We start from the raw sequence: 516,619 nt of genomic DNA on the forward strand, positions 1-516,619 counted from the left end.
CGAGGACAGAGCGGGGACCAGGGCCATCAGCACGGGCTGGGAGGGAAACCTGGTTTCTCAGGCTGTGGCCGGAGGGACACCTCTGGTCCCAGCCTCAGAAAACCGAACAGAGGTTGCTTCTACCATAGGATGTTTGTCTCACATGTCGAGAAGTCCAAAGGCAGCGTGCTGTAGGCTTGGCTAATCCAGCAGCTGGAGAGAGCATCACTGGGGCCCCCCAGGTTCCCTGCACCTTCCCCACCACCCCCGCCCCCCAATCTCGCATTTAGCTTTTGTCCTCACACTTAACCTTCTTGGGGTCCCCACAGTCCAGCTGACACAGCATTCCACAGGCAAGAAGAGAAGCAACCCTGTCTTCCTCATCAGCTTCTCTTCCCATTGGCTGGAACCCAGGTCAGTACCTTGGTGGGGGTGTGAGGTGACCGTGACTGGCCAGTCAAGATGTACCCTCGGCTGAGGAGGGCTCACCTGCCCCAGAGGGCACGGCAGTGGGAAGGGCTGGACGGGACTGGAGTTCTGTTTCCGAGATGGGCACCAGCAGTCTCACCTGCCTGCCTTGGGCTGTGGGGCCTCTCAGAGCCTCGGTGTCTTCGCTGGTGGAAGGGGTGAAATGGAGAGGCGGGTGATGGAGGTAAGTGGGCAGAGCATGCAGCTCAGAGCCTGCCTCACAGGCCGTCAGGGACCGTGGCTATTTTGTTAGTAATCTTGTAAGATACATGCCTCTGAGTAGGAACACTGAGCCGTCTGCAAGTGCCTAACAAGCCAGCGGTACTAGCGGAGGCTGGGTCACGGCGCAGCTCCCTGCGTACCCACAGCTGGGGGCCTCGGTGGGCAGCACCCTCCATTGCTAAAAATGGCAAGATCATGCCTTGACATCTCTGCCTGGCCCAGGGGGGTCTCCCCTCCCAGTGAGGGACTTGAATTTTACAAAAAAGGTTAAATCAATACTGCTTGTTGGGGAGGGCTTCAGCGCTTGGAATGGGTTGGGAGGAGCATAGATGGGAAGGACTGCTGGAACAGGATTCTCCAGAGAAGCAGACCCAACAGGAGATCTACACACACACACACACACACACATACATTGATTATTAGGAATTGGCTCACATGATTCTGGAGGCTGAACAGTCCCAAGATCTGTAAGCTGGAGCTCCGCCCAGGAGAGCCGATGGCATAATTCAGGAAAGGGTCTGAAGGCAAGAGATCAACATTCCAGTTCAAGACCCTCAGACAGAGCAAAATTTCCCTTAACTGAGTCTTGCTCTATTCAGCCCTTCAACGAATTGGCGGAGGCCAACCCACATTGGGGAGGGCCATCTATCTGCTTTACCCAGTTGACTAACTGAAATGTTAATTTCATCCAGAAATACCCACATAGACACACCCAGAATAATGTTTAACCAGGTATCTGGGCCCCCATGACCCAGTCAAAATGGTACATAAAACTATCAGGGGCACCTGGGTGGCACAGTTGGTTAAGCGTCTGAATCTTGGTTTCCCGGCTCAGGTTGTGATCTCAGGGTTGTGACATCGAGCCCGCATCCGGCTCTGCGCTCAGCACCAAGTCTGCTTAAGTTTCTCTCTCCTTCCCCTGCCACTCCCCCCGCCTTGTGCTGCCACTCCCCCCGCCCTTGTGCTCTCTCTCTCCCTCAAATAAATAAGTAAACCTTTAAAAAAAAAAAAAAACAAAAACACCAAGAAACTATCACAAGTGCTTCTGCCTAAATGTGGAAGATGTGGGTCTGGGGGTCCTCGACCCTGCCCCAGCAGGAGCTCACAGAAGTCAGTGTGGCCATTCTCTAGGGAGTCCACTGCTACCTGAGAGCGAGGGGAAGTAGCCCTAAAGATGGTATCCATATGCCAGGAAAGCTCACTCATCCAAGGAGGAAAGAACCCACAATTGAACTCAAAACTGGTCCCAGCTACCTTCCCAGTAAGAATCCTCTTATCTTGGAGCAGGCTCTTCTGGAGCAGATTGTAAGATCTCCTGTCCCTCCCTGGTAATTTGCACTATAGGCCCGGGCCTGCCCCTTTTTCCCTGCGTCCCCATCCTCCTATGAGGGTCTCATCCTGCCTTCTCCTTGCCCTGGGGAGCCCAGACCCTCTGCCATCCTGTATGGGCACCTCAAGTTGGTTCAAGTTCCTTAGGAGTTTCTTATGTATCCCTCAGACTCTAGACTGCAGACCTAATAATGTATGTGTCTAAAGTAGGCCTTCTAGAAAGTGACCCTGATCTGGTCTGCATTTCCTGTGACTCTGCCCAGGACCCGTGTGGTCCTGCCCAGAAAACACAGGATCCCAGTGTGCCCCAGGGGCAGCTCAAAGGCTGTGGCTCAGCTCTCCATTCCTCCTGTGGACTGAGCACCCCTGCCCCAGCACGATGTCTCCATGGACCGTTCCAGTTCTGACACCCCAGCTCAGTGCCCCCCCCCCCCGAGGAAATACAGCGATAGGAACAACTCCTGAAGTAGGAACATGTTTCGAAGCCCTGGGATGTGGAGGGGAGAGTGGGGAGGTTGGGGTGTGATGTCCAAGGCCGTTCATCTGGGTAGGCCATGGTCAACCCCCGTGAGGGCAGTGCTAACCCCCCCTTACTCTGAACCCTGGCTTTTCATTACTGCAGCTTCAGGCTTTCTCTGGGTGGGCCGGCCTCCTCGGTGGGAACCAGCATTAAGCCAGCAAAACGTGAGCCCGCGTTTGCTGAGGGCTTCCTAGGACAGATGCTGTTGAATGTACTAATGTACGCGTCCCATCAGCCTGCAGCCGGGCATTACTACCCACATGGATCCACTGGGGTATAGGGCAGTCACTTGCCCCAGAAAGGAGGGGCAGATGTGGGACTGGAGCCCGGGATAAGTTCCCAAGGACCCAAGTTGGGGCTCCTCCTAATTACAGAATGGTCTCAGGGAGCTGAAGCCACCTTCAGGGCCCCACGTGTCTGGGGCAATGCAGGGGCTCGTCCCTGCGTCCCTAAGCAGGGCTCAGCGGGGGCCGCATTTGCGGCACCCAGGCCTGATCCCCAGCACGGGCCGAGGGGCGCCCTCCCCGCAGGCCCGTTCTCAGGGCCTGGCTGGCGCCTCCGCCGCTTTCCCTCAGGCCGGATGCCCTGGGGGGTCTGCGTGGAGTCAAAGCCCTGCGGCTCGGCCTTCTCCTTGGCTCGGGGGACATCCAGAAGGCCTGTCAGAAGAGAAGGGGTGAAGGCAGAGTCGACGTGGGACACGCAGTGGTGCGGGAGCCCGGGGAGCCTGGGCCTGGAGGGAGGCGTGTTTACGGAGCACGCGCTCCAAGGGCGAGCTTGGGCCACGGCCGTGCGGCACGCCACGCAGGGCGCGGGGTCGGAGGAGCCATGCGGTGAGGGCCGCCTGACTCGCGCAGGCACCTGCGGAGGAAAGGCAGCTGCCCCCGGGGGACGAAGGGTGGGCCTCTCCCCCTCCATCACCCCCGGGCTCTTCCCAGCAGCTTCTGAGGCTTTCCTGGGGGCTGGGGGGCGTCCCTGGGCTCAGACCCAAAGGAGAGCCGTCTCTGAGGACCCGCCCGACCACCCGACTCCTGCAGCTCCCGACAGGGCACACTTGGGCCCATCCTGGCCCGTCTCCCCTGCCCGTGGCGTGGGTGTGCCCCCCGCTCGCGCGCGCACGCACTCCGCGCGCGCACACTCCGCACCGCTGCTGCGCCCGGGCCGCACGGCTCCGTTCGTGGTGCGCATGCTCCACCTGCCGGCCACTGGCGGAGCCCCGGGAAGGGAGCGGACTGGCCCCACAGCCCCACCACCGGCTCCCAGCTCTCTACGGGCCATCAGCCAGGCCCCTCAGGCTCGCTCCGGTCCCAGAAGTCAGTAGCAGAAGCAGAACTAGGCCCCAGACGGTGCCCCTGCACTGTGCGTGTGCGCGCGTGTGCGTGTGCGTGCGTGTGCGCACTGTGTGTCTCTGTGTGTGTCTGGGGACCAGCGGTGTGGTCGGCGCCCGAGCCTCTGCAGATGGGGATTTGGCCGGTCCAGGCTGGAGCGTGCGTCTGTCTGTCCGTGTGGTGGTGTCACGGACACACGGCCAGGCACGTCCCGGGCAGAGACCAGCCCGGCCCAGTTTAGGCGACAGTAGCCCTCCCTCCTCCTCCTCCCTGAACCTCATGCTCACCCACACTGCGGGCCCTTTCTAAGACTACATGCAAATGTCCCTTCGTCCAGAAAGCCCTCCCCGCTTCCCCCCAGACAGTGCCTGTAGCCCCCCGCGCCCGCTCCCCTCACTCCCAGCGCTGCTTCCCTCACGTGGACCTTATATTGTCCATCCATCTCCTTCCGGTCCCCTCTGCCCCTGGATCCAGTGCCAGGCCCAGCGTGGGATTAGCGGCTGGGGAATGATGACTGAGAGTCGGCGCGCGGCCCATCCCTACTCCCTGGAGCTGCACCACGGCGGCCCTGGACCCCGAGGCAGAGGTACGGTCTCAGCTTGGCCACTGAGGAGCCCCGTGACCCTGGACAAGGCCCTCCCTGTCCTCTCCTGCACGTCGGCTGCCAGAGGGAAGGGCTGCAGGGCCTCGGGGTCGGGTGAAGCCACCCCCTGGGTCGACATCTGCCCTTCAGGCTCTCCAGCTCAGAGCGAGGGCTACCAAAGGGCTCCTCGATCCCCCGGAAGTGGGGGCCATGGGACCAGAGCCAGGGTTAGGACTGGACCCCCCACCCCCGTGGGGGCAGCTCTGGTGTGGGAAGAACGTGGGCCTGGGACCATGTGAAGATGGGGATGACACTGGTAGCCTTAGGTACCGATGCGTGGAGACAGGCAGGGACCTGGACCCCGGCTCCAAGGAGAGCGCAGCGGGTGGGGGATCCCCTGAGAGCAGCGCCCCTCTGCCTCTCCCACCCCCACACTGCAGCAGGGAGGCCGAGCCTCAGCGTCACCGTCTTACAGGAGAGGACAGGGAGGGCCTTGTCCAGGGCAAGTGGGGCAGTGGGCAGGGTCACCAGGTCACCTCCGGAGGTGGCTGGGGGTGTTACCCACTCGGGACAGGCGAGGGCGGCAAGGCTGTTCACAGGGCTGGGGCAGCAGGTGTGAGGCAGGAGGGGCGACAGCTGGGCTGGGGGATGGGCTTCACCTCTTGGGGCTCAGGAAGAGTTTTGGGGGCAGTGGCCTGGTCGTGGCCCAGGCTGCATGGAGCCCCTTCCTCAAAGCCCCAGATCCACTGCTGTGGCCGGCCCTGGATCTCCATCTGAGCCAGAGCATGTCCTGTTCCCACGGCCCTCCTGGCACAGTCAGGGCTCTTCGGGGGCCCTGGTCAAGGGTTTGCTGAGTGACTGTGTGACCTGACAGTTTGGTCGCAGCTCCCCCCTGAGCAGAGGAGCCTGGAGCACGAGGTGCTGCTGCCCCCTGGTGGCTGCAGCCAGGAGGGCGGTCTCAGGCTTGGGGTGCCGATCCCCAAGGCCTCCCTGCCCGGGTTCAGAGCCACTTGGGCCTGCCTCATATAGCTTTCTGTCCCTGTTCCACTTGTCAGATAAGGAGACTGAGGCTCCGAGGAGCACCTGACTTTCTGTGGGCCACACAGTGCCCAGAGGCTGAGGCTGGGCTCCTGATACCCAGGACTCGGAGGCCTTTCGATAGTGTTGCCCAGTTAAATTTCAGTTTCAGACAACGAATCTCTGTCCCACGCAGAATCTTCTATTTTTATTTGCTGAGTCTGGCAGCTCCCCTTGTCAAGCCAGGGAGCTGAGTGTGCACAGTCCCCGGGGCGGGTCAGAAGCTGCAGGGGCCAGGCCACCCCCAGGGCCCCTCTGCTCATGACCCTCCCCATTCTAGTCAGCAGAGAGGATGAACAATGGAACAATCCTCCGCTCCCATAAAGAGCAGCAAGGACGTCTCAGGCGTTTTCCCTCAGGGCACTACATTCCGAGCGTCAAGCGTTGTTGAGCGTCCCTGACCCTCCCTCAGAACAGGCGCCAGGGGCGGCTCGAGGGACTCGAAAGCCTCGCTTGTAGGGGTCGGTGGCTACGGTGGGGCCCTGTCACTGGTAGGGAGGCAGGGGCTGGGTGTGCGCAGCTCCAGGCGCCCACTGGCCGGGGCTCAAGGCCACGGGTGCTGCTGCCGGCCCGAGTGGGAAGGAGACCGAGGGAGAGCGAGGGCCCGGAGCCACGTCCCCAGCCACGTTCCCACCACGGCTCTTTTTCTTCAGTGAGTGACCGGGACCACAGACTGGCCAGGGAAGCGGACACCTCCTTCCTCTTAGGTCCTCCCGACTCACTGGCTCCCTTAGACGAGTCACTTGGCCTCTCTGGCTTCAAGTTCAGCAACGTCTTTGTAGGCTAGGAGCGCCAAGTGGACGTGGGAGCCACGTGGCCTGCCTCTGCCCACCGCCGTGCCATGGGACGCGAGCGTGATCTCTGTAGTAAGATCAGTGATGCGGACACACGCAGAAGTGCTGTGCAGCCTCCTCAGGCCCCGATGCTCCCCCCACCCGTGCGTCGGTTCTTCCGGAAAGGCCCCGTGCACACGGGAATGCGCGTACGCACACACACGCACACACACACACAGCGCACGACACGCTGCTCCTCACCCTGCTCGTCCGCACTGTGGCTGGGAGGCGGGCCCCATGAGCTCCTGCCGGTGCGAGCGGCCGCGGCCCCGGCCCCCTGTCGTCTTGCCTGTCCCTCTCAGTGGACACGTGGCGTGTTTCCAACGTGTGCTGTGAACAGTGCAGTGAAGAGCCTGTGAGGGGGTTTCTGTCAGGAAATCCTTACGTAGCTGCGTCAGTTTGGGTTGTGGTTTTGCCCAGTGGCCTCCGAAGAGATCACCCCCACGGTTCCCTTCCTGTCTAGCGTGAGCACGTCTGCTTAGCCAGCGGCCGAGGGAACCCCTCCATCTGCCCACCTGACATGGGGTGGTCTGTTTTCATGTGCGTTTCTCGAGTTTGGAAGTCTCACACTCGGACTTTTCTGTAAATCCATGTTTGTGACTTGTCTACTTTCTATTATATTGTCCTTTTATTGACCGGAGCCTTCCGATATTTAGAAAGTCAGCCCTGGGCTCATGTGGTTCTGTTTGTCCCTTACCTTTTTGACTTCAAATGTGTTAATTTTGTGTCTGCTCTGTTACAACTCTCACCTCCGATGGACTATGTAAGGAGTTGGGGAGGCTCTTCTTGCGCTTTCCAGGCGTTGGCCCAGTTTCCCCACACTACCCCACCTCTGGAGTGTGGGGGGGGCCCTACGATCCGTATTCAGAAGATGCTCCCCCGAGTGAACTGAATGCAGGCTGAGACCACTGCCTTCATCTTGGACCAACAGCTTGAGAGCCCCGGGTCCCTTCCCATGGGGGGCCTATCTGGAGTCTCCAGCACATTCAGGAGGAAGATTCACCCGCTGCCTGGTGGAGGCCCTGAGCCACAGTCACTTCACACTCTAAGTCTGGAAGTGTCCGGTTTCTGTGAATGACTGGACAGTGCCATTTCTTTTTTTTTTGAGAGCGAGCGAGCGAGCGAGCTCACACTCAAGTGTGGGGTGGAGCAGAGGGAGAGGGAGAAGCAGACTCCCCGTGCTGAGCCCGACGTGGCGCTCGATCATGACCTGAGCTGAGATCAAGAGTCAGACGCTCAACCAACCAGCCACCCAGGCGCCCCTAGGCAGTGCCGTCTTTCACCACATGGCAACAGGTAACTGCACACGGCAACCTAGGACCTGGAAGGTCTCGGAGGAGTGTTGACACATACCCAGCATCTGAGATCTCCATCCTCTTTGGCTAAACTCACTTGCCCACTCCCAGGTGTAAGGACCAGAGGTGGCCATTTGGCCCAGGCCAGGCCACATCACCCTCCAGACCCGAACGTGGCCTTGGCAGAGCCCAGAAACTCTGGGGGCTTACAAGCAATTTAAGCAGGCTGTCGGGAGTGAGGCTGAGGCTGTTGTGTGGGTCAACAGGACAACCTAGAGCTGTTTCTGTCCCCACTGGCACTGGACGCTGGGTGGGGACTGGCTGAGAGAAGAGCAGTTTCCAGATCCTCGGCATACTTTGAGTGGAAAGCCCTTTCTCTTCCATCCGAGCTCATTGCTGCCACTAGGAGATCTCAAGCCCTTCCTGGTAGAAGGCCTAATTTACCAAGATTCCAGGCTTGGCGACTAGCTCCCATTCCTCAACACCAATTCCTTTATTTTGAACATCCTGAGGAGTCAGAAAAGGATGTGCTCACGAAGCGGGACAAACGGTCACTTTAAGAGGTTTTTCCCTCCCCTTGGCCCCCACTCCAGTCATAACTATTCTGTTTGTAGCTCCTGATATACATACGTACGTACGCGTGGCAACATCATGTATGTACGTATGGCGACTAAATCCACATTCTCAGGTCTAGGAAGGGAGAGCAGAGCTGGGGACATGCCCAGCGCGTGTCTGGCTGAGCGGCCAAGGAAGAGGGGGGACTGTGCAACCACAGCAATGCAGTGTCCATGTGGAACTCGGGTCTTGGCGGGGGGACGGTGGCTTTTTAGAAAACAGGTCATTCCCCTCAAATCCTTTAGTAAATGTACGCATACAGCCCTAGCTGGAGGGCCTGGCTTCACTTACTCCCTGAGATGAAAGGAGCTGCAGTACTCCCTCCCATCTGGACTCTGGTCTTCCCATGGCCCCCTGCTGGAGCCGGTGAGACAATGCTGCTGACAGTGGGGACTAGTGGCATCCTAGGGCCACGTCTGGCTTTTGCACGGCCTTCCTTCCCCACGTATGGCTACTGCACGATTCGACATTCTCATCTTGGGGGTTACGCTGTATGAGAGCCTGATGTCCTTTTCGGGGGCAGTAGGGGTACGAGTTGAGTAAAAGAACTTAAAAGGCCAGTGGTCAAGATCAAAGAAGGTAGAGATCTACAACACAGGATAATTGTTGAATTTATTATGAGTTGACCACCAAATGTACCACATTCCTAACCTGCAGCTCTGCAACTTGTCCCCAGAAAGAAGACAAGTGGGAAGGGAACATGGGTCCCGCAGGCAGCACTCGGGGGGCTTCTGGGGCCTTCCCGGGGCACAGCCCTGACACAAGGCAGTTAGCAAAGGGCTCTAGGCGCTCCTTCACAGCCACTTCTGGGGACATTCGGGGCCGGCTGAGCCGTGTCAGCAGCAGAGGGGACGGCCTGCCTCACCCACGCTTTTCCTTCTCCCTACATGCGGGCTAAATCCACTGTTCTCTGTGAGGATCCACAGCAAACTTCATACAAGACTCATGTACTTGAAATAAAAATGCTGAACAGGAAGATGGCATTTCGACAGATTTTCAAAATACTGAAGACCACCAAGTCCTAAGTCCTCTGGGACAACTTTCTCAGCAGGTGGGACGAAACATCAATTCCCACTTACAAAACACATTCAAGGTGAGCCGTTTGGAATGGACACACTGTAAAAATTCCCCAATGCCTCATTATTTCAAGATACTTTATTTTTAAAACAGGTCACAACACTAAGCTTCCGGCCCACCCCGCAGTGTTCAAGCTACAAACGCTTGCTCAGCGGCGGGGGGCGCGCCTTAGTAGCGTGTCTGAAAACTGAATAAAAATCCATATAAAACAAATATGCAAATAGTTTCCATAGGAACACAGATAAGTGACCCCATCTCCTAGTCTTCCACACTGTTGCATCCGTGCCAACCCTACTTACAGACATCTCAAAACTAGCAAGAATTAAGTTACACGGCCCCCCAGTCCCCCAGGTCAAGCTACACCCGAAGCCGACAGCTACGGAGCGGCGCTACACGGCCCCCCACGTCCCCCAGGTCAAGCTGCACCCGAAGCCGACAGCTACGGAGCGGCCCTACACGTTGACGCTGGCGGACGCACGGGCGGCCGCGGGCCGCTTCAGCCCGCTCTCCCGGGCACAGGACACAGGCAGGGGGCCGACGTCCTGCTCCGCCACCTCGGCCGGGAAGTCGTGGCTCTGGATCTGCTGCGTCAGTTGCCTGCGAGACAGAAGGGGCACGTTCAGAAACCCTGAGGCCCGGGGCTCGGCGGCTTCGTGAGAGTGTCCTCCTCACGAGCCTATTTACTGCCTCGGCTACCACGTCATCAGGAAGCAGTTCAGTGTCTTTCTAAAGCAAGCCTTTCTTCACGACCACCTTTTCAGTAACAGGGCAAGCACAAGTCACGTGCGCTCATTACAATATTCTATTCATATGGAAATACCCTAGGCTTTTTTTGAAATAGTTACACCTTCATACAAATCTGAAAAGAAATACAGATCAGTATCACCAGAGAATTTTCTTTCCATTTGTATTTCCCAAATCTTCTAAAGCATATATTCTTTTTTTTTTTTTTTAAGATTTTACTTATTTATTTGACACAGAGAGACAGAGAGAGAGAGAGAACACAAGCAGGGGGAGTGGGAGAGGGAGAAGCAGGCTTCCCGCCGAGCAGGGAGCCCGATGTGGGGCTTGATCCCAGGATCCTGGGACCATGACCTGAGCCGAAGGCAGATGCTTAACCAACTGAGCCACCCAGACGCCCCTCTAAAGCATATACTCCTAGTACAGGCAGAAAACAACTATTTTTAAGAACCTTGTTAGTATTTACATCTAATCTAAACAAGACGATTTCTTATTCAACCAGACAAGAGCCAGCAGAAACCTGCTCTTATCAAACCATGAACATGCGTCGTCACTAACCACGTCGGCCCCGACATCACATAGTAGATAGTCGGCCTCTGGAACCCGTTGAAAGTAGAAGCAGCAGCAACCGTGTAAGCACCCATGTTTTCAAAGACCATCCAATCGCCCACGTGCATCTCGGGCAAGTCGCAGCGCTCGACAATGCGATCCAGGCCGTCACATGTTGGTCCCCATATGCTGGTTGAATAGTACTTCTCATCTGGTTTGGGTCTCTACATTCGAGAGAGAAAAACGTAACCAGTTACCCTGGTTATGACCACACATCCTCACTGCTGTATATTCTACGTTCAGAAGTACCTTCTGCAGAAGGGGCTTCACGTGGGCATGATCATAGAGGATGCAATTAAACGATCCATACACTCCATCGTTCACGTAATACATAAAGGTTTGTTCACTCGACTCATCTTCATCTGGAAAGGCACAGGAGTCTCAATTACCACTTTCTGTACCAACGTACAGCTACGCATGCAATGATCCGTCCTTTTATTTTTTAATTTTATTATGTTAATCACCATACATCATTAGTTTTTGATGTAGTGTTCCAAGATTCATAGTTTGCGTGACTCGTCCTTTATACGTACCATCAGAGCCTGTCTGTTCCTTTAATACGAGTTTTTTGGCAATGATGTTCACTGCGAGCGTGAAGGCTGAGGCAACGTAGTATCTGCCGGGCTCCGCTATGATTCGCACCCCCGAGTCGGCCGGGAAGTACTTGTCCAGGGCTGGGTTGATCACACTGGTGATCTACAAGGGACAGACGGGGACAGACGAGGACAGTCATCAAGGGGAACTCACGGCAGAGTGAGAACCAGTGACAGGCTAGAACAAACGTGAGCGCAGGCGTCAGCAGGTGTACTACCGGCCGACGGCAGCGAAACAAAAACCAACCAACTGGCATCTCCCTAAACCCAGCCTGCATATCCCTGTGGTTTCATCTGGATTCCCCTCTGGATACCCCCCCATCCTTTATAAGATGTTACGGGTAGGATTCTATCAAACGGTACTATAAATGTATTACTGCTTGCTGAGGTATCAAGGGGCCTAAATATTTTAAGCTATCAAATACACGCCAACAGAATAAAACTCTATTCTGCCTATCTCACAAAATTTTAAGAAGAAGGTGGATCTATGTCATAAACTCAACCACCACATAGTGGTCCACTTAATAAGATGTCCACATTAACTTCATAAGTGACTAAAACAATTAAAATGTTCAAAGGAAAAGTACAAAATTTAGAAAACCCCATTGGGGGTAATGATGTACCAAAGTCCACCTGCTCTTCCCTGAAGTAATCAACTATTTCCCACGATTTGGGGGGAAATTGACTCATTGTGGCTTAGAAAACCAAAGCCCATTAACTACAATTTTAAATAGTGCAGAACTCATTGAAGTATCATACTAAGGCATTTTTATGTTTGTACAATTTCTTTTGTTATTACTTAAAAACACTTTAAGTTCTGAACTACACCAAAATGGAACTTGCTAAAATAGCAATGAACATTTTGTTATAAATTACCTCTTCAAATTTAAGCTTCACATCCTCAGATCCAGGAAAACCACCACCGATATCAAGCAGATACATGCCGAAACCAACCTCAGCCTAGAGCCAGGAAAGTTCAGTCAGTCGAGTAGCCAGATTGGTAACAAGTCATGAAAATGTACGCAGCAGATGGATTTAAGCCTCTGGAATATGGGGTGACTTCTGCAGAAGGTTAATTCTAGAACTGAGTCTAGTTACTCTCAGCCCTGCTCCCCACCCCCCGCCCCGGAACTGGGTTTACATGTACTCACTCCCATGTCAAAGACACAGCGGGCATCAGAGATGGCTTGCACAAAGGTCTCAGGATCCGTGCAGCCGCTTCCCACGTGGAAGCTGGGGCAAAGAAAGGAGAATAGGCTATTTCTGAAAATTACTATTTACGGTGGGAGAAAAACCTATACAACGTGCATTGTCTAGTATCTTAGCCCCCATGCCACCACCAAGATCTCACCTGACACCAATGACATCAATATTAAGCTCTCTCGCCCGTTCCAAAAGAAGCCTGCTGATTTTGAGTGTGGCACCAAATTTAACACTGAGGCGACAGACTGCTTTGGAATCATCGGTGGCAATCCGCAAAACCAACCTAGAAGCAGCAAAATTTTATCAAATTTCCCATGACAGAAGACCACTTAGAGCCATGATTAAAATAAAAAGAATTCGTGGCTCTGATACCCTGTGATTTGAGTCTCATAAGTTTTTTTTTTTTTTTAAGGATTTTTATTTATTTACTTGAGAGAGAACGAGAGAGAGAACAGAGGGAAAGGGAAAAGCAGACTTCCCCCGAGCAGGGAGCCCGATGCGGGGCTCGATCCCAGGACTCCGGGATCATGACCTGATCCGAAGGCAGACGCTTAACCGACTGAGCCACCCAGGCGCCCCAAGCGTCTCCTACAGCTTTATTCATCAAGAGGATTTAAGATTTTCTACTTTGCCTCTGACCCAGCAGACTTTTATACTTTACCAAAGTACAGAAATCTCACAACTGTGAATTTGAATTTGACAACGTGCAGCTCCCGTATGTGACCCTGCCCTGCCCACAAACGGAGGAGTCACTCACTTGGCCTTTGGATGCGCCCTGGCAACTTTCATCAGTTCAACTTCACTATCAAAAGTCATCATCTGGACTCCGTTATTGGCAGCATACTTAATCTGAGACACTTGTTTGCAAGGATTTGCATAGATAATCCTCTCTGGAGGCACCCCAAGACTTTGTACCAATTGTATCTCAGTCTGAAAAAACATGAGAGAGTACGTTATGTATAGGAAGCTAATCAATGAAAAAAACAGGAGAACACGGGAGTTCAGTCCCCCCCCTTTCATTACTATATATTGCCCAAGAAACACAACTTTGATGTGCCCTGTTGGGAGCACCAGGGCCATTTGAGATCATCATTTTTGAGTCCTGCTGCTTTTGCTTACCTTGCTGGCACAGTCAAATCCTGTCCCAATGGTAGCAAGGGTCTTCACTATGGTTCTGCTATCATTGCATTTGACTGCATAAAAGGGGGTGACCCGAGGAAGAGCTTTTAACCATCTCAGATGTTTCTTTAAAATGTCTCCCAGGTCGGCGACATAGAAGGCATCCTTATCATCCTACAGCAAGAGTGGGTGCAGGGAACTCATCAGCAGCCTAATCACACACGTAGCCTCCCCTCTCATTCCCATCAACGGACCCTCCTCTCTTTACCCTGGCCACTGACACGAACATCACTACTATCACTGAGTGATCTGCAGCTAATAAATTCTGAATTCCCTAACAGGACATGTGAGTTCCATTCCATTTCCTTAAGGCCGCACTGAAGTCTCTCACTCATGTGCCCAGCATTTTCAAAGCTGTGCTGTCAGCACTGACTTAAGATACTTACAGAAGACGAAACTTCATTAATTTTTTGGTCCAGAATATCCTTGGCAGTAAAGCCTTCATCGAGGAAATGGCAGTCTAAATCTGCATTACTAAAGCTGTTCATGGTTTCTTGAAGTTCCTCCGAAACGTAACAAACTGCAAACAGGGTGGAGAAATTTCCTCAGAAGCGGGAGCAATACTCAGTAATTCTTTCTTTTTTTTCTTTTTTAAAGATTTTATTTACTTATTTATTTGAGAAAGACAGGGTGGGGGGGAGGGGGCCAGGGGAAAGGGAGAAGCAGACTCCCCGCTGAGCAGGGAACCAGATGTGGGGCTAGATCCTGGTAGATCCTGTATGACCTAAGGCAGCCGCTTAACTGACTGAGCCACCCAGGAGCCCCAATACTCAGTAATTCTTTTTTTAAAATTTTTTATTGTTATGTTAATCACCATACATTACATCATTAGTTTTTGATGTAATACTCAGTAATTCTTAACAACAACCTGCAACAACCATGAATACTTACATGGAAAACTAAGAGATGGAATTTAAAGAAATTATCGCCAGTTTCTCACAAAGGCAATTCTCTGGAATTCCAAGTCCCGCTGAAGATGCGTGTGCCCTCAGGTGCAGCAGTGGAGATGGTCTGATAAACAGAATTTGCTGGTCCACCTTAGGAATACATCACATGGAAAGATCAGGCACTGACTGTGAGCACACAGGAAGCCGTGCTGCTCAAGTGCTCTCCGTAGCTAGCTCACTCGCTGGATTTGGGAATCCCATTATTCCAGGTTAAGTCACAGGATTCCATAAACCTCTATGCAGTCCAGGGACACTGGAGATTCAACACCAGGCTTTCTCAAAGCAACACACTAAAATTCTGTATGTACTACTATATACCTCAAAATAAGCACTTCAAATATTCATGCTAAAAAACCTACAGAAAGCAGGTTTCAGAATCACTTCATTAAAATGGAAAAATTTTTGTAACGGTCAGTTTCATTTCTTTAGAAGCTTAAAACAGCATTTCAGTAATTATTGAAAGGCGCCTTATAAACATCCACCTTCTGTTTTCAGTAAGTCTTACACAGAATTTTTAGTAACTAAAAGGCATCGTGGAAATGTCTAAGGCTAAACTTACTGAGTGCTCTTAAGTTTCCTAAGAATTTTATGAGCTAATTTTTATGCCATTTTATTTTCATGACACGCATGTATTTTTACAGTGAGCAATCTTCCCATCAACACAATGTACTACAGCGGCTTTATCTGAGCAGAAATCAGCATTCTTAAACCCGTGCTGCCTATCATCAAGTCAGTGATTCTGCACATCTCATCTGTCCTTACACGCACCCTCATCCTTGCTTAGCTATGAACAATAGTCACATGGAAATAATTTTTGGCTAACTTTAAGAATAACAAAAGCAAGGAAGCAAACATGAATTACAAATAAGCAAAAATAAAGCTCGTAACATTCAGAGCCACTGTCCTTGGTCTTCACGAAATCTGACACTGGTAAATGAGCTTTCTTAAAATTACTGATTTTAACCTATTTAACTTCTGCTAGGCAGGACTTTCTTTTTTTCACTGTGCGACCCGCTTCAGTGCCTGCAGCCTATGACAGAGGCCAGGCAATGGTTCGGGGCCACGGTTTGCTCTGGCATGGGACACTATGAGAGGCCCAGGGAGACGAGCCTGCCATAAATCCAAACCCATGCATCGTAGAATTTGTCCTTTGTTGTTGTTGTGTGGTTTTTTCTTTCTTAAGATTTTATTTTTTAAAATCTCTACACCCAACGTGGGGCTCGAACTTACAACCCCATGATCAAGAGTCGCACGCTCTACCTACTGAGCCAGCCAGGCGCCCCCGGTAGAACTTGTTTCCAGGCTTGATCTAACGTGCCTTTCCATTGTCAACCTTCTACATTGCCGAAACCACCTCTAGGGGAAGTCAAGAGACGAAGGGGACAGCAAACCCATTTTGGCTATATGAAATTAACACTTAACTCAGGTTCACGCAGTGACAGACTGGGCTAGTTAGGGTCTTGTTAAAAAGCTTTTAGGCGGTGTTCAAGCTTAAACTTGGGAGGTTATTACTTTGAAATATGTTACTATTAAGTATCTTTTAAAGCTTTATTTTAATAACTTACAATATAGAGAAACTTCACCTTTTAGTGTTCTGTATAGCTAAGTTACCTAAAATGATGGGTCAGTGAGCACCAGATAGCACTCTTCTGCTATGAAATTCTTTCCTGCCAATTGGGAAGTAGTATACAAGACACAGAGACCAATTTAAACAAACTGAAAAAAAATTTCACAAGTCAACTAAATTATGCCCAATTTTAGCTTTAAATAAAGTCAACACATTCTTTGTCCTCCCCAGACATTTCTAAGAGGTTCTGCTCCCCACACTTACCAATCATTTGGGATTCTCAAACAACCACAATCAGCTTTTTTGGAAGATCTTAAGGGCTGCCTCCTACGTGTAAGTCTGTTCGCCCGAACTGGGATCTCAATATTCTAGGCCTTTCTTAAATCTCTTAAGTCATTCAAAGATTCCTTACACAGACAAGTCTACGGCACAGTTAATGGAGAATGTATTACCATAGTCACTACGAGGCTATCTCGTATCTTAGCTCTAGCAACGTCGGCGAATTTCTACATCGGGTCATTTCCTCCGTACACGAAAACTAAGAGAAACAAAATTCCAGGACAACGAGGCATCCTGGTAAAAGTGGGCCGAGCGATGGGAGCCCGACACCTGCACGGGCTCGCTCATACGTCTGCACCTGCTGCCGGCCTTGCCACATGGGTTTTAGAAAAGAGTAGCGGTTGAAAGCACCACGGGCCTTCCCAACAGCTTCCGGCTCAGATTCCCCACTGACGTGGTTCGGAAGAGGTGAGCCGCGGTCCCCTCCAGCCCTGGCTGCCCTAAGCCGGCACGATCCGGGGCAGGACGGGCCGCGCGGCGAGGGTGGCCGCCGGGCGTTCGCAGGGTCAGGGAGTCCGAAGTCCCGCTTCACGGGGGAACTCAGGCCCCGGAGGGCAGCCGCTCACCAGGGTCAGGGACCCGCGGCCGGCGCGACGACCACGTGTCCCTCGCAGCTCCAGGCGCGGGGTCAGTCCCGGGCCTCCGGCCCGCCGCGCAGGGACACGTGGCCGTCCCTCCTCCCGCCTCCCAGCCGCCCGGACGCGCCCCCTCTCACCTTAGAGCGCACGGGCGCCGCGGGCCAGCCCCATGGAGATACCGCCCCCGAGCGCGCAGGACCGCCGGCCGCCCCGCCGCCCCCGTCAGCCGGCCGCCCGCCGCCTCGCTCCCTCCCGCGGAGGACCGCCGGCCCGAGGTGGCGCCGGAGCTCTGGCAGAGGGGCGGCGGCGGCGGAGGCTGAGGGGACTGACAAAGCCGACGGGCCGCCGCTCCGCTACTTATAGCACCGCGCGTGTCGTCATGGAGACGCACCAGCTCAAACCAGCCGCGATCGGTTCCGTCCGGGCGTCCTCCGAGGAAGGGGGCGGAGCGCGGCGGCGGCGGCCAACCCGCGGCCGGACGGAGGATGGGGGGCGCCGAGCCCTTCAACGTCAGCGGCTCCGAGCGCCACCCGGCCCGCCCCCGGCCTCGCGCCCCTCCCGGCCCTGCGGCAGACACGCGCACGCGCACCACGCCGCAGGACGCCTCCAGCGGCCTCGCACCCCTCCCGGCCCTGCGGCAGGCACGCGCACGCGCACGACGCCGCAGGGCACCCCCGGCGGCCTCGCGCCCTTCCCGGCCCTGCGGCGGGCCCGCGCACGCGCACGACGCCTCAGGTCCCGGGCCCTCCCGTGCCCGCCGCTCTCCGGGACATCAACCTTGGTGCGGGAGCGGGCGCCGCAGAAGCCGAATTTCAGCATCCGCGCTGGGCATTAACTGTTCTTCTGCTTGGCTTTAAATGCCTCGTGTCCTAGGGCAGAGAAAGGAGATCGCGGGCACAAGCGGGCCACGTGGACCCCCTCCCCCCCGGGTGGACTCTGGCCCCTCCTGCCAGGCGCCTCCAGTCCCGAGGAAGGGACCTGGAACGATTCTGGCTTCACCCCAAGAACGGGGCGCAGATGTAGACAGGGGCAAGGTGCGTGCTCAGGGTCACCTGGCAAGTTGGTGGCACCGCTTCCGGCCGCTCCCGAGCCACTGCGCCAATAAACGTATCCAGGTGTGTTCCTTCTAGATGGCTGGCAGCGACGGCCACGCGAAGACACACGTGCAGTATTAAGCCAGAGGCTTGTCTAAGGGCCTGAGGGGAAGGCGGTAGAGGGGCCACAGGCCACCGAGCCCCTCCACTGCCCTTTACCATAGTAGACGGCACTTGTAAGTGACTAGACATCTCTAAGGGCGGATGCGATTGCCTCGCTTTGAGAGAGCCCTGTAAGTCCCAGCACAGCAACTGAGTCTGCACAATGAATCCATAAAGGCAAAAGCCTTGGGAAATCTGTTATCCCTAAGAGCGTGCAGCCTCTGGTGGAGGACTGTGCCTCTGGGGTGTGGGCTGCCCCCCACCGCTGACCCCAGGGAGGGGAGAAGGAACGCGGGGCACTTCTTTTTTCTCTCATTTTACCATTCTTTCCCTTGAAGACAAAATGCAACAATCACATCCCACCCTAGAGTGTGGGGTGTGGCCCACCTGAGGGTCCCTGGTGAGGATTTAAAGAACGTGTAAAGCCAGCCCAGGTAAGTCGTGGTTGGTGCAGAGGGACCTTGGAGGAGCTTCGTGCTCTACCGGGGTCCCTGGCGGGGACTTGCTGTGTGATCTTGGGTGAATTACCTCCCTTCTCTGGCCTTGGAGGAGTTTTGACTAGATGACATAAGGATCTTCACAGCTGCAAAAACCCTGTGAGGTTTTGAGAAACTTCCGTTGTACTGTCCCCTAGGCCTGGGGCACATCTTGCTCAACTTTATTTTTACATAGTCCTTGAGCAGCCACTGGGTGGGTGCCAGACATCGCTGGACTAGGGAAGGGAGTAGGGAAGTTATCTCCACCCTAACAAGCTTAATTCCTACCGAAGGATGAGATTAACAACCCATCAGGGAACATGACAGCCCAGACACTAAATGAGACAGCTTTAGAATCATGGTAAGCACCCTGGTATTTGTCCCCCCTCTGTGAAGAAACATTTTGTCCCAATTACAGACTTTTCCTCACATTCCAGAAGTCTCCCGTGTGCAGTGCCACGGCCAAGTGGGGAAGAGTGTCCACACCCCCAGCTCTCCTTGGCATGTCAATCAGCCAGTCATTGGCAGGCGAACATTGTCCCTGCCCTGCAGCCTCCTACAGGCAGCGGGGACCGGATGTCTCCGCACATGGGGTCCTGCTAGTGGCCCGGCCTGGAGGGAGGACAGTCAGCCCTGTCTTGCCTGCAGCTTGCCGCCGTGGGAGTGTGACCTGGCCGCCTCCCCGACTCTCTGAGCCTCTGTGTCTCCAGCCATTAAGGGAACGTTTTGGGCCAGATCCAGGGTCCTGTTCCAGCTCAGCTGTGTGATTATATTTTAGATTTAGAGGTATTAATTGAAATGAGAGGCAAGTTCTTGACTGAGGAAGCCGGGTGGTGGGTCCCTGTGCTGTACATATATGCCACTCACACCCGGGTCGCCCATATATGCTGCCGCTCCTGCTAGCCCACGCCAAACATGCAAACTCCTGCGCACATGCCGTACTTTCCTCTGGGGAGGCCACGTCTTGCCCAGATGATCCATCTGACCCAGATAGGGAAACAGAAGCAAGGGAAGGAGGCGCAGCTGCTTCCTTGAGCGCTGGCCGGGCTGGCTGCGGGCAAACTCTTGGAGAGGCCCTTGGCCTTGGGTCTGGGAGTTAGCAGGGCCTGAGTCATTAAACCCAGCTACTAACCTGGATTTGAGAAGATAAATTGGTGATGACTAAACCAGGCCTTATTCATACGCGTGGCATTGATGTCTTTCTGCATATTTTCAGTAGACTCTATCGTCTCCCAGACTCTTTCTTTCCTTGGAGAAAAGCAACAGATCCTTGTCAACTACGTGGTGGCCAACGCCTAAAAGTTACACTAATGTGAGGGTGAGATTTTTTGTGTTTGGAGCTGAAGCCGTAATGGCAGCAAAGAAATACACCAAAAACCATGTTGGATGTGTATCCTTAGTTATCCCACCTAAGCTCCAGGACCAACTCCCATTTGTTTAGCTGCCCTCACCACCGAGCTCATTCTGGAACCCTTCCCCTCACTGGGTCTCCGGCTCCTCGTGTAAAATGCTCTCTAGCTGGATCGGCGTACGTAAACATGCAAAGCTCTTGCACTCTGATGTTCGAATCTCTAACTTCTTTTACAACGAGGCTCATGTATAAATCTGCTGTATACGGTTTTTGAACCAAAAAATGAGGACATGTCTGAAGAAGGGGGTGTTTTCTCTTCATTTACTTACTAACACGGAAGGGCTTATAAAGGTATATATAGCGAATACAAATTTAAGGAGTCCCCTTTACTGGAAATAATTAAAGAACATAAAAGACAACAGTTGGCGAACATTTATGTATCCATGCAGTCGATATTGGAATATTAGACATTGAGAACCTCCTGGAAAATGGGTTTGCGTTCTGTCCACATGTCCAAGGTCATCTGCTGCAGCGCCAGATATCTTCCCAGAAACACAAGAGTCGACTCGGGAGTGAGGCTCTCGTGACATCCAGTTACATGAGGACCTGGGAGAGTTTAGGGCCCTTCCCACAAGGGTGCCCTAACTCAGGACACCTGGGAAGCAGTCATGGGACACTCTGGTCACCTGTGGATGTCTGACCATGTGTTCTGAAGCTCAGTCACTCACCACTCACTAGCCTTGCCCTGGAATCGCCTGACGTGATTCCAAAAATCCAATCCACCCTCCAAGGTGGAAAGTGTGCTATCTTCACCCATGTCCAAGTGACGCGCCCCGGGCACAGCGAGCTTCCGGGAGGCCCTCCTTGCTCTGAGCAACGCAGGTGTCATCACAGAAGGGGGGCACCCCCAAAGGTGTCTGTGGGAAGCCAAAGACACCCATGTGTAAGTGGAAGTGCCAGGACGTCTGTTTTACAAAGTGTTGTCTCACGGCCCCACCTCACCCCCGCCCTGGTGGGGCTCCCTGGCAGGTTGCTGGCACAGAGGCCTTCTGGCAGGAAGGGAGCCAGGGCCTCCTGGAGCCCAGCAGCACCCTGCGGCAGGTCGCTGGCCACACGGTACATTGCGGAGAAAAGGTGGCTTCTGTCCAGACATGAAGAGCCGGAGTTCATTTGACTGGCAAATTGGTTTTAGCAATGCTTTGCTTCCCACAGCCGGCCTTCTGAGCAGCCTGAAGACAGAGCCCCAGGACGTGTGTGCTGAGCCGGCATTCAGACATGCCACCTTCCTCACGGGGGCCGACAGCAGGACAAAGGTTTTCAGATCTGACCGCTTTACTTGTTTATCTACAACTCTTCACTGGTGGCCTGGGCCCCAGAGGGTGAAGTCTGGACGCCTAGCCCAGCACCCAGGACCCTCTGAGATCTGTCCCACTCCCTTTCCCAGTCTCTTCTCCTGCACCGGGCTGTGCGCCAGCCCTCCTAAACCCCTTTGTTCCACAGAGCCTGCCCACCTGTCATCCCAGCGCGCCTCACACAGGATGGGCGCCTTGGGTCTTGGCCTCTATCTCTTCTACTCCCTTTGAAGTCAGGACCACAATTTACTTACCTTCACACGTCCAGCTGCTAGCCCAGTACCTGGCACACGAAAGTCACTCAACATTGTTAGGTTGGAGCGAGGGCTGCCCTGAGAAATCTGTGACTTGTGGTTACGCGGCTGATTAGCTCATGGGAATTTCTCCCTATGTGCCGTCTAAAATCAGAGGGAGAAAAGATGCTGAATATTCTTTCTTCGGTCATTCATTCATTCAATCCGTGTTTATCTTGAGCGTCTCCTACATGCAGTTGGTGTGCTGGGCAGCGGAGGATCCTGGGGCTGCCACTCTGTGCTGGGTGCTACCTGCCCAGGGCCCGACCTTCTGACCCACTGCCTCTTTTGTTCGATTTTCTCCTAGGCTCCTGGTGACTGCCTCTGACCCCCCCTGTGGCAGCACCTGTGCTGGGTTTGGCCACTGCCCCACTTCTTGCTGGAGCCCCACCCTGGTGGGGAAACCCCAGAGCCTGCAAGAGTTCTTCCTCGCATGGCAGGGATCAGCATGTGGAGGGCCTGGCACAACATAGGCCTTCTGGAAAGGGGTGCTCTGCCTGGGGTTGGTGTGAGCTCCACATTCCTGCCAAGTCAGACCCAAGACTGAAGGGCCAACAGTATCGTGCTGGGCTGAGCCTCGGGCGCCCTGGGCATAAGGCAGCGTGTGTCTGGGCTCATCAGGAGAGCCCGTAGGAGCGTCTCAGGGGGATGCATGTTTTCCCCCTTCAACCTGTGAGCCCTTATTCTAGGCCAGGCCCCCTCTAGCTGCCAAGGAGGAGATGGGCCAGGGAAGTCCCTGTCCTCAAGGAGCGCGCAGTCAGAGGGGAGGCCAGCTCCCAGGCATGTGCTGTGTATGTCTGGTCACCAGGACAGGTGCTCAGCCCAGCATGGGGGCCCAAGGACAAAGGCATGAGCTGGCTCTGGGTATTAGAAACAGAGAGAAAATCTCCTCTGGCTGGGCTGAGCTGGGGAGGGGCCAAGGGCACTCAAGTTAAGGGCATGGAGAGAGGTAACCATCATGTACCTAGCTTCACTTGGGAAAAGAACTAAAGGCTATATGACAGGACTCACTCTGGGGACAGTCTCTGACCCTCAGGGGTCACGGTGATTGTGCAGACAGATCTCAATCTACATTTCCCATCAGCCCAACCAAATCCTTGCTGACAACAGGACCCAGTCATCTCAAAGGGTGGGAGGAGGGGTTAGCTGCCCTATGCAGGTATTAAACATTCCCCTTCGGCATGCCATGCCCTATATCATTCTGGGCTCCAGCCCGCAGTTCAGTGGGGTGAATTTAACACGGGAACTAGTTACAGAGATAACAGAATGTCTAACTGCTGCAGAAAGCTGCTACCACCCATAGGCTGGGCATAAAAGGGAGGAAGGGCCCCCAGCAGAGCTGTGGCCACCTGGGGGGTGCCCAGTGGGAACTAGAGCCACAGAGAGGCACCGACCAGAGGGCGCTGGAACCACCAAAGGGAGCAGCCAACACCAGGGATATTGCTCCAAGCAGAGACAGGAGGAGAAGGACCCAGCTTCTCCATCCTCCACTCTCTTACTAGGCCCCCCCAATTGGACCCTGTTGGCAAGAGAGCTGGCAAGTGATTTCCAGGACTCAACCCCCATCTCTGTCCACCCGAAAAACAGCCCGGCCCTGGGGGGTGGGGGGATAGGCATGAGATCAAGCAGGCTGATGACAGGCACAGCTCCCTTTCCAAAGGCTTGTCAAAATCTTCTTCCTGCTAACTTGGAGGACACTTCCCAAGAAGAGCTCCAGTAAGCACAGTATTAAGTTTCCTATCGGCTTGAGCAACAGGGAAAACTAATCATCTCACATACCAAGAAGTGTCAAGGAAGAGAGGCTCCAGTTTCATTCATTTAGAAACTCACAAACAACACTAAAGACCCAGGTCCTGTTCATCTTTCTCACTTCCATGCCCAGGGTGGAGGGAGCTCCCTTCATGGTTGCAGACGGCTGGCCTGGCTGTCAGCATCAGACCCAGTTTATAAAGCAAAGGCTCGTGGGAAGAGGTAGAGAGCATCTCTTCCTCTATCTCTCTTTACGCAAGAACTAACTCTCCCCAGCATACTTCCCTTCCTGTCTTACTAAGTGGAATGGATCACATCCTCTTGCCTTCTCAATCTCTAGGAAGGAGGGTGGGACCTCCCTGGTTGACTTAAACTGATTTCTATTCACCCACTAGCACTAGAAATGCTTCTCTTATCTGCTGCCTCCCCCAGGGTGCACCTGAAAATGCCGTTTGGGTTGGGGCCACCTGAAGGACCTGGGTCTGGAAGAGGCCAGAAGTCCCAGGAAGAGCCCAGCTGGGAGCTGAGCAGCCTGGAAGAGTCAGAACCAGCTGGACGAGAAAAAAGAGAAGCGACACAGATTGGATTTTACAAAGGCAGCTGCTCCAGTATGTCAACCCCCCCCCCCAAGACATTAAGTGGAATCTGGGCTGCCTTGTGGCTTGTTTAAACCAACAGAATGTGGTAAAGGCAAGGCAGCTTCCACCTTGCGAGCTGGAACACTGGCCTTTGGAGCCCTGGGTCACCTTGTAAGATGGGAGGCTGCCCTGAGGCTACCATGCTGGGGGAACCCCAAGCCAGGTGAAGAGCCCCGTTCAGGGATCCAGGGCCAGCACCAACACATACAATCCAGCTCAAGCTGGGGAGTCACTCGGCCACCAAATCTTCTCCGCTGAGGACCCAGACGTCATGGAGCAGAGACAAACCTGGCCCCACTGTCCATGACCCACCAAATCTTCACGTGTAATAGATGGTTGTTTTACCCCACTAAAGTTTGGGCTAATTTGTTACATAGCCATATAAAACTGAAAGAAGCAGCTATAATATTCTTACCAAAAATTCTGAGCGGGGTGCCTGGGTGGTTAAGTGTCTGATTCTTGGTTTCGGCTCAGGTCATGATCTCGGGGTCTCGAGATCGAGCCCAGTGTCAGGCCCTGGGCCCAGCAGGGAGTCTGCTTGAAGATTCTCTTTCCCTCTCCCTCTGCCCTTCCCCCCATTGACGTGCATGCTCTCTCTCCCTTTCTCTCCCTCCCTAAAATAAATAAATCTTAAAAAAAAAAATTCTGAGCTGGGCCTGCATACCCCTGTGAGCAGCAGTCTCTGGAAGAGCCCAGCTTTGCGGTTAAGTATTTCCTAGCACAGGAGTGAGAGAGTGAGCTCTGGGGACAGAGTGCTTGGATCTGAGTCCCAGACCTCCCCGGCAAGTCAGCTCCTTTCCCTGAATCTCAGTCTTCTCATCTCTAAATGGGGGAAATAATAGAAACCACCTCTTGGGGTTGCCCTGGAGATTAAATGAGATAATTTACAATCTACTGAAATTGACACCTGCAACGGAAACCTTTTTAACGTCCTCTGCCTCGATACAACAAAACTGTTTTCTGTTAGTAACTTCTGTAAAAACCAGCAGCAACGATCACTTTCTTGATTTGTTCTTTAGGTTTAAAACAAGCAAAACATTGTTTTAAAAGAAGAAACTTCAATTCTACAGATATTATTCAAATTAAATTAAATGTTTCGTGTATGAACAAAAATCCATACCCACCAAATACAAATATCACATCTTACAGTTAGCATCCCCACTGCTTACACTTGCTGTATCGAAACTACATATGGAAGGACAGGTTGAAATAATTCAAGCTCTGTTCCTTTGCATTCCCAGCCTTGTGACATTGTTGTTTATTTCATATCTGTCATGGGAGCTGGAGACATGAATTGTTCCCGGGCTGAGCTCAAAGGCAGGGATCAAGAGCAGAAACGTCCTGGGCGAATTGGCGAGGACCAGCTGGTTAGCCTCCCGAAAGATTGCAAACCACGAGAAACAGAACAAACACATGTAGCCAAGTCTGTGTGAATCAGGGGCCAACTACAGAACTGAGAGTTTTCTGAATTAACCGAGGTGCAGAATAGGACGTTTATGAACCAGGCAAGCAATGAAAACGTGACGTTTCACAGACGTATCATTAAAACGCAATTATAACCACAGCGATTGTTTAGAACAAAGGAACTTCTTCAAGGAGGAGTATTTCATCCGTGCCACTGGATAGAATTGATGGGCCGGGGGACAATGACAAGCAAGGCAGCTTCCGGTCAGCTTTGTTATCGTTTTCAAATTACCTAGAGACATTGCAGGTCCCGACTGCCTGTCGGGGGGGCAGACGCTCGGCTGTCCCGCTGGTCTGAAACCACAGCTCCTGGTGAGCAGAGACATTAGCTCTCAGTACAGCTGCTCCTGGGCTCTTGGGGGGAAAGTCTTCCCCATCTCTGTGAGTGGGGGCGTCTAACTTATTTTGTAGAGCTGCTGGACGTAGGAATTTGCATGGCTGTTGGTTACTGGATTATTCCATAGATTATAAGGTGCCTGGAGCCGGCCTTGACATTTGGGAAAGGCTCAACAACAAACAGTTGAGAACTCTCATATCTGCTTCCGTATCTACCCCAGCCAGTTCCCTCTCCTGGAATGCCTTCCCGTTAGATCTTTGCTGATTGAAATTTGCCTCATCTCAAATCAGTGAAATCCCGGTAATTACATTCCTACAGATCTGTTTACATCTGCCCTCTCCTGGGTCTCTGGGCCGTATCTGGTCTTGTCTGGTCTCTGCTTCTTTGACAAGGTGGGGTATTAGCATTGAGGGGCACATGCTGTCCTGTTACCCCACGAAATTGCACGTTCCCTGGACGATGAGCCCATGTTTTCCCTTCGCTGCATCCATTTAGAAACCAAACAGCCATAGTCCCTAATTAGGTCCTCATTTCTGATGTTGGGGGTCCCATTCCTTACAGACTCTTGGTGCTGACTTTAGGGTAGACATGTGGTCCCAGATGATGTTGTAAGGTGAGTGTAAATCCCGGTTTGCCTGGGACAGTCAGCCCTGGGTTATGCTGTTGTTCCCACGTAATGAGTGGTCACTTTCCCTTCACTCTCAACGAGTCCTGGTTTGGCTGAGAAGTCTTACTGTCCCCTCCCTCTAGATGACCCTCGCCTCATCTCCCAGATCTTCTCACGGCTTCGTGGGCACTCACCTCCTCTTTCACTCTCTCCAGAACGCACCTGTCTGAACCTCGGGCCCCGGCCATACACCCATCTAGGGGATTCTGGGAGGCCTGTTGCCAATGACCTTTCAGATGAGTCTGAGCCAGTGGCCTGAGCACTGTGACTGGGCTTTCAACCAACAGCAGCACGTGGAGGGTGAAAGCAAGACTCAAGCAGGAGGAGGGGAGGAGCCATGGGCTGCCTGGGACCTTCACAAATGAACTGTTTGGGCTCCAGGTGTGACAATCTGCTCTCTTGTACAGCAAGGACAAATATAAATCGGTACCACACTTACTGAACACAATTTCGCAGTAAGTATGAGAAGCCTCAAACATGTTGTACCCTTTAATCTGGCAAACCCACTTGTAGGGCTCTAACTATCCACAGATAGACTCTGAAAAGCAGATGACATTTTAGTCACAAAGGCATTCATGAAAATGTCATTTATAATAACAAAAATTGGAAACACTTTAAATATCCAACATGAGTAGAAGGATGATAAAATTATGCTATAGCTGTAGGATAAAACAGTACTCAGACTTTACAAGTGTGTTTATGAATGTTTTATAATGATTTGGAGAAATGTGCTATGTGATAAAGTGAGAACAGATCTATAGAACTGTGTTCTGGACAGAACCAATCTGGCACCTTGATGTAGCTGGAGAATTTCTCCTTGTAGGATGGCGTCACCGTCCCCAGGTCTAGATTTTCTGACCACATCTAGACTTACAGACTCTCTCACCTGCTCATGTGGTTTGGGCCTTTCTGATTGGTTCCCCGGGTCTATATGATATGCTCTTTGCACCCCCTCCTGCCAATGGTGCTCACTTTCTACGCCTGCACCAATCCATTGTCCGATGATGGAAGTGTTGGGTATTTCTGCTGTCCAATATGGCAGCCGCGAGACCCATGTGGCTCTTGAAATGAGGCTGGAGTGACTGAGAAATCAAATTTATAACTGTATTTCATTTTGATTAGTTTAAGCTTTTAAATAGCCATGCCCGGCTGGTCATTACCATGTCAGACCCTGAAGCTCTAGGTGAAAGCTATAAATGTTGATTTCAGACATACAAATAGCAACATACCCAACGGCATTTGCATTTTGAAGACCATCTGAACCTACTGAGCCCATGATCCCCTTTCAACCTGGCCCTCCAGGAACCGTGTTCTCAGGACAGGATATTCCTTGGAAAGTCTGTTGACTCAGCGCTTTAGAAGCAAGTGGGAACGGCTCCCTGAGCCACAGGCTGGGCATCCTCAGCTGTGACCTCCCTTCGGAAGAAAGCACCCCTGTAACTCTCTGCTGAGGTGTGATACATTGCCGGAGTCTGAGAGCCACCCCATGACATAATTTTAACTTTTAAAATCACTTTTTCATGCTGCTGGACAAAGGCAATTCTTCCTGCTTATAAAACCAAACCCCTCATTACACTAAATGGACTCTCCTCTAACCATTACTTTCGCGAAGCGCACGCTGGCCAGATGAAGGGTCCGGAAGGATACTGAGTTGCAGATTTGAAGCACAGGGCTTCAAGTGTAGGATCCCTGTCACACATTTGTGAAGTCATACGTGGACAACTCCCAGTTACATCACTGCATTCAGCTCACAGAGCGGCCTTGTGGCCCACTGACTGCAGGGGGAGATGGCTCCTTATGGCTTAATTGCACCTGTGCGCTTGGGAGAATTACAGTGCTCTGACCTGCGCCCTGCCAAGAGCTTAGCCAGGTTGCCTCCCTGTTCTGAGCCTCACTTTTCTGGTCTATAAAATGGGAGGGAGGGACCACTGACCAAGGATCCCGAAGGTCTTTGCTGTGCTGACTTCCTCCAGGTCTACAGTGAAGCAGAAGGAGGGAAAGATCCGCCTGGTGAAGTGAGTGGCCGAACTGGGCAGGAACTCTAGCCTCCTGTGCACAAATGGAGGTGTACTTTTTTGGCACTTTGCAAATGCCAGCTTCATGACCCACCTTCACAGAGAAGTAAACCCGTAAGCCTAGATTAGGCTCACTAAACACCAGCAACCTGAGCCGGAGAAGAACTTAGGTTTTGAGGCCGACAAGCTTGGGTTCAGCTCTCAGGCTTGCCATTGAATAGTCGCGTGACCTTGGGCGAGTCACGAATTCTGTCTGCCTCTGCTTCCTCGTGTATAAAATGAGGATAACAATATCTACTGCACAAGTTGTCATTTCTTGGCATCCTTCATTTCTGCCTTTAATTCATATACAACAACTGGTAATAGTAGCATTAGTCAGAGTTGATATTTGGGTGCTGAGACCATGATAGTTGCTCACATATTGAAGTAATTTTGCAGTCCTGAGCCTTCTGACCGCTCAGCCCCTCCCTTGGGACCCCCCCTTCCCCCACCCTCCCTCCATGACTTCAGCAAAGTCCCTGCGGCCCGTCCCCCAGGGACTCTGCTTCCATCTGATTGGTCAGTGTCTGCTAATGCCAGTTGTTAATTTTTTAAAAAAATTAATAGGCTTTATTTTTCAGAACAGTTTTAGGTTTACAGAAAAATCGAGCACAAAATAGAGTTCTCATGTACCTGCCCCTCTGCCCACCCACATTCTCCCTATTATTAACATCTTGCATGAATGTGGTATGTTTGTTACAACTGATGAATCAATATTGAAATACCAATACATTATTGTTAACAACACGTGTTTTATTTTAATCAAAGAGAGACTATACAAATTGTGTTTGCTTGATAAGTCTGCCGGCCTAAAATGAAATGTCTTTAGTTGAACATTAGGATCGTCTGGGGCGTTTTCAAAATACACCGATGCCCAGACCCCAACCTCGACAATTAAAGCAGAAAACTTTGAGGGGAGTGGTGTCCAAGCGTGACCCATAGAGCCCTGAGGTGATCCTGACGTGCTGCCGGGGACAAGGACCACGGCTCCCCAGCCCTGCCCTTCAGATGGAGGCCTGTGGTCCCACGGGGGGCTTGCTAGCAATCCAGACTCTCAGGCCCCTCCGCAGACCTAGTGACCCAGAACCTGTGCTTTAACAAGACCCGGGTGAGCTGTGGGCACACAGATGTTGGAGAATCAAAACTCTAGAGCAGGCTCCTGTGTGAATATGATATGTGAGGTCACATACACCCTTCCACGATTCAGGACCTTCCCACCCCCTGGGAGCCCACCCAAAGGACGGGTAATGGGCGTCCGCTCTGGGTCTGCAGACTGAAACGTGTAAGACTGTCTGGGGTCTGCAGGGAAGAACGACCTCCGCTGTGCTGTCGTCTCTGTATCCCGTTACAGGTGCACCTGTGCAGAAGGGGGGGATTTTCTCTTTACTTTTTATATTTCTGAATCTTAAAAAAATGATGAGAAGCTTGTCTTACGTTGATTGATTGATTGATTGATTTAGGTCCTTCTTTTTGAGTTCACCTCGTTTAGATGGGGAGAGGCACCATTTGGAGGTGGCAGCAGATCTAAGCATTTGTACGATTGTTACCTTTTGTCATCAAGAAAACAACGAGACCCCGGAAGAGCACACACCCCAAAGCCACCTGGCCGCCCTCTCCCCGTTTACTTAGTTACTCGGCATTTACCTCGTGCTTCCGGTTCACAAAATATTTCCACGGGCTTGGTCGTCTTTAACTCTTGCCACAGCCCAGCAAGGCAACAACCCTGTCGAAGATAAGGAAACTAAAGCTCAGGGAAACCCGATGCTTCTAGTCTAACAGCAGGATGCGAATCCAGGCTCTCTGTTCCGAGACAACCGCCAACAAATATGCTTCTTTAGGTCTACAGCCGAAGAGCAAGCACCCAGTAAAGATCTACAGGTTGAACGAACAAACTAAGAGTAGGGAAAGTTGCTCTCTAGTTCCCCAACCCTGAGTTCTGCAAAGTTCTGGTGATGGCCTCAGCAGAAATGACCGGGCACCAAGGCACCATCTGCCCCCGTGACACCCAGCTTTGTCCGCCCCCGTCAATGAGTGTGGGCCAACTCTCAGATCTGCCGGGAATCTGCTGAGGTGAGCTGTAAAGGGGCTCCACTGCGCTGCCTGCTTCCCCCAGCTCCCCTAAAGGCCACAGGTGAGAGCGGGCCCAGGGGGCTAAGGGCCCACAAAGTTCAAGATGGTGGTGCCAAGGCAAGGCTGCTCAAGGGCTCCACCAGGCCATGTGCTTATGGCTCAGCCTGCTCAGCCCCCTCAGCCGTCTTATGTGTAAGCACCCACAACAAGGGTCTGCCAGAGGGAGACACAGGACAAGGGATTGCTCTTAGGGGGCTGGTCCTATGTGAGCAGGTGGGGTAAGGGCTACTGAGGTCTTGGAGGCACTTAGTCTGGATCTGCCGTACCCTTAGGCGAGTGAGGTTAGAACAACCAGCATCCCCTCAGGGTTCTAGGGCCATTAGATTCTAATATTTTTTACTGACTAGTGTGTAGCATTTCAAACATATGAGCTGACTTGATTTTGTGAGTGATTTTGGGCAACTGGTTACCTTTCATAGGAGTGTTTCCAGCAACATACACCTTATATTCCAAATAACTAACTTCCACATGAAATCTTAGAACACAGCCCCTTCTTCTAAGTTCCGGAAGGGGGTTGCTGCAAAGGAGGGAAATGCAGCAGAAGGGCTGCACGTGCTGCAAAGAACACCATCTGTCCTCTGAAAATAGTGACATGGACCCCATTTCCACCCAACCTATGTGAAGGACACATCTCCTTAGCAGCGATCGCTTGGCCACTCCTGTCCGCGGACTAACACTCTTGCACTGAAGTCCTCTGCACGTCTAACTGGAAGGAAGCCTCTTTGTGGGGAGGACAAGGTCCACCGCCGTGCCCTCAGCGCCTTGCTAAGTATCCCCTCACCATGTGCTGAAGAAACGAGTCCTGCGTGGCTGTGGGGGCTGGGGGCGGCCCGTGAATGATGCAATGCTTCTGTTCTAGAAGTGCTGCCATCTAGCAGGGGACATAAGCACAGAGATCATTGCAACCAAGGGCAGAAGGGGACAAGGACAGAGGTGCAAGGACACAGGACTTTGGCTCCAGCAGCAAGCATGGAGAAAGGCTTTATGAAGAGGGGCGCCTGGGCCGGGATGTGCACAAGAGTCCCTCCACGGCAACAGCAATAAATATCACACCTCATCAGGTGCCAGGACATCCCCGCTGACCTGGCCAGAGAGCCAGCGGCTGCAGAAAACCCTGGCTACCAGCTGGGGCAATGCCCAGTGGCGGGGGGACGTCAGGCAGGCAGAGCCCCAGCGCCAGGCTTTCTGCCGAGGGGACACAGCCATCGCGGGGAGGCAGGGCTTTGAATGAGCTGATCCTTGACCTGAAAGACAGTATTTGAGACCTCTCTGTGATGCTCTAAGCCTTCCTTCCATTCTGCCACCCATGAGAGTGAGGCCACCTGCACCATTGCAGCGGGTGTGTACACGAGCCAGGAGAAAACCTGGGGCCACGGTGACCGTTCCAGTTCGACAGTTTACAAAAAAAAATTGGTAAAATACGCATAACATTTACTGTCTTAAAGTTACAATTCAGCAGCATTCAGGACATTTGCCGTGTTTTGCTACCAGCACCACTCTTCTCCTTCCAGAATTTTCTCATCTCCCCAAAAGGAAACCTCACAACCACTAGGCAGCCTGGCAGTTTTAACGGGGAGAACTATCTTTGACGACGAGAGTTGGGGGCATCCCGGGAGCCCCAACCCCGGCCACGGCTCTGGCTCACTGGCCAGTGGATGCAAACTGGCTCAGGCCCCGGGAAGAGCTTTCTCGTGAGGGGCAGAGCCCACCATATTTCCGTGGCCTGCCCCCAAAGTCCACCAGGCAGGATGGTTAAATACATGATGGGAGAGGTTTTCATAGGCTGGAATCCTACACAGTAACTGAAATGATGTCTTCAAAGAATGCTTTGTGACCAGGGAAAATGTTTCCAATACAGGGTTTAACACAGAAAGCAGAATGCAAATGAATGCCATTTGGGCCCAATTTTGTTGAAAAGGTGGGGGTGAGGGAGAAGATGACATTGGAAGGAAAAGCATAGAATGTGAACTGTTTTGGAGGGGGCTCCGGGCCTGCCTGCCTGCCTGAAGCCTACCACCTAACCCCCTCCCACCCCCCACCCCCACTCACAGGAATGTGTACCCACCAAGCCCGGAGGGCTCAGTAAAAGTTACAGTCATTACTATTTTCTCTTCATATTTCTCTGTATTTTCCAAAATTTCTGTAACAATCAAGTTTTAACTTTTACGATCATAAGTACTAAAAGTGAGTTTTTAAAAAAGTAATCTTCCCATCCAACGTGGGGCTCAGACTCATGACCTCGAGATCAAGAGTCATATACTTTAACACTGAACCATCCAGGGGTGGATTTTTAAAGATGAGAGGAGACAGTGTTGCTTTTGGGGCTGAGCACTTCTAAGCCAGACCAAGGATGAGCCCATCTCTCTTCTCACTCCCTTCATCTGAGAGGAGAGGCCTGGCCCCTGGGCGGAGCTTTCGTGGTTCAGGGTCATATTTGTAATCTGGCTTATACTAGATACTTCACGTGGGATCCCAGGGGCCACACACAGGTGTGTATGTACACACACACACACACACACACGAACATGTGAGCACCCTCCTCGTTCTTTTACAGTTGCACCCTTTGTGATAGTCCAGAAACTTCTAGAAGGACACACTGCTGTAAAGAAGTCTGATTCCCTTGAGTAGAAGGACTGATTACATGATATCAGTGTGGGAGTTCATGAGGTTGTCTAGGCTCAAGGGCTTAGCAAATATTTATTTAATTCTGCTACTATTTAAATAAGAAAGGCCGTCTTAGTGGGCAGATGGCCCAGAGAATGGAAAGAGAGGATCCTTGAGGGCTGGACTTAGGTGGGGTTGGCCAAGGCCAGGTCTTTGGCTTTGCAGCTCAGAACCTCCCCATTGGTCAAGGCTTAAGGGACTGGCTCAGGTCAACCCATACTGGGAGGTTGTGGGGGGAGCAGATCCACTGGGGAGCTGAAGACCAGAGGCAGCTGTGGGTATGCTGGGTGCAGGGCAAGTGGCCAGCCCTACGTCCCCTAGGCTGGGGGCATCGCTCTGTCAGAAGCTGCCTGGGGAACCCACAGGCAAACATGCGGGTGAGCATGATAACTGTATTCACTTTTTTCCTCTGAGGGGCAGGTTATCTGGAGACTGGATGCTTCTGTCACTGGATAGGCCACCCTGAACAAGGTTGGGTGCACAAGGACACGCCCTCCAAGCTTTGAGTCTGTCGTGCCCACTGTCTAGTGAGGGGGACACAAGGGGCAGCAGGACTTGTCCTGTAGGCGGTGGCCCAGGATACCTAGCCTAGGAGGCCTGGTGGCCCGGCCAGCCTGAGGCTCCAATGCCCCTGACTAAGGTTTCAAGGCAGTGTTTGGTGGCCTGAGCTCCAGCCTCATGTTGGGAGGCCTTCTTCGGGTGCTGACCCAGGACCCCCCTCTGGAGAGGAGGAAGTGCTCACCCCTCTCCTCATGGGCCTCCCTGCTCTTGCTGCCAGACCCTCTTCCCCAACCCACCTGGTCCCTCCACCTCCTCAAGGTCCCTTAGGGCCTCAACGCTGCCTTGCCCCTGCCAGCTTCTGTGAGGACCCTGCCGAAGGCTCTGGGTGCAGGTTGGCTTTGCTCCGTGTGGTGGAGGGCCGGCCAGGCCACCCAGCCTGCTTGTGGCTGGGGCAGAGAAAGGGCCAAGTCCAGGAGGAACTTTTAGTGTCAAGCTGACCAAGACCTTGAGTGTGCCCGGGGGAGAGGTTCTCGTGATAAATTAAGATTCAACAGTTGAGCGAAAAAGAACATGGAGGAGCCCACAGATAAAGAAGAGAGAGAAAGTTAGGGCTGGTATTTTAGAACCTGTTTCAACCTTAAATGTTGTTGTGTGACCATTTTTATTTCTTAAAGAGATAATCCAAATAGGAAACTATGTTAGGTTTACTCAGATTTGCCACCCCTGAGAGAATCCTGAGTGTTCAGGCCGTGGTACTGAACCCCAGTGCCTGCCCCTCCCCGAGGGGCTCTGAGGAGGTGCTCCTGGTTTCCTAAGGCTCAGCTTGTGGCTCAAACATGGGATTCCGGGCTGTCAGGTCACATCTTCATTGCCCTGGGCCATTAAGCTCACTGAGCACATTGAGTCCAACACTCCACCTTAAGGAGGAGGGTCTGAGTCTCAGGATCTGAAAGGCAAAAGCAGCGCCCACCGTGCGTGAGAGGCAGGGCTGGGTGACCCCCAGCCAATCCCCTGGCCCTGCCAGTGGTCACAGGGGACTGCGGGGAGGGCTCTTGTGACCGCTGGTGGGTGTGGCAGCGACCTGGGTGAGCCATGCCAGGGCCTCGAGTCTGAGCCAGGATGCTGGCAAAGCCGACAAGGAAAAGAACGGGGTAGCACTGCTGTGAGTCATTCAGCTCCATTCAGGCAATGATCCGGCAAGAAGATGAGGGGAGAGGGGACATTAATGAGCACCTACTGAATGCAGACCCTGTGCCGTGAGCTTTTGTGTTCATCAGCTCATTTAATCCTGGCAATCCGTCCCTCTACTGATGAGGAGACTGAGCTGTGCAGAGGTTGGGACTTGCCCAAGATTAACCATAAGTGAGTACAGACCTGGAATTCAAATCCAGGCTTGTCCAACTTCAACAGTAATGTTGGAGGAAAGTGAAGGATCCTGAGCCATCCCAGTGTCTCCAGCCCCAGGGAAGGAGTTTTGCTGCCCGTGGTGAGAGGCCATTGAGTAAGGAAGGATGGGGCGGTGTAGAGACAGGCAATAAAAGCCTTCTGCTGGCAGCCTTTGGAAAGGGTCTCTGGAGGAACCATGTCCCTTCCTGAAATCTTGCCTATAGCAAGACCTTCCTAGGAGAGTTGCCTATTAATTCACGCAACCACGAAGAGAAGCTACGAGCTTGACCTGGCTTACAATGACAATAGAGACTCTTTACTCTGTTGCCCCTTGGAAAAGCCACAGCCTTCCCTGGGACACAGCCGGACGCCCGTTGTCAGCCGGTCGAGTGACAGGATCACCCATCCTTGAGCCAGAACTTGGTTGGCATTCTGGTCCTACTGTGTGGCCTTGGATATACCACTCCCCTTTCTGAGCCTCCGGTGTCCTCATCTGCAAGGGAGGGGTCACAACAGCCCTCCGAGGGTTGCCATAAAATAAGTTAGAGGAGGTGAACAGGTAAAGTAGCCCCTATCCCAGTGCCTGGCCCACAGCAGATGCTTAGCTGAGCCCAAATAGGAGGGAAATGGGAGTCTACTGGTGGAGACAGTCTTGTAGCAGAGGAACATTCTGATCTGAGAAATGGGTGTGCAGGCTCTGCCCAGCTCACCTGAAGATAGGCCAGCACCCGGGGGCGAAACGTGAGTCAGCTTCACTAATTCCCCATAACGCCTGTAAGCCCAACAACATGTACTTAACATGGACGCTGCAATCAATTGAGGCCTCCCCATCAATCACGCCCGGGGGGGCCCCGGGAGACCAGCGGGGCAGCCCCAGCGGGCCAAGTAAGGCCTGAGACGGGCGTTTTGCGGTCTTGTTCAGACTTAGCTACTAAACGCTTTGGGGCCGTCGGCAAATTACTTAACTTCTCAATGTCTCGCTCTCCTTATCTGTAAAATGGGGTTAATAATGCTCACCTACCTCACGGGGCTTGCTGCAAGAATTAATTAAAGTTTATGAAGTGCTTTGAGATTCCTGGATAAAAGGCCCGACAAAAGTACAAAGTATTATTATCATAATCTAGTAGGCTATAAAAGATAATTTTGCAGGAAAAGGCAAAATTTTAATTTCCATACAAGCAGAAACAAAGGCAGATATAGTCATAGAAAGTTTAAAAAAAAGTCTAGAAGATAATTTATATAATTTTTAAAAATTATACCATGTTTGCTCCCTGCCAATAATCAATGCAGCATGATAATTACAGATTTCAGTCAGAGGCCAGCAAATCCTAACAGTAAGTGTCTCTAATCCGTGTGCTGGGCCTTGGGTTAGGGATTCTCTACGAGTTATCTCCTGGAATCCCATGACAACCCCACGAGATGAACATCATCCCCCCAAGAGAGGACTCCAGGACAGAGTCTAGAATCCTCTCCTGGCCTTGGTCACTGCTCTTGATGCTTGAGTTGGGAGGAGGCCTTGGTGACATGCTGATTCCCTTTGGCAGGTGGTCTTTAAGCAGACCTGAGACATAACCACAAAGGGAAACGGAGACAGGCGGGGGTCAGGGAAAACAGAGCTGTTGCCGTTCGACATTCTAGCTCATGTTCAAACGCCCGTCCCCGGAGAAAGCCGCCCAGTGCGCGCCTCTAGGCTTCTTTCTTCACGAGAAAAAAAGGAAAGACCGTCTCCTCCTGCCTCTGAGCTGTGTTGGGAGAGTCAATTACCTTCTTTTAAAAACATTAATAGATGATAAATAGATAGATAGGGCTTTCAGATGAGAGGCCTGTGTGTGGAAAATTTCTATATTGCTGGTTCTTTCATCTTGACTTGAAGACTTGCCACGTGTGCAGTTAAGCCCCAGGCTGGGGAGGCCTGGAGCAGGCGGGCAGGCAGACCCAGGCCCTTGGGCTGGTTCTCTCTTCGGGAAAGTGGAGACAGAGTGGAAAAGCCACAGGCTTGGGGTCTGAGGAGACCTGGATCGATTCTAGCGCGGCCCCCATTCGCTGTGAGATTTGGGGGTGAAAGCTAAGCCCCTGGTTTTATTAGTCAGTGCTTATAAAGCAACGGATCCTGAAAAAGAAAAGTATTTCTCTTTTGTAGATTAGATGCACCGAGAAATGAGAGAATGCAAAGTAGGCAGAATAGTCATATAATTTCACACCTTCTCTGGCAAATTAAAAAATAATACATTGAGACTTGAAAATCATAAAATGAATGGGCATCCATAGAAAAGAAAAGGGTGTATCCGCTTTGCTCATCCCAGGATCCTGGATGTCTGGGGAGGGTTTTCTGCTGGACACGGGGAAGCTGTCTGAGAAAGGACGAGGTGGGGTGTGGGGGGGTACATAGAGGCAAGGCTGAAAGCAGGAATCAGGGTCACAGCCCACCTAAGCTCTGGGCACCAAATGGGGAAGAGCCAGTAACTTCCCTTTCCTCAAATCTCAGCTTTACCACTTATTTTCTGTGACTTCGGGAGTATTTTCATTTCTCTGGGCATTTTCCTTCTTTGGAAAACAGGGACCCCCTCCCCGTAGCATGCCGTGACCACTCAGCGTGTCAGCGCTTGGGAAAGTGTCCACACAGAGGTGCCTGGTCCTGCGAGGCCCCGCCATGCCCCGGTCTGGGCCAGCTCCTTGCTAAATGTGCTTTAAAAAAAATCTCACTTCATCGGATCCCTCCAAGGAATCTATGAGGTGAAGTGTTCGCATCTTAATTTTACCTTCAAGAAATAATGTCCTTCTTCGGAAACAAAGAGAGCAAGATAAAATCTGAGATGTCATGGGACAGACCTGAGATCCCTCTCTCGGTCTCCGTAGCGCACTCAGCGGCCTTCCCGCGAGGATTTGAGCAAGAAACGCGGGCTTGGAAAGCACCTGGCTGGCAGAAGCTCGGAGATGCTCTGTCACCTCCCACAAGTGCCCGAATTCCTGGGCAGGTGACTAAGAGCCAGGGAGGGTCCAACACCTGGAAATCAGGCCAGTGGGGCTGCGATCCCACCAAATATGGGCACCCAGACTCGGCCCCAGGCTCTGCCAGCTCAGACCCTCAAGGCAGGGTTGGCACAGACGGGCCAGAGGAAGGAAATCTTTTTTCCCGATTCTTGGAATTTGAGGTGTTCACTAAGCAGTGAGGGGACTTTTGAGAGTCTGATTTACAGATAAGGAAGCTGGGACTCGGAGAGGCCTGGGGACTTTCCTACGGTACCAAAGTAGGGGACACGCTCTTCCTGGATAGGGAAGGTCAGGGTCCCCTTGTTGCATTTCTCACAGACTCTATCATTCCGGGGACCTCCCGGGCCTTGGTTTCCCCATCTGCAAACCTGGGATAACAGCAGCTCCCATGCTTGTCCCAAGGGTTGTGGAGAGGCCAGAGTGGTCATGGGAATAGAAATGATGGCTGGCAAAGCTAGCTGGGGGGCTGAGAGGGCCGCGGGGAATTATCTATCAACGGAGAGACGGGGCTGGAGGCCAGGCTTTGGGGCTCTGGTACTTCTGGGCCTGCTTTTGGAGAATGGGCCAAGGAAGGGCTGCTGGGGCCTTGTCAGGATTTTCTCACCTTTCTCTCACCTCCTCTGCTGAAGGCTCTCTGTTCAATCCAGGCGGGCACCTGGCCCTGGGCCGACGCAGGCCCTGTCCCTAATGAGGTGGCAGGTAGGGGAGGTCACCCTGCTCCCTGACCCGCATCCGCTCTCCCCGGCCCCCCACACTGGCTTTCTGTTGGCTGGTGTTCCACCTTTGGGTGGCTGCTCCCGAAAGGCCGTGCCGCTCTTCGTAGCCGGCCCGGCCATGGTGCGCTGTTCCCGGCCGCCTCGCCCCATCCTGCAGTGGAACCTGCGGGGCATCCCTGTTTGACAGGTGAGGGCACTCAAGCTCAGCGCTGCCAGGTGACTCACCTGAGGCCCCACAGCGTGGGGAGCCTGGGCTGGGGGCCACCACTGTGCCTCGGGCTGCTTCTCTGTGCAGGGGGAGCGGCACGGGGCTGAGGGTGGCCTAAGCCTTCTCTAGCCACCATTCTGGGGCCTGTGGTCTGGATGAGGTCTGGATGAGGTCCCCGGGGGGCTCTGGCCCTCTGCCTGAGGTACGGCGGAGGGCGGCACGCATGTGATCCAGCCTGTCGCCTTGGGAAGACCTTTCATCCCAGGGGGCCCTGGACACTCGGCCCGTCTGTGGTTAATGGAAGGAGCCCTGGGCTGGACCTGCGGTCTCCCGGACCTCCACTTGCTGAGCTCAGCAGACAGATGGAGTCTCTGGGCCTCAGTGTCCTTACCTGTCAGAACGAAAGGGTTGGAGGTGCTGATTTTAGGAATGAAAAAAAACCTTTCATATTCTGCTAAGGAAGAGATCTTCAAACTGTATTGAGAAATAGAAGCATGGTGTGTATGCAGCATGCTAATTTAAAAATTATACGTACAAAAAATAAAAGTTATATGTATATATGTGATATAATATGTGTGTATACACAATATGATACAGATGCACATTCAATATATAGACTCGAGAGATATATTCTCTTATATTTCACAAAGAATCAATAAAGAGTGAATGAGGGCGCCTGGGTGGCTCAGTTGGATAAGCGACTGCCTTCGGCTCAGGTCATGATCCTGGAGTCCCTGGATCGAGTCCCACATCGGGCTCCCTGCTCGGCAGGGAGTCTGCTTCTCCCTCCGACCCTCCCCCCTCTCATGTGCTCTCTCTCTCATTCTCTCTCTGTCAAATAAATAAATAAAATCTTAAAAAAAAAAAGAGATTAAAAAAAATAGTGAATGACTCATTTTATTTATTGATTGATTTTTAAGAATTTATTTTTTTTAATTTATATTTTTTAAAGATTTTATTTATTTGAGAGAGAGAGAGCGAGCATGAGCAGGGGGAGGGGCAAAGGGAGAGGGAGAGGCAGGTTCCCCACTGAGCGGGGAGCCCGATGTGGAACTCAATCCCAGGACCCCGGGATCATGACCTGAGCCGGAGGCAGCCACTTAACCAACTGAGCCCCCCAGGTGCCCTCATTTTAAAGGGTAGCCTGTCAGCAGAGGGCGAGGGCAGGGCCAGAGGGGACACGGGCTTGGAAACCAGACCTCTCCAGATGTGCCTTGCTTTCCTGTACTAATTTTGGAAACTGCACATACTTACAAAATTAAAAAAAAACAGAGGTAAGAAAAAAAGAACAAAGCAATCCATAAAACATAAAACACACTAATTAAGTAAATGTTTGTCTATCAACTTGGTGACATAACGTCCAGGGAAACGTGGTTTCCATTGACACTGCTATGCTGGTGATGACAGTCACCCTAAGGACCCACCGAAGGGTCTAGGCTGCATTCGGTGGCCGTCCTCGAAGTGCTAAGGTAGACGTGGTCATTCCAGAACCATAGCATATGTGAGCACATATAACAGGACCCATGGTGATGTTGTTGAGAACCAATGATCTCAGAGTAAGAAAAAGGGGAAGTGAACTGTGTGCCAAATCTAAGACCGTGAAGTAAGCGCTTCTGGACTTGTGTGTCTCTGACCCTGAAGGTCCCCTGGGGCGACTCCAGAGGATTTGACCCCACCCTGCTCCCCACCTGCCCCTAGCTCTTCGGCACTGCCTTTGCGAGTTTTATAGTCTCAGGGGAGCCAATGGCTTACTTAGTTCGGAAGAATTGGAAGTTTCTTCCTTAAAGAAAACTGACAGCCTGGAAGCCCTGAAGGAGATGGTCATGAACTGTCCCCTCGGTGCTGACATCTCATGGTTCTAGAACCTGGGGGTGCTCAGCCAGCAGGCTTCCACTGAGCTCGTGCCTGGTTTAACGCTGCACAGGAGCCCCATCTGAGTGAAACCACTCCCGACATTCCGCAGAGAGCTGCCTCGTCGCCTCTCCGCGAACAGACTCCTGTCACGCTCTGCTCTCTGTCTTCCTTCTGCAGCTTGGGCTCGTCATGATGACCGACCAGACGGGATCATTTACCATGTCCGTGAACCTGCTCTGTGCCGGGAACTTTTCCAGCTGTCTCCCCACTTCCTCCTCGCCAAGACCTTGTGAAGTAGTGATTCTTGACTCCTTTTGCTCCGGGGAGGTGGGGGGAGTGTGAGGATGCTAAGTGACCCAGCCCGGGCCCCAGCCCGGCCATGGTGCGGCCAGACACAGGGTGTGGCCCGACTGAGCCCAAGGCCTGTGCTCCTCCCCTGAGCCCTGAGTGCCTGTCCCAGAGAGCATAGCCTCCTGGCTCTTTCTAAATGTGTAAGACGGGCTGTGAATGAGTTCAGCCGACAGCAAGAGGACTTAGTAGCCAGCAGGGGGAGGGGCAGAGGGAGAAGCAGCCTCTCCGCGGAGCAGGGGGCCTGATGTGAGGCTCCATCCCAGGATCCTGAGATCACGGACCTGAGCCGAAGGCAGACGCTTGACCAACTGAGCCACCCAGGCGCCCCTATGATGTCAATCTCTGTCTTAACACTACAGGCTAGGAAGAGGACGGCAACAAGCAAGAGGAGGGAACACTCTGACCAAGGAAGTCTCCAAGTTGAAGCTGCAGGTACCAAATTTTGTTTAGAGCCAAGAATAGACTCTACAGGTCTAGCCCAGGAGTTCTCAACTGGGGGTGATTTGGGCCTCCCAGGGGACGTTCAGCAATGTCTGGAGACACCTGGTTGTCACAACGGGGGGGGTGGGAGAGGCCAGGGATGCTGCCACCTGAGTTACAAAGCACCTAGCAGCCCCCTAAAGTCAACAGCACTGCTAAGGTTGAGAAACCCCGCTGTGGTGCAGACCCTGCGGGAGGCCTTCCCTCCGTTTCTCTTTGTGCTTGTTGGTGTTCCAGAACGCTTCGTGTTCAAGGGCAGGTAAGCCACTTGCTCTTCAAAGTTTCCAGAGCATCTCCATTGCAGAAGAGCTAGGTCAGTTAGAGAGGAAGTGTCTCTTTCATCTCTCCAGGAGGGTTGGATGCTGGAAGACGGTGTTTGCGAACACCAGAACACCACACGATGCCAATTATTCAAATGGGCTTCTCCTCTGAGAATCCACTCTCCTCTGAACTTCAAACATCTTGACCAATACTAATTTAGCAACAGAGCACCTCAGGAAGATTCTATCAGCTCCCAAACCAATTAGTTTAACTCTGGGCAAGTTTACCAAACATTCTTCTTTGATCAAAGAATTAATTTTTTTTTCAAAGGGTATGATCTTCTACCCATATGTCTTTCTTTGACATTAATTGATAGACCAAAAAGGAGGAGGAAAAAAAATCCCATTTTTGGAGCTGGCATTAGTATTCCCCAGTCAGCTTTAAAATGCTGTATTTTTCACTGTTGTTTCTGTAAATATGTACAGAGAGAGGAGGAATCTTGGGGTTTTGAGGGAACGACGAAGCTCTCAGATCAGAATCCCAAGTCTCAGGCTCTGCCGAAGAAAAAAGGATGCTAAGTCCCTTCTGGGCCAGGACAAAATGGAGCCCACCGCATGGCTAGCTGGGTGATGGCCTTTGTTTGAATCACTCTCTATTCACCAAGTAGCCCCACTGGTATCAAGCCCATTGTGGGGTACTGGGGCTCCCACAAAGGAAGCGAATGCCATCTGTGCGCTAACGTTCACAGTCCACTGGGCGAGATACACAGCCCAACAAACAAGGATGGTGCTTTTGCGTGTCTACGTGCTGCCGGCCCACCCCACTGCTGGAGGGGTCTGAGCCCGCTGCCTTCTCCCTCTTCTGAACATTGGTACCTTCTGGTTCTTTTCCTGGTGAGGTCTACTCATCCTTCCAGACCCAGTGAGGGCGCCTCCTCTGTCCCGAGTTGAGCCAGTGGCCTGCCTCTCCACCAAACTGCCCAGAGCTTCTCTCTACCAGGGCACTGAGCACTGGTCCTTTGTGTGTTTTCCTCTTCTGCCCCCCAAGTGGGAGCTCCTTAAGGTGGGACCCTAGGTTCTTTGTGTGTCCTCGACATGTGGAAGATATTGGATAGGTAGGAAATGAACAACGGAATGAATTCAGTTGGTGTGTGTAGACACAAGGGCTGCAAGAAGTTGTGGTGAAGAAACGTTAAAGTAAATCAAGGAAAGCTTTTCAGCTGATGCTTTGTCATGACTGTGTCTGCTGGTGCGGTTCTGGCATTTTCCCTCTAGAACAATGCTGACAGGCATCCAATCAAATAAATTAATATTCCCTTCCCACCATGAAAGACTCATTTCGTGGGAACAAGTCCACACAGCAGTGTGTGGGTGTGTGCCCCACACATCAACCCCACCAGAAACCATAATGTGTTTGCCTGTGTCTTCCTGTTAGCAAGAGATGAGGAGTGTTTTGCTCTCCTTTCTCATGACGGCCGTTGACCCTGGTCTGACCTTGCCACTCTGTAATGGCGGGAAAACAAAGACGAGGTGGGAAATCAGAGAGGAGAGATGAAAGGGAAATGTTGCCACTCTGTAAAGGTCATAAACTTTGTGCCTGTGGAATATTCTCCTGGAAGTTTCCATTAAAAAAAAAAAAAAAATCACTAAATTTTTTTGTGAACAGACAAATGGAGATTCTCTTCTCTTCAAGATAGTAGAAATAAATTTCTCTGGTTACATGGGAGTTGGATTTAGAGCTAACAGTGGTGGTCACATGAACTCCTTCATACAGAGTTTAAGCCACCTCTTGATTAAAGTTGGTATTTGAATTTTTGAAGAAGAACACCATTATTAAGTTGTTCTGAGGCCTGTAACTCCACTCATTTTAACATGAGTAGATGTGCTCACTTGAAAACATTTATCAGCAGTTCCAAGACGGTGAGATGACCCACAAATTTTTTTAAAAATTTTATTTTTTAATTTAAATTCAATTAATTAACATATAGTATATTATTATTAGTTTCAGAGATAGAGTTCAGGGATTCATCAGTTGCATACAACACCCAGTGCTCATTCCATCACGTGCCCTCCTTAGTGCCCATCCCCCAGTGACCCCATCCCCCCACCCACCTCCCCTCCAGCAACCCTCAGTTTGATTAAGAGTCTCTTATGGTTTATCTCCCTTTCTGGTTTCATCTTGTTTTATTTTTACCTCTCTTCCCCTATGCTCCTCTGTTTTGTTTCTTAAATTCCACATATGAGTAAAATCATATGATAATTATCTTTCTCTGATTGACTTATTTTGCTTAGCATAATACCCTCTTGTTCCATCCATGTCTTTGCAAATGGCAAGATTTCATTCTTTTTGATGGCTGAGTAATATTCCGTTGTGTGTGAGTGTGTGTATACCACATCTTCTTTATCCATTCATTTGTCGTTGGACATCTGCGCCCTTTCCATAGTTTGGCTATTGTGGACATTGCTTCTATAAACATTGGGGTGCAGGTGCCCCTTCGGATCCCTACATTTGTATCTTTGGGGTAAATACCTAGCAGTGCAATTGTTGAATGACTCACAAATTTGCCTGTGGCAAATCATGATACTTTTTAGTAGCATAAAGTGATCTAAAGTCTTATTAGTTCCTGTGAAGGTTATCGGAAAGCAGAGAAAGAGAGAGAAACACAAATGTGCAGTGTCATGGAAACCAATTCATCACTTTGGTCAACGAATGAGCACTGACTTGGTTTCTGGTAACTACAATGTTCATGGAGTGCTTGCTAAGTGCCAGACCCTGTGCTAAGTACCCGAGATACCTCCCCTCGGCAGAGCCCGCTGAGGGGTGTCTCACGATTACCAGCTAACAAATGAGAAAGTGAAATGAAGCACCGCCTGGGGTAGAGAGCTCGTAAGCCACAAAGCTGAGATGGAAACCTAGCGGCCCATATCCATGAATGTCGCGTTCTAGGGAAAGCATGGGACACAGGCTGTTGCTATGTTCAGCACCCGGAGGAATCTGCTCCCCACCGATACTCTTTGAGGAAGGAGACTGCAGAGGCACAGGGCCCTTGCTCTTCTAGAACCCACCTCATGGAGTCAGGTGCCATCACTCTTGGCAATCCTGCTTCCTCAGCCCCAATGGTCACCCCAACCCCAACTCAATATGACCTCTCAGTGCAAAAGCTTGCAATCACCAAATGACTGGGCCTGGTGTCTTCTCAGCTCCCACTTTCACCCTGATTCCAATTGGCCTGGATCAGCTGCCAGTGGATAAGCTACCCGAATCAGATGGTCCTTGTGGGCCGCAGACATTCTGGGGAGCGAGGTTGTCCAAGGAAGGGTTTGTGGTAGGGCAAATACTGCATTTCATCACCCATATGAAGGAGGGATGAGGTGAGATTTTCCATTACTGCTTTATTGTTAAAGAAGCTACAATAGGAATATACTGACCAGCTCTGAGTCATATGAAGCATAAGCTGATAAGTTTATGTCTCCCACTTTCCCACTTGCTGAATATTAGAGGAAAAGCCTCCATGCTGGGTCTTTATATTGAGATATGGCAAATCTCACTGGACTTCCCTTGGGTTCAGGCCAAGGGAAAAGGCCCAGAACACACCATCCCCACCCTTTGGTTTATTTTTCTTTTGGGGTGCTAATTTTTTTCCTTTTCCTTTTTTGTGCCAGACCTCCATGCCCCTTCCAACTCTACCTATAACAACTCTCCAGGATGTCTATGCTAACAACCTAATATATATTCTCCTTACTCATATAACAATATACAAGCTCAGAGAGGGTTTTTATCCTATTGTTTGCAAAAACAAGGTCATACTTTATACAGGTTTTTGCATCACCGTTTTCTCAAAGATGTCAACAGTTATAGCCCTAATTTATCCTTATTAATGGTTATATTATATTCTAAGGTGAGAATTACTCTGCTTTATTCAGCCTCTCTTATTGACAGGTATGTATTCACTTTGTTCCCGCAGTTTTCCAAGGCTGCAATTCTTGAATATAAAGCCTTATATACTGATGCTTTTATTTCTATGCACTAGATTCCCAAGCATGGATTATTGCTGGGCTGAAGGACATATATATATATATATATATATATATATATATATATTATTTTAATAGATGTTACCAAATTGCCTCTCAATTAAACTGTAACCAGTAACTGAGTACTGATTTTCCCATATCTCAAGAGTAAAAGATATTATTGTTGTTTTTAAATTTTGTTAGTTTTATCATTTTGAAGAATTATCTCAGTTAGTGTAAATTGCATTTCCTACACTATTAGAGTTTTGAGAATCCTTAAAAAAATTGTTAGTCACTTGAATTTGCTCCTCTATGAATTGCTTCTCCATATTCTTAATCCATTTTTTACTGGGTGATTGTCTCTCATCAATTTCTATGTAATAGATACTAAACCACTGTCTGTTCTCTGAATTGCAAATATATATAATTGGCAACTTGTTCAAAGTATCTTCTGCCATAAACAATTTTAAGTGGTTTAATATTGACAAATGAGCCTATCTTTTTTTCCCTTTTAATAGCTTCTGAGTTTCTAGAAAAAGGTTTTCTTTTTTTTTTTTAAAGATTTCATTTATTCATTTGAGAGAGAGAATGAGAGAGAGCACATGAGAGGGGGGAGGGTCAGAGGGAGAAGCAGACTCCCTGCTCAGCAGGGAGCCCGATGTGGGACTCGATCCCTGGACTCCAGGATCATGACCTGAGCCGAAGGCAGTCGCTTAACCAACTGAGCCACCCAGGCGCCCCAGAAAAAGGTTTTCTTATTGCTAAATTATTATGTAGCTTCCTAAAAAAAAGAAAAGAAATAAAATCTTTCTTCTGCGATTTTTATTGTTTTTCTTTTTATATTTAAGCCTTTATCTGAAATTGGTCATTGTAAAGTTGTAAGATTGAAGACCAATTTATCTTTTCCCATTAGTAAAAGACCATTTTTTCATGTATTATATTTTTAAACATACTGCTTTTGCTTTCTATTTCTACTTTCTCAATTTGTTCTAGATGTAATGTTCTCTTCCTATGACAATACCATATTTATTTGAATAGAATGGCTTTTTGGTATGTCGTGGTCTGGAAATGCAAATTCCTCTAATTATTCTTTTTCAAAAAATTGGTATTCTTTTTTTTTTTTTTGAGAGAGAGAGAGAGCACACACGCATATGTGCACAAGGGCAAGGGAGGGGCAAAGAGAGAGAGAATCTTAAGCAGCTTCTGCACTCAGCACAGAGCCCAATGTGGGGCTCAGTCTCAACCCTGAGACCATGACCTGAGCTGAAATCAAGAGTCGGATGCTTAACAGACTGAGCCACCCAGGCGCCCCTCAAAAAGTATTCTTTTTTTTTTTTTTAAAGATTTTATTTATTCATTTGAGACACAGAGATAACAGAGAGAGAAAGAGAGAGCATGAGCAGGGGGAGAGGCAGAGGGAGAGGGAGAAGCAGACTCCCCGCTGAGCCAGGAGCCCGATGTGGGGCTCGATCCCAGGACCCTGGGATCATGACCCGAGCCGAAGGCAGATGCTTAACCGTCTGAGCCACCCAGGTGCCCCCTCAAAAAGTATTCTTAAGAATTTTTCCCAAATAAACTTTATAATTATTTTGTCCAATTATCTGTCCAAAAACACAGACACACACACACACACACACACACAAACTCCGTTAGGAGTCTATTTGGAATTGAATTAAATATATATATTAATTCTGGAGGGGCAACTTTAAATACATATTATGTCGTCTCATGTAGGAATAGGATATGGCTTTCCCTTTATTCATGTCTTGGTTTATGTTATTTGATAATATTTTATTATTTTAATGCAAAATGTTTTTCTTTCTTGTATATTGTATTCCTAAGTATTGAGTAGTTTTATTTGATGTTGTGAATATATTTTCTTCCATTTCTAATTACTTAAGGCTAGAATAGAAACTTGTCAATATTTGTATATTTACTTGTATCTAGCTATGTTAAAAAATACTTTTTAATTCTAGTCACTTTGCTAATTTTGGGGTTTCTGAGTATATAGTCATATCATCAACAAAAATAGACAAATTAATTTCTTGTTCTCTAAGGTTCAAATCAGTTTTATAGTATTTTTATCTTATTGCATTTGCTGGAAGCACCAAGACAATGTTCAGTAATAATAATGGTGGTAGTATCATCAGTTTAGTTCCTGATTTCACTGATCATTGTTCTAAAGTTTCACCATTTAGAAAACTGTTTTCTCTTGGTTCTTAGTGAATGGTCTTTTTTTTTAAAGTTTCCATGATCTATTATTTAGAATTTTTAGGAAAGAATGCTAAATGTTTGTCAAATGCTTTTTAGGCTCAATTAGTGTGTGTGTGTGTCTCTGTGTGTGTGTGTGTGTGTGTGTGATTTTTTTTTCTTTACATTGCTCAAACTTTGTTTTTCAAGAACAAATTTTCATGCTTGGAAATTTACACAGGCATATATCCTGTTTCTCATTCTTTCTGTTTTAATTCATTTCTGTGGCTTAACAAAGACAAAAATCAAGGAAAATTTTTATATTCAAAGACCAATGTCATGGGGAAAGAACTCTGAAATAAGTTAAAGTGGGGAAAAAAAAAAAAAAAACCCTAGGATGCAAAACCTTATACAGCATGATCCCAAGTCCTTAAAAAAGAAATACCCATCTATACAAGAAAAATTTCAGGAAGGGAATACATTATGTTAGTAGAAATATGAATGCTTTTTATATTGTTCCTCATAGTTCTCTGGTTTTTCAAGATTTTCTAGAGTAAATCTGTCGTGCCGTTATGATCAGGAGGAAAACCACATTTTCATTTTGAGATGGCAATAACAGGACTTTCATGTCTCCTTCAGATGCAAACAGCACGCAGGGTTCTCACAGTACAGGCTGGTTGGAGCTCAGTGAAGGACTGAGGCTCACAAATTCTGCATGGCTCAGGGGCACGCCATGCCTCACTACCACGCAATGGTTTCCTTTTAGGGACCCACATTGCATTATTTTATTTAATCCAAAGTTCCTACTCTTTCTAGCACTTGCTGACCCTCCAGCCCAGAAGAGTGCCACCTGACAAGAGGCTCTCTGCAGCCTAGCCTGAAGTGGTAGAGCCAAGTCTGAAGTGGGGTCCCGGAGACCAGCCCCGTCTTGGCTCTGTCTTTTTCCTGCTATGTGACCTTGGGAAAGTCACCTGGCGTCTCTGAGCCATAAAAATAACTCCTTGCTCATAAAACGGGGAAATCATACCTGATCTTCTTCTTCTGGTTGTGTGCATCAAAATCTAAAAGAGACATTACGGGTGGGGCTGTCTTCTTAACCACCCAGTGTAGTACAAACCCGAGGGATTGTTCGTGCCTCCGCAGAGAGAGCTCCTTGCCATCTTCGGAACAACTGATTGCAAAATAATTCTATTTAATTGGATTTATCTGAGTAGGTCAAATAATAATAATAATTACTGAGAGTGGTAATCATATCAAGAACAGCTCACCGTGCTTCTGTTACATAACCCGAGCTTCTCTCCAACGCCCTGATTTGAAAGCCTCTCCCATTCGCCCGTTTGTGACTCAAGAATCACAGATCAATCCTGTCCTTGGAGAAAGGCCGCCGGCCTTGTCATCCTTGCCTTGGTCTCTTCACACCCAACCACAAAGTAAGTCTGAGTGGGTTGCTCAGCCTGCTTCGAAACACACGTCGTCACTGCCTCACATACAAGTGTGACAACACATGAAGGGTTTTAAGGAGGCCAAGGGGGGAGGGTGATGCCTTGGTATCATCTGTTCTTTCTGCCAAAATGCATTTAAAGCACCCCTCCCTCAACCATCACAGATGCACCCTGTGGAGCCTGCAAAGATCCTTGTTCCTGATGCCCCTGTTCCAGACCCTAGTTCTGTTCTCCAGCTCCCCAGGGAATCAGCATGCACTGGGGGGTTGGTGTTGAGGGGGCCTGGACCTCTAATGGAGTTCCTGCGCCCAGGCTGGACCTCACTTCCCTTCAGTAAGCTGCTCAACTGATGAGACCCCGCTGCAGTCCATCATTTCCTCCCATGACATTTGGATCCAAGGAACATATCAGGTGGTTCCCAAGGGGGCAAGGCGGGAGCATGCTTCAAGGAGTGTTGGGGGCCCACAGAACACAGGCCCTGGTGCTATGCTTGAGCGGCAGGCATGCAAAGCCTCCCTTTTAGTTCCATCTGCAAAGCCTTCTCACCCGCCAGAACTAGAGGCCTCTCTTCTACATTTCACAACTTTTCAGAGAAATAAAATCAAGCCACCTTCCCAGGAAAGCCTTGGTCATCGGTCCATTTGCCTCCATTGTATTGTAACTCAGTGCTATTCTGGACACTTGGGCCTTTTGTTTGGGAAACTTTTTCTTGAATTATTTTGTTGGTTACTTCCTCTCCTCTTTTCTTGGCTTCTTTTTCTGGAATGTATTCCATTGTATTGTAAGTGGGCCTCCTGCACTAGACCCGTTAGTTTTCTTGTTTCTCTTCTCCTGTACCTTCACTTACCTTTTTGCTTTACTTCCTAGGAGAGAGTTCCTTAATTTTCTTGTCCTTCTATCAAACATCTTGTTACTGCTTCCTTCATGAGTGGAATTAATATTTCTTTCAGGATTTTAATAAGAATGATTTTTTTTTTCTTTCCCTTGCATAGACTATTTCTTCTGGCTTATTTGTTTGGGTCTCTGTATTTCCAGGTTCTGGGGCCTTGGTTGTCTGAGGTGCTGAAATGGCAATGAGAAACCCTTGGCATGTAAACAGGGCTATAGGGTCATTGTCTGAGGACTTTTCTTGCGGAGGGGCAACCATGTGTGTATCCTGAGGTCTTTATTTTGGTGCTGGTGGAAATTCCAAAAGACAACGAGGTATGAAGATACAATTGGAGGTTTTTCTCTAACTTCCTGCATTTTAGAGCATGGCCACAGGGCCACACTGTCTAGCAAGGGGGACACAAGGGGCAGCAGGACTTGTCCTGTAGGCGGTGGCCCAGGATACCTAGCCTAGGAGGCCTGGTGGCCCGGCCAGCCTGAGGCTCCAATGCCCCTGACTAAGGTTTCAAGGCAGTGTTTGGTGGCCTGAGCTCCAGCCTCATGTTGGGAGGCCTTCTTCAGGTGCTGACCCAGGACCCCCCTCTGGAGAGGAGGAAGTGCTCACCCCTCTCCTCATGGGCCTCCCTGCTCTTGCTGCCAGACCCTCTTCCCCAACCCACCTGGTCCCTCCACCTCCTCAAGGTCCCTTAGGGCCTCAACGCTGCCTTGCCCCTGCCAGCTTCTGTGAGGACCCTGCCGAAGGCTCTGGGTGCAGGTTGGCTTTGCTCCGTGTGGTGGAGGGCCGGCCAGGCCACCCGGCCTGCTTGTGGCTGGGGCAGAGAAAGGGCCAAGTCCAGGAGGAACTTTTAGTGTCAAGCTGACCAAGACCTTGAGTGTGCCGGGGGGAGAGGTTGTCGTGATAAATTAAGATTCAACAGTTGAGGGAAAAAGAACACGGAGGAGCCCACAGGTAAAGAAGAGAGAGAAAGGTAAGGCTGGTGTTTTAGAACTTGTTTCAACTTTAAATGTTGTTGTGTGACCATTTTTATTTTTCGAAGAGATAATCCAAATAGGAAACTGTGTTAGGTTTACTCAGATTTGCAACCCCTGAGAGAACCCTGAGTGTTCAGGCTGTGGGACCAAGCCCCCAGTGCCTACCCCTCACTGAGGGGCACTGGGAGGGGACCCTAGTTTCCTAAGGCTCAGTTTGTAGCTCAAACATGGTCAGGATGGAAGGGATCCTGGGGCATCAGGGCCTGAAGGCCTGGACCTCACTGAATCCAACACTCCACCTTAGGGAAGAAGGGTTTGAGTCTCAGGATCTGAAAGAAGAAAAGCAGTACCCACTGTGGGTGAGAGGCAGGGCTGGGTGACCCCCAGCCAATCCGTCAATAAACATTTGAGAGCAGATTGGCATAAAACATGATCAATTTGTAAAATTCAGATTCTAGAGTGCTCTAAGAAAGAACGATATCCCCAGAATGTAGGACCAGACCAAGTCGTGCCAATGGCACCTGCTTTGGAATTTCTATTGGGTGAGTAAAATCACACCAGCAACTTAAGGTGAGGATCCAGACTCTTCTGTTAGTCAAAAGAGAACCTACTATACCCACCTGGTATCTGGACACGAACAGGGTGTCAGCGACCTGGCCAGTGGGGTTTCTCTAGATAACCTAACTCAGTGAGAACCTCCCGAGTGAAGAGGGTGGGCTGAATCTCACAGCTTGATTCCCCAAGGAACCTCTCATTCATTCAGGCTCTGGATCTAGTTTACAACATATCCAGTGTCTTCTGTTCTGACTGGTCTTGTTTCTGCTCTACTGGGGAAACTTCCGATTATTTCTGTCCCCTGAGATGCTGTATCTCAGAAACAGCACTCTTAATATTCTCCTGAGTCTCTCCTGTGCCTGAGTCATGGTTCTCACTATTTCCAATTCCTATCTGAAGGTGCTACATGTTGCCTGCAGGCGTTGGAAGGCGCCACCCAAACCAAACATTTAATTTAAAGACTTAGCCCCCAGGAGAAGAGATGATTATTATTATTATTATTATTATTATTATTATTATTATTATTTATGGCATTTAAAGTGTTCCATCTCTGAGCCTCTGGGTACTCATAAAGTGAACAATGCTCCTATTTAAGCACCCAAGTTAGAGCTAAATGTCCTGAGTCGTCAGTTTGAAGCAAGCTAGGAAATGAGAGAAGAGGGGGAATAGGAATCTCCAATAATGCTTAGAATGTTTGGTTTCCAAAGAGAGAGGGATTTTAACTCACAGACATGCCATAAGATCAATAGGGTCTAGGAGCATCCCCAAGGTGTTCTCTTTGGTGGAATTCGTAGCTGTGTAGATCCAGAACAAGGAAACTGCCTTGTTCTGCAAACATTCACAGAAGCCCTGGAGTCAGATCCTGGGGAGACAGAGCTGACTGAGCCTGGGTTACTGCCTCCAACTAGTTCACAGTGTCCTGGGGGAGGCAGATGAGTCAACACTGAGGATCAGCATGCCAGCACCTAGGAGCAGGTGGGTCATTGGAGGTCAGCATGGCATCCTAGGGTGCTGAGGAGATCCCAGAGGAGCAGGCCTCTTCCCCTGCCATGCCGACCAGACTGGAAGCACAGTGCTCAGGGGTTCTTTGGACAAACAGGAACACATTCAGAGGAGCAGCCTGGAGGCCGAGGGGCTTATATGCACGTCCTATATGTAACCTGGAGGGACTGCAGGTTTTTGTCTGCGAGAAAAGTTTGAGTGGGCCCAGAGAGAGGGGGATAACATTGTTGAAAGAAATTAAAGCAAACCTAAATAAACAGAAGGACATTCCCAGTTTATGGATTGGAAGATTTCATATTGTTAGGAAGACAATACTTCCCAAATTGACCTATAGATTCAATGCAATCCCTATCAAAATGCCAGATGGGTTTTTGTTTTGATTTGGCTTTTTTCTAGAAAGTGACAAGCTGATCCTTAAACTCATATGGAAATACAAGGGATGCAGAATGGCCAAAACAATATTGATGAGGAAAAACAAAGTTGGAGGACTTACACTTCCCACTTCCAAAGCTTACTACAAAGCTACTAGTATGGTACTAGTGTAAGGACAGACATCTCAACGGGATAAATTTGAGAATCTAGAAATAAACCCATACACATAAGAACAATTGATTTTCAACAGTGATTCCAGGACAATTCAATGGGGGAAAGAATAGTCTTCTCAACAAATGTGCTGAGCTACATGTGAAAGCATGAAGGTGGACCCCTACCTCACACCATAAACAGAAAACCACTCAAAATGGATCAAAGATTTTTAAATGTAAGAGCTAAAACTATAAAACTCTTAGAAAAAAAAGTCTTAGCTATGAATCTTTGTGAACTTAGATTAGGCAATGATTTCTTAAATGTAACACCAAAAGCACAAAAGACAAAAAAATAACTAAATTAAACCTTACCAAATTAAAATTTTTGGGGGGGTGGCTGCCGGCTCAGTTTGTGGAGCACGCATCTCTTCATCTTGGGGTCGTGAATTTGAGCCCCACACTAGTACAGAGATTACTTTTAAAAAGTAAGGCCTTAAAAATGTTTTAATTTTTTCAAACCATCATGTTGTACGCTTTAAATATCTTACAATTTAATTGTCAATCATACATCAATAGAGCTGGAAAAATACAATAAAATTTTTGTGTGTCAAAGGATATTATCAAGAAAGTAAAAAAAAAAAAACCCACAGAATGACAGAAACTCTTTACAAATCATATATTTTATAAGGGTTTGGTATCCAGTATATATAAAGAGCTCTTACAACTCAACAACAACAAAAAAGACAAATAATCCAATTTTTAAAACTGGCCAAGGCTTTGAATAGACATATCTCTCAAGAAGATATATGAATGGCCAGTAAGCACATGAAAAGATGCTCAACATCATTGGCCATTAGATAAGTGAAAATCAGAACCACAATGAGATACCACCTCACACCAGCCAGGATGGTTATAATTTAAAAAATAGACAATAACAAGTATTAGAGAGAAATCATGAGAAGGAAAAGTAGCAGCCAACAGGTTTGTGTTTAAACACCTGGAGGGCTGGCAGGTGGATGAGGGCCCCATGGCTCCAGAGTCAGTGCAAAACCAATCAGAGCTTCCGGGGTGATTTACTAAATCCTGGATGATTTGCTAAGGATTTACTAAAATCCTCATAGTAAGAAAATCTATCAGTGTAAGGTGCTATAAGACAGTACTGACCACTTTGTAGGTAGTGAGTTCCCTGGAACTGAAGGATTTAACAAAGCAGGGGTTGATCCACTGTCCAGCCGAACCTCTGGAGCGATTATTCAAGCATAGGCTGGGAAGGCAGGGTTGGACTAGATGACCATACAAGTCCCTTTTGACCATAAAACACTGCAATTTCATGACAGGGTAAAAGGACCTCTCATGAGCATACAGTGGGTGTTTAGTGGAATGTTGCTGGATCCAGCTGCTCATGAATTACCCTTCGAGGCCCTAAGACTTGAGCTGCCTTCAAGGTACTGAACCCCTAAACTGCAAGGAAGGAGGTGCCTCATCCTGGAAATGACTCGACTTGGTAGGTTCGGAGGCAGCGTCTGTCTCTCCCCTGGACTGGCACTTTGAGACCCAAATAACATAAGGAGAGCTGGCCCTTGGAGAACGTGGGCCAGGACCACCAGTGGAAGTTTCAGGAACCCGTGTCCTATGTGCACTGGGCCCTATGTCATCATTCACTGGAAGCGCCTACCTCAGCAGCTGGCCTTTGTTTGCACTCCTCACGGGCTATTTGCACAACCCAGGCAATGACGCTGGATCAGGGCACATACAGAGACAGCAGGCTTTCTATAGATCACATCCTGGAAAGAGGGGGAACCCCAGGAGAGAGGATGATTACTTAACAGGATGTGTAAACTGTCTCATTGATTCACCCAGAAACCATTCAGGGAGCCACCTCGGCTGGGCAGTGTTTACTTTTGCAGAATGTGGGACAGTGCCGTGGACTCAGCTGAGCTCTGGAGACACCCCTGTGCCAGATGAGGTCCCTGAAGTTGGTGGGGAGCTACAACCCAAAGAAGATCATGGCAGCATTTCAGAGTGGGATCGTGGAGCCTGACCCTTGACACACTAAGATTCATCCGAGGGAGGAAGCACTGCAGAACATCCCGTGGACTGAGGCCAGGACTGTCTAGCAAGGATCGTGCTCCCCTTATGCAATACCAAATGCAGAGAATGTCCGCGTGTGTGACCTTGCCCAAGCTTGGGAATGACCCAACATGTTTATGCCCATTTCTCTGATGAGAACGTTGAGGATTGGTGGAGCTTCAACAAGAATCCAGGTCTTCAGACGCTTTCTGTGACCTCCTTCTAGGACCTGTTGCTCCTCCTTTGAGTCACTGGGGGTCCATGGTGTGAACAGCCCAATGTTGTGTGATTGGGTTCAGGCTGGTATTGGCCTCGTGGGTGTGCCTGTGGTCCGGACAAGAGGCTTAGAGTCCCCTGCAGAAGGGTGAGGCTGTCTCTGAGAAACTTTGCCCACCCCAAATAAGCCCCACTGCAACCCCACCTGCTCCAGCTCCTCCAGCTCCCTGTCCCCTTCCTTCTTTGCAGGATTCACTTATACCATCAGGACATGCATGACCCGGCCTCCTGTGTGTCACTCAACCCATGGCATTTCGGCTGTAGTGCCTGCTCCATCCTGGTAGAAGTCTCCAGCAAGGGGTGTGTTGTCAATCCAATGAGCAAATTTCATGACTTGCCGGTCCCCATCTGACATTGAGATTGCTCCCAGACCCTCTTTCCATCTTGGTTTCCATGACACCGCTCCCTCCTTCCTGCCCTGCTCCCCCGTTATGTTCAGGTGCCCTTGACTTGATCCCTACCCTTCTCACTTTCCAGGTTCCACTTCAGTGACCCATCAGCTTCGGCTGTCACCTCTCCGCTCATAATGCCAACCTCTGTTTCCAGCCATGGCTGAGCCTGATGCACCCACCTCCTGGAGAGTTTCAATAGCAGGTCGGTTGGGAGCCAAGTTCAGCCTTGGGGTCCATCCCACATGCCCTCCTCCCCACTATTCAGATTCCACAAATCATCCCAGCCAGGAATCAAGGTGGGGGGGCACCCAGAGCCCTGCCCCCACCTCCATCTGATCGCAGCCTAGCGCTGCTGATTTTTCTCTCAAAATCTCCCCTTGTAGGAGCTTCGCAGCTGGTCCTTGGCTCCCTCCAATCTTCTCCCCATGGCTGTGAAATGAACTTTTTGAAAAACATCTCATTGTAAGCCCTTCTCCTACCTGGTGCAACCCCTGGGGCTCTTCCTGTCTCCAGTTGAAGGCCCAGCGATGCAGGCAGCCACAGTTAATGCCCGCTGCCCACCACCTGCCCAGCTTTGTTATCTGCCATGCATGGTGTCACAAGTCACTCTCGTCCAGAACTGCTTGGGGCCCACTGTGTGCCCTGCATGTTCATTCAGGCTGTTCTCACTGCTGAAATGCTCCTCCCTGCAGACCTCATCTCATTAGGAAGGCCCCCGTTTGTGCTCATCTCCAGTAGAAGACCTGTTGATGGTTCTCTCTTCTATTCCACTGGAAGCACTAAGAGCGGGCCCTCCGTTCCTAATCTTCGATTCCCCAGCCTGCCATAGAATCAGCCCTCAGAAAAATTGTTATTAAATCTGTCCCATGTCAGTCAATGTGAGTTTCCCGAACCAACCCAAGTGTCGGCCTGACTCACAGAGTATGATTTTCATTTAACCGTCTTATTATGAAAAGCATCAGAAATACACAAAGTCGACAGAATGGTGTAAGGACCCCATGTGCCCCTGGCCTCGCTTGAACAGGTACCATCTTCATCCCATCTTTCTGCCACCCATGGTCCCCCAACTCGAGGATTTTTTAATAATTCAAAATTACACTGTTTTTTTTTTCTTTCTATTCTCCCCGTGACCATATGTCATTGGAAAGAGCATTTGCATTTGGCCATTTGACCAATAGTAAAGGAAAAGAATAGTGGAGTATCATTCCGGCTACGCCGGTGGTAGCCATTTCCGGAATAAGCTCTGATTCTGCATCGGGCACGTGGTGCGTGGGGCTCCATAGCATTATCCCATTTAACATAAGGTGCTGTGAGAAGTAGGTGCCGTCATCATCCCAGCTTTACAGCCAATGGAACAGCTCAGAGATGCTAGAAACGCGCCCAGAGTTGCAGCTGCTCGGCGGCAGCCCTAACTCCCAAACTGACATGCAACCCCTATCCGGTCCATTCGCACCATTGAAACCGATGACCACCTGAAGCTGCCCCCTGGGCCTCCGGTGGCTGGTCGCAGAGGCCTGTTGGGAGAGAACCCCAGATCCCACGGAGCCCTGTGCAAGCATTCTGAGCCACCTCACCCCAGGAGACAGAGAGGCTGCTCACGCCACACTCCCCATAATGATCTGGGCAGGAGCCGGAGCCAAGGTGCCAAGGCAAGACGGGGCCCGCCAGCTGTTGAGGGAGGCAGCAGGGAGTTACCGGCATGATGCAGCCCTGGCCGGGCCCGGCGCTGGGGCGTTGTCCAGCGTGCTGGGTGGGTGACAGGCGGCCGGGCGTGCGGGCTGTGATGTAACAGGCTGTGGCCGCTGCCAGCTCGCAGGGCCACTGACTAACTTTCCTCCTCTGTCAACGGCCTGTAATCGCCTCCACTGAGAGAGAGGGTGGGTGTGGCGGGGCCCGCGGCCAAGACAGCCAGCCGGGCCTGGAACATCAGCCGTGCCACCGATCAGCCTCCCGTGTGCAGCCGTGGCTCACCCTAGCCCTGGACCAGACGCGCTGCTAGGTCGGTCCCGGCACAGAGCACGGCGTAGAAAGAGAACGAAGCGGAAGGCAGACCCCCGAAGTGGGGCATCTGCGTGTACAGGAGTGGACGTGCAGCAGGGTTTTCTTCTTTTGACCTAGAGGAGGAGGTGGAGTAAGGAAATGAGCACAGACCGCGTACCTACTGGGTGCCCAGTGTGGTGTAAGCGCCCGTATTATCCCACTAAGTCTGTACAACTGCCCAGGAACATGGGCTTCCTTCCTTCCTTCGTTCCTTCATTCATTCAAATATTTCTGAGCACCTCCTAGGTGTGAGCACTCACGTGGTTTTACGGAGAAGGAGACTGAGGCTCAGACACACTCTGACTCCCCAGGCAAGGCTGCGGCTGGTGCTGAGAGCCGCGCTCCTGCGCCCTAGAAGGGGGGACATCTCTAGGAAGATACAGCCCCCACCAGGCACTCAGCTTGGCGAGTAGACCCCTTAGCCAGGAACCCCCAGTTCTGCCCCTAAGATCCCATGGCCAGGTGGGCAGTACAGCCTGGACCCCCGAGATCCTGCCATACACTCTCTCCTGAGTCACACCACCTCCCTCTGCCACCAAAGGACTCATGGTGGTGGTCACCTTAATGGACTCTCTGGCAAAATCTACAAGCTAAAATAGATGTTTCTGGTCTTAAAAAGGAGATGGAAGAGCTCTTGTGGAACAGCGAGCAGGCCATGAGCCCAGGAGGGCTGGCGGCTGGAGCGAGGAGATGGACACGCTCCATGGAAGGGACAGGAGTAAACGCCGCGTCCTGTGCCCGTGCAGGTGGGAGCATGAGTGACACCCCATGCAGACGCGACTGCAGCTTTGGTTGGGCCCCACGTGAGTCCCGTTTTCTAGCAGCTGAAATGTTCTGTGGAAAAGGATAAAAGTTGGTCTGCACTGCCTTAAGGATGTATGTGTAGAAACCACCAAGGGGAAAATTCAACTCATTTCTAATAAGAGCCATTGAGAACAGGAAGGGGCTGCCTTAAATGTAGTGAGGTCCCCGTCACGGGAAGTGTTCAAACAAGGGCAGGCTAGCCACCTGTTCAGGCCACATTCATATGGATTGCATAATGTCAAGGGGACTTTTCAATGGTGAAATTCAAGGATTCTGGTTTGTTTGACAAACCCATTTAGGTGACTGCATCAAGTCATTGTGCCAGAATTCCTTACTAGGCAAGTGAGGACCCCGGTGATCAGGGCCAGGCCCCTGAAGAAGGAAGTGAAGGATGGCTGGAGGGAGGTGGGCCCACAGATGCGTCTGGGGAAGCCAGTGTTATGGGAGCTGTCACCCCAAGCTGGCTTGTTTGTGTGTCTGGAGGCCCATCTCCCAGTGGCTTCCCCCAACCCAATGCCTCAACCCAGGAAGTGGGAGCAGAAGCAAAAGATTGGGGGTGCCTGAGTGAGGCCCAAGAGTCCCAATCTGTCTACACCGGCCATTACAATAGGGATACTCTTCCACACCAGAGGTGTTACCTCCCTGGCCCCCAGGATTCTGAGCACCCAACCTGGCTGGGCAGAAAACACCCAGTATATGTGGATTGAATTCTTTTTTTTTTTTTTTTTTAAAGATTTTATTTATTTATTTGACAGAGAGAGACACAGCGAGAGAGGGAATACAAGCAGGGGGAATGGGAGAGGGAGAAGCAGGATTCCCGCGGAGCAGGGAGCCCGATGCGGGGCTCGATCCCAGGACCCTGGGATCATGACCTGAGCCGAAGGCAGACGCTTAACGACTGAGCCACCCAGGCGCCCCTGTGGATTGAATTCTTATGCATAAATAACATGAATGAACGAAAAACACGCACAGCACGGCTCTGCCTTTGGGCTCCTCAATCCCAGAGGCACTCCATATGGCCAGGCCCACCCCTGAAGTCTCTTGCACCAGTGGGGGTGGGAGCCGGACCCCAGGAATCAAGGTGGGGGGTGGGATTTGTCAAATATGCTACAGATGTTTTTTTTCCTATAAAATAGCTTTGGTTTCCATTCACATTTTGGGAGAGGCTGCAAAATGCTAGGTTCACAAATCACTATGTCATGATTTTTTGACTTGTATATCTTTATATTGCAAATAAAAGTAATTTTTGTGCTGGGGCTATTCCTATTTCGTGTGTGTGTGTGGGGGGGCTGGATTGCTTATATACAACTCTATACGGCGATGCTTTTTCTTTCTGATCAGCATCTGCTCTTCGTGCTCGAAGGTGGTAGGATTTAGGGACGTTGCAGATTTCTCAGCAAGAGCTGGGGTCTGGGAGTCGAAGGCTGGCAGCGCTCAGGGGTCCTTCCGGGTGTCCTGGGCCATCAAAGGGGCCGGGAAAGAAGTCGAGTCAGCTGGGGCTCCACCTGAAAATTCTCTCTCTTTCTTTTTAATCTGTTTTAGATCTTGGCGATCTCGTGTAAGATTGCCATTGAGCAAGAGTGTGTGGTTAGAAAGGTTGGACTACTTCTGGTCCAAAGCGCTCATTTCGCCAGTGAAGGAGCCCATGACTGCGGGGGGAGGAAGCTGTCTGTCCACAAGCTACACACACCCACACCATACACACACACACACACCCCCCACACCACACACCCACACACCAGGCACACCACACACCCCACCCTCCATACAGCCTGCAGCCCGCACACACACGCCATGTCCTCTGGGCATCCCGAGCCTCGGTGGCCCATCTGCCTCAGGGGACAGCAGCATCCAAGAGCAGCGCGGCGGGGCGAGGGGCCGCACAGCACAGAGCTCCGTGCTGGCTTTGCTCCCGCTGCTGCCCAGCAGTCTGCCTCAGTTTCCCCATCTGTAAAGCGGGGACAGCACTAGTGACACCTCTCTCCTAGGGCTGTGGCGAAGCTTCCCTGAGCTAATCCGTGTGAAGAGCTGCGGGGAGTGCCAAGCACAGTGCTCAATAAAAGCTAATCATTATTATCTGGCACGGGGCCTGTTCCCTATTAGCTGTTCGATTAACTTTCCTCTCCTTCCCAGCCCCGAGGATTTGCGAACCCAGGAGGCTGCTGGGCCTGGGCGCTGAGCACCCCCTTAGTCAGAAGCCCGAGCGGAGACTAAGAACGGGCGCCCCGCCCTCCCTCCAGGGCCACAGCGTCTCCGGGCTGCCGCAGACCTGGCAGGGCCCCAGCCCCCAGGAGTCGGTGCCTCCTCCCTCCGGGCCTCATCTTGTCGTTGGGGAAGACAATCTGACAATCAGACGGTCAGACGGAGACACCAGGGGCACTGGCCCAGCCTTTGCCCCTTCTGCCCCCTCCCCTGGGCTCCTCTCCTCTCCTTCCGCACGCTCCTGGCCCGCGTCTTCCCACGGCCTGCAGCCCCTGGCCACCCGGTGGGGCTGCCGCTGCTGATGTTCTGGCCTCTAGCTCCTGGGCCCGGCTGTCTGGCCAGCACTCGTGCTTCTCTGCTCTCTCCCCGGTCTTCCCAGATTAGAGGTCTGCTTCAGGCAGGGGTGCATCCAGCTGTGGGTGCATCGTGGCGAGTGGGAAGTGCGTTCTGAGGCTCTGCACACCCTTGGGCCCACAGATTTGGGATTCAAGCCTTGTCTCTGACCCTCGTGCTGGAAGTTGGATGGGGATTTGAGAATAAGGGGCAGGCCACCTGACCCCTGTTGCTTGCCACACCCAAAGAGTTGACCAAGAGGAGGGCTAAGTCCACTTCCTTCAAGAACTCCTGGTGGAGTGGGCCCTGGCACTGGGCCGGGCTGGGATGGAGCGTGAGTGAACAGCTGGGCCCTGTCCTCTCGGGAGCCTCTGGGGAGGGCGGGGAGCCGCAGGTGGACCCCTGGAGCCCTCCATGGGCACAGCCAGTCCCCACGATGTAGACCACAAACCTGCCCACCATCCTGATGGCCCCTAAGCGCCCACCGGCTCTGCAGGCCCTGGGGCAGGTCCAGGACTGGGTCACAGTCTCAGATACCAGGGCCCGGTCTTCCTGCCCCATGGAAAGATTCGTCTCCTCCTCCACTGACATGAGCAGCATGCATAGACAGGAAACCCCCTCGGCTCCTGCCAGCCCACCCGATGTGCATGCTCACACGCCCCACCGAGGTGAAGACAGAGGCCCCTCTGGGCTCTCCCCCACTGCAGCCAGTCTCCTTCCTCTTTTCTGGACACGCTCCTGTTTCTCCTTTGCCCTCTCTCCCATCGGCCACTGCCCAGCCACCCTTCCCCCTGCACCCCCCGCACACACACCGGCCCACCCTCCCTCACCTGTGCACCCTGCCCTCCTGACACAGCTCTGCTCCATTCCCCCGGGCCTTCTTTCCCGACCTTGCACCACCGCTGTCCTGAAATCCCCCCCTCCGGCTTCGGTGGCACCACTCTGTCCAGCTGACCCTGCTCCGCTCTGCCCACCTCGCCTCGGCTGCCTATGCCAGCCCCTTACCTCGACCCACCTCTGAGAGACTAATGTTCCCAGAGAGCCCAGACACTCCCAGGTCTCAAATGCCACCTGCACCCCAGTGACTTCCAAGTCTGGCTTCTTCCAGACCTCTCTCCAAATCTCCTCCGAGCCCCAGACCCACAGATTCACCCCCAGCCAGTCTCTCCGTAGCTACACTGGGAGGAAGTCCGTGCGCACCACCTTCCTGGACCCTCCCTCAATGAGCTGGGAACCTCAGGCTGCCCCACGGCCACGTGCCCCTCCACTCCTACTATCTGGCCATCTGTCCTGTTCATCTTCCCCTATATCACCCTTGGGTTTGTCCTTCTTTCCATCTGCCCGGTTCAGGCCTCTCCATTTTGCTCCTGTCCTTGGCTCAGCCTCCCTGCTCCCCGCAGAATAACCTGGAAAGAGCAGATCCACACTGACAGGTCTGTGCATAAGACCTCAGCTCCTCTGCAGGCCCTTCAGCGACTGCAGCCTGGCCCCTGGCCTCCGTGCCCGCCTGCCCCTCTCCTGCTGTGTCAACATTAAACTTCTGCTTCTCAATGACATCTCTTTGCACCCGCTCTTCCCTCTGCCTCGGTTGCCCTTCCTGCCTCCCCTGCAGGGGCAGCTCCTTGTCAGTCCTCAAATCTCCATCCTTCCAGGAGCCCCGCTCTGGGAGGCCTACTGGGGCACTTTGTCGTTTGTGCCCCCTCCATGCGTCTCTTGGTTCTCACCCCTCTGACATCAACCCCAGCCCTAGGATCACCTGCACACAACCTGTCTCCCTCCATGCGCGGGGGGCTCCCAGAGGTGGCAGCCTGTCTGCCCCAGCTCCATGTCCCCAACCCCAGGCCCGGCCCAGTACAGGGGCTGAGCTGTGAGCAATGGCCCAGAATCTCAGCTGCAGGTGGAAATGGGGGTCCGGAGGGGGGGAACCGGGGGTCGGGCAGTGGGAGGAATTACACCCCTCACAATTAGGAGCCCGAGAACTTGGTCAAACCTGCCCAGGGTGGCAGTTAGCGTTCTGATTAATTAGTGAACTCTGTAAAGCACTTTGAACATGAAACGCACTATATAAATGCTAAGTATTATTATTAAAAAGTAAGAAGTTCTCTAATACGCCGGGCGGGAGAGCCCCAGGCTAGTCTAAATAAATGAACGAATGCAGAAAATTAAGCAATTACAAGGTGATATTTCAGGATTTGCAAAAAGCTGAAAGTACCAGATGGCTGTGTGTTGTGCCGGGCTCTGCGGACGCCCTCCCTGCTGCCTTGGGTTCCAGCCGCGGCTGCCGCGGGCCCGGTCCCCGGCTGGGCTGGCGGGCAGACCCCCCGGATGGCCTCAGGCCCAGCCTGTCCGCAAACGGGTCTGGGAAGAGCTGGGGAAAGGTGGGAATGAGCTTGGAAGGGGGTCCCAGGTCTAGGAAAGACCGCTGGGCTGGTTGGAGCCTCTTGCGGTGTGCAATGCGAACTTTGGCAGGTAGGCCTGCCCCTCCGAGCCTCAGTTTCCCTGCCTGTAAAGTGGAAGGGCCCGGGCAGCTCCGGTGCTGGCATTACCCTCGCCCCTACCCTACTTAGAAGGTTCTGGATGGCGTCAGCGGAGGTGGGGTCAGACAGCACCAGGCTCCAGCTCTATGTCCAACCTTGCCAGCTGGATGACCCCACGCGGGACTGTGAGCGCAGTCACGTCCCCCTCACAAGACCATTGTAGCCGAGGAATGAAAATCAGATACAGGAGCGCAGGCAAAGCTGGGGGCAGGGGGGTGGCTCGCGGGCTCGAAGTCCTGACACCATTTCAGAGTTCTCTCTTCTCCTTCTAGAGCTCAGTCCTGGAGTCCAAGGGCCAAGGGTTCACCTTCCAGGCCTGCACTGACAGCTCTGAGACTCTGGGCTCTCCCCACCTTTGTGAGGAAGAGACGAAAATTCTTACCCCACCCCTGCCTTGCTGTCCCCAGCGAGCAGTCCTCAGTCCAAAGTCGGCCTCACGGTAGATAAACAGGTGTACCTTGTTTGTTTTCCTTCCCTCAAGGCCAGCCAAGGTCAGCGGCTAAGCTGAGCGCCAGGAGAGACAAGAGAAGCCCCTTTCACGTCCCATCACCGCCGAAGCTCCTTCAGGGGGGTCGGGACTCACCATGCACTTCTCGAGGAAAAATCCCGGAAGGATCCAGCCCTGCGCCAGCCCAGGAAGACGTGGAAGGCAGTGGACGGCAGCTGAGCGGAAATGGTTCTCTGACCGGGGAACCTGGAGCCCGAGCTCAGCTGATTTGCCTCAGTTTGCTTATCTGTAAAGTGGATGTGTTGGACTAGCTGATGCTCAGGTTCACCCCGGGCTCCGACCTCATTTGCAGTTTGCATGAACCTGCAGCTGAGCCAGATGAAGCCGGCCAGAGTCCTGGGTTGGCCGGGCACACTTTGACCACCCTTTCTGGCCAGTGCAGGTTTTCTGAGGGGCGGCGTTCCCAAGTGGGTCCCTAGATTCTTCATGGCTGTGGAAGAGGGAGGAAACCTAGCCTCGAGGAGCAGCCGCCCTCGGCGGGCCCTGGGCCTCCAACAGCTGTGGGGGCGGGCAGCATCACCTAGGGCCGGGCGTCAGGGCCGGGCACCGAAGGCCACCACTCTCGGCCTGGCTCCTGGCTCAGGCCTTTGCCTGACGACTGTCTGGGGGTCTAGCCTCTGCTTGCCCCCATCTGAGTCCTGCCCCTGATCCTCACGCCTTTCTCCCTGTGGGCTCAGCAGCAGGGCTGATGTGGAGCATTGCTCCCCACCGGGGATGGAGGGGGGGGCTCAGACCCTCACATTAGGACCACCTCTGGGGCAGGCTGGCAGGGGCCCCCTCGGAAGAGAAGAGGAAGCTGAGGCTCAGTGAGGTGGCAGACCCTCCTGCAGGCCCCACGTGGTGGCTCCCCATCATCCACCCTTGCAGGATGCTTGTGGCTAGTAGACTGCTCAGAGAGCAGAGGGGCCACTGCAGAAGGGATTCCCAGGCTGGGACTCGGGGCACAACACGACTCTGAGGCCGCTAAGTCTTGTGGAGGCAGAGGGCTGCCCACAGCTTCCAGCCGGCCTGGCTCCCCCATACCTGGGCAAGCCAGCAGCGGTGGGCCCCGTCTTCAAAAGAAGAAACATGGCAGAAATCCTAAGGAGCGGATTTAATTAGAGACTTTCACAGATCTTCTGGGTTGAGTTACCGAATTTAGATCCAAGGGACTCAGGAAGCCATGGAGACCTCACAGTTCACCTTGTCCCGTGTTTCCCAAGCCAAGGATGGCCAGTCATCAAGGACTCAAGATGCCTGGGCCCTGCCACAGCCCCCTGGATCAGAGCCTCAGAGCCTCTATAACAAAATTCCCAAAGCGGGGGACTGTTGGGGTCCTTACTTTCTGGGGACTCCCCATCTCGCCAACCATTTGTCTTCCAGAACAGCACCCCAAAGCCTCACGGGGATGTGTAGCCTGCCCGAGGCACACAGCTGGTGTCCAGTGAGGCTTCTGCCATCCCACACCAGCCCCTGTGACCTGCCCATCTGCACCCCTCCTGCCGGGCACCCTCAGACGGTGAGGAGGCACCAAGGATAGGGGACGGATCAAGGCAGCCCTGCATTCAGGAGATCCACGGCATTGCTGGGAGCTGGCCCCCCGCCCGGCACTCTTGAATTCAATAAACATTACTAACGTTTTGTAAGCAAAGGACTGGGCCCAGACAGAGCGGGGGAAGGCTGCTCTGAAGGAGGTACCTCTGAAGGGCCTTGCTGGGGGGGGCAGAGCTTTACAACCAGGCGGCAGCAGACCTTCTAGCAAGGTGGGGCAGAACTGTGGCGAGAGAATGCTTCTCGGTGTTCTGTAGGAGCAGGAGGCTGGCGTGGTGACAGCACAGGTGTGTGGGGGAGAGCGGGTGCTGAGAGGCCCACGCGCACCGGAAGCTCCCTGAAGGCAGGCCATGCGCACCGGAAGCTCCCTGAAGGCAGGCCATGCGCACCGGAAGCTCCCTGAAGGCCGGCTTCCTGTGCTCACCGTGGCTGGGTCCCAGGACTCAGAAAAGTGCCTGGCAGATAGTAGGCACTCCCATTTGTTGCATGCATGAATGAAAAAATGAACAAAGCCAGGAAATTAAGTTGGGCCCTTCTCTGGAAAGGTGTGGAACACGGAGCTAAAGAACTTGCACTTCATTCCCTGCAGACAAATGGCGAGTTTCTGGGTATGGAGTGAGCCAACCTCATCACGCTCAAATCGTTCTGGTGGCTGATGTGTGGTGCTTAACAAAGTATGGGCTGAGCTGAAAGGCCCTTTGACCCTGAGGGAACCACGTGGCTCTTAAGGGACCATGAACCAGCCTCCAGGTTCCCACTGCAGAGGCTGAGGTAGCTAATCCCTGGCCTCAAAGTGCTGAATCGCCATCGCCAGCAAGCACGGGTGTGCACGCCCTGAGGCCAGACCTGGGGGAGGACATCTTGTGCTTTCCCTCCGCTCGCCCCCAACCGAATGCAGCTCGGGGAGCCTATGCTCAGATTCAGCCCTGCTGCAGGCCTCAAGGTCCCCACTGTCACCGAGCCCCAGAAAACCTGTGCCAGGACTCCTCTTCTAACATTTGTGACGGAAGAACAGTCAGATAAATGCTGTCATCCCAGCCAAGAGAGCATAACTTGGTGAAGACTTCCTAGAAAGGAATTAGTATTCACCTGCTTTGACCCAGGAAACTTGCTTCTAAGAAACTACTCTCAAGAAATAATTAGATATAAGTAGAAAGATGTTCATCTAGGCATTGTTCATGATCATAAGAAACTAGAAAACCATTCAAATGTTCAGCATTTAGGGCAATCACTAACTAGCACAATGTAATATTAAGCATCCACAAAAACTGAGTTTTCAAGGAATGTTTAATGATGGGAAAAGATTTATGACAATTTTAAGAAAAAAACAGGATATAGAGCTGTGTGAATCAAATTTCATTAAAAAATATTTACATCAGGGGCACCTGGGTGGTCCAGTTGGTTAAGTGTCCAACTCTTGATCTTGGATCTTAGGTCTTGATCTTGGGGTCGTGGGTTTGGAACCTGCACTGGGCTCCATGCTGGGCATGGAGCCTACTTAAAAAAAAAAAAAAAAAAAAAAAAAAATATATATATATATATATATATATATACACACACACACGCACATATATGTATATGTACATCAAATAAAGATGAAAGTGGACTCTATAAAATAAAAACAAAAAGGAAAGTAATGAAACCAATACTTGACCTTTGCAATGATCACCAACAGTGACCAACCTTTCACTGGACTGACCAAGAAAAAAGGAAAGATGTCACCACTTACCAAAATCAGGATGAAAGAAAGGACATGACTGCTGACTCAACCAAAATTAAAGAGTTGTAAGGGAATCCCATGGAAAACTTTATGCCAAAAGACAACTAAGATGAAAAGGACAAATTTCTAGAAACACAAAAGACCAAAACTGACTCAAAAAGAAAGAGATCATCTAAATAGACTTTTAACATGTAAAGAAAGTGAAGTTGTAATTTAAAAACCTCCCACGAAGAAAAGTCCAAGCCCAAATGACTTCACATTTAAAGAAGAAATAACACCAATCTGCCACAAACTCTTCCAGAAAACAGAAGGAACACTTAGCAACTCATTCTGTGAGGCAGAATTACCCTGATGCCAAAACTGGACAAGGACATCATGAGAAAATAAAACTACAGACCAATATTTCTTATGAGTGCAGATACAAAAATTCTCAAAAAAAATGCTAGTAAACTGAACCCAACAACATGTAAAGAGAATTAGACACCATGACCAACTGGGATTTACTGCAGGAATGCAAGAAAAATCAATGTGATACATCATATCAATAGAATAAAAAATAAAACCGCATGATCGGTTGGCACAAAAAATGCATTTGAAAAAATCTAATATTCATGATAAAAACTCTCAACAAATTAGTAATAGAAGTAAATTTTCTCAACCTACTTTACCAAAAACCTATAGCTAACATGATAATTCACAGTCAAAGGCTAAATGCTTTCTCTCTAAGATTGGTAACAAGGCAAGAATGATCACTCTCACAATTTCTATTCATCTTTCTTCTGGAGGTTCTGGCCAGAGCAATCAAGCAGGAAAAAGAAACAAAAGACATCTAGATTGGAAAAGAGAAAAGCAAAACTGTCTTTATTAGCAGACAATGTGATCCTGTATATAGAAAATCCTAAGGAACTAAGGAAAACACACACAAACACACACTCACATTCACACACTCACACACACACACACACACACACACACTGCTAGAAGTAATGAACAAGCTCAGCAAGGTCACAGTTTAAAGTTCAATTACAAAAATCAATTAACAATCCAACAATGAAATCACAAAAGCAATTTCACTCAAGATGGCATCAAAAAGTATAAAATACTTGGGAATAAGTTAAGTAAAAAGAAGCATAAGTTTTGTACACCAAAAACATCCCTGAAAGAAACTAAAGATTGAAATAAATGGGAAGATGTTCTATGTTCATAGAATGGAGGACTCAATATTGGTAACATGGCAATTCTCTTCAAAGGGACTGTTACAGTTACGTCCCTATCAAAATCCCAGCAGGAATTTTTGCAAAAATTAACAAGCTAATCCTAAAATCTATAAGGAAATGCGAAGAGCCCAAACAAGCCAAAACAATTTTGAAAAACAAAGTTGGAGGATTCATGCTTCCTGATTTTAACACTTATTACAAATAAGTTACAATAATTAAGACAGTATAGTACTGACTTAAGACACACACAAACACACACACACAGATCAAGTGAACAGAATTAGGAGCCCAAAAATAAACTCTTACACTGTGGTCAATTGATTTTCAACAAAGATGCCGAAGGAATTCAAGGGTGGAAAAGAATGGTTTTTCAACAAATGGCACTGGAATAATTACATACCCACGTGCCAAAAGATGAATTTAGACCCTTAATTCACACCATACAAGGAATTAACTCAAAATAAATCCTAGACATAAACATAAGAGCTTAAGCTATAGAATATTTAGGAATAAACATAGGATAAAACTTTTGTGATCTTGGGCTGGGCAAACAGTTCTTAGATACAACACCAAAAAACGCAAATAGTAAAAGAAAAAAAAAGTTTGTGCTTTAATAGCCACCACTAGGAAAATGAAAAGACAAGCCACAGACTGGGAGAAATATTTGTCAATCATATATCTGACAAAGAACATGTATCCAGAATATATAAAGAACTCTTACAACTCAATAAAAAGACAAAACAACCTGATTTTAAAATAGGCAAAATATTTGAAAAGACACTTCACCAAAAAGGGTACACAAATGGCTCATTAGTCATTAGGGAAATGCAAATTAAAACCACTTCACACTGACCAGAGTGGGTATAATTTTAAAAACTTGCGGTAATACGAGTCTCCATGGCTGTCGGGAACATGAAACGGGACAGCCACCTCAAAAAACAGTTTGTTAGTTTCTTAAAAAGTTACATGTACATTTACCATATACCCCAGGATTTCCACCATGAGCACATACCCAGGAGAAATGAAAAGAGAGGGCCGGACAAAAGGTTGTACACAAATTTTCACCGAAGCAGTACTCATAATGGCCAAAATGGAGAAAATCCAAATGTTCTTCAAGTGATAAATGAATAAACAAAATGCAGTATCTCCATACGTGGGGTGATACTCAACAATAAAAAGGAACAAACTACTGATTCATGCCACAGCATGGATGCACCTCAAAAAAATTATGGTAAGTGCAATAAACCAGATGAGGAAGACTGCATATTGTATGATTCCATTTGTATGAAATGCCTGGAAAGGACAAATTTACCGCAATCAGATGGCGGCTGCCTGGGGGTGGGGGTGGGGGACGGGGAGTGAGAGCAAATGGGCACGAGGGATCCTTCGAGGGTGAGGCAAATGTCCTACAACTGGGTTGTGGTGGTGGTTGCACAACTCTAACTTTACTGGAAAGTATTGAATTGTGCACTTGAAGCAGGTGACTTTCATTGTGTGTAAATTATACCTCAAAGAAGCTGTTAAAAAAATGTATTCACGAAATATACATGTAAAGAAAGACTGGAAGAAAACATGCCAAAATGAGAAGTTGTTTTGTGTTTGGGCAATAGGATCCAGATGACTTTTCTCCTTATTCTTTTCTGTGTTTTCTAAATGTTCTACAATGGGCCTGCAGATCTTGCATAATCAGAAAAACAGCGAGAGAGAGAAAGAGAGAGAGAGAGAGTCGCAGGATGTGAGGCAAAGCTTGTTTGCTTTGGTGAGAGAAGCTGTCATGTCACGGTTGCCAGAGGCTTCTCCAGCAGGAAAAGCAAAGCTCATGCCCTGCATTCTGGGCAGAGGCCCCAGAGTGGGCCTGCACAGTTATACGCATGGAAGAGTCACAGCCCCTTCCTGGACATAATCCTTGAAACACAGAGTTCAAGGGCCACGGAGGAGGTGTGCAAATTCATAAACAGTGGGAGACACTTCCTGGAGGAAAAGAGGTAGACACCTTGACCCCTTCCTTTTCATGTTTTTGAAGAAAATTGCCCCCATTTTCACCTCCCACAGCAGTGGGGACAGTTCCAGGCGCCCTGCACTGTGGCCACCACCAGGCACTGTGTGTCTTTTCTGTGGCACCATTGTTCTGCGCTGTGGTTTCACCTCACGTCCCCGGTGGCGGATGAAGGAGCACGCAATTTCATTTGCTTCCTTTGCTTCCTGGCCGTTGGATTTCGTCAAATAGCCTATTCAAGTCCTTTGCCCATTTTTCTATTGGCTTGTCTGATTTTCAGCGGTTCATGAGAATTTTTAAAAACATATTCCCAGTACATGTCTTGTGTCAGAAATACGTAAGGCAGGTCACTCCTACTCTGTGGCTGGCCTTTCCACTCTCTTAATGGTGATGGCATCCTCACTGACGACCGGCAGTTCTCAATTTTAGTCAAGTCTGACTTTCTAGTCTCTTCCCTTTATGGCTAGTGCTTTCTGTGTTTTGTTTAAGAACTCTTTGCTAATCCCAAGACCATGAGGATGCACTCCTATTTTCTCTTCTAGAGGCTTTGTTGTTTCTCCTTTCACAGTTAGGTCTCCAGTCCACCTGGAACTGAGTTCTGTAAGTGTGTGGAGTGAGGCCAGTAAGGTTCAGCATCATCAGAACCTCCAACGGTGGGAGAGACGAAGCCCCACCAGGAGGAAAGGGACTTTGTGGAGTATGACTGGGCAGGAGCTGGTTGAGCTCTCCGTGGGCCTCCAACTGGAACACACACACTGCTGGCCTGGCCGCTGCCCCCGTGGGACAGAGGTTCTGAAGTGCTAAGGGCTGGGACCCGGAGGGCACAGGTGAGCCTGGGTACACGCATCCTTGGTCTGACCCACAGCTGAGGGATTGTCCAGGGGCAGCCAGAGCTGGGCCGATGCAGGCAGAGACCACTTCTCCTCACAGGTACCCTGAGGAGCTGCCTCCAGGCCAGCTGGGATGTCCTTGAGACCGAGGTGGGGAAGAGCACCGAGATGGACCTGTGCGTGACAATGATCTTTCAAGTCTGCGATTTTGCTGCAGAGGGAAACCGAGTCAGCTTCTCTGCAACTGGAGGCAGAGGGTCTGGCCCTTTAGAACTGAGTCCCTGAGGCTCTGGGGCAATGGCTCAGCTGACTAATTTGAATACTAAAAGGAGAAGTGGCTGAGGACGTGGGTCACACCAGTAACGTATATAAATAAGTGAATTACTCTTCAGGCCATCAAAACAGCGTGTTTACATGTGCTCAGCTGGAACTTCCTGTGGAAGAGGCATTCTCCATGCCCAGCCTATCAAGTGAACAGCTACTTTGGAAAATGTTATTCTGGGTGAGTTTCCACTACGCAGTATGGGCCAGTGCTCCTCATCAGTGTTGAGTAAAAAGGTTGTCTTCTAGAACTTTCCACATGGTCTGCCAAGGGAGTAACAGAGAAATTTAAGCCTTGCCCCTCATTGAACAAAAAGGTCTCTTCCAAGAGCTGGGCTTACCTTTCTTGTCCCACTTCACTTCAACTCTTACAATCTCCTAAAAAGGGGGAGATCATACCTATTGCACAGTCACCGTGGGCACCAGGAGAGTGGGGACCTCTCCATTCTCTCTCCCCTTTCCCCCTAATGACAACCACCAACTGGGTGTCTGCCTTGCTTTTAAATCACAAAAGCCTAGAGGAGGTCTTCTATTCTGGTAGAAAGTGGGTAGCTCCTTAGGATTTTCCTGGGATGAGTCTTGCCTCTGTCATTTCCTGCTAATTGTGAGACTCTGGGCATGTCCTTAATCCTTCTTAGCCTCAGCTCTCTCATCTGTGAAATGGGGACAATGCTGATTTCACAGAGTTGTAATGAGGATGAATTAGTATAAGGAATTTCAGGAGTCCAAGTGTCTTTTTAGAACACAGTAGGCACTCGATAATATTAGCTATTATTCCATTTTAAGCTGTTATTTCTGCTGGGTGTAGGTGTGTAGAGCCCACCCATTAGAACAGTCCAGAGACGTGTGGGGCTTTGGCCCAGCCTTCTTTAGAAATTCACATCACTTGCAAAGCTCCATTGTGAAATATCGAAACATTGATGTGGAAGAAAGGAAGACAAAGGCCAGACTCTGAATCAACCGGTAGGTGTAGTATTTCGGAGACTCAATGTGAGGGTGGGCCCAGTGACTCACCACAGTGATCCTTTTACTTTTCCTAGTGACCAATCTGATTTTTCCATTACATGGCAATGATTCACCATTTGCTGTTGCGGTTATGTAACTGGGCTGTTTGGAGTTGGGGTGCCCATATCTATACTTCCATGTCACTCCTGGGGAGCTCTAGGAATCTTCTTTTTCACACACTCTGTTACATGCTGTCATGACCACTTGTTGAATGCCATCCCTGAGAATGAAGTAGCCTGCCTCCGTGTTCTTCAAGAAGTGGGCCGGCAAATGGCGGAGAGTGCCCTGAACCGGGCATCAGGAGACCCTGGCCCAGGTTGACCTTACCTCAGACCCCCCTCGTGCATTCCTGACCTTCTCTGGCCTCAGTTTTTCCACCTGAAAATGAGATGTAAGCTTTGATATTCCAAAATTTACAAGATTGAACTTTCCTCCAAGAGTTTTGCTAGACCAGAGATCCCAGAGTGTTTGCTATCAAATCCTAAGTGCACAGCGCTACAAAGGTGGGCATGGAGACTAAGGTAAAGAGCCAGGTGACGTCAACAAGGAATTTATGCTAGACTTCTCGATAATAAATTAATCCAGCCTTGGCGGAATGGGGTTTCCACCTTTGCCTCCGTCTCTCTTGTGCTGTACATAATAAACAGAAGGAGGGTCAGGATGTACTGGGACCTCAGCTATCGTTCTGATCGTGGCCCTCTGCAGACCTAGGCCAGGAGAGAAGGAATGGACTTTGCAGAAACGGTTATCACACTTGTACTTGCTTTGTTCATGCCCCTGCAGGAGCCCCACGTTCCAGGATGGGCTGAGTAACATCTGCCCTTGGGACATGTTACTGGTCTACCCTGCCCGTAAGAGACAAGGGCTGTGATGAGTACTCAGAGTCTGAACATCCTTTTCACTTTTGATTTTTCATCCTTGGCATTTGTTGGGTTTCTTAAATCCATGGATTGACCTCTCTCATCAGTTCTGAAAAATTCTGAGACATTATCTTTTCAAATAATAGTCTGGCCCCATTCTCTCTTGATTTTCCTTTTGGAATTGGAATTGCAACTGAATATATTTGGACATTCTCACTCTCTCCTGCCCATCCCTGAACCTCTTTTTCATGGTTTTCATCTTTTGGTTTCTCTGTGCTATCATTTGATGTTTCCTTCTGACCCATATTCCAGTTCACTGATTCTCTCTTTATCTATATTTAATCTATTAAATCCATTTACTGAATTTCAAATTCCAGTTATTGTAGTTTTCATTTCTATAAAAAAACATTTATTTGATTCTTAAAAAAAAAAATCTGCAGGTCAGTTTTTTTTTTTTAAGATTTTATTTATTTATTTGAGACAGAGAGTGAGAGAGAGAGAGAGCACAAGAGGGGGGAACAGGAGAGGGAGAAGCAGACTCCTTGCTGAGCAGGGAGCCCAATGCGGGACTCGATCCCGGGACTCCAGGATCATGACCTGAGCCGAAGGCAGTCGCTTAACCAACTGAGCCACCCAGGCGCCCTGCAGGTCAGTTTTTTATAGTTCTGTTTCCTGCAGATATTTTTAAGTTTGTATTTTATTTCTTTTAACATACTAAACAGCTTTATGGTTTGCTTCCTATTATTCCAAAATATGGAGCATTTGGGGGTCAGCCTAGCTATCTATTTTTTTCCTGCTTGTTCTTGCTCTTGTTGCTTAATTCCCTTTGTGCTTTTTATATTTTACTGAGTGTGCTTACTGTCCTTGAAAAATTACTTAGCAGGAATTTTTTGAAGATGGGATGAATGTGGCTTCTTCTAGAAAGGATCTGCGCTTGCTTCTGCCATGCACTAGGAGCACTTCCACTCCAGAATTGCCTTAATGTACACCTGCTTTTTGAAGTTTTTTGGACCCCTTAGGGAATGTGTATTTGGGCTACCTGTCTGCACAAGGGTTAGTATGTGGTCACAACTTCCCAGAGCTGAGCTTTTCCCCTGATCTCCTCAATGCCAAGAAACTGTTCTTTGTAGTCTCTACAGTGGGGGAAGAAGGGAAGATGGACTTCTGGTTCACACTAATCCTGGGTGCGTGGCCCTTTAGAATTCTAGCATAATAGGTTCAAGATCTTCTAGTAGTGTCCCCACCTTACATGGGTCCTGGGTTTTGAATTTTGAATCCTAGGTTAATTTTCTTCTTCTAAGCATAGTGATGAATCTACTGGTAGTGTGCTAAATCTCAGAAAATTATGAAAGGAGACAAGGCTCCTTGAAATGAAACTGATGGCATTCTTTCTGCTGCACCAGACACAGTACTTGCTCCTGTTAAAGATTCTGGAAATATAAATGCTACAGAACCAACTTTAGAGAATTTTAGGGGTATTAGACATACAAGGTGAATCAGGTAGGAATGCTTTCAACCACAAATAGTAGAGACCTAAGAGATAGGGGCTTATTTTTCTTATATAATAGGAGTCTAGGGGTAGACAATTGGGGATGTTGAGTTGTCTGCTCAAGAATGCAGTGGGGGGCACCTGGATGGCTCAGTTGGTTAAGCGACTGCCTTCGGCTCAGGTCATGATCCTGGAGTCCCGGGATCGAGTCCCACATCAGGCTCCCTGCTCAGCAGGGAGTCTGCTTCTCCCTCTGACCCTCCTCCCTCTCATGCTCTCTGTCTCTCATTCTCTCTCTCGCAAATAAATAAAATCTTAAAAAAAAAAAGAATGCAGTGGGGTGGGGGAACAGTCCAGGTTCTTTCTATATGTCCCCTCATATGTGTTGACTTTTCTTCATGTTGATCACGTCATTGTTAAAAAATGAGCACCATAACTCTAGACATCATATCCTGGTTTAAGGCAAGAAAAGAGGAAAGAGTCCCATCTGCCTGTTTTATCAGGAAAACCAAAGCTTCCCGAGCAGACCCCTCCCTGTGCATCTCACTGTCCAAGATGTGGTCACATGACTAGCCCTAGCTAAGAGGAACCCTAAGAAACCAAGTAGCTGGCAAATGGAATCAGATTGTCATGACTACATAAACCAGTCTTGGTTCTCCCCTTGGACTGAGCACAGTCCTGCTCTGAAGACAACCAAGACTGTGTTAGAGAGGCGATCCAGGGCTTGTCAGGCTTGGAGCTCACTGTGCTCAACTGCCCCCCTTCCAGCAGAGCAGCACAAAGCCAATCCACTGAGCTGAGAGCCTGCTGTGTAGGGGAGCTTCCAGAGTGGGCTTCTTAGCTGGAGGACAGCTCTCCTAATCACAGTTGTGGTTGTTTTTTTAAATACCCCAAATGTCTGGGAGAGACGACTGCCCTTGAAAAAGCTTCCGCTTGGATGCAGATGAAGGCGGGGGAGTCCAGATGTTGTCAAGGTAGAGAAAGCATGCAGTTTCCAGGCCAGGCCGCTGGGTGACGAAACCCATCAGGGTTTGCCCTTTCGGTGCCAGAAAGAGGTGTAGACGGTGATACTGGAACCAGAGGAGCTTCCGCCCTTTTCACAATCCCTCTGGCAAGTTACAGCCAAGCATTTCTCTGCTCACATAAACATCAGATAGGGTGCACCTGCTGTACTTTGAAGGTGGGGTCTCATAGGCATCGGTAACTGTCTTCCTCTTCTGGGCAGATAAGGGAGGACCTGGCCTGTCTTTCACAGGATTATAGCTGGGCCTATCCTTGGAGACCTAAATCTGGAGTCCACTGGGAAAATATACAACAATGTCCTCCCATTTCCATATTCCCAACATGGGCAAAAGGTCTCCGGTCTCCAGTCCTAGGAGGCTGGTGAGTGACAGACAGGGCCTCCTGGGGTGGGTGAGTCGCAGGGAGAGGGTAGGGAAAGGCAGAAATCCATCCCTGCAGGGATATTCTGGGAAGGAAGGAGCAGGCTTTTTCTGTGCTCGCCACATTTTTCTTTTTATTTCTCTTATGTGTCATACATATCCCAGACCCAGGACCTTTGCTCGTGCTACGCTGCTTAAAATGTTACCTCCCAGCCTCGGCCTGATGTAGATACTGCCACAAAGTCTTCAGATCTCAGTTTTGACATCAGTTCCTCATAGAATTTCCGGATCAGGTGGGTGTTCCTATTGTTTGGAAAGAGCCGTCTGGGAGCCCAGAGAAGGGAGGGCTGGAGAAGGGGAGGCTGGAGGCCAAAACACGCACGAGCAGTCTTAGGATTGTCGGGGTTACCCAGCTCATTGGTGAGTGAGTGTTTGAGAGTGGGTGCTTAGCAGAGCTGAGCAGAGCGACGTCCACCTAGGCCCCCCCTGTGTAGAGCCACAGGTACCTGCCCTGGTCAAGGCCCCCGGTCAAAGCTGCCCCACCCCCTGCTTCCTGTTCAAAGGGCACACCTTGGCACCACCCGGGAAGGGAGGCGGGTAGCTCGGGCCCTGATGGAGGGCCACACCCAGTCCAGGTCTTACAAGCTGTGTAGGTGTTAGCCAAGCAAGGAGAGGAGGTGAAGAACCTGGCACCAAGGGGCTGCTTGAACCAAGTCCAAGGTCAAGAACAGTGATGGAGAGGTGCAGCCAGGAGAAAGTGTTCTTGTTGGACGGAGGCCAGAGCCGAGGCTGAGGGACGGATAGGCCCCCCCGATCAGGCAGCTGTGCACACCCCGAGAAGGGGCAGGGGCTTTGTCTCAGCGGGGCTGAGGGGGTGTTCCAGAGGGGTCCACGGTGATGGGTTTGTGAGGTGGATAGGCCCCTTGTACAGCGTGGAGGCAGAAGAGAGGCAGGAAGCCTGAGTCTAAGCTGTTGCAATTACCTGGATAGGAGGAACCGGAGGTGAGAAAGGGGGAGGAAAAGATCCCCCCACCCCCAAATTTTAGGAGCCAAACTGGGAGGAGCAGGTGATGACCCAAGACAGAGCGTGGGGGGGCGTGTCTGGCGTGCTGCTGGCCCTCCCCAGGCAGCTCTTAGATGTTAACTCTCGGTACTGTTGGTGGGAAAAGTGCCAGGGATGGACCTGTCAGCCCCCCGCCCCAACACCGCCCTCCCCTGCTGGGCTCTGGGGATGCTGGAGGGGGACCCCGCAAAATGCCTCGTCCACACTCGCTGTGGCTGGCTCTGCTGATGCGGCCTGGAAGGTGGAGGGGAAGGACCTCATGCCTATTTCCCCTCGGGGTCCATGATGCCCCAGCAGGGGCCGGCCTGCAGCCGGGGACCCAAGAGCCGGGCCTAGAACCTGGCAGCACCCCGAGCCCCCCGATGACTCTGACTGCATCCCTTCCCCTGGGTGGGTCCTCCATCTCCCATGTTCATGAGTCCCTGCAATGCGTGGTTAGGGGGGTTTCCCCTAAGGTGCCCTGACCACTGGTCGGAGGGGCCTTTGTGCACAGGTTTGGAGGTGAGTTGGGGGTAGGAGGGTGGGAGGTGAGGACTGAGAACCTAGATGGGTCTTCTGAGAAGTTAGGAAGAGAGAGGAAAGCGAGAGATTGGGTGGGGTGGGGTGGAGTAGGATCAAGAAAAATTTTGCTTGTTTTTTCATCTTCTATTTGTTTTGAGGTAGGGAGAGCCAGGGCAGGCTGATGTGGGATTGGGGCGTGTCCAGTCGGTGCCCTTGCGGCCTCTCCTCTGCCCGGGCATCCCGCCCCCCATACGCACTTGGCTCACACCCCCACACCTCAGACCTTGGTTCAGCCCCTCCCCCCCAGCAGTCCCCAGCACCCCTGCCCTGCTCTGCCCACTCTCCCCCTGCAGCACTTAGTATTTTATGGGGGCCTGTCCCCTGGAATGGAACCGATCAAGGCAAGGACTTTTCTGTCTTGTTCATGATGTATCCCCAGCGCCCAGATGCGGCCTGGCACCCATGGGGGTTTGACTGAAGTTTGTCGAATGAAGAACCAGTGAAGAAATAAATCACCAGTGAGCCAGTGGGCCTCGGCCCCCGAGCAGTGGGGAGTCAGTGTTCTGGAGGGGCCGAGGGATGAGGAGGCAGGGGTGTGGGAAGCGGGCAGCGAGGCCTGGCAGAGGCTGCACATGAACTGGGAAGAGGCTGGCAGGCAGGGAGAGCGCAGGAGGAGGGGGCACAAACATGCAGGGGAGATGGGGAAAGGAGACGAGGGGCGGGGGGGGGGGGGCGGCTGGCGTCAGGAAGGAGGGGCTGGGTGTGAGGCCAGCAGAGGGAAGGAGGCCAGAGGCAGCTGCAGGTGTTGGCTCCGAGGTCAAGGTCGCAGGTGCCAAGCCGGAAGGGACCGATCCCCGGGCGGGGGGGGTGGGGGTGGCCAGGACTACGTCGCAGTGGCCCACCCCATCAAGTCCAACCCGCCCAGGAGGGGTGGTGCACCTCTGGCCCGTAGTGGCCCCTGGGCCTTACGGGGCGGGTGGCACAGGGCAAGGCCCCTTAACCCAGGGTCCCGCGGGCGGACGGGCCTGGTGCCACCACGCCGGGTGGCTGTGTGGTCCCGGGTGAGGCAGCTTCACCTTTGGATTAGCTTCCCTGTTGCTGTAACAAATCACCACCTCCTTAGTGGCTCATAACCCAGTTTATTCTTACAGCTCTGGAGGCCAGAGATCTGAGCTGAGTGTCTCGGGGCTGAAGCCAGGGTGACCTCAGGGCTGGTCCCTTTGGCAGGAGAAGCTGGTCTGGGCCTGTCCCTCCTCCTCTGCTGTTGGCACTCCCTCTGCTCCCTGGAGGGACCGCGGCGTCACATTGGGGGCCTCCCCCCTTCTCCAGAGCCTCCGCCAGGTCACATCCACAGGGCCCCGTGGGCCGCATAAGTCACCCTCCGGGGACTAGGACGCTCAGGCCTTCGGGGGCCACTATTCAGCTGTCTGAAACACCAGGGCAGTAAATCTCCTGGGGCGTCGTGAGGCTCCAGGGAATCACAAACGGGGCATTTAGAACTAGTGGCACGGGATAGACCCGGTGACCAGCCACCCTGTCCTCATGCTGCCCCGGGCTTCCTGCCCTTGGGTCCCCAGCAGCAAGTGGCCTCGAGGACATGGGACCCCCAGCACAGCCGTGATGATGGCCCCTCCCTGCAGTACCTCTCAGCACCCCGAGACTGCAGCCCATCACCGCGCACGGGGTTCAGGGGAAGGCCGAGCCGCTCAGACTAGCCCGAGGTGCTGCTGGGTGGGTGTGAGGACCCCCAGAGCCGGGGGACGCCCCAGTGCATCTCTACTGGGGCCCCGGCTGAGTTATATTTGTTCTGATCCCTCTGGCCTGAAGGTCGAGCTGGGGCCCGGGGCTCTGGGGATTCCAGATAGACCCCTGCCCCATGGGGGTGTTTGTGCCGGGAGGTGAAGTCCATTCCTAGAGGCCCTCAGTGTCAAATCGAGGGGTTGAAATCGAGAGGTTTAGAACAACTGAGGCTTTAAAAAAAAAAAAAGTATTAGGGTTTTTTTTTTTGAGTGGTCTTCGGTGTACAGAAAACAGTGTGCCAAAACTACAGTTCCCATATTCCCCCTCGCCTCCCACCAATTTCTCCTAGTCTTAATACAGGGCGTAGGTGTGGTGCATTTGTCACAACTGACGAACTCACGCTGATGCATTATTAACTGAAGTGCACAGTTTACGTTAGAGTCACTCTTGCTGTCGTACATTCTAGGGGTCTGGGCGGCGGTATGATGTCGTGTATCCTCCACGATAGCATCATACAGAATAGTCACTTCCATAAAACCCCTCTGTGCTGCATTCATCCCTCCCCTCGGCACCCCCTGAACTTTTTACTGTCTCCATAGTTGTGCCTTTTCCAGAATGTCACGAACTTGGAATCATACAGTAGTACCATTGGGCACTTCTGAACGGAGAGACTTCAGGAGGGCAGTTTAGGCGGTGGGCCATAGAAGCGATGGGAAAGGGAGAGGTTGGAGGCAGAGAGACTGATGAGGAGCTCGCTGCACAAAGCAAATGACGACGAGAGTCCTGATGAGGAGGGGTGGGTGTAGCTGGCCTGGTGGGAGGGGTGCAAGGGGGCGAACTGTAGGGTTCCGCCCTCACCCCAGATGCCTGGACCATGGGTGTGTTAGATGATGGGGTGGGACTGGGCGGTCACCAGGGTCCTGGGAGGCTCCAGACTTGTTGCTTCTACCCTGTCTGCTGAAAGCCTGTTGCATGCTGGGCCCTGCACAGCCCCTGGAGTGCACTGCCTCGTTTAAACCTGACCACAACCCTGCCAGGTATGCATTGTTACCCCGTTTTGCAGATGAGGAAACTGAGGCCCAGGAAGCTGCTCCAGCCAACAAATGAGTAGAGCTAGCATTCAGCCTGCCGCGCCCGGGGCCCACACTCCGTGTACTAGGTACAGTTATTGGTGGTTGGGACCCAGCATGTGGGAGAGAGAGTCACACCGAGAGACGCCCCGGGGCAGGGGTATGGGGCCAGAGGGGGAGCCAAGAGTGAGTTCAAGCTTACCTGTTCCCACAGCCACCCTGCATCGTGGCCACATGAAGGAGCCCTTCCTAGACATTTACTTGGCCCTTCCGCCAGGGGCCACCCCCTTCTCCCTGTCCCTTCATACCCCTTGAATCAAGGCTGGCTCTGTCTTGCTCCAGGAAGTCATCCGAGGCTGGCTGGGGATGAGCAGCAGGAATGCAGCAGGTGGGGCCGGCAGAGGTGAGAGCTGAGGGTCCCAGTGGGGGATCCCCAGGCAGAGGTCTCCAGGTGAGCTTCCCAGAAGCCACCCTTGGATGGGCCTGGTCCCCCTGAGCCGGACAGTTTTTATTTTTCCTCCACGAGGAGTCACCAGGGCTGGGGAAATGTTGCGGGATAAGACTGCTGACCAGCTCCCCTCCACTCACCAGCTTCTCGGAATCGTGCAAGTTTACCCGCTGCTCATAACAATAGGTCTGCTGTGTGGAGGGCCGACCTGTGCTGGCCTGTACTGCGCACAGTTATTACCTGCACTTTATACTAGTGGAAACCGGGGCTCAGAGAAGCTGAGTGACTTGCCCAGAGTCACCTGGAGAGTAAGTGGAGCGGGCAGGATTGGAACCCAGGGCCGTCTAAGAAAAGCACCCTTCCCCTCTGCCATACAGGAGCCCCTCAGCCACCCCTGAGCCCGTCCACCTGAGGGGGGCACGTTGTGACTCTCGCTGGCCTGACACACGCAGGCAGAACTGACTTGAGTCTGAGTCTCACTGGTCCAGAAATCCAGCCTGTCCAAGCTTCCTACTTAAGAGAGAAGTCAACTGGTGTCCTGGGGGGTCATAACAGAGATTCACATCTATTTAGCACTTTCCATAACTGCTTTCCACGGCTCATTTGAGCCTCATGGTAACTATTATCCACTTTGAAGATGAGGTATTCAAAAGGCCAAGCACCTTGCCCAAGACCATGGGACAGCAAGGAGGACCATGACCCAGGTCTGATTTCTCATCCTGGCCTCCTTCCACCAAACCCCACAACCCCTTGGGGGGGGTCCCCTGGGGAGTTGTTTCCCAGTGAAATGAGCTGCCAGAATCCCAGCTGGAGCCCGGCCTCAGCCAGGCTGTGGCCCCACTACCATCCGACAAGCCCAGGGACCCGTCCCAACAAGACTCAGGTCCGTGGGGAGACAACTGTGTAGTGACCGGTCCCCTACACGAACCTGCTAACACCATCCGAGGCACAGAGGGTTGGCTCCGAGGGTGGGGCCTGGGCTTTCTTCCTTCTTGTGGCGCCTGGGTTCCCCATCTGGCTGTTAACGCCAAATTTCAGCTCCAAGTAAAGATGTGTCTGAGTTATAAACCTTTGAAGATGCAGGTTCTTAATGAAAATGCCGAGAGAAGCCAATTAGAGTGGCATGAACAGTCATCACTATAATAAGTGTAATTGAGTTGGATTTATTATAGCTGACGACGGGCTTTTTTTTTTTCCCCTTAAGTGAAGAAAATAATTTACTGATATTAAAACATGATTTAAGTTTTCCTTCACACCCCTGGGAAATGGCATGGTTTCTGGAACTTCAGCTCAAATATGAGCCTGGCAGAAAATAAGACAAAGCTACCTTTAGCAACTTCACTTTCTCAGGTGGGCGCTCATCTTGTTGGAAGTGCAAGCAAATGAACCAAGAAGAGTTTGGGAGGCAGGGAGGGAAAGTGGGGAGGACAGAAATTGGGTAGTCGCATTCTATCATTTACTAGCTGTGTGACTTGACAAGTTCCTCAGCCTCTTTGAGCCTTAGTTTCTTCATCTGTAGGATGGGATAATAATACTAACACTGTAAGGTTGTTGGGGAAATTAAATTAAGCTAAATTACATTAAATTTAATTAAATAAGGCATATAATATGCTGGCAAGTGGTAGGCACTCAATAAATGTTAACAATCTTCCCTAATAGTAGTGAGCTATCTATGGAAAGAGCCCAGGGCTCTGAAAGTCCTGCCATGGCCTTTTTATTTATTTATTTTTAACAAGATAAAAGTTTATTTTTCTGTCATGTGAAGTTCTACAGGTAAGCAGTCTTGGGCTGGTAGGGTGATTTCACAATCTACAGGGATACAGTCCCCCTCTTTCTTGCAGGAAGCTCTCACCTCCTGGCCCAATATTGCTGCCAAGCTCCAGCCATTACGTCTTATTTCCAGTGAGCAAAAAGGAGTAAGGAGCACAGTGGGGTTCTCTGCCTCTCTTTAAAGGGCACTTCTTGGAGTCACACACAACACGTTAACTTATAGGCCTTTAGACAGAATTTGTCACATGGTCCCACCCAGCAACCAGGAGTTCTGAGCAATGAAGTTTGTTTTTTTTTTTAAGATTTTATTTATTTATTTGACAGAGAGAGAGAGCATAAGCAGGGGGAGTGGCAGGCAGAGGGAGAGGGAGAAGCAGGCTCCCCGCTGAGCAGGGACCCGATGTGGGGCTCGATCCCAGGACCCCGGGATCATGACCTGAGCTGAAGACAGACGCTTAACTGACTGAGCCACCCAGGCGCCCAGGAATGTAGTTTTTATTCCAGTACCCGTGTGTCCTGATAAAATCGGGGTCTTTATGCTAAGAAAGAAGGGGGAGGAACACTGGGGGAAAATAGGCCATCTGCCCAATTGTGCCATCTGACAGATTGTCATATAGTTTGAGAGAATAATGTACATGAAACTTCAAACAGTGTCTGCACCGTAACAGGGCGGAGCCAGGTCTCACCCCGTCTCTATGCTAGAAAACAGGCTTGTCTTCTGGAAGGGTCTTTTCTCCATTATCCATCATGCCTCCAAACCTCTTGGGCCTGACTTGCTTGGCCCAAGTCAGACCGTGAGGCTGGCCAGATAAGAGGCAGAAGTTCTGGAATGCAGGGACAAAGTAGCATTTTTATTTAGGTATTTTTTTGGCAGTGGGGATTTACCATGTGTCGGGCACCTTGGATAACCTAACCTCTCCAAAAATTTAGGCTTAAATAAAGTGAATTCATAATTTTACTTTTGGATAATGTATATTGATGTGGGAGATTCCACAGAATATTATATTCAGTTAAGAAAAAACTAGCATGTGAAACAGCAGGTGCTGTGACCCCAGTTATGACCACTTTTGAAAGTTACACTTATACACTGAGAAATGCCTAGAAAAAAAACAGACCACCGAACATCTGTGATTGCTCAGAGGTGTGATTATGAGTGATTTCTGCCGTCTTCGTTTACTTTCCTCTATTTTCCCAGTTTCTCACGAGCATGGATTATTTTCATAATTGTAAAAAGCAATTCACATTATAAACATATATTAGCTAATGGTATCCAGGCCATGGTCAGGTGGGGCAGCCGGGGCAGGAGGAGGAGGACTTCTTTGCCCTGGGATGACTTCAGGCTTGGGACAAACCCCAGGGGACCCAACTATGCCTTGTGCCAGTTGGACAGCGAACACAGCGGCTCTGGGTCACGGGAGACCACTCACAGGGAGAGCGTCCCTCTGCCAGGTTCTCACGGAAGAGCCCTACGCTTGCGCTGTGCACCTGCAAGCCGACTGAAATCTCAAACATCTTAGCTTAGACCCTTAGGAAGCAAAAACGTTGTGGGGAGTGATTTCTCCATTTTTCGAGACTACAGGGCTGGAGCATCCCCTCCCGAGGGCGATGCTCTGCTCACTCCCTGAGCTGTGTGTGTATGGGTTCTCATTTCCTCTTGGCACAGGGCCTCAGGGGCAGGGTACAGGGGGCCCTGCTGGGCAGCCTGACACCAGGGGCAGGGATGGTGCCCAGAGAGGCTGTGTTCTGGTTCCAGCTCCGGGCCTCAGTCTCCCCAGCTGTATAATGGAAGGACAGGGCTATGCTTCCCGGGTTCTTCCTGCTGGGATAGGCTGGCCTGTTACTGGAATTGGAGTCACTAGATTCAGAGACAGGCCCCCTGGCCGGTTCGCTCCGGGCTGGCCATTCGCTTTCCTTTAATCAGAAGAGCTCTTTGGTCACCCTTCTGGGCCGCTTCTTACTGACCTTTCTCCAACTGTGAAGGACACACGTCCTTCCCCACAGCCCATTCTCGCGGCCTGAGTCTCCGCACACCCTGTGCCCACTGGCTCCCCCCTCCTCCCTCCTCTCTACTCTTCTCCCCCTCCCCTCGCCCCCCCCCCCCCCCCCGCAGATTCCCAGATCCCCCACCAGTCCCCTCAGGTCAAATTCCCTTCTGCCGTCTCTTTCCAGCCCAGAACCTCGGGGCCTCTGCCAGGCCCAGCTCCTCCGGGATATAAGGGACATAAAGCCCGCATTATGCTGCCTCTACCTGCGCTCACCTCCTCCCCCCTGTGCCGCCAGGAATGTCCCTCTCCCAGCCTCACCGCATCTGTACTCTTTAATTTACTCAAGATATTCCTGCCAGACTCATTTTCTCCTGTACTCACCCGGCTGGCTGGCTCCCTCAGACGCGGGGCCCCAGACCCAGGCTTTCCTGGCCCAGCCCCTCCTGGCCGTGCTGCCCTGCGTTCTGGGCCCCATCCTGCCCTCTCTGCAGCCCCCAGCCTGGCTCCTTTCGCAAAGGCCTCTCCCTTGTCCGGGGTCCCCAGACGCCCCCGCGCGACTCCCACTGCCCAGAGCCCTGCTGGTGGGTCCCTCTTGTGCCTGCAGGGTCTCCTCCCCACTGTGTCGCCCTGTGCTTCTTTGCTTTCCAGGGTGGCCCCTGACCCCGCCATACTCCAGGAAGCTCACAACGCCCGCCGTTTTATACTCATAATTGTGTGTTCTTTTTCTTAAAAGGGGCTCCGCAAACTGAGTGAGCTCCAGGAACTACCACATCGATCTGCCCATCTCCTGCGCGTGCAGTGTTCAACAAGTGTTGCCTGGAGAGGGTCCTGTTAATCCCATGTTCCAATTAGGTTTCAGTGCCCTGCGTGACAGCTCAGGCGCCGAGCTTCCCAGGGGCTCAGAGAACCGGGCCTGTTCTAAGGGTGTGTTTTTCCCTCTTTCCCGCCCTCCCTCGCTCCCTCCATATAGAGGGCTTGGTCGGAAGAAGAGGGCCATGGCACAAACCAGCTCACAGAGGGCCGTCCCTTTGCCTTTCCCCATGACACCCTTTCATTTCCCCTGGGAAGCTTGCTCTTGCCCTATTTATTACTTTTTTCCAATCACACTTGTGCCATCATGTTCTATGTGGCACCAGCACTGCCCCTTCTTGCTAGTTTATTTTTTTATTTTTGTTTTTTAAATATTTTTTTTAATTTTTATTTATTCATTTATTTGAGAGAGAGAGCAGAGAGAGAGAGAGCATGAGCGGGGGGAGCAGCAGAGGGAGTGGGAGAAGCAGGGAGCCCGATGCGGGGCTCGATCCCAGGACCCTGGGACCATGACCTGAGCCGAAGGCAGATGCTTAACCAGCTGAGCCACCCAGCTGCCCCACTTCTTGCTAGTTTAAACAAAAAAATTTTATTGCAGGGTATTGGCGAGTTTACCGCGTTGCCGGGTGGCCAGGGAGCCAAGCTTGGCTGGATCTAGCCTCACACTGTGGATGAGCGCTACCAGGCCTGCTGCTTGGGATTGCCCTGTCGCTGCCTGCGGGGTGAGGCCCCCAGGGGTCAGCAGTGCTGGAGGCCTCCCCTGGGGCGGGTCCTGCAGAGCTATCCTTAAACCAGACTCAGACTTCTCCTCAGTCCACTGGGGCCGTGGGCTGAATTGTGTGCCCCCCCAAAGATATATGGACGTCCTAACCACCAGTGTTTCGGAATGTGACCTTATTTGGAAATACGGTCATTCCTGATGTAGTTAGCTACGATGAGGTCATACTGGAGTAGGTAGGCCTAGAATCCAATACAATCGGTGTCCTTTTAAGAAGAGGACAAGACACATGGACACACAAGGTGAGATCATCATGTGACGACAGACAGAGATTGGAGTGATGGATGCATCTAGAAGCCGAGGAATGCCAAGGATCGCCAGCAACCACCAGGAGCTGGTAGGGAGGACTCCTCCTATGGGTTTCAGAGGGAACACGGCTCTGCCAGCACCTTGACTTCAGACTTCTGCCCTCCAGAACTGTGAGACGGGACACTTGGTTGTTCTGAGTCACGTCGTTTGAGGCACTTGGTACAGCAGCCCCAGGAAGCCAACCCAACTGGCTACAGGGCCTCCGCAGTAGGACGTGGCGCAGGTGACGTCTGAGCCATCCGCTCATTCCGTTTACCTGTGCCTTTGGGACCTTCCTCCCAAGGCCGGGCTGGTACCTACCACCTCCCCTGGTGGTTAACTGCTGCTGGACACACCCAGCCTATGGCTGGACGGCTCAGACCACACTCAGTCCGAGATGTCTAGCTCAAGGTCACAGTTACTGGGTCTCTTCCATGGCTGACGTTCAGCCTGGGGGCTGTTTCTCTAAATGAAGGACGGTTACTTGCTGTTGAAAGTGTGGCTTTGCTCCTAGAGCTGGGCATCTGCGCTGTGATCCCTTCATCGGGGCTGGCCTGGGTCCTCTGGTCTACCACCTTCTGGTCTGGCATAGACCCTTAGGGCCCCCTGGCTCTGCGTTCTCTGCCATCAGGGGCCCAGCTCCCCGCACAGAGGCCTGAATCAGCTGGAAAGACTTCACTTGCTCTCGACACAAAGCCGAGAGCCTGTGGTATAGCTATTCAATACGTGAGACTGAGCCGCCCACGGAGGGGTAATATCTGTTGTCTCCCAAATCCATAGGGACTCACCATGCTTTGTACCTCTTCCTCAGTGTAGACTACAAAGTTCATTTTGCAGGGGAGATGCCCAACAGTCCCAGGAGCTTTGCTCAGGCAGGAGGGGTTTATTGTATCCTCGGGCACACAGGGGTCTTGCTGACACGGTGAGAGGATACCTAGGACTTCCCGCTCACCAGGTGCCTGCAGCGTGGTCTTATCCGTGTCATGGTCCAGCCCGATGACTTCTGCAACAATGAGGGGTTCAGGTCCCTGTGGACGACATTATAGCAAGGAGCGAGAGAGCAACCCTGCAGACCCAGTTCTCTGCAGATCCAGCCAGGTAACAAATCACCTCTGATGCCATCTGCATGGTAGGCTGCAGAGGGGAGTTTCCCACATCCATCTCTGCCCATATTTGCTCCAGCAAAGGGGCCCCAGGGAGATCAGCAGCTGCAGGTGGATTCCCTACCCGATTAAGCTTCAATGACTCCACTGTCATTCTCCAGGACACTTAGGTCCCTGCAAAGCCCAAATTGATAGGATTTCATTCACTGTCTCTCCATCTTTTTTTTTTTTTTTTTTTTAAAGATTTTATTTATTTATTTGAGAGAGAGAGAATGAGAGACAGAGAGCATGAGAGGGAGGAGGGTCAGAGGGAGAAGCAGACTCCCTGCCGAGCAGGGAGCCCGATGCAGGACTCGATCCCGGGACTCCAGGATCATGACCTGAGCCGAAGGCAGTCGCTTAACCAACTGAGCCACCCAGGTGTCCCTGTCTCTCCATCTTTTGAGGCTTGATGGTAAAAACGGTATCTCTGATCTCAGCAGGGATGTGGTAGTGCTTTGATACTTTTTGTAAGGAGAGGGAGCTTTGGAGACATCTGAGTAACTGGTTTCTGCTGTGACGGTCCTTGTTCTGTGAGCCGGGAAGCCAGTGTGGGGATTCCAGCCATACAATCTAGAAACTCCCCCATGGCATGGGGTCTTGGAGTCACAAGACTTATATATGATAGAAGCATTCAAGAATGTGTTTTATCACCGACTCCCATAAACCAGTGCCGGTGGGCTGGTGGGCTACAGTTGAGAGACCCTACTAACTGATCCTTGGTCATTAGAGCTCAGGATCAGTGTCAGATAATCCCCCCAAAGTCTTGGTTCTTCTTTGCCCACTCCATAGTTCCCTGTGATGGCCATAGGCAGCCCGGGAGCCGTTCGGCAGCTTTGCAGCATTGACCTGTGGAGTTTTGCAGCATTGACCTGTGGAGTTATTGACATGCAGCGTTATCTCGGGCAATTTCTCTCGGGAATTCCAGGGGCTCTGAGGTCTGCAGTGTGGGTGAGGCACCGTGACGCTCCACCCTGATGGATCAAGCCAGGTCTCTGCTTGTCTGGCTGGAAGTTTCTTCGGTCGTACGAATCAAGGAGGGCTTTAGCAGCTGTTCTTCTATTTAGGTCCTGGGAATCCTGCAATCAGTGGAAGACTTCTGCAGGCCAGCCCCTTTGACGGCCACTTGGATCCTCCTGCCCATCTCAGGAACATCCCCCCGCTCCGCCCCTCAGGGATCCCATCATTCCCTCTGAAATCAGAGAGCCCAGCATAGCAGCAAATCCTAGGCGGTCGTGGCAGCTCTGCGGGCGGATATTCACTTCACCTCTCTTCAAAGACGCTTGTGAGGGGCGCCTGGGTGGCTCAGTCAGTGAAGCGTCTGCCTTCGGCTCAGGTCATGATCTCAGGGTCCTGGGATTGAGCCCGTGTCGGGCTCCCTGCTCAGCGGGGAGTCTGCATCTCCCTTTCCCTCTGCCCCTCCCTCCCACTCCCCCCACCATCTCTCTTTCTCGTTCTGCTCTCTCTCTCTAATAAATAGGTGAAATCTTTAAAAAGAAAAGAAAAGAAAAAAGACGCTGGTGATAACCTTGGTAACTAGTCTCAGGTAAAGGGACTATGTCCGCAGGGGGACCGTGGTGATGGGGGAGGGGCTGCACAAATCTGCCCACCGTTTATTCTCTGGACATGTGTGGATACTTCACTCCACGTTAGTGCAAGGAACCTCGGCAAGCTTCCCTTTCTTTATCTCACGCCTGCAGAGTCCAGGTTCCAGTCCGTGACTGAGCCAAAAGCACCACTCCCTGCTCACCCGGGGACTCCAGATTTTTGCTAAGTGCAACTGTCCAGTCTAATATTCGATTTCTTTCTTCCCAGTCTAATGTTCTCAAATCCATTCTCATATATATTCCCTGAGTTTGGGATTTAAAAAACTGACAAATATTGGAGGGTTTGGTAGGGGAAGGTGCATAGCCTTCCTCCTTCCTGAGGATTGTGCTGATCTCCCTCATCTTGCGTGGTGACGAGTCCACAGGAGGCAAGGGCCGATGGGTGAGGAGGAAATAGAAAGGTAGAGCTTTCTCAGCTGGGAGAGACGGGCTACTTTGTGGGCTCCAGGGCCTTGGGAATCCCAGCAAAGCAAACATTCCCAAAGTGCTCCAACAATTCCCAAGGTCCTGGCACTTTCCCTTAAGAGGCCCAGAAGGGCTACGAATTCACTCGGTGTTAAAGTCAGACTCTGCTCAGTTTGTTTTTTTTAACAATGAAATGGCAAGTGAATTTTCTTTTCTTTTTTTTTTTTTAAGATTTATTCATAAGGGCCCATGTGAGCAGGGGGAGGGGCAGAGGGAGAGGGAGAGAAGCAGGCTCCCCACCGAGCGCAGGGCCCCAAGCGGGGCTCGATCCCATGACCCCGAGATCATGACCTGCGCTGAAATCAAGAGTCGGACGCTTAATCGACAGAGCCAGCAGGCGACCCTCTGCTCTGTTTTGAGTCACATTAGCCTCGGCTACAAAGACAAGCTCTGTGATTCTGTTAGCAGGTCTTGAGCCTGTCATTTCTTTCTTCAAACTCTCCACATAATTAGCAGCGGCCCGCCCAGCTCACACCCTTCACAGTGGTTCCCCCCAGGGCACCTGGGGGGCGCAGTCGGCTAAGCGTCCGCCTTCTGCTCAGCTCATGGTCCCAGCGTCCTGGGATCGAGCCCCGCATCAGGCTCCCTGCTCGGCGGAGATCCTGCTTCTCCCTCTCCTCCCGGCTTGTGAGCTCACTCGCTGTCTCTGTCACTATACGTCTGTCTCTCTCTCAAATGAAAAAATAAAATCTTAAAAAAAAAAAAAAAAGAAAGAAAGAGAAAGAAACCCGTCTGTGGGTCTGCTTGTCAGCCCCGCGAATAATGGAGGCCCAGGACGGAGCACCCACCCAGTGCCGGAGTCCCAGGCCCAGCTGTTCCTCGAGCTGCCTTTCCAGTGTCGTCGGGGGGCAGGAAGGTGGGGCTGGTGCCCGGATGCAGGCAGGACAGCTGTGCAGACTGGAGGGCAGAGCCCATTCCAGCCGGGGATCCCAGAGAAGAACGTGAAGCGGCCATGGGGAGCCGCACTGATGCAGAGAGAGAGAGAGGCCTTGCAGTGGAGACCTTAGCCCTGCAGAGGCCCGGGGGGCAGGCGTGAGTGCTGGGTGCTCCCGGGGCCTCTCCGCGGCGGAAAGCACCCAGCCGTCCCAGAGCCCAGGTCCTCTCACCCTGCTGTCTGTCGCAATCCTTTGCAAACCTCTGTGTCTTTCCCGACGATTAGACGCAGGGCCTGGTCGTTATCTTATCTGTCACAGACCACAGAGATCTCCGGGATAGCCCCGCCACGTGTGAGGATTCAGGATTCAGCAAATGTGTTGGGGCACATAATAGGAGCTCAGCAGACCCCAGAGCCTCATCCCCTGCGGCTGCTTCTCGGGGCCTCCCCACGCCCCCTGCCCCCCACGTGTCCCCTGTGCTCCTCTCTGGGGGACTGAGGGGCCTCTGTCAGACAAGCGGCCACCAGCCCTGCCCCCAGCTGCCCGGGGCCCTGTCTCCTTCCCATTTACAAACAGCTCAGAAACAGTGCTCGCTTGGACAAGGCCGGGCACCTGAGGACAGCAGTCTCTGGGGTTAGGCAGACGTGAGTTCAAATTCTGCCTCTGTCCCCACTCGCGGGCTCTGTCACCTCAGGTGAGTGGACTCAGCCTGAGTCCCAGTTGTCTCCCCGAGAAAAGGGAAGACAGGGAAGGGAAGGGAAGATGGGACCTCCAGCAGGATTGTTGTCCACAAGAAACGAGCTGCACCCACCCAGTGCCTGTCATCAGCCCTCCGTGCTGGTGGTGATGGTCGTGATGACACAATGTCGAAGGCAAGCAGCGGGTCTGGATGGTCTCATTTAGTCCTCAGAGTGGCTCTAGGCCCTTTGCACTGATGGAGAAACTGAGGCTCCAGCACCTTCTCCAGGATGGAGGTTGGATTCTCACACAGGCAGTGTGGCCCCAGGATCTCCGATCACTCCTGCACTGTAACTTCTCTTTCCATACCCAGGTGAAACCTCCCGTGAGAGAAACTGTTTATGGGCCCTCCTGGCATTATGCTGCTGACATCGGCCCATCTTCCCTGGTCCCTGCTGCGTCCCACCTGGCCCAGCCCTTGCTCACTGCAGAAGCCCTTGGAAAGAACACCCCCACCGCCTCCTGGCAGATCCTCTGCACAGTCGCAGAACCCACGGGAGGGCGGATCCATCTGGCTTCCTGCTGGACTTGTGTCTGTAGCCCACGCGGGCTTGGTGCCCTTCCCAAGGTGACAGACTCATGACCCCGAGGCACCGCCTGGAAGAGACAGAGCATTTCCTGGTTGCTGGCCTGCATTTGGCCCATCCTTGAAATCATTTGATGTTCTCCAGAGTCCTGGGAGACATAGAAGGCAGGGCTGCCATCCCGACTCACATGTGGGGAACCCAAAACCCAGGGAGCTCAGAGCCTTTCCCAAAGTCACACAAGCGGTAAGAACCCAGGGCCCTTCCTGCCTCCGGCTGGTCGGCGAGCATCCGTGCAGCCCTGCGCAGCGAGCTTCCCTGGAGCCGCGGTTCCTGCCCAGGCCTTGTGTTGGACTCACTGGGGGAGCAGATTCTCATCCCACTAAATCCGGGTCTCTGGGGTGGGACCAGGCACTGTGTTGCTTTTCAATCTCCGGGTGATCGTGCGTGTGGAGGACGTCTCTGGAAGGACTGGGGATCAATCAGGGCCGGAGATCATTTTGAAATCCCGAGTTCATCTGGGGACACGGGGCTCTGTCTAACCAGCTCAGAAACGGCCGAGCAAGACAAGACACATAAGCGCGTAGGGCTTTGATGAAGACAAAAGAACTGTAATATTTACACAAGAAACAACAACCAAAAGAAAAAAAAAAGAACAAAGAACAAAGCATCCTGGATTAAGCCTGCTGAGCGTGCATTTGCCCCAGCGGCAGCCCTGGGAGGTTTCCGTTTCTGGAGCACCTCTCCTTGCCCTGCTCTGTCGCCGCGTTTCAGCAGGAATGTTCTGGATGCAGGTTTCCTGTCCGCCCTGCTCTGGTCTGTGTGCTCAGACTGGTGCTGGGGCTTCCTTCGCACACAGTGAATGAACGTCAAGCCCCGGGAGGGTCACTGGGCCTTTGCTGCCCGCCCAGGCCCTCGCCTAGCGGGCGGGGTTCGAGCAGTTTGTCACCACTGGACTCTCTTCCTGGGGTCCGCAGAGTGACAGCCCCCGCGCCGTGCCTGCAGGCACCCAGGCCACTGCCACTGTCACGGAGAAAACCCGTGGCCTCGTTGGTGGTTTGCACAGCGTCCAGAGCTGCGTCCCTCTGCTGGGGTCACTCCCTGCATCCCCCCCTGCCACCCCGACCTCCTCTGCTCCAGGAAGGAGAAGTCCCCGACTTGGCCCAGTCACTGGAGGGGGGTTGAAGTGCTGGGTGTAGACGCCTGGTCCCAAGGATAGCCCCAAAACATGCATATCCCCTCCGCAGAGCCCCTCAGGGCCCAGACCTCCTGGCTTGGTCCCCGGGGCCATTTCCCTCCTGGGAAAAACCTCTGTCCCTAAAGGTTTGCTTTGCAGCCATTCACAGGGTACGTTGTAACGTTCCTCTCAGAATCATGGGCATGGCCCCCTCCTGCCTCATGAACCCTTTCCCACCTTCTATGTGAAGACTCGGTTTCTGCTGCTCAAAAACAGAAACCATGCCCCCTAGACCGCAGGGTGCGATGACATGGTGCTGTGAAAGCATCCTCCAAAGGTAGGAATGGTGGGGGCGGGGGCGGGGCGGGGGGGGGAGGACGGTGGGGAGTCCACCAGCTTCCTTTCTCAATTGTTCCCAGCGAGGCAGACATGGGCCAGTGTCTGGGGCCACACGAGGCTCCTCTCTCACCTCGGACTCCAGGTTTTGGCCCCAGACAGACCTCAGTTCAACTCTGAGCCCTGGGCTCTGACCGGTTGGGAGGCCCTGGGGGCACTGGGAGGCCCCAGGAGACACATTTCATGCCCTGAGCGGCTGAAGCCGAAAGGAAAGCTGGCCTGGGGATGAGGAAGGAAAACCAGGATGGGAGGCCCAGAAAAGAGAAGGGCCTGGCAGGAAGGCCACAGAGTCGGCCACCAGTCACGGTCCCCCGGGGGCCCCGCCGAGCTTCGCAGCTCTGGCTGCAAACAGGAGTCCCGCATTTTGTCCCCTCCCTCCAGAGTATGTTCTGACCTCCACGCCTCCTTCCCAGCTGCCCCGGACCCCAGTGGCCCTGCTCGCTCGTCCGACCTCCGGGGCCCGTGACAGGAGCTCCGAATGGGCCCCAGGCCCCTCAGCCTTCCACTCGGGCAACTGGGCAGCACTCAGGCCTGCCACTGTCTGATGTCGGGTCAGGCCCGCTCTTGCAAGGAGAAGGTCAGAAGGAACTTGCTCACGCCAAGAATGGGGCGATGGGGCTGACCAGCAGCCCTCAGGAAAAGAAGGAGACGTTTAGTTCACAATCAGCTCCAGGCACAGGCTGGGCTGCAGAACCAGCCCCGGGGCCAACAGTGATTCCCAGCCTTTCCTCCTGCAGCAGTGCGAGCTGAGGACCAGGTTTAGAAGGCAGAGGCCCCAGCTCACACCTGGAGACGCTGATCCAGGAGGTCTGGGGGCTGGGGGCGGGGGGCTGGAATCTGCATTCCTGGCCAGCCCTGTGGGGGTTCAGAGGACAGCGTCTCCTCTCTGACCATAGGCTGCAGCGCCGGGCAAGGGAGTGAGACGTGACTAGCTTTGATGCCCGCTCTGACCAGGCCCAGCGAGCCTGACCCCTGCCCTTTGAGGGGGACACCGATAGGCCAGAGGGTACCCAGGAGGGAGTGACCACGATGGGGCTGTCTTCCTGGGTGTGCGGTCTGTGCCGTCACAAAGGGCCCTGAGTTCCTTCAACCCTCTGCAGCTGTTCTTTTGCAATGTGTCCTGATTTCTGAACAAGGGCCCCACATTTTTATTCTGCATTAATGGTAGATGCTAGAAAATACATATATTGGTCTCTGCCCCTGGTTCTGGGCACAGAGTTTCTAAAACCTTCGTAATGTCTTAAGTGATAAGAGCACTAGGAGCATCCTTTGTTCAAATAGTTGGTCTTTGACGGCAGTCCGACACAGAGCTCCCAAATCCCTTGGGATTTCCTGGGCGCTAACAATGTCTTTGTTCTAAGGTGAGTCTGGGCAGGCTGCTGGATGGGACCGGTCACCAGAAGACCAAGTCGTGATTAAAAGGTTGGAATTTCCAGCCTCACCTTCCGTTCTCCAGGGAGGGGAGAGGGGCTGGGATGGAGTTAATGATCAATTGTGTTTAGGTGATGAAATCCCACAAGGCGTGGTTCGCAGAGCTTCCAGGCTGGGAGAACATGGAGGTGCTGGGGTGGGGGGGTGGCGCCGTGCACGGAGGGAATCCCCGTCCCACGCACTTCACACTACCCATCTCTTCCAGCTGGATGTTCACCCATATCCTTTGTTGTATCCTCACAAAACAGTAAATAAGCTGTTTATGTGAGTTCTGAGAGCCATTTTAGCAAATTAATCGAAGGGAGAGTTTGCGGGAACCTGCAATTTGCAGCCAGGAGGTCAGAAACACAGGTGCCCCCTGAAACAAATAATACATTATATGTTAATAAAAAGAGGAAAAAAAGCAATAATAATAAAGAAAAAAAAAAAGAAACACAGGTGCCAATCTGGAATTGCCATTGGCGGCTGAAGTCTTGTGGGCCTGAGCCACTCACCCGTGGGCCCCGATGCTCTCTCCAGGCGGATGGTGCCAGAATCGAGTTCAGTGCTGGGACCTCCAGCTGGTGTCGAGGAATCGCCCAATCCAGGGGAAAACCCCCGCCTCTGGTGTCAGAATTGTCGAGCGTGGCAGCAGCGTGCAAGCGGGCGAGACACACGAGGAACAAGGGGGCTTTCCTGAATTATTAAATGTTTCTGCAAATTCCGCAGCTGGGCCCAGCCAGGGTGGTGCGGGCCTCGGTGAGCCTGCAACCTGCTGCGGGGCTGGGTGTGTTACCCCGGAGAATGTGGGAGGCTCACGGAGAAGGAAGTGCTGATCAAACATCTGGAGGACTGGCAGAGAAAAGAAGGCTCTGGCTTCTCTAGGGCAACCCTGAGCGGGCCACCGAGGCTGGTGGCTGGTTGCAAGGGGGGAGGAGGCTGATGGAACATCAGAGCCGCTGCGGGCTGCCAGGAGCTTCCCTACCCCTCCGCCGGGGGGATGCGCTCAGGGCTGGTGACACCTGGCGGAGAGACACAGGGGCCACCTGGAGCCTCGGTCGAAGGACCCTGAGTGGTGTCTGGTGGGTGCACTGCGAGACCGCCCTGGGGCCCCCACGGGGAGTGGTGACATCCAGGTCTCCCCGGCACGCAGCGGCCCCTTGCCCGGGTTCAGACACACAGAAGGCCTGATCACCTGACTCTTGGTCTTCCCAAGTGTCATCTTGCCCGTGGGACCCTCCCCAGGTGGGAAAGTGGCCCCCAGAGCAGGGGTTGGCCGGGCTGGGCAGAGCCCCAGCTGCCTCCCAGCGCGCCCTCCGGGGCTGTCAGCCGGCCGGCCCACGTCCCATATTTGGCACGGCTGCGCCCCGGGACTCAGAGAGAGAGGCGCCTCCTGTCCTACCGCTCCTGGGCTATGACAGGCAGAGCCGGCTCTCCCCACCGTCCGCAGTCCTGCCCCGGCGGTGCCTTGTTAACAAATCCAGTTTGCTGGCTACCCCGGGCCGCCGCTCTTCGCTCAGCTCTGTTTCCCCTGGCAGTCCAGGAAAAAAAGGAAAGAAAAGGGCCTTCCCTATCTCAGCCTTTGCGGACACACCAATCGTGGAGCCTGCTTGTTTGGAAATGCCTGGAACCTAATACTCCTCTGGCTCTTAGCTTTGATCTTGTGTCTGGAAAACCTTTATTTCTGAGACTGGTGACGGTGATTGTAGCTCAGGCAGGGTATTTGAGAAGAGAGGCCTCATCTCTTCATTTCTGGGTTGAGTCTGTGCTGCTTTGCCCGGGACTGTCTTAGCATGAAAGTCCCCCAGTTGTGCCAGGCCTGTGGTCCACGGAGGGGGGCTCAGGGACGTCAGAGTGGGTGGGTGGGTCACCCCGAGAGCAGGGCTCCGAGGCCCTGCCTCTGCTCCTGCGCGGCCCCCCTGGGCAAAGCCGGCTCCGAGGCCCCAGCGCCCCAGCCAGGGCTGTTAGTCTGTAAGTAGAAAGTCAGAAAGAAGATCAGTCTGATACTAGGCCAGGAGTGGACAAGTAAAGTAATAAACAGAATAGACAGCTCATAAATGGCTCCCTATATACTCGGGCACTTTGCTCTTCAGGAAGGATGGCCCCACAGAAACGGGAAGGGGCTCATTCAGAAAGTGGGGTTGAGAAAACTGGTCCTGGTTTGTGCAAAATTAAGCTGGACTCCTCTCTACCTTTAGCACATCTTAAATAGTAGACTCCAGATGAACTAATAACTGCAATCACAAACCCAATACAGACATACCTCGTTTTATTGTGCTTCGCAGATACTGTATTCCTGACACATTGGAGGTTTGTGTTAATCCTACATCGACAAGTCTCCTGGCGCCATTTTCCCAACAACAGTGGCTCGCTTTGTGTCTTCGATTTTCTGTTGTTGTTGTTGTTGTTTTGTTTTATTTTTTTAAAGATTTTTATTTATTCATCAGAGAGATAGAGAGAGAGAGACAGCACAAGCAGGGGGAGCGGCAGGCAGAGGGAGAAGCAGGCTCCCCGCCGAGCAGGGAGCCCGATGCGGGACTCGATCCCAGGACCCTGGGATCATGACCTGAGCCGAAGACAGACAGTCAACTGACTGAGTCACCCAGGCACCCCTCACTTTGTGTCTTTGTATCACATTTTGGTAATGAAATATTTGGTAAATAATTCATACTTTTTCATTATTATGAAATTCGCTATGGTGATCCATGATCTGTTACGTGGTCAGTGATTATGACTCACTGAAAGCTCATATGATGGCTAGCATATTTTGGCAATAAAGTACTTTTTAATTAAGGGACGTACATTTGTAAGCACAGTGCTATTGCATACTTAAGAGACTACAGGATAGTATAAACAGAACTTTTATATGCACTGGGAAACCAAAAATTTCATTTGACGCGTTTTATTGCAATATTCGCTTTATTGCAATAGTCTGGAACTGAACCCACAATATTTCTGAGATGTGCCTATAGAAGGAAAATATAATAGAGGATCTGTGTAACCTAGAGATTGGAAAACGCTTCCTGAACCAGACCCCAAATGCACACACTATGGGGGAAAAAAAAGATGAAACTCTGCTTCACAAGCCCCACCCCCTGTCCAGACCACAGCCGTCCTTCCCCCAGGGCTCAGACCTACCTTCCTTCCAGCATGTCCCATCTCCAGGCCCCGGACTCCACACATTCCCTCGGTGTTCTGTGCACGAGTGGTTGTGTCCCGCTTCCTGGGACAAGCCTCTCAGCCCTCGGGATCCTGAGTGATGGAGCGTCTTGTTTCTCAGGGTGATGAGGAAGTCCTGCTAGGTCACGGTAGCAGATGACTCAGGATGGGGGCTGGCCACACCAGAATGACCAGCCGTGTGAATAAGGGGTCGGGGCTGAAGCCACACGCTATCAGACTTGACCTGGGGGGCAGGATGAGGAATTGGAGGTCGCGGTCAATCCCACAGCCAATGGTTCAATCAGTTGTGCCCATGTAATTAAATCCCAATAAAAATGCTGGATGCCAAAGCTCGAGTGAGCATCCCTGGTGGGCAATAGTCTTCGAGTATTGTCACACTCGATGCAGAAAGAATACCATGACCCCCACGATGATGGGAGCTCTGCATTCCTGAGTTCTCCCTGTGTATCTCTTCCCCTGGCCAGTTCTAATTTGGATTTTTGGCTATAATACAGCTGCAACCGTCAAGAATAACACTTTCCTGAGTTCTGTGAGTCCTTCTAGGGAATTATCAAGCCTGAGAGAGTCCATGGGCACCTCCAAATTCGTAGCCTGCGGCTCCAAAGTGAAGGTGGTCCCAGGGACCCCTGAGCTTGTGGTTGGTGTCTAAAGTGAGGTCTATCTTGTGGAGGAAGGCCCTTAACCTTGAGTTTGGCTAGCCCCAGGGAGCTTGCCTTCTGGAGGCACCCCCCCTCCCCAGCTGGCTCCCTTCTCTCTGGATCATCCTCCAATCTGCTGTCAGAGAGATCTTCCTAAAATTCAAATATTCCCTGACACCTCCCTTCAGCCCGTCATTGGCTCCCGTTACCCTGGGAGGAGAGTTGAAATTCTGTGGCATCTCACGCACAGACCTATGACCTGGCCTCTTGCTGACCTCTCTTCCGCCCAGCTTGACCTCAGGAAATTTCTTTCTGGGCCTCACCCCACTCCTTCTATTTTCCTGAATCTTACTATCCTAACATCGGTCATCTCTACCTTGACCTTCAAAACTCAGCCCATGTATCGCCACCTTCTGGAAGTCTATCTTTGACCCTTTTCCTATGATTCAAGGCCGATGTAAGGGGCCCCTGTGTCACTCCCGGGCACCTGTTATCACCTATGGTATTGATACCTGAGAGTTGGATTGTCTGCTTGCCCTTCTGGGTTGATGACTGAACTGTGTGCTTCTCAGAGCAACCGTATCTTCCAACTCCTCACAGCATCTGAAAGCCAAGAAGCTCCCCATATGTGTTTGTGGGATGAATGGGTGAATGAATCACTCAGCCTCAAGAATCCTCACTGACTCAGTTATCCTAAGAGAGTAAGATTTACAAATATTTATTTCTCAAATTGACACTGTTAGAAGGTCACTCCTGCATGCAGAATACAGGGATCCCTCGCCCACATTTTGCCTGACATTCTGTCTCTTTTTAGCATCATGTGACGTTTGCAGATCACTTGTACCCAGAACAGTCATGATGGACCTATGGATTATATGTCATCTGATTTTAACTAAAGTAACTGTCTTCAAATGGAAAAGTGGCTTCAAAATGGTTCAGAAAAAAAAAAAATCCTAAAATTGAAAATAACCCTAATATATAAGCCCAGGTGAACAATGGTTATGGTATTTGTCCCCAGTCCCAGGCATAGAGCTCTTAAAGCCCTGGGAATCTCCTGAGTATTTTGTATATATGCTAATGAGATGACCCAAAGGGTGCTAGAAAGTTTCTGAAAGGTGAACAGAAAGACCCTGCCATAATTAGGGGGTTTGACCTTTCAGTCCCTCCAGGGAGGGGAGAGGAGCTGGAGATTGAGTTCTATCCCCAGTAGCCAACAATTTCATCACTCATACCTAAACAATGAAGGCTCCATCAAGACCCCTGAAATGATGGGGTTTGATGAACACATTCACGTTCCGGGAGGGTGGCACACCCCAGTTCCATGGGAATGAGGCTCCCATGCTCATTTGTACCCACTGAGATAATAAACCGTGACAGTCAGGAAGGCAGTGTCCTGGGTTCTGGGAGTCATTCTTGTGAGTTATCAGCAGGGTGGGAGCCCCTGAATTTGGAGGCAGCTGGGCAGAAGTGTGGGTGCCCTGGGGACCCCACCGTAGCTAAAGTCTGAAGCGGAGGTAGTCTTACAGGGCTGAGCCTTTAACTTGGGGTGTCTGGCACTTCAGGTGGACAGCGTCAGAAGGGAATTGAATAGCTGGTCACCAGCAGGTGTCAAGGAAATGGGAAATTGGTTATTGGTGTGCAAAAGCAACGTGCATTTCGTGTCCGCAGTGACGTCAGCACGCACTACACAATAGGGCATGGAGCTGACAAACACCCAGTAAAAACAATGCAGATCGAATCTGCTATGGCAGCAAATCAGCCAGTTTTGAAAACCGACCGAGGCTTTCTGGAACATAGACTGATACCTATTGCAGCTGCTGACCGGAAGCCTTCCTCTGGGCCTCTTGGGCACTGACCTGTGGGATGACCCATCAGTTAGCAACACATTGGAAAACCCGGCATCCGGAGCCCAAGGGGCGCCTCCATACTCTCCGGGATGTGGCTACTCCATCTGGGTTGCACAAGCTCTGGCACATTTGATGAAACACGTTTAGAAGCTTCTTTTGAGTTTGATTTTAATAGAAAAAGTCTAAGAGGCAGCAGGCAAACATAAAGGAGTAAGCGGGTTAAATAAGGGAATAGCGAGTGACAGCAAACCCAAGTACATTTCTTCACCAACAAATGCTGCAGACGCCTAGAGAACAGTAGGGAAAATCTGAGCAATCATTAAACCACTTATCCAGTGGGAAGCGTGCTGTACAATGGGATAAAACTACAGAGCCTGTGGCTGTATCTGGAAAAGATTATGTGTCACTAAATGAAGTGCACAGAGAACTACCTTTTTTTTTTAATGAGCCACTAAAGGAAGGTATTTTCTCAACTCTAAATGACCTCTTTCAAACAATGTGTTATTGAGAAGCTCTGCAAGCTACTAGAGCTGCATTTTTACTTGGAATTTTTTTAAGAAAAGAATTCCAGATCAGGTTACAAAGATAGGGAAGCAGGGAATTCATTCCTTTCATTGTTGAGGAAGGCAAAGAAATTGATGCCAAAGAAGTGCATGCGGATATCAGTGAGTACTTTTATAAAAACAAAACCTTGGGGCACCTGGGTGGCTCAGTCTGTTAAGTGTCTGCTTTCGGCTCAGATCATGATCCCGGGGTCCTGGGATCGAGTCCCATGTCGGGGTCGGGCTCCCTGTTCGGTGGGGAGTCTGCTTCTCCCTCTACCCCTCCCCGCTGCTCGTGCTCTCTCTCTCTCACGCCCTCTCTCAAGTGGATAAATAAAGTCTTAGGGAAAAAAAATACCTTTAAACATAGTAGAATCTTTTCCATTTTTTAAAAAAATTTTTTATTAACATATAATGTATTATTTGAATCTTTTCCATTTTTTGCGAAGACAGAGTGAAAAGAAAATCTTTTGTTCCACAAAGATCTAAATGTGATCTGTGACAGAACGGTTAAAAGGCCCATCGAGCTGAAGACAAACAAAAATCAAGTGTCCCATCCTAGTGACCCTTTCTCTGATTCACATGACTGTCGCCTGGCAGGGGCCTCAGACGCAGCCCCACAGGCGCGCACGCACAGTCTGTCCCTTCAGAGCGGAAGTGACCTCCTGATAATGCCAAGAAATTGCTTTATCTTGTACAGTTGAGCATTTTGGAAAATATGTTTGAAAATGTTACCGTTGTGTGATTTTTTTTGGTGAGGGGCCGCTGGCAATGCTCTCGTATCTGCACACTTTAAAAACCCCAAGCACACAATTCTCCAGCCGGTTTACAAACCGTCCCGATGAAGAGATTTGGTGAACTCTGAACACATTTATTAAAAATATAGAACCTTCTAGTTAGTTTGCACAAACAACAGATGACAACGGGGAAGACGGAAAGCTATTAGCCAGATTTTAACAGCAACAAAAATCTTTGCGTAATCGGTAGATTTAAAAGAGGATTTAGCCCGAGTAAACAATGAGGCCCTGTATTCATTTATCGATTTGTTTTTTGTTATTATTCCTTTATTTCACTGCTCACTGAAGAAATCATGTCTTCAGGGTTCATTCATGCTGGGCATGGGTCAGAAGGGCACCTTCCAAGTTGAGGTCCCTCCAGACCCCAGCATGACCTTTGCTGTTCCAGCCAGGCTTGAGTATCGTCTCCCAGTTACGCCCAACACATGCCTGTCTCTGACCCTTTCTTTGCACATGCCATTTCTCCCTTCTGGAAAGTTCTTCCTTTGTTCTTACCTACTCCTGCTCTGCTCATGCCTTGGAGCTTAGCCCAAACCCGACTTTCTTCGGGAAGCACTCCCAGATGACACCTTTAACCCAGGAGGGGGCTATCCATCTCCTGGGGCCCCACGGCTCGCCTGATCGGACCCAGCACACTGGGCATTGTCCTCCATGTGCACCTTGCTTCTCAGCCACATGGCAGGCTCTTGAAGGAACCCTTGACGTTATGTTTCCCACCTCTGACGACCTCCACACCAGGCCATGCACACAGTGGGTGCCTGATAAGCAAATGAAAACGTGTGAATGATGGTATGATTTGTGCGAAGTATCCCCTGCACATTCGAATCGCTTCGGTGGACACTGACTGTGTCTGCCATTCCAGTCTGTGTAGTCACAGCTCAGCTCTGAAGCCCGAGAGGCACCAGTTCCAACTGGGCCACTCACTGGCTGTGGGAACCTTGGTCAGACTCAGTTTCTTCATCTATGAAATGGGCAGACACTATGGGCCCACGAGGGTCACTGTGAGCCGCAGGTTGATGCCACGATACACGGTCTCTAGCTCCTACAGGTGCAAAGTACTCCCTGGGGGAGGTACCCAGACGCCGTCCCATGGCCAGCGGCATGCTTCCCTTACCCACCCTAACTCTGGGGTCTTCCCATGAAGCCAACCCCCGAAGCTGTGCGCTTTTAGCCTTTTCTTACTGGAGCCCAGCTTGGTGGTTGCAGGAATAAACTGAGTGTGGAAATAAAGACATTCTCTTGAGTCCTTTCATTGACAGACATGCATGTAACTCTTCCCCGGGCTTCCTGACCCTTGTGACTACCTGACATCCCCCTCTCCCCCAGAGCCGTGTCTGGAATTCCCGAAGCTTTTCTCACCCGTGACCCCGTGTCTGGCTGACCCCACAGTTGGAAACAAGTCCCATTCCCGGAGAAGGCTGTGAATAGGCATTCCTGGGTTTTTATCTTTCCTTGCTAATGGCTTCTTTTTTTTAAGAATCGATTTTAGGGCGCCTGGGTGGCTCAGTTGGTTAGGCGACTGCCTTCGGCTCGGGTCATGGTCCCGGAGTCCTGGGATCGAGTCCCACGTTGGGCTCCCGGCTCAGCAGGGGGCCTGCTTCTCCCTCTGACTCCTCTCCCCTCTCATGCTGTTTTTCTCTCTCTCTCTCAAATAAATAAATAAATAAAATCTTAAAAAAAAAAAGAATCGATTTTAAATGTTTCCTTTTGAATGACAGGAATAGGCAAATAGGCTTTGAAAACAGAAAAACAAGGCAGATGTGTATAAAGGAAGATATAAAAGTGTCCCCCACCACCCCTGGCCAGGAAGAAATTGTTGCTGTCAGAAAAAAAGGGCCACGGCTTGTCCACTTCTAGAGCCCACCCAGGGGAGCTGGCCCTCCCACTCCTGACATTCTGTCCCCTTCCATTCCTACCAGCTCACACCTCCTCAGTGAGGGCGGTTTGGGCCTGCTGTGGCTCCCCAGCTCCAGGGGTCCCCTGTGCTTGCAGCTCTAGGACACACCGGAAGGCCTGCCCCACTGCCAGGGGCTGCCCTGAGCCGGACCGCTGACTCCAGCCCTTCCTTCCTGGAGGCCTCTCCTCCCCCGGCCTTGGGCCTGCACATGGGCTCCATCATCGGCTTTATTCAGCAGCCCCTGGAGGGAACTTCCCATCTGGAAATATTGGATCTAAGAAGTGAGGTCAGCCAGACCTGTCATCGGTCTCACTTGGGTCCAAAGTGAGCTTGGCATCCCTCACAAAGGGCCTGTCTGCAACCTAAAAGAGGTAATTTTTAGAACGAAAGAGGGAAGTGTCATCGGACACAGCAAGAAGTTGCTGCATAGATTTGTGACTGTCTGGCTAATGGGGCATTTAAAAGGTCAGATCAAATCAAATCAAATCAAACCAGTTACTGTGTGCCAGATGCTGAAAAGAATACAGAGAAACATAAAACAGTCCCTCCCTTCAAGGAAATTTGAAGTTTCGGATATTGCCATCAGTTGAATATATTAGTCATTCCATCTGGCAAAGTGAAGCAGAAAGATCCAAAGCTGCATCCTCCAATGTTCCAGAAGGTCAGACTGTGTAGGAGCTCCACAAAATCACCAGGATCTCTGGGCTCCTCTCGGCTTTCAGAGACTCATCCCTCGGGTGAATCCTTCATCCTCACAGCCCAAAATGGCTGCTGAAATCTGGCCACTGTGCTGGATTCCCAGCTACTGGGGAGGAGGCAGGAGATTAGAAGGGATGCTCCTTCCTTAAGAATCGCTGACTCCCAGAAATGGTACTTATCACTTCTGTCATATCCCCTGGTCCAGAACTTACTGACATGGTCACACCTAGCCCCAGGGAGGCTGGGAAGTGTAGTCTTTATTCCTGGGGGTCCTTTGCTAACATTTGGGATTTCTGTTGGAAGAAGGGGAGAAGAGGTACTGGGGATATCGTATTCTACAACCCCAAAACCTAAAGGAAACAGTGGTGTCTTGGAGGGCAGTGGGATCAGGGAGAAGCTGGGCTTACAGGTTCTTCCAGGCCAGGTCTCATGCAGCCTACGGGGCCTGGGTGCTCAGGTCTGTTATAACGATTCTTAGAATCACCAGTCGAAAGGCCCCGGACGACCACTTGTTCCCGTACCTTCGGCCCCAGTAGTGATGAACGTAGCTTCCTGTGATGCGGTTGCCCCTCTTCTGTTTGAACCCACCCTTCAACGGGCAGTTATCACTTGCTAAGGCAGTTTGCACTTCTTTGATTCACCTGGTTCTTCTCTAGCTTGGACTTAAGCCTGCTGGAAACTTCTGTGCAGTAATAATTAATGCAGCAACCCAATGGGGTGCAGGTTCCATGCGGTGTGGGGGGCACGGGGGACCACTCTGACGGGGCTCCTGACGTGTGCACGGTGGTGCTGGACCTGGAGGGCACGGGAGTGTGCCCCGTGGGTGAGCAGGGCGGGCACCCTAAGAGGTGAGAGCCCACCACCGTTAGCAGAACCCTTTCTCCAGCCCCAGAGGGAGCTGAGTGAAAGCCCCACATGGCAGCTCTGTCGTGAGGGCAGTGGGGGACGCCCCCCAGCGTGGTTCCCCAGGCCCCCACATTACTATAGGCAGTGGGGAGCCCCCAGGCCCCCCTGAAATGACGCTGCACTTGTTCTGTGAGGAACAACAGCTCCACAGGCCATCGGGACAAAAAGGCTCAGGTGGTAGGATGCCATTCCCCAGGCATTCGGGAGCTGGAGGCCGTGCCCACGCCTGTGGCAGGCAGGCCACGTTCCCCTGGGCCTGGCCACACCTCTCGGGTCAGGCGGCCTGCGTGCACCCTCTGGCTTTTTCCATATTTCCCCCTGAGTGTTCCTTCAAACAATGAAGAGGAAATACTCCCAAACCCAGCTGTCCAGGATACACGTGTCTGCAGCCTTTTTCCAGAACGGGAGCCGCTGCTCCGGGGGTGCTGGCCACGGGAAGGAAGCCCATCCCGCATGACCAGGAAGCAATAATGTGGCATCACTGATTTCACGGCCGCTTTATTCTTCAGGCCATGAAAGAGAGGCATTGCTTGCATCCTTCCTCAAACACGGATTTGTGGCAGTCCCGGGGACTTCCACCATGCTCCCTCCACCCGCAAAGGTGGCCAGCGCGCCGGGGCACGCGAGGCTCGGCGGCACTGGCTTCCCCTGAAGGCACGCACGGCCTTGCTCACAGCCCAGCGTGGTGGTGTTCCGGCTCCCTTTTGCCCGGGCCCCCTTTATTCTGACCTGAATCATAAAGCAGGCCTCACTCAGCCATGCATGATCTTTCCTTCCACTACCCCTGAATGCCACGGGACAGATCACAAGAGCCGCGGGAACCTGCGTGCGTCATCGTCGAGCCCCCCCGGGCCCAGGGCGGGAAGAGCGAGAAGAGCGAGAACGGTGGCTTCAGCTGGGGCTGCCAGCCGTGTTGGTTTGCTGAGGCTGCCAGAACCCAGCACCACACGCTGAGAGGCTTCAACAACAGACATTGATGGTCAGGTCCTGGAGGCCAGAAGTCCAAGGTCGCCGTGTCGGTGGTGGTGGCGCCTTCGGAGGCTGCGAGGGCGGATCTGTTCTCAGCCTCTCCCCCGCTGCTGGTGGTTTGCTGGCAATCCTTGGTGGTCCTCGGCTTGTAGAAGCATCAGGGGGACGTCTGCCTTCATCTTCACACAGCGCTCTCCCCGTGTACGCGTCTGGGGCCAAATCCCCCCCCTTTATGAGCACATTGGGGCCCACCCTAATGACCTCATTTTAACTTGATCATCTGAATGACCATACTTCCAAATAAGGTCACACTCATAGGTATGGAAGGTTAGGACTTCCACATGTGGATTTTAGGGGACACACTCACCCTATAACAGAAGATGACCTGCAGGTCCGCAGTCACATGTGCATTTCAGTGGGTCCCATGCAGGAGTTGGGATGTACTTAAACTAAAAAATTATTTGTTGTTGATCTGAAATTCAGATTTCACTAAGCAATCTGTACTTTTCTCCCTCTCTCTCTCCCTCTCTCTCTTTCTTTCAACTGGCAACCTTACGTTAAGCAAACCCCACCTATGAAAATTCAGATATTCTCAACAGAAAAGTGGGCTGATTCTTTTCTTTATGAAAAGATTAATCACAGGATGCCTTTAAATAGCAAATTCCTCTGGAGACATGAGGCGGTTGGAGTAAGGACCAGTCTCTGCACAGACCGGACAGAACCACCGTGTCTGTTCCACATCTAAGGCTGGGACAGGGAGGTCAGCGTAGGGGGAAGAACAGAGGTGGAACCCTGCTAGATTTGCACTCCCGAGTGTGTGCGCATGTCAGGGACAAGCCGGGGGGTGGGGGGTAAGGGTGGGGGTTGAGCAAAAGACCCACGTCCAAGACCTGGTCCCAGGACCATCTCATGCCAGCCGGTCACCTGCCCTCTGAGCCTTGGACTGCTCATGAGCCTCCCATGTCTCTTGCTGCACCCCCCAACCCTGTGGCGGCTCCCTGTCCCCCCACCCCCTCAGGCAGGCCACATGGCACACGGTGACAACTTCACTTCTGAGCCTGGGACAGCTGGGACGTCTGTGTTCTCCAGTTAGAGGAGGAAGAACAAACCTGCCCAACTGTGCAGCAAAGGATGGAGAGACCGAAGGGACACAGAGGCAGGTAAGTGAGGTGAGGGATGTTTGGGGGGGCAGGTGCTGAAGGAGTCCCCAAGTCTAGCCCGGGTGTGGGTCCCCTTGGGGAAGTGCACACCTCCTGCCTTCAGGTGAGAGGCTGAGAGTCCCAGCCCCTCTGATGCGAGGCTGGAGGCCGGAGCCTCGGTTCAGCGGAACAAGCCTGAGGAACCCCGGCCTGCACCTGGGGGCCCACCTGGGGCTTCCCCACACGTCCATCTGCTCCCAGTCATCAAGAGGCAGCTGGTGTGGCCACAGCCCGCTGGTGCTCAGAGATTTCTCTCCTGAGATGATTGGAGGGAAAGTGGAGAGCACCGGTATTCTGGAAATCCAGACTTTTCTCCTGTAGTCAACAGCCCACCAGGGATGATGGCAGGAAAGTTTTTCAAACCGATGGTCTCAGATGCGGTTAGGATGCACCCCACAGTTCTTCTGTGCCGAGGAGCTGAGCTCCACCGCAGCTGTGGAAGGAAATTATGCTGTCGATCCGAGGGGCATTATGCAACGTGACTCACCAGCAATTAGACGAGGGGCAGTTAGCAGGAGCCGGCCGAAGTTTGGGGGCAGCAGGGTCCTGGTGGCTCAGGGCTGGCCCCGGCGCTGTCCTGCTAACACGGCAGGGCTGAGCACGGCGACCAAGCAGGCATTCACTCCTGGAAGCCGCAGAGGCCCCATCACACCTTCGAGCTGTGTTAAGCACTGCGTTCGAGTCCAGGAGCAGGGCCTATCATGTGTGGCTTGCATCTTCCCTCTGACGTGCCACTCACTATCTGTCGCTTGTCAGCTCCTGTGGAGTCTAAGGGGTTCACTCCCAGAAGAGCTCAAATCCAAGCAGTGACAAGGAAGGCACGAATCCTTGGAGCCTGGCTGTGGGTGGCAAACACCCATTAGATGAGGAATGGGCCATTTGCACAATTTGAGGAATCTGACAAATAACCTGGGTGTGACTCAGACGGGTAAGTCTACCCTGTCCTTCCAATGCATCACACCTTGTGTAATAATACCAGCATGGGTTTAGCTTTCCTTTTTCATAACTATTATTTAATATCCATGCTCATTGCTTCCCTGGATGATGAAACTGCACCCAGAGATCCATCAAGCAGGCAAAATCCCTGCCCCCAGAGCTGATGGGCACTGATGAGCACGCAGGGAGGAGCAGGGGGTGCGGGGAGGGGCTGATCAGGCTGAGCCTACAGGGAGGGAGCAGGGGGTGTTGGTGAGCGGCGAGCCTGACACATGAGCACGCCGGACAGAGCAAGGCAGGGACAGACTCTCCTCGGGCAAGGAGTGCCGGAGCTGCCCTCAATTCACTTCAAAGGAACTGAAAGCAGGGACTCAAACAGATACTTGTACACCCGTGTTCATAGCAGCATTGTCCACAGTGGCCAAAGTAGTGCCCATCAAGTGATGAATGGATAAGCAAAATGTGTATACGCAGGCAACCATCGAGGTGAATTTGGGTACATGCTACCACCATACAGGTAAACCTTGAAAACATTATGGTAAGTGAAGCTAGACACAAAAGGACAAAGATTGTAGGATTCCCCTTATATGAGGTAGCTAGAATTGTCAATGTCAGAGGGATGGAGAGTAGAATCGAGTTTTCCAGGGGCTGATGGGGGGGTGGGTGGGGTGCGAGTGCTTCACGGGCACAGAGTTTCTGTCTGGGGGGATGAAGAGTGTGGTGGTGAGGACAGCACGGCCATGTGATCATAGTGAATCCCACTGCCCTGTGTGCTCAGAAATAGCAGAGGAAATCTTGCCCACGAAACAGACAGGCTGCTTTTACTTGTATTAAGGATGGTATGCCCAGTTCAGCAAATGCTCTGGTGAGCAGAGTGAGGCTTGCCCAGTGACGGCCAGAGCCCGGGCCCGGGGAAGGGCGATGTCATGACAGAGCGGGAGGCTGGCCTGGGGCCCCACAGGGCCGCTCACTCCTTCGGGGGCTGGCCTCGTGTGAGACGCTGCCAGAGTGGGGGACAGGGAGGGAAATTCAAGTTGACTCATCTGCAGGATATGCGGATCCGGACAGGACCTCCAAACTTGGCAAGCTCGAAGGAAATGATTTTAATTTTTTTTTTTTTTTAAGACTCTCATGTAACCTAGACACTCAGCTGGGAGTCTGTTTCCTATTTCAAGCCTTTTCCAAACAGTTGTGTTTGCAGAGACCTTCATAAACACACGTCCAGGGGAAGGAACCAGAAGGAATGGGGCTTCTCCAGGCCTGCCGTTCAATTCCCTGGGCTTGCGACACTGCTCAGGTGTTTGACAGGAAGGCAGTTGTGGGGACACCCGCGGGGCAGGAAGCCGTGGGGCGCAGAAGCTTTCTGGATCTGACCTCCAGTCATTGAAAAACAGTAACATGGGATGTGGATCAAGGAGGCTTACGAGCATCTGGGCCTCGGCCTCAAGACTCCAGGCACGCTGAATGGGAGACAGTCAGGGACACTGCTCTCTCCCCGGCTTTATGCCTTAATGCAGCCCGTCCTGCAAGATCTAGAAACAGACGCATGGCTCATTCGCGGACTCACGCGCTAGGTGGGCATCTGCGGAGCCCTCCCGCGAGGCTGGCAGTGGAGGCCCGGCCTCTGCCCTCTGAATATCCGTGAATTGTCCCCCTCCTCGTGGGGTATTTGCAGGACTAAGGATGCTGCTCCCCTGACCAGGGCCCTGCCAGGAGGGGTGAGGACGGGGGTCCAGATGGAGCCCCTCACAGCTCTCCCCTGAAATATCAGCCTCGGCTCCTTTGTCCGCACGTGCTGGGAGGTCAGCTGCCGGGGAGGCCGCCCTGCAGTGTCCAGGAGTGTGAACTCAGCTGCTTCCAGCCTGAGGAGGGAGGCCGCTCAGAGCCTTGGCCTACCTCTGCCTCGACGAGCCACTTACCGTTTTGCCTTATCTTGTTTTTGACTAAATTCTTAAAATGTAGACTTAATTTTTTCAAACAGTTTCAGATTTACAGAAAAATTGAGACTACAGTGCAGCGCGTCCCCCTCTACCTAGCACCCAGTGTTCACTGTCATTACCATCCTTAGGTTAGTTTGGAACATGTGATACAATTCTGAAACCAATGTGGATACGTGGCTATCAAGTCCCTACTTGGCTCAGGTTACCTTGGTTTTACCCACCATCCTTTTCGGGTCCCAGGTTCCCACCTAGGACACCCGTACTGCTCAGTCTTCTGGTCTTCCTGGCGTGGATTGTGGTCCTACCTCGTTAGACGGGGACCCCTCACAGTGCCCAGAGCAGCGCTTTGCCCCCGAGGACTCGAGTGTCGGCAGGGGATGAAGGGATGAAGGGAAGGAGGCCGCAGCATGAACTCGCCCTCTCTCCCAGCAAATGTCAAAACACCAGTAAACTCTGTGTGGTCCAGTGATTCAACACCGTTGTCTCTTAGAGAGACAGGGCTGGGGATGGGGGAGATGGGAGGGGGCTGGATTTCGCTTTCCTAGTTACATTTCTGTGATGTTTAATCAAGTCTTTTAAAATAATCAGCTTGTCTTTCGCTTCCAATTAGAAACAATAAAATAAGACCCAGCTGTGGGGTGAGGCTTGCATCCTCAGCATCTCCCCCGCACAGGAAGAGGCTGGTGCCCACCTAAGATGACCAGGGTACGAGATGGGCCCAGAGCACGGTTTCCTGGCTCCTTCCTGTCCTCACCCACACAAGGAATCAGAAAAGGCAAGAGTTTCCAAGCCTTTGGTATAAATGCAATCCAACACACACGCAAACCACCCCAGGTTCCTCCTAAAGCATTTCGCGCCTCCCCCGCTGCCCCCTAGCCCCTGCCTCTGAAAAGAACTGATTGTCAGATTAGCAGCCCTTCCCTGGAGGGGAGGTGATCAGGGAAGCAGGCGGGTTAAATTGGCCAAGTCATCCTTGGGCTCAAGAAGCCGCCCGCAGCCTCCGCTCCAGGATGGAGGCCCAGCCCCTCCTGGGGCGCCCAGGGCTCACAGGAAGCCCACTGCCACCGCCTCCCTGGGCTGGGCCCTGTGCCTGGAGTTTAGGACCACCCCACCCTGTCATTGCCCTGCCCTGCCAGGCCTTTCCAGGCTGAACTGGAGCGAGGGGCCTGGTCTTACCTCTTATACATCCCACCCCGCTCCCTACCCCATCCACTGTCTGGAGGGCAAAGGGCCCACATGGGCGCTCAGGGAAAGGCCTCTTTGTAGAGTCTGAAGAACAATCTGATTTAAGAGTATTTTCAAGTATGATTAACATAACTTTCTGGGGCCCCAAGTCCTCTTTAGATATCATGTCCTAATGAAGGGAGCTGGGAATGTGGTCAGGTGAACAAAGTCAAGGTCTCCAGGGCCTGAGTGCCCCCGAGAGCTGAAGGCGGCAGTGTTGGGCCTTCCTCTGAGCCATTTGCCCTCCCTCCACCCCCAGTCACCCCTGGCCCCCCGTCTGGCTCCTGCCTTTAGGTGTCATGCCAGTGACCTCCTCCCAGCACCAGCACGTCTTCTGGGGGCCACGCAACATGCCGATCCTACAGAAACGCACATCACACAACACGCATGGCCCCCACAGTGAGATTCTGCAGCCTAGAAATGCTGGAAATATTTCATAAAAACTCCTGAGTTATAAGTCAGGTTCATGTATTGTGTGTTGTGATTTAAAAAAAAAATTTTTTTTAATTTTATTTTATTTGAGAGAGAGAGAGAAAGCACGAGGTAGGGGGCAGAGGGAGAAGCAAACTCCCCGCTGAGCAGGGAGCCAGACGCGGGGCTCGATCCCAGGACCCTGGAATCATGACCTGAGCCGAAGGCAGACGCTTAACCGACTGAGCCACCCAGGTGCCCTGTGTTGCGATTTAAACCACAGATCTGCTTTTGAAAAAAGGCAAATATTTGAGACCCAAGAGACTGGGATTCTGAAACCGAAGGGAGAAAGGATGGGGTGGATGGAAGCAGTGAAATGCTCGAAATTCATTCAAAGCTTGGGGTTTATTCTCATCCAGAAAACTGCAGGGAAAGGAGAAGAGATTTTTCCACCTGGGGTCTTGGTAGCATCCTGAGCGAAGGGAAGGAAGGCGCCGGCAGACCACCAGACAGCCCGAGCCAGACAGGAAGTCTCCTCTGTTCTTGATCCAAAGAGATGACTCTGGAAAGATGGAATGTATCTGGCAGGTTGTATCAGGAAGAGGGAGGGACATTCTATTGGAGATTTTGGCTTCAATTGGTGAACCGGTGGTGGTACAAATGGGGTCAGGCAGTGGGGAGGGGACCCCGGAGCCCTATTCCCAGGGTTTCGGTGCCTGTGGCCCAAGCGTGGAGCCCACTTCCCTGACATAGGGCTTGGGACTTCATTTGGAGCAGGATCCCCCTTGGGGGGCCATCTTGTCACAGTCAGGTGACTGTCCCGCGGGCAGAATGGCGCTCGCAGGGCCACACCTGTGGTAAAGCTGGTCCATGTTGGGCAGAGAGGGGGTGACATTGAACACTCACCAGGAACCCACCATCTTCTAGGCACTGTTGGGTTCTTTGCACACTTTACCTCATTAAATGCCCCCACAGCCTTGTGAGGTAGAAATAATCACGCCCATTTTACAGATAGAGAAATCCAGGAAATTTTAGTAACATTTCCAAGTTTGCAGCTGTGGTAAAAGGCAGATCTGGTCATTGCCCCTGAGCGTGTGCAGGTGGGAGGCCTGGTGGTGGGCATGGTCCCTGTGAAGGACGTTGCTATGGTTACCAGCAATGGGGAAGGAACTCTATCACTTGTTTGCTAAAATTCACAAAGGGGCAGACCAGTCAGGCCTTTTTGGAAGGGCACGCTCAGCTCCAGGACAATGAGAGCTGTCCCCGGCTTTGGCCGATGCCACCTCGGTCGCCAGGTCCCGGCCAGGAGCCAGAAGTGGGCAGAGGCTCACGGTGTATCCCCCCTCCAACGCCCCCCCCCCTTCGTCTGCATCAGCTGAGAACCAACAGATAGGGCCGACCTCCTGGGACCTACCTGCTGGGGCTGCAAGTGGCTCCCTTGAAGGTTAAGGGTAAAGCGAGTGGATGGCCTGGGGAACGGAATAGCTAAGGTCTACAAAGTAGTAGCAAAAACTGAAGAACAGAGAGCCAGGAGGTAGGGACAGAACCCCTGGGTGGTGTGGCCCCTGGAGACTCCCCAGGCCGAGGGCGAGCTGGCCAGTTTTCACCCCCATACCTGAGTCTTTCCACCTAACGTAGATCCTGCCTCCGACTCTCCATGAAGAAAGGAGAACATGCTGCGTGTTCTTCATGTGGGGCTGCACTTGACTACATGAAAGGCAGTGACCCTGCTTGCTAGGCCAAACCCTGAGGGGAAATAATTATTTCCCAGCAGACATTTCTTAAGTGATGCTTCGAAGACCCACCCTCCATCCCCCCTCTGCTGAGAGGGATAGCCTCTCCTAGGTGCAGAGAAGCCCACAGGCCTGGAACAATCTACCGTTCATGAGAGCAGCCTGTCAGCCGGGCCCTGTTGACCAGGAGCCCAACCTGAGGACGAGGCCTCCCTCCCTCTCCACCTCCGGATGCCCACTCCCCTCCCCTGGGCCGCTGGCCCGTCTCTCCCTCTCCTCACTCCTCGTCTTCTGCCTCTCACTGCTGCCCTGGCGGCTTCTCATCTGCAAGAAGCCTCTGCTGGGAAAACTGGCTGGGTGCCCATGGCCCTCAGCCGAGTCTGTCCCCCGGTCCCTCCATCCCATTTGTAGCCTCATCTTTCGACCTGAAACTTTAATAGTTTATTAACATCTGCTCCCAAACCTTTGCCGGTGCCCCAAAGTACTGCCCAGGGTCTCTGAAGCACTAGGCTGAATCCAGCAGCTCCCCCACACCCATTTGTCCATTGATCCATTGATCCATTGAACAAGGTTGGACCAAGAGCTCGCTGTGTGCTGAATTCCATGCCTGGCACGCAGTGAGGCCATGGTGAATGCCACTGTGCTGGTTAATGTGCTGTGTCAACGTGACTGGGCCCCCGGATGCCCAGACACTTGGTCAAACATCATCCTGGGTATGTCTGTGAGGGAGTCTCTGGATGAGATTAACATGTGAGTTGGAAGCCTGAGTAAAGCAGATGGCCCTCCCCGACGCGGGTGGGCCTCGTCCAATCAGTTGAAGACCTGGATAGAAGAGAAAGGCAGAGCAAGAGGGGACTCCTGCCTGATGGCACCGCGAGGACACGGGTCTTCTCTGGCTCTTCTTGAGTCTCCAGCCTGCTGGCTTTCTGGTGGCAACTACAGCGTCTTCGGTTTCTCAGGCCTTCGGATGTGGACGGAACCACACTGGCTCTCCGGGGGCCCCGGCCTGCTGACAGCAGATCGAGGGACTTGTCAGCCTCCGTCACCATCTCAGCCAGTCCCTCACAGCAAATCTCTGCACACGCCTCTTCTCCCCTGTGGGTTCTGTGTCTGGAGAACCCTAATAGGATCAGCGTTATGGGAGCCACGACTGTGTCTCCATCCCATGCGGCGCGAACCTCTCGATCAGGAGCTAGACGGTTCTTTATTACAATAGAAACCAGCAAAGTAAATTTACTTATTATTGTGAGATTTATGGCCACACCTTTTTTATGTGTTTTTCAAACAAACCCGTCGTCACGGTAACTCTCTTAAAACAAGATGCGACCTGGTTTAAAGAGCCTGAGAGCTAATTACAATAGTGCTTTGTATTTAGTTACACCTTTCTTCTGAGGGGTTTAATGGACCTCACTCATTAAGCTTCACAAACATCCTCTGAAGTCTTTAGGGGACAGATACTATTAAACCCATTTTACAGACACAGACACCAAGGCACAGACGGGTTCAGTGACTTGGCCACCGACTGGCAGCTGAGCCCCAGGCAAGTCTGGGCCCGACCCAGGCCCCCCCTGGTTTCCTTCTGCTGTCTCCACTCACCAGACTCCATTCTCAGGTTGGAGAGCCCTTCTTCAGGAAGGCTCTGTTTCCCACAGCGCTCTGCGGCCATCCCTGTGCAGAGGAGGCCCTGGGGGGAGGCTGCAGGGCTGAGGGAGGGAGGGAGCAGGGCAGAGGGGAGGCGGGAGCGCAGGGGGTGCTGCTTGCCTGGCGCCGCAGGGTAGAGCCAGGCCTCGGTGGCCGCGCACCGGCCTGGTGTTCGCGGGGGTGGTGCGGCCACACGGGGTCAAGCAGACACCAAGCTGCTCCCGCCTCAGTCACGAGGGTCTGCCCCTCCGTGCGGCCACCCGGGGGGCCGCTGCTGTGGCTCAGGGCCTCTCAGACCAGGGCCCAAATCAGCGCATCTGCCATGTTCCAAATCTGCAGAATCAGAAACCGTTCCATGAGTCTGGTTTGGGGCACGTTGAGCCTGAGGTCCCAGTGGCCCACACAGACGAGAGGGGCAGCTGTTTGGTGGGTGGCTCGGCAACACCCAGGACAGGTGATCCAATGATCCAGAGGAGCTGAGATCGAGGAGGGGGAATGAAGCGTTCAAAGAAGAAATCCTGGAGCACGTCAGCACCTGGGTGCGCGGTGAGGCTGAGGAGCCGGCAGAGACCAAGGAGGCCAAGGGCCTGACAGTGTCCAACGTGACAAGGAGTCAAGCAGCGTCAGAGAAGCCTGGTCTTAGATCTGGCAACATCGGGAGATGAGCTTCCAACCTGAGAACTACGGTCCTCGGTCCTCGAGTGGGGGCTGGAAGGTGGGCTCCAGCAGGAAAGAGGGACTGTGGGGGGATGCAGACAAGGCTGGGGGCCGTGAGGAGGAGGGGGGAGACACTCAGAACCAGCAGGGGTGGGAGAAGAACGAGAAGGGGTGGGTGGGGAGGAAGGTTCCAACTCCCCAGTTTTGAACTCACACTTGGAGCATCTGAAACGGGAGAGAGATGACTTGTCACTGGGTGTGTAAACAGAAACGAAGGGGACAGTGAGTTCACAGGGATAGGATGGTGGAACTCCAAGCAGGCAGGGGCTGTGGCTGAACTTGAATGAGTCTTGAGTCTGGGGCTCATGATTCTGTCCTGGTCTGAAAGAAACCCAAGGCTACTAGAAAAATACAGGCAGCCTACCCCCCACCCAACAGGAAGGCATGTGGCCCTACGACTTTCAAGTTCCACCTCCGGCACCCACCACCATCATGGGTCCCCATGCCACGTCAGGAGAGCGGGATAGACGTATAGCTTCCAACAAATTTCTCCGCCCAGTATGTGCTCACGCGTGAGGAAGGGTACATGTTTTGAGTAGGGGACAGCACCCTAATTCCCAAAATAGTTCATTCAAACATAACTGTTAGACTTTTGTATTGCACTAATTAATTTAGGAAAATTCACACGGGCATAAAAACTGCCTTTCAAGAATAAAAATTGGGGCTCCTGGGTGGCTCAGTCATTAAGCGTCTGTCTTCGGCTCGGGTCATGATCCCGGGGTCCTGGGATCGAGCCCCACACTGGGCTCCCTGCTCCGCGGGAAGCCTTCTTCTCCCTCTCCCACTCCCCCTGCTTGTGTTCCCTCTCTCGCTGTGTCTCTGTCAAATAAGTAAATAAAATCTTTAGGAAAAAAAAAGAATAAAAATTGCTAGGACTGGGATTTTCCATGCGTGTTCAAGAAGATGTGCAGTATCCTAAATCAAGTTATCATCTGTGCCTAAATAGAAGGAAATTCCAAATATAAGACAATTCCGTATGTTCCGAAGGAGGAGAAAAAAAAATTATGCCAACTTGGATACGGGAACCTTTTTAGGGATGTTAATAAAAATAATCAAGTATCTACTTATTTATATTTACATATATATACTGTTTTCTAATGCTTTGTTCTTCTCTTTCAAAGTACGAATAGAATTCAGTCACTCCAAGACTCAACACATTCATTTACTGTGGACTTTCTAGGACTAAAATACATCACTTTTGGTATTCTCAAATGCAAAAGAGAGACAAGTTTCCTACTGAATATGTAACATGGAAACAGGTCTCTGTTACAAAGTGTTAAATGGTTCTGTGAGCCCCGCCATCTACATTTCCTCAAAAGCAATGAGACGGTCAACTCCACAATTTTGTTTCAGTCTCATGGCTACACAGGTAAAGTGAAGTTTGAAAATCATTTCCAAACCCAAATCAATCAAGTAAAACCCCTAATTTTTTAATGCATTGAAAATTTGCCTAAGAACTATAAACTCTCACATTTTCTTATAAAAGCACCAAAACTTTTCTTCTATAAAATCTGCTTTGCATTTATGGGCACCTGGGTGGCTCAGTTCGTTGAGCCTCCGGACTCCTGATTTCAGCTCAGGTCATGATGTCAGGGTCCTGAGATTGAGCCCTGTGTCTGGCTCCATGCTCAGCAGGGAGTCTGCTGGAGATTCTCTCTCCCTGTCCCTCCTCCTCTGCTAGTCCCCTCCGTCCCCCATCTGTGAGGCTCTCTCTCTCTCAAATAAACCTTTAAAAAAATCTCTTTTGCAGCATTTAAATGATGCTGATGATAGAGCTTTGAAAAAGAGTTAAATATTCATCTTGTGCGTTTAGTAAAAAAAAAAAAAAAAAAAAAATTTCATGGAAGCTCCAGCAAAAGGTCTCACTATACAATGTATCACAATTACACGTTGTAGCAACAAGTACACATCTGGGAGACAAAATTTCACTGGGCTCTGCACCATGCTCCTGTAGTGCAAGAATACAATCCCACCTCCTAGGGTAGGCAGGGATTTTCAGCTTGGGGCTGGATCCATCATTAGTGGGTTGTGAAGTCAATTTAATGGGTGTAAACCTATTACATGGGTGGAGGTGGGGAGGATGAAGGAACTGCAATAGGATAGAATAGAAAAATCCCAGCGTGCTTTATGGGTTACAGTTTATAACACTTTGGATATATGTGTGTTCTGAGTCACAATGTCAAATATATTTCCTACCATGGGGCAAAGAAACATTTGAAAACTACTGAGGTAGAATTTTGGAAACCCAGAGAGGCAATAAAACCAGGGGAAAGGAAAAAGCAGAGCCCACGCTTCTCAATTCGAGGTCCTGTGTCTTATTACTTTGAGGAAGCGATCAGGTGTTCTCCAAAAATGATGGTGGGGTGGAGAGGTAGGAAGGATAAAAAGGATCAGGACAGACAGTTCACTGGAGATTAAGAAATTCAAGCGAAACAAAGGCTCTGAATCAAAGAGTGAGCCTGGTGTGTAAGCACAGAAATTCAGGACAAGGGGAGTGGGTGGGGCAGGGGAGATCACTTTGGTTCATAACCTTGCTTCTTATTTCAGGGAGGAAACCGAAGCAATTAGAAGGGAATGTCTACCTGTTTTCTGCTCCTTATCTGAAGGATTTGTACCCATCACCTACCTCCCTGAACATCCCCGAGTACTCTGCCTTTTCTCTCCTTACAATCTCACCCTGTGTCTGTGGAAGGTCACTACCTTGATCCGCATACTACACCCGTTCCCTCCTTTGCTACTGTGCTGATTCTAAACTACGTTTACAAATTCTTTCTAGGGTTGCCTGATCTAGCCAATAAAAATACAGGTCATCCATGAAATTTGAATTTTGGATAAATAACAAATAATTTTTTAATGTAAGTATGGCCCATATGACATATAGAACACACTGTGATAAGTCACGTGTTTATCTGAAATTCAAATCTCACCAGGTGTCCTGTATTTATTTCACCCGGCCCCCCTACTTGCTGCTCCTTCCACTCGGAAGATGGCATCTAATTCCTCTCCCACTGAGCACAGGTTATACTTGGTGACTCCATCCTAACAAATGGAAAAAAAGGGCAGGTGATGATGTATGACCTCTGCTACAAGGTGATAAGAAGCACTGTGGCTTCCATCTTGGTCTCTCTCGTCCTTGGATACCTCTGGGGACGTTAGCTGCCATGTCATGGGGATATTCCAGCAGCCCCATGGAGAGGTCCATGTGGCAACGAACTGAGACTTCCAGCCTGCGGCCGTGTGTCTGAACGAGGAAGGGGGTCCTCCAGCCCAGGTCTCACACCTCCAGCCCAGGTAGCCTTGGCTGATGTCTTGATTGTACCCTCATGAGAGACCCTGCATGCGAACCACCCAGCTAGCCTGCTCCTGAATTCCTGACCCACTGAAGCTGTTAGGTAACTCTGTTATTTCAAGCTGCTAAGTTTTGGGATAACTTGTTATGCAGCAATAGATAACTACTACACCTACTTATGGTATCACTCCAGTAATTGTCCTCTCTAACGCCAACACTTTTTCCTTTTCCTGGGTGATTCCCAGCAACATGCAGACATGCTGGGATTTCTATTTTAAAGAAAACCCTCTCTTGATCTCACAGGTCCTATTTTCTGCTCCCTTATATTCAAAAACTACCAAGTGTTGTCTACCATCCCTCCTTCTGATTCATTCTTCCCTATTCTGTCCTGAGCTACTCCAGTGAGGCCTTCCAGCCCGGAAACAGCTCTTGTCAAGGGAGAACTGCCCCTCTGGTACTGAATCCAAAGTTCCATCTAACTCAACTATTCATTTGATACAAATTTATTAGACAGCAACTATGTGTCAGGCATGGAGCTGGACGTACAACAGTGAACAAAACAAAACAAAAAAGAAATCCCTATTCTTACCGAGTTCACATTCTGGTGTGGGGTGGGGGACAAACAATAAACAAACAAAAAAGGCAGTATGAGTATTTATGGATAAAATAATATATCTGGAATCAAAATATTTCAAAGTAATGGAGCCAATGGGTAGGAGTAACGATGAAAAAGATAAGATTTGTTGTTAATTACTGAAGCGTGTGATGGGTACACAGGAGATCGTGAAGCTGTTTTCTTCCTTGGTGTATGTTGGAAATTTTCCATAATAAAAAGTCTTTTATGAGCACACTGTATCGGGTACGCGCTGCAGTAAAGGCACGGGGAGCGCTGGGGGCAGGGGCATGACTGTTTTACACAAGGTGGTTGTACCCTCAAGTGTGACAGACGTGCCAACAGCCGGCCGACGAAGTACACTGCAAGCAGAGGAAATGCATCTGCAAAGGCCCTGGCTTAAGAGAACGCCTGGAGTGTTCTAGAAGCTTCAAGGTCAGTGCAGTGATGACAATTTTATTTATTTGTCAGATAGCGAGCAAGCAAGCACGAGCAGGGGGAGCAGCAGGCAGAGGGAGAAGCAGGCCCCCGCTGAACAAGGAGCCTGACACGGGACTCGATCCCAGGACCCCGGGATCATGACCTGAGCCAAAGGCAGATGCTTTACCCCACTGAGCCCCCCTGGGCATCCCAGGAACTTTTTAATAATTAGAGTTGCAGGCGAAATAACACACTCCATAAATATACTGAAAAGAATGTCATTAAGATTAGTCCGATTATGTTACAAGATATTTGCTTCTGCTCTTATGACAAACGGTGGATAAAGCTAAAACTGTATCCTAACTAGAAACTTGAAATTCTCTCAAATCCCATATACAGAAAAAGAAGAAAAAACGGAAATGACATTTAGATTGCTTTGCTACGCACAGGTGTTTCATAAAGTTACTATGTCCATTTAAAAAATAAGTTGGGTTATGGGCGCCTGGGTGGCTCAGTCGGTCAAGCATCTGACTCTTGATTTCAGCTCGGGTCATGGTCTCGGGGTCCTGGGATCGAGTCCCGCATTGGGCTCTGCACTCAGTAGGGAGTCTGAGTATTTTCTCTCTTCCTTTCCCTCTGTCCCTCCCCTCACTCATGCGTACTCTCTCTAAAATAAATAAACATTTTTTTAAAAAAAGAAGCAAAAAGGAAGTTGGGGTATACTTATTATAGATGTGACTTTTTAAAAGGTTCTTTCTGTGGATTTTTATGCATAACCATCAATAGGGGAAGAGTTTGCTTATGGATCAACCCTGCAATAAAATACTCTGAAGTTTATACAAAAGAACAAAGTACATCTCTCTCTGTATGTCCACACTTGAGAAAATTAGTTATAAAAATCAAGCTGAGGAAGAGCCCCATTGGATGACTAAAACATGTATATATAGTTGTTCATAAAACAGAAAAATATTTGAACAAATATACCTCATACTATTAGGAGTTATCTCAGGGGGTTAGATGGGAGTAAGTTGTTATAATGTGTACAAGTGACTTTGATAGACCAATTCTTTTCTAATAAGAGTTCTTCATTGGAGTATAACATGCACACAGAAAGGCGTACAAGTCGTGAGAGCGCCTCACCGCCCAGGTTAAGGAGCAGAACCAACCAGAGCCCAGATGTCCCGTCATGCCCCCGCACACCCCAGCCACTTTCCCTGCTCACTGCCTGGACTGCTGAAAACAACTTTCTTTTAAATAGTTGTTTAAAAAATGTATTGAGGCATCAGGCTAGGGATATTAGGGAATGAGGGGGATCTGGAGCAGGATGAGGGGAGAAGCCATCACTCAGGAGCCCCCGGGATGGTCCTGTTGTGAAAACCCAGCCCCCAGCCGTAGGCCGGGTGCAAACGCCTGCGTGTACTTTCCCGGTCTGGAGACCCACACCCGAGGCCGCTAAGTCACCCATCACAAACAAACAAGCTAGAGTGTGCAACCTGTACTTCAAAGAGAGGCGAGGACCGCAGCAGGTACTTGAAGCATCTCAACCCTGAAGAGGTGGGGCTGTTACAGGGCTCTGGGGCCTGGAGCGGGTTCTGTGCAGCTCCGTTCACTACGTGTTCCCTGAACGTCCATCACAGATGCAGCTCAGGTCCTCCACCTGCCCTTTCAGGAACCTCCCAGAACAGAAGCCCAGGGGTACCCCTGCCCCAGAAAAACCTCGGTATTAAGAAATCCGCTGAGTTCGGAGGGGTGTGTGCCGAGGTGAGGGGAAGGGCGGCAGGTGAGAGACAAGCTTTACCAACACTCCTGAGCCTCACGCCACGCTCAGTGCTCACCCCACCCAAGTACCTTGCTTCACTCTCACACAAATGAAGTCTTGGGCTCACTTTATAGGCGGAACGGACACTCAAGGAGGTTAAACAAACAGTCAAGGCTCTAGAACTGGTGGGCAGCGGGGCTGGGATTAAACCCTGGGCCGGGAGAGTTTAGTTAGCACTGCGGCCTACTGGCTCCCCCCTCCACAGGGAGGCCCCCCCGAGAAGGCAGGGAAGGGAAAGAGAGGCCCGGGAAGGCCCGGTAGGAGTGGGAAAGGCCCTGACCCCAGGACACAATCCGCAGCGCAACCGCTCACCCCTGGGGAACAACTCCAGCCAGCAGTGTCCTTCCTTAACTTCTGAAATCCTCCTCTCTAGGGAAGCCATCAGCGTGGACACAGAGACAAGCAAGTGCAGAAAGGCTGAGGCCCCTTCCTCTGGGAAGAGGCAGCTCATCAAAGGAGTGCAGGGATAGGAAGCCGAAGAAGCAGAGCAGGTGGCACCAGGGATGGAAACAGGTGAAGCCTCCGTCCCAGACCACAAGCTGGGTGGGCGCCCAGGTAACAAGCCTCTTTGTGGTGACGGTGTCTGTCCATACACACAAGCCGCACCCACGCCGGACGGACGGACACACACACACACACACACACACACACACACACACACACCACAGACAAACACATCTTTTTTTCTGGAAACAGACTGCACCTCTCAGGCCTCAGAAGTGGACACATGGTCTGCAAAAAAAAAAAAAAAAAAAAAGAAGTGTACACATGTCTGTACAGAAGCAACAGAGATAGGATGGGGACAGGACAGGAAAGACGTCAAGGAAAGACAGCAGGGGAGAGCTGAAGGGCTGAGGAACAACGCTGCGACAGGAGGAAGAAAAGAGGAGAGAAACCTGGCTGAATCGGGGCCCCGGATCTGGGTGTCCATGAGGCCGGTTACACAGCCTGCAGCCTAGTCCCGTCAGCACATTCTCCCTTTGTGCTTACCGCATTTCCAGTTAGAGGCCAAAGAGCCCTGGCTCCAGTTGTGATTAAAGAAACACACCTCCAAAATCACATTAATACCTGAGAACTAGGGAAACCAAATTCAATTTTCAAATTAACTCAAAGCATGCATCTTTCTCAAAGAAGCTATTCAAATGAAAGTATTTATTTTTATAAATGTTTTCTCCAGCCAGTTTATCTCAAATTGCACTTTAAGAAACAGAAAAAAAAAAAAAGGAAAATCTATATTTAATCTTGTGAAAAGTTAAGAGAATAACCAGTAGCTTCCATTTTTGTTTTAGGTTATTATTACCATAAAATTATATTCTTTTTATAAAATATGTTTTAAACCGCCCCCCCCCCCAAACAAGCCACAAACTACCAATGTAGAAATGCAAGCACGGCCAACACGGACACTCAGGTGACACAGGAACGGGTTCCTGGGGGTCAACAGTGAAGGGCAGTAGCACTGAAAGAAACAGTGCCTCGAACATGGTCGATCTGCATTTTCAGCACAGGATAACCTCCCATCCCATGGTACACATTTCACAAGATGGAAAAGCAACACCCGGCTTTACTTGATTAAAACGGGGCGGGGGGGCGGCGAACGGACAATGTTTATGGGGACAACAACTTACAGACAGTGCGGGGAAGGGGGGCGGTTTCCAGGTCTGCCGCAGAGGGCGTGACGACAGCTGCCAAACCTTTAGCTTGCCCAGGTACCAAGAATTTACACGAACGGTTAACGTGTGTCCCTCTGCGTTCGACGTGCGAAGCGATGGTCAGTTTGGGCGCTCCTCCCGAGCCGCGTGCAGGACCGCTTTCCAGATTCAATGAAACGGCCGGCCGCGTCTGTGTCTGGACTTCAGGTGACCAGCTGAACGACGGAGGGTTTTCCTTTCTTGTCGGTGCAGCTTCTCAGCCTCCTGCTGCTTCTTCTGTTGTTCGGACTAAAGGAGAAAATTACATGAGAGAGAAAGAGAAAGAAAACCCCAACACCCCCCTTTGTAACCATCAGAATACCCCCATCACACCCGAGGGAGCAAAGCTGCCGCGGGCCCCGGGCCACGCAGTCTGGCCCCTGGACTCCACTCCCACAATGCTGTGCCGTTTATTAGCCAGAGCCATTAATTTATTTATGTTGCCCCAAACACACACACAAATAGTTACATGTGCCGAAGGTGTATTATAACCCACCACGATTAAGTATCATTCTCCAGAACAGGTTCCAAAGAATTTTTGGCTGTTTCCAAAAAGTCCAACTCCCCTAAGAAGCCCAAGACTTGCTGCCGTTAACCCCGGACAAGGGCTCAGCAGACAAGTGGCCTGCAGGCCCCCGGGTGGAGCGAGTGCGCAGGTTCCCGGGCTGACCGCTCCGAGGGCATGCCTCCCACCTTGACGCTCGCGCTGGCAGAGTCGGGGGGGGGGGCAGGGGGGAGGGGGGAGGGGGGGGCCCCTCCACCCCAAGGAGGCCCGTGGCTGTCAGCAGCAGTTCTCAGAAAGGAGAGAGCCAATGCAGAACCCACCACGGAGGTCAGAGCCGCCTGGTTTTAAAATCACATTTGATGGTTCTAAGGGTACGAACTCTTGAATGCAAAGCTCAAAAAAATATTCTCAGCTGCTGGAATTGCACAAAAGGTAAGCTGAGAAAGCACTGATGGAGCAGAAGTTTTAAAAGCTGAAAGGCATTGCCTTATAGACACCCACGAGGCCTGCTTTACACTGGTCTATATTACCCTGTGCACCTACAATAGTCCTTTGTATCCTGCTCTTGAAGGAGAAGTCTCTGTATTCACCTCCAGCGGGTATTATTCAATATTTTGAAATCAAAGAGGTGAGAGGCGAGGGAGTAGTGAGGAAGGAAAGCGATCTGTAAGACACAAAGCCGATGAGTCCCCTTCCTCTAGGAAGCTCTGAAACTGGGACTCTGAATAATTCCTTAAGTTCTTTTTCTGATTATTACTACTCCTTCAGGAGCCCCAGTAAATCCCATCCAGTCCACTCCTGCCTAGTGCATCCCCAGTGCCTCCGCTCCGGGCCCCTTCGGCCCACTCCTCACACAACAGCTCGTCAGGTTTTAGAAATAAAGAGGGTCGGTCTGCTGCTAACTAAAACTGGTCAACAGCTTCGCATGGTTCTACTCGGAATCCAGGGCAATCGCGTGCTGTGGCCTGCTCACAAGGCCCCCCAGGGCTGAGCTGCGCGGTTCCGGCTGCATCCGACGCCGCTCCTCCGTTTGAGCTCGTTTTACACACACAGGCTCTCCTCGGACCCTCGAGCACGCCTGGCCTCCCCCTTCCTCAAGCAAGAGCGCTGCCTCAGCGGCACCCTGCGCCTGGCACCCTGCCTGACCCCGCAGGGCTCTCGCTCAACTTAGAGACCCAAGCCGCACATCACTCCCCCTTCCCTAGCCCCTCTGTCCGGGTCAGGCCCCGGATGCTCTCACAGCCCCCCGTCCTCTGCTGGAGCACCTGCCACCACCATAATGACCTAACTGGGTGTGTCCCTCTTTCAACAGACAGAACTGCGGAGCCAGGACCACCCCCGTGTTCTGTGTCCCTGCAGCACACACCCCAGAGCAGGTGCCTGACAATCACTCGTTAACGGGACCCTCGGAAAACCTGCACACCAAACTATGGTATCAAGACCCTCGTGAGACCAACAAACACCGGTGATTTAGTATTTTGTTTCTTCATGTTAAAAAGTATCCCCAAAAGTGTTTCCTGTCCAAACAGTTTTGGAAAATGATGTACCAGATAAAGATAAACAGGGTGTGTTGGAGCTTGTCGGCTAGGCACTTTTCTGCATCTTCGGGGTGGACATCAGTCCCAGGCATTTCCCCACGGTCTGCTGGGAGAGCCATCTCCCGGAAGTACGTCCCCCTCTCCAGCAGCACGTTTTGCAGAGCCCTGCCAGGCCTTCCCCACAAAGGCAGGAGCCTCCAGAGGAGCCTGTAAGCAGCAGTGACTGTCCCGCAGACAAAGCCCCACCCAGAGAGGGACTCTGGCCAGCCTCTCTCTGAAAGGCCGCACCAGACGACGTCAGCACCATGTGCCCAATCCCGTATGACTGAGGGTCCAGGCAGTTCATCTCCCAAGTTTCCTTTCCTTCTGCTTCTCCGTCCTGCTCCAGCTGCTGGCCCACAGTCGCCAACAGCCTGGCCCAGAGAAGGGGGGGATGCGGACATGTGTAAGCCCCACACCCGGCCAAGGGTCTGATGAGAAACTGCAGTACAAGAAACCTGAAAACTGCATTTGGGACCTAATCCTAGTTTTGCCACTATACAACTGTAAATAATACTAAAGCATAAACTTTCCCCTTACATTTTAGTCACACATTAGAAAGTATCTATTAGGGTTGCCTGGCTAGCTCAGTCGATAGAGCATGTGACTCCTGACGGTGGGGTTGGGAGTTTGAACCCCACGTTGGGGGTAGAGTTTACTTAAAAAAAAAAAAAAAAAAAAGTATATATGAAAATCCTGGAAAAACCTGAGATTTTACCTAAATAAATCACATACCTAGTATCAAAAGAGATTTTTATTAGACAATACACAAATCCCTAATTATTCCTAAAAGTGAGATTTAGTAGTTAAAATGTTGTTGCTGTAACGACATAAACAGGCAAAATCAAACACAAATTGATCTAGTTTCACAGCCTCTGCCTGACTCAACCTTGGGGACATGTTAAGTACTTCTTTGTGCTTCTTCGGTTTTTCGCAAAACATGAGTAATTTCAGAGGCATCTTATTTTCATTCTACCGCGAATTCTATAAGCCCTAGACAGGCAGGACTTTCTCTCGGCAAGGCCGCACCGGAGGCGGCCCAGGGACCCAGAAACCACCAGCGGCGCCAGCTCCGGGGCGCGAGGGTCCCGTCTCCGCAGGACAGCAGGAGCCCGGCTCCGGCCCCGGCCAAGCTGAGCGCTCGCTCCCGACCCCGCAGGGGCTCTGGCTGCAGGACAAGGGCTAGAACGGGCACACAGCTTCCTCAACAGGGGAAACGCTTGGGGCGGCCGTGCTGAGGTCCGACGAGCGCACGGCACGACTGGATTCCCAAAGTCACGTGAGAAAACTCACCCTCTTTAACGTGAATGTCAGCTGTTTGCTGCCGACCGTGGTGTCTGCTACGCTCAACGTGCTGTTTTTTGCTTCGAGTTTCAAACGATCTTCAAGGGTTTTACTGGAGGAGATTTAAGAGAACGACACATTAATTAGCAGTGTGTTTTGATTTAGCATTTGAAACAAGTTTTAATTAGAATGGCTCACATGAAGAAAATCTGTTACACTCGCGGGGCAGACAGAAAATGGCATTCACCGAACGCAATCGCGGGACGAATCGGGGCCGACAGTCGCTGCTCACACTCGACAGACACACAGTAAAAAGAGCTGCCAAAACACCCGCTCGTTTAGTATCTTAAGTGGTGTTTCCAAATATATTTTCAGAGGCTGCTCCTGATCTCACTGAACCACACTTCTGAAGCCGACAGGCAAGGAGCGCTGTCTCTGCAGCCTGTAATTTACCGTAATGGTCAGTGGCACAGAGGTTTCTGGAGCCTTTTCTATTTAAGCCCCACACCGGGCAGGCAGCAGAGCACTTCACGCTTCGGCAACCCGGCCACCTCCCCGAGGGAGCGGACCCCGAGCAGGTCTTCCGGGTGAAGCCAGGGAGAGGTGCCAAGCGAGTCCGGAGGCTCTCTCCAGCCGCCCTCAGCTCCCGGGCCGACACTCACCACCCACAGCACGAACCCCCAAACATGAGTCCGCCTGACCACAGACAGCAAACGAAAGCACCGCGGGTAAAATTCTATCCGATTCAGTCTGTTCACGCACTGCTCCTTCTCTCGGTACCTTTTCCTTCCACTTTCTTACTTGAATTACTCGTCCCATCATACTTTACCCCAAATGTAAATTTCATCACATTTCTTGATCACGTTTTCCACACTTTTCTGGGTCTCTGTGCCCCCGCCGCGGTCTTCTGTGCCATCTGAACCAGTAACACCACCCTACCTGGCTTTACAATCAAGACGTTCAGTCTGTGTCTTGTACACGTGACCCTTCACTGCATGTCACAATAGGAATGTTTTAGTATAAAATCAGAACAGTGGCCCTTTCTGTGAACTGGGTTTGGAGGGAAAAATGGAATTAAGCTTCAAGACAAAGACTCGCAGTGAGTTTCCACGTGAGCTCTAATGCTTGGAGAACCCACGGGTGCCCATGATGGAAACGGGAGGACGGGGCCGAGGAAGCAAGAGGGAAAGAATATGGTTCTCTCTTCTTTCCTGACCCTCTTCCAAAAAAACGTGAACACGCTCCCCTTTCCAATCCTCCTTGTACCAACTAGAGTTGAGTGTACCCCTTTCGAGTTAACCTGTAAAAAACCCGACTGAATTTAAAAATGGCTGAATTGGGTGAAGGGTTTGCTTTTGCCTGAAATACGATCTTCATAACTAATTACTGAGCAGAAAGCTGCTCCTAAATGGCCCCCCAAGATAAAGTGATGCCCCTTTGAAATTCTGCAGGAAATGTTTGATGTTCGCACCATGAGAGATTTATCTCCAGTTTATGACTACTAATGTAACGAACATGCCTTCTTTATATAACTTGAGACGTGAAGTGGTTAGCATAAAAGTAGCACTCTTTTCTAAGCAATAATGTTATTAAGAAGCACTTTTAAAGTACTTTTCATCTTCAAAGTGCTTTACAGACGAACTAATTAATCCTTTCAACATCCCTGAGACACAAGTATTTATCCTTTATAGATGGCAAGAAGGGAGGTGAGGCGCTAAATGACTCGCCCCAGGCCACGCGAGGACTCAAGTCTAAAACCAGGATTCCAATTTCAGAATTTCTGGTTTCCAGGAGTGTGTCAGACCAAACTTGATTTATAAAGTTTTGTGTGGGAAATGCATCCACAAAGTCTTCCAAATGACAAGCTTCCACACGACAGACGGAGTGAAACGAAGATCTAGTTGAGCTTGGTTATTTTAGCAAGAGCTCAAACGTGAAGTGTAAAGGACCCCAGTGTGGATGTGAGTTATGCCAGCCTAAGCAAATTCCTCAGCCTGTCCGTGCCGTTCTTGTTCATTTCTTTCATGGCTTCTGACGGGCTGCGGAGCCACTGAGACAGGGTGGCACACAGCGAACACTAATTTGGGAAGAAAGTGACTTTTCAAGTAAATTGTGGGCAATTACTACTCTTTTAAGAATGACCTTATTTCCTCCATGATAGGGTATATAAATTCTGGTTTTCTCTCAATGTACTTTCGAGGTGCACTTGTAAAAACTTGTTCTGTCTGGGCTCCTTGGAGAGACGAGCGGGGTTTTAGAACGAGCCATGGCAGAAGATCAGACACAGGCACTGAGTGCGGAGATTGCTACATTAAAGCAAGTCCTACTTCCCTCCCTTTGAAAGTCAGTTTACGGTATGTGGCTGCTCACCTAAGCCAGCTGCCTGAGAATGCATTCGGTCAGAGACGATCTAAGAAGCAGACAGACACCTGAAAACTGTCTACTGTAACAGAAGAACAAAATGCAGAAATCCACGCTGTGTGACATCGATAAGGAAGGTTAAGAACTCTAGGGGAAAAAAATGTCACTGTCACACGATGAACAGCCCCCCACCACTTTGTGGGGACTGCTGAGAAGACAGATGTGGGCTTCCAACCTTTGTCAACCTTCCGAAGGTTGAAAGGACAGAATTATCGAGCACAGGACAACGGACATGGCTATGGGGTGGGGGTGGGGGGGTGGGGGAAAGAATCAGAGTTCTCAGCAAGGCTACCTTAAAAAAAATGGGCATGAAGTACAAGGGGAAACATCAAATTAGATATTTATTATATACCCCAGGAAATAATGCTCCTCAACTGAGGTTTCAAAAATCACTCTGTGTGGAGGCATGTGCATTAGTATAGCATTCAGAGGACTTAACTCAAAAGAAAGGACCCACGATCCCACAGTCCACACCAAAGGGAACAGGAAGGCAGTGGAGAAACGGAATCTACAGCTAAACAGCAAATGTTAAATACTCTGTTTAGAGCCAAATACCTCTGACAAATATTTACAGAGACTGTGCAGGTCACTGAAAACTCCATCTCAATGCTTTCTGTCTGCATGTTCCTCAAAGCCCCTGTGTCTCCGGAGATATGAACTAAAGCAATCAGGATATCTGGATACCTCATCTATTAGCTCTGTTCATATTTAAAAAGATTCCTAACATCCACTGTTGTTGCAAGTGTGGGGAAGCAGGCACTCTGGTAAGAGCGCGAAGAGCTCAAAGCCTTTCTCCAGGGCGACATGACCTTTTGATCCAGCAAATTCCGGGACTGGGTGGTACAGCCTGAAGAAATCCCTGCACGTGTGGACAGATTTCTAACTGTGGAAAAGGAGAAGAGGAAAACAAGAAACAACCTAAACCTCCCCAAAATGAGGGAGTGTTACATACGGTACAGCCCATCCACCTTATGAACTAGCGATGCAGCTCCTGGGAGGCCTACACGTACTTACAAAGAAAAATTTTCTAAACTTATCGCTACGTGAAAAGAGCAGCTCACCGGCAACAGGATCAGTAGGGCCCCTTCGTGTCCAGATCTGCTAGTGCTGCACATGTGTGAGCACCCACAGGAGTCACTGAATTCTAGAAAGGCACACACAGCAGGGACCTCAGGGAGGGAGTGTGGGGGTAAAAGCAAGACTTTCACCTTTTATTCGACATTCCTATGTATTGCGATGAAAAGATGCTTCCACATCATCTGAGTATGTATCAACTTGAGTAAGAAGAGATTTTTTCTAAGTGCAACTTTGGAATTAAATTGCTTTCAAAATTAGATGAAAAATGCTTCTAATATTAAGACCGTGTTCCTTCAACTCTCATCCACTGGCAGTGAGGAAAATTAGCTGAAGAGTACAAACAGGCCAGAGTTCATCCACAAAGCGGATAAATTTGTCGGCGTGATGAGCAGCTCCCTGAGAGCTACTAAAACCACCTGGGGAAGAAAGTGAATTCCTCCAAGGCAGGAAATGTCTTTGAAACCTTTGAATTTGCAAGACGGACTACAGGCGAGGTGCTTCAAAGAAGGCTGACCCACTGAAGGGCCATCTGGCAGGGAGAGGAGAGGAGACAGCCCCAGCTACTGAGCTTCCGGAAGTTGTGTTGCTGTAGACCTCTCCTCCAGGCTCACCAGCACGTCCCCGCCAGTGCCCCCGTTAGGCCCTGCAGACTGGCTGTCGGCATGAACTTGCCCACTTTCCACCCACCCATCCTGATGGCCTCCCCTTGGGGCTCTGAGGGTGTACCCCTGCCCTTTCTGAGGCCCGTCTCCTCCTGACTGCTTACTGAATTCAGATCTGTCTGTTCACTTTGGTCTCTCGAGTCACTGCGTGCCACAGTTAATCCCTCCCTGCCCACTAACACATTCTACCTCTAATAGCCTGAAAGACCTTCCCCATCAAGTTATTGGCTTTGACGCCTTCCTTTTTCTGCCAAACTTCTTGGAAGAATCATCCCCATTAACTGCTCACAATATTTATTATCTCTATTCATTCATCAGTCTGTTGCAATCCGACTTCGGGCTGATGCCGGAGAAGCTGGTCCCAGCAAGACGAGCTTCCTAATGGCTTTGCTCTGTTCCGGGGACCTCCCGCCTCTCTCTGACATTTGCGTCACACCCTCTGTGTCATTTTCTCCCTGCTTGGCTCTTTCCAGCTTTCCTCCTACGTCTCTGAAAACTCCTCAGTGATCTTTACTACTTCCTTCTCCTCCGCTTGTCCTCCAAATTGGAAGTCTTAGCCCTTGGCTGTCAGTTTTACCAGTGACAGCTCTAAAACGACATGCAGTACGTTGCGTGCAGGTGTATCTTTCTAAAGAGAGGTGTGCGGTTTTTATCACAGACTAGAAAAATACCTGCTGCTGCCTAGGGGCTCCCCTCTTCACCCTCACCGCACTCTACACACTCAGAGTCGGTCTCAATCACACAGGGAAAGCTGCTCGCTCAGCCCCAGGTCTCTGGCCCACGCCCTGGGTCTCAGTCTCTCTACTGAACATTACCAAGGTACTTGGCACTGCACACTTACTGTGCTGAGAGTGGGCTCACTACTTGCAGCCTTAAACTTGGTTTTCATTCTGTCTCCTTGACCTTGGTGGCAACATTGCGAGACAGATCAACACTGCTGACCACTCCTTTCTCCTTTGCTATTAAATTAGTAACCAAACAAGCTTGTGCTGTAGGCCCATTTTCCTTTCCTATTCTTACTTGGACAGTTTTGTGAATAATTTGGTCCTAGGCTGCCTGGTCCTCTCTGTCCCACAGTTCAGGCTTTTATCACTTACTTCTGACTGGGACTACTGAATAGTCTGTTAGCTGAGCTCAGGGGCCCCTCCCCGCAGCTTCTCTCTAAAACGAGACATTTCATTACCAGTTTCTGGGAAAGAAGGACTTTTTATGCTTACAGGTTTTTATTTTTATGTTCTGTAACAAACGTGAACTGCTTTTATTATGTAAAGATTCACATGATTTGGGGAAGCGGTTGGAAACAGATCTGCTCACGGTAATCTCAGGGCCTCAGCAGTGTGAGGGCCAGGGCCTGAATGCCGCCGCCCCCCCCCCCCCATTACTCCAGGCGCCCCCGCAGCGCCAGCTTCCCACGGCTTTCACACAGCGCTCCCTGTTCACACGCCGCCTCTCCCACCCTGCTGTGGGTGCGCAACTTTCTGTCTTTTGTCTCTCTCTTTGGCCAGTTTCAGTATGACCTCTTATAAAGACTTGCTTAAATCTCCAAAAGTTATATCCCTTCCTTTCTTATGCACTTGCCACACGCCTCTTTACAGCTCCTGAGTATCAGCAAGAATGGGAAGGCTGCAGGCCTGTGAGCTGTGCCCTGTCTGTCCCCCCCCCGGCTCTGGACAGCACTTTGCTCACGCTAGGCAGGCACGCAACCAATGTCTGACTGATGAATGGGCGGCCAGAGAGGCCGATAGGTGGTTGAATAAACTCACAAAGCACGGCACACCGTAAGGCATATAAATATGTGTTGACAGACATATGTATTTGTCTGACGCCATGTTACCATGCCAAGCAAACAGGAGGACTCCCTCAAGTATTGAGTTAGGATTCATAATTCACTTTTCCCTTTGCAGAAAAAGTTTTAAAGTAGGGCAAGTCCAAGTGAACCTTTAAAACATAATACACTCAGTTTTGATGCTGTGTTTTATTGACTGCCTTGTGGTAACTCAAAAGAATAAGCAGAAGGCATAACTTTGGTTCTCTGAAGGATAATGGTTCAATGCTTCATTAAATACAAAGATAACGCAAGTTCAGGGTTTGCCAAAATAATCCAGTCAAGACTAGAACTCAGTAAGCAGTTTGTGCCAAAATACCAGCAAACGGCAGGCTGTTCATAACAGAGAGTTATTACTTTAAGCAATAGGACTCTCCTTGTAAGCTCATGAAGTATTATCACTCATATAGTTCCTCTTCTCAAAAAAAAATTCAACTTAGTAAAAATGTTTAATTGCAGTGTATTAACTTGGCTATTATTTATCCATTAAATACTAAATTTCCATCCCTTTTGTTTTTTCTTATTAATGTCCTGCTACAACCCACAGGCAGAACAACAATGTCAGAAAGTTTAGTCTTGCCTCCCACCCCCAAATCACCGTGTTACCATGCTTACCTAAAGACAACCGTGCCCAGGTTTTTCTGGCCAATGGGCTGGGAGCAAATGGGTTCTTTCTCAGCAGACCTTGAAATGGTAACTTCCTAAGTTGCCTGACATGTGGCCAAGGCACAGGAGATTCAGTTTCACAAAAACTTATCAAGTACCTACTTGGGTCTAGTACGGATTCAGGAACCAGTAGTCAAGTAAACAAAGCAACACAAAACCAGCAGATAATCTAACAAAGAAACTCACTCCACAGAATCAGAAAACTACAAACACCTAGTCTTTCCTCTGCTTCTGAGTAGGACTCCAAATTGAATATCCAAAACTAACAGGTACATAAAAGGTGAGGTTGCACGCACTGCTGGTGGGAACGTGAAATGGAGCAGCCTCTTTGGAAGACAGTTTGGCAGCGTCTCTAAAGGTTAAGCGTATGCTACCGTATGACGGCCATTCCACTCCTAGGTATATAGTCAGAAGAAATGAAGCATGTCTGTGTAAGATCTTACACACAAACGTTCCTAACAGCATTATTCATAATAACCAAAATGTGGAGCAACTCAAATGTCCATCAACTGGTGAATAATGAAGGAAACAGGGTCTATCCACACACCAGAACATTTTTTGGCAATAGAAATGAATGCAGCGCCAACAGATGCTACGGCACGGACGAACACTGAAGGCATTACACAACGTAACGGAAGCCAGACCAAATGCCACATAGTGTATGGATCCAGTGATATGAAATGGCAGAACAGGCAAATCCATAGCGATAGAAAGTAGATTAGTGGTTGCCTGGGGATGGGGTGCGCTGGGGGCAGAGGGCAGCGGATGCTAATGGCGTGTGGGGCTTCATTTGGGAGAGATGAAAATGTTCTAAAATTAATTGTGGTGACAGCTGCACAACTCTGTGAATATACTAGAAACCGACGGACTGTACACTTTAAGTAGGTGAACTGTATGTTATGTAAATTATCTCAAGGAAGTTGTTATTAAAAAAAAAAGTGGTAAAGATATCTTCAAAAGATATCGACCCTATTACTAGATTCTTTGTTCACCAGATCTTTTGTTCGTTAGAACCAGAATTTTGATATGCTCCTGGATTCTAAGTTGAAGGATTCACTCAACATTTGGTATCCCAGATACTGGCTAGAAGCTGGTGAGATGATGAGGACCAGCCATATCTCCGTTCCAGAAACAATTCAGCCTATCCATCGATGTCCTCTCTACCCTTTCCCCACTTCTTGCATCTGAAAAACCCCATTTTCCAAACAGGAAGCCGGGAGCTGGAGAAGTGCAGATACAGAACCGGTACTGCCCCCAACCTCACACCTCATCCACCCTGCCCGACCCCTCCTCCTCCTCCTCCCCTGGGCTCCCCAGACCCTCCGGCTCTTCTCACGAGATTCCCCACCATGACCATCTATCACATTAATACTCAGCCCACGAATTCTCAGAGCAGAGACTTATATAACCTACGGCTCGTACACAATCTGGAATTGAGGACCTAAGCTTGTTCCTTACTTAGCCACCTACAACTGAAACTGCCCAAATAATATTTTTTTTTAACGTTGACTTCTTTATTGTGGTAAAATATATTCATGTTGCTGTGCAACCATCACCACTATCCATTTCCAGAACTTCTTCATCCCAAACTGAAACTCTACCTCATTAAGTGGCATTTCCCCTTTCCCCCTCGCCCAGCCCTGGGTAACCACCATTCCACTTTCTATGTATTTGACTATTCTAGAATACCACTCTTTCTCATCTCTCAATTTTCCTGCAAAAGGCTTAAAATTTCTGGCAAATTTTCTAAGTAACCAAGTAATCAGGCAAGCTGAGATATGGATAAACATAACTGAAATTCTAATTAAGAAAAATAACTTTTTGCTAAGACGCAAAGAATTTGTTGCCTCTTAATTACCATTGTACAGAAAAGCGCTGATTGTAGGGCACAGAATAAAACCAGCAGCTGTAGGGACACCTGGGTGGCTCAGTTGTTGAGTGTCTGCCTTCGGCTCAGGTCATGATCCCAGGGTCCTGAGATCGAGCCCCGCATCGGGCTCCCTGCTCCATGGGAAGCCTGCTTCTCCCTCTCCCACTCCCCCTGCTTGTGTTCCCTCTCTCGCTCTCGCTCTCTCTCTGTCAAATAAATAAATAAAATCTTTAAAAAAAAAAAAAACAAACCAGCAGCTGTAGGTCAGGGCAACAGAGGGAAAGAAACAAGGACAACACAAGACCGTGACCTGTGCGGCATAAAAATGTTCTTTCGTATACTGGCCAATACTCCCAAGGCCATGCCCTGGGCCTGACTGTATGTAAACTCCACCTCAGAAAGTTATTAAAAGTCATCATCATAAAGACCAGTGTATTTCCCCTCCAGCCTTGTGGTGCTTCCCTCACATTAACTCCAAAGAGCAAAATGTCCTGCTCGGGGCCACGTGGCCGTGAGGAAGAGCGAGGCCCCGGCAGCCCGGCGAAGCATCACTGAGAGCAGGGTTACTCACTTCAGCACCTTCTGCTTGGTGGCAGAATCTTTGAAGCTCCTGAATTCCTCGCCTGCTTTGATCTCATAAAACTGGGGCTTGAGGACTGTCTGCTGGTCCTCCCTGAGCCGCTCCTGCCGCTTCACCTTTTCCTCCTGCTGGAGCAGTCTGCGCTGCTTCCTGACCTCTTCAACCCAGTCCTTCTCATCATCTGAACTCTCAGAACTTTCTGCATCACTTGGTTTTCCTTCCGGTTCTTCCTCCTCTTCCTGAAAATAAAAATAGTAAGAAGCAGCTCCTTTCCCTCACCAAACACCGACCTGTTATTCTCTCCTAACTAACTGTCATCCATGGAGTACGTGACATCGCACGCATCGGGGGAAAACGCCTTGAATTAAGATCTACTTCCAAGCTGAAGTTCGAACAAATTACACCTCAAGTGCCTCAAAGGCTCTTCTAACTTACACAGAAAACTTCACATTCAAGAAACAGAAGCAGATATAAAATGATAAGGAGTACGTTACTTTTTCACGAAGCTCTTGTTGCTCTAAGAGTCTTAGTTTCTTCTTCCTTTTTTCACTTATTTTCGAAACAAGTGGATTCAAAAGCCTAAATTCTTCACTCTCTTCGTCTACTTGGAAGTCAGGGTTCTCAAACATAACTTTAAATCGATCATCAGTGAGAATATTAGGAAGGCTCTATGACAAAAAGAATGTAGGAATTTAAAGTTAGTATGAATAAAATCTGACCAGAAAGATGGCCTAAAAATATTTCGGTCAATTATAAATTAATAAGCTGTATAAGGCATAACATTAAATTATTAGGAAACTTCTTTAGAACTAGTTTCCAGAACTTTCTAACTGCCCTTGGGTTTTATCTCCTACTTGCAAACATTTTCTATTAATATATTTCACAGACAATATGTATTACTTGACCATTACACATAATGAGCGAAGACTGAACCTTTCTGGCTTACCTTTATGCTTCATACATTGGAAAGAATTTTCTCCAATTAACATTTCTTATGAAAAAATACTTTTCAAGGAAATATATATTTTTAAAACATGGCTTTTTAAGCATAGCTTAAATAAATAAAATTAGTGAGTTTTCCAAGTTCATATTCCAAAACTGGGAAAGGAAATATAGAACAATAATAAGGCAAGAATTAACATGGCGGGGGGGCTGCTGATGGAAGCTTCCTGACTCTGAGTTATTTGGAAACATAAGGGAAGCTTCCATCTCTTATAGGATGGCCTCATCAATTTTTTTCCATCGGCCATTTAATTGTTCACAAAGGATACAGCGTAAACTTTCTGACACAATAAAACTGATAATGAGACCCATTTGAATAGGTCAGGGCTGACACTAAGTTCCTTTTTAATTGTACCATTTTGAAGAGAAAGTTTTCTAGAGTGTATCGTAAACTTAGCTGTTCCCATAAACAGATGACAATCTTCTACGCTCAGGGCTCTCCTACGGTTTCTTATTTGCTACAGGCTTGGAAACCAGATAAATCAACCTACTTCACAGGGTTTGTAAATTAAACAGCCTGAACGCGGGCTGGAGAGGCTAACCTGTTTGTGGTTGTTTGTAAGCAGTGGAGTTCTGAGTGTGGTACTTGGAATATAGCTACACAAAAGTTTGATTAAGTCATCAGACATTAAGGAACTTGGGCTGTTTGTTACTGGTATGTACCTAAAATCGATGAACCCTTAACCTAAAATTCTATGACATACTGAATATATATTTAAGATACACTGAACAAGCCTTCCCTGATTAAATATCATTTCTAAGACAGATTTAGGTTCGAGGAAGAAACAAAGATAAGATCTAGCTCCTGATCCCAAGGTGCTAGCTCCAAATCTAATGAGAAAGAAAAAAACAAAAACTGAGGGGCGCCTGGGTGGCTCAGTCGTTAAGCGTCTGCCTTCGGCTCAGGTCATGGTCCCAGGGTCCTGGGATCGAGCCCCGCATCGGGCTCCCTGCTCAGCGGTAAGGCTGCTTCTTCTTCTCCCACTCCCCCTGCTTCTGTTCCCTCTCTCACTGTGTCTCTCTCTGTCAAATAAATAAAATCTTTAAAAAAAAAAGAAAGAAAGAAAGAAAGAAAAAACCAAAAACTGAAACAAAAGCCTGGAGGCTCCAAGGATGCTAAGCAAAGCTGAAACTGCTCTAAGAGCAAAGGTAAAAAGTAACTCCAACAAGAGACAGGTCAGAAGGGCTCACTGGCGGATGCGGCATTTGGAGGACAGATGAATAGTTTTCAACAGACAGAAAGCTGAAGAGCATTTCCAGCCCACTGAGGAGTGGCGAACAGTCTGATGACACAAGAGTGACAAAATCGGAAAAAGCATTTTTTGATCAGGCCCGACTGTAAAGGAAACCAACGCCGTAACACCGGGCCCTTTATGCTGCAGGTGAGGGAGGGGCAACTCCTAGGGGAGAGAAGGAGGAGGAGGAGGGGACAAGGGACAGCTCGAGGTGTGCTCCAGGGCTCTCGGATGACAAGAACTCTGCTGTGCGAGTCCTCAGCAGCATGGTAGCTGAGGGACCGCCGAGGGAGCAACAGGCACGAGGAAGACTCCAGGGCCGCAGCAGGAAACCAGGAGAAGAGCCCGAGCCTGACTCAGGGCGGGAACACCTCCACGTTAGAACTGACGGATGCAGCGACAGAGGAGCTGGCAGGAGGGGGCAGTGAGAAGCAGAATGCGAGGTCCAGCTTAAGTGACTGGACAGTTGGTGCTACCAGGAGTTGGGCCCCATCACTGAAGAGCATCAGAAAAAGAGGCAGAGGGTGGAGCAAAGGATGAGAAGTTCCAAAAAGCCAAGATGACCTCCAGCAAGGGCACAGAGAAGCCATGGCAATGTTCAGACAACTCTAGAGGATTCTGCACTAGAAAGAAATGAGCCAGGAAGTCATGGAAAGACATGGAGGAACCTTAACTGCATGTTACTAAGTGAGAGAAGCCAATCTGAAAAGACTTCATATGTACGATCCCAGCTCTATGGCATTCTGGAAAAGGTAACACTACGGAGAGAGTACAAAGATCAGTGGTTGTCAAGGGCCAGGGTGAGGGAAGGATGAACAGGCAGAGCACAGACGATTTTTAGGGCAGTGAAAATACTGTATGATATTCTAATGGTGGATACATGTCATTATACATTTGTCCAAACCTACAGAACATACAACACCAAGCCTAATGTAAACTACGGACTCTGGGTGAGGACTCTGGGCGATGATGATGTGTCCACATAAATGCACCAAGTTAACCAATGTCTGTCTGGTGGGGGATGTGGACAGTGGGATAGGCTGTGCGTGTGTGGGCGCAGGGGGCACACGGGAGAGAACTGTGACTTCCCCTAAGTTCTGCTGTGAACCTAAAACTGCTTTAAAGAAATTAAATCTTTAGGGAGAAGGCCATCTGGATTCTGATGAACACTATTAGATGCCTGGGAACAACACGCCAGGTCTCAAGTGAGAGAAGGAGACTAAATTGTATAAATTCTTAGTGTATTCATTAAATAATCACATTTAGTAATAGAGAAACACGTTACAAAAAATATGCTGCTAGTATTCTTAAGTTTTTTTCTTAATTTTAAACAAATCAATTGTATTGCCTAAAGACAAATATGTTTTGGATGAACAACTATAAAATAATAACTCTTCTGACCTAGCTATAAAAATACTTCCCTTGGAGATTTTTCCTAGTCTAATTGTTTGTTTTCACAGCTAACTTAAAAAAAGGAGAAGGATCAGATGTAGTCAGTGATGCTCCACAGCAGTTTATAAGTGTCTGGCTAGCTCTCTACCCTAGAAATACACATGAACATATGCTAAACACCTGCCATTCAAATTTGAAAAACATCTCAAAGCACTATTCCTACCACAGCCCTACTTCAAAGAAGTATTATCTGTAGATTTGAGGAGGATGCTTACTATGAATATTTTGTCCCAACATAGTAACATACGAGGAATGCTTAACATGTGAAACAAGTCCATTCCTTCAGTGCTGCCTATGAAATTAACACTATGATGTCTGTGCTGCAGACTTCTGGGTAAAGATGGCAGTCTGAACATAAGCATCTCCTTCTAATCTCTGCTAAAACCCCAGGAAAGCAATAGAAAATGGGCTTAAAAAAGACACGACCCTTAAGGATAAGGAGGACAAGAAAGAAACAGGAGCAGTGATTCTGGAAAGAAGAAAGGCAGGCCTCAATCCCTCCCTGTCCCCGGAGAGGCGCCGTCCCTGGAGGGGAAGGGGTGCCTGCGGGGGCAGCAGCTCCCTGAGGGCTAGGGAAGCATGTGGCACAAAGGGGCTGCAATGCCGCCCCGCCCCCCACACCCCAAGCCCTCCTGACGAAGGTTCTCAGAATGCTGGGAGCCAGGCCATCACCCACCAAACAGGAGAATCTGACCAGCTAAGAGAAAGGTCAAAGAGATACTGCTATTTGGAGCTTCCCCAAATAAACAGTTGGCTGGGTCACCACATAGTGAGTGGTGAGTCCTGTCTCCCCACCTCAGAGTTTCCACTAAGCTTTTGTAGGTCTTTCACTCTTAAATATAAACAAATCACCTGAGATCACAGCAGGGGAAAACTACTTAAACATTTTTTTCCCCCAAGAAAATCCCCTAGCACGGAAGAGCCTAAGTTTCTGGATTGAACGGGCCTACATGGTGGCCGGTACTGCGGGCTGGATTAATGAAGGGAAGACCAGCCCACAGCCATCTGTGGGGGGCTTCCTTGCACTCCTCCTCTTCCTTGCCTTACTCTCTTATTTTGGAGGAGAAAATCCTAAGGAACTTCCTGAGGAAAATAAGCACATAAATGTAATGTGTGGTTGTTGCTGAGAACCTACATGTTTGAAAATCTCTTCACTATACCCTTACACTGACTGCCTGCTTGTCTGGGTTGGAAACATATTCCTTCAGAAAACTAAAGGTCTTTTTAATTCTGCATCCCACACAGGGCGTAGGTGGGGTGCATCCCCAGGATGCTGACTGTGGACCAGCACTCGGAGGTGGCTAGTCCAGAATGGAGAGAGGCCGACACATCAGAAGAGACTCTGTCAGGAAAAGAAAAGTTAATGTAACAACCGATATTCATGTAAACATCTTGGAGATGAGACTTAGACAACCAGCAAAGGATTGAGCGCTAACCAGTGATCACTGTATAGAAAACAAAGAAAAAGCCAACCACTAAATCCATGGAAGACGGAGGCTGGACGGGGGATACATAATCCCAGATGGCCACCTGACTCCGCCTGGTATGGGAAGAGCACGCGCACAGTCCCAACAAGCTAAGTGCTGAGTGCTGACTGTCCTAAGCTGCAGCAGAACTTACCAGGAAGGAAGGTCATCAAAAGATGAAAGATAACTGGCCTGACATTTAAAAGCCAAGAAGGAGCATTAGGGGCAATATTAAGAGACTTGGAGCTTTACACCAAAGTAATCCACTAAAAGTGCCAAAGTGTTTGTCTCCAGACAGATGCAAACGGGGGAGAACGTGGGGGGGAAGAGAAGGACAGAGGGACAGCCAACGTTCCTAACAAACCCTGGAAAAAAATTTCGTTTTTAAAACCACGTGTTTAAAACTGTAATAAAAGCCAAAAACAATCTTTAATTGGTACTAAAAAACATTAAAAAAAATATCTGGCATGTTAAAACTGATCTGATCCAACCCAGTGTCTATGCATGGCTCTATCTTTTCCCTAGAGAGATGAATTATTACTTTAAAATATACTCTTAATGGTATCCAATAAACCCGCAGGCTAAGACACCTCTCCCGTGCACGGCCCAGGTGAGAGTATGCTCGGCCTGGAGATGTCGTGCAGGACCACACACGACTGAGCTGCCGCAGAATCCAAGAGTCTATCCAAGACTCCAAGGCAACAGTGAAAAACTGGTAGAAGAGGCCAACAGCCAGGAAATGACACTTGTAAGAAAAATGGCTCAAACCCTTTCAAATCCAATGAATCACCAGTGTGCCATGCCTCTCCAAGATGCCTGTGCGCACAGGGGGCACAATACGGATTCGGTGCAAAAATGAATGAATACCACCAAATGTCTAAGTTTGGATAAGGTCCAGATAATGCTTCTTGACATTAGAGAGTGGGTCCGTTCGCACTGCAGGCCCAGCATCGGTACTGAACAGAACACACCTTATTACACTTCAACGATGTTATCAGTGGCAGCAAGATTCGGGAACAGATTTCACTGTCTGCCTCCAAGAAATTCCAGCTGGGGCCAAAGCAGAACTAAACCATACTGGCTTTCACATCAGAAGTCATCAGAGCTATGAAAGCTCTTGAGGGTTTGCAGAACTGAGTTCAAAGGCAAGACTAACGAACTGCTGATAGATGGAACAATTCTTTCAAGTATTCTTTACATTATGAGGGGTTCTTTCCTTAATTCATGAGTGGTTTTTAAGGTCTTCATTTTAATTAGATAACCACTTTAAACATCAAATCATATAAACTTTGTCTAATAACAGCCTGAGATTTCTAAAAAACTTTTTAAGTATTTCCGGAAAGAAACCGAGCTCTGATGACAGGCCTGGAATTGGGTCAGCAAGCCACCGAAAAGCAAATCAGGGGCACATTTTACAAATACCAGTTTGTAGCAGAATTTTCTCAGGGGACGTAGCTTTTACAAAAATAGCACTTCCAGCTTCCAGGAGCTAGAGAGACAACACTGTTTGATGAAAGAAGATAAGAATTTTGAAGGGTGCTCCTCCTGGTACTGCAGGTTAGGAGCAGGACGTAGTCCGAGGGAGGATTCTTTACAGGACAACCCTATCAGCATTCTGACAAAAATTTTCAAATGCACAAAATCACGACTAATAAGATCACTTTATGTGTTTTCAGCTCACACAGTCATTTTTACTAGCCTGCACCCATGTACAGGGAGGACCATCTGTGTTAGAAACCTTCTCTGGCTGTCCCCAACCCCAGTGAAAGTCTGCAAAAGAAAGGGGGTGGGAGGCGAGGACAGGATACTTTTCCCACATCTTCATAACCATCACGGCCTTTTAAAAGGCTCCTAGACTGACTATGCCACACTGCACAAGCACTGCAGTTACAATCGAAGTGTCCTACTCTCTGTAATATTAAGATATGTATCATTATAGATAAGGACTAATAAGCATAAAACACAGATAGGAACGCATACATCTGCATCCTACAGCAGGCCCACACTCTTCCTCCTGAAGCTTTAGGGCACGTAATCCAAAGATCACTTCCATTTAGCTTGTAAAACGACATTATGAAGTTGAAAAGTTACCTCCCTAAATCATCCTCAGGCTGGGCTAACAAGAAAATCAAGGTGAATACTCTGAGGGAGTCAACACAGCAGGAGGCACTTCTATTTCAAGCACTTTAAGATCCACGCACACACTTAATGCCCTGATGTGAATTAATTAGGAGGGGCCATAGACCCAGCATGTGGATATAAATGTATATAGTAAGTTTAAGTAATTGTTTCAATGTTGGTGTATTAGTCACATAAGGAAAACGGAAACAAAAAAGTCATCTATGGATTTACTTAAGAGAGGCTTCTAAAAATCAAGATTTAAATAACATATTTAAAAAACCTACTAGACCAGGATGGGAAGATGCCACCGGGACGAAGAGGCAGAGGAGAGGAAGTGAGTGGTGTGTACTCCACTTAGAAATCACAGCACTCCAAGAACACCCTCTCTCTGGTCCTATCTTTGCATGTGATAGAAGAAAAAACTCTGCCCCAGTAAAGCCCGGGATCATGGAGCAAGAAGCTAGTGAGAAACAAGAGCCTTCAGCTGAAGTCCACTGGCGTCAGGGAAGGGAGTGGTGGAACAAAAACACACAAAGAGCTGGCTTGTCTCCCGTTCACTTACCTGGTTAGAAACCAGCAAGAGAACAGAGAAGAATAAACAAACAAACAAAAATCTCCTGCGAGCATAACACAGCTGGCCCGAAGTTCCAAGGTCAGGTCCTTCACGCAGAGCTGGGGCCCGCGGGCTCCTCAGAGATCGGATCTTTATAACTCATTCTAGCAAAGAGCCAAGCTTGAGTGATCTGCCTGCCTGCTCGTCTAAGCAGATGATGATAAGTCCTCACATATGTGGGAAAACTAGAAAAATCTCCCCCTTCTTGATAATATCAGCGACATGAAACACTAACCCTTATTTATTTCATGACTGATCCTCATCCATTTTCACATTAGTAAAGGAAGGTAAGAAGCAGTTACACATAAGCGTGCATACTCCTGATAACGCCAAGTCTAAATAAAAATTAATTCTGGAATTATAAACAGATCTAGTCAGAACAAAGAAAAACAATAAAAAATTTAAATATTTAACAATAAAAGGATTAAATAAATTATACATCCTTAAGAGTATATGCAGCTCTCAAAAGTATGAAGAATTTTTAATGAAATGGGAAACCATTTGTGTTATTTTATGCAACCAAGATAAACATCTTATATATACAATATTATCTCACTATTACAGCTTATAATTTTAAGAGAAATAAGACAGGAAGGAAATTCACTAACATATTAATGATGCCTTTCTCTAGGTAGAATTATACAAGTGACACTCTTTATGTTCTTTTCTATTTTTCCAAACTTCCCATATTGAGCATACACTATCCCATAAGCAGGGGCGAAAAAAGCTACATGTATTTTTCAAGAAGAAAGAAAAAAGATAATTAAAAGTTACTACTAAGAAAATACAGAAACAATTTATCAACGTCTTCACTGCCTTATAAAATCTTACCTTAACTTTCTTTTTCCAGGTAGATTTTTGCCTTTCCTCCTCTTCCTCAATTAATTTAAGTGCTAGTTCTTTGTTAACTTTGGGCAATTTCTAGCAGAAGAAAAAAAAGGTGTATTAAATACCTACATTTTAGCTTTAAAAGTTGATAGTTTTGTAAGGAGTATAATTTCACAAACAGGAAATTTCTTATTTATTTATTTATTTTTTCCTTATTTATTTTTTAAGTGGGTCCCATGCCCAGCGTGGAGCCCAATGTGGCGCCCGAACTCACGACCCTGAGATCAGGACCCAAGCTGAGATCAAGAGTCAGAAACTTAACTAACTGAGCCACTCAGGCACCCCTCCAATTCTTATTTTTAAAATTTCACTAACCCCAGAGGACGAAATAATGTGGACACACGTGATGTTATCAGCTGGGAGTACTTGCCCTCACCCGGTCTCCTTCCTGGAGTACTGAGGAGCGAGCTGGGAGAAGCTGTGTTTGGCCGAGGTCAGCCTCAGAGGGCCAGGCCCCTCGCTGATGAACTGGGGGCCAGCAGGCCTGCTATTGCAGCTTCTGGCTGGGGTTCAGGGAACCCCTGAAACGCTACTAATAATGCTAAATGCACTATTCGCTGCTCCTGAAACAGCAAATTTCTAAGGGGAATTCTAGATGTGAGTCTGACAACGCTCAGGAAAAAGTTGTGAGCTCTTTATTGTCCTTTTCCACTTAGTGCTTTATGTTCCATTGTAAAATACAACTTAGACAAGTAATGCAAAGAATGGGACAAAAGTACTCTACACGTCCTAGTCTCCCCCTTACCAACACACACACATTCAACACTCCTAGAAAACTTCACAAATAATCTGCAAAAAGGGAAACAGTCTTTGGTACTGAGTGTGTGTGTACAGATGTATACTTACGTATATATGTGTATGTATTTATGTATGTGTGTATTTATTTATTGCCAATGTCCAGTTAGAAATGAGTGTGTCACCTGGTGGTGAACCGTAACCCAGTGGGGCTGCCAGGGAGACCGGGAGGCAGAGGGGACTTGGCTTCCCTGTCTGCCTGCTATCGGGCGGGCAGCGCGAGACAACAGTCCTTCACCCTGGCAGCGAGCAGGTAGTTCCAGCAGAGTGCGGGACTGCAGCGGGCGGCTTTCTGACACTCTCAGGAGCAGAGAGCGCCAGCACCAGAGGCTCACAGGCCGGGGCCCCAGCAGCGCCGCCTCCCCCCCACCATCCAGCCCCGAGGCTGCTTCCTGCGGCCACGCCTAAGGCGCTATCCTTATGGTTTTTGCCTCAGTTCTCTAACGTTCTTTACATTAAATTCTATTAATAGAACTAGGTGATCTGATTCCTTCTGGACCCTGATGTAGTCTGATGACCATGACCCAAGCAGATAGCCTCAGATACTGCCAAATGTCAGAAAGAAATGGGGATTATCAAAGCCTCAACACTCCAAACACTGAAAACCCATCTGAGAATTCCGTCACATTTTCTTAGAAGGGCTGATGATATCAGTCCCTCTGGCATTATTTCCCATAATATCACTGCCATAGAATCCATCATGTTCAAACTGTAAAGAGTATCGCCCTTATGACCAATAAAATAGATCAAAACTATTAGGAAAAGATGTAAAACTAAAAATGGGAAAACGAGGGCGCCTGGGTGGCTCAGTCGGTTAAGTGTCTGCCTTCGGCTCAGGTCGTGATCCCAGGGTCCTGGGATCGAGTCCCACATCGGGCTCCCTGCTCAGCGGGGAGCCTGCTTCTCCCCCTGCCCCTCCCCCTGCCCCTCCCCCTGCTCGTGCTTTCTCTCTCTCTCAAATAAATAAATAAAATCTTAAAAAAAAAAAAAGGGAAAACAAAGAAATAGATGGCAGGTTTCTTTGGAATAACACACAAAATGAAAATGTAGTACTTTTCTGGTAAACTCAATAGTGAGTAGAACGCAATATCTACCTTTAATTGGACTCTCTGTGCGCGGGTTTCTTCTATTTTCTGTCGGATCTTATCTTTCCTGTATTCTTCATAAGCAAATGGATTTACCATCAATTTCACCTTTTCATAGTGGAAAAAAAAGTTCAAAAATAAAAGTCATATTTAATAGCATGTTTCATCAACACCATGACTATTCTGCCAAAGAACAGGCAGCTCTCTTACAAATCATAAGCATGTTCTGCAAAATACAAGTAAATAGAGAAGAAATGGCCCATTAATCACCTAAAATAAGTGTAGTCTATTTACCTTGTGATAGAGTCTTATATCCATGAAAAATCCATGCATATATGCCCGGAGGAAAGGTGATCCGATGAGATGCGTGAGCCCTGGAGGGAGTTAATCAGAAGAAGGTAGATCCTTATGAAATCTTAATGAAAATTAAACCATTTTTTCTTATATTATAGTAAGCTTATAATAAGATTTCACTTCTGATTTGATTATAAGATTTCACTTTGGAGTAAAACTGTAAGTATGAGAACCACTAATCTTCACAAACTATGGAGGAAATTTAATCCACTTTAAGCAGTGTCACCCTTATTTATTTTAAATGTCATTAAGCACAAAAATGATGAAAAAGTCTTTGTGAACTATGAAAGACTGGCAAAGAAGGATTCTTTATGCTAGTGGTTCTCAGGTTTTTGGATTCTGTGAACCAGTTCAAATTGAAGAATAATCCCGGCATCAACAGTGACTTGCCAACTTTATACCACCAGGTAGGAACAGCGGTGGTGGTGGTGGTGGGGAATTATCTCCCATAATTTCCAAACACAAAGCATGCTATTACAATAATGTAAGAAGGGTACGTTCTTTCCATTATTCTCATTTTACAGATGAGAAAACCAAGGCTTGATGAGGTTCAGTAAACTGGCCAAGTCACGCAGATACTAAGCAGAAGATGCGGGACACGCACCCGTCAGCCTCCCTCTGATGCCCCTGGTGTGCCACGGTGCAGTCCGTCCAACATCCCAGCACAAGTCATATTCCATGAAACATGTTTCGGGAAATACCATGCTTTATAACTGCCTTCCTCACCCAAAATAAACACAGTAAAAGAGACTAAACAAGCACCCAAAATGAACACAGTAAAAGAGACTAAACAAGCACCCAAAATGAACTAAACACAGTATTTTTAAAAACTTTGCAAAATAGCAATGACTTTTTCCGTCCGATTTAAGAATGGAGGTGAGTATGACACAGCATAGTGTAAAAGTTACACTGGAGATATTCAGGAAGGCGCATCAGTAGGAAGATCCTACTTTACCGTATTTTATCCCGGCATCATTTTTAAAAGGCTGACTACAAGCCCCTTCTCTTTAAGCATTAAAATGTGAAGAGTTGTTTTGGTGGTAAGTGGTAGAAAATGAATTCTGCCTAGATTAATTGTGCTATGAAATAAAGTTCAAAAACCTCTCAGTTTATTTATGACATGATTCTATTTTCTTGTAACATTTAACTGCTGCTGTGCATCTACCTGTCCCACAGACAACTAAGTTGCCGAGACTTGTGGAGAAGGGTCCTCGAGGTTTGCCCACTCGCCATCACTTTCTGTGCAGCCTTTCTCCAATGACAGAACTAGATCAGTAAAATCTGCCCTCCTTATCCTATGAAGTAGGACCTGTCACCTGAGACACACGCACTCTTCCGACGGGTTGGTGTGGCTGAGGTGAAGCGCATCCGCTCTAGGCGTAAACCCCAACCCTCGTGTTCATGACTGAAGCCTTTGGCAAGTCAGTTTCACCTTCTAGTGCCTCAGTCTCTTATCTATAAAATGGCATCATAACCATATCCACTCCATGGAGTGGGGAGGATTAAGAGTTGTATGTAAATTGGGGCGCCTGGGTGGCTCAGTTGGTTAAGCGACTGCCTTCGGCTCAGGTCATGATCCTGGAGTCCCGGGATCGAGTCCCACATCGGGCTCCCTGCTCAGCAGGGAGTCTGCTTCTCCCTCTGACCCTCCCCCCTCTCATGCTCTCTGTATCTCATTCTCTCTCTCAAATAAATAAATAAAATTAAAAAAAAAAAAAAAAAAGAGTTGTATGTAAACATTCAGAATATTACCTGGCACATGATAAGCCCCACAATGTTGGCTGCTGGTAAAAGGCATTTCTTGGTCTGTGACCTTTAAGCCTAAAGTAACTATAAGGTTCTACATATCTGAGGATTCAATCGGGTTCCCAAGTTTTGGATGGGGTCTTCTACAAGCAAACTTAAAAGGGAGCCAGAAGCATTTATGTGCAGTCTCTGAGATATTTTCAAAACCTTATACTCAAACAGTACTTGAAGAAAATCACCACTTTCTTGACATTTTTTCTATACATAGCTAGTATGCTAAAGAAAATTATTCCTCATTTAAAATACAAAAAAGCCTCAGTAGGTTGAGTTTATCTCAACCTTTCTCTCAGCAGAGATTACAAACTTGACAATATACATAGCAAGTTTAATATCTGATTTGGCAGAAAGAGAAGATTTGGAAAATCAGATAAATGTGACTCTACTACCTCTTACATTCAAAACTTAACCCCCAAATAATTTTTTAAAAATTTTATCATAATTTTTTTACCTAAATTTTCAAGGTCTTTCTTGGTGACAAATTTGTAATCATCGTAAACCGTGCTTTCAGGATTCTCTTCTAATTCTTCTGTCAAGTTGTCCAGGAACGAACACCACCTGGGAGCAGGACCCAAAACCTACCGGTGTTGATCAAAAGGTTAGCACATGCACATTCTCACCACGTCAACTAAGAGTTATTTTACACCAGATTTTCTTAAATAAAATTTAAAAATCCTTGTTCCTATCAGAAGTATTGAAAAATAACTGCAATATGCATCATCAACAAGTATATAATGGAAGAAAATAAAGTAGGAAAAATTTAGGCCTGTAAAGGAAAAATCTGTCTGGGATGTAAAGATATTAATGAATATTTTTATATTAGCACTATCAAAATACAAGAAAATAATTCAGGTCCTTAAAATAACATCCATTTGTCTATCACCTCTTTTATTCAAAAGATTACTAAAATCTACAAAGCATATTTAGTATAAAAGATTTTTTTAAGTTTGCCATTTTCAAACAGAAGTCTAAAATGAGAACTACCCTCTTTTAAGGGGTTCTCAACTAATTACTTGATAATTATATTTGTTCTTGTGTGGTCCACTTCATTTAATTCATTAAAAATTAAAATTCTGTATATAGAATCCTTCAGACTTAACCTAAAAGGTCGCCAAGACCCACAAGTTAGGGAGAAATAAAAGTTGAACAGAATTTATAACTACTAAAATAGGAATAGTTCATTCTGTCATCCTACTTCCATAAAATACCGTGACTGCTTTTTACTTTTTTGCTGTCGATACACATCTCTCCCAGCACGATGCCTCACCCCCCAAGGTCAAAGCTTATCCCAAAGGAAGCAACGCTGCTTAGCGGGAAGGCCATGCGGCTGAAAGCTTCCCTGAACTGCAGGCTTTCACAAGGAACAACCCCGGGCTCTGACAAAATGGAACTTCCCATGACTACTGCCCTGTCTATTGTGATAGTAATCAATCAAACAGGAGAAAAACAAAAATCATAATGGAAATGATTAAATCTAGCTTAAACTTTCTGGGGAAGGAAAGGTGGGAGGAAGAGAGTTGTAACAAAGAAAAACAATGCCTGATACCATCTCCAATCAGAAACAGGTGAATGTCAGACATGGCCATACGAATGCAGTATTACTGTGCCTGACTAGAAAGGGTGATCCCCCCCCCCCAAAGGCTATGGCACTTGTGAACATGAAAAACCATGCTTAATGAGCATAAAAGGAGTCCTAGCAAGAAGTTTCATATTAGCATCATCTATGCAATTTTTTTAAAGTAAAGGTTTTGATGCACCAAGTGGTTTGACTAACCATGAAAGACAAACCTTAAAGAAATGCAAGGCATTAAAAAAAATTCAATGTAGAATACTTTTTAAAGAAACTGCTATGATTTAAGCAATTTTAGGAAAGTAGCTTGACGTCAACAAATACTAATAAATGCTACTACATCTAAAGCACTGCATGAAACCAAAGTCCCTGACCATGATCTCCCTGAAGGAGTTTAAAATCTCACTGGGACAAGAAATCTAGCAGAGCACACGCACACACCCACTCAGCCATGCACATCAAGAGACGGAGACTGCACGGAGTCCTTGGGGAAGACGGGCGAGGCCAGGAACAAACAGCAGGGACACCGAAAATCACATACGGAGGGACTTCGGGTTGGAGTGAACTCATGAGCCAGCGGGGAAAATCACAGAGACTGACAGCTCGGGCACTCACAACTTCCCCTCAGTCATAAAGCAAATGCAAAGCTCCGCCACATGCTGGAGTAGGACCTGAGACAGCAACCTTCTCTTCTTCTAAGCAGAATGTAAGTACACTGTGGTCATCTTTCTCCAATATAATAACCAAGAGACTGTCCTCGTGGGAGGGTAGGAACTTCATCTGTTCTAAATGCCGAATCTCCAGTATCTAGAACATCACCTGCCAAGTACTGTGCTTTCAGTACATTTCACAAATACCTCTACTGGTACATGATGTATGCATGCATTCAGGAATTCCATGCGCGCACAGTACTAAGACTTAAGGGGTCCTGTCTGGCAAAAGTATTTTTGAAATTGCTTAATTTTCCTTATTCAGATAAAAACACTCAAATACCTCACCATAAAACTACTGGATATGAGAGCACTTTTTGGTGAAAGTCAGACCATTCTGCCCCCAGGCAAGGGGGCAATGGTGACCAAAAGACCTCATAATAAGAGAGTTTGACTTTTAAAAGCCTTCAATTAGTGATAAACCACTGGCCTCAAAGACAATAAGAAGATTATACTATGTTTAATGACTTTTCTTGGGGGGATGACGAGAAGGAATATCAAAATATCAGGCCAGATGTGAGCTGACTTTCACAAAAGTCCTTTTTTATAATGTTCCACAACATTCATCTTGATTAGTTAACTGGATTCTAATGGAATTGTTTTAAACTGCCTCTTGGGGCAGGTCTGGGTACGGTAAATAAACTCTGCAATCAAATTCATGGCCATTAAATTTTACAGGAGGAAATATTTCCATCAAAAACAAAATGAAATCTAGTGGGTTGATTTTATTAATCACATTTCCCTAGTTCCTCTTCAGGGAAAAAAAAAAAAAAGGAACATCAGAACAACCATAACAAAGTTGAAATTACTGATTTAACGGGCATTAAACTGCAGGTTTTATCTACATTCCAGCTTTCCTCAAAGGGCTACCATTAGGTTGCAAAAGCAGTGGTCAGCTTAACCAATAAGGAGGGCGTAACCCCATGCACAGCTTTCTGAGGTACCTATAATGACCACAATATTAATTAATGTGTAAAAAGTCCTTGTTGTACTCACTCATAAAATATGTTAAACCTTCAATTAGTCCTTAAAAATATGTTAATTTACTTCCTAAATTTCAGGCTTTACAACTTGAAGAAAACTTCCTTTCTAACCACTGGAATACTCTTACTATATCAAAAGCTTCTAGGTTTTCTGTACTGTCATTATATTGCTATTTCTGTACTTTACTTCAGCCACAACTGAGTATTGTTCCTTTATCTACATTTTTATGTACCTTAAGAGGTTTTTTTTGTTTCAGAAAAGTAGTGGAGATTGTTCTATTTTAAACTTCTATTATCTATTAATGAACTTCTACTTTTGATTTATAAGAATTTCCTAAAGTCACAGGTCAGCACAGCAGTGAATTGGAAACTGATTCAACCAACTGCTACGAAGGGTTCCTGCGGGCCCCTCAGCAACTTCAATGACCATCGTACCAACCAATCTAGCTGGAAATACGTGGTCCTCCCAAATGGGAAAGAATCCTTCTCACATTGTCCGGGGAAGGTCTCAACTCCAGTGCAGCCAAGTATCTGCTTGCTCTAATCCATTTGAGCAGAAGAACCGATTTTAAAGTACATGAAAATACATGCTATGTGCCTGAGATCATCTGCCTCTGTGGTTACAAAATACCTTTACGCTGTTACTTACACAGGCTTACTTTTAAGACCCAAAGTTCTCGTATATTCTGGTAGCGGACAGAAATGACAGAGTGGGGAGAAAATTCTTCTGGAGTCCACAGAAGGTAGCCCTCCCACCACTCGACTTTTGAAACTTCCACTTAGCCACAGCCAAGACTGAGGATTTACTAAAGGGATGGTTTTTAACAGATCAAGGATAGTTAAAATAGCAACAATGATGTATTATTCGTATTATTAGAGACAAAGAACCAAACCACTAAGTCGGTATAAACCTCATCATTTCTTCCATTACTTATAATGCTACTGAACACAACCAAATAATCTCATTATCTTCCTACCATTAATATAAGAAAATAACCGATAACATAAAACAGCAATCAAAATTATCATCTTTTTTGTTTACTTCAAGTTTTTATTTAAATTCCAGCTAGCTAAGAGTGTAATATTAGTTTCAGGTATACAGTATAGTAATTCAACACTTCCATACATCCCCCCGTGCTCATCACAACAAGCACAAGGGCACTTACTCCTTAATCCCCATCCCCCATCTAGCCCATCTGCCCCTAACCATCAGTCTGTTCTCTATAGAGTTAAGAGCGTTTCTTGGTTTGCCTCTTTCCCCCGCCCCATGTTCACCTGTTTTGTTTCTTAAATTCCACAGATGCGTGAAATCTTACGGTATTTGTCTTTTTTCTGACTGACATTTTGCTTCCCATAATACACTCTAGCTCATCCACGTTGTTGCAAATGGCAAGATGCATTCTTTTTGATGGCTAAGTAATAATATTCCATTGTAAATATATATACTCCACACCTTCTTTATCCATTCATCATCAGTCAATAGACACTTGAACTGTTTCCATAATTTGGCTATTGTTGGTAATGCTGCTATAAACATCGGGGTGCACGTACCCCTTTGGATCCCTACATTTGTATCTTTGGGGTAAATACCCAGTAGTGCAATTGCTGGATCGTATGGTAGCTCTATTTTCAACTTTCTGAGGAACCTCCATACTGTTCTCCGGAGTGACTGCACCAGCTTGCATTCCCACCAGCGTGTAAGAGAGCTCCCCTTTCTCCTCATCCTTGCCAACACCTGTTGTTTTCTGTGTTGTTAATTTTAGCCATTCTGACAGGTGTGAGGTACTATCTCATTGTAGTTTTGATTTGTATTTCCCTGAAATTATTATCTTGAATTTTTAATGACTTAAAAAAACTTCAGCAACTAAGAAAATTCTTAATTACTCCATTTGGTAGAACTCTATCAACAGACAGTAAATAACTTTGAACTAAAATGGGCTTATAAGCTGGGAAACTTCAACTGTTATTAGCACACAAAAAAGTATATAATGTATCCAAGTACAAACAGTTGACTTTTAAAAACATTCTCTTACAAAATTCTCAGAATGCGCTGCAGCAGAGTGTGCATAGGGTATCTCTTAGTGATAACTGGAGAAAGAACCATCACAGTGTGAGAGAGCATATCATCACATGGAAAAATGACTTCAGTCTATTCCGTTAAGTTCAAGGAGTAAAACTAGCTCCATTAAATGTCAGGAGGTAGATATTAATTCAATTTTCATTCATCAAGTACTTACTGAGTTCCAGGCTTATTATGTTCCACTTTATAAAAACAAGTAGCAAAATGAAACCCAACAGGAAAAAAGTTTCACATATAACGATACTTCTGTGGATGGACTAGACAATTCTTAACTTCCTCAGCTTCATTCACTCATTCAAAAGGTTAACTGATCATTTATCAAAAGCTAAGTGCCAAATGTCAAATATATGTAAAACAAGTTTGGAAAACAAGGAAGTACAATATAAATATGATTAGTGTCACAGCAGAGAGATTTTAAAATGGTGCCGGGCAGCCAAAACAGCTTTTAAGGAGACATCTGCGCTAGGCCTTGAAAAATCCGAAGAGGTTATCATTATGTATTCAGTAAAAATTGCCATACTAAATATTTAGAATTCAATGCTAGCAAAATTAATGTATATTTTACTCATTATTAATTATACAGGAGATGCTTGGTTAGAAGAATTATCAATTTACCTTTTAGTGATCTTATACTCCTTTAATCCTTGAAACTCAATTTAAACTCGACAGTCTAATGACACCACTGAATAGGTAAGAACTACACTTACAAGCAATAATGGACACTGTGAATATAAAATAATTTTACTATCTAGCAACCAAGTAAATTATCTATTATTCTGTTACAGAACTGTTTCCAGGACATTCTAAAGTAGATATAAATATCTGCTTCTGGAACTAGAGCAATAATAAAAACAGTATCACGAGCAGCAAAAGTAATCACTGCAGTAAGAGGTAGGGAGGGAGTTTCATCCCCCTGAAGAATTTTGTCACATCTAATCAGAAATCTGTTATTCTTACTATGAGGCCATAATTCTTTATCAGAAACTACTGGGCCCAGAAAGAACTTCAAATTCAAATTTTTTATGCATTTTATAAAGGTAATATAGTACGCACACTGCATAAAATCTTCGGTGAGGTCTGGGTCAGTGGTCCATATTCAAACATGTTATTATCTCCGCACCAAAATCCTACACATATTCACACCAGTGATTTGAGATAAATAAAGACGGAAAAGAGCTTCATCATCACATGGCAGGTTTGAGTCTCAATGAAGCAAGCTAAGTCAGGCTTTCCCACCAATGAATTATTAAAAAAATGTCAGGGCTTTTTGGATTTCAGAATTGCAGACCAGAGACCATGAAGGCATGTTATACTGTAAACATCACTGACCACTATTATGATTATTCATTTTTCTCATTGCATAGCTTGTGCTCTAGTGGCAGAATGGGATTTTGCCAACTAAGACCAACTGTTCAATACATACATCCAAAGGAAAATTTCCTTTCAAACTCTTCCTCCCTTATTGGCTGAAAGGCACCACGAGCACCAGCTTGTACTTTCAAATTCTGACAGCTGGGGCTTAATAATAACCGATCACAAGCCCGAAACAAGAGAGGCAGCTGGGTGAGCCGAGGGAGTGGCCATGCACTCAGGCATGTAATTGCATCTGCAACATGATGAGCTGCCTAATTGCACACCCAAGTTCACATGCATTTGTGTGAGTAATTGTGAGTCATTTAAAGGTACTCCTAGCGCTTTGTTCTCTCATTCCTAAAAATCAGATTAGCAAACGAGCAATTTAATTTCAACATTTTAAAAGGTTTATTTCAAAAAAGAGAGAAATTATTATCGGCCATGATTTTGATTTGAATTTGGTTTTTGAAAAAGCAGTTTAGACACTGAAATGAAATGAGAAGAAACTAAGGCCAAGCGGACAAAATGCTCTTGCCACTGTCTCACTAGCAGCCAATCAAACCAACAGTTAATCTTTGTGAGGCTCTGCGAGCACAAATAAGCGTAAGATGAAATACCTGTACTCAAGGGCTGGGGGAGACAGGACACCCCAAGCAAACATCTAAATATAAAATTAAACCTGACAGCAACAACCACAGAGATTTCAGTTTAATAACAGCACACTATATGTTTTTATGTCCTTCCTCTCTCAAGCCTACTCAAAATTCACAGTCCATCAATATAAAAGGTATTAACCTTCAAGGACAAAAAACAAAAGAAGAAAATGCCTCTGTTGAGGGATTTAACATGGTGCACATCAGGGGCCTACAGAGTAGGTAACAGAAAAAGGAAAGCAGATTCTTCCCTGGAGCCCTCAAGACCCAGGACTTCTGGGCTCCATTCATCTGGGAAACCGGGTCTGAATGGAGGGGAGGTGATAAAGACGATGAGTATCTAAGTTCCCACCACCGCTTAGGAGACCAGAGGATAACTCTCTGGAGAAAGTGAACAGGACAAGAGACAGGATACCTGTCACAGGTGACTTGCACTGTGGGGCAGAAATTAGCTCACCGAATGGCGGTCTGCATGTCCAAAAGCGGGACCCCACCCACCACACCCCCTTCCTTCTCTCATCTTCCAGAATACCAAAAGCCACGGATGTACTGCTGTGCTTCCACTCCGGCCAGCCTAAAACCCCAGTGTTCCCATAAGGAAGTGGGGGGTTCTTCTCTGCAGGAAATGAAAGATCCCTCGAAGGCAGATGCTGGTCTCGGAGAATCCCCCAACGGTCACTAGCTGAACAGTCAGCATGAAAACTACCAGGGACCAGACCACCGCATACAGAGAACTTCCAGCTGGCATCTTAGTGCCTCATTCTTAAATAAGAATAGAAGGCCAAAGATGAGCATTCAGTTATTCAACAAATAGTTACTGTCAGATGTGGATATAGCAGTGAATACAACAAACAAGGATCTCTACCTTTAAAAAGCTTACATTCCAGAAAGGAAAACAATAAAGGAAAGATAGAATTTATAAAAGTCTTACAACTCAACAATAAAAGGTAAGTACTCTAATTTAAAACTTGGCAAAGGATTTGAAAAATTTCCCCAAAGATATAAAAATGGCCAACAAGCATATGAAAAAGATGTTCCACATCATCAGTCACTAGGAAATGCTAATCTAAACCAAAATAAGGTATCACATCACACTCACTTGAATGACTATACTCAGAAAAATGGAAAGCAACTAGTAATGCCGAGAACATGGAGAAATTGGAACCCTCATCTATTGCTGGTGGGAAAGTAAAATGGGGCAGCCACTGGGGAAAACAGCTTGGCACTTCTTCAAAGAGTTAAGCATAGAGTTGTCATACGATCCAGCAATTCTAATCCTAAGTATATATATACCCAAGAGAACTGAAAACACATGTCCACACAAAATGTTTATAGCAGCATTATCTATAATAGCAGCAATATTTATTTCAAAAGTGAAAGCAATCCCAACGTACATCAACTGATGAATGAAGGAACAAAATGTGGTCTAATCGTACAAGGAAATGTCATTCAGCAACAAAAAGGAATGAAGTACCGATTCATAACATAACACAGATGAACCCTGAAAACATTAAGTAAAAAAGCCAAACAGAAAAGGCCACATATTATACAACACCATTTTTGTGAAATGTCCAGAATAGGCAAAACCAGAGAAACAGAAGTAGGTTAGCAACTGCCAAGGGGCTGGGGATGGGGGAATGAGAGGTTGGGGAGTGACTAGTATGGGGCTTCCTTGTGGTGTGATATAAAGTGAAATTAGATAATGGTGTTTACTACACAAAACTCTGTCAGACGTGAATACAGCAGTGAATACCACAAACAAGGATCTCTACCGAATTGTATACTTTAAAAGGGTTATAACTTCATGGCTTGTGAATTATATCTCGAAAAAGCTGTTATTTTAAAAAATCTAATGAAGGATCACACATCGCATTAGGTTATTATGCCTCTTTAGCTTCCTTTAATCTAGAAGAGTTCCCCTGCCTTTCAGGATGTTTATACTTTCCGAGTTCAGGCCAGCTGATTTGCAGAGGTCTTGACATCTTACAGGCTGTTTCTCAGAATTAGATTCAGTTAAACATTTCTAACAAGAATGCACAGGTGATGTGTGCCAAAACAATTTTTTTTTTTTTTTAAGAGACAGAAAGAGGAGGGGGTGGAGAGGGATAGAGGGAGAGAGAGAGAATCTCAAGCAGTCTCCACTCCTGCAGCATGGAGCCCAACATGGGGCTTGATCTCAAAACTCTGAGATCACGACCTGAACCGAAATCAAGAGTCAGACGCTTAACTGACTTAACCCACCCAGGCGCCCCCAAAACAACTCTTAATGCTGTTTCTACATCAAGCATTTGGCTTTGCATGATTGATATTTGTAATGTCATGTATTTACAGTATTTATTTTCATGTATTTTTACACTTCTTTTTTCTTTGATTTTTGGATTTGGGGTATAAAATGAGTTTCCAGGGGCGCCTGGGTGGCTCAGTCGTTAAGCGTCTGCCTTCGGCTCAGGTCATGATCCCAGGGTCCTGGGATCGAGCCCCGCATCGGGCTCCCTGCTCCGCGGGAAGCCTGCTTCTCCCTCTCCCACTCCCCCTGCTTGTGTTCCTGCTCTCGCTGTGTCTCTCTCTGTCAAATAAATAAATAAAATAAAATAAAATAAAAATAAAAATAAAATAAAATAAAATGAGTTTCCAGGAAAGAGGGCCCAATAATGGTTTGTCTGGGGACCATATTCCAGGAGCCAATGAGGCTACACTGGGCTACAGAAGGAGAGACCAGAAAGATGCAAGGAATACTTATCACACTCCCTCGCCCTCCTCCCCAACCACAGAAATAAGTTGGAGAGATGAGTAAAACTGAAGACGGGGACACGCTTCAGTTATTTTCACAAGGAGCTGATATCGTGAAATTACCTTTTGCCAAACTTAGGCAAAAAGACCGTGCCTACAGATAGACTATCCTGTCTCCTGATTTTACCAAATAAAAAGACATACAAAAGCATTCCACTCCTTTTCTTTTTTTAAGTGATTAGTATTTATTTGAAGTGCCAGAATGTCAAGAAAGCTTCTGAGACACCAAAGCGACGAGTTTTTAAAAACCAGACACATATATATCCCCTGGAAGTGTACTGACTTTGAGCTTGGTGGCATTTAGAACATGTCAGCTTAGTGAAAACCAAATCTTTCTGCTAAATTTAAGAACAGAATTACACTCAAATGTACCATTGCAATTGAAGAGAGCAAAAATTTTATTCTAAACCGTGAAATTCTTTCATAAAACAAATCTCTTAAATTTCTCTCTTAAGCATTCTAAACTGCATTATATTTAATCTAAGCAATTCTAATTTAAGGTGGAAAGAAAAGCTTTACATTTCTTTCTCCTTTTCATGAAATGACAAGTGATGCCCTAAATTCTCAAGGGAAAGGAAAGAATATCTTAATATGGTTCCTGACTTCTTCAAAGTCCACTGCTAGTTACACAGGAGCACCTGCTTCTTCTAGGGGCCCCCCGCTGCGTCTGACCCAGACAGCCTGGTCTTGCACCCATGTCACCATTTTATGTTCACGGTCATGCTACACTTGAAATCCCAGGTCGGCTTCCTAGAGCTCACATCCAGAGTCTGCAGTGACAGTGAGTGCAAGCAGTGTCAATGTCAGCCTTGATGTCCTGCACTTCCCACCTCTTCCTCTCCCAATTTCCTCACCACGCTACAAATGTTCAACCTTGACAGCTCGTCTGCGCGCGCACACACATACACACGTGCCCCGTGGGTGCTGAAGGCACGAGGCCAATTTTACCATATGAGAATGTATTTATCTTTTGGGTCCCACACCTGGTTAATGAGCACTCTCCCAGACCTTGTTTTGTCACTTGAGTCCTGCCAAGGGTCACACAGACGGCTGTCGTGTGTTATCCTGGTTACCACATCAGTAGTTTCCTGCTTCCATCCCACTTCCTTGCAGGCAAAAGAATTTATTTTTATTTTTTTCAGCACATTCTTACGCTTTCCAATTCTTAATTCTGAAGTCTGTGTAAAAACTAACGGCATGTTAATATTTAAAAATAGCCAGGGATGGAAACTTGGCAGAAACAAAGGAAGAGTAAATGTTTTAAAATCATATGTGAGATTAAGAGTCTCAGGAAACAAACCGAGGGTTGCTGGAGTGGAGCGGGGTGGGAGGGATGGGGTGGCTGGGTGATGGACAGGGGGAGGGTATGTGCTCTGGTGAGCGCTGTGAATTGTGTAAGACTAAGGAATCACAGACCTGTACCTCTGAAACAAATAATACATTATACGTTACTAAAAATAAATAAATAAATAAAATAAAATGATATGTGCACTTTTCCTCAAGGTTATACACCTCAACAGTGCTATTCCAAGAGGATCAAAAAATATTTTGCCACCATTTAGCAATTACTGTTTATCTACAAGTGCCACACACAGAACTAGGAAATCCTGAGGAAGACATTTCCAATTCAAGCAAAATGAGATTCCCCATATATCCCTCAAAAAAGCTGAAGGAGAACATTATACCGGCAGAGCAAAGAAGAGTGAAAGAACCCAATATAGACTCATAATTGAGTAACATGTGACCAAGCATTAAGTATTTAAGTAACTTTCTACAACCCTAGGTAGAAAGTTTATTTTGGAGTTTAAGTATGTGTATTTCCCACCAAGATGAAGAACAGGAGTCCCATACACATGACAATATTAAAGGTCCTATCAAGATCTATGCTATGGTGGGAGGGTGTGTACAGAGCATTAATCTTAGTGAAGTCAGGACAGATTCTAAAAACTTCATGTAAAACCTAACTATCTGCAAAAAGAAAAGAGCTTTATAAGAAAAACCCTATACATAATGAAATCTTTAAACTCAGAATGAAAGGAAAGCTATGTGGTTTGGTAGCAGGGAGTGAGGAGACGTAAAATAGGACCTTGTGTTTTTTGTCTTTGTGGGCTTGACTACATAGTCTGTGTTGGCTAGTTTTTAGTCTGAGTATTTTGGAGGGACTGGGTCATTAAACAAATACTCAGTAGGCATTTTTCATGTGCCTGCCTTAAAGCCTGAGTTATCAAAGACATTTTCAGACACGGGCATTGCCACTTCTGAGCTTACTGTTACGTAAAGGAACACAGTACAGTTGCTAAGGGACTTCTATACAAGATCTTAAAAGAGCACATAAAGAAGTCATTTTTCCGTAGATGGAAGGCTCAGAGGCAGTACTGACGTCTGAGTTGAATTTTGAAGGATTTGTAGGATTTAGCCAGTGAAAAGGTGGAAGGAAGGGTGATGGAATCAGGGAGCTCTTTCTACATGCAGTGAATTGGAAGAGCCTAGGTTTTCCAGGGGCAAGAGATAAACAAAACCAGGGAGGTATTGGGGCTTAAATCTAAACCTTTTGTATCATGCTAAAGTCTTTGCTTTTGATTTTAAGTAGAGTGGCATGCCTTTAAAGGGTTTTATTCAAGGGAATGGGATCAGTCCTTTGTGTATCAGATTATTCAGCTTTTAAAGGGGAGTGGCTTTGGAAACAGGCTAGGACGGCTTGTGATTAATTAGGAAAAGTCATGGGGACTCCATCTAAGCCAGTGGCAGTGGGTGGTGAAGGAGGAGACAGATCGATATAAGCGATACTAAGGAGGTACATCCTTAGAGCTTGGTGACCCTTGGGAGTAGAGACTAAGGGAGGTAGGGGAACCGAATGGACAGTGCTACCACTCAATGCTAACTTCCGTTTTAGAAAGGTCAAACTGTCTTGAAGTTCTTTCTCCCGTGTGTGTGAATTAAAACTCTGGAGCTTCAGGCTTGAGTGCAAGAGGACTTTTTGGGCAGTGAAACTATTCTGTACGATACATAACGGTGGATGCACGTCATACGGTGGATGCACGTCATTAGACATTTGTCAAAACCCACAGAATGGACAACACCAAGAGTGAATCCAAACAACTTTGGATAATAATGATGTGTCAGTGAAGGCTTATCCGTTGTAACAAACGTCCCAGTCTGGTACAGGATGTTGACAATGGGGGACAGCGCATTGTGTGTGAATGTGTGTATGGAGTATGTGGGAACTCTCTGTACTTTCCACTCAATTTGGCTGTGAATTTAAAACTGTTCTAAAAAGTAAAGTCAATTATGAATGAATGATACAACCATGTTGCAGATACACAAGAAAGGCAGCTCTAATCTTTCTTTCAATATGCCTCACCATTGTTTACACATGATTTGTTTCCAACCAAGAATAATGTTCTGTTCTTCAAGCAGGTCAATACACGGCCTAAAGATATGAGCCAATGTGAAGATCAAATATTCATTTCCATTTAACAATTTTTAACCACCACCTTCTGGAGCAATATAAAGTGCTGGTAGTATAAACCAATCCTACCTCTGCTTCCCCCCACAATTGAAAATACTGAAGCAAAGAGATAAGTAGATGGTGGTTCACTCTATTTCTCTCCTCTTTTATGCATATTTGAAATTTTTCCATAATAAAATTTTCAAAACGAAGTGTCAATATTATCTATTCCTTCATGTCAGCATGTATTCTGTGAGAGCCTGTTAGCTAGCAAACGCCACAATATAGTAAACACACAGAAGTCCTGCCCTTGCAGAGCTCACACGAGAACATGTTATCAGAAGACAGACAAACTTTCTTGGGATTTGAGAACACTGAGTCTAAGTAAGGACGTGCGAGTCCCAGAACTTTGTTTTCTGTATACGTCAAGCCTTTTGAACGAATGTAGCCCCAAATTCTTGCCTATTTGTATAATTTACCTTCTATTTTTAAGGAGAAAACACGCCAAAAACTCAGAGTAGGTAATGGGCATATTAACCAAAGAAACTGCCACATGATTCAAGTGGTCAGGCATACTCAGAAGCTGTAAACAATCCCTGGTTGTGGACACTCTATTCTGTCACCACTACCTACATGACCACACCAACAGGACACGGGAATACTCGATTTACTTCCAACTCCATCTTGTCCAGAAGAAGTATGGTAAAGACATCAAACCAGTAAACATCAAGATGTCCTAACAGCCAGAGAGCTGGGAGACAAGTCTTTTGGTCTGTATCTGATTCAAACTGAGTAACTAGCACCTGAATAGGAAGTTGTCATTTATTTTCAAGAAAATGGGGCATGCCAGACAAGTAACCGTTTAAGCAAAACCAAACACCATCTGACATATTAATATAATAAAGCATATGTCACATGTGCATCAAATATTTCCATATGAAAATGACAGGCATCTTACCTAGCCAGAACGAAAATTAACCTTTGAAAATGTGACGGGATGCTCAGAAAGTTGCTTCCTGAGTGTTGCACATGAAGGCTTTCTGTAGGTCTGCCATTCTTATGACCTAGTAAGTTGTCATCAGAAATGGAAATGGAGAGGATTTCCATTGTTGGGAAAAATGCCTCACATACTATGCTGCTGCCTGAAAATGTTTAGATTAAAATAGGAAGCCCACATTTCCCCTTGGTAAAGATGCAAACAACTTGTTTGTATTAGGACACTTTATTAGCCACGTGACTTTTGCCTTCACTTCCCATTTCATAGTGATGAACATATAACTGACAAATTACAAACAGCACGCCATGCCTTCTAAAACAATTTCATGCATAAAATAAAATTCAATTACAACAGGTTTGCTGTGAGCTTGGGTTGGAAAGGAAACACACACACACAGGGCATCTGCTCTGCATTTTTTTCCTTTTGTTCATCAGGAAAAGGTAATTAAAATACACAGGATTTGGATCCAACTCTTCCACTAACCTGTAAGTGCCTCACATTTTTTTTCTCCATAAGATTAAGTCCTTTACTTTTTATAAGATATCTTATCCTTCTAGATCTTAAAGCCTTATTAGCTTTATCTTTGAAATGGTTTTCTTGGAGAACAAAATTAAGTGTATGTCCCATTTGCATTATTATGAATCAAGACATCTGAAAAATATGCATCTTTGGTCTGAAACCTGAACTCAGTTTACAATGAACTGTGTTTTTTCTTCAAATTTGTCGTTTTCTTCCTTGCAGAAGCTCTGAAAGTTCCATCCTCCTCCCTTTTCCTGTACTCTCAGTCACAGACATTCACCCCTGCAGTCCGACACCCCACCACTTCCTCTACCTCATGCAGGTGCTTTCCTCCATGACCTTACTCTTTCCCTACACCCTAAAAACATGCCTTCTCTAGATGTGAATGACGACACAACTCCTGAACTCCCTTCCGAGCTTGCTCCGACCCTCAGCCTGTAAAATATTTCTCAGGGAACATTCCCACATTAAGAGCCCCCAGACCACCCCTTCACTGGATCACCTTGTCCTCCACCCCATTCACAGGTGGCATCACTGCCAACATTCTGCTGGACATTCGCCCCTCGGATTTATAGCGGGAGAGAACTCCCGGGTCGGGTCTCTTTGTTTCAGAGGCTGCCGCTAAGCCTCTTATATAGACATCAGGCTCTAAAGTCAAGCAAGTATAACCAAAATTAAATTTGAAAATCCCTTTGGGATAGCCTTCAGGATGTGAAAGAGCACACTGTCCTCAGTGTTGGAACAGGGCAGAAACACTGGGGGACTTACATCTAGTGGCCTTGTCATGCCAAAAAAAAAAAACCAAAAAAAACCCCAACTCTTAAAATGATCAGGATTGCACTCAGTGTGGCAACACTATGAGAGATACGAGGGGAAACAGCTTTGGAAGAAAACAACAGATCCAACAGCCCTCTTCTAGTGGCATTCCTCATCTCGACCATGTAACACAAAAACGAATGGACTACTTTCTCTCTTCTCCCAGGAATGACACATATCTAGGACCTTCCTCCATGCAGAGGAGAGAAGGTAACTGATCACATACAGTGGACCCTTCAGGAATTAGGACTGAAGTCTCCTAGTTGAGAAAGGCTCGCTCCCCTCCCCACCCAGTTCAGTCCAGGACATGTGCCACCGCGTGTAAGGGCCACCACGTAACTGTCACTGTGTGCTCCATCACTCTAGCCCCCAGCACCCTGAAGGACTTCTATTTATACTTATGTAAGCCAGGTGAACTTAATTATGGGATTGTGCTATAAATTTAGTCCATGGCCACTAAGATATTCCCAAATGCAGAGAAAATATAACAAAATATTAGCAAGAATGTCTTTGACTAGTGAGACTGATTGGGTTTTTCCATCTTTTTTCTGATATTTAAACATTTTTAAAAATAGCTATAACTTTTTTAAAAAAGATTTTATTTATCTATTTGAGAGAGAGAGAAAGAGCACGCACACGGGCAGAGGAAGAGGGACAAGCAGACTCCTTGCTGAGTGCAGAGCCCAACACGGGGCTTGATCTCACAACCGTGAGATCAGAACTGAGCCAAAACCAAGAGTCAGACGCTCAACCAACTGAGCCATCCAGGTGCCCCAGCTATATATTACTTTTATGTTCACACACAAAACCCACTTTTTAACTACTCTCCAAGAGTCTATAATGACACAGGGAAATGTCAATTAACTGGGGAAAAAGCAAGATATGAAACCACATAATGTTTCAGATTAAAACAATGGAAAAAATACAGCAGAATGTTAATATGTTTGTCTTTGGGAAGTGGAGAGATGCTGGATTTTTCTCCTGCTTCTCTTTATTTGCCATTTTCTATAAAGAGCATGCTCTGATGATATAATGGAGGGAAATGGACTTCAGTTTTAAAAATCAGATTTCTTATTTTAGCAACCAGATTTCATCACTGCTTTCTCTTTCAATAGTTAACAGCCAAACTAATGGCATTCGACTGCTCTTTCTCAACCCGGCATCTTATGTGATCTGTTACAGACCGGACAATACCAAGTCCTATTTCCGAAATCATTTTCCTAGTTCATACTTACAATTTTACCACAAACTTTTCAGTATATCTCTGTTTTGCTCAAAGTACATTCCTTCCAAAAGCTACATCAAGAGATCTCACATCTGGGAATCTCCATGTGCACATAATGCCAAATATTCTCTGTCACTGGACTCCTTGAATTTAAGAGTCATGACCAGCTGAACATCCCCAATGTGCCTGGCACATGATACGTGATCGAATAAATACATCTATTCCTGATAAGAGCATTCTTCTTCCATAGTTCAAGAAACTAAGGCTCAGGCGGGATAAGTAACCCACTCAAGGTCTCAAAATTTGTAAGTGATGAAGCTGGTATTCAAACTCAGGTTAGATTAATTACCAAATCTCAGTTGTTTCCACTCTGCAACGTGGACTGAAGAAATGCCTTCGAGATCCAGCTCTGCCCAGCAACTTGTCATCTAACCTTGAACAAATAACTTGATTCCTCAGCTATAAATTAAGGAGCTGGACGAGATGACTTTTAAGTTCCCTTCCTTCTCTACTGTTCTGTGCTTCAAAAGCTTCCCCCGTTCCCTTACAGCACACTGAAAATTCCTTCAGTGAGGAAACATAGAGGAAACAATTCAGCAACTACTTGTCCAGCTTCTGTTCTGTCTTGTATCCTTTGTACGCTAGCGAATCCCCCAGGGGGGTAGCTTTCTTTACATCTGGCACTACCTCCCAAACCAAGAGCGTATGTTGCTACTGGCATTATGAAACAGGAATTTCTAACAAAATTACTTCTAACAGCTCTCTGCCTAAATGAGCATTCTAGCTGAAAATGTGTCTTGTCACTTTCAGGACTGAACACGGACACTAGTGTATTCAGGGCCATTCACCACACACCAGGTGGCCAGAGAGATCTCCCATCTGGGAATCTCCAAATATCAAAGGAGTGCAACCAAAAGGGCTTTCAGTTCTGGCTTTGAACTGAAATGGATCAGCTGGACCAATCACGGTCTAGATTCAAACCCACATCTTAGCAGCACGCACAGCACTTCCGGCAACTCCTGCTTAAAAGCAGAGGGACGCACAGGGAGAAAAACGAAGGCATAATTTCCAATCTTTAACACAGAAGAAAAGCCGACCTTTGCACAAATTTCAAAAAGGGTCCAACAAAAGCTAAATGCCCGTACTTTCATATTTTCCTTTTGTATTCTTCTAGGAAAGAGTTTATCCTCTTAACAGCATCGCTATTAAATCTTCTGGACAAGGTACTACTTTATAAATCTGTCAGCACTCCCAAATACGAAGATTGCGTCACTCCAAGATGTTCTGATCTGGCTGATTAGAATGTACAGCAGAGCGAAGGAACTGATCCTTATCCTACCGTATAAAAATCATACTCTGGCACTTGTGAGCCACGTTCTCCACTTTCGTGATTCAGTAGTGGTAGCACAAAAAGGCAAATGCAAAATTCTAATTTGGTATAACAGCTAAAAATTAACACTGCCAACCAGCCATCGTGGAAGCTGACAGTCATTATCTAAGATTCTCCAAATCACAGTCCTCACTCTCACACATAATCGTTTTATTAATTTTTCCACACACGTTAATTGAATGCCTACAGTGTAGCAGGCATCGCTTTAGGTGCTAGAGGTCTAACGCTGAGAAAGCCAAAACATGATCCCGAATCCATGTTTTATATTTATAAATTTTATTTTTACATTATTTATATCATGATGAGGAAATACGTAAATTTTTAAGTAGATAAATAAGTGAAGGAAGATACTGTGCTTTCATGGAAAACTATGCATGGTCTGCAACAGGGGCTCGCAAACTTTTTCTTAAAGGGCCAGTACATATTACAGGGTCTGTGGGCCATCGGGGCTCTGTGACAATTATTCAACTCTGCCATTTTAGTCAAAAAGCTGCCAAGGTCAATACAGACATGAATGGGTATGCTGTGTTCTAATAAAATGGTTTATAAAAACAGGTGCTGGTGTTTAGTTTGCCAAACCCCTGATCTAGAGCACACCCTTCGAGATGATCGGATTCTGATTTTATGGAATTTATTTTACAATTCTGTAAATGCAGGCAACTGGTAGCAATGCAAAATACTGTCTATAGACATGCACAGGAATTCTGTCCTGCACAAGTAACCCTCCATGCCTTTGAAAAAGCCGATTTGTGTCCATTTGCACATGCCCAATTCAACAGAACTTTACTGCATGTAAATATGTGCCTTTTTAGACTTCTTCTTTGATCTGGTATAGCTGTGTCTGGTTCCCTCATTTAATTAACAGGCTAAATAAAAATTTTAACACGTTCAGGGCGCCTGGGTGGCTCAGTTGGTTAAGCGTCTGACTCTTGATTTTGGCTCCAGTTATGATTTCAGGGTCGTGAGATCCAGCCCTGCGTCAGGCTCCGTGCTGGACATGGAGCCTGCTTGAGATTCTCTCTCTCCCTCTGTGCCCCACCCCCACCCCTGCTCACACTCTCAACCTAAGATAAATAATTTTAGCACATTGATTTTCTATCTATGTGAGAGTCATGATTTAACCGTTTTCTGAAATTATCTTTTAAGTTTTGGAGGTCTCACCAAGATGCACATTGGATTCACAAGACAGAGCCAGGTAAACTCCACCACCTGAGAAGTGTACCTCACACAACCTACTGAGGCCCAGCCCAGCTCTCCCCCTGACTCCCAGAGGTGAATGGGGGGGGGGCAGCAGAACTCTGCTGACTGTTTTTCTAATTTTAACTTTAATTTTCCTGTCTACTAATTTCATGTGTTGGTTTTGGTTCATTTATGTTACTCCCCCTTGGTGGCAGCAATCGTTGGGGATTTGGTTTCATTCTCTATTTGGTGATCTCTGTAAATGCATTAATGGGTTATAGAGATCTATTCTCCAACGGGTGAGAGAAAATGGAGACTGGATTTCTGGCCTTTTTCTGCTTATAGGGCCTTTTAAATTATGAAAGGAGTTATGTTAAGCAAAGTGATAAGCCTCTGAAAGGTTTTAAGCAGTAGAGTGATATAATCCAATTTATGTTTGTTTTGTTTCTTATTTTTATATTTTATATCACTCTGGTGTTATATGGAAAATAGACTGCAAGAGAACTAACAGAAAAAGAAGAAAGAGCAGTTAAGAGGCCATCCTGGTAATCCAGATGAAGGGCAGGAGCCACAACACGGGAACACGGCAGGATCTGAACCAAACCAGAAAGAGAGTCAACGGGACAGATGGAGAAGGAGGCATGACGTGGAAGGGGAAAGGGAATGAGGCTGGCTTCTATGCTCTGGGCCTAGGTAACTGGGTGGATGGCGAGTCCTCTGCAGAAACGGGAACACGTGGAAGGTGTGGGGTAAGGGTCGGGAGCTGGGATCGAGAATTCCACTGCGGACCTATCAAATATAATGTGCCTATTAGATCTCCAGGTGGAGAACCCAAATAGGTTAGTGGATACATAACTGTAGCTCAGAGAAGGAAAGACTAGAGACGGAAAGTTGGAAGTTATCAGCATTCAGGTGTCATAGAAAGCCTATGGACAGACAAGCTCCTGAGGGAAAGAATATAAATAAAAGCGGCAAGGACTAACATTTGAAGGTCAAGAGGAGAGAGGTGAGGCTCAAGCCCTGGACCACACACAGAAGGAGCAACCAAAGAAGGCTGAGAAGGGCCAGCTGGACAATAGGAGGAAAACCCAAGAGAATATGGTGTTCTAGAAGTGTTTCAAAGAGGTCTGGTTGGCTGTGTCATGTGCTATTTAGAGAGAAAGTTAAGTGATCTGTATGTGAGATCCACGTCAAGGAAGCAAGGGCACTTGATCGTTCGTACAGCTGACTCTCCAGAAAAGCAGCACTTTCTTGGTTGGCCGAAATTCTCTCTGCTGTCTGCTTTGTTTCTAGAGATTATAAATTATGGAACAAATCCGTCATTCACCATTTTGCCCCCAGGTATATGCTGTGATTATGAGACAGAAAGGAGACCAAGTCTTTAACCCTAAACTTTAAGATTAAAACAGGGAAGGTAACACCTACATAGAAAGGAGACCTAAAATATCTATATAAAATGGAGAGTGATAATTGGGGCCTGATCCCCCAATGATATTCCTCTGTCACTGCACCCGGTCCTCTCCTCCACAGCACTTAGCTACACACTTGTTTACCACCACCCTCCCCTAGATTGTGAGCTCACAAAGGCAGGGTAGGAAGACAGTTGCATTCACCGACGCATTCCTGCATCCAAGCACATGCTCAGTATAGTATTGCTGAATAAACAGAAGCACCAGTCTCCTCCATTTACTTTTATAACACAGGAAAAGACAAAAAGGCCAACAGAAAAAAGAGCAAAGGAGTCACCCACCTAAGAATTTTAAGCACTTACTTTTCAGACACTGTCAAGTCTACCAATATAACTTATTTACAATTTGGATAACCAATAAAAATATGTTGTCTTCTTAAGAGGTGAAGGTAAGGAGCAATTGTTAGGAAGCACTCTCTGGCTATGTTCCTAAGTCTTCTGGAAAATTATGCCAAAGCACCCCAGAGCAGTAATATTTGAAATCCTGGACTTAAAAAAAAAAGATGCCATATCTGAGAGTGGCCACATAGCAACGAACAACAAGTATCCAGAAATACCTCTGTACCAATCTGACAGAGTGACCGAGTTCAGAACTAGACTAACAAATTCAATCTGCCACAGACAGAGCAGGCAAAATCATTTGTACCGAAGTTTCTTTGTTTTGGTCACACAAGTCTATCAAGCAGAAAATACTGAGAAAATTCCAGTACCCATTTTTAATCCTCTGCTGGAGCAACAACCCAATGCGCCCAAACGCAAGCATCCATATGGTGACTAGAAAGTTTTCACGCCACTTCCTAAGAGTAACTTCCAAATGCTACAACTGATTTCAAAAGCACTGACCCCCCCAAAACCAGGCAATACTCACTGACAGTGTGCCTCCCTGAGGACCACAGCATGGACGTGTGACCCAAACCAGTGACTAAGGCCCTATGAAGACAGGAGCACATGAACCCAGTGATAGTATTAGATGCCCGAGGCTCTACCACAGGCCTTTCAGGATTGGTGGTAACTCAATGAAGTGAAGAGACTTACACTCATTCTTTAGTTTGAGCCTTTTATTACATTTCACAACTAAAAAATGTTTTATTTCCCTTGGCTTTTCATGCCTTTGTGAAGATGTGTGTGTGTGTGTGTGTGTGTTTTTATAATTAAATGAAGCAAGTATTCTTGAGCGTTTATGCTTCTTAACACCTAGTTATCTCTATTTGCAAAGACAGAGTTTTATGGGTTTTATGCATTATGTTGGCTGAGTTCCAGTGCTATTTCCCAACAGAAACAAAAGTGCTAGGGCAGGTTAAATATAATCCTTTATGTTTTTATTTGAATATTGTTTTTATTTGTAATATTTCAAATTGTGGACTTATAATATTCGAAATCCTGCCCCATTTTCAGGTACTTTGGCTCCAAAAATACTTTCCAAATTTAAAACATACCTTTAAATAGTGAATGTTAAAATATTTAATGCTTGGCTGATTTTTTATGAATAATAAAAACATTTCAATAAAACAATAGTTGTCTTTTTTCCTAAGAAAGTGTTTTAAAATACTTAACTACCAATATTGACTATTGGGTTCAGTGACACTGCATATAATCTTTATAGTGGCTTAAATTACATGTTTTATTTTTTTGTTTGTTTTGGGGTTTTTTTTTTTTTTTGAGGGCATCTGAGCGGGAAAGGGAGAGGGGGAGAGAGACTCTCAAGCAGCCTCTAAGCCCAGTATGGAGCCCAATGTGGGGCTCAGATCTCATGACCCTGAGATCATGACCTGAGCCAAAATCAAGAGTCAGACACTTAACCGACAGAGCCACCCAGGTGCCCCTGCATGTTCTGAAAATAGATCTTTAATTGACTTTTATTCTTCTAAATCAAATAGCTTCCTAAACAAGTAATGATGCATTTTCCTTTTACATTTTTCCTCAAGGTTACACATCCATACATATTATCAAGCGTGCAATCAACTCTCCAGTCGTGAGGGGTTTCGGGAGTTCCTGGCACACTGGGGGCTTGGAACTCAGGGTCATCCCCAACAGAAACAATATTAACCCACACTGGCTGGGTTTTGAGTTGGGTGCCACAGAACACTTGGACTCCTTCTAGAATCCACACAGTTGCCAAAGGTTTAATTATAAAAAAACTACCCTAAGATTAAATTACATTGCAGAGGAAAACCAAACCTAAAAAACTATTCCTGGCATTGGTGTCAGAAGCTGCAGTTGAATTAGACAGTGGAATTTAAAATGCGAACAAACAGGCAAAATAACACTTCCTGGTCTCTGAGAGGGGGGCAAAAAAAGGAGTGTACTGAAAAAACAAGGAAAGGGCTGGAGAAAACCCACCTGGCCATGAAAGACTAGTCAGTTATGGGGTTCCGTACATGGCAAAGTGAATACATCAGGAATTATATCTAATCTATAAAGACTTCAAGTATTCAAGAAAATGGTATCAGATAGAGACACAAAACTTAAACTAAAAGAACATTAAGCAGTCTTCCTTTTTTAGTACAGGCCCAAAGCGGGGGGAAAAAGAGCTTTCATACCTGATTTATAAGATGTTAAAACAAATCACAATGCAAACCTCCTAAATTTGGCATGAATTGTATATTAAAAACACACTTCCCCAGTTTTATAGGCCTCAAACAAACCGCTGTGCCAAATATCAGCTTGGTAAGTTTGATAAAATCTTATGAAAAATGGCAGGCTTTCAGACCCCTGGGCTCTCTCCTTGCTCTGAATGAGTCTTACAAAAGAACAGGTTCCAAGTAAAGGCGAGGGCACTATAAAAGCTCATGCAGCTCAGGGTAAAAAGGCAGGTCAGGAAGGAGCACTGAGTACAAGTCCCAGCACAGTGCTAAGCTGGGCAAGGACGCCGGGCTCCCACTGCCGCCACATGCAGCCACCTGGGAGCCGCCCTGTGGGCTTTCTTCACAGCCCTGGTTAACTCCAAGCTACAAAGCAGAAACTAAAAAGGTCTTCTAAGATAGGCTAACATGTGCCACGAAAGCAGTTTCTCACCACCTGGCCAGCACTAGCCCTTATCATTCATGTTAATTAAAGTCCCTATTACTTGGAACAAAAAAAAGCCCAACCCAAGAGCCAGAGAGAGTGAGAAGTGAATAATGGGTCTCCTACAGGTCTAAGATGATATAAATGTCACAAGCCAGGCAATGAAAACGAATGCAGATAACCGGGGGGACGGGTGACAGAGGGGAAGGGGACCGAGAGTGCGCTCGTGGGGAGCACAGAGCGATGGACGGAAGTGCTGCTCAGCATCCCGCACACCTACAAACAATGTCACACTGTGTGCTAATGACATGGCAATTAATATGAAAGCAAAACAACAGAGACAACTAAAAATGTGTTAGGTACTTTTAATGCCTTTCTGAAGTTAACTGAAGAAACCAGGTACAAATTTGTATACAAAATACGACTTCACACCAGTAACATCACAACTGAAAAATACTACATCCCAGTATTAATAGTGTTTTTAATACTATCAAGGGGAAATGGGTGGTTTCTATTTCCTTATACTTTGTAAAACACTTGGAATAAATAGAAACATGATACATTGTTCATCTAATCAATGTTGTGTGCTTGTTCCTTTTAAAGATCATTTTAAAAAATGTAGAAGAAGTTGTGTGCTTGTTCCTTTTAAAGATCATTTTATAAAATGTAGAAGAGGATACCAAAGGGATAATAATTTTTACTATTCCCTGTCCTCTTCCTCCTCATCCACCCGTTCCCCAAGCAGAAAAAGGGCTGCAGTCTCTGGTCCCTCCTCTCTCTTACTCCCCGTGTCCCATCATCCCCATGTCCCATCAGCGGCCAAGCCCATCTTCCAATCCTGTCCCCACTGCCACCTGTGGAGCACAGACGGGGGAGGTGGCCCTAGCACACAAGCACTCAGGATGGCCCCTCCTGGCCCCACAGCAAGGGGCTCTGGGCTCTGAAGCCTGTGGTTCCTTATCCTCTTAGTGGGCCTCCTGATGCGGCCCTCCGTGCCCTTAAACCACCCCCCTCCACTGGTTGGTTCTCTTCTCTTCTTCTCTTTCCTCCCATGACAGCCCTCCTCATGCTGGACTCGAACTGCCTCCTTTCTTCACTCCCTGCCAGTGAACTCCTTTGAGGAAAGGGGCAGTGTTCTTTCTACACACCATCACCCTGCCGGCATTCAGTATCGGACCTGACTCACAGTTGATGCAATCAAGAAGACGGACAAACTGACAGGAATACAGAAGCAGTATCGGAGAGGCTGGGGAAAATGGAACAAGTGACAACTTAGAAAAACATAAAAGTTTGCTGCTAGAATGGTCTTCGTTTCACTAACAACCAAAAGAAGTATCTCAAAGTGCTTTCAACAACTTACAAGTTTCCTGAAACCACAGAGAGTCGACATCCACCAGAACACTTTTTTGGGGAAATACACCATTAAGCTATTTCAAAAGGACAATCGTAAATATGAAGAACTTTCCCAACTGGAGGCTGACAGCAGCTACAGAGTTTACCTGCCCGAAGGCCTGCTCTGCAACACTCCTCACCCCCACCCTCTTCTCCCCAAATCTCAGAAAGGGAGCTGTTTACCGGCCGGAAAGTAATCTAGTGCCAACTCTGTCCTACGTGGTTTTCGGTTTAGGAGATCCTACGTCCCCATGTCTCTTTCTTCCTGTAATCTAAAAGGTAAAGGTAGGGAAGCTTCTGTCATATGCAAGAAAATTCTTGAAGGAAGAATAAAAGGCCAGGCCAGTGACTGCAGGCCACCACTGACCAGGCCCATCTGAGAGTTTCCTCAGGCGGAACTTACTTGTAAGAGAAACAAGATGACTGAAGGGCACCAGGCTGTTGGTTTAGAATCAGACCTCCTGAAACTAACAGCTTAAAGCTCAAGATTCTGAAATACTTGGAAACAAAAACTAAATGTAAATCTGAAGAACAAAGACTAATTCCTAATGTGTATTTTAATGTGATAGGAAGCAGTTTCCCATAAAAGAATGGTGAAGCATTATTTTCCTAGCTCCAGGAAGCAAAGTGAAACTACAAGTGAGTCCACTATGTTTAATTTACACAACCGCATGCAGACACAAAGGCCTTCAATACAACCAGTTTAAAAATAAACTGTCTTTGCTTATCCTATTTTTACCATAACTACTATTCGTATTACTTACCGGAATGTAATAGATGCCCATCTTGGGGGTTTCGTTGGCAGTAAGAAGCATCCCTAAAAATAAATACAATGAAAAAGGTAAACACATGGGGAAGAAAAAGGTGCCCTTTTCCATTTGTTTTACACTTGGAAATGTTCCGGGTGCTCAGAAGACGGCACATGGCAGAAGAGCTGGGCCTGGAGGCCGGGTACCCTAGGAATCAGGTCATGGGCTTCAGTCTCTGATCCTCCTAGATGGGGCACCTTAAGTATCATGAAGACCAGCATCCCCACCTGCAAAATGCTCAAGCTGTACTAGCCAAGTAAATAAGCAGTTTCCGCTACGTGCTCAGGTCTACATCAAGTTTGCGATTATCCTTAAGGGGGAGAGTCTGACACTTCAGACACATAGAACGTAGTTCGGGTGCAATATTTATAATAATAATAATAATGAAGAAGTTAAGAAAAAAAGGCTTCTTTCTGTTAATCAGGAATCAAAGAACCAAGGCAAAGCAACTCCCACAAAATGTCACAGCAAAGTAGTTCCTAAGGTTTGCATTAAGCTTCACACCTGAATTGCAAACAAAACGACGGACTTCAGGGGAACGCTCTCGCTGTAGCTACACCAGGAAAGACCCATACAGCATCTAACAGCCCTTACTCTACCCAACTAATTCACTAGCAAGGGGATTTGAACAGACTCAATAAACAGAGCCGCATTTTAGGAAAGCAGAACTGAAGTATGGGAAAAGTTCCTGGCATTCGGTGAAGGCATCCCCCCAACCACAGGACAAACAGCACCCAGTGACCCCATGATTCTGTTCCAGTTTTGTTCTCTGCTCTCTGCCGCATCTGCAACCTTCTCCTCCCCACAAGCCTCCCGAAGCAGCGCCAGTCTTCCCAGCCCCTGTTCCAGAAAGACGCACTTTCCATACAACTGAAATCAGCAACCGTCTGGGGAGTTCTTTACAACTTACTAAGCGCCTTCACAGATATTACCTTGGTGAACATGCAACAAGTCTCTGAAATAAAGAAATAACAACATCCTCATTTTACAGATGAAAAAAAAAGTTCAAAGGGACCGAGTGCCCTGTCACAAGCTAGAGGATTTTAGAGGCAAACCTTCTCCTACACTCTTTAGACACGATGAAAGAGGTCGTTGTGGGGACTGAGGAGACAGATTACAACCAAAAAAAAGGTTCTTGCTGAAGATATTCTCTAAGCCTGGCTTCACTGGCTCGATTCTGAACACAGATCATTCAACAATGACATTCCGCAAGGAAACGCAATCACACCAACCCAACAAACCAGAGAGAAGCCTCTAATCTAATTACCCCCAAAGAACCCAGACTAGACAAAGCAGGCTGTTTTCACAACGGAACAGGATCTCACTTGACCATATATGAACAATGATACAAGCTGACCTCCTACCAAACTAAAGTGGGGAAGGTCAGGACTGAAACCAATTATGAATGAGAAAGAAAAACAGGCAACCTCACAAAGCCCAAGAACAAAAAGCCGAAAAAAATCAAATCCATTAAATCAGTAAAAGAAAGTTAGTTCAGCAGAAATTAAGATGATCACAGGCAAGAGAGGAGGAGAGTGTGAGGCACTGTGCCAGGAACTTTACTTTCAGATAACAATGTGGCCTCAGAAAGTTAGATGATTTGCTCAAGGTCACCACACAGCTAAGAAGGAGAGAAGCTGATATTCTACCGATTCCAAAGCCCGTGGAACGCAGGACTCTCCAACCACAATCACAACTAAGAAAAAATGAAAAGACTTCTTGCAAATAATAAAAAATTTCAAAAGTACAAGTATAAACACCATACTACAAGAAGAAAAATGTTAATATAATGTCAACCGGAAAGCAAAAGACAACTGTACATATAGCATGAGGACCACGACTAAAAACATATGAACACAAGATGAATACAAGAATTCTCTCATGGAAACAGTAACAGTACTTGGGAATAGATGGTGGAATTATGAATGGTTTTTCCTCCCCAGTTTCCTTCATAGTGATGATTATAGTTTCTTTTTTTTTTTTTAAGATTTATTTATTTGACAAGGGGGTGGGAGGGGAGAGGCGCACAAGCAGGGGGAGTGGGAGAGGGAGAAGCAAGCTCCCGGCTGAGCAGGGAGCCCAATGTGGGGCTCGATCCCAGGACCCCAGGATCATGACCTGAGCCGAAGGCAGATGCTTAACCGACTGAGCCACCCAGGCACCCTACTTATTATATTTCAACAATGACAATATCAATTTTGAAAGAGAGGGAGACGCTCAGTGCCTAGAGTCAGAAGAACCCACCACCTCAAGTCTGATTTCCGCCGTTGCGAGTGCTACCCAATGTGCTGTGCGGCCTCACGGGACAGCCACAGAGAATCGGATGGAATAGCAGGGCCCTCCCAGGAAGCGTGCACACATCGATTCTCACCTGCATGTGCTGCAGGGGCTAAAGGATCCACTGAGGCTCAGAGTTCAAAATCCGAAACGGTGCTCTCTGCCAGTGCTACTGAGTCCACTCCCAGGGCCGGTGTGCAAACTGGGCCCCAGCCCGGCGGGAAGCGTAAGAACAGAAGGGAAGAATTTAGAAACCCGTGTAGCCTTGTGACATTGTCTTTTCCTTGTAATTCATTTTTATTACGTTTAGGAAAGTATCGGGCTGCCACGGGTTGGAAACTTCAACACAAAGGAAAGACAAGATCTCAGTCCTTCAGACACACACGCACCAGACGCCGGCAGTGGTCACGGCCGTGAACAGTGCAGAGCAGACAGCCTGTGCGTGCGGGACCGCGCCCGAGAGGAGGACCCCCCCCATGTCGGCGTGGAGCGTGTGGCCTTCCCCGTCCCAGTGCAGGCAGTCTCCAGAGGCTGGACGGCAGCTGAGACCCACACGGGTACATGACAGGACCACTCGGCCTCACTCCGGGCTTTCTGGGCAGAAAGCGGACATGCTGGAGCCAGGCGGAATGAGCAACATAAGCAGGACGGAGGAAGGAGCCGGGAAGGCGGCACCATTTCTCAATATTCTGAGCCACCTCCGTATTAGAGAAACATGACAAAACAGTAATCGTGATTTGGCTTTAATTACTTCAAAATGAGTAAGTGAGAAGATAAAGAAAGAAGAAAGTGTTAGCTTTTCTAAAATATGATTAAGCTCACGATGATTAAGCACAAAGCAGCAAGAGCGGCGTTAAAGGGAAAGGAGCAGTGCGACGGAAAGCGAAGCGCGTGAATCAAGCCTGCTCACATCCAAACCTCAAGGCGGCAGCCAGGCTACTTGTCCTACTGTGCCTGCCAGCTCAGGAAATAAATTATTTGGCTATTTTTTGTGTTTGATTCAGTTCTTGTAAGTTATATGACAGTCAACTCGTTCTTCTGTCCAAAACATCACTCTTAACATTTTTACCTCTCAGAAAAGTGTACTTTGGAAGGAAAAGACCTCGTGATCTCCCTAACCCAGGGACTATGAAAACCAGCCACACAAATCCAGGGTGAGGGACATTCTCTGAGACTACCGACCTGATCCTGGAAAAGTCCATGTCATGAAGAAGGCCAAAAAAAGAAAAAAAGAAAAAAAATGACGGTGGGGGGGGGGAACACGGCTGTTACGATTAAAAGAAACTAAACATGGCCACACCTCGAAGTAACACACAGTCCTGAATACAGCCTGGTTCCAAACAACAGGCTATGAGAGGCATCTGGGGGACAATGGGGAATGCGAGAAGGGACTGGATGTCTACTAGGGAACTAGAGTTCTTAGGTGGGCGGGCGGTACGCGGACTCCTAGAGGAACGTCCCTGCTCCAACAAGACGGACGCGGCATGCCCGCAGCCGACTTCAATACCTCGCAGCTCAGCAGCATCCTACACTGGGCAAGACCCCCAAGTCTGGGCCGGCACCGTGCGACAGGAATACTATGCAAGCCACACGTGGGATTTCATGTTTTCTAGTAGACACATTTAAAAAAAATTTTTTTAAACAGGTAAAATGAATTTTAATATATCTTATTAACCCAGTATGTCTGAAATATTTTCACATAAAAAAATTAAAGATCTATTTCACTTTTTTTTTTTTTTTTAAGAAAGAGAGCAAGCCCGCATGTGTACAGGCACATGCATGCGAGCAGGGGAGGGCCAGGGAGGGACAGAAGGAAAGGCAGAGAGAAAATCCTAAGCAGGCTCCACGCCCAGCATGGAGCCAGACGCAGGGCTCGATCTCACGACCCTGAGATCAGGACCTGAGCTGAAATCAAGAGTCAGAGGCTTAACCGATGGAGCCACCCAGGCGCCCCTATTTCACATTATTTTTTAATTGGTACAATGTCTTTGAAATCTGGTGTCCTACGCGTAGAGCGCATCTCAGCTCAGACGAGGTGCGCTGCCAGTTCTCAGGGGCCACAAGCAGCCACAGGGCTTCCTGCTCGCAGCACCAGCTGCCCCTTCAAACTCTCCCCCTCAATCCAGCGAAACCTGCTCACCACCCTGGTTTCAACTTCAATCCCACCTGGTTTTACTCACCTTCGCATGCAGCTCAGACCCCATTTCAGACCGTCTAAGACTCTCTAACTAGGACCCCACCATCCTCATCTGCAATTTATTCCTGAAACCGTCAGAGTTTGACTTCACCCCTGCAACTGCCGTGAAATCCTCTTAATGATCACAGATACACAGCTGATCACAAAAATGCAGTTTCCCATCTTTCTTGGGAGAGCAGCGCGGAACTAGAAAGGGCAAGGGCTCCAGAACCAGGAAAGGCTGGCCCTAGCCGAGGCCCTGCCACACACCCGCTGGGCGACCAACTCCAGCCCAATTACCCAACTGGTCCCCCCTCCTAAGATGGAAGAGACTGGCAGACAGACAAGAAAGAAAAACCCGTGTGCACCACTAACTACCCAGGGCTCTGGAAAGACGAATGATACGTGGTTATCACCGTGCCCGGCAGCACAGGAGCACGGGAACTTCTTCCTTCCTTCCTGCCTCAACCTCGGCGGCCCTCACACGCGCTGAGCAGCGCTCGCCCGCCCGCCCACCTGCCCGCTCGCACCGTAGCTTCTGCCCTACTTCAAACACTGTCACTTCCCTTACTGGTGTCCTGTCCGTTCCTGTTAGGTTGCTCAGCTGGCTCTTGCTTCTCATTCCCCCTCTAAATGGACTCAGGTGCTGCTCTCCACACTTCCCCACGGTGATCTCACGCGCTCCCACTTCTCCTGAAATCACCTCGGCTTACACGTCTGCAAACGCTGTAAGTGCAGACCTGCTTCTCTCGATACCACACTTCGTCCCGTGCACTAGACCTGGCTCCCACTGCAAGGCGGTGGGTCGGGGCAGGGCCTCCCGAGCACTTGGCAAGCACATCACACACACACACACACACACACACTTCTGGGCCCTCCCCGCAGACACTCTAGTCAGCCAGATTGGGGATCCGGCCAAGGGATCTGTAAAAAGCCTCCCTGGGTGATACCGATGAGCAGTCAGGTGTGAGACCCTCTGCCAGACACTGTCACTGACCTACAGCCCTCCTGCTGTTCGAATGTTTAAACGGGAAAACAATCTCTCTCTCTCTCTAAATCTGCTCGGTCTCTTGTGTTCCCCATCAGCTCAGAGGATCCCTTCCTACTCATTTCAGTTCCACACCAATCCACTCCTTACGTGATGGACAGAACCGTCTTCTGCAAGCAGTCTGAACAGCTCCTGACTACAGACTGAGCCCAGACCATTCAGCATGGGATTCCCGGACCTCTGCCGCCTTTATTCGTGCGAGAGCCACCAGGGCTCATGAGAGCACATAGGCTCCACCCCTTTCCCAAACAAGCCCCATGAACGGTACCCTATGGCACCTATTGTACCCTCTCCTTCCTGCCCTTCCTACGCTGCTCCCTCACGCGGATCATCTCATCTCCCCACCCCACCTACCAAATCTCACTCATCACTCCAGACACGTGCAGACAAGCATCTCCTCTGCGATCTCCCCAGTGGCGCTGGCTGAAACCCCTCGCTCTAACATGCTGTCAAAGTGCTGTTTGTACATAACAGAATTTTTCCTGCTTTGCCTTGTATCCCTCTATTAAAATTATCTGTGTACATCTATCCTCAGAATATAACACTGCTTGACAGCGGGGACTATTCTGTACTTTTGTACCCCAAAATTCTTCACAGATTTGTCCTGAAGGTGGCGTAAGTCTTGAAATAAATGATGCAAGCTGAACAGCATAGAACATAGAAGACACCGGAACCCACGGCTTCATGCGCCTCGTGGATCATCAGGCAATCCCAGCCTTCTCCAAATCCTTGACCTCAATTTCCACACACTATTACTAATCACATAAAAGAGTGAAGAGCACACTAAAATAGCATCTCACCTGCCACCTGCCTATGTATTGTTGGTTTCTACTAATAGCTAGGCTGGCTAAGGACTGAGTCACTGAGAGTGCCATTTTCTGAATCATCCATACCACTTCCTGCACTTGATTCTTCCAGTAAATATAATATCCAAGAATTGTCCTGACCAAGCCAAACCTTGTCTGAAGAAATGAAATGAGTTTAAAACCCCATAAAGCACAGCCTAGATTTACCCCACTGAATGGCCTACTGCTACCTACTGCATACCTGAGTTGGGATAGAGGCAGACATCGTTAATGTCATGTTCTGGCTCCAAGGAAGTAAATATTTTTCCCTAAAAGAAAAAGCAAAAAGGAATTATTAAAATAGTTGAAGGAAGACAACTTTTAGCAATGTTGAGTAAAAAAAATAAACCAGAGATCTGACATAACCATATACCCATAAACTGCTATGTAAAGAAATAACATCACCTAGTTCAAAGCACAGAATTTAAGTTTCAAAAATGGTACAGAATTCCTTTTATCAATTTATCAAATGCTTTCCCTTCAGAGATGGAGAAACGGGCCTATGGGGGAAAGGGGACTTATCCAAGGAAATACACAGTTTCATAGATAACGTTCACAGAGCAGCAATGGGTAGAGCTTAAGATACAGTTGTACATCAACTTAGAAAAATTCTCCTAATCTGGAAGACACAGCCCGGTTAAACTTGTACTCAAAGAAAGCAGAGAATGGGAGATGGTTAACAGGGTCAGAGGAGGATGAGATCTGCCACATCTAGATCACAAAGCTCTGAGGAAGGTCGAGTAACAGCATGGGTAGAAAATAAGTCAGAAAACAAAATCCTGTAAACACACAACTTGCTAGTTACACAGGAAAGGCTGACACTTTTATATTCAATGTGGAGGTAGGGGAGAGAGGTGCTGTATTTTAAAAAAGTGGACAGTAAAAGAAACAGGCAGAAGATAAGAAGACAGGAGGGGAAAAGGTGATGAGAAAGGTAAATACGGAGAGCAAGTCAAGCAAAACCAAGCAATCTGGGTGTTGGTTGAGGGCGTATTTAGTCATAGCAACAACGCCAAAATAAAACGCACTGCAGCAACTACAGCAACGTAATTTCAAGAACGGATGCTGACAAAGCCGGTCAGCTCCTGCATTTATTAACGCACCGTCAGAGGGGCGCGTGGTGAAGCAGTGGGCTAGAGTTAGGGCCTGGGGAAGGCGCTTACCGCACGCTCAGTGAAAAGCTGCAGCCAAATTCTAATCCAAGACACAACAATGAAAGGCCAATACTCTGGGAGTTAACCAAAAGAAAATTAAAAACACAAGTTATGGTCCAAGCAGCCAGGGACTCTGGGACATAGCCCAGTGTGACGGGGCTGCGGGAGCACCTCCGTCCCGAGCACACGCGGCCCCGGGAAAGACTGACGCTTGCTCCCCAGCAACTACCGCTCAGGCCGCTGGACCCTCCCCCCACCTCACCTCCAAAATGAATTAAAAAAAAAAAAAGTAACACTTTTTAACTAAGACACTGACGTTTGTAATTAATTAAATACAAAGAACTCTTATAAGCATTTACTGTATTGGGGCACCTGGGTGGCTCAGTCAGTTAAAGCGTCTGACTCTTGATTTCAGCTCAGGTCATAATCTCAGGGTTGTGAGATCGAGCCCCGCGTTGGGCTCCACGCTCGGCAGGGAGTCTGCTTCAGCTTCTCTCTCCCTCTCCCTCTGCCCCTCACCTCACTTGCACTCTCTCTCTCTCTACATAAAGTCTTAAAAAAAAAAAAAGCACTTGCTATACTGAGTTTTTCCCATTTTGTTGACAAAATGATCTTCACTCTCTCAAAATACCTTAGAGTTTTAAAACAAAATACGAATAGCATAGGGTAGATGAAAACCAGAAATGCAGGCTTTTGTTACTTCTTAAATGACACTTGGAATTGAGGAGAAAGAACATCGAATATTCTTTTTTTTGAGAGCGAGAAAGAGAGCACACACAAGCAGGGGAGGGAGGGGCAGAGGGAGAGAGAGAGAGAGAGAGAAGCAGATGCCCTGATGAGCATGGAGCCCGATGCGGGGCTCAATCTCACGACCCTTGAGATCATGACCTGAGCTGAAATCAAGAGTCACACATTTAACTGACTGAGCCACCCAAGTGCCCCACATCAAATATTCTTAAGAAAATAATGTTTTTAAGAAAAACACTAAGGGGGATGCCTGGATGGCTCAGTTGTTAAACGTCTGCCTTCGGCTCAGGTCATGATCCCAGAGTCCTGGGATCAAGTCCCACATTGGGCTCCCTGCTCGGCAGGGAGTCTGCTGCTCCCCCTGCTTGTGCTCTCTCTCCCTCTCTTTCTCTGACAAATAAATAAATAAAAATCTTTTTAAAAATTTTTAAAAAAGAAAAACACCAAGAAATTATTGAAAGGGGTCATACCTAGAAGCCAAATTATTTGAGATGGGTTTTAAAAGGTATGAAATTGAGATACATAATAACATTGACATAGAAAGATAATTAGTAGCTCATAAAAACTTTCCCAAGACTGTGAGAGAGCCTCAGGATCTAGGAGGTTCTCATGGAGCAATGTTTTTAAAACGTGGTTTACTCTCTACGTAACTGAACATGTAAAAAGGCATGCCAGTTCTAGCAAACCAGGCCACCTTCTCCACAGGAAGAAAGCAGTCTTGACTATTTATCTACATACGAGTATTATCTTTGGTGAAGTAAATGACTTCCAACTAAGCTCTCAGATAGGTACTAGGCCACTCTTTCTCAAAAGCCCACATAACTCAAAAAAGGCAAAAGAAAGAAAAGGAACATTAGGAAAATACACTAATAAGTAACTGCAACAAAAAAGTACATACTGAGTTCTTATTCCACATTTTGATGATGCGCGAGTCTGCAGACAAAATCAAATCTAGTGAATCCTGGAAATGAACTGACTTAATGGGCAGCCCATACTGGTGATCCTTAACCAGTAATGGTTTATCCGATCGAAGGTCATATAATAAAACCTAAAAGAAAGAAAACAAATTATTTCTGTTTAAACAAATTATTTTATCTTAAAAAGCAACTTTGAAAACTTAGAATAATGGCTGCCATTTGTTTTACTGCCTTTTTATGAGCATAAGGAACACCTTACTCAGGGCACAAAGATTCTAAAGTCTGACAGCAAAACACTCTAGAAAAATCTCTTAAATTACCCTTAGAGTACATGGTTTTATGAACTTAACCGGAGAGTAATTTTTAGGCACACTAAGATTGAGAATGACTGAGCTACACTGAGAAAGGAACCAAAAGAAAAGTCTGTAAGAGTTGGTGTCATTTGTGAACTAAAACAAATATACATACTGAGGATCTACTATGTACTGGGCACTGTCAGAGCAACTGACAGAAATAATAACAACAGGCGTAATGAAGAGAATCTGGCAGATCTGAGCAGAGAGTGGTGGCAAGGTCATGACTCTTGGGTGGGGGGCAGTGGGGGCTTCTTCTGAGCCCTGTCACTAGGGGCAAGTGGCTGGAGGAGCTAGATCTCAGTCCCTGCTAACAGATCCTCTGCAGACCACGATGACAGAAGTAGAAACTCCACTGGAAGTAGGCGCTCAGACCTGTTCTAGAGGAGAACAAACTTACAAGTGTGTGCATTCTGCCTTGAAGGAAAGAAGGGAAGAAAGAAGAGATGAAAGTAACCCTCTGTAGCTACTCAACCCATCCTTGTCAGACTAGCATTGCTAATATATGCTACTGCGCATGTGGTCAATGGTGCTCAGTAAAAAAAAAGGTTTCTAGGACAAATAAATTTTGGAAATACTTTTTAAATACATTTCTTGTCTAGAGGAATTCTCAGAGCCTTCAATGTATATTTAAAAGCACTGTGATCCTCCAAGAGTAGAAATCTGGCAGAATTCCAAACTTAGCTGACCACAGAATTCTGTTCCACATACTCTGGAAAATGTTGTTCTAAACCACAGTCAAGAGAATGCCTGAGGCATAATACCCCCAGCTCAAGAACCTCTCAGACTAACCCAGATGGCCAGAATCAGAATTTCTCAAGGTACTAAAAGAATACAGCATTCCAGAGTACCCCTCCACTCTGGCCAAAACAACAATGCTCCATTTTCTGTTCCCACCGTGAACACATATGTGGATGTTTCCCACGATATATACATGCCTCTGAGATACTCACCTGCCCTGTGGATGTTCCAACTGCCATGGTCAAGGCACCATTAAATTTCAAAGCAGAGATTGTTGGTAAACTGTTTATCCTGAAAGGCAAAATATTCATGTTCCATGTACATATGGCCAAACCTTCCAAGTAACAAATTCATTATTAATCTTCAATTGTAGTGGGGAAAATCATACATCTGGCCTTATGTTTAAAAGGCAATTGTAGGGGTACCTGGGTGGCTGATTTGGTTAAGTATCTGCTTTTGGCTCAGGTCATGATCCCAGGGTCCTGGGATTGAGTCTCACAGCAGGCTCCCTGCTCAGTGGGGAGTCTGCTTCTCCCTCTCCCTCTGCTGTTGCCCCTGCTTGTGCACATGTGCTCTCTCTCTCTCTCTCTCTCTCTAATAAATAAAATCTTTAAAAAAAATAAAAAATAAAAGGTAATTGTATCTAAACTTTCTTAATCAAAATAAAAAGCTTTATATGTAAATGTAATCTGCTTTTAAAAATTTGTAGATTATCTTCTTCAAAACTGTAAGAAATACTCTCAAAGTATCTACAAAAAAAAAGTTTGTAAAACTCTAAAACCAATTGAAAAGGATCAGTATGACACGATCTTTCACTTTGATTAAGCCAAGATATGGTATTTACAAAAATATCCCCTTTTGCTTAAGAGGAAATGAGTTTATATTCGGGCAGGTTGTGCCCATTTCCATTTTTAAAGCTGCCTATGTCAAGCTAAAATAGAAGACTAATCCTCAGATGGAGACTAGAACCTGGGAAAGTACAGAGACAGTATGACGAATGGTTATGGCCACAGATCTGGAACATGCTTCTCACTCAGCAACCAAGAAGAGGATCGGCACCACAAGCAATGCTCCCTGGTGGAAAGGGTACCAGACAAGTCAGAAGAGGACAACAGTGCTGACTTCAGTCCCTCCTGTCTCCGGGTCCTCGGGACCAGGCCCCACCATCTAGGCCGCGACCTGTTGGCACCCTCAAGGCTCTCAGGCCCCCTAAAGCCTCAAGCCGTAACCACACGGACGCACCAGTTTGGAACCTGGAGGCCTCTCATGCCCGTCCTTTTAGTCATTTACTCCTCAAAATGAACTCTAGGAGCATGTGTCAGTGCAGTGGGATGTTAGTTCTCTTTACTTACTCAACTTTTTGATCCTTAACAGTCATTTCCTTCAGGTAGGTACTAAGTTTATCCCTCAGAATTTCACAATTTTTGTTGCTGTAAGAACTGTTTTCCATTGTGTCTAACTGGATTTTGCTGCTAAACCTCAAAGCCACTGATTTTGCACATTTATTTCATCACCAACTTATTTAACTCTCATATTAGTTCTTATGATCTTCCAGTGGATTCTGAGTTTCTCAGGCAGACAATCGTTATCGTCTGCAAATAAAGACAGCCTGTCCCCCCATCTGATAATTACATTCACTTCTTTCTCTTTATTATATTGGCTCTACCTTCCAGAACTCCACCTCTGTCAAATAACAGAGGTGATAGCTTACAGTGCTTGCACAGAAAATAATGAAGCTAAGCATATAAAAATCAACAAATAAAATCACCTGAAACAGAAACAGCAAGCAAAACTACCTGTACCATTTTGGTACACATCCAGATTTTTTCCCCCACGACTCTACAGCATGTTCACTGCTTTCCCACTTAACGGTATATTTGCAACATCTTCCCCTAGAAATAAATGTGCTTTTGCAACATAATTCTTAAAAGCTTACATATGCCACTGATCAGTATTTTCCTCTTCTGTAAAATAAATAAGAGTACGTGTATCAAAGGCTGCCACGAGTATGAAGTTAGTAAATGTAAAGAACTAAGGACACTAGCTGGCAAACAGAAAGCACTATCTGTTAGCTACGATTTTTACCAAGCTGTATTTAATCAGTATTCTCGGGCTATTTCTGACTTTGCAGTATTATCAGAATGGGATGGACACCTTGGGCGACGGAGGGTGGGAGAACAGGCACTCTGTACAGGCAGGGAGATCCTCAAACTGATGTTACCTTTTCTGCCAGGGATTTTAGCAATGGGTACAAAAGCTATTTCACCCAGAAATCCAGGTTCTCAGTATGTTCCCTCAGGAAATAGTCTTAGAACTAACTACAAGTGGATGCACAACAGTGAAAATCTATAAACACCCTTCACAAACCAAGAGTGGTCTGGTTACTTGAATTACACCTGCCTGTGTGTGTGCCGAGGCCATTTTTACTTTCTTGTATTTTTGAAACTGCTTAGTATCTTTTTATACTCAGTATAAATCAGCTTTACAAAATAAAATTATTTTTTAAAATAAACAAAATAGGGGCGACTGGGTGGCTCAGTCAGTTGAGTGTCTGCCTTCGGCTCAGGTCATGATCCTGGGGTCCTGGAATCTAGTCCTGCATCAGACTCCCTGCTCAGCGGGGAGTCTGCTTATCCCTCTCCCTCTACCCCTCCCCCTGCTTGTGCTCTCTCTCTCTCTCTCTGTCAAATTAATCAATAAAACTAAAAAATTTGTGAATCACTATTCTATGTAAAGAAAAAAAAAAAAAAACAGAATACTCCCATATTTCTAAAGACCACAGTAAAGATTATCTTTTCACATCCCTTCCTTAAATTTTCTATACTGTTACTTCTTTTACAGTCATTAAATTTACAGTAAAAATAACCGTTAAGACATAATACAAAGAACTCCTGCTGGCCTGTTTTCTCAAATGACTTTTCTAAGAAGAAATTGTTAAGGACAGAGCTTGTAGCAGAACCCAAGTGTCTCTATTTTAATTCAAAAACAAGTTAACATTTATAAGTAAGAGAAAATTAAATTTTCTGCTTCCCAGGGAGTGGGAAAATAGCTTCCACTTACAACTGATTTCCTACTTTCAAAAAACAAGCAGACTTCTCTGATTTGGTTCCTTTCATATCAATGTAATAAAATGTTGAGAAGCATTTTCTCCTGGTTTCTTCTATTGACAAATGCAGAGCTTCACAATAATTCAGTAATCTGTACATTAATGCTTTGAGATTTTGTCTGTGTATTATAATTCACAATAAAAATGTCTAATTCTAAGAACAAAACAAAATGAATGTAGAATAACTTTTCCACTTTAAAACTGTTTACTCCATACCATGATTAATGAGGTTGTTCATTGGTTGTTACTTTCGTAAAACTCAATAATAGAGAAAAAATTTCCTACACTTCTATTTTTTAATTTTTTTAATTTTACTTAATTTTATTTACATTAGATTAACATATAGTGTATTATTAGTTTCAGAGGTAGAATTCAATGATTCATCAGTTGTATACAACACCCAGTGCTTGTCACATCACGTGCCCTCCTCAATGTCCATCCCCGCACCTCCTACGCTCCCATTAAATGTCATATTTAAAAGACGAAAAAAAATTAACTTATTCTTTACTTATCACATAGGGAAAAATGTATACATTAGAAAAAACGTTCTTCCAATTCAGCAATTCTTAACTTTTCTCTAAGTCAAGGGTGCTTTACATAAGCTGATTTTTCAAAAGAAAGAACTACATAAATTCTTATCTCCCCCAGAAAAATGCAAATCACACAAAAATCAGCAATAATTTAGAGGGTTCACATCCTCTCTGCAGCCCCCCATCAAACACTCTACCTCCAACATGATACAACTACGGGTAAATGTCTGGCCAACGGAAATGAGTAAATGCTAGTAAAATCACATTACTACAAATATCAAGAGCACAGAGAAAGGACGTTTCTGAACTGGTTACAGCAAATAATCCCATGTCAAGAATCTGACCAAGAGAGTATAAGACTGCATATATATTAATATGAGCACAGAAAAATGTCTGAAAACCTATGTACCAAACGGCGCAACACTAACCACTCCGGTGAGTGGAGAAAGGACAGGGGGCCTATACTCACCTAATTCAGGCATGTAGAGGTTTTCATCCCCTGAGTATTACTTTTCTGATTGTTTAAAATGTAGGAAGTGGCAAACGGGAACAAGAAGATATCAGAAAACACTTGCCTCCCTCCACCTTAGAATTCAAAGTACACCTTTTGGCTTGTTACCTGGAGTGGTGGACTCCGGTTCTAGCACTAGATCCTACAGAACTGGAACTATGAATTCCGGCAGTGTATCTGTTTTAATAACATTCCACAGCAACTAACAAAAAGACATTCTATGTAGCACCTCAGAAAGGCATTCTGTCTGGCTTTCCCACCTAGCGACCTTTCTCAGAAAAGGATTTTTACATAAATGACAAAACGACAACCTCAGATAGAAGTCTGAGGGGTTTCATCCTTCAGCAATTGATTTGAATCCAGTATTGGTACATGTGTTGGAATCATAAGCAGATGGATATTTAAATGGCATGTGATCCCCACTTACTCTGAGTCTGCCGTGACGCTGCTTAACGCACAGTCCAGCAAGCCGACTCTACCGCGAGTTCTCGGGTCCCAGCACTCCACGCGGCCCTAGACCAACAGAATACGGTGATTTTATAGAAAGCTGCTGCTAGAAAATTTTTAGACAAATACCGAAAAAGACCTTAGTAACACTAATTATCTCATGGGGGATAAGAATTTAATTTTTTACCTTATGCCCTTTCTAAGTACTGTCAAATATTTTTCTATGAGCTGAATTTGTTTTTAAAAGGAAAAAAACTGGTTAAGAAAAGAAGTCCAAAATGCAGTGTCTGATCCTTGATTGGACCTTGGTTTGGGTGGTGGGGTGGAGCGGGAGGCTATGAAAGACATTTTGGTAGACCTGAGAATATTTAAATACTACTGTATCAACTTTAAGTATTTAATACATAATATTATTGTATCAATGTTAAATTTCTTATGGATGATAACAGGATTATAATTTTATACAAGAAAGTTCTTGTTTCTAATAAAATGTTTTTAAGAAAAACATTCAGAAGTACTGAGGGCTAAAATGTCATAACGTCCGCAACTGATTTTCAAATGGTACAAAAAACATTTTCTATATACATATACACATTTTTACAGAAAAAGAAAGCAAATGTGCAAAATGTATATAAATGATGAGTGAACTGTGTTTTCAACTTTTCAGGAAGTGACATTTATAACTTTTCAGAATTTTTTAAAAATAAGCTGTAGGAAAATAAAGCAAAAAAACAAAAAAAAACAAAAAAAGAACTGCAAGCAAAAGAGCAAGGGAGAGACTGGCATAATCCATTTAAGAATACGCTGCAATCATTAAAAAGAATGACTTAGATATACATATACTAGAAATATGCCCACAATCTGCTAGGTAAAAAGCAGTTTGTTTAAAAAAAAAAAAAAATAGTATGATCCCATTGTCCATTAAAAAAAAAATGTTTCTGCCAACATAGAAAACCCTGAGAGCACACAACAAATTATTACCAGTGTTCAGGAAACGTAAGGAAACAGGACAAGAATAGGCAAGAGGGGACTCACTTCTCACTTTTACTCTTTTGTATTACTCAACTTTATAATGATAAAAAAACATATACACAAAGATTTTTTAAAAATTGTTTACTATATTAACCACCTTAAAAGTAAGACCTCAAATATACTTAGAAGGCTTGATCTCATCACTCATTTAGTATTATTACTAATGTGTCCGTCACAAAGATAAATAAAGGAAATCTTAGAAATCAAGCAGCAAGTAATTCCAAATGGTCTGGTCTTCATGTCTTCTCAAAATGAGTTAACAGACTTTTATGGACATAAAAAAGAAAAGTCACATTTCAAAAACAAAAAATAGGTATGCAGATAAATTCCAGAATAAATAAAAATGGTTTTTTTATTTTTATTTTTAATTTTTTTTATTTTTTTAAAGATTTTATTTATTTATCTGACAGAGAGAGACACAGCGAGAGAGGGAACACAAGCAGGGGGAGTGGGAGAGGGAGAAGCAGGCTTCCCACCGAGCAGGGAGCCCGATGCGGGGCTCGATCCCAGGACCCTGGGATCATGACCTGAGCCGAAGGCAGACGCTTAACCGACTGAGCCACCCAGTCGCCCCAAAACTGGTTTTTTTAAACCATAATGATTTTCTGTGACTGAAATTTGAGTATTTCTATTGCTAAAGCCTGCACTTTTTTGTACTTCAAAAAGCACAAAATGCACAAAAGGTTAAGTCCTGTTTGATTTTGACAATAATAATAAGTAGTATAAGAATTGTCACAGACAAAATCAAAATCAAACATATACTATCAAAATTATTGTAAAAAGGAATTTTTAAAGTCTGGTCTGACTTTGCCTATCAAATTTCAAGCCCCCAGTAATCCAGGAATTTTAGGAGCCTCAGCCTTTAGGCAAGAAGGGGTCTAGTCTCCCCTCAGGGATGGTCTTCAAACAGCTGGCGAGAGAAAAGCCTGCTCTGGTACATAAGTGCTCTGACAGAGCACGTGTCCATAAGGATTAGACTGCTCTGGAAGGACTCTACTTAAAAAACTTTTTCCAAGGAAACTGTTTTTAAAACTTCCCCTTGGTAATCTCAAGAAAAGTACCTACCAAGAAAATGCTTCATTGGCCCGATTTAGGCACAACAGTATTATAACATATTCAACGGTTTTATATATTTTCATTAAACCAACTCTGTCTCACTTCAAATTCTAACCTCTTAACATAAAAATAATTTGAGTAGAGACCTAAATCTCATCCATCTGGGATTGGTTTCATAAACTACGGTACATTCACACAATGGAATCCTACCCATCAGTTTTAAAAAATTAGTTTAGCATTATAAGTAATTCTAAGTACCAACGTATAAAGATGCATATTATATATCATATTTAAAAAAGCAAATGAAGAAGTATAATTTTACTTTTATTAAAAAACTTTAAAAAAATATATGACTAACACATATGCGTATCTGCATATACCTAAAAAAAAAAAACATTAAGGAGTTAAAACTCCAGGTTGTAGGATTTGGTGACTGGAAAGCACAAGAGAACACTTTTTCAATAATAAATTTCTGACTTTTTTTTTTTACTATGAGTATTTATTAGAATTAAAAAAATGCAAGTCTAGGATAATTCTTGACAAGTATGAAGAACACGGATTCGAAAATACTGCAGTTTAAAAGGGAAATGCTGCGTATCTCTTGAATCCTACCACACAGGACGTACAGATCACGATCCTCTTGGCCTCTCTCCGTGTGGCTCTCACCTGCACCCGCGCAAAGCTGGCAAGCTGTCATTATCTCCATGTCACCGATGAGGAAACTAAGCCTCAGGGAAAGTAATTCAGTCATAAAGCTGGTAAGTAGCAGAGAGCTGGGACTGCGTGACAGAGTGCCTCCTGTTAGGAACAGAACTGGCTGTCGTGTTGCCACAGCTCCCTGGAGGCTGGCGACGCTCCTCTAGCTCCCAAGGATCAATGTCAGAGATGATCCAGGTCAGAGCGTGCCGGACCAGACGCACCACGGGGCGGTCGGCAGCAACAAAAGGGCCTGTCTGCGTGTGAACCCATGTTCCTACAAAAAGCCAACCAGTGGCTTGCTGCTCCATTAGCTCTCTGCTCTTAGGAACAAGCAACTCTGTCTTTAAGTAAAACTCTACTCATTATCAAATGCAAAACAAGTAAGTTAAAAAATAAAGGCAACGTATGCTTACCTCTACCGTTCCTGCGGCAAACAAGCCATGTACTGAGTTTATGTCACACACATTATTCTCCCTGAAACAGTAAAGCAGTAAGGGAGAAAGTATTATTACCTATTTTAGGCGGGAGGGATACTCGGTGAACTTTCTAAATAAATAGTCAACCCAATCCTGTGGAGAAAGAGGACGGGCAGGTGCTTCCTTACTCATCCATGTATGAAAGGCACCAGACATGAAAGAATCCCCAGAACGATACTCAATCCGAAAGGAGATGAGACAAGAAAGGAACTCCTTCTGAAATACTATCCTACCACCTTGAGAATAAAGGTTTATTCTGCTTTCTCAATATATCTTCTCCTAGGGCAGAAAGAACACAAGCTATATCTAAGCCAGTCCTGAGACCGGACGAGCTTGAGTTAGATGTACTAATCAAAGCTTCACCTTCTTTTTATGTAAAATGGATACTTTACCTCTTTCAGTTGTTGTGAGGATTAAATGAAAAAATGACAAAATGTTCGGCATGGAATCCAGAGCTTACAAGACACTCAATAAATAATAGCTATTACAAACAGGAACGTATGCAGCTAAAGAGCAGATAACTCTTTATATTCAACAATATATCATGAAGTTACTCTAGTTTTCTTGAAGAAAATAAGAGTATTTCAAGGATATCTGGAAAAAATTAGTGAGAGTTAATCTGACCTTTATCACTGCATGTTCTTCCAACCTTTAAAAACCCTTTCAAAGCAATAAGGAAAATCCAACAAGCTCTTTATACACTTAGATGAGAAGTAACCTAGCTTCCACCCCTTACTAGCTGGGTGGCTGTGGACTCACCCTCTCTGCACCTCAGCTGTCCCATCTGTAAAATGGAGATGATAATACTAAAATTGTTGTAAGTTTAAAATGAGTTAATATGTATAAAATACTGAGTAACAACTGGCACGGAGTAAGTGCTTTCACTATTATTATTGTCATTATTACTCAGTATTATTATTATGACAAATTTATTCCTAAAGGCTTTCTCTCTGAATAAAACAAAAATGTAGACTATAATGTGAGGAAAAAAGGGGAAAACTTGAAAAAAACCTTAAATGTCTGCCAGCAAAAACACAAAAAGTAAAATTTAAAAAGTGATACTCCAAGTTAATCCAAAATTTCTCTGAGAGATAATATCACAGAACAAAATCATAAATGAAAATTTAAAGAACACTGCAAAAAATAATAAAAAACTTTTTAATGAGTTATAAAATTTTCGAGGATATTAAAAAAAATTAAAATTTTAAAGAAATCACCAGGCCTTCTAGTGAATTACGTTTAAGAAAAAACTAAATGATACTCCTTTGAACTAAGTGGCCCTAAGCTTTTAAACGCAACCTGCCATCTGATAACTTGAGCTTCTGACTCCATCTCCTGGCCAAGAGAAATACAGCAGTATTCCCACAACAGAACACTCACGCGGCATCAGTCTGTAGTGGATTCAAGTACCGGCCTTGTTCTAAGTTTAATCTATAAACTTCAGAGCTGCAAAGTAATGAATAAAGTTAGAAATCTGGTAAACTGCAATGAACTTCGCTTCAACTAAATATAAATTTTAGAAATATATACATATATCTCTTGCTTCCAGGGCATGACTTCCCTTTGTAAAACTTACACCAAAATGTATTTTCAACCTAAAAAATAATCACCTTGTGAGTTTGTTCATGTATAAAAGTGATTTAAACCAAGGAAATATTATGAAATTATTAGGTGGAATATTATTTACAAATAACACAGAGAATACAAGATCCAACATGGATCTATACAGAAGAAAAGACTAGAAGGAAATACAACAAAATACCATAAGGGTTTCCTCTGGGTGGCATGACAATGGGTGTTTTTTTTGAATACTTTTTAATATTTTCCTAATTTTCTAAAATGGGTATGTATTATTTTTATCATCATATAGAAAGTAGATTTAAAAATGAAAAGTTTTCAAATGTCACGCAATGGGGCTAAGAAACCACCTTCACCACCAATATGACCCTGTAAGGTACCCATGTCGCTAGGTTCAGAGCACCATGCTAGTAAAAGTCAAGGATGCAATTCCTCAATGAGCAGTTACTCTGGACCTATACCCTTTGAGCAACTGAAAGGCAGGGATCATGTCTTATTCCTCTTTTAATCCTCTCCTTGATTTCAACAACAGAAGCCATTTGTGGGGTGGAAAGGAGAAAACAAAGGATCAGACCCAATACCTTGCGCCAACAAAGTACAAGTCACAGGAAGGATAGTGGTAGGAGAAATCTCTCCCGAACTTTGGTATTCTGGTTTTGTAGTAAAAACCTGATTGTGAGTGGAATTCGATGTATCTATCATTATGTAAGAAAACAATCTGAAAATGAAACAAGAGCATGAGTTGGCTGAGGTTTCTAGGAAAAGCGTTTACTTCATCACCACTAGAACTGACAAAGCAAGAACACTCTGATCTCTCCCAGCCTCTTTCTCTCTGTAAACACGCATGTGTGCACACACAACTCTCTATCATGACTAAGAATCAAACCTCTCCCCTGCTTTCTTAATGCCTTCCTGAACCCAAGATAGTTTTTCTTGCCTTCTAACAGAGACTTAAAACAAATGCCCTTTATTTATCTGGCACCAGCATTTGACAATGTGGACCTCTGCTCAGCAACCCCAGCAAGTGATTTCCTATTTTACTTAAGAACACATTTTAATAATCTCACAATTGGGGCGCCTGGGTGGCTCAGTCATTAAGCGTCTGCCTTCGGCTCAGGTCATGATCCCAGGGTCCTGGAATGGAGCCCCGCACAGAGGTCCCTGTTCGGCGGGAAGCCTGCTCCTCCCTCTCCCACTCCCCCTGCTTGTGTTCCCTCTCTTGCTGTGTCTCTGTCAAATAAGTAAGTAAAACCTTTAAAAATGATAATAATAATCATCCCACAATTACCACTCAGGGTTTGAGAAACCCCCGTACCAATTTAACATTAATGTATTTCAAAAGTAGCTTAAAAATCTGCAGATAGTAATTAGCAGCAAATTTATCAATATGTAGAGAAAATACATTATAAAATTACATCTCCCAACACATGATTAATGACCACTACAGGCAAAAGAATAAACTGTAGTCCATAGTTTCCAGAACTGACACAATATGTAAAGCCGTGTCAGCTCAGAAAATCACTAAAATTTTTTATTTTTTTAATTTATTTTAAATTGAATAAGGCACTTTACTAACAATTTTGTAACTACTGAAAATGACATGAGTTGAAAGATGGACTAATGGCACCAAAAAAAGAAAAAATATATATATATTTAGCTGTGTTTCGAACTGTTTCAGAACCATTCCAGAACCATCTATTTGCAGAGTTAAGAAAATTAATCATATAATTATGCTATTTTACTTTTCACATATGAAAGCAACATGGCAAATAACACTAGTTTAAATGAAATAATTAAAAATCACAAATCTACAATCTAACATGGTCTAAAAAAGATGGCTACTACCAATTCTTGACGATATAGATAAGGTTTCATATGTGATATAGAAAACATTTTGATATTAGACTGGCCAAAGTCTACCACTGTTGTTTTAAAAGATACTCTATGTATCATACATGTGTCAAACTAAAAATGTATTAATAGAAAATGATGGGTTTTATTTTACTATGCAGCCATTTTTAATGTAACAATGGGAACCTCATAAAAATACTGATCATGACTTCGTGAGGATAGCCGGTACCAACCAACGCTATCAAGCATACCTTTGAATAGTCATCAGACAAAGTTTCAAAGGTGACAACTGAAAAACAAGAAATAGTAAGAACAATTACAATTATCAATCCACGTTCTTCATAAAAATGCAAACTTGATGAAAGGATTCTAACTCAACACAAAAATTACAAACAAATACTGGGTTTTCCCCCCTTTCTTGTCCTTTCATAAGACAAGAATAAAGTTGCCATATTATATTGGCCCCAAAACACCAAATGGAAAATTAAAAGCTTTTTAATTTCTCAACACAGATCAACCAGATTTTCTGCAAAACTGAAGTTAGATACACTCACAAAACATAATGACTTCTGGGGCGCCTGGGTGGCTCAGTCGGCTAAGCCTCTGCCTTCAGCTCTGGTCAGGATCCCAGGGTCCTGGGATCGAGCCCCCATATCAGGCTCCCTGCTCAGTGGGGGGTCTGTTCCTCCTTCTCCCTCTCCCCCTCCCCCCTGCACATGCTCTCTCTTTCTCTCAAATAAATAAAATCTTTAAAAAAAAAAACCAAAAACAAAAACATAATGACTTCTAAACTCTCCAGTTTTTCTGAGAAGCTCAAAATAAAATAGACATTAAAGAACATTCAAAAATTCTTTTTTTAATTATTTATTTAAAAAAGACAACAGTGGGTGGCTCAGTCGGCTAGGCGGCTGCCTTCGGCTCAGGTCATGATCCCAGGTTCCTGGGATCGAGCCCCACATGGGGCTCCCTGCTCTGCGGGGAGCCTGCTTCTCCCTCTCCCTCTGCCTGCCGCTCTGCCTACTTGTGCTCTCTGTCTGTCAAATAAATAAATAAAATCTTTTAAAAAATAAATAAAAATAAAAAAGACAACAGTAGCTTTTTACTCATTCATCATACATCTGCTAAACATAGAGTGAAAACAGTTGTTAGCAGCATGTGGAGTCTGTCCTGCTTTTAAAAAGGAAAGGGTAAAACCAGTTGGAGAAGACTTAGCCATTAACTGCTTTTCTCTCAACCCCAAACACCCGGGCACCTGACAGAAATACCTCCACCCCCCCGCCCTTCCCTGCAGAGTGGGCGGAGCCTATGAATGCTGGTGGGACACACCTGTAACCACATCACGTTAGATGGGGAAGGGAGGTCTATACTCGCGTGAGCCCTCTAAAATCAGGGTTTTCTCCTGCTGGTGGCAGAAGGGGAAGTGGGAGATTCGAAGCAGGAGAAAGACCCAGTGAGTAGGTGCTTACAGATGGAGACGACCAGGTGACAAGGAGTGCAGGCAGCCTCCAGAAGCTGAGAGTGGCCCCAGGCTGACAGCTAGCAGGAAACAGGAACCCCAGGCCCACAAGCACAACAAACTGCATTCTGCCAACACCCAGAAAGCTTCGAAGCTGGGGCGCCTGGATGGCTCAGTCGTTAAGTGCCTGCCTTCGGCTCAAGTCATGATCCCAGGGTCCTGGGATCGAGCCCCACATCGGGCTCCCTGCTCCACGGGAAGCCTGCTTCTCCCTCTCCCACTCCCCCTGCTTGTGTTCCCTCTCTTGCTGTGTTTCTCTGTCAAATAAATAAAATCTTTAAAAAAAAAAAGAAAGAAAGAAAAGAAAGCTTCGAAGCTGATTCTTGCCCAGAGCCCCCGAATAAACTCTAGGCGAGTCAGCCCTGAGCATAGAAAACAGCAGAGCCTGCATGAATTCACCTACAGAGCTGTCAGCTAATAAATGCATGTTTTAAGCTGCCACATTCATGGTAATTTGTTACACAGCAAAGAGAACTTATACATGACACATTCCCATCTTTAAAAAGCAGAAAAGTAGCCACATATAAAAAGCTACTTTCATGAATTCAAATTTCATCTCTTACTTACCCTCTGAATCTAAACACCTTTCAAACTTCAAGGATAACTGATAGGTGTCATAACATCGAACCCGAGGTTTATAAGTTCCTATATAAAAAAAAAAATTAATGTGATGTAAAACCTAAAGGACATTCTCTTCATTGTCAATATCCTGCAGATATATTACGTATACTTTTTATTCAAAGGTAAACAGGATTCATTATAACCACATGAAAGAAAAAGAATTTTAAAAGCAGCCTTCTCCAACATGCCAAGAAGAAAACCAGCAAAGGATACAAACAAGCAAGTCAGAGAAAATTAAATACAAAAAAAAAACAGACTTCACAAATAATCTAACAAAGTAGATTAAAACAATGAAATAGTTATTGTTCATTAGAATGGCAAAGATTAAAAGATAGTTAATAACCTGTGTAGATGAGGGTGCTAAAAAAGGAAGTACTCTCACGACTTGGTGATTAGTATAAATTGTTACAACTTCTTTGAAGGACAATCTGGCAATATCTGTAAAATATGTGATGTTTACACATCCTGAATCTGTACCGCAACTTATACAAATTTATCCTAGAGAAACATACTCACAAGAGTACCAAAGACATGAAGAGTGTTCACTGCAGCACTGTTCACAAATGGCCAAAAACTGAAAGCAAGTAAAATGTCCACTGACATGGAAATAGTTAAATAAATGATGGCAAATCATCATATGGCTCATAAAGAGGACGATGCAGACCTGTACTCACAGGGAAAGCCACCAAGACATACTACCAAGTAAAATAGAGAGTCCAGAGAGTGCGGGTGAGTGCTGCAGAGTGGTGCCGATGGCCCCATGTCTATGAACCCAACACCGATCATGCAAGCACTCTGTACAGAAAAGTGGGAAGAATAAGCACAGTGATTGTTTATCTCAGTGAAGGGCAATTTTAGGGTCTTCCACATTTTATCTTATGCATTGCTGTAATATTTGCATTTTTTATAAGTGTATCATGTTTGCAATCAAGAAAAGAAAAAGACTGATTTTTGTTTTTAAGATTTTATTTATTTATTTGACAGAGAGCACACACAAGCAGGGGGAGCAGCAGAGGGAGAGGGAGAAGCAGACTCCCTGATGAGCAGGGAGCCCAACATGGGACCCGATCCCAGAACCATGGGACCATGACCTGAGCCAAAGGCAGATGCTTAATGACTGAGCCACCCAGGTGCCCCCAAAAAAGACTGGTTTTTAAAACCAATGGATTTTTTTTTTTAAAGGAATGAGGTAGTCCTTGAGTCCCCAAGACCTTATTTAAAAATAGTATAATATATATATATATATATATATATACATGCTTACTACATATCAGATACATAACTTTTTACGTATATAAAAGTATATACAGCAGCGCCTGGGTGGCTCAGTCAGTAAGCATCTGCCTTTGGCTCAGGTCATGGTCCCGGCGTACTGGGATCGAGCCCAGTGTGACTCCCCTGCTCATGCTCTATCTCTCGCTATCTCTCTCTCTCAAATAAATAAAATCTTTAAAAAAAAAAAAAAAAAAAAAAGAGGGGCGCCTGAGTGGCTCAGTCATTAAGCATCTGGCTTTGGCTCAGATCATGATCCCAGGGTCCTGGGATCGAGCCCCACGTCGGGCTCCCTGCTCCGCGGGAAGCCTGCTTCTCCTTCTCCCACTCCCCCTGCTTGTGTTCCTGCTCTCGCTGTGTCTCTGTCTGTCAAATAAATAAACAGAATCTTAAAAAACAACAACAACAACTATATACAGCATATCTAGTTCTTACATATGAACTGGTGGCTAAAAAATGTGGATAGTGTTAGTACTGAGACAACCACTAACACAAAACAAAAGAGACTGGCATGGGGATGCATAAAAGTTCTGTCAAATAAGAAAGTGTTTGGAAAAGGGATATAGATGGATAATGTTAAGCCAGCAAAATAAAAAAGACGTATGTGGACAATACACAGGATATATGTACCAAAATCTCAGCCAAACCACATAATGGGTTATGCTCTTCTAAATTATAACACATTAAAAGTTCCGTGTATTTCATGGCTTTTTGCAACTGATGACTACTTCTAATATAAAATCTTAGTAACATAAAAAATATTAGTCCATTATACGGAAAATTATGTTAAAAGTGACCCTTCCTGGAACTCTCATTCATTATTGGTAGGAGTGTAAAATGATCTGACCACTCTGGAAAAAGTCTGGCAGCTTCCTATGAAACTAAACAGACACCTACCCTACGACACAGCAATGTCCTTACAACAAGCCTGTAAAAGATTGTTCATTGTGCTTTATCAATAACAGCCAAAAAATGAAAACAGTCCAGGTATCTATCAAATGGAGAATGGGTAAATAAACTCGAGTATATTCTTATAAGGAAATACTACTTGGTAATAAAAAACTACAGACACACATAACAACATGTATGAATCTTAAAATCCTAAGAAAATAAGTCTCACATAAAAAGAATCCATAGTGTATGACTGCATTTACATAAAGTTCCAAAACAGGCTAAACTTGTCACAGGTACAAAAAAAACCCAAACAAACTCACAGAGCAATGGTTGCCTGTGCGTAGGTGGGAGCAGGGTTGACTGTGAGGGGCATGAAAGACATTTCTAGGTGAAAGGAATGTTCTGATCTTGACTGGCGTTTGGCCTACACAGGTGTATGCATCTGTCAAAACTCCAAAAGATCTGTGCATTTCACTGTATGTAAATTTACCTAAAGGCAAAACCACAAATAAAACTGAACTCTGGATAACAGTATACACGCCAAGGTATTTATGGGAAAAGTACACTGATATCTGCTACCTGCTCTGAAATGTATCAAAAAACAGGCTGGACTGATGGATGGACAGATATGACCAAGCAAAATACTACTGAGAATCTAGGTGGTGGGCAAAAGGATGTTCATTGTACAATTTTTTCAGTATTTCTGTAGGTTTGAAATTTTTTATAGTAAAATGTTAAGGTAATAAAAAAAAGTGACCTTTCCCACCCTAGCACTTCCTGCTATGAAATGTATGGAAATCATTAACCAAAAAGATGCTTACCAGTTGCTAAGATATACTGTCCATCTTTTGACACCTTAATAGTGGTGCAAACAGTAGGCATTTCAAAATCCTGAATAAGTTCAATTCTCCTGCGGACATCTATGAAGAGAGGAAATAAGAAACGGATTTAACTACCAAGTGCTTATTTTATTTCCTAAAAAGACAAAGCACACAGAGCAGTCACTGCGAACAGGTCAACAATGTCCCGGTGCTTCCAAGCCTTGGGAAAGCACATCCATACAGCCCCACCCATCACACAGGGAGGTTTTTTCTTAGCTCATACATTAGTTTTTTATTTTTATACATTAGTATTTTATTTTTACTTTTTAAAAAGAAAAAAGTATCACTAATTGAAAAGAAAAATGTTCACAATTGTGTATCAAACATCCAGTTTCAAGACCTGGGTAAAGGGGGAACAGACAAACATTACACTGCTATGCTATCACTACTCAGTCATGGCTAAGACAAAAATCTTATCATTTTTTTCCTCCTAAATAATAACAAGCTTAAAATCTTCAAAATCTTAAGTTTATATAAGAAACTGCTACCAAGCTGACTTTTGCCTCTGCTGGCACCAGAGCTCTGAGCCAAGAGGACCCAGGCTAGGGTAAGATTTAGAGCAATCTCTCTGGATCAAAACTGACTCTCAAAAAACCTGGTTCGCTTCTATATGAATGTGTGGATTCTTGCCGGTTGCCATCTTAACAATGGGTCTACCGCAAGGTCCGTTTATGACTGTATGGCACATTACTGCCTTGTTTATTAAATTAAACCCAAATATAAGACTCAAACAGTAGGAATGGCCCACTCGATATGGAAGACACACGATAGTTTTGAGATGGGCTGAGAGAAAGAGCTGACGAACAGTTTTTTCCTCTAAGTAATCCAGATCCGTTTTCCTACACACTAGGATGCTGAAGTGGATGGGGGAATCAGAAGAAATCCGAATCAGTGAACATTACTAAGGCAGCAGTTCTTGTTTTCCTTTGATTCAGTTTTCTCATCTAACGTCAGTACTATCTATACAAAGCCTTCTCTTCTAAGACGCTTGCCTTGGGGCATTTCTCTCACACCCAGAAGAAACGCCTTCAACATCTTAGTCTTTGATTTTTAGAGATGAATTAAACAACATATATGGAAAGATAAATCATCTTTCACTATGACAAGCTGTGATGGAGAAAATTTAGTGAAAATTTGTTAAAAAAAAACAAAACAAAAAACAAACTGATCGATGCCTTAAATTTATGAGTAAGGAAAGTAACAATTCAGTGTGACACCCAAAACCTCACTGTTAATGTGAGATCAATTTTTAAGCAGGTATAGGCTGCCCCTAAGGTGACCGGCCTACTTTGCAGGATGCCTGGGAGTCACGATCTGCCTGTCCCCCTTAAAAAAAAAAAAAAAAAAGAATCGATCTTTTATTTTTCCTGGTCACCATAAATTAAAAAATCAAAATCTTCTGCAATGATCTTTCAGGAAAAAGATTTGGATACAATGGAGAACAAAGCAGTTATGGTACAGCTAGGAGAGACCATCCTCCTTAGGTCTCTTGCATTCCTATACATCTTGCTAGGTATGGCAAGACCGCAACACCCTGGCCATGCCTTTACCTGAGCCATTTCTCAGGGTTATTTGTAGAGCTGAGACCCTTGACAGGTAAGGTAACATGTCTCCTCTGGACAAAGAGCAGGCTTGCTTCCTGTTTGCTATAAGAGTGGACTTCCTAAGCTCGGTGTTCCTCAGCTGCAACACAAGCCCCCCCCCCCCCCCCCATGTGCCCAGCAACCACGGGAACCCTGCTGAGTGCCCCTGGGGAACTCAGGGCAAGGACAACTGACAGCAATATGCTGACACTCAGACCACCTGCTGTGTCACATTGAGTAATGGAGTCCTCACCTCCATCCCAGGAGTCACGTCCTCTGCTATTATGCATGAAATAGTAACAGGCTAACTAATCAGCTTTTAAGTAGGTCGAATTAAACCTCACACTCACCAGGAACATATCAACCACAACAAAAAGTTTCTTAGGAAGGAAAAGGGCAAAAAGTATATTTTCCACTGTATTAACCGTACTATTTTTGTAAACCTCCACTTAAATATAACAAGAAATGCGTAAAAGCACTGTAACATGGATCATGAATGTAGCCAAAGTGGGGAAAAAAATAATACTCACCGACATCTTTCTTCTGTAGTGCTCTCTTCTTCCTGTCAGAAAGCCACTTAAAGAAAATGAAGAGACTTTATTTCAAATTATATTTGTTTTTCTAAAGCTTACAAAAATGCTCATATTAAAAAATCAAAACCTTATAGGAATATATTAACATAGGAAGTGAAAATATTCTGTAATCCCAACCCTGTTAACGTATCCTCTGGATTTTTTCTGGTATATATTTACATATATTAGACAATCAATTTTAGAACTACTATGTTTTACACAAAAGAAAACGAATTCATCCGGAAGGCAATAGCCTCAAATATTATGGGTTACAACTAATATATGGAATAACTTTATTTATTGAAGTGAAATATTAATAAGTAACATATTTTTTTACAAAGAACAAAACTAGATCATTAACTAACCAAACAGCTGATGCTTGATAATGAAGAAGTGAATATGACTTAAAAGTGAAGGCACTTTTAAGTCATATTCATCGACAGACTTTATTCTGAAATTAATGTTGCTCAGTGTAGCAGGCAGCGTAATTCCAAAGCCCAAGTCTCTCAGGTGGTCTATCTACCTCATCCCCACCCACCCTCTCCCCAGCTACAGTCGTTTGCACACAGCAGCCCATATTAAAGCCCAGCAATGGCTTCCAGAAGCACTAATGATAATATTCTAACCTCCTACCTGAGCCTCCAAGGCCCACCTCTCCAGCCTTACCCGCGCCCACTTTCTCCGCTCAGCATACCACAGTCAAACCTGTGCCTCTTCTGTTTCTCCAACATGCCAAGTGCACTCCTACCTCGAAACACTTACACCTTCTGTTCTCTCAGCACTGAAAACTCTTCCCCCATCTTCACATGACCGGCTCCTTTCCATTATCCAAGCTTCTGCTCCTACCACCTCTTGTAGAGAGGCCTTGCCTGAAGGCTTTTTCCAAAACACTTTCTCTGACCACTTGAGCCACAACGCACTCTTCCAGTCACACATCACTCAGAGCACTTATCATTATCTGAAGTTGTCTTCTCATTTGTTCACTCATCCTTTTTCCCAACAGGGAACCTTACCCGACGTGTTCATTATACATCCCATCTCAGAACGGGGCTGCAGGCACGCAGTTACTTCTTAACAAATGTGTAGAATGAACATAATGAGAAAGATCATGCTGTGTGAAGAATAACTGGGAGATGAGGAATTATCTAGCCTGAATTCTGAAAAGGAAGAATCTAATCACTGACTCCAAATCTTTCAGGGGCAGACACAGAGAAGACCTACATTTATTCTAATTTCTAAGGGCAAGAGTCAAACCAACACCAGGATGCTATAATATGACAAGTTTTAAAACCAATATCTAACCAGTAATCTAAAAATGGAAATGAGCTCCCTCTCACTGGAAGTGCTTGGACAGAGGCTTGACCAAGACTTATAAGAAATAAAAAACCAAACCCAGGGTGAGCTTGGATAAGCCACCCTTCCCATGACTGGATCTATTACACATTTTAAATATGAGAAGACTGTAACTAAATCACTATTTTCCCAACTCCTTCCAACTCTGAGGTCCTAAGACTGGATGAAATCAAGTTAAGGTCAGCAAGGTTCAGAAATACTGCCCTCTACACCGTAAATTCTGCAGATGCACTTTCTTGCTCACTGCTGTGTCTCTAGAACTTGGCATACAATAGGCATCCAACAAACAGCTGATGAATGGGGGAGAAGTGTCTGTAACCAATCTGTCCACGCTTTCCTCCTCTGTGCGGCAGAAGCTGGGAACATCCCTAGAAGCCCAAAGGGACGCGTCCTCTGTTCTAGAGAACTTGACAAAAGTTCCAGCAAAGCTTACCGACCCCGATCACCCTCGGCCCAGCTTCTGGCGCGGGGACAGCAGCGTCCTCATCTACCAGCACCGACCAGCTCCCCCTGGGCACCGTCCCCCACCTCCGGGCCTCCCCGAGCCAGGGGCCGGCCAGGGCGAGGCTGACATAGAGGCCAGGGCCGAGGAGAGGGGCGGCTGCCTTATCAGGAGGGGGACCGCGAAGTGCCTCACCTCGGGCAGCGACTTGCCGCAGCTGAGACTGTAAATCTTCACCTCGTTGAGGCTGGACACCTGCATGGCCAGGGCAGAGCAGCGGCGAGCCGCGTTCCTCCCCGGGCCCCTCTCCCCGCGCCGCACGCGAGCATCAGAATCGAAGCGTGTCCCCGGCGCGACTGGGCGGCGTGCGGCGCGGGCGCCGGCTGATGACGTGTTCCCCGCGCCGGACAGCGCCAGTTTCCGGAAGAGGGAAGGAGAGGCGAGGAGGGAATCGAGCGGGGCTCTGGCGAGGCGACCCCGAGACGGTGAGGGCCAGGAGCCGCTTTCTCTCTCCCCTCCACACCCCGAACGTTAGGAAGCCCCTAGGGTCGCTGTCCTGGCCGAGGTGTCGCGGTCCCGACTGGGGCAGGCGGTGCTGGCCAGGCGACCGGAGGCCTTGGGGGCTGGGTCAGGGGAATCAGTGGACTTGTATTCTTTTCTTTCCAGTGTTTCAGCAACAATACATCACAAATAAATGCTCTTTAAAGCTAGTGTATTAAAAATGTTACTTCCGTCTGGATTTGTTTGACATTCATCCACTAAGGAGGGAAAGAAAAGAAAAAGCATACTAAGGAGAGTGGTAAAAGGAGTGGAGATCAAGGGAGAAGTTCTTTGAAACTGATGTCTTTTGAGACGGGTGTATGACAGTTACGACAGACGCAGCCCCTCACTACATCGTTTCCAGAAAGTTCGCAGACTCTGTTGATTGTCCAGTTACATAGAGAACAGCCTTTACTAGATGTGAGGACTGGAGAATTTTTGGCTTAGATGAAAAGTTAAGGGGAAAGTGTAGGTTAACAGCAGTCAAACGGGTCCCTTTGAAATTGTAACATAGCACCACGTCCCTTACATGTAACTGAGGTGGGTCATTTTGAGCAAGGCTGTATTAGTTTATGGTAGGGTGAGGACTTTTGGGCTTAGCAATTTTCTTTTTGTTGTAACTCTCCTCAGAGTTCCGGTCCAGATTCTACTTTCTGCTTGAGCGTTTCTTTGAGGAAGTATGCAGGACTGTCATCCTCCTTGGGGAGGCAGTGTGCCACAGTGGAAAGATCATGGGCTTCATAGCAGTAATAAAATAGACCTTTTAAGCAAGTCATAAAAATGAAAACATTTATTTTCCAAAATGTGCAGGATGATTTCCAAGAAATCTTAAATAATTTTATACAAATGATACTTTTATTTCCACAAATGTAAAAGCCCATTGATTATAAAACACAATAGTATCTGTCACTTATTAAGTACTCTGTGTTAGATAGAAGATATATAGACCTATCCTACTAATTTTTTTAAAGATTTCATTTATTTATTTGAGAAAGAGCACAAGCGGGGGTGAGGGGAGTGGCAGAGGGACAAGCAGAGTCCCTGCTGAGCGGGGAGCCTGAGGCAGGGCTTGATCCCAGGACCCTGACATCAGGAACTGAGTCAAAGCAGATGCTTAGCCGACTGAGCCACCCAGGCAGCCCCATCCTACAAATTTTGATAATTAAGGGCCATAGGCCATTTCACTTTATTCAATCCTGTCTCCCACCAACCCCTAAATTTGCCTTCTCATTCATTAGCACTGGTTTCATTATTCTGGTTTTTGTCTTTGCTCATGCTAATCTGGATTCTGGAATGCCCTCCCTTTCTCCTTATATCCAGATTCCACCAGTGCCTCAAAACTCACCTTTTGAATATCTTGTTCGTTCTCTTATGCTTTCACTGTACTGTATAAGTACCTTTATGGCAATTATACCTTCTTGGTAGATCTTTGTTAGCAACAGACACGGTAATCTAATACACCCTACAAGGACAATAATAATGAACTTGGATGTAATGCCGTCCTGGAAGCCTAGGCTTGGAGGTTTCCTTCAGGTGCTCTGGTTTCCTTAAGTCACCACGACCTCTCAAGGCTAACTAAAATGTCGTTTTTCAAGAGCCCATAAAACGTCTTCCCTTATTAAACTTGGGACAGTCTCCTTGTGAACATGTCCTTCACTCTTTTATCTTCTTCCTCCCTCATTTTTATTACTATAGGAAAATGTGTAATGCACTTGTCTGACCACCCCCTCCATCTAGACTCCGTGGCAACTCTGGGCCTTCTTTTTTATTTTATTTTATTTTTTTTTCCCAAACCCTGTGTTGAGGGCTCAGCACTGGACCTTAATTCATCTCTGGGTTCCCTGGGCCAACCCAATGCCTAGTATGTAGCACACTTTCAGTAAGTATTTCTTAATAAAAATGAATCGATTAATTTATCACTGCTCATCCTGACCCAAAGTCCTAATTCTTTGAACCACACAGTGTGGCCTTTGGTAATATTAAAAACAGCATATATCGTGGCGCCTGGGTGGCTCAGTCGCTAAGTGTCTGCCTTCGGCTCGGGTCATGATCCCAGTGTCCTGGGATCAAGCTCCGCGTCAGGCTCCCTGCTCTGCGGGAAGCCTGCTTCTCCCTCTCCCACTCCCCAGCTTGTGTTCCCCGTCTCGCTGTGTCTCTCTCTGTCAAATAAATAAATAAAATCTTAAAAAAAAAAAACCCAGCATATCTCTATGCCAGATGATTATTGTTTCAAACATGTCCATTTCTACATCTTATGTCTCCAACAAGAAATGTCAGAGCTTTGACCCAGAAACCACAAACGAGGGAACACAGTGTTTTCTGCGAGATAAAACAAGGTGTTCTTGGTTCCTCAGTGCCAAGACAGCTCCCTCCCCACAGTCACTGGCCTGAGGGTTTGACCTACTGCTGCTCTCTAGAGTTACTTTCCACTGAGGACAGAACTGCAAAGCGGGGCGCCTGGGTGGTTCGATTGGTTAAACGTCTGCCTTCCGCTCAGGTCATGGTCCCGGAGTCCTGGGATTGAGCCCTCTGTCACGCTCACTGCTCAGCAGGGAGTCTGCTTCTCCCTCTTCCGCTCCTCTTGCTTGTTCTCTCTCTCTCTCTGTCAAATAAATAAAACTCTTTAAAAAAAAAAAAAAAAAAAAGAACTGCAAAGCACGGTGCAGTTTCTCCAGTGTTTCGAGTATCGTGTATAACACAAACAGTTCTGAGATCATACTGAACTTTGAATGTAGTGCTTATTAGATGCCTATTCTTGGAGCTAGGAGAACAGACTCCAGAGCTAGATTGCCTGGGGCCAAATCCTGATTCTACCACCGGCTACCCAGAGGGAGCCTAGATACAGTGAGTTAACCTAATCTCTCCCTGCCTCTGTTTCCTCATTTGAAAAATGAGGGTAATATGAGTACATACTTCAGAGGGCTGTTGTAAAGATAAAATGATCATATGCCATAAATCACTGAGTCTAAGACATCTATTTCTAACACCCCTGAAATGAGAGTGTGTCTTGTGTGTCATGCGTGCTTAGTTGACAGATTTTTCCTCTAGTGGTACTTGATGTAACGGTGCATCTTACAGTTAATGGGCTTGCATTTATTTATTTATTTATTTATTTTTAAATAGGTTCCATGCCCAACGTGGGGCTCAAACTCACACCCCTGAGATCAAGAGTCACATGCTCTACCAACTAGCCGGCCAGGTTCCCCCTTGGGCTTTTAGATTCAATAAAATACAGTAGAGATGGAGCACTCGGAACACTGCCTGACCTGGTGAGCACTATGCATTACTTGCTATTGTTTAGTCCTGGGAACAAAAATAGTTAAAACTGTTTAAGAAAAGACTAAATTTAGGCTCCAAATAACTTAAATGTTCTGAGTTGCCATTTCAGAAACTTTCAAGTATTATCCAAGATTCCTCTCTCAGTTCTCTCCCTCCAAGGCCAATTGATCTCCACATCCTTCTGATTCTACTTTTCAGCTGTCAGCTTCATTCTTCTCTGTTCCCACTGCCACAGGGGTTCAAACCTTCCTCCGCTCTCACCTGACCCATTGTAATCCTTTTCTCTGGTGTCTGTTTCCCACAGGAGACAAAAATCCTCTCTAATGGGAAAATCTGATCACATCACATTCCAATTCAAAGCTCTATAGTTTTCCCCAAACCTGGAAGAACACATCTGCCCACTTCTGCTGGCCTTTCTGGCCTTCTAGTTTCAGTATCTGATGCTGCCCCTCCCCCAATCCTCTCCCACCCCGACCCTCACCCCCTAGACTCTCCAGGCTGAATTACCTACAGCTTGAAAAATACAAGACCCTCTCTCACCTCTTCGTGCCGCCACACCTGCTCTTCTGACTCCTTTCAACTCCCTCTCTCGGCAAACCTTGGTCACTCCCATTCATCCTTCTCCATCTCCCGGAAGCCTTAAAATATCTAAGTTCTCATCAAACATTGTATATAATCTCATTGCAGTGTTTCTTAAGCAGGGGTTTACAGCTGTATTCTCAAAAAAATCTTTAGGTTTGTTTTTTTTTATTTCAGTGATAGTCTTTTCAACAATTGATGTAAACATCTCTGATTATCTGGTTGGCCATCTTCTGAAAGAAGTTCAGTGTCAATGCCGGGTTTGCATTTCATTTACAGTTCACTGGTGCCATGTGTCACTACTTTCATTGTCCTGGCTCAGTGATTAGAAGGAGAGGAGGATGGTATGAAGTAATGTGATAGGGACAAGTTTGAGTCAAGTGTGAGTCCAGTGATGTCATGGCCCACTGTGTGAAAGAAGGTTTTACGGTTCATCAAATAGAGAACAGCAATGGGAAGAATCAAATCAGCTTGATCAGGGAGGGGGCAGGGAATGCAAAAGAATTCATGAGGTGCTGTATATTCCTTTAGCAAAGTGGCAAATGGTTTTCATCAAAACAGTCTCAATCATCATATTAAATTAATTTGAATTACATTGGTTTGAACTTTTAACATTTTGCTTGAAAATAACGCATAGGTTTACTTTGGTGTATAGTAACACAAGAGCTAAAACCACAATAAACTTATAGCTGGGTTTATATTTATATATCTTCAAGTCAAACATTAAAAAAAAAAGTAAGTCCTAGCTGCAATGCAGTGTTCTGTGTTGGATCCTGGAACAGAAAGAGGACATTAAGGGAAGAATTCAGAAAATCTGAAGAAAATCAGTAGTTTAGTTAATAGTATTGCACGAGTGTTAACTTCTTAGTTTTGATAAATATGCCATGGTTGTGGAAGATGGTAAGAGTAGAGAGAGCTGGATGAAAGGCATATGGGAACGCTCTTTGGTGTATTTACAACTTTTCTGTACATCTAAAATTATTTCAGAGTAAAATGTTTTTTAAAAAATAAGCTAAGCCAATACTGAGAGTGAGATTTCTTTTCCCCTTACCTGAATGATCATTACTTAAGGTTGAAGAATTTGTAATTTTTTATTTACTAATCCACATCTCCATAGATTCCTAAACTGCAAGATAGAACATCAGATTTCTGATGAATTGGAAGTGTCTCGCCCTGTGTAGATGCTGCTAAGTGTATGTTGCCAGAATTAATAAGAATAAAATGACCAACTTCACTGCGCAGATGGTAAGCATTCTAATTTAATGCTTTATACAAGTCTCCTCTCTTTAAGCTTCACTGAGACCTATGGAGGAGGCAGTATTAATTTTCCAATATTACAAAAGATGTTAATAATTGTTCCATTTATGTAAAGGGGTATGTGAGATGTTGAAAATACTGTTTTTTCAACTTTTCTGTAGGTTTGAAAGTTTTAAAAGAAAAACAAATTTGCCCCAGGTTGCATGAGAGAGACAGGATGCAGACCCTGCCTGAGTGACAGCGAGCAGCCCCCTCCTCCTCCTAGCCGAGGCCTTCCCCACCCGGGAGCCCGGGATCCCACGCTTGCCCATCTCCCTGCTTCTCTGCATCATCACTTAGGTTTGCCCATAACCCGTGGAGCAAATTTCCCTATCTTAAAAATGCCATTAGTTTTCTCTTGCTCTGTAACAAACTACCACAAACTGAGTGTCTTAAAACCACATAAACATTGGCTCCACAGTTCTGTAGGTCAGAAGTCTGGCACGGAATGGCTGGACTTAGATTAAGGCAGAAACAAAGGTGGTGGCCAGGCTGAGTTCTGGTCTGGAGGCTCTGGGGAAAAAAATCAGCTTCCAAGCTCATTCTTGTCAGCAGAATTCATTCTTCTGCAGTTGAAGGACTGAGATCCCTTGTTTTCCTTGCTGGCCGTCAGCTGGGAGCCACTCTGAGCTCCCAGAGGCTGGTCTCAGGTCCGTCCCCCATGACCCCCATTGGCAGCTCATGATATAGACGCTTGCATTCTTTCAGGCCACTCAGAGTGGGTCTCTCTGATCTCCTCCTCTGTGTCCAACAGAGAAAACTCTTCTACTAAAGGGCTTGTGTGAGTAAGTTAGGTCCTATTGCAAGATCAACTGACTAATAACCTTAATCGCACCTGCAAAAATCTCTTCTGCAGTGTAACATAAGATAATATCCAATCATATGCACAGGGGAAGGAATCACGGAGAGGTGAGGGTCATCAGGTCATTTCAGATCACTGCTGACCACACCTGGATAGTCCTCATCACTGCCATCAATACCACCATCCAGCACAAGCTGTCTGTCCAGCCGAGGGAAAGACAGTCACTCCTCCCTCCATGCAATAGAGTCCGGGCATACAGCCAGGATTTGACAAATTCAGTTTGGTTAAGCACACCAAACTGTATTCATCTGCTACTATGTGTAAACACCACGTTTGAATTAAATTGAAATGCCTTCAGGACTTACTGTAAATTTTTTGTATTTTTGTATTATCTTAATCCTTCTTTACCCTTGATCACATGTACTATAACCATACTCACTCATACATTTGTTCCACAAGTATTTATTGAGTTATTACCGCGTGCCAGGCACAGTTCAGACATCTGTCAATATGTCTGCTTTAGGTTGGAAGCTTCTAGGAGGCAGGTTTCAAGTGAAATTAAACATAAGAAAATGCTCTGTAGATGACATTATGATACAAAAATTAGTCATATCTATTACTTTCTCCATGAGCTGAATTGGCATACAGATTTCAGAGTGTATACTAGATAATGGTTCCATTTTCAAGGATGCATATGCACATTGGTGCTGCTCTTTATTTTTATATGACCTAATGTTATGCCTTTTGGCCATTTCATGTGGCTTGGATAGGAAAGAAAAAGGAATATACAGTTAACTTTTTCACTGTTAGAAAGATTCACTTTTTTATTATTTTTTTTTAAGATTGATTGATTTTGAGAGAGAGAGAGAGCAGGGAGAGGGGCAGAGGGAGAAGAAGAAAGAGAATCCCAAGCAAACTGCTTACTGTGTGGAGCCCCACGTGGTGCTCCATCCTACAACCCAGGCGATCATGACCTGAGCTGAAAACAAGAGTCAGAGCTTAACCAACTGAGCCACCCAGGTGCCCAGTTTTTTTTTTATGTTTAAATCCACAAATGTCCAATGGTAAAATAAACTATAGAATGTTTGATCATGGAAATTTATTCCCTGGTTATGACACATAATAGGCACTCAATGTCTGTTGAATGAATAAATAAATGAATAACCAAATTAAAAAAATGATTAAAGCTATATGCATGTTACAAAAAAATAACATTTCATAAATGTTATTGATATAAATTTATTATTGTTTTCATTAATATTATTAATACGGGCATTTAATGGTCTTCAGTGAACCAGAATAATACATTACCTACACTAAGAACAAAGCTAAGCTGGACTTTAGATTAAGTCAGTTTGTTTTGTTTGTTTGTCGGATTTAGGTGATGGGGGTGGGAAGGAAGTTATCTTATTTCCACAAGATAATAGAATCCTGCCCTGAAATCTGCCCCTGTTTCTTTCCCCTTTCTCCCTCCCCCTTCTCACGCATTCATCAGCCAAGCATTTATTGGACCTGCTGCCAGGCCTTGTGCGTGGAATAAAAGCCTGCACTGCTAAGGAATCCTGGAGAGGGAGAAATCAAACCGGGGCAGCTGAGCAGTAAAACAGACTGGAAGACTTCTTACACTTGACCGCAAACACCTTCACTAGGACCTGTGCCCCAAACCAGACCACAGTCATCACCCCACACCCAGCCCCACACAGTGAGATGCTACCTCAGTAGACATTTCCTCCTCAATCACTTACATTTTGTATAAAGAATAGCAAATACGAATGTGCATGCATTTCCAGCCTATTTGGAAGGGGATATTTGGAGTGTTTAATGTATGGAGAATGAACACAGGCTAATTATACTTACAGAATACCAACGGGTGATTTCTGTGCCTGAAATCCTATCACGACCTCTCCTTATGATGGAATTGCTGGCTGACATTGTGGCCACAAGCAAACTCATTCCGTCAGAGCTCACAATGTTCTGATCTCAGTGGGTCTTATGCATAGGTATTTGTTGACTTAGTTTTGAGGACCTAGTAACTGGACTACAATACTACAATACAATGTTCTGCCTTCGAAGAGCATTTAAAATGATCAGATTATACCAAAAGACAAAAGCCACTGATTTTAAGAAAAAGCAACTCATTTTCTGGATGACTTGCCTGGGCCTTCCAGAGCTCTAGGGCTTCTTGCTGTACAAAAACAGACACTGTTACAAGTACGAGATGTGCAAAGGACCCATGCAGTTACACAGGGCCCTGTGCTCAGAAAAGCCTTATACTTGGCTTAACACTCTGCTGTCACCATCATGAAATTCTTAATTTTTGAACAAGTGCCCCACATTAGATACCCTTTCTTATGTACAGGGCATAATGGGCACATCCAAGGAGGGTCCCCTAACTCATTTGGGGGATGGGGAGGTTTTCAGAAAGCGGAAGGTACAGGGGATATCAGGAAAGGCAGCTGAAAAGGTGGGAAAGAGCTAGATCAGGAACATGGTGCATTTCAAGTTAAGGCAGCTGGGACTTCGTCCTGGAGCTAATGAGCTTCGAGCCAGAGTGGTATGATCGGATCCGCAAAAGAGCGTCTCGGAGGCTGCTGCGCAAGCTAGCTTTGCAGAGTGCAGTTAGGTAAACAGTGATTGCGATTCTCTAAGTGAGTGAGGAGGAAGGCCTGCATTCTGCAAAGTAGTAGTAGGGAAAGGTAAGAATGGATTCAGCATATATTTAGGGAGAAAAATCGGCAGGCCTGTGATTGTTGTTAAAGCTAAGGGAGAGGGCCACATTCAGGGTGCCTCCCAGTTTCAGGGGCAGGCATGATAGTGTAAGAGCAGGTTAGGGAGGGGTGCAAGAGATAAATAAATAATTCAAGATGAGATTTATTGTTAAGATGTCCATTCTCATCACATTAGTCTCCAGATTCAAGGCAATCCTAATCAAAATCCCAGTGAGCCTTTTTTTTTTTTTATGTAGAAATTGACACGCTGAAAATGTGTAGAAATACAAAGTTTTTTTCCAAAACACTTTTGGAAAAAAAAGTTAGAGGACTTACACTACCGATTTTAAGACATACTGTAAAGCTATGGTAATCAAGATAGCTTCTAGAGTTAAGAGTCAGCAAACAGATCATAGAAGAGAATAAAAAGCCCACTAATAAACCCTAATATGTAATTACCTGATTTTCAACAATGGCACCAAAGCAATCCAGTGAGGGGAGGAAATTCTTGTCAACAAACGGTGTTGGAGCAACTGGATCTCCAGACGGGGGAAAATGGACCTCGAGTCCTACTTCACACCATACAAAAAAATATGAATTCAAAATAGATCATAGATCTAAACATCAAAGTTAAACCATTAAGACTTTAAAAAGGAAACACAGGAGAATATCTTGTGACTTGGGGGATAGAATGTAGTCTTCTTAGGCTACACACGCACACACACACACACACACAATCTGTAATCACAAAAGAAAAATTGACAAGTTAGACGTCATCAAAATTAGAAACTTCTGATCATCAAGAAACATAGTGAAAATGAATAAGCAAAATTCAAACTGGGAGAAAATATTCACAACACATATACCAAAAAGGACTGGTATCTAGTATATATAAAGAGTGCGAGAGAACAAGGGTGCAAATGAGATGGAAGTTCAGACAGTCAGTCCTGGCAGGGAAAGAAGCAAGACCAGGGGGAGGTGACAGAACGGGAGGCGGCAGAGGCGGGCTTGTGTGTGCGTGCGCGCATGTGCATGTGTGTGTGTGTGCGCATGAGTGCATGAGTGCCTCTGTGTGCTTGTGCATGTGTGCATGCCTGTGCACATGTGTGTATGTGCGTGCATGCAAGCGTGTGTGCACATGAGCGCGTGTGTGCATGCGCCGTGCGCCATGCGGTGGGAGTTAGGCGGGAGGGCAGGGAGGACAGCGGGCTGTGCTGAGGGGGCTGGTGAGAGCTAAGCTTTCAGAGGCGCAGCAGTTTCGGGTGATGATGAGGCGCAGGGTGTGGCCTCAGGAGTGGGAGCTGAAAGACAAAAAGGGAAGCTCCTTGGAGTGGAGGAGCGCTGGGAGCTTACAGGCCGGGGCTGGATGTTGTCTATGCGGACGCTCAAGCCATGCTCAGATGATGACATTTCACTCACTCATCACTCATCACATATCTTTCTTTCTTCCTTCCTTTCTTTCTTTCTTTTTCTCTTTCTCTCTTTCTCTCTTTCTCTCTTTCTTTCTTTCTTCCTCTCTCTCTCTCTCTCTCTCTCTCTTTCTTTCATTCAGGAAATACTGCTGATTAGCTTCACCCTGCAGTGAAGCAGGCAGCCACGGGTCTTTCCCTGATGAGTCTTGTCGTCTCTGAGGACCTATCATCAGGGACACATGTCTCTCCTTTCTCTTGTCCCTTCCTAGGAGGGGCAGAGGGTGGTGGTCAGCTGGATGTCAGGAGCCTCGGCGGGGAGGGGGTCTCCACAGTCACCCTCTTGGAGGCGTCTGGTATGGCAGCGCGGTCCCTACAGCTGTCCTCATGGGAGGGTCCCAGTGGGAAGCAGAGGAAGGCTGACATGCAGCTGGGCAGCTTGCCTTGGAAGATGGCTCCCAGGATCCCTGAGGCTTCAGGACCAGAGGGAGGACACAGAGTGTTCTGGAAAGAACAGAGAGAGGAGAGCAGGGTGGGGGAAAGTGGGGATGACCAGGAAGTTTGCAGGGTAGGATGGGCTAGTCAAAGAAATGAGGGTCCCCAACGGCCTCTTCAAACCCATGGACACAAGACACAGGGTTCAGGCTCATACCCAGCTGGACTGCGAAGACTTTGCCTAGAGATTTCACCCCTGGTTTTACTAACACCTCGAAAGCCCCACTTTGTAAGTCAGTATATGTGAACTGCTTCACTTTGTCCACAGGTTCTGAAGACTTCCATAAAGCAGAGACTTGTGGGAATTTTGTGTTGCTCTTCCCTGGTCGTGGAGAACCATTGTTCCTTTATAACATTCCCATTCAAAATTCCCTGATCGTGGCACTCATTTTTCAAATGAACACACCTTAAAAACAATGATGTGTTTTAAAAAGATGGCATGTTAGTTCATTCTATTTTATTTCATCTATGTGTCAGTGTGTCACTCCTGCCGAAAAACGCATGGGGAGAGGTCGTGCGTAGCAGCACAAACGTTCACAGGTGCCTCCAGTAGTTCTAAAAGGGATCTTTACAACCTCTTTAAGTGTTGAGCAGGAGCCTCATCTGCACCGTAGGGAACCTCCCACGGTGTTCTCCCAAGGTGCTGGGGCGAAGGGACAAGGATGACAGGTTTGGCTACTTCCTCCCCTGTTGTCACCCACGCTTACCTGCCTACAGACTTTCTCCCACTGGCCTGCTGGTCTCCCCAGGAAGCCAGGTGAATAACCCATAGCACGAGCCTTCCTGAGGACCCAGTCCATGTGGGACACTGTGTCCAGTCCATTGGCACAGAGATGATTCAGATCAAGAGGACCTGGATCATCCCAGAGCTGACCGCAGTGGGGTTCAGGGCAAGGCCTGTCACTCCAGCCACCTACACAGTGGCTTGATCCTCAAAAATGTTGGCCGTGCAGGGTTTCGATCAAGATAGAGGTCGAGTGTTCAGAGACTGACATTCCTGACCTCTGAAGTTATGGGGCGCAGCCTGGGTCTTAGATTCATAGTTTTGGCAATGTTTATCAGCAGTTTATGAATCAAGGATATGTTATTCATGGCAATGGACAATATATGTTTATCGAATAATTAAATATTTGATTGGTATACTTATTAAATGTAATATTTTTCAAGATCATTATGAGAATCCACTTATTAAACAAACATTTCCTGGCAACCTACTTTGTGCCAGGCACTGTGTGGGGTGTTGGTGATGCAGGGAAGAGTGAGTGATTCATGGCCTCTGCTGACTCACGGCCCAGCCGCGGGGACAGATGGATGACCAAGGACCACAGCCTCACGCACTGCATGCCGTGAAGAGAGGGATGGGAGATGCCAGGAGGTGTAGAAATCCAAACAAGGACCTGGAAGGGTTTCACAGGCAGGTCATGCTTGAGCAGACTTGTTTGTTTTTAGGCGACTTTTTTAGTACGTGGTATCTGCAGGTGCTTTCCTTTTTTAAGCGGCTTTATTGAAATATAATTCACATACCATATACTTTTCAGTATATTCATAGAGTTGTGCTGTCATCACCACAATTGGTTTACCTTTTCATGACCCCAGAAGGAAACTCCATATCCATTGATAGTCACATTCCATTTTTACCCAACCTCTCCCCCAACTCTAGGCAACTACTAATCTACTTTCTGCCTCAGTGGACTGGCCTAGTCTAGATATTTTATATAAAGGGAATCAAATAATACACGGTCTTTTGTGATGGGCTTTGTTTACCTAGCATCGTGTTTTCAAGGTTTATCCATAGCGAAGCCTGCCTCAGCACCTCATTCCTTGTCACTGCCGAGTAATATTCCACCATATGGACATACCACAAGTTATTTATCTCTTCACCAGCTGATGGACGTTTGGGTTGTTTTCACTTTTTGGCTATTATGAATAATACTGTTATTAACACATAAGTCCATGTTTTTCTGTGGACATTGTTTTCATTTCTTTGTTATGTACCTAGGAGTGGAATCACTGAGCCATCTGGTAACTAGGTAACATTTAAGGAATTGCCCAACTGTTTTCCAAAGTGGCTGCACCATCTCATATTCCCCCCAGCAGTGTATGAGGGTTCCAACCCATCTATATCCTTGCCAACACTTGTTTTCTTCCTTCCTTCCTCCCTTCCTTCCTTCCTTTCTTTCCTTTTCTTTCTTTCTTTCTTTCAAATTTTATTTATTTCTTTTGAAAGAGGGGGGAGGGGCAAGTGGAGAGGGAGAGAGAAAAATCTCAAGCAGGGTCCATGCTCAGTGCAGAGCCCGACGCAGGGCTCGATCTCTAGACCCTGAGATCATGACCTGAGCTGAAATCAAGAGTCAGATGCTTAACCAACTGAGCAACCCAGGCACTACATTGTTTTCTTTCTTTTTTTAAAAAAAAATAGCCATCTTAGTGTGTATGAAGTGGTATCTCATAGTCATTTTTTTTATTTCTCTAATGATGGGTGATATTGAGTACCTTTTCATATGCTTACTGGCCTTCTATGTATCGTCTTTGGAGACTGCCTATTCAGATCCATTGCCCATTTTTAATTGGGTTGCCTTTTTATTATTGAGTTCATGAGAGTTCTTTATAAATTCTAGATACAAGTTCCTTATCGGGCATATGATCTGCAAATATTTTCTGTCATTCTGTGGGTTGTCTTTCCATTTTCTAATAATGTCCTTTTGGAGCACAGAAGTTATTTATTTTTTATTTTTGTTTTTATTCAATTTCTTTTTCTTTTGTTACTTGTGATCTTGGTGTCATATCTAAGAAAGTTTTTCTTAACCCAAGATCACAAAGATTTACTGCTGTTTTCCTCTAAAGATTTTATAGCTTCAGTTCATTCATTTAGGTCTGTGATGCATTTTGACTTAATTTTTATAGATGCTGATGGGAGCTTGTGGAGGTTCTCTTTTGACTGTTTTCTTTTTCTCAAGGAGTTACCAAAGTTCTCTGCTGAGGTCAGAGGTGGGAGAAGAGAAATTGAACATACAAGGAGAGAGGAGAGTTTGAAATAGTTGTCCGGAAGATTGGGAGACAAAATGGATTAGGGAAATATAGTACATTGCCAGACAGTATCAAGGGCACAATGTATGGTCCTGGTCATAAATGTCAAGGGAAACTGGGGGGGAATGTGGAGCCAAGAAATCTGTACAAACAAGCCTACTTAAACTAACCTTTATTTTCCTACTTACTTCTTCACCACCTACTACACCTAGTCCAAACCCCTTTGTCTGATCAATTCACAAATTGATTATTCTTCTGCCTAAGAGAATAAAACCTTCCTGCTCTGGTCTGGTCTTCCGGTCTTCATTGTCTTGTGAAGGCTCCTATGTGCATGTAAAAATCTAATAAAAATTCTGTGCTTTTCTCCCATTAATCTGTCCTATGCCAATTTAATTCTTAGGTCCAGCCAGAGATCCAAATAGGGTGGAGGAGAATTTTTCCTCCCCTACAGTTTCACTTGACATCTATGACCAGTGGCATGTATCTCGGCATGACATATTCTCTGTTTCCTCCAAGACCAATCAGTGTGGTCCTGTGTTTTCCTCCAGCTACTTACAGCTGGCTGCACGAGGCAGACACAGTGCAGGCCTAGAGGTGGATTTTCTCAGGGTTGGATTTTTTTTGGCCATCAAGTAAACAAAGCAAGTAAGGGTCAAGAGAGCTGAGAGGGTGGGCAAGAGAGTAGATACAATATGGATCGGAAAGTTTAAGGAAGGAAGTGCAGGCATGACAGGATGACGGACAATGATAGGACCGATGGATTTTGGTCCCAGGGGGATGGACAGGTAGGGTACTAGGAAAATAAGGGGGTGTTGTTGGGGGAAAAATAATCCACCTGGTAACTAAGGTAGCCATCTGTGTTGGCTAACTGCCTTTATCCAAAGAAAGAAAAAAAAAGAAACCTCTCATATTTCTATGACAAGCAGTAACAGGAAGGTTTGGTTCTTGATGTTTACATTTCAAAGAAGTGGCTCCCAAGGCCTTAAGGAAGACCTCTCTGGGTTGCAATGTTGGCCAGAGGCTTCTGTAGCTTTAAAAAAAGATTTATATACATATCAAAAGGAGAGGTAGGGTTTACAAACATACTTTTCTCCAGCAAATTCTCTATTAAAGGGAAAGGGAGGCAGGGAAGATCTCGTTCTCTTTGGGCAATAGAGGAAGATCAGTCCCTTTATCTTTGGATCTGACAGTGGTCGGAGAGCAGACTCAGGGTATTGAGACCAGTGAGGGGTCCCAGTCAGTGGTAATGATAAAGGCTAAGACCGCAGGAATAAAAGGCAGATGGGCACCATCCCTGAAGGAGAAGGGTTCAAAAAAGTAAGAGACCAGGGTGTGGCCAGAATCATTTCAGTATATGGTGCCATCACCAAGCATTAAGAGTAAGAATGAGGAACTAAACTCTTTGAGGAATAAGAGGGAGCGCTTTGGGGGTCTGTAGAGCACCATACTAAGCGGAAGTGGGTAGTATGTCTAAGCTGCACTGTCCAATATGGCAGCCACCCTCCATGTCTGACTATTCAAATTTAAATTAATACAAATTAAATGAAATGTAAAATTCCACTCCTTAGGGTCACTAGCCACAAGTGCCCAATAGACACAAATCTAGAGGCTGCCACATAGGGAGGGCAGCACAGTTAGAAAATGTTTCCTTTCCGCTGGACGCAGAGAAGTTCCATCAGACGAGACAGGCGGAGATTCAAAGCTAGGGAGAGGCGTGAGGGCGGTTGGAGGAAGAAGAACCTGAAAGTGGCAAGAAGGAGCAAGGAGGGTACTTCCCACTGGAGACCTAGTGCGAGTAGGTATGGGGGCAAAAACAGCCTCAACTTGAGAGAGGGCTCTGAGGAAAATTGTGGCCTCAGGGGAAGCCAGGTTGAGGTCAGCACAAAAAGATGAGGGAGATTGAAAGAAGTTGGAACACCAGGGGTTTGCTGATGAGCGTTGTGAGTTGCAGAGGACACAGGTACAGGGGATGAGGGCTTGAGGAGGGATAGGAAGATGGACAGAAGAAGGGGTGAGATGGAAACGGTGGTGGCGGGGGGAAGGGGGGGCTGTGGCTTCCTGTGGTGACTGAGTGAACAGGGATAGAGGTATAGTGACCTCAAGGCCCAGAGTGGGGCCAGGCTGTGAGTGGAGGTGGGAAACGGGACCTCTCGCCTCACTTCTACTTCCTGCAGGCCTGTGAAGGGAGATTTTCTTTTCATTTTAATATAATTTCAAAATGACAGAAAAGTAACAAGAATAGCACAAGGAATTTCCATAGATATAGATATATGATGAGACTATATAAAAAGAGATACATATATCTATATATGTAATATATACATTATTATTATTTTGAACAGTTCAAGAGTAAGTAAGTAAGAAGACATTATGTCCCTTTACCGTGCCCTATTCCAGTTCTGGCACTACCCATTTCTCCCTGGTTCCCTGGTTCCTTTTAGTGGACAATGGTATTTAGAAATCAAGATCTGGACTATCGATGCTCTCAGTGCTACTGGTAAATCATCGCTTCTAGGCTCTCTCAATGAACAGAGGTAAGAAAGTATCTGTCTGTCTAGCTATCCATCCATCCATCCACCCATCCATCCACCCATCCACACATCCACCTTAAAATCTACGACCTCATTACTGACACCTCCAGTCCCAATCCAGCAACACAGGGTTTGTTCTAGTTTTCTCCTTTTCCATATTTGTAACTTCTTTCCTCTATGTGAGAAATGGGGCTTTAGAGTTTATCTTAAGAGCAATGGGAAATGATTGGAGGTTTTTGAGCAGAGGCATGATGTGATCTGATATGTGTTAGAAACCACAACCCTGGGTGATAGAGAGATGTGTTAGTTTCCTAGGGCTAATTTAGCAAAGTGCTGCAAACTAGGTGGGTTAACAACAGAGATCTGTTCTCTCAAGTTCTGAAGCCTAGAAGCTCCAAGTCAAGGTGTCAGCAGGGCAATGTTCCCTCTGAAGTCTCTAGGGAGGACCTTTCCTTGCTTCTCCTTGCTTTCTGGTGGCCCCAGAAATCCTCGGTCCTCCTTGGCTTGTACCACTCCAACCTCTGCCTTTGTCTTACCTGGTCTTCTTCCCTCTGTGTCTCTGTTTCCTTTCCTCTTCTTATAGGACCCTGGTCATTGGATTTAGAGTCAACCCTACATCCAATATGATTTCATTTTGATATCCTTCACTAGTAACATCTGCAAAGACCCTTTTTCCAAATAAGATCCATTCTGAGGTTCTGGGTGGACATGAATCTGGGAGGGGAGCACAATTCAACCACTACAGGAAATGGGAGCAAAGGTGATGATAGTCCAGAACAGGGAAATGACAAGAAGAAAAGTGGGCAAGTTCAAGAGGCACTCTGGAGGGAGAAACTGTAGGGCACACTTGGGACTGGCTATTAGGAAGCTACTACGAAGAATGGTTGAAGAACAGAACACCTGGAAACATTCCACCTCATGTTTTTAAATGATTGTAATAAAGCTAGGAAAGCCTTTTAAATGATTATAATAAAGCTAGGAAAGCAAATAACAAATATTTGCTTAACTTAACAACCTTTGAATGTTTGCTGTATGCCAGGCCTGTTCCAGGTTCCTCAGAGAGGTGAAAGACAAAAAAATAAAATAGAATAAAATAAGTCAAATCAGGAAAAGGTAATTCAGGGCACTTACAATTTAACTATAAAGAGACAAATAAATAATCATTATATAAGGCTGAATAATAAAAGCAAGACTGTAGCTGATGAAAAGTTCTCTAATTGCCCTAAATACTTGGCCTCTTAGAATAAAGTGTTGATCATGCTCTGCATGTGCAGGAACAGAGGACGGGAATATTCAGATGTACAAATGAATATTAAGACAAGGTAAAAGAAACATCAAGAAGGCAGCCTCGCCTTGACTATTTGAGCTTAAGAGTTGGGAAGGGCAGGGATAGTGGGAGATGGTAGATTTCAGAGCTTGGAACAGGAGGTGGGACGTGTAGAGACATTATTGCACTTTAGTGGTTGGCATCTGGTGGTCTAGATGGCTGTCAATTTTACTATCATTCAGTATTTTTCTTGAGTTTAAAAATGAATTATTATGGGCACTTGGGTGGCTCAGTCGCTTAAGCATCTGACTCTTGGTTTTGGCTCAGGTCCTGATCTCAGGGTCATGAGATCGAGCCCCGCGTCAGGCTCCACCATCAGCGAGGAGTCTGCCTGAGATTCTCCCTCTCCCTCTGCCCCTCCCCACACATGCGTGCGCACACATGCTGTCTCTCTGTCTCTAAATAAATAAATAAATAAATAAAATCTTTTAAAAAATGACTTGTTTATGATTAAAAAGTTGAAAATACAAAGATCAAAGGGAAAGACACACCTATCATCCCACTTTCCAGCAATAACTTCTTCTAACATCTTAATTTATTTCCTTTTAAGGTGGATATTGATGCATGTATTGTATTTGTTACATTTACATATTATTTCTTACAAAGTTGGAATCTTAACGATGTCACTATTCCTCTAAAACATTTTCTTTTTTTTTTTTAAGATTTTATTTATTTGTCAGAGAGAGAGAGAGAGCACAAGCAGGGGGAGCGGCAGGCAGAGGGAGAAGCAGGCTCCCCACCAGACGCGGGACTCAATCCCAGACCCTGGGATCATGACCTGAGCCGGAGGCAGACGCTTAACCAACTGAGCCACCCAGGTGTCCCCCCTCTAAAACATTTTCAATGGCAGCATGATTATACCATTATTAATTTGCCCAACCCCCCTTTGTTGGGTGTGTACCGTGTCTCCAATTTTCAGTCTCGTAAATATAATTAAATGACTGTGGATGTCACTCATGCTCAACATACAGAGCCACTATACACACACAGAGGTCTATCTTCATGACCTTGTCAAACCATTTAAAATTTCTACAACAGAATTGATTTAAGAAGAGCAAAAAAATTCTCACTCGGCTTCCCCTGATTCTCCAAGCAGTCTTGGGCATTTAAGCTCCTTGCTTTAGGTGATCCAAAAAAATATTGCCTGAGCATCTACTCAGCACCAAGAACGTGACAGTGAGTGAGGCAGAAGCCTCTGATCTAGAGTAAAAAGACGAGCACGCTGGGACCGGGCACATTTGGACATTTGCACACATCTTCTCTTTCCGTTTTTTTTTTTTTTTTTTAAGATTTTATTTATTTGAGAGAGACAGAGACAGAGAGGGAGCATGAGCTGGGAGGAGAAGCAGATGGAGAGGGAGAAGCAGATTCCGCCCTGAGCAGGGAGCCCAATGTGGGACTCGATCCCAGGACCCCGGGATCATGACCTGAGCGGAAGGCAGATGCTTAACCGACTGAGCCACCCAGGTGCCCCTCTCTTAGGAAGTCCCCATTTTATAGGCAAGGAAAGTGGAGTACAAGGAGATTGGGTCCATGGCAAGTTAATAAACACCAGAAATGGGGCGTGAGGTCAGATCTTCTTAGTTCCAAAGCCAGAACCCAAAGCCCTGCACGGCTCATCGCTATAGCTTCTCCCTGAAGCACTTGTTGTGCTCTCCTTTCTCCAAGGCTAACTACATCAAAGACATGTTTGAAGTGACTGAAGCATGAGTGACAAATGAGCCACGTGTTGACAACAGGGCAGAATCAGTGTCTTGCAGAAGAACCCTGTGAGGGGAAAAAGGCACCTGGAAAGGAGAGGCAAAGGAAGGAAAAGAAGCAAAGAGTATCTAAGGGAGCTAATACTCACAGCACACCTTGACCAAGTACTTAATATGGGCCGGTCATTGTGCCATATCATGGAATCCCTGGAAAAACCTTAGAAGACAGGTACGTTCTACACCCTGTTTTATCGCCCACCAAAGTCAAGTCACTTGTCCAAGTTCACTCAGCTAATGAATGGAAGAGCCAGGAAGGGAATCATGGATGGAGTGCTAGTAACTCTTTCTTTGGAGATCTGGTTGAGCAATATGCACTCAGAAGTAGAAGAATGAAGTTCAAGTTCCAGGTCTACCATTAACTGTGCTCCTGCTCAGATCACTTAATCTCCTTGGTCCTGTTTCTTCATCTGTGAAACAAGGATCATAGCATTCTTGAACGCTTACACCTCATTTTTATGCATGTCTCACATCCTGCTCCGGGGTTTGTATTCATACCTTAGTGAGTTAGGACTTCTTAAAATTCTGTTCACCACACTTGCTTTTCTCTATCACTAGATTGAAAATTGATTTATTTTTGCGTTCCCCCCACTGCCTTGCAGATACTGAAAAAAACAACAATCACCCCTTAAATGAGCATTCTCCTTAACTCTGTACACTTGAGCAAATAAATCATGAGAATTCACGGCCTTTGGTTTGTCCAACCAAAGAGTGAAAGACATCATGATGGCTGTCCTTAAATCACAAGGGTATTGGCTGAATGGGAAGACGCAGATCAAAATACTCTGGGCCCATAGAGAAAGATGCTGGGTGTCACTGAGGCATTATTATAAGGGCCACGGTCAAGGTGTGAAACCCCACAGAACATCTCAGAAAAGAGAGGGAGCAGGAAGTAAAGGGAACATTCACGAGCACACCACAGCTTCCAAGCACTGTCTTTGGTGCCTCCAATGCTATTCTCTCTCACCTGCAGGACAAGCCTGAAAGATGTGCATAATTGTCCCCCTGTTTTCAGAGGGGAAACCCACAGCTCAGCAAGGCTAAGTAGCTCATCCAATTGCCCCATACCAAAGCCTACTCTGTTTCTACAACACCCTACTGACTCAGCAGATAACTCCACTTATATTTATCTCCACCAGAGAGCTGTCCTTATTGAGAAACTTCCCTGGGTTCTTCTTGGAAAAGCCTAGAAAAATCCACCTGAGCCACCTGCAGATGGAATTATGTGTCTGCGTTAATTGTAAGGAGCATCCTCTGAGGGTTCTCTCCACGAAGTAACAAAGAGATCCAAAGGGCACCATCTGGGAGAGGCTGGAGAAGAGCAGACCAAGTAGGCCAGCCTGGTCCTTCTAGTTCCCAAACTTGACGGGACTGTTCCATCTTGCATAGACTTCAGCTGGCTCAATACATAACCAGTGCCAACTGCAGAAACATTTCTGGACTATGTAGCCAAAGCCAAATTCATAATAACCTGGAGATGATTCCAAGCTGAAAGCATTTCCTCCCTTGCCTTTATTCCCAGGAAGAGATCATGTTCTTTATAACCTGGGTTCTTTCAGGGTGTGTCTATGAAGCACTTTCCATAACCTACGGGTATTTTCAAAGTAGTGGTCAAGGCGCATAAACTTGAAGTCACTTAGGCGGAGATTTCAGAGACTTTGGGAGTGTGGGGACAGTTGGAGGAACTGAACATGGGTTGTTAAATGCTGCTTCGGGCTGATATATGAAAAGGAACCGCTTTCCTTATAGAGTAGGAATGCTGTTTTGTATTCTCCAGATATATCCAGGGAAGAGGCTCCATGACTTTTGGTGAATTTCTCCTTATTTCTCTGTGTTAAAGGTGATTGATTATAGGGAAACTTGACAGAATAACACAAGTCCGTTCAAAACTGATGAGTACAGATGTTGCCTTTGAAAACTGCAAATCGAAAGAACCTTGGGGCAAAACAGTGCTGTTTTCATCTCTCTCCCTCCCTCCCTCTCTCTGTTTTTTTTTTTTTTTCCCTTTTATTTAAGATGTAAGTTGTCCAACAAGATCTCTTTATTTGACTTTGAAATCAAATATATCTGACTCCAGTTCCGAGCTGGGTAAATTGCTGATGACATTGGATTATCCTTCACTGATAAAATAGGCTTGATAATTTTTTGATCTTTAAAGAACAGTCAACAGAAGGATGCCAAACCTTATGAATACTATCTAATCTCAATCCTGCCCCAAAGTCTAAGTCTGTATATATGAATACGCATTAAAAAGTAACAAAGAGAGATGTTAACATGGTTATTTTCAGACTGTTGGAAATACAGGTGATTTTTTGACTTTCTTCTTTATACTATTCTATGTTTTCCAAATCCTCTATAAGCAGCACAGAATTACCTTTATAAGCAGAAAAAAGTTAGTTGAAACAAGCCAAGCGATCACAAATTCCAATGTGTAACAAGAAGCCCAAGATGTACCATAATCAGAAAGATTTTAGATTTTGAGTAGGAAGATTTTAAGTAAGACAAGGAACACGGTAGGTCCTCAATAACTTCTTAATCGGATGTCCAGATGTTATTTTGTGTCCAACTCTCATTTCATGAAACAAGCTTGTTAGAGGAAGCCATATTTATAGAAAGAACGGTGCCATCAGCAAAGTCGGGAATACTTCTAAATGTGTTGCCCAACGTCTGAGAAGCCAGGGTGATGGTTTGGAATATTGAAGAAAAACATTGACTGAAATAGAAAGCACACATTCTCCCGCAGGCTGGCTGGGAGCAGGGCAAAGGACGCTTGGATCCCAGGCCTAAGTCCCCCTCATGGCTCTGCCATTAACCAGTGACATGACACCCAGCAATTCATGTAACTTCTGGAACATCCCTCCCCTTGTTTGTAAATGAGTTTGTGCCCAGCTCTATGATTCCGTTTGGCCTAGCTGGAAAAAAATGACATTACTGGGTCAGGTACAAGATTGAAGACCCCGGGTTCAAGGTCCAACCAGGCCACTCCTTGGCTGGAATTACCATTTTTACCTCCCTGTACACACCGAGTTTCCTCATCCCTTGGTTTCAGGTGTCCTCCCTCAGGAAGATGTTGCAAGGACTGACTAATGCCCACGAGTGTCCCAATAATGATGATGCACCATGCAGGTGCTGGGAGTTCCAAACTGCTAATTCCGAACCCACAATAGGATTGCAGTGTGACATGTTGTGACCTTTACAAGCCACCATTCTGTGCTGCATCGGAGCCTTCTCATCCCAGCGTCTGTTGTTCCACCTTACCTTTCTTTGCAAATTCCGAAAGCATTCCCAGCAATTAGGCTGATAGACTGAGTAGTTTTATCTAGTAAGGGGGAGCTCATTTCTCAAGGAATTCTTCAATACCCCCCACCAAAGATAATTCTGAGATTTTTATCTTTCCCAGAAACCACTGAAAACATTGTCCACAGGGAAGGATACACTCACGTTTCCTCCTCTTACTCCGGAGAAAATGAATTCTCAGAGTTTTTGTGTTTTAACATTCCCAGGTTAATTTCTGGGGTTTCGCTCTCTCTTTTTTTTTTTTTTCAAGCAGCAGGGATCATGAACCCACATCGCGGTGGTGAGACACTACATTTTAAATCCCTCCTATAGCCAGGGCAGTTTCGAAGGGGGGTAAGGCGAGGTGGGCGCGTGGGACCCTGGAGAGTTTCCTCGGCAACCCGGGCAAGCTCACGCCCACAAGGACAGGAAGGCTTGGTGCTCTGCCCAGGTGAGTGCCAAAAACATAGGTGGACCTGTTGCGCTTCTTCCCACAGATGAGTCCTCTCGCCCGATGATTCCCGAGCCCCCGTGCCGGGTCACCGCAGGGTGGGGGTGGAGAGCGAGGCGGCGGCCGCGGGGGGCGGGCGTCCCCGTCCGGGGTACTTCGCCTCGCCCGCTCCTCTCGGTCGTCCACGTCCGGTGTGCCCCGCTACATTGTGGGCTGGAGACACCCCGCCCCCCGCCCGATGCTCCCCAGAATCCCGCCGGCACCCACCCCGCGGGTGGACCCAGTGCCCGCGCGGCACCCGGACGCGCGGCGGCCGCAGCCCGGACAGGGGCCCCGGGGCCAGCCACGGCGGGAGGCGGGAGGCGGGAGGCGGGCGGCCCGGTATGCAAATGACCGAGGGGCGGGCGAGGGCCGCCTCCCCGCTCGGGATAAAAGCCCGGGGCGGGGCGGGGCGCGGCGCAGAAGCCGCTGCCTCCCGGGAGCCGGCCGTGCGCTCCGCTTCTGCGCTCGCCCGCCGCACGCACGCCCGCCCTCGCGGCCGCCGGCTCCCGGTAAGCACGGACCGCGGGGTCGGGGACGCGGGGCGGCGGCGGGAGAGGCGCGGGCCGGGGGCCGGCCAGCGCGAGCCACCACGCGCGCCCGGGTCCGCGCTTCGCCTCGGTCCACGCGCGCCGTCCCGGGCCGCGCTTTCTCCGTGGGAACCAGGGACCCGGCGCCCCCGCGGCGCCCTCCCGGGGCCGGGCAGGTGGCATCTCCCCAGCTTCTGCGCGTGGGGCCAGTTTGTCCCCAGGCCATCAGCAGTCGAGACCGAGAGGAACTGCGTTGGTAGTGCGCGGGATTGGGAGGGACTAAGGGAGGCAAAAAGCAAAGCTTCCAGGACGGGTCTCTGGCTGTCACCCTGTTTCCCCCCCTAGCCGTCCGAGGCGCTTTGCGAGGCGCAGGGAAGGGAGGAACGGGCGGAGGGGGAGAGAGGTGTGGGTGTGTGCACGTTTGAATGAGCAGAACTAATGGCCTTTGGAAGCTGCAGACGCCGGACAGACACTGCCAGGCCCAGCACGTTACCCACCTCTGCAGAGTGGACACCTGGTCTTACGGAAAAAGGACTTTAGTAGTCATCCCACCACCTTTTTTTCTTTTTATTTGGGAAAAATAAAGTTCTTCTGAAGTCTGTTTTTAAGGCTAGCACCATTCTCAAGGTTGGTCAGTTAAGATCTGGGGTTTGTCCGAGCCCCTGTTGTGAAATTGCCTCCTTGTCTCATTCCTGCCTTCACCCCATCCTGCATCCCGGAAAGTACAACATGGAAAGGAAGAAGCTATGCGGGGCCCCATGCGGGGCTTGCTGTGCCCCCTGTCTGGCTTGCTGTGCCCCCCTCCCCCATTTGCATTATGGTGTCAGGAGAGGGGGAAGTCAAAGGGACAGCAATCTGGTTCTCCCCAACCGCCTCCCCCAACCCTTAAAACCGGTCAGAACCACCCTATGGATGGCTTGGGAGTCTTTGTGGAGCCCTGAGGGCTTTCAGAGTTGAGATAAGAAACAGCACGTTGCTCTGTGCATATGGTGTCCTTGGAACTAGAGAATCTGAATTGGAAGGTCAAAGGGGCAAAGAATGGGAAACGGTAAAAGCAACACATCCTGGAGAGGATTAATTCTGAGGGAAGGGAGTGGTGAAGGAGTAGAGATATTTGACACTTGTCTCCTCCTGTTTCTGTTTGTGTATGTTGCTGTGGTTCTGGTCAGTAACTGGATAAAAGAAGGTGGGAAGCATGTCGGAGTTTTGGTTAATTTCTGCCCCTGGTGATCAGGAAAATTTACAAGCTCTGGAGAGGATGAACACCATAACCTCCAAGTCCAACCTGTCTTATAACACCAAATTCTCGATTCCTGACTTCAAGGTAAAATCCTGTAGAGGATGAACGAGGTGATGGGTTGGGGTGGGTGGGTGTGTTCTGGGAAGCCAAGGAGAAAATAACAGGGCCAAGACAGCAATGCTGAGGATCAGCCTGGGGGTGAGGATGCACAGGGCAAGTCAGTGGTCTGGATGGGACTTGACGCCGTAGCCCAAAGTTACTTGTGGTTCCTATGGACTTACAGACAGAGGGCAGGATGAACAGGGAGAGATGGGTGTGGTGGGTAGCAGTGTCTTCAAAAAGTGGGAAGAGCATTTTACATACCTGCGCCCTTGTGAGTTGTTGTAGGATTCCTCGTGTTTTGTCTTTGACATCTAAGACGACGAACAATACAGTTTAAATGTGCAGGTTTGGAGAGCTTCAGCGTTGGTCGTACTCGTGACCTGGCACAGGGTGGGAAATTCCGGATCCCTCTGGTACTGGTGGGGAGGCAGGAGGGGAATTTAATGATAAGTGGGCGGATGGCAGAAAGAGATATGACAGGAAAGAGATAGGAGTCTAAGGGCTCTTGCAGGGGAGAACAAAGTTAAAATGAAACAAATGTGAAAGAGGAGCAAGGTGTGCAAGTCTTTTTGCTTCAGAAGACTGGAATTTTTGCGGTGCTTCCTAAGATTGCAAGTTCCCAAAAGGAAGACGCTTGAGGCATTTTTCGATGACACCTGTGCAGATGCATGGTGGGTGCTGGAGGGATGGCCCCACCCAACCGCCCAGAGGCCCCTCTCCTAGCAAACTGCCATATAATCTTCTTAGTGATGCTACTGTATTTGCTAGTGTTCATTGAGCAGTACTTTGGGGGCCAGGCCCTTCAAACGCATCATCTGGAATATTTACCAATCCCATGTGATAGATCAGGAAGGGCGGAGAAAGGAGACCAGGGCTGCAGATCTGGTTAAGTTTCTGAACCCATGTGTTGCTGCCTGTTTCAGACCTGCCCCTGTTTGTCTGGTGACCCCCGCTGTGAGGGTTAGGGAATCAGTGTGCACTCACCGCTCTGTGCAAGGCAGCTTGTGAGATGGGAGGGAGCAAAAAGAAGAGACAGGACCCTCGCCAGAAGATGCTTAACATCGAGTTACTTGAAAAGAAGCAACTTATTAGAGATACCTGGGCCTCATCATTTCCTAATTACCTTTTTTTTTTTTTTTTTAAGGTTTTACTTACTTATTTGACAGAGACACAGCAAGAGAGAGGGAACACAAGCAGGGGGAGTGGGAGAGGGAGAAGCAGGCTTCCCACTGAGCAGGGAGCCCGATGTGGGACTCGATCCCAGGACCCTGGGATCATGACCTGAGCTGAAGGCAGATGCTTAATGACTGAGCCACCCAGGCGCCCCCCCTTAATTACTTTCTTAAAATTTTTTTTTTAAAAAGTATTCTTTTGTGAGAGTATAGTTGACACACAGTGTTAATCCTGATTACTTTTTAATGTCTGATTGGTGGTTGGTGACATGAAAACAAAGCCTTTCCTTCTGATTCTGTAGACTGGCTCTTTAAATACAGTTTTGGACTCTGTCATACTTGTCACATTAAGAAGCGGATCGGTACAAGTAATCTGAAAAGAAAAAGACTCGCGTGAATGATGAGGTGGGCGGGAGAGCTGACCCTCTGCCCCTGCAAGATCGTTGGTAGTAATAGCAAAGGAGAACAGAGCCAGGGATTGTTGGACATCTTGGGGGAGAAAGGCTTTAGAAACAGCAATTTCTTTTTTTTTTTTTTTTTTAAGATTTTTTTTTTTTTTTTTATTTGCGAGAGAGAGAAAGAGAGACAGAGAGCATGAGAGGGAGGAGGGTCAGAGGGAGAAGCAGACTCCCTGCTGAGCAGGGAGCCCGATGCGGGACTCGATCCCGGGACTCCAGGATCATGACCTGAGCCGAAGGCAGTCGCTTAACCAACTGAGCCACCCAGGCGCCCCTCTTTTTTTTTTTTTTTTATGATTTTATTTGGGGAGGGGGGAGAGGAGGGGATGGAGTAGAGGGGGAGGGAGGGACAGAGGGAGAGGGAGAAGCAGGCTCCTTGGCTCCTTGCTGAGCAGGGAGCCCGGTGTGGGGCTCATCCCGGGACCCTAGAATCATGACCTGAGCCAAAAGCAGATGTTTAACTGACTGAGCCACCCAGGTGCCCCAGAAATGGCAGCTTCTTTAACTTGCTTTCTGGTATGTCTCCTCAGCTATGGGGATTACTCACATGACTGGCAGACTGCCATTCTAAGAAGAAAATGAGCTGGGGTCTCAAAATGACACAGTGGTCACTGCTTCCTATGGCAGAAATAGGACAGTTTATCCTGTTGGGAAAAATAATGATGATGATGATGATGATAATAATAATAATAATAAATTAGAAAATATCCCCAATCCACTCTCTTAACAGCTCTTTCCATTTTCCAGTTTGGCCATTGACCAAGAATAAGAAGAGATGGAGGTTAGAGAACTCCCTGCACTGTTGTTGAAAGTGACCTACACTTCTCTGCCATAAAGCGTGAGCCTCTAACTTCTTCACGATCTTTCTAGGTGGGGACCTTGGATTCCCTTGTTGGCCTCTCCGATGAGCTGGGGAAACTCGATACCTTTGCTGAAAGGTAAACTATTTCTTATTTACTGCATACAAGTGAGAATTGGACATTGTTGTCAAAGGACACAGTGCTCTTGCTTTGGCTGAACCCGTACGTGTCCAAACCTGGTCCTAGAAGTCACATGAGGGCACCGGGTCGGCAGCAGCACGTGGGGTCCCTCAAGTAGTTTTTTTTTTCCGCTGGAGGCAGTGTTTTTTAGGGGGCTGCCTTCAAAATGAAGAGGACTCTGGCATAAGGTACTAAAACTTTTAGAAAAATAATTGATGCCGTTTTCCCCCCAGGCTTTTACATTTTAAGGTTCTTTGTTTGGTTTTGTGTTTGTAAAAGATTCGAAGTACAGACGGAAGGCTATCCAATGACAAGAAGTTTCCCTCTCGTCTGGTTTCCTCTTTCCTGTTCCCTCACTTTCCCTCTCTTGTGGCAACATTATTATCATTTTGGGGGCACCTTCTGGAGACAGCCTGTACATATACCACCGAATATGAATATATTTTGAAAAGCAGGTTTACACAAATGATAGCAGATATCCTGCACCTTGCTTTTCTCACCTATTCATGTATCTTAGAGATAGTTTGGTGTCAGTCCATAACTGAGTTTCTCTACTGGGCTGTATTTGCTTGAATAGAGGTGCCCTGATTTACTAGTATTTCCCTATTGATGGACATTTAAGTTTTCTAGTCTTTTGCTATTACAAACAAGCTGCAATGATGGTCCTTTTTTCTACTTCTTTGTGCACTTGTGAGAGTGGGATAATTACACGTTGAAATGCTGGGTCAAAGAGTATTCAATGTAAACTTGTACAGATAGGCCCACATCCCCTCTCCAGGGAATTATTCCCATTCCCATTCCCACCAAAAGTGTGTGTATGAGGATAGTTTAAAGTCTTAAAGTCATTTATTTTTTTAATTGTTACAAATCTGGTCCATAATCACTGGAAAATACAGATGGATCTTAGAAAAGCATGAAAAAGGAAATACAAATCACCAGTAATTACACCACTCAGAGAATGCCGCTGGGATGTTATGTTGTATTTGCAGTAGACACATCCAGTTTTTTTCTACATATATTTATGCATGCATATATGGATAATGGTGACATCATGTTATACATATTTTATAACTTGCTTTTCTCTTCGTATCTTTTTTTAAAGATTATTTATTTATTTGAGAGAGAGCAAGAGCGTGAGCGGAGTAGGAGCAGAGGGAGAGGGGAAGAGAGAATCCCAAGCAGCCTCCATGCCCAGCACTCAGGAAAAGCAGCAATAGAGGATGTCCCAAGAAATCTGCAAATACCCAAAGATAGAAACAGCACTCACTTCACACATGAAAATGCAAATGTTCAGACCCCACCTCAGACCGAATCAGAAATTCTGGAGGTGGAGGTGGAGTCCCGTAATGTATTTTTTTTTATGGGGGAGAGAGGCAGAGAGAGAATCTGAAACTAGCTCCATGCCCAGGGCGGAGCCCAACTCGGGGCTCGATCTCATGACCCTGAGATCATGACCTGAGCTGAAATCAAGAGTCAGACACTCTTGATTGACTGAGCCACCCAGGCGCCCCTCTTTTCATATTTTATACTTTGGGTCTCACCGTTGACTGTTCTACTATAATGTTATACCACAGGGATTTGCCATAATTTATTTGGGTGTTTTAAAATAATAGCCCCTAGTTTTGGTGCAACTGAAAATGTGTTGTTTAACCAATGTTCTCATTTGATTGAAACAGAATGCAGAGGGGGTAGATGAGGAAAACAGTCCAGACAGGCCAGGTCATGACCAGGACACAGACCCGGGGCCGACTGCTTGATCTTGCCGCCTCCAGAGAGGGTTTCAGATTCTCAGGGTTTGTGGATGTTGCTGTTTTTTCTTTTCAGTGCTGCGGTGATAGGATGTGTCACGGCCTTTTTTAAGCATTTTTATAGGCGTCCTCGTGATCGCACTTTGACGATTCTTCATCTGCAGATTGGTGCCATGAGCTAGAAATTAGGGTTTTCTGGGTTCTGTTGCTGCTTTGTTTTTTTTTGTTTTTTTTTTTTTAAAGATTTTATTTATTTATTTGACAGAGAGAGACACAGCGAGAGAGGGAACACAAGCAGGGGGAGTGGGAGAGGGAGAAGCAGGCTTTCCGCTGAGCGGAGAGCCCGACGCGGGGCTTGATCCCAGGACCCTGGGATCATGACCTGAGCCGAAGGCAGACGCTTAACGACTGAGCCACCCAGGCGCCCCTCTGTTGCTGCTTTGTTAATGATAACTTGCTACCCGTGGGATGTTGCTCTGACCACGGAAAGGCAGTCCTGGTCGCCAAGTCGTTGGCAGCACACAGTCTGAAAAACAAAACTAACCTTCGGCTTTCTTATCTGTGAAATGGGATAATAGTGAACCTCTCTGTGCTTTCACAGAAGAATGAAGGGGAGTAAAATCGTGTTACATCAAGTATTACCAAATCCTAGGACACGCTCTATGAAAAATGAACCTCCGAGCAAAAGCGGCTTGATCCCTAGATATCAACTCCTTTCTTTGGCGGTTCTGCTCCACGGGGAGCTGGGTCTGACAGCTGCTATGGAGGCCAGCCCACTGCCCTAGGCCGGAGATTGCTCTCGATTTTCTCAGCAGCCCTGACACACCACGGCATGAGGCCGTGCAGTGAGGAGCGCGATATTGCCTTAAGAAGTGCTTCCAGGCCTACTGCAGAAATGACAGCTAGTCAGCGTTTTACCTTCCTAGACTTCTCTAGACCCTTCTAGATCCTTCTTTGCTACCAGTTGTCTGCCCTGGTGCAGGTCCTGGAGCCTGTTTTTTATTCCCCAAAGCCGCCTCTAGCTCTAAAATTCTGTGATCCTGGGTTATTATTTCCACCTTCCTTTTTCCTTTTTGTTTTTTTTCGCCTTGTTTTTATTCATGTTCTGTTCCGTCCCTAGTGGTTGCACAGTTTGCTTGCGCTGGTGGCCTAGCATGTGTTTAAGGAATAACATGAAAATGTGTGAGCAGGCCAAGTTAAGGCTATATCATTGTGAAACGGATAGGAATTGAGGTGTTTTCAAAAACCAGGGCTAGGCGTGGTGAGAATGGCTATGCATTGTTTTATTTTTCCTTATGGGCATATAGTCTCAAGAGCCTTCCTACCGTGGGGAGTGGGAGGGAGGAAAATGGTGTGATCTGAGCACCCCTTATTTCTAGCATTTATCTAGTCCAGGGGCCAGGGTACTTTGTCTTAGGAGCTCATGCTGGAGGTTGGGAGTAAAATAATGGGATACACTAACCCACGGGCTTCAGGTCGTTGAAATGCCCTACCTGATTTCGTTAAAGGGGACTCAGGTGTTGTTAGATAAATAAATGCTAGCGTGCTGTGTAGCCCAAGCAGCGCAAACCTGTCAGCACTGCTTCTGGCCAGGAGAACAGAGGAGGGGCGAGAGTTTTCAAGGTGTATTGTTTCCATATCCTTTTATTATTTATTTACTTGGGGCACTAGAGTGTTTTTCCATGTAGCTGGAAGGCAGGTTTTGCTTACTGCCTTTTTTTTTCCCTTTATTCCCCCATGCTGTCTTTGTTAGTTTACTCTGTATTTACACTGTAATTCGTGAACATTTGAGAAACCAAATGATTTTGTTGCCCCCCCACTATTATTACTGTTTTGAGTTCTTCCCAGGTTCTTCGCTTCTTTTGCGATGCGGGTTGAAATATTACATTTCACAGGTGCTTCGGCGCTCAGATACACCCCATGGGTTCCTGGGGCACACTGGTGACTGTCGCTTGCCCCTGAGTACTGTACCTGGCTTGTGGAATAGTTGGCGGCTTTTCTTTACCCCTGGGGTTCCACAAAGTTGACTGAGGGTTAGCTCAGAGATGTGGATCACAGATTATATATCTGAGTGCCGATGTCTGCTTAATGATGTAGAGCTTAGGGAGTGGGTTCTTCTAAGGGCATTCCAAAGAGAAGCAAAATACAATTTAAAAAATTACCCTAGCTGCATGACGTTTCTTCAGTTCATTAGGCAAATAATCAGTTGAATGCCCCTTAATGCTGTGTGCCTTTCTAGACTCCTCAAAGCTGCTTGGCAGTCCTACTGTAGGTGTTTGCTGTTCTCCTCCTGTTAATGACTGTTTCCATCCTCCCCCTCCCTGTAAACCCCCATTAACACCTGCTCATGCTGCTCAGCTCACCCAGACTCTCCTCCCCGCCCCCCCCCGCCCCACCTCCTGCCTTCAGACCTGCTGATCTCCCCTGTCCTGGTACGCTCCTCCTCCATAGCGCTTACTGCAGTGCACTTGTGCATTTTCTTATGGGATCATTTGCTTAAGTATCAGCCTTCCAGCTAGACTCTAAGGTCCCTGAGGCTAGTCATTGGCACACTTAGATCCCTTGCACCTGTAACATTGTAGGCCCTCTAAAACCAGCTGAATGCATGAATGGAAGAAAGAATCAAGAAATATTAGAACTGCACAGACCCTTAGAGAGCGAATCTAATGCCTTGGTGTTCCATATGAGGAACCAAACGTGCCCAGAGAGATGCGCCTAGAAAGAGCTGGAATGTCTCAGGGCAGCAGAGGAAGGATAGAGCCTTGATCCAGATTCACCAATCATCATTGTTACGATTTTTTTAAATACACACATTTTAAAATGTCTTACTCATGTCTTACTCATTGCTCAGATAATTAACATTGGCATTTTATAAAGTATTTGTAAACATTTAAAAATTTAAATGGTATACAAAGGTAAAAAAAGAAAGTTGCAGTTTACCCCAGGTGTTCTCCCCATAGGCAATCCTTATGAGGGTTTTGTGTAATTCTTCCTTGGTAAAACAAAACAAAAAAAATACACATACATTCACGCTCCAGCCCTAATATTTACAAACCTTGAAAGACCTTACTGGGAGGTTATCTACTAAGCACAGATTTTTTTTTTTTTTTAATTTAGATATATCCCAAGCATTTAGGACAGAACCTTTCACATGGTTGGTGCAAAGATCCTATTGATAATTCATTTGAGATTACACTGAAATTAGGGGGGATTAACATCCTTACCATTTTGAGTATTTCCATGAGCACAGTGCATCTTTCAGTTGACTTCTTTTTCTTGTTCCTCTGGAAGAGAGCTTTCATGTTTCATTCAGCAAAGGTCCTGCATAGTATCTCATTGACTCTTCTCCCCCAAATTTTATTTTTTATGTAGTTGCTATTAGAAATGAGATCTTTTCTTGAAATGTTTACTGTTTATAAATAGGGATTTTCATGTCTTAATTTCATGACCCACAAACTTAACTGAATTTCCTTATTGAAGCTAAGGTGAGAGGCCAGAGAGTCTGACCCCAGAGTCCAGAGTTAGCATTAGGGTTAGGGGTTAGGGTTAGGGGTTAGGGTTAGGGTTAGAGAGAGTCTGGCTCTAGAGTCCTCATTTTAACCACAATATTAAATGGGTCTGTCGTGTGACAGCACAAAATTAGAAAGAAATATCAGTGTAAAAATGTTGATGGCTTCGTAAAAAGAATTTGGAAATTTTACTCTGTTCTCCATATTGTTCGCAAGGCATCCGCTAGCCATGGGGGACCTTTGAGCACTTGAGAGGTGGCTAATTAAATGAGATGTGTAAAGTATGAAGCATCACATTTGAAAGACTTAGTACCCCCCTCAAAAAAATTCCTAATACCTGTTGAAACAATAATATTTGGATATTGGGTTACATAAAATATATTATTAAAATTAATTTCACTGTTATTTTTTTTAATGTGGCTACTAGAAATTTTTATTTATTTATTTATTTATAAAGATTTTATTTATTTATTTGACAGAGACACAGTGAGAGAGGGAACACAAGCAGGGGCAGTGGGAGAGGGAGAAGCAGGCTCCTCGCTGAGCAGGAGCCCGATGGGGGGCTTGATCCAAGGACCCCGGGATCATGACCGGAGCCGAAGGCAGACGCTTAACGACTGAGCCACCCAGGCGCCCCTACTGGAAATTTTTAAATGACGCGTGGCTCAATTACATTTCTGTTAGACAGCGTTGGGCTAGAGCTCTAGACAGAGCTGCTCACACACGCACAGATGAACGCCCTGGGGATCTTGATAAAATGGAGATCCTGACTCAGTGGGTCTGGGCTGAGCCTGGGACTCTGCATTTCTTACAAGCTCCACAGTTAACACCTGGCATGCCACTGCCAGGCCACTTAAATCAGTGGCTCTTAAACTGCAGTGTGCCTCAGAATCATCTGGAAGATATGTTAAGAAATAGATTACTGGAGGGGCACCTGGGTGGCTCAGTCAAGTGTCCGACTCCTGATTTCAGCTGGGGTCATAATCTCAGGGTCGTGGGATCGAGCCCCCCATTGGGCTCCTCGCTGGGCATGGGGCCTGCTTAGGATTCTCTCTGCGCCTCCCTCCCCCATACGAAATTTAGATTACGGGACTCCACGTCCAGAATCTCTGATTCAGTAGGTCTGAGGTGGGGCTTGAACAGCTGCATTCCTTGGGACCTCCTCTATCGCTGCTTTTCCTGAGTGTCCCTGGGTGCCTAGGATGGTGCGTGCTCTCGTTCTCATTGTCTAGAGCTGATACGTGTTTATAGGAACAACAGTTGCAAGGATTTTCATATCTGCTCTGTCCACGCTTTCATACGTGTTGCAGTTTTCCGCTCGTGCTGGAGGCACGAAGGCCATGACAGTTGTCACTCCATTGGGGCTTGTCACTTGGTGGTGTGTGTGCCTCAGTCCTGTTTTCTGTCTGGAGTTGCCCTCCACCCTGTTCTGGCGACTGCCTTTCACCGAGCCCTTGTTGTGGGCCAGGCGCTGTATTAGGCGCTTCTCATTTCTCTCATTTCCTCACGACATCTTTGCCACCGTCCTGTGAACCGGGGGACTATCCACCTGTTATAAATGAGAATATTGATGTTCCCCGAGCGAAGCTCCTTGTGCAAAGTCATGTAGCCGATCAGCGGGTCCGGCCTTAACCTGGTCTACCTGCTTCTGTCCCAGGCCTGAGCCAGGGCAGGTCGCTTCCCCCCTGCCTGCCTGCCTGCATCCCTTCCTTCAGGCCCTGCTGTGACACTCTGCTTTGCCTGAGGTGACTCAGGCCCTGACAGTCCCCCTCCCTCCACCACCCAGCTCTCCCAGCAGCCCTCACTGAACCAGAAGTCGGGCCAGCAGGGAAGGAATGTGGGTCGGCTGCTTTATATGCAGCAGGCCTGGGGTCAGGGGCAGCCGGAGGCTCCTTTGTGAAATCCACAAAATAATCCTCTAGAGGCTAAATTTAGTATAAGGCACTTACTTCCATCTTAGATCTTGACCAACTCCTGGGACCCATGGCTCCACCGTCGTCCAGACCTCAGCCCAACCACGCTGGTTCGCTCGGCCCTCTGTTGGCTCTTCACACCTCAACTAGATGGAAGCCACTTAGCCTTTTCTTGTTCTCAAGAGCTTAAGGGGCAGCTTTAAATGGTCCTTTTTTGGAATTGGCTTCATGTCCTACTGAATATCATTCTCAGCAGACAGCGTACGTATATAGGGTCTCCTCTCTGGGGCCCTTCCCACCTCAGTCGAAGGCCCGTGGGCCCATGCACCTGCTGCTCAGGCATCTGGTGTTCCTTCCAAGCCCACGGTCCACTTGGGACTCCAGTAAGGATGGAGCCCCCTGGGCACCACCTTCCAAACTTGGCCCGTAGCCATCCACGTCTCGGCATGTCCAGAGCCACACCTTCACACAAGCCATCTTCCCCCCGTCCCTGGATTCCTGCAACAAACTCCCCCCCGCCCCGCCCCCAGCCTTGCTTCCCACTGAGCCACTCTCCCCATGGCAGCCAGAGTCGTCTTTTTTCAGAACACCCCATCACATGACTTTGGTGCTTGAAACCTTTCTGTGGCTTTTCCAGCGCCTTCCATATAGAATCCATGCTCTGGACCCTGGCTTCCAGAGCCCTAACGAGTCGGGCCCTCAGATCCTCCTTCATGCAGCCCCCCCCACCACCACCCTGGCTCCATCCTGCTCTGGGTCACGCTTAAGCTTCCCTTGACCCGGAAGGCCCCCCACACTTGCAGGGCGGGTTCCTTGTCATTCCCATCTCAGGTTAAATGTCACCTCCTTCAGAGAGCCCCTCTCCAGCCTAGCTGTCTGCCTAGTCCTGCCAGGTCAGCCTGTTCTGATACCTGCATTCCATATCTACTATTTAATACTTTTCTTGTTTGTCTTTGCGTGTTTCCTGTAGAATATAAGCCCCAAGATAGCAGGTTCTGGAACAGCGCCTGACTCATAGTGGGAGCTGAGTAAATATGGACTGAATACATGTCCCTCATCTGCCCCATCAGGAGGTCATGGACCTCCTCTTTCAGCCCATATGATCCCCTGGGAACTTAAAAAAAAAATACAGGCCCTTGGGCACCACCCCCCAGGGATTCTGATTGGGCGCATCTGGGGTGGGGTCCCGGAACCTGCATTTTATTTATTTTATTTTATTTTAATTTTCTAAAGATTTTATTTATTTATTCGAGAGAAAGCACAGAGGTGAGGGGCAGAGGGAGAGAGAAACTTAAGCAGACTCTGTGCTGAGCATGGAGCCTGATGCAGGGCTCCATCTCAAGACCCTGAGGATGACCTTGAGCTGAAATCAAGAATCGGACGCTTAACCAACTGAGCTACCCAGGCGCCCTCGGAATCTGGATTTTTGGAGGCTCAGGGTGATTCTGAGGCAGGCAGGCTGGAGATGGTGAGGAATGCTGCTCCTGTTCAGTGAGCTCTTTACGAGCCATGACCCCACTTAATCTCAACGTGCTTCAAGGAAGTCGATCTCCAGGCCAGGGACTCTAAATGTATATTAAAAAGTTTATAATAAAAATTTTTTTTTTCTTTTTTTTTGGGCACCTGGGTGGCTCAGTTGGTTAAGCGACTGCCTTCAGCTCAGGTCATGATCCTGGAGTCCCTGGATCGAGTCCCGCATTGGGCTCCCTGCTCGGCAGGGAGTCTGCTTCTCCCTCTGACCCTCCCCCCTCTCATGTGCTTTCTCTCTCATTCTCTCTCTGTCAAATAAATAAATAAAATCTTAAAAAAAAAAAAAATTTTTTTTTTCCAAACAGGTAGTACATTCACATGTATCCAAGATAAAAAACAATGAGAAATCTCCCTTAACACTGTCTCCCCTCCACTCCCCCCCCGCCCCCCATCTGACCCCTTAACTGGCCCCTGCTTAAAACCAGTGTTATAAATTGCTTGGATACATTTTCGGTGCTTCCTAATGCAAACACAAGAAAACTTCAGTATATATTTTTATCTTCCCCCTTTTTAAACACAAAATAGTAATCCACACATGCTGTTATGTATCTTGCTTATTTCTCACTTAGCAGTATATCCTGGGGGATTTCTCCGGTTGGTTCATAAGGAGCTGTCTCTCTTCTGAGCTACCTAGCATTCCACATGCGAGAGGTATCATAGTTTAGTATTAAGCAGCCCCAGAGATGGACACTGGCTTATTTATGTTTATGCGGAAGGGAGCGGTTACCAGCAGTGCTGCAGTGTGTAATCTTGGCATCTATGCCATGACTTCGCATGGAAGGGTGTGCAGGTGTATCTGCATGGTGAATTCTCAGGAGCAAACTGCTGAGTCCGAGGGTCATATGCTTTTGTAATTTTGATGGATGTTGCCAGATTTCTCTGCATTGACCATTTTGCATTTCCACCCGCAATGAAGAAGAGTCTGCATTTCCCTAAACCTTTCTCTTAAAATGTGTTGTCAAATATTGGGTTTTTATGAACTTGACAGCTCAGAAGTGCTACCGGGGTATAGTAGCTTTTTTTTTTTTTCTTCAATGGCTCTATTTAGACATAAATGACAAGCAATAGATAGCGAGTTTTCAAAGTGTCCAATTTGATGAGTTTTGAAATAGACATATCAGTGAAAGCATCACCGCAGTCAAGATAATGAACATATCCCTTCCCTGCCAAAAGGTTCTTTGTGCCCCTTTGTAATCAATTTCTTTCTCACAGCTCCTTCAACATTGATAGGCTTTCTGTCACTATAAGACTATTTGCATCTTTTAGAACATTGATACAAATAGAATGATACAGTATATACCCCTTTTTTGGTCTGAGTTTTCCATTCCACATCATCATTTGAGGTTTACCCATGTTGTGTGTCTATTAACAGTCATTATTTACTGCTGAGTAGTATTCTGTTTCAGGGATGAGCCCCAATTTATTTATCCATTCACCTGTTGGGGCTCATTTAGATGCCTTCCAGTTTGGGATATTTGTTTTTTTTTTTTTTTTTTTTTTTTTTTAAAGATTTTATTTATTTATTTGAGAGAGAGAATGAGATAGAGATAGAGAGCATGAGACGGGGGAGGGTCAGAGGGAGAAGCAGACTCCCTGCCGAGCAGGGAGCCCGATGCGGGACTCGATCCTGGGACTCCAGGATCATGACCTGAGCCGAAGGCAGTCGCTTAACCAACTGAGCCACCCAGGCGCCCCTGGGATATTTGTTTGTTTGAGAGAGAGAGAGTGCGCGCGCGCACCTGCGTTTGATGGGGGGAGGGGCAGAGGGAGAGGGAGGGAGAGAATCTCAAGCAGACTCCCCGCTGAGCATGGAACCTGTTGCGGGGCTCCATCTCACAAGCCTGAGAGCATCACCTGAGCCAAAATCAAGAGTTGGACACTCAACCAACTGTGCCAGCCAGGCACCCCAGTTTTGGACTGTTAAAAAGAAAGGTGTTAGGAACATTCATGTGTACAATCTTTGTATTGACATATGTTTTAATTTCTCTTAGGTAAATACCTACCCATTGAGGCAGCTAGGGTCCTGGACACAAAGTGTGGGTACACACATCCCTTTTGACCCTCAAATCTTTGGATTGCTTCCTGACCCCATGGGATGGACTTGGCTTGGAGGAAGGCCACATTGGGACCTTCTAAAGCATGGGGTCCCATGTGGTCCCAGGTCCTGGCCCCCTTATCATGGGCTAAACTTGCTATTTCAATTGCATTGAGTACTTAGTATTTTGTAGGCATAGGGAATGCCGAGTTGTTGTTAAGGAAATGGCCATTCTTTGGAAAGTGCACATTCTGGGAGATGGGGTAGATGGGTGAAGAGATCATTTTAATCCTGTGTGATGCATGAACAAAACAAAGATGGCCTCGGACCATGTTGGCTCTGAGGAGCGCCGATATAACACCTGCTTCCCATCCTAGGCTCTCGTCCATCCAGGCAGCATTTGCTGGGCATCTGTGTATTTTCCAAGAACCACTGTATTTTTGCTGGAGCTAGTGGTGGTACAATTAATGATTTCTCAGAGACCTGTTTGTTTTGATGGAGTACCCAGATAAGGAAACCAACCCTTTGGATAGCATAAGTGATGTGCTGGGGGGAAGTTTCTAGTAAGCCCCACAAGGGCAGCTGCTGTGGTCGGTTTGTTCACTACTATCTCCCTGTAACGCCGCCTGGGACGTAATGGACACAGTATGTTTTTTATTGAGTGCAAGAAGCAACATGTATTGGGTGGGGGTGTTACCCGACACTGTGTTGTATTTGTTAGGGGTGACTTGCCGCAAGGAGGGGCGCTTGGGCTGTTATAAATGGTGAGTAGCATCCAGGTGGCTCAGGATATCCCAGGTGCCTCCAGAAGGCTGGTGCGGGAAGGGCAGGGTTGGCTGGGTAGAGAAGGAGGAGGCCGGACAGGCAGATGTGCTCCTTGGAAACTCTGCCAAGGAGCCTGAGCGTCAATATTTGAACTTCTCGGGAGACCGCTGACATAGTTTAAACACAATGGCATGCTAAGCTGTGTAGTTTTAGAGATTTGTCGGGTTGCCGTGGGCGGGATGGACAGGAGGGGGCCAGATTAGGAGAGGCAAGACAAGCAGAGAGGAGGCTTTTGAAGGAAACATGGAGAAAGATGGTGTGGCCTGCCTAGGACAGTGACCCAGGGCAGGGCTCGGACAGATTGTAGTAACTATAAAATCCACCGGTGATGGAAAAGAAGGGTGCAGAGCCAAGGAACTGTGGAGAAAGTGATGACATCCAGTGTAAAGGGCCAAGTCCGTCCTTGACATTCTCCTCCAGGCTGGGTCTTCACCTTCAAAGCCAAGAGAAAGGTGGGGGCTTGTTTTTAAAAATTAAGATATAACTCACACACTGTAATAGTTACCTCTTTGATGTGTACTATTCATTGGTCTCCATTATATTTACAAAGTAACCATCACCACCATCTGATTCCAGAACGTGGTCATATCTCAGAAGGACCCCATGCCTGTCAGTCACCACCCACTCCCTCCTCCACTACCACTCCCACCCCTGCCCCTCCACTCCCCCAACCCCTGGTCATTGGCCACTCACTCTATGGATTTGCCTGCTGGGGGCATTTCAGGCAAATAGAAAGCCTGGATATTTTCAGGGAAACCAAGAGAGGAAACACCTTCCCTGCAGATTGGCCCTGAAATGTGTGTTGACGAGGCCCTAGAAGGTGATCGACTATGGGACAAGTCCCGTAGGGTGGGCTGGCAAGGCTCCGCAGAAGCCCCAGCACCTCGGCAACATTGGGGAAATGCTTGCCTCAGCGGTCTGTTGCTTTCTTCTTCCTTTTTTTTGTAATTTGAAAAAGGGAGTGATCGAGAGAGAGAGCACAAGCCGGGGGGAGAGGCTGAGGCAGAGGGAGAAACAGACTCCCCATTCTGCGGGGAGCCTGACGGGGGGCTCGATCCCAGGACACCTGAGCCAAAGGCAGATGCTTAACCCACTGAGCCACTCAGGTGCCCCAGCTGTCTTCTTACTTAAAAAAAAAAAAAAAAAAAAAAAAAAAAAAAAAAAAAAAAAGATTCTCTTGGTGCAAACAGACAACGGATTTAAATGAGAGGTTTAAAAAAAAAAAGTTATTAAATTCAATTTATTACTCTAAAACTGAGGTCTTGTTTTTGCCCCAGTCTGCTACCTAAGGGCTGTGTGACTTCGAGTAGGTCCCCACCTCTCCTGGGTCTCTAAAGGCTCTTCCTCCATGCCCCATGAGACGATTCTGGGTAAGTGGCTTATATTCTAGTCACCCTTCCCAGGCAGGACTCTCATGTCAAGGACTTTTTTGTTTGTTTGTTTGTTTTTAAAAGATTTTACTTATTTATTTGACAGAGACACAGTGAGAAAGGGAACACAAGCAGTGGGGGTGGGAGAAGCAGGTCCCCCTGCAGGGAGCCCGATGTGGGGCTCGATCCCAGGACCTGAGATCATGATCTGAGCCAAAGGCAGACAATGGCTGAGGCACCCAGGCGCCCCTCATGTCAGGGACTTTTAGTGGCGGAGGGCTTCTTTCATTTTATTTCTTGCGGTCATAAAATACTTCATTCTCTTATGTAGTAATACCCTGATTAATACCTTCACATAAAGCTTTAGCTTCATTTTTGGCTATGTCCTATAGTGGAATTTCTGAAAGTGGAATGACTGGTTCGAAGGATATAGGCGTATTTCAAGCTGTTTGTACACACTGCTAGGTTGTTTCCCAGTGAGCTGGGGCGGCCGTGCTGTTTCGTCATACCCTTGTCCATGTAGCGCCTTTAAAACTTGTGCTGGTTTACCTGGCTAAATGCAAATGATGGGTGGTGGTTTTAATGGATATTTCCTGGCTAACCAGCAAGAGGAAGCATATTTTCAGGGGCTCACCAGCCATTTTTTGTTCTGTTTTTGTGATTTGCCTGCTCTGGCCTTTGTCCATTCATCCTCTGGGGTGGGCTGCAGGTCGCACAACTCTGGGGGCGCTCTTTACATTGTGTGCCCTGGGCCCAGCTCGGTGTGAATGGGGCCCCTGCATTTGGGCATGGTGCCCAGGCTGCTTGGTGGATTGACTTTTCTAGAAAATGCTTCAGAACTCAAACCAATTCCAGTCGCCCTTCTAATCCAGATGCCCGGAGGACTGCCCCATGACCCCTAAAAGCCTGCAGGACCCCAGAGCATGTCAATAACACTTAAGAACCAGGCACCTTCCTTGTCCCTAGCCGTTTAGGGGGTAAATTTTCTCTGAGGATAGATGGGCTTTTGAAGAGGACCAGGGATTACCAGCCGAGGTGTGGGTGAATCAAGCTACATAATGCCAACTTGGCCAAAGCACATTCTGTTCTGAGTGATGGGCGATTTTGCTAAATGGCTTTACACACAGTGTACGGAGGGGATCCCTCTAAAGATGGAAATACCAGTCCATTATTGCGACTTCCAGCTTCTAAAAAGCAAGGCCAGAATTCAACACACAGTATCTCTGTGGCCAGAGCCCTCCAAAGCCGTCCAGAGAGGGGAACCATCTCAGAGGCCTCACTGGACCTTTATTTTTATTAAAACAAAGTCACAATCACAGTCCAGTCACATGTTCCTGATGATTGCTGCAAGGCATGTTGATTTCTTTGTTGCTTGGCCGAGGAGGAAGCGGAGACAAAGGAGCAGGGTGAGGTGCCCAGGGGCTCAGTGAGTCACCAGCAGTGTGGAAGCTTCTGGGCCTCACTTCTCTGGGTTCCTGTGTGGCCACAGAGGAAGGCTGGGCCGGTCAGAGCCCCTTCATCTGTGGGGTGTGCTTGGGGTTTTGGTTATCCAGAGAGGGACACATTGGCCGCTGGAGTGCTGAGAGTGGTTGGTGGGGTGGACAGAGGGTTGTGCCAGGGGCGGGGCATGGGGACAGTACTAGTTAATGTCAGGGTCACCAGCAAAGGGATCTCGGGCAAGGGTCTTGGTCTCTCTGAACCTCAGCTTCCTGAGCTCACTGTGGCCTTGCCTCGTTTGTCATTGGTTTATAGATTCGTATGTATATATGTACACAAAGTGCCTGGGCCCGAGGTCAGCTCACTAGGTAAAAGCTATTGTTACTCTTGCTTCCAAACCCTATGGAAACTTCCTCTGCCCCTCCCAGCAGCCTGTGGGCCCTCTCCTCCCCAGCATGGAGTCGTTTCTGAAAACCAGACCAACATCAGTCTGCTTTGGCCTGAATTATCCAAAAAACCCAGGGAAAGGGGGGAGCCCTGTTTCCCTTCCCGTGGATGCACTCAGGGCCTGGGAAACTGACAGCCATGCTCCCTTCATGGAGAACTGGGTGTGAGACTCAGCCCTTCTTCCCACAAGGCAAGGGCGTGGGGCAGGTGGGGGGCGGTCCTCCCGCCGAGGTGGGGTGCTGGGTCCACAGGGGTGCTCTGGAGGGAGGAAACACACGAAGCTTCGCTGTGCATGGTTGCAGTGGGGCCACCCTTCAGGAAGAATGTCCTCTGTGCTTGGGGCCCTGGGACAGGGGCACTCCCGTGAGTGCAGATCAGCCCTCTACTGTGTACCCATCATCCATCTGGGGTGGGCCTGGGCCCCTGCACAACAGATGGTCAGATGAGCGTGGGATTGCAGGAGGACAGAAGGTAGACAGAGATCTCTCGGGTCCCTGTCCCACTGGGCTCTCAGCTCTTGAGCCATCCTGTGTCCCAAGGGCCCCGGGGAATGGCCCCCTTGGAGCCCAGGGCCCGAAAATCAGCAGCGCTGAGAGGTGCCCCGTGGTGTTCTCAGAATGGAAGAACAGAGCATTTTCATTGCACACCTGGCCACAGGCAGCCCCCCTCCCCTGACCCCTCACCCCCCAGGTTCCTAGCATCTGGATTCGGCCTGCCCAGCTCCTGAAGGCCTGCCCCCCTGTCAGAACCCTACCTGCCCTGCCTCACACCTGGATGGTGCCTCCATCTTTTTCACTTTCTCCCCTTGGCTCCCCATTTGACTGGCAAGATTAATTTGAAAGAAATCTTAACCAGCTGAGCCCAGGAGGCATGCTCTTGACTTAGTACTTTATATACTTTATTGCTCTGTTTTATTTGCAACGCCATTCTTCTTTTTTTATTATTAATACATGCTGATAATTTTAAAATCCACATCCCCCCCCCCGCAAATCTATTCCCCAAAGAAAGCCATTTCAACAATATAGTGCCAGTCTTTCTAGATTTTTCCATGCATAATACAAGTGGTTTTTTTTTTTATGTCTTTTCGTTTTGTTTTTACAAAAAGGTGACCATAACCACAGATACTACTTAGATTTTCTTTCCCCCCTTTACTCCAAGAGGTACAGCCTTTCATGGCCATCCATAAGAGACCTTCCTCGTTCTTCTTTGGAGACTTCTTGGTGCTCCATTATCATCACCTGGGTCCCTTGTTGGTACCACAGAGATGGCTTCCTGTCTTTGCAGTCCCAGACCAGGCCGTAGCACACATCTTTGCGTAGATGGTTTTGTGCACAGGAGCAAAGATTATCAGAAGAATCAATTCCTAGAGGTGAAATTCCTGGGCAGAAATATCTTATGTGTTAAAAACTTCTGATAGTTGCTCTGAACATACTCTGGTGAGTAGGCTGTACCAATAGATACCTCATATCAACAGGGCATTGGTGTTCCAGTTTTCCAGGGTACTTGCCAGGGCTGAAATCATAAAGCTTTGTAATATGCCAATCTGATAAGTGAAAAATAATTCACAGCGAGTGAGTTTGAGCTTTTATCCTAAATGTTTATGAGCCGTTTGTTGCTCCCCTTCCAAGCATTTTACCGATCTCCCCCCCATTAGTGCTGATTAGCGATTTTGAGCATTTTGTCAGGTGCTTGTTGGCCTTTTATTTTCTTTGGACAAATACCTATTTAAGTCCTATGCCCATTTTTGAGTGGAGTTGTTTGTTTTTATGTGATTGAGTTTTAGGAATTCTCTATATATGCTAGATATTACTCCCTTATCAGATATATAACTAACAAACATTTGCTCCCATTCTGTGCGATGCCTTTGCATTCTGCTGATATTTTTGATGCACAAAGTTTTAAGTTTTCATCAAGTCCAGTTTCTTTTTTTCCTTGCCGGTGCGTTTGGTGTCATATCCAAGAAATCGTTGCCCAATCCAGTATCACGAAGCTTTGACCCTATGTTTTATTCTATAGTTTTAGTTTTATAGTTTTAGGTCTTTCATTTAGGTCTTTGATCTATTTTGAGTTAATTTTTATATATGGTGTGAGGTGGGGGTCCAGCTTCATTCTTTTATGTGTGGATATCCAGCTTTTCCAGCACCATATGTTGAAATAGCTGTTCTTTCCCTATTGAACGGTGTTGGCATCTTTGTCAAAAATCACTTGATATATATGAGGGTTTATTTCTGGGATCTCTATTCTGTTCCATTGGTCTATATGTCTGTCTTTACGCCAGTACCACACTATTTTCATTACTGTAGATTTATAGCAAGCTTTGAAATCAGGAAGTGTGAGTCCTTCGGCTTTGTTCTTATTTTTTCAAATATCCTCCTGCCCCTTTCTCTCTCTCCTTCTTTTGGGACTCCCACAATGCACATATTGGTGCATTTGCTGTGTTCCGCAGGTCCCTTAGGCTCTATTCGCTTTTCTTCAGTCTTTTCTCTTTCTTGATAATTTCAAGTCCTGTCTTCAAGTTTGCTGAGTCTTTCTGCTCAAATCTGCCTTGGAATCCCTCTAGTGAAATTTTCATTTCAGTTATACTTTTCAGCCCCAGAATTTTTTTGGGGGGGGTATTATCTCTTTATAGATATTTCCATTTTGTTCATAGTTTATTTTCTTAACTTTCTCCTCGTTTTCTCTAGTTCTTTGAGCATCTTTAAAACAGTCGTTTTTTAAGTCTTTGGTAGATCTGCCATCATTTCTTTTTCAAAGACAGCTCATATTCATTTATTTCTTTCCTATGAATGGGCCATACTCTCCTGTTTCTTTGCCTTGTGATTTTTTTATTGAACACTGGACATTTGAATCTACTAATGTGGTAATTCTGGAAATCATATCCTCCTCCTTCACTGGGTTTGCTGGGGGTTTTTTTGGTATTAGTTTTGCTTATTATTACTACTTTAAATTGTTGTAGGCCCTCTCCGTGCCAAGGATCAGCCTGAGGTATAAACTTATGTCCTCAGGTCTTTTCTGAGCCCTTCCCTGGATTTGAACACTCACTTTCTGATGTTCCCCATATGCACAGTTGTTTTTGAATGTTAATCTTCATGTCTGGCTCCCAAAATGGGAAAAAGAAAAATGAAGGGCAGGGAAAGACACAGGCTCTTTAAGTCCCTTGGAAGTCTGTGTAGCTGAAGGGGGAGGAGTTTGTGGCTTTGGGGGGTGGGTAACTACACTGACCACCCCCCTCTTTGTACCTCTGTGATCGGAAGCAGCAATCAGAACACAGATCCCCAGTATCTCGAGAACAGGGTCTTTTACGCCCACCCTGGCTCCTGCAGATTGTGTGCAAGTTGCTCCAGGAACAGACAGCGGCCTCCCATGTGGCTGAGGGTTGGGAAGGGGTTGCCGCTACTGTGCTAAGAGCTGAAATTGGCCCAAATTAACCACAATTTATGGTTCAAGCCTTCCCCCCGGAATTTGCAAGCCTTCTGAAGGTAACTCCAGAATTCCTCTAGTTACATCAGCGAGACAGACACTGATGTACCCAAGACCCCAGTCAAGATTGGTTCAGTCATTGGGCGTCTGCCTTTGGCTGGGGTCATGGTCCCAGGGTCCTGGGATCGAGCCACACATCGGGCTCCCTGCTCAGCAGGGGGCCTGCTTCTCCCTCTCCCACTCCCCCTGTTTGTGTTCCCTTTCTCGCTGTCTCTCTCTCTGTCAAATAAATAAAATATTAAAAAAAAAAAAGATTACACAGTGTTCACATTGCTTTTTTAATTAAAGATACGATTTGCACATCCTCCCTTACAGATTAGTATACATCTTCACCAAGTGCTTTAGAGGAAAGTGCCGAGTGTAATTTAAACTAGCGTTGAAGAGCAGGGACTTTGGAGTCGGGTAGATTTGGGATCTGTTTCTGCTTTGACATGTGTCACCCTGCACAGGGTGACTTTCGGCAATGTAAGTCTTCATGTTTTTACCTTTCAAGTGGGGATGTTACTCAGCTCAAAGAACTTCCTCAAGAGTTGAGTTCCTGAGATACTTAAGAGCCCTTACAAGTCAGTATTTTTATTTATTTATTTATTTATTTATTTATTTATAAAGATTTTATTTATTTATTTGAGACAGAGAGAATGAGAGAGAGAGAGCACATGAGAGGGGGGAGGGTCAGAGGGAGAAGCAGACTCCCTGCTGAGCAGGGAGCCCGATGCGGGACTCAATCCTGGGACTCCAGGATCATGACCTGAGCCGAAGGCAGTCGCTTAACCAACTGAGCCACCCAGGCGCCCCAGTATTTTTTTTTTTTAAAAGGAACAAAACCAACAGAAAAACCAGCAAAGGAGGGCACGAACATGCTGTTCACAGAAGAAGAAAACAGACCATTATAGTGTCAACGAACCTATGGAAATGATGTCCGGCCTCCGTGATGATCAAAGAGATGCAAATCAGAGCAACAATGCAATATAATTTTTCAGCGATCAGATCGGCAGAGATGAAACATTCATGACACCTGATGTTGGCGACGGTTTAGGGAAGCAGGCACTCTTGCCCAATGTTGGTGGGGGTGGATGCCGGCTCTGCGTATTTGGAGAGTTGCTTGGCCTGTTTGTTAAAATTACCAATGTTTATACCTTGTATTCCACTAGTTACTCTTTAACAGCTCATTCTGCCTACACAAGTGGGCAAAATACGGGTATCGTTGCAACATCCTATCACAGGGGAAACAACCCACGTGTCCACGAGTAGGGAAATATTTACGATACAGCCACTGAGCAAAATACCATGCGATAGATCCCAGGAACCGGGGAGCTGTGTTCACGGAAGTGTGTTCACAGTGAACCATGGAGTCAGAAAAGTCAAACGTCACGTAGTCTCTTAGGTTCCTTCTGATGGGAAAAACACTCTGATTCGGTAAGATCACAGTTGGCTGAGGACTGTTGTTAGTCATCACAGCTAAGTCCAGGCCCCTTTTGTTCTGTGCAGTAAGGGAGTCTCCCCGCAGTTAAACTTCATCAGACCCTGTTATTCTGAGATGTTCCGCGGTGGTGAACACGCCTGAGGGCACGCGTGCGGCCATCTTGTTACGGTTAAAAGCTCCATACGGCCTAGAATCGCCTAGAATTGGGAGCAGCAAGAAGTCGTTAACAAAACGATGAGTGAGTTCTGTTCTGCAGTTGACTGAGGAAGCAAGCATGTGTGGCATTTAGGTGCCGGGGAGTGCCAGAATTCATTTATTCGCTCAACAAACATTTCTTGAGCTGTGCATCGGGCATTGGGGTAGGGGTGAGAGTTACTACTACCTTTAGGTAAACAGTTACTCAAAGTGCCACAGGATATGGAGGTGGCGACCTGATGCACCACCAGAGCAATGATAAAGAGGAACTGTTGACGGCATTAGAATAGAAGCTTCCCGAGAGCAGGGATTTTGTTTAGTTCACAGCACAATGAACAGTGCTGGGTACCCAGTTGCTTAACATACTGAATTTGCTGAATGAATGAGCGAACACATGAATAAATGAATTGAGCGAGTCAGGGTCTTAACAGCTAACAGAAGACACACAGAATTTGAGGAGAGTCTGTTTATAAAGGGACGAGCAGTCGCGTGTGGGCTGTAGGTGACCCCCAAGGGATGGTGTACAAACCCAGGCAGATGGAGAGGCATTGTCACACCCCCAGGCTGGAGGAGAAGAGCGGAGAGAGGTTCTGGGAACTGAGAGGGAACCAGACTCATGGTTCCCACCCTCCCCGGTCTCCTGCCGAATCTCTCCATGAGCCAGAGGCGAGACCCAGATGCGGCCCACCAGGCTGCCTAGGGCACATCTGATGTTGCCACGAACTCCAGGCTCCTGGAACAGCACAGGCTTCCATCGAACTCCACAGATAACCCGTGAGAAGAGCAGTACCATCCCCATTTGACAGCTGAGGAAACAGAATGAGATTAGTTGGGTAGCTAATTAGTAGGGTAATTATAATTTGTTATAATTAGTGCGGTACAAAGCTAGTGTTCTAGGAAATGCCAACACATTTGTAGAGATTTAAGTCCAGGATGGGTCTCAGTGACTGCAGACAGCAGCGTGGCCGAGTGGCTGAGAGCCTCGGAGTCCTCAGATGGACCGGGTGGGTGAACAGGGTCAACTTACTTCTCTGGGCCTCATCTGTAAAATGGGATAATACTCGCCTTCAAGAATGTTTGTGAGGGTTAAATGAGGTAATGATTAGAGAGATTTGGTACCTGGTAGACTCCACTAAAGTGGTAGGTGTTAATCAAAAGAAAATCTCAGCTCACATAAGCTATGGACATGTTAAGGCTTTGGAAATATTCCAGAATGCAAAGTGTGTGTTTTCTCTTGGGCAGAGGAGTATGGTTTTCATTTTTTGGGTATTTTTCAAATTTTAACCATGAATACATATTACTCTGATGGGAAAACAAGTTCCTTCCTCTCTCCCTCCCTCTGTCCCTCTCTCTGCTTCCTCCCTCCCTCCTGCCTCTCTTGCCTTCCTCCTCTCATCATTCTCTCCCTTCCAACCCTCCCTCCCCCTCCCTCTTTCCCTCCCTCCCCCTCCCTCTTTCCCTCCCTCCCTCCCTCTCTTCCTCTCTCTCTCCCTCCCTCTCTTCCTTGAATCTGGGACCTTTCAGTGCCTTTCTGCCTCAGTTTCCTGTGTTGGTCCCCAGCCCCCTGGCCTCATGCTCTGAGTAGCCAGCATGGCTAGTCCCTGCAACAGCAGAAGGCCATGTTCCCCATCTGGAATTCAGTGACCTGATCCAGGCTCCCTGCAAAGCTGCCTCCCTCCTGGGGGTGGGGGCAGGTGGAGAGGTGGCCTAAGGCAAGGATTTGGATCTTGAGAGCTTTCCGACTTTGGTCCTAGTTTGGCATGTTTTCCAAAGGACTTCTCAGTGCTCAGCCTCCAGGAGCAGACACTCTGCTGCTAGACCCTCGGAGTCTGATTAGTTATATTAATATTTATAATAATCCTGCAAAATGGGTATAATCTGCATCTTACAGAGAAGAGAACTGAGGCACAGAGAGGTTAAACAAATTTGACCAAAATCATACATTTGGGGGCGCCTGGCTGGCTCAGTGGGAAAAGCGTGTGACTCTTGATCTTGGGGCTGTCAGTGTGAGCCCCACCTTGGGTATAGAGATTATTTTTTAAAAAAAGAAAAAAGGTGGGACACCTGGGTGGCTCAGTTGGTTAAGTGTCTGCCTTTGGCTCAGGTCATGATCCCAGGGTCTTGGGATCGAGTCCTGCATCAGGCTCCCTGCTCAGTGGGGAGCCTGCTTCTCCCTCTGCCTGCCGCTCCCTCTGCTTATGCTCTCTCTCTCTGACAAATAAATAAATAAAATCTTAAAAAAAGAAAAGAAAAGAAAAAAAGGAAAAAAAGCTGCAGGGGCGCCTCTTTGGCTCTGGTGGTAGAACATGCCACTCTTGATCTTAGGGTGGTGAGTTCAAGTCCCAGGTTGGGTGTGGAGCCCAGTTAAAATTTAAAAACAAAATAAACAAAAAAATGATACATTTGGTAATTGGTAGAGCCATGTGAATTTGAGTCCTTCTGCCTTGGAATCCTGCCCTTCCCTTTCTTTTCTCATACTTTTGTTTTTGGGTTTTTTGGGAGGGGGGGACGCTTTTCTTTTATTCTTTTTCGGATCTTCACATGTCACATTAGTTTCAGGTGTACGACATAGTGATTTGACAGCTCGGTATATTCTGCCGGCTCACCATCCTTTCTCGTACTTTCTGAAGCCCTTGGAGACTTACAGGTTCTGATTTTCTAACGATAAAAGCATACTGAATTACATTCCGCATTACGTCAGTACTGAATTATCATTATGGATTATCATTGAAAATACATAAGGTGGGAAGAACATTTCCACGTAGGTCCAGCCGTGCTGTCCGTATAAATCTGTATCTTGGTTCTTTTCCACGTAACATGGTAATATGTGCCTTGTTCCACGGTATTAGGAATTCTTTGTAGACCTTTCCAATGCGTGCGCAACAATCCCTCAGTCAGACCTCCCATTTGCTTCCAACAATCCCCTATTGTTGAACCTTCCTGTGGCTTCCTGTGTGTTGCTGTCAGCAAGTGCTGCGAAGAACATCTTCTTATTCAGAAGGGTTTTTCTTCACCCTATTTCCTTAAGATAGTTTCTCAGAAGTGGAAATACTGGTTCAAGGGCTCTGCACATAGGAAGTCTCTGCCTACATATTGCCAAAGAGTCCCCAGAGGGTGGCGCCCATTCCTTCCCCCACCGCCCCCGGGGGGGAAGTGTCAAGAGGATTCGGAGGGCACATTCCCAGTCTAACGGCCTTGTGTTCTTTCCCCAAAGCCTCATAAAGAAGATGGCCCAGAGCGTGGTAGAAGTCATGGAAGACGCCAAGGGGAAGGTTCCGGAGAACCTCCTGGCCAACGGAGGTAGGTCACTGGCGTGTTCTTACCCAGGCCTCTCTCAGCCGGTTCTAGCACATCGCTCGCCCTGTCGAGGGTGCAGGGACCCAGCCCCGTGGAGCATCTAGATGGACACGTTGGGCAGAGCCGTACACCCCGTTTTGAGCTCGGCAGGACTGCTGGCTTGAAGACTTGCCCCTTGGCCTGTGGATGGTCCTGGCTGTGGCATTTCTAGAACATCTGGCATTTTTTACCCCGTAGAAACCTGCAGGGAGAATGGGGTCAGTAGGGTCTCGGGGTTGTTTGATCTGCCCACCTTCTCTATCAGCTTGCGTTCTATCCTGCATGGAAAATTCCACCCGTCCCCACCCCCACCCAGCCCAACCCATTTCTCCCTCTCCCCAGATGAGGCTGGAAAATGCCTTCAGGGGCCGGGAAAAGCCTCAAAACTTAAGTCTTTAAGTTGTGCCCAGTAAATACACAGTTAAGACTGAACATGCTCTGGGTCATGTGTTCGCATTTGGAATTTCTGTCTCTCCTGTGCTGTAGGAGAGACCCCAGATTCCAGAGACATTCGGGCCCATTAATTGTGTACGTACAATCTGAGTGCGCTGAAAATGTGCAAGACACAAGCTTGGTGACTTCGGAGACTTTAGAATTAGGCATTTGAACTCCGCAGAAGTCAACGGAACGTGTGACTATGTACGAACACTGAAAGTGGGAGTGTAAATTCTGTATCTAACATGGCTCATTTGTTACGTATCGATTCATAGTTTTTCCCTCTTGGGAACCATAAAAGGCTTTTTTATTTGCTTGTTTAAATTGACGAATGGAAATGCTCCTGCTCCCACATCTGAACTTGGCTTCGTGTGTTCATGCAATATAATAACTCCCCCTTATTACATTGCAGGTTTGAAGGAAAAAATGAAATATTTAAAGAGTAGGTCATACGTTTGCCGTGAGTGTGCTTGGTGTGACGCCTGCATGTCCCTGGGAAGGTGGACTCTCAGTCTGGTCCTCGGGGTGTGGTGGTGATCGGGTCATGGTGGATTTCTCGAGTAACAACCTGGCACCTGGGTCACGATAGCCATATGACCTATCATCACCTTTATTCCTTTTCCCTCTTTCTCGTGTCTGCCCTGCTTCGCCCCCACCCCCCAGCCCTGCATGCTTCCAGGAATGGGGTGATCCTCTGGCTCTGGAGTTCAAGGTGGACTTTCTGTATCTTTTGGCTTGTGGTCTGCTCCTTGGCTTTGATGTCTGTCCTCAGTGCCCACTCTCCCGAGTCTGGCTGTTTTGTGGACCCTGGCAGCTTATATGTCAGGCTTAGCTTTGTGTGGCCCTGCTGGGGTCCACTCAACACAAGGGCTCTTCTCTCATGAGCCTTGCGGGGGGAGGGGAGTGGGGGGCGTGGAGCGGGGAGCGTCCCTATACCTCAATAGGCCATTCCTGGCTAAAAGGAACCATTTGCTTTGGGTTTGCTCCAACCTGCTCCAACCTGCTCAAAGCAGCAAATCCTTTTAGGACAAACAATTAAGGCCAGCAAATCCTTTCAGGAGGAACACAGATCTTTACAGATTGGAACTTAGCAAAAATACTTTTCCAAATGCAATCTGTTGGTGACACTGAAGTCTCTTGCTGGTGCTAATAAAAAATTATTTTTGTTGAATTGATCAGCTGATCTTACTTCCCAGCAGGTAACTTGTAGAGTCCTAGACTGAGGAGCTGACTTAAGGTAGAGAACTACTTTTCTACATAAAAACCTGGTCTTTAAGGCACGAGGATTTGAGCTCAGAGTAAAATAGCGATCAAGATGCTTGCTTCTACTCAAAATTCACGTTACTTAAAACTAGATGTTACCACTCATCGTCTCCATCCCCAGTGCATTATTAGCCCGCTGCCTCTCATCTCAGGGAGGAGGAAAGTCAGCTTTATTTGTTTATGTAATATGCTTCATTATCTCCAGGCCCCTTGAGAATCGGGTGGGTCCCCATGACTTCCTAGACAAGACGAGAGCTTCCAAGCCTTGTTCTGTAACCAGCCCTGTGCAGACAGAGGTCAAGGGCTTGTGGCCGATAACTCTTGACATTCACAGTGTGTGTTAGCATAATAAAGGCTCTGAGAAGTACTGCAGTCCTGAGACCTGGTCAGACTGACTTTGGCTCAGGCTTTCCTGATATGATTTCTATTGGGAAATCTTTTTCTTATTCTTCTGCAGAGCACCCACGGAACTAGCGAACTAGCGATTGACAGAATTAACTGGAGGGCTCAGGGCTGCCCCCACTAGGCGGGGTTTAATCCATCTCCCCCGGGGCAATGCCATGGGGACAAGCCAGCCGCAGCCGCAACCGCCTTGGAGCAGCCAGACCCGGTCCTGGACCTTGGCCGGTCACCTCTCTGGGTCCTGGTTTTCTCCCCCGTCAGTGGACTTCATCCTTTACAGGCTCTTCGCCTTTCTTAGGCACCTTTTGTTTTGGCTTGTTCTTTGCCCCCAACTGAGTTTTGATTCTGGAAGGAAGGCTGTAGATGCTTTGGTGCTGGGCAAACACACCACTGTCTGGAGCAGGCCCTAGAACAGGCACCGAAGTCCTAAGCACCTGGAGAGTCGTCTGGCTGACCGGGAGATGGTCACGGGTCCCTCATCCTGCTCCCTGCCAGGAAGGCCTTGCTGTGGTTCTCAGATGAGGTCACTGTTACTCAAGAGCTGCCGCCTGTTGATTGCATGTTTTGATTCTGAGTGAGCCTGCCTGGGTCGTGGTCTGACCTCACGGGCCATCCGTCCAAGCCTCGGATTGCTCCCTTGGAGGCCAGGCTTCTCTGACTTCAGCCGGGGGCGGGGAGGGGAGGCCTGTTCTTTCCCGGGTAGGCAGAGAGAAGGCTGCAGGGCTGGAAGGACAGCAAGGCCCAAGGGGCGGCTTGCTGCTTTCTAAGATGGAGGACCGTCCTCAGACCATGTTGTCACCGAAGGTGATGGGTGCCGACAGGGCAGAGGGTCAGGGTCTGGAGCTGGTGCTCCTGACGTGCCAGGGGAGGCACGGGAGGAGGGGGTCACAGTCGCACACCAGAGATCTCAAGGGGCTTCTGTGCTGGGTGCCAGGCACGCAGAGGTGCTTGCTGTCCAAGAGCTCCTGGCCAGGGGGACAGCCCCGCGGTCCCGCACGTGCTGTGATGTGAGAGGGGCCTGGGGGGCCCCCCCGAGGAGATGGGCAGAGTCTGGCAGGAATCACAGGAGCCCCTCTAGAGGAAAGGGCCAACTCATCTTCTCTGCTCTGAATGCCACAAGGACCTTAGCGTCTGTGACAATGCATGGGGACGAGTCATTGTGCAGTGTGTCTCTTCTAAGCCACCCACGTTGTGCAAGTTAGTACGTCCCTGGAGTCATGAGGGAGATTCTTACATGGGACGCTTGCTCTGTGCTGGGCACTGTGACAGCTCTGGGGACACAGAAACAGCCATCTGCCCTCGGGGAGCCTGGGAGCGCAGAGAGAATCGGGGGGATCAGGCAGCGTCAGGAGAGTCCGGGAACAGGTGAGCGTCAAGGCAGCAGTGGGATGGACAGTCGGCAGGCGTTCGGGAGGTGGCCCTTGTCCTGATGTTCAAGGACAAAAGCAGCAGAGAGAGAGAGAGAGTGGGGGTGGGAGGCGGCTTGGCTTGGGGGTGGTGTGCCCACAGGGTGCTGGAAGTGGCAGGGCAGGGAGGAGACGGGGCACAGATCCCAGAGCGTCTCCCGCCCAGCATCTCCTGCCTGGGGCCGGCCGGGGGGCTGGCGATGGCTCCAGCCTGGCCCACTGGGTCGGGGGGCTCCCTGAGTGGGATCAGTTGCCACGGGAGGAGTCCTTCTCCACCTTCCGGTTCTGCCTCGGGCTGTACCCCCACCCCCCATTATCCAGACATTCGTTCTGCTCCTCCCTGGTCTGTACATTTTTGTACAAAGTCTTCCCCTGCAGGGGGTGGCAATACAAAAATCTATATTAATACCCAATTTATACCCAAATCTGTATTAGCTCGAGGTGCCATAACAAAACACCAGCCTAGGGGGCTGTCACAACAGACATTGATCTCCCACAGTTCTGCAGGCTGGAAGTCCAAGATCAAGGTGCCCGCAGCCTGGTTCCTTCACTTTGTCCTCACAAGGGCCTGGCCTTGGAGGAGCACATGAGGAGGGGGAGAGCGAGTGAGCGAGCTTCCTGGCGTCTCTCCTTAATAAGGACGCTCATCCTAGCGGATCAGCTCCCTCCCCTTGGCGCCTCTTGTCAGTTCCAGCCCCATTGGAGCCTGAGGGACACCTAAGTGCGAGTGAGCCAGGCGTATCAGCACGTGGTTCTTGTGCGGAGATGGACCACCGTGCACGCCGCGGGGTAGCCGTGACCAGCCGTGGGGGGGCAGGGAAGAAGCGTGGTGCTCCATTGTTCCACGGTCACCGTCAACTCCTATAGTGGACGTTAGCAAGGTGACTGGCGCATGCTGGTCCCATCTCTAAAGTGGAGATGATGATAGTACTTAATAAGGTTGAAAGGTAAGTAAAGTGCACTAATTCTCGGGTCCTGGCCAAGGTGAACAATGAGTGTCACCTACCCGAATGGCTGTAAGGCCTTCCCACTTCCGTGCACGCCCCTCTGCCAGAAGGCCGCTTACCTCCACCGAGCCCCATTTCACTTCCGTCTGTGTCCTGGGGACTCATCTACCCTCGTGTCGGGCCCCAGCTTCCCCGGAGCTGAGCTCATCTCCTCTCCCCTCTGCCCTGTCCCGTCCTGCTGCCCTCGCGGCTGCCCAACTTAGTGAGTGTCCCCTCCCTCTACCCTCTCACCCGACCTGGAAATCCAGGTGTGCCCTGGGCCTCCTTCGTGGGCAGTTGTCCTGTTGAGCCTGCCCGCCCTCTTCTGCTTCCAGAGCTTAGGCCCCTCTGAGCTGCTCCTGCTCTCACACAGTCCCCCTGCCAGCTTCTCCCCGGCAAAGCCCCCACTGGCCCCAGGGAAGTCTCAGTGCATGAACGTCCTTGGCTGGCTACACAGCCCCCGGAGGCTTGGTGTCCTAACCTGCTTGGTGACCTCTCCGGCCCTGCTATTGGACTTGGAGCGATGTGTGGCCAATTACTGGCAGATAATGGGGGGGGGATAGGTGCCTCCAGTGTCCTCACCCCAGGAGAAAGTGTGGACACGGCCCTCCGTGACCCTGCCCCGGCCCTCCTGTTCCATTGGGTTGTCCCAGAGATTCCTGGGCCCCCAGGCAGGATGTCCTCCAGGCAGCTCGCACCCAGCACCCTTCCCCTCCGGCCGTGTGGCAAACTCCTGTCACCTCCAGCCCCTGCATGAAGCCCTCCTTGCCCTCCCTGGGAGTCAGGCGCCGGCTCTCCCACCCTTCACACCCTGCCACGCTCCCGTTGCCATTTTCCGTGGTGTGAGGTTTGCCTGGTTGTCTCCCTAGGAGACTGAGCGCCATGAAGTCCAGGCGGTGTGGTCTCTCCCCCCACCAACGGTAGCAAGCTGGTGCTCAGTGGGTGTGGTCTCTCCCCCCCAATGGTAGCAAGCTGGCGCTCAGTGGGTGTGGTCTCCCCCCAATGGTAGCAAGCTGGTGCTCAGTGGGTGTGGTCTCTCCCCCCAATGGTAGCAAGCTGGCGCTCAGTGGGTGTGGTCTCCCCCCAATGGTAGCAAGCTGGTGCTCAGTGGGTGTGGTCTCTCCCCCCAATGGTAGCAAGCTGGCGCTCAGTGGGTGTGGTCTCCCCCCAATGGTAGCAAGCTGGTGCTCAGTGGGTGTGGTCTCTCCCCCCAATGGTAGCAAGCTGGCGCTCAGTGGGTGTGGTCTCCCCCCAATGGTAGCAAGCTGGCGCTCAGTGGGTGTGGTCTCCCCCCAATGGTAGCAAGCTGGCGCTCAGTGGGTGTGGTCTCCCCCCAATGGTAGCAAGCTGGTGCTCAGTGGGTGTGGTCTCTCCCCCCAATGGTAGCAAGCTGGCGCTCAGTGGGTGTGGTCTCCCCCCCAATGGTAGCAAGCTGGTGCTCAGTGGGTGTGGTCTCTCCCCCCAATGGTAGCAAGCTGGCGCTCAGTGGGTGTGGTCTCCCCCCAATGGTAGCAAGTTGGTGCTCAGTGGGTGTGGTCTCTCCCCCCAATGGTAGCAAGCTGGTGCTCAGTGGGTGTGGTCTCCCCCCCATGGTAGCAAGCTGGTGCTCAGTGGGTGTGGTCTCTCCCCCCAATGGTAGCAAGCTGGTGCTCAGTGGGTGTGGTCTCCCCCCCCAATGGTAGCAAGCTGGTGCTGGTGGGTGTGGTCTCCCCCCCCAATGGTAGCAAGCTGGTGCTCAGTGGGTGTGGTCTCCCCCCAATGGTAGCAAGCTGGTGCTCAGTGGGTGTGGTCTCTCCCCCCAATGGTAGCAAGCTGGTGCTCAGTGGGTGTGGTCTCCCCCCCAATGGTAGCAAGCTGGTGCTCAGTGGGTGTGGTCTCCCCCCCCATGGTAGCAAGCTGGTGCTCAGTGGGTGTGGTCTCCCCCCCAATGGTAGCAAGCTGGCGCTCAGTGGGTGTGGTCTCTCCCCCAATGGTAGCAAGCTGGTGCTGGTGGGTGTGGTCTCTCCCCCCCATGGTAGCAAGCTGGTGCTCAGTGGGTGTGGTCTCCCCCCAATGGTAGCAAGCTGGTGCTCAGTGGGTGTGGTCTCCCCCCCATGGTAGCAAGCTGGAGCTCAGTGGGTGTGGTCTCCCCCCCCCCCGCAATGGTAGCAAGCTGGTGCTCAGTGGGTGTGGTCTCCCCCCAATGGTAGCAAGCTGGTGCTGGTGGGTGTGGTCTCCCCCCCCAATGGTAGCAAGCTGGCGCTCAGTGGGTGTGGTCTCTCCCCCCCCCACGGTAGCAAGCTGGTGCTCAGTGGAGGTTCCTGACCGTTGAGTGAGCAACCCCCCAAGTGCCCTTTATCTGCACAAGGGACGTACTGGGCAGGGCACGCGTGCACATGTGGTGTGAGAAGCCAGTGGGGGCAGGCTGGTCTTGCTCGGGTTCAAGGGTTTCTGGGGGCCACCCCAGCATCGCATACACTGACCCAACTCAGTACAGGGAGTGAGGGGCAGGTGTAAGCAGCAGTTGGCTCCAGGGGGCGCTCTCTAAATGTGCACAGAGCTGATCTGAAGGGTGCGCACTTGAGCTGAGTTATCCTGGTCCTGGCTCGGCCCAGGTTCCCTTGTGTGGGGCTTGTCGGACCTCAACTCCAGAGCTCCATCCTCTGCCCGCGGCTGATTAGGGAACCAGAAACACCCCAAGGGCGCTGGGTTTAGGTTTGCTTTTGGAGAAAGTAAGGGGGAAAGGGAAATTTCTGAGAAAACCCTGATTTGGTCTCCTCACTATAGACTCTTACATAAAGGACAGACACTGAAAAATGCACCTCCTCACCAGGCAGTAAAAACCACAGTCATAGACTCTAGTTAATTTTGCCAAGTTTTGCCACCGCCGCCTTCTCATTCTCCTCCTCCTCCTCCTCCTCCTTCCCCTCCTCCTTCCCCTCCTCCTCCTCCTCCTTCCCCTCCTTCTTAAAAGATGTATTTATTTGAGAGAGAGAGAGCACGAGCGGGGAAGGGCAGAGGGATAATCTCAATCAGACTCCCCTCTGAGCACAGAGCCCGACGGGGACCCGTTCCCGGGACCCCGAGATCATGACCCACACAGAAATCAGGAGGATGCTCGGCCAACTGAGCCACGCAGGCGCCCCTAAAATGCCTTCTTTAAAACAAACCATCTGCGTTGTAATGGCCTCTACCCAGTGCTTGGGTGAGGAAGGTGGAGAAACGGCTCTTCCTGTGAGCAGGTGGCACCATTACTAGCCCCGTGGTCTTCGGGGGTCGGCCTGAGGCGCTCTGGCGTGTCTTTTGAGGTACCTCAAAACAGACCAATAGCCCAATGGGAGTGTGGCCAACACAACCAGAAAAGGGAGGTATTAACCGGGCCCTCAGACTATCTCCCGATTTTGCTTCTACCCCGTGGGAAAGTAGGATCCCCCAAAGGCAGATCTCGGGGGGCAGCCGTCTGAGAGCATTTGGGGCACAGGTGTGCTCTGGTCACCGTGGCCCTGTGGCTGGTGGCGGGTTTTTCGGAGGGGCTTTGGGTGCTGCTGACGGTCCTGACCGAAGGCCAGCCAGCTGGCTCAGTACCCCACTCCCGGGGGGCGTGTGTGCTCTTCCGGGGCCCTGACTCTCTCCTCCCTTTTCTCTGATTGCTTCCTCGGTTTCAGTGGGGATGCTTGGCTCGGGGTTTGGCAGCCTTGGTCTCACAAGATGGGGAGAGTCCCACTCATTTGTTGAAATGTTTCTTCCAGTTGACTTACCATCCTTTGTGACCCACTTTGAATGGGACATGGCGAAATACCCCGCGAAGCAGCCGCTGGTGAGCGTGGTGGACACGCTAGCGAAGGTGAGGAGGGCCTTCTCTCGGGGGACAGATAAACTTCGGTGACCAGGGCGATCTGACCACCTGAGGGAGATCTACATGGCCTTGGGGCCCTGGCAGTGGTGCCAAGAGGGACCTTCTGGGAGGCCACAGTCAGGGGGCTAGGTGGGGTCCTAGCTCTGCCGAGTGACCCTGGGTGGAGTCCCCCTCCCATCTGCTTCCTGCCAGCCCTGACCAGGCCCGGTGCCTTTTTGAGGTGTGGCCTTCCATGCCCTGGGCAAGGCCAGAGACTTTGGGGTTTCAAGGCGGGCACCTGCTCTCCCTCCATACCCCTTCTGGCCCTGTTGCCTGCCCGGCGGCATCCACAGACACTCCCCTGACATGCCTGGCCCAGACCCTGGTGCCCCTTCCGTGGGTTCCCTCCAGCTCGCTACTTTTTGAAAGGTGCTGAGGGAGCAGCTCAGCCCCATCCTGACCTACTAACAAGAGCCTCATACCCCCCCACCACAACCCAGAGTGATTGTCTACTTGACAAGAACTATCTGCTTCTGTGGAGAGTCTAGCTTCGGAGCCCTAACTCCTGGGAGGCGTTTCTGGAAGGCATCACCAGGGGTCCTGCCCCTGCTTTGAGGAGCCTGTGACAATAGTGAGGCCGGTAAGGGGCACCTTGTGGCATGGTCGGTTGAGCCTCCGACTCTTGGTTTTGGCTCAGGTCATGATCTCGGGTTGTGGGATTGAGCCCCATGTCAGGCTCTGCGCTCAGTGGGGAGTCTGCTTGGGACTCTCTTTCTCTCCGCATCCCCCTCTAAAAATAAATGAATAAATTAAAAAAAAAAAAAACAGGCCAGTAAGCACTGCACCCCACAATTCTACCATCTTGGTAAGCGATGGCCTCCAGCTTTCACTTCGTAAATAAAAGCACCGTGGCTCGAGTCTCTGGGGACGTTGTGGGGGTCTCGTGGCCTTGTTGACTCCTGTGTGTCTCGCTGAGGGTGAGCTCTGATGGTTGGTGACTGCCTGTCCCCCTCCCTCTGCCATACACTGAGCCCCTCATGTCTCCTCCTGGCCCGGGTGGCTGGGGGAGAGAGTCTCAGCCAGGCCAGGAACGAAGCCTTCCTGTTGTCTCCTCAGACCACAGAGCCACCCAGGTGTGTCTGGGCGGGTCAGGTGCAGGAGATGGGCCACTGGGACCCATCCGAGTGCAGCCCTGTGCACTCCCCATAGCAGGCTGGTGCCTGGCCCGTGTCTCTGGGAACTCAGGTGGGGCCAGAAGGCTCCGGAATCTGGGTGCAGCTTCTCGGGCACTGCTTACGCCACAGAGGTCCCAGCCCCTCCTGGGACAATTGGGCAGTGATTCTGGAAAGCCCTCTGAGGAGGGGCTGCCCGGGGCTCCTGTGGCAGGCGTGGCTTCCGGGAGGTTCTCTGGGCCTCTACCACCAACCTAGAGGTGCACCCTGCGTTGCCGAGGCCGGGCTGAGCCAGGCAGGCGGTCAGGCCATGCTCTGAGTCCACTTGGGACTGTGCTCACTGGCGGGGCTGTCCCAGGGATGCCGGCTAGCGATGAGGACCCCGGGACATGTCGGGGGGTCAACCGAGAGGGGAGCAGAGCAGTTGGAGAGGACAGCACTTGGCTTCTCTCTAGTCTAGGCACCCAGAGAGTGACTTCGGCAGGAAAGCAGGGAGGGGGAGGAGGGCACCGGTGTTGATAGCACTCCCCGTGTGTCCAGAACCACGCAGGGCTCTCCTTCCGTGTCACCCCTGTGAGGGAGGACCCCCTTCCTCTGACCTCAGATGAGGAAGCTGGCTGAGAGGTTAAGTGGCTTGCTCCGGGACTTGGGATGGGAATGCAGGTCTTGGTTGGGCTGTGTGTGTGTGTGTGTGTGTGTGTGTGTGTGTGTGTGTGAGAGAGAGAGAGAGAGAGAGAGAGAGACAGACAGACAGACAGACAAGGCTTCCCAAGGAAGCCCGGGGCCAGCTCCACTGCAGGGAACCAGCTCTTTGAGGCTCTGAGTATTGGCCCCCGGAGGTTGTCCTGGCACCAGGACCCCGTGTGTGATGCCCACAGCCCTGGTTCAGGTCTGTTCCTCCAATGGGAGGTCCTTCACGGGGAGAGCCTTGGGGACACAAAAGTCGCTGTGTTGCTGGGCATCGAGTAGCACTTGCTGGATGTCCAAGCAGGTCTCCCAGCCTGGGAGGAGCCTTGTGCTGATGTGGTCAGGGCCAGGCCCTGGCCCCCAGACCCTCCCGACCGCTGGGAACTCAGCCCACCCCCGGCCCTTAAAGAAGAGGCTCAAGGGTGGGGAGGGCTTCGCCCCCTCCCAGCCCTGCATTGTGGCAGCATGACCTGTCACCTGGTCAGGGACCCAGCCCACCGCGGTGTCAGTCTCCACAGGCCTGGTCCTGCTGCAGGTTCGAAAAGGCCCCCAGACCTCATGGGTGTGACACAGCGCAGGGTTTATTCTTCAGCACGCACACGTGCAGCCGAGGGTGGGGGTTCCATGCCGACCCCCTCGGGGCGCTGGCGGCTGGTGTCTCCACCACTGGAAACATCTCTGGGTTCTGCAGGTGGGTCCGGGAGGCTCTCGGGGCTTCTGCCAGCCAGCCCCACACCTCGGAGCCTGGCTGAACGCACGTCCTCAGCACTGCCCGTGCCGGCCACCCTCCCGGGGTCACAGACACAGGGGCGGGTGGGGGGACCTGGCCCCCTGGAGGAGCTCCGGCTGGGGCAGGTGGGCCTCACCTTGCTGAACAGCCTGCTCTGCAGATTCTGGGAGCTCTCCGTAATTCGTGGGCTTGAGCTCAGAGAGGGCCAGACCTGACGCCAGCTCACAGGCAGGCTGAGTGCGAACTGGTTCCAGAGCCCTGGTTCCTCTCGCCATCCACTGGTTTCCAAACACCCCTCCGCGGGTTTTCATTGGCTTGTGGTGAAACCAGAAAAGGAAGGAAGATGTAGGATTTTTTTGTTTGATTTTTTTCCTTTAAAAAATAATTGTGTGTGTATGTGTGTGTATGTGTGTGTGTATAATATTAATTTTAAAAATCAAGACAGTGGATTGTACCTGAGTCGGTTTCTTGGTTATGATCGCGGACTGTTGTTATGTAAGATGGGTACATGGGGTCTCTGTGTCCTATTTTTAAAAATATTTTATTTTTTCATTTTTTTAAGTAATCTCTACACCAAACGTGGGGCTTGAACCCACGACCCCAAGATCAAGAGCCGCATGCCCCACCGACCGAGCCAGTGGGGTGTCCCCCTGTGTCCTCTTTCTGTAATTTCCCATGAAATCTGTCATTGTTTCAAAGGAAAAGATTTTAAAAAATTGTAAAAAAAAATATATAAATCTTATTTTAAAAATCAGACATATCCAAGATAGGAGGATAAAAACGTGAGAGGCTTCCCATGACAAGACCCCTCCCTTTCCTCCCCCGCTAAAGGTGACCGACGTGTTAACCGTTGAAAGTGGATCCTCCCGTCTCTATACGAACGAAATCTGTGTATTTCAGGTCAGGATCGTCCGGTCCCTCAGGCCGCCTCCTTGTTGTCACGTGCTGCTGCTGGTATCCGCGTCGGCAGCGTTTGTTGGCGTGGAGCGGGGGTCCCACGGGGGCGACTGCGCGCCACCAGGGAGCTGGCCCAGCACGTGGGGCTCTGGGTTGGGAGGAGGGGTGCGGCCCCTCAGGAGCTGCGGGGGTCGGCCCTGCGCCCCGCTGCGTGCGGGAGTCTCCCGCGATCGTCTGGAAGGCCGCGCCGAGTCCCGTACCGTGGGGTGCCCCCCTTTGTTGAACCAGTTCTGGACTGATGGGCTCCACTGCCCAAGTGTGAGCGCTGGGGGGCAGGGGCTGTGTTTTGAGGGCTTCCGGCGAGGTAGGCCATGGTGGGCATTTGCCTTTCTCTGTTTCGAGCCCTTGGGGAGGACATTACCCCCCTGGCCACGCAGATGGGGCCACTGAGGCCAGGCAGCCAGAGAGCTAGGCCGTGGGCCTGGGCTTGTCCTGTTTCCCCTCTTTCCACGACATGTCCGCCTGGGCCCGCTGCAGGTGGGGGTCTGGGATGCCCTCCCTGAAACTCGAGAACAGGGGATCTCCTTCGTGCCAGACCCATGACCTGCGTCCAAGCCGAAAGGAACCTTCCTACCTACCTACCCCTTCCTGTGGGAAGGGGCTGTGGGGCCCAGCTGAGCCTGGGACCGGGCATTGGCAGGGTCGTGCCACAGTGGTCCCCCCTCAAGCCAGGATGGGGTCAGCTGGGCTGGCCTGGCAGTGCGAGAAGGGCTCGCGATCAGAAGATTCACCTCACTGAGTGAGCCTGGAACAGCCATGCCTGTCTCGGGCCACAGTATCTGCAAAGTGGGGCTGTGAAGCTCTCCCTGCTCCCTGCAGGCGACTGTAGGGCCACCCACTGGCGTGTGCGAGAGCCGTGGGGAGAAAACGGAGCCTTCCTGACCGGTGGGCAGCACTGATGATTCCTTATTCTGAAGTGTGCTGTGAACAGTTTAGGGCCATTTTGAAAAGTTCGGCCACCTCTTTTGCTTTTCCAAATAGCAACTGGCCCAGATCGAGACTGACCTGAAATCCCGAACGGCCGCCTACAACACTCTGAAGACAAACCTGGAGAACCTGGAGAAGAAATCCATGTGAGTATCCGAGTTTCTGCACTGCCGGGCCGGGCTGGGGCCGGAGTGTGCCTTTCAGATCACTGGGTGAACCCGGTCTGTGCCTGGGTTGAGAGAGAGCCAGAGAGCCAGCCAGCCAACCAGGCAGATGCCGAGGCACTCCTGCCTCTTGGGAGCTGCGTGCTGGGAGGGGAGGCCTTGGTGCATATGACCGGGTGGCAAGGCCCAAGCAGGGGTGATGGCACCTCCCTGCCTGGACCCAGAGAGGAATACCATGCTGCCCCTCGCCCCCTTCCCTCCCTCTCCCAACCGCCCCAGGTTACTGAGAACAGCTGGGGTGGGTTCCAAGACCTTTCCCCCGGGGAGCTTTACAGAGGACCCTCTCTGCATAGGCAGAGGGGGACCTGACTGGTAGAGCCTGGCCCTTTGTGAGGGCCCCCCAGGGGCAGTGGGTGCTGCAACCCAGAGCAGAGCGACCGCAGGGACTCTGGTGCCTTCTTCATTCAACTGAAGGACCTCCACGTGAGAGACGGAGCAGACCGCATGGCCCACCAGCCACCAGTCACCAAGATGGTGGGAGGTGTCTGGAGGAAAGCAGAAACCTAGTGTCATGATGGCAGCAGCTCTCTTGTGAGGTAGTGAGTGCCTCGTTGTGGGAGGCATGTCAGGAAAGGCCAGTTGAGCTCCCGCCAGGGAGTCCGGAAGGTGCTCCTGAGTAGGACTGAGTTGGCATGGAGGATCCTCCCAGTCTCCCCAGATTCTGGCTCTGATTCTGTTGGCAGTTGTCTGAAGATCCTCCAAAGAAGGGCAGTGCCCAGGGGACTTCAGAATCAGCTGTCCCTCTGAGTAGCTCACCTTCCCTCCCCTTTTCCGCCTCTCCCTTCGGATGGTCCCTGGGCCAGCCGGCTTCTTGTGAAAGAAGCTTATAGTACGTAGAATTTAAAACCAAAAAGGGAAAGATGCACTTCAACTAGAAATAGTCATTATTGGTGGCGTGACTTGGCACCAGAACTAAATGGGCATCACCTGAGTTTCACCGCATCCTTGGCCCTACGAAGGAAGGAGATGGGCGAAGGGCAGGGTGCTGGTGGCAGAGAGCGCCCTAAACGGTGACCTTGGCTTAGATCCGTGGTGGCATTGACCATTTACCTGCTGGGCCATCTACTTGTCGCATCACCGACTTGTGGACTCCTTGAGAATCGTTTGGGGCTTGAGCAGACATCTGGTCCGGCCTCGTCAGTCAGCTGATGAAGAAGCTCAGCGGCTGATTGACCGCAGTGCTGATCTATTGATCACTCCCCTGAGTGAAGGGGGATGGGGTGAAGCTGTTCCTGCCGCCTTCGTTCGTTATTCTTCTTCCGATAAACGTGTATTAAGCACCTACTGCACTCTCAGGCTTTATGCCAGGCCCTAAAGGTCACAAAGCAGAGGACAGTGTAATTTCTGCACTCGGGGAGCTCACAGTGACTCGCTCAACAAGTATCTACGGAGAATCTGCTTTGTGCTAGGAGTACAGGCATAAACCAGACAGGGCAGACCCGACGGCGGAACGGTGACGAGGTAGGGGGCGCAGGCCTTGTGCCTTTGGAAAGGGTCCTAAGGGACTCAGCAGTGAAGGCACAGGTGGGAGAGGTGAGGCTGGAGGTGGCCTGTTACCTGAGGCCTTGGCCTTGGCCGAGTGCTTGAGAGCCGTTCGCCAGGGCTAATACGTCAGCTGGTAACCGTGGCCAGGGCGCCCAGGCTACAGACGGTCTCCGAGCTGTCCCTTGGCCCGTTTGCTGCTCCAATAGCCTTGAACCATGTGCTAAAAATGCCATGACCTGTCTGGAGCCCGGGTTCCACTGGGCATGAAGCACGCGATTGCAGGTGAATGTCCCCTGGCGGCTGGACCTGGGAGGTGTGAAAAGTGAAACGGAGCTCTCTCTGGGCCCGTCTCCGCCCAGGACAGCCCGAGTGTTGACACTTGAGTAACTCAAGCTGCCTGCCACCCACAGTCCCCTCCCAGCAGTCCCAGGGGCAGCGCAGGTGATGGTGGTGTTGGATTCCGGTGCCCCACGGGGGACTGGTGAGGGGGCCCTGGCCCTGCTAGCCGCAGCAGCTCCGGCCACCCAGGACTAGGGGGTCGGGGGCACACTCAGCCCAGGGATCTGCCACTCTGGGGGGACATACGAGCCTTCGTGTTTCCTGCCTGTCCTCCTGACCCAGGGCCTGTGTGTTGTGTTTGTGCGGGGGTCCATGCGTCCCAAATGCCCAGGCCCACGAGGCCTCCCTCTGCCTTTCTGCTGATCCCACCCCCTTTGTCCCACATGGATTCAGGGGAAACCTCTTCACTCGGACACTGAGCAATATCGTGAGCAAAGAAGACTTCGTGCTGGGTTCCGAGTATCTAATCACACTTCTGGTCATCGTCCCCAAGTAAGTGGCCCAGGAAAGGGGGTGGCGGGGGGCCTCAGCCTGTGTTGGTGATCATGGAAGGAAAGTGGCCCGGCCCAGCAGAGAGAAAGGGGGGCCCTCCATGGCCTGGACCCCGGGGGCAGGAACAGGAGGAGGGTGACAGCGTCTGTGGGGGAAAGCAGGGACAGAAGCTGCCATTTCTTGAGCAGCTGCTGTGTCCCACCAGCCTTAGGAGCTCATTTCACTCACAGCAAACTGGGGGTGGCCGTTAATCCCTTGTCCAGAGGCCAGAGAAGTCAGTTGGCTTCTCCAAGGCCACACAGGGTCAGGACTAGAAAGCTCCAACACACATCTCTGGCTGAACCCTTCACATGGGCCCGCTGTGGCGTCCGGGGCCCTTGTGGGGAGGCTGGGTCCAGGACTGGGCTGGGGAGGCGGTGCCCAGTGCCCATGGCAGGGCCTTGGGGTGTTTGGGGCTCTCTGGCCCAGTCCTGCTCATCTCAGTCCCTTGGGAAAAGGGGTGTACAGCGTCCTAAACACTCGGAACACCCCCAGCCATTCTTCAGAAATCACTGAATGACTCTGTATTCTTGCAGACCAAGCTACACAAAATGGCAAAAAACCTACGAATCCCTCTCGGACATGGTGGTCCCTCGGTCGACTAAGTAAGACCCCAGCTTGGCACCCAGGCACCAGACATGCTCTGAGGACGCAGGGACCCTCAGCCCTCCCCACTTGGCGCTCACCAGAGTCCCTCAGCCTGGAGTTCCTTTGCAGCCACACCCCCAGCCACGTGCCAGACTCCCTCTATCTTTTCGAGCGCCGCTTCGCTTCCCCCTCTTTCAGGAAGCCCCCTCTGGCTGCATGCCTGCAGGGATCCCCCTCACCACGCTCTGCTCTGCTTTCTCAGCTCAGGTCGATGCTTTCCCATCTGAGGGTCAGGCAGGGGCCTGACTCTGATCTCTGATGGCCACAGACCATGAGCAGCTGGGGGGCAGCTGGGGGGCAGGGGGGGAGCGGAGTCAGTCTCAGCGTCTGGCCTACTGGGGTCAGAGCAGGAGTGGCCGGGGAGGGCTGGGAAAGTGGCAGGAGAAGGGATACAGGAATACAGTCAAACCGTGAAGACCATGCACGTGGGTACACCAGCACATGGGGACACCAGCACGTCGGGGCTGTACGCCGCGGCAGGGGTGGGTCTCACAGTTCGGTGCGGAGCAGGAAAAGCCAGTGGCTGAGAAATACACCCGGCGTGAAGCCATTGATCTGAGGTCGAGAAACGGACCGAACTAAACCCCACGTGATCTGGGCACGTCCAGGCGCACAGGGGAGTCGAGGGGCTGTTTGGGGGATCAGGGCGGGGAGCGACACGCAGCCAGGGACGGGCACGGGGCTTCTATGGTGTGCGAATGGCTTTAGGTCTTTGGTGGGGCGGCCAATGCATAGTATTCGTTATTCTCTATACCTTCTCGTATGTCTGGAATAGTTTGTAATTTAAAAAGATTGGGCGGTGAGACTGGGCCAGCTTCCCCAGTCGTCTGCTTCCCAGCACACAGCGCGTAGGGTGAGGGCGGGCCTGCCCACGCCCCTCTCGGCTCCGAGGCCCCCCTCCTGCCGGGGACGCTCTCCCAGGGTCACAGCTCACAGCTCACAGCAGATGGCAGTCAGGAGCTACACTGAGGGGTGCAGGGAACTGGACAGCCAGAGCCTGGGGTCACGAGGGGAGGCCAGAGGAAGAAGCCACGGGCGTCTGCAGGGAGAGGAGGAAGGCAGACAGATGGGCAGATGGGCAGGTCCTCCAAACCCGACAGCCTGGCAGAGGCCACCAATGCTCTGCCACACTGGCTTTCTGTGGCCACGTGCTGGGGGACCCCTCCACAGAGGCCACCTCAGTTGATTGGGGCGGGGCGGGGGGGCTCTGAATGACAGGAAAGGGGACCTGGCCAGCATGCCCATGAGACCTGCCCGGGCTTGGCGAAGGGCTTCCCTTAGGTCTTCTGGCCGAAAGGGCTGACTCAAAGACGCTGACCGCTGGCTCCGGTGGGCCCTGTGTTGGGACAGCGCCCCCTGAGGCCCTGTGCTGCGGCGTCGGGAGTAGCTCGATCGCTCGGGCATCTCTCAAACTGGAGCCAAACTGGGGGTCTCTGCACCTTGAGGGCCTGCGTGTAGATCACCCAGAGGCCCCCGAGGCCTCAGCCTGGAGGGGAAATGGAAGGAGCAATAGCAGGTGGTAGAGACCACCTGGCCCGGAGTCAGGAAGTCATAAGGGGCATCCGGTTCCCTGCCCTCGGGTGCTGGTGGGGGGGCAATGCCCACAGGCCACTGGGCTGATGGGGACGGAGCTGCCCCTCTGCGGGGACCCACCTCCCCAGGGAGACGGAACAGGCCTCTCCGGCCCAGCTCCGACCTCCGGTGTGCCGAGGCTCCCGGTGAACAGATGCTTCTCTCCACCAGACTGATTGCTGAGGACAACGAGGGCGGCCTCTTCACGGTGACCCTGTTTCGAAAAGTGATCGAGGATTTCAAAACCAAAGCCAGAGAGAACAAGTAAGGGCTGGCCTTGGTAGGCTCCTCCGGGTTTGGGCTGTCTCAGCTGGAGGGGTCTCTGCTCCGTCTGGAAGCTTCCTGGTGAAAGCCTCTCATTTGCTTGTTTTAAGGTTCACTGTCCGTGAATTTTACTATGATGAGAAAGAAATTAAAAGGGAAAGGGAAGAGATGAGCAGGTTGCTGTCTGATAAGAAGCAACAGTATGTGAGTAGACTACACAGGCGGGCGGGCTTCATGCAAGAGCACCCCCCTCCCTTGGGGGCCATGTGGCCCGGGAACCTGTGTTCCCCTGGAGCTGCCAGAGTGGGGCCGGGGAAGGGAGAGGGGCACCCAGGTGCGCCTTCCCTAGGAGAGCTCCCGAGTCCTGGCAGCGCCCCTCCAGGAGGGGAATCCAAGCCCCACTGTGCAGCTGAGAAACTGAGGCTCTGGGAGGTCAGGGAGCACTTCCCCCAGGAAGAGGAGACTGGGGCAGGGCAGGTAGGGATCCAGGCGGGGGTCCCTGTGCCGAGCGTGGGCAGCCCTGTCCCCTCAGTCACCTTGCTGGCCTTAGCAGTGTGGTTCCCCAGGCGTGATGGGACAGCTTCCGTCGTCAGCACCTGTATTTATTCCCCCTACGCTTTTAGCAAAGAGTGGGTGCTTCTCCTTGAGATTTCTGACAACAGCCACTCGGAAACCTTCTGCGTGCACGGGCAGCTGAGCTCACGAGGGAGCAAACCAGGCTTTGAGTTTGGGCATGTGAACAGGGTAGCCTTGGGAGAGTCACTCTGCTCTGTGGGATGGGCCCCTTCCTGCTATGGAGAAGCCTAAGCCAGGTGGCTCCAGGGCCCCCTCTGGTGGAATGTCTTCAGGGCCCCTCTGCCCCCCATCCCCACTGGGGAGGGTTCTCAGAAACTTCCAGTTCGGCCTCTAGTGTAGAGAGGAAGGGAAGAATGAATAGAATGTACTTCAGGCCTTTTGGAGGAAAGCCGGTGTGTAAACATAAAGCTGTAAGTCTGTGCTTAGATGAAGAGCAAGAAGTACCTCCCGTGTGGCCAAGTGTTGGCCCCGGGTCTTCTCTGACGCCGGGCAGGCGGAATGGGCACGTCCGGCTCGACCTCTCTGGTCAGTGGCCTTTCCACAGGGACTCTAGACAAGCCTCGCCCCCTCAGAAGTGAGCAGCAGCATGGGGTTCCACAAAACGGGGTTCTCAAAGCCCCACTGGACGGGCCCGTCCCCTCTGAGGACGAGACAGGAGCTCATCATGTAATAGTGCCTGTGGGGGGTTTAGCCCCGCCCCCAAGCGTGTGTGTGTGTGTGTGTGTGTGTGTGTGTGTGTGTGTGTGTGCGTGCGTACGTGTGTGTGTGTGTGTGTGGACGTGAGTGTGTGCATGCCAAGTGAGCACACCCGTTTCTGATCCTCAGTCTGCCGGGCTTTGGGTTGAGGGCTCTTCCTGAGACAAAGAGCTGAGGCGGCGCTGGGCCCCGAGGCCTCAGAGCCCGCACACCCGGGCAGGGAAGGGGTTCACCAACAAGAGCCGCAGAACCCAAAGGGGTTTTCTCCTTGGCCTTAGCTCGCCCCAAACCCTCATCACCCAGGAGCGCTCGTGGTCTCTCTAGCCTCGTCCCTGCTGGCTTTGGTCCTGGCCCCGGGCCCCCTACCCAGTGTCTCTGGGTGGGGGGCTGGACAGTGGCAGCTTTGACAGATGTCCGGGCGGGAGGCCCTGCCCGCAGGACGGGTGGTCAGGTCGTGCCTTTGGCAAACAGACCCCCTGAGGATCCAGGGACACACGCGAGCTCGACACCTGCCGCCTGGGGCTCAGGTTGCCACTTCGTACCAGGTGTGGGCTTCTGCACCCCCACGCTGCCCGGGAGCCCTTCCAGGGTCTCTGTGGAGGGGAGGTGGAGCTCCAGAGGAGACACCCGAACTCGGAACCATTTAGCTCCTCGCGAGGCTCGGGCTGTGTGCCACTGAGCGGGGTCAGCCGGGGGCAGCCATACCCTGGCTTCCGAGACGCCTCTTTCCCCTTTAGCTTGTGGGGCGGTGGGCATGACCGACCAGCATCCTGCGCCGTCTTTGGTCCTCGTCACCCCGAGGGGACAGGCCAGGTCCTGGGGTGTGGGCTCCCTTGGAGAGCACAGGGTGGGATTCTCCTGTGCTTTCTCCCCGTCCGCAGAGGCGGCGGATAAGGGATGGTAGGTCCTACCAGCGTGCCTGCCTCGTTCTCTGCACGGAGCTTCCATGGGTGCCGCGGGGCCCCGTGGCCGGATGGGGTGGAGACGCGCCCCGCGGGCACAGCCGTTTCCACCAACAGCTGCCTCCCGGGGACGGTCCCTGCCCTGTCTGCCCGTGGAGGGAGGTGCGGACCGAGGCCCGGCAGGGGGACGGAAGCGGGAGCTGACCCCGCTGTCAGCGGCCGGCCCTGTCGCTGCGGGAGGGGACCCGGACACCTGAGCCCCCATCCATCCCCAGTGCAGGCCGCACGCGAGTCCCGAGGGCGGCCGGCATTCCCAGCCCGCCTTCACGCGCTTTCCCGGCAACGCGAGTTGTTTCTGTTCGTTGTGATGCGTGTTTGCTGAGAGATTAATAAATCATTTCTGTGCCTTTAGCAAACTTCCTGTGTTGCTCTTAAAAAGGGATCATCCACCTTCCCGGACCACAAGGTTAAGGTAACCCCGCTAGGTAACCCCGCTAGGCCCGCTGCGGGGCAGACGGACAGAGAGAGAGAGAGTGAGGGCGAGGGAGAGGTAAGAGCACCCCGCAGCCCCGGGGCCCCGCTCGCATGTCCTCGCCGGCGCGGGCATCCCTAAGGAAAGGGCGCCTCGCCTCTTCCGGACGCAGCGTGGCTTTGGAGGGCTTAAATCAGGGAGCCCAGGATCGGCCTCCCTCCTCACCGGAGGGCGTCTTTGGAGCTGCCCCCCGCGCCCCGGCAGTGGATGGTGCTTGTTGGCCGGGGTGCCTCTGCCCTGCGTGGAGGCGGCTGCAGCTGGTGACGGGGGCAGGCCCTGCTGGGTGGCGGCGGTCGGGCAGCTCGGCTCCCCCCGCCCCCGGGCTGCCCTGGCTGGACCCAGCCCTGACCTGCGGGCAGGCGGACGTGTCGGGGGGAGCTCAGAGCCCTCGCTGCAGGACTCCGGGCCCCCACCCCCCGAGGACCGGCCACACCAGCATTCGTGACAGCTGCTGCGGCCCCGAGGGGTTGCGGCCTTGTGAGGTGGGCTCGGCGGAGCCCCCCGGAAGCGGCAGCTGGGGGATGATGCTAGAACGGCGGGGGGGGGGGGGGCGATGCGTTCCTCGGAGCTGGTGTCGGAGGGAAGCCTGTCCGCTGTCCGCCCGCGGCCCTGGGGTCAGGGGCTGCCCAGCCGCCCCCCCCGCCCCCCGCAGCCCGGGCTCTGGTGGCCCCGCGCATGTGCCAGGTGGCTGGCCCGCTGAGCTTGCCGGGCCCCGGGCGCCCTGGAGGACGTGGGCCCCCCGACTCGCTGCTTCCGCTGGCCGCCGGCCGTGTCCCCGCGCAAGGCTTGCTCTGTCAGAAGCCGTGTCGTCCTTGCCTGGCGTCAGGCGGGGCTGCCAGCAGGCGTCACCCGCTCTCCTGTCTCCGCAGGGCCCGCTGCTGCGCTGGCTCAAGGTGAACTTCAGCGAAGCCTTCATTGCCTGGATCCACCTCAAGGCGCTCAGGGTGTTCGTGGAGTCCGTGCTCAGGTGCGTGGCGGCCGGGCCCAGCCCGGGCTGTCCTGCTGGGGGGGCAGGGGGAGCGGCCAGCTGGGGGGGGCCCCCCGGGACCGCCGCCTGCCCCGGCCAGCCCCCTTCCTCCGGGCCCGGGCCCTCCTGCCCTGTCCCGGTGCTGCTCCTGGCTCTGGGCGACATGCGTGGGACTTCCGGAGTCGCCCGAGCCCTGGCTGCGCGGCGGCCTGCGGTCCTGTGCGCTGCCTCCGTCCCCCGCCGGGCCTGGGGCGGGGGGCCTGCCCTCTCCAGCAGGTTCTGTGCGACTCCTGGAAGAAATACCGGCACTGTCCTTGACCTCGGAGGCCCAAGGCAACACAAACACTAAAACCTAAACCAGAGAGCGAACTAACGACGACAAACATTTTGCCTTGTTTTTAACAAAAGTGAAATGGGTTCGCTGTGGAGAATTAGGAAACTATAAATAAGCACCAACAGTGAGTAAAAATCACCTGTACTTTGAACACCGAGAGAGAGCGCGGCTGGCTAACATGCGGGCGTGACCCCTTCGGGAGTTTTTGTTCCTTTGTGTTTTGCTTTTTTTTCTAGTTTACAGATAGGCCTATTTTTTACTAAATTTTTACGAAAATGGAATTATACAGGAAATACTTTTTGAAGCCTGCTTTTCTCCTGGGTTTTGAAGATGCCCCGTGTCATGAGCTCTGGGGGTGGATCTTGGTAGCACCGCACACGGCTGGCTGGACACACTTTTTCCAGAAGCTTCCGCCCCTGCTTCTTGGCCTGCTCTGGCCCGCAGGCTCCGGTGCTTCCCTGGCCCCCCGAGCCTCTGGAGTGCTCTCCCCAGCCCCTTCCCCTGCCTGCACGGCGGCCCCCCACCTGGAGGCCCGTTCCTGCTTTCCCTTCTCTGCCTGTGCTTACTGCATCTCCCGGTCCTGCCGCTCGCCGGACACATCCGGCTCCTCTTCCCCCCCAACCTCTTCCTCTGGCTGCCCTCTTAATGCCAGTGGCCTCATGTCCTTCCTGTCCCCAGGCCCCAAACCTCAGGGCTCGGACGCTCTGCTCCCTCATCCCCGCTTGCCTCCCCCACTCCCTGCGCCCCACAGCGCCCCGGACGGGCCATCCATCCTGCCTCCGCTTTCTCTGTCGCCTCCATCTCCCGCCTCGCCGGCCCAGCTGTTGCCACAGGGAGCCTCCACATGGCTGCCAGTGTGGTTTTGTTTAAACTGGTGGCTGCCAGGCGCGGTTTTGTCCAAACACAATATGGTGGCTGCCAGGTGTGGTTTTGTCCAGACACAGATCAGATCTCCCCGTGGCTCCTCATCCTCCCCGCCCGTCTCAGAGGCCTGGAATGGCACGGAGTGTGGCCCTGTGGTGCAGGGTGTACTCACGCTACCCTGGAGTGTTCCAGCCGTCCGTAGTGTCGACGGGCCCCAGACTGACCTGCTGGCCTCAAAATTCAGTGGTTCTCGGGCCCAATAGTGTGGCTGCCCATTTGCTCAAGAGAGGTATAGATAGATATCCTTAATATCTTAAGCTGGATAAAACTATTTCCCCTAAAAGTCATATAGAAATAATTCTTTTTTTTAGAAAAAGATTTTCTTTATTTGACGGACAGCACAAGCAGGGGGGAGTGGCAGTCAGAGGGAGAGAGAGCAGGGAGCCTGACACGGGGCTCAATCCCAGCGTCCGAGGATCATGACCTGAATCAAAGGCAGACACCTAACCGACTGAACCACCCAGGCGCCCCTATAGAAGTAATTCTTTACAAGACTGTCAATATAGGACTTCTTCTTACTGTATCTTTATTTTTCCTGAATACAGTTGTAATATATGAACACTGCTAAAAACAAACTAAAGTTCAGAAATATATACTGTGGAGGAAGTTCCTCACAGTCCCCCTGCCCACAGATAATCACGGTTAATGGTTTCAAGGCTCTTCTTACCCCATTTATCCTTAACGTTCTGCAGCGTGCTTTTTTCATCTGCTTTCAATTCTTCCCAGTGTGTATGGAGCTACCTGATCCTTTTTAATGGCTTTTCCATATTCTATTGTATGGAGAGATCATAGTCCAAGAAAACATGATCCAGCAAGTTTGTTAGTGCAGACAGACGGTGAAGTTCACTTGCTTGCCTGTTCCTTTGACCCCCAGTTAGCACTTGGTGCTGTCTTCCTCCTCGCCAAGCTGGTTTGTTCTTCCCGCCTGTGTGGGGGCTGGGGCCGACTTGCTCGCTACCTCTGTCACTCAGCCCAGAGTTGGAGAAAGAGTGGATGCTAAATGTTCGTGGACTCGATAAAACCAAAGTGAAGTGGACCCCGCCCTCAGCTGAGGAAGTGCTAGTTGGCCTTCAGGGTGAAGGGAACCAGGGGCTTCAGTCATCTGGGATGAGAGCGAGCCGGCCAGGTAGCTAGCTGGTTAGTCGGGCTCCTGGGAGAGGTGTTAGTGGGGAACAGACGTCAGGGAACCCTAATGGTGGCTCTGCGGGTACATTCAGAGAGAGTCGTATAGAGGGAACGTACTGAAGGGGCGCCTTGGGGGACCTCCAACATACAAGGGGTGGAGGCAGAAAAGCCCATGAGGAAATCGAGGCAAGAGGAGTGAGTGGCTGACGAGTCAAAGGGAGTGGAAGCCTAAGGATTTATGTGTCCCTGCAAATGGGCCATGAGGTCATTGGTGGGACAAGCCCGAGTGTGATGGCTGAAGGATGATTGGGTGACAGAGGACAGATACTCTCAGGTTTGGAATGAGAGCCTTAGGGAGGAGCCGAGGAAGTTTATTTTAGGCAGGGCAAGATGGTGATATGTTAAAGGGAAGGGGGCAGTAGTTGAGAAACCTGACGGACCTTGCAGCCCCGGGGGGTGGGGCTGGGGTGGCTACAGTGGTCCCGGTATGGGGGCTGCAGGTGAGGGCTCCCCACCAGGTGACCTCGGCAATCAGGGAGGAGGAGGGTCCTCTACTGAGCAATCCAAGAGGGAGCACCATGGGGGGGCAGCCTTGAGAATGAGCAGAACAGACTCAGCTGTTCCTGGAAGGCATGTTCTGAGCACAACAGAAGGCGTTCCTTTAAATTGATCCAGAGGAGGGGTTCGCAGGGAAAGGACTGGAAGGGTCTGCAGAGGAAGCATGTGAAAAGCCCTGAATTCCAGAGTGGGCTAAGGGGCCAAGGGCCTGGAGGCTTGATGAGGGGGCCAGGAGCATTGAGCCAGCATGTACGAAGCACTGAAGGAGGGCCGCTTGCTCTCCAGGACCAGGGGCAGAACGGCCCCGCGCCTCTGCCCTGAAGCAGCTCCCAGGCCGGGAAAGGCAGGAGAGCTCTCAACACGGGGATCCTCGTGAGGGAGGATAAACCATCTCCCAGAGCAGCTGGGCAGTGACTGCGGTGGAATGACTGGGTCGGAGGACAAAGCAGGGGTGGCAGTGATGGCCCGGGAGCTGGAATGCCCGCCCTTAGTGTCCAGGTCGCCCGGGCTGTGGCCTGTGGGTGGAGGGAATGGTCTGGGCGAAGTCGAGGATGTGGAAAGCACTGGGAGTTGGGGTAGGGAGTCCGGAGGGAAGCTGCTCATTCAGGGAAAGATGGCGACAGCCCTTCTGCCCATCTTCCCCAGGGAATACCAGAGCTTTGATGGTAAGGGGAACAAAGGAGAGACGAGGCCATGGGCTGGGCCATCCCCGTCCCCCGTGAGCTAGCCCACGTGCTGCCATCCCCATCAGCACCGGCCAGCTTCTCTGGCACTTGCCTCTTGGGAAGACTATTTTGGCGGGGCTCTGAAATCGGGGTTCCGCTCGCCCAGAGTCCTCCAAAGGCACAGGACTAAGCAGGTCGTAGGCTTGATTTATAGTGAAAGCAGTACGCACGTGGTGACAAGCAGCCTCCTTCACAGGTCGTCCTTCCTGCAGATCCAACAGACCTTGGTATTTTGAGCAGACACCGCGCCACCAACGGCCAGAAATGGCTGGTTAGCATGTTCTACTAGAGATGTTCCTGTCCAGAAAAATCCAATGAGTCTAACCTCTGACCCTAGACATTCCGTTCAACCGAGTTTCATTTTCTTAAGCTATGTTGACCGAGGCCTTTTTCTTACTAGAACTTCCTCTTTCTCGTCAGGGTTATTTTACCCACATTTGCATCTGAAGTAACTCATTCGCACGTTTTGTCTGTCTGGGAAGGTACGGACTGCCGGTGAACTTCCAGGCGGTGCTCCTCCAGCCTCATAAGAAGTCATCCACCAAACGTTTAAGGGAGGTTCTGAACTCCGTCTTCAGACACCTGGATCAAGTAGCAGCCGCAAGTATACTGGATGTAGGTAGAGAATCCGACAGAAATAGCTGGGTTTCTGCATGGCCGTCAGCCTCTCCACGTGGGAGGCACTTTCCGAAAATGGAAATTGCCAGATTGTTAAGAAGATCTACGTTTCACAAATGTGCGCGGCGGGGCTGCACTGTGCGGGGCAGAAAATGCGGTCAGAGAGCCTCCTCGAAAATTATAAAGACGACAGCAAACTGGGTTCTGCAGTTAGAGGGCCAACACGACGTCTTCTTTTTGCAGGCATCTGTGGAGATCCCTGGCCTGCAGCTCAACAACCAAGACTATTTTCCTTACGTCTACTTCCACATCGACCTCAGTCTTCTCGACTAGAGAGATGAGCTGGCACCACGGCGCGCTCCTGGTCACGCACACGCCTCCAGACGCCTCTTTCCCTTAGCCAGAGAACCCTACCGAATTTAGATTTTTAGAGAAATTGCTCACAAAAGTTAGTTACAGTTGTATTTATTTTTTTTAAGTTACAATAAAGAAACGCTCAATCCTTTGAATTGTCTCTTATAATTCGAACTGCACTTAACATAAACAGGGCCCACCTGGGAGTCGGTAACCTGGTGCCGTATTTCGGGTCTTAACGGCCATCTCGTGAGGGCGGAGGAAGCACGTTAAATCCTGAGCTAACGGTATCATCGGCCGTATTTCCTAACGGTCACTGGGGATGGCCGAAAGACAAAATCCGGGGGGGGCACGAGAGGCAGTTCTCAACTGACCGCCCATTGCTTTTCGCCCTTTCTCTAAACTCCCTGTACGGGTCACATCTCGCAGCTGGAACTTGGCCTCGCAGGACGCATGTGAAATCTGTGTTGTGGCAAGCCTCCCGATGGTGCCCTCTGGGTCACAGGTTTATAGGGAGGGAAGACATCAGGGTCATCCCTTCATTATATTAATTTACTGGCTAAACATCGGATTCTGATTTTATGATGTGGACACTAATTTCATACATTTACTGGCATTGTCCAAAATATTTTATTTTTTTAATGGAAAAAAGCCATTAATATTCGAATGAAAGAATCACATTAAAAAACTTAATATGTAAGAAACAGCCTCCAAGAACATTCAAGCAGCAGTCAGAGGGAGGGAAAAATACATCAACAGCCCATCAGTTTTCCTCAAAATATTACCTGATAGAATACAACCCAATTTCACTGGCTACAACAATTCATAGAATTTTTCATTGTTTTCTTGAGACGCAAAGTTCACTGTTGCAGTGTTTTCACATGACCAATCAAGTGCTACTTCTTGGTTAAAAAGGCCACTGGTAGACTCATCTGATTGTGAAAAATGTTCCTTCACTGCTGGGGAAATTTGCTCCCAAGAAAAGAAAACTGAAGTCTGTGCCAAGCCTCTCACAGCTCATCTCTTTCCAAATCATCCAGCTCCACATCACTGAGGTCAATGTCGTCTTCCACGGGAAGCTGGAAAACAAAGCCAACGTGAGGTCCCTCAGGGGCTGGGGGGAGGCAGGGTGAGGGGCTCGGAGCACACGGGCTCACCACGGAGCAGTCATTTCTAGAGATGCCCCAGATTACAGAGCTCGTTCCTCCCTAACCCACCTCCTGCTTTTAACACTGCCTATTATTTCATAGCTGGAAAAGCTGAGAACTTGGGTGAAGTATGAATTCAACAAATTACCACCCCTTTAACACCAACAGCCATTTAGCTTGTCCTTCTGAGGAAGAAGGGGCAGAAGTGTACTAGAATAAACGCTCATTTCAAAGCTATAATTTTGTGTTTCTCAGACACACAGTAAGTGAATTCCAGGTTAAATGTTCAGTTTCGGGGTGATAATCAGGAAAGAAACCTCATTACTGAAATTTATCTCGTCGTCTCTGTCAAGAATACCCAGGGCCCGTTTCTGACAGCATGCTAAGGCTTACGTCTGGTGGAAAGGACTGGGCTTACAAACAGCAAAGATGCCCAGGGACAGGGAGAGTAAGAAGAGGCTGGACAAGCACCCCAATGACAAGTCCCGCAGGCACACGGCCCCCCGCCCCGGGGACTCACCTCGCCATCCTTGCCGTCCCAAGGCTCTCGGGCGCTGATGGCAGGGAAGGCCCCACCTCCTACAGGTGCTGTAGAGCCCCGCCCGAACGAGAGCTCCCTGCGGCAGAAATGACCAAAGCAAGCACAGCCGGAGGAAGAAACAAAGTTTTAAAATGACGACTTGCCTACTAGGTTCCTGCAGAGGCATTTCTCACCTCTTGCTCCTGAACAGTATTATCTTTTCAAGTGAGGACAACAATGCAACCAGGCGTGGGATTACTCAGGTCTTGGCATCAGATAAAACCAGTTATCACCAATAATTAAGAAAAACTTATTTTGCTAAAATACAAATTAAGTACACAATAATTATCAAATTTGATGTAGAACACAGGTGCAACCCTGAGAGTTCCATGAACTATTTACCTCCTCTGTGCTAAACAAACAACAAACCAGAAAAGGAAAACTAGTTGAAAAGAAATGTGAATAAACTCAAAGCTGGGGTTAGAACCTGTCGTTTCCAGTGAGTGAGTCCAAAGGCGCAATCTTGTTACGTAATGATTACCCTCAGACATTTCCTATGATTTCTGACACTGGAATCAGCTGTTGGAAAAGGATGACCTACTTCTAAGTAGAGCTGACCCCGGAACACGGGCTGAACTGTACGAGTCCATTTACACAGATTTTTTTACACTACAGTAATGTAAATGTATTTTCTCTGATTTTCTTAATTACATTTTCTTTTTTGGGGCTTACTTCATTGTAGGAATACAGTATATGATACATAAAACCTACAAAATATGTGTTAATCAACTACCAAGAGCTTATTATCAGCTCTACAGTAGTGAAGAGAGACAAGGTCTGGGTCGAAGAGGTTCTCCTTTGTGAAAATCATAGTTATGAGGAAGAGGCATTAACCAAAACAGTGCAGCGTCAATGCCTTGCATTTGGCCGGAAGGTGATTAAGTCAATTTTAGGATGAGCTGAAGAGCAGGACAGACAGAGAGCTCCGCACATTGGGTTTAGGAACCCTTAGTGTTGTTTGCACGTCGCTGCAGTCACTTCAGAAGTATGCTCGTTTTCACATAACAACCTTCTAGAGCTAACGGCCAGAAATGGACGGGGTACTACATGAGGTCAGGGGCACCAAGCATGCTAGGGTGGGAATGGGTGAGAAAGGGCTCCTTCTAGCCCATGTGAGACTTCTATGAGAACCAGGAAGAGCTCAATGCCAATGGCACAAGATGGCAAGGTGGCCATCACTCTATAGAATCCTTCCACAGGAAAGAGAATATAGCTCTTACAGGAAGATATTTAGAACTCAAACATCTAATTCTCCAGAATGCCAAATGCAAAATAATTCCATCTACTGCCTGGTCTATGTAAACCTAGTTTTGAACCCACAGCACCACAGAACTAAGCCACAAAATAAAAACAACTCAAGAAAGCAAGAAATTACCTGAGAAACTCATTAATGCCTTGCTCGCTAAAAGAACCTTTTAGAAGAGCAAATTTCATCTTGCGTGCATTAATGGCTGCCATGGCAGGGTATCCAAACCCTCCAATCCCCAACGCGTTTTCAAGTTCCGACTGGGCTCCAGCCTCGGTCCACAGCCACCTAGAAAAACAGGCTGGTTTTTAGAGTAAAGATCCCTTTCAAATTAGTTGAAATCTAATTAGTAGGTATTAAAAGATTACACTCCAAATATTTTATGGAATGAAATGGATATAGAAATAAAAAGGAAGTTTACAAAAATAATGTATTCTGGATGTGCTCTTAACTACAGTTCCTCTTACATTCCCTAAACTGTGCCTCCAGAAGTACCCCGATCTACAAAATTTTCCTCCCAGCCCCTGAAGTATTGTCCACTAAACCTGGTAAATCTTCTGTCTTTATTACCTGAAATCCTACTAATATCATTTGGGGGATTACGCACGCTCCCTAGAAGCATCATAACTTCTTTGTAAAACTTACTGGTATGTCATTATTCGATACCTATAAACATGCTCAGCTGCATTTCCTTACTCAACTACTACAACAGTGAGGAATAACGGGTGCCAGAAGGCGCTGTTCTGTAGGCACACAACTCTGCGCTGAACTCAGCCAGGCGGCGCAGGGTCACCTGTCCTGAAAAGGGCAGGAGGGAGGCGGGACAGTAAGAGATACAGAAGAGGAGAAGCAAAAGGTTCAACAGGAGGCAGACATACTTTGTCTTAAAAATCTGCCTGTATCAGCCCTCACTTGGAAAAGGGTAAGAAAACACCCCTCTACTTCTCTTTCTTTGGCCTCCAAAGCTGTGCCAGAGTCCAGTGAGGCGACTCAGGTTTTGCTTGCTAGCTGGGACCCCAACCACCACTTAAAATGACTGCTATGAGAAAAATGTACTCCGTGGCACAGATGAGTGTCTTAGAAATAAGAGACCTGCACTCCTTTCCTTCTAGATGGTAATTATTCATCTCCTAAACTTAAAAAAATGCCAAAGAGAAACAGGGACACATCCTACAGAGAACACAGTGGGAAGCAGAAACTTGAGGAGCACGACGCTCTCCCAGCCAAGTCACACTGAGATCGTAACTTACCCCCACATTTTCTTTTTGTATTTGTCCGCCAACTTCAGAAGAACGTCTAAGTAAGAATTTCTGCCAGCAGCTCCTAATTTAAACAGAGTGTTTTCAAGGTAAAGATAAAGGCGTCCGCCACACTCCTCAGCGAGAAAAGACCCGCAGAGCAGGGAGAGCAGCGCGCGGAAGAGCAAGGGGGCCTCCGCTCGGCGTACCGGTATCCAGAATGTGGGGCAGCACGGCCACGACACAGAGCTGGTGCTCCTCACACGTCTTCTTGGCGATGTCCTCACTGATGATCTGCGGGCCCAGAAGACAACGGGTGGGCGGAAGGCCACGGACACAGAACCCAAAGGTCAGCTTGACAATCAACACTTGGCATCGTCACATTCACTCAAGAGCAGAGCAGACGGAGAGACTCCTCCGGAATACGACGGCCTTATACGCGATTCGGCACCAGTGACAGCTCTGCTCTGTGCGCGACTTCTGCGACTGGTCCCAAAGCCCTCCCCTGGGGGGCCAGCGAGGAACCGGCGCGCACAACACACACACACACACGCTCTCTCTCTGTCTCTCTCTCTCTCTCTGAAACCACAAAGGGTGTGGGTGCGGACTTGTTTAGCTAGACAGATATACACATATTATACATCTATGAGCGCTTGAGGCTCTCTGGGCCTCCGTTTCCTCATGTAAAATGGACATGAAAGCAGTATTTGCCTCTATGCATTCATGTCAGAACTGAGAGAAACAGATGTAAAAGCACCAGCACAATGCCTGTCACGTGCTTCTCCGCAAATAACAGCTATTACTTGGAGACCGAGGACAGCGTGACTGGATGCATTCTGTTTTTAAGCAGCCTGGTACACCTGTCCTCAGAGTGTAATTATTTTAGTACTAAAAGTTATGAAAAGCAGCAATTTATCAGACAGGTTTTCCCCACCTCAAAGTACAGTAACACTTTAAAGAGAGCGCCTTAAAAGGGAAAGAGCTCGTCTGAAAGGACAAAACGAGTGTCACCGCCGCGTTAGTGCCCCTGCCATCAGACTGGATAAGTGCTTCTTATCTCGAGCGATGGAAGCGGTTTACCTCCAGCAGCTCAGGAGGGGGGGCATTCTCAGAAAACAAATCCAGGGCCCGGGAGACGATGTCAGATCGTGTCCGCCCCCCATCATAATCCACAGGAGACTCTCCCTTCTGAAATATCTTGATTGTAGGAAATCCCCTAATCTATTAAAAAGAAAAGGCAAGACAAAATCAAATTAATATTTAATAAGAAATAAAATAACCTTTATGCGTTCTAAAACTACCTTATAGGTAACTTAACATAACAATATCCCCGGCCTGCATCAGTGATCAGGGATGAGACACAAAGGTCTGTTAATCGGGCGGTTTTAACAGTCTGCCTACCAGGCACAGCCAGGTCTTATTCAAATCTCGCATTTATACTTAATACAACATACCTGCTCTAGAACAAATGGACCAACTTCAAAAGCAATGAGTGACTTGTAAAAGCCTGGGCAAGCTGAGGATTCGCATTAAGCACACAGCAAAAATAGTGAGATATTGGATTAAAAAAAAGTCTTGGGTTGAAGACTTAATAGTTTTAACAATCAAGTAATTTAGTTTCATGACAAATGGCCAAACATCTCCCCTCCTACCACACAGGGAGGCTTAGAATACTGGATGAAGTAATAGTTGAAAATACGGTGTGTTTCTCAAAGAAACGAGCCCTACAGACACACTCACCTCGTACCGGCTGGCTAGAAGCTGGTTACCTGTGGCGTCCACGGCTGCGAGCTTCACTTTTCCCTTCGTTTGCTCTTTCACCTCTGTAGCTGCAGCAGCCCATTCTGGCTCGAGGCTATAGAAAAATATCTGCACTTTAAAAGTATATTTTAACTCTTGGCATAAATACTTAAGCTGATGTGTGTATTTCTGCCCAGTCCAGTGAGATCTGGACACACGTTTTGTGTGTGTGTTGGGGGGGTGCACAAGTGATGCCACCCTTCCATTTTCCCTTCCCGGGCCTTTGTGACTGCCCTCCCCAGATCGGGATGCTGGCTCCCTGCTCATCTCTGAAAACACGACAGAAGATACTCCTGGCTCTCATGCCAACGTGTAATAATCATGTAGAGTCCGGAGTTTTTCTGGAGATCTCAGTGATTACCTGGGTCTGGGGCAGCTTCTTCAAAACAAGCGAGGTGACTATACTGAAAGCACTGTGACTCGAAGAACATGGTAGAAAGCACTTACTTTTTGCAGTGTCCACACCAAGGAGCATAGAATTCAACCATCCAAACATCGTCACTGTCAAGGACATTCTTATCAAAGCTGTCATCCGTCAGCTCAATCACATCCTTCTTGCTTGAACTCTCACTCCTACCCTGTCACGGGTGACATTAAATATTAAACTACCCATGGCCAGAAAGCACACTATTCCTGTTCTAAATAGATTTAACAATCTCACCCACATCTTAACAAAGTTTGGAGCTTTTCTTTCAAGTAAAAACTATTTTACTCAGATTGGGGACATTCCTTAATAGTACTTTTGCATGTTAAGCAGTGTTTACTATCAATTACCATTCCCTACAGTATAGTATCATCTGCTATTTTGTTAAGAGAAACCCCACATGGCTCACAGAACCACCCAGTAACACTACTCTAATTCAGACTGGGCACAGCTGCTCATTCATCCCAGGATGTTAAACGTACCACACTTGCTACCTTTCCATAGATAAGATCCCTACCAGTCAAGAGAGCTAAATAGAACATTTAATCCTTTTTTTCAAAGAATTTTTTTTTTTTTAAGTTTTATTTATTTAAGTCCTCTCTATACCCAACACGGGGCTCAAACTCACAAGCCCGAGATCAAGAGTCGCACGCTCCTCCAACTGGGCCAGCCAGGTGCCCCCAGTGAATTTTCCTGAGTACCAAAGCTCAGAGGCAGTCAGTTCTGTTTACTGCTTTCTGGTGCCTGGGCCAAAAGCCATGGAGACAGGGGAGACAACTGTGCCCATTAAATGTCGGAGTTTGAAATAAAAGGCAAGAGCGTGGAATCTCTGGGTAAGTTCTCAGTCTGTGTAAGGAAGCTAGTTTTACTGGTCTCTTTAAGAGTCAAGGGCCATTTTATCTCTGTAAGAATTTAATGCCTCTTCACAAGAATGTAAGTACATCATGGTTAAACATCACATCTCATACATGAGCATCTAAAAATACCAATCCACGGAACAAGAACTTCTTTCTCTTCTTCCCTATTTATATAGACTTTTCCAGGATTTCAGGCTGATTGCCAGATATAGGCCAAGAGATCATTCAAATTTCATCCCTCTTTGCCCAAAGCCCGTCTGGTCTCTTTCTCTCTCCACTTTAGAACTACAAAGGCCAGAGGATCCCAGAGCCCGGCTCCCCTGGCCTGGAGCTCTTTCTCTGTTTACAGCTCAAACTCTTCCATTTTAGCACTGGGTCGAGGAAGCCCATTTGTGGCCTGGATCTGGGCCTACAGTTGTGCCAAGCTGCCCTGGGACTAGTGACTTCTGAGGAGGCCAAACGAACAGGATGGGTGGCTGACTCCCTCTGGCATCAGCTGATCTAACCTCGTATTATTTTTTTAACTGAAAATTCACTATCTACAATAGTAGTAATGACTTAAAAAACAAACTATCCTCTACAAGGAGTCCATATTCTGGCATCAGAATCATCACACACATTAAAAATGAACTTTATACAGCCTTACTTGCTTTCCAGAACTATATCCGCCACCCCTTCCCCCAAGGCGGTCCTTGACGAGCTGGCGCAGGGCACTGAGGGCAGCATCTACGATGGCTTCACCAGTTCTGCCACCTAGAGGAAGACAAAGGACAATCAGATGGACAGATGGCGGTGAGCTGTGTGCCTGAAGGACACTACCTAAATCTGTCAGCTTTATCGGATGTTTGAACACACCCAACAGTACACACGTGTATTTAACACAGGGCCAAGTTCTCCCTACAATGCATTTTGCATTAGACTTTTCACTGGGAAGACCAAATCCCCTTCTTGAGTTTTAGTTTATTAGCGTGAACAAGAATATCCTCCTGCTCACCTATTAATACCATCTACAAATGAGAGTAACTCACAAACGTTTACCGAACATGCAACATGTACACAGATAAATAAACTTATCTAGTTAAGAAAGCAGAGAACATTTCTAAATACAAATTACCAATTGGGAAAAATAGAAGAAACTATTTTTACGATAACGGAGAGAAAAAAAAATGTGGACAAAGTAGGATATGAAATGCCTGAAGCCAAGTAACTGGAAAGCAATCCAGGCCTCTTTTTTTCTACCTTGCTTACAACACAGTTATCTTGGGCTTTTTTAGGTTCTCTAGCTGAATTTAATCCTAATCTAAGAAGTAATAAACCCTGTAACTGAAACTCAATAATGACAACAGCCTTTGGAAATTTAACCAAAAACTATATACTCAAGAAAAAGTCAGGGGGCTATTAACTGACTCGGAAGTGTGCCATGAGGCTATAGGCCATGAGGCTATCTTCAGAGTTTAAAGGCAAAACTCTAATAAAATCTCTGGAAAAATTCGTATTTTTAAAAAAATAGTTTATCAAACTGCCAAGGAAGAGAGAAAAACATCTGAGAACCCTTTCAGACCTGATATTAGAAAGAAAATTCAGTACAGCAACACTCAGAATATGTTTGAATCGTGTCGTTCTGCGGCCTTGGCCGACACTTTCTAACACAGAAGGGCAAGCCCTGCACATAACACGGCCTTCTGTTCCTTCTCTAACTCTAGATGCCTTCATCCTCGGAACCAGCGCCCCTTCCTCCAATCTACCTGGAAATATACCAGATTAAGAAATGTACTAGCAAGAAAGAGGGTTTTCTCACTCTAGACCAAAAGTTGGCTAACTCTCTGTGAAGCGCCCAACAGCAATTATTTTCAGCTGGGCAGGCCTTCCTATCAGTTGCAGCTACTCGCTGCTGTTTTAGTGTAAGAGCCACTGCAGACAATATGTAAACAGGTGTGACTATGTTCCAAAAAACTCTATTTCCAAAAACAAACGGGCCCTTCCTCCTAATTTTTACCTACCTGCTCAAATTCAAATTCCAACCAGGGGAGTGGAGTAGTTAGGAGAAGTTCTTACCCTGATAATCTTCTGGTCTGTTTTTGTTGGAGCCAAAAATCTTAATGGTAGGAAATCCCTGAACGCCGTACTGACCGCCTAGAGACTGGTGTTTATCAGCGTCAACTGCACCAACTTTTACAACATCCTGTGAAAACATAAAAGTATCATCTATTTTTCTTTCAACTGGAGCAGATTCCACAAAAACCCACCACTTGATTCTTGTAGACTCAGGGACAAGATAATAAAGGGCAGGATTAGGTTGATAAACAGAATTAATGACGGCTCTAGCCTGGAAAATCATTCCTGCACGGAATGATGGGTGAACTGTGAGTCAGCCCTGGAGGGAACTCTGCAGCTCCCAGAATTACCATGACGGAGAGTAATTATGTCACTAATCCAGAAAACTGAGTTAACAATGAACAGACAACGTAAAAATTAAATGTGTATTATCCCTTTGCTCCCTACATGCTTCTGGCACCAGAACAAGGGTTCTGAGCTTAATATGCAAATTAACTTCCTATCCTACATTAAGCCCAGTTGCATACTTATTTATACATTCACAGGTGAGTGTGGGCATCTCGGAAACTTACTTTTAATGCCGTTGCTACCTTCTTCCATTCTGGTGTCAGCCTCTGGCAGTGGCCGCACCTTTCAGGAGATGAAAACACAAGGCAACAGTTAATGGCTTTGATCCCCAATTCAAAAATACTCCCCCAGGCGCCTGGGTGGCTCAGTCGGTTTAGTGTCTGCCTTCAGCTCAGTCATGACCTCAGGGTCTTGGGATCGAGTCCCGCTTCGGGCTCCCTGCTCAGGGGGAGTCTGCTCCTCTCTCCCCCTCTGCCTGCCGCTCCCCCTGCTTGTGCTTGCTCTGTCAAATAAATAAAATCTTTTAAAAAAAAAAAATTCCACCAACAGTCTACTGAGTGACTTGCACAGGGGTGGGTGCTTGCAGGGAGTACGTGTGCTAATGAAACCTGATCGGTGACAAGAAGGAACTTGCCATTTTAAGGGGCTTTACTATAATCCTTTTTCATATGCTAACTTAAAGTTTCCAAATTACTGTTTAATTAAATTATATTTAAAGAGTTTAAACTGTCATCTGTAACTCTATCCCTGGGTGGGAACTTTAGCATTTATTTGGTCAAGTGTACCTCAATGTGTGGTCTGAGTTCTATAAGGCTAGGCAAAATGCAGATTCTTGGGCCCCATGAACTCAGAACGCCTAGAGAAGGGGTTCAGGAACCCACATTTTAGTAAGATCAACTAGTGATCCTTAAGCCCATTAAGGTTTGATATTCCTTGATCTATCCAACCTCTTCGTGTTATAGATGAGGCCATCAGTATTAGAGCCTAAATCTCAATGCTCCTTGGCTCCCACAGCAGCATGTGGGGCTAAAAATGTACATGTAATCCCAAATTTGTAAGCCTAGCAAGCTGAAAAGTTCTCGATACCACAAGGTGGTGATAAAAGAGCAAGAGTGAGCAAGAGAGAGACAGAGACGAGAACACAAGGAAAAACAACTTTAATAATCTTTTAGGAAACAGTATTTGAAATAAATTATTGTGAAACGTAATATATACAGATGGGTGCTTTTAAAAAGTTATATATAGGGGCACCTGGGTGGCTCAGTTCGCTAGGCGTCTGCCTTCGGCTCAGGTCATGGTCCCAGGGTCCTGGGATCGAGCCCCACATCGGGCTCCCTGCTCTGAGGGAAGCTTCCTTCTCCCTCTCCCACTCCCCCTGTTTGTGTTCTCTCTCTGGTTGTCTGTCAAATAAATAAAATCCTTAAAAAAAAAAAAGTTATATATACACAAACCTGTTACGTTTATGCCATTTATCGAGGTTGCAGACGTTATACTGTTCATTTTCATGGTTGAATAACATCCATTGTATGAAGATACCATAACCAGTTTACCCATAGGTGATTAGTTGGTTTTTTTTGTTTTTTAAAAAAAAAACAAAGTAAAGTCTCCTAACTAGGCTTCTAAGGACCTAATGAGCAAATGCCATGTGCCAGGACCATGAGGGGCCCTTCATACAGGATTTCATTTCATCGGCACAACACTGAAGACAGGCCTTGTTATCTTCATCTTACAGATGAGGGGACAGAGGTGGAGAAGTTAAGAAACCTGTCCACTATCACACAGTCATCCGTGACAGAGCTGCTGGATAGGTCTGTGACTCCAGGTCCCACGTTTTTAATCACTACATATTATCACCTTCCACAGGGGCCTAAGCTTAATCCAATATTTTAAAAGTTAGGATCTTCTGAGAAATGTCCTGGAATGCTGCTTCTACATACTTCTATCTAGTATCTTTTGCTGTCCACGTGCTCCTACTTAGAAGTCCAGGAGTCAAAATTTTATAGGACTTTGTGCCTCTTTAATTTGGGTTTATACTATGAAAGGACTCAAATCAGAAATTGTCAGAGTGTATATTCCCTTCAATTTCGATATGAAGCATAGTAAAGACAGATCAAAATGCCACGTAAATCTAAATATAGCACACCTCTAACCCAAGGGTTCCTCACCTGCGGTCCACAGACCCCGAAGGTGTTGGTGGATAAAAATCCAGGGGCTCCAGGAACTTTTGATGGGGGGGGAGAGGAACACCTCTATTTTGCTAACTTGCAATGGAAATGAAGGCTTTCCTTCAATGATGAACATTCACAACACACCAACTGTCACAAAAAAAAACTCACAGCTACTCTTTGATCACTACCACAGCTCCTACACTTCTCTTCCAACCTCGTTTATGCTCATCACTACTTCACGATCGTGGCGTCTAGGTGTTAGGGCTGCTGCTAGATCTTGCTATTTACTGTCCCAGTGAACAAGTACTAGATAACCACATCAAAATTTATTTTAATATTTTGATAATGTTATTTCGATATTTTAGGTTTCCTCTGCAACCCTATATGCTTTATTTTACACACAGAGAAGGAAAATCTTTATTCTGGAAAGAATTCAAAGCCTTCACCAAGCTGCCAAGTCCAAACACAAGAAGAGGAGAAAAACACCTGCTCTAATGAGACCGCCTGTTCCCCAGAACATTACAAAGCAAAACTGCCGTGTAACAGTAACCGTTAACTACAGGGTCCAGATCTGGCCTTCTCAATGATGCTCTTTGGTTTCGTTTTGGAATGAGGTATATTCTCTTTATATCGTAGCTCCCCAAAACAATGTCAATTACCATAAATGATAAAAAAAAAAAATCTAACTTGTAAAAATTGCATACAAAGGCATTCAACAATAGAACAATTTGTATAATTACTATTTGTACATTTACTAATACGAATGAACTAACCCATATAGAATGCTCGCTTGGATTTAACAAAAAGAGAAGCTTTAAAAATAATAATAATAAAGGCACTCAGATGAATAGTATTCACAATGTGGCAACATACAAGTAGAGGGTTTTACCTTAATTTGCTACATTGAACATTAAGTGACATAGTCCATGAGGGCTGGTAATGAGTTTCCAAAACTCAGTTTCATGGTCTTGCAAAGGAAAAAATTAAAGCAATACAGGAAAACCTTTCATCAAGCATATCCTACAATGCACCCCCTCAGGTAAAAGAATCTGTAAGAATTTCATTTACTACACCTACGTGAGTGTAGGGGTTGCAGCTCACACCTAAAAGTACTTCCTGAGGTCATTTGCAGGACACAGCTGGCTGGGGCTCAGGTCTCCTCAGGGTACCCTCGGCCTGGCCTGCTAGATTACAGAAGTAACAGCCTTGTGCACATTTTGCAGTTTCCATTCATCTGTCTCTACACTTCTCTATTTGTTGGGTTTTTGTTTTGTGTTATATGCTTAACTACATCAACAATTAGTGCAATACTGTATTTTGACTCTAATTGTGCACCATTAATTTCAACGAAAATTGCATCTTTACCCCACAAGAGTTTTTGTTTTTTTGTTTTTTTCCAGCAATGCATGTAAGGCAAGAGAATTTTAAAATTAAACCAGTTTTTAATGACGTATTTCTGGAAGCAACTCTCTCCAAGACACAATGGAATCAATCACTAGTTCTTCCCTTTCCTGTGCCCAATATTCTTTCAGCATAAATCAGTTTCCCTTCCATCAAGCTCCTACTTACCTCATCATTGAGATATACCTTCTTAAAATTATAAGAAAGATTTTCTTTCTTCTTTTTTGCAGCAATCAGCTACTCCAACCATTCTTTTTCAGTGGACTCAATCTCCATGGCCTTTAACTCACACCACTTTGGGGAGTCTCTCACTTCCCTCTCTACTTCTTTTAAACAAGCAGTAAACTAGATAAACTAGATGACTAAATAAAATCATACTTTCATATAGTATTTTCCCTAATTTTATAAAGTACCATAAATAACCGACAACATGGCTTTATGCTTACCATGGAGCATAGAATTCTACAAGCCACAAGCTAGCACTTTGAATAACTTCTCGGTTGAAATTTGATGGAGTTAGTTCAATCACATCATCACTGGAGGAATAGAGACCATTCGCTGCCAGGAAGAAGGTGCAGCTCATCAGACCTGCAGTAATGACACAAAGCACAGCATGAGCGAAAGGGTTCATGCCCTGGCAGCAAACTGGGCACCGGGAGTCTTCTTCAATTGCCCAATGTTGTCCCGGGTCAGGACCCTTTGAATCCCCGGCCTCTTGCTGCTCTCGTAGGCCCTGGAATCTCACTCCCCCTGGTGCAGGGCACAGCAAGGACACAGAGGCCACACTCTCGCCTCTTGAGCTGCAACTGGGAAAAGATTTCTTGCTTCGTGCTTATGCATGAGCATCTTCATTCTTTACAGTCACCTTGTGAGGTAATACTACCATGGCCATTTTATGGGTGAGGACACTGAGAAGTTGGCAGACTACCCTGTGACCCTGGGCAATCTACACAGCATTTATTTCTTGTGTTATGCAGTTGCAATATTAGAACACTACCTTTATTACTTTCTTCTGAAGGAAAAAATCAGTTGTTTCCTCCACTAAACTGGGACTCTATCAAGGGCAATAATTGCTTTTATAAATACTTTCATTTCTGCTAACACTATTCATGGCAATCAGTAGGCACTTACAATGCTGTTGGATGAGCTTACAAAGAATTTTCATGTAAATATTATAAAGCGAGGATGGAGTCTTGTCGTATTATTTTCTTTTTTTTTAAGATTTTATTTATTTATTTGACAGAGAGAGACACAGCAAGAGAGGGAACACAAGCAGGGGGAGTGGGAGAGGGAGAAGCAGGCTTCCCACCGAGCAGGGAGCCCAATGAGGGGCTCGATCCCAGGACCCTGGGATCATGACCTGAGCCGAAGGCTGACACTTAATGACGAGCCACCCAGGCGCCCCTCTTGTCGTATTATTAATAGCACAGTTTAGCCACACTGTGGACCAAGTGCATTTTTCTTGGCTACTCTACGAACTGAAATGTAATTTTTAACAATTATATAGGAAAACAAGTTCTGAACTGATCTATGAATATTTTTGTTTTCTGAATTGGTAGTACTATCAAAATTCCACCTCCTCCTTTTAAATATATAATACAGGACTGCTTTGTTTTCCAGTTACATTGCATCTAATACCTCCAGAACAATACTTAATAATGGACTGTTCTTGACTTTAATATTTTCTCATTTGCTGGCTTTTGGGTTGCAACATAAACTTTATGGTATTAGAGAAATTCCTGTTACTTTCTTTTTAGCATCTATGAAGATGATCATATAATTTCTTTCATCTACTGATGTAACAAACTGTGAAACTGACCCGTCCTCTAAGGCGTGTGTGCATATGCCATCTTAGTTGTATTTTCATATGCCTTGTAGACAGAATTTGGAAGATTTCAAATGGAGCTTTTTGAATAACCCGTTGGTAAATTTCTTCTGGAAGGCATATACACCAATGTTAACTGTTCTGCTGCTAAATCTTCCACCTTCTACTTACATACCACTTTCAATTTTCAGATCACTCTCAAATACATTAGACCACTTGGTTTTTCACAGCATTATTAACTAGAGAGCAGGAATAATCCATCTTTTGTAAATAAGGAAACACAAGTACATCCAGTGACCCATCTGTGGTCTCTGACTTCTATTTCCAAGTTCTTCCCATTAAACCACTGTTGTCTTTTTAGTGCTCAGGATAAAATGGTTCAGTAGGTCATGGGCATGAATAAACAATGTAATTATATTGTTCAAGAATACTGCATCTGAAGGCTGCCTGGCTGGCTCAGTCAGCAGAGCAAAGCATGCAACTTTCAACCTCAGGGACATGAGTTCAAGCCCCACACTGGGCATGGAGACTACTTTAAAAAACAAAACAAAACAAAACACTGCATCTGAATTATAGATACGGCTAATATTGTAGGAACTTATGAAAATAAAACTGTGGACCTTACTAAGGGTGACATAAAAGGTTATCATGCAGGGGGTATGACCAGATTTGCTTTCTAGAGAGTTTTCTGGCTGCAATGTGGGAGAGCGGTGTCACCCAAACCCAGGGAAAGATGGAAAGGGCAACAGTAAGACACGCTACTGGGAGATCAAATAGGAGACTGAAAACTAACTGCTGTATTTAATGAGCGATCCCTGGGGCCCAGGACGGTTGTGGTGGAGTAGTGAAAATAAGCAGCAGCCAACCTGCAAAAGACTGGAGAGAGTAGGAGGGAACAAGTTGATGAAAACAACGGATAGCTCTTTAAAACAAGTCTTATTCTAAAGAGCACAAGAGGGCAAGCAAATGTGGGGTAGAAGGAAGGTTCCTTTTTAAAGATGAGAGTGATCTGAGCATGAGGGAAAAAATATGGGGAGCAGGAGAGGCTAAAGATAAAGTGGAGGAATAATGAAACAAAACGCCTGGAATTAGGAAGGGAGGGAACCAGAGTCAGTGATAGGGGTAGCCGGGGACAGGATGACCTCCTTTTCCACTCTGAGAGGTGAGAAAGGGTACATGTGGATGGAGATCAGGCCATCCAAAATGGGGCTCTCTCGATGACTGCTGCTGTCCAATATGGCAGCCTCTCGCCACATGCGGCTGCCCCACCATGCACTGATGGTATAAAAAGCGCACTAAGGTTCGAGGACTTGGTAGGGGTAAAAGTATCTTGTTAGTATTTCTGATATTGATTACATGCTACAATGATATTTTATATACACTGGGGAAATAGATATTAAAATTAATTTCACCTATTTTTTACCTTTTTAAATGAGGCTACTAGAATATTTAAAATTAGATATAAAGTTTGCATTCTTATCTCTACTGGATTGTGCTGCTCAATAATCTTTTTGTTGCTGCAGGGAAGGTTAAGTGGAGTTTGACATTTAATAAAGCAAGTAAATTAAGAATCCAAGAAGACAGAGTCCTAATTCGTAACACATTTAGAACTTAAGACTGGTCCTGGAAAATCCTCCATGGAGTTCTACTTTCTAAAGTTTATCATTTTTTATAAAATCAACATTAATTGATACTTGTTCAATACATTGAGCTCACATTTTCGAAAATGCAAAAGAAAACCCATCAACAGTTCCACTAGAATGGGCAATATTTTGGTGAATATTCTTACTGACATCTCTATGCAATTCAGAGGTCTAAAACTTTATTATTATATTTATATGCATGTGATCTTACTATACATTCCTTTCTGTAACCTTTTTTCACTCAGAATGAGTTACAGACATTTTCTATATAATTATGGATTCCTTATCACCCTCACCCCTATATAGCCATTCTTAATGGCTCTATCATGTTGCCAATCCACCCCTAACAGAATTTATTTCCAAGCTGTCACTATTAACAGACTAATGCTGAAAATTCTTATACTTTCCTTCCCCCTCAAATAAATATAAGTATTTCCTTAAGAGATGATCTTACAGGGAGGATGGGGGAATAGCTAACATTTTGATATATGTATCTGTCCAACTACTCTCCAGAAACTGACATGTTAACTATGAATAATGCTTAAATGACACTACATGCCAGGTACTGTCTCAACAACTAAGATATATTAACTCATTTTAAGAACCGTATGTGGTATGTATCATCATGCCCATTTTTAGACCAGGAAACAGAGCCAAAGAAAGGGTAACTTGCCTAAGGCCACATCATTATAAAGAGATAGAACATGGTTATGCAATCCAAATTTTTAACCAAAGGCCTGGAGACTGCATTAGTATAATCCCAAGGAGGGTCATTAGGTAGATTGTGGCAGAATTGGTTTTTTTCCCTTCTCCTGTCCCTGATTGACAGGAGGCTGTTACAAGCAGGCTGGAGTCACCCAAGGGATGGACCATGATTTTTACCTCAGGAATGTGCTTCCTTTCCATACAAAGATGGTCATGACATCAGTATAACATGGACTTGGGCTTTTTTCTTTTTTTTCTAGAATGTTGCTGGAGTTCTTATTTGTCTGTAAATTTTGCCTAATTCTCACAAGAGCCTCCCCTTTCTTATAAATGGCTCTCCAATGGAAATGTCTTGGTAATAAAGATTTGAGACCTAAATTCCTTAAAAGGCAGTATGACGTAGTAGGGCTAGAAAGAAACTGAATACTCAGAAAACAAAAATAAAAAATGTATAAACGAAAGGAGCCAGTAACTACCCCCTATGAAAACCCTCAAGAAAACAAACAAAAAACCCCGGGGCCACTTAAGATGATAAAGTAGGTCAATCTCCATTAATAATGTCCTGTTTCTGAAATTCACATCGCAGTTCCACTCACTGATAACGAGCACCAATGGGAAACTGGAACCTCCGAGTGTCCAGAATCCATGTGAGCAGACGGCTTTGCCATCTGTGGCTCCCCATTATTCCTCCAGAGTAGTTAAGGACGGTACAAATCCGCATCAGCAACATCTCTGTCCCACACCTGCTAGCAAGAGTACAGGATCCCAAAGCAGTCACCTAGAAACCAAGAGGGCTCCCAAAAATGGTTGACTACATGTATTCAAATAATGAGTTAACTGACAGAATCACAGACTTTCAGAGCCGAGTCTGAATTCACCCGAAGGAAACTACATAGACACTGCAATCTTTTCCCCTCCTCTGTTCTCTCTGCAGTCGTACAGCAAGTATTTGTATCTCGCTTACCCTCTTGAGACCTATGTGAACTCATTCATCCTGACAACAACCCAGCGTGGGAGTACCAGCCCAGAGTGGTTAAGTAACTGGCTCCCGGTCACACAGCTAGTAAACGCGGGGGCGGGCTGGGGCTCTGGTCTGGACCCAGGGCGTTCCGGTAACGTCGGTAAGAGCGCCTGGGCTGGGTGGGACCGAGGGGGGCCAGAAAAGAGACGGGATCCTCCTCAACCTCGCTCACTGTAGTTTCTAAAACCGACATTTACATAATTCATGGCAGTCTGCGTTCCATGTAGTTTCTGAAAGTTCAACCACATTTAAAGTGCTTTGGAAGGCACCGTTCCCTATCTCAGGCAGCACCTCAGTCTAATTCCAGGGCTGGGCTTTTGATATTTCAGTTCTTCTCATTAGTGGGAATTCCACAGAACAGGTGACGAGCCGTGGCTGTGCCGCACGCACGCCGGCGCGAGGACAGCGCGCCCAGAGCGAGGGAGCACTGACCGTGACCCTCTCGGCTCGCCCGCGGCCCCAACCTCCGCCCGGAATCAAGGTACTCCGCGCGGCTCCCACGCAGCTCCCGGCCTCGGCTCCCGCCCGGCCCGCGGCCGTCGCCCCTCCGCCCTGGGTTCGCGCCCAGCCTCGGGGCTCCCCGTCCCCGCCGCGCCACGCTCCCCCGGGTGGGCTGCGGGAGCCCCGCCGACGTGCCTCCCCTCCGCACGCGCCCCGAATCCGGCAGGGCCCCGCACCCCCGCGCCGGCCGGGCCCGCCATCCCCCACCCCAGCTCCGGCCAAGGCCGCACGCCCGCCCCGCCGGGAACTCCCGGACGGCCCCCCCGAGACGAGGAGGCCGGCGCCTACCCAGCACCAGGCGAGCCATGCCGAGCGCCCGCGCCACCGTGTAGTCCCGCCGTCGCCTGAGCTCCGCGCGCCGCGCCCCCGCCGCCCCACGTCCCGCCCTCGGCCGGTGAGGCAGGCGCCGGGCGGTGCGGCGGGGACGGGCCGGAAGGCGCTCGCTAAGCCGTGGCCGCGGCTCATTGGTCCTGGAGGGCTTCGCTCATTCGCATAGCCAATGGGAAGCGGCCGGGTAGAGGTTCCCGGTTTGATTTTTTTTTATTGGGGGCGGAGCGAGCGGCGGAAGGAGGGACTTGCTGGGGGCGGGGCGGACCAACCTCTCCTTTCTCCGTGGCGCTCAGATACCCCCTCCCCGAACTTGGCGTTCAGCCTTTCTCCCTCCCGTAGAGTCCAGTGTTTGGTTCTTCTTATTTTAAGGGTCTTTATTCTCTCTTTCCCTCCCTGGCCTCTAACGAGCCCCTTTCCAGCCCTCACTCATCCCTTGCCCCCCTCCGCTCCCCACCCCTTATCCTCTTTGTCTCCAGGGAGGATAACTTTTTTTAGGCCCTCAGTACATCTAGGACCTTATTAAATGCCATATTAATTTTTATTTTCTAATCTTTCTCGTCTACCGGACGAGTATTCAGTCAAACGCTTGCTAAGCACGTACTGTATGTACCATAATTGAACACGTTATTTATTTTGTTGAATTACTTTAAAAGTTTCCAAGTCCAGAGCACCTGACTACAAAACCTCTCCACTGATAGATCAGGTTCTTTGTGGAAGCCCGTTGGGCTTCAGCTTCAGAGCTCCTCAGTACAGGGTTTCCTTTCTTGCCCTGCGAGGGGCCTTAGCAATGCCATCAGAGGTCATGTGTTTTGCAAAATTTGCAAAAGTAAAATATTTTAAGCGTAGCAGGCTAAGATACGGCATCTTTCCACTCTGATTTCTCGTCCTGTGTTTGGAGTGGACTTGAGCGTTTTGGTTTTGTATTAGTATTGGTTTATTTCTCTGTAGAGCTTAATGCATAAGACAGCTCGGATTCTGGCCAAAGCATTTGGCATTTAGTGGAGTCTAGGAGTGGTGAGGGCCTGTAGCGCTTCCTGGAGGAAGTGGCACTAGAGCTGAGTCTGAAAGATTTGCTGGGGGAACAGGGAAAGTCATCCAGGCACAGGAAGCTAAGGGAGTGAAGAAGGCCCAGCGGGGTGAACTGACACCAAGCAGAGGAAGCTGGCAGCAAACGCCAGGTAATGGGGCTGGTGCAGGGGAGGGTGGGAGGGTGAGGTGAGGTTGTGTGGCATCTTGAGATATCCAGATCCTTCGTGCACCTGGACTCTCTGGATCCCTGATTTTTGATTCTCCAAGATCTCTCTGGGTTTACTGATAACATTGTAAAATCAAAGATTTGGTGTATCAAGGTAATCAGTGGTGGCCTCTCAAACGGCCCTAAAATCTGGGTGGCCTACACCGTAATGCTCTGTTTCTTGATCTCACTGGAAAGCAGCTTACCATGTGGTGACTCAGGGATTCTGGCTTCTCCCATCTTACCATGCCACCATCTTCTACAACATGCGCTCTCAGCATGGGAGATATTACCCCTAAGGGGGCAAAACTGGTTCTTGGGAGAGGCTGGTGAAAAAATCTTAGATATTACAAGGCTACAATACCTAAACAGATGTACAGTCTATCTGTGTTTTTCAAATTTCATGGGAGAGAGGGATTTAGGAAAAAAAAAATGTCTAAAAAGTCTCCTTAGGGGGATGATAATGAAGAAAAAAAAAAAAAAAGACCGGGATACACTGTTCTAGAACAGGACTGCCCAATGAAAATATAATGTCAGCCACGACCACATATAAAACTAAAAAAAATTTCTAGTAGCCAGGATGCCTGGGTGGCTCAGTCGTTAAGCGTCTGCCTTCAGCTCAGGTCATGATCCCAGGGTCCTGGGATCAAGTCCCGAGTTGGGCTCCCTACTCAGTGGAGAACCTGCTTCTCCCTCTGCCTGCCTGCTCCCCGTGCTTGTGCTCTCTCTCTCTCTGATGAATTAATAAAACCTTTGAAAAAAAATTTCTAGTAGCCACATGAAAAAAATAAAAAGAACATCTGAAGCTAATATAACACTGTATGTTAACCATACTGGAATTAAAATTAAAAATTAAAAAAAAACAAAGAGATTAAATTTAATAATAGAGTTTAACCCCAAATATCCCAATGTTATCATTTCAACATATAATCATATAAAAATGATTAATGAGCTATTTTCCTTTTTTTTTCACGCCAAGTCTTTGAAACTCAGAGTACGTTTTATACTTACAGCACGTAGACTGGCCACATTTCAAGTGGTCAATAACCATACCTGGCTAGTGGCTACTCTATTGGACAGCACAGTTCTAGAACCTCCTTCGAGTGCTTGGTTGGTTCTTCTGCATTTGAGTGACTGAAGAGCAAAGCGAGAACAAGCTAGCTATGCGTTGAAGGCCTCGTGTGTCCCGGAGGCTGTGGGGAGAACAGAAGAATATAGAGAACACAGATTCAGCCATCAGAAGATGGGTTTATCAGTATGTTTTGCTATAATTTAGAATATTCTGTCTCTTCTTAAAGGCTTAGATGTGTTCACTGTTCACTCATTCACTCATCCTGTCCTTCACTCATTCGCTTGACGAGTATTTACTGAATGCCCATTTATTTCAGGCATGGTGCTAGGTTCCGGGGGTTACTACGATGATTAATAGATGTTTCCGGCTTGTAGATGCTCACAGTCCAATGGAGGAGGCAGGTCAGTAAAAAGCTACAGTGAAGGAATATACAGAAACTTCCATGGGATCACATAGAAAGCAAGCAGTTTGCTCTGCTTGAGGGAGTCTGATGTTGAAGAGGCTTCCTGGGGTGGCAGGGAGGCTGGAGGGGGTATTCCGGGCAAGGGTGGGCTTGTGAACAAAGGCACAGAAGTAGAAAAGCACACGGTGTGCAGTGAATCTCAGGCAATCGTCAGTAGCAGAGCCGTTGAGACCAGTCTCAAAAGCTACACTAAGCCACAGAGACAGTGAACACAGAAGGTCACTTTTCTTTTAGCAACATCGGGTTTTAAGAACAAAAAATCAAAACATTTTACATGACTAGATTCCTTGAATTCTAGAACTTTGGGTGCATATTCGGTATTGCTCTTTAGGTGCTCGGTAAATAAGAACGGAGTGTTCCAGAGTGGGTGACCAAGATTTGAGACAATTCCAGAAAGTTCCATTGGCCTTGGCCGGAAGCTGAGCCAATTAAGCCCCAGCACCGGGCCGTGGTTCCCGGAAAAGACTGAAGGGGCAACAATAATATTTTCGGAAGTACAGCAGGCTCCTCCTCAATGTCTTGATCACCCACCAGAAAAGAATAAACCAGAGGATTTAAGGAGGCGGAAAGGACAGTCCAGGACCTTGACTTTTTTTCCCCTAGGGCAATGAACAGAATTAGTAACTCAGATTTCCACCACATTTCATATAATTAATAATAATAATAATAATAAATAACATATGATAACTTTGCATGTCCTTCCCCAGATTTTTTAAAGCAGGGTGGGGAGTGGAGATGTTGATGAATAAACTGGAAATTTCTTTTTCTTCTATTTCCCTATCATTTCCGCCCTCCCCCGTCTGGGTTACTGTGGTTGCTGCTTGTCTCCCCTTGTCCCTTACCCTGACTTCCTAAAGCACCCCTTCCACCCAGAAAGGAGAAGAGACAAAGGCAGATGGGGCTGAGTTAGAATGAGTGTGTTGGGGGGATATTGTCATGGTCATTATATTTGCTCAGAAGTGCATGAAATGAAAGCCCTGAGGAAGGAGCTAGATTATCACCTCACCCTGCCTCCCCTAACACCAGCAGAGGATTTTACCAGTCAGGGAGGGAGAAGTCGGTGCTGCACCCCTGGCCCCCAGGAATTTCTATTGCAGCCCCTTTGCTTTTCCCCTTCTCAGCAATTGTGTTAGTTTCTCATGGCCCTTATAACAAGTTACCACTAACTTAGTGGCTTCAATGATGCAAATTTATTATCTCATGGTTCTGTAGGTTAGAAGCACATCCCAGGTCTCACTGGGCTGCGGTCAGGGGTTTGTAGGGGCTGGGCTCCTTCCTGGAGGCTCTCCAAGAGCATCTGTTTCCTCGGCTTTCCGGCTCCTAGAGCTGCCTGCACGCCTTGCCTCGTGGCCCCTCCTCCATCTACAAAGCCACAGATTATGTCTGGCTGAGTCCTTTTCGTGTCCCATCTCTCTATTTTCTCTCTCCTGCTTCCCTCCTCCACTTTTAAGGACCCTTGTGATTATAAGGGCCCATCCAAATAATTCAGGATAATCTCCCTCTTTTAAGGTCACTTGATCAGCGACCCTTCCTGCCATCTGCAAACCGGATTCCCCTTGGATATGTAATGTAGCATATTCCCCAGTGCCAGGGGTTGGGACATAAACAACTTCCGGGGCCCATTATCCAGTGGTGACACCCCCAAGGCACCCAGTGAATGAGTGAGTGAAGGAGTGAAGGACCCTACGAGACAGGTATTACCATGACTCTTCTATACGTAAGACACGGCTCAGAGAGGTGAACAAACTCACCCAAGCTCACAGAGCCTTGGCTCTTAGAATCTGTGATAGTCAGGATGGGCGAGGTTATCCCGCAGTAATACATAACACCTCACCTCAGTGGCTCACACAATACAGGGATCCTCCCGTGCTACCTGTCTCTCATGGGCTGGCTGCTGCTCTGCCCCACACCCGCCTCGCTCAGAGACCCAAGCAATGGGACAGCCTCCGTGGGAACATTGTGTTTTCATGGCAGAGGGGAAGAGAGCCCCTGGCACAACCACACACAGGCTCTTGAGTCTTCTGCTTGGAGGTGGCACCCTCCCCTCCCCTCACACGTACTGAACCAACCAGAACACATGAGTTCCACTAGTGGGGACCGGCTTAGCCTGCTCGGGCTGTCATAACAAAATCCCGGAGACTGGGCTACTTAAACCACAGAAACTTATTGCCCCCCAGTTCTGGAGGCTGGAAGTCCACGATCACGGGGCCAGCAGGGTTGCTTTCTCCTGAGGCCTCTCTTTGACTTGTAGATGGCCACCTTCTCGCGTGTCCTCACGTGGGCTTTTGTCTATGTGAGCATCACTGATGTCTTTCCCTCTCCTGTGAGGACGCCAGTTGTCTTGGATTAGGGCCCCACCTATCTTGTTTAACCTTAATTATCTCCAACAAGGCCCTATATCCAAATTCAGTCACACTGGAGGTCAGGGCTTCACCGTGTGACTTTTGAGGGGACACTAGTTGTAAAGAGCGATGTGTCGCTTCCTCTTGTGAAAGAACATCATGGGGGTGGGGAGTGGAACGTTTGGCAGAAAATATATCCAATCCACCACCGATTCTAGCCCAGCCTCTCCAACGCCGAAGTCCAACAAGGAGCCCTTCCTCAGGGCTTTCCTGCAGCCGATCATGCGCTCACTGAGGAGAGAGGCTAGGCTCCTTCCTCTTTGTACCCTCCACGTGGCCCGGCTGGTGGCTGGCACCTTGTCGCGCTCGGCGTCTTCCGCAGATGTGTGTACGTTATTATTTTATTAGGATGGTCATTAGCTCCCCTTGACAATAATGGCCACCACCAGGGAACGCCCGCCCTGGGTCGCATGCCGTGTGGAGAGTTCACACGGACTGCTTCAGTGCAGCCGGTTCCTGTGATGAAGAACAGCCGGGTCCCAGTTCTCAGTCGTGGGACTGAATCAGGAAGGTTGAGTGACTTGCCTGAGGACACACAGGCGAGAAGAGGAGTAGAGATGCCCCTCCCAGGCCTGTCTGCCTCCAGGCCGTGCTACCCTGCCTCTCCCCTGGGGCACCCCTGGCTCTAGGAGAGTCTGGTCGCCTGGGCACCGCCTCCATGGCCCGCCCCGTCTGGTTCTCTGTGGTTCCCTGGCCTCACCCCTGGCTTCCCCACTCCTCCACTGTCCTTGGCATTCCAGAACTCTCACACCTTCCTGACATTGTAGGTACCGCTGGCTCTGCTGGGGGTGTCCTTCCCCCCGCATTGTTGCTTGACTATTCTACGTTTTCCTCCAAAGGAACTCAGCTCAGAAATTATTCTTCACTGCACACCCATTAGGATGGCTACGATTTTAAAAAACGGAAAATAACCAGAGTTGGCAAGGATGGGGAGAAACTGGAACCCTTGCGCGCTGTTGGTGGAAACATGAGGCAGTTCCAAAGACTGTTCAACAGAGTTACCATACGACCCGGCAATTCTATTCCTAAGTAGATACCCCCTAAAGAATTGAAAGCTGGGGGTGCCAGGTGAAGTGTCTGACTCTTGATTGGGGCTCAGGTCATGATCTCAGGGTCATGAGATCGAGCCCCGCGTCAGGGTCCACGCTGGGCATGGAGCCTGCTTGAGATTCTCTCTCTCCCTCTCCCTCTGCCCCTCTCCTGCACTCACTCTCTCTCTCAAAAAAAAAAAAAAAAGTTGGAAGCTGGGACTTACACAGATACGTCAGTGTTCCTCGCAGCATAAACAAAATGTGGTGTATCCATGCATTGGAATATTATTCAGCCTTACAAAGGGATTAATTCCTGACACTTGCTATAATATGGATGACTCTTGGAAGCATATATGCTAACATATATATGGTATGTTATGGGTATTAAATACACCAGACACAAAAGAACAAATATTATATGTTCCACTTCTATGAAATACCTAGATTAGTCAATCTAGGTAGACCGTCCATCTCTGTCCAGGTAGAAAATCCATAAAGACAAAAAGTAGAATAGAAGTTTCTGGAGGCTGGGGGAGGGAGTGATGGGGAATTGTTTAATGGGGACAGACTTTTTCTTTGGAAAGATGAAAAAGTTCTGGGCATGGCTGGTGGTTATGGTTGCACAACAGTGTGAATGTACTTAATGCCACTGAATTGTATATGTAAAAATAGTTAAAGTTGTAAATGTTATTTCATGTGAATGTTACCAGCATAATCACAGACAGGAAGAAGAGGTTCTTTCCAGCTCTCCGGGGTGTGTGTGGGGTTCTCTGGATCAGTATAATGTACTATTTTGTTCTCTGCTTGTCTGCTGGCTGAATGCCCTGCGAGGTCAGTGATGGTGCCCGCGGGTACCTGACATAATTAGGCTGCTACTATGTGTTTTATTTTAGTGCAAAAAGAAGAGAGTAACCTTCACCCTGGCGCGTTTCTGGCAGCTTCCACAGGCACAGCGTGTTCTACGTAGGCGAGCCCCTCTGGGGAGCTCAAGTGCATCGGGCAGCCCGGGAGAACAGCCGGTGCTCGGGTGTATTTAGCAGGGAGTACCGATCTCATCTCTGTTTCCCCCGAGAGCATCAGGCAAACTGGGACAGAGAGCACACGGGTCACGGAAGGCCACCTTTCTTAGAAGAGCCGTCTGGCAGGACTGCTGTCCTGACACAGGGCCTGGAGAGGCTGGGGTCCTGCGTTCCAGCAGGAAAATCCCAACTCCATCGTCCTTGCAACCAGGTGGCTGTGACGGCCAGAGGTGCTGCGCGGCGGAGGGCGGCAGTGCCCCAGGACCTGGAGGGCAGGGAGATGAGGGCGCCCCCTGCAGGTGACAGGGGTCAAATCCGCAATGGCTGTCTATTCAAGGCGAAACGTGTATAAACTAACAGGAGTCGGTAAGCTTCAATGCCGTGATTTTGGATGGACTGCTTACTAACCCCTCTTATGCATGCACCGCCACTTATTTACCTGGTCCTCTTGGCGGGCCATTTGGTTGGCTTCCCTTTTACTTCCGCTGCTACAAGTGGGGCTGCACTGACCACGGTACTCGGTATCAGTATCTGGCTAGAAGTCACATCTGACTTAAAAGGAGTAGGGCACTGTAGGGTGAGGGCGGGAGTTGCCCCAGTGGCCGGAGGGCGGGGATGTGCCTGCCTTCAGGGATAGCCTGGAGGTAGGGAGCCATGGCTCACCCTTGATCCCTTGGTGCATCTGCCTTGTTCTTCCTTCTGCTCGGTTCTCCTGGTGGAAGATGGCCACTGCGTAGTCACTGGGGCTACCACACAGAAGACAGCAGAAACGCATCGTCTCACAGTCCTGGGGGCCAGAGGTCTGAAATCAAGGACCTGGAGGATGGTGCTCCCTCTGAGACCTGCAGGGGAATCGTCCCTTGCCTCTTCCAGCTTCTGGTGGTTTTCTGGCGCTCCTACATCATAGGTGCATCACTCCCATCTCTGCCTCCGTACGCACACGGTCTTCTCCCCAAGTCTGTGCATCTCCTTTCCTTCAAAGGACTCCAGTTGTGTTGGATGAAGGGCTGACTGTACTCCAGTTTGGTCTCGTCTTAGCTAATTATACCTGCAAAGACCCTATTCCAAATAAGTTCATGTTCTGAGGTCGTTGGGGGTTAGGACTTCAACGTATCTTTCTGGGGGACACGATTCCATCTACAACAGCCACAACCTAGCTCTTCAGTTTTGACATTTTTCCGTTTAAGGGGCCAGCTGAGAATAAACTCAGATTTATAAGTCAAATCCCAACTTCCTGGGGACAGAATGCTGATAGGTATAGTTTATGTGCCCAGTCCCATCCCCGATGCCTTTGGGATGGAGCTGCATTGCAGAAGCGTGACTAAAGAGACCAGCGCCCCCCCCCCCCCGCCCCGCCCCAGGGACGGAGAGAAGGGCAGCATCCAGACAAAGAGGAGAGGCCATTGGTGTCCACTGCAGACATCCTGGAATATCAATTTATTTTATTTTATTAAAAAATTTAGTTATTTTTAATTTTTATTCTGATATAGTTAGCATACAGTGTTATATTAGTTTCAGGAGTACAATATAGTGATTCAACACTTCCATACATCCCCCAGTGCTCATCAGGACAAGTGCGCTCCTTCATCCCCATCACCTCTTTCCCCCATCCCCCACCCTCCCCCTTTGGGGAAGCATCTCTTTGTTCTCAGCAGTTAGGAGTCTGTTTCTTGGCTTGTCTCTTTCCTTTTTTCCCTTTGCTTGTTTGTTTTGTTTCTTCAGTTCCACATATGAGTGTAATCATACTGTATTTGTCTTTCTCTGATTGACTTATTTTGCTTAGCTTCATACTCTCCAGCTCTATTCATGTTGTTGCAAATGGTAAGATTTAATTCTTTTTTATGGCTGAGTAATATTCCATTGTGTGTATATATATATATATATATATATATATCACACCTTCTTTATCCATTCATCTGTCCATGGACACTTGGGTTGCGTCCATAATTTGGCTATTGTAGATAATGTTGCTGTCAACATTGGGGTGCATGTATCCCTTTGAATTAGTGCTTTTTTGTATTTTTTGGGTAAAAACCTCATAGTGCAATTACTGGATCATAGGGTAGTTCTATTTTTAACTTTTTGAGGAACCTCCATACTCTTTTAAACAGTGGCTGCACCAGTTTGCATTCCCACCAACAGTGCATGGGAATACCAATTTTTAAAAATCGCATCTCTTGACTATTTCCTCAGGCTTCACTCTTAGTGACTCACAAGCTCTTCTACCTCCCCATGTATTATTATTAAGAATGTCAAACATGTAGAAATATCGAAAGAATTTTTCAGTAAACATTCACAAACCCACCCCCCAAGTTCTACAATCATGTTTTACTGATTTGCTGTATATTACAACTATTCACCTGCCCATGATCATTTTAGGGATCTTGATTTCTATTTCCTGGTTATCTCCTAGATATCCTCAGTCAATTTACAGTTTTATCAGCAGCCTTTGAAAGTGCTCGCTACAATTTGTTTCTAAGGTTCTTAAAGGAATATATTTCCAAGCGTGGGGCTTTCTGACACTGGCCAGAGTCCGGGTAGCATCCGCAAGCTCGCTCACTCATGGCCAGAAGTTGGCGCTGGCTCTTGGCCGGGACCTCAGCTGGAGTTGTTGGTTAAAACACCTACTTTGCCCCGTGGGCTCTTTACATGGGCTTGTGGCGGGGCGGGGGGGGGGGGGGTTCCTTTCTGCTCTGGAAGCTGGGTTCAAGAGTGAGCACTCTAAGATTCAGGAAGAGACTGAAACTGTCATTAGCTGAGCAGTGATAGAAACCAGACTCAAGGGGAGGGGACACAGACCCACCTCTCGGTGAGAAGAGTATTAAAGAATTTTATGGCCATGTGTTAAAAGCGCCTTCACGGATTTATTTTATTAAGGAGTTGGAAGTTGATTCACAGATTGGAATGCTCTTTTCTCACTTTGGTGCTGTTGAAGAACTGCTCATCCTTTTCATCCTGGCAGAAATCTGCCTTACGCCCCACCCCCACCTGTTCCCTCTCAGTTGAAATTCTCTTGCTTCCTCTGTCTCTACCACTGTCCTGCAAGCAAGGAGAGGGCAAGGTTTAGTCAATCCATAGTCACTGCCCCTGTGGCCAGACAGAATGCCCCTTACAAGGGAAGTACCCCAATAAACTAGTGCTGGACAAGTGAATGTAATTGAGAGGTTGAAGGGGTAGAGAGAAGAGGAAGAGGGCTCAGGGAAGGCCAGGTCCCCAACGGGGAGGGGGGGCGCTCTGGTTGTACAATTGGGTGTCACCCCTTACTCAGCAATATCTGAATCGATGTTCACCCAACATCCAGAAAATGCGAGCGATTTTCCCTCTGCAGGGTCATAAGTATTTCTGTGGTTTAAAAACCCGAGCTGAGGGCAATAATAAAGGATTTTTTAGTGTCGTTCAGCAAACACAGATAACCGGGTGTGTGTTCCTTCTCGGGGAAGCCTTCCCAAAGAGGCATTTCATAGGCCAGTGTTATCTCCACCCTCTGTGCCACCTAACAAGTCAAACAGGCAGCCCAGCTGCTGACCCGGTGGCCTTTGGTTTTATGTTCTGGCCTGGCTTTACCCTGCTAAACAGTTTGCGAGGCTTCTAGGCAAAGCGAACACCAGAGAAAGAGCTGCTTTCCAAGGCCAGGGCCCTTGAGCTATAGGGCCTCACGGCCACTGTTCAAATGAGATGTGGCGTGAGTGTTCGTTGTTAGACCCTTCTCTCCCTCTTTTTTAAGGTTTTATTTATTTATTTTTGTGTGCGCGTGAGAGATGTCGAGATAGAGCACGAGCAGGGGGGAGGGGCAGAGGGAGAAGCAGGCTCCCCGCTGAGCAGGGAGCCCAACTCGGGGCTCGATCCCAGGACTCTGAGATCACGACCTGAGCTGAAGGCAGACGCTTAACTGACTGAGTCACCCAGGCACCCTAGACGTTACTCTGGTAGCAGGTCTCAGGACACTGGCGGCGAGCAGAGCTTCCTGAGCACAGATGAGGGCTCCCCTTTCCCAATCTGCCCTGGTGGCTGGTCTCTAGCTGGAGCTTCACTATAGGCTACGGACAGTTTTTATGCCCTGCCTCCCATGACTTGTCCGCGGCTCATCTTAGATTACTTGGCATGGCTTGGCCTGGTCTTGGCATGGCTTCTGCTCATCCGGTCTGGGGCTAGACTATGATGGATAGCATGCTGTGATGCACTTCTCCAGAGCAGAGATGGTCTGAACGAGTCACCTTGCTAGTTTTTCTCGAGTTTCAGAGGTTAAAGGTTTGATGCTAAAAAAAGCGAAGGGGCTTCTTGGCTGACCGAACCAAATGTCTCCCAGGTCCCTGGGGGCCCACCAAGTACCCAGAGCCCTATCTGATGGAGACCCTTCCCTGGCGGCCCCCAGGACCACTGGCTCCTGCAGCCTCAGGAACGTTCCACATCCCTTGTCCCTTCCTGGTTGAAGAGTTTGGGCCCGTCGTACTTCTGCAAACTCTCAGTGCTCGGCCTCCCATGCCTGATACTGCCTGTGATCTGGCCAAATACCAGCAGACCAAGGATGTTGACTTTCTGCTCTCCAAACAGAAGATCCTGTGGTTACCAGGATCTGCCCTCATTAGCAGGCATGAGGGGTTATTAACAAAATTTTCAGCAAATCCTGCCAAATTCGAAGAGTCAGTAATATTCCTCTTCTCTTTCCACATGGATCCTGACCGAGCCAGGTTTCAGCAGCTCAGGCCTCAACTATCACAACAGCCTCCAGCTTCACCTTCTTTTGGTTCTCTTCCATTCCTTCTATCCCCAGAACTTTCTAGAGCTTTCTGGAGGTTGAGAGAGGCCTGGCCTCTTCCTTAGTTTATTTTTTGACATACTAAAAGCCAACGACATGTCAAAGTTATGATGCATTGTATGTGTTTGCTTTTCACAGTATTAATGCTTTATTTTTTAAAAGATTTTATTTATTTATTTGAGAGAGAGAGTGCACAAGCAGGGGGAGGAGCAGAGGGAGAGGGAGAAGCAGACTCCCCGCTGAGCAGGGAGCCCAATGTGGAACTCGATCCCCGGACACTGGAATCATGACCTAAGCTGAAGGCAGACGTTTAACCGACTGAGCTACCCAGGCACCCAGTATTAATGCTTTAAATGTAAAAAATGTAATGCTATCCAGTTGTGCTAGTTCCAAGATAACTGTAGAATTAAAAAAATATTAATATAGTATATTCCAAATGGTGTCACCTGGTGATAGGACACAGGTCCAAAGTAGTTTCATGAATATCCCCCTCCCCCCCCCCCTTTTTTTACCCTGCCAGTATGTCCTTTGAATGTTGACTCTTATTTGAAGATAACCTTGAAGGTCCGACTGTGGATTCCTTTGAGAATTAGACGCTGGGCCTTCTGGCCACCCACCATGGCACAAATCAAGTGGCTGAGGTGGCTGCACCGTGAGGTCCAAATGCCTTCCCCCGGCCACCTGCCCCACCCTGCACGTGCCATCCCCCCTAGGCTGCCTCAGGTCTTGCAGGAAGACTTTGCTCTCTGGCTGTCTTTGCCTAGAATGCCCGACCGCCATCCTGCCCTTGACTGGGTCCCATTCACCCTCTAACGTCTAAGACCATGTGTTGTCCCTTCTAAGAGTGTCCCCACGTGTGCCCCTAGGGAGGCTGAGGGACCGCTCCCCCTCCTCCAGACCGCGGGCATCCTGTGCCGCTGACTTCTTACCACGACGTGCAGCATGGTTCATCTGTGCCTGTCCCCGCCAGTGCTCCATGAGCAACTCGAAGACAAGGGCCCTGACTTGGTCACGGCTGCATCTCCAGCTTCTAGCAGGGACCCAGGGAAAGGGATGAATGAAAGAAACGTTCCAGCGAAGACATGTAAAAAGTGAATGAAATGCCACAGGGCTCTATGTATATCAGTTCTCTGTTTGTTTTGGCCTAGATAATTTTGTTTGAGCCGGTGGAACTTGGTGAACTTGCGAGACTGCCACACAGTTCCGGCCCAAGGCCAAAGTCCTCTTACTCTTTCCTGCCTGCTCGTTGTACGGCTGCAGAGTGTAATCAGAAGGACCACGAGGTGGCGCTAAGTGCCCGTGCTGTTGTAACCCACATCTTCCTGCAGGGCCCAGAGAGCCCATTCCAAGAGACTGAAGATTATTCTAGATTGTTTTCTCGGGGTATCCGTGAGCTCACTCTGAAATCCCAAATCTAGCCCATGGAGGAAAAGAAATTCTGTAAAAGATATCTAAATTCAGCTAAAGGGAGAAATTGGTCCAAGATTAGTCCAAATATGCAGAATATAACCTCAACTCAGAGGCTACATTTCAGCTGCCCTGCTCTTTCGGGTCCTCCGGCCGGTCACCCCTGCTGCAGCCACGAGGCCCCAGAGAGGGTGTGACTGTGCCCCTGGACACACAGGAAGTCTGCCTTCACAGAACAGACTAGAACCTAGGTCCACCACCCAGCGTTACCTTCGTTGGCTGGTTGTTCAAGAGGCAAACAGGTACGCTGGCATAGTCTTCTCGGGGGGCATGAACCACTCGGAGCAGCTCTTCAGGAGAATATCTTGTTGCTCCCGGACCTGAGCTCTTGGCCCCATTTCTTCTAGTCAGTAGCGACTCCTTCCTCCACAGGCACTAGCCTCTCGCTGTCCCTGAGCTGTGGGGTGCTCCTTCCCTCCTTAACTCAGGGATCCTTCTGGAAGCGAAGGGAACGCCACCATGCTTCACATCCTTGTGGAAACCATCCCTCACACCAATGTCTTTCTTTCTGAAATTCCTTGTATTTACAGCCAGCTTGGTTTAGTTTCATGCTTGATATTTGCAGCCATAGATGAATTCACTGCGACAGAATGACAATGATGAGAATTAGACTTGCAGCAGGACAGACAGCCTTCCCGTTGATTGGCTCTGTGGCCACTCAGCCCCTGCCCACTTAACCTTCCCTCACCCCCTTCCCCTGGCCAGGTCCACAGCTTTGCCCACCCCCAGGGGCCCGGCTTGTCTTGTAGCCCATGTAAATGGCACCCCCTTGGCTTGTGGGGGCCCCTGGACTGGGCTTTCCCACCTCTGCAGAGCTACTCAGCTCGCTAAGAATACGCTGCACGGTCATGCTGCCCGCAGAGAGGGTACCCAGCTCCTTCTCGATGGAGAGCCTCTTTTGGCATAGTGTCTCGACTTCCAGCTGTAGATTCTGTGTTTTTATCTGACAGCATATACGCGAGGCAGGGATAGATCCTCATCAGGCCTCTCCATGGCCTGGGTGGGATGCATCACCAGGTGCTGATTCAGGTATGATAAATGGCCTTCTGATCACACCTGAGGCCACAGCCCACCCAGTCCCGTCCCCGTGGTCAGGCCACTGAAGAAGAGGCCTCCAGACCCAATCTGGCCCAGACTAACTCCTGCCCAAGGGCAGGCCCCAAGATTCAGTGTCTCCTCCCCACCACCTCCTACTCTCTCCTCCTTCGGGTCTACAGCTGGCCACAGCTGGCCTAAGCTGCCGCCACCTTCTCCCGTTCTGGAATTCCTGAGCCCAGGGTGGCCTGGAGGCAGGTTCTTGGGCTCCTTCCCTGCTATTTTTCTGAGCTTGCAAGCACTGCCCCCCCTCCTCCACTGGGGTTTTCAGTCAGTCCTACAGGTGAGCAAGAAACTGCACAGATGAGGGGAGTGGTCCTCTGAGGACTCATTCCTTTTGACTTCGGCTGGGTAAACAAGGCCACCAGTCTGCTCAGAACATTTCTGAGCCCCTTCCCAGAAGTTTCCCGAATGCCAGTATACTTGGTACAGGCCTTTGAAGCCCCTTGAATTGGGACACATTGTTCTCACACTGATGACAGATTGGACTCCCCAGGGCTGGGGGCTCAGGCCCACGTGTATTCCCCGGGCAAAGCACCGGGCACACACCAGCCTCGCCAATGAGATTTATGAAATGAGTGGATACGGGAGTCGAGGCTGGACAGTTAAGAGCAGGTCCCCAGGCCTAGAAGCTACGAAGTGTCTTGAGGCACAACTTGAGGGGACCCGGGGTCCCAGAGCGGCAGCCAGAGTCTGTTATTAGAGGCTGCGGGCTCTCATTATAGAGAACCTCTCCTTTTCCTGGTCCTCGCCGCTGCTTCTCTATATTTCCCTTATCATTTGTTGATGTCATAAGGAAACGGAATTCTAAAATAAATTCCTCTCCCTTTCCCAACCCCCAAACTTCTGAAGAAGATGTAAGCCCGGCATTACAAATTTTCCAAATACTGTTGCAAAATCCCAACAGCTTATACAGTGAGCAAGGTGCAGATCTGAAGAAAATTCCCCCATGAATTTTTATCTTTACTGTGCCGGCAGCTGCATTGATTTCAAAGGGAGGCGGCAACTCGGTCTCCATTCAGGTTTTACTTCTGGGCAGAGATTAAAGAGGTGGAGATCTTGAGCTGGATCAAAGGGAAGCTCTATTTCTATGTGGGCCACGGCTGCTGCCCACAGCAGTGTGTTTTGGAGAGAAACAGACTCTCAGTGGAAAGGGAACATTCTGGAACCTTCTAGATGTGTGTGCCTCTTCCCTTCTCTTTGGACATTTGTGTCTGGCACACAGTGGACATTCAGCACTTGTTTGTTGAATGAACTAATTTGATAGAGCATGTTTGTGAGTGTCCGGGGCGGGCGTGGGGCAACAAGAAATTACCAATACTTCCGTGCTGAATTAGCTCATGTAAGCCTCATCTGCAGTCTGTGACCTGAGCAGCGTTATTTTTATTGTAGACATGACCTGACTGAGATGTTCAGGAACCCCCAGGGGCACAGGGCTGTCAGGGGAGTGAAGCCGATGCCCTAACAGAGCCATCGGACTCCAAGGCGCTTGTTGCTGACCACACTGACCCACGGCGAATAGGTGGGACTCCGTTTTTTTGTTTTTTTCCTGACATATCACTGTCTGGCCTCATTCTTGGGCGTATTTCTTACAGCACACTTTCTTAGCACCCTTCTTCTAGAAGCCCCTTGCATCTTCTGGCTGCTGGAAGCTACCAGCAATGCCCGAAATGTCCTCCAGGTGTCGCTGCAGGGAGCGCGGGAGGTGGCACTGGGGGCCTTGGAGGCTGGGAAAGAGGTGGGCACAGGAAGCAGGGCTCCTAAATGCATTGAAAGTCATCTCTGTGCAATCAAGAAAATGTTTTCGTCAATGAAAAGCCGACCTCTTGGGCCCAGGAGGAAACTGGTGCGGAGAACTGGCCGGGCTCCCCCTCAGAGGTTCACCTTCGCTCGGCTGTCAAATGGGGCCATGGAACAATGTTCGCAGGGGGCGTGGAAACCCTCCAGCCTGCTCCTGCCTGAGATGATCCCATTCACCCAGGTGCCAGGTGAGGGAGATGGGTCACTTGAGCCCGGGGCCTGACTCCTCCCATTTTAGGGAACTTCTTAGAGTTCTGCGTTAAATGACAATGGGCGTTTGGCCGTCCGTGGGGACAGCAACAACCAAATCTGGCTTCCCACCTTACCTTGTCTACTGTTTACCCCGAATCGAAGAAGCAGCATCCACAAATCTGGCGTTTGGAGAGGGAGCTCCTTATTTTTTTAAAGTTTATTTATTTAAGTAATCTCTATACCCAGCATGGGGCTTGAACTCTGGACGCTGGGATCAAGAGTCACACACTCCACTGACTGCACCAGGCGACTCAGGAGCTCCCCGTCTTATAAGTAATCCAGAGACTTTTCCTCATGAGGGGAGCAGGGTGTCCCTCTTTGGCCCTGTCTTCCCTAGGGAGGCGAGGCTGACTTCAGGTACCCCTCATTGATAGCAGAGGGGGCCTCTGGAGGCTGGGCCTGCACATTTTGGGGTTGAGAATAGAAATTCACAAGCAGGGTGTTATGGGTTGAATTGCCTTCCCCTCAGATTCACATGCTGAAGTCCTACCCCCCAGGTGTCTGTGAATATGACCTTATTTGGAAATAGGGTCATTCACTGCAGATGTAATTAGTGAAGATGAGGTCCTACTGGAGGAGGTGGTCCCCTAATCCAATATGACTGGTGGCCTTGGGAAAAGGGACCCCCAGAAGGAGCCAAGTCTGCTGACACCACCATCTTAGACATCCAGCCTCCAGAATTGTGAGACAATCAATCTGTTGTCTAAACTGCTCAGTTTGCGGCACTTTGTTGCATGGGCCCCAGAAACTAACCCCCAGGGAGAGCGTCTGGGAGACAGACGGCACCGGCAGCCCTCTGGGGTGAGTCTGCACCTCTTATCACTATTGGCCTAACCTTGCCCTCAGGGCTCAGGGATAGAAGAGAAACACCTGCCACTTTAAAGAACTTTCCATCTAGGAATGACATGCCTGGATGAGAAGCTAGCCTAGACAAAGAGGGAGTCCTCAGATTCTCGAACCCAGACATTTCTATATTTGGCGGTGGAGCAATCGTCGTTTTTGTTTTTTTGGTTTTTTTTCACTACAAAAGGAAACTTCAAGGCCCAAATCCCTTACCTTACAGGAAAAGGATGCTCAGGGGAGCCCTGGATGCACACCCCTTCTCCCAAGGTTACGCCAGGTGCTCCTGACCCTGGAGCTGGGCTCGAATTTAGTGCATTACTTTTGTCTTCTTTTTCAAACAGGACGGGTTCTGGACCTCAAGAATAGGCCACGGTACAGAAAAGGTTTATTGTGCGCTTGAGACCCTGGGCTCTGTGCAGGATCCATCTCAGAGCAGCCAGGCGATGGGGCGGGCGGTGGTGGAGGGCGGCCATGGCTGAGTGTTGAAGGATGGATGAGACTGTCTCTGCCTGGGGCTGGGTGGGTATGCTGGGCATTCCCAGCAGAGGGTACAGCATGAGCAAAGGCCGGGGGGCTACCGATAGTTCGTGTGCAGGGGAGCTGTAAGTAATTCAGTGTTTCTGGAGTTTAATGAGCTGGGCAGTTTAAAGAGGGGCCGGGTAGGGTGGGGCTAGGAAGACGGGCTGGATGAGGAGGGCTCACGAGCCATGTTAGGGAGGGTGGACCATATCTTTGGGGTCACCGATAGAGTGAGGATATAATTTATCGTTCACCTCAGGACATGTTTGAGAGTGAAAAGGTGCTTAAAAATAATGAACAGGTGTTAATTGCTCTATAACCAGTGTGAACCACGGTTGTCGCAGACAGCCTGTCATGGAGAGCCCTTGAAGGGTTTGAAGCAGGGTGTGACGCCATCAGTCTGCACTTTGGGACGGTCGCCGGCTGCGAAGCACAAGACGGCTGGGGCATGCTTTATTTGCAAAGGTAAAACGTGCACAACATAAAGAACTCAGGCGGTAAAGAAAGAACACTGTGGCAAGTAAGTCTCTCCCTCGCCCTTGTCCCTGAGTCCCCTTGTCAAAAGCAATCCCTGGCCTCGGCGTGCTTTGTTCCAGAGGGAGTGTGAGTATAAGAGCAGATGTGTACGTATCTCCCCTTTAGCACAGTGGTCGCGCATGATCCTGTTCTACCCTTGGCTTTTTATCGATAAGCCACGGAAGTCATTCTGTCTTAGTACAAACAGAGCTGCTTTCATCTTTTGTTGGCTTTAAAGTGTTCCATGGATTCAACATTTTACGTTCGACCTTTGCCTATGGATGGACACAGAGGTTGTTTCCGATTTTGAGCTGTTTTAAACATGCTGCGATTAATATCCTCCTAGAGAGGAATGTGTGCGGAGAATGAATTGCCCATAGTGGAACTACTGAGTCCGAGGGCATATGTACATTTATAATTTTAATAGACATTGCCAAATTGTCCCTCACAGGAGGGGAGTTCGTTCATTCTAGGCACACATTCCTATGCCCGAGGATAGAACTGCAGGGAGAAAGCGTTGAGTCCCCGGTGACTGGCCGAGGTGCGTTGTCCGATGGGAGGCAGGGAGGGTGAACAGGTGATTATTGCAACTGCAGGAGAGAGACATGAGGGTCTCATATGAGGCAGTCATGGGCTGGCGATTTGGAGAAACACATGAAGAGGCAAAGTCCTCTTAACCAGGTGACAGAGATGTGTGCAGGGGATGACTGCTTCTCTACCTTGTGTAACTGGGAGATGCAGGGGAGGGAGGTCGCTTCGGAGGAGCTGAGGGTGTCCAGGTGGAAACGTCCAGAAGTTGGATGCATGGGCCCGAGGCCAGGGAGAAGTTCTAGGTGAAGCCCCGGTAGGGTGGGAGGGGCAGCCCGAGGGCCTCAGAAGGAAGAGCAAGCCAGGGGCCCGGATGCAGCGCTGCAGGAGGGCCTCCCTCTGGGCCCCGGCTCTGCACTTGTAGGTCTTGAGAGGTAAGTCCTCCCTGACTGTTGCTGCCTGGGTCCCTCCCTGCCTCACCTTAAGCAGGCCCTGGTGGGGGAGCCAGGGGCTCGGCCGTATTTAAGGGGCAGCCTGCGGGGAGAGGCACATGGATGGAGGGATGGGGCACAAGGAGTGTTCTGGAGGCCCAAGTGATCAGCTCCCGAATCTGGAGGCAACAGGTCTGGCGAGGCAGGGACTCGAAAGTGTCCATTAGACAGAGCAATTAGGAGATCACGAGTGCCCTTAGCAGAGCCCGTTTCAAACAGAGGCTGGGATTCTTTGAACTGATAATAGAAAGTCAGCGTGTGTACTCATTGGTCGTATCCTAGCAACAGCGTGTTCTCAACAGGGCTAAGTGTTCTAGAAAGCAAGACCAAATTATACAGGAACACAGCGTTCTAGAATGTCTGCATGGGTTTGTCAGCCAATTTCCTCCTCAGAGGTACTCAGGAGATTGGTAAAAACTACCGTCTTTTCCTCTGAATTTCCAGGTAGTCCATGACAGGCATTTAGTCCGCTAATAGAGAAGTGCTTTGCCTGGGTCACCTCCCGGAATTCGCAGTTAACCTGAGGGGGAACGGAAGAGTGGGGTCCCAGCCGGGGAAATGAGCTGTGAGTTGTACTTTGCCACCTTTAAGATCAAACGTCACTTCAGCATTTGCTGTGGGATCGTCTGCTCTCCCAGGACAAGACTGGCGGTGCCTTCTTTACCTCCCCCTGTGGATCCTCCCCCATGGCGGCGGCTGATTTGACCCATAGCTCACTTCCAGCAGCTTTGAGTGATGCACGGAAAATGTGGGTGGGCATGTGACCTCCAAGGCTCCAAGTGCTGCCTCCCAGCACCTGGCATGTCTCAGGGAGAGCACTTCACTTACCTGATGTATGCTATCTGTTCTATTCACGCCTGTCTCCCCACAGATGGATGGGGAGCTGGGCTGGGAGGCAGAGGCTGGTCTCAGATGTGTCTTTGTGCAATTCCCTACCGTGGGTAAGGACCCAGGGGCTGCTGTGGGCTAGGCTCAGGAGATGAGTAAGATCTGGTCTCTTCCTCTGAGGTCCCATGGTTGGGTGCAGGACATAACTTAGTACACAGGTTCCTTGGAGGAAATGCAACAAACCAAAGAGAAGAAACCAGGGGGAAGGGCACCTAACCCAGCACGGGGCAATCAGCAGAGACTTCTTGGAGGAGGTGACGCCTGAGTTGTGTTTTGTCAATGTGAGAAAGAGTCAGCCTAGTAGAAGGTGTGGAAGGATGTTTCTGACCTTCGAAGCAGCCTCTATGAAACATGCAGGCGTGGGCTGGCCTGGCACATTATATGCTGCTGGGGCCCAGAAGCGAGACAGGGAGTTCCCTGGCATTGCTCCCGGCCCAGGGCAGCCCTAGCGATGCTGTGGAATCAAGAACGACTTGAAGGGGACAAGGTCTTCCTTCAGGCAAAGCAAGGTGAAATGCAGTGTCACCCTCAGTCCTCTCTTCCCTCGTGATCACAGAATGTAGCCTCTGAGCCTGGGTGTGGGGTGAGCACCAAGGGGATGGAGTCCACTCAGCCCTGCAGGCCGGCGGGCTCTATGGTGGTGTAGACCCTGTTCTTGCAGAGCCTGTCCCACCTGCGAGATGGGAGAGGGATGACAGCTGCCCCTCTGGCTCTCTTGAGTGTTACATAAAATAATATGAAATGGTCTTGGGTGGGGGTCAAGCCTCAGGTCTTTCTCACTCGTCCCTTCATTTTTATGGTTATGCCTTTGGTTTGTCTGGAGGGGCGCCCTAAGAAACAGAACTTGCTGTTGAGGTTGTGAAGCATGTTGGTCACGGAGGTCCCTGTTTCTGAGTGCCCCAGGGGGACATTTGGCCCAGGAAGAGCCATCTGAGTCAGCTGGCTTGACTTTCCAGTTTGGGACACAGTATGTTTTTTTATTGTGGTAATTTGTGAAGTTAGAAATTGTTATTTTGCACACTTAACAGGACAGGTACAAAGGATAATATAACTCTCATGTTCCTGACACCCCAAATGAACAGATATTAACAAGTTTTCATGTTTACTTCAGACCTTTTGGGTTGCTTGCTGTACGAAATAAAACAAGGCAGATAAAATTGAAGTCCTTTCTGCTTCATCTGTCCTTGGAGGAAACCACTGTCACAAGTTTGGGATGCGTCCATGCCATGATTTCCTAATTTATATTGGCTGCTTCCATAAGTAATATGCAGTATCATGGAGTGTGTTTAGAAATTTTACGTGTAATTTGTTGACAACGTTTGGAACTTGCTTTTCTGCTCAACCTTCCATATTCTTGAGATCTATGGATGCGGATGCATATAGGAGCACTTGGTTTATTTTACCTGGTGTCGTCAACATGTTAGCTGATCAGGTTTCTCTATTTTTTGCTCCTAGGGATCTCTGCCCTGATTTTATAACTGAGTATGCACACATTAACTTTCCCTCAGGCGTTATCTTTCTACTTTACCTGTATTTTTCTTTGCCCTGATCTCAAAGAAAAATAGATTTTCATTTTTACAACAGTTTTAAGCTTACAGCAAAGTTGAGGGAATGACACAGAGATTTTTCATACACCCCCTGCACCCACACATGCACACCCTCCCCCATTATCAACATCCCCCACCAGAGGGGACATCTGATAAAATTGAGGAAGCTGCATTGACACATCATCATCCTCATCCAACCTCCATAGTTTACAGTTAACTCTTGGTGGTGTACATCCTGTGGGGTCTTAACAAATGTATAATAGCGTGTCTCTGACATTATAGCATCCTACAGAATAATTTTTACTACCCTAAAAATCCTCTGTGCTCTGCCTATTCATCCCTCCCTCCCCCCACCAACCCCTGGCAATCGCTGATCCTTAATACTGTCTCCATTGTTTTGCCTTTTCCAGAATGTCACATAGTGGGAATCATGTAATATGTTGCCTGTTCAGACTGGCTTCTTTTTGTAATATGCATTTAAATTTCCAACATGGCTGTTAATGGTTTGATAGCTTATTTGCTTTTTGTGCTGAATAATATTCCATTGTCTGAATGTACCACAGTTCATTCATTTACCGGCAGAGGTCATTTTGGTTGCCTCCAACCCTTGGCTATTAGGAATAAAGCTGCTATAAATATCTGTGTGCCAGGTTTTGTGTGGACATGTTTTCAACTCATTTGTGTAAATACCAAAGAACGCAATTGGGTCCCATGGTAAGACTATGTCCGGGGGCGCCGGGCTGGCTCCAACGATGGGTCGTGCGACTCTTAATCTCAGGGTTATGAGTTCAAGCCTCACATTGAGCGTGGAGCCTACTTGAAATTAAATAACAGTAGTAATAAAAAGAATGTGTCTAGTTTGTAAGAAACTGCCAAACTGTCTTCCAATGCCCTGATTTTTACATCTATCCACTCCTCACTTTTTTTGGATGCTGGAACGTCATCTCAGATCCTTTTTGGAGTGAGGCAGGGGAGAGATGCGAGCAAGCAAGCACGTGAACATCTTATTTCTATCCAGGCTTGGCAGGCCGGGGACTCAGGCCGGACCTCTGAGAGGGGGACTGAAAGAGAAGGCCGGTTTTGAGGTGGGTGTCATCAAACCCAGACTGCCAGAAACTGGGTCCAGGCTGCAGACTCCTGGAGTGTCCGCTGGGCTGCCACCGCAGACGGGAGGGTTCAACGAGTCCTCTGTCAGCCGTGCTGTGCCCCGAATCACAGACCCCACTTCCACGGTCAGTGGGGCTGCTGCCTGGGAGGGCGCCTTGCCTTCTCCCGCTCCTGGTTAGGCCTCCCTAACCCTCAGGCGCCAGCGGTGGAACTCAAAGCTGCGACAGAGCACCGGCTGACCCCTCAGTTGTTGGGAAGCCTGTTCCCTGGGATGGCCACAGTCCTTGCATCCTGCCTCTTTCCAGGCCACCAACAGGGCTCCCCAGAAGCGGTCCTGAAGCTAGTTCCACACCACGCTGACGTCCTCTCTTCTGCCATCTTGCTGGTAGAACACCTTGGTCTTTCTCCAGTCCCCTCTCTGCCCAGCCTGAAGCCTACACTCAGATGAGGGCCCGAGGTCATGGTAGCGTCCTGACCCCCAGCTGCTGCTTGGGACACCCTTTCGCACAGCTTGCTGCCACCCTCACTGCTCCCTCGTTCCCTCACCAGAGGGCGCACTCCTTGGCACCTGGCCCGTTGACCAGAACCCAAAGGGTGGAGACACAGCTCACTTATTACAGCCTGAGGGCCTGGAGCAGACCTGTGGTAGGCACTCGGAAATAAGGTGATGAATTGAAATAATGGCGGAATATAAATGTTCGGCCTGTTTTAATATGCAACTTAAAAAAAATCTTTTCTTTGCGGCGCTAGAAGGATGGGATGTAATTATCCCCTGCTTTATAACATAGGCAGGGGATTAAGCTCTCTCTGTCCCGGAAGAAAGAGGAGCCAATACTTCCATTGCTCTGGGCTTTATGGGCCACTAAGCGCTACTGTGAAAGAGCAAGATTTCTTTGTGGGGAGGAGGTGTAGGCTGGCGTCAAGGAATATGGAAGGTTGAGAGGTCTGGTGGTTAGGGGAGGTAGCCAGAGTGCTCTGACATGGACCCTCTGAGATGGAGCCTGGATGCCGGTCCCAGGCAGTCACCTGAGAATGGAGAGATGGTGAGTGGGCCCAGGGAAGCCCCACGGCGAGGGGTCTTGTTGCATTCCTAGTGCATGAGAGCCTGCCAGGGACCTCCAGGGATGAGACAGCCTTCCTTGGCCCGACCTGGGCCCACCCAGCGTGCCTCCTGTTGGTGCTGGAAGGTCTTGGCGCCCTGGCGTGGAGTGGCCCCAGGAGCCACTCTCTGGATGGGGGACCAGGCTGGCTCTGTCTGGTTCTTAGGCTGGTACCTCCTGATGCCCAAGACGCTGCTATGTTTGTGAGCATGTGCGCATCTGTGCCACACTGAGCAAGCTCCAGTCCCTGGATCTGCGCCAACCATCTTCGTCCCCCATGACACACTGCGTATCGCACACAATGTTGTGCTGCTGGGGTGCAGTTCACCCCTTCCTGTGCACCAGCTGAGGCTTCAAGGGGCGCACGAACCTGCCTCACATGTCACGCAGCCGACAGCAATAGATCTCATTCCCAGGGAAATGTAGAGACCAAAATTTAACGGCAACTTCCTGATAGCTCTCGGCGACGCCCTGCAACCTTTTGCTTAGCATTGTTCTCATCTGTATTCTGGATGAGTAAGTTCTGGAACCAAGATAAGAGAGCTGCAAGTAAGTTCTATTTTAAACAGGAAATTTAAACACTTTTAATAGGTTCTGTGAAGATATTTGAAATAGTAATATTAATTAAAATACTGGAGGTTCACCGTGAGCCAGCTATGGTTTTAAGCACATTACAAGACTTGGCTCATTCAGTCCTCACAGCTACTGTATGAGGTGGGGGCCAGAGAGGGCCAGCATGCTGGTGGTTTTCTTCCTTAAACAGCGACACCTCCCCACACGTGGCTTGTGGTTTAGGAAGTCAGGAAACGGTGTTCCTTTTGCGCATTTGTAATCATTTTTACATAAAGTCGTTCTCAGAAACTGGAGAAAATGGACATATTCTGCAAAGAGCCAGGGAGCGTTTCTGACCCTGCCTGAGATGTCTTCCTACCACTGTATTAGCTTCTTCTTTGGGGCTCACGGGGAGCTGAGTAGGACATAACCATGGTAACTCACAGGCAATCACCTCCAACTCTAGTTGCTAATCTGGGTTAGAATTGCCCTGCCGGAAGCTCCTTGAACATCCTCAGGAGAGCCTGGAAAGGAGCTGTGAGAGGCACAAGTCCCACGGGGTGGGGGGCTGTGGCCCTGGGACCTCACGGGTGCTTTGGCAGAAACACCTGCGTGCCGTCAGGAACCTCGAGCTCAGACTCCAGCCTTGCTGCCCTACCTGTGTGATCTGGGGCAAGTCACTTCCCATGGGCTCCTTAGGGTCCCCACGTGAGAAGGAGATGATAATTTATGGCTGCCCCTGATGCTGAGGAGAATAATACGAGTTAAAGCTTATGAATCATATTTTGTAAATGAAGTGCCGAAGTCAGGAATTACTGCCTTTACTTTTTAGTCCCGTGGAGGCGTGTCTTTGGGGTGGTAGAGTCAGGGAAGTTGGATGACGCATATTTTGATTTTTCTAAAAGTTTTTGTTATGGTAATTTTCAAATACAAATGAAAGTAAATGGAATAGAATAATAAATTTCCATGTATTCATTACCAATGTCAACCATTAACAGCACTGGGCCAGTTTGTTTCATCCATTTCCTGTAAAAAATATATCTTTATGGAGATATAATTTATATACAAATAATGTACCAAAATGCACCTTTCCAGAAATTTAGACACTCCTGTAACCATCACCACAATCAGATATTTAACATTTCATCGCTTTCCAGAGTTCTCTTGTGCCCCTTCCAAGCCAACCGCCCCTTCCCCCATGGTTCCAGGGCCTGGAGCGGACCTTCCATGGGACACATGCATCTTCCTAGGGAGGCTGGGGCTACGGGCACAGTAAGGTCTTGTTCTCAATGGGGATAGAAGGATGGAGGAATTTGTTTTTTAAGATTTTTATTTATTTATTTGAGAGAGAAAGAATGAGAGAGAGAGCATGAGAGGGGGGAGGGACAGAGGGAGAAGCAGACTCCCCACCAAGCAGGGAGCCCGATGCGAGACTCAATTCTGGGACTCCGGGATCGTGACCTGAGCTGAAGGCAGTTGCTTAACCAACTGAGCCACCCAGGCGCCCCAGGATGGAGGAATTTTTATACATATACATAGCATACATATAAATATACATAACAAAATTTGCTGTTACAACCATTTTTTAAAAGATTTTATTTATATTTGAGAGAGAGAGCAAGTCGGGGGGAGGAGCAGAGGGAAAGGATAAGCAGACAAGTGGATTCTGCACTGAGCGTGGAACCCAACGTGGAGCTCGATGTGGGGCTTGATCTCACGACCCTGAGAGCATGACCTGAGCTGAAATCAAGAGTCGGACACTTATCCGACTGAGCCACCCAGGCGCCCCTGTTATAACCATTTTTTAGTGTACAGTTCAGTGGCTTTAAGGACACTGACATTATTGTGCAATCATGACCACCATCCATCCCTAGAACAGTTTCATCATCCCAAACTGGAACGATAACTCCCCATCTCCCCTCCCATTCTGGCCACCATGTTGTAGCATGTGCCAGATTTTCCTTTCTTTGTAAGTCTGGTAATAGTCCATATTTTTCTTATCCAGTCATCTGTCAATGGACACTTGGGATGCTTCCACCTTTTGGTATTATGAATAATGCTGCTATGAACATGGGTTTCCCAGTATCTGTTTGGGTCCTGGCTTTCCATTCTTCTGGGTGTGTACTCAAAAGTGGACTTGCTGGATTAAAATGGTAATCCTATGATTAGTTTTTTGAGGAACCGCCATACTCTTGTGCTGAGCAGCTATACCATTTCACATTTGCATCAGCAAGGCACAGGAGTTCCAATTTCTCCATATCCTTTTCCATACTTGCTCTTTTCTGGGCCCCCACACCTCCCTCTGATAGCCATCCTGATGAGTGTGAAGTGGTACCTCATTCTGGCTTTGATTTGCATTTCTCTGATGACTAACGATGCTGAGCATCTCTTCATGGGCCTGTTGGTCATTTGTACACCCTCTTCAGAGAGCTGTCTATACAAATCCTTTGCCCTTCCTCTTCTTTTTAAAAACAGGTTTTCTTATTTTTGCAAATAATTTTGGCCAATTCTTTCTTTATCTTAAGTTTATTGATTATTATGCTCTTTTACAATTTTAGTCCTCTTCTTCCAAATAATTCTGCTTTAGGCAGTGGATAATATTTGGCTGTCTTTATTTTGGAACAGGTGTCTTCCTTGGGAATCTGGTTACTCTGTCCTGTGAGTTCAGGACCCCATAATGGTGTCAAACAAAGGTCAGGCTGGAATCAATCCCAGAGTCTAATGGGGGGGAGGGGAATGGAACATAAAGGATCAGGATATGACACCCCAAATTTGCCACTTTGCCATAAAAATTATTTTGAGCTGAAGGCATATGGGTTCCTGAAATCCCTGATCTGCCTAAAAGCAGTCCCCTCAAAGAACTCAGCTGTCATAAATCCCCTTCTGGGAGCAACTCCAATCAACTCTCAGAGTCGAGACCACGCTCAGATAGACATTGTCACAAACTGTCGTGTTTCCATCTATTTTCCCAAGAGCGCATTTATCTTTCCCCAAAGTCATGTGCTTTCCCTAAAAAGGACATTTCTTTCTCCCTGTCCCTTCCCCCCTAAGTTAGGTATACAGACCCCAAGTTCTAATCCCTGCTTTGAGTTACTCATCTCTGGGTACGTGTGATGCACAAGCTTATAAACTTCTGTTGCTTTTCTTCTTGTTAGTCTGCCTTTTGTCGGTCCGACGTACAGGCCCAGTCAGGGAACCCGAGAGGGGAGAAGGAAAAGAAGACTCCTTTCTTTACAGAACCCAGGGTGTTTGAGCCCTGGATCCCAGAGAATCCCTCCTGTTTGTGGTCTCCCTCCCTGAAACTACTCTGGTCAGGGCTGTTTCTCTGGCTCTCAGCATCTTGGGAAAAGCCAGACTTGCTAGGTCCCCATGCTGTGAGTTGTTGGGGGCAATGAGGAAGGTTGGGTGGTCTGCCCTCACTGGTTCTTCTCAAACCCTCCCCACAGCAGGGATCATGCCGTGCCCAGTGCCCTGACTGTTCCACAGACACCAGGAGCAGTGGTCTGGCCTGATGCTCCAACAGTGACTGTTCTAAGGCTCAAGATGGCGGCCAGAGCAGAACTCCAAGTGCCCTACCCACCCTCTCATTGCTGTCTTCCACCACCCAAGGCCAGTCTCACTCTGACCCATTAGAGCTGAAGTCTACTCCCACTCGGGCCTGGACTGCACCTACCGTCTACATTAACATGACTGCAATTCTTCTCTCTTCATTAACATGACTTCATTTTTCCAGGAGTCTCCAGCGCAGCCTGATTATTGTTATAGAAATTTCCATAAAGACTCATCAGCTTTTCAATGGAAAGCGTCAAGAGACCATTTGAGTTCATTGTTCAGAATCCTTACTTTCTGTTTCCACCAACCCCGACTGTCCAGTCACGGCCCCACCCAATCCTGATGAAGCTTCCCCCAGTTCGGGGGTGTGGGGGAGAAAGACTGCCTTAAATCAAACTTCCAATTCTCAGTAAATGTTGACTGTGGCGTCTCCTCTCTGAGACACGGCCAAACATCTGGGAGGTGATGTTCCCCTTCACAGTGGGAAGCAATAAACTCCGCTTAGTTTTCTCCGCAGGTTGTGTGAATCATGTTTGGGACCCAGCTTCTGACACTGGGCACCGCTTAAGCCAGTCTTTGGTTTTTCCAGATCTTTTTCATCTCATTGTACTTGTTCATTCGTCTGATCTGTGTTTCTCTTGTTCTGTAATTTCTCCAGGTTGATTTTAGGGGAGGAAGCATCAGGCAATGACAATTTGCCACTCAACGTGACTTTCCTTCCAATTACATCAAAGGGAACTCACATTGTTACCTTTGGACTATCCGGGACAGCAGGCCAATTTCAGCTTCTGTCTGCTGCCAGGATCTAGGTTTGTTTAACCCAAACTCCCAGTTACATTTTATATTTTCCCACGATTGACCCTGAAATCCAACTAATCTTGATTGGCATTTCAGCTTCAGTCAGGAGGGAAATTTGTTAATCGTGTGATTAAAACACAATGGTGATCTAATAATGGAATAATAATGCAAGCTTAATTAGTCCTGCTTTTTGTGACTATTTTAAAAATACAAAGTCTGTAGGCAGAGAATAATTATATACCCATGATGTTTCAGTGTTTTAAAAATTTCTTATTTTCTAATGCTAGGTATCTGGTTAGTGTAATGGGCATTTTTATTCATATACAATAAAAAAGTTAAATGTTTACAAAAATTAAATATGGTATTGAAGTCAGGGCTGTTTCAGCTTATAATTATTGACTATGATAGCATCGGCAACTCCACCCCTGCTAAAGCTCCCGTCTTCACTTGGTTGCCCCTGGCACTAGGGAAAAGACAACCAGGTAAAAAGATGACACTCAGGATCTGAAGCCACACAGACCCGAATTCAAGTCCCAGCTGTGTCACTTACTAGGTATGATGTTGATCAAGGCCGTGACCTTCCTGGTTCCTGATTTCCTCAGACATAAATGAAAATATTTGTATCTCATAAGATTGTCAGGAGGATGCTTGCTATTACTGTTTGCTTGATTGAAATGGATGTCCTTTGAAATTGTCAAGGATATTATACCAAGCTCCATACCACCGAGGGCTTGGATGTCTTCCCTAATGGAGTTTATCTCATAATGTGTATGGCCGAACAGATCCTTCAAAACAGAAGGAGGGGCATTTGTTCATGAAAAATGGTGGAACCTGAGTATGGATAAGCTCAGCTTCTGCCGACGTCCCTAAGAAGAGAGAACGTGTCCTTAGCCCAGAAGGAAGGGCACAGCCTGACTGCAGGCTGGGTGTTAACGTGGGGAAGATCCATGTGTATCTAGCCAAAGGAGAAGCTTGGCAGAAAAGCCTAGAACTGTAGGTGGCGGGGGTCAGGGGGCAGGACTGGCCTGAGGAAGGGAGCTCTGGTCTAGGGGTTCCTCCCCACAGTCCTGTCCTGTGGAAGAGATGGTGGGCCAAGCTGCCACCTCCCTAGCACTGCTTCATCTCCTTCCTCAGCTCTGGGTTTGCCCACACCATCCAACCCCCTTATCCTTAGGCTTTTTGTGTAGTGCCATCCTGTAGTGTAACACGGGTTTGCAGGGGGCCAAATTCACAGCCTCCAAAGTGGGTGTGCACAAGATGATTCACTGAGGAGTGGGGACAAATATTAGAACTTCCATTTATATTTATTTTTCATCTTGTTCTAACATGCTATTTTTGGTTTACTTGTTATAGTGCACATAATATGGTAGTTTAATCATATTCACCACTTATAAAATTTATAAAAGAAAAAAATTTATAAAAGAAAAATTTACTAAGAATGCATATTTATTGATGGGCGGCCCATTAGAAAAAATTGGGTGATCACTGCTCTTGACTGCCTGATCCCTGTGGTCATTCTATTTTGAGTTGCAAATTCATGCTCTGAAATCCTTTCTCATACTCCCAATCAGCCTCTCAAGAGCTTGGGGGTCAGCGGCTGGGTGATCAGGAAGTTAGAGCTTCTGAGTCTACGCAGCTGAGAACTAGTCTTCTCTCCCTTGTAATCCTTGGCCTCTCTGAGCCTTAGCTTTCAAATCAGTCAAGTGGCAGAACAGTAGCTGTCTTGTCTGCCTCATGGGGTGTTGTAAAGACAGGTCGTATCACATCATCTTGAATCTGCAGAACACCAAAGCAGGGAACATTCAACGTAGTAGGAGAAGAGTCAGATTACTGTCAAAGGAATGACAATTTATACTAAAAGATTTCTTCTCCTTTTCTTTCTTTTCCTCCTTTTCTTTCTTCTTCTCCTCCTTCCTTTTATAGATGGTTTATTTAGAACTCACCAGCTGTGCTCTGTTAAGATGATCCCCCAATCTTGTTGGTCACACCCAGAGCTACAGCCCCGGGAACAATTCCAGTACCCTCTTCTCTCCAGTGGGCCACTTGAGGGTATGGTCTTGGCCACAGCAGTATTGAAGAGCTTCTTCATAGCTAATTTGATCTGCTGTTTGTTGGCCTTGACATCCATCCTGAACATCAGTGCACTGCTGTTCTTCCTCTTCATGGCTGACAATGTGCTCAGGGGAAATGTGATGGTGGCATAGGGGTCAAGTTGATTACTTGGGTGCATTCCTCTAAGGATACTTGGGTTGCTTTCAGAGTTGCAATGTCTTGGGCTGCAGGAATGTGGAACGTGGGTGACATGAGACAAGTTCTCTGCCTCTTTCTTCATCTTTGTGGCTGTGGACACCTTTTCTGTACTGCCTATTTGACCTCCAGAGCCTTTGCTTTGGCCTCAATTTTGGGAGGTGTAGGGGGTTTCATGATTTGCTTTCAGCATTATTTGTAAAAAGGCAATATAGCAAACTTCTTAATAACAACAATGGAAGTCAGAAGGTAGTGTGCCTTCAGTGTACTGGAAAACATAACTGACAGTCTAGAGTTTTACATGCAGAAAAAATTGTTTTACAAAGATAAGGGTAATATAAAGATATGTCAAGACAAACAACAGAGTTTATCCCAAATACAACCTCACTGAAGGAAGCTCTAAAGACAGAAGGACCAACCTAATGGAAGGGTAAAGAAGCTGGTAAACATACGGATAAATCTAACAACCTTCGATTATGCTGAAACATCAATAAGAATAATAACAATTGCTAATTTGTGAGATTAAACAAATGAGATAGGATGAATATACCAGAAATTTTAGCATATAAATTGTAAAGTTCTTCTTTGTTTGGAAGGAAGATAGAATCATTTAGGTTTTATTAAGTATGCATGTTAAAAGCTTTAGGTTACCTACTGAAAGAAGAGAGACTGTATATTTCCAAACTGGTAAAGGGAATAAGTGGGATAAGGATAAAACACCACCTTAACTAATCCATATAAAAGCAAGGAAGAAGGAAAATAAAAGATGCATAAAAAAGCAAATATGCTAAAGGTATGGTATGACAAAATATGGTAAAGAAAGAAATCCAAATATATCAATGATCACAATACATGTAAATAGATTAACATTCCATTTAAAAGATAAAATTTAGACTGGATAGAAAAACAAAGATAGCTTTCCGCTATTTATAAGATACATCTAAAACATAAGGGTGGCATTTGCTTCAAAATAGGTAGATGATTGTTTAGGGGTAGATAAATGGATGGCAGTGTGGGCAGCCCGAGTTTGGACATTGATCATTGCTGGGACTGGATAATGAGTATATGAGATGTATTATACTATTCCATCTACACTTGTGCACGTGTGGATTCTGTAATAAAAAGTAAACACAAATAGCAAACAAAACATACAAACCATAAGCATACAGAATTGTTAGAAGTAGAAGTATAGAAAAAGTATGAGGCAAATACAAATCAAAAGTAGGTGTAGCTATAAACATGCAGCACCTGGGTAGCTCGGTCAGTTAAGCCTCTGACTTTGGCTCAGGTCATGATCTCAGGGTTCTGGGATGGAGCCCTTTGTGGGGCTCCCTGCTGAGCGGGGAGTCTGGCCTCTCCCTCTCCCTCTGCTCACCCCCTCCCCGCCTCTGCTCATGCTCTCTCTCCCTCTCAAAAAAAAAAAAAAAAAAAAAGTAGGTCTGCTTAATAATAAAAAGACTCAATTCATCAGAAAGATGTAATTCTAAACTTGCATTTACCTAGTAATACAGCCTTGAAATACATAAAGTAAAAGTTGGCTTAAGAAAAGAACTATAAGAGGAAATTGACAAATCCCATCAAATTGGGAGATTTAAATATACTTTTCTCACTAACTGATAGGGAAAACAGATAAAAAAATTCAGTTTGGATAAAGAAAATTTGAAAAATTTTAAGCCTTGATAGTATATATATCAATATATAGAACATCACATCTAATGAATGAATGACATCCTTTCCTTTTAGTCTTTTAAAAAAAAAGGCTTTATACTGTGGGAAATTTCTAAGATGTATGGATGTGGAGGTATAGCCTAATAAAGCCCCAGGTGCATATCAGCAGCTTAAATGATTTATCAGCTCATGGGCACTCCTGTTTCATCCACTCCCACCCACTCCTCTATCCTGGATTATTTTTTAAGCAAATTCCAGACATTACACAATTTTACCCGTAAGTATTTCAGTATGTATCTTTAAAAGATAGAGACATTCCTGCTTCTCCCTCTCCCACTCCCCTCTGCTTTTACTCTCTCTCTCTCTGTGTCAAATAAAGAAAAAAAGATAGAGACATTCTAAAAACAGAATCATAATACCACTCTCACACCTAAAAACAGATGTTATGAATCCTTAATATGCAGTCAGACTTCAAATTTCTCCAATTCTCATATATACAGTTTGTTTGAATCATACACTGGTTCGTTGGCATGCCTCTTTGTCTCTTGTAATCTATAGATTCCTCTCCATGCTTTTTAAATTTTTATTTTCCCTTGCAGTTTATTTGTTGAAGAAATTGGGTTGTTTGTTGTGGATTTTGTCCATTGTGTGTCCATGGTGTCATTTAACATGTCCTTCTATTCCCTGTTCTTCTTGTAAATTATTAATTCAATCTAAAAACTTGATCAGTTTTAGATTGAGTTTTTTTAGGTGAGGCTGGGCTTCATAGGGTATTCTGTGTGCTCTTTAATCAAGAGCAATGAAATAATTGGTTCTTTATCTCTTGGGAATGTCAGCAAGTATTAACGATCATTGACGATAACCACAAATCCATCAGGCATTGAGCAATGGTGAGTCTAATTCTACAATTCCTTTTAAGCTAGACTGTTGATGCAAAAATAATCATGTCCTTATCAACTCATGGATTATCCAGAGATATAGTCGGTAGAGAAAAGCCTGGACAAAGTCAAATGCACTTTAATATTCAGACAGCTGATTAAAAATAATAATATAAACAACACTTATAATATCATAAATAAAATTAAATGCATAGAAATAAATTTAAAAGTATGTAATACCAAGTTTGAGAAAATGATACAATTTTTAGCATTTAGCATTAAAAAATAAATGGCAAAATATGTCAGGTTCATGGATCCAAAATTTCCAAAATCACATAGGTGTTAATTCTTTCTAAACCAACACAGACATTCAATTCTATGTGACTCTAAGCACCAACATTTTTTGTATGTGGAATTTGACAAATTGATCCCAAAAATGTAGAGAGAAGAGCAATTTTCCAAGTATAATTAAAATACTCCAGAAGAACAAGGTGGGGACTAGCCCTGAAAGATAATGGTACTTAGTGAAAAGTTACAGTGATTTTGTGGCACTGGGGCAGGGACGTAAAAATAAACCAATGGAATAAAATGACAGAAATAGAGCAGGCATATATAGAAACTTGATTTGTGACAAAATAAAGCAGTGTAGGCTAGTGGGGGAAACGTACTTATCATTAATATTGCTGAGATAAAAATAACCACATAGAAAAAAAAACTAAATAGGAGCCTTCCTCATGCCATTTACGAAGATCAATCCCAGGCAGATTAAAGACCTGGTTATAAAAGTCAAAGTTATAAAACTTTAAGAAGATAATATTATATTTATCTTTAGGACCTGAAGTTAAGGAAGAAGTTCTTGGACAAGATACGAAGGACTACAGGTCATAAAGGTAAAGATGGAGAAATTTGATAATATTAAAATTAAAAATTCTTGTTCATTAATGAGATATGAAGAGAATCCATGAATCTGTTCACTGCTGGTGGGTATGTAAATAGGCACGAGTACTTGAAAAAATATTTGGCATTACCTGGCAAAGCTGAGGGCACCTGCGCCCGGGGACCCGGCAGCACTGCACTCCTAGGAGTCTATTCTAGTGAAAATCTTACCAAGGATGCTCAGAGCTGCGCTGTTCCTGCTGGCATCAAACTAGAAACCACCGAAGTGTTCATTGGTGGGAGAAGGGATGAATAAGGTTTTGGTGTGTTTACACAATGGAATGCTATACAGCAATGCAAACAAATGCAACAACATGTTCACTGAGAAGGAAGAGCATCAGGAATATATATATATGGTGGAGCAAAAAGGAAAAAGAAAAGGAGTAGAAGAATGAGTCTGTATCATTTCATTTATGTGAAGTTCAAAAATATGCAAAACTACATACCTTTTCAGGGATGCAAACATTGTAAGACTATGAAGCACGGCAAGGAAACGTAGACACACAATTTATGATAGCGGTACCGGGATGTGGTGGGGAGAGGGTGGGGAAGGGTGCACTGGGCTATGAAGATGCCGCCATGCTCTGGTCTTCACCTGGGTCGTGGGTATATGGGCACCTGCAGTAGTGGTGGTCTTTGCACCCTACATACTGGTTATAAAGATCCTTCTATACCTATTTATATCTACCAATAGCTTCTACATCTACCCAATAGAAACCCTGGTTCAAACCCTTTGGGTTTACAGGGAGCATGATTATTGCTCCTCCTTGGGAGCCTTGCCTGCACCTGAGACCTGCTCTGCGTGCTTGTGATCGCTAACCAGGTGTACTATATACAACCCTGACTCCCGCACACAGTGTCTCGTGGACTCTGGCCTGCTGGAGTGAGGATGGGATGGTGCTAAGGACCACGAGAAAGACGGAGGCAGAAAGTGGGCTCCCAGGAGGGAACCCTGCTCCTTCCGTGGTGACCTCAGAAGGAGGGAGTCATCTGTGTCCTTCAAGAGCCTGTCTGGACCATTTTGTCTAGGAGTAGTTTAGGCAGACCAGCACCAGGTTCTGCCCAGCCCTGGGAGGACGCTCTTCGGACAAATAAATCACTAGATACAAGCTTTGTGGGGAGGAGATAGGAATGGAGTACAGAAAGTCGATGCACCATCGTTCTGTCTTACCTATGGTTGTCAAGGTTACCAGAGCCTCGTGTTTCTTAGTAACCACTCCTCCCAAAATAGCCTCCATTGGTGCCAGCCAGCGAACTGCATCCTGTATCCCAGTCATGTTTTGCACGGTTCTGAGGAGAAGACAAGGAGGCCCCTTTGCACGGAGTGAGGTTATATAGATAAGGTTACATGGAGCGTACACAGCTGTTCCTGATCTGATCTTTACCGTAGCTGAGTGGAGGATTATAATCTCCAGTTTTTAGATGAGAAAACAGGCTCAGATGACTCACAAGAATCAGAACTGAATGGAAAATCCAGATTTTCTGAGGCCATTGACACTGCCGCTCATGGCTGATATTTGGTTATCAGCCGCAGGAGAGGATGTGTTGGACCAACAGTCCACTCGGAAGGTTGAGTACGCCAGCCTGGGGTTCTGCCTTAGGATCGATACTGCCACTGTCCCCTGTTTTCTTCCTTGTCAACAAAACCCCAATTTTGTTCCCACGTGAGGGGCTCTATGTCCTGGGGCTCTCTTGCTGTAGGGAGTGAAGGTTGATTCATTGTGATGATAATTCTATTCCCCTCGCTGTGATTGTTTAAGTGTGAAATGTGGCCCAGTCTTGGCCAATGGAGGTGGGGTGCGTCTAGCCTGGGAAGTAATTCTGGGAAAGGTATTTCTCTCAAAGAAAAGAAATTCCCAGGAGGAAGTGCCCCTCCTCTAGGACTGGAGGCCCTTTGCATATGAAAGAGCCTATTTGTGGCAGCTAGGGAGGACATTGCTGATGACGGCCAAGTGGGAGGCTAGAAAGCCCTTGGGGCCACCTCAGAGAGGCCACCTCTTCCTCAAAGCCAGGCTCCCTCCATCTTGTCACGTCTTGCTGGCTCCCCTTGGACTGCACGTGTGGCTTTCTGCCCTGAGGCAGCTCTCAGTTGTAGTGGGCTGTGAGCTCCCCGGTGCTGGGCATTTGTCCCATAACCGCCCCCCACCCCAGTCCAGTCTTTACCTGGTAGAAGCTATGGGGCGGGGGGGATGTCACTGAAAGTAGGGCTGGTTCTCTTGACTCAATGATCCCTAGTAGGGAGGTATCCATACCTCCATTTGTTGGGGACTCCTTGGTGACTCTGCAGAAGGTCCTTGGCTTGGGTCCTACTTACAGTTAATGTACAAGTATTGTCCTTACTCAACATTTTAGAAGGTAGGTTTATTTTGGAAACTCTTTCCATTGAAAATCCTTCACAGTCTAGACAATGATCATCGTGACAATTGAGAGGAAGTTTAGTTAATATGCAGAGAATGATCATTCTTAAAAAGGACTGTCACTTCATTCACCCATTCTACCTTTATGGAGTACCTGATTGTTCAATGTCTGGTGTGTGCTAAGCATTGGGGCCAAAAGGAAAGTTACACCAAAATAGTTAAAATGTGGCTCCCCAACCCCCGCCCCCATCCCCAGAGTGCCCAGGCCCACAGAGGGAGTACATCCCCCGGAGCTCTGCCAGGTAGCTCAAGGCCATGGGTGCTGAGAGAGGGGCCCTGGCACTGTGCTCCCGCAGCGCACGGAGGGCGGGGAGATGCTGGTGGGCGGTTTGAGTTGGAAGGGAATGAGACTGGCAGAGGTAGAGAGCAGATGGGCTGGCGGGGTTTTTGTCGGAAGTAGTGGGAAGGGTGGAGTGAGTATGTCCTCCAATGCCAGGCGGAAGCTTCCGGACCTTGTTTGGAAGACACTGAGGGGTGGAGTTGGAAGAGAGATGTTACTGTGGAGACTGTGGTAGGATGGGGGGTGGGGGTTGAGGGAGGCAGGCAGGAGGCAGCGGTCATCCCTGGGACAGCTCCCAGGGAGTCAAGCAGGCGCCACCTGGAGGGAAGGGAGGACACATCCGTGGCCCGGGGGAGGAAGGGGTGTGGGCACCGAGCTAGAAAACATGGATCCTAGACCTGGTTTGGCCTCTTGGTTGATGTTACCTTGGTTAAGTCATGCCTCCTCTTTGGGTTCCTGTTTTCTCAATGCAAACAGAGGGGGACCCACCACCCTTGGGTCTCTGCAGTTCTTGGGTACTCTATGCGTGATGCACCTGTGCAGGAATCTGAGCAGGTCATGGTTGCAAACCGGATGTGGGGGCAGGAGGAGGAAGGTCTCCTGGCTCCGGTCCTTCATTATTCAGGAGGGTGGTGGCCCTTTCCTTCACAGTAGGAAGAAAGCAGGAGATAAGGGTGACAGGACGGCCGCATCTCTGTAAGGAAGGGGGGGTGGGTGGCTTGGGAGGAGCGGGCATTAGACAGCACGAGTGTTTAGAACTCAGGAATGCACATGTCTGTAGTTGCTTGTTTTTCTAGCTCTCCTTTAATTTTTTTTGCTTGATTCCCAAGCATGTATCAGAGTTAATGAAGCAATTCTATTATTAAACCACATAGATATTTAGAAGACAATGTACTTGGATTGGAATGGAATAATTAGATATCGGGGGGAAAACATTTGTAAGAGAATTACATATAAATCTCACGTATTACCCCCTTTGTACCACATCCACGAAAAAATAGGATCACTCAGAGAGCTCAGAAACAAGCTATTTCGTGAGTTTTGGTAAAAAGCAAAAGCATTTCTATTTCCAGTGAAATGCTTTATGAAGCACTTCAAAACATAGATCTGAAACTCCATTTCTGGTTTAACATCTATTGAGAAGGCTGGAATCACTTTTCACTTTTGAAGAAGTGTGTGATGCTGTTGAAAGCCATCGGGATCTGCCCTGGCAGAACCCATACCCGCTAAGATGCTGGGACACCATTCTTCTTTGCTGTGAATCATCAGACATATTTTAAGTTATGTTTTTGTTGATGGAGAGGTGGAGGCTTTCAGATATGGTGAGGATGTGGCAGGGCCTGGATGCTGGAGTCTCAGCCACACAGTCCAGATAGAGCCCGAGGAACTCGTGCAGTGTGAACTTGGGCTCCCTGTCCTATTTCCTGCTGGGGACACAGCAAGCGACCTTGACCTTAGCGTCGACCCATGTTTGTGGAGCTCAGTGATTGATAGGGCTCATTCCCAGACATCACTTCCCTGGTTTCGGATCCCTCTCAGAAACAGGTGCAAATAGTTTCCTTCAAAGGGCACACTTAGCTCACACTCTCAGAATGCGGGCAAATTTGTGCCCAGCTCCAAGTTTGTATGGACTCTGCCAAGTTAGACAAATGGGGTGTCGGCTGTGGCATGGGGAGGCAGTTTGAAAGGTGGAAAGAGCACTGGATATGGATCCAGGGAGATCTGAGTTCAAAGCATGGCTTGGTCTATTACTGGTTGCTTGACCTTGGGCAAGTTAATTAGTCTCTCCGAAGCTTATTTTCCTCTTCTGTAAAATGGAGCTGGTTAGAATGCCTACCTCTCAAGGGTATTTATAAGGCACAAATGAGATGAGCATCGGGGAAGCACTTTGTAAGTGATGAAGTATCCTGAAAACGCTCGAACTTGTTTACCAGCAAACCTGGCATGTCCCAAGCAGGGTGTGATCAGAGCATTGCAGGACCCGGAAATCATGTCCCATGTTTAGGGTGACAGAGCCTGACGTAACCATGCCTTCCACTCCCAGGGGCTGCTTTGCTGGGCCCAGCTTAGTGGAGATGTGACAAAGTGCGGGTGCCCTCCAGGGGGCTTGCACGAGCCGTCCCTGAGACTCAGCCCCTACCTGTGCCTGGCCCATGGCCTCCATCAGTGACAGCTAGACCCATGGACTTGGGTGGTGGTCTGTAGGAGCCTAGGTCAACAAGAGAGAGGGAAAATGCACTTCTCCTCCCTTCCCCTCCTCTTCCACCCCTCCTCCTTCCCCCCTCCTTAGTTTTGTGTTATTTCTCTCTGGCTGGCAAGGTATTCAAAGAGCTCTAATTATTTAGTTGTCAGCTTCCATTTAATTGTTTGCCCATAAATTGATTCACTTAACAAAATTTATTCAAATGTACTTCTTTGCATTGTACTCAAATGAGAACGTTTAGCAAAGGGTGGCTGTGGCATTGACGTGGGGACCGTGGGTTTCGTGTTGGAAGACCGGGGTTGGAGTTCAAGGACCGCTGTCATCAGCAAGTCAGGGACCCCCCTGAACCCCAGTTTCCTCTGCAGGAAATTGGGGCGGTGGCCACTCCTTCCTCAGTGTTCTGGCTCAGATCCCATGGTGTGGATGTGGATATGAGGGATTCCTAGCAGAACAGATACCCTCTAGGGAGAACAGGCAGTTGCCCCCTCCGGACGGGTGAGGAGAGCCAGGCATTTATAAGATGGGATCTTCCAACTGGGAAGAATTGCTTTAGGGGATTCTGGAAGCTCCTGGGGGAGTCTTTGTTGACCAAGACTTCTTTATGAGGAAATGAAGCCAGCAGGCCCTGCCCTCAGGCAATTCTCAGTTCCTCTATAAACTCTCTGATGGCCCCAGGGTGAAATGAAACCAATTTTCCCCCTAAAATACGGAACAATGGAGAAAGGGGTCCTTAAGAACTATTTGGCATCTGAAAAATCTTATTTTAGTCTGCTCAGGTGGCCGTAACAAAATACCATAGACATAGACAGAGTGGCCTGAGCAACTGAGATGAACTTTCTCCCAGATGGAAGTCTGAGCTCAGGAGGCCACCATGGCCGGGTTTTGGTGAGGGCGCCTGGCTTGCGGATGGCGGGCCACCTCCCTGCTGTCTTCTCACCCGACCTGGCCTCTCCCTCTCTTCCTATGAGGGGGGCAGTGCCATCACGTCAGGATGCCACCCTCAGGACCTCATTCACCTTAATCACCTCCTCGGAGGCCCCAGTTCCAATACCATCATGTGCGGGGAGGGCTGTGACATGTGAATTTTGGGGGACACAGGTGGGTCCCCAGCAAAGCTCAAGTGTGGAGTGGACAGAAGTTGCTGGGGTGCAGCATTCAGGCTGACCTGGGTTCAAGTCCTGCCCTGCCACGCGTAGCTGGGGGACTTGGGCGAGTATTCAGCCCTCCCAGCCTACTTCTGCTTCCGTAAGGTGGGACAAGGGGGTCACAGCTCCCAGGCTCTGTGTAAGGAAGCACCGGGAACCCCAGCTGGGACGGTCAGGGCCTTCCTTTTCTGCCTGTCACGAGATGCCGGCCCTCGGGGTCTCGCGCTTTAAATGAGGAAGAGTTTGAGCTCTCTTTAGGGTCTGCTTCTGCTCCTCCATTTTGGAAGTGTGTCATCTTGGGACTAGAGCAGAGGGACAAGGAGGGACTCTGTTTGCTCCAGTGAGGATGATAATACCTAACCCTCAAGTTTCTTCAAAATGAACCAGGATCCCATATGGGGAAAGACCTAATTTGGTTCTGGGCAGGTGGCAGATAATAAGCCCTCTTGTACTGTGGCTCCAGGTGAGGCCTGAGTTGGGAGGATACCAGTCAACGAAGATTCACTGAGCACTTACCATGTGCCAGGCACTAGGGATACAGCCCTGGGAAAGACGGGCACGGTCCCTGCTCTTACGGAACTTAGAGTCTCTGGGGAGGAGGCCAACACGAACCAGATTACAAAGGCTCCCGTCTGTGGTCTTGGGTCCATGCCCACCTGACAGGGCCTCTGGCATCCTGCTACTGCCCAGCAGACGTCCTCGGGGGGGGCCACCCTCGGGCCCCACGGCTCATCCGCTCCGGGAGAGGTGCTCTGGGTGGGAGAGCACCGGAATCCCTGCCCTAAGTCCCTGGCACCTCATCAAATGCCAGCTCAGCCTGCAGCTATGCACTCCTCTCGGTCATCTCCTGTTTTGGTGTCCTCTGGGCAGCCCCTCCGAGTGTCCATGAGTCACAGAGCCGCTCCTTAAACTCCTGGTCCTGCTTAGAGTGGAGAAGAGAATTCCGTTTATAACAAACAGATTCCGGGGAATGGAGGTGCTGGGGCTGTTGACAGCGTGCCCGCGAAATGATTGCTGGGGCCAAGGGCTGGGGCTCTTGCGGTCCCAGCTGTGCCGGGGACTTGCGGGGGACACGGGCAGACTGCTGCCCGTGTGCAGGGCTGCGTAGTCTGCAAAACTCGTGGGGTGGGTTAGGTGGCGCGAGGCAGCCCGATTGGGTTTAGAGCTCACCCAGATTTGGCAGCAGTTAGAACAGGGGGCAGAGGTTTGTCATCTTGACCACCTGCTTTAGTAGATCTTTATCTTGGTGGGGGGTTTCGTGGAGTAGACATCTGATAACCTGTCGCCTGGAGAATTTATCGATGGCCTTCCCGAATTGTTTTATGACTCTTTTTACCAATAACTGACAGTCAGCAACAAATAGATTTTTTCTTTAAAATAAATATAAATGGGGCGCCTGGGTGGCTCAGTCAGTTAAGCGTCTGTGCTGGGATCGAGTCCCACGTCTGCCTCCTGGCTCAGCCGGGAGTCTGCTTCTCCCTCTCTCTCTGCCGCTCGCCGCTGCTTATGCTCTCTCTCTGTCAAATAAATAAATAAATAAAATCTTAAAAAAAAAAAAAAGAAATATAAAGCCTTGGAACTAGTGAGCTCTTTATTTTTATTTATTTATTTTTGACATTCAGTTGGTTTATCTCTGCGAAGACCTGTGTTTAGATGTTTAGGGCAAGGTTGCTAACTGCCCTTCTTCCTTTTGGCAACAGGGGCCTCCGAATTTTAGCCAAGCACATAATCAGCCACCACAGACCACATTTCATGGTCTCCCTTCCAGCTAACTGTGCCCGTATGATCAAGTTTGGCCAAGAGGGCCGGAGGAAGTGGTATGCGCCATTTCCAAATTATTTGTCAAAGTACATCAATTGCGTCTCGCCGACTCTCTATCTTTCCTGGAGCGGGGATGCGGAAGTGGCTCCTGAGCCCGTGTCTACCGTGTGGACAGCGGTGACAGCATAGGATTGGCAAAGCAAGGACGGAAGGAACTTGGATCCCTAGATGACCTCACCGAGCAGAGACACCTGTCAGCCTTGGCCCACTGCCCACAGTCAGACTGTTATGTGAAAGACAAACACATTTCTATTTTAAGTCCCTGTGTTTGGGGGCCTCTGACATAGCAGATTAACCTAAACCCTAAGGAATATATACGTGAGCTCACAGAGGGTGTGGTTAGGTAGCTAATTATCTGTAATCCGGTTCTACGCTGGATTCTGTGTAGATTAATGTTATTTATTGCTACCCCCAATCTAATGTAGATTGCTAAGGCTTTTCAAGATTTTACAGCAGACATAGGCTACCCATTTTGCTTATAATTTCGAATTCCTTTTAATTTTAAAACCAAGTATACGGGACACAGCATTTATGGAAGATATCACTCTTGACAAGCCTGAGTACTTATTTATGTCAGGCAGTGGAAGTTATATAATCTGGTGGGTTTCCTTTATGCTTTGACTTCCAGGAAAGTTAGAGCCAGGTAAACTTAATGCTTATTCTCATGAACTTATATATACCGTAGGCTTTTTTAAAAAATTGTATTTCTTTCCCTATGTATATGTCACATTTGTTTGTTTGGGAAGAGATTCACTGCACCTACTCTCACACCCCTTGGTGTTTGCCCATCTATTCCTCTGCCATCCATGTCCTTTCCCCTGTGCACCAAAGAGCTCCTTCTTTCCTGATGACTCAGTGAAAGTGTTTTCTCTGCATACCCATAGCCTTCCACATAGATCACTCCTCCTGGACTTCGATTAGAGCTTGGAGCGCACTGAATTTGCTTTGCACTTGGATGTCACTGCTGGAGTGTGAGCCTATTGTGACCCTCACTTCTGATTGTGCCCTTTACAAGTAAGGGTGAATTTGTCCAAGACCAGTTCCCTATAATTGGTCTCTTGTCACTTGTCTCCATGGAGACAAGGTAAACCCAGAGCTTGAAGCAATCAGTTCTAGAAGATTCCTGAGGTGGCCTGAAGTGGTAATGAGAGGACTTCAACTCCAGCCCTTGATAATGCCATACATAGGTGCTCTCCAAGCCATGGAGGCTGAGATGGTAGGGCTGAGTTGGAGCCAGAATCCCACCATGCCATACAGATGTTGGATCCTAGCCTTTGATCAGGTTAGGGGAGAAACCTGTACTCCACTAATCATGCAGCTAAAAAGCCGTACAGCCCAAGGGCAGAATCCGTCCCTCTCTCAGATTCTGATGTCCCCTGCTGCCACGCCATGAGTCCCCTCAGTAAACAGGCTCCAGCGGGCCAGGGCTGTCTGGCTATTCATCCTGCCTATGTGACACCCTGGGATCCATGCTCCCCTTCTTCCTCTTAGTAATAGAACTGCATCAGTGTTTCGGCAGATGTGGCTGCCTGGGAAAGAATTTTCCCCAGCTACTCTTGCAGCCTCTATGACCATATGACTAAGAGTTAGCCAGTGGAGTGTGGACAGAAGTGATGTGTGCATTTCCAGATCACATTTTTTTTTAATTAGGAAATCGTGTGCCTGCTCCCCTCCCCCACCCCATCCCCTTTTCCTGTGGACTGGAATGTGAAGGTGACAACATGAGTGAATTTAGACTATGGCACAAAGATAACACCTTAGGGTAGGACAAAGCAATAAGACAGGAGGGCCTTGAGTGCTAGGAATGTTCTGTACCTTGATCTGGGTGGTAGTTTCACAGATGTGTACATATATAAAAAGTAATTGAGCTACTCTGAATATTTCTGAAATGTGTTATATACAAGTTATGCCACAGGAAGAAAAAAAAGAAAAAGAACCTGGTTCCCTGAATGACCTTGTGGAGTAGAATTTTCCTCTGGGCTGTTGCAAAAGAGAAAAATAAACTCCTTTATGGTTTGGGCCATTGTATTTGGGGAATTTTTCTTCTAGACATTTAGCGTGTACCTTAAGTAATATATTTCTTTTTTTTAAAGTAAGCTCCATGGCCAGGGTAGAGCCCAACGTGGGGCTCGAATTCACCACCCTGAGATCAGGACCTGAGCTGAGATCAAGAGGCTGATGCTTAACCGACTGAACCACCCAGGTGCCCCTTAACTAATATATTTCTTAAGTGTAGGAAGTTTTAATTTTTATTTTGTCCCCATTCTTTCCACAGAACTTGGTAAATAGAAGGTGCTTGATATTTGTTTGATGAGTACATGTTTTTGCATATGGCTTTTATCAGTTTATCAGGACATCCAGTATGAGTAAACCCAGAAAATGGAAAGGGTCGCAACATGCCCACAGAGGAGGAACCCCTCCCTGCCACCCCGGGACCAGACACCTTGGAGCTGCTTAGTGCGGTTTCTCGGCCCACTTGCTCCCCAGGCACTTCCTTCGGGTGAGCTCTGCTGCAGTCACTTCAGCTTGCTTCTGGAAATGACAAGGACTTTCGGAGGTGGGAAAAGCTGCCTGCTCTGAAAGGGGTGCCCAGGTGGGCACGGATGGTCAGTGGAGTCCCGGGGGAGCCGCGGGCCTGCTCACAATCGCCCGTGCTCCTTGGCTGTCAGGCTTGCTTGTGGGGGCGGGGAAGGGGCAGAGCCGGAGGTCAGGGCCCTAATGTGGCAGGTGCACCCGAGTCGTGGGGGAAGGTGGGAGACCAGGAAGAAGAGCTGACAGCACCCCTGCAGCCTGCTGTGCCCTAGGGGGTCGCTCCCTGATTGCCTGTGCAAATGCTGGCTTCAGAGATCACTGGGTGGGGGAGGGGGGCTGGGGCTTGGAGAGGAAGGACACGCACTGCCCCCCCCAAAAGGGGCTCACAGTCCAGCTGGCACGACAGGCCCTAAAAAAAAAATCCCGTAATAAAAATAGTACTAACAACACTATTATATTTACATCTATTAGATGTCTGGCACCTTTTATACATTACTTTATTTTCCTAAAACTCTTGCAAATAAGTATTGTTTATAGGTGAGAAAACAAATTTTTAGAGACAAAGCTGCCGGAGGTCAGACTGAGCTGGGTGTGAGGACGCGGAGGCCCATCTCTCCAACGGGGCCCCACTGCCGCCAGGCCACCCTGGCTCGAGACCAGGCACAAGGTCCGTAATAGGGCCATCCATAAGGTGCTGGTGGAGAGGCATTAAAGAATGAGTGGTAATCCACTAAGGGGACACAGGGTGGGAGTGGGGATCATTCTAGATAGCCAGAGCAAAGGCCCAGGGGGGAGAGAGCATGGACATTTTAATCTGGTGTAACTAAAGCCCTGGGTGTGCATGGGGTGAAGCAGCAGTGGGAGATGCGAGAGAGGCAAGCAAATGTCCTGTGGGGCGTCCCTTTGACAGCGAACCCCTGAAGGCGGAGGGTGAGCCATCTGTCAGTGGACATCACTGCCAACCAATCATGGGGCCTCATTCGTTCATTTGTTCTTAAACTGAGTAGGAACAGAGTTCTCTGTGGGACCTGGTGGTGGGCCTGTGGGAGGGAGCACCTGCCCTGGAAGGGCACCAGGCTCTGTGGACCCTGCTTGGCCCCTTATTCTCTGTCATCTCCCTGAGATACCACAGATAAGTCCTGAAAATCCCCATTTCCCAAAGACCATCTCCTGGAGCACTGATTTTTTTTTTTTTTTTAAGGAAAAACGTTCTGTGGTAAAATAAATTGAGAAAGTGGAGCTTATTCCCCCTTCCTTGGAAATTCTTGCAGGTTAGCTTATTAAAGTCTCTGAGAAGTAAAGAATATGTTAAATTTTGTGTATGAGTCTCCCGGGGCTGTCGTAACAAACCACCACAAGCCGCGTGGTTTAAAACCGAAATGTGTTGTCCCCTAGTTCTGGAGGCTGGAGGTCCCGAACGAAGGTGTCAGCGGGACCGTGCTCCCCATACACCCGCAGGGGAGAAGCCTCCCTCGCCTTCTCCAGCTTCTGGTGTGGCCGGCGATCCTTGGCGTTCTTCGACTCGAAGCTGCAGCCCCTCAGTCTCTGCCTCCTGGCTGTCATCACATGGCCGTCTTCCCCCTCCGTGTGTCTCCCTCCTCTTCTTATAAGGACACCAGTCATATCGGATTAAGGACCCAGCCTACTCCAGTGTGACCTCATCGTGACTAATTACATCTGCAGCGAGCTTGTTTCCAAATAAGGTCACATGCTGAGGTACTGGGGGTTAGGACTTCCACATATCTTTTGGAGGGGACACAACTCACCCCATGACACTTTGTTTAGCTCAGAATATCCTAAGAACTTATTTTTATTCCTCAGAATTCTTTTGAAAATGCTCCCCGATGATCCCTCAGAGCTGGTGGCGAGAGCAGCTCACTTTGGGAAACGCTACCTGGGATGGACAAGATGGAGGAGCCAGCCAAGGGCTGAGGTGACCACAGAGGAGACCCCCCGGGGCTGGAAGGGGATTGGGGTTCCTCCCTGAGGCCCTGGGGTGGGAGGAAGGGGAGGTCTACAGGACAGGGACACAGGAGTCAGCTTTTCCAGGACCGCAACACTGGGGCCAGTGTTTTCCAGCCTGCCCTGGGGAGGACGGGGCTCTGGGGCAAGCCGTCCTGGGGCCTGAGGCTAAGACACCGCAGCAGATGTGGGGTGCAGGGGAACTTGGGTCCAGGTCATCCGTCTCCACTTCAGAACCCATCAGAGCAAGGGGGCCGCAGAAGTGCAGCATCTGGTGTGTCCCCAGTCCTGTCACTCCTGGGCTCTGCCGCCTCAGGGCCTCAGGCTCCAGGTGCTGAGACGTGGGTGGCGTTTTCACACCTACTGAGCTCGTTTGTGGAAAGCACCCAAAATAAACCACAGGGTCTATAAACAAGTTTACTTCCTGCCTATCAGTTTTCCCCTCAGCTGGGCTTGCGATGACGTACATGGTGCCTCATGCTTTTCCCTTTGTGGCCTCTGGGGAGAAGAAGAAGGAAAATGTACAGTTTACTCTGGGGTAAAAAAGACATGGATTCAAGTTCAGGGTTTGCACGGATCTGCCCTGTGACCTTTGGCATGAGTTCTAACTTCATCTTTGCATTTATAAAATGGAAGCAATTACACCAGCCCTGCTTACATCAGGGCTGTGGCTACTAACTATCACCTTCCTCGTCGTTATTCTGTGCCAGGGACTATTATAGAAGCAGTGATTCTAAGAGTTCCTTTTCGGGTGCGATGTACATAAGGTACAATGTGAGTGCGTTATATATCTTTATTTATAGCTCTTTTATACAAAAATATGTATTTAGTCATGTATTAATCAGAAGAAATTAGCATAAATGTTTCCCTTCTCTCTTTTAATGACAAACTTTTGCTAAAAAAAAAGGAAACATTCTCTGATTATGGTAATAATAATAAGACATCTTTTAAGTCAGGTTTATTGAGATGTCAATGATATATCGTAAAACTGAGGTGTGCTGTTTTGTGAGATTTGCCAAATGTATATAGTTGTGCAAATATCATCTCAGTCAGGACAGAGTGTTCGCATCATCCCCAAAGTTGACCGTGTCCCCTCTGAAGCCAGTCACTCCTCCCTCCCCCAGCACCAGGGAACCTCAGATTGGGTTTCTGTCCTTAGAGTTTTGCCTTTTTCTAAAAGCCATGTACGTGAAATCATACAGTAGCTCTTTCTGTTTGACTTCTGTCTCTTCACGTAATGCTTTTAAGATTCATCCTTGTTGTTGAATGTGTCAGGAGTTCCTTCCTTTCTATTGCTGAGGCCGTGGATGCGAGCATCTGTTCAAATATTTTGCCTGATTTTAAAATTGACTTGTTTTGTTGAATTTTGAGATTTCAGAAGTATTTTGGATATGGCTTGTGTTTTATTATACGTGTTTTGAAAATATTTTTTTTCAGTCTAGGATTTTTTTTTTCATTTTCTTAAGTGTCTTTCAAAGAGCAGTTTTAAATTTTGATAAAGTTCAATTTTTTTCCTGTTTAGATGACTACTTTTTGTGTCTTATGTGAAATAAAACATAAACAACCTTTGCCTAATTCCCAGGTCAGAAGGATTTCCTTTTATGTTTTCTTAGAGTTTTACTGTTCTAGGTTTTACATTTAGGTCTATGATGTATTTCCAGTTAATTTTTGTATATGGTGTGAGGTAGGGGTTGAGATTCTTTTCTTTCTTCTTTTTTCTCTTTTTGCTTAGGGATAACCCATTTTTCTCACACCACTTGTTGAGAAAATGAATCTCCACAAATGTTCTTTTTACCTCAGTGAAATATCAGTGGACCATACATGTACAGTTCTGTCTCTGGATTCTCTATTCTGTTCCATTGATCTATATGGCTTTTCTTTCACCAATACCACACTGTCTTGATTACTGTGGCTTTATATTAAATTTTGAAATTCAAATTGTGTGATTCCTCCAACTTTGTTCTTCTTTTTCAAAATTCTCAGACCCTTTTAATTTTTTTTCTTTGCAATACAAATTTTTGGTTGATTTCTACAAAAGAGCCTGTTGGGATTTGAATTTGTATCACCTAGAATCTATAGATAGATCAATTTTAGGAGTATTGACATATTAATAAAATTGAGTCTTCTGATCCATGAACATGACATATCTCTCCATTTATTTAGATCTGTTCTGATTTCACTTAGTGTTTTGTGGTTTTCGGCATATGGAAAACTACATATATTAAAAACTTTATCACTAAATATTTCATGCTTTTGATTCTATTCTAAATAAAAATATTTATTTATATTACAGATGAATATTTATATATTCTTATTTCTGATTGTTCATTGCTGGTACATAAAAATATAGTTGACTTTGGTACACTGATCTTGTGTCCTGTGATCTTGCTAAGCTAGTAGCTTTTGGTGTAGACTCTGTGGTTTTCTACATGGATGATCTTATCATCTCTAAATAAAGGCAATTTACTTTCTTTCCAATGTGTATATCTTTTTTCTCCTTCTCCTCTTCTTCATTTTTCCTCCTCATTGTGTTGGCTTGGTCTCCTTGAATGTGATTAGTAGCAGTGAACATCCTCACCTTGTTCTAAGTCCTTGGGAGAATGCAATCCATCTTTCACCATTAAGTAAGATGTTAACTATAGACTTTTCATAGATGCCTTTATCAGGTTGAGACATCTCTTCAATTCCTAGTTTGCTGATTTATTTATTTATTTATTTTCACAAAATTAAAAAAAAAACTTTTTAAATTATTTATTTTTTATTTTAATGTTTTTAGAAGGTCTAATTGGCTGTATAAAGTGATTCATGAATCGAGCAGCATCCCAACCTAACATGTAGAGGGGAGCTCATAAGACTTTTTTTATTTTTTATTTTTATTTTTTTAAAGATTTTATTTATTTATGAGAGAGAGAGAGAATGAGAGAGAGAGAGCATGAGGGGGGGAGGGTCAGAGGGAGAAGCAGACTCCTCGCTGAGCAAGGAGCCCGATGCGGGACTCGATCCCGGGACTCCAGGATCATGACCTGAGCCGAAGGCAGTTGCTTAACCAACTGAGCCACCCAGGCGCCCTAAGACTTTTTTTAAAGAGCAGTTTCAGGTTTACAACTAAATTGGAGAGAAGTAACAGAGATTTCCCTTATACTTTCTGTCCCCACATGTGTTCAGCCTCCCCCATTATCAACACCACTCACCGGAATAGATTTCTTTTTTTCACCAAGAAAGAACCTACATTGACATATTATAATTACCTAAAGTTTCATAGTTTATATTAGGATTTACTCTTGGTGTTGTACAGCCTATGAGTTTGGACAAATGTATAGTAACATATATCCATCATTATATCATATAGAGTATTTTCATCCTAAAAATCCTCTCTTTTCTGCCAGTTCCTCTCTCCTGCCTCACCCCTGGCAACCACTGCTCTTTTCAGTGTCTCCATTGTTTGCCTTTTCCAGAATGTCATACAGTTGGGAGGATACAATGTGTAGCCTTTCAGATGGACTTCTTTTGCTTAGCAATATATATTTAAGGTCCTTCTATGTCTTTTCTTGGCTTGATAACTCATTTCTTTTTAATGCTGAATAATATTCCATTCTCTGGATGAACCACAGTCTATCCACTCACCTACTTAAGGACATCTTGGTTGCTTCCAACTTTTGGCAATTATGAGTAAAGATGCTATAAATATCCACGTGCAGGTTTTATGTGGACATGTGTTTTCAACTCCTTTGGGTAAATACCAAGGAGCACAATTGCTGGATCATAGGGTAAGAATATGTTTAGTTTGTACTACCAAACTGTCTTCCAAGGTGACTGTGTCATTTTGCATTCCCAGCCGCAATGAATACAAATTCCTGTTTCTCTGCATCCTTACCAGCATTTGATGTTGCTAGTGTCTTGGGTTTTGGCCATTCTAATTGGTGTAGTGGTATCTCATTGTGGTTTTAGTTTAGAATTCTTTAATGACATAAGATGTTGAGAATCTTATGTTTATTTGCCATCTGTGTATCTTCTTTGGTGAGGTGTCTGTTCAGGTCTTTTGCCACAAGTTTGCATGGACTTCAGCATTGCTTGGGGGGCATCACTGAGTCCTTTCAGACCTGATGTGAGGGTCATAGACCAGAGAAGGCCTGGGGGTGGGCAGGGATGTGGAGGCTGTGTGGTGTGTGGCCTGCCTGCAGGAGGAGCCCATGGGTGCCAGGTCATGATGCTTGAGAACGGGTGTCCACCTTCTTCTTGCTGGGCACCAGATGTGACTTGAGCTGCCCTCACACACAGATGTCCTCCTACGGAGGGTAAGGGGAAAGGGAAGAATCTGAATTTGACTAAAGATCCAGAAGAATCAAAGTTTAAAATCAGAAGTGATTAAGTGAAGTTAAAGTTGAATTTTCCCCCACTGTCATCAACAGAAAAGACTGGCGAGCACATCAAGGTGATGGTAGGCGACATAGCTTTTTGCGGGATGCAGTTGGATCCATAGCACATCCCATGGACTTAGGGCTCTCAGGATCTTGTTGGATAATACTTGCCCTACACATCAGATCCTCGGGATTCCAACCACATTTGCACACACGGTCTGTGGCCATCAAAAGAGGCAGCTGTGAAAATGTACAAAGAGCACCGGCCTGGGGAGGTCTAGCACACCCAGGCCCGAGTCCTGGCTTTGCCACGTAGCAACTGGGTGGTCTCGGGCAGGTCATGTCACCTTCTGCACTTGTTTTTATTACCTGTAAAACTAGAATAATTATTTTCTGTCTTAGTCTGCTTGGGTTGCCCTAACAAAATACTATAGACTGAGAGGGCTTGAAAACCAGAATTAGTTTTCTCACAGTTTTGGAGACTGCAAGTCCAAGATCAAGGTGCTGTGGAGTTGGTTTCTGCTGAGCACACTGTCCCTGGCTTGCAGGCTGCCACCTCCTTGCTGTGTCCTCACGGGGGTGGGGGTGGGAGGTTGAGGGGGGGAGAGAGCAAGCTCTTTGGTGTCTCGTCTTATAAGAGCACTAATTCTATTGGATCAGGACCCCACCTTTATGAACTTATTTAACCTTAATTACTTTCTAACACTGGGAGTTAGAACTTCAACATATGACTCAGAGGAGGGGGGGTGGGCGAAAACATTCAACCACAGCATCAGCTCTTCCATCATTGTTAGGAGGATTAAAGTAGTTACTGCAGATGACTGTGAGCACCAGGCCTTGAGGAAACTAATAAAAGAGCACTACCTTCCTTGGATTGTCTACATGATAGAAGCTTATTTCCCTCTCTGTGGCTGGATCTTTAGAGTAGGTGTGCACATACCCTAAAAAATGATGGAGATTGCTGAGAAAGGAACAGAACCATAGAGCCACCGGAAGTTGCAGACGCTGCTACTGACTTGGGAAATACCAAGAGAACATTAATGAAATCTTTATTGATGCCCGCTGTGCGTCTGGGGATACGTGGCTAAGACACTGGAGGGAAGCGGAGTGCTTTGGGCAGAAGAATGAAATTCTCAGGGAAGGCATAAGAGGTCCTTCCTGATCCTGTCAGGATTTGTTATATCCTCGTCTCCACTTTCCATCCTGTAGACCTGTATTAGGCTCATAGTCATCATCTAATGGGAAGGAGAATGGGAATGAGCGTTTATTGAGGACCTACTGTGTGCTCAGAGATTTCACACACGTGATCATTTCCAGTTTCAGTTACTTGATGTGGAAGTTTGCTGGTGAGAAATCTGAGGCTTACAAAGACAAAGCTGGTGAGTGGCAGAGCTGGGCTTTGAACCTGGGTCTGTCCAACTTCACAGTGCTTTGGAGCCAGTGGCCCAAGCAGTTTTAAGCAGACTGTGGGGGTTATGTAAGTTATGTCCTTATGGGTGTTTATGTGAGGTCCTGGATGGCAGGCATCTCATCAGATTCATTTACACCTTCTCAACAGCACCTAGCACAGGGCGAGGAGCATGGTGGGGGCGCTCGGAAATGTTCAGGGGAGCCATTGTGGATGGATGGTGGCTGGATCAATATCAATATGCACATCGATATGATACATTGCTATCCTCCCTATGAGAGTCCTGCCAGCAGCCTTTACCCCCCAAGAGCCCCCACTGCCACAGGCTGGACCACAGATCTAAGTGCTCAGTCTTCTCCCCTTTTGATGTGCCAACGGTAAGAGGAGGAAAGAAAATGGCATGGGGGTGGGGGTGGAGCACTGGCTTTCATGGATCCGGGACTCTTTCAATGGAAGAGTCCCGGATCAGAAGCTGCCCTGTCCCAGCTTCCCAGGCTTCGAGTCTGCTCTTGCTGGGGTCTGACTCCCATTGGCTTTCTTGTGCCTGCTGGCATCAGAAAGGGCTCAGCACCCACTGTCTGAGGATTGTCCGGAAACCCCTTCAGGAACCGGCACGGCTGAGTCAGAGAAGCTCACTACTCAGCCTCGTCCTGCTTAAAGAGATTTGGGTGCTTGGCTAGTTCCTTTAAAAAGCCCATGTACCCCAGGAGATGGGGAACAGAGTGCTCTAGAGCTCAAACGGCTGATTTTTGCACAAGTCAGACGCTGGGTAAATCAACACCGCTCCTGTTTAAAAACCTTCAAAATCAAGGTCTATTTGTTGAGCTGTTTATTTGGTACAGACGGCTGCCAAGGCTACAAATGATACATTTGTGCCTGCTGATAGCTTTCAGAGGCCAGTCAGCCTTCTCACCACTCAGAGCCCCCTGGTTTAACCCCTCGTCCTTCTTCACTGCTCTGTCGCCTTTGCCTTTTTAGCCTTGAGCGTTTCTTGGAGCTGTTGTGGGGCCCCATGGGCTAGTGCGGTGATAACTTCATTAAAGATTAAGCTATCTGTCTGAGGGATTATCTCTTCCATGGGGGCTGGTGTTATTTAACTCTTGCTTTGCAAATTCGTTTTTCACATATTTACACACTCCCTTTCCAAGAGGACTGTCTTGGCTTGAGGGCAAGTATTGTCTCTTATCAGGCCCCCACTGCCTTGCACACAGTGTCCGATGAATATCCGCGGTTTTAGGGTGTGTGTGCAAATGTGCGCGTGTGCATGCATGCACGTATGCACATGCATGATGTTACCCAGGACAGAACAGTTAAGGAACCAACCCCGGGGAGGCAGTCAGCAGATGGTTTTAAGGCCCAGCTGCCTGGGGGGTGGTGGGGGTGGTTGATAATGGAAAAAGTCAACAATTATCATTTAAGGGACTTCTTGTAATGGCGGAACTTTTGGAGAATCAGCCCGGATGTCATTTTTCTTCTAAACCCCCAATCAAGATTCTCACGGTGGCTGCCCAGAGAATAGAGGTGCCCATTTGTATGGGGGGGGTTCCTTGCAGACATTTATTTAAGTGCAGAAAAAGACAGGGCCATGGGGAACAAGAAAATCAACCAATGCAAGATAGGTCCAGAGGAAGATACTGAGAACTCTTTCATAGTATATTTCAGCTTAGGGCCCTGAGATGTTCCTTGTGGATCTTCCTGAGATTAAGAAGTAGATTTGTGGTTAATGCAGAAAACAGTAGCAAGGAAGAGGAAAAGGACATGGCATACCCAGTCACCAGCAGAGAGAGTAGCTGGAAATAGGGGATCCCTACTTGGGGTACTGCATTGATGACTTAGTACGCTCTGCTCATTCTGTGCTGTGGGTTCAGCGTTCCCCAACTATCGCTATTCCTTTGGTTGTCTTTTTTTTTTTTAAGATTTAGTTATTTATTTTAGAGGGAGAGAGAGAGAGAAAGAGAGAGAATCTCAAGAAGACTCCCCGCTGAGATCATGACCTGAGCTGAAATCAAGAGTCGGATGTTCAACCAGCGCCCGACTGAGCCACCCGGGCCGCCCTCCTTTGGTTGTCTTCATAACACTGTGTTCAGGTGAAGAGCAGCTCAGGTATCGCTGACCAGGTAGAGCCCCCGGACACCCGCAGGCCTGAGGCTTTCGCGCTCTGCCACCCCGTCCTGGCCTGCAGGCCACACCTCCTAACTTGGATTTCCCAGGCTGAGGCTCATTTACAGATTCGGGCCAGACCATATGCCCCAATTTTTTTCAAAGCATATGGTTGCCTTAGGATGGCGCCCCAAGTCCTGTCCCCTGGGCACTGCCTTGTGCTCCGAATATGCCGGCCTCTCTATATCTCCTTGCCCCTGGGCTTCTAGCCGAAGAGTGTTCCCTTCCCCCAGCTGCTCACAAATTTCTCCCTCAAACTTTAAGACTCGATGTCCCCTTTCTGAACTTACTCTTCTCATCTGTGAATCTAGAACAATCATCCTCGGGCTTAGTCTGCTTGGGCTGCCGTAACAAAACCCTGGGGAGCTTAGACAGCAGAAATTGAGTTCTCACAGTTCTGGAAGCTGGATATCTAAGATCAAGGTGCTGCTGGTTTGGTCTCTCTGAGAACCCTCTTCCTGGCTCATAGACGGCCGCCTTCGTGAAGGGTGCTCACATGGCAGGGAGACAGAAGGGTGTTCTCTGGTGTCTCTTCTTACAATACCAATCCTATTGATCACTCTTAAGACCTCATTTAACCTGAATTACTTCCTTGAGGCCCCATCTCCAAATACAGGCACATGGGGGTGGGGGGAGGCTTAGGCATCAACATAAATTTGGAGGGGACACGTGTACTCAGTCTATAACACTGGGATTCATGGTTGGTATTTCAGAGCCCAAGAACACTCAAGGACTAGATGTTAGGAAGTGGAGGTCCTCATTTAATTGATGGGGAAACTGAGTCCCCAATGGGGAAGTGGGCACAACAAGGGAGAGGTGGGGCCGGTTGTGCCCACCTTATCCTTACCCTCAGGGAATAGTGGATAGAAATGGCCAATGTGTAGGGACATCAGGAAAACTCTCAGGTTGTGCTCTTGTCTGTCTGGTAAGTGTTCATTTGAATCTGGGTAGACAGAGTCAGGCAGTTCTCAAATATCGCCTGAATACAAGTTGATAATTCCTCAGGGTTGGATGTATTTTGGAATGAGATCTTTTTTCAAAATTTAAAAAAAAAGTAATGCAGCCTATATTCTATATGTTACACGATATCACCAAGAGGTCTAGCGGTCTGGGCTGCACCCTGTAATCAAACACATCAATATTTCTGCGGAAGAATCTAAGTATTATGCACGTCAAGTGGGATGGATACAGGGCACATCAAGTCAGGGCTGGTACTGCCACCAAATGAGAATGCCACAAACCTATGAAAAGACTTTCAGGATGGCCAGTCCGGGATTGTGCAGTGTAACAATTCCATAGACCTGACTCTTTTGGTGGAAAGAGAACGAAAAATCGCATATGAGGAGGAGGAACGCTGGGCATTCCGGGGGCTTCCTCCTGTAGGCTGCCCTCCGCACCTCTATGTGCTCCAGAGACACAAGGGGAGCCTGTCTGTTTGCTGAGGGTGGGGAGCCACAGTGATTGATGGGGAACCTCAGTGGTGGTTCCCACGTGGCCAGCAAGACTCTAGCAATTTCCCATCCACTGCCTGCTGAGCTGCAAATTGCTGCTTCCCTCCGTGCTGAAGCATGCAGATGTTTCTCTCTGATCAAGGGTATAATTAACACCTGCCAAAGCAGGGGGCTAGGGCAGGAGGGGGATTCCACTCCCATGGCAAGAGCCATTCCTCAAGAAGTGCTCAATGTCTAGGAAGAACATTTCCTTCCAACTTGGAGGGATTAAAAAGCCGTCTTAGAAAATGAAGAGGCAGGTGGTGTTTATCTGGGCTAATGTCTCTGAGTTTACATGTTTGATTTCAGCATGCGGGCTGACAGATACCTGTTGAGCCACGGAAGCTTATTCCGCAGAAATATTGATGTGTTTGATTACAAGGTGCAGCCCAGACCGCTAGACCTCTTGGTGATATCGTGCAACATATAGAATATAGGCTGCATTACTTTTTTTTTTTAATTTTGAAAAAAGATCTCATTCCAAAATACATCCAACCCTGAGGAATTATCACAGGCTGCCCGTGTCCGAATGGAACAAGCTTCTGTAATGGACGCAGAGCCACGCACATTAGTGCCAAACCTGGGCATGACATTTTCCTTTGCTCCTCTTGAGTCAAGAGAACCTTCTGTGGGCAAAAGGGGTTATTTGGGAACGGTTAGTTTTATCTCCATAGTTATTTCGTACAACAAAAAACGACGAAAAGATAACCTTAGAAGTTCTGTTGATTACAAATTATTTCAGGAGCTCTGCAACCATTTAAACACCCAGTGGCCAATGAGTTGCTGGGAAGGCCATGGTCATATGGGACACAGTTGCACACACCACCAGGTTATTGTTCCAACCTTGAAATGCCAGAATTGGTCTTACACAGATAGCTTGACGTGGCCAGAAGGATGACATGATGAAGAATGCTGTGTGGCACCTTTGGTTTTTTGTTCTTTGTTTTTTGTTTTTTTTGGTGGTGTTTTTTTTAAGAGAGAGAGAGAGAGTGACGAGTCAGACGCTTAACCGACGGAGCCACCCAGGTGTCCCAGCACCTTTGGTTTTTGAGAATTTTCACATTCATCATCTCCCATGTATCTCACAACATCCTTATGATGTAGTTTCTATTCTGATACGTCCAGTTCATAGATTTGCATACCGATCAGACTGGTTAGATGATTTGGACAGAAGAAGGGAGGGAACAGATACTAGAAGGCGCACGCTGTCCCAGGGAGGAGTCCCCTATCCTGCTGCACTGAGGGGTGCAGTAGGAATGGTGACATGAGCCTTACAAGGACACCAGTCATACTCGGTAAGTGTGCAGCATAATTCATAATTCACCTTATACTGATTACATCTACAAAGACGCTCCTTCGAACGAGGTCACTTACATTTTTGGTCTTTGTCCCATTCTTGGCATAGAGCTCCCCAAACCCTTAGAATTTTGTAAATGATGAGAGCAATAAAGGTGTCTTGTTATGTTAACGGAGTGACTTTTGGAAACATCTAAGGAGGAGGGTTTGCTGCCAGGGAAACCAACCATGTGATGACTGGGTTGGCACTTTTACTCCTCTGGGAGGGAAGAGGGGCTGGTGATTGGGTTTGATCGCCAATGGCCGATGATTTCATCCGTTGTGTCTATGTAACGAAGCTCCATAAAAACCCAGAAGTAGAGGGTTTGGAGTGCTTCCGGGTCGAGGAACATGTGGAGCTCTAGCAGAGCCGTATACCTGGAGAAGGCAGGGGAGCTCCTCGTCCTTTCCCATACTTGGCCCTGTGCATCTCTTCCACCTGGCTGTTCCTGAGTTATATCCTTTTATAATAATCTGGCAATCTAGCAAGTAAAATGTTTCTCTGAGTTCTGTGTGCCACTCTAGCAAATTGACTGAACCCAAGGAGGGGGTGGTGGGAACCTCTAATCTGTGGGTAGCCGGTCACAAGCACAGGTGATGCCCTAGATTTGCAGCTAGCATCGGAAGTGGTCGGTGGCCGGCTGTCTTCTGGGGCGGAGCCCTTACCCCGTGGGATCGGATGCTCTCTCCAGGCTGCCCGTGTCCGAATGGAGTCGAATTGTAGGACACCAGCTTTAGCTCTGTCTAGGAATAGCTCTGCTTTAGCCCAGATTCTCTAGAAAACAGAGCCTGCGGCAAGTCTTTTTGGGGAGGAAAGGAGATATTGCAATTCCAGGGAAGCAAGGATGAGGGGAAGGGAAGTGAAACAAGAAAGTGGGGAGGCAAATACGAAGCAATGCAAGAGCAGGCCAGCAACGGCCCCAAAGGGAGCTGATTTCAAAGTCACTTGATATTTCTGAAGAAGCCACGTGAACCATGGCATCACGGAACAATCCATCTGGGTGGGGGGTTTCTAGAAAGGGCAAGGAAGTCATCAGCCAGCCAATCCACTTCTGTCTCCCAGGGTTAAATTTACCCTCATAGTTTTTAACTCTTTCACAGTTCTGGGTCATATCATTGAGTTCTAAGGGCCACCACGGGGGAAACCACAACTCAGCTCCATCTGAGCCCAGAGGTGGTAGGAGGAACCAGGTCGGTGTGGCTGTGGCCACGGTGGACTCAGGCAGTGACTGGGGTAGAGGACAAGTCCAGACAGTATGGTCTAGAGCCAGCCCCCTGTGTAGGCCATGCCTGTGGCCTTCCTGAGGGAGGTGTGGCCGAGGCTGGACAAAGTGGGTACCCCAGGCTACAGCCCTACAAATGGCCCAGAGCTAGAGGCTAGGCCAATCCGGAGGGACAGATCTGGACTGATTCAGTCTCTAAAAGCCTTCTGCAGGTGGTTAACACCTCCCTGTCATTAATCTGCGGATATTTTGCAAGTAAGAAGTCGATCCCAGGGGTTATGGGAAATGTAAGCTGCCAGGTGGGGACTCAGACCCGCCATGCCCCCTGCTTAGCACCCGATAAGAGCTCAGGTGCAACGGAAGGCACCCACTCTTTGAAGCCTCCCCGACGCCTGTACCCAGTGTCAAATGGGATAGACCTTCTCTGCCAAGTGCGTGCTTGCCTTTCCTGGAGATCAAAGCACAGACCTGTAGTTTTGAAAGCCCTAGAGGACAGAGCCGTGATGCCGTTGCCCTTATTTGGCTCAAAAGCTGGGTGAAATGGATCTTCTGTAAAAAGATCAGGGACCTGGCAATTCCTCAGCTCTATGGAGGGCCGGGAGCTGTGCCACTCTGGTCCCCTGCCAACAAGAGCTGTGGCTGCATCTTTCCCGGGCCCGCTGCAGCTACGGAGAGCGGCTTCAGCCCGGGGCACCCCCTTCCCAGGACTGTCCACTTTCTGCGACTGATCAAGGAGGGGCTTCAGAGTCCAGCCATCCTGCCCCATTCTGCTGGCCGATACACCCCAGGGCTCCCCATGGGGCTGGGCAGCTTGGCCTCTCCCTCCACCTCTCTCTAGGGTCCTCAGGGGTCCCTCTCTACCTGACCTCTGGCACAGTGAGCCCCCCGTGGCAGCTGCCTCCAGAGAACCCAACGGGCTCCATGCTGTCACAGGTCCTCTTCCCTGTCCTGGGACATGCCTGACCCTGGCCAGCCCTTGTCAGAAGAGCGAGTTAGTGATGATAGCAATGCAGGCAGCCTCCGTCAGGGACCCCGGCTGGGCAGGAGGTGCTGTCCGCCAGGCACAATACCGTCCAAAGCGACCGTCGGTCCATGGCGCTGTCGGCGGCAGGGAGGTCCAGCCAGAGATGACAGGGCTGTCACAGGCCGGGGAGGCACAATAGTAGGTGGGCGGGCACTAGGAAGGCTGCGGAGGCAGGGCCTCGGGTTCCGGACCTGGGACTTAGGTGGCCCTCTGCAGCAATGAATTTGAACTTTGAGAGTCCTCTCAGGCACTCAGGAACGAGGCTGCCACTAGTCCAGAGAGAGTCATTATGCTAATTAGGAGAAGGCACCGCCCTGATGGACCCACCCCAGCAGGCACATGGCCTGGCAGTGAGGAAAATGGCACCCCATCCCATAGGCAGAAGCAGCCCCGGCCCAGGGAGCATGGCTTTGCCAGGGGAGCCCGCCTGCGCTGGGTTTCTGCTCCCACTCAGCTCCTCTGCCAGGAGCCTTGGTTCTGGGCACAGCATGCAAGCCGGTACACACCAGCCCTGCTTCCAGACTTTGCTCAGAATGCTAGCACACACTTGGCCTTGGAGAGTGTTGGGGCAGATAGATATAGAGCACCCCAGGTGGCGACCATGGGCCACCCAACGCTCAGGGCCCTTCCTTGGCCACCTGTAAACCGTAGGGCCACACGTGTACACGGTCCTTTCAGAGTGATCGCCTCCCATCCCTGCAGGATGCTCCGAGGGGGGCTTGTTACATCTACCTTCTAGACATGAGGAAAGGAAGCTCAGAGAGGATGGGCAATCCTCTCAGTCACACAGCAGGTAATAGTGGAACTGGGGCTAGGACAGCTCTTTCTCATCCGGAAACCCAAACATAACCTACGCCAGTGTGGAGCCCTTCACATTCAACGTTCCAGAGCAAAGAAGGCCATGCTGGTTCATCCAGTCTAACGATGCCAGTGAGAAATCTTAGCTGTTGAGAGGTTTGGTGACTTGCCTGAGATCACATGGCTGCTTAATGAAAGAGTCATGTTCAGAACCAGGTCTCTGCCTGCCCGGACTACTGCCCTCCTGTTCATTCCCCAAGCTACCCTCCTGGTGATTCCCTGGCAAGAGAATGTGGAGAGGAGCCTCGTGTTGTTGTTCATTGTAGAACATTTTCCACACGCCATGCAGGGAAGTATTCTCTTCTCCATGTACTTTCCACTTGCCCTATCTGCATAGTCCCTCAAAATCGGACTCTTTGGCATCTATCCATCCATCATCCATCCATCTACCTACCTATCCATTCATCCATCCGTTCACCATCCACCCATCATCCATCCATCCACCTACCCATCCATCCCTCTGTCCGTCCATCCAACCATCCATCCATTCCTTCACTCCTCAAACATTCTCCAGATCTTATTCTGGGTGTTGAGGACACAAAGACAAAATGGAGGGCATCTGTCCTCAAATAGCTCACTGTCTAGAGAAGGAGACAGACGCATGTGTAATCAACAACTGCCCCAGGTCAAAGAAGCGTGGGAAACCTGGGAGGGGCACCATATGTCTTGGGGATCAGACAAAGGTCCATGGAGATAGGGCTCAGGGTTGCAGTTTGAAGGGGAATCAGCTGGGCATCTAGCAGAGGGAGTCAGGAAGGATATGCAGAAAAGACTAGGAGGCCAGGAACTGCACCCAGTTTGGGAGCCAAGGTTCAGTGGGGCCTTGAGATCAACACTGAGGGCCTTGAACTTGACTCAGGGTCCAGCAGAGAGCCACTGAAGGCTTCAGAGTAGGGCTGCCACCAAAGACTTGAATTTTGGGATGCCTGGGTGGCTCAGTCAGTTAATCGTCTGCCTTGGGCTCAGGTCATGATCCTGGGGATCAGTCACATCAGGCTCCCTGCTGAGCAGGGAGCCTGCTTCTCCCTCTGCCTGCCGCTCCCCCTACTTGTGCTCTCTCGCTCTCACAAATAAATAAATAAAATATTAAAAAAAACACACACGCACAAAGACTTGAATTCTCAAAGATCACTTTGGCAAGTGGAGGATGAACCAGAGTGCCTGGCCTGGGTGACTGGGAGTTAGGGGTCCAGGAGAGGGGATGAGGATGAATTTGACTTTGGACGTGTGGTGTCTATGACGGGGGCCTCTCCACAGAGGACAGCACCACCTGAGCCTCAGCCTTTCTTTCTTCCTGAACCAAAATAATGTCCCTTCTCGCTGCTTCTCCAAACTGTGTTTCCATGGGAGGGTGGGGTGGGAGTCTGATGGCTGTATGAAGCCTGGAGGCTTTTCATAGGTGGAAATATGCAGATTATTTGTAGGCACATCCATAGGAATATATATATTTATGTGTGTGTATATATATGTATGATGGGTTTTTTTTGAGCCTTCTCTTCATCTGCTCTGTCTGCCGTTTCCCCGCATACATGACTGGAAATATTTGGTGTAATTTATAGACACGCATGAATGCTTTTGTGGATTTTAGATCTGTATGCTTTTTGCTTGAAAGTGGTTTTCGTTAAGGTCCTTACTGGGTGGGGGCCAGGGAAAGAGACCGACAGACCCGGCAGTTAATGGGGCAAGGCTCCGAGGGGAAGGACTTTGCCCTCATTCTCCCGGACTGCACTCCCTTGGGGGTCAACGTCTTGGGTTCTGGGCACTGCAGCCCCCAGGGTCGTGTTGCCTGGGACAAGTGGCCTTGCATGGGTAGTAATTCCTCTAGCTAACCCCCTGCCCACCAAGTCCACATCAAAGGGACAACTGTGTCCTCTTGCTGGGTTGTCTTTGTCCAGACCCCTTGTCTGCCCCACTTCCTGCCGCCCATGCTGTCCTTCCCTTGACCTTCCAGCCACCACCTGCTTGCTTGCTTCTCCCACTTGCAGCCACACTCCTTCTCTCCCAGTTAGCATGCACCTCGCTGCTGGCCCCTCACACCAGGTCTGAGCATTCCATCCTGCTTTGGCCTTCGGGGCCCTCAGTGAATACCCTGAGTCCAAATTTTCAGCTTGATCAGCGAGACCTGTGTTCTTGGCCACCGGCAGCCCCAGGCTGGATTGTAGGCAAATTGGTCAAGGATTATTTCCTGGCCACTGGATTTTTACTCTTTGAAGTCTTTCTTGTCTTTCTGGATCCTTCTAGTGGGCTTTCTCTATTTTCTGCCTAGCTCAGGCTCACTTCATCTAGTCCTCCCCACCTCCCATCACATCCCACCCAGCAAAACCTGCTCCAAGATCAGCTCTGCACAATTAGGATGGCTGCCTAGCTCCAAGATGCACCGGTGGCCATGTCTATGACATTTCCTTTGTCCCCATCCCTGTTCAGTGGGTCCAAGAAAAAGAAGCACAGGACCCAAATGGATTCTCTCTTATGCTATGCTTTCTGCCCCTATTTCTGCTCCCAGTTAAGAAAAATTTTTAAGAGGATCTGACTTCTCCAGCTCTGGAAAGCTCCAGATTCCTGGGCCTTTAGCTCTTTAGGATAGCAGTCTAGTTTTGCTAAAAACAGCAGAGAAGTCTTCCCTTAGCAAAGTTACATTTTCTCTTTTGCTTTCTGCTTTCAGATGGGTCCCCCTCGGCTCTAGGCTTGTCTCCTTGAAGGACACCATGGAAGGCTGCAAGAAGCAACCAGCCGCCTCAATGTCTAACAATTCCCTTCTAAGCTTACTCCAGTGCTATGGCCTTGGTAAAATATGGTCTGTATCCCAAGGAACCACAGATTGTTGTTAAGCACCTGTTCTGCATGTGCAAACCAAGAATGCCAACATATCAACCTCAAATCCTATCTACTTGCTAGCTTCCATTCAACCAATTGCAGATCTTAAGTCTCATGTAATGATTACATTTCCTTGTACAAAATTTGGTAACGGTGATGCTGAAATTTGCAACCTAAAGTGGTTTAAGCAATAAAAAGAGCCTATGGACTCCTTCGACTAAAAAATCAAGACTAGTCTAGCTTCAGGATCAGTTTGATCTAGGTGTTTTAACACTACAAGGACATTTGTGTCTGTCTCTCCATTCCGTCTTTGACCATGTCCACTTCATCTGAAGGCTGGCTGTTCTCAAGGTTGCAAGATGAATGCCACTAGCTTTCAGAAAAACTACGCTTGCACGTTCAGATCCAGAAGGGGAGGGAGCTCCTCTTGCCTCATCCATCCAACAAACATCTTTTGACTTTGATTGGAGCAACTTAGGTCCTGTCCACTCCTCATCCCCATGGCCAGGGAAATGCTGTGAGAGATTTGTGGCTGGGCCACTCACCTTTCCCTAGAACATTCATGGGGGAAGGGAGATATACATGTCAAGGGGGTGATGTTAATGGTTCAGAATGATGGGGATCCCTTTGAAGCTGGGGTGGGAGTCATCCTATCCAGACTCCAAGGCTACTACACACTGTGGGGCAGTGGAATGAAAGCCAGAGAGGTGAACACAGTGAGCAATGCTGTGTTAGTGCACTCACAACGCACCAGAACAAAAAATGGGTGTGAGCATCTTCCCAATACCCAACCTCTTTCTGCTTCCTTTTCCATCTGACTGTTAGCATATTTTTAAAGACAAGGACATTAGAGCTCACTTATCCTGGAAAACAAAGAAGCTTAAATCTGATTACTTAGGTCTCATTTCAATGCCAATATTATAAAAAATAGTTGCAATGATGGCAACTCTTCGCATGATAGTTCACAATGTGCTTCCTTTATTGTTCAAAATAACCATCTGACATGGGTCTAGTGAGTATTATCTCTATGTTGTAGAAGAGCTGACTGAGACTCAAGGAGGCAAAGTGACTTGTCCAAGGGCACACAGCCCGTACATGGCAGAGGTGGGACTCAAAGCTTAGTTTCGACTAGAGATCCAACCTGTCTAGAAAGATATTGCCTTCACGACCTCAGGGTGTGGAATGACTTCACCATCAGGAAGTAGAACAAGGCCTCTTCTCTTCTCAAGAGTTTTCATGTTGTACCTCTCCCTGTTCCCTTCATAGAATGAGCTCCCCCTCTCTAGAGGCATCCAAGTTGAGACCGAGTGCCTGCTAGGAAGGATACAGTGGGTGAAAAGTTCACCTAGCTGATCTGTTTCCTTCCAGTTCTGACGTTCTGGAGCACCAAGTTTTCTGGAAACTTGGCATCTCCCAGCGTCCGGCTGTACACCTGGGAAGTCCTATTCAGTTGTTATAGCTATATGAGGAAGAAACTTCTGCCCCTGCAGGGCTCTGCTTGTGCAACGCACGGTGTGACTAATGCACAGGAGGCTCCCAAGGACACTGACACCATATACATTGATGACTGGATACTGACTAGGAGGAAAGGCACTGAGCTCATGACATCATAATTATTTGGTTCTCTTGCACTGAAACATCCCCCAAATGACAGTAATTATCAAGTCCTGCCTGACATGACATTTTCTTCAAAACATGAGAAGACATTCCTGAATTTTCTCTCTTTATTCCTATCCACCTTCCCTCCCTGTATCCGTCCCACCTCCCACTCTGCTCCCGGTTCAGCCTACACCACTTTCCTCATTCCACACCATTCCCTTTCTCTCCTCCTCTGACCCATGACACCCCCTCTCTTCCCATTGTCTGGCCAGGAGCAGATGAGAAGTTGGGGGCACCGAGAGACAAGCATCCGTCAAACGCTTCCCAGGATGGGACCCTGAGGGGCTCTGAAGGTGTATTAACATCGGGGGCTGAGCCCACATGTGTGGCGGGCCCTTTGCTGAATTCTGTGGGGTATCAACAGGTGCTGACTGTCTCCATGTCTCAAGTTCCCTTTCCCCTGTGCTGATCTGGGGATGGGGTTTCTTACATGGCAGCTAATCCTCAGTGAAGACACTGGACTTGGACATACATACTCACACAGATTTGTTTTAAAGTCATTACTTACTTAGAACATTTAATAAACTTAATTTTTTAAGGCAGCTGTATGTTTGTAGCAAAATTGATTGGAAAGTATAGAATTCTCGTGTACCCCATTTTTAAATCAGGTTATTCATTTTCTTCTGGTTGAGTTTTAAAGAGCTCTTGGTATATTTTGGATAACAGTCCTTTATCACATGTGTTTTTTGCAAATATATTTCTCTCAGTCTGTGGATCATCTTCTAATTCTTTTGACATTTCTTTTTCAAAGCAGAAGTTTTTAGTTTTCGTTAAGTCCAGTTTATTGGTTATTTCTTTCCTGGATCATGCCTTTGGTGTTATATCTTTAAAGGCACCACTATACCCAAGGCCATCTAGATTTTCTATTACATTATCTTCCAGGAGTTTTATAGTTTTGTGTTTTACAGTTAGGTCTGTGATCCATTTTGAGTTAGTTTTTGTGAAGGGAGTAAAGCCTGTGTCTAGATTCATTTTGTCACATGTGGATGTCCAGTTGTTCCAGCACTATTTGTTGAAAAGACTAATCTTTGTTTTGTATTGTCTTTGCCCTTTGGTCAAAGAATAGATGACTATGCTTATGTGGGTCTATTGCTGGGCTCTCTACTCTATTCCACTGAATATTTGTGGATTTTCTTTTTCTACTGCCACACTATCTTGATTACTTAGCTTTATAGTAAGTCTTAAAGTCAGGTGGTGTCAGTCCTCTGATTTTGTTCTTCTCCTTCAATATTGAGTTGGCTATTGTGAACCTTTTGCCTCTCCATATAAACTTTAGAATGAGTTTGTCAATATCTACAAAATAACTTGCTGGGATTATGATTGGGATTGCACCGAATTTATAGATCAAGTTAGGAAGAACTGACATCTTGACAAAATGAATCTTCCTATCCATGAACATGGGATAACTTTCCATATATTTAGTTCATCAGAGTTTTGTAGTTTTCCTCATACAGAACTTGTTTAAATTTTGTCAGATTTATACCTAAGTATTTCTTTGGGGGGGGTGCTAATGTAAATAGTAATGCAATAGTGTATGTTTGAGTTAATTAAAGGGTGATTCTTCTGGGTGGGCCTGGCCTAATTAGGTAAGCTTCTTAAAAGAGGAGTCAAGTCTTCGCTGAGATCAAAGAGGTTCTGCTGCTGGCCTCAAAGAAGATTAAGCCTCCATGAGTCCTATAGTTTCAGGAAATTTTGCCACATGAGCAGGGAAGAGGGACCTGAGCTTCAGACAAGACCCCAGCTCCAGCCAACACTTTGCAGCCTTGTGAGACCTTGAGCAAAGGACCCAGCTAAGCCTCAGCAAGACTCATGGAATCTATAAGATAATAAATGTTTGTCATTTTAAACTGCCAAGTTTGTGGTAATTCATTACACAAGAACAGAAAACTAATATGCTATGTACAAAACTGACCTCTGGGGAATAGGAAGTTGGGGAATGCAAATATGGGGTTTCCCATTTTTCAAATTTTTACAATGAGTATATGTTAATTTTGCAATTAAAGAAAAGGAAAATACTGAAGCACTTGTTTTTATTTTTTTATTTATTTTTATTTTTTTTTTTAGATTTTATTTATTTATTTGACAGAGAGAGACACAGCAAGAGAGGGAACACAAGCAGGGGGAGTGGGGGAGGGAGAAGCAGGCTTCCCGCAGAGCAAGGAGCCCGATGCGGGGCTCGATCCCAGGACCTGAGATCATGACCTGAGCCGAAGGCAGACGCTTAACGACTGAGCCACCCAGGCGCCCCATGAAGCACTTGTTTTTAAAAGAGTTTTCAGGGAGCCTGGGTGGCTCAATTGGTTAAGCATCTGACTCGTGATTTCGGCTCAGGTCTTGATCTCATGGGTTGTGGGCTCTAGCTCCCCAACGCCACCCCTGCATCGGGCTTTGCACTCAGCAGGGAGTCTGCTTGGAATTTTCTCTCTCTCTCCTTCTCCCTCTCTCCTTCCCCCCACACATGTGCTCTCTCTCAAATAAATAAATCTTTAAAAAAAGAGTTTTCTTTTATACTCCCAGTGTGCTTTAAAAGCAAGTTCAAAAGCAAACAACATCCACCCCTCTCCTGGGGACTGCTCTACTCTGAACTGGTGGGGCCTGAAGCATGAGAGTCCCATTGTCTGTTTTCTAAATGTGCTTTTCTTTTAAGAAAGTCAAAGCAACCTAATCTCAGGCCCAGAGGGGGTACTACCTGCCAGCGGCTAGGGCAGCTGTCCTTGCCAAGCATCTCTGACATCTTTGTACATATCTGGGACGTGTGGTGGCCCTGTCATGTGCACAGTCCTCCCACTCACGACCTGAGCTGGATGACTCACAGTGAATGGAGCCAGAGAGGCGGAGGTGTGAGGGTGCAAAGGCACATGCCCACAGCGGGACTGGCACCCAAGAAGTCCAAGTCCCTACCTTCTTCCCCCCTTTGCCTTCACATGTTCAGCATCTTATAGCTCATGAAGCCCATTCACACCCATTATTTTGCTTGTTCCTTATAAAATCTTGCACTCAGGAAGGAAAGTTCCATTTTGCAGATGAAAAAACTGAGGCATAGAAAAGAAAAAAGCAGCTCAGGAGCCGGGACAAAACTGACATTTCCCGATGATTCAGTTTTACATCATTCTCTCTTCCACCCCTCTTCTCGATTCAACACCCCTCCCACCCAGCCAGCCTCCTGCACTGGACTCCCAGGGACAGTTTATTCAGACAGGAGTTGGTGGGTTTCTGGTCAATCAATTCTTTGGGGCCCCAGGGGCAGCTCACTGAACAGATAGGTGCACAGCCAACAATGAAGTGTAAATTTCCAATGGAGTACAGAAGTGAATCCTAATGAAAGGTATTATTAAATTCAGCTAAATACAAAGAAATTTCAACTGAACAGAACTGATTATTCCATAAAAAGGGAGTAGATTACAGCTTGCATCATTCGTTGTCTAGACAAATCACTTAGATACACATGTGCTGGTTTTAATTAGTGCCATGGAAATTGAGCATTCCGTAGCCCAAAATGTTATTGTTCAACAAATTTAAAAAAATACATATTTAATAAAGAAAACTATAGCTCAGACAATCACTGTATGATTTTTTATAGAATAGACTGTGGGGTTTTTTTCCCTGTCCCTATTTAAATGGAAAGGCTACATGAGTCAAAATTGTCGCTGATTCTTGTGCCTGATGGAAGGTTTCGTGTTCCCCACCCCCCTTGATATCACGAAATGTACAATTCTAATAGCAGTCCTATGCAGGACTGAATATACCACAGCACGACACTTTCTGTTTTTAGCCAAAAAATCCAGACTTCTTCCCCCTGGTTTGGTCCTTCAGCAAATTCTTGATGGATCTAGCCTCCTGCTCAAGTTTCTACACATCAGTGACCTTTGATGAGGAGACAGCAATGGATTTTTTTTTTTAACCTATGGCATTCCAATCTAACCCTGCGCAAAAACCCTAGACAGGGTCTAGGGGTCGAATGAGGAAGCACCGTGCTGGAGCTGTGGCGATGGGGGAGGGCTAGGGAAGACGTGGCAGGTGTGAGGGAGCAGGAAGCATGTCTTGGTCAGCTTGTGTTGTCGTAACAAAACCCTTCTGGCAGGTGGAAGTCCAAGATCAAGGTCCTGTTACTGATTCTAGTGAGGACTCCCTTCCTGGCTTGTAGATGGCCACCTTCTAGGTCTTCACATAGTTTTCCTCTGTGTGTGAAGAGGGAGGGATATCTCTGGTGTCTTTTCTTAAAAGGACAATAATCTTATTAGATTAGGGCCTCACTTTTTTTTACCTTAATTGTGTCCCGAAAGACCCCATCTCCAAATACAGTTGGGGGTTAAAGTTTCAACATATGAATTTGGGGGGTGGGGAGACACAATTCAGCCCCTGGTAGAGGCGGTGGTACAGGCCTGGGGAGAGCACCCAGTGGGGAAGAACCCATAAACCTCACCTGCAAGTGCCTCCCAGGCCAGGTGCGTGGACAGCGCCCTGGGTGGGGGGTGGTGCGTCAGGCTTGGTGGGGTGAGAAGGGGAGGGCATTCTGTGCTCGGGCCTGTTGGCAGCCAAGGCCCTGAAGCTTTCGAGGCTTTGCGAAGGAGGTTTAGAGGCTGGGGCGTGGGGCTTGAAGGTTTGGAGGGGTGAGTGCATGCAGCCTTCTTTCTGCTCCCTTCTCTGAGATGCTGGGGCTGCTTCCCACACAGCAGGGTTTGGGTGCCTGCCTCGCCTCTCCCCTCCTCCAAGCTTTGGCTTCTGGCCAGAGGGAACACCTGTGCTCTGACAGCATCTTGGACCTAGAGACCATACCGAAAGGTGGCTGGGGTTGGGGGGACTCTACCTGCCTGAGGGATCACCACCACACCCTACATGCACCCCTAAGCCAAGCAAAGGCCCTAAGCAAATGCAGCGTCTTCCTCTTCCAACCTCTTCCCAGAATTTCCGGGAAGGGGGCCACCCCTCATCGCCCCCTGTAGGGAAATTCAGGAACCACCACTCCTTGCACATACCTTTCAGCTACACCAATTACTGCAAACGAATTATTAGTTACAAAAAACATATTCTCTACTAGAGTATGCACCCAGCTCCCACACCGAGGGTGGAGGGTGTATGTGTGTGCTTTCCATTGGAGCTTAATAAATATTTGAATAAATGAATGGGTGTTTTAAAGCCCATTAAGCTTACACTAAGATGCAATTTGAAGGTAATGCTGCAGGTTAATAAGGGAGCAACTGAGAAGTGCAGTCATATGAGTAGAGATTGGAACACGAATATGGGGTGTGTGTAGGAGGGAGCGTGCTGTACTACATGGGACAGAGATTTGGCCTTAGTGCCAAGCAGGCCTCAGCTCAAAGCTCAGCTCCACGGTTACTAGTTGTATGACCAGAATATGCGAGGGGAAGCACGTGGGCTATCACAGCATCCTATGGGGGTTCAGACCCCTGACTTTGAGGCCCCCAGGTTGAGTGATCTTGGTGGGTTACCTGACATCTTATTTCCTCAGAGAGTTGCATATGGGAATTAAATGAGCCAAGTGCAAAGCGCTCAGAAAGCACTTGGCTCATGGTGCACCTAAAATAAATATTATTATTACTCAACCTTTCTGAATCTCAACTTCTTACTCTGTAGTAACAGGTTGCAGGCTGATTTTAAATGGAAAGGAAATAAATTTGTAAAAAGAAATTTCACCAAACAATACTTATTTTGTGTGATGTAGTCTAATATCTTCCTTTTTATTCTAGCTCATTAAAGAAAATGAATGACCCAGCAAATGGATTTCATGATCCATTAGTGCGTAGAAACTTAAGGTTAAAAAAACCTAGCCTATAGAATGTGTGTGTGTGTAAATTTTAATTCCAGTATAGTTAACAGTAAGTTATTTTAGTTTCAGGCATACAATATAGTGATTCAACAATTCTGTATACTACTCAGTGGTCATTTATCCTTATTTCCAACACCTATTTCACCCATCCTCCCACCCGCCTCACCAGTTTGTTCTCTATAGTTAAGAATCTGGTTTTCTGTTTGTCTCTTTTTTTCTCTTTGTTCATTTGTTTTGTTTCTTAAATTCCACATATGACTGAAATTGTGTGGTATTTGTCTTTCTCTGACTGACTTAACTTCACTTTGCATTATACTCTCTAGCTCCATCTTTGTTGCTGCAAATGGCAAGATTTCATTCTTTTTTATGGCTGAGTCATATTCCATCGTATAGATATACCATATCTTCTTTATCCATTTATCAGTCAATGGACACTTGGACTGCTTCCATAATTTAGCTGTTGTAGATAATGCTGCTCTCAATATAGGGGTGCATGCATCTTTTCAAATTTGTGTTTTCATATTCTTTGGGTAAATACCCAGTAGTGCAATTACTGAATCATAAGGTAGCTCTATTTTTAATTTTTTGAGGACCCCTCAAAAAATTTCCATAGTAGCTGCACCGGCTTGCATTCCCACCAACCATGCACGAGGGTTCCCTTTTCTCCACATCCTCGCCAACACCTATTGTTTCTCGTGGTTTTGATTTTAGCTATTCTGACAGGTGTGAGGTGAGATCTCATTGTGGTTTTGATTTGCATTTCCCTGCTGATGAGTCTACAGAATATATTTTTAATACACTTTATTTTTTCAGAGCAGTTTTAGGGACACAGAAAAATTGAGCAGAAAGTACAGAGAGTTCCTGCATACCCCCTGCTCTGCACACACCCAGCTTTCCCCACTACCAGTAGCCCCCACCAGAGTGGCACATTTATTACAATCCACGAAACCTACGGTGACACAGCATTATCACCGCAAGTCCATAGTTTACATTGGTGTTCATTCTTGCTGTTGTACATTCTGTGGGTTTGCCAAATGTATACGTATCCACCATTACGATATATCGTCAGAATAGTTTCACTGCCCTAAAAATCCTCTGTGCTTGCCTAGTCACCTCTCCCTCTAGAATATATTTTTTTAAGATTTTATTTATTTACTTGACAGAGAGAGAGAGAGCACAAGCAGGGGGAGTGGCAGACAGAGGGAGAGGGAGAAGCAGGCTCCCCATTGAGCAGGCAGCTAGAGATGTGTGGCTCCATCCCAGGACCCTGGGATCATGACCTGAGCCAAAGGCAGACCATTAACTGACTGAGCCACCCAGGCGCCCCTAGAATTTTTTTTTTTTTTTAGATTTTATTTATTCATTTGAGAGAGAGAAAGAGCACAAGCAGGGGGAGAGGCAGAGGGAGAAACAGACTCCCCGCTGAGCTGGGAGCCCCACCTGGGTCTCGATCCCAGGACCTGGAGATTGTGACCTGAGCCGAAGGCAGATGCTTAACCATCTGAGCCACCCAGGCGGCCCTAGAATATTTTTTTTAAACACAGTCTCCAAGTCACAGATGAGGCTCAATAATTTGCAGTGTAGATCATGCTGCAGGCTAGTGCAATGGTTCGGGCATGTGAGCCGCTGAAAGACAGCTGTGGCCACAAGCCCCGAAGAGAGGGGAGGGTGTGGGAAGGGCAGGCAGGCCTTGGCGACAGAATGGGGAATGGGGAGGCAGGAGCGTGGGGTTGCACGGGCTCTGGAAGCTAGTGGTGGTGGTGGGCTGCAGAGAAATAGGAAGTGGTGGACAGCAAGGCCTTCAAGGCAGAATTTCAACCTGCTAACCCGGCGTGGATCCAACGGCCAGGACTGCAGGAAGCTCTCTGGATGGAGTGGTGGCCCAACTGGGCTCTACTTCCATTGCACTGTGTGACCTTGGGCAAGTCCTTTCTCTCCTACAGGGGCTGCCCTGGATGTCCTACACTGTGAAGGCGAAAAGGTGCCGCCAACAGCCGGGCAGCCTTAGGGGGCGTAGGGAACCTTCAAGGACCAGGCAGGATGGGTGGGAGTCTGAGACGAGGAGGCACCAGGGACGCAGGCGGGAGCAGCCTCGGAAGGGGCTTTCCTGGGCACGTATTCCTGCCGAGCAACAGGCAGCCAGCCGTGTTCTTTCGCCATCGGTCTTCTCTACACAGCCGGGAGAGAAACTTTCCAGCCTGAGCCGCCAGCCGCTTTAAAGCCTGAACTCCGGCCCCCCCCCCCCCCCCCCCCCCGGTGACCCTCTGCGCCCGGGAGGGGCGGGCGGTGGCGGAGGCGGCGGCGGCAGCTGGGCCGGTCCGCCCAAGGGTTAACCCGTTCCCCGCAGCTGCCGCGCGTGCCTTGCAGAATTTCACCAGAAGAGGGTACAGTTTGAAAAGCTCTTGACGTCAGGCTGGAATTCCTATTGTGTTTAGAAAGGGCTCGGGCAAAGCAAGCCCAAGTTCGCGCTCCGCACATCTCGGCGGACTGCGTGGGTCCGGCGGCTCGGCGACTCGTCCCGCGCGGGAGGCGCCCGCGGGGACCCGCGCGTCTCGGGGACCTGCCCGCCGCTGCCTGCGCGCCCCGGGGGGCGGAGGACCGCCGCCCAAGAGGGGACCCCGGTCCCGCAGGAGGCCGAGCCGAAGCGGCGGGTCGCGCCGCCCGGGAGCGGGGGTGAGTGCGCAGGGCGAGGCCGGCGGCCGCCAGAGCCCCCCAGCCCCCGCCCCGCCGGCGCGCCCCGGCGCCCGCATGCCCGGCCGGAGCCCCGCCGCCGGGTGCATGCCCCCCCCGCGGCGCGCCCCTGCCGCCTGCCGCCCGCTGTGAGCGCCCCTCCAGGCAGGCGGGCGCCGGCGGGCTTCCCCGAGGGCGGCGCGCGGCTGGGACCCCCCGGACCCGCGGCGGCTGGCGGCGGCTGGCGGCGGCTGGTGGCGGCGGCGGGGCGCGGAGCCGAGGCTGAGCGGGCGCTCGCCGGGAGGATGGACGCGGCCGCGGAGCGCAGCCTCCCGGAGCCGGGCAGCCAGGACTCCCGGGCCGGCGACGACATCGAGATCGTCGTCAACGTGGGGGGCGTGCGGCAGGTGCTGTACGGGGACCTCCTCAGCCAGTACCCGGAGACCCGGCTGGCCGAGCTCATGGGCTGCTTGGCGGGGGGCTACGACACCATCTTCTCCCTGTGCGACGACTATGACCCCGGGAAGCGCGAATTCTACTTCGACAGGGACCCGGACGCCTTCAAGTGTGTCATCGAGGTGTACTATTTTGGGGAGGTCCACATGAAGAAGGGCATCTGCCCCATCTGCTTCAAGAACGAGATGGACTTCTGGAAGGTGGACCTCAAGTTCCTGGACGACTGCTGCAAGAGCCACCTGAGCGAGAAGCGCGAGGAGCTGGAGGAGATCGCGCGCCGCGTGCAGCTCATCCTGGACGACCTGGGCGTGGACTCGGCCGAGGGCCGCTGGCGGCGCTGCCAGAAGTGCGTCTGGAAGTTCCTGGAGAAGCCCGAGTCGTCGTGCCCGGCGCGGGTGGTGGCCGTGCTGTCCTTCCTGCTCATCCTCATCTCGTCGGTGGTCATGTGCATGGGCACCATCCCCGAGCTGCAGGTGCTGGACGCCGACGGCAACCGCGTGGAGCACCCGACGCTGGAGAACGTGGAGACGGCGTGCATCGGCTGGTTCACGCTGGAGTACCTGCTGCGCCTGCTCTCCTCGCCCAACAAGCTGCACTTCGCCCTGTCCTTCATGAACATCGTGGACGTGCTGGCCATCCTGCCCTTCTACGTGAGCCTCACGCTCACGCACCTGGGCGCCCGCATGATGGAGCTGACCAACGTGCAGCAGGCCGTGCAGGCCCTGCGGATCATGCGTATCGCCCGCATCTTCAAGCTGGCCCGCCACTCGTCGGGCCTGCAGACCCTCACCTACGCCCTCAAGCGCAGCTTCAAGGAACTGGGGCTGCTGCTCATGTATCTGGCGGTGGGCATCTTTGTCTTCTCGGCCCTGGGCTACACCATGGAGCAGAGCCACCCCGAGACCCTGTTTAAGAGCATCCCCCAGTCCTTCTGGTGGGCCATCATCACCATGACGACCGTTGGCTACGGTGACATCTACCCCAAGACCACCCTGGGCAAGCTCAACGCGGCCATCAGCTTCTTGTGCGGGGTCATTGCCATCGCGCTGCCCATCCACCCTATTATCAACAACTTCGTCAGGTACTACAACAAGCAGCGGGTCCTGGAGACAGCCGCCAAGCACGAGCTGGAGCTGATGGAGCTCAACTCGAGCAGTGCGGCCGAGGGCAAAGTGGGGTGCTCCCGCAGTGACCTGGACAGCCTCCCGCCAGAGCCCGTCGGGGAGGAGGGGCCGAGCTGGAGCAGCCGGCTGAAGATCTCCCACAGCGACACCTTCATCCCTCTCCTGACCGAGGAGAAGCACCACAGGACCCGGCTCCAGAGTTGCAAGTGACGAGGGTCTTCCGGGCACAGATGGACTCGGCCAGTGGACGGATGGACAGGTGTGATGGGCCTGTCCATGACTTCCTGGGAGGGGCTGTCCTTTGTCCCCTCAACCGTCTCCTGAACAGAACTCTGAAGGCCCCCTTGGGCACCTCTGGTGAGGCTGGGTAAGACCCCTTTATGTTGCCGGCAGTCAGGAGCCCGTGGGGAGAGAGGGGTGTCCAGGAGTCGCGGGCAGTGTGGGGTGACGGAGGCCATGGTCTGGCTGATGGCAGGAGCCCTTGCCTGGTTCTGTATCTCCTTCAATAAAGCCTCCTGCTCTGTGCACCCACCTGTGTTGTAGGTTCTGTCCCAGGCTGGCTTGGCCCCCGATAGCCCACCCCTCAGACATGGCTCGGGTGCACGCACTGCCAGGCCGGCAAGTAGGTGTGCAGCCCGGGGGGGGGGGGCTATTTTTAGTTGAGAGCTAATTAAAGAAGGGTTCATACACAGGGTTCGGCGCCAAGGAGCCTTGCCACATTCCAGGAGGCTCTGTGCCGGCGACTCCTTCCTTCTGTTTCCTTCTGAGGAAAAGCTTGCTCCCAGGAGGGGAAGAGTTCACGAAGCTAGAAACACGGAGTGGCATGGTTACTGCTTATTTATCACCTGTGGGAGGCCCTTTTCACAACTTCTTTCCATTCCTTCCAGCAACCCTGCTAGATAGGTATCCCCATTTGACAGATGAAGAAACTGAGGCCCGGGACCACACAGAGCAGGGATTCGGTCCCAGGTGTAAAGATCCCAAAGCCCGTGCATTCTCTTTGCTTTGAGGTGGGCTTGGGACAGAGGCGTGCGCTTGGGCCCACAAGGGAGGGAAGGTCTGTAGACCAGGAGAAGAGCTGAGCTTCCTCAGGGTGGGTGTGCCTGTCCTCCAGCCCATCCTTCCTTCTAGAACCAGGACCTCCGCCGTATCAGCTGAATGGGCAAACCTGAGTGTGCCCGGGTGGCCCACTTCCAGCCTGGTCTATGAATCCCAGAGGAACAGAGACAGACAGACTTGGGTTTGCAGCCCAGGGAATGAGGAAGATATCTCTGAGATGTCCTCCAGCTCAAATACTTTTCTCGCATTTTTCTTTAGCACTTTTCTCTCCCCCACCACTCCTTTAGCTGTGTGGTCTCAGGCCTGTTGATCAACCTCTCCGATCCTCATTGTGATCATTCATTAAGGGGGGCTGTTAAAATGATCTCAGAGACCCATGGTGCTTAACACAGTGCCTGGCACATGGTAGCTGCTCAGTAAATGACAGCCACCCCTATGACCGTGTGCTGAGAGGGAGGCAAATCCCATAGCTGTCTACTCTGGCCTCCAAGGCCGGGGCTGGGTTTGCGCAGCAGCAAGGGGAGGGGACAGGGCTCTGCCATGCTGTTCGTAATCAAAGGCATTCCCCTTGGACAGACTTGGTCCTGGCAGGCCCTTCTCCCTGGCTGTCTATCTTCCAGGAGCCCCAGAGCTCTGTTCTTCCTTCCCCGGCTGAGGCAGCTGATGAGCCATGGTCGGGGAGTAGGGTCGGTGATCCCCCCAGTCTTTCCTCTCCTCTGAGCCCTGGTTTACCTACAGGCATGCAGAGGGATGGTTTCTCTGGGCTCCTTCCAGGATTTCAAAGCCTAGGGCGTGTAGTGTTGAGGACTCCAGGGGGTGGGAGGCTGCCCTGTGGTAAGGGGACTTGGAAGGGAGGCCTCGAGAGAGTCAGGGCCATCCCTGTGGGGAGCAAGGCCCTGAGCCAATATTGTGGGCCCCTCCCCTCACGTTTCGCCAGGGAAATATTGGGTCAGGGGACCAAGGGAGGTAGAGGAAGGAGGTGGGGCTGGGACTGTGGGACTCAGTGGAGGTGGAAGGGTGGGGAGAAGGGGGTTGTTGCTTGGTCTGTGTGGGCCTTGGCTCAATGGGGGTTCTGGAGCCTAAGTGGGAGAAAAGTTCCTGGTTGGGGAGAGGCCAGGGGGACCCCGGATCAGGAGGTGCTTTCTCTTTGGTTCACCTGGGGGTAAGGGGAGAGTGTCTTTATAGCTAGAAAAGCATCTCGGAGTCCAGCTCATCTACTGGAAGGAGGAGAGGATGAGGATTTGTCTGAGAACCATGAATTAGGATTAGATGGTGTCCCAGTGTCAGAGGAGCTCAGAGGGGGACAGGCTGGTTGTGGAGGAGTGGCCAGGCGGCTGTGGGAGCCAAAGCGGAGGGGCAGCCTTCTCTCCCTGGGGAATCTTTGCAGGGTACATTAGAACTGCCTGGGAGCTCTACAAAATCCTGGTGGGCAGCCGGCACCCACACCCGCTACATGAGAATCCTAGGGTGACACCCAGGCATGAGAATTTTTAAAAAACTTTCAAGTGCACACGAGTCACCTGGAGCTCTTGCTAAAATGCAGAATCAGTAGATCTGCCCGGGCCCCTGAAATCCCGCATTTCCAACAAACCCCCACGTACAGCCACTACCTTCCAGGAACCCCGGGCTGGTCCTGAGGCCAGAACAGGAGCAGGCAAGCTATGGCCTGGGCCCCAGATGTAGCCTGCCATCTGTGCAGCCCATGAGCTAACAAGGCCTTTTACACTTTTAAGTGGTTAAAAAAAATAATTGGAGAAAGAATAACGTTTTGTGACACATGAAAAATATCTGAAATTCAAATAAAGTCTTAGTGGGACAGAGCCAAGCCCATTTCTCAGATTGTCTCTGGCTCAAGGGCGGAGGTGAGTAGTTGCGAAGGAGATCACCTGGCCCTCAGAGCCCAAACTATCTCTCATCTGGCCCTGTACAGCGACAGCGCACCAACCCTGGGTGTGGGAAATGAGACTTCTTGGGCCTTGAAGAATGAGTAGGAGTTCTCCCAGAAGCAGAGGGAGCTGTGCAAAACCCAGGAACATCATGAGCAAAGACCCAGGAGCAGGGGGCCCTCTTCTGAGGGGGCGGGACTTGGGTCCCTCTCGGTGTCCCCGGGGGTCAGAGCGGCCTTCCTTTCTTTCCTTCTGAGAATCCCCAAGTCCTGGCTTCCTACACCGGGTTCTCTGCAAACCCCGGCTCCTGCTTTGCAAGCCAGTCTCCCCCTCCCTTCTCTGACTTGGGTGATTCTGACAAACTTCTTGGGCCTCGTTAGTTTCTGAGAGAGAAAGAAAGAAAAATATGTTTCATGGAATCGCAGAATATCCAAGTTAAAAGGAAAGTAGGCATCGTCTAGTCCGGCTCTCCTCCAATGAACTGATGGGGAAATGTGGTACCAAATCCTGTGCAGTCGAGTGAGGGGGAATTCATTAAAGGCCTGCAGCTCACCGCCAGATTGAGGGGCCCCTTTGTTCTCACAATGTTGAGAGCATTGTGCCATTTTGAAAACAGAATTGTGAGTGCAAGTCTGTGTGTGTGTGTGTGTGTGTGTGTAAAAACAAATCATGCAGTGAATTAATTATCCTCAGTTTTACAGATAAGGGAACTGAGGCCCAGAGAGCAGAGGCAACAGGCTGGTGGCCGTGTGCCACTCCTTGGTGGCCGACGTAGGAGCTGTGCCCATGGCCTGCAGCCTACCCTTACCCACAGCCAGGCCAGGGTGCTCTCGCAGTCTCCATCAGAGCTCAGGGCCCCAGAGACTCCCACCTAGTGTTTGCCCCCGAGCTTCCTAATGGTGCAAGATGCTGTCATCTGATCTCTTGGAAAGCCACATTCCAGATGGACTGGTTCTGGCGGTGGTGTTTTTTTAAGGAAAGATTGAGAAGGAAAACACATTTCCTTGAGCAGGCAGCTTTGGACCAGATGCTTGGACCATGCACCGTTCAAGATCCATGTTGGCAATGGTAGGAGGTGTCTGGAGCATAAAACCTGCCATCTGGGGTCTGGAGGTACCACCGAAAACAATGAAACAAAATACCCAGAAAATGGGGGAAAAAATCTGTGAAAATGGCAAGACCTGAAATTCTTTCACACACACTTCCCAAGAAACCCTGACAGGCAGGTAAGACTCTAGCAATTGCCCGGGGTTTCAGGAATGGGTGCACATTGCCGGATTTAAAGGGGGTCCTGCTAACGGGGGAGTTCCGGCGGATGATGGGCCAGGGCGGGGGATGCTTGGGAGGCAGGGGGGCCCTTGCCTGCCCCTGGCCCAGGCAGGGAAGGGGCTGCCTGCTCCTCCTAAGCCCCAGCCAGGCCCAGTCCTCTCCGCTGCCCCGCAAATGCCTCCTGACATCTCCTGGGAAACATGGGGCAGGTGTTTCCAGAAAGGCCTCCCACCTTCCAGCCGGAGACAAGCAGGCTCTGTGCACCGCGCTCGCAGGGACGTATGTAGCAGCAGATTTGTAAGCGGATTTCAGCTGTACCCCTAATCTGAGGTGGAAGCCCCCCTGCAAGGCTTTTCTCCCCTCGTAGCAGCCCGGGACGCAGCTACAGGGATGCTCTGGGTTTCCAAAAAGGAAAGAAACAGAAGCAAAGATTAGGGGACTGCGCTCCGTCGTTTTACTGCCACGGTCGGCCAGCCGGACCGGGAGCCAGGGCGGCCGTCAGTGTGACCTTATTTCCCTCTCTCGACAACCGGCCAGGAAGGTGTGGCTGGTCCTGTGGCGGATGACACGCGTGCGGTCACGCCGCTGAAGGGAGGTCCGCGGGGGAGTCCAGCTCAGGCGGGGTGCCCGCCAGCCTGCAGAGCGGCATCTCTCCCCACCACTGCCGCCCTTCCGTCGGGCTCGCTGGGAGGGAGAGAGCCTCCCCCCGTGGGCGTCTGCCGGCGACCACCTGCCAGTGGGCACGTGGCTTCTCCCCAAACACAGCGCGATGCCTCTTGACAAGGCTTGGCTGGGCACACGGGACCCGGGCTTGCTGCGGTGGCAGCCCAGCTCGGGGAGGAGGCGCAGGTGTGAACACACGGGCCAGTGTCTGCGGGCGCACGTGTTGGCGAAGCGGTCGGGACCCGGGCTTTGAAGCCAGGCGCCTTGTCCCTGCCATATAGTCTGGCTCCTCGCTGGATCTGGAGGGCTGGGGCTGACCTGGCCTTAGAGTGGAGGCCTCAGGGGAGGCCCAGCCAGCTCACAGGTGCACTGGAGCCTCCAGGACCACAGGTCTGCCTCTTGCACCTGAGTGGGTATGGGAGGTGGGAGCAGAGCCCTCCCTCTCCCTCCTGGTGGTGCCTCCCCTGCCCCAGACTAGTAGCATGGCACTCGAGGCCTTTCAGGGCAGGCTCCAGAGTCTCTCTGCAGCTTCATCTCCCACTGCCCCGACCCCCAGCCCCCTCCACTGCACCAGACCCGGATCCCAAACTCTGGCGCCTCTGTACTCCCTCCTCTGAGCAGGGGACTCCTGTTGTCCCTACGGCCCTTGCAGCTTTCCACTACCCCTGCTTCCAGACCAGGATGAAAGGCCCTCTTCCCTGCTCCCAGCTAACGCTGCCTCCTACGTGGCCCAGAGAGGGGCAGCAACCGTGCTGGAGAGACTCCCGAGTCAACCACCTCACTCCAAACCGGGCAAAATAGACCATCGCCAGAGCCAGACCCCCGATCCTGTCTCCATGCGCACCTCCCTCTCTGTCCGCTCCCCATCCACTCCTGGCCACGGGTTTGGGCCAAGCGTCAAAACTGAGGTTTTATTTATTTATTTATAAAGATTTTATTTATTTATTCGAGAGAGAGAGAGCAAGTGAGAGGAGAAGTAGAGAGAATCTGAAGCAGACTCCGCACGGAGCACAGAGCCCGATGCGGGGCTTGATCCCACAACCGTGAGATCATGACCTGAGTGGAAGGCAAACGCTTAACTGACTGAGCCACCCAGGCGCCCCACATCTTCACCTTTTAAAGTTCATAGCCAGAATGAGGGCTCTACCTGCTTCTACTTCTCACAGACCTGGGAGCACATGATGGAAGTGCCAGACAGTGTGTGTGTGTCCGTGTGTCCGTGTGTCTGCATGTGTGGATGTGTTCGCATGCAAAAATACATCCGCTCCTGCCTTCTAAATGAAAGGAAGACCCTAGGCGTCCTGGTTCGCCCCGAAGCCCCTCCTTCCCACTCCAGCTCCCTGCCTTCCCGAGACCTGGTTCCCAGCCAACAATGACTGTCCATCCTGAGGAGCACCAACCACGTCCTGCTCCTGGATCAGACAGGCAGGGAACGTGGCTGACAGGGGACCCCAAATACCCTCCTCAGCTGCTGCCCAGAGCACAGGCAGGGGTGGGCTGGCAGGGACAAGTCTCTCCGGATAACCCACTCTGTGCCCAGCATGTGGCACATTTTCCAGAAAACTGAAGCTGGGAAAGCTTAAGCCCCTTGTCCAATTTCCCACTAAAGGTGGCAGGGTGGCTGGGCCAGGACCGAAGCCCCTCCCTGGGGACGGAGGCCCCCACTGTCTGCGCCTCGCACTGTTGCCTGTGGGACAGCGAGTGACCTGTGCTGTGGGCCCCCGGGGGCAGGTTTGTCTCCCTCCTGGCACCTAGAGCAGTGCCCAGCACACAGTGGGTGCATAATAAAATAGGGGATAAACTTACTGTCACCTGCTCTGTGCGCAGCACGGTGCTGTGGGTGGCCAGACTCCTGGCCAGACCCAGACCTTCTCTTTTTTTTTCTTTTAAGATTTTATCTATTTATTTGACAGAGAGAGAGAGAGAGAGAGCACAAGCAGGGGGAGCAGCAGAGGGAGAGGGAGAAGCAGGCTTCCCGCTGAGCAGGGAGCCCGATGCGGGGCTCGATCCCAGAACCCGAGGATCATGACCTGAGCTGAAGGCAGACGCTTAACTGACTGAGCCACCAGGCGCCCTGACCTTCTCTTCCTTAGATTCTATAGGGGCTTGTCTTGTCTCTTGGCGGTGGGGACAGATCATCAGTTTCCAGTGTAGGGGAGGGGGGCTCCCCAACTTGACAATTCTCTGGGGCACCAGCTGGGTGTCTACACTTTAACACAATTCCCGCACTATCTGCCCGGAGATAGCATCAGATTCCACAGGTTAGGGTTCGGTCCTACAAGACTGCCTGTACCAGCGGTTGGTCGACGGGAGGTTCCAGCAGCCTCCGTGAACTCAGGATGCCAGTCACACGTCCAGGCTGTCACCGGCCTCCGACCCGCTGGCTATAAATCAGAGGTTCCCCCCACCCCGTCCTTGGGTTGGATTCATTTGCTAAAGAGGTTCACAGAACTCAGAGAAACACTTTCCTTATTAGATTACAGGTTTATTTCAAAAGGACAGAATTCAGGAACAGCCAGGTGGAAGAGCTGCTTAGGGCGGGGTCAGGGTAAGGTGCCGAGCTCCCAGGCCCTCTCTGAGCCTGCCCCAAATCTCCACGTGTTCACCAACCTGAAAGCTCTCAAAACCTTGTCTTTGGGGGTTTAGATGGAGGCTTTATTAGATAGGCATGCTTGATTAACTCACTGGCCATTGGTGCTTGAACTCAACTTGGAGCCCCTCTCCTCTCCCCGGGGTGGGACTGAATGTTCCAACCTCTTGCTTGCTCCACTAGCAACCCACCCTGTCCTCAGTGAGGTCCAGAAGTCCCCTCCATACCATAACAAAAGAACCTCTGCTGCTCTCATGGCTTAGGAAACTCCAACGGTTTTAGGAGCTCTGCCAGAAATGGGGACGAAGACCAAATACATATATTTCTTATAATAAATCACAATATCACAGCGTCTTACTCTCTGGCTGTGGCCCGCGTTGCGCCTGCCCCGCACAGAGTGCTAAGTGTTTACACCGAATGAGCAAGCACTTAATTGAATCCTCGCTGAGGAAGCTGGAAGGTGTTTTGGTCAGAAAGCCCTAATGTGGGAGTCACCGTGAGCGCCAGCCCAGCGGGGACGACTCTGCCGAGGCCATTCTTGTGCCTGGCCCCCTGCCCAGCCCAGGGATGGAGGGGCCCTCAGCCTGCCACACACGCGGGGCGGAGTCCACAGGGCTGTGTCCACTGGGCGCCCCGGGTGATCCCCAAGGCCTTGCTTGCTCCCGCACTCATGGCTTTTCGGAGAGGAAAGCCAGCACCCTCTGAGCTCTACTGTAAACAGTGAGAGGTTTATAGCAGAGTTTCCCAGAACAGAGCCCAGCTCAGGGCCTGGTGGGTGAAGTGGGGGCCACGGCCCAGCCCACAGGCCACGCTGTTTCTGCCGCTCCTAGGGGAACCTCCCTTCAAAATGGGTACATCGGCTCGGTGCAGGGAGCCTGTGGGAGGTGGGATCACATGTGGGAGATGGGCAGGTGACACCCTAGACCCTCGTCCCCTCTCTGCTTCCAGTGGTCTAGAGCTTCGGGTCTGGCTGGGAAGCCATATTCCTCCCAGAGAATGTTCTGAAGCAATACTCAGAATACAAGTTGAGCCCCCTGCTGCCCTCACTCCCAAAGCCAGCAACCCTTGAAGAAAACGGCACCTCGGGGGTCTGGTGAACCGAGGAGAGGGGCAGCCAGCGGGCCGCAGCTGCATCCACCATGGCCTGTTTACTATAAAAGACCACTCACTTGTCCCCTGCTCCCAGTCTTGGCCCTGAAATCCATTTTTGGTGCAACGAAGTCATTTGCCAAAACTGCTGATTCAATAAGTGTCACCTTGCTTAACCTCCTCCTTCCCCCCTCCTCCCATGAGGTGAGGTCCAAATTCCTTGTTGTCCCTTTGAGGCCTCTAGGATGAGCAGTATGGCTTGCTCCTCTCCATTCCCTCTCTGTTCCACTCTCACACAGGCCATCCAGTGGGATGCTCTGGGCTACAAGTGACCAGGAAACCTGAACCACGCCGACTGAAACAATAGGATTGTGCTTTAGGCTAAGGGCAAGTGGACTTCAGGCTTGGCTTGACCCAGGGGCCTGGCTTTCCCTGCAGTTGTCCCAGCTCCGCCTCCTCCAAGTGTGGGCCCTATCCTCCGATAGCAGGATGGTTGCAACAGCTATATGCTCACCTCTAGGAGAAGAGGCTGACAGAATAAAGAAAACTTTCCCAGAAGCTCCCAGCAGATATCCCCTTATCCTCTTTTCAGTGGCCTAAATTGGGTCCTATGCCCATTGTTGGATCCATTCTTGTGGTCAGGGGAAGGTCATTTGCTGAGGCCTGGGTTACTGCAGCCCTCACTGACACAGGAGGGGGCTACTGTGATCGGGCTGGAGTGTTCCGGGCCATATACATGACATTCAGATAGCTCCCTCTTAGAGCCAGACACCCAAAGGCACAACTCGCCACCGTGTCCAGCCCGGGCCCAGCAGGCCTTTACGAAATGCCTCCACGCCCCGCAGGTGTGGACACGGAGCCTCGTAGTTTGGTGACCTGTGGCCAGAGGTAAGTCATCTGTTGCCCACACACCCGAAGTCCACAGTACTGGAGAGAGAGCAGGACAACGACAGTAAGAAGCTCTCGTTTGCGAGGTGGTCAGCTGAGCTGTCACAGGCCTGTAGGACTCTTCATAGCCGCTGATCCGGCAGCGCTACTCGGGACCAACCAGGTTCTGAGCTTTGCACTTGGGGAAATAACCTCAGCCCACTGTCCCTAGTCTGCTCTTGGGAGACTCCCCCACGACTGTGGTCCTCCAAGGTGGTTGCGGGGGTCCCCCCTGCAGCAGGTGCCGAGGTGGGGCCCGGGCTCTGTTTCCCGTGCCGAGGGGACCAGGCTGCCGTCAGCCAGGCTTAGGGCCTCCTGGACATCCTCCCTCTTCCCTGCCTCGTGGGCTCCGGTCCATTCTGTGGTCCACGGTCAGATACATAGATCTTGTTGAGCCTGTTTCGGGGGGAAACCCCTCTCTCCTGGCTGCAGGCTCTGTCTCTGCTTACCACCCCGAAACTTGGCTTCATGGCCGCCCCATTCCCACTGGCCCGTTATGTGGGCCACTAACCAATTACATGATGTGGCAAAGCACCAGCTCTTCCCAGCCCCCAGGCCACTTGGTCATTGGCCCCTGGCTTCCTAGGACATGGTTGGGGACTCTCACTGTGGGGGTGTCAAGCTAGTGGCGTGCCCCTTCTGATTTCTTTTAGCAACTCTCAGCTCTTCTCTGCTAGTATGAATCTCAGTCACGAATTTGTCCCTAACAAACACCCCTGTTGCTTCTCGCTGGCTAGAACTGGGTCATCCCTGTGGTTAGGGGATGGCCATGCCCTGGCTGGCATAGGCCTGGGTTCCTGAAACAATCCCTGGTAGAGGAGGGCTGCAGCAAGGAGGAGGGGAGGGTGCCGAGCAGAGGTGGCCAGGGCGCCCACTACCCTGGACTAATGGCCACTGCCCAGCCCCACCCCCACCCCCACCTTTCCTCTCACCTCTGGGCAGTCTCTAATTCTCCCTCCCCTTCTGCGGGAACACAGGAGAACTGCCCCATCTCTGCCTGATTACCTCCTCCGTGGCCTACGAGGCACATCCTCTGGGTCACCTCCTCCTAGCAGCCCTCCCTGATAACACAGTCTAGGTGTGCTGTTCACCTCTGAGTTCCTTGGCCTCCCTTCCTCGGAACACCGGCCTCATCTTGTCACTGCTGCCACGCCTCCCCTCCTGGCTGTGAGCTCCTCCAGAACAGGAGTTGTGACTCACCTCCCTATATCACGGAATTGACAGGAAGCCTACCAAGCATTTAAGGGAGACGGGGTTCTGACAGAGCCTAAGCCCAGAGCAGCCCCGCCCAGGATGCAAGTGTCTGTGGAGTGAGTAAGGTAGTGAGCAGGTGGGTGAGCAGAGGCTTTGTGGGGGGACCTGGCCGGCTTGGAGCAGGGAGGGATGGGAGCTAGTTCCCCTCAGAGCGGGTCCCTGAGGCACTCAGCTGAGCCCAACAGCCCTGGGAGGCCGATGGCAAAGAAAAACGGGTTTTGTCAACAGCCGAGCACCGATGGGGCCTGTGCAGCCCTGGGCAGGGGGCTGCGCTTGTCCCCGAGTGACCAGAGCCAGGACGGATTTGGGAAGCCCCCATCTGTAGTTCCAGGCCCTGCCTCTGCCCTGTGGGCACCCGGTCTGAGGGTAGTGCACACACTGCCTGACGGGAATCTGTCGGGGAGAAGAACACTCACCCGTTCTGATCAGCAGGTCTCTGGTATCCCAGGTCCTACCTTTAACAAAGGAGGTCTGATTTCATGCCAGTTTGGTAGCATCAGAGGACCCTCTGTCCATTCTCCATTCCGGGGCCCAAAAGATGCATCTGAACACAGAGCAGAGGTATCACCCCTCTGCCTAACACCTTCTATGGCTCCCCATTAGTCTGGGAGAAAATCCAGGCTCTTCAGGGCAGCTCCCAGCCTCCGTCACCTGCACCTCCTGTCCTGACCTTCGCATGGTCACAACCATCTGAAGCTTGAGCTCAGGCTTTCTCGAGCACAGCACTCGCCACACCTTGGACCAGATGATTCTCAATTGTGGGGAGCTGTCCTGTGCATTGTAGGATGTTTAACAGCAACTCTAACCTCTACCCCTGCTCCCCCCATTCCCACCCCCTAGTTGTGACAACCAAGACATGTCTCCAGACATTGCCAAATGTCCCCTGGGGGCACAGTCACCCAGGCTGAGAACCACTTCTGTAAATGTCCTGGGCTCTTTCCCTCTGTTCTCTTAACTCTAGGGGCCTGGCTTGGAGGGCTTGCCCCCCACTTGCCAGCTCATCTCCAGTTAGATGCCCCCCCAGCATTGGCTTGGACGTCCCCTTCCTTAGGACAGCTTCCTGGCCAATCCCTGCTCCCCTGGCTGCCCTCCATGCTGTCCTCCTGCTCTCGCACATCCACGGCGCCTTCACCCTCCCCGGTGGCCTGTCCTGTGTCTGCCTGCCAGGCGGGGACTCCTGGAGGGCAGGCGCCTGGCGCTGGAACGGGGCCAGCAGGACCTAGGGCTTCCGTTTTAGGATCTGTCTTCCTGTCATCCTGGGCTTGGACAGGCCTGAGGGATCAAGTGTTTTTGTTTGTTCTCCCTCAGACTCTGAGGAGACCAGATAGGGGAGTCCCTCCTGCTCCGGATTTGGGGTGCCATCCCCCCACGGGTTCTGAGTAGCTGCCTCTGGCTTCTCCATCAGATGCTACTGGATGTGGTTCCACTTCTTGTAAATCCGGATATGCCTCTCAGCCCACAGTCACCCCAGGCACTCTGACTCAAGGCTCCCTGGAGGGCCTGCAAAGCAGGCTGGGTCCCTGGGCAGGGCAGTCATCCCCTTTCACGATGGGAAAACTGACCCTCAAAGGGGCGAGAGACTTGTCCAGGATAATTCGGAGCCTGGACTCAAACTCAACCCCCAGGCACGGCTCCCAGGTTCAGCTCCTTCTTCCACTGGAGGAAAACGATCCTCGACTGATAAACAAAATACGGGCTCTCCATGCAGCGGAGTATTGCCTGGCCATCCAAAGGAACGAAGTGCTAACACATGATACAGCATGGAAGAACCTCGAAAACATGACGTGACGTGAGAGAAGCCGGGCACACAAGGCCACGGAGTGTGTGAGTCCATTTACACGAAGAGTCTGGGAGAAGCGAGTCTATAGAGTCAGAAAGTAGACTAATGGTCGTCCAGGGCTGAGCTGGATGGCAGATGGGAGCAGAGGGAGTGACCGCTGAGGCTAAGTGTTTATTTGGGGGGTGATGAAAATGTTCTAAAATCGACTGTGGCGTTAGTTGGAGATAGCTGTGAACGTACTAAAAACCATTGAATTGTATACTTCAAGTGGGTGAATATATGGTATGTGAATTATATCCCAATAAAGCTGTTCAAACACACACACACACCCCTAACCTGGAGAATGCAGGGACGTATCATGATATCTGCTGTGTTGTGAAGAGATTCTTTTTTTTAACTATGGATTTATATGTGGTTCTTAAATGGGATTCTTTTCTTATACTCCAGTGCCTTAAAACAATGGTTCTCGAATGTCTAGCATCCATCGGAATCACCTTGATGGTTTGTTAAAAGACATACTGCTCCCCTTCCCAGCCTGAGTTCTGACTCAGCAGGTTCTGGAGACCAGCCTGAGCATCTGCATTTCTAGCAAGTTCCCAGAGCCGCCGATGCTGCTGGTCCAGGGCCCACACTGTGAGACCATTTGTCTGAACTCTCTGATTAGTTCTGAGGATTTTTCACTTGCTTTTTTTTAAATTTATAAGTCTTAAAAATTAGTTTATCTGCAAAGAAGGGCAGTTCCATAAAGTTAAGCCCTATTTTGTCTTGGTTGATCTCTGGCATGGGGTGGGTTCCAGCATTCTTCTCTTGGTGATGTTTGCTGTCTGACTGCTTGATGTCCTCGATCCAGTTAAGAAAGTTTCACTCTTCTCCTCGCTTTTATTTTTATTTTTTTTAAAGATTTTATTTATTTATTTGATAGAGAGAGTGAGAGAGCACAAGCAGGGGGAACAGTAGAGGGAGAGGGAGAAGCAGGCTCCCTGCCAAGCAGGGAGCTCGATGCGGGGCTCGATCCCAGGACCCTGGGATCATGACCTGAGCCGAAGGCAGACGCTTAACCATCTGAGCCACCCAGGCGCCCCTTCTCCTCGCTTTTAAAACGATGTTTAAAAGTTAGGAATAAACTTACAAATTTCACTGAATACCTCTTCAGATCTACTGAAATGAGATGCTTTTGTATATTTTCCATTTCTTTAATGTATTAATGTGGAGATGTAATAATTAAATGATTTCCTAGTGGTTACACACTCTGGCATTCTTGGAATAAAACCTATATGGTCATAAGGCATTTTTCTCTTAATTTACGGCCAGATTTCACTTGCTAATTTTATTTAAGACTATTAGCTCCATATTCACAAGTGAGGCTGGCCTTCAGTTTTCTGGTTTTGTGCCATCCTTTTCCCTGGAAAAGCTGGTATCAGGCTTATATCGGCCTCATAGAACAAGCTGGAATACCTACCTTATTCAATTATTTGGAACAGAACATAGTAATGACCCAAACCCTTCCCCTGGCCCACCGGGCTGTGCATCCCCTCCCTCCCTACCTTGCAGCCTCACCTCCACCGCCTGCTCTTTCTTTGCTGTATCCTCTAGGCTCTTGGTCTTCTTTCAGGCTTTCGCGTCCTCCTGCCACAGGGCCTTTGCACATGCTGCTTACTCCCTCTGCTTTCTCACCTCTGCTTGCTTACTTAGTTTCTCATTGCTGCCCGACTGTAGGATCTTTCCTTGATTTCCATGTCTGGATCACATGCCTCCAAGCTATACTCTTACTGCACCACATGCCTCTCTTTGTACACGCAACACATTTGCAATTTTACCTTTACTTGTGTGATTTTTATTTATACAATTAACATCTGTCTTCCCCACTAGACTGCCAGCTCTTTGAGGACAGGGACTGGGATTTTACTTACCTCCAAACTCCCAGAACACAGCACAGGGCCAAGCACATAATAAGTGCTTAATAAATATGTGGTGAATGAATGAAAGAATTTATCCTTCACAAGGAAATGAGACATGTTAGCTTATTTCTGTGAATATCGCTTCCCAGCAACCCCAATCTCTGCCAGTCACATTTTAAAATTTTTACTTCTTCTGTAGTTACCTTTAGTGCTTCACGTAATAAACTTCTCCTCAACGCGGCAGATCCATCAGTATCTCCTGACTCCCCCCGATGTAGAAGTGAGATTAGGTTCTCATGTTTCCCTCCGCCTTCCCCGCCTCCCCCCCGGGCCCCCAGGCTTCTCGTTTGTGCATTGCTAAGCTTTAAACCATGTACTCTGTGCTGCGTAATTAATTCTGTGCTTTGACCATCAACTGATTCTAAACAAATTTAAACCAATAGCCAGCATTTTCAATATCATGCTTATGTGACAAATCTTCATCGCGGATGTAGACAGGAAGATGGGATCTGATGTCAACAGGTGAAGGGGGGCAGTGCACAATTTTTTTAAATGTCATGTTTTGATTTGCCTTCTTGTTATCACTGGGATTGTCCGGTTCTTCGCCACAGTATTTGCTGAAGATGAATGTGCTTTTCCTGTTGGAGGCGTTCTTTCCAGAGCCTTCCAGTTTTCTGCCTGGCTTGGTGCATCTGCTCTCGAGGTTTGTGACCCAGTCATCGTCCCGTGATCTTTGTTCAGGCTGCATCCCTGGGAGCGGAGTATAATTTTTAGTTTCTTGCCTGCTATGTCATCCTCTTTCTTGGGTCCCTTTTTTGTCTTTGCTGGAGACATATCCTTGGATGTATCTTTCAGGGTAGACGTATGGATGGTAAACTCTAGTCCGTGTCTGTTTGGATTTCAATCAACAGATTGACGGTTGGGCTGGACGACACCTGCAGGGCGGATTCGCTTGAAGACAGCTGCTTTTTTCATCTTTTACAGGTCATTTGATTTTTCACTGTTGAGGCTTTTAGGATTTTTCTATATCTTTGGAATTCTGAAGTTCTTTCAGGACATGAAATTTTACCTAGAAAGTATGCATCTTTTTAAGCTTTTCCTGTTCAACGCCTGGTAGACTTGTAATTTGGAAACTCAAGACGTTCTTTAGCCCAGAGAAATTCACTTCCATTATTGCTTTATGTTTTCTCCTGCATTTCTGCTGGTTTTTTTTTCTTCAAAGACTCATATTACAAAGTGAGGATCAGGGGCACCTGGGTGGCTCAGTCAGTTAAGCATCTGCCTTCGGCTCAGGTCATGATCCCAGGACCCTGGGATTAAGCTCTTTGCCGGGCTCCCTGCTCAGTGGGGAGTCTGCTTCTCCTTCTCCCTCTGCTCCTCCCCTCCACTCCTGCTCTCTCTGTCTCAGATAAATAAAATATTCAGAAAAAAAGTGAAGATCAATTCTACACGTGTGTTAATAGTGACTTTGTTTTTGTGTCTGTGGCATGGGTAGCTCTGTTCTCTTTTGCCTTTCTGCCCCATGTTTGAAGATTTTCTTGGCTTTATCATCTATATTATTGATTTGCTGCTCAGCTAAGCCCATTTTATTGTTCTTCTAATTGTCCGACTATTTTTTAGAATTATGACTCTTTATTTCCAGGAATTCTTTCTTTTCTGATTGCTCCTGTTCAGTATTGGCTGTGGTCTTGTCTGCCACTGCTCTCGTGTGCAGACGTTCAGGAAGTAGAAGTTGAAATCATTTTTGTGGAGCCTGAACTTGGAGGAGTACGGTGGGTGGAAGTGGGGTCTTTTCAGTGTCTGAGCCGTGTCTGCCTGGAAAAGGCAGGGCTGTGGGCGCAGAGAGATGGCAGCTCAAATTCCTCATTGGGCACGGACCAGCAGTATGATCTTAACTTCTGCAGCCTCAGCTTCCTCGTCTGTAAATGGGAAAATACTTCCTACCTGGATGAAAGACCGATGTGGGCAAAGCTCCCCGTGGGCCCCCGGATTTGCACATCGGCTGTGAATGAGTCTTCATCAATTAATCCAGCACAAGGCCCTACACGCTTCCCACACCCTTTCACCAGAGTGGAAAATTGCCTTTTGTTTGTCTTCATCCCAGACCTGTCTGGCTTTTTGACTATATATGTGTATGTATGTATTTTAGTCATTTCTGGGCAGCTTCTCATGCATATTCAAATCCAAGCAGTTAGGATTGAGAATGATTCAAATGTTTGTTGCACCGTGTAATTGATCTTAATATAGCCACGATCACCGAAGGCTGTGGTTCTCTGCCAGCCTCCTCAACGCCCCCACAAACCTGTCTGGGCCAAGGAAGATCAACAAACCGGATACACTTCCCCCCCTCAGGCCTAACAAAGACTAATTGGCAGGGCTGGAAGACCCCTTTACATCCCCCCAGATTTTTGTTTTTCTTTAAACCTAGTGCTTGATTCCATCATCCTTTCCATAAACAACCCGCAGTGGAGAAGACTATCAGGGAGATCGTGCATGTCCCCAAGCGCTGGGCTGAGCCATCTCCTGCCACAGAGCCCCTGGATTCAGATCTCATGTCGTAGGCCGTGTGGCTGCCCGGGCGGGGTACATGGGAAGGGGGCACTGTAGGTCACGTGATGGAAAGGGAGCAGCTTCTGGCCAGGCTTCCTGCCCCTCTTCCCAGTGTGAGGGTTGGGACAAGTCATCCACCTCCTCCGGGGGTACCCTGGTCTGGGAGGGGGTTCAGTGTACGGGAAGTGCTGGGGTCACATCCTGGCTGACCAAGCTCTCTAGGTGTGTTTGCCGAGGTGGATGGCCCCCTCTACAGAATGGGCGTGGTAGCACTAGGACGGGGCCTCATAAAATCAAGCCCTTGCAGGTGTCTGCCCACTTGCAGGGCAGGACAGGATGGCCGTGGACCCTCTGTGCTCTGTGGGCTCGGACCCGGCGTGGGAGCTCAACAATGTCCGCAGAATGAACGAAGCTCAATTGGAGGCTGGAGTGCAAATCCCTGCTGTGAAGGAGGCAGAATCAAGAATTGAGAATCTACTCGATGACTGCAGGGGCAGCGGGCTTTTGCGAGCATGGGGTCCCACACGCCAAAATGTCTTCATATTTAAAGCCACAAACGGGGACCCAGATGCTGAAGGATGGGGCGTCCTGTGGGGATGGGAGGGGCTTGATGGAAGCTTCCACACCACTCTGCTCCTCACCCCCTCACTCTCTCCCCTCATCCCTCCCACCTTCCCTCTCAGGGGTGCCCTCACCCCCCAACCATCACTTCCTGGATCGGGTGGCCCCCTTGGGCTTGGCTCTGCCCCTCTCGGCTCCGGGGCCTGGGGGTTTGGGTTTAGACTGAGACACTAGAGCCCAGCAGAGACAAGTCCTCAGGGTAGGTGCCCTTGCACGTGGACACCAAAGCTCTTCCTCCAAAGGCTCCAGGAAAACAGACAACTAATAGTCGCTCAGCACTAAGCGCCTGGGCAAGTCCTGTCCCAGAAGGAGCTGAACTGCACCATCAGACCCAGACGAGCACCTATATCCCGTTTCCCACAGGGAGAAGCCCAGACCTCCTCCTGGCGCTCCAGGCCCGTTGTGCTCTGACCCCTGCCTCCATCCACCGTTTCCTCCCTACCATCTACAGGCTTCCTCGTTCATGTCCTCCAGGAATCAGCCCAAATCCCACCTGCAAACCCAGTCCCGTTCCTCTGGGCTCCTGGTCCCCTGGTTTATGCGCCCCACAGCGTCTGCATCCGGCCTGGATGAGCATCCTCTCTGGGAATGGAGACAGCATTCCGGTCAGTTGCATTAAAAGGCAGCTTAGGTCAGTGTTCTCACACTTGAGCTTGTACCGGGATCCCCCCAGGGTGTGTTAAAACACATGTCACCAGAGCTGGTGGGGCCGAGAGTTTGCATTTTGCACAGCTTTCCAGGTGATACTGATGCTGATTGGGCACACGCCTGGAGAACCACTGCTTTAGGGCTGTGGGAGCCTGGACGGGGTCAGGGAGCCGTTCCAGCCACCCTGGCCCTGGGACCCATCGATCTGCAGCTTAGGCGTTTGGTAAACACTCACTTATAGAACTGAGCTCAGAGACTAAAGAGCAGCTGCTTAGCCTTCTGACCCCCCCCCCCCAGAGGACAGTGACTCCAAGGAGGATGGTGACTGCGACATCCTAAGAAATATATATTTGATCTCCGTCCCCAGTTCTTGACATAGTGCTCCTAAAACCCCTATAATTTTTTGAGTGAGGGGGGTGATAGGAGTGTCTACACAGAGCTCCTAAATCCCTTGGAATTCCCCGGGTGTTGGGAGCATCTTTTGTTCTAATGAGACAACGCTCCATGGCTCCTGGGTAACTGCAGGTTACAGCTGGTCACCAGAAAGGCCGAGCCACGATTAGAAGCTTGGAACTTTTAGCCCCATTTTCTAGGAATGAGACGGGGCTGGAGATTGAGTTAATGATGGCTCAGGTCCATAAAAATCCCTAAACTACAGGGTTGGGAGAGCTTCCAGGTTGATGAACACATCGAAGTGCCAGGAGGGTGGTGTACCTGTTTGCTGGAGGAGGGTGGAGATGTTTCTAACATGGAAATAATGTTTTCCCAGCCTTGCCAGCATGCCCGTGCACACACGCACACGCACACACACGCACACACACGCACACACACACACACTGACATACGTGAGGGCCTCCACTTTATGGCCCCAGACCAGAGAGTTGGAATTTTCCAGCTGGGAAGATTTTGGAGACACCAAGTTCAATATTTCCCTTTTCAGAGATGGAGAGACCAAGGCCCAGCGGAGGGTGACACAGTTTATTCTTCTATCCGGCGGGCTCTGACAAAGCATCCATGACTGGCTCATGGGGTGATGGTGGCTGAGAAGAATGAGGCTCTGTTTCCCTGGCCTCCAGAGAATTATGAGCTCAGAGGAGCCCGGACCCCTCTGGGAGAGGGTGCAAGGCCCGGAGGGGGACTGATGGTGCTAGAAGGGGCCGGCCAGGCCAGGGAGGTCTCCGCAGAGGAGAAGGTGCTGGATCTGTGCTGTGAGGGGCATACACCGTGCCATGTTGTCATGTGGGACTTTGTGTGTCCCAGATGCTCCATCCCCAGTCCCAGGGCCTCCGGGCTTGGAGCTCAGGAGAGCTCAGGAAGGGTTTGTTGAATGAATAAACATGAGGCAGTTCCATTTCTTCTTCTGGAGACCCCGAAAGGAGTCCAGCGTAGGCTGTGAATAGACAGCTGGTGGAAAGCAAAGCCTGTAGGGGGGGAGATTTGGCAGTTGGGGCTCAGATTGGGACGGGCCTGGACTGTCGGGGTCTGTAGTCATTGGAAAGGATGGAAACACTGGCGCTGAGGGATGAGAAGGACCATTCTGTAGAACCTACATCAGGCCTGCTTGCCAAGCCTCTTTGAGGCTGGAAGATTTAGGGTTATCCCTGGTGGGGATATCCAGTCAGGTGGGAGGCCCCAACCTCATCAGTTGTCTTACCTGACACGTGACGTGGAACATGGTGGGGACCACCACGTGGCAGGACTACCTGACTTCTAGAAACTTACCTCTGGTTTAAGGAGGTGAGCTGTCAGGGGGTGCGGGATTCCTCAGTGCTGTTCCCATCTTCCACACCCCAGCAACCCAAGCTGTGTGGGGAGACACTTGAAGTCTAGCTTCAGCCCTCTGTTCTCTTGTGGGATAGAAGTGTGGAATTTCTTGGTTCTGTAGCTCCCTTGGACACACATGTGGAATTCTTTTTGGGTTTCAGCCTTAATCACCCACTGTCCACGGGATCACCCATGGATCGTGGTCATCCACAAGATTCATGCACAGCCAACCGAACGCTGCCTGGGCCTAGGGTTTTGAGATGAATAAGGCATGAGCCCTGGCCTCAGAAAGGAGGTAGAGAAACATCACAAATGTACGGTGTCGCTCCATTCCGAGGGAGGATGTCAAGATGAGAACAAGACCCCGGATCCTCAGAGGCTCGGAGCCCTGATAAACCTTGTGACTTCTGGGTGCAGGAGAGATCTGGAAGACATCTCAGTGTGCAGACTGGGGTTTCCGAGACATCTCCTTGGATTCTGAGGTGAACACAGCAGATGATTTGAAATAAAGACTGTCCCAGAAATTGCTGGCCTTCTGGTCTGTGTACACACAAAGTTTCCTGACTGAACAAAGGCGGGGGGCTGAGCACTTGGTCCTTGGAACCAGCCATCTCTGGACCATTGGACAAAACATGGTCTGGTGGAAAGAACAAGCCTTTGGAGTCAGCAGACCTTGGTTCACACTCTTACTTACTGATTCCGTTACATTGGAGAGATTGTTGAGTTTCTCTGAGCTTGGAAGTAACATCCCTCCCGGGGACTGGTGTGAGTTAGACGTAACAGGGCTTAGTGTCTCAGCCAGAGGAGGTGGTCACTTTGCTCCTCCCTCTGGCCTCTTGCCTGACTTCTCTCCATCCTGGACTATACCACAGGCCCTTCAGAGACATCTACGGACCCTGCTCACCACCCGACTGATGATCACCGATGGAACTAAAGGTTGTGCTATGTAGATGGGCCGCCAGGACAGTGGCTTTTCTTCGGGGTCGCCAGCACCAGCCTCAGGGACTCTGGGGCTGAGATGGAAGCTGAACGGGGAACCCGCTGGGGCAGGAAGCTGTGGGGGCTGCATGGGTCCAAGAATAGTTACCAGTGGCAAGAGAGAGCAAAGAGGCACGGGAGCTTGGACTGGGGGCTCCCGGTCCTGGCCAGGATGCAAGGGCCAGCTTCCTAAGATCCAGGGATTGGAGTCTCTGGAGTCCCAAGAGTCACTGAGGGGAAGCAGCCAGCGAGAGAGCTCCTCGCTCACAGCACAGCCTCCAGAAGGGCTGCCTTCTCCACATTTGGAAAGGTGAAGCATTGACATGAAATTTAAGGCTCTGCTTCAGAGACACCGGAGGAAATGACAGGGCGTGGAGCAGGGGAGGAGACAGGCAGAGGCGCTGAGCAGAGGTGGGCCTCTTGCTGCCTGCATCCGGCCCTGGGGCCACCTGCCCCTGATGCGAACAGCTAACACGAGCTCCAGGTGGTTGTTGTAAGTGACATCCATCACCCACCCCCGGACTCTTGTCCTGACAACAACCTTCCCGAGGAAAGGTTGTTTTTTTTTAGATTTATTTATTTATTTTAGAGAGAGACGGAGAGAAAGAGAGCACAAGCGGGAGGGGCAGAGAGAGGGGGAGAGAGAGGATCTTAAGCAGACTCCGAACTGAGCATGGGGCCTGACGTGGGGCTCAATCTCACGACCCTGAGATCATGACCTGAGCCGAAACCAAGAGTCAGACACTCAACCGACGGCGCCCCCGAGATGTCCCCTGAGCAAGTATTATTTTGACTGCCCTTGCTTTGCAGATGAGAACCCAGGTGCAAAGAGGTGTCCTACAGCTTACTGGGGGTGAGCAGGACTCAAGCCCTCCAGGTCTGACCCTGGGGCCGCACAGGAACCACCATGTCTGCTGTCCCCCCAGGTTAAGGGTCTATGGGTCTCCCCACCGGGTCTCTTGGCTGGACAGGGACCACCAGCTCAGGCTCCGGCCATGTGCTGGGCAGAGAGCTCAGTCCACTCTCTGCTTTTTGCACACCTGAGGATACCGAGGTTCCAAGGGCCAGGGGGTCCCCCCAGATCAAACAACAATCGGAGCAGAGTGTGCATGGCCCCAGGGCCCGGCAAAACCCCAGGGTCTGCAGACAAAACCAGACGGGAAAACAGTCAGCCCTTACTACATCGGGGGACTTCGGGGACATGGAAATATTTCCAAGCTTTTAAAAAAAAAATTCCTAAATCCATATTTATGATTTGTAATAGCAACGAGAAAAGAATATCTACACCAACTGTTAGAAACAGATCAATAGGGCGCCTGGGTGGCTCAGATGGTTAAGCATCTGCCTTCGGCTCAGGTCATGATCTCAGGGTCCTGGGATCGAGTCCCGCATCGGGCTCCCTGCTCCTTGGGAGCCTGCTTCTCCCTCTGCCTCTCTCTCTCTCTCTGTCTCTCATGAATAAATAAGTAAAATCTTTAAAAAAAAAAAAAAAAAAAAAAAAAGAAACAGATCAATAGGCACTGATTTGGGGGACGAAATATGCACATATGACAAAAAGTCAGTCATCTGCATTTGGTTTTGAGCACTTGACAAGAAAAGCATGTGATTTCTGTGTTTCTTGCCTGCGACCCCCTCAGCCCTGGGCTCCCTTCTGAACACACCAAAGGGCCAAGGAGAGCAGAGGCTGTTTGGATAAAAACGACACAGGCTGGTGGCCCGCAGGCAGCCGGGTACCACCTTCGGGACTCCCGCCTGTGCGGCTCTTCCCTCCGCCTCTGGAGCGGGAACCGTCCATCCTGGTGTCTCTCCAACCCAAGGAAGCGGGGGCCCTGGGGGAGGGCTCTGGGCAGCTCACGCAGAGAGAATTTACTAGGCTTTTCTCTTTATTGGAAACATGGCATATGCTTATTATACAAAATTAAAGTAATTCATACAGGTATCCATTAAACGCGTAAATCCAACCGCCCAGAGACAGTGAGGCATCGTGCACATTTGGGCGAACGTCCTTCGGATCCCTCTCCAGGCACGGACACTTTTGCCCGCAGGGAGCCTGGAAGGTGAGAAGGAAAGGGGCCACAGCTCTGCTGCTGTCTCCCACAGGCCGCGGGTGGGGGGAGGGAGTTGTACCTGCCGAGTTGGCATTTAAACGAGATGCCCCTTTTGCTACTTAGGTGAAGGTTTCAGGAAAAAGAAAATCCCCAAACGGCCCCGAAGGGAGGGAACTGTCTTGTTAGAAGGCTGGGGGGCAGCTCTGGCCCCTCTCTTGCCCCCTCTCCCCCCGTCTCTGCCCACAGAGGCTCCCCTGGAGGGTGGGGGATGGACCAAGGAGGCCGCTTGGCAGGTGCACGGAGGCTTGATGGGCCCAGGAGACGCCCGGCACCGACCCTCCGCGTCACAGAAGGGGTTTCTCAGAACACTGCGGCTGTGACATCAAGCCTCCAATCGGGCAGAATAAGTCCTTAAGGATAGTTTTCTCTAGCGATTATACTGGCTGTTGAGCAAACCTTATTAGTAATTAGTTTGCCAAAGATAGCAGCCCCTCGGAGAGCAGAAGAAATGGCAATTACCGCAGGCAGCCGGTCCAGCTATTTCCTGCAAAAATCAACACCAACCCCCCGAGGAGTTCTCTGGAGCATTTGAAACCCTGGAGCCTCAGGCCCCGGGCTCCTCTGCTCACCAAGTACGTCAGCCTCTTTGAGACTCAGTTTCACCCGCGGCACGGCACTTCACATCCAGCCCTGCAGACCGGCGCCCTTGCCAACTAGCTGGGGTGCAGACAGTGTCCTGGGGTGCATCATGGATCTGCGGACGGATGTTGGAGATGAGCAGCCAGGACCCTGCCAGCAGGAGCCTGGGGAGTCCGGGGGAGCGCAGACGAGGGAGGGGGAGGACCATGTCACGAAGGACCTGGGACCTCACACTAGGGTGAGAACAGACAGGAGCAGATCATTGGTTGAAAGAACTTTCAAGATAGGGCAGCAGTGGGCTGGAAGGTGGCAGGAATGCAGGCGGGGAGACCGACGAGGGGGCCATGGCACCGAGTGTGGGGAAGGGGGGGTGTCAGAGATCCGCCAGGCGGGAGCAACAAGTGGCAGACCTCTGCACACCTTACCATGGCATTCAGCAGAGGGTGGATAATGGGGAGTTGCTTGCAGTTTTGTTTCCGTGGGATTTTGGATAATCTGGGACCTCTCTGTCCCCCCCATCACGCATTGCATCAAGTGGTGACTTGGGGTGACAAGTGGGATCGTAACTGCAGCCGCAGCAATGGGTGGTCTTCCCAGAGGGAGGGCAGACTGAGCAGAGGGGAGTCCTAAGGACATCTACGTTTAGGGGCTGGAGGGGGGCACAGCTCAGGAGACCAGGAGGAGCATCAGAGCTGGGTGAGCAGGACCAGGAGAGGGCGAGGTCATGGGCAGGTGGCAGGTGCAGAAGGAGCACCGGAGACACGAAGACTCTGAGAACTTGTCCGGGTGGTAGGGACCTCTGCCAGAGCACGAGGTGGACACGGAGCGCCGCTAAGGAGTGAGCAGAGGTGAGAAGGGGAAGGCGGGAGCCCTGCCGCTCTCCTGAGAGCAGGGAGAGCCCTGGGCATGAGTGCGGGGCAGGAAAGAGGCAGTCATCTGCAGCACAGGGGAAGGGGGTGCCGGAAGTGAGGAACCTGGACCAGAGGCACCGTGGAGGATGAGACATGGTCTGTTCTCAGGCCTGAGGTCAGCTCCTTATTGGACTCTGGGCAACTCCCAGCTGCTCTCTGGGTTCTGGCTTCCAGAGCCGGCTCGGTGGCACACAGTCCATAACCCACCTTTAGTGCAATGATTCCTGGGCACTGAGGGGTCTGCCGGGCAGGCTCCCTCTTAGTCCTTGCACATCTCCTCTAGGGAGGTACAACTGTCCACATCGTGTAAGTGAGTCAACCGGGACTCAGGTCAAATGCGCCCTGGGCTACACGGTAGTAAGTGGCAATGTCAGGCTTCCACCCATGGAAGCCAGCCGCCGCTCCCCCTGCATGTGAACCTCGCTGGGGCAGGTGTGGCACAGGCAGAGGGAGCCAGCTGGTGGCTGGCTGGCTGGCTGGCTGGCTGGCTGGCTGGACAGATGGCTGCGTGGGTGTATGGGTACATGGGTGGATGGAGAAAGAAACTAATTTGCCAATAAATGCATCTCGTCTCTTCTGGCCTGCTTGCTTCAGGGTGATTTTTTTCTCTTTTGGGTAAAGGCTCAGACTTCCAGTTATCATCCCCCTCCAGCCTGCTCATCCTCTGAGATGTGGGTGCAACTGTATAGAGTGTGTGTGTGTGTGTGTGTGTGTGTGTGTGTGTATGTGTGCCTGGGTGTGTGAGTGCGAGAGGGTGAGTGTGTGAGTGTGTGTGTGTGTGTGTGTGTGTGTGCCTGGGTGTGTGAGTGCGAGAGGGTGAGTGTGTGAGTGTGTGTGTGTGTGTGTGTGTGTGCGCCTGGGTGTGTGAGTGCGAGAGGGTGAGTGTGTGAGTGTGTGTGTGTGTGTGTGTGTGTGTGCCTGGGTGTGTGAGTGCGAGAGGGTGAGTGTGTGAGTGTGTGTGTGTGTGTGTGTGCCTGGGTGTGTGAGTGCGAGAGGGTGAGTGTGTGAGTGTGTGTGTGTGTGTGTGTGTGCCTGGGTGTGTGAGTGCGAGAGGGTGAGTGTGTGAGTGTGTGTGTGTGTGTGTGTGTGTGTGTGCCTGGGTGTGTGAGTGCGAGAGGGTGAGTGTGTGTGTGTGTGTGTGTGTGTATGCCTGGGTGTGTGAGTGCGAGAGGGTGAGTGTGTGAGTGTGTGTGTGTGTGTGTGTGTGTGTGCCTGGGTGTGTGAGTGCGAGAGGGTGAGTGTGTGAGTGTGTGCGTGTGTGTGTGTGTGTATGCCTGGGTGTGTGAGTGCGAGAGGGTGAGTGTGTGAGTGTGTGTGTGTGTGTGTGTGTGTATGCCTGGGTGTGTGAGTGCGAGAGGGTGAGTGTGTGAGTGTGTGTGTGTGTGTGTGTGTGTATGCCTGGGTGTGTGAGTGCGAGAGGGTGAGTGTGTGAGTGTGTGTGTGTGTGTGTGTGTGTGTGTGCCTGGGTGTGTGAGTGCGAGAGGGTGAGTGTGTGAGTGTGTGCGTGTGTGTGTATGTGTGTGCATGGGTGCGAGTGTAGTCTCCTGTGGCCTCATGGAGATGGGCTGGGTCCCTTGCTCTCTCTGCTGCAGTCCCCAGATTGGTCTTGCTCGGGCACGGTTTTGAGCCTGGCCACTTGACCTTCTAGGGTCTGCGATGCCATACGTTGGATTTTGGCCCCTGTCTTGCCCCAGGAACATCTCCATTCTGCCCGCAGGCCTTTTTGGGTCCACCAGCCTCCTTGGCATCTGGGCGTCCCTCCCCAGGGAGCCTGGGAATTTCCAGATCCTTTGCAGTGTGCACAGGTGTCTGCTCCATCATCACACACCAGAACGCTTCCCTCCCCAGGGCCACATGCTGGCTCCTGCACACCAAGAGGAAGGTGGATCTTCTGCCAGACCAGGGGTCTGCTCACACAGGTTCTCCACACCTTCCTGGATGTCGGTACACATGCCCCAGCCCCGGACCAGGCATAGGTGGGGAGGATGGGCCACAACTCACGGCCCCTTTCCCTCCTCCGTCCTCCACCCCACAGTGCTCCAGGTCAGAGGGGCAGGTGTCCATTCCCAGGACCCCAGGGTGGTAAATCTGGAGTTACCACTCTTCACGGGCCAAGTTTAGTTCTTGATGTGTTAGGAAGAGGTTAGGATTCAGTAAGTATTTCTTTCTGGACAAATCCTGGTTTTCAGGGAGACTGTCTTGCCACAGGCTCAAAATCCTACTCTAGATGTCAAAACTGGATGTTGCCTTCCTCTCTCTCTGAGTTTCTGTCTCAATAACCCAAATTGTCCCCGAGGAAAGCCAGGGATCCCACTGCCACACATGAAGAAGTGTAAAGACAAAACCCACTGTTTTAGGAAGTCCTTCTCACCGTAACGCTGGCTCAGGGATCTGAGGGATGAAATGCCTGGTTCAGAGCTTAAAAGTTAGGAGGAAAAAGGTGGAGGCAATCAACCCCCAATAAACAGTCCCTGTGGCCAAGTGCATTCCCTCTACTTCACTAAATCTCCCCCCGTCCCTCTGCAGCCTGGGATTTTACAGGCAGGGAACAAGGCTCAGAGATGGAAGGCCCCTTAGCCAAGACTCACACAACCAGAGTGAGTGGAAGAGGCAGGGCTCCAACCCAGAACTCCTGATCCCAAGCCTGGGCTCCTTCCAGCTGCCGTGGCGATGTTCCTGCTCCGCGAGCACAGCTGCCTGGGGCTTGCAGCCCAGCACAGGGAATATCTGGTAACGGTGATGGCGCTGGGCACCGGCGATGTTTAGACGGAGGTAAGGACATGGTCTCTGGTCCCCACCCTCTGAGGAGCAGCCTCTGGTTCAGAGGAGCAGGAAACACCCACACAAGGGGGAGAACCGGGAGGTGAGAGAAAGGAGGAAGGGGGTACACCTGCAGAAGGGGGTAGGAGGTGCTCAGGTAAGGGGAGCCCTGGAGAGGAGAGAGCGGTCACCCCTTCCAGGAGTGGCCAGTCCCTGAGGATGGCTGCAGTGAGGGCACTGGGAGCTGGCTGCCAGTGGGAGCACCTCCCAGCCCCGAGGTGGAGGACTAGCTGAGAAAGTAAGAGGAGCGAGGAGGTGTCGGCTCCGGGCCAGCAGCCGGCCGGGCTCTGGCCTTTTCTCTGCGCAGTGGTACCAATGGCAGAAAAAGGTTTGTACGGCCAACCAGTCTGCATTTTCGTGGGCAATCGGGGAATGTTCATCTGGTGCGTGTGATTATGTGGGGTTTGTGGTTATAAATCCAGATGGTCACTGATGGTTCAATGTCACGTAGATGCTCCTCAATGCATGCTATAGGTGGGACGGACCACATTGCCGGAGGGTCTCAGGGACCCTCTCATCAACCCCCTCCTTTCCTGGAGCCTTGACAAGGGAAGTCACCCCAGCACCCGGGATGCGGGGTTCTGCCCCCAGCCTGGCCCGCTCGTCTCTGCCCTGTGCTGCCCTTGGGTGCCATCTGACAAATTACCCAGAATATAGTTTTTAAAAATATATTTTTCTGATTATAAAAGTAATTTGCATTTAATAAAAATGCAAAAAAGCGTAAGGAAGAAAGTAGAACCAGCTAGACAAGTGCTATTCACATATGTTCAACCTTCTGCATATCTACGTAATATTCTTATGCATATTTCCCATAAACGTCCAACACATGTATCATATGTTCATATGCATAAAATACATTCATAACTGATAACATAGTGTAACATCTATGGATGTTTTGGAGTCTGTATTTTTGGGGGTCAAAAAATTCTTTAGAAACATAACTTTTAGCGACGGCCCGACAATAGCTCATCATACAAAAGCACCCCACTGTGCATCGGGCCGGGACCATGTACAAGGAATGCAGTGTTTTCCCCTCTGGGGGCCGAGGGCCTGACCTGCCTTGGAGGTCAGATACTTGGAGAATGTGCCAGAAGCAGGACTGACGGTGGGGCAGGATCCCGGAAGGCTCCGGCGCCCAGCTGAACGCTCTCGCCCTCCCAGACCTGAAAGGGAGCACCTGTTTTTCACAGCACGGCCCATTTCGAACACTGCAAAACATTGCAAATGCAAAAGGCAAAAAATGGCATCTCTTTTTATTGCCCAAAAGCTCTTTAAATGCTAACCCCCACCAAGCCACAGAAAGCCATCTCCCGGCTTCTAAGCCCTTAACCAATTTCCTGTTACTAAGCAATCTGGCAGCTGGGCTTCCAAGCAGCCTCTCACAGCCGGCCTGTGGGTGCCAGGCCTGGCGGGACAGACCGTGGCAATGACACCCGCCCTGGGCCTGCCTCCTACAGGCTGCAGGAAGTTATCCCAGTGGAGTTCCAGCACATTCCCAGGGAGCCTAGGGCTAAGAGCTCAGGGCTGTGTGGCAAGCCTTTCCTCCTGCCTTGAGGAGGTAGCTGGCGTGACTAGAGTTTGTTTGCATCAGGAAGCACCAGTTGTCTTTTGCTCAGCCCAGAGGGTTAGGACCTATTATGAAACAAGCCCCCGAACCACAGCGTGTCAGCTTTGGAAGACTCTGAGATGAAGGCCCAGAGAGGGCAAGTAACTTTTCGGAGGTCACACAGCAGGGTGCTAGCCCAGATCTTTGCTTTTTATCTAGCCCCTCTACAGCTCTGTGGATCTTTTCAGAATGCTCCATGTTCGTTATTAGATTTTATTCTCAAAAGAATCCTATGAATTAGGCAGAACTGAGAGTATTGGTGTGAAATCACTCTGGCGAAGATGCTGGTGACGGTAAAAATGTCAGTGACCAGAGCTAGCGTTTACTTGCTCTGCATCTGGGTCTCTACTTGGGAGCTTTATAAGAATTTTCTCATTTAATTCTTGTAACAACCCTAAAGACATATGCTCTTTTATCAATTACCGGGGAGGAAGCAGGTTCAGAAGTTACTCTGACACTGATCTCAGACCGCCCCGGAGATCTGGGGTATAGTTGTTATCAGAGAACTGTTCCAATGCTCTCTGGGTCCTGCCACAAAAAGAAGGTTCTAGAAACGAAGTCAGCAGTCCTTCTGATGCCCACCGTGGATAGCTATTCGGCACTGCTCAGGTTAGCCCAGCCTCCAGAAATGGGGTGAAGAGGAGATGGCGAGGGAGCGGCAGGGGTGTCAGGGGAAGTGAGGTCCAGAGGAGGAGGTCACAGGCAGGAGGACGCGCATTCTGTCTTCGTCATCTTGGATTTGAAATATTGGTGGCACATCTAGGCTGTGCTGCCCCAAGCCCCGAAAGGAGGGGTTGGAGCACAGGAGAGAAGGAGAAGCTGGAGTGTGGGCGGCATTTGCCAAATATTCACGAAATTTCCGCCTAGTGCCCAGCACACTGTCAAGTGCTGGAGGAGGGCAGCGGGAAGGGCAAGGAGGCCGAGTGACGGTCCTTGTCCCACAGGAGCCTGCTGTCGAGGAAGACAAGCTGTGTGTGCGCGCGTGTGGCCTGTGCCACGCGATGCTCGGGACTTCACACACATCACCTATGTCCTCACAACGACTGTGTCAACCAGGGAACATTGTTCCCATTTCACAGATGAGGAAACTGAGCGTCTAAGTGAATGAGTAACTTGCCTAAGACAAAAAAGGGGTGGAGCCAGGATTCATCATTTACCTGGAAGCCCAGACTCTCTCTCCTCTTTGATGTCTCTCTTTTAATTAAATAACAAGACCCCCCAAATGCTGTGAAAAGCACTATGTAAGTTCGAAGCCAGGAGGGATTACAGTGGGTTTCTGGGGGTGGGGTGGCTGGATTTGGTCCACGGAGGCCACGGCTCTCAGGGGCGGGACTCGAGGTCTGGTTGCAGGAGCTCCACTGACAGACCAGGGAAGTGTCGCCCCACGGGTGTGCAGGGTGTGGGCTTCTGTTGCTGCCCCCCACCTCCCCCCCAGCCTTCACTGCCCCTGCCCCCACCCGCCCCTCTTTGCCGGGGATTCTCTGCCCTCTGGGGTGCATTGGCCGCTCACAGGGAAGGCTGCAGCTTGCGGGGCTGAGCCCCATGTGGGAGCAGCCCTCAGCCCGGGGTCACTGAAGGTTTTTGAGCAATAGGAGTGACATGACCAACACTGTACCCCCTGAGCTGTAGCAGCAAAGCTCAGCGCTCAGCAGAGGAACCCTGGACCCCGGGTATCCTTGAGGTCACGGAGCCCCTGGTGGCAGAGGGAAGGCCTGGGTGAATGGGACCTGTGGCCTCACTCAGATGGCAGGACGGCTGGGGAATGGGCAGTGGGGGGGGCAGAAAATGGGGCAATGGGGGGCAGGGCGGCCCCCCTTCCTGCTCCCCCCCACCTCCTGTCCCTGCTCTCCCACATGCCAGCCGGGGCTCTGTGTGCCGCCTGGCCCCAGGAGCAGCCTCCCATGGGCAGACCTCAGAGCCTCCAGGAAGAGATGGCCGCGGTCTGCCTCCCTGTCTCCTGGCACCTGTCATTTCCAAAACAAGGCCTGCTGAAGGACACATTCTTCCTCCCAACTCCAGCAGCAAGGCTCCTCGTCCTCTCCCAACTATGCTGGAGGTCTCACTGGAGGATCTGTTTGGAGGAGAATTCTAGTCCTGTTCATAGCCCCCCACACCTCCACCTTCAGCGTCTCTGGACAAACTCACCTGGGGAGAAAAGATACGCTGGGTCTGGACCACTGGCCCAGTGGGAGCCTTCTCTTAGCTCCCTTGGCCCCCACCAGCCCCAACCAGCTATTAACCACAAACATGTGACTTTCTGGGCCTCAGTTTCCCCAGAGCGAATCCCCATCTGTCACCTGAGCTGTGCAGCCGTGGCCAGCAGGATGGCGAATAGGCTCCTGGGACTGAGTCCTGCCCCTCGCCATCTGGCCACCCTCACGCCCTGGTCCTTGGGCTCCCGGGACGCGCCCCTCTCGCCATGCTCTCTCGCCTCTAGGTCTGTGCACACATTGCATCTCCTGCTTGGACTGTCGTTCGCACCTCTCTTGCACCAGGGACAGTCTGGTTCATTATTTAACACCTCGGCTAAAGGTCTTCCCAGGGGTTCGTTCTCGGCGAATGAATTGGGCGCCAACTCTGATCAGTCACTCCCTCCGCTGTCCCCGTTGTGCTTCATACATTCCGCCAGGGTAGCTCGGACGTGTGCGCCTCTGGCTCTTTGTTCGGGCCAGGAGCTTCCCAAGACCACAGTCTGAGTCCTGGGCACGCTCACGTGCATGGTGAACCAACAGTGGCTGAATACGGGACTTGGGGAATGTGGGGGGATCTGGGAGGTGATTCTCTGTCTGTCTCTCTGTACACATAATCTTTCTAAATGTATAAGAAAAAGAACTTTAAAAGCCTGATTAGCATCCTTGTACGATCAGAGCTTTGGAGAACAGGGAAGAGGAACGGTCCCCACACAGAGGAAGCAGGGAGGGAGGAGATGGGGGTTGCGGGAGACGTGCTGAGGGGCAGAGTGGCCCGTCACCTGAGACCTGCAGAGCCCCCCTGGGAGTCTGTGGAAGCTCCTAGCAGGACTATCTGCTGCCCTGGGATGGAGGCTTGAGCCGCCTTAGTGGGATATTAAGGAAGAGGCAGGAGGAGTGGGGTGGCCAGGCTACAGCCACTGGGGTTACAAGCTGGGACCCCTCAATGTCCCTGTGTCCTCCTCGTTCACATCAGGAACACACCAGATCTGCTGCTTCCCGGTCCGGCATTCTGACACCTACCCAGAGGTCTCCAGAACCCTTCCTCCACTCCGGGCGTTTCCTTCTCTCCACTTGGTCCCAAAGATCCACTCCTGGGGACAGACAGGCCTCGCCCCCACTGCTCCGGCCCCACAGATCCAGGTGCCACTCCCAGAGCTCACGTCCCCTGCCAGCCTCCTTGCTCTCGCACACGGGCTGTCTGCCTGCCACACCTGTCCTTCCTCCTTTTTCTGGGCTTTTTCTCAGCCGGGCCCCATGCACATTTATTGAGGGGCTACTATAGGCCACCTCTGAGAAAACCTTCCCTGATGGCCGGTCTTCTCCCCAGGCTGACTCGGGTGCCCTCAGCCATTCACCCCTACCCCCTGCTTAGCTGTCCCCAGCCTTGGAGCTAGGGTGGCCGGCCTGTGAGCTCCTTGTCTCTGGCCATGCCTGGGTCCAGGGCCCAAGTTTCGTAGGTGCTTGTTGACTGAATGAAGGGCCGAGAGAGAAGGACTGGCTTCTCCCAAGTTGAAATCCACGAGCCCCATGTCGTGAGAGGCCATTTCCCCCATGAGAGGGCTTCTCTGCCCTCATCAGTCCGGGTGGGCTTTGAGAACACGGGACGTGCTGCAAAAGCTCTCATGCTGCTGACCTTTCTGGGCCATTCGGGTTCCTGCTGCATCTCGCCTGCGCCGAGCCCCTCTGCTCCCGTCCCCAGTCCAAGGTTACCCCTTGTGGGGTCTCACTCCACCTCCGGGATATGCAAAAGCCACCCTTGCCCTTCGGCCCTACTGTGAAATCAGAGGTGGTGAAAGCAGCTAATTGGCAGGTTCCCGGGGACTGTGGACACTTCACGTCAGGAATGGGTCCTTGGCTCCATTTGCCAAGAAGATTGCAAAGTGGATTTGAAACTTTCTGACTCCAGGGGAGGAATAGATACAAAATCACCAAACAGATGGCCTCCCCGATCCTTTCTCACTTCCCTGCCGGAATCCCATTTCTGTCACCTTGCAACGATACAGAATTTATAGACATCTTCCTTTCCTGCAAAGGAAAATCAAGTCTGAGAAGCACACAGCATCCTTAATATGACATTTCCCTCTCCCAAGGTTCCCCTCTGTGTCCTGTGGAGCGCTCAGTCCACGGCAGCTGCTGGGGCCAGACAGGCCCCTTCCTCTCAGCAGGGTCTACGCGGGAGGTGGAGAATTTGCCTCACCCCGCCCTGGGGGCACTGCGCGGACTGTGAGGTCACCAGTCTTGGGGGTTCCAGAGTGAGAACTGGAGATGAATTTCAGTGGTGAGTTTTGAGATCTTGCTTACTCTAATGTCTCCTCTTCAGAAAATGAAATAGTAATACTTTCAGGGTTGTTGGAGGATTGAACCCCCAAGTTACCCAAAGTACTGGTCTAATGCAGAGATTGTAAGTAATAAACTTTGCTTCTCCTTCCCTCTCATGCCTCACCTGGGTGTAGCTCTTAGGTGCTGTGGCTCACATCAGGGGCTGGGACCAGGAGATATTTGAGAATCGGAAGAATCAGTTGCATAAACCAAAGTTGGTTTTCAAACGGCAACAGAAAAATATGCAACCAGAGCAGAGAATGCCTGACAGCCGAGGGGGGAGGGCGGAGGAAAGACATAGAACTCAAAATATGCTATTTTCATTTCAAATAAGTGGTGAAACAAAATAAGTAAAAGAAACTCCTACCATAGAACTAAATACATTTGAACTGGATTAAACATTATGTGTTAAAAAAATCTTTAAAAATACCAAGAGGAAATATTATTTAATATCTACATATCCTAGGGGGCGCCTGGGTGGCTCAGTGGGTTAAGCATCTGCCTTCAGCTCAGGTCATGATCTCATGGTCCTGGGATCGAGTCCTACGTTGGGTTCCTTGCTCAGTGGGGAGCCTGCCTCTCCCTCTCCTTTTGCCCCTCCCCCTGCTTGTGCTCTCTCTGTCAAATAAATAAATAAAATCTTAAAAAAAAAAAAAAGAAATCTCACTCTTTTAAAAAATAATAATAATATCTACATATCCTAGAGGTGAAAAAAAGACTTTCCAAACATGATGCCAAAAGTAGAAACCATCAAAGGGAAAATCGGTAGATCTGATCATAAAAAGAGAATAGCTCTACTTCCCAAACCAGCCATAAATACAACTAAAGGCAATCCACAACCTTGGAAAATATATTTGTAATGTACATGGGTAGTAAGCGGTCCAACAGCCAGAATATATAAATAGCCGGTGAAAATCACTAGGAAAAAAATACTTCAGTAAGAAACGGGGAAAGAGCATGGAAAGATCTCACAAAGAGGAAATAGGATTGGTCAATATATGAATCAATGTTCAATGATGTATTAATCAAAGAAGTGCTAAATTATTACTGTTTTGCCCTGTTCTTCAGTTGGCAGTATTTGGTGAGTGAAGGTGCAGATAAATTGGCATTCCCATATCCTACTCTTGAGTATATAAATGGATAAACCTTTTATAGAGACATTTTGGTGATATATTTTTAAAATCTTAATTTTTTCATACCCTTTGACCCAATACTTTTATCTCCAGGAATTTATCCCAAGGAAATAATCATGATTATATAGAGAGGCTTGGCTGTAAGTACCTCTGTGGCTTCATCGTTCACCCAAGAAAAAATGTACACAAAATAGAGGGTTGACATAACACTATCTTTAATATTACGTGATCGTTAAAATAATACTGCAGAGAGATAATATGTAGGAGAATATATGTGTGTATATGTTATTCATCTATATATATACACCTTGCCGTTTACATGTGTATATGTATATGCGTATAAATAATATATAGGTAAATAGTGACAGAGAGAGAAGTTATTATGTATTGTTAGTTGAGAAAAAAAGCAGGTTACAAACTAGTAAGGTGTTCATTATAAGCTCTGATTCATTTTTTTGAGTACCTATATGCATAGAGAGTAATACTGTATGTACGGGGACAGCATACGTTGATCTCAAGAGAATAGTTTTCGTATTGTACTATTTGGTTCTCAGCGTCTTCTGCTTTTCTCTGCAATGAATATTTATTACTTTGCAACAAGACAAAATTTTTATTTAAAGAAATTTTTTATTTAAAGAAAAGAATGCTCCACTTTGACTATTGCTGATGATATCGTCCTAAGTTTATCCCCGAAATACAAGTTCATGAGGGTGATCGATGCAACGTGAATGTCAGCTTATGGATGAAAATACCTCTTCCAGAAGGTCGTTAAATAGAACATCTGGCGACAAAATCTACACTCTGGAAAAAATGAGTGAAGCGGGAACATATGTTAAAATAAAGGGCATATTCAAGTCATTTAAATATAGAGCCAAGATTAAACAATTTCGGGAACATTATGATATGAGTATTATAATTTAAAAATAAATTGTATATTACAAGATATAAAAATAATAAAACTATACATTGAGTGTAAGAAAGTAAAAGAATGTAAACTCACCAGCTTCTGTATCAGTCAGTTGAGATGCTATTTAAAATTTAAATACGCGGTTATAATTATTTGTCCAATTTAAAAATTTGCATGACCTTAGTGCAGGTTTTCTCAGTCTCGACACTGTTGACATTTTGAGCCAAATAATTCTTTGTTCGGAAGACTGTCCTCTGCCCCCTAGAAACCAGTCATATCTCCTCTTATACCCCTGTTGCGACAACCAGAAAGTCTCCAGATGATGCCAAATGTCTCTAGAGAGACGGTTCCTCTTAGGAACCACCGCCTTAGAGGAATCATTTAAGAACATTTTCTTGTAATTGGAAAAATAAATCTAAAATTAAAAAAAAATAATAATAAAGGACCAAAGATGGTCCCCAAAGTCCCATCTAGATATAGAAGAGGTTCTCTGTGCTCTCTCGCCGGTCTTGGCTTTGTTGGCTGCGGTCACCGTCCAGGGATGAACAATCACGAGTGAGTGTCCGGTGGCCACGGGCAGGGTTGGGAGGGTCTGGTGGGAGCTGCAGGGGGGCTGCAATGCTGGAAAATCAGTACCAGCAACATGGGGAGCCAGTGCCAGGAAGGCGAGCCGTGGGCTCAAGAGGGAGGGTAAGGGTCACAGTGAGAGTTTGGGCTGTGCGCGCTGCATCTTGCTGCCTCCCCGGGGAGGGGTGGGCTTCCCTTCCTTCCCACGGCCTCGTTGCTCCCCTGGTCCTGGGAGATCCCCTTCCGAGAGACAATGGCCTCAGCCCAGGGCCGCACTGAAGCAAAGCTGTGTGTGAGAGATCGTTGGCATCTGGAGATGGAAAATGGGGTGGGCGGTTGGTCATTGCCCCCTGGGTCCAGGGGGGTAGCTATGATGGGGATCTCCCGCCCCCCCACCCCCTTGCAGGGGATCACATTGGATCTCCAGACTCAACCACAGTGCAGACTTGCCTGGAATGCAAGAGACGGGGCGCACCTTTTCTTCTCTAGATAAAGCTCAACATGAGAGTGATACTTTGGGTAGAGCAGACATTTCACATGGAGTTCCGATCCCAAGCGTGAGATACGTTCCCACCCCAAGTTGTGCTGAAGGAGCCTCAGGCTTTGGACCCTAGAGTCCCCGTCCCTGCTACAGCTGAGGGAAGCTGCTGGGGACAGTACCGCATACACCACGGCCAGCCACCCAGTGAGCTGGCCCATCAGATCCCTTTCCAAGGAAAGTGCATGTGGGAGCATAGAGAGAATCCGAGGTAGCTAGTTAGAAAGGAACCAAGGAGAGGCAAGCTAGCAGAAGCCCTACTAGCAGCAGCGTGGGGGCCCGAGAAGGGCAGACGTGAGCGGCCGTGGAGCTGTGTGACTATGGACTGGGGCATCCCAGCCCCAGGTCCGAGGCCCTGTGCTCCCAGGACAGGCGCCCGCACCTGCCCATCCAGGTGAGACCTGTGCCCACAGCCCCGGCCCGTGCTCCGGCAGCACTCTGCTGAGGCACCTTGAAATTCTTAATAACTTCTGAACAAGGGTCCTACTTTTTTCATTTGTCCTGGGCCAGTTGTGAATTATGCCCGTTGTGAATTAGGAACACAGGCCCTGTTTTTTTAACTGTTACTAGGGTAACATTCATATAACACAACAGTCACCATTTCAACCATTTTAGGGTACACAGTTCAAGGGCTTTTAGGATAATCACAGTGTTATGCCACCATTATGACTACTTATTTCCAGAACATTTTCATCCCCCACAAAAGAAACCCCACTCCATTAAGCATTCAGCTCCCCATTTCTCCCTGTCCCCAGCTCTTGATGAGCACTGATCTGTTGTCCGTCTCTGTGGATCTGCCTATTCTGGACATTTCATATAAGTGGGATCATATGACATGTGGCCTTTCGTGTCTGGCTTCCTTCACTTATGGTGTCGAGGTTCATCCGTGTTATACCGTATGTCAGCTCTGCATTCCTTTTTACAGCTAATAAGGCTCATTGCGTGGAGATCCTCCATTTTGTTAATCCATGCATCTGTTGATGTCCATTTGGGCTGTTTTGATCTCTTGGCTATTCTAAACTAATACTGTTGGGAGGAGCATTTATGGACTAGTTTTTGCATGGTATACATTTCCATTTCCACCTTGGAGTGGATAACTCTGGCTTCACTTTTTGAGGAGAAGCGCCAGACCGTTTTCCAGCAGCTGGCCCATTTACCTTCCCACCAGCATGTATGAGGGTCCCGATTTCTCCACTTACTTCTCGTGGTGTTCACTGTGGCCTTCCTGGAGGGTGTGACGTGGTAGCTCCTGGTGGCTTCGACTTGTGTCTCCCTGACAACTAAGAATGCTGAGCATCTTCCACGCGCTCATGGGCCGTTTGTAGATCTCCTCTGGAGAGGTGTCTATCAGACCCTTTGCCCATTTCTTACTTGGCTGATCATCTTTTTGTACTTGAGTTGATCCCTGATTTTGGATTTCCTTGAGGTTCCATCTCCCTTAATCTGCCCCCCCAACCCCAAATCCTCACGACAGTCTGTATCTTCCCTCAGGAACAAGTTTTCTTTTCTTTTATCCAAAAAAGAACATGGATACTAAACTTTTTACAGTTTCCTCCCCCTTCCCTCGAACCCCCTCTAAAGGTGCTAGTTTCTCCTGTGTTTGGTTATCACCGCCCCCAACCTCCCCACCGCCCGATACTTTGGGCAGGGTCATCCTGGCTCACTAGATATTTGGAACTATTTTTAAATTCACCCATTAAACCTTAGACAATTAGCATAATTCTGAGACTTCCTTCCCATTTGGGAGGAAAGCAAGCCATTTGCCTCACTCAGCCATGGCTTCATTAAGAAGTTCATCAGCGAGGGGCCGTTAGCGGGGCACTTCCCATCGGAGGCAATCACCAGACACCAAGAAGTAACTCCCTCCCTTCCTAAGCCTGACACAATGGATGTTGCACCCTGACGATTTCCAAAGGACTGAAACGTTTTGATTGTGGTCCGGGCTACATTATGTTTCTGACAAACCTGGAGAACAGTGATTTCTCCTGACACATCTTACAGGAAAGATTTTTTTTGGCATGACTACCCAAGATCCTCAAGATCCCCAAGAATACTGAGACGAAGACCACCAACCCTCTCCCTCTGCTGGGGTCCAGCAGCATCTTCATTCAAATGGAACACACCGCACTGGGTATTCACTCATTCTTTCCGCCTTTTTTCTGGTATAAAAAATTGAATGTATCTTCCAGCTGGGGTAGATTTTGGAAAAGAGGAAATAAAATCAAGAAACTCATATTGCAGTTCAGACTAGGACTAAGCACCAAAGTCCCAAGTGGCCATGGTGGGAATGGCCACATGACTGCTCAGCTCCCCAGCAGCCTGGGCCTCGGAAGCCCCTTCAGCTTTGGGGAATGGGTTCCTGCTGAGGTCCTCAGGAGAACTCCAGGCCCTCATCCTCTCTCCTGAGACCTTGCATTTGTACCAAAATACAAGAGTGCACAACCCGGGGAGCCCAACTCAGGGTCCTGAGAAAACTTGGTCTTGATACGTAAGTTGGATGACCCTTATAAAAAGATAAAGAGAGGGGCGCCTGGGGGGCTCAGTCGTTAAGCGTCTGCCTTCGGCTCAGGTCATGATCCCAGGGTCCTGGGATGGAGCCCCCCATTGGGCTCCCTGCTCCGGGGGAAGCCTGCTTCTCCCTCTCCTACTCCCCCTGCTTGTGTTCCCTCTTTCGCTGTGTCTCTCTCTGCCAAATAAATAAATAAAATCTTTAAAAAAAAAAAAAGAGAAAGAGGAAAAAGCTGTCATCTCCTTGCTGGTTTATCAAGAGAGGAAGGGAAGAAGGGAATACAGTTTGCCCCTTACCGGGTGGGGCCAGGCACTGCGCTGAGTGGTCCCATCTAGTGATTGCCTGGGCCCTGACACTTCTCCCTACGTCCTGTGCCCACTCCTCATTCTTGCCAGCCCAGACAGCTGCAGGGGGCAAACCTTTCCTGCCCTGCTTATTCCTGCTTATTCCTACCCTCCGGGCTAGCCTGCAGGAGGCTGCCTCCTCCACACCGGGGCTGGGGGTGAATAAGCCTTGGTCCAGTGTTCCAGAAGCTCCGTCGGAGGAGACAGATGCCTACAGAAATAACCGTGGGCCAGGCAGATGGCCATGAGGGCTAAAATAGAGGCTCATAGACTGTGGGATCCGTGAGAGGGAGAGACGGACCGCGATGAGGAGCTGGGGGAGGGCATCTATAAAGATGCTTTGGAGGAGGTGGGATTGGGGCTGGCCCCCGAAGAACAATGGAAACTAACAAAAGTTGTCGAGGCTAATAACAATCCCGCTACCGTTTGTGCCCAGAACTATTCTAAGCACTTAACACCTCTTACATTGGAGGAGCGTGCTAGTATTAGTGATCATTTCACAGATGAGGAAATGTGGGCACAGGGACGTGACATCATTTGACAAAGGCCACATGACTTGAACGTGGCAGAGCAGAGTTTTGACTCTGGAAGCCTGACTCCAGAGTAAGGCCGGGCCGAAAGGCCTTCTGGACTCTGTGGACAGTCTGAGCTGAGACAAGGGAACTGCAAAGCATGGAGAAGACACTGGAAGTGGGGGTGGGGACGGTGGGGTGTGTGCTGTGAGCTGACCGCCAAACAGAGAAGGGCCTAGATACTGAAGTGGGAGGGCCAGACGCTGTCACGTGGTGGGGGTGCTGGGGCTGAGCAGGGGACATGGGCAGAGTTGTGGTTTCTAAAAATCATCATAGGATGGGGACACATGGCTTGGAGGGAGGGCAAGAGAGGGAGAAAGGTCAGTCTGCTGAGTCACACAGTTCGGGAGTTCTTGTCTGAGTTGTTGTGCGTCTAGACATGGAAATCACAAGCGGCTTACACGTTACACAGCGCCTTCACTAGCGTCTGGATGCCCGGAGTCAGCCGCCCCAGCCGCCCCGTCTGTGCTCTCGGGCACCCCCAGGCTGCCAGGAGCTTCGTTACTTCTCTGGTGCCTAGGCTACCCCCTGGGCCAGTTCTTCCTAAATGACAGCTCCCAAGATCCTTCAGTTTTACTCTGCTCTTCCTAAGAAATCTGGAGGAAAGTCCTGTGGTCACAACAGGGCATGACCTTCCCCATCTGTCTCCCAGTGCTGTCCCCACTGCCTCAAAGTGGGGGAAGGGCCCTCAGCAGCCCCCTTTGCCCGTGCCCCTCTGCCCCCTTTTTTATTTTATTTTTTTTATTTTTTAAAGATTTTTTATTTATTTATTTGACAGAGAGAGACACAGCGAGAGAGGGAACACAAGCAGGGGGAGTGGGAGAGGGAGAAGCAGGCTTCCCGCAGAGCAGGGAGCCCGATGCGGGGCTCGATCCCAGGACCCTGGGGTCATGACCTGAGCCGAAGGCAGACGCTTAACGACTGAGCCACCCAGGCGCCCCTCTGCCCCCTTTTTTAAAGAGAAAAATCCAGAATGCCAGATTTTGACCACAGGTCAGATCTCTCTAGGCAGTTTCTGACCTCATCCTTGGGCCAAAATCTCCTTCTGTCTGTCAATGGTCAACTCATACCTAAGACAAGTATAGAAAACAGGCCTGAGGGGTTCTTCCTAGGACAGTTGCATGAAGAGGGGGAGCCTAGAACACAAGTTCCCCTTGAGTTTCCACCCTCCTGTCAGCCTGGGGACAGGGACAGGGAGAGGGCTCTCCCCCAGGGCATCCCAACCAAGGCAGGAGGACGTCTCAGTAGGACCCTGCTCCAGTTCAGACCCCTGCCCATCCACAGGAGCCGGACGCACGTGCCAGGCTGCACCTGATCTGATCAGCCTCGGGGTCCAGTGAGGCCGGGACGGCTGTGTCCTGCTGTGTCTGGTGAGGTGCCCCCGCCAGCCACCAGCATGCCGCTTACAGCGGGGGAGGGGAGGTCACGGAGAGAATGAGGCCGTGACCTCCTCCCTGGTGGGCTCCTCCTGGAAGCCACGGCCCCAGCACTGCGTGTACCTACGATGCCACAAGAAGCAGGAGCTGCGAGTCCCTGGGAGGCTCGGGCAGAAGCCGGAGAGTCCTCGTGCCCTCCGTCTCCTGAGTGACTCCCTGTGGGAGGCAGGAGCCCTGTCCACCTCCACGGGCTGCGGGCTTCCCCGGTGCTGTTCCGTCATTCCACAGCCGCTCATTCAGCAACCGCTTGTGTGACTGATAGGTATCTGTTGCTTTGGTAGAGAGAGAGAGAGAGAGAGAGAGAAGGAAAGAGAGAGAAAGAAGGAGCGAGGGAGGGAGGGAAGATAAGGAGACATGTTAGCCAAGCCCTCGCCGTGTGCTTGGCCTGAGGGCCTTACCTGTGTGAGCCTGGAGTCTGCCCGGCAGGGGACAGACGGGGGACAGCATGTGTTGGCCTCTGCCCTGGGCCACAGAAGCAGAATGTGGTGGCCCTCGGTCGCAGGGAAGGCACCCGAGGGCAGGTCCTCTGTACGCATCCTGTGGGGTACGGTGTTTCTCCCTTGGGACACCCCAGAGAAGGGCGCCCAGACGGCCGAGAATGGACCCACGGAATGGACAGCTCCTTGTGGAGACGGTTTTTCAGAGATGTCACTTCTCAGGTACCGCGATATAGGAGCAAGTAAACGCCATGCCTCCGATTTGTGACAAGCTTCGAGTCTTTGGGGAGGCGGGGGGAGGGGTGCACATTGTGTTCAAGTGGAATCTCTCTCTGAGCCGGTGCTGGTTCGGCTCAGCCTGCTCTTTAAGCGTTTCAAACCCACACAGCTCAGCTCCCGGTGCTGGGCCTGGGGCTCGCAAGCCGGAGACGCCGAGGCGCTGTGGCCGCTGGAGCCGGGAGGGGTCTGGGAAGGAAGTGGCCTGTGCTCTGCGACATCGCAGCTCAGGGAAGCAGGCACCGGCCTTCCAGGGACTGTGGCCCAGTTGTCCTGCCAGCAGGTGACAAACACTAGAGTGCCTCCCGATGTGAGGGAGGCATGAGCATAAGGCCTGTGGAGAGTCGTGATGGACCAACCCTTCCCAGGACCCCAGTCCCCACCTTCTCCTTGTCCACGGGACCCCTGGCCCTCACACACTCAGGGGCCTGGGGTCCTTGCTCTGGCTCAGCCATGCGGAGACGCGCCCTCAGCATGGAGCTGGTGAGCCAGGGAGGCCGGCCTTCCTTCCACTCCCTGCGCATCTGGCTCTCGAACTCCTGACGTTTCTGGAATGAATCCATCCTGAGGCGTGACCCACTCAGACAGCTTCAGGGGTGCCCCTCGTCCCTGACGGGGGCGGGGGGTGGGCACCGAGTGGGCTTAGAACAAAGGATGAAGCACCAATGGGGAAATTTCTGGAAGCAGGGGCTTTTGAAGGGTGGGGGCTGGGGCCGCCTTCCCAAGGCGCCTCTGAAATCACCTCACACGGGCTGTTTCCTGCTTCACGGCTGCGTGGGACCAGCCCTCGGAATAGATTTCCAGCTGGTCCTGTTCTAGACTGAAGTCAATTTAAACCGAGTTAAAATATCAGAAAGGATATGCCTGCCTGAGGATTACGTGCCTCCTTCCGCCTCCCAGGATGGGAAGTTTGAAGCGAGAGGAGATACGGAGAAAAGGCTGAGTACTGGGGACCCATGTGTGCCTGCAGAGGTCCTTCCTTCATCCTCCTCCTCGGGGGCACCCCGTGCTTTGTCCCCCCGCAAGCCTCATCACTGCGTGGCATCCCATTTCCCATCTTCTGGATGGAGAAACTGAGGCTCAGGGAGATTAAAGGCCTCAGCCAGGGCCATTTAGCTAATTGAGGGCAGAGCCGGGGTTCAAACCCGAGCTTCTTGGGCTCGGGGTCTCTTGCTTCCCATTGTACCAGGCCACAGGCTGCATTAAGTAGCAGCACCTGCAAGCACAATAAAAAGTGTTTAAAAAGTAACTTGAGAATGTTTGGCTACTGTTTCTTCACGGCCGTTAATCACTTGGTGTGTTTACAAGGGGATAAAATGCACCTTTTTAAAGATTCACAATCAGTCTAAGTAGGGTTTGTAAATGCCCTGGCGATGTTCCTCTTGGTTTTTTGATGGTGGCTTTCATTCAGCAGTTACTGTAGATTTCAGCTTCGGGTACAAATTGTAAGTTGTCAGTAAAGCCCCGATGGGCACCCCTCATTTGTCCAGTACAGGGGAGTCATGAGGGCTGTGCTGGGAATTCCAGGTCATTTTGTCCCCAGGCAAAGGGTCTGTCCTTGGAGGGTGTCAGGCACAGATAAAAAGTGGCCTTCACTGCCCTTTGGCCCGAACCTGCATTTCCAAGGTCTTTGCCCTCAGGACATCAGCGACCATCTTGCCCTTGGCTTTGTACTCTCTCCTCAAACTTCCTGGTGACCAGGTTATGAATTCCCCAGACTCTGGGTGATTTCCACCCCTTCAGTTGTTCAGGATTAATTTTTTTAAAAATATATTTCTATGAAAGCATGACTTTCACAGAAATATAAAATGAACAGAGAACAAAAAAATTTTTTTAACTAATGAGAAATCCAATAAGATGAAAAAACCAAGTTTAAAAGAAAATCCCAAGAAGGGGTATCTATGCGTATGTACATATGTGTTTATCTGTATATTATGTTTATATACACATACTCAGGGATGCAGAGATAAATTTGCTATTGGAAGCAAGACTGACGTTTTCCGGAGGGGGTGGTAATCAATTGCAATTTGACAAGACAAAATTATTTACATCTCTACAAACAGAAATAATTTGCATCACCATCTGCTCTCCACAGTTAACTTTAATCTTTAAAACTGAAAATAATCAAAGACAATTAAAGCCACAGTAAATTGGATAACCCGGGAGGATCCCCTCCACAATGTCTAGCAACCCACTAAAAGGGGCATCCGGTCATTTTTTGGCCCATTTCTGAGTTTCTCTCTCTTTTTTTTTTGCCAGTTCCCATGCTCTGAGACCAAGTGACTCTGGCTAGAGTGGCAGAGGGCTGTGACAGGTGCACGGCCCTGCCCCCACCATTCTGTCCAGAAGGAAGGACCTACAGCCTGACCACAGCTACGAGGAATCCGTCTGAGGATCCTGGGGTCTTTCCCAGAGATGGTGAAATAGCTCGTTTGGAATCCCACCGCCATTTTTGTCCCCACGTTGTCCACTGTGATAGCTTACAGTGAGGTCTGCATCTAATTGTCCTCTCTGAACCTTCTATTTCCCACACTTCTTGAGTGCAAAACCCTGTTTTTAAGCTGTTTACATGTGCACCTAAGTTTCTAATGTTTTCTTCAGGTCCAGTTTTCTGTTTACCTAGCAAATTCTGAAGTCTTCATACTACTGATTGTGTATCATTTGTTCAGTTGCTCAGCGTATGCTCACAAGCACAAGCCAGGCTCTGTGAGAGCAGGCCATGCAAAGGGCCAAGCATGGTTGGGGCTTCCAGGGAAGGGGCTCTGTGGATGAGTTCACGCCATCAACAGCCAGGCATCTACAATATTAAATTCTGACATCTTCCATGTTTTACCAAATTTTAGGCATGTAAGCTGGGTCTTTACACACGTTCTTTTCATTTTGTGCATATAAAGTTATATCGGTCATGGTAGAAGAATGAGATGTATTTTATTGAGCAGTCTGTTAGGTTGGTATATAACCTTTAAATGTTTAGACACATGGTCTGGTGGTCTTCACTTGTCCCTGGCCCCCAACCTAGGAGCCTAGCAGCGTGGATGGTGGAATTGCATAGGGCCCCCCCGCACCTAATTGGCCCCTGTGGGTCCTCCATGGCTTTGGATGTAGAATGGGAGTGCTGCCGAAGGTGAGGGCCAGCGGGATGAAGGTCAGGCTCCCTGTACCCAGGGCAGTTCTACCTGTCATTTCTGACACCAGCAACACGAGTCCTCATGCTCCGAGCTCTGCTCATCTCCAGGTGAGCTCAATGGCCGACAGGTGGCTTTGCCTCTAGTTTTAACCCTTAGTCCCAGAAAAGCCGGCCTTGACACCCCCCCCAAATGTATTCCTACTATTGTTAAGGGCTCTGTGTTTTCCTTCATGGGGAACAGAGGGGGAGGCCCCATTCTGCTGTAATAGGTTCAAAAGGCCAAGACAACATGTAAATGGCTTCAGCCCCACTAAGAGAGTTCTGGTGATGGGCCGGAGCATGGGGCTTGCCCTTGGCCCCCCCTCTGCCTCAGACTCTAGGGTGAAAGTGTCCAGGTTGCAGGGTGGGATTGGCTACCGAGGCTGCAGGGCCAGCTTTGGTGACCGAGCAGAGCAGCCTGCACGAGGACTCTGGAGAGCATTTAAAGGACACAGTGAGAGTCCCTCACCTCTGCGGGAGGACCTCAGTAATGAGCCACTATTGGTTCCTTCAAATGAGCGCATAATTGGGTACGACAGCTATGCCCCGGACAATTAGCTATCCAGTTGTTCCTTAATAATACTTAGATGATCTAACCTGATTCATGCAGGTGCTCTTTCCCAGTATCCTGCATATCTAACTAGCACCTTCTGCAGGAGGCAGCTGGGAGGAGTCACTGACACCGGGGTCCCACAGTACCTGCGTCAGACGTGAGCCACTGCCCCCTGTGCCCAGCGCAGGGCCACACGCCCCCTAGAGGGGAGAAAGAGGGCACGGAGGGGCCCAATACGCCACAAGGCAATGACCTTGCCAGACCCCGGGGGTCAGGTTGGCAACCCTGGAGCTCAGGACGGGAGGGGTTGCCTCCTGTTGGGGCATTGAGGGGACCTCAGGGAAGAGGGGCTGGGGTGTTCTAGGTGGAAGGATCAGCAGCACTCTCCTGGTGCACCCCCTTCTCCCTGTAAAGTCACTGGGCTCCGTGAGGCTGACAACACATAGCATTTGAGAACCGGTTCCTGCCTGGGGTGGATCCGGGCTTCCCGGCTCACAAGATGGTCCAGGAGCCCAGGGCTGAACGGATGCGGGCACTGGTCTCTCTCCAGGCTCCCAGGGTGCAAAGACAGGACAGAGCTTCCTGAAATCCAGCAGGAGCTGCTTTGCTGGCTCTCTGGGTGGCTTTAGCTGTCAGGAGGGGGCCGATGGCACAAGGGCAACGTAGGGCTAACAGCGCAGAATTCAGACTTGAGCACACAGAACTAAGTTCCCCTTTCTACCGCAGCACTGAGGCACGGCTCTTTTTAAAAAAAACCTAGGGCGCTTGGGTGGCTCAGTCGTTAAGCATCTGCCTTAGGCTCAGGTCATGATCCCAGGGTCCTGGGATCGAGTCCCACATCGGGCTCCCTGCTCAGCGGGGAGTCTGCTTCTCCCTCTCCCACTCCCCCTGCTTGTGTTCCCTCTCTCTCTGTCAAATGAATAAATAAAAAAATCTTTAAAAAAACACCTAGTTATATTCTGTTTAAATTGTTTTGGAATATCCAGTTTGGCCAGACCGTGCATTCCTACACAGTAAGTGATATTACCCCCAAGAGGGCAAAAATTGGTTCTCAGGATGAAAAATTGGTACTCTTTTTATGTGTGTAAAACACAGAGAGCCACACAGAGTGTGAACCGATATGCCGTATGTCTGTGCTATTAAAGATTCGGGGGGGAGGAGTGAACAGGAAATCAAAGTCTCGAAAGGCTGTTAGGGACAATAATGAAGATGATTCTGAGAGATGCCAGGCTCGATAGAAAGGTACCTGATGACCCCATCACCCTCTTTTTTAAGAAGTAGGTTTGGAAGTGAGTTTGGGTGCTGTGCCCATTAGTAAGGACACATAATTTATGCATGTATTCAATTGTTAACAAATAGTAATGAGCACCTCCGACCTGTCGGGCGCTGTTCTAAGTGCTGGGAATAAAACGCAACCAAGGTGCCTGTGCTCAGGGGGTGTCCTTCCAGCGGGAGGCACCAGACAAGAAACAGTAAGCTGGCATGCAAGGAGTTCTGTGCTGAGAAGCATTCTGGGGAAAAGCAAAGCAAGAAGGAAAGCATGTGGGTTGGCGGGTGCAGTTTAGAACAAGGAAGTCAGGCAAGGTCTCACCGCACAGGTAAGCCTGGGGTAAAGGTCTGAGGGTGAGGAAGCTGCTGCAGGAGCTTGGGGGCTGTGGCTGTGGTCAGGGACAGCATTCCGGGCAGAGGGAACTACAAATAAAGGCCCTGAGCAGGGGGCTGCCCGGTGTTTGGGAGGGGCAGCGAGGAGATGGGGGAGGGGAGAAGAGTAGGTGGCGAGGGCAGAGGGTTGGGTGGCTTGCAGATCACGCTGTCCCTGGTGGCCACAGTGAGGTCATGGGCTGTCACTCTGAGTGAGGTAAATGGAAGCCAGTGTTGGTTTTGAGCAGGGGGAGACACGCTCTAACACATTTTAAAAAGTTCTCCCCAGCTGCAGGGTTGAGAACCTACTTCAGGTGACAAAGGGGGAAGCAGGAGGGAGGAGGGTGGCTGTGCCCAGGGTGGCCCAAGTCTGGATGGACATCTGAAGGTGCGTCTGGCCAGATTTGTTCACAGGCTGGGTGTGGGCTCTGGGGAAACAAAGAGATACAGAGCGACTGGAACCCTAAGTAATGATGTAACCACACACAGCTTCAGGGATTGGAAGAGAAGGTACTGGGAAGAAGAACATTCTCCCATCTGGAAAAAGATGATCATGTCGGGGTGCATGGGTACACGCAGCTCCTGGGGCTCCAGTTTAAGATGGCTGATGGCGCATTGGCAAACAGCCTCGCAAAGTCAAAAAGCTTTGCCTGCCAGAAACCCTTTGAAGTGGCAGCAAGGAGCTTTACAAGGGAGTAAGCTAGTACACTGTTGAGAAACGACAGGGGCACAGCGGCACCCCCCAAACCATGGTGCATCTCTGAAAGTTAGAAGGGCATGTGCTCAAACTGACGGGCAGGTCAGTGAAGAGAGCCCAGCTCAGAGCTGGTGAGAGAGAAAGAGAGATTAGGGGCGGGAGCTAGTTCCACAGCAGAAACACCAAGGGTCTGAGAAGGAAAGGAACAGGATGGGAGAAATGATGGAAAATAAGAAGATTCAGTGCCCCCACCGCCACAGTATGAGCACGGGCACACTTCCTCCAAGTCTGACGCCAGGTAAATGCTCCATAAAAGCCGTGGCTTCCTTGACATGGTATCTCCTGGGGATGAGTAAAGCCTGCCAGTCGAACCACCCTCCCGTGGACAACGAATGAGCATTCTTGTTCAGGGAGAAGCTGATGGGGCAGAGGGATGCACCACAGCTGTTCCCTGTTACAAAGCTCCTTGGACCTTCATTGAAAATATGAATTAAGCCAACACTGGCCAGACACCTGCGTGAATGGTACGGAGGAGAAGGGACCAAGATGAGCAAAAGGCCCCTGAGAAAATAATTTAGGGAATGAAAAAAAACCTTTTAAAATAATTATAATTAGTATCCTCAGAAAAAAGAGAAAGTATTGCCTTAATAAAACACTCTGCTACAAAGAGAGAGCTCAGAGAGCAGAAGGAGTTTGTTGAAATAAAAAAGATGTTTTTGCCAAAGTTATAAAACAACAAAGGAAAGGCAGTAAGAGAGTGTCAAGAAACATCTCCCCGAACAGAAAGCAAAGAAGGAGATGAGCAAAGTATAAGAACTAAGAGACACACGAGAGTCTCAGATGGCATGAAGGAAGTGCAGGAGGACCCCCGAACTCGGAGGGCATGATGAATACAGATGAATATAAGACTCAAACCTGGATCTACCCTTATGAAAATTGAGAGCACCAAATGTAAAGAGAGGATCGTAAAAGCTGACGGAGAGAAAAATTATTATTTTTTGATCGACTTATTGTCATTGGTATTATCATTATTTTGATAATTACTTGTTTGGAGTAAGGCAGCTCATCAGCAACACTAAACATGAGAAGACAACGGAATGGAGCCTTCGAAGTTCAGGCAGAAAATTATTTCAATGCTGGAATTCCATACACAGCCAGTCAGACAATCAGGTGGAAGAGAAGAGTAGAAGCTTTTTTAGACATACAAGGGCTTAGACAATTTACCTACTGTTCACCTTTCTGAAAAAATTACCCAAGTATGCACCATAAAAAGATGAAAAAGGCATCCAGCTGCTTTGGGTTCTATTCATACGTAATTAGGACCAGGCATGTGATGTCTGTACAAAGATTCTGGGATAAAGTGTGTCAGTAGGAGCTGGGATGCAAACAGGTTGTCTGCCCAGAAGTCACAATGTTCAAATCTGGCACTGATATTTGAGAGAAATTATTATAATTCCTGACTGCCCACCTCAACATAGCCTGGGAACCCTGCAGTTTGGTTGGCAGTCTCTCATGCGGTTGCAGGCAAGATGTTGGCCCATGTGCAGTCAACTGAAGGTTTGCCTCAGGCTGGGGGATCCGCCTCCAAGGTGGCTCACTCACGTGGCCGGAAAACTGATGGTGGCTATTGGTGGAAGGCATCAGTTCCTCTTCACCTGGGTCTCTCCACAGGGCTGCTTGAGTGCCTTCATGACATCCCAGAGCAAGTGATCCAAGAGAAGCCTGGGAAGTCACACACTGTCACTCCTGCAGTATTCTACCAGTCACCCAGGCCGGCCTGATTCACCGTGGGAGAAGACAACTCAAGGGCATGGCATCAGGAAGTGGAGATTGTTGGCGGCCATCTTGTAGGCGGGCTACCACACTCTGCCCTCTGGCCCCTGGTGATTCAGGTTCCTCCCACATACAAAATATACTCATCCCTCTCAAAGACCCTCAAGGTCTCATCTCATTACATGTTTCGTTTCTTTGTGATGTCAATACTCTTTTTCCAAGTATTAAAGTCTACATTAGTTAAAGTCTATAGTAACAATAAATTACCACAAAACTTAGAAGCTTAAAACAACCATAAACATTTCTTTTCTCTCATGGTTTCTGTGTGTCTGGAGATCAGAAGTAGCTTGGCTAGGTGGTTCTGCTTCGGGTCTCTCAGGAGATGCATTTCAGCATCAGCCTGGGATGCCGTCATCTGAAGGCTCGTCTGGGCTGGAGGAACTGCTTCTGAGTGGCTCTCTCATATGACCGGCAAGTTGATGCTGGTTGCCAGTGGAAGGCTTCAGTTCTCTTCCATATGGGCTTCTCCACAGGGCTGCTTGAATGTCCTCAAAACATGGCAGCCCCCCCCCCCAGAACAAGTGATTCAAGAGAAGTCAAGGAAGAAATGGCAATGTCTTCTATAAGTTAGTCTCAGAAATAACCCACTGTCACTTTCATAGTATTTCCTTGGTCCCATGGGTCCACCATAGTTCAGTGAGAGAGGGGACTACACAAGGGCATGAATACCAGGGATGGAGGATCATTGCAAGCCATCTTGCAATGCCAAAGCAATAATTAAACAAGACACAATTTTGAACAACTGAGAGAATGTAAGAAGAGGGAATTCATTTAGAATATTTCCTTTCCAACATCACAGAACTAGTGACAGAGATTTTATTTCCTTCTCTATTAACTGGTGGTACACTGAATATCATTAACATAGTCATTATATTACACATATTGTCTGTTTGACTTCAATATGTAGGAAAATCATGGAAGACTTGGAAAATTAGAAATACAAGACAGACTATCAGTGTTTGAACAAAAATGATGTGAAAGCAATGGTCGAACAGAAAGCAGGGGTATGTGTGCAGTGAGCAGAGGTGGAAAGCAATGCAGGGACATGAATTCTCCATCACACACGGCGAGGGTTGGGGGGGCGGAGCAGATACTTCCTACCATTGACGGATCCACGAATAAAGGTTTATATAGCCATTAGGTTCTTAGGTAACCTCAGAAAAACTATAGATACTACTTTTTTTTTTTTAAGATTTTATTTATTTATTTGAGAGAAAGAGGGAAAGCACAAGCAGGGGGAATGGGAGAGGGAGAAGCAGGCTCTCCACTGAGCAGGGAGCCTGACGTGGGGCTCGATCCCAGGACCCTGGGATCATCACCTGAGCCAAAGGCAGATGTTCAACAGCCTGAGCCATCCAGGTGCCCCTATAGATATTACTTTTAAAATTGCAAGGAGATGAGGCACCTGTCTGGTTCAGTCAGTAGAATGTGTGACTCTTGATCTCAGGGTTGTGAGTTTGAACCCCACACTGGGTGTAGAGATTACTTAAAATCTTTAAAAATAATAATAATAAAATAATAATAAAATAAAAATAAAATTGCAAGGAGAAGTTGGGGGAAAGAAGTGAAGGTTAACGAAAGTGATCTCAAGGTTTTAGTCTTTGTGGATGGGAGTCAATATCTATTGCTTCAAATTAATAAAGCAGAAGGAAAGGAATAAATAGGTTTTTTCACCTTCAAAACGCATACTATATACTATACGTATACTGCTTGAAATTATATTTCCATGTACATTTATTGTTTTGTAAAATAATAAGCATTTTATAATCTCACTCTGGCTTTAGACAGCCAACATTTGAAGAATCTGAGGTGGAGTTAAAAGACACAAAGAGGAAAAAAAGTCCAGTTTTCCCAGTGCACAGAGGGACTGAGAATTTAGAGAACAAAAGATGTTATAAACTGATGGGTAATATGAACGAGAGAACTGTTGTGTGGATTAAATAAAACAGTTCATGTAAAGCATTAAACTCAGTATCTGACACATAGTGAGCACCAAGCAGATGTTCATTGTAGGCCTGAGTGTTGTTATAAATATGCTATTAATACAAAGAATATAATGTGTTGATTAAAAAGGGAAAGGGTCTTTTGATGTTAAGTCATAATAAAGTAATAAATTCAGATATATTCATTGATTAGTTCAAGAAAGACAAGGACAATGGGCATGCCCACACCAGTGAAAGGCTATGATCCATTACAAATGATTTTGAAAGAGACCATTTTACCCTTATGGAAGGATATTAAGTGAAAACACTATGTTTCAAAACAGTATATTCCATATGATGCTAGTTTTCACAGGGTAAGCATCTGATAAATGAGTGCTAATAAATATTTACTGAATGCGTAGATGACCCTAATGGTTCTACATATACTTCCACACACACACACACACACACACACACGCACACCTACACTCACACGTATGCACACACACGTGTGTATGCATGCGCATGCACACACCATCCACCAAAATATTAATACTGCTTATCACTAAGTAGAAAAATTTGGGGCGGTTTCTACTTTCTTCCTTTTTAAATTTGCAACCTCTCAATAATCCTTAAAAATGTTGAATTACCTTTGCAGAACGAAGCAAACAAACGAAAATAGAGAAAGGAACCATAGGAAGTTGTTTAAAGATGTATCAGAAACTCGGAAAAACTGTTCACATTATGACTTTCTTTTTATTACAAAGAGCATTTTGGCAGAAGATGCATAATTGTCAGAGGAAGGTAGCTCTGTGCTTCATGACCCATCTTCTCTCCGTCATTCCCAAGTGACAAGCATGAGACTTGTTGGCTCAGTGTCTGAAGGAAATAAACTCTGAAGGGTTAGCCTCACAACTTAAAATCGATGGCGAAGCCCCCGCACTGGGCATGGGGAGGGTGCTCGGTGCCGCCTTCCCTGTCCACCCAGGAAGGCCCCCAGAGCCTGCCGTCCAGTATCACAGGACAGGAAACACAAATACACCCTGCTTTCTGGTGGGCCTTATCTTTTCTGGACCTAATGTCTCCATTTATGCAAGTTCGATCACCACTCAGGGGTGAAGGAAATTCTTTAAAATATTAAATGTGGGCTCAAGTTTTCCTTCCTGTGATTCGCTGAAAAGCTTCAAGTTGCTTTGTGATCATGTTCCCAAATGACACTGTTCCCAAACTGTTTGTTTGCTGAAGACAGTCAACCGTTTTGTAATGAACTATTAACATTTATCTTTTGAAAATTTGGGGGTTCAGTTTTTGTCCTTCCCATGGCATTAAAATGTTGGTCATTTTGGGGCAGAATCTGCCATTCCAAAGGCTTTAGAACTCTTCTGCAAAGGAAGATCACTATTTGAAAATTATTTTTTTCCTAAAAAGAAAGGGGGTTATCCATTGTCTCCATAGGGAGATAAGAAAGAAGAGGAGAAACAGGCGTGCTTCTAGGGCTTTCTCTGCCCTTCAGATCCTTCTGCCTGCCCTCTCCCCACACCTGTTCCAGCCAGATAGGAAATCTATTTTGAATGTGAATCAGAGCTGAGCTCCATTACTTGCCAATTTTCCATAATTTTCAAGTAATATTTCTTCTTTAAAAAGTTTTCTTGAGATATAACATGGCTGCCAAGGCTGCATTGACTTGTGTGAAATTCTTTCGAAGAAGAGATACAGTCAAAAGAACAGGAAATAAACGTGTGTGTGTGTGTTTTAATTAAACTGAATTGAAAGCAAAATGGAAGTGGCTTTCCCAGGAGAAAAGCCAGGAACTAGAAAGGCCCTGGGAGACTTTCTCGGAACTCAGGGAGACGGGAAACAAAGTTCCAGGGCAGGAAGGATAGTGAGGATAATAATCACCTGCGCTGAGCACCCACCGTCCAGCCGGCATGCTCCAAACATTTTCACATACTGCCTCATTTAGGGGCCTCTAAGAGGTCAGAGTGCAGGCGCAGTGAGCGAGAGAGGGATCTAGAAGGTTGGAGACTGTGGTCGGAGTGGACACTGGGTTTCAGGATTTTCGAGGTGGCATGTGTCTGGGTGGTGGTAAGTTCCAGCACTGACCAGACTCTGTAACTAGTGACCAGTCCCTGCAGGGGCGCTTAGAGTCCCAGGAGCCACCATACGAGAGAGGAGGATTATGTGGCAGGGCTGTACCTGGTTGTGAGTCAGTCCGAGATTTCATTATTCATCACTGCATTTCTTTTTTCTGACTCCACTGATTTCTTTCAAGGGCCTCCTACAAAGGTTCTTTAAGTAACCTGTTTTGATTTTCCCCTTCGCTCAGCCTTTGAAACACCTTAAGGATGTTCATTCCTTTTTTGGGCAAAACAATTACTGTGCAAACAGACTCATTTTCTCTTGCCAGTTACCTTAAAGTTATCACATCCACTTAAATAGAATCTGAACTAAAAATAGGTGTACCCAAGTGGGTTTTCACCTGTCTCATCTTGCTTCCTGAAACCTGTGGTCCCATCCTTTTCAAAGCAAAATAAAGCTGTGTGCGGACACACAGACACGCACCAGCAAATGCAAGCTCATTTAGGGAACGGACAGCAGATAACAGTTTGATCTCTCAGCCTCCTGTCTCCCTGTATTTTTCAAAAAGCTAGGGAACAGAATAGCAGAAATGCCAAACTCCTTTTTTGGCTGTAGCTCTGAAGGAAGAAGGATCTGAAAAGTGGTCGGCCTGTAAGATGAAGATGTGGGCTGGATGTGCTGCCTGTTTAAATGGCAAGGTTTTTGTTGATTGGGCATTGAGTTGGAACAGAAAGGTCAAAGCTGACAGACTAAACTCATACTCAGAAAAGCTGCTCGAAGTTCCTTTTTCTCCCACCACCTTCCCTCCCAGATGGAAGGTTGTTAACGTCACCCTAGCCCCAGCACAGCAATTAATGGCTCATGAGCCCAAGCCAAAAAATAAAAAACAAACCAGATTAAGGAGTTTCTCGGTAAAATGTAAAATAGCAGCTTAAGGTCCTCCTTAAGCCTCAAACGATTCGTGACAACCAGAAATCTTTTTTTTTTTTTTTTTAAAAAGGAAGTCTTCATTAGGCAAATAATCAGAGAGAGTATCAGGTCCTACGAGGCCCCAGGCTCCTTCTCGTCACACAATGAAATCACGTGATTCCTGGTTCGGGCTCAGTTTCAGCCCAGGCGCTAGGAGCAACTCAGCCTCTGGCTGGGGGGAATCTAGAAGCATCAGATCAGCATCAGACAAGTCATCCATGATGGCGTCTGCCCCGTCCACTACACACCCACCCGGGGCCAGGCATGATGCTTGTTCCTAGGGACGCCTAGGGTCAATAATAAATAAATGGCAGAGCCTCTGCCTTCCAGAATCCCCCGCAGCCTGGGTGAGGGGCAGGGAATCAGATGGCTGCAACGCAGGGAGGTGGGGCTCTAAGCAGGCGACACAAGGGGGCTTGGGGAGCCCAGAGGATGAAGGGCAAGTCTCCCTTTGACTTTGGACCAAATCCCAGGAAATGGGGCTCCTGCCGGTCTTCTTCGACTGGGGTTTTGTATTCCAGCCCAGAGGCTGCTCCTGTTTTATCCTTAGCACATCTGAGTCCTCTCAAAGGGAGGTGCTGACAGGACCTACCCACCTTCTTATCTCCAGGTGCCCTGCTCTCTGCATCTCTGGTCTCGCCTTGGCGACGTGTTAGGGTCACTTGGGGAACCTTTAGAAACGCTGCTACAGAGAGCACACCTGAAACCAATTAAATCATACGCCCTGGGGCGGGACCCAGGCAGTAAGAGTTTGCAAAGTCTTCCAGGTGATTCCGGTGTGCGGCCAAGATTGAGAACCCCTGCTTCTGCTTCATCCCCCAACCAACCCACTGATCTACCCCCCAGCTTCTGGCCTGGAGTCCACCTGCTGGCTTCCGCCCCACCTGGGAGGTCACATCCCTTACGGGGTCCCAGGGCTTCCCTTTGGGGCCCATCCCAGGCCGTGGCTCCCGGCATCCTCGCTGACAGCTGGAGGCATTCGGAAAACAATTGCGCTTGTCAAGGGTGGTGGACGGAGGCTTCTATTACTTCTATTACTGGTGCCTGACAGGGGTTTGGGGAGTCTCTCAAGTCTATTTGCTTGGGATTTCTGCACAGACTAGACACAGAGAAGAAACCCAGAGGATGACAGCACCCCCCATGCATTCCTAAGTAGGCGCAAAAGAAAGTTCCAGCATCCTTCTCTCGGTGATGAGGAAGCCACCTGCAGGACCTTAGAGCATGAGGGACATTTCCTAAGTGAGTGCCCACAAGGTGCCCCTGCTCTAGGATTTTTCATGCATATTCCAGTTCTCACTCATATTAACTGAGGCCCAAAGAGAACAACCGGATGCTGAAGTTCATCCAGCCGGCAAATGGAGACACCAAGATCTGAGTTCTTTCCATGGTGTCTAGTTGAAGCTGACAGTTATCATGGCAGCTCAAGAAGAAGGACGTGGTCCTCGAGGCAGAGGTCCGTCCCCACATGTCACCATTCCAACAGGCCTCGAGCACCTCCCGGGTGCCGGGCTCCGGCCAGGCGCCCCAGCCAGGTCCCAGCTGGGAGGAAGGGGTGGGTTTCCACACAGACAACAGCACCAGGGCATCTGGGTGCTGGGGTTCTGACAGCATTCAATCCTGAAAGTACCCGGAGGTTTGGGTTTTCCACCCAGCCTCCTGTGAGTCTGGACATATGGGCCTGGTGGCCTGCACGTGGGCCCCACGCCCTTGGGAGACCGTGTTCCGGCAGGCAGTTTGGTATCCACAGGGCACAGGATCTTTCTGGCAGGAACCTCAGGCGAGCCTCCCTCCTGGCCTCTTGGATCAGGAGGCCTCGGTTTCCACGTTGGAGGTTTATTTTCTCTCATCCGCTTTTTCCACCTGATGAAGACCTTGCTGCTTTGTCATTGGAATGATGAGTTTCCTAAGCCAGGACCCACTTGCAGATAAAATAATCTGAAAAATGAATGTGGAGCCTTATTGTCGTTTCTCAGTAGCTGCTGAGTAAGGGGACAGCTCAGCAGCAAAACTTATAAGTGATTTCACAATAATTATTGGCCTGATGAGATGTTTCAGCCAAATAATCCTTTTATCAACAAAGGGCAGAATTCCAGAACATTGCTCTTATCTTTGTAGTGTAGCGCCTCCTGATTGAAAGAAGAACCCCAAACAACACCGGGGCTCTCAATAAGCTCCACTTAAAGGAATGTAGGGCTTAGGGTCCACATATCTCAGAGATTCGGCCTGACCTCAAATCCCATGATCTTTCTCCAGTGTGGCTTCTCACACAAGATTCTTCTTAAAAATAGAGCAGTGTAAGCAGCGCTGGGCTGGGGCTCCCGCTCTCTGCACTTTCCCACTGGGGGCTCAGCCATGGCCAAGTGTGCTGAATGCCGGCTCCCCTTCCTTCCCGCCACTGAGCCCAAGCGCTGTGTTCTCACCTCCCCGGGCTCCTCCATCCGGCTTCCCACTTGGCTGATGCTCGACACCAGCTGGTGGCTTAGATGTTTTCTCTTTCAAGACAAGGAGCCAGACTGCAGGTTCTCCGGAGGACCCTCCGAGCGCTGGGAGTCCAGGACTCGGAGGAACACGAGCACCCTCCCTCCTCCCCAGAGGGGACTCCAGCTGGAGCCATGCGTCCCACCCCAGGGTCTCCTGCGGAGGACATGGTGCTCAGGCTGGGGGCCTTTCCCCTCAGCCGCCTTTCTGAGCTGGGCTCTCGGGCCAAAACGTGGTGCGCTGTTAGTCCCTGAAACACAGAAGTCCACTTTGAAAGGCAGAGTGAGCCAGGCCCAGGTGCGGTTGTCTGCCCCACCTGTTGACATGAATCCACATCCCCAAGGCCCTGCTGTTTGGACGGCTGACCAGGGACAGAAACTGCAACCTCACAGTTACCAAGAAAGGGCAGGCCACCAGGCATCCAGGGACTGCTTCCAGAGGGTCGGGCATTTGCAGACTCTGCTCATTTTGGCAGGCCAACCCTGGAAAGAAAGCTGCTGGTGGGGGTGCTCGCGTCTAGGCACCACTGCTGGGGAACCCTGGAAACCCTCAAAGGCCAGATGGGGACTCGTTCTCATTTGATTGTCCTATCGTGGTATTTGTCACAAGGTTCCCAAGACGCAGGATGGCTTGGGAACCTTGTAAGGAGGGATTTCCGCATTATCCAGCCATGGGATGATGACCTCCCTGTCTGCCCAAGTTTAGTCAAAGACTTACAGTTCCTGTCACTGGCCCCCAAGCCCTCCATGGTTCCCTTTGGCAAAAGCATGACGCTGGAATCTTCGAGGCCTATGTGAGGCTCTCCAGTATTGGTCCCAGCCTGGCCCTCTTTGTGTGTGTGTGTGTGTGTGTGTGTGTGTGTGTGTGTGTTGCTTTTCCTCTTCTTATGAGGGCACCAATCATATTGGATTAAGTCCTATTCTCCTCCAGTATGATTTCTTACCTTAACTCATTACATCTACAAACACTCTGTTTCCAAGTAAGTTTGTATTCTGAGGTTCCAGGAAGGACATAAATCTGGGGGGAGTATTTTTCAACCTAGTACATTTATACTTTATTTTTATCTCATTCATTTTTACTTTATATTTTTATATATAATATATTACTAACATACTACTACTATATATATGCGTATTTTAATATATAACTATGCATATATTGGCGGGGCATACTCAAAAGATTTTCCCTGACATTTGCAGACCATTTGTCCCTGTCACAATTGTCCACATGAAGAAACTCAGGTGGCTTTAGGATGAGACCGGTTGTCTGGAGCAGGGGGGTGAACCAGATGTTCCTGGGCAGCCCTTGGTAAAGAGAAAGATCAATTATGATCCCTCCCCTGGCTCGGGGAGCTGCATCCTTCCAGAACGCCTGCAAAAACAAGGAAGCTGCTGTGCATCCACAGCTGCTCGGTATTTTGCTAATTGCTGGGAAGGCGTCATCTGCCCGATGCATCTGTTGATTTATTCTGTTATTTGAAAGCAAACAAAAAGAAAACAAAACCCAGAAAGCCTTCTTGTTGATGGGCGTCCTTCAGAACTGTCTCCAAGCTCCCATGTTGTATCCATACACGCCTGCCTCTCTCCCGCTGCCCTGTTGAAGGAGGGGTTGATTATAACAAAATTGGAGAACCGAGTGGGCCCAGCTCCCCAGCTTCCCCCTTCTGGAACCCATGTCCCCTCACCAGATCTCACCCGGCACTTTCACATTCTCAGACTGGTCCCCTAGGGCACAGCGGACGTTGTGGTGGCAGCGTGGCTCAGTCAGGGCACGGGATCGCTCTGGGCTGCAGTAAGAGGGACAGAACTGGCCCAGACTAAGAGCTCCATCCCAGGGGTCCTTTCCAGAACATCTTGCCCAGAGGGAAAGTAGAGCTTTTTCCAGCTCAGCTCTTACCCTCCCTTATACTCCCCAGAGCTTGCTCTGTCCCCATAGCTTTCCCGCTGAAAGTCCAGCCCCGGGGAGTGGCAGCTGATTTAGGCTTCTCACTCCCTCCCTCTGCCCCTTAAAGATCAGGTCCCCTGTTGTCCAGTTCGACCTCTCTCACCGTCTCTCTACTGCACAATGCCTGGGTTCCTTCTTTCTCTTTTGGTTCCCAAGATCCATTGAGTCAAACTTTTTTCTTTTTTCCGGAAAGTCCTAGAAGGCTCTTCTTGCTCTACTTTACCGGTCAACTTGGCAGCACACTCTATTTTATGACCATAACAGAAAGATAAAACGGTGAGTAATAGGGGTGCCTGGCTGGCTCAGTCGGTGGAGTATGTGACTCTTGGTCTCAGGGTTGTGAGTTCAAGCCCCACTTGGGCATGGAGCCTACTTAAAATAAATAAATATAAAAATAAATAAATAATGCAAATAATAAGAAAAAGCAAGTGGGGACTGCCACACTTCCGTGCTCCAGGGGAGAGGCACCATTCCCCCTCAGAGGCGGACCAGGTTCTATTGGAGAAAACGTTAAAGGGCATTTGGATTGTGAGAGCAGACCGGGTGGGTGGGGAGTGAGGCAAAGAGCGTGCTAAACTGTTCCATATAACAGAGTAAGAGGAATTTGGGGATTGTTCACTGTCAGCCTTGTAGTGACCAGAGAAGAGACTAGGGATCTGAACGAGAAATTTGGGGGAAAGAAAGACCTAGAAACGTGGAGGAAGTCAAGGTCTAATGGGGGACCCAAGCCAGTGAGAAGATCCCCTCTCGAGGTGAGGACTCATCAGTCTGTAGAAAGTGAGATAGCTGACATTCCATTTGAAGCTCCATACACCTCTCTTCCCCCGACTCCTGAGTGGTTCCTGTGGCTGCAGGGATCCGAGGGAGGGAAGGGGAAAGGGTGACTTCCCTCTCCCGAGTGGTGAAGTGGCGAAGGGCAGAGAGAGGCCAGAGGCCCCAGAAGACAAGAGGGCAAGTGAAGACTGGAATTTAGTGGGGACGGGAATGACATGAGCAGTGACCCCAAGAATGGACATCGGGAGAGAGTGCTGAGCTTGGTTGAGGGCTCAGGCAGTTTTATTTGAATGTTAAATAGAGGGAAACCCTGGAGGATGGAGGCCTTCAGGACATCTGAGTTCCCAAAAGCATGATTATCTCCCCAGACTGCAGCCACATCCCACCCGTTGACCAGTGACCGCTACTGAGAGTGCCGTCAGCCCTGTGGGTAAGCTCCGGTGTTAACACGGTGAGGGTCCTGTGGGGGGCGGGTGGGTGAATCCCAGCAACTGACTGTCCCAGGATGCGTGGACGGGAGCACATCCTGACCCACTCCTCCTGCCTCACCCCCGGTGTCAGGACCAGCTGGAGGGGAGCCAGCCCTCAGCCATCCAGGTGGGCTCCTCCTCCCTCCTTCCCTGCCTCAGGTGGTGGCTGTCCTCTGCTCCCCATTCACCTCCCCTTCCAACCCTGCTGTCACTCACTCCCATCCCACCACGGCCACTGTGTCCTCCCCCAAACAGAAGGGAAGGTGCCCCGTGACAACATCAAGGGTGGGGGGGAGTCTGGTGCCTCGGTTGGCCCTTGCTGCATGGGCAGGATTGGGGCCACGGTGTTTTCTGTGGTGTCTGGCTACAGGGGAATGACTCTTGTCTAACATTTTCTGTCCTGCTAGGCTTCCCCTTTCCTTGTCCTTCGGCTCCAGAGAGCAGACTTTTGTTGGGACTTTCATCGTCTGTTCCCTCTGGGGTTTCTGGTCGCTTCTGCCCCACGTCTGGGCACAGTAAGAAAATCCAGAAACTCCTTGCTGTGCTCCTCGAGTCTCGACCCCTAATGGGTCTGCCTTCTCTCCACTTTTCAGATCCTTCTTGTGTTTGTTTTTTATCTAATGTCTGGGGTTTTAAACCAGACCTCACTTGTTATTTTTATGGTCAGAATTTTGGAGAAAGGTTTGTTTCTCACCATTAATTTGATCTACAGCCCAAAATTTTTCACTTCAAAGATCAGTGTCATTAACAAGAATCACAGGCCTGGACAGCCCCGGATGCCCTACTTTTTACGTATTATAATTTGCTTTTAAAAAAAAAGTCCCTACATTACAATATTGGAGTCTGAACTTTAATTATAAACTTCGGTAGAGCGCATATTGTTACACTTCAAATGTCCATGAACCATGAACAAGTGTCTGTTGAGGAAGAGCAAGGTGTGTGAGAGAGAGTTTCAGAGGAAAACCCTCTGCAGTGACACGTCAAGGCCTCAAGCCAAGCCCCGGTGACCTTGCCCTCCAGGGAATTCACACAGGGGACATTCTGCCCAGCACAGTGGGTCCTGTGTGGGGTTGAGGCTCTCAAGTCAACCGGCACCCCTAAATCCAGTAAAGTTGAAATTACACTTGGTGGTGGGATGTTAGACTTGCATTTTCTTTCTTATACTTTGATGTGTTCTTTGAACATTTCATATTCCATTCTATTCTATTCTATTCTATTCTATTCTATTCTATTCCACAATGACCCTGTTTTCTACCCTTGCTCCCCCCAACCCGGACACGGGGGCCCAACCTCCTGGGGGATGTGTCATCTTAGTGGTTACCTTTGCCCCCAGCCATGTAAAGCACCCCCTTAGGAGTAAAACAATTTCCAGTAAACCATTTTTAAAAGGTAAACCAAGGCATATTAAAAACTATCAGTGTTTATTTCAGTAAAAATCAACTTCAACTTGACAGTGTCAAAGAGTGTGCTCAGCATAAGGAACTGGCAGAAAGAGGGTGGGAAAGAAGAGGGGTAAGCAAAGCAAAGAAATCATTTGATTGGCTGGAGCCTAAGTGGTTGTCTTATTTGGAAAGCCTCGTTGGCTGTTTGTGATTGGTCGTCCTGAAGTTCCCATTTCTTAACCTTGAGGCAATCCACGCTTAGGTTTTAGTTTGCTTCCTAGGCCATGAAGGCATGCGAGGTGAGATCCTGCTGGTGAAGAGACAAAGAGGGCACGCTGACAGGGTGGCCCCGGGGTGCTGGACAGCTTCGTCACTGCCCACAGCTCCACCTCATCTTCCAGAGCCCCACCCACAGCCAGTCCTGATGACTCATCAAATCAGAGTTGTCCCCATCCTCAGCATCAGCCCTTCCCTACTGGCCTCAGTCTAATGGCCTCCTTGTTTAATTAACTTAACACCACAATCTCCCATTAACAGGGGTTTGGCATCAGTCACTAGACTAGGAGTCTGTTTCTGGGCAAACCTCAACCCTCCTCTTCTACAAAGCCCCAGGAAAATTCTCACTGGTCTCTGCATCAGTCAGAGCCATGCTTTTCCTTGGCAACGGGTTTATTTTTACCTTACAGACACTGAGAGTCAAGGGAACAATCATGCTATCATGTTTCCTATTCCCACTGGCTGCTAGAAAACTCAGAGCCAGAATGTGGCTTATCCCCAGCAGGTGCTTAGGATGTAGAAGCATGTATTTTGTGTGACAATCTCACTCCTGGCTTCATCTTACTTTCCCATACTTATTTTACCTTTCCTGTATCTTCTTATTAATTTTACATATCTACCTTGAAGAATTATTTGTATATTTGCAAGATTTCTCTTTTCTGGAAAGAGGTAGATGATGGATAGATGGATGGATAGAAGGAGGGAGGGAGGGAGGTGGAATGGGTAGATGGATAGATGGGTGATGAATGGATGGATGGGTGGAAGGGTGAATGGGTGGGAGGTGAATGAATAGAGGGCGAGTGGGAGGGAGAATCCTCTCCCCTGCTGAGGTCTTGATCTACCATTATTTCTCGAAATGTCCTATAAGCTCTTATGTGCTTTCCCAGAAGATGGAGACCCACCATCCTTCTCAGAAACCACTGCCGTGAGCCTGTGCACATGACCTGGAACTTAGAGACCCTCTCTGGAGGCAACCTCAAGGTCCAGCTGGTCCTCCAACCACAAAGATCTCCCTTCTCTTGCATGCATTCTGTGGTGTGCCACACTTCTCTTTATATTAATCCTGGACTTCTCTATTTCATTTTTAGTGAGGGGGTCATTGCTTTCCCTACGGAGAAAGGAAGAGGAAGGGGAGATCTATGAAGGACATATAATATCTCAGAGAGGTGCCAAAATCCTGGGGTCCTCAGAACCTAAAAGATTCCAGCGATCTCGACTTTCAGGAATACCATCACAAAGCCAAAAATAAGCAAAGAAGGTGTTGGAGAACTAGAATATCATAATGCCCAGAGGAGAGACCCTCACAATTAATTCTTACTTTCTATATCATTCCGACAAGCTCAGTTTCATGGTTCCCACATTCACAGCAGATTAACAGCTTCCCCTTGCGTTCTTCCTTGCACTGATTAAGTACGTATCCCTCTGGACTCCCATCCCACTTACATTCTGCATTTGCAATAATGAAGTACCAACTCTCTTTTCCTAAACTACTCAGTACAATTTCTTATGTATTATTCATGTCTTTCCAAATAGTCTATAAACAAAGTAATAAGAGTGCTGTTCCCCCTCTTTGTAATTTTCCTATTTCCTTTGATCTTGTTGATATTTCTTATTCTTTCCTTTGTAGTTTTATATAAAAGTGACACAAAAATTAACATTGCAAATGTCTCTTTTCATTTCATCAGGAAGAGTTGCGGCAGGCAATTCAAAGGCTTGAAGCCAAAAGAAAGAAGCTGAATCTATAATTTATTTTTGGAATAATCAGTTCCTAGCTAATTTGCTCATTGATTTCATGACTACATGTGAGCAGGGAGCACCAGAATCAGACTTGTCAGACCTGGAGCATCCCCATCCTTAGCATCATCCCTCCCCTACTGAACTCATCCAAAAGCAAGCGCGGGGCCCTAAACTAGAGCCGATGCACATGGTAGGTTGGAGAAGAGAGGGGAGACCAGCACTGGGAGCAGAGTCAGGGAGGGGGCGAGGGATGAGGCAGGATGGAGAGGAAGGAAGGGGCTAGAATTCACAGGACTGAAGAAGGGACTGACACGGTCTGATGATCATGTGAAAATCACTTCCTGATCTTTGTGGAGAACAGATCAGGAAGACTAGTGAAGAGGGTCTTGCAGGGACCTGGGGAGAGATTAGGTAGTCCTTAATGAATTAGCTACCTTAATTAAGGTGGCCCTTAATTAATTACGGGTAACTCATGGTAATAGAGATGGAAAAAGTCATCTTTTAGAGGTTGAACTGCCTCTCGACAGGGCTTGCTAATGGACTGGTTAGACGAGGAAAGGGAAAGAGAAATGAAGAATTTGACGTTGATGTTTGCCTTGAGCTCTGGGTGGATATTGATATCACAAAGGCAGGAAAGAGACGGACATGGGAGCTGGCGGAGAATCTGAGCAGAGATGTCGGGCGGCTGTTGGGAATATGATACCTGAATCTTACAGGACGGGCAATTATGCCCCCATTCTATCAATGCAGAAAGGAAGCCCAGGGAGGTTTAAGGTTAAGTTGTTTGCCACGCACACCCCAACATACTACACGGCGGAGCCTGTGTTTGAACCCAGGTCTACCTCTTTTTTTTTTTTTCTTAGAGAGAGAGAGCATGGAAGGGGGAGAGTGGCAAAGGGAGAGAGAGAATCTTAAGCAGACTCCATGCTCAGCATGGAGCCGGACGGGGGTCTCCATCTCACAACCCTGAGATCATGACCTGAGCAGAAATCAAGAGTCGGATGCTTAACCAACTGAGCCGGCCGGGCACCCTGAACCGGGTTCTACCTCCAAGCAACAGAGAAAATGAGCTATTTTGCATAATTAAGCTTTTCAAGATACTAGTTTATCCTTTCAGAAAGTGAAACATTTGACTTTAAGATGTTGACGGGAATTTGCACAGACCAAATCAGAGGTCTATTCCGTGTCCTGGTGCCCCCCCGCCCCCGCACCTGGTCATGAATGCAGCAGAGCCATAGACAGAGCGAGGGCGCCTCCTGGGGTTCTCTAGCAGGCGGGCTGCACCCCGTGCTCAGTGGCCCAGATTGCCTTGCTTTTCCTGGGCCACTTAGAAAGACAACTTCAAGCACATACTCATCATTTTTATTCCTCGCTGCCGTGTACAAGAAACAACAGGCTGTTCTTGCTGTTGCCAATTATCACTAATGTCTGGGATTTGTTGGCTGCCCAGGTAGGTTGCAACAACAGAAACCAAGAAACCAAGCCTGCTGAAAAAAATATGAAAAATAAGGTAATCTTAGGGCACCTGAGTGACTCAGTTGGTTGGGCGGCTGACTTGATTTTGGCTCAGGTCATGATCTCAGGTTCCTGGGATCCAGCCCCGTGTCGGGTTCTGCCCTCAGCAAGGCGACTGCTTGAGCTTCTCTCTCTCCCTTTCCCTCTGCCCCTCCCCCTGCTCTCTGTCTCTCCAAATAAATGAATACATCTTAAAAAAAAAAAAAGTAGTCTTGGAGGCAGGGCCAGAGAGGTTCTCTTACCGAATGAATGGTGTACCTGGGCATTGAGCTTTTGGCTGTACAGAGATCCTCTAGGTTCACATCCAGAATCAGAAGTTGCAGAGAACCGGAGAAATCTGATTTCTGGATAAACAGGAGGTTGCAGGACTGAGCTCTCGGCCCCCCCGGGGGAGGCTGTAGCTTCTGCTGAGACCACTGTGGCAGACGCTGCAAGTTACTGGCTGGAAACACATTCCCCTCATCTTACTTACTAAAGGAATCCCAGCTGGGAAGAGATGGCAGCGTGTTTAGCTATAGAGTTGATTTCCAGGCTGCCTTGCCGCTCGGGGTGGCCCCGTGACATTGCACTTGTTGGGGCTTTAATCATCCCCCCAAAACATACGTTGAAGTCCTAACCCCAGGTACCTGTGAACATGACCTTATTTGGAAATAGTATCTTTGCAACTGTATTTAGTTAAGGTGAGGTCATTCCAGAGTTGGGTGGCCCTAATCCAATATGACTGCGGTCCTCATAAGAAGAAAAGAGACAAGGAGATCAAAACACACAGGGAGAAGCTCATGTGACAGCAGAGGCAGAGATTGGAGGATGCATCCAGAAGCCAAGGACTGCCGACAACATCAGAAGCCGGAAGAGGCCAGGAAGCATCCCCCACTAGAGCCTGCAGAGGGAGCATGGCCCTGTGGACAGCTCAGATTTCAAACTTCCGGCCTCTAGAACTGTGAGAGAAGAGATTTCTGCTATTTTAAGCCGCTCGGATTGTGGTATTCTGGTGTGGCAGCCCTAAGCAACTAACGCGGAGCTAAACAATGTGAGCGAACATCCCTGACTGTGTCCCATCTCTTGTGGGAAGCGAAAGCTCCTGGCTCCCTCGCCCTTCCTGCCTGGTAAGGGACATGTGTTCTGAGGTAAGCCCCCAAGCCCCAGGCCACGGTCAGCGGGGCAGAAAGACAGGATGGCTGCAAGTCAAGTTCCCCACCTGCGAACACAACAGTAAGATCTCCCGAGTGGCACGTCCTCCGTGTCCCTCGGACACGACGGGGAGAGCGTAGAGAGCTGCCGGCGTCGGTTCTAAACGCAGTGAGAGGGCACACCACGGCTGGGAAGTAAGAATAAACCAGAACAATTGTTCTTTTAAAGACAGCCATAAGAAACCACGACAAAGCATTTAGAGTCCCTTTAGAAAGCATAATAATCAACATGAGGAAATAAAATCGAGGTTCTACGAGGGGAATGATATTAGAAAAACAACAACCGAGGCTGAGAACAGAGAGGTTCCCAGAGGCACGTGAAATGTGCAACCAGAGACAGTGACCAAGACGGTGTCTCATAAAGATTTTAAACCACAGGGAAAAGATAGAATTCGACAGTCACCCGAGCAGAACAGGCAGGTGAAAGGGTATGAGTCAGAGCTGCCTTTGATTTCTCCAATAATCTAACTGCCCAGAGACAAAAGAAATAGATCTGCAGGTCCCAGCTCGGCAGAAAACAAGTGCCCTGAAAATTAGTTACGCAAACAAGTTGTTATTCGTACCTGAGACTGCAGAATGACACCCCAGACCAGCAGTGTCCTTCCACAGCCCCACGCAGAGCAGAGCCCCTAAAAAGACCCCATTACGTCTGACAACCTAACACTCACTAAAATAAGCAACAGCAAGCACTGAGGAAATAAAGGCTATTTATTAAATGAAGTTAAGCTAATTGCATGGGGATGGGGAAATTAATTGAGACCTACATCATGCCCCCAGAATAGACTCCAGATGCCTCAGGAAGTTAAATAATTTCAAATATGTGAAATTAGGGGGAAACTTGCTAAAAATAGATTTGAATATTTACCGCAACTCCAGAGAGAGGCTAGCTTCTTCCGAATGGAACCAATAGAAGAAATTTCAACGGAAAGGAGCATTTGATCGCGCCTTGCTGAGAATTTAAATCCTTAGTATAGCGAAAGCCCGCACACCTCACACCTAAAACCCTACGTGACTACGATGTGTCAAGCAGGTGCTAAGCATCACGTAGGGCACTGGGCATAGGCTCGCCCCCGCCTTTCGTCCTCACAGCAGCCCTGTGAGGAGGCGTTGCTGCCCCGCTTTACCAGTGAGCAAGGAGCTGTGTGGCTCCCAGCCTCGCAAGAAGAGCTTGTGACAAAGACCTCTGAGGGGACGCAGGGGCGGGGGTGTGACCTGGAGATCAGGGAGCGGCTACATTTCCAGGCTGGAGGGGCAGAAGGGGCAGGGGGTGCTACAGATATGGGAAAGCAATCAGCACCCTGCACTGGACGTTACAGCCCCAGCTCACCCCGAAGCTGCTGGAAGCGCAGCTGCCGCCCCAGAGTCGCCACCAGGAGCACGAGGACTTACACCTTTGCCCACCTTCTAATCTGGTGCCGGGGCCTCCCGTTGGCCACCTCTGGTTGGACCCCGGCTCGCAAGGGAGACTGGGACATATAGTTCACTGGCCCCAGCAGTGTGCCGCAGGCAGAATGACGTCCCCCAGAGATCCCCAGGACCCGCCAATCTGCTGGGTTCCATGGCTAAGGGCGAACGAGGGTTTATAATCAACTGACTTTAAAATAGGGAGCTTATCGATCCAGGTGAGTCCAATGTCCTTAAAAATGGAAGCGGGAATCAGAAGAGAGACCAGAGAGAGGACATATGATGACCCGTCCAGCATTGTTGGCTCTGAAGACGGAGGAAGGGGGGCAGTGGGCCAAGCAGGCAGCCTCTGGAAGTGCAAGGGGCAGGGAATCAGCTTCCCCCTCAGGGCCTCCGGGAGGGGAATATGCTTTCATCTGAGGCCCGTGAGACCTATGTGGGACGACCTACTCTACGGAAGTCTAAATAGTAAGTTTGTGTAGCTTTAAGCCACTAAGTTTGTGGCGATTTGTCACAGCAGCTGTTGAAAGCAGATGTGCTCTCCCATCTCAAAGGAATATTCTGAGTCACCAAAAGGGTTATTGCTTGAAATGAAAAAGCAATAGGCCCAAGACTCTTGAGTTAGCAGGGCCAAACCTTCCTGTTGTAGAGACCTGGAGCATCCAAGAAAGGTGCTATTATTAGCTCTACATTCTAAATCAAGAAAATGAGGCACAGAGAGGTTAAGCAACCTACCTAAAGCCACGCAGCTATTTCTTGACAGTTCTGGGATTCGAGCCCCGGCAGTCTGACTGCTGGCTGTATTCTCATCCGCTACCTGATACCACCTTCTGCAAGATTAGCTGGTCATCATGTAATTTTTAGTTGCAAAATACTGGAAAAACCGCCTTGTCTAACAACGGGATTAAGTCCATTGTTCCAATGCCTCAACTCGATGGGATTTATGGAGGTTTTCAAAATGACAAGTATGAGCAACATGGGGAAATATTTACAACGGGTAATGAAAACAACAGAGAGCAGAATTATACTTACCCCCTGATCACAATACGCTAAAGCCTTGACAGGAGGGAGCCGAAATGGAAAATTGACCCGGGTGCCAGGAATGGGGACCCACCGTGGCCTTTTGCATCTCCGGAACAGAAAAGTCGTGCCGGAGATCACAGCGCGGGGATGCTGAGAAAAACTGGAATCTGTGGTCAGACAGACGGACTGGGGCCACCAGATACCACTCAGGCTCTGTGACTTCTGTAAAACGGGAAGGATGCCCCCACTGGGTTCACGGGCTGCTCTGATGGTCCCATCAGACCATGTTCGCCAAACTGTGGTTGCTGTTCGGGAATGTCAGCCCCCACCCTCTCCCTGACCTTGACTTTCATGTACGTTTTTAACAGTATAATGTTTTTAAGACCCTAGAACTCTTGAGGCTTATTTTGGGGTCATGAAATGTTCCAAGATCCCTTATGGTGGGGTAGGAGCGAACAGGCCTGGTGACGGGCAGGGCTGTCTTCAACCCCAGGAAGGGTCATTGGTGGCCCAGAAGCTGCATGTGTTCCCGGCCCACACCCTGATATGTCAGGCATGTGCCTGGGCTCCCAGGACCATCACCATTAGGGTGACCAGCATCCATGACCCAGGAGTCTCCTGGCCCCACTGTCCTTCCTCCTGCCTTCTCCCCATGCCCCAGGTGACCACCCATCTGCTCTCTATCAAAAGGGTGGTTTTTAACCAGCAATTCCAATTTGCTGTCAGTGAGGGCTGCAGTCAGCATCTAGACTCTTTTTTTGTCATGAAATGGAAATGAAATTATGTCATTAAGCTCTGATGGGCCAATGCAATGGCAGCCACCATTTGATTGCGTCTTTACGGCTGAGCCCTAATTCAATGACTGTCAGGAGAACAACTCCTTTTCAAATCTCTCTTTGGGTGTGATGTGTCCTCAAGTCATCAGCAGACAGGTGAGCAGGTCGGAATGTCCCAACCGTCCCTTGGCAGATATTAGACATCCCGCTGGAGCCCGTTTGGGTTTGTGCAATGTCACCAACCCTGGCTTAGATGACTCACGTCCCCGCTGGCTGGGGTGGGAGCCCTGGTTTCTGATTTCTTCCTGTCTCCTTCCTCCTACCCTCCCGCCACGCACAACTCCCCAGCAATGGAAGCTCTGCTCCTTCCTTTCCCGCACCTCTTCCCCTACGTTATGTGCTGGGTGGTTCTCTCTTGTGCCTGTTCTGTGAGTTGGAGCCTTCTAGGGTCACAGCCCCATTCTGATTTGGGCACGTGCAAGGCTGAAATGACTCACAGAGAGGCCGTTTTAGTTCTCTCCCTGGTTTGCCTGAGGCCAGGTGGGGTGGGAGATCGGGGTCTAGAGCAGGTGGAAACAGACAGGAGATATCAGACTGGGATTTCAGATGCGTAATTGTGCCTTAAATTATAAGGCAATTTCACTCCTTTAAAATGAATGGAGAAAAATATCAGATACAATCACAGGCCTTGGCCTTGGCCTTGGCCGATCCTACTGACAAGTTACAAACTAATCATAGCCTGTGGGTGGGAACCAATAGGATCTGAAGCAGTAACAGACACCAGAGAATGGTTAGTGGGTAGAAAGCACATGGTCTGGAGGTTTGGACCCCTGCTCTGTGACTTGCAGTGTTGCCTGGAAAGGTTATGGAAGCCTTTAGTCTTGGTTTCCTCACAGGATGACCCAGCTACTTCTGTGGATCCCAGGGATAGCATTAACTACTGTCAGTAAAGCATCTCAGCATCCAGGACCAAACCAATGCATGCTCAGTAAATGCTCCCTCCTCTCCTTAAATAGCACTGACGATTCTATTTACTCTTCAAAATGGGAGACTTGTTAAAAAATTCATGACATTCGTTATTTAAAAATTCACAATAGAGGCACTCTAGACTAATTCTCAAATGGTAGACGCCTCCCAGATATGAGTGAAAGTTACTAACTGTGCAGATGACGGCTGATAGCCTGGGCCTGGCCCATTCCACACTCGGACAGTCGTGACAACCTGACCTTGACTGTGGTTCTGAGGCACTAGCCGCCCATCCAGAAGGAGGCCTCCAGGCCAGGAGCGGAAGCACGCAGTACGGTAGTACAACATGGGGTGTGTGCATGAACCATTTACTAGTGCCAGGACTGAAAAACAAGAGAGAATTTGCCCGAGTCTGATTTGTTTCCCCAGACCTCCTAATAAACTAATCTCCACGGAACAAACATCTCATAAATTAATCGCTTATAATTCTACTCCTCTGCAGTTCAGAGACTTAGTGAATGTCTTATTAGCTAAGATGCCCAAAATAATTTCTAAGATAATCAAATAGAAGTCTAAATTATTGTTTTACATTATTTTTACAAGTGTTGGGGAATACCACATGGCTTGCAGGAACAACCGATTCCGTAAACTATCCTTTTATTCTTGTAAAAAAGTGAATTACGAGTATCCATGGATATTCTGGCTCAGAACCTTAAGCTTTCCAACAGCAATTAAAACATGTGACAATGGCATGGGGATAGAAAAATCCATGGAACAAAATAGTGAATACAGAAACAGACCTATATATTCTCTACTGAGTGTGTGATCAAGGTGATAATTTCAAATCGGTGGGAAAACAACAGACTAATCAGCATATGGTCTTGTTACAATGGGCTATCCATTTAGGAAAAAAATTAAGATTGTGCCCTAACTCACATCTCATGCATAAATTCTGGGTGCATTAAATATCTAAACATATGTCTTCAAATCTGGAAGGAAATTTAATGACCTTTGAAGAGTGGGGGGGGGAAAGCCAAAGCACCCAGTAAGGGTTTAATATGAGGGTTCTCCAATTTCAAAGCCCCCATCTCCCCGACATCATGGAAGAGGACTTTCTCCCCCAGCCCTCCCCATTTGCCGGGGACAGGTTACATCGTTTCGGTTCTTACACTCATGCCCTTCCTACCACCAGCACCCACTCTAAGCCAAATGCCAACATGGGAGAGAGGACATGGAAATTACTAAGGCCTTTGGCAAGAAAGCAACCTCCAGCCCACCTTCTCCTTTGCAGTCAATTTCAGTTCCTTCTTTGGAACATTTCAATACATTCTGGATGAAAGGAAGTAGGAGGGAGAAAAACATGGTTGTACCAAAATGAGAAAACATCTCGGATGTGCCTGTTAGACTGAGGCTAATGATAAATGCTCGTTACAGAGCAATAATGGAAGCCTTGTAAATTCCAAGGGCTTCTAGGAGGGGTCACTATTGCTCAGGAAGCCGAGTGAGAAATAAATCAACAACAAGAGCACAGATGAAAAGGAAATTAACACAAAGGTAGAGGGGTTTCTTTCCATCTGAGAGATAGACAAAAAATAATCAGCACCCAAAACATACCCGACAGATAACAAAGACTCAGAATAGAACAAGGAAGATAACCTTCAGAAGAAAATTCAAAGGAAATCAGTCTGTATGAATGAACAAGCGTTAAATGGGCTCCAAGTGCCTCAGATTTGCTGACTGAGTCTTTGCCCCTCACCACCACCCTGCAAAGTCATCCTTACTCTCTCCAGAGGGAGAGGGCAAGCCTCCAAAAAGTTAGTGGACTTGCCCAAGGCCGCATAGTCAGTGAATGTTGAGCTGGAACACAGACCCAGGCCTTCTGACTTTGTCTATGGGACAATTCTATTGCTTCCTAGAGGCTTTGTTCAAAATTAAAGGCAGGGGAAAGGTGAAGTCAGGAATCAAAGGGCAGAACCTCAGAGGTCCCAGAAAGACTCCAAGAATCTCCAGACCTCCAACCACAGCACAACCGAAGACTAATTCTGGGAATTGGGTGCTTTGAAGCCCATGTTATATATTTGCTGGCATGCTTCCTAACTTTAAAAGCAAAATGTTACGCAGGAAGGCTTGGAATTAAAGCCCATACGAGCTGTGTCCAGGCCTGCACTCCACCCCGTCAGGGAAAGCGGCCCACTCCCCAGCCCCGGATGGGGCATGGCTCCCTGCCCCACAGCAACGGGACTGGATTTCAATAAAGGACTGGATTTACAAAAGCAAGGAGCCTCAGCATTTATTTTTAACAGACTTTAAAATGGCATCCTCGGGACTGAATGTTTCTTCTTTGTAGCCATGCTGCCCCCAATCCATCTTCAGAAGGCAGACAGGAAGGCCCTGCAGAAACAGTTCTCTCCGGGGCACGGGGGTGGGGCGGGGAGGGGCAGGGGTGGTCTCAATGGGCCCAGCTTCTTTGTCTACTCTCCAGGCCCCCTGTGGTTTCAGACCAAAGAGCAAGGGCTCCAGTTGAGAGCGATTTCCAAAAGCAGAGAAGAGCTGTCCGAGGACCGCGGGTTAGCTGAGCCCAAAGGTCAAAGAAATCACGGTCTGTCAGGATTCGGCCAGATGGCCAAGTTGGGCGCTGCTAAGGAATCTCGCAGGACTCTGGATGAAGCAACTGGAGAGTCTGCGGAGAAAACTGGATTGGTTGTTAGACTACGTCCAGGCTCAAAATTGCCAGCACCGTGCTCTGGAGGTGATTATCTACCTAAGACTTGGTGTCTTTCCTGGTCAAATAATGCAATAATTTTGGCCTCCCAGTCGGAAGAGAGAGAACGCAGGAAAAGCCAAAGGCGCATAAAAGATGCTCAGTCAGCATCAATCCTTGTGCAGTGGGCTTTGGAGTCGGACAGCTCTGCATTTAATTCTCCACCGGCTCCTGGTCGGCTGTGCAGCTCTGGCCAAGGTTCTGACCTCTCTGGACCTCAGTCCTCCCTGCTGTAAGAATAGGGCCACTAATTTCCGGGTCAGGGGGCTGCTGGGAGGTCAGAGCATGAGTGAGCACCTGCCGTGGGGGGGTTCGCCTCTGTATTCTAACGAGTAGCTTATAAAGAAAGGAATCAACAGGGAATGGTTTTGCTTTTCTCCATAATTTCCCACAAACTCTGTCGGGTCACATCATCCCTTTCTCACTAGGCAGCGCCTTCCCAAATGACCAGATCTCCTGACCTTTCAGCCCCTCCAGTGATGAGAAAAGTCCACGGAAAGGGCTGGACCCTGCCCGTTTTAAACTCGTTCTCTGGTCTGCTGCTCGGCCCACCCCACTGTGGCCTCGGGGCTCTGGCAGAGAGCAGAGGCGGGGGTAGGTCCCACAGGCTTCTTCCACCACGGACCCCAGTAGGGATCGATGGATTTCCCTATGTGAGGACTCTGGCTTCCCCAGGTTTCTCTGACCCACCTCAAACAATCCTCTCTGTTCCCCTAATGTCCAAATGGAAACAAGACTAGTTAAGAGGCTGTTCAACAGGCTGAATGAAAAGAGGTAATGGCGTGGAATTCCAATTGTCCAAAGACAATTTGGGATGAGACAAATGCAGGAGCAGCTGGTTGGCCCCCAGCCCCCAAACACCTTGAGGGTGAGCAACGGCAATAAACCAAGGACCGCCTAGTGAGAGCACAGGGAGCTTTTTGCCAAGCCATAGGTCATCCAGTCCCCAGGGTGATGTGGTCAGGTGGCTGAGCAGGTGTGAATGTCCCCAGTGAACAGAGAATGGGATGCGAGTCAGCAGTGGTAGAACCGGGGCGGGAGCCTTGGCTCCCTGATTCTGTGTCCCGTGCTCTTTTCACGGCCACCCCATCCCTGCCCCGAGCCGTGCTCTGCTAGAGAGTGCTAGAAGGTGGGTGTGACATGCACCCCCGCAGGGGACGGGAGGTCTCAGAGAATCAATGAAGACATCTCTTCCCTCATGGAAATGGTATCCATACATTTAAATTGGTATCTTTATAATCAGCTTAAGGGCTTTTGATTTTAATATAGCAGCTGAGAGGCAAAATCAGGTCCCACTTCAAGTGCTACTAAAATCTGCTGTGTGGGTAGCTCTCCGATGTGGAAATGAGGCTCCCTTCACGGCCACCCACACAACAGCCTAATTTTCACTCAAGAGTCGCTATTGAAAAAAAGAAGAAAAGGTGACTCAAAACCACTAGCAACTTTGAATTTAACTTCGGAAAATCTCCAGTTGATGGAGCAGGGAACTCATCCAGGCAGTTGGAGTGAAGACCCTGGGGGGAGGGGGCTGGACTCCAGCTTCAGGCCTGGTCAAGGGCTCCTACCCAGCGCGTCCTGCGGTGCACCCTACACCTGGGTCACCGTTCTCGGAGACGATGGCTGTGCATGGCCAGACTCGGCCCCACGTTTATACCTGACCCCAGAACCACAGCTGTAAAAGGCCTCATTCTCAAAGCAGTCAGGGGGGTTCGGGAGGGGGAGAAGTCGACTCTCACAGATCCAAGGACACATTGATTCCTTCTGGGCCCCCCAAGGCTCTCGGTCAGCCAGCCTCATCATCTCCCACAGTTCGCAGGTCTCAAGTCATGGGGATGGCTGGTAAGCTGGTCTTCCTGCCTCCAGTTGGTCCTGCCAGTCTCCGTTCCTCTGGGATGCTGTGGTCTCTCTCAAGTCCCTGCAAGGACATCCCAGGCTCCCCGGAGTTGGTCCTTCCTTTCCCCGGCATCCCCCAACCACCTTGGCCTCACACCCACCCTCCTAGGGACCCCTCGGGGCCACCTGGTAGAGAGCTAGAAACGCACTTTGTAAGTACCACGGGCTGTGCAAATGTGATCTGCTATGAAAAGGAGCAATGCAAACAACCAGGATGGACCAGAGAGAGCCTTTCCCCAAAGTCTTGCTAACAGACAATTGATGGTTCTCTACCAACCCTGACCACTGAGCTGGCCTCAGAGAAGAAGGTTCCAGTGCAGGCTGTAAGGAGAGAAGCCGGCTCACACCCAGATGAGCCCCTCAGATGGGGAAGACATGCACACAGCACAGCAGAAATGGGAAATATTCCTGGCCCAGGGTTTCTAACACAGTTATCAGTAGGAGACATCCTGACCCCTGCTTGGGGACCACACCCCCCTAAAGGGTCTTGTTCCTTGTCGCCTGGTGTTCCTGCGTTCTGCCGCTGAAGCTCCATTCACACACCTGCACATATCAAGAAGCCGGGTTTTGAAAGAAAACAACAGCTTCCTGTTTGTGTGAACATCCACAAAGTGTTTGCATGAGAGAAGGAGAAAGGGACGGAGAGGCAGGGGAGTGGGGGGTGTGGAATATGTATTCACGCTTGGTTAAAACAAGTAATCAAGAGTGATAAAAAGTGTTATGTCCCCCATCTCTCCCTATCCCCTAGCCTCGGTCCCCCAACACTACGTGAATACCCCCCACAGGTGAAGCATTCTGCTCCCACGGTCTCCCACTTCGCTTCCTTTCAGAATGTTCTGTTGTGCCATTTTTAGCCCTTAACCAGCAATAGAAAAAAGTTGTTCCCCATCTTCGCTAACAGTTTGTCTTATCAGACTTTAATTTGTTGTCAGTCTGGGGGAAGGGGCTATTAAGTGATATCCTACAATGGTTGGAATGTACATTCCTTCATTTACTAATAAAGTTAGTTTCTGGTTAAGCTTCTTTTCATTCTTTTTTTTTTAAAAAAACATTTTACTTATTTATTTGAGAGAGAGTGAGCACACGAGCAGGAGCGGGGGGGGAGGGGCAGAGGGAGAGGGAGAAGCAGACTCCCTGCTGAGCAGGGAGTCCAACGTGGGGCTCAGTCCCAAGACCCTGAGATCATGACCTGAGCTGAAGTCTTAATGGACTGAGCCACCCAGGCGCCCCAAATTCTTTTCATTCTTAATTGGCTATTTGTGTTTCCTCCTCTGGGAAATACGTTTCTATTTTTTTGGTATTGGATAGTTGTGTCTTATTAGAAATATTTATATGTTGTAGATCTTTCACCAGTTATGTGTTGAAAATACATTCTGCTAGTTCGTGGTTTATCTTTGTAATTTCTTTATAGCATTTGGAAGAACCATATTCCTTTAATCCCACCAAATGTATCGATCCTCTCCTTTAGGATTTGTTTAAGCAATCCTTCCATGGCCTGAGACTATAAAGATATTCTTCTGTATCTTCTCCAGGTTTTGACTTTAATGCTTAAGTCTTTAATCCACTCAAGAATGATTTTTGTATAAGGGTTGAAGTCAATGTCTGATGACCAACTACCCCAACTCCACTCATCAGATAGTCCATCCTTCCTCCATCTGAACTTCAGGACCAGCTCTGACAACATCACGTTCTCTTGGGAGCCTCTCCATTCTATCATCCATGCTCTGCTTGTCCATCTCTGAGTCAACACAAAACTGCCCTAGTTACCATTGCTGTGAGACATACTCGGAGACCCGGGGGGCAAACCCCTTCCCCCCGCCACCGCCCCACTCCTGTCTGGCTTTCCTTCAAAGAGTTCTTGACTGTCCTCAGTCTATTATTCTTCCTTATAGATTTTAGGATAGTCTTGTTGAGTTTAAGGAAAAATCCTATTGGGGTTTTAAAATTAGAATTACATTAAATCTATGGATCAGTTTTGGAAGAATTTACAACTTTATGATAGGGAGTTTTTCTGTCCAGAAACATGACATAGCTGTATGTTTTCCTTAATGTCACTCAGTAAATTTTACCATTTTCTCCACAAAAATTGTGCATATCTTTGTTAGATTTATTTTTAGGTAGCCGGATTTATTTTTGTTCGTTTGTTTTGTTTTGCAGTGATTATAAATGGTAATTTATTTTAAATGACTTTTTATAACTGATGTGTGGCGTATGGAAAAACAATTTTTAATTTAAAAACTAATGTCGTATCTTGCTGAACTCTCATTAATTCTAATTGTCTAATCTCTTGGGTTTTCCACATAATAGTCATATCATCTGCAAAAAAAAAAAAAAAAAAATGGAAGTCTGGTTTCTTCTTTTCCAATCTTTAAAACTTTTACTTCCTGTTCTTACTCCTCTGGCTGGAACTTCTCGTACCACATAAAATTATGTTGTGGGGGTGGGTATCGCTGGCTTTTTACTCTGGGTTTTACCAGGAATTACATTAATGCTTCACCATTAAGTAGGATGGTGTCTGTAGGGTTTTATTTAGATATCCTTTATTGGGTTAAAGATGCTTTCTTCTGAATCTTATGTGCTCAGCTTTCTTTCCTTTTAAAAAAGGTCATAAGTGGATGTTAAATTTTGTCAAATGCTCTTAATGCATCTGTCAAAATCACCACATTCTTTTACTCTGTAAATGTGCTAAATTGCATTAACAGAATTTCTTTGGGGGACAAGAGAAATTAAGGTTTTTAAGAACCTTTTACTTAAACCTCAGCCTTCGTTGGCTGATTGGATTGCATTTCAGCTGGGAAGACACATATACCAAAGTGTGACTGTCACAGGATATGGACAAAAACTGCAGGAAGCTGATAGCATTACTTCCCTGATGAAGAAATAAAGGCTGTTGCTCAAAATGGGTGCGCCTGAGAGGGAATTCAGATGCCCCAGTGCCCTGTCCAATGTTGTTGGGAGGAAGATATCGCAGGCTCTTAAGTTTTTGTCAGATTAATTCATTATTTAAATAATAAACATTGACTTGTTTGTTCTCTCGAATCACTAACAATGAATACTTCGACCCCTTGGCCACGGGGCCTGCGGTGGTCCAGGACCTGAGACCTCAGAGGACTTCTGCTCTGAGGGCGGGAACAGCTGCTCTTCCATGGTGGCCCCTCTTGGGCCCATTCCCACAGCGACCCTCATTCCACTCCACCACCTGTGTCCTCCCGTCTGTTCCCCATTTCCTTGAGACACATGAAGCTATCTGGCCTTCTGATAGCCATCCCTCACCCCGCTCCCCTTTTCATGATTAATTTTATCCCTCTTTGATATCATTTCAGTGGCTGGTTTGGAGGCAGGAGAGGTAAATACGTATGCTCCGTCCACCATTTTGTTTTAAAGATTTTATTTATTTATTTGAGAGAGAGCGAGAGAGCACAAGCAGGGGGAGTGGTAGGCAGAGGGAAAAGCAGACTCGACTGAGCAGGGAGCCCCGTGCGAGGCTCGATCCCAGGACCCTGAGATCATGACCTGAACCGAAGGCAGACGCTTAACTGACTGAGCCACCCAGGAGCCCCCTCAGTTCACCATTTTGAATCATCACCCAATCATCCCATTAATGTCTGGTAAGTCAGCCAAGGGGCTCAGAGATAGAATTATGGGTCACCCCCTTTCCCCTTCTCTCTGTCTTCAGACCTCCTTTCACCTTTACCCCCTGGGGTCATCAGCCTGTGAAGGCAGGAGCCAACCGAGCTCCTTCTCCAGCACCAAGCAGCCACTATGCAGAACATAGGCATGTCTTTCTGAAGATAAATATTTGTTGAATGACCTAACGAACGAATGAATACTAACAGTACAGTCAGATTTTAACAACATATCTGTAAATATATTGGACAAAAGACTTCCTTTTTCTTCTGCATTTGAAAAACCAACTAGGGAAGATTTTAAATTATGAAAAATTCATTGTTTTCTTATCTCAGTTCCACAGTGCAGTCTACACAAGCTCCAGCCAATCTTGCTGAGAAATAATTCACAGACCCTTCCAGAAGTTATGCCATATCCCAAGCATGAATCGGAAGCTGTTTCTCAGGCCCAGGAAAAGTCCTTCAGTATCAAAGTTGCTAGCAGATTTGTGAAAACAAAAGCAACGATTCAAGGGAGCTTGGCTATAATGAGAAACTTCAAAAATTGCACTAGACAATTTCTAGGGCATAAGCCAACCAAATTTATGCATAATGAACCTCTACACAGTTCTCATTGTTGTGCAGATTAAATATATAACAAACCAAATTTATGCTACCCAAACTCACCAAGTCCTGTAAAAGAACCTACGTCCTTTGCCGTTGACATGTGTGGGCACCTCTGTAAGTTTTATATTGTGATGCACAGGACATAGTGTAGGCTCCAGATTCTCTCGTCAAAGAAGAGGCAGCTTCTCAGAGAGGAAACTGGAGCCACCCCGGAGATCTGGCACCTCGGCTTCCTCAGGGCTCTGCTCATGGGCTGGGCTCTACCATCTCCCGCGGCACGGCCTGCCTCAGCCCACACCCGGCAGAAAACACAGAGGAGACAGACAGCACACGGGCTCCCTCCCGGGCACTGCTGAGCCCTGGTTCTTCTCGGGCATTCTGGCCTCCCAGCACCAGCCTGGACAGCCTGGATCTTCGGAGATGATCCCGGTTCCCAGTTCTCTGGCCCGTTGTCCTACGGGGACATTTATTGAAGGCTCATTGTGTGGAATGTGAGTTTGGCCATCTCTCCTTCCAGCCTGTCTACCTTTCTGGACTCAATCCTGTACTCCACCCTGCCCTGGAATACCAGCCATCCTGGCTCCAAACCCGATGTGTTCCAGAAAGTTCAACCTACCCGCTGCCCACGTCTCAGATTGGTGTAACTGTGGGCATGTTCACACCCTACCTGGATGTGCTGAAAGAACTCAGCTTAACTCTTTACAACATGGGCTCTAGCACCTCTGCCCTCATCCTGTGCCCTACCCCACAATGGGCAGCTTTGAGACGTGGGGCTTTGAGGTTTCTGGCCCCAAAAATGAGACAAGTCTTGCGCCAACCACCTATTGTTTTAGATAATAATGGTTTGGGTCGCTGCTCATGATCGCTGATGTCTGTGTGCCGGGGCCACAGGCTGTGTCTGCTGGTGGTGGAAGCGTCAGTAAATGGCAACTAACCCTCCTTCAAAAATCAGGCATCTCGAACCCAGAGCCAAGAGCCCATTTTCTAAATAGGATTCTCCAACGAAAGGAACCAAGGCTCCCAGGAAAAAATACCTGATTCTAGGGATGGAGCAGGGAAAATCCAAAATAAACCTGAAGTATTCTGTAGTTATCAGAAGGTAAAGCAGTGCTCAGAAGACAAGAGGATGGGGCACGTTGGAGGAACACAGGAGGCCGCTTGAAAGAGCCAAAAGCTGGAACAATTTGAGCAACAAAATAAATATTGTAGCACTGGACTACAACTCAAAGTATAAAATAAAGAGTCACGGGTCCATACTGATATAAACAACACCTGAATATGTACAGAAATGGGAAAAGAGACAAGCCTTTCGTACAGAAGAATTCCAAGAGTACGTGTACATACTACACATCCAGGAGGTACAGCTTACCCTTCTCCTCTGAAGGTAGCTAGACTTAGTGACTCACTTCCAAAGAACAGACTAGGGGAAGTGGAGAGGGCTGGCAGGCATCATCTTACCCCTCGAGGAAAGTTAATATCACCAGCAATGTCAGGTGGAGCTCATGTGCCCTCAGACGTGATATGGTGAGAAAGGCCTTTCCCTTCTGCCATATTCTTTCCAAGAACACAAAACACCAGTTTGAGCATGACAAAAATATCAGAAAGAACCAGACTGGGGATGTTCCACAGAATACCTCGCCAGTTCCTCATGATGATCAAGATCATGGAAAAGAAAAGTGTGGAAAACAGTATGGCGGCTCCTCGAACATTAGACATAGAGTTAACATGTGATCCAGCAATTCTACTTCCAGGGACCTGCGCTAGGGAACTGAAAGCAAGCACTCAGACACTTGTACACCAATGTCTATACTGGCATTATTCACAACCACCCGAAGGTGGAAATAATCTAGGTGCTCATCAACAGAAGAGTGGATAGAAAAAATGTGGTATGTACATACAAAGGAATATTCAGCTGTAAGGACGAGGGAAGTTCTAGTACATACTACAGAATAGACAAACCTTGAGAACATTATGCCAAGTAAGCTAGATACAAAAAGAGAACTCTTGTCTCATTCTACGATAGAGATCCTGGAGTAGTCAGAGTCCTAGAGATGGAAAATAGAACAGAGGTTTCCAGGAGCTGGACGGAGGGAAAAGAAGAGTTATTATTTAATTGGTGCAGAGTTTCTATTCAGGATGATGAGAAAGTTCTGGAAATAGATGATGGTGAGAGATGCGCAACGCTGTGAACGGACTTAATCCTACTGAATCGTATACTTACACATAGTTAAAATGATACATGTTATGCTATACATATTTTACCAAAATAAAAAAAAAAAAAGAGAAGCAGGGGAGGGGGAATTGGGGTAAAGGAAAGACTGAGAAATTGTCACAGAGCAGAGACTGGGAAGATATGACAACTGACTGCAATGTGATGTCCTGGATTGTGTCCTGGAACAGAGGATAGAACAGAAAGAGGACATTAATAGAAAAACTGGTGCAATCCACATAAAGGTTGGGCTTTAGTTAACAGTAAGGCACGGATATTGATTTCTCAGCTTTTTTTTAAGGTTTATTTATTTATTTGAGACAGAGAGAGAGAGAACGATCGGAGGAGGTGAGGGAGAAGCAGACTCTCTGCTGAGTAGGGAGTCTGATGCGGGGCTCAATCCCAGGACCCTGGGATCACAACCTAAGCCAAAGGCAGATGCTTAACCAGCTAAGCCACCCAGACGGCCCTCAATTTCTTAGTTTTGGCAAACGGATCACAGTAATGTAAGATATTCATGCGGGAAATTGGCAGAAACTCTCTTTACTATATCTTGGTAACTTTTCTATGAATCTCCAAATTGTTCCAAAATAAATTTATTTTAAAAAATGTAAAAACAGGTGTCTCTAAATCCTCAGCCCTGCACAAATGAACACACCCCTCCAGGGAAAGTCTCCAAGATGGAAAACCCAGTATTGTTTCTGCTTCCAATGACAAGGGAACCAGAAAACCCTGCATTCTTCCTTGGCCTCTATTAACAGCATCTGAGCTGGGCTAGCGGCAGGCCAGGCCCGGTTGTCTGAGTCTTGTCTGCTCAACTAGGAAATGCAGGGTGACCCAGAAGCTGTGAAATGAGGTGTGACATTAACAGCAGCTCTGAGGGGCACCAGCCTTGATTCCATCCCTCTTTCAATGGATCAACTCCAGTGCTTACCAGAATGTTTGCACACGATATATACACGGTGAGGGTGCAGTAGGAGGTCAGGGGACAATGGTGTTAGCTCCTTGCTCACCGAAGCCTAAAATGAAAGTCCTGCAGGAAATAGGCATTCTCGGGGAGCCTGCTGGGAGGTGCCAAACGCAAAACACGGCCACCCAAGCAGGCAGATCTGCTTTCCCTCAGGGCAGCTCCAGATGGTCAACAAAGCTGCAGCTCAAGGATGGTTCCCAAACACATGGGAGAGTGGTAACCTAGCAGTTACCTAGTCCAGAGTACTCACCTAGCCTGACCCCCCAAACCCTGGGAGGTGGGGTTATCATCCTCCTTCTAAAGAGCAAACCCAGCGTGTCCCGGCAGGCGCAATGTGCAGCCAGCTGGCTGGGTCATGGCGGAGCTGGGCCATGCAAGAAGGCCTGCTGGGCCCTCGAGCTTATATTCCTAATCAAGCTGCTAAATTGTGGGGCGCCTGGGTGGCTCAGCCGGTAAGCATCTGCCTTCGGCTCAGGTCATGATCCCGGGGTCCTGGGATCGAGCCCCACATGGGTTTCCCTGCTCCGCGGGAAGCCTGCTTCTCCCTCTCCCACTCCCCCTGCTTGTGTTCCCTCTCTTGCTGTGTCTCTCTCTCTGTCAATAAATAAATAAAATCTTTAAAAAAAAAAAAAAGATGCTAAATTGTGAGAACCACCGCCCCCCCACCCCCGACCTTGACGTCCACCTGCGGGGAAGAGGGTGGGGAAGGACAGGGCTGGGTCCAGCTGTCTGGAAGGAGAAGGGGCTTTATTGCTTGCAGCTAGCGGGAGGAATTCCTGCCTGAGACGGGAGGAGGCACCCGGGCCAGAGGGCTGAGCCGCCCCAGAGGCTGCCCCAGAGAGGCTGGCAGGGGCTGAGGTCGGGTGGTGAAAGCAAACGTTTGCCTGCTGGATCCCCAGCACGGCTGCGTACCCTCGGGAGTTAACCCCCGAAGCAGAGAGGACTGGAGGGCAATTGCTGTAGAGGGGTTGTGTCCCTCCAAACTCAGAGGTTGACCCCAGCGTGACTGTGTTTGGAGACAGGGCTTTAGAAGGTCATTAAGGCTAAAGGGTAATCAGGTCAGAAGGGCGGGGTCCTGATCCAGTGAATTGGTGGCTTTAGAAGAGCGCATGCACCGTGTGGAGACACAGGGAGACGGTGACCATCTGCCGGCCGGGTAGAGAGTGCTCATCAGAAACGGAATCCACCAGCACTTTGATTTTGGACTTGGAGCCTCCAGAACTATCTGTGGTGTTTCGTGAGGGCAGCCCAAGCCAACCAAGACAGCGGTGCAGATGGGGGGTGCAGCGCAGAGCCACTCACACAAGAACCCCCCCTCCCGCTTACTGGGCAACCAGAGAAAGCTTCCTGGGGGAGGAGGGCCCCGGCTGAGAAGTGCAGGTGGAGGAAGGACAGGGGGGAGCTCCCCAGGAAAATGCTGATTGAAGAGGCAAAGCCACCTTCTCAAAATATGTTCTGGGAAGATGCTGTGCTCTTTTCTGTGGTTAAAATTCCACGTTGTGTCAAGAAGATTTATATTTCCATCTTAAAAAAAGAATCATCCCAGGCATTTTAAAAACCTCTTAAAAATAGCAAATGAGGAGAAACGAGTGGTTGGAGAAGGAAAAATGTGAAGCTGGCGTGTTTACTGCTGTAGCCCAGAGGGAGAGTTGCGGGAAGTTCTTGGGTCTCCCCTTCTTCCCGCCCCGAACCCACTCACCAGACAGATACGGTGCACGCACCTACTCCAGAGAAGGCCCACCTGGAGCACGATGAGTAGGCAGCCAGCCCAATTTCTCATGTTGGGAACGTACTTATTGCTGGGGGGACCAGTTGCGAAAAGAAGGGAGTCTGAAGAGAATGCCTTGTTTCCTACATTTTGCCCCGAAGTGATTGTCAAGGCTGGCCTTACAGAGAGGTGCAGAGTCTGGTTCTGTTTCAAGTTAGGAGACGTCTGGAGTTGCAACCAAGTACAATCAAAGAGGCCAGGGGCTAAGCCAAACCCCAGAGAGATATGTGTGGGACCCCCGTGCAAAGGAGGCCAGAGGCAGGAGGACCCAAAGAGGGGCGGCTGGCCCTGCAGTCAAGGTTGACATGGTCACAGATGGCCCCAAAGGGTGGCATGTCCCTGCAGGGTGGGAGGATCCAGGGCCCTCCCACGTGGTAGGGCGGACGCAGCAGCTGACAATGGAGCAGTGGTGAGGGGCCAGTGGGCCGACGGACAGAGAGCGGCATCCATGCGGACCCAGGTGCCGAGTACTCAGCACCCCGACCTGACCTAAGTCCCCTGTACCCGGACGCTACCCAGGGAGGAGGAGGAGACCCCAGATTGACCAAAAGTAATTTCCTGCCACCTCTCGCGAATGGCAACTCTAAACACAAATGATGAATACCAGAACAAAAAGGAAGCTTTTATTTCTTGCATCCTGTGATCCGCTACACCTCACTTCATGCAACAAAATTTTATTCTCTGTTCCTATTGTGAGAAGAAACACATTTGGAAAGAAGAAAGATACCTGGATCTCTTTCCTGTCCCGGAATTGAGTGTTGAGACAAATGAGAGGATTTGTTTCCGGAGAAAGAGTGACAGAAGGTGAGGGCAGAAAATGTGCACAACCACAGCTTCCGGACCGCCTCCTCGCTGCCATCCGAGTGCCCAGGGCGCCACGAGAAGTCGGGACCTCAACCTCACCGGCCAGGAAGTGCCACCATGTCGCACCCCTACCTCCACTACACATAGACCTTTGCGGGTGGAGGCCGTCGAAGTCAGACCTCATTCAGTGAGAGTCGACCGCGTTTGGGGAAAGGGAACCAAACAGCAGAAATGTAACCAAACAGCAGAAAACAGCATCACAACTGCTTACAAGGAGAAAGAAAAACGAAGCCCGTGTCTCTTGAATACCACATGCCGCAAGTTCGCCGCCCCGGGTATTTAAATATATTCGTTCTTCACATACACCAGCACCCTGAAGTGGATACATTGATTGCATTTTGCAGATGAGGAAACACACCCCAGGGAGGTGAAGTGGTTTTCCCAAAGTCACTCAGCTAGTAAATGGCAGAGAAATTATTTGAACCCAAATATGTCTTACTCTAAAACCTATGCCCTCCCCACTACATTGGCTGCCAGGGACAGCTGTAAAGGAATGTTTGTGGGGCGAAGGATCACTCATCTCCTCTTCGAAAGTCACCCCATTTTACAGGCTTTGCTCCTGAAATGTGTACCTACTGAGCATCTTGCTTGGGTGAGGTGCTGCGGGGGGGTGCAGCCCTGCCCTCCGCTGCCTGTCTGCGGCGCCCCGGAGAGGGGGGCGGGCTGTGGGAGCAGCCCCCTGACTCAATCACAAGTCACAGAGTTTCACATGAAAACTGTCAAGTAGGATCCAGTTCCATTAGCAGAAAAGCGAATTAGCAATTACCAAGCTGTCAAGTCACAGCAGAGGCTCAGGAATTTCAACAACTATCAAGACATCATTTAAAAATATTTAATTCCACTTACATCATTCCAGCTGGGGGATCAGATTGCTTCTGCTTGGTTAGAGGTGTTCTTTGGGGAAAAGCATTAAAAGTGCCAAAAGATTCCACCCCCCCCACACACATAATGAGCAAACACGCAGAGAGCTGTGAGGACGTGGGAGAGCTTATCTTTGTGCAAATGGATTTTGTAATAGTTGCTTAGTTAACTGGAGAAGTAATATTGGTTTGCAACCGGTGAGTTGGAAGTTTTACAGTACACGTTAGGGATTGAGATGGAATAACAAAGCATTTTCACCTAGCTATCCAAAGACAATATAAACTTCAACTAAGATTAAAAACCCATCATACCTACGTTTCTCAGATAATTACTAACATTTCCTGTCTGTAGCGTCTAATGCAGTAACATCTCGGGATCTTCCCTTTTCACACTGAAACTTCTGAATCAGGCCCCCATGGACAGGTAGTAACAGGTCCTGGTTCTCTAAGGGGGAGCAGCTCTCTCTCTGAGGGTGTTCCCAGCATCCCTCTCTCTGGGGGTGTGTTCCCAGCATCCCTCTCTCTCTGAGGGTGTTCCCAGCATCCCTCTCTCTGGGGGTGTGTTCCCAGCATCCCACACTCAAAAGGCATGTTCCCAGCATCCCTCTCTCTAAAGGCATGTTCCCAGCATCCCTCACTCTAAAGGCATGTTCCCAGCATCCCTCTCTCTAAAGGCATGTTCCCAGCATCCCTCACTCTAAAGGCATGTTCCCAGGATCCCTCTCTCTAAAGGCATGTTCCCAGCATCCCTCTCTCTAAAGGCATGTTCCCAGCATCCCTCTCTCTGGGGGTGTGTTCCCAGCATCTCTCTCTCTGGGGGTGTGTTCCCAGCATCTCTCTCTCTGGGGGTGTGTTCCCAGCATTCTCACTCTAAAGGCATGTTCCCAGCATCCCACACTCAAAAGGCATGTTCCCAGCATCCCTCACTCTAAAGGCATGTTCCCAGGATCCCTCTCTCTAAAGGCATGTTCCCAGCATCCCTCTCTCTAAAGGCATGTTCCCAGCATCCCTCACTCTAAAGGCATGTTCCCAGGATCCCTCTCTCTAAAGGCATGTTCCCAGCATCCCTCTCTCTAAAGGCATGTTCCCAGCATCCCTCTCTCTGGGGGTGTGTTCCCAGCATCTCTCTCTCTGGGGGTGTGTTCCCAGCATTCTCACTCTAAAGGCATGTTCCCAGCATCCCTCTCTCTGAGGGTGAGTTCCCAGCATCCCTCTTTCTGATGCCATTTTCCCAGCATCACTCTCTCTGAAAAGTGTTCCCAGGATCTCTCTTTCCGATAGCATATTCCCAGGTTCCTAGCGTGACAAGGCCAGCCCCATACAGGCACCATCTTCTTCTAGTGCCTTCCTCTAAATGGCAATCGACTTCTCGGTTCAAAGGGTCCTTTCCAGTCCAACGCAGCCTCTGGCAATCCCAAAGAAGACTATGAAGACAGCAGTGGCCAGGGACTTCAGCCGTAGCCGAAGGCTGCAAGGGGCTCACCACCCAATGTGACAAACGAATCAAGTGAAAATGCAGATGGCAGAACCATCTTGCCTCATGACAGCTGATACTCCAAGCTGCAGACAACAACCTTATGAGGTAGACATTATTATCCCCCTCATTTTACAGGTGAGGGAACGGAGGCATGGGATATTTAAGGAACTTGACCAAGTGGTAGAAACAGTATCCACACATAATGACTGCAGATCTAGAAAGTGCTCAGATGAAAAAGCCAATCTCAAAAGATTATATACCATAAGGGTCCATTCTATAACATTTTTGAAATGATAAAATTATAGAATGAAAAACAGATCAGTTGTTGCCAGGGGCCGGGGTGGGGATGCAGGGAGGTGGGGCAGGAGGGAGGTGGGTGTCATCATAGAACAGCAATAGGAGGGACCGGTGTAGTGTTGGAACTGTACTGTATCTTAACGGTGGTGTTGGAGATGGGAGCCTTCCCATGTGATAAGGTTGCGCAGAACTAAACAGACATACACACAAATGAGTCCAAGTAAAACCAAGGTATCTGAATCAGCTGCATAGATGTATGTCGGTATCCTGGTTGGGCTACTGGACCGTAGTTCTGCGAGATGTGACCATTGGAGGAAAAGGGGCAAAGGGAACACAGGATCTCTCTGTGTTGTTTCTTAGAATAACTTATAAATGTATGATCATCTCAAAATAAAAACTTCAATTTTAAAAAATAGTAAGCCTATCAAATTTAGTATTTCTCTAAGAGGCTGTGATGTCATGTGCGGAATTTGTGGTTGTTTCGCTCTATCTAGCAACTTTCACAAATTCTCTTTTAAGGTTTTACACCTACTGTGAACTTCAACTAAAAAGTAAAAAAATAATAATAAAAGTAAATGCATTTTAACTTTCAAAAAAACGTGCTCGGAAATTTAGAGGGACAATTCCCTTCTTGCTGAAGGAATGATGAGGATGTTTGAGTTCGGTCTTGAAGGATAAGGTGTGTCTTGACAGATGAGGTGAAACAGAAGAGTGTCCCATGTTGGAAGGACCGAAGCAGAGCTCAGACAATACAGGACAAATACAGTTTGCCTGTGTCTTCGAGAACTGTTCCGGTCCCGTTCAGACAGGAAGTACCATCCTGATCCACACTTACTTAATCTTCAACTAGGTTGCTTTTTAAAATTTTTTTTTATTTTTGGGGTAAAGCTGCATTCAGATTTTGTTTTCTCTCTCTCTCTTTCTTTCTTTCTTTTTTTTAAGGTTTTCTTTATTTGAGAGAGAGTGAGAGAGAGCATGAGAGGGGGTAGGGTCAGAGGGAAAGCAGACTCCCCGCTGAGCAGGGAGTCCAAGGCAGGACTCCATCCCGGGACTCCAGGATCATGACCTGAGCTGAAGTCAGTTGCTTAACCAACTGAGCCACCCAGGCACCCCAGTTTTGTTTTCTTTCTTAAAGTCTTTTTCTATTTACTTAAAAATTGTGTGTGTGTATCCCCATGTCCTTGTCCTCTCAATGTCCTGCTCTCGGCTAGGTGTCCAGGACACTCTGCTTATAGTGATGGAAAAACCATGGGCTTGACAACTAAAAGACTGGCGTTCAAATCACCATTCCATCACTCACTTGCTAGATATCATCGAACAACTATCTGGACTTCAATCTCCTCTTTTGCAAATTGAAGATTATATTACCTACTTGGTAGGGCTGTTACGAGCACCAAGCAGCATAGTATATATCAAAGTGCTTTGCAAATGGCAAAGTGCTAAAGAGATGTGAATTGCTAATATTGATGAACTCAGTCACACGAAGGCATACATTACTGAGAATGGCTTCCTATCCTGCTCTTTGAGGACAATCACTGTGGGAGACAGTGCAATAGTTAAGAGCAGAGGTTTGGAGAAAGGCAGACCTGATCCAGGTTTTTCGTCTGCCACTACGGGAAGAGAACCTCATCACCGTGTGCAAACCATTTCACCCTTTCAAATTTCAGTTTCCTGATTTGTGAATGGGAATAAGAGAACCTCACAGGGGGGTTGTAAGAATGTAACGAAGTGAGCCAATTAAGCAAAATACATTCAATTTAATAAGATAATTTCTATAAAGTTCATACAATATATGTCATCCACTATTATTAATATTTAAAAGGAGTCTGCAGATGAAAAGCTGCCTTTTCCGGGCTGGAATGGGTAGAGGAGGCTCTGGGGAGAAGGAGTCAGGTAGCGCTTCACCAAGTGGGATAGAGGCATCCCCTTTATCAAACCACCTGGGATGACTGTTGAGATTGCAATCCTCAGGTACATCCGGGGGGAGGCAACGGAGGACCACGGTCAGCGGCAGAGGCCAGGGCAGCCTCACTGCTCCCAGCTGTCCCTCCCCTACTCTCCCCAACTCCATGGTTCCTCTGCGACTCCCAGACTCCTTCCGCGCTAAGGTGAGAGCATGGAGCTTCTTTTCAAGGGAGAGGAAGGTAACCCCTGGGCTTGGCTTAGATGCACTCCACTTCCAGAGTCACACTCTTCCCGCCTCGTCCCCACCTCGGTTCAGCCACAGAGCTTCGTCTGCGTGTCCTAAAATCTCACCTAGGTCCTTTGGTGGACGTTTTCTCAGTCGTCTCTTGTTTAATGAAGCTCATTCTCTAGTAGATTCCGCCCCAAGGGCTGGTGCAGCGTTCCCTAAGTCCTCGTATGTTGAAAACTGTTTCGCTTGTAGCCTTGATGTTGAAGAACAGTATGACTACAAAGAAAACCCTTAGTTTACTTTTTTCTTTCATTTTTAAAAATGCTGCTTCACCACTGGCACGTTATTCTTGAAAGGTCTAATCCCAGTCTAATCTGTTTGCCTTTGTGTTTTCGCCTGCAGGCCTTGATATATTTTGCTTATCTTTGAATCTAATAGTTTCACTACATATGTCTTGGCGTTGATTGGTCCGGGTTAATTTTTTCAGGTCCACAGTGAACCCTTTCTATTTGCCCATAGAAACAGAATGGGGGTTTTTACAGAAAATTTTGTAGAAATAGTGCAGGTTTTTGTAGAAAATTTTCTTGGATTCTAATTTTAAATATTAGCTCTGTGTTGTTTTACTTCTTTCCTCAGGGACTCCAGTAACACAGATGTAATTCTCTCTTTGTCCTTCCCAGGACTCACTCTCTGATCCTATTTGCTTCCGTTTTATCTCATTGTCTTTCCTTTGGTGTTTTTCTGCCTTTCTTCCATGCCTCTTAATAAACTTTCTTTGAGGATATTCTCCCTTGAGACTCTTATAACTTTTTCAGCATTTCTGAAATATTTTTAACTTTTTCTCCTATTCTTTTTTTCCTGAACTCAATCACCTCTTTCTTGATTTCTTCCTGGGTTTTGTTTCGTTTTGTTTTGATCTCTCTTAGTTTTTGAACTTCTGATTCAAAGTGGTTTTATCCTTAAATGCATATTTGAGTTTATTTAATTCTGTTTGAACTGTCATTTTACAATTTTTCTGAGCAAAACTTTTCTCAGTGGCTGCGTATTAAGAATTATCTCCAGTCTGGGGCATTGCTAACTCTGCATGGACCTTTGATCTTTTTCGTAGCTGTGGTTGTGGTATTGGTGTTTTACTGGATTCCTAGCTAAATGGCACTGTGTTCTGTCAGGACAGGAAAGTCCAGATACTTGAGTGGATCTTTTTGTTTGTTTAGTTTGGCAGTGAGGGGAGTGTTTGCATGTCCTTCCATGTTTGGTTCTCTTTTGTCTTGCAGGATCCTAAATTTTCTCCTTTGGTTTCTTCCCCCCTCCATCACTCAGTTTTTAAAAGATGCCTTCCTTCCTCCCTCCCTCCCCCCTTCTCTGCCTCCCTTCCTCCTTCTCTCCTTCCCTTCCTTCCTTCCATCCTTCCTTCCTTCCTTCCATCCTTCCTTCCTTCCTTCCTATTTGCCTTTCTACACCCAGAAGCTGGCATTCTAAGACATCTCCTTCAAACTAGACATCATTTTAAGTCCCTTCCTATGGTCCGTTTTCTAATCTACCCAAATACACTCTTTGTGTTTCCATATTGAGGGTGCATTTTGTCTTTCTGATGGTGGCTGTAGACCAGCCTCAGGGCCCCTCACCAGCACCCCTCTTCTCTCTTGCTTCAGTTTTTCTTGGTTTGATTTCACTCGCTGTAAGGCCTGAGGTCGGGTAAAGATAGGGCAGGAATGTGAGAAATTGTGTTATTGGATTTGGTGGGTTTTTCCTCCCTTAAAGTTATTTTGAAGACTGGGCATTCTCTGCCTTCAAATTTTTCTGAGAAGGAGCATATATACGGATCTTTTTCTCAGAGCATCAGAAATGAGGAAAAACTTCCTAATTCCTTTTATGAAGCAAGTATAACATTGATACTGCGCCTGTTAAGAACAGGAGGAATATAAGAAAGCCACAAACCAGTATCACTCATGAGTATTGACGCAAACATGCTAAATAAAATATTAGCCAGCAGAATCCAATACCGCATTAAGAAAACACTTAAAAAATGAACAAGCCGACTTCATTCCAACAATGCAATATTTACAACATGTGGGTCTACACACATTAACTACAGGGCTCAGTCGTATAAGTTTTGCCAAGCCATCATGAACATATAGAGAATCAGCTTGCCAAATGAATGGAGGAATATGAATTATACATGCAAAAACCTACCCAGACAGGATGCAAAGCTTTTAGGAGATGACATTTGTTAAAATTGAATTAGTGGAAACATAAAAGCACATTTACGACAGGGTTTTGACTCTTGCTGGATGAGTTTCAAACACCTTCATGTCCGTATTAACTCTGCCTCCTTCTCTGAGCTGTGTTCAGATGTAGATGTTGCCCTTTTCCCCCAAGGGCAGGGTCCAACTGTCCTAAGGTGCCCCCCCCCCCCGCCAGCAGCTGCTCTCCACAGGCCCTGGTCTCCTGTGGTCTGTACCAAGCCCCATGACTGCAGACTGAGTGACCCTGCTGGCTTTGGTCCATCCCTCGTCCCTCCTACTGTCCTGTCTCCTTGAGCTCACCCTGGTTTCAGATGAAAATGGCACTCCCAGGCAGTAGAAAGAGGCTCGTCTTAGATTCTAGGTCCTCCTGTACTTCATAGATGTGAGATTTTAAACCAATCACATAATGTCCTTTTACCTCTGTCTCCTCATCTGTAGAATAGGTCTTCATCCTTCATAGGGCTGTCATAAGGATGGAATGATCTCATCCTTTGAAAGGAAGAAAGACCATGTGAAGGAATGTGCAGCCTTAATGAGCAAGGAAAGATGGGATGGCTATCAGTGTTAAGATTTTGGCCAGGAAGTCTGTCAATTATTACAATTTAATCAAGAATACATCCTAATTCTTCCCCTCAAATCTAAATTTACAGGAAATTCTAGCTGCTTTCATTCAATTGAATAAAATGAATGTCTCATTTCACTCATCCTTTCCAAACAGAGGAGATTCCTATGAACAATTATAGAAAGAAACCACGTGACAGAGAGTTCTCCTGTGACTAATCTTGTGGGATACCTGTCTCCTCCTCAGGTTCCAGAACAATCTACTCACTGAGAACAAAGCCAACTGACATGCTCCTCCCCACGCAGAGAATACACAAGCTCGTTCCCAAGGCTCGAACACCCACCATCTCTCCAACAAACAAAAGCCTGACATTTGTGCAGGCACTGTTTTTTTTTTTGTTAAGGTCAAAATATGGAGTAGAGATTGAAGACATCTGAATTTGAAATATATAAATCCCTGATATTTTAGATCAGGATCTCTGCCTAGAACCACAAAAGAACATTCAGGTCTTCAGACATACAACTGCAGCATGGGGTGGGCTCCCTTTACCCTCAAAATCCCTGTCAAAAGAGGGATAATACAAGCCCACTCGCGTCCTGCTGGTTGACTAGATGAGAGTCTCTTCAACAGCTTCTTCATTCATTAAAAAAAGAAAGTTTATTGAGTTCCCATTATGTGGCAGGCACTGAGCTGTGTGTCAGCAGCCCAGCACAGAACCCTGGATGGCTCTGTAGGACCCCCCGAATTGCTGCCTGACAGACTTAGCCATTAATCCAATAACCGCATAAGCACGCTCTTGCTCTATCCTGAGGTGAGGGTGTCCAGGAAGGCTTCAGGGTCCAGCCCTGGGCCTTGCACATAGTACATGCTCAATGCAATGGACTGTTTATGTCCCCTCAAAATTCATATGTTGAAATCCTAACCCCCAGTGTGATGGTATTAAGAAGTAGGGAGGGCCCACCCTCATGAATGGGATTAGTCTTTTGTTTTATTTTGTTTTTTAAACATTCTATTTATTTATGAGAGAGAGAGAATGGGAGGGGGGAGGAGTAGAGGGAGAGGGACAAACAGACTCTACACTGAGCACGGAGCCTGATGTGGAGCTTGATCTCAGGTCCCTGAGATCATGACCTGAGCCAAAACCAAGAGTCAGATGTTTAACCAACTGAGCCACCCAGACACCCTGGGATTAGTGTTTTGATAAAAGGGACCCCAGAGAGCTCCCTCACCCTCCTTTTCCACCATGTGAGGACACAGTAAGAAGATTGCCATTTGTGAACCAAGAAGCAGGTTCTAACTCGACACCAAATATGACCCCTTGATCTGAAACTTCTCAGCCTCCAGAACTGTATGAAGCAAGTGTTTGTTGTTTAAGTCACCCTGTCTACAGTACATTGTTGTAGCAGCCCAAACTGACCAAGATAATAAATACTGAATGGATGGACGTTCAACCTAAGCCCTGAAAGATGAGTAGAATTAACCAGGCTGGGGCAGGGAGAAGAGTGGTCCAGGAAGAAGCAAAGGCTTGTGCAAATGTCCTGAGGCAGGAGGGAGAATGATCATTTGGCTCTAAGGAAAAAAGCTTGGCATGGCTGGCAGGCAGAGAGCAGGGAGGACAATGGCGGGAGCTGAGGGGAGAAGTCATCAGGGGCCACCAAACTCCTTTCTCATTCCCAGAACCATGAACTGATTGTGAACCCTGTCAATTCCCCTCATTTTGATCAGTCTCACTAACATTTAATTCTTGTTACTGGTATTAGGTACTAACAGAGATTAATGAGACTCAGGCCTGCCCTTGAGAGTTCTGCTGCCTTCTGAAACGCAGCTTTCTTCAAAATACACAGCAAGTAGAAAATTGCTGTGCAAAGGTACCAAGCATAATATTTGTGCAGATAAACAACACCTGTAGGAATAATGCCTGGCAGTTTGTGCACCATTCTATACACACCTGCCATTATTTATGAGCTAACATTTTTTTTTTTTTTGAGAGAGAGAGAGAGAATATGCGTGCATGTGCATGAGTGGGGAGGGAAGGGCAGAGGGAGAGAGAAAGAACCTCAAGCAGCCTCCACCCCAGCATGGAGCCCGATGCGGGCTTGAACTCACAACCCTGAGATCATGACCTGAGCCGAAATCAAGAGTCAGACGCCCAACCGACCGAGCTACCCAGGCAGCCCTGTGTGCTCACATTCTTGACAAAACAACACAGTCCTAGAATAGTTCTCAGTCTTGCTGAGTTTCTCAGGTGAGCATTACCCCAGGTCCCCAAAAAGACGCAGATTTAAATTCCGAGGGAAAAATCTCATTAGGACTTAATCTAAGTCCAACTATTCTATGCCACATACCTCCATTAGCACAGAAATACAAGGAGGAGAGAGATCTTGTCCCATGCTGGAGAGAGGAGCAAGGCAATGCTGTCACACTCAACACAAGTGGAGTAAAGGGTTCTAGAATCACCAACTGTGAGAGATGGGAGGGACCCCAAAGTAGTGTTATTCACACTTTTCTTTCTATAAACGAAAACAGTGAGATCCGGAGAAGGAAAATGCCCTTCATAAGCACACTCATAGAGGTAATGGAAAGCAGACTCTAGAACTCAGTCTTTGGACTCACAGTCCAGTGCTCCTTCTATACCACCACACTAACTCCTGGTATGACTCTAGACCATACTGGTTAGAGAATAAGATACCCAACCTGTGTTGTCATTAATGATGGATTTCCCTTCATCCCTTCTAAGTCAAGATCTCCAACAGTCTCCAGAAGACCCCACCCGCACTTTCAAGTTCACCTACACACATAAAGTTCCAGGAAGAAGAAGGATGTGGAGGGATTAGAAAAAGTTTATTTCCTTCTCTATTGGTGAGGATGCTGTCAGAAGCAGGAAGAAAAATGCTTTATCTTACCTAATAAAACTTTCCAAGTTAAGATGGATCCACAGTTGGTTAACTCAGTGATTCCATAACATCTTCAAAGACCCCAGTTCTTTCCACCTGCCCCCTTTGACACACTCTGCAGGTTGACCTGTTTTTAGGCTAACTCTCCTCATGGTTGCAAGATGGTTGCAGCTTTAGTCTAGGCATCACACCCAAATCTCACAAGGGCTAGAAGAGGTTCTTATCAGCCAGAGTTGTTTCTCATTCCTGCATTGAAACCAATCACAGAAAAGGAGAATGAGACCTCAGTGACTGGACTGACCTTCCTCTAATCCCATGGTAGACGAGTGGACATCTAGACAAAATCAGCCAAGGTGAGGGAGAGATGGATTTTGAATGCCGAGCCAGCTGCCCACTTTCCCTACTGGGTTCCAAGCACCTTTTTTCCCCGTGTACCATTTCATTTTTAGTCACTCTAAGCAAGGACTTTGAATGCCAATAGCACAATCGTTACAAAGGAGTTTTGCTGCACCAAGACAATAGGCATGCCCTGCGGAGTTTATTACAATGGATTTAAATTCCATTTCATTTTGTTTAGTAGAAAAGTCATATTCAAAACTCACATTTTCCTCCCCTCTGGGGGCCTCCACTGTTCAGATTCATACCACCAATAAGAGTCCTAAAAGCCTGTCGGATAATATAAATGAAAATGAGAACAAGAAAGATTTTGGTGCTATTTGTCCTCAATATCCTAGGGCAAGGCTTGGATTTGTTTATTTGGAATATTATTGCAGCTTGTCAAGCCTATGAAAACTCTCCGTGCTATAAAAACATCTAGTAAGTGTACCTCTTAAAAACAAAATGCTTACAGGAACTGAGTTTGTTATTCTGCAGCTTTAAAAGAAGCTAACAAATAAAGTTAATGTGGTCTCTCTAAAGCATCAGATGGTTTTAGTATCCATGCCACAGCGTAAGATGCTGTTTCTCAGAATATGCAAATACAGTGACTACTGTCCATTTTCCCAGAGCGCTTTCTGTGTGTGAAAACACATCCCCAAGGATGCTCTCACACCTCCTCCTATTTATAAAGCGTTGGCTTTAATTCCTGAAAAACACCCTTCACTGTGGTGAGGCATCAAGGGGGCGTTGCTCCCGCCCTCCCCTAAGTCCCCCCCCCCCCAATCCACACATTTGTCCGCACGCTTGTCCTCAAGACTCACATGTCACTTCTCTGGACTTTGTATCTTTTCTCCTACCTCTGCTCCTTGGCATAAGATTTCCCCTCTGTCGAAAGTACCCTCTCCATCACCGCTCCCTTCCTGGCTTGGCTAATTCAACTCATCCTGCCTCTCAGCCTCCAGGAACACACCCTGAATGCCCACCCCAACGGCCATCAGCTGTGTACTGGGACACTTGGTGACTCCTCTTTGCCCTGGATGACCTCTCACTGTACCGACTACTCTGCTAAGGTCAGCTTTGCCATGAACGCCGCCCTGGGCCCCGCACTTTCTGGGTGCTCTTCCTGGGTGTACCTCCTCCCGGCTCAGCGAGCAGTAGGGGCAGGTATGGGGATGGTCCCCTCAAGTGATGTTTGGTATGACTGGCTCCTGGGAGTGTTGCTAGTGCAGGTGGCCCCCCAGACTGCGGGGGATTGGCTGAGGTGAGCTTTACCTCGTGGAGCAGCCAGGGAGCCTTCCCCAGGGGATGCCAACCCCCATCCCCCCAGAGCCTTTCCTTGAGAACTTCTTACAGTGTTGGCCAAGTATTTAATATAAATCGTTTCTGTTTGAAATTTACCTCCTGGTAATACTTATACTTCAGTTTTGGGGATTATGTTTCATTTTGAGGAAAGTTATTCTGCCATGAGAAATTCCAAGGAAGATTTCCTGCAGGGCTATGGCGGCGTAACAGAATCCGCTGTCTCCTGAATATGGGCATCCTGGGCCATACACGCTTAGAGACGGGTCTGGTGGCCACATATTTGTAACTTCATATACTCCGGACCAGGGGCTCCCAAATGCTGAGGCACAGAGAACACACAGAACCACAAAAATCTGTCTGGGGCAGGCACGAGGATCTGCGTTGGTCAGGATTTTGTGAGTTTGGGTTTTGTTGTGTTTTATTTTAGCTTTGCAGATGATTCCAAGGGACTTTGTATGGCGGCCATTGCCTCAAACTGGAAATGGGCACAGGTTTCAACTCAGCAGACCCTCATGACATGCCGGGCACTGCACCATGTGATCGCATGTGAGGGGTTTTTCATCTTCCCAGCAACGCCGTGAGATAGGAAGACTTATTCTCCTTCTCCAACAAGATGAGAAAACTGAGGTATGAGAAGCTGGGGTGATTGTCGAGATCGCAAAGCAAGTTAATGGTGAATCTAGAGCTTATTTAAAGACTTCTGGCTCTAAGCCCGGCAGCCTTCCACGGGAGCCCCAGCAAATGGCAGGCTTGAGAAATTGCTAGGCCCTCACAGTGTTAGCAGAAAGGCTTACAGTTTAGCTCTCTCTTCAGAAACATCAGTTTGTCAGGATAATTCCAAGCGGCTGTGCATTCTCTACATTTAAGAAAAAGCCTAGCAATAGCACTTAGAAATTCAGGTAGCTCCATCAATCAGGGCCGGCAAAGGGAAACCGTGGCCTGTCTAAAGCTGTCGGTTTCTGAAGCAATAATAGACCATTATTGAAGGAAAAGCTCTTATTCCATTAACAACACTGTTTAATGCAAGAACGTGAAAAAGCTTTAAAAGCTTTAAGAGCAAACACATGAATTTTTCCTTTTCTAAAAGAAGTTCCCCAACAAAAGCTCTGCCCTTAGAATGGTCCCCAAAGGATATTTCTTGCCATTAATTTTGCAGTCATAACTTCGTCTGCTTGATTTCCACAGTTCCTTCCGAAAAACTGATGTACGCACACGGTTTGTTCGAAGATAACTTGAGAAATGAAATCTGCTTTTAGGGATTGCTGTCGTCCATCTCTGAAATGGCTTCTTCTCTCCGGCAGAAGGAACTCGATACTCGCCCATCTTCCTTCTTGTCTCCTATCACCTTCTCTTGCTGAGAAGCCCAGTCTCCCCTCCTTCCCCAAAAGGCCCATGGTTCTGCATTCCAAGCACATGGCACCCCTCTTTCCATTCTTCTTTCATGTGAATGTTTTCTTGGACCTCTTTTCTTCCTAGATACACTGGTTTCCCGGCCACTCTGATACTTCTGTGGAGCGAAGGAAGGGTCGCCGTCCTAAATTTTAGCGCTAAGCCTAAAGATGACTTTTGGTCTTGCACTTCTGTCCAGGGGTACCCCTTCTTGGCTGTTCCTCCAGAGACAATCTTTGCATGGATAAGCAAGCATCTCTGGGTAGATATGCGGTTTTATACACAAATGTTTACAGACTGTATAACTAGTCCTGCACTATGCTTCTAAGTATATATATATATACACACAATTATATACCATATATATTATTATATCATGTTATATGCATAGTTAATATAGAATATAATATTTAATATACAATATATGCCTATATTTGAAAGGTATTGATTTGTATATACTTTTTTAATACAACCACATTTCTCAATTATCTAATATTTATATAAATTTTTTTGTTGGTTCTTTTGGATTTTTCAGCTAAGCAATGATAACACATGACAATAACGATTCTTATTTTCCTTTCTACTTTGTTTGCCTCATCTCTCCTTCTCATCTAATTGGCATCAGCTATTTAACAATATTAACTGACAGTGTGATACATAGAACGTTCATAAAAGTTAACTGTAGGCCACAAAGAAAATCTTAGTAAATTTCGAAGAATGGAAATTTTACAACCAACACCCCCTGATCATAATACAACAAGAGTAGTGATGGTAATAATAAAATAAAAAAATCTCTTCTCTCTGAAATTAAGATATATACTATTAAACAATTCTTAGGGCAAACAGAAACTACAAAATGAATTTACACAACTTCTTGAAAATGAAATGGTCTAAAAACATATCAGAATTGACAGGATCTGCAAAAGCCAATTATCAGAGGAAAATATATCATATTAATGTCATAGATTAGTACAACGTTACTCTGGATAACAGAGTAAGCTAAAAGAAAACAGAAGAAAAAACTTAATAAAGATAAAACAATTTAAAGAGTTAGAAAAAAAGAAAAACAGTAGAAGTAAAAATAACAGGTTCAGTAGGTGAAAACCCTCAACAGAAAAAAACAAATCATCAGCTAGCCTAATTGGGAAAGAAAACACAAATACACAAAGTTAGAAATGACAAGTGGGAAATGACCATCAAAACAGACAATTCCAAAAAAATTGTGAGACTACTACGCAGAATTCTATGCAAATAAATTTGAAAACCTGGATAAAATGGAGAATACTCTATAAAAGTGACAGTTTATCAAATTGGCACCAGTGGAGATGATTCACACCACCACCACCATGCCCCAGGCCCACGTGGTTTCATGGACTTTCACAGTCTCAAATATTGATGAGTATACTCCAAAAGAAAGGCAGAGACCCATCTCACTTATGAACATTAATGCAAAAACCTTAACTAGAAAATTAGCAGACAGAATCCAACATTTAATAAATCCAACACTTATTTTAAATATGATACACCATGATCAAGTACAGTTCATCCCTGAAATACAAAGTTGATTCAATATGAGGAAATTCATTAATATAATCCATAATATTAATAGTGCTAAGAAGCTAATCATAGATGAGGCATTTGACAAAATCCAAAACTCATTCATGTCAAATACTCAGTAAAATAGGAATTAAAAGATATCTTCTTAATATATACGTATTATATATAATGTATATAATGTATATAATACATATATATTTATAATCCAGAATTGAATTAAATGGAAAACACTTCAAGATTTTCACTAAAGTCGGGAACAAGGACGCCTTTTATTATCATTACTGTTTAACACTGTATTGGAGTATTAGCCAATGCAATTAGGCAAGAGAAAACAAGAGGCATAAGAATTAGAAAGGAAGAGGCAAAATTTTCACTATCTACAAATGATGTGATTTTATCCGTGGAAAACCCTGAAACACCAATGCAAAAACCACTACAAACAATATAATTCAGTGAAGTAGCAAGTTACAAAATGAACATAGAAAAATCAATAGCTTTCATATGTAAAAACAGAAACCACTTTAAAGCATACTCCATTCATGTAGCAAAAAAGGAAAGAAACTATGAATACTTAAGTGTAAAGTTGACAGTAAATGTCTGTCACAGTTTGTGTTCTCTGCGAAGCGGATGCCAAGATGGAGTTGGGAGTGCAGAAAGTGGAACGCGGAGGAGGCTGGGTGGGAAAGGAGGAGCCCTCAGACCCCTCCTGTGTGACAGTCCCTGCCAGCCCAGCGGCAGATCTGGAGTTAGAGTTGTCCTGTGTTGGACTCAAGTGTCCAGGCTCTTAGGGTGGCCTTGCTCAGTCAATGCCAAGGCTCCCCTGAGAATAGCATAACCCGCACAAAAGCTGAGGTGGACTCTGAGGTATTTTGTGATTTATAATAAGAACTATATATTTGGTTTCTGGCAGAGCTTCTGAAACCCTTGGAATTTCCTAAGTGACGAGAGCAATAAAGTGTCTTTTGTAATGTTAATGAGGTGACTTTGGCCACACTGAAGGACAGGGCTGGTTGCCAGGCTGGTTCCATTCCGTGTGAATGGAAGGTTGGAGGTTTCAGGCCCACTGCCTGACCTCCTGGGAGGGGAGGGGGATATTGCAAATGTAACCAACCATCAGAGGAATTGACGGCCAGTGATTTAACCAATCACGACTATGAAAATGAAACCTCTATGAAGACCCAAAAGGATGGAGTTCAAAGAGCTTTCAGGTTGGGGAACATATGGAGATTTGGGGTGAGTGGCACCCTAGAGAAGGTGTGGAACCTCTGCACCCTTTACCCATACCCTGGCCCTATGCATCTCTTCCATCTGTCTGTTCCTGAGTTATATCCTTTTATTTCTTTTTTTTGTAAAGATTTACTTATTTATTAGAGAGAGAGAGAGTGTATGGGGTGGGGGCAGGGGGAGTGGGAGAGAGAGAATCTTAAGCAGACCCCATTCTGAGTGCAGAGCCTGACGTGGGGCTCAATCTCACGACCCTGAGATCACAACCTGAGCCAAAACCAAGAGTTGGACACTGAACCAACTGCACCACCCAGGTGCACCTATATCCTTTTATAATAAACCAGGATTCCAGTAAGTAAAATGTTTCTCTGAGTTCTGTTAATTAATCTAGCAAATTAATCTAACCCAAGAGAAGATCATGGGAACCTCCCACCTACAGCAGGTTGGTCAGAAGCCCAGATGACAACCTGGACTTGCTACCAGTGTCTGAAGGGGGTGGGGGGGCACAGTCTGGTGGGACTGAGCCCTTAACCTGTGGGGGCTGCCACTATTTCTGGGTAGGGAGTATTAGAATTGAGTGGATTGCAGGACACTGAGCTGGTGAGTGAGAATTGGTGGTAGGGGGAAACCCACACACGTGTTGGAATTGGGTGCAGAATCTAATCCTGACAAAAGCACCTGCTGGAGGCTGTCAGCTGACCGCCTGCTCCAACTGAAGAGGCATCTGAGCAGCATGTTTCTATGTCTTCCAGAACATCCAAACCTACATGAGAAAAAACCTAGAAAACCCTCTTGAGACAACAAAAGAATGTGAACAAATAGAAAGACATCCTATGTTCTTTGATAAGGAAACTCAACATCATAGAGATGTTATGTTATGGATGGAAATGCAATCCAATAAAATTAAGTTATAGATGGGGAAATGCAATCCAATAAAAATATCATCAGTTTGCTGGAGCTGAACAAGTTGATGATGAAGTTCCTTTGGGAGAACAAGCAAGCAAGCAAAAAACAAGCAATTTTTAACATTTTAAAATTTGTTATCTATAGGAGGAGAGAAGGAATAGGATAGAGAGAGCAGGTTTAGAGGTCAGTCTTCCTTTAATTTACCTGTTTTATAGATTTGATGTAAATATTTTATGTATCTTAAAACAACATTAAACTTTAAAAAGCAATCCCTTAAAATAAGAGCAAAATGAAACAGATGACTCTCACTCTGTCTCTGGGGTGTGACCTATCCCCATAGAGAGCACTATTCCAAGTGACTTTAAAGCATCACATCTTGATTTTACCTACCGAGTGGGATATAGCCCCTGAACAAAAGAAACACCCCTCCCACCACAAGAAAGAGTTAAACTGATTTTTGCTATTCATATTGTTGGTCATAGTTTTTGTAGCATTATTCTGGAACTACTGTGTGTGTATTTGTGGGATAAAAAAATAAGCAATTACGTTCTAGTCAGTGAAACTGGGATTTTTGGAGTGGGAGAAGGAAGCATAGTATAAAATCAACATGCTTAACAAAAACTGTGTAGGTCTGTAATTTGCTAGTGCTGGCCACTGAACAAACCTGGAAACAATGACTAATCCAGAAATAAGATGCGCCCCCAGCTTCCAGTCATGGTCAATACTATTTTTCACTAAAAGGAAGCCAGACATCCTTGGAGAAATAACTGACCCCAGGTCTGGGGTGGGCAATGTGAAGGTGAGTCTGGAACATCTGTCACACCAGAAGGCAAGGAAGTTATCAAAAATTACTAGAGTCTTGGTGAATGAATTTAGGAGCAAAGAGAATCTCACATCCCAAAATTGGATAATTTGAGCATCAATAAGATTAATCATTTCAAAAGATCAAAACATATCAAATATGTCTGAAATAGTAAGCTCATAATGATAGGAAAAACAAAACATAAAATTCCTCATTGGTCACCTTTGGGGAATACTAGGAAAACCAACTCTGTTTGGAAAACTGGCAAATTAAGAGAAAGAATGAAGCATTTATCCTACCATTCCCATATGAACTGTACCTTGGGATAGCCAAATAGTTGATGAGGGGAATTTTCTTTCTATCGAAGGATGCCAGCTTAAGAAGAAATGGTAGAATTAGAATATTACCATTTAGCAACCTCCAAGGAATTAATAGACCATGGCAATAACCATTGAAGGCTGCTAACATCACAAAAACAAACAACTAGATACCATGTGCCTCCTGATGGAAATACATAGCTCCCCTATGAAATAGGTTCCCCTCTCCCAAAATTAAATCTAAGTCAGATTAAATCTTTAAATCTAACTACCAATTTACGAGAAAAAGAGTGGATAGGGGAACATGTCGAATGACACCATGGAGATGTAAGCAAAATCCATACCATGGGATATGGGACTGGACCAAAAACTGGGTTTCTTCACAATAACAAAGAGTGGGAGTGTGGTGGGAGCAGGGTACAACCCTAGATGACAAGAGTCCTAAGATTCTTGATGGAGAACCTTGTCAGCCACTCTCCATGTAAAGTTTTATTTTCTTATATGTTGGAGCAGTCTAAGCAGTATTTGGATTTTCTGTTCTTTAATTTTTTCCAACATTTGTCCTGTGAAGCTATCTGGACCTTGTATGATTTGTTTTGGAGGGGTAGCTCTTTGACAGTTTTTTTCATTTCATCCCACGTTAATTGATCTATTTTAGATTTTCTAGCTCCTCTGGGGTCATTCTCTGTCATTTGTATTATCATGCTCACCTGTATTTGCAGAGAGTTGAACAAATAGTAAGTAGGTTGAACCATGAGTTGCCATCAATAATTTCATACAGTTCCATCCAATAATTTTTTTTTGAAAGAGAGAGAGCAGGGGGAAGGGAGAGACAGAGGGAGAGGCAGAGAGAGAATCTCCAGCAGACTCCACACCCAGTACAAGCCGAGTGCAGGGCTCGATCTATGCACGACCCTGAGATCATGACCTGAGCCAAAATCAAGAGTTGGATGCTTAACTGACAGAGCTACCCAGGTGCCCCTCCATCCAATAATTTTAAGCAGAATTATTTTGTTTTATTTGACTCTTCCATTATCATATCTTATTTTGTATATTTGTGCTTTCCTTGTTTTTAGAGATTAGATTAGCTAATGGTTTATCCTTTTTATTTCATTCTTCAACCCAAAAAATCAGTTTTTGGATTTAACTACCATTGTTATATGTTTTCTGGTTCGTTCTATTTCTGCTTTTATTTTTATTAACTCCTTTCTTCTGTTTTCTTTAGGATTATTTTGTTTTTATTTTGGTACTCATTTGGGTTGGAAGTTTAATTTTTGATTTGTTCACTCCTGTTTATTAATATAATGTATTAAAGTTTTGAACTGCTTTAGCTCATACACCTGATACAAGTGTTTTCATTATCAGTATCTTTTATTCCAGAGAGTCTGCAAGTTCAGTTTTTTTCTCTCTGATCCAAAGAGATCTTTAAGAGGTAGAAAATTTGCGGGCGCCTGGGTGGCTCAGTCAGTTAAGCGTCCACCTCTTGATTTTGGCTCAGGCTGTGATCTCAGGGTCACGGAGCCTGCTTAAGATTCTATCTCTCCCTTTCCCTCTGCCTCTCCCCCGCTAAAAAAAGAAAAAAGAAAAGAAAAAGGTAGAAAATTCGGAGAATTTTCGGAGCTATGTTAACTGTATCTATTTTTATTGCATTGTGATCAAGAATGCTGCTTGTACTCTTTTTCCTTTTAAAATTTTTTTTAAGATTTTATTTATTTATTTGACAGACAGAGACACAGCAAGAGAGGGAACACAAGCAGGGGGATTGGGAGAGGGAGAAGCAGGCTTCCCACCGAGCAGGGAGCCCGACGCGGGGCTAGATCCCAGAACCCTGGGATCATGACCTGAGCCAAAGGCAGATGCTTAACGACTGAGACACCGAGGTGCCCCTCCTTTTTAAATTTTAATAAAGCATTCTTTTTATTCTAAAATCTTTTTTATAAATGTTCATCGTGCACTTGTAAATGTGAATTTTCTCTTTTTTAGGTATAAAATCATTTATGTATGTGTCATGTATTCTTTCACATTTAAAATTTTATTTTTAATTTAAATGCTGCAAAATTCACATTTTTAGTGTAGTAGATAGTTGTGTGAGTTTTGTTTGTTTGTTTGCTTTAATAGTTGTATGAGTTTTGAAAGCACAGAGTCATTTAACTACGACCACAACCCACATAGAGAACAAACAGTTCCATTACCCGGAAGAACGCCCTCAGCTACTCCTTTGTGGTCAAGCACTCCGCCATCCCCAACCCCTCACAATGACTATCTGATATCCCCCTCATGGTTTTGCCTTTTCCAGAATGTCATATAAACGGCATCATGCAGCGTGCCCCCTTTGAAGACTGGCTTCTTTCACTTAGCGTCACGCATTGGAGGTTCTTCCGTATTTGGTGTGCATCTGCAGCTCAGGTGCTGAGAAACGTGGATAAATGATATGACGTCATGTCTTCTCTCTGAAGCCCCAGCCCCTGAGGCGACACTCCCCTGGGGAGGCTGTGATCACCAAGACCCCAAGAGGGGCGGACATTTCCTCTGAGAGTGCTGAAAAGGTCCTGCTGGGGAGGGACGTGCTTTTCAGAAAGCTTTCCGAGGACTCCAGCCCCACCACCTCATAGGGACAGAAGCAGGACAAGGCCCATCCGGACTGCCTGTTTCAGAAGACAGAAGGACGCGCATTAACCAGGGGGCTGGCCAGGAGGCTCCAGCTTGCATCAGCTGTGACATTAACAGAAGGAAGAGCGAATTCTGGCTGCAGGCATGGGACTGAAATGGAGAGAGAAAGCAGGGTCAAAATTGTTCTGGTTCTAGCAAGACGGGGCTACAAGGAAGCTCAGGCAATGTGTAAGCAGACTCTAGAAGTCAATGTTAGCGTGGCTGCCATGAGAATGCACCTTTCAGATCCGTCTGCAGGGAACACAGCTGACCCCCGGCACCTGCGCAGATGCACTCTCAAATCATGAATGAGCATGGTAGGGACACTGAGGCCGGCCCGTTCCTGGGAGATGGGTCTCCTCTGACAGGTGACATGGCTCAAGGACTCCCTGATGGCCACGTCACCACCCCCGCCTCGAACTTCCCTCAAGGTCAGGCCTGCACTGGCTCACACAGCTGGCTGGGCCCCTCATGCTCCGCCCCATGTTCCCCCACGGGCTCTCCCTTGATAAACAAGCTCCTTCGGTCTTTAATCTTGTGCTGGTGTCTGCTTCCCGGTGTTCCCAAACTAACACAAGTGGTACGAAGGCTGGTCCAAGAGAACAGGTAGATGAGAATTGGGGACTGGCTCGCCACTGCTGGGAGGATGAAGAGGACGCCATCCTGGCTGAAGGTGGGACACCAACAATTTCACGGGTGGTGACCTGGGGAAATGACCCAGCGAGGGGGCTGATGTGAGAGCCCTAGGGCCTCCCCAGGAGCTCACACATATCAGGGTGGGGGGCAGGGCAGGCTGAACAGGTGCAGAGCTCCAGGGACATCTGGGTGGTCAGCCAAGCTGGTCCTGTTACACAAAGGTTGGACCTTAGGATGGAGATTCTGGAGCCCCAAAACAAGGCTGGCTCCCCGCTGGATGCCTCTGCAGCCCCCCGATGGGTCCCGGGGCTTGCAGAGGTGCCCCCCCTTCCCTGATGAGAGCTGACGTGTCTGCTGTACCAGCAGATGCTTCGGGAAAGGCCCCCCGCCTCTCCTGGCTGCTAGTGGACAGTTAGCGTTAAATCCTAGCATACGTTGTCCTGCTTTGCCCTGGGCCTGGTAAGGGAGGAGACTACACACTTCAAGGTTGCACGAATGAACTGGCATTGCCAACAGGAGCCCGTGAGAGGTGGGGGAGAGTTACTCCTTGGGTTGGATTCGAAGGGCAGGATGTGAAGAGTGGTAAGCAAGAATTCATTGACTGGGACACTGTCTTGAAATGGGGGATTTAACACCCTAGCCAGGACCCCAGGGCATGGGGCAAGCTCACTGTGGGGAGGGGGGTGGCTCAGAGAAGCCAGGAAGAGATAAAGGCCGGCTCTCAGCGAGTGGACATGCAGGGGCTTCCCTGGGAGATGGGGGGAAGGCTGAGGGAGGAGGCCTTCTGGAATGGGTATCCTCTGTCGGGCCCGAAGATGATGTTCCATGAGCAGGACCAGAGCACACACCTCACCACAACTATCCAGAATGTGCGGTCAAGAGGGGCACCCGCATCCTCAGTTGTTTCTCGATGACTCTCCTTGGAGAGGCAGCACAGAGCTGACCCCTTCATATCCACGGGGATGAGGGGACCCAGAGTCATGGGGCCAAGTGGTGGCGCTTAACCACCAGAAGCCAGGAGGCCACAATTCCCAGAACCAGCAAGGCCCGAAGCACAGGCCACCACCCACCTTGTTTCCTTCTCTGTAGGAGAGAAATGGGACAAGTTTGCCTTTACCTCAGAGGGGATATCCAGGCCTACCCCTGACCAACAAGCCCCTACACCTTCCCTGAAGCTTCCAGGTCCTGAACTGCCTGGGTCTGGGGGTCCCAGCCTGGGGTTGTGGGGTTAGTTCACAGAGCTTGGTGCCCCAGGGGCAAGATCGACAGGCAGCCAACAGGGCACTGCTGAACCTTTATATCCAAGAAAATACAAGAACGAGGGAGCCAGGGGCTGAGGGCGGCCACCCCAATTTTAAAAATCATGATCCTTTGCTCTGTTCCCAGACCTGAACCCATTTTCAGGTCCAAAACCTATTAAGTAAGTGGCCAGTCCCCTAGGGGAAGGACCCCATGACGTCATGACAAGTATGTACTGTGACGGTCCCCTGAGTCCTTCCCCAGAGGGCTCTGAGGCCATTCACTCAGGTGACCATACACTGGGAAGAGAGAGGAGCCAGACATTTTGAGGGCAACTGGACATGGGGCCTGAGTTGACGCCAATCCCGAAAGACCCAGCATGGCCCCCGTTAGAGTGGGGGCCTGTGAGAGCCTAGTAACAAATGGGGTTCTGACGCAAGTCCAGCTCACAGAGGCCCCCCCCCCCGGGGTCCACATGCCCTCCCTGCTGCCGTGCCCACCGGCCGCGGTGTATCCTTGGAACTGATGCACTTGGCAGCTGGAACAGGTCTCCCCCGGAACTCCCCTCAGGTGCCCCAACTGACCATGACCCAAACTCACCATCTGTCCTCAACACCTGCTTCTCCTGGATTCCTATCCGAGGAGACCACCATCCAGCTGGTCACCCAAGCCATCATGCGATGGCACCTGGACATCCAGGTCTGTCCTCAAACCCCAAGAGGGACACTGAGCCAACATAGCCAACACATCCCGCAGAATCTTTCCCAAACCAGGGATGGCCCTCAGGGTCAGGCCTACTTTGCTTCCCGTTGATAAGCAAGGCAGAGACAAGTGAAAGCTTGAGTCAACATACACCTGCTCGATCCTCTTTGAGACTCTCTGCACAGCTGTTCATCTCAGAGAGCCGAGACTTCGCCAGTGGCTGTTTCTCGACCCAAGGTGACACCGAACGATATTCGGACAGTATCCATGTGGCTTTGAACCCCTGCACTGGGATGACTTCTCCTTTTCAAATGTCCGGCCTATTCAGGAGTCGCCTTCCTGGGGCAGACCGGGTGGGCAGTTTGCCCACAGAGACTGTCCCAGAACACTTTCTGGATGCAGCTTCCTAAGCAGAACGTCCTCATTTGAAGCAAGTTCCATGGGTCACTCTCTCTCTATTCTTTAATAAGAACATTGAAAAACACTCAGACACATTCTGGGCAGAGTGATTTCTCAGAGGGATTTTGTAAGTAGTACATGTTCTAGCTCTGAAAATGTATAATTTATCTTCTAGAAAGGGGCACACAAATCTTAATGTCACTTGATGACAGCAGAAAGTACTCCATTTTGCTTCCCAGATGGAGAAAGAAAGTCATGAATGGAGTGTCACGTGTGGGGTTACCCTGCTCCTACAAAGGGGGTCCCCACCCCAGCCCACCCAGGACAGGCCTTCCAACATTCTAGACAACCAGCCTTTCTGGAAGCCCGAGCGTGAGGGCAATTGCAAAAGAAATCTTCTCCTGTTTTACCTTCTAACGGTTTCTGTTGGTTTATAAGAAAGCTAGGGATATGTGTGGTTTTTCTTTATATGGACATCCTAACGAATTCCCTTACGAGTGCAATAGATTTTTTTTTTTTTTTTAGCTGATTCTCTTGAGGATTTTGTGTGTCTCCATCCATCAGTAAATAATGATAGTGTTGTCTCCCCTTGGTTAGTGGCTATTTGTCTTCATTCGGTTTTCTGCCTTTCAACAACATCTACCGTGTAGATTCCTTGAGTTATTCGGAATGATGAAAACAGTGCTGAGCAGCTACATGTGGATGGGTTTGGCAACACCAGGAACTATGGCAGGGGTCATCACAGATGTTTGGATGGATAGGATGCTAGCCTGGGATAGGACGGAAGTAGGAAATAGCCGAGAACGCTTTAGGTAAAGAAGGACCTACAGCTCCTGTTCTTCTCCGCTCCCCTTCCTGAACACTTCAGTCCAAAGCTCACAGGGGGTGCTGCAAGGCAGGTGTCCCTCCAGGGGCCAGAAGGAGCTGCTGGCCAGCATAAGATGTCAGAGTCAAATCACAGAGAAAAGGGGGGTCTTTGAAGCTTGGGGGGAGCAGACTGCATGGATGTCAGAGCCCAAGAGGGTAAAGAAGGCATTCAGGCAAGGAGGTGGCCCGATACAGAGCAGAATAAGGGGATGCCCACATAATGGGGGTGGCATGAGGAATCAGAACCCAAATGAGGGCAGGAGGCATCCACATGGAGGGAGGAGAAGGAGGCAGCCCAGCTCAGTGGGATGGAACCCAAGCAAGGGGAGGACATCCATGTGGGGGACAGCCTATGCAGGGTGTCCAGCAGGGTGAGAAGATCTGCCAGGTGAGGACACCTGGCCCAGCATGGGGTCAGAGAGAGGAGCATCTGCTTAGGGGAGGATGCAGTGCCAGTGAGGAGAGATTACTTACATATAGGAACATTGATCTACTAAGTAAACATATAAGGATAATGGGAGGCAAGTTTCTCACTGTCACAGAAGAATGGGTTTACAAATTTGGAAAGAGAGAAACCTAGAGCAAGCCCTAAAGGGTTGAATTGGATTAGAAAGTATCTGTGTGAACTTGGGGTTTGGAGATAGATGATAGATAGCTAGAGATGATAGATAGACAGATAGATAGAATAGATGATCGATGATAGATAGATAGATAGACTGATGTACATTCCCTAGTTCTGCCCCCTGAATGAGTCTGGGATCAGTGACACCCTCAAAGCAATGAGCACACCCAGCACTTGGATTTGGCTTTTACATTTCATTCTCTGTGGAAAGAAACCCAAATTCCTTGGAGAGACAATTGACTCTAGGGTTGGGACAGAGAACATACAAAAATAGCCAGCAGCCCCCACTCTGAAGGGATTCATGGTTCACTGTGATTGATCAGCTGAAGATCCTGCTGACCACTGACATTGCAGCATTTCCAGGACCCTTGCCCTTGAAGTTTTAAAGCAATCCATTTAATGGTATTTCATTACTGTAACATATTAAATAACATAGAGGGAATAAGGAATAGGTCTCCCTAACTCCCCATTGGCACCGCTACCCGGGCCCTGCCGATGGCACGAAGATATGGTTGGACTCTGCTTCTGCTTCTGCTCTGCATCCGGACTAGCTCAGGCACATCGGTAGGTTCTGAGTCTGCATGTTGTTTCTTTTAAAAACTGGGTAATACCAAGTAATCTTGTTTACAACCAACTTTTTCCACTTCAGAAAATCTTGGAGGCCGACCATCCAGGTCAGCAGAAACCCTTCTCAACTCTTCCCACGACAGGTGCAGCATCTCCTAGCCCACGTGCAACACCATTCGTTCAAACACCCCACACTGAAGGGTTCTCGGGGAGTTCTAGTTTCTCACTACAAACAAAATCAACGTCATTTTACTTTGGAAAAAAAAAGAGAGAGGGAGAGTTAAGGAGACCCAAAAGAACTCTGGTTGGAAGATGGGCCCTGTGAGGAAGTATTTTCTATCCTTAAGGAAGAACCACTTGAGGGTCTGAAACCCCTGACAGTTTCTGCGTCAGGAATTAGCTGTGCCTGGAGCCCGAAGGAAAAACTCGGGCCAAAGCTCCTGCTATTTTCAGCTGCAGAGTACAAGCCCCCAGCTGGACTTGCGCATCAGCCCTGGTGAGGGAATATTGGCATTCAGCTGGGCTCGGCCCCCCGCACCAGCGCCCCTTCTCGGTAGGGACAAATGCAGAAGAAACCCGGCCACGCGCAGCTCGGATGCACACAGGTGTAATTACGGCCCCCGCTGTGCACCCGCAGCTTGTTTTATTCAAAGGAGCCTCTCTCTGCCATTGTCTGGGGCTGGCAGCTCTCTTCGAACAAAGAGCCCAGCTGTTTCCCTTCCCATTTGTCTCACTCTGACCTAGTGTCAAATTGCAGATGGCACGGCTAATGGGCGATCGTGCCCCTGGAAGGGTAGTTTTGAAGGGGGCAACAGAGAGCAGTGGAAAGATCTCCGGACGTCACATCTAAGAGGAGAGGGATGGTGGCCCTGCTCTGCCTGGAGCTGGCCCCACCGGGCCCTGTCAGGTCACTCTCCCCCTCGGGGCCTCGGACTTCTCACCTGATCTGACCTGGAGTGCCTGGCAGGGTTGTTCAGAGGGTGACTCAGGATCACGTCCTTGTGGGGCTCCATCTCCCTTCTCCACGGTCCTGAGCCTGAGGGAGCAGGACGGGGTGACATCACCAGAAGGGGGGAGGACCTGAGGGTTGGTGAGAGATGGCATCCGAGGAGGCCAGTGAGGACCTCCAGGGGAACAGAAGGGGGCAGGCAAGTCTTGGGCCAAAATGGAAGACAGAGAAAGGGAGCAGGATTGCAGGGAAAGCTGGAACAGGTAGGCCCATGAAGAGCAAGAGGGAAACCAACACTGTGGGCTGGTGTACCCAGAGCTGGCTACGTGGGTCAACTGGCCAAAGGCAAAAACCAAGGCCAGAGGGCCACCCCTTGCTAGCCCCCCTTCACTGGGCCAGCCTACCACACCCCACAGCCTCAGCAAGGCTGCTCTGGGGCACAGTCCTGGCATAAGCAGACTTGCCCTTGGCCTGTGGGAGTCACCTTGCCCAGAAATGCCTATGAGCTCCCCCTCCCTCTCCTCCCCTCCCCAGACACCCCTTCACCAATGACTGACCTATATGGGGGCACAAAGACCAGAGTGCTTCCTCAACAGTTGAGAGAGCCCTTCTTCCTCTCTTTCTCCTTTCTGCTACTTTGTGCACATAATGGCTGAGCTCCAGCAGCTATTTTAGACTACGAGGTTGCCTTGAGATTGGGGGTGATGCACAGCAAAACAGAAGACAGAAGGAACCGGGTCCTTGAAGACATCATGGAGTCACCACACCAGCTCTGGGTCACCTAATGTCGTAGCCTGTTTGAGCTGCTATAACAGACTACCATAGACAAAGAGACTTACGACAACAGAAATTTCTCTCTCCCAGTTCTGAAGGCTGGGAAGTTCCGGGATCAAGGTGGCCACAGATTTGGTGTCTGATGAGAGCCTGCTCTCTGGTTCATAGATGGCTGCTTTTCCCTATGTCCTCACAGGGCAAAGGAGTGAGGGAGCTCTCTGGGTCTCTTTTATAAGCACTGATCCCATCCATTCATGAGCGATCCATCCTCATGACCTCAGCACCTTGCAAAGGCCCCACCTCCTCGTACTGTCACATTGGAGATTCAGTTTCAACATATGAATTTTCGGGGGACACAAACATTCAGTCTATAGCAGCTACTTCTGAACTGCTATGTGAACTAATAAACCTTTGTGTGGCTAAGCCTCCGTGATTGGGCTGATTCATTCTCAGTGAACCTCATCCTAACTGATACGGTCCTGGCCATTCCCTGACTGTTCTGCTCATAAGGAGAGTCCATTTGTACTCTTTTGTTCTGTGTTCTCATATTTAATGTGACTTCCTCAGCATCTAGTAACGAGTTACACAATGTTTTATCGGACTTGGTTATTTTTCTTCTTTAGAAGCGATAAAACATGAGGGATTCTTTAAGAACGTATCAGCCAACACCATCTTCAGAAAGTTAAATATTTCAGGAGTAAAAAGAGTCTTTCTGACCCAAATAGTGATGATGCTAAGTGTTAAGTGGAACTGAGCACCAGTCTGGTCGCATCTGGGACTGACTGTCCCCCTGCCGCCGACGGCACGGCCTCCCCCAGACCCACTGCCCACTTGTCAGTTTGGAAGTTACACCTGCCGTCCCATGGGGAGGGGACACTGGAGGAGTCAGGGGAACCACGATCGGGTCACAGCTGAGGGGTCTTGGCACCTCCCATTGCTCCCCGGGGCCTCAGTTTCCTCGCCTGTAGAGAAAGGGAGCCTTGGCCCATCCTGAGATGAATGCTCAGGGACTTCATGATCATATAATAGCCACACGGGGGCCAGGACACAGATCACGTTTTCATGCTAGGTGAGGCTCCCCAGGCATTCTGAGGGGAGAGACGTGCGCAGAGCGAGGGGATGCCCTGTGGAGCGACCCTACATCTCACTAACTAACCCAGCACCAACTAACCAGCGAAACCAACAGTTCTCAGCTCCACAGGCCCTGAGATGCACTGTCACCTTTCCACAATCCCCATGGCGACAGACACAGAGGGTGGCTCTGCAGGACTGGTTGTCTAAAAGCAAACAGATTTTCTGCTCAGCGTTTGTTAGCATGTTAGCATTTCACAAAATCCAAGAAATAACTCGCTCTTGCCTCCTTGCATATTTTCCCCTCAACCCCCTCAGCGCATCTGGGGCTCGGGAACCCAGAGTCAAAGAGGAGGGATGGAGGAGGAGTCTACCACATCCTTGGCGTGAAGGCGGCAGAGGGGCCTGGCCTCACGACCCACAGTGATGGTCGCACCCGGGGCCGGGCAGGGCCCAGGTCTGGGAGGGACCCAGGCAGCCGAGCAGGGCTGCTTGGACCCTTCCCCAAACCCGCCTGGTGGCAGACACAGAACACGGTGGGATACCATACAGCTGTCAAAAGGAGTGGAATCTTGATGGATGCTACAATGTGGATGGACCTTGGAGACGTGGGAAGTGAAATAAGCCAGACACAGAAGACAAATACTGTGGGATTCTACTTCACTGAAGTACTTAGAGCAGGCAAATTCATAGACACAGAAGATAGAGTAGAGGTTGCCAAGGGGCTGAGGGTGGAGGAAGGGAGAGCTGTTGTTTGGTGGGGACAGAGTTTGAGACGACAAGGAAGTTTGGGGTATAGAGGATGATGATCACACAGTAACAGGAATGTTTGGAATGCCAGAATGTAACCACTTATGAATGGTTCAATTGATAAATATCATGTTATGTATGTTTTACCACAAATGAAAACAAAACAAAACAAAACAAAAAACCGCGTGGGCTGGGAATGGACCCTGGGTCTCAGCATCAGAAATGGGGAGAGGGGTAGCTGGGGAGAGCAGGGTGCCGGGCTCGGGGTGCCGGTGTGGGAAGGCCAAGTCTGGGCTCACCACACAGGAGGGTGCAGAACTGTGGTGGAGCCGGGGTTTTGGGGGGACCTAGAGAAGCTGTACCTGGGGCTTTGCCGTTTACCAAACTTGGCCTCCGGGTGCCCCCAGCACCGCTCAGGAACTTACCGCTCACCCCGACAGAGTCATCCTCAGCAGATTAGGCAAATGAGCAGCCCCAGCTTGTTCCTCTGCCACCAGCGGGTGATAAATGATCACTATTAAGGAGGAAAGCATGATCCATTTGTCATTTTTGACATGAGACGTCCAGAAGGTCTCATCGACCACGGCGTTCCCTTCCTACCGGAAGTAACAGGCCATTTAGCAAGACTGCTCTGGGATCTTTCATAGCCATTCAGCTTACACAAAGCAAGCACAGCTTGGGGACTGAAGCAATATAATTTTAACACTTAATTACTTTGCTTCCTCGTTGACAAGACAGCTGCATCCGATGCAATTTGTCATCTCATTAGGCAATAAATATTGAAAATAGCAAATTAACCACTGTGTGCAAGCACAGCCCAGCGGCCCGTGAGCTGATGCAGAGCGAAGGGCGGCATCAGGCCCCCCTCACCCCCGCCCTTCTTCCTTCAAATCAGATGAAAGCATACGTTCGGGTCACATCAGCTACCACCATCCTCTCCAACTATGGGCACATGCTTTGGGGCAGTTTTGACACCAAATTGGCAGTCCTTTATTATAAAGACAGGAAGTCACCTTTCTTGGGTCCCTGGCAGACAGCCCCTTGAGAAAGCAGCATTGTTTCCCTGCCTAGCCCAGTGCAAGACATCCGTATGTTATCCCATTGCTCTCCGAGACAGCCATGTGAGGTAGGCGCCTGTACCTCCAGAGAGGTTAAGTCCCCTGCCTACGGTGACACAGCCAGTAAGTGACACAGTTGGGACTTGAACCCAGATCTGTACTTTTTTTCCTTAGCAGAAGCAGCACAACCAGCGGAACTTCTCAGTAACTTCTCCACTTAATCCTTCAACCCGGAGTGATAGACTCGGTGCTCCCTCCACTCCTCTACCCAAGGTCAGGTCACAGATCTAGTAGTAGTCATTTACACTTTAGTGTGAATTTAACTCCCTGTGCTACTTGTCCCAGAAGTAATTTGCATGTTGCAGCTCCACTGTAATGGGAATTGTCTTAGTCAGCTTGGTCTCCTGGAACAAAATACCATAGACTGGGTGGCATAAACCACAAACACGTGTTTATCAGTTATGGAGGTGAGAAGTCCAAGATCAGGAGGCCAGTATGGTCAGGCTCTGGTGAGATCCCTTCCTGGCTTGTAGATGACTGCCTTCTCGCTAAATCCTCACATGACTGAGAAGGAGGGCGCTTCGGTCGCTTCTTCTTCTTGTGAAGGCACGCATCCCATCGTGAGGCCTCACCTTCGTGATCTCACCTCCAAATACCATCACTTTGGGGGTCAGGTCTTCAACACGTGAACAGGAGGGGCACGAACACACAGTCCATCACAGGAATGGAGTTTGTGAAAGAAAGCCAGGCATGAGTGAGCAGATACAGGAAGACGATCATCGCACCCTTGAACTCCTCCTATCAGAGAATCCGATACTCATCCTATACATCCAGTCAGCCGTTTCCAGTCTTCAGCAGACCACCGTCCATTTGTCCAAGCAACGCCATCAATTAACTTCGAGATAAGATGAATGATCCCAACATCCTTTTAAACCTATTTTTCTTTTTTTACCTTTCTCCTTTATATATACACATGTAATTTTAACAAAAATGCTTTAGTAGGAACATGTCAGTCATACCAACCAATCATACTGTTTTATTGGTGATCTTTCTTTCTTTCTCTTTCCCTCTTTCTCTCTTTCTTTCTTCCTTTCTTTCTCTTTCATTTTTGGCTTGCCCTCCCACCCCCTCAACTGTATCTGTCAGTTTTGTTGCTCTGGAAAACTCAGCCTAGGACAGACTTGAGAACCCACATTAATATACCCGCAAATCCAAGTTGAGCATATAGCATATATCCATCCATAGTTTCCTCCACACCCATACAATCCTTCCCAGAAAAACACACAGGATAGCCAGCATGTTTGCTGAAGGTAAATTATGGAATTTCTTAGAAAAAGGTATACAGATCCTATCAGTTCTACTTCCTCTCTACCTCCCTCCTTCCATCCTGTCCACTCCCACTGTGTCCCCCAGGCAAAGCCCCGTCCTCACCCTGTCTGCAGCCTCTCTGATCTGTCTTTTTGGAATCGCCTGCCTAGCCTCTTTCCCATCCCCACAGCTCCCACCAAGCCCTCAGCACACCGTCTCTGTGCTCCAAAGGAAACTTCTGTCTCTTCTTCAAAAACCAAGTCATCCTGAGGTATAACTTCTTGTGTAATGTTTTTTTTATAACAAATGGAAGTTTCAAGAGAGCAGGAACGATGCTCCCCTGGGTCACCACCTAGATAAACACCTGGCACCTGGCCTGACACAAGGCAGGCGCTCCCTGATCTTTGTGGAACTGAAACTCTCGGGGAAGAATATTGGTTTATCTGAAAAGTGGAGGGGAAAAAACAGGAGGGTCTGGATAATGGAGTCAGAGGCTGCGAGGATGATTTTGATCCCAGAGCTCTGGCCAGATAATTTGGTCCTCACCTGCTGCCGATCCCTGCCCTTCGGGGGCTGTGTGAAGGGGCCTCTAATCACCCCGAGGGAGGTCTGCCAAGAAGCGAGGTCTGAATTTAAGCCACTTGCAAGATATATGTGACTCATAACTCGTATTAGCTGCTGTGTGGACATAAGGTTGGAAGTTCTTGCAAAACTAAATCTATGATTCAGAATCATAGCAAGCAAGAATTTGGAAATCGCTGGCCTGAGTAATTACTTGAAAATGCTAGAAACTGAAATGATTGATCTGTTACCAAAAAAAGCACCCGAGAGAGAACACGAAGCCAAGCAGAAATCCATCTTTAATTCAAAAACGTCTTCCCCCTCAAGGAGCAAGGAAGAACTGTCCCTGGCAAATGATTTACAGCCCCTGCTCAGAAGACTCACACGCTGAGTTCAAAAGAGGAATCGACAGCAGACCTGTTTCCTTGGAAGCTGGGGGCTGAGAGCTACGGAAAGATAAGACACAAATCACCCTGGGAAGTGACCAAAATCAGCCTGGCTCTCAGGCTAAGAGAAAGATTGGAGCCCATCTTCTAGATTTGACAGATAGGACTCTTATGTGAAAACCTTTGAAACAGACCAAAGTGATGGCGAGGTGTCTTGGAGGGAAAACTAGACATTGTCCAAGCCCGGATTTTCTCATTCTATGGGGTTTGCGGTTTTCATTGTATTTAAGCTATTCTACAATTCCCTAGATTTTAACTTGGATTTGCTTTCTATGTTTGCCTTGAGTTTCTTCTACCTGGGGTTGACCCTTTTGAACTGACCCTCTTAGCCCATTTGGGCTGTCATCAAATACTATAGCCTAGCTGGCTTAGAAACAACAGAAATCTATTTCTCACAGTTATGGGTGCTGGAAAGTCCAAGATCAAGGCCCGTTTCCTGATTCGTAGACAATCTTTTCCTCCTGTGAGGAGCATGGTAGAAGGAGGAAGGGAGCTCTCTGGGCCTCTGTTGTAAGGGCATTAATCCTATTAATAAAGTCTCTCCCAACCCCCCAACCCCCCCCCCCCCCCCCCCGCCATGACCTAATCACCTCCCAAAGACCCCACCTCCTGATACCACCACACTGGGCTTAGGATTTCAACATAAGAATTCAGGGGTGGGAGGCGATGCAAACATTCGGTCTATAGCACTGATTAATGCCCCTGGGCTTTTGGATCATTTTTGCTAAGTGATTAATTCTAATGGGATCTTCTCTTAATCCCTAAAAAGTTCCCCAAGGTATCAGAGATCTGTCCTGACATGCCTAGACAAAGAGCATTGTCTAAATTTACCCCCTGCAGCTTCATTTCCACGAGACCCTTTTCAAAACTTACTAATGAAATTGCAAAAATGTTAACATCAATTTCAGTTAGCCTGCTTAAAATCCAGAACTTTGTGCAAGAAGCAGTGCTCCATGTTTACAAAAAGGGTACAAATATCAGACTGGATTATCTTTATCTGTGCAACTCTTCGAAATGTACAATAAATGGAAAGGCATTTTGCTGTTGACAAACCCCAAAGTCTCCTCTCTGGTTTCTTTTTTCTTTTCCATTGCTCTATAAAAATTTGTGGATTCTACAATCTTAAAAATATATCTTAGTACACAATGGAGCCCCCAAATGGAGCAAATGTTCACTATTAGACGGATGGTTCCACCATATTCATTTTACTTCTGCTTTGTCCCCTTCTCCCACTCATGTCTGCGTCATTATAATTTACCTTAGTAAGTGTATGTGACATATCTCTCACCATTACCCTAGCAGTATTTTTTAAAATTGTCCCGGCACGGAAGAACCTCTCAGATGGGTAATTAAGGAAATTACAAGCTTGTGTTTTTTCAGTAATGGTTTTTCAGATCTGTAGAAGGGTAAGGCAGCCCGGTAATGAATTCAACATTCCCAGGCATCGTTTCAACAATTACCAAAGAAATCAATCCAATTTACCACTGCATTCTTTCGAACTGGATACATAGGAAAGAGACAGCGGCTGTATTTCACCGGGCCCAGAATCCCTGGTAAAAAGCACTGGGCGATGCAAAGCCCATAGAATGCTGGCTTTGAGAGGGGCGCAAGATAGAATTTCAAAGGCTTAATAATAATGAATTTTAAAGCACGTTTTCCCCCATGTAACTATGGTGTGAACCTCTCCCTTAGGAAAAGATTGCAAAATTGTGCTTGTAATTGATAAGCTCTACAGACACATTTTTATTTTCAGAACAGGAATTACCCAGAAAACAAGATTTTGCCATGCTTCCCCATTCACCTCCCCTGAAACATCCGTTGTCTGTAATTTGGCCAAAATAACACAAAATAAGTAATACTGCAAATTCCAGCAAGTTCAATATTATCGTGCCTTTTCCCTGCTTGACTGATGGAAACTCTGCCAACTTCCCCTCAACTTAGGTCTTAAGGAAATTTTTTTATTGTGGTAAAATACACATAACATAAAATTTACCGTCTTCACCATTTTGAATGTATAGTTCGATGGTATTAAATATATTCATAATGTGCAACCATCATCATCCATCTCCGGGCTCTTCTTGTCTCATAAAACTGAAACTCTGTCCCCATTAAACAAGTCCCCTCTCCCTACGCAGCCGCTGGAACCCATCATTCCATGTTCTGTCCACGATTCTGACAATTCTAAGTACCTCCGTAAGTGGAATCACCCAGTATCTGTCTTTTTGTGACTGGCTTATTTCAGCCCTTAGCACAATATCCTCAAGATTCATCCACATTGCGGTAGATGGCAGAATTTCCTTCCTCTGCAAGGCTGAGTAACATCCCGTTGTAGGTATAGACCACATTTTGTTCATCCATTCCTCTGTCATTGGACGCATGGATTGTTTCCGTGTCATAGCTATGGTGACGAACGGTGCTGTGAACGTGGGTGTATATCCACATGACGGGAAATTTTCACCCACAAAAAGGAATGAAGTACCGAGGCATGCTGCCACATGGATGAATCTCGAGAACGTTCTCAGAGAAAGAAGGCAGAAACAAAAAGCCACATAGTGTTATGCTCCCACTTACATGAAATGTTCACACTAGACAAATGCATAGAGACAGGAATATTAGTGATTGCTGGAGATTTGGGGGGTGGGGGGGTATGGAGAATGAGGGCTCATAGGTCCAGGATGAAAAAAGTGTTTCTGAAATTCAGTGGTGGGCATGGTTGCCCAGCTTGGTGAACTTACTCAAAACCACTGACTTGGCCACCTGAAACGGGCGAGCCTTATGGCATGTAGATTCCAGCTCAGTTGGAAAAGGGAGTCACTGCCCTTTCAACCTGCACCTGCTGGGAAGAGCCCTCCTGCGGTGAGCGGAGCCCAGGGAGAGGAGGATAGGGAATGTGACGGGCGTCAACTGCAGGCAGACAAACACATCTGAGTCTCTGGGAGAAAGGATCAAGACATGGGAGGGGCCCAAGCAGACGAGGGCACCAGAGGCAGACCAGGCAGTGAGGGAGAACGTGCAAGCGGAACCTGGGGGGGTGGGGGCAGTGGAACAAGGTGCCCCACATGGCCCCAGCCCCGACCCCAGCACAGCTGCCAAGGCCACACCTGGAGGACACCAGGAGACCGTCCCGAGCCCATGGAGGTGCACACAGGGCAGGAAGTGGATTTCTACAATCTGAAAAATCAATTAAATCCTGCTTAGAATGTGTTTAGAAAGCGGAGTACTTAAAGGGAATCCTATAGTGGAGCAGATGTATTGTAAGTCAGAGTCACCCAATGATCTTTCTGTTGGATAAATCTAAATTTTTATTATAGGGTTTCTGGTATACCCGCTCCTCCTGCTTTAGTCCTTTGAAGCAGTGAACAGTCGTTAGTTGCATACTGAGTGCCAGACACCGGGCCTGGTCATTCACTCACTCAATATCCATCACCCTAGTGGCACACACTCCTCAGACAGGCCCAGCCCTTCCAGAACTCACCCCTGTACCTGAACAACCACCACGTAGTAATGGCACGCTCCAGTCATGCTCCAGCTATGCGGGTAGCCGGCCATCTCCCCATCTCCAAGTATCGTCCCAGACCCGAACATCGGCATCACTGGGAGGCCTGTTAGAAGTGCAGGATCTCAAGCCCCACCGGAGATCTTCTGAGTCAGAATCTGCTCTTTAACAAGATCCCCAGGTGATTCCTATAGACGTGAACACTCGAGAAGCACTGGCCTAAGCTGTTAGCTTCCTAGGGTTAAAAAAAGGAAAAAAAGGGGGGGTTTCATTTCCCATTTATTCTAACACACAGTGTGGTATTACCAGAAGTGATGCTTCTGGGTAAAAGCCGCATGCACATGCCCACCACACAGATGAACACCATAGGCTTTGGCCACTACGGAGAAAAGAGGTTCAGATGAATGATTTGTGAAGATCTAACACTTATTGAATACCTATTAAGTGTCAGGTTCGGGGCTAGGAGCTTTCACACACATGATCTTCCTTAATCCCCATATAAGCGCTCCAAGCAGACTGCTATTACACCAGATTTCCAGGTGGTTGCAAGTCTGTGAACAAACAAGTAGCACTTACTGGGTCTAAAGGTGCCCTTATCAACAGAGGGGCTGGGAGAAAAGAAAATTCAGTTAAACACATAGATGATTATCCTTCTCAATTGAACTATCCCTTTTAAAACTCACCTAATTGGAATTTGTCAATTGCATATTGCAGTTGGACACATTGACCGCACTTTTCTTCCAGAACATAATTAGCATATGCATGTCTGCTTTCTCCAATGAGACCAAGAAAGTGAATTTTCCTCACTGTCTTTGTGAATAAACCTCAGCCTCATTTTTTGACCCACTAAGTTAACATTTACAAGGGTAACTCCGGTCCCCACACAGTGCCTCCTCAGTCCAAGAGCTGGGCAGAGCTGCTCAGAATAATCCAGAAACAGAAACCTATTCTCTGCAGCCATGTTGTAGATTGCAAACCTTGGTTATTGAGTTAGAGAGACCATCATCACTGAATGAGGAGAACCACACAGAGGCACGAGATCCAAATCCCGGAGCCAAGGGGGAAGGTGTGCACTCCCTTCCCATCCCCATCATGAACCCCACACAGGGAGAGAGGGGAATGATCACGGGCAACTGGATGAGGGCACGTTGGACATCTCCAAGCATTCTAGCACCTGAGCCCCGCAGAGTCATCTGGGAGAAGACACTGCACCTTGTGTGCGCCCTCAGCCTAGTCACTCCATCCGGTGGCTCTGAAGTCCCCCGGCAAGAGCCAGTGCTCAGTGATCATAGTGACAGCTACCAAGGGCCAGCCCCTTGCCAAGCATTGTACTAAGCTTGTAAGCCTCCAGAACCCCCATGAGGACCGTCCGTGTTCTTAGCGAGTCCATCAGAATCCCCTGGAGGACCTCTCATAACACAGGGCCCCGCCCTGACATGGCTGCCAGACTTAGCGAATGAAAATACAGGATACCCAGTTACATGTGAATTACAGATAAGCAGCAAACATTTTTCAATGTACTTATGCCCCAAATATCGGATGGGTAGTATTCATCGTCTGTCTGAAATGCGAATTTCCCTGGATGCCTTGTCATTTATCTGGCAACCTCACCCCCAGGGTTTCTGGATCCGAGGGTTGGGGTGGGGCTTGAGAACTTGCATCTTCAAGAAGTTCTCAGGTGACCCTGATATTGCTGACCTGAGGGCAGCACTTGGAGAAACGCCGAGGAAGTTAAGGTGATTATCCCCATTGTACAGGTGAGTAGAATGAGGCACAAAGAGGTTCAGCAACTTCTCCAAGACCATGCAACCGCAACCGTGACTGGGACCTGGCAGCCTGGCCCCAGGCCTGCTCCTGAGCCAGCCTGCTAGGCCACCCCAATGAGAGCCCCTTACTGGAAGAGGGACAGTGACCACCCCTGGTGGGCTGCTTCCTTACATGCTTGCTCGCTTAAATCTGTTCTGCACACAAAGCCAGAATCATTGTTTTATTTTTTTAATTTTATTTTTTGTAAAGATTTATTTATTTATTTGAGAGAGCGAGAGTGAGCAAGCATGAGCGGGAGGGGCAGAGGGAGAGGGAGAGAGAATCTCAAGCAGACTCCATGCTGAGCATGGAGCCCAGCGCAGCCTCCATCCTACGACCCTGAGATCGTGACCTGAACTGAAACCAAGAGTCGGATGCTTAACCCACTGCGCCACCCAGGCACCCCCAGAATAATTCTTTTAAAACTGAAGTTGAATCACATCACTTCTCCACTCAAAACCCTGCAATGGCTCCCATCTTCCTCAGAGTAATATCCGCGTCCTTACTGTGGCCCTCAACACTATCCGATGTGGCCCTGGCTTCCTCTCTGATCTCATTTCCTCACACTTGGCCTTCTTGCCGATCACTGGACACTTCAGGCAGACTCTTGCCTCGGGGCCTGTGTACTTCTTGTTTCCTCTGGATGCTTTTTCTCAACACGTGCCCGTCAGGTCTGTGCCTCGATGTCCTTCATCAGAATCGTCCCCAGGGACCCCACCTAAGACAGCAGCCTCCTTCATTCTCTGTCCCTTCGTCCTGACATATTTCTTTACAGCACTTATCACCACCTGACATTTTCTGTGTACTGGGTTCTTAGCTATATAACCATTTATTAGTCTCTGTTTATCTTCATTCACTAAAAAATAAGCTTCATGAAAGCAAGCCATCCGTGTCATTCACTGTCTCAAACAGTGCCCGGCATAGGTTGGGTACTCGAGAAAAAATATTAAATGTGTGAAGAGATTGTATGTATGTCCATCCCATCATCACCTGACCCATTATTGCCAAGAAATGATGCCAACTTATTACACAAATCAAGTTAGACATTTTATGCAAAATGATCATTCAAAGTAGCTGTCAGAAATGTCTGAAAAATACTAATCGTCTTTGGCTTTGGGGAATACAGACAGAATGGAAATATCAAGTGGCATGCAGAGTACATTCCAGCCCCGCTTACAAAAAACCGGTCTTCTTATCGGCAACCACTTGCTCAGAACTTAATGTGTTAACACACATGGATTGTTCCCTAGCAGCAACTCAACATGCAAGCAGAGGCCTGGAATTAAAACGTCTCTACTTTTCTTTAGCCAATGGTAGTTCTAATTATAGCATTCAGACTGGCATGCATATTTATTTACTCATCTCTAGTCCTGGCTTATAATTAAGAGCGCATTCTACCTCGGAAGATGGATGACACACTGTTACATTGCGTTCTGTATGTGATTAGAGCAGGGTGGTTAGGGAAGCTTGGGGTGTTATCTATTCCTATAATTATGCCATCACATGACATCTAATGTGCGTGGCCAGGACCATGCACACACAGGGAGAGAACCCGAGAGTCTTTCTCCCATGGGAAGGGCATGCAGGTTCTTCCGTGGGAGCCGGGTGCCCCCGGTTCTGGTCCTCCCCCTGCCCGAACTGCCTGGGGGTGTCAGAGAAGCCTCGGAGGGGCTCCCTTCTCTCGCCTGCCGGGATAGCCCACAGCAGGTGCTCAATAAATATTTGTAAAATGAAGGAAAGGTGTGGATACATGAAATAATTCATGAAAAGCACTCAGCCCCACTTTGGAGGTTCATTTCTGACAGCATGTCTCTTCTGACATTGTGAGAGATTTCCTGCCACAGGGGCACGAGATTCAAAGCCGGCTGCCTTCGGGGCCGGCTGCACGATCCCAGGCAAATCACGGAGTCTCTCGGAGCTTCAGTTGGCCGACCTGCCACGTGGGATATAACAACAGTTACCTCGCAGGGCTGTTGGGAAGATGAAGTGAGGTGATGTACGTAAGCCATATGGTGTCATTAGATGCTCGACAGACGGTGGTTCTCCCGCTCTATCTGGTGCCCTCCCCAGTCGAGCTATGCAGTCGGCTGTAGAGTCCACGCAGAGCCACCAGAGGGCAACGATGAGCCCCGCCGGGTGGACTCAGCTCCGGTCACACTGCGGGCCTGATGTTCTAGTCATACAACTGTCCTGTTTCTTCCTTACAGATGTCCCTGATCTCCTAGCTAGGGCTCAGCCAGGAACAGTGGCTCTCACTGGCCCCGGGCCCCACGGTGGCAGCCTTGTATCTTGTCCCCCACATCCGTTCCCCGCCCTGCTCGGTGGCAACCTGCTCTCCGCAGCAGGGTTTCGAGTAAGAATCCAGAAAGCTCTCACGTGAGGCTCGGGAGACACTCTCCGGGCTCCAGGAAGGCCCCGCTCTGCTCAAAATCATGGGCTTCTTGCAGCATCACTCACAGTAGCCAAGACACAGAAACAACTCAAGTGCCCACGGAAGGAGGACCGGGTAAGACGCAGTATATACGTACATCCAACGGAGTATTCTACGCCGGGGAAAAAGAAGGAAATCCTGCCACTTGCTACAACACGGACGGCCCTTGAGGGCATCGTGCTCAGGGAAATAAGCCAGGGAAAGACAAATACTGCCCGGTCTCTTTTTTCGGTGGGATCTAAAAAACCCCAAACAAACAGAAAACGGCCTAATACACAGACACAGAGTAGAATGGTGGTTGCCGGGGACGAGGGGAAAGGGGGGCTCTTGGTCCAAAGGTACACACTTTCCGTTTTAAGACGACTAAAATCTGGGGACCGAATGTCCATCATGGTGACTACAGGGGGCGATGCTGGCCGTCGACTTGCTCGGAGAGGAGTTTTCATGTTCTCAGCACGGCGACAACGTGGCAGTTCCGTCAGGTGGAAGATGGGCTAACTGCCCTTATCGGGGTAAACACTTAGAATACAGGTGCATAGCAAATCATCACGCTGCGCACCTCCGACTTACACTACGTTGTGGGTCAACTATTTTTCAGTAAGGCTGAGGGAAAATCAGGCACTTCTCCCTTCCGAGGGATACGACATCACACCTGTGGGTCTTCAGGAGGACTTCTTTCTGCTAGAGAATGTTCATGGTGCCCTGTTTTTAGGGTTTGACGCTACCCTATAAGGAGAGCGCTGTTGGTCAGCGTTCCCCGGGCCACCACACTGAGGGAGAGAGCTCCCTTGTGGCCGTGGGGCTGACTGCCCTGCCACACTGTTCTAGAAACACAGGTGGGCGTGAGGACGAGCCTAGATCAGCCATCCACCCTCACACCTCTTCTTTTCCACATTAACTCCAGACACGCACAGGATTCTCCCAAAGACGGCCTTGTATTGGCCCTGAACTCCAACATGCTACGAGGAAAACACCACTTCCTGTTCATAAAGAGCATTTCTGGATTGAGTCCCAAATTTGATCTCCATTCGAGCATGCCAAGTTTTACAAGCCAGTCATCTGGTGTATTACTATAATCCAAATAACAGCGTTGTGTGAAATTAATGTCGTTTGGGGCTTCACAGGAAAGTATAGAACAGTGTTTCTCAAACAGTGTTTCTCCTCCCAGCTCCCATGGGGTCCGGAGATACCTTACTGGGGTAGCTGGACTTCCCTAGGGGCGCGTTTCAGTTGTGTTTTCATTTGAGGCTGATCGGAAAACACTGGGGTGTGGAAACTCTGGGTCACCCAGCTAAGCCCTCACACCTGAGGACGGCTGCTAGTTCATGCACACCTTCCGACTTCTCACTGCACACTGCGCACAGACTGGACCCTGATGTCGGGAGCACAGGGACAAGGGGAGCTTCCAGGCTAGGGGTGTGGGCTCGGTCCTCAGGCGGGGTAAGGGAAAGTGTTCTCATTTCTTTCTCTCCTCGGATCCTGTTCTCGAGCGGCCGTCTCGGCCTGGGCCAGGGAATTCCCACTTCAGGGAAGAGAAAGATGTGGGATAGAGAAAACCTCAGCTTCTGGTATGAATGTTCCAGCAAGGTGGATGTAAGAAGAGGGGATAGAGGCGGGTGTGTGGGCAGGGGCCCTCAGTGTCCCGTCCCCTCCCAAGGCCAAGGTCTCCCAGCCAGGTGGCTCACTGGAGCTGCCTGGGGGAAAGTCAGAAGCAGAGGCAGGGTCCTCTCGCTCTGATTCCTAGCTGCGATTCTCAGAGAAGACCGCCTGTCCTGGCCCCCACCCCCGCCTGGGCCACAGGGGCCTGGTAAATGCAGACGTGCGGGGATGCCTCCCCAGCAGGAGCTGACTCCCCGCCCCCCCCCCAGGCCATGCTCAGCTCCCATGCACGGGACAGCGGAGCTTCCCAGACCACAGATGACAACAGCCACCAATTCTGCCACAAACGCACTGGGCCGCCCAGGGGCAGGACCAGACCTGCCTCCTCAGCCTTTACCCACTCAAGGGCAGACCAGGGGTTCCCTCACCCCCACCCTCCTCCACTGTCTACACTCGGGATGGGGGAAGAGAAGGTCTGCGGGCTGACCAGGTACCCATCAAGAGACCGTATCCCCCAGAAGAGCCTATTCAAACCAGGAGACACAGGAGACGGGGTTCTATTCCTAGCTGGGTGTTCTGTGTAAGTCCATAACCTCACTATGAGTAGAAGCCCAACTGGGATTCAGGACTGATGTAATTAGCGTCATTGGCTCATTACACCACCCCTCAAGTTATCTTGAGTCTCTGAGCCCCGGCAGGAGAGTCTACAAAAGGAAGAAAGGAAGGCCAGAGAACCTTCTCCCTAAGGCCCTTTGCAGGGAGGGAATCTTAGAGGCAGGGGTCACAGTGAGTCATAGGGCCACCCAGTCCGGCTCCCAGGGCCAGGCACCCGGAGAGGGGAACGGGGCAGAGCGCTTCCGTCCTCCTCCCGGGCACAGAGCCAGTGTGGAGGGGAATGGCGGGCCACTCCCCCTGCTCTCTGTGAGCGGGCTACTTCCCCCAGCTTGTGCGAGGACACCTCTGCCCGCAGGACCGGGGCGGGAATGCCCGGCAGATCAGCTCCTGCCAGGGGCAAGGACAGCAGGACTCGGCAGACGGGGTGGAACTGCCCGGGAAGGCCTCAGCCAGAATCAGAGGGAGGCGGGGGTGGCCTGCAAGTCGTCCTCAGCGGAGGCAGGTGGCCAGACCGCTAGGTAATGGCCACAGCCATCCGTGAAGCAGGTGGCCCCCAGGAGGGCACAAGCCTGGGCCAGGCAGCTCTGTCCTATGGCTCCCTAGTGGCCAGGCATCAACAGGCAACGTTCCTGACAAGGTGGGGCGCGGGGACACATAGCACCACTCCCTGAGGGGGAGGGGTCAGTGACGAGGGGAGGCCAGGCCTTTGGCAGAGGAGGGGTGAGCCCAGGGGCCAAGGGGAGGCGCTCCGCCCGCTCCCGGCACGGCCAGCTAGTGGGGCCGCAGTACGGTCAGCCGCGCCTTGACCCACAGGTACTGGTGTCCCCCGCACTGTCCTCGCGTGGTCCACTCTCCAGTTAGTGAGCACCTGCTCCCGATGTCCCTTCCGGCATCAACAATCTCTGCGGCCCCGGCTTAATCTCTAGTGCTTAAAAGAACTTCGAAGAGTGTGGACGTGCTCTCCTGGGTTTGAATGGGGTATTTGTGCGCAGACAAGAGACGGTGGTGTAACCCCACGATCTGTCCTTCCAAATCAACAGGAAGGCCACTGCTCCTGAAAGGCATGGCCAGCTCTGCAGAGATGAGATCTAAATGCTATTGATTTGCAACAGATTCCTTCCTATTCACATGTGTTAAGACTCCAACGTATCTTTTTGGAGGGACACAAATGAACCCATAACATGACCCCTCCTTGGGGACAGCCTGCCTCCTGTGACAGTCAACACGGGGGTGTAAAGGCCTGGCCCCTTGCTCTGACTTGGGATGACCCTGAAGGGCTGTTCTGGGTGCAGAGCTCCCCTGGGATGAGCTGAGCCCACTGGTCCAGCATCGCTCCCCTCCTCCCCCTACCCGGCCGGACTACCTTCTCTCCTCCCACGGACACTGGCCTGCACTGCCCCCACTAAATGTCCCGAACTCTATTCTCTGCCTTGGGGTGAGCTTCCTGGGGGACCCACCCTGTGTGGGGAAATGGGCCCCCAACACAACACGCAAGGCAGCCAAAGGAGGGTCTCTCCTCACAGATGCATAATAAAAGGACAGGCTTGTTCTGACGATGATGCCCTTGCCCAGAATATTCCAGAAACTGCCCCTGGGGTAGCCACCTCCAGATTCCATTTATGAGCAGACGTGGGAACTCTTCCTGCTGATGTAGCCCTTGCTGGTTGGGTGATCTTCTGGTGTATAAGCCTCAGCCTGGGTGACTTCTAGCTACGTTCAGTTACTTACTCATGTCTTCTCCCTAGAGGCATGTGTGGGGCCTCTGCTATATGCCAGGCCCCTGCCGAGGGACCAGGACACGCAGGAACCCTGGATCCCAGCTCCCTGCCCTCAAGCAGCCCCAACTCAGGAGGGGAGAGAGACGAGCAAATGCCTGTTTAATACAGAGTGACAATGTGACAGAGGAATTCCCAGGCTGCAGTGGGTGGGGGTCCAGAGAGGAGGGGACCAGCCCCAGACGGGGTGGGGGGACCAAGGACTCCTCGGTGACAGGGACAGGATGCGTCCTGGAGGACAGTGCTCGTTCTGGGGAGACAACTCTGCAGGCCCAGCTGACCCGTCCTGGGAGTTTCGAGGGGTTTCGTGTGGCTGCAGCAAAGTAGGGCAGGTGCCAAGCGACGAAGGGGCGCGAGGTGCAAGGCAGGGAGCAGGCGGCCAGCGCCCGGGGCCAGCGCCACTGCTCAGGTCGGCATCAGGAAGGCTCGCTGGGTCCAGTGTGCAGGGCGGGCGGATGCTGCAGACCGCGGGGAAGATATGGGCAGACGTCGCGTGCTCAGACCTGGCCCAGGCCCTGAAGGTGGTCCCGAGAAGCAGCCCTGGGTGTCCCTCCCGGGGAAGGCGCCGTCAGAGGCGGCCGGGGAGGTGAGCTCCTAGGAGGACCACGCTGTTTATGGGCACCTTCGGCCCCACGACACTGTGTCCGTCACCACCACGCACCCCGAGCCAAAGCAACTGTCCTCTGCGAACCACACGGGGAGACTCCACGTCAAAACTGTGCCACAGACTGTCGGGCGCTCCGCCTTCTTTTTGGAATTCAGCATCAGAGCCTCTGACGGCGGTCTGCGTTCCCCGCTAAAATCCTCAAAGAAATATTTTTGTGTGACAGAATGGCTTGTTGTGCATTTGCCACCATTTTCTGGGCTCCCTGGAAAGGGAGGGACAACACCCAGAAGGAGAGCCTAGGAAGGGACCGGAACAGCATCACCGACTTGCACGCCCGACATGCTGTGCTTTGAATTTGCGGCTGCCTCTTGTCCTCACACCTCTGTCCTTGTCAAATCGCCTTTCTGGTTGAAAAGAAAAAGTGCACGTGAGCCCAACACTGAGCTAACGGCGCCTGCCGGCCTCCACCAAGAACCCTGACGCGAGGACAGGAGTCAGACCTCTGGCCAGCTGGGCCCCCTTCTGTCTGGTTCTAGTCTGCCACATGGCTACCGCTGGACGTGTGACTCGGGGTTACCACGGAGTTCAGCCCTTCACCTGCTTAACAGATGAGAAAACTCAACCAAAAGGGGCAGGGACTTTGTATACAGCAAGCTATAAAAGGAAAATAATTTTTTAAATTAACTCCGTCCTTCAGCTTCGCCAGATGCTCTGACCAATCTACTGATACAACTTCAACTCTGATCCCCACATCCTATTACCAGCCTTCTCACAGCACAGGATGCACAATTTCCAGACAAGAGAGAGGGTAAAAAGGTTTCTGGTCGAGTTAACTAATTTCACGTTTTTGGCACTAGGCAGCTGGTGGCCCAGGGAAGTGAGAACCTGTAAGACCTCACCCCAGGTCAAATGCAAGCGCACGCGAGAAACCGGGAGATGAAGAAAGAGGCCAATAGGCTGAAGGAACAAGAAAGTGCCATCCAGTTTTCAAGAATGGGGAAAAGGTGAATTCTAGAAACAGAGTGGCAAGACTGACCCCTTTTGAGCAAAATTCCAGTTTGCAGGAATGTTTAAATAACCAGCGAGAAGAAAACAGCTCATCACTGGGAGCAGGTGGACAGTCACCAGGACTGGTCTCATTACACTTTGATAAGATCCAAAAAAGCAGCCCTGGGACAGGCATGAGGACAAATCATCTTTATTTTAGCAAGAAAACTGTCTACATCTTTCCACAATTCTTTGTAAAAAGAATGATGACAGACGGGAAGTAGTGTCTCAGACTGACCATAAGGGAGGCAGAGTGAGGGACAATACGAAAGAAAAGTCGAGACAAAAAGAATAAGATGAAAAGGGCCTATATCCATACATCTGATTGGTTCTGGAAGAGAAAACCCAGAGGAAATGAAGGAGAGCCAATAGGCAAAGGGATAATGAAAGGATCCAGCAGGATCTCACATCTGGACAACATGACAAAAGATCAAGGACAAAGAGAAGATCTGGAAAGCAACGAGAAGGACGGGGCAGATCCCTTCAGGGCACTGGATGTTCGTGGACAGTGTTCGTGGACAGCCAGCAGAAACCAGAATACAATGGGAGGTTATTCTCAAAGTGCTAGGAAGACATTTCACAGTCAAAATAGGACTGTATACCTAGTGAAACTATCATTTAAGAATGATGAAAAGAATTCAGATGTTTACAAATAGAAACTAACGAATTTACCAATAGATCTTCAGTAAAGGAAACACCAAAGGGAACTATTTCAAAAAGAAGAAAATTGAACCCAGAAGAAGGATGGAAATGAGCAAAGAAGGTAATAAATATGCCAGAAAAGCAAAACCAGTACTGACTAAGTAAAACAGTTATAATTAATTTGAGGGGTAATAAAAACAAGGTGGAACTCAAGTATCACACAAAAATAACACGTAAAATTTGGTAAGTGATTATAGTGAAAACATTCTAAAATTTGTGTATTTTATACCAAATGTTTGGGTGGAGGATAGAAAAATGGCAGACCTTTATAAACAGAGTTAAATACATATGTTAAGGACAACCACTAAAAAAAATAGGCAATTTTCAAAGAGCTAAAGAAGAGTAGAGTTTATTTCAAAATAAGAGAAATAACAGAACTTTTAAAAAGCAGGGTAAACAGAAAGTAGGAATTAAGATTGTAGAAAAAAATCAAAATATCAATAATTGCAATAAAAATGAACTAAACTTGGTTGTTAAAAGGCAGAATCTGTCAGACTGAATTTTTTTCTTTAGGACAGCCTTATGCTGTTTATAGGACACACCTAAAACATAAGTACTCACATTTAAAATAAACGGATGGAGAAAGAAATTGCAGGCAAATATTTATCAAAAGAAAATGAGTACAGTTATATTAACAGGAGGGGAAAAAAGACCATGTGCTTCCTAAGACAGCAAACTTTACCATCTAATGATGAAAAGCACACCAGAAAGGTCTAACAGTCTTGAGCTTGACACATCTAACAACACAGCCTCAAAATAGATAAAAGCCTACCCTTTGGGGGCTCTCTTTCCTCACTCACAGAAACAGAACCAGACATGCTGGAGAAACAGTGTTGTGAGGACTCCGGGAACTAGCAAAAGGGAGTCATTCGAACGAAAGTGCTGCCTAGAATGGGTGGCCATTATCAAGGAGAAACACACCCACTGTGCACTATAGAGAGACAGGGTAGATAGAGCAGGGCTTCTGGAAGCTTCTGGACCACTCTGAGGTCGAGGGTCCTTTGAGAAGCTGATGAAACCTACAGATCCCCCTCTGTACCCCAAAACTGCGCACCTGCAGAAAACATCACACTTAATACCAGGGGTACTGAAGGACACTCCTGAAATTTTTCAGGTCTTTGATATAAAAAGAGAAAATTGGGGCACCTAGAAACCATGTCGTGGAAGGAATGTCCAGAGACCGGGGGCTCATCTTAGAGAAGAGGTCTGAGAGCCCTCCTCCATTACTCAGAGGACCATGGTGAGTCTTGCTCTCAGCAGTTCTAGGGGCAGAACTGGGACCTGTGAGTGAAGCTCAGTCCCTCTCTAAGAAAGGCATTTCTGAGGAATGCCCAGGGCATGTCATACGCTATGGAGCTCTCTGTAATGGAAATGGCCCAACAGAGGCAAGGTGAGGATGTCGCAGAAGGAGCCGCTGCCTCCAGAGGGATGCTGGACCCCATGACCTCAAGCTCCCTTCCAACCCCTTCGAATCCTATGGACCAAACCGGCAAGGATCATGTGTGGGATACTCCTGCCTCCTGGCTTCCTTCCACAACTGTTTACTGAGCACCTAGTACACGCCAGGTGCCATTGTAGCTGGAGATGCATCCGTGGCGTCCTGCCTCTAGCGAGGGAAACAACAACGAACAAAACAACTTGAGAGTGATAAATGAAAGATGACAGAGTGGACACAGAGACTGCCAGAGAGCTGGGCAGGAGCTCGTTATGAGGAGGTCATGAAAGGGATGATTTTTGAGCTGAGACTGAATGACAGGAGTGAGCCATGCACAGAGGAGTGTGTTCCTGGGCAGAGCGGCGTGCAGACATCAGGTGGGGCCGGCTTGGTGGTGCAAGCACGCAGGTGGGACACAGGTGCCGTCATGCGGCGGTGGGAAAGTCTTGTTTTGGTGTCGACTTGGGAAGAGCGATCACGTGTTGGCTTAAATGAAACCCAAGTCTTTGATAGCCAAGATCCGCATAATCTACTGAGCAAGTGAAAATTAGCCCTGCTGGCAGGCAATCAGAGATAAACAAGTTTTCCAACGGGACACAGATGAACCCACCAGAACAAAGGAAACAAAGAAAGCCAGGCAAGGCCACGCTGCAGCTGCAAAAATGACTAACACTCTTCCCAGAATCACCGGGCACAAGGCTCCTTTCCAAGATGGCCCTGAGTTACTGGGGGGGGGGGGGGGGGGGACATGCCCTTGCTGCTGCAAGCCACATGAACTCAGCACCGGACTACGGGAATGTTCCTGGTGGGTAGCTCTCTCTGGTGGGCTGCAACACGATCATAACCATACTGGCCAGCATTATTCTTTCCAGCCCCCAGGCAGTTTGCTAAGAATTTACGCAGAGTTTGTGACATTTCGTGTTGCCATAACCCTCTGGGGTGACTGCTATTTTTACCACCTCCTTCCCAGGGAGTGGGATGAGGCTTAGCAAGGAAACTATAAAGCAGCCAAAAAGGGGATTTAGACCCAGCCCACCCCACAAAGGAGTTGTGTTCCCACAGCTACACATAAACAAAGCTACTCTCAGCATTTGAGTGCTGGTGAGGGCAAGAGCTAGTACTCCGATCCAGGTCTGACCCCTAAGTGCTTGCTCTTAACCACCATATTTTGCCACCTTTCTGCACAGACATTCAGTAAGTGAATCTCAGCTCTAATGCAAAATGTAAGCGGCATCCCGGTCTAGTGCACTTGAGCTCAGGAAATTTACAAGACGCAAATGCAAATACATTCTCGTTCCCAGGAGGCACTAAGCCCTCTAACAGAGAGGGCCCATAATTCAAACATGCCACTATAGTGTTGGGAACCCAGAGCAAACATCTTTTTTCCACCGCAAAACTGTGACACTTTAAGGGGCATCCCCAGGTCCCTGCTGAGTTTGTGGTTTCCCGAGGACCCCTCCTGACTTACAGATTCCGCACCAGTTTGTAGAACCAATGTGTCCGAGACAGCTGTTGGCCTTTACAGGGATCAAAACAAGGCTAATCTTGGCAAAATAATAAGCAGGAAATTGTGAAAGTTCCATCCGGAGATAAAATATTCTTCTGCCCACTTTGGTTTTGCAGCTCTAAAGCTAACTCTTGCATCCCCCCCCCACCAAATATTACTTCCTCTCCAAATCCACTGTCCAATATTCTCCTTCAACAAGGCTTCCGTGCCTCCCTTGTTTAGAAAGAACAGAAGATTTCCCTTGGACAGGGAGTAAAGAGTGGCAGGAAGAACTCGGGCCCTAGGAGGATTTGATGTCGGATTCGTTCCGAGCTGCTCAACCTTCCAGTTTTGAGATAGTAGGCAAGCCCTCTGAGCCTCTGCCTCCTCATCCACAATGTGGGGTGAACACAATTGAGACAAGAGCATGAAATCACCCAGCTCAGAGTTAACACCAAGGTCCAGAAGGGCCATGTCCCTTCCCCTGTCAAGCAGGCTGCGTCTGTCCCAATCCCCCCACCCCCACTGGACCTGAGATACAGACATCTGTGCTCCTATCTATTTCCCTTCTGCTTTGAAAATGCAGAATGGGGATACCTGTGAGTCCTGTCCTCTTCCCCAGCCCCCAGCCCTAGTCCTGGGGGGTGACAGCTCACTGTGGTCCTCGGGCATCTGCTCCTCATGCTTCCAAGTCGTAAGCATTTCCCTGGGAGGCCACAGAGGCAGACCCAGAACCTGGCCAACCGCCAGAGCTCAGTGGCCAACACGTAGGTGTGCAGCTGAGTCGAAACAGAGTCCATTCATCCGATGTGCAGCAAGCCCACAAAACCTGAGCTTTTGCAGTGAGGAATGATGGGCTACGTATCGGTATGGCCCCACCCAGGAGAATGGGAGCTAATGCTCTGAAGTCCTGAACTCCCGGATGGCTTGCAAGTGAGGGTTTTTAAGGGCAAAATTTCGGGCAGGGGTTTCCTGAGAAAGTGGGCGCCGTTGACTGCAGACCCATGAGGTCATGTTAGAAAAACTTCTGTTGCTGCTTCACCTGGGTCCCCAGAGGTGATTCCATCTCAAGAGGCTTGCAATGTGAAAAATGTCTTTATTCTTTTTTCTAATTCTTTATTTAAATTCATTTAGTTAACATATACTGTATTATTAGTTTCAGGGGTAGAATTTAGTGATTCTTCAGTTGTTATACAAACCCAGTGCTCATTCCATCATGTGCCCTCCTTCATGCCCATCAACC

At 48.5% G+C, this 516,619-nt stretch overlaps 5 protein-coding genes, 1 long non-coding RNA gene and 2 other non-coding genes across 31 annotated transcripts; 4 read left to right on the forward strand and 4 right to left on the reverse strand.

Annotated features, from left to right (window-relative positions):
- Positions 1 to 8,844: 8,844 nt before the first annotated feature.
- ODC1 (ornithine decarboxylase 1) lies at positions 8,845 to 17,490 on the reverse strand. Of its 5 annotated transcripts, none has more exons than XM_036097556.2 (12): positions 17,471 to 17,490; positions 14,540 to 14,685; positions 14,035 to 14,168; positions 13,589 to 13,762; positions 13,227 to 13,399; positions 12,618 to 12,752; positions 12,418 to 12,499; positions 12,143 to 12,226; positions 11,207 to 11,369; positions 10,923 to 11,035; positions 10,623 to 10,837; positions 8,845 to 9,920 (listed from the first exon to the last, which is right to left on the reverse strand). In XM_036097556.2, exons 3-12 carry the CDS (start codon positions 14,134 to 14,136, stop codon positions 9,776 to 9,778), a joined length of 1,386 nt encoding a protein of 461 aa, XP_035953449.1. In that variant the 5' UTR covers positions 14,137 to 14,168; positions 14,540 to 14,685; positions 17,471 to 17,490; the 3' UTR covers positions 8,845 to 9,775. The 5 variants fall into 5 exon arrangements, with proteins under 5 accessions (XP_035953449.1, XP_035953448.1, XP_035953450.1 ...); XM_036097555.2 differs by lacking the exon at positions 17,471 to 17,490 and adding an exon at positions 17,217 to 17,421; XM_036097557.2 differs by lacking the exon at positions 17,471 to 17,490 and adding an exon at positions 16,615 to 17,146.
- On the reverse strand, positions 15,596 to 15,728 carry LOC118539207 (small nucleolar RNA SNORA42/SNORA80 family). Its single transcript, XR_004919044.1, has one exon. It is a non-coding gene; the product is annotated as a small nucleolar RNA SNORA42/SNORA80 family (small nucleolar RNA).
- Positions 17,491 to 124,630: 107,140 nt separating the features above from the next.
- Positions 124,631 to 207,905, reverse strand: NOL10 (nucleolar protein 10). Of its 3 annotated transcripts, XM_078055970.1 has the most exons (22): positions 207,731 to 207,860; positions 206,754 to 206,810; positions 205,699 to 205,744; positions 203,526 to 203,624; positions 200,485 to 200,562; positions 198,653 to 198,690; positions 197,132 to 197,268; positions 196,353 to 196,418; positions 194,910 to 194,970; positions 191,690 to 191,775; positions 187,328 to 187,406; positions 186,003 to 186,152; positions 183,406 to 183,472; positions 176,813 to 176,865; positions 150,921 to 151,047; positions 148,607 to 148,686; positions 148,322 to 148,420; positions 146,376 to 146,465; positions 138,150 to 138,323; positions 137,647 to 137,894; positions 128,564 to 128,666; positions 124,631 to 125,437 (listed from the first exon to the last, which is right to left on the reverse strand). In XM_078055970.1, the coding sequence occupies exons 4-22, from the start codon at positions 203,584 to 203,586 to the stop codon at positions 125,318 to 125,320; spliced, it is 1,917 nt and encodes a 638-aa protein (XP_077912096.1). In that variant the 5' UTR covers positions 203,587 to 203,624; positions 205,699 to 205,744; positions 206,754 to 206,810; positions 207,731 to 207,860; the 3' UTR covers positions 124,631 to 125,317. The 3 variants fall into 3 exon arrangements, with proteins under 3 accessions (XP_077912096.1, XP_035953452.1, XP_035953454.1); XM_036097559.2 differs by lacking the exon at positions 206,754 to 206,810 and having other exon boundaries at positions 207,731 to 207,905; XM_036097561.2 differs by lacking the exons at positions 194,910 to 194,970; positions 196,353 to 196,418; positions 197,132 to 197,268; positions 206,754 to 206,810 and having other exon boundaries at positions 207,731 to 207,905.
- On the forward strand, positions 204,757 to 204,906 carry LOC118539204 (U12 minor spliceosomal RNA). Its single transcript, XR_004919041.1, has one exon. It is a non-coding gene; the product is annotated as a U12 minor spliceosomal RNA (small nuclear RNA).
- On the forward strand, positions 207,879 to 285,085 carry ATP6V1C2 (ATPase H+ transporting V1 subunit C2). Of its 18 annotated transcripts, XR_013441588.1 has the most exons (16): positions 231,468 to 231,563; positions 232,751 to 232,905; positions 235,424 to 235,491; positions 258,660 to 258,745; positions 259,629 to 259,676; positions 267,002 to 267,096; positions 271,615 to 271,706; positions 274,002 to 274,100; positions 274,676 to 274,744; positions 276,531 to 276,623; positions 276,734 to 276,827; positions 279,210 to 279,347; positions 280,199 to 280,754; positions 281,569 to 281,783; positions 281,866 to 282,032; positions 284,445 to 284,577. XR_013441588.1 is itself a non-coding variant. In XM_078055971.1 (15 exons), the coding sequence occupies exons 2-15, from the start codon at positions 232,777 to 232,779 to the stop codon at positions 284,911 to 284,913; spliced, it is 1,332 nt and encodes a 443-aa protein (XP_077912097.1). In that variant the 5' UTR covers positions 231,468 to 231,563; positions 232,751 to 232,776; the 3' UTR covers positions 284,914 to 285,085. The 18 variants fall into 18 exon arrangements, 6 of the variants coding, with proteins under 6 accessions (XP_077912097.1, XP_077912098.1, XP_035953457.1 ...); XR_013441593.1 differs by lacking the exons at positions 231,468 to 231,563; positions 232,751 to 232,905; positions 281,569 to 281,783; positions 281,866 to 282,032 and adding exons at positions 207,879 to 208,020; positions 211,199 to 211,344; positions 213,051 to 213,178 and having other exon boundaries at positions 284,445 to 284,582; XR_013441585.1 differs by lacking the exons at positions 281,569 to 281,783; positions 281,866 to 282,032 and adding an exon at positions 284,824 to 284,840 and having other exon boundaries at positions 284,159 to 284,577.
- A 455-nt stretch (positions 285,086 to 285,540) lies between these two features.
- Positions 285,541 to 304,317, reverse strand: PDIA6 (protein disulfide isomerase family A member 6). Its single transcript, XM_036097572.2, has 13 exons — positions 304,183 to 304,317; positions 298,646 to 298,787; positions 294,855 to 294,912; positions 294,283 to 294,409; positions 292,874 to 292,980; positions 291,394 to 291,524; positions 290,887 to 291,001; positions 290,227 to 290,367; positions 289,356 to 289,440; positions 289,159 to 289,231; positions 288,038 to 288,196; positions 286,603 to 286,699; positions 285,541 to 286,013 (listed from the first exon to the last, which is right to left on the reverse strand). Exons 1-13 carry the CDS (start codon positions 304,199 to 304,201, stop codon positions 285,945 to 285,947), a joined length of 1,323 nt encoding a protein of 440 aa, XP_035953465.1. The 5' UTR covers positions 304,202 to 304,317; the 3' UTR covers positions 285,541 to 285,944.
- On the forward strand, positions 303,744 to 426,418 carry LOC118539195 (uncharacterized). Its single transcript, XR_004919035.2, has 3 exons — positions 303,744 to 303,874; positions 412,995 to 413,182; positions 424,202 to 426,418. It is a non-coding gene; the product is annotated as an uncharacterized LOC118539195 (long non-coding RNA).
- On the forward strand, positions 378,259 to 380,243 carry KCNF1 (potassium voltage-gated channel modifier subfamily F member 1). Its single transcript, XM_036097563.2, has one exon. The coding sequence runs from the start codon at positions 378,438 to 378,440 to the stop codon at positions 379,920 to 379,922; it is 1,485 nt and encodes a 494-aa protein (XP_035953456.1). The 5' UTR covers positions 378,259 to 378,437; the 3' UTR covers positions 379,923 to 380,243.
- Positions 426,419 to 516,619: the final 90,201 nt, after the last annotated feature.

Source organism: Halichoerus grypus, chromosome 10, assembly GCF_964656455.1.
Source record: "Halichoerus grypus chromosome 10, mHalGry1.hap1.1, whole genome shotgun sequence".
In the NCBI taxonomy this organism is placed as follows: Eukaryota; Metazoa; Chordata; class Mammalia; order Carnivora; family Phocidae; genus Halichoerus; species Halichoerus grypus.

Bases quoted from the DNA above. Each gene is read 5' to 3' on its own strand.
- ODC1 (XM_036097556.2), bottom strand. From the start codon at position 14,136: ATGAACAGCTTTAGTAATGCAGATTTAGACTGCCATTTCCTCGATGAA. The intron at 13,763-14,034 runs GTAAGTATCTTA...CTCTTGCTGTAG, and splicing joins TTAATGAAGTTTCGTCTTCT to GATGATAAGGATGCCTTCTA. The intron at 11,370-12,142 runs GTAATTTATAAC...TGTCCCTTGTAG, and splicing joins TGAAGCTTAAATTTGAAGAG to ATCACCAGTGTGATCAACCC.
- NOL10 (XM_036097559.2), bottom strand. From the start codon at position 207,796: ATGCAGGTGTCCAGCCTCAACGAGGTGAAGATTTACAGTCTCAGCTGC. The intron at 187,407-191,689 runs GTAAGTGGGGAT...TTTGCCTTTCAG, and splicing joins AGCGTCACGGCAGACTCAGA to GATAAACAGTTTACCAACAA. The intron at 125,438-128,563 runs GTGAGTTTTCTC...TTTCTCCTTTAG, and splicing joins TGACATTCACGTTAAAGAGG to TCCGAACAACAGAAGAAGCA.
- ATP6V1C2 (XM_078055971.1), top strand. From the start codon at position 232,777: ATGTCGGAGTTTTGGTTAATTTCTGCCCCTGGTGATCAGGAAAATTTA. The intron at 232,906-235,423 runs GTAAAATCCTGT...CGATCTTTCTAG, and splicing joins TCTCGATTCCTGACTTCAAG to GTGGGGACCTTGGATTCCCT. The intron at 276,828-279,209 runs GTGAGTAGACTA...CTGTGCCTTTAG, and splicing joins CTGATAAGAAGCAACAGTAT to CAAACTTCCTGTGTTGCTCT.
- PDIA6 (XM_036097572.2), bottom strand. The intron at 289,441-290,226 runs GTAAACCGCTTC...CTGGGCCCGCAG, and splicing joins CCCCTCCTGAGCTGCTGGAG to ATCATCAGTGAGGACATCGC. The intron at 286,014-286,602 runs GTGAGTCCCCGG...TTTGTTTTCCAG, and splicing joins GGGACGGCAAGGATGGCGAG to CTTCCCGTGGAAGACGACAT.
- KCNF1 (XM_036097563.2), top strand. From the start codon at position 378,438: ATGGACGCGGCCGCGGAGCGCAGCCTCCCGGAGCCGGGCAGCCAGGAC.